The sequence below is a fragment of the Cokeromyces recurvatus genome, assembly GCF_025118155.1.
Source record: "Cokeromyces recurvatus strain NRRL 2243 chromosome Unknown BX663scaffold_18, whole genome shotgun sequence".
NCBI classification, from domain to species: domain Eukaryota; kingdom Fungi; phylum Mucoromycota; class Mucoromycetes; order Mucorales; family Mucoraceae; genus Cokeromyces; species Cokeromyces recurvatus.
The window spans coordinates 1-501418 of NW_026251404.1; the positions used below are offsets into that span (position 1 = coordinate 1).

General features: G+C 30.0%; 224 protein-coding genes across 224 annotated transcripts; 102 read left to right on the plus strand and 122 right to left on the minus strand.

Annotated features, from left to right (window-relative positions):
* Positions 1-2872: 2872 nt before the first annotated feature.
* Positions 2873-3966, minus strand: BX663DRAFT_514019 (uncharacterized protein). The gene has a single exon (XM_051528230.1). It carries the CDS (start codon positions 3808-3810, stop codon positions 3055-3057), a length of 756 nt encoding a protein of 251 aa, XP_051381273.1. The 5' UTR covers positions 3811-3966; the 3' UTR covers positions 2873-3054.
* An 845-nt stretch (positions 3967-4811) lies between these two features.
* On the minus strand, positions 4812-5548 carry BX663DRAFT_487469 (uncharacterized protein; the record flags this gene model as incomplete). The annotated part of the gene is made up of 3 exons (XM_051524748.1): positions 4812-4929; positions 5113-5323; positions 5446-5548. 3 exons carry the CDS (start codon positions 5546-5548, stop codon positions 4812-4814), a joined length of 432 nt encoding a protein of 143 aa, XP_051381274.1.
* Positions 5549-5873: 325 nt separating this feature from the next.
* On the minus strand, positions 5874-6566 carry BX663DRAFT_437261 (Gar1/Naf1 RNA binding region-domain-containing protein; the record flags this gene model as incomplete). Its single annotated transcript, XM_051523221.1, has 3 exons — positions 5874-6088; positions 6146-6424; positions 6503-6566. Coding segments are annotated over 3 exons (558 nt in total), but the record flags the coding sequence as incomplete, so codon positions are not given.
* Positions 6567-7416: 850 nt separating this feature from the next.
* Positions 7417-7927, plus strand: BX663DRAFT_553107 (60s acidic ribosomal protein-domain-containing protein; the record flags this gene model as incomplete). The annotated part of the gene is made up of 3 exons (XM_051531419.1): positions 7417-7482; positions 7597-7840; positions 7914-7927. 3 exons carry the CDS (start codon positions 7417-7419, stop codon positions 7925-7927), a joined length of 324 nt encoding a protein of 107 aa, XP_051381276.1.
* Positions 7928-10530: 2603 nt separating this feature from the next.
* BX663DRAFT_487472 (uncharacterized protein) lies at positions 10531-10942 on the plus strand (the record flags this gene model as incomplete). The annotated part of the gene is given in 2 exon segments (XM_051524749.1): positions 10531-10630; positions 10650-10942. 2 exon segments carry the CDS (start codon positions 10531-10533, stop codon positions 10940-10942), a joined length of 393 nt encoding a protein of 130 aa, XP_051381277.1.
* A 5817-nt stretch (positions 10943-16759) lies between these two features.
* Positions 16760-17251, minus strand: BX663DRAFT_571874 (uncharacterized protein). Its single transcript, XM_051532131.1, has one exon. The coding sequence runs from the start codon at positions 17045-17047 to the stop codon at positions 16838-16840; it is 210 nt and encodes a 69-aa protein (XP_051381278.1). The 5' UTR covers positions 17048-17251; the 3' UTR covers positions 16760-16837.
* A 475-nt stretch (positions 17252-17726) lies between these two features.
* On the plus strand, positions 17727-18868 carry BX663DRAFT_514034 (uncharacterized protein). The gene is made up of 3 exons (XM_051528231.1): positions 17727-17825; positions 17892-17953; positions 18028-18868. The coding sequence occupies exons 1-3, from the start codon at positions 17740-17742 to the stop codon at positions 18780-18782; spliced, it is 903 nt and encodes a 300-aa protein (XP_051381279.1). The 5' UTR covers positions 17727-17739; the 3' UTR covers positions 18783-18868.
* On the plus strand, positions 18849-20816 carry BX663DRAFT_514043 (uncharacterized protein). The gene is made up of 9 exons (XM_051528232.1): positions 18849-19278; positions 19338-19410; positions 19480-19583; positions 19671-19757; positions 19804-19938; positions 20001-20081; positions 20131-20197; positions 20256-20594; positions 20665-20816. Exons 1-9 carry the CDS (start codon positions 18919-18921, stop codon positions 20757-20759), a joined length of 1341 nt encoding a protein of 446 aa, XP_051381280.1. The 5' UTR covers positions 18849-18918; the 3' UTR covers positions 20760-20816.
* On the minus strand, positions 20813-22507 carry BX663DRAFT_514047 (pyridoxal phosphate-dependent transferase). Its single transcript, XM_051528233.1, has 3 exons — positions 22249-22507; positions 21071-22190; positions 20813-20996 (listed from the first exon to the last, which is right to left on the minus strand). The coding sequence occupies exons 1-3, from the start codon at positions 22474-22476 to the stop codon at positions 20863-20865; spliced, it is 1482 nt and encodes a 493-aa protein (XP_051381281.1). The 5' UTR covers positions 22477-22507; the 3' UTR covers positions 20813-20862.
* A 1644-nt stretch (positions 22508-24151) lies between these two features.
* Positions 24152-26073, minus strand: BX663DRAFT_544086 (uncharacterized protein; the record flags this gene model as incomplete). The annotated part of the gene is made up of 5 exons (XM_051530875.1): positions 25733-26073; positions 24761-25634; positions 24680-24714; positions 24312-24321; positions 24152-24202 (listed from the first exon to the last, which is right to left on the minus strand). Exons 1-5 carry the CDS (start codon positions 25864-25866, stop codon positions 24152-24154), a joined length of 1104 nt encoding a protein of 367 aa, XP_051381282.1. The 5' UTR covers positions 25867-26073.
* Positions 26074-27171: 1098 nt separating this feature from the next.
* BX663DRAFT_514049 (uncharacterized protein) lies at positions 27172-28132 on the minus strand. The gene has a single exon (XM_051528234.1). The coding sequence runs from the start codon at positions 27939-27941 to the stop codon at positions 27357-27359; it is 585 nt and encodes a 194-aa protein (XP_051381283.1). The 5' UTR covers positions 27942-28132; the 3' UTR covers positions 27172-27356.
* A 749-nt stretch (positions 28133-28881) lies between these two features.
* Positions 28882-32198, minus strand: BX663DRAFT_514050 (WD40-repeat-containing domain protein). Its single transcript, XM_051528235.1, has 6 exons — positions 32088-32198; positions 31903-32029; positions 31692-31843; positions 31087-31615; positions 29302-31017; positions 28882-29216 (listed from the first exon to the last, which is right to left on the minus strand). The coding sequence occupies exons 1-6, from the start codon at positions 32162-32164 to the stop codon at positions 28986-28988; spliced, it is 2832 nt and encodes a 943-aa protein (XP_051381284.1). The 5' UTR covers positions 32165-32198; the 3' UTR covers positions 28882-28985.
* Positions 32199-32368: 170 nt separating this feature from the next.
* Positions 32369-33345, minus strand: BX663DRAFT_514052 (replication fork protection component Swi3-domain-containing protein). Its single transcript, XM_051528236.1, has 4 exons — positions 33159-33345; positions 33026-33101; positions 32735-32948; positions 32369-32681 (listed from the first exon to the last, which is right to left on the minus strand). The coding sequence occupies exons 1-4, from the start codon at positions 33308-33310 to the stop codon at positions 32563-32565; spliced, it is 561 nt and encodes a 186-aa protein (XP_051381285.1). The 5' UTR covers positions 33311-33345; the 3' UTR covers positions 32369-32562.
* A 164-nt stretch (positions 33346-33509) lies between these two features.
* On the plus strand, positions 33510-34201 carry BX663DRAFT_475046 (60S ribosomal protein L37a). The gene is made up of 4 exons (XM_051524235.1): positions 33510-33522; positions 33616-33634; positions 33700-33892; positions 33968-34201. The coding sequence occupies exons 1-4, from the start codon at positions 33520-33522 to the stop codon at positions 34029-34031; spliced, it is 279 nt and encodes a 92-aa protein (XP_051381286.1). The 5' UTR covers positions 33510-33519; the 3' UTR covers positions 34032-34201.
* Positions 34202-35758: 1557 nt separating this feature from the next.
* Positions 35759-36623, plus strand: BX663DRAFT_437289 (dephospho-CoA kinase; the record flags this gene model as incomplete). Its single annotated transcript, XM_051523223.1, has 3 exons — positions 35759-35795; positions 35863-36226; positions 36305-36623. 3 exons carry the CDS (start codon positions 35759-35761, stop codon positions 36621-36623), a joined length of 720 nt encoding a protein of 239 aa, XP_051381287.1.
* A 5-nt stretch (positions 36624-36628) lies between these two features.
* On the minus strand, positions 36629-37296 carry BX663DRAFT_437509 (dihydrofolate reductase-like domain-containing protein; the record flags this gene model as incomplete). The annotated part of the gene is made up of 2 exons (XM_051523233.1): positions 36629-36977; positions 37040-37296. The coding sequence occupies 2 exons, from the start codon at positions 37294-37296 to the stop codon at positions 36629-36631; spliced, it is 606 nt and encodes a 201-aa protein (XP_051381288.1).
* A 121-nt stretch (positions 37297-37417) lies between these two features.
* BX663DRAFT_475055 (50S ribosomal protein L14) lies at positions 37418-38008 on the plus strand. Its single transcript, XM_051524236.1, has 2 exons — positions 37418-37616; positions 37679-38008. The coding sequence occupies exons 1-2, from the start codon at positions 37517-37519 to the stop codon at positions 37972-37974; spliced, it is 396 nt and encodes a 131-aa protein (XP_051381289.1). The 5' UTR covers positions 37418-37516; the 3' UTR covers positions 37975-38008.
* A 677-nt stretch (positions 38009-38685) lies between these two features.
* On the minus strand, positions 38686-44148 carry BX663DRAFT_456755 (mediator complex subunit 13 C-terminal-domain-containing protein). The gene is made up of 8 exons (XM_051523866.1): positions 43984-44148; positions 43664-43928; positions 43444-43600; positions 43155-43390; positions 40647-43091; positions 40226-40579; positions 39004-40142; positions 38686-38943 (listed from the first exon to the last, which is right to left on the minus strand). The coding sequence occupies exons 1-8, from the start codon at positions 44020-44022 to the stop codon at positions 38767-38769; spliced, it is 4812 nt and encodes a 1603-aa protein (XP_051381290.1). The 5' UTR covers positions 44023-44148; the 3' UTR covers positions 38686-38766.
* A 101-nt stretch (positions 44149-44249) lies between these two features.
* On the minus strand, positions 44250-46114 carry BX663DRAFT_537063 (uncharacterized protein; the record flags this gene model as incomplete). The annotated part of the gene is made up of 5 exons (XM_051530648.1): positions 44250-44864; positions 44934-45430; positions 45493-45572; positions 45633-45695; positions 46012-46114. The coding sequence occupies 5 exons, from the start codon at positions 46112-46114 to the stop codon at positions 44351-44353; spliced, it is 1257 nt and encodes a 418-aa protein (XP_051381291.1). The 3' UTR covers positions 44250-44350.
* Positions 46115-49457: 3343 nt separating this feature from the next.
* Positions 49458-51621, minus strand: BX663DRAFT_514064 (uncharacterized protein). Its single transcript, XM_051528237.1, has 2 exons — positions 51070-51621; positions 49458-50982 (listed from the first exon to the last, which is right to left on the minus strand). Exons 1-2 carry the CDS (start codon positions 51604-51606, stop codon positions 49516-49518), a joined length of 2004 nt encoding a protein of 667 aa, XP_051381292.1. The 5' UTR covers positions 51607-51621; the 3' UTR covers positions 49458-49515.
* Positions 51622-52008: 387 nt separating this feature from the next.
* BX663DRAFT_514068 (uncharacterized protein) lies at positions 52009-53290 on the plus strand. Its single transcript, XM_051528238.1, has 3 exons — positions 52009-52769; positions 52838-53136; positions 53190-53290. The coding sequence occupies exons 1-3, from the start codon at positions 52109-52111 to the stop codon at positions 53226-53228; spliced, it is 999 nt and encodes a 332-aa protein (XP_051381293.1). The 5' UTR covers positions 52009-52108; the 3' UTR covers positions 53229-53290.
* Positions 53291-54416: 1126 nt separating this feature from the next.
* BX663DRAFT_437326 (ubiquitin elongating factor core-domain-containing protein) lies at positions 54417-57622 on the plus strand (the record flags this gene model as incomplete). The annotated part of the gene is made up of 12 exons (XM_051523227.1): positions 54417-54445; positions 54509-54635; positions 54685-54915; positions 54979-55080; positions 55134-55473; positions 55539-55696; positions 55767-56062; positions 56134-56378; positions 56437-56563; positions 56642-56786; positions 56857-57358; positions 57429-57622. The coding sequence occupies 12 exons, from the start codon at positions 54417-54419 to the stop codon at positions 57620-57622; spliced, it is 2496 nt and encodes an 831-aa protein (XP_051381294.1).
* An 820-nt stretch (positions 57623-58442) lies between these two features.
* On the minus strand, positions 58443-59016 carry BX663DRAFT_514073 (mitochondrial ribosomal protein L27-domain-containing protein). The gene is made up of 3 exons (XM_051528239.1): positions 58876-59016; positions 58713-58816; positions 58443-58630 (listed from the first exon to the last, which is right to left on the minus strand). Exons 1-3 carry the CDS (start codon positions 58955-58957, stop codon positions 58562-58564), a joined length of 255 nt encoding a protein of 84 aa, XP_051381295.1. The 5' UTR covers positions 58958-59016; the 3' UTR covers positions 58443-58561.
* Positions 59017-60042: 1026 nt separating this feature from the next.
* Positions 60043-60815, plus strand: BX663DRAFT_514080 (copper fist DNA binding domain-containing protein). Its single transcript, XM_051528240.1, has 4 exons — positions 60043-60128; positions 60185-60348; positions 60410-60540; positions 60611-60815. Exons 1-4 carry the CDS (start codon positions 60094-60096, stop codon positions 60689-60691), a joined length of 411 nt encoding a protein of 136 aa, XP_051381296.1. The 5' UTR covers positions 60043-60093; the 3' UTR covers positions 60692-60815.
* Positions 60816-61877: 1062 nt separating this feature from the next.
* BX663DRAFT_514081 (uncharacterized protein) lies at positions 61878-62648 on the minus strand. Its single transcript, XM_051528241.1, has one exon. It carries the CDS (start codon positions 62518-62520, stop codon positions 62062-62064), a length of 459 nt encoding a protein of 152 aa, XP_051381297.1. The 5' UTR covers positions 62521-62648; the 3' UTR covers positions 61878-62061.
* Positions 62649-62711: 63 nt separating this feature from the next.
* Positions 62712-65085, minus strand: BX663DRAFT_514082 (uncharacterized protein). The gene is made up of 7 exons (XM_051528242.1): positions 64776-65085; positions 64548-64642; positions 64377-64481; positions 64171-64305; positions 63896-64044; positions 63184-63838; positions 62712-63101 (listed from the first exon to the last, which is right to left on the minus strand). The coding sequence occupies exons 1-7, from the start codon at positions 65065-65067 to the stop codon at positions 62922-62924; spliced, it is 1611 nt and encodes a 536-aa protein (XP_051381298.1). The 5' UTR covers positions 65068-65085; the 3' UTR covers positions 62712-62921.
* A 441-nt stretch (positions 65086-65526) lies between these two features.
* On the plus strand, positions 65527-66635 carry BX663DRAFT_104701 (gamma-secretase subunit Aph-1). Its single transcript, XM_051521473.1, has 4 exons — positions 65527-65680; positions 65739-65956; positions 66023-66288; positions 66363-66635. Exons 1-4 carry the CDS (start codon positions 65568-65570, stop codon positions 66513-66515), a joined length of 750 nt encoding a protein of 249 aa, XP_051381299.1. The 5' UTR covers positions 65527-65567; the 3' UTR covers positions 66516-66635.
* BX663DRAFT_104694 (uncharacterized protein) lies at positions 66564-67966 on the minus strand. The gene is made up of 4 exons (XM_051521472.1): positions 67775-67966; positions 67634-67710; positions 67439-67574; positions 66564-67350 (listed from the first exon to the last, which is right to left on the minus strand). The coding sequence occupies exons 1-4, from the start codon at positions 67882-67884 to the stop codon at positions 66756-66758; spliced, it is 918 nt and encodes a 305-aa protein (XP_051381300.1). The 5' UTR covers positions 67885-67966; the 3' UTR covers positions 66564-66755.
* BX663DRAFT_104724 (uncharacterized protein) lies at positions 67708-68865 on the minus strand. Its single transcript, XM_051521474.1, has 2 exons — positions 68646-68865; positions 67708-68553 (listed from the first exon to the last, which is right to left on the minus strand). The coding sequence occupies exons 1-2, from the start codon at positions 68766-68768 to the stop codon at positions 67972-67974; spliced, it is 705 nt and encodes a 234-aa protein (XP_051381301.1). The 5' UTR covers positions 68769-68865; the 3' UTR covers positions 67708-67971.
* A 735-nt stretch (positions 68866-69600) lies between these two features.
* BX663DRAFT_514091 (uncharacterized protein) lies at positions 69601-70237 on the minus strand. The gene has a single exon (XM_051528243.1). It carries the CDS (start codon positions 70183-70185, stop codon positions 69634-69636), a length of 552 nt encoding a protein of 183 aa, XP_051381302.1. The 5' UTR covers positions 70186-70237; the 3' UTR covers positions 69601-69633.
* A 1039-nt stretch (positions 70238-71276) lies between these two features.
* Positions 71277-71631, minus strand: BX663DRAFT_514092 (uncharacterized protein). The gene is made up of 2 exons (XM_051528244.1): positions 71602-71631; positions 71277-71550 (listed from the first exon to the last, which is right to left on the minus strand). Exons 1-2 carry the CDS (start codon positions 71605-71607, stop codon positions 71347-71349), a joined length of 210 nt encoding a protein of 69 aa, XP_051381303.1. The 5' UTR covers positions 71608-71631; the 3' UTR covers positions 71277-71346.
* Positions 71632-72868: 1237 nt separating this feature from the next.
* On the minus strand, positions 72869-73688 carry BX663DRAFT_514094 (allergen). The gene is made up of 2 exons (XM_051528245.1): positions 73613-73688; positions 72869-73523 (listed from the first exon to the last, which is right to left on the minus strand). The coding sequence occupies exons 1-2, from the start codon at positions 73613-73615 to the stop codon at positions 73020-73022; spliced, it is 507 nt and encodes a 168-aa protein (XP_051381304.1). The 5' UTR covers positions 73616-73688; the 3' UTR covers positions 72869-73019.
* A 444-nt stretch (positions 73689-74132) lies between these two features.
* Positions 74133-76835, minus strand: BX663DRAFT_487496 (transketolase; the record flags this gene model as incomplete). The annotated part of the gene is made up of 10 exons (XM_051524750.1): positions 74133-74838; positions 74931-75070; positions 75130-75447; positions 75509-75579; positions 75635-75688; positions 75737-75969; positions 76040-76196; positions 76270-76337; positions 76487-76691; positions 76748-76835. 10 exons carry the CDS (start codon positions 76833-76835, stop codon positions 74133-74135), a joined length of 2040 nt encoding a protein of 679 aa, XP_051381305.1.
* A 2314-nt stretch (positions 76836-79149) lies between these two features.
* Positions 79150-83504, plus strand: BX663DRAFT_553135 (uncharacterized protein; the record flags this gene model as incomplete). The annotated part of the gene is made up of 8 exons (XM_051531420.1): positions 79150-79207; positions 79291-79296; positions 79361-79475; positions 79531-79839; positions 79914-80308; positions 80411-82670; positions 82733-83389; positions 83486-83504. 8 exons carry the CDS (start codon positions 79150-79152, stop codon positions 83502-83504), a joined length of 3819 nt encoding a protein of 1272 aa, XP_051381306.1.
* A 261-nt stretch (positions 83505-83765) lies between these two features.
* BX663DRAFT_514103 (U2 small nuclear ribonucleoprotein B) lies at positions 83766-84473 on the plus strand. The gene is made up of 3 exons (XM_051528246.1): positions 83766-83866; positions 83926-84098; positions 84151-84473. Exons 1-3 carry the CDS (start codon positions 83800-83802, stop codon positions 84337-84339), a joined length of 429 nt encoding a protein of 142 aa, XP_051381307.1. The 5' UTR covers positions 83766-83799; the 3' UTR covers positions 84340-84473.
* A 1850-nt stretch (positions 84474-86323) lies between these two features.
* On the plus strand, positions 86324-87727 carry BX663DRAFT_456781 (3-beta hydroxysteroid dehydrogenase/isomerase family-domain-containing protein). Its single transcript, XM_051523867.1, has 2 exons — positions 86324-86799; positions 86868-87727. Exons 1-2 carry the CDS (start codon positions 86362-86364, stop codon positions 87480-87482), a joined length of 1053 nt encoding a protein of 350 aa, XP_051381308.1. The 5' UTR covers positions 86324-86361; the 3' UTR covers positions 87483-87727.
* A 217-nt stretch (positions 87728-87944) lies between these two features.
* Positions 87945-88862, minus strand: BX663DRAFT_437277 (RNA polymerase Rpb3/Rpb11 dimerization domain-containing protein; the record flags this gene model as incomplete). The annotated part of the gene is made up of 6 exons (XM_051523222.1): positions 87945-88064; positions 88120-88196; positions 88260-88398; positions 88455-88573; positions 88646-88695; positions 88762-88862. 6 exons carry the CDS (start codon positions 88860-88862, stop codon positions 87945-87947), a joined length of 606 nt encoding a protein of 201 aa, XP_051381309.1.
* A 215-nt stretch (positions 88863-89077) lies between these two features.
* On the minus strand, positions 89078-90265 carry BX663DRAFT_514110 (uncharacterized protein). Its single transcript, XM_051528247.1, has 2 exons — positions 89352-90265; positions 89078-89283 (listed from the first exon to the last, which is right to left on the minus strand). The coding sequence occupies exons 1-2, from the start codon at positions 90015-90017 to the stop codon at positions 89203-89205; spliced, it is 747 nt and encodes a 248-aa protein (XP_051381310.1). The 5' UTR covers positions 90018-90265; the 3' UTR covers positions 89078-89202.
* Positions 90198-90682, minus strand: BX663DRAFT_437536 (uncharacterized protein; the record flags this gene model as incomplete). Its single annotated transcript, XM_051523235.1, has 3 exons — positions 90198-90372; positions 90454-90494; positions 90554-90682. The coding sequence occupies 3 exons, from the start codon at positions 90680-90682 to the stop codon at positions 90198-90200; spliced, it is 345 nt and encodes a 114-aa protein (XP_051381311.1).
* Positions 90683-90958: 276 nt separating this feature from the next.
* On the minus strand, positions 90959-91863 carry BX663DRAFT_514118 (uncharacterized protein). Its single transcript, XM_051528248.1, has 4 exons — positions 91760-91863; positions 91595-91710; positions 91427-91523; positions 90959-91348 (listed from the first exon to the last, which is right to left on the minus strand). The coding sequence occupies exons 1-4, from the start codon at positions 91817-91819 to the stop codon at positions 91133-91135; spliced, it is 489 nt and encodes a 162-aa protein (XP_051381312.1). The 5' UTR covers positions 91820-91863; the 3' UTR covers positions 90959-91132.
* A 122-nt stretch (positions 91864-91985) lies between these two features.
* BX663DRAFT_514121 (uncharacterized protein) lies at positions 91986-92929 on the plus strand. The gene is made up of 4 exons (XM_051528249.1): positions 91986-92089; positions 92176-92321; positions 92431-92567; positions 92626-92929. The coding sequence occupies exons 2-4, from the start codon at positions 92294-92296 to the stop codon at positions 92803-92805; spliced, it is 345 nt and encodes a 114-aa protein (XP_051381313.1). The 5' UTR covers positions 91986-92089; positions 92176-92293; the 3' UTR covers positions 92806-92929.
* A 2233-nt stretch (positions 92930-95162) lies between these two features.
* BX663DRAFT_514126 (3-phosphoglycerate kinase) lies at positions 95163-96907 on the plus strand. Its single transcript, XM_051528250.1, has 3 exons — positions 95163-95266; positions 95356-96040; positions 96277-96907. The coding sequence occupies exons 1-3, from the start codon at positions 95202-95204 to the stop codon at positions 96775-96777; spliced, it is 1251 nt and encodes a 416-aa protein (XP_051381314.1). The 5' UTR covers positions 95163-95201; the 3' UTR covers positions 96778-96907.
* Positions 96908-97322: 415 nt separating this feature from the next.
* BX663DRAFT_514128 (developmentally-regulated GTP-binding protein 1) lies at positions 97323-99105 on the plus strand. The gene is made up of 9 exons (XM_051528251.1): positions 97323-97363; positions 97389-97391; positions 97533-97659; positions 97737-97784; positions 97844-97974; positions 98042-98111; positions 98193-98493; positions 98562-98948; positions 99022-99105. Exons 1-9 carry the CDS (start codon positions 97334-97336, stop codon positions 99026-99028), a joined length of 1104 nt encoding a protein of 367 aa, XP_051381315.1. The 5' UTR covers positions 97323-97333; the 3' UTR covers positions 99029-99105.
* BX663DRAFT_456801 (terpenoid cyclases/protein prenyltransferase alpha-alpha toroid) lies at positions 99078-101761 on the minus strand. Its single transcript, XM_051523868.1, has 5 exons — positions 101452-101761; positions 101206-101324; positions 100801-101145; positions 100110-100734; positions 99078-100028 (listed from the first exon to the last, which is right to left on the minus strand). The coding sequence occupies exons 1-5, from the start codon at positions 101641-101643 to the stop codon at positions 99117-99119; spliced, it is 2193 nt and encodes a 730-aa protein (XP_051381316.1). The 5' UTR covers positions 101644-101761; the 3' UTR covers positions 99078-99116.
* Positions 101762-101831: 70 nt separating this feature from the next.
* BX663DRAFT_514134 (small subunit of acetolactate synthase-domain-containing protein) lies at positions 101832-103079 on the minus strand. Its single transcript, XM_051528252.1, has 5 exons — positions 103020-103079; positions 102499-102951; positions 102278-102415; positions 102028-102202; positions 101832-101964 (listed from the first exon to the last, which is right to left on the minus strand). The coding sequence occupies exons 1-5, from the start codon at positions 103050-103052 to the stop codon at positions 101846-101848; spliced, it is 918 nt and encodes a 305-aa protein (XP_051381317.1). The 5' UTR covers positions 103053-103079; the 3' UTR covers positions 101832-101845.
* Positions 103080-103171: 92 nt separating this feature from the next.
* Positions 103172-104323, minus strand: BX663DRAFT_514139 (uncharacterized protein). Its single transcript, XM_051528253.1, has 9 exons — positions 104284-104323; positions 104177-104215; positions 104082-104100; positions 103955-104012; positions 103863-103881; positions 103775-103795; positions 103502-103704; positions 103360-103420; positions 103172-103276 (listed from the first exon to the last, which is right to left on the minus strand). The coding sequence occupies exons 1-9, from the start codon at positions 104300-104302 to the stop codon at positions 103224-103226; spliced, it is 492 nt and encodes a 163-aa protein (XP_051381318.1). The 5' UTR covers positions 104303-104323; the 3' UTR covers positions 103172-103223.
* A 651-nt stretch (positions 104324-104974) lies between these two features.
* Positions 104975-106280, minus strand: BX663DRAFT_514143 (uncharacterized protein). Its single transcript, XM_051528254.1, has 5 exons — positions 105978-106280; positions 105709-105865; positions 105602-105656; positions 105405-105527; positions 104975-105333 (listed from the first exon to the last, which is right to left on the minus strand). The coding sequence occupies exons 1-5, from the start codon at positions 106228-106230 to the stop codon at positions 105088-105090; spliced, it is 834 nt and encodes a 277-aa protein (XP_051381319.1). The 5' UTR covers positions 106231-106280; the 3' UTR covers positions 104975-105087.
* A 138-nt stretch (positions 106281-106418) lies between these two features.
* BX663DRAFT_553148 (WD-repeat region-domain-containing protein) lies at positions 106419-108000 on the plus strand (the record flags this gene model as incomplete). The annotated part of the gene is made up of 7 exons (XM_051531421.1): positions 106419-106496; positions 106566-106727; positions 106808-106953; positions 107037-107423; positions 107530-107743; positions 107818-107889; positions 107971-108000. The coding sequence occupies 7 exons, from the start codon at positions 106419-106421 to the stop codon at positions 107998-108000; spliced, it is 1089 nt and encodes a 362-aa protein (XP_051381320.1).
* Positions 108001-108119: 119 nt separating this feature from the next.
* On the minus strand, positions 108120-109037 carry BX663DRAFT_437563 (uncharacterized protein; the record flags this gene model as incomplete). The annotated part of the gene is made up of 1 exon (XM_051523238.1): positions 108120-109037. One exon carries the CDS (start codon positions 109035-109037, stop codon positions 108120-108122), a length of 918 nt encoding a protein of 305 aa, XP_051381321.1.
* Positions 109038-109419: 382 nt separating this feature from the next.
* Positions 109420-110422, minus strand: BX663DRAFT_514154 (thioredoxin-like protein). Its single transcript, XM_051528255.1, has 3 exons — positions 110033-110422; positions 109791-109873; positions 109420-109710 (listed from the first exon to the last, which is right to left on the minus strand). Exons 1-3 carry the CDS (start codon positions 110371-110373, stop codon positions 109529-109531), a joined length of 606 nt encoding a protein of 201 aa, XP_051381322.1. The 5' UTR covers positions 110374-110422; the 3' UTR covers positions 109420-109528.
* Positions 110423-110494: 72 nt separating this feature from the next.
* BX663DRAFT_514156 (uncharacterized protein) lies at positions 110495-111121 on the minus strand. The gene has a single exon (XM_051528256.1). The coding sequence runs from the start codon at positions 111063-111065 to the stop codon at positions 110508-110510; it is 558 nt and encodes a 185-aa protein (XP_051381323.1). The 5' UTR covers positions 111066-111121; the 3' UTR covers positions 110495-110507.
* A 30-nt stretch (positions 111122-111151) lies between these two features.
* Positions 111152-112093, minus strand: BX663DRAFT_514158 (pyridoxal kinase). The gene is made up of 6 exons (XM_051528257.1): positions 111973-112093; positions 111880-111895; positions 111742-111825; positions 111550-111657; positions 111390-111473; positions 111152-111311 (listed from the first exon to the last, which is right to left on the minus strand). The coding sequence occupies exons 1-6, from the start codon at positions 112039-112041 to the stop codon at positions 111175-111177; spliced, it is 498 nt and encodes a 165-aa protein (XP_051381324.1). The 5' UTR covers positions 112042-112093; the 3' UTR covers positions 111152-111174.
* Positions 112094-112234: 141 nt separating this feature from the next.
* On the plus strand, positions 112235-113433 carry BX663DRAFT_514161 (uncharacterized protein). The gene is made up of 4 exons (XM_051528258.1): positions 112235-112302; positions 112376-112627; positions 112706-112937; positions 113000-113433. Exons 2-4 carry the CDS (start codon positions 112473-112475, stop codon positions 113360-113362), a joined length of 750 nt encoding a protein of 249 aa, XP_051381325.1. The 5' UTR covers positions 112235-112302; positions 112376-112472; the 3' UTR covers positions 113363-113433.
* A 38-nt stretch (positions 113434-113471) lies between these two features.
* BX663DRAFT_562264 (uncharacterized protein) lies at positions 113472-114842 on the minus strand (the record flags this gene model as incomplete). The annotated part of the gene is made up of 6 exons (XM_051531964.1): positions 113472-113977; positions 114043-114196; positions 114270-114414; positions 114471-114598; positions 114657-114765; positions 114833-114842. 6 exons carry the CDS (start codon positions 114840-114842, stop codon positions 113741-113743), a joined length of 783 nt encoding a protein of 260 aa, XP_051381326.1. The 3' UTR covers positions 113472-113740.
* An 856-nt stretch (positions 114843-115698) lies between these two features.
* On the plus strand, positions 115699-116906 carry BX663DRAFT_514166 (uncharacterized protein). Its single transcript, XM_051528259.1, has one exon. The coding sequence runs from the start codon at positions 115778-115780 to the stop codon at positions 116693-116695; it is 918 nt and encodes a 305-aa protein (XP_051381327.1). The 5' UTR covers positions 115699-115777; the 3' UTR covers positions 116696-116906.
* Positions 116907-117144: 238 nt separating this feature from the next.
* On the plus strand, positions 117145-118638 carry BX663DRAFT_514168 (uncharacterized protein). Its single transcript, XM_051528260.1, has one exon. The coding sequence runs from the start codon at positions 117333-117335 to the stop codon at positions 118488-118490; it is 1158 nt and encodes a 385-aa protein (XP_051381328.1). The 5' UTR covers positions 117145-117332; the 3' UTR covers positions 118491-118638.
* A 286-nt stretch (positions 118639-118924) lies between these two features.
* On the plus strand, positions 118925-119710 carry BX663DRAFT_514169 (uncharacterized protein). Its single transcript, XM_051528261.1, has one exon. It carries the CDS (start codon positions 118983-118985, stop codon positions 119664-119666), a length of 684 nt encoding a protein of 227 aa, XP_051381329.1. The 5' UTR covers positions 118925-118982; the 3' UTR covers positions 119667-119710.
* Positions 119711-120549: 839 nt separating this feature from the next.
* Positions 120550-120935, plus strand: BX663DRAFT_514171 (uncharacterized protein). Its single transcript, XM_051528262.1, has one exon. The coding sequence runs from the start codon at positions 120733-120735 to the stop codon at positions 120928-120930; it is 198 nt and encodes a 65-aa protein (XP_051381330.1). The 5' UTR covers positions 120550-120732; the 3' UTR covers positions 120931-120935.
* On the plus strand, positions 120787-121211 carry BX663DRAFT_514173 (uncharacterized protein). The gene has a single exon (XM_051528263.1). The coding sequence runs from the start codon at positions 120937-120939 to the stop codon at positions 121150-121152; it is 216 nt and encodes a 71-aa protein (XP_051381331.1). The 5' UTR covers positions 120787-120936; the 3' UTR covers positions 121153-121211.
* Positions 121212-123052: 1841 nt separating this feature from the next.
* On the minus strand, positions 123053-123878 carry BX663DRAFT_514175 (uncharacterized protein). The gene has a single exon (XM_051528264.1). The coding sequence runs from the start codon at positions 123797-123799 to the stop codon at positions 123233-123235; it is 567 nt and encodes a 188-aa protein (XP_051381332.1). The 5' UTR covers positions 123800-123878; the 3' UTR covers positions 123053-123232.
* Positions 123879-127497: 3619 nt separating this feature from the next.
* On the plus strand, positions 127498-129178 carry BX663DRAFT_514178 (S-adenosyl-L-methionine-dependent methyltransferase). Its single transcript, XM_051528265.1, has 8 exons — positions 127498-127542; positions 127626-127867; positions 127942-127973; positions 128062-128146; positions 128264-128530; positions 128640-128682; positions 128746-128862; positions 128945-129178. Exons 2-8 carry the CDS (start codon positions 127661-127663, stop codon positions 129142-129144), a joined length of 951 nt encoding a protein of 316 aa, XP_051381333.1. The 5' UTR covers positions 127498-127542; positions 127626-127660; the 3' UTR covers positions 129145-129178.
* Positions 129179-129325: 147 nt separating this feature from the next.
* BX663DRAFT_456817 (uncharacterized protein) lies at positions 129326-130160 on the minus strand. The gene has a single exon (XM_051523870.1). It carries the CDS (start codon positions 130092-130094, stop codon positions 129801-129803), a length of 294 nt encoding a protein of 97 aa, XP_051381334.1. The 5' UTR covers positions 130095-130160; the 3' UTR covers positions 129326-129800.
* Positions 130161-133206: 3046 nt separating this feature from the next.
* On the minus strand, positions 133207-134363 carry BX663DRAFT_544122 (60S ribosomal protein L18ae; the record flags this gene model as incomplete). Its single annotated transcript, XM_051530876.1, has 5 exons — positions 133207-133497; positions 133589-133718; positions 133802-133966; positions 134070-134084; positions 134295-134363. The coding sequence occupies 5 exons, from the start codon at positions 134361-134363 to the stop codon at positions 133289-133291; spliced, it is 588 nt and encodes a 195-aa protein (XP_051381335.1). The 3' UTR covers positions 133207-133288.
* A 584-nt stretch (positions 134364-134947) lies between these two features.
* On the plus strand, positions 134948-137446 carry BX663DRAFT_544123 (uncharacterized protein). Its single transcript, XM_051530877.1, has 5 exons — positions 134948-135075; positions 135267-135672; positions 135753-136037; positions 136108-136318; positions 136373-137446. Exons 1-5 carry the CDS (start codon positions 134969-134971, stop codon positions 137332-137334), a joined length of 1971 nt encoding a protein of 656 aa, XP_051381336.1. The 5' UTR covers positions 134948-134968; the 3' UTR covers positions 137335-137446.
* A 13-nt stretch (positions 137447-137459) lies between these two features.
* BX663DRAFT_514195 (uncharacterized protein) lies at positions 137460-138477 on the minus strand. Its single transcript, XM_051528266.1, has 3 exons — positions 138324-138477; positions 137923-138257; positions 137460-137830 (listed from the first exon to the last, which is right to left on the minus strand). Exons 1-3 carry the CDS (start codon positions 138436-138438, stop codon positions 137519-137521), a joined length of 762 nt encoding a protein of 253 aa, XP_051381337.1. The 5' UTR covers positions 138439-138477; the 3' UTR covers positions 137460-137518.
* A 2350-nt stretch (positions 138478-140827) lies between these two features.
* Positions 140828-141808, plus strand: BX663DRAFT_514200 (ankyrin). Its single transcript, XM_051528267.1, has 5 exons — positions 140828-140913; positions 141001-141121; positions 141191-141373; positions 141430-141529; positions 141604-141808. The coding sequence occupies exons 1-5, from the start codon at positions 140886-140888 to the stop codon at positions 141667-141669; spliced, it is 498 nt and encodes a 165-aa protein (XP_051381338.1). The 5' UTR covers positions 140828-140885; the 3' UTR covers positions 141670-141808.
* Positions 141809-142726: 918 nt separating this feature from the next.
* On the plus strand, positions 142727-145715 carry BX663DRAFT_514203 (Cullin). The gene is made up of 8 exons (XM_051528268.1): positions 142727-142998; positions 143055-143137; positions 143220-143476; positions 143551-143692; positions 143758-144078; positions 144157-144807; positions 144873-145543; positions 145626-145715. Exons 1-8 carry the CDS (start codon positions 142868-142870, stop codon positions 145683-145685), a joined length of 2316 nt encoding a protein of 771 aa, XP_051381339.1. The 5' UTR covers positions 142727-142867; the 3' UTR covers positions 145686-145715.
* Positions 145716-145768: 53 nt separating this feature from the next.
* Positions 145769-146503, minus strand: BX663DRAFT_514207 (uncharacterized protein). Its single transcript, XM_051528269.1, has 3 exons — positions 146173-146503; positions 145986-146092; positions 145769-145938 (listed from the first exon to the last, which is right to left on the minus strand). The coding sequence occupies exons 1-3, from the start codon at positions 146429-146431 to the stop codon at positions 145888-145890; spliced, it is 417 nt and encodes a 138-aa protein (XP_051381340.1). The 5' UTR covers positions 146432-146503; the 3' UTR covers positions 145769-145887.
* A 634-nt stretch (positions 146504-147137) lies between these two features.
* Positions 147138-149633, plus strand: BX663DRAFT_537083 (rab-GTPase-TBC domain-containing protein; the record flags this gene model as incomplete). The annotated part of the gene is made up of 5 exons (XM_051530649.1): positions 147138-147318; positions 147407-148126; positions 148201-148562; positions 148632-149027; positions 149097-149633. Exons 1-5 carry the CDS (start codon positions 147171-147173, stop codon positions 149631-149633), a joined length of 2163 nt encoding a protein of 720 aa, XP_051381341.1. The 5' UTR covers positions 147138-147170.
* Positions 149634-149733: 100 nt separating this feature from the next.
* On the minus strand, positions 149734-151245 carry BX663DRAFT_553167 (glutamate 5-kinase; the record flags this gene model as incomplete). The annotated part of the gene is made up of 4 exons (XM_051531422.1): positions 149734-150317; positions 150401-150671; positions 150771-150881; positions 150988-151245. The coding sequence occupies 4 exons, from the start codon at positions 151243-151245 to the stop codon at positions 149734-149736; spliced, it is 1224 nt and encodes a 407-aa protein (XP_051381342.1).
* Positions 151246-151716: 471 nt separating this feature from the next.
* BX663DRAFT_553168 (uncharacterized protein) lies at positions 151717-152293 on the plus strand (the record flags this gene model as incomplete). Its single annotated transcript, XM_051531423.1, has 3 exons — positions 151717-151783; positions 151863-151890; positions 151951-152293. 3 exons carry the CDS (start codon positions 151717-151719, stop codon positions 152291-152293), a joined length of 438 nt encoding a protein of 145 aa, XP_051381343.1.
* Positions 152294-152726: 433 nt separating this feature from the next.
* BX663DRAFT_514213 (uncharacterized protein) lies at positions 152727-154625 on the plus strand. Its single transcript, XM_051528270.1, has 4 exons — positions 152727-153050; positions 153128-153550; positions 153617-153905; positions 154000-154625. The coding sequence occupies exons 1-4, from the start codon at positions 152874-152876 to the stop codon at positions 154212-154214; spliced, it is 1104 nt and encodes a 367-aa protein (XP_051381344.1). The 5' UTR covers positions 152727-152873; the 3' UTR covers positions 154215-154625.
* A 2061-nt stretch (positions 154626-156686) lies between these two features.
* BX663DRAFT_544132 (uncharacterized protein) lies at positions 156687-158948 on the plus strand (the record flags this gene model as incomplete). Its single annotated transcript, XM_051530878.1, has 5 exons — positions 156687-156840; positions 157104-157151; positions 158158-158181; positions 158203-158334; positions 158412-158948. The coding sequence occupies 5 exons, from the start codon at positions 156687-156689 to the stop codon at positions 158495-158497; spliced, it is 444 nt and encodes a 147-aa protein (XP_051381345.1). The 3' UTR covers positions 158498-158948.
* On the minus strand, positions 158413-158948 carry BX663DRAFT_514215 (uncharacterized protein). Its single transcript, XM_051528271.1, has 2 exons — positions 158838-158948; positions 158413-158784 (listed from the first exon to the last, which is right to left on the minus strand). The coding sequence occupies exons 1-2, from the start codon at positions 158862-158864 to the stop codon at positions 158623-158625; spliced, it is 189 nt and encodes a 62-aa protein (XP_051381346.1). The 5' UTR covers positions 158865-158948; the 3' UTR covers positions 158413-158622.
* A 169-nt stretch (positions 158949-159117) lies between these two features.
* BX663DRAFT_514217 (uncharacterized protein) lies at positions 159118-163465 on the plus strand. The gene is made up of 7 exons (XM_051528272.1): positions 159118-159484; positions 159576-160304; positions 160366-160433; positions 160517-160887; positions 160949-161059; positions 161139-161215; positions 161284-163465. Exons 1-7 carry the CDS (start codon positions 159218-159220, stop codon positions 163372-163374), a joined length of 3714 nt encoding a protein of 1237 aa, XP_051381347.1. The 5' UTR covers positions 159118-159217; the 3' UTR covers positions 163375-163465.
* A 2887-nt stretch (positions 163466-166352) lies between these two features.
* BX663DRAFT_544134 (uncharacterized protein) lies at positions 166353-167583 on the minus strand. The gene is made up of 4 exons (XM_051530879.1): positions 167256-167583; positions 166934-166939; positions 166832-166876; positions 166353-166703 (listed from the first exon to the last, which is right to left on the minus strand). Exons 1-4 carry the CDS (start codon positions 167542-167544, stop codon positions 166558-166560), a joined length of 486 nt encoding a protein of 161 aa, XP_051381348.1. The 5' UTR covers positions 167545-167583; the 3' UTR covers positions 166353-166557.
* On the minus strand, positions 167566-169191 carry BX663DRAFT_514222 (uncharacterized protein). The gene is made up of 5 exons (XM_051528273.1): positions 169008-169191; positions 168494-168903; positions 168338-168440; positions 168058-168243; positions 167566-167998 (listed from the first exon to the last, which is right to left on the minus strand). The coding sequence occupies exons 1-5, from the start codon at positions 169151-169153 to the stop codon at positions 167701-167703; spliced, it is 1143 nt and encodes a 380-aa protein (XP_051381349.1). The 5' UTR covers positions 169154-169191; the 3' UTR covers positions 167566-167700.
* Positions 169192-169441: 250 nt separating this feature from the next.
* BX663DRAFT_514224 (uncharacterized protein) lies at positions 169442-169934 on the minus strand. Its single transcript, XM_051528274.1, has 2 exons — positions 169577-169934; positions 169442-169500 (listed from the first exon to the last, which is right to left on the minus strand). Exon 1 carries the CDS (start codon positions 169802-169804, stop codon positions 169601-169603), a length of 204 nt encoding a protein of 67 aa, XP_051381350.1. The 5' UTR covers positions 169805-169934; the 3' UTR covers positions 169442-169500; positions 169577-169600.
* Positions 169935-170000: 66 nt separating this feature from the next.
* BX663DRAFT_437247 (uncharacterized protein) lies at positions 170001-171061 on the plus strand (the record flags this gene model as incomplete). Its single annotated transcript, XM_051523219.1, has 4 exons — positions 170001-170139; positions 170206-170245; positions 170441-170615; positions 170675-171061. 4 exons carry the CDS (start codon positions 170001-170003, stop codon positions 171059-171061), a joined length of 741 nt encoding a protein of 246 aa, XP_051381351.1.
* A 175-nt stretch (positions 171062-171236) lies between these two features.
* Positions 171237-172911, plus strand: BX663DRAFT_514228 (uncharacterized protein). The gene is made up of 4 exons (XM_051528275.1): positions 171237-171547; positions 171621-171682; positions 171755-172683; positions 172759-172911. The coding sequence occupies exons 1-3, from the start codon at positions 171265-171267 to the stop codon at positions 172634-172636; spliced, it is 1227 nt and encodes a 408-aa protein (XP_051381352.1). The 5' UTR covers positions 171237-171264; the 3' UTR covers positions 172637-172683; positions 172759-172911.
* BX663DRAFT_514230 (transmembrane protein 167a precursor) lies at positions 172709-173104 on the minus strand. The gene is made up of 3 exons (XM_051528276.1): positions 173061-173104; positions 172889-172998; positions 172709-172824 (listed from the first exon to the last, which is right to left on the minus strand). Exons 1-3 carry the CDS (start codon positions 173061-173063, stop codon positions 172722-172724), a joined length of 216 nt encoding a protein of 71 aa, XP_051381353.1. The 5' UTR covers positions 173064-173104; the 3' UTR covers positions 172709-172721.
* Positions 173105-174077: 973 nt separating this feature from the next.
* On the plus strand, positions 174078-177028 carry BX663DRAFT_553176 (WD40-repeat-containing domain protein; the record flags this gene model as incomplete). Its single annotated transcript, XM_051531424.1, has 14 exons — positions 174078-174200; positions 174263-174366; positions 174436-174503; positions 174631-174691; positions 174792-175137; positions 175197-175331; positions 175401-175468; positions 175582-175713; positions 175790-175959; positions 176023-176232; positions 176300-176437; positions 176502-176609; positions 176695-176781; positions 176850-177028. 14 exons carry the CDS (start codon positions 174078-174080, stop codon positions 177026-177028), a joined length of 1929 nt encoding a protein of 642 aa, XP_051381354.1.
* A 125-nt stretch (positions 177029-177153) lies between these two features.
* Positions 177154-177796, minus strand: BX663DRAFT_553177 (6-O-methylguanine DNA methyltransferase; the record flags this gene model as incomplete). The annotated part of the gene is made up of 2 exons (XM_051531425.1): positions 177154-177572; positions 177640-177796. The coding sequence occupies 2 exons, from the start codon at positions 177794-177796 to the stop codon at positions 177154-177156; spliced, it is 576 nt and encodes a 191-aa protein (XP_051381355.1).
* A 91-nt stretch (positions 177797-177887) lies between these two features.
* BX663DRAFT_514241 (oligosaccharide biosynthesis protein Alg14-like protein) lies at positions 177888-178877 on the minus strand. Its single transcript, XM_051528277.1, has 5 exons — positions 178707-178877; positions 178508-178644; positions 178331-178459; positions 178216-178275; positions 177888-178149 (listed from the first exon to the last, which is right to left on the minus strand). The coding sequence occupies exons 1-5, from the start codon at positions 178846-178848 to the stop codon at positions 177979-177981; spliced, it is 639 nt and encodes a 212-aa protein (XP_051381356.1). The 5' UTR covers positions 178849-178877; the 3' UTR covers positions 177888-177978.
* A 153-nt stretch (positions 178878-179030) lies between these two features.
* BX663DRAFT_514244 (uncharacterized protein) lies at positions 179031-179427 on the minus strand. The gene has a single exon (XM_051528278.1). It carries the CDS (start codon positions 179391-179393, stop codon positions 179238-179240), a length of 156 nt encoding a protein of 51 aa, XP_051381357.1. The 5' UTR covers positions 179394-179427; the 3' UTR covers positions 179031-179237.
* Positions 179428-180188: 761 nt separating this feature from the next.
* Positions 180189-181488, plus strand: BX663DRAFT_456854 (uncharacterized protein). Its single transcript, XM_051523871.1, has 2 exons — positions 180189-180388; positions 180472-181488. The coding sequence occupies exons 1-2, from the start codon at positions 180274-180276 to the stop codon at positions 181437-181439; spliced, it is 1083 nt and encodes a 360-aa protein (XP_051381358.1). The 5' UTR covers positions 180189-180273; the 3' UTR covers positions 181440-181488.
* Positions 181489-181543: 55 nt separating this feature from the next.
* On the plus strand, positions 181544-182734 carry BX663DRAFT_514251 (uncharacterized protein). Its single transcript, XM_051528279.1, has 3 exons — positions 181544-181767; positions 181880-182292; positions 182348-182734. Exons 1-3 carry the CDS (start codon positions 181651-181653, stop codon positions 182682-182684), a joined length of 867 nt encoding a protein of 288 aa, XP_051381359.1. The 5' UTR covers positions 181544-181650; the 3' UTR covers positions 182685-182734.
* Positions 182735-182880: 146 nt separating this feature from the next.
* Positions 182881-184546, plus strand: BX663DRAFT_514257 (uncharacterized protein). The gene is made up of 2 exons (XM_051528280.1): positions 182881-183148; positions 183242-184546. The coding sequence occupies exons 1-2, from the start codon at positions 182947-182949 to the stop codon at positions 184489-184491; spliced, it is 1452 nt and encodes a 483-aa protein (XP_051381360.1). The 5' UTR covers positions 182881-182946; the 3' UTR covers positions 184492-184546.
* A 4446-nt stretch (positions 184547-188992) lies between these two features.
* Positions 188993-191324, plus strand: BX663DRAFT_514262 (uncharacterized protein). The gene is made up of 4 exons (XM_051528281.1): positions 188993-189513; positions 189579-189655; positions 189767-190904; positions 190975-191324. The coding sequence occupies exons 1-4, from the start codon at positions 189405-189407 to the stop codon at positions 190992-190994; spliced, it is 1344 nt and encodes a 447-aa protein (XP_051381361.1). The 5' UTR covers positions 188993-189404; the 3' UTR covers positions 190995-191324.
* Positions 191325-192072: 748 nt separating this feature from the next.
* BX663DRAFT_514265 (major facilitator superfamily domain-containing protein) lies at positions 192073-193577 on the plus strand. The gene is made up of 2 exons (XM_051528282.1): positions 192073-192321; positions 192396-193577. The coding sequence occupies exons 1-2, from the start codon at positions 192085-192087 to the stop codon at positions 193533-193535; spliced, it is 1377 nt and encodes a 458-aa protein (XP_051381362.1). The 5' UTR covers positions 192073-192084; the 3' UTR covers positions 193536-193577.
* A 211-nt stretch (positions 193578-193788) lies between these two features.
* BX663DRAFT_106305 (inorganic phosphate transporter Pho88) lies at positions 193789-194847 on the minus strand. The gene is made up of 2 exons (XM_051521475.1): positions 194476-194847; positions 193789-194313 (listed from the first exon to the last, which is right to left on the minus strand). Exons 1-2 carry the CDS (start codon positions 194666-194668, stop codon positions 193898-193900), a joined length of 609 nt encoding a protein of 202 aa, XP_051381363.1. The 5' UTR covers positions 194669-194847; the 3' UTR covers positions 193789-193897.
* A 4034-nt stretch (positions 194848-198881) lies between these two features.
* BX663DRAFT_514273 (uncharacterized protein) lies at positions 198882-199264 on the minus strand (the record flags this gene model as incomplete). Its single annotated transcript, XM_051528283.1, has 2 exons — positions 199098-199264; positions 198882-198993 (listed from the first exon to the last, which is right to left on the minus strand). Coding segments are annotated over exons 1-2 (195 nt in total), but the record flags the coding sequence as incomplete, so codon positions are not given.
* Positions 199265-201368: 2104 nt separating this feature from the next.
* On the plus strand, positions 201369-202372 carry BX663DRAFT_544146 (uncharacterized protein; the record flags this gene model as incomplete). The annotated part of the gene is made up of 2 exons (XM_051530880.1): positions 201369-201571; positions 201604-202372. The coding sequence occupies exons 1-2, from the start codon at positions 201483-201485 to the stop codon at positions 202370-202372; spliced, it is 858 nt and encodes a 285-aa protein (XP_051381365.1). The 5' UTR covers positions 201369-201482.
* Positions 202373-204239: 1867 nt separating this feature from the next.
* On the minus strand, positions 204240-204828 carry BX663DRAFT_106435 (Cullin binding-domain-containing protein). Its single transcript, XM_051521476.1, has 2 exons — positions 204453-204828; positions 204240-204399 (listed from the first exon to the last, which is right to left on the minus strand). The coding sequence occupies exons 1-2, from the start codon at positions 204715-204717 to the stop codon at positions 204308-204310; spliced, it is 357 nt and encodes a 118-aa protein (XP_051381366.1). The 5' UTR covers positions 204718-204828; the 3' UTR covers positions 204240-204307.
* Positions 204829-205326: 498 nt separating this feature from the next.
* Positions 205327-206968, plus strand: BX663DRAFT_456865 (mitochondrial biogenesis AIM24-domain-containing protein). The gene is made up of 7 exons (XM_051523872.1): positions 205327-205489; positions 205544-205600; positions 205750-205893; positions 205966-206133; positions 206207-206521; positions 206592-206668; positions 206725-206968. The coding sequence occupies exons 1-7, from the start codon at positions 205454-205456 to the stop codon at positions 206945-206947; spliced, it is 1020 nt and encodes a 339-aa protein (XP_051381367.1). The 5' UTR covers positions 205327-205453; the 3' UTR covers positions 206948-206968.
* A 334-nt stretch (positions 206969-207302) lies between these two features.
* BX663DRAFT_514290 (uncharacterized protein) lies at positions 207303-210711 on the plus strand. Its single transcript, XM_051528284.1, has 2 exons — positions 207303-207948; positions 208023-210711. Exons 1-2 carry the CDS (start codon positions 207359-207361, stop codon positions 210598-210600), a joined length of 3168 nt encoding a protein of 1055 aa, XP_051381368.1. The 5' UTR covers positions 207303-207358; the 3' UTR covers positions 210601-210711.
* A 117-nt stretch (positions 210712-210828) lies between these two features.
* BX663DRAFT_514294 (RNA polymerase Rpc34) lies at positions 210829-212304 on the minus strand. Its single transcript, XM_051528285.1, has 5 exons — positions 212104-212304; positions 211955-212032; positions 211806-211876; positions 211415-211736; positions 210829-211323 (listed from the first exon to the last, which is right to left on the minus strand). The coding sequence occupies exons 1-5, from the start codon at positions 212215-212217 to the stop codon at positions 210913-210915; spliced, it is 996 nt and encodes a 331-aa protein (XP_051381369.1). The 5' UTR covers positions 212218-212304; the 3' UTR covers positions 210829-210912.
* A 17-nt stretch (positions 212305-212321) lies between these two features.
* On the minus strand, positions 212322-212807 carry BX663DRAFT_106538 (uncharacterized protein). The gene has a single exon (XM_051521479.1). The coding sequence runs from the start codon at positions 212699-212701 to the stop codon at positions 212423-212425; it is 279 nt and encodes a 92-aa protein (XP_051381370.1). The 5' UTR covers positions 212702-212807; the 3' UTR covers positions 212322-212422.
* BX663DRAFT_106537 (endoplasmic reticulum-based factor for assembly of V-ATPase-domain-containing protein) lies at positions 212808-213546 on the minus strand. The gene is made up of 3 exons (XM_051521478.1): positions 213433-213546; positions 213111-213362; positions 212808-213042 (listed from the first exon to the last, which is right to left on the minus strand). Exons 2-3 carry the CDS (start codon positions 213330-213332, stop codon positions 212914-212916), a joined length of 351 nt encoding a protein of 116 aa, XP_051381371.1. The 5' UTR covers positions 213333-213362; positions 213433-213546; the 3' UTR covers positions 212808-212913.
* A 779-nt stretch (positions 213547-214325) lies between these two features.
* BX663DRAFT_487548 (uncharacterized protein) lies at positions 214326-216073 on the plus strand (the record flags this gene model as incomplete). The annotated part of the gene is made up of 6 exons (XM_051524751.1): positions 214326-214378; positions 214444-214509; positions 214626-214675; positions 215459-215550; positions 215613-215818; positions 215881-216073. 6 exons carry the CDS (start codon positions 214326-214328, stop codon positions 216071-216073), a joined length of 660 nt encoding a protein of 219 aa, XP_051381372.1.
* Positions 216074-216128: 55 nt separating this feature from the next.
* BX663DRAFT_514298 (uncharacterized protein) lies at positions 216129-216721 on the minus strand. The gene has a single exon (XM_051528286.1). The coding sequence runs from the start codon at positions 216398-216400 to the stop codon at positions 216209-216211; it is 192 nt and encodes a 63-aa protein (XP_051381373.1). The 5' UTR covers positions 216401-216721; the 3' UTR covers positions 216129-216208.
* An 871-nt stretch (positions 216722-217592) lies between these two features.
* Positions 217593-219467, plus strand: BX663DRAFT_514301 (uncharacterized protein). Its single transcript, XM_051528287.1, has 6 exons — positions 217593-217676; positions 217759-217819; positions 217875-217932; positions 217992-218725; positions 218789-218896; positions 218974-219467. Exons 4-6 carry the CDS (start codon positions 218081-218083, stop codon positions 219085-219087), a joined length of 867 nt encoding a protein of 288 aa, XP_051381374.1. The 5' UTR covers positions 217593-217676; positions 217759-217819; positions 217875-217932; positions 217992-218080; the 3' UTR covers positions 219088-219467.
* A 125-nt stretch (positions 219468-219592) lies between these two features.
* BX663DRAFT_487551 (NOL1/NOP2/sun family-domain-containing protein) lies at positions 219593-221652 on the minus strand (the record flags this gene model as incomplete). The annotated part of the gene is made up of 3 exons (XM_051524752.1): positions 219593-219636; positions 219708-221058; positions 221134-221652. 3 exons carry the CDS (start codon positions 221650-221652, stop codon positions 219593-219595), a joined length of 1914 nt encoding a protein of 637 aa, XP_051381375.1.
* Positions 221653-222250: 598 nt separating this feature from the next.
* Positions 222251-223350, minus strand: BX663DRAFT_514303 (uncharacterized protein). The gene is made up of 2 exons (XM_051528288.1): positions 223191-223350; positions 222251-223067 (listed from the first exon to the last, which is right to left on the minus strand). Exons 1-2 carry the CDS (start codon positions 223336-223338, stop codon positions 222454-222456), a joined length of 762 nt encoding a protein of 253 aa, XP_051381376.1. The 5' UTR covers positions 223339-223350; the 3' UTR covers positions 222251-222453.
* A 2854-nt stretch (positions 223351-226204) lies between these two features.
* BX663DRAFT_106710 (HSP20-like chaperone) lies at positions 226205-227332 on the plus strand. Its single transcript, XM_051521480.1, has 3 exons — positions 226205-227066; positions 227140-227163; positions 227258-227332. The coding sequence occupies exon 1, from the start codon at positions 226257-226259 to the stop codon at positions 226881-226883; it is 627 nt and encodes a 208-aa protein (XP_051381377.1). The 5' UTR covers positions 226205-226256; the 3' UTR covers positions 226884-227066; positions 227140-227163; positions 227258-227332.
* On the plus strand, positions 227022-228296 carry BX663DRAFT_531840 (B-cell receptor-associated protein 31-like-domain-containing protein; the record flags this gene model as incomplete). The annotated part of the gene is made up of 7 exons (XM_051530409.1): positions 227022-227066; positions 227140-227163; positions 227258-227317; positions 227418-227459; positions 227669-227799; positions 227875-227950; positions 228063-228296. The coding sequence occupies 7 exons, from the start codon at positions 227022-227024 to the stop codon at positions 228294-228296; spliced, it is 612 nt and encodes a 203-aa protein (XP_051381378.1).
* A 750-nt stretch (positions 228297-229046) lies between these two features.
* Positions 229047-230445, plus strand: BX663DRAFT_437436 (Alpha/Beta hydrolase protein; the record flags this gene model as incomplete). The annotated part of the gene is made up of 3 exons (XM_051523229.1): positions 229047-229475; positions 229570-229971; positions 230059-230445. 3 exons carry the CDS (start codon positions 229047-229049, stop codon positions 230443-230445), a joined length of 1218 nt encoding a protein of 405 aa, XP_051381379.1.
* Positions 230446-232592: 2147 nt separating this feature from the next.
* Positions 232593-233004, plus strand: BX663DRAFT_487556 (uncharacterized protein; the record flags this gene model as incomplete). The annotated part of the gene is made up of 2 exons (XM_051524753.1): positions 232593-232731; positions 232784-233004. 2 exons carry the CDS (start codon positions 232593-232595, stop codon positions 233002-233004), a joined length of 360 nt encoding a protein of 119 aa, XP_051381380.1.
* A 1313-nt stretch (positions 233005-234317) lies between these two features.
* BX663DRAFT_437249 (uncharacterized protein) lies at positions 234318-234548 on the minus strand (the record flags this gene model as incomplete). The annotated part of the gene is made up of 1 exon (XM_051523220.1): positions 234318-234548. A coding segment is annotated over one exon (231 nt), but the record flags the coding sequence as incomplete, so codon positions are not given.
* Positions 234549-236162, minus strand: BX663DRAFT_562305 (uncharacterized protein; the record flags this gene model as incomplete). The annotated part of the gene is made up of 4 exons (XM_051531965.1): positions 235660-236162; positions 235243-235444; positions 234834-235091; positions 234549-234736 (listed from the first exon to the last, which is right to left on the minus strand). Exons 1-4 carry the CDS (start codon positions 235672-235674, stop codon positions 234549-234551), a joined length of 663 nt encoding a protein of 220 aa, XP_051381382.1. The 5' UTR covers positions 235675-236162.
* Positions 236163-236486: 324 nt separating this feature from the next.
* Positions 236487-237085, plus strand: BX663DRAFT_487558 (uncharacterized protein; the record flags this gene model as incomplete). Its single annotated transcript, XM_051524754.1, has 2 exons — positions 236487-236502; positions 236601-237085. The coding sequence occupies 2 exons, from the start codon at positions 236487-236489 to the stop codon at positions 237083-237085; spliced, it is 501 nt and encodes a 166-aa protein (XP_051381383.1).
* Positions 237086-237667: 582 nt separating this feature from the next.
* BX663DRAFT_106774 (UDP-glucose/GDP-mannose dehydrogenase family, NAD binding domain-containing protein) lies at positions 237668-239561 on the minus strand. Its single transcript, XM_051521481.1, has 4 exons — positions 239479-239561; positions 239119-239392; positions 238722-239064; positions 237668-238656 (listed from the first exon to the last, which is right to left on the minus strand). Exons 1-4 carry the CDS (start codon positions 239522-239524, stop codon positions 237901-237903), a joined length of 1419 nt encoding a protein of 472 aa, XP_051381384.1. The 5' UTR covers positions 239525-239561; the 3' UTR covers positions 237668-237900.
* Positions 239562-239740: 179 nt separating this feature from the next.
* Positions 239741-240519, minus strand: BX663DRAFT_514316 (uncharacterized protein). The gene is made up of 2 exons (XM_051528289.1): positions 240023-240519; positions 239741-239958 (listed from the first exon to the last, which is right to left on the minus strand). Exons 1-2 carry the CDS (start codon positions 240378-240380, stop codon positions 239900-239902), a joined length of 417 nt encoding a protein of 138 aa, XP_051381385.1. The 5' UTR covers positions 240381-240519; the 3' UTR covers positions 239741-239899.
* Positions 240520-241319: 800 nt separating this feature from the next.
* Positions 241320-242417, plus strand: BX663DRAFT_106914 (acyl-CoA-binding protein). The gene is made up of 5 exons (XM_051521482.1): positions 241320-241453; positions 241526-241747; positions 241828-241886; positions 241947-242179; positions 242240-242417. Exons 1-5 carry the CDS (start codon positions 241358-241360, stop codon positions 242377-242379), a joined length of 750 nt encoding a protein of 249 aa, XP_051381386.1. The 5' UTR covers positions 241320-241357; the 3' UTR covers positions 242380-242417.
* A 37-nt stretch (positions 242418-242454) lies between these two features.
* Positions 242455-244982, minus strand: BX663DRAFT_531844 (quinon protein alcohol dehydrogenase-like superfamily; the record flags this gene model as incomplete). Its single annotated transcript, XM_051530410.1, has 5 exons — positions 242455-242967; positions 243034-243399; positions 243464-244124; positions 244238-244560; positions 244623-244982. 5 exons carry the CDS (start codon positions 244980-244982, stop codon positions 242455-242457), a joined length of 2223 nt encoding a protein of 740 aa, XP_051381387.1.
* Positions 244983-245307: 325 nt separating this feature from the next.
* On the minus strand, positions 245308-246697 carry BX663DRAFT_553204 (uncharacterized protein; the record flags this gene model as incomplete). The annotated part of the gene is made up of 6 exons (XM_051531426.1): positions 245308-245347; positions 245603-245681; positions 245965-246133; positions 246190-246267; positions 246303-246574; positions 246628-246697. 6 exons carry the CDS (start codon positions 246695-246697, stop codon positions 245308-245310), a joined length of 708 nt encoding a protein of 235 aa, XP_051381388.1.
* Positions 246698-246821: 124 nt separating this feature from the next.
* Positions 246822-247906, minus strand: BX663DRAFT_487563 (uncharacterized protein; the record flags this gene model as incomplete). Its single annotated transcript, XM_051524755.1, has 4 exons — positions 246822-246937; positions 247005-247123; positions 247344-247413; positions 247876-247906. The coding sequence occupies 4 exons, from the start codon at positions 247904-247906 to the stop codon at positions 246822-246824; spliced, it is 336 nt and encodes a 111-aa protein (XP_051381389.1).
* BX663DRAFT_562310 (uncharacterized protein) lies at positions 247508-248342 on the plus strand. Its single transcript, XM_051531966.1, has 3 exons — positions 247508-247789; positions 247847-247965; positions 248033-248342. Exons 2-3 carry the CDS (start codon positions 247905-247907, stop codon positions 248146-248148), a joined length of 177 nt encoding a protein of 58 aa, XP_051381390.1. The 5' UTR covers positions 247508-247789; positions 247847-247904; the 3' UTR covers positions 248149-248342.
* On the plus strand, positions 248273-249662 carry BX663DRAFT_553206 (uncharacterized protein; the record flags this gene model as incomplete). Its single annotated transcript, XM_051531427.1, has 6 exons — positions 248273-248342; positions 248396-248667; positions 248703-248780; positions 248837-249005; positions 249289-249367; positions 249623-249662. The coding sequence occupies 6 exons, from the start codon at positions 248273-248275 to the stop codon at positions 249660-249662; spliced, it is 708 nt and encodes a 235-aa protein (XP_051381391.1).
* A 1829-nt stretch (positions 249663-251491) lies between these two features.
* On the minus strand, positions 251492-252363 carry BX663DRAFT_514325 (uncharacterized protein). The gene has a single exon (XM_051528290.1). It carries the CDS (start codon positions 252310-252312, stop codon positions 251605-251607), a length of 708 nt encoding a protein of 235 aa, XP_051381392.1. The 5' UTR covers positions 252313-252363; the 3' UTR covers positions 251492-251604.
* Positions 252364-252921: 558 nt separating this feature from the next.
* BX663DRAFT_571989 (uncharacterized protein) lies at positions 252922-254089 on the minus strand (the record flags this gene model as incomplete). The annotated part of the gene is made up of 3 exons (XM_051532132.1): positions 252922-253486; positions 253568-253799; positions 254041-254089. 3 exons carry the CDS (start codon positions 254087-254089, stop codon positions 253108-253110), a joined length of 660 nt encoding a protein of 219 aa, XP_051381393.1. The 3' UTR covers positions 252922-253107.
* Positions 254090-254309: 220 nt separating this feature from the next.
* Positions 254310-255779, minus strand: BX663DRAFT_537102 (uncharacterized protein). Its single transcript, XM_051530650.1, has 2 exons — positions 255339-255779; positions 254310-255258 (listed from the first exon to the last, which is right to left on the minus strand). Exons 1-2 carry the CDS (start codon positions 255565-255567, stop codon positions 254399-254401), a joined length of 1089 nt encoding a protein of 362 aa, XP_051381394.1. The 5' UTR covers positions 255568-255779; the 3' UTR covers positions 254310-254398.
* Positions 255780-257724: 1945 nt separating this feature from the next.
* Positions 257725-262333, plus strand: BX663DRAFT_514328 (RecF/RecN/SMC). The gene is made up of 10 exons (XM_051528291.1): positions 257725-257856; positions 257967-258375; positions 258447-258849; positions 258931-259579; positions 259648-260019; positions 260094-260195; positions 260280-260419; positions 260488-261605; positions 261666-262134; positions 262234-262333. The coding sequence occupies exons 1-10, from the start codon at positions 257748-257750 to the stop codon at positions 262252-262254; spliced, it is 3792 nt and encodes a 1263-aa protein (XP_051381395.1). The 5' UTR covers positions 257725-257747; the 3' UTR covers positions 262255-262333.
* Positions 262334-263205: 872 nt separating this feature from the next.
* BX663DRAFT_487569 (uncharacterized protein) lies at positions 263206-263877 on the plus strand (the record flags this gene model as incomplete). The annotated part of the gene is made up of 4 exons (XM_051524756.1): positions 263206-263223; positions 263451-263515; positions 263580-263719; positions 263771-263877. The coding sequence occupies 4 exons, from the start codon at positions 263206-263208 to the stop codon at positions 263875-263877; spliced, it is 330 nt and encodes a 109-aa protein (XP_051381396.1).
* A 524-nt stretch (positions 263878-264401) lies between these two features.
* BX663DRAFT_544169 (uncharacterized protein) lies at positions 264402-265698 on the plus strand (the record flags this gene model as incomplete). Its single annotated transcript, XM_051530881.1, has 3 exons — positions 264402-264920; positions 264955-265263; positions 265429-265698. The coding sequence occupies exons 1-3, from the start codon at positions 264732-264734 to the stop codon at positions 265696-265698; spliced, it is 768 nt and encodes a 255-aa protein (XP_051381397.1). The 5' UTR covers positions 264402-264731.
* A 1643-nt stretch (positions 265699-267341) lies between these two features.
* On the plus strand, positions 267342-268995 carry BX663DRAFT_514334 (Septin-domain-containing protein). The gene is made up of 8 exons (XM_051528292.1): positions 267342-267419; positions 267496-267595; positions 267661-267789; positions 267853-267934; positions 267997-268134; positions 268200-268317; positions 268370-268468; positions 268523-268995. The coding sequence occupies exons 1-8, from the start codon at positions 267399-267401 to the stop codon at positions 268907-268909; spliced, it is 1074 nt and encodes a 357-aa protein (XP_051381398.1). The 5' UTR covers positions 267342-267398; the 3' UTR covers positions 268910-268995.
* On the minus strand, positions 268970-270481 carry BX663DRAFT_107146 (uncharacterized protein). The gene is made up of 5 exons (XM_051521483.1): positions 270363-270481; positions 270032-270274; positions 269640-269918; positions 269268-269582; positions 268970-269209 (listed from the first exon to the last, which is right to left on the minus strand). Exons 2-5 carry the CDS (start codon positions 270243-270245, stop codon positions 269031-269033), a joined length of 987 nt encoding a protein of 328 aa, XP_051381399.1. The 5' UTR covers positions 270246-270274; positions 270363-270481; the 3' UTR covers positions 268970-269030.
* Positions 270482-273613: 3132 nt separating this feature from the next.
* BX663DRAFT_514343 (LETM1-like protein-domain-containing protein) lies at positions 273614-276144 on the minus strand. The gene is made up of 5 exons (XM_051528293.1): positions 275603-276144; positions 275329-275472; positions 275116-275250; positions 274036-275010; positions 273614-273948 (listed from the first exon to the last, which is right to left on the minus strand). The coding sequence occupies exons 1-5, from the start codon at positions 276053-276055 to the stop codon at positions 273751-273753; spliced, it is 1905 nt and encodes a 634-aa protein (XP_051381400.1). The 5' UTR covers positions 276056-276144; the 3' UTR covers positions 273614-273750.
* Positions 276145-277101: 957 nt separating this feature from the next.
* Positions 277102-279514, plus strand: BX663DRAFT_514346 (uncharacterized protein). The gene is made up of 10 exons (XM_051528294.1): positions 277102-277274; positions 277328-277411; positions 277481-277616; positions 277691-277791; positions 277870-277994; positions 278059-278120; positions 278180-278635; positions 278696-278808; positions 278865-279214; positions 279271-279514. The coding sequence occupies exons 1-10, from the start codon at positions 277122-277124 to the stop codon at positions 279452-279454; spliced, it is 1764 nt and encodes a 587-aa protein (XP_051381401.1). The 5' UTR covers positions 277102-277121; the 3' UTR covers positions 279455-279514.
* A 78-nt stretch (positions 279515-279592) lies between these two features.
* Positions 279593-280382, plus strand: BX663DRAFT_553218 (uncharacterized protein; the record flags this gene model as incomplete). Its single annotated transcript, XM_051531428.1, has 4 exons — positions 279593-279816; positions 279894-279929; positions 279990-280126; positions 280186-280382. The coding sequence occupies 4 exons, from the start codon at positions 279593-279595 to the stop codon at positions 280380-280382; spliced, it is 594 nt and encodes a 197-aa protein (XP_051381402.1).
* A 172-nt stretch (positions 280383-280554) lies between these two features.
* Positions 280555-281622, minus strand: BX663DRAFT_553219 (uncharacterized protein; the record flags this gene model as incomplete). The annotated part of the gene is made up of 1 exon (XM_051531429.1): positions 280555-281622. One exon carries the CDS (start codon positions 281620-281622, stop codon positions 280555-280557), a length of 1068 nt encoding a protein of 355 aa, XP_051381403.1.
* A 634-nt stretch (positions 281623-282256) lies between these two features.
* Positions 282257-283124, plus strand: BX663DRAFT_487576 (uncharacterized protein; the record flags this gene model as incomplete). Its single annotated transcript, XM_051524757.1, has 5 exons — positions 282257-282259; positions 282400-282518; positions 282581-282788; positions 282844-283014; positions 283116-283124. 5 exons carry the CDS (start codon positions 282257-282259, stop codon positions 283122-283124), a joined length of 510 nt encoding a protein of 169 aa, XP_051381404.1.
* Positions 283125-284054: 930 nt separating this feature from the next.
* Positions 284055-287344, plus strand: BX663DRAFT_514350 (uncharacterized protein). The gene is made up of 3 exons (XM_051528295.1): positions 284055-285143; positions 285260-285738; positions 285865-287344. Exons 1-3 carry the CDS (start codon positions 284110-284112, stop codon positions 287301-287303), a joined length of 2952 nt encoding a protein of 983 aa, XP_051381405.1. The 5' UTR covers positions 284055-284109; the 3' UTR covers positions 287304-287344.
* A 4563-nt stretch (positions 287345-291907) lies between these two features.
* On the plus strand, positions 291908-292732 carry BX663DRAFT_514355 (uncharacterized protein; the record flags this gene model as incomplete). The annotated part of the gene is made up of 1 exon (XM_051528296.1): positions 291908-292732. One exon carries the CDS (start codon positions 291908-291910, stop codon positions 292730-292732), a length of 825 nt encoding a protein of 274 aa, XP_051381406.1.
* Positions 292733-293030: 298 nt separating this feature from the next.
* Positions 293031-303002, minus strand: BX663DRAFT_514357 (uncharacterized protein). The gene is made up of 5 exons (XM_051528297.1): positions 302910-303002; positions 302239-302833; positions 293742-302179; positions 293646-293656; positions 293031-293573 (listed from the first exon to the last, which is right to left on the minus strand). Exons 2-5 carry the CDS (start codon positions 302776-302778, stop codon positions 293212-293214), a joined length of 9351 nt encoding a protein of 3116 aa, XP_051381407.1. The 5' UTR covers positions 302779-302833; positions 302910-303002; the 3' UTR covers positions 293031-293211.
* Positions 303003-303644: 642 nt separating this feature from the next.
* BX663DRAFT_514359 (ZPR1 zinc-finger domain-containing protein) lies at positions 303645-305315 on the minus strand. Its single transcript, XM_051528298.1, has 4 exons — positions 305201-305315; positions 305101-305141; positions 304900-305020; positions 303645-304834 (listed from the first exon to the last, which is right to left on the minus strand). Exons 1-4 carry the CDS (start codon positions 305279-305281, stop codon positions 303749-303751), a joined length of 1329 nt encoding a protein of 442 aa, XP_051381408.1. The 5' UTR covers positions 305282-305315; the 3' UTR covers positions 303645-303748.
* Positions 305316-305328: 13 nt separating this feature from the next.
* BX663DRAFT_514361 (40S ribosomal protein S24) lies at positions 305329-306728 on the minus strand. The gene is made up of 3 exons (XM_051528299.1): positions 306705-306728; positions 305745-306215; positions 305329-305350 (listed from the first exon to the last, which is right to left on the minus strand). Exons 1-2 carry the CDS (start codon positions 306705-306707, stop codon positions 305823-305825), a joined length of 396 nt encoding a protein of 131 aa, XP_051381409.1. The 5' UTR covers positions 306708-306728; the 3' UTR covers positions 305329-305350; positions 305745-305822.
* A 1397-nt stretch (positions 306729-308125) lies between these two features.
* Positions 308126-309378, minus strand: BX663DRAFT_514364 (Zinc/iron permease). The gene is made up of 2 exons (XM_051528300.1): positions 309196-309378; positions 308126-309134 (listed from the first exon to the last, which is right to left on the minus strand). Exons 1-2 carry the CDS (start codon positions 309347-309349, stop codon positions 308236-308238), a joined length of 1053 nt encoding a protein of 350 aa, XP_051381410.1. The 5' UTR covers positions 309350-309378; the 3' UTR covers positions 308126-308235.
* A 136-nt stretch (positions 309379-309514) lies between these two features.
* BX663DRAFT_514367 (thioredoxin-like protein) lies at positions 309515-310443 on the minus strand. The gene is made up of 2 exons (XM_051528301.1): positions 310334-310443; positions 309515-310260 (listed from the first exon to the last, which is right to left on the minus strand). Exons 1-2 carry the CDS (start codon positions 310387-310389, stop codon positions 309654-309656), a joined length of 663 nt encoding a protein of 220 aa, XP_051381411.1. The 5' UTR covers positions 310390-310443; the 3' UTR covers positions 309515-309653.
* Positions 310444-311059: 616 nt separating this feature from the next.
* BX663DRAFT_514368 (WD40-repeat-containing domain protein) lies at positions 311060-312877 on the minus strand. Its single transcript, XM_051528302.1, has 5 exons — positions 312669-312877; positions 312429-312618; positions 312267-312361; positions 311484-312170; positions 311060-311362 (listed from the first exon to the last, which is right to left on the minus strand). The coding sequence occupies exons 1-5, from the start codon at positions 312817-312819 to the stop codon at positions 311262-311264; spliced, it is 1224 nt and encodes a 407-aa protein (XP_051381412.1). The 5' UTR covers positions 312820-312877; the 3' UTR covers positions 311060-311261.
* A 57-nt stretch (positions 312878-312934) lies between these two features.
* On the minus strand, positions 312935-314783 carry BX663DRAFT_514370 (Oxoglutarate and iron-dependent oxygenase degradation C-term-domain-containing protein). Its single transcript, XM_051528303.1, has one exon. It carries the CDS (start codon positions 314755-314757, stop codon positions 313060-313062), a length of 1698 nt encoding a protein of 565 aa, XP_051381413.1. The 5' UTR covers positions 314758-314783; the 3' UTR covers positions 312935-313059.
* Positions 314784-316048: 1265 nt separating this feature from the next.
* On the plus strand, positions 316049-316896 carry BX663DRAFT_514371 (DNA repair REX1-B-domain-containing protein). Its single transcript, XM_051528304.1, has 4 exons — positions 316049-316197; positions 316261-316447; positions 316528-316610; positions 316676-316896. Exons 1-4 carry the CDS (start codon positions 316082-316084, stop codon positions 316758-316760), a joined length of 471 nt encoding a protein of 156 aa, XP_051381414.1. The 5' UTR covers positions 316049-316081; the 3' UTR covers positions 316761-316896.
* BX663DRAFT_514373 (Tim10/DDP family zinc finger-domain-containing protein) lies at positions 316752-317294 on the minus strand. The gene is made up of 3 exons (XM_051528305.1): positions 317214-317294; positions 317083-317151; positions 316752-316998 (listed from the first exon to the last, which is right to left on the minus strand). The coding sequence occupies exons 1-3, from the start codon at positions 317259-317261 to the stop codon at positions 316861-316863; spliced, it is 255 nt and encodes an 84-aa protein (XP_051381415.1). The 5' UTR covers positions 317262-317294; the 3' UTR covers positions 316752-316860.
* An 87-nt stretch (positions 317295-317381) lies between these two features.
* On the plus strand, positions 317382-318358 carry BX663DRAFT_107610 (HotDog domain-containing protein). Its single transcript, XM_051521484.1, has 3 exons — positions 317382-317504; positions 317620-317848; positions 317933-318358. The coding sequence occupies exons 2-3, from the start codon at positions 317661-317663 to the stop codon at positions 318219-318221; spliced, it is 477 nt and encodes a 158-aa protein (XP_051381416.1). The 5' UTR covers positions 317382-317504; positions 317620-317660; the 3' UTR covers positions 318222-318358.
* BX663DRAFT_514378 (uncharacterized protein) lies at positions 318314-318853 on the plus strand. The gene is made up of 3 exons (XM_051528306.1): positions 318314-318422; positions 318478-318564; positions 318631-318853. The coding sequence occupies exons 1-3, from the start codon at positions 318402-318404 to the stop codon at positions 318778-318780; spliced, it is 258 nt and encodes an 85-aa protein (XP_051381417.1). The 5' UTR covers positions 318314-318401; the 3' UTR covers positions 318781-318853.
* Positions 318854-320037, minus strand: BX663DRAFT_514382 (B-cell receptor-associated protein 31-like-domain-containing protein). The gene is made up of 7 exons (XM_051528307.1): positions 319892-320037; positions 319781-319804; positions 319638-319697; positions 319542-319579; positions 319453-319475; positions 319241-319394; positions 318854-319177 (listed from the first exon to the last, which is right to left on the minus strand). The coding sequence occupies exons 1-7, from the start codon at positions 319934-319936 to the stop codon at positions 318895-318897; spliced, it is 627 nt and encodes a 208-aa protein (XP_051381418.1). The 5' UTR covers positions 319937-320037; the 3' UTR covers positions 318854-318894.
* On the minus strand, positions 320008-321673 carry BX663DRAFT_514384 (eukaryotic translation initiation factor 2 alpha subunit-domain-containing protein). Its single transcript, XM_051528308.1, has 6 exons — positions 321486-321673; positions 321272-321404; positions 320988-321195; positions 320801-320910; positions 320459-320727; positions 320008-320389 (listed from the first exon to the last, which is right to left on the minus strand). Exons 1-6 carry the CDS (start codon positions 321597-321599, stop codon positions 320282-320284), a joined length of 942 nt encoding a protein of 313 aa, XP_051381419.1. The 5' UTR covers positions 321600-321673; the 3' UTR covers positions 320008-320281.
* A 1230-nt stretch (positions 321674-322903) lies between these two features.
* Positions 322904-324281, plus strand: BX663DRAFT_562338 (uncharacterized protein; the record flags this gene model as incomplete). The annotated part of the gene is made up of 2 exons (XM_051531967.1): positions 322904-323272; positions 323812-324281. Exons 1-2 carry the CDS (start codon positions 323248-323250, stop codon positions 324279-324281), a joined length of 495 nt encoding a protein of 164 aa, XP_051381420.1. The 5' UTR covers positions 322904-323247.
* Positions 324282-324387: 106 nt separating this feature from the next.
* Positions 324388-326005, minus strand: BX663DRAFT_553236 (uncharacterized protein; the record flags this gene model as incomplete). The annotated part of the gene is made up of 8 exons (XM_051531430.1): positions 324388-324459; positions 324526-324762; positions 324830-324934; positions 324998-325171; positions 325229-325305; positions 325388-325535; positions 325610-325824; positions 325939-326005. 8 exons carry the CDS (start codon positions 326003-326005, stop codon positions 324388-324390), a joined length of 1095 nt encoding a protein of 364 aa, XP_051381421.1.
* Positions 326006-332907: 6902 nt separating this feature from the next.
* Positions 332908-334155, plus strand: BX663DRAFT_562340 (uncharacterized protein; the record flags this gene model as incomplete). The annotated part of the gene is made up of 3 exons (XM_051531968.1): positions 332908-333255; positions 333361-333862; positions 333924-334155. The coding sequence occupies exons 1-3, from the start codon at positions 332916-332918 to the stop codon at positions 334153-334155; spliced, it is 1074 nt and encodes a 357-aa protein (XP_051381422.1). The 5' UTR covers positions 332908-332915.
* A 2737-nt stretch (positions 334156-336892) lies between these two features.
* BX663DRAFT_456949 (GTP-binding protein YchF) lies at positions 336893-338734 on the plus strand. The gene is made up of 7 exons (XM_051523873.1): positions 336893-337148; positions 337235-337394; positions 337481-338182; positions 338257-338294; positions 338346-338499; positions 338576-338582; positions 338650-338734. Exons 1-7 carry the CDS (start codon positions 336952-336954, stop codon positions 338667-338669), a joined length of 1278 nt encoding a protein of 425 aa, XP_051381423.1. The 5' UTR covers positions 336893-336951; the 3' UTR covers positions 338670-338734.
* Positions 338735-338805: 71 nt separating this feature from the next.
* On the plus strand, positions 338806-340266 carry BX663DRAFT_514409 (uncharacterized protein). The gene is made up of 6 exons (XM_051528309.1): positions 338806-339014; positions 339068-339121; positions 339234-339395; positions 339448-339623; positions 339684-339743; positions 339820-340266. The coding sequence occupies exons 1-6, from the start codon at positions 338870-338872 to the stop codon at positions 339934-339936; spliced, it is 714 nt and encodes a 237-aa protein (XP_051381424.1). The 5' UTR covers positions 338806-338869; the 3' UTR covers positions 339937-340266.
* Positions 340267-340685: 419 nt separating this feature from the next.
* Positions 340686-343071, plus strand: BX663DRAFT_514414 (kinase-like domain-containing protein). The gene is made up of 7 exons (XM_051528310.1): positions 340686-341100; positions 341184-341348; positions 341488-341669; positions 341738-342026; positions 342098-342197; positions 342283-342344; positions 342426-343071. The coding sequence occupies exons 1-7, from the start codon at positions 340864-340866 to the stop codon at positions 342729-342731; spliced, it is 1341 nt and encodes a 446-aa protein (XP_051381425.1). The 5' UTR covers positions 340686-340863; the 3' UTR covers positions 342732-343071.
* A 118-nt stretch (positions 343072-343189) lies between these two features.
* Positions 343190-344327, minus strand: BX663DRAFT_514421 (40S ribosomal protein S19-A). Its single transcript, XM_051528311.1, has 4 exons — positions 344284-344327; positions 343700-343834; positions 343432-343615; positions 343190-343350 (listed from the first exon to the last, which is right to left on the minus strand). Exons 1-4 carry the CDS (start codon positions 344318-344320, stop codon positions 343269-343271), a joined length of 438 nt encoding a protein of 145 aa, XP_051381426.1. The 5' UTR covers positions 344321-344327; the 3' UTR covers positions 343190-343268.
* A 667-nt stretch (positions 344328-344994) lies between these two features.
* Positions 344995-345676, minus strand: BX663DRAFT_487596 (uncharacterized protein; the record flags this gene model as incomplete). The annotated part of the gene is made up of 3 exons (XM_051524758.1): positions 344995-345141; positions 345217-345306; positions 345386-345676. The coding sequence occupies 3 exons, from the start codon at positions 345674-345676 to the stop codon at positions 344995-344997; spliced, it is 528 nt and encodes a 175-aa protein (XP_051381427.1).
* Positions 345677-345818: 142 nt separating this feature from the next.
* On the minus strand, positions 345819-346785 carry BX663DRAFT_514429 (glutathione S-transferase). Its single transcript, XM_051528312.1, has 3 exons — positions 346671-346785; positions 346154-346593; positions 345819-346085 (listed from the first exon to the last, which is right to left on the minus strand). The coding sequence occupies exons 1-3, from the start codon at positions 346723-346725 to the stop codon at positions 345939-345941; spliced, it is 642 nt and encodes a 213-aa protein (XP_051381428.1). The 5' UTR covers positions 346726-346785; the 3' UTR covers positions 345819-345938.
* Positions 346786-347797: 1012 nt separating this feature from the next.
* Positions 347798-348999, minus strand: BX663DRAFT_108196 (Vps23 core domain-containing protein). The gene is made up of 3 exons (XM_051521485.1): positions 348385-348999; positions 348207-348309; positions 347798-348107 (listed from the first exon to the last, which is right to left on the minus strand). The coding sequence occupies exons 1-3, from the start codon at positions 348834-348836 to the stop codon at positions 348039-348041; spliced, it is 624 nt and encodes a 207-aa protein (XP_051381429.1). The 5' UTR covers positions 348837-348999; the 3' UTR covers positions 347798-348038.
* On the minus strand, positions 348849-349747 carry BX663DRAFT_437307 (UEV domain-containing protein; the record flags this gene model as incomplete). The annotated part of the gene is made up of 4 exons (XM_051523224.1): positions 348849-349160; positions 349248-349483; positions 349560-349644; positions 349709-349747. 4 exons carry the CDS (start codon positions 349745-349747, stop codon positions 348849-348851), a joined length of 672 nt encoding a protein of 223 aa, XP_051381430.1.
* Positions 349748-350451: 704 nt separating this feature from the next.
* On the minus strand, positions 350452-350960 carry BX663DRAFT_531864 (uncharacterized protein; the record flags this gene model as incomplete). Its single annotated transcript, XM_051530411.1, has 2 exons — positions 350452-350671; positions 350737-350960. The coding sequence occupies 2 exons, from the start codon at positions 350958-350960 to the stop codon at positions 350452-350454; spliced, it is 444 nt and encodes a 147-aa protein (XP_051381431.1).
* Positions 350961-352418: 1458 nt separating this feature from the next.
* On the minus strand, positions 352419-354780 carry BX663DRAFT_514438 (mitogen-activated protein kinase HOG1). The gene is made up of 10 exons (XM_051528313.1): positions 354758-354780; positions 354374-354679; positions 354267-354314; positions 354071-354200; positions 353941-353984; positions 353744-353843; positions 353629-353676; positions 353330-353558; positions 353167-353246; positions 352419-353036 (listed from the first exon to the last, which is right to left on the minus strand). Exons 2-10 carry the CDS (start codon positions 354427-354429, stop codon positions 352650-352652), a joined length of 1122 nt encoding a protein of 373 aa, XP_051381432.1. The 5' UTR covers positions 354430-354679; positions 354758-354780; the 3' UTR covers positions 352419-352649.
* A 385-nt stretch (positions 354781-355165) lies between these two features.
* BX663DRAFT_514442 (60S ribosome subunit biogenesis protein nip7) lies at positions 355166-356320 on the minus strand. Its single transcript, XM_051528314.1, has 5 exons — positions 356216-356320; positions 356056-356142; positions 355806-355944; positions 355585-355725; positions 355166-355498 (listed from the first exon to the last, which is right to left on the minus strand). Exons 1-5 carry the CDS (start codon positions 356269-356271, stop codon positions 355379-355381), a joined length of 543 nt encoding a protein of 180 aa, XP_051381433.1. The 5' UTR covers positions 356272-356320; the 3' UTR covers positions 355166-355378.
* Positions 356321-356522: 202 nt separating this feature from the next.
* On the minus strand, positions 356523-358330 carry BX663DRAFT_514446 (nucleoporin complex subunit 54-domain-containing protein). The gene is made up of 3 exons (XM_051528315.1): positions 357167-358330; positions 356869-357114; positions 356523-356790 (listed from the first exon to the last, which is right to left on the minus strand). The coding sequence occupies exons 1-3, from the start codon at positions 358295-358297 to the stop codon at positions 356674-356676; spliced, it is 1494 nt and encodes a 497-aa protein (XP_051381434.1). The 5' UTR covers positions 358298-358330; the 3' UTR covers positions 356523-356673.
* A 182-nt stretch (positions 358331-358512) lies between these two features.
* BX663DRAFT_514452 (uncharacterized protein) lies at positions 358513-361355 on the minus strand. Its single transcript, XM_051528316.1, has 7 exons — positions 361301-361355; positions 361129-361245; positions 360566-361033; positions 360408-360453; positions 360144-360289; positions 359194-360066; positions 358513-359098 (listed from the first exon to the last, which is right to left on the minus strand). The coding sequence occupies exons 2-7, from the start codon at positions 361237-361239 to the stop codon at positions 358967-358969; spliced, it is 1776 nt and encodes a 591-aa protein (XP_051381435.1). The 5' UTR covers positions 361240-361245; positions 361301-361355; the 3' UTR covers positions 358513-358966.
* Positions 358532-358885, plus strand: BX663DRAFT_553249 (uncharacterized protein; the record flags this gene model as incomplete). The annotated part of the gene is made up of 2 exons (XM_051531431.1): positions 358532-358676; positions 358779-358885. 2 exons carry the CDS (start codon positions 358532-358534, stop codon positions 358883-358885), a joined length of 252 nt encoding a protein of 83 aa, XP_051381436.1.
* Positions 361356-361582: 227 nt separating the features above from the next.
* BX663DRAFT_437364 (DNA replication factor) lies at positions 361583-362746 on the minus strand (the record flags this gene model as incomplete). The annotated part of the gene is made up of 3 exons (XM_051523228.1): positions 361583-361806; positions 361873-362532; positions 362596-362746. The coding sequence occupies 3 exons, from the start codon at positions 362744-362746 to the stop codon at positions 361583-361585; spliced, it is 1035 nt and encodes a 344-aa protein (XP_051381437.1).
* Positions 362747-363356: 610 nt separating this feature from the next.
* BX663DRAFT_514466 (uncharacterized protein) lies at positions 363357-365240 on the plus strand. The gene is made up of 7 exons (XM_051528317.1): positions 363357-363636; positions 363743-364187; positions 364242-364334; positions 364426-364601; positions 364674-364763; positions 364831-364947; positions 365010-365240. The coding sequence occupies exons 1-7, from the start codon at positions 363406-363408 to the stop codon at positions 365133-365135; spliced, it is 1278 nt and encodes a 425-aa protein (XP_051381438.1). The 5' UTR covers positions 363357-363405; the 3' UTR covers positions 365136-365240.
* Positions 365241-365860: 620 nt separating this feature from the next.
* On the plus strand, positions 365861-369262 carry BX663DRAFT_514469 (uncharacterized protein). Its single transcript, XM_051528318.1, has 9 exons — positions 365861-366223; positions 366335-366497; positions 366604-366650; positions 366759-366825; positions 366898-366964; positions 367025-367191; positions 367308-367452; positions 367536-368141; positions 368236-369262. Exons 1-9 carry the CDS (start codon positions 365919-365921, stop codon positions 369240-369242), a joined length of 2574 nt encoding a protein of 857 aa, XP_051381439.1. The 5' UTR covers positions 365861-365918; the 3' UTR covers positions 369243-369262.
* Positions 369263-371109: 1847 nt separating this feature from the next.
* BX663DRAFT_531870 (uncharacterized protein) lies at positions 371110-373487 on the plus strand (the record flags this gene model as incomplete). The annotated part of the gene is made up of 4 exons (XM_051530412.1): positions 371110-371314; positions 371419-371966; positions 372020-373179; positions 373265-373487. 4 exons carry the CDS (start codon positions 371110-371112, stop codon positions 373485-373487), a joined length of 2136 nt encoding a protein of 711 aa, XP_051381440.1.
* Positions 373389-374999, minus strand: BX663DRAFT_562355 (uncharacterized protein). The gene is made up of 3 exons (XM_051531969.1): positions 373899-374999; positions 373766-373818; positions 373389-373697 (listed from the first exon to the last, which is right to left on the minus strand). The coding sequence occupies exons 1-3, from the start codon at positions 374798-374800 to the stop codon at positions 373591-373593; spliced, it is 1062 nt and encodes a 353-aa protein (XP_051381441.1). The 5' UTR covers positions 374801-374999; the 3' UTR covers positions 373389-373590.
* A 152-nt stretch (positions 375000-375151) lies between these two features.
* Positions 375152-376380, plus strand: BX663DRAFT_544204 (uncharacterized protein; the record flags this gene model as incomplete). The annotated part of the gene is made up of 6 exons (XM_051530882.1): positions 375152-375304; positions 375380-375441; positions 375495-375622; positions 375679-375760; positions 375835-376117; positions 376196-376380. The coding sequence occupies exons 1-6, from the start codon at positions 375178-375180 to the stop codon at positions 376378-376380; spliced, it is 867 nt and encodes a 288-aa protein (XP_051381442.1). The 5' UTR covers positions 375152-375177.
* A 330-nt stretch (positions 376381-376710) lies between these two features.
* Positions 376711-377929, minus strand: BX663DRAFT_437495 (Metallo-dependent phosphatase-like protein; the record flags this gene model as incomplete). Its single annotated transcript, XM_051523232.1, has 5 exons — positions 376711-376902; positions 376980-377332; positions 377395-377599; positions 377680-377721; positions 377792-377929. The coding sequence occupies 5 exons, from the start codon at positions 377927-377929 to the stop codon at positions 376711-376713; spliced, it is 930 nt and encodes a 309-aa protein (XP_051381443.1).
* A 264-nt stretch (positions 377930-378193) lies between these two features.
* Positions 378194-379596, minus strand: BX663DRAFT_537130 (putative methyltransferase-domain-containing protein). Its single transcript, XM_051530651.1, has 4 exons — positions 379553-379596; positions 379388-379471; positions 379236-379308; positions 378194-379180 (listed from the first exon to the last, which is right to left on the minus strand). Exons 1-4 carry the CDS (start codon positions 379586-379588, stop codon positions 378486-378488), a joined length of 888 nt encoding a protein of 295 aa, XP_051381444.1. The 5' UTR covers positions 379589-379596; the 3' UTR covers positions 378194-378485.
* A 999-nt stretch (positions 379597-380595) lies between these two features.
* On the minus strand, positions 380596-382569 carry BX663DRAFT_514493 (kinase-like domain-containing protein). The gene is made up of 7 exons (XM_051528319.1): positions 382420-382569; positions 382297-382345; positions 382002-382195; positions 381865-381951; positions 381495-381736; positions 380931-381418; positions 380596-380859 (listed from the first exon to the last, which is right to left on the minus strand). The coding sequence occupies exons 2-7, from the start codon at positions 382331-382333 to the stop codon at positions 380720-380722; spliced, it is 1188 nt and encodes a 395-aa protein (XP_051381445.1). The 5' UTR covers positions 382334-382345; positions 382420-382569; the 3' UTR covers positions 380596-380719.
* Positions 382570-383300: 731 nt separating this feature from the next.
* Positions 383301-385397, minus strand: BX663DRAFT_514500 (WD40-repeat-containing domain protein). Its single transcript, XM_051528320.1, has 8 exons — positions 385037-385397; positions 384877-384968; positions 384764-384824; positions 384409-384698; positions 384176-384352; positions 384030-384102; positions 383806-383959; positions 383301-383754 (listed from the first exon to the last, which is right to left on the minus strand). The coding sequence occupies exons 1-8, from the start codon at positions 385058-385060 to the stop codon at positions 383666-383668; spliced, it is 960 nt and encodes a 319-aa protein (XP_051381446.1). The 5' UTR covers positions 385061-385397; the 3' UTR covers positions 383301-383665.
* A 238-nt stretch (positions 385398-385635) lies between these two features.
* BX663DRAFT_514507 (uncharacterized protein) lies at positions 385636-386155 on the minus strand. Its single transcript, XM_051528321.1, has one exon. The coding sequence runs from the start codon at positions 386065-386067 to the stop codon at positions 385813-385815; it is 255 nt and encodes an 84-aa protein (XP_051381447.1). The 5' UTR covers positions 386068-386155; the 3' UTR covers positions 385636-385812.
* BX663DRAFT_514508 (uncharacterized protein) lies at positions 386096-386999 on the minus strand. Its single transcript, XM_051528322.1, has one exon. The coding sequence runs from the start codon at positions 386981-386983 to the stop codon at positions 386438-386440; it is 546 nt and encodes a 181-aa protein (XP_051381448.1). The 5' UTR covers positions 386984-386999; the 3' UTR covers positions 386096-386437.
* Positions 387000-387425: 426 nt separating this feature from the next.
* BX663DRAFT_487613 (uncharacterized protein) lies at positions 387426-387785 on the plus strand (the record flags this gene model as incomplete). The annotated part of the gene is made up of 2 exons (XM_051524759.1): positions 387426-387570; positions 387607-387785. The coding sequence occupies 2 exons, from the start codon at positions 387426-387428 to the stop codon at positions 387783-387785; spliced, it is 324 nt and encodes a 107-aa protein (XP_051381449.1).
* Positions 387786-387807: 22 nt separating this feature from the next.
* Positions 387808-388585, plus strand: BX663DRAFT_514509 (uncharacterized protein). The gene is made up of 2 exons (XM_051528323.1): positions 387808-387996; positions 388057-388585. The coding sequence occupies exons 1-2, from the start codon at positions 387938-387940 to the stop codon at positions 388301-388303; spliced, it is 306 nt and encodes a 101-aa protein (XP_051381450.1). The 5' UTR covers positions 387808-387937; the 3' UTR covers positions 388304-388585.
* On the minus strand, positions 388426-388913 carry BX663DRAFT_437538 (uncharacterized protein; the record flags this gene model as incomplete). The annotated part of the gene is made up of 3 exons (XM_051523236.1): positions 388426-388522; positions 388604-388706; positions 388766-388913. The coding sequence occupies 3 exons, from the start codon at positions 388911-388913 to the stop codon at positions 388426-388428; spliced, it is 348 nt and encodes a 115-aa protein (XP_051381451.1).
* A 455-nt stretch (positions 388914-389368) lies between these two features.
* Positions 389369-389634, minus strand: BX663DRAFT_514520 (uncharacterized protein; the record flags this gene model as incomplete). Its single annotated transcript, XM_051528324.1, has 1 exon — positions 389369-389634. A coding segment is annotated over one exon (266 nt), but the record flags the coding sequence as incomplete, so codon positions are not given.
* Positions 389635-390801: 1167 nt separating this feature from the next.
* Positions 390802-391376, plus strand: BX663DRAFT_514521 (uncharacterized protein). The gene has a single exon (XM_051528325.1). The coding sequence runs from the start codon at positions 390891-390893 to the stop codon at positions 391071-391073; it is 183 nt and encodes a 60-aa protein (XP_051381453.1). The 5' UTR covers positions 390802-390890; the 3' UTR covers positions 391074-391376.
* A 1531-nt stretch (positions 391377-392907) lies between these two features.
* BX663DRAFT_475296 (uncharacterized protein) lies at positions 392908-395018 on the minus strand (the record flags this gene model as incomplete). The annotated part of the gene is made up of 4 exons (XM_051524237.1): positions 394807-395018; positions 394438-394716; positions 393721-394357; positions 392908-393669 (listed from the first exon to the last, which is right to left on the minus strand). The coding sequence occupies exons 1-4, from the start codon at positions 394962-394964 to the stop codon at positions 392908-392910; spliced, it is 1836 nt and encodes a 611-aa protein (XP_051381454.1). The 5' UTR covers positions 394965-395018.
* Positions 395019-399522: 4504 nt separating this feature from the next.
* BX663DRAFT_562363 (uncharacterized protein) lies at positions 399523-402232 on the plus strand (the record flags this gene model as incomplete). Its single annotated transcript, XM_051531970.1, has 7 exons — positions 399523-399541; positions 399601-399926; positions 400068-400175; positions 400244-400333; positions 400528-400860; positions 400932-401070; positions 401145-402232. The coding sequence occupies 7 exons, from the start codon at positions 399523-399525 to the stop codon at positions 402098-402100; spliced, it is 1971 nt and encodes a 656-aa protein (XP_051381455.1). The 3' UTR covers positions 402101-402232.
* Positions 402202-403295, minus strand: BX663DRAFT_514525 (nucleoside phosphorylase domain-containing protein). The gene is made up of 2 exons (XM_051528326.1): positions 403162-403295; positions 402202-403090 (listed from the first exon to the last, which is right to left on the minus strand). The coding sequence occupies exons 1-2, from the start codon at positions 403261-403263 to the stop codon at positions 402293-402295; spliced, it is 900 nt and encodes a 299-aa protein (XP_051381456.1). The 5' UTR covers positions 403264-403295; the 3' UTR covers positions 402202-402292.
* Positions 403296-404820: 1525 nt separating this feature from the next.
* Positions 404821-405726, plus strand: BX663DRAFT_514530 (HSP20-like chaperone). The gene is made up of 3 exons (XM_051528327.1): positions 404821-404924; positions 405057-405167; positions 405251-405726. The coding sequence occupies exons 1-3, from the start codon at positions 404847-404849 to the stop codon at positions 405515-405517; spliced, it is 456 nt and encodes a 151-aa protein (XP_051381457.1). The 5' UTR covers positions 404821-404846; the 3' UTR covers positions 405518-405726.
* A 975-nt stretch (positions 405727-406701) lies between these two features.
* Positions 406702-408171, plus strand: BX663DRAFT_514532 (uncharacterized protein). Its single transcript, XM_051528328.1, has 6 exons — positions 406702-406816; positions 406895-406953; positions 407020-407090; positions 407171-407276; positions 407349-407603; positions 407701-408171. The coding sequence occupies exons 1-6, from the start codon at positions 406807-406809 to the stop codon at positions 408043-408045; spliced, it is 846 nt and encodes a 281-aa protein (XP_051381458.1). The 5' UTR covers positions 406702-406806; the 3' UTR covers positions 408046-408171.
* Positions 408172-408304: 133 nt separating this feature from the next.
* On the minus strand, positions 408305-409061 carry BX663DRAFT_487620 (uncharacterized protein; the record flags this gene model as incomplete). Its single annotated transcript, XM_051524760.1, has 6 exons — positions 408305-408401; positions 408445-408503; positions 408598-408663; positions 408758-408872; positions 408955-408973; positions 409040-409061. 6 exons carry the CDS (start codon positions 409059-409061, stop codon positions 408305-408307), a joined length of 378 nt encoding a protein of 125 aa, XP_051381459.1.
* Positions 409062-409227: 166 nt separating this feature from the next.
* On the minus strand, positions 409228-410745 carry BX663DRAFT_572103 (uncharacterized protein; the record flags this gene model as incomplete). The annotated part of the gene is made up of 5 exons (XM_051532133.1): positions 409228-409397; positions 409848-409866; positions 409941-410364; positions 410426-410500; positions 410642-410745. 5 exons carry the CDS (start codon positions 410743-410745, stop codon positions 409228-409230), a joined length of 792 nt encoding a protein of 263 aa, XP_051381460.1.
* A 423-nt stretch (positions 410746-411168) lies between these two features.
* Positions 411169-412926, minus strand: BX663DRAFT_437558 (uncharacterized protein; the record flags this gene model as incomplete). The annotated part of the gene is made up of 4 exons (XM_051523237.1): positions 411169-412328; positions 412408-412548; positions 412605-412779; positions 412840-412926. 4 exons carry the CDS (start codon positions 412924-412926, stop codon positions 411169-411171), a joined length of 1563 nt encoding a protein of 520 aa, XP_051381461.1.
* A 621-nt stretch (positions 412927-413547) lies between these two features.
* Positions 413548-417150, minus strand: BX663DRAFT_475305 (armadillo-type protein). Its single transcript, XM_051524238.1, has 13 exons — positions 417035-417150; positions 416917-416967; positions 416692-416837; positions 416522-416622; positions 416142-416454; positions 415894-416043; positions 415759-415812; positions 415277-415687; positions 414493-415221; positions 414320-414423; positions 414104-414243; positions 413825-414036; positions 413548-413747 (listed from the first exon to the last, which is right to left on the minus strand). Exons 1-13 carry the CDS (start codon positions 417072-417074, stop codon positions 413616-413618), a joined length of 2583 nt encoding a protein of 860 aa, XP_051381462.1. The 5' UTR covers positions 417075-417150; the 3' UTR covers positions 413548-413615.
* Positions 417151-422790: 5640 nt separating this feature from the next.
* Positions 422791-424662, plus strand: BX663DRAFT_514542 (Mu homology domain-containing protein; the record flags this gene model as incomplete). The annotated part of the gene is made up of 7 exons (XM_051528329.1): positions 422791-422867; positions 422960-423222; positions 423291-423639; positions 423718-423843; positions 423906-424142; positions 424227-424458; positions 424529-424662. 7 exons carry the CDS (start codon positions 422794-422796, stop codon positions 424532-424534), a joined length of 1287 nt encoding a protein of 428 aa, XP_051381463.1. The 3' UTR covers positions 424535-424662.
* A 3156-nt stretch (positions 424663-427818) lies between these two features.
* BX663DRAFT_487625 (RTC4-like domain-containing protein) lies at positions 427819-428793 on the plus strand (the record flags this gene model as incomplete). Its single annotated transcript, XM_051524761.1, has 3 exons — positions 427819-427918; positions 427988-428445; positions 428518-428793. 3 exons carry the CDS (start codon positions 427819-427821, stop codon positions 428791-428793), a joined length of 834 nt encoding a protein of 277 aa, XP_051381464.1.
* A 372-nt stretch (positions 428794-429165) lies between these two features.
* Positions 429166-431406, minus strand: BX663DRAFT_487626 (uncharacterized protein; the record flags this gene model as incomplete). Its single annotated transcript, XM_051524762.1, has 11 exons — positions 429166-429227; positions 429272-429378; positions 429467-429541; positions 429606-429703; positions 429774-429988; positions 430059-430167; positions 430224-430548; positions 430609-430786; positions 430863-431032; positions 431106-431250; positions 431313-431406. 11 exons carry the CDS (start codon positions 431404-431406, stop codon positions 429166-429168), a joined length of 1578 nt encoding a protein of 525 aa, XP_051381465.1.
* A 3029-nt stretch (positions 431407-434435) lies between these two features.
* On the plus strand, positions 434436-434882 carry BX663DRAFT_437658 (uncharacterized protein; the record flags this gene model as incomplete). The annotated part of the gene is made up of 2 exons (XM_051523242.1): positions 434436-434607; positions 434740-434882. The coding sequence occupies 2 exons, from the start codon at positions 434436-434438 to the stop codon at positions 434880-434882; spliced, it is 315 nt and encodes a 104-aa protein (XP_051381466.1).
* Positions 434883-435262: 380 nt separating this feature from the next.
* Positions 435263-436039, minus strand: BX663DRAFT_514555 (uncharacterized protein). Its single transcript, XM_051528330.1, has 3 exons — positions 436018-436039; positions 435677-435868; positions 435263-435577 (listed from the first exon to the last, which is right to left on the minus strand). The coding sequence occupies exons 2-3, from the start codon at positions 435679-435681 to the stop codon at positions 435310-435312; spliced, it is 273 nt and encodes a 90-aa protein (XP_051381467.1). The 5' UTR covers positions 435682-435868; positions 436018-436039; the 3' UTR covers positions 435263-435309.
* A 1427-nt stretch (positions 436040-437466) lies between these two features.
* Positions 437467-439844, minus strand: BX663DRAFT_553273 (Poly(A) polymerase central domain-containing protein; the record flags this gene model as incomplete). Its single annotated transcript, XM_051531432.1, has 7 exons — positions 437467-437601; positions 437666-437847; positions 438175-439096; positions 439161-439214; positions 439292-439353; positions 439493-439641; positions 439699-439844. 7 exons carry the CDS (start codon positions 439842-439844, stop codon positions 437467-437469), a joined length of 1650 nt encoding a protein of 549 aa, XP_051381468.1.
* Positions 439845-440909: 1065 nt separating this feature from the next.
* Positions 440910-441319, plus strand: BX663DRAFT_437646 (U1 small nuclear ribonucleoprotein of 70kDa MW N terminal-domain-containing protein; the record flags this gene model as incomplete). Its single annotated transcript, XM_051523241.1, has 2 exons — positions 440910-441110; positions 441194-441319. 2 exons carry the CDS (start codon positions 440910-440912, stop codon positions 441317-441319), a joined length of 327 nt encoding a protein of 108 aa, XP_051381469.1.
* Positions 441320-441321: 2 nt separating this feature from the next.
* BX663DRAFT_437583 (uncharacterized protein) lies at positions 441322-442009 on the plus strand (the record flags this gene model as incomplete). Its single annotated transcript, XM_051523240.1, has 3 exons — positions 441322-441447; positions 441525-441603; positions 441660-442009. Coding segments are annotated over 3 exons (555 nt in total), but the record flags the coding sequence as incomplete, so codon positions are not given.
* Positions 442010-444874: 2865 nt separating this feature from the next.
* BX663DRAFT_553275 (uncharacterized protein) lies at positions 444875-447487 on the plus strand (the record flags this gene model as incomplete). The annotated part of the gene is made up of 8 exons (XM_051531433.1): positions 444875-445103; positions 445176-445260; positions 445391-445437; positions 445504-445511; positions 445572-445893; positions 445994-446093; positions 446186-446420; positions 446510-447487. 8 exons carry the CDS (start codon positions 444875-444877, stop codon positions 447485-447487), a joined length of 2004 nt encoding a protein of 667 aa, XP_051381471.1.
* Positions 447488-447584: 97 nt separating this feature from the next.
* BX663DRAFT_544222 (mitochondrial ribosomal protein S25) lies at positions 447585-448489 on the minus strand. The gene is made up of 2 exons (XM_051530883.1): positions 447982-448489; positions 447585-447861 (listed from the first exon to the last, which is right to left on the minus strand). Exons 1-2 carry the CDS (start codon positions 448407-448409, stop codon positions 447627-447629), a joined length of 663 nt encoding a protein of 220 aa, XP_051381472.1. The 5' UTR covers positions 448410-448489; the 3' UTR covers positions 447585-447626.
* A 992-nt stretch (positions 448490-449481) lies between these two features.
* On the plus strand, positions 449482-450009 carry BX663DRAFT_553277 (uncharacterized protein; the record flags this gene model as incomplete). Its single annotated transcript, XM_051531434.1, has 1 exon — positions 449482-450009. The coding sequence occupies one exon, from the start codon at positions 449482-449484 to the stop codon at positions 450007-450009; it is 528 nt and encodes a 175-aa protein (XP_051381473.1).
* Positions 450010-450253: 244 nt separating this feature from the next.
* On the minus strand, positions 450254-451205 carry BX663DRAFT_553278 (serine-threonine protein kinase 19-domain-containing protein; the record flags this gene model as incomplete). Its single annotated transcript, XM_051531435.1, has 4 exons — positions 450254-450440; positions 450504-450592; positions 450698-450847; positions 450912-451205. The coding sequence occupies 4 exons, from the start codon at positions 451203-451205 to the stop codon at positions 450254-450256; spliced, it is 720 nt and encodes a 239-aa protein (XP_051381474.1).
* Positions 451206-452467: 1262 nt separating this feature from the next.
* On the plus strand, positions 452468-455186 carry BX663DRAFT_514596 (putative blue-light photoreceptor PCMADA1). The gene is made up of 6 exons (XM_051528331.1): positions 452468-452914; positions 453011-453311; positions 453431-453551; positions 453666-453725; positions 453787-454862; positions 454937-455186. The coding sequence occupies exons 1-6, from the start codon at positions 452670-452672 to the stop codon at positions 455129-455131; spliced, it is 1998 nt and encodes a 665-aa protein (XP_051381475.1). The 5' UTR covers positions 452468-452669; the 3' UTR covers positions 455132-455186.
* Positions 455187-455329: 143 nt separating this feature from the next.
* Positions 455330-457144, minus strand: BX663DRAFT_514603 (mitogen-activated protein kinase). Its single transcript, XM_051528332.1, has 9 exons — positions 456945-457144; positions 456741-456867; positions 456631-456686; positions 456373-456562; positions 455949-456312; positions 455789-455877; positions 455662-455682; positions 455527-455605; positions 455330-455456 (listed from the first exon to the last, which is right to left on the minus strand). The coding sequence occupies exons 1-9, from the start codon at positions 457052-457054 to the stop codon at positions 455428-455430; spliced, it is 1065 nt and encodes a 354-aa protein (XP_051381476.1). The 5' UTR covers positions 457055-457144; the 3' UTR covers positions 455330-455427.
* Positions 457145-458071: 927 nt separating this feature from the next.
* Positions 458072-459536, plus strand: BX663DRAFT_514613 (uncharacterized protein). Its single transcript, XM_051528333.1, has 6 exons — positions 458072-458253; positions 458373-458515; positions 458580-458673; positions 458763-458803; positions 458859-458942; positions 459003-459536. Exons 1-6 carry the CDS (start codon positions 458088-458090, stop codon positions 459063-459065), a joined length of 591 nt encoding a protein of 196 aa, XP_051381477.1. The 5' UTR covers positions 458072-458087; the 3' UTR covers positions 459066-459536.
* Positions 459125-459419, minus strand: BX663DRAFT_553282 (uncharacterized protein; the record flags this gene model as incomplete). Its single annotated transcript, XM_051531436.1, has 2 exons — positions 459125-459148; positions 459189-459419. 2 exons carry the CDS (start codon positions 459417-459419, stop codon positions 459125-459127), a joined length of 255 nt encoding a protein of 84 aa, XP_051381478.1.
* Positions 459537-459848: 312 nt separating the features above from the next.
* On the plus strand, positions 459849-463480 carry BX663DRAFT_514621 (P-loop containing nucleoside triphosphate hydrolase protein). The gene is made up of 10 exons (XM_051528334.1): positions 459849-460327; positions 460388-460752; positions 460817-460979; positions 461033-461195; positions 461297-461997; positions 462059-462250; positions 462315-462672; positions 462735-462917; positions 463004-463231; positions 463307-463480. The coding sequence occupies exons 1-10, from the start codon at positions 459881-459883 to the stop codon at positions 463396-463398; spliced, it is 2892 nt and encodes a 963-aa protein (XP_051381479.1). The 5' UTR covers positions 459849-459880; the 3' UTR covers positions 463399-463480.
* A 728-nt stretch (positions 463481-464208) lies between these two features.
* BX663DRAFT_514624 (uncharacterized protein) lies at positions 464209-465104 on the plus strand. The gene has a single exon (XM_051528335.1). The coding sequence runs from the start codon at positions 464362-464364 to the stop codon at positions 464938-464940; it is 579 nt and encodes a 192-aa protein (XP_051381480.1). The 5' UTR covers positions 464209-464361; the 3' UTR covers positions 464941-465104.
* A 1665-nt stretch (positions 465105-466769) lies between these two features.
* On the plus strand, positions 466770-467552 carry BX663DRAFT_437456 (uncharacterized protein; the record flags this gene model as incomplete). Its single annotated transcript, XM_051523230.1, has 4 exons — positions 466770-466859; positions 466927-466989; positions 467091-467244; positions 467347-467552. Coding segments are annotated over 4 exons (513 nt in total), but the record flags the coding sequence as incomplete, so codon positions are not given.
* Positions 467553-467604: 52 nt separating this feature from the next.
* Positions 467605-470303, minus strand: BX663DRAFT_544230 (uncharacterized protein). The gene is made up of 6 exons (XM_051530884.1): positions 470151-470303; positions 469935-470053; positions 469445-469870; positions 468248-469362; positions 467984-468172; positions 467605-467918 (listed from the first exon to the last, which is right to left on the minus strand). Exons 1-6 carry the CDS (start codon positions 470210-470212, stop codon positions 467694-467696), a joined length of 2136 nt encoding a protein of 711 aa, XP_051381482.1. The 5' UTR covers positions 470213-470303; the 3' UTR covers positions 467605-467693.
* Positions 470304-470479: 176 nt separating this feature from the next.
* Positions 470480-471500, plus strand: BX663DRAFT_514627 (N-terminal domain of NEFA-interacting nuclear protein NIP30-domain-containing protein). The gene is made up of 2 exons (XM_051528336.1): positions 470480-470603; positions 470687-471500. The coding sequence occupies exons 1-2, from the start codon at positions 470510-470512 to the stop codon at positions 471274-471276; spliced, it is 684 nt and encodes a 227-aa protein (XP_051381483.1). The 5' UTR covers positions 470480-470509; the 3' UTR covers positions 471277-471500.
* A 1786-nt stretch (positions 471501-473286) lies between these two features.
* On the plus strand, positions 473287-474473 carry BX663DRAFT_553288 (Extradiol ring-cleavage dioxygenase, class III enzyme, subunit B; the record flags this gene model as incomplete). The annotated part of the gene is made up of 6 exons (XM_051531437.1): positions 473287-473323; positions 473382-473522; positions 473622-473749; positions 473815-473984; positions 474039-474252; positions 474312-474473. The coding sequence occupies 6 exons, from the start codon at positions 473287-473289 to the stop codon at positions 474471-474473; spliced, it is 852 nt and encodes a 283-aa protein (XP_051381484.1).
* Positions 474474-476441: 1968 nt separating this feature from the next.
* BX663DRAFT_110032 (PIN domain-like protein) lies at positions 476442-477732 on the minus strand. Its single transcript, XM_051521486.1, has 3 exons — positions 476937-477732; positions 476730-476881; positions 476442-476665 (listed from the first exon to the last, which is right to left on the minus strand). Exons 1-2 carry the CDS (start codon positions 477646-477648, stop codon positions 476856-476858), a joined length of 738 nt encoding a protein of 245 aa, XP_051381485.1. The 5' UTR covers positions 477649-477732; the 3' UTR covers positions 476442-476665; positions 476730-476855.
* An 85-nt stretch (positions 477733-477817) lies between these two features.
* On the minus strand, positions 477818-478633 carry BX663DRAFT_437308 (uncharacterized protein; the record flags this gene model as incomplete). The annotated part of the gene is made up of 4 exons (XM_051523225.1): positions 477818-477963; positions 478024-478356; positions 478420-478464; positions 478552-478633. The coding sequence occupies 4 exons, from the start codon at positions 478631-478633 to the stop codon at positions 477818-477820; spliced, it is 606 nt and encodes a 201-aa protein (XP_051381486.1).
* Positions 478634-481021: 2388 nt separating this feature from the next.
* BX663DRAFT_475347 (uncharacterized protein) lies at positions 481022-481764 on the minus strand (the record flags this gene model as incomplete). The annotated part of the gene is made up of 2 exons (XM_051524239.1): positions 481022-481229; positions 481312-481764. 2 exons carry the CDS (start codon positions 481759-481761, stop codon positions 481101-481103), a joined length of 579 nt encoding a protein of 192 aa, XP_051381487.1. The 3' UTR covers positions 481022-481100.
* A 171-nt stretch (positions 481765-481935) lies between these two features.
* BX663DRAFT_110072 (uncharacterized protein) lies at positions 481936-482639 on the minus strand. The gene is made up of 2 exons (XM_051521487.1): positions 482525-482639; positions 481936-482460 (listed from the first exon to the last, which is right to left on the minus strand). The coding sequence occupies exons 1-2, from the start codon at positions 482603-482605 to the stop codon at positions 482041-482043; spliced, it is 501 nt and encodes a 166-aa protein (XP_051381531.1). The 5' UTR covers positions 482606-482639; the 3' UTR covers positions 481936-482040.
* Positions 482640-482818: 179 nt separating this feature from the next.
* Positions 482819-484444, plus strand: BX663DRAFT_514642 (uncharacterized protein). Its single transcript, XM_051528337.1, has 5 exons — positions 482819-483287; positions 483466-483506; positions 483562-483728; positions 483801-484016; positions 484096-484444. Exons 1-5 carry the CDS (start codon positions 482891-482893, stop codon positions 484373-484375), a joined length of 1101 nt encoding a protein of 366 aa, XP_051381488.1. The 5' UTR covers positions 482819-482890; the 3' UTR covers positions 484376-484444.
* Positions 484445-484544: 100 nt separating this feature from the next.
* BX663DRAFT_487647 (Up-regulated during septation-domain-containing protein) lies at positions 484545-486412 on the minus strand (the record flags this gene model as incomplete). Its single annotated transcript, XM_051524763.1, has 3 exons — positions 484545-485942; positions 486011-486285; positions 486397-486412. 3 exons carry the CDS (start codon positions 486410-486412, stop codon positions 484545-484547), a joined length of 1689 nt encoding a protein of 562 aa, XP_051381489.1.
* Positions 486413-486918: 506 nt separating this feature from the next.
* On the plus strand, positions 486919-487173 carry BX663DRAFT_437526 (ubiquitin-related domain-containing protein; the record flags this gene model as incomplete). Its single annotated transcript, XM_051523234.1, has 1 exon — positions 486919-487173. One exon carries the CDS (start codon positions 486919-486921, stop codon positions 487171-487173), a length of 255 nt encoding a protein of 84 aa, XP_051381490.1.
* A 423-nt stretch (positions 487174-487596) lies between these two features.
* BX663DRAFT_487648 (dual specificity protein phosphatase 12-like protein) lies at positions 487597-488629 on the plus strand (the record flags this gene model as incomplete). Its single annotated transcript, XM_051524764.1, has 3 exons — positions 487597-487629; positions 487690-488032; positions 488109-488629. The coding sequence occupies 3 exons, from the start codon at positions 487597-487599 to the stop codon at positions 488627-488629; spliced, it is 897 nt and encodes a 298-aa protein (XP_051381491.1).
* A 101-nt stretch (positions 488630-488730) lies between these two features.
* BX663DRAFT_514647 (acyl-CoA dehydrogenase/oxidase) lies at positions 488731-491015 on the plus strand. Its single transcript, XM_051528338.1, has 6 exons — positions 488731-489224; positions 489302-489626; positions 489712-490016; positions 490106-490304; positions 490401-490737; positions 490816-491015. Exons 1-6 carry the CDS (start codon positions 488830-488832, stop codon positions 490869-490871), a joined length of 1617 nt encoding a protein of 538 aa, XP_051381492.1. The 5' UTR covers positions 488731-488829; the 3' UTR covers positions 490872-491015.
* Positions 491016-491029: 14 nt separating this feature from the next.
* Positions 491030-492173, plus strand: BX663DRAFT_475361 (prohibitin-2). The gene is made up of 3 exons (XM_051524240.1): positions 491030-491225; positions 491291-491452; positions 491560-492173. Exons 1-3 carry the CDS (start codon positions 491084-491086, stop codon positions 492135-492137), a joined length of 882 nt encoding a protein of 293 aa, XP_051381493.1. The 5' UTR covers positions 491030-491083; the 3' UTR covers positions 492138-492173.
* Positions 492174-492668: 495 nt separating this feature from the next.
* Positions 492669-494214, plus strand: BX663DRAFT_514652 (uncharacterized protein). The gene is made up of 2 exons (XM_051528339.1): positions 492669-493084; positions 493151-494214. Exons 1-2 carry the CDS (start codon positions 492782-492784, stop codon positions 493928-493930), a joined length of 1083 nt encoding a protein of 360 aa, XP_051381494.1. The 5' UTR covers positions 492669-492781; the 3' UTR covers positions 493931-494214.
* Positions 494215-495324: 1110 nt separating this feature from the next.
* On the minus strand, positions 495325-498101 carry BX663DRAFT_537153 (Bromodomain-containing protein). The gene is made up of 9 exons (XM_051530652.1): positions 497987-498101; positions 497436-497868; positions 496773-497373; positions 496631-496711; positions 496500-496561; positions 496323-496442; positions 495917-496249; positions 495679-495834; positions 495325-495621 (listed from the first exon to the last, which is right to left on the minus strand). Exons 1-9 carry the CDS (start codon positions 498037-498039, stop codon positions 495343-495345), a joined length of 2118 nt encoding a protein of 705 aa, XP_051381495.1. The 5' UTR covers positions 498040-498101; the 3' UTR covers positions 495325-495342.
* Positions 498102-501418: the final 3317 nt, after the last annotated feature.

The following is a 501418-nucleotide window of genomic DNA, read 5'->3' on the forward strand; positions in this document are numbered from 1 at the left end:
TTTTTTTTTGCAGCATTACTCGAAAAACCTTTAGCAGAACTTTCTATTTTAAGCCTTTCGTTCTCTTCAGGTATGCTTACATAAACTTAATCTTCCACTCTGCTTTGCTCTCCACCTTTGTCAGTTTTGAGATCGTGTGTAATTTCTTCGTCAATCTCCATTCGCTGCTTCATCCAGTTTAATTGTTCCACGCAACATGGACATCAAGCTTTTGTAAATTTCAGTCATCTGTTCTTCTGAGCTGTTAAAGTCTTCTTCCATATGAACATCTGCCACCCTTATCATTTTCAATAGATTATTATAAATTCGAAATACGTTAAAAAAGACATCTTTCAATTGCTGCTCTAATTTTATCAAAATAATCATCAATTGACCAATGAAATTTCTCTCATTTATTGGGAAAACACAGTATATCATAGTATATAAATTTCATCTCATTTATAACGGTATAATTTGATTGCCACAACTTCATGTTGAAATTGCCATCTATACAAAAGTTTGTTAATTATAAAAGAAACAAGTTTTAATATAGTCTAGATATAATTTTTTTCCATAATTATAAGACATTACACGCTTATTACTTTTTGTGAAAGGTCAACTTTATGTCCCTAAAGTGATAATTATATGCCCTTAATTTGCACTTTAAGTAAAATGATCTTGGAGCGTACAAATGTTGATTTAAACTATTTTCAGTTTCACAAAGTGCCTACTGTAATTAGATTATGCCTTAGTACGATCTTCGTTAATTTTAATCTATCTATAATCTTTTATACAGTATTAATAAAGTCATGCATTTAGTATTATCAGAATATAGTTTGGAACCTATCACTTAAGGATATTGTACAAGAAACCATCATTATCATATCAGTTTTAGAAATAATAAATCTATAAAAGCGGGTTCCCACTACTACCTTCATATTGAAAAAGATGATATTGTGTTTTGTCAATATACTGATTCTTTTTCACTGAAATTCGCTGTTTAGCGTAAGATCTAGGGCGATCTATTTTAGTTTTGTCATTACTCTTATAATAGACAATGCTCTTATTCACGAACCTATTGCTATTATTAGAGAGCTTATTAACAAAAGAGGTTACAAATGTGCTTATTATGTAATATTACTTGTAAAATATCAAATAAAAATAATAAAAAGACATAAAAAAGTTAACGAGACCGAACAATGATTCTAAAGTCAATCATTTTTATTTATGAATTAAATTGATAGGGTATTTATAAGGATTGTTAAAGAGGTCTGAGATAAGATGTGAGTCGGAAAAGTGTTAGTTAACGACCGAATAAGGTATGTTATTATTATAGATAATGAAGTGTTAGAAGTTTTTAATATTATTTGATAAACTGGATCAAGAGAGATTCGGGGGAATTTAGACAGAATTCCCTGAATAAAGCTGTGATCTGCATGCTCAATCAAGAAACATGACATTATAAGTCAGCTCATAACAATGAGTATATTGATAAAGATAATTCAAGAAAAAGTCAACTTAAATAAAAAAAAAAAAAAAAACCAACAGAAACAACTGATAGCATATTATGTGCAGAAAAATTATAATTTATCAGGGCACGCCACTAATTCCAGATCAAAACTCAATTATCTGTCAAACAATAGTTTATTTCAAAATGTTAACTTTTGGCCTTAAGCAATGTATCATGAAAGTTACTAAAGATGACAATAGCTTTATATACGAACACAATTTTTAATTTATAATAATATTTTATTTGAAATATTAGTTATAGTTTATGATAGTAGCAAGTCAAACGACAAAATGGTAAAATAGTTTAGCAAGTAGCCATGTAATTACTTCTAAAGTTTACAATGAAATAGAATCAATTCTTTTAACATAACTAAATGCTTTTCATTATTGTCAACGTGTACATGCTAAGCTGGTTTTGTACAATAAAACTAAATGAATCGATTAAATATTTATTATAATGCTTCTTAATTTCAATGAATTACAATTCAAAAGATATATTCTAATTGAAGTTCTTGAGTAAACTGAAAACAAAAAATAAAATAAAATAAAACTATCTTTATCTTTGCGCAGAATTCTTTTAATAAGCATACAACGAAGAATAAGTCAATATCATTAAAACTTCTTTCCTCAATACATAATTAGGAATAAATATGTAATATTAATTAAGGTATTATTCATAGCAATAGATTAACTAGAAAAATATGAACATTATCAAAAACGTCCAAAATATTTTCTATAGGGCTCGGCTTTTGTACATTCATTGCTCTTTCTTTGCTTTAACATATTAGAAGAAGTCCGTAATTAAGTTAATCCTATCTTGTAATGATTTGACTAATCAAATATTAACTAAAATAATTTTCTAGATTGGGGTTTTAACAACTTCTTCGACGCCGTCCTGATATTAAAACCCAAATTTTTAGCTGCTTTAAAAAAATATACATCTTTCAAACACACACAAATATATATCTTTATAGAAGCAATATAAAGATTTAAACAGGGCATTTGAAGAATGGTGTCATTAAAGTTCTCTTATTTCACTATATTTGTTTCCATAATCTCTTTGAAATTATGAAAATCCGTAATTTTTATTAATGTTCATTATTATTATTACTATTATTATCATTAGCCTCGTTTATGTAAAGTTGTTTGAATTAGTGATCATGTGAGACTAATTAGCTAGCATGTCACCAGAATAACTCATTCTTGTTATGAAAAAGTAAAAGCAGCTGAGACGGAGAAAAAAGTGATGATATTAAACAAAAACAAGACGTCATGCAAAAAAAGAATTTATTCTCAGTGTATAAACTTTATTTAAATGATGTATAGTAATTATGGTTAATGTTACAAGTAACGATTACAACAATTAGCCAAAAGGGAAAAAGAAAAAAAAGATCTAATGATCCTTATTCTGTTATAAGCTATAAATATTTCTTATCTTTATTAGCTAAACACACACACACACACACAAAAGGACCACAGAAAAATGTTTATTGGCTACTTTATTTATTTATAGATATTTGCTTTAATACAACTTTATTTTATAAAGTACATTGAAAAAAAACATTATTAACGAATCGCAATAGGAGAATTTGCATCACGTACTTTCAATCTGATTTTAGCAACAAATGTAAGTTTCTCTAGTAACCGTTTGAATGAAAATCCTTCTTTTTCTTCTTCATCATCAAATTCTTCTAACCAATCTGGACCATATAATTCTTCTGCTGCTAGAATAATATCTTGACATGATTTTGGTGATGTATCTTCATCTTCGTCATAAATAGCAGCGGCCAATATTGCTAATTTAGGATTATATTCACCATTTGGATTTAAATAACGTCGAAGATACTTTTCTGAACAATGGTTATGCTGGTATGTAATAAGCGATAATAAGGCTAAGGTGGACTGCTTTCTTCTATGTACCTGTTGATCTTCTTCTTCTTCTTCACAAGTTAATATAGCTTGTAAACTTTCCAATCCTGCTTCAAGTAATTCATTCGTTTCTTCTTCTTCTTCTTCTTCTTTGTTTTCTTCTCCTTCTTCATCACTATCATCATTTATAAAGTTATACGCAAATAATGTTCTTCGTCTTCCACTTTCATCACTTCTTAATAATTCAAAATTATCTCTATTTGTATGATGAAGTATGCGATAAAGAGCATTTATTTGTCTTAGGATCCTTATAATAGCTGCCAAATCTTCTAAAATTTCATCATTTGCTCTTACTGCCAACCGATAAATATCGACTCCTCTTGTTCTTGATGATTCTTCACCTTCTTCTTGTAATAGATTTCTTGAAGAAAATCTTTCGTTGAAGCTATTCATCTACAACCAGTTTAAGAAACATCCACAAACATTATATGCAACCTTTAAACTTACTTCATTTAAATAAGAAGAAGGAGAAGTAACACCATACATCGTATTTATCAATGGCATCTTTTTTAGAAGTACAGTTAAAAAGGAGATAGGCAAAAAAAAAAAAAAAAAAAAAAAAAAAAAAAAAAAAAAATGACAAATAAAATAAATAAATCCTGCTTTTTTTTTTCACAGTGACATCTGACAAAAGTTAATACAAAAAAAAACGCATTTACGTAATTTATTGTATTTTATAACAAGAATTCTTTCTGTTACAGTGTAGCTGGTAAAATTTGTCCGTTTTGAAAAAATAATTGGCAATTTCAGAAAAATAAATGTCAGTTTTCCAAAAATAATTGGTGCTAACTAAAAAATAATTATTGTCGTTTTCGAAAAATTACTTTGTCCTTAAAGAGAATTCAATTTGTCGGGTTTTTTTATCAAATTGTCATTTAGGTATAAATGATTGTTTATTAAAATAAGTAGCTAACCAGATATACATTCGTAGTCTTTCTAAATAAACTTTTATCATGTATCCAAACACTGGAAAAATTATGTTCGTTAATGATCAAGGAGACAACATCATCGAAAATGGAAATGAGGCGATGGATTGGGGAAGAGGGCTTCAATCCCCGCAACACCGAGCAACTTCACTCAATATTCTAATAACTAACCACTAGATCGCGACATGAGTGACTTGGAACCCCCTCCAAAGAAATGAAAGAAACGAAGAGAGTATTAGCAGCGTATGATAGAAATTCAAACAAATATGCCGGTTATTTTAGTAACTAAAAAACTTTACCTATAGCTTAAGTTTTTAAGTAATGCGACTAGAAAAACCGCAGTCAGTGTACGTACTGGGCAGGATTGCCCGAAAAACTTTAGAGAAGATTGAGTCTCTTTAAACAAGTACGGACTGTACATTTTTCTCTAAATTAATTGTGGTGTCTTTTTTAAGCATTTTTTCCTGTTCAATTTGGAAAATACTGAAGATCTGAAAACAAGAAATGTTGAGGCATGCGATCAAGTTTCCAGAAAACACTTGTTAATGCTTTTGAAGATTGTCTGAATAAATGGCCACTATAAGCACTTTTTTTATAATGAAAGTACGCAAAAAATAGAACAAAGAATTGTGCAATTGATTTTGGTTTTTGTGTGAGTTGGATATTTAGACATGAAAATGTGAAATATGATTTATTATATAAGATATAGGATATAGGAATGAAAGAGGGAAGAGATATCATAAAGGGGGAGGAGGAAGAGAAACATTACATTAAAGAGAAAGAAGGGATTCTTTTCTTGCGACGTTTAAAGTTTATTGTTTCCATAGTTGAAGTTGGGTCGTCTTCTGGTGCTCTAAAGTTAATGTAACGAGACTCCAGTTGGTGATCATACAATAGGAATAGTCTTTTTAGATCGTCCACCTTCTGCAAAAGGCCACTAATTTCTTTAATATCCTTTGTTTGCGATTTGCACTTCAACTCTGTGTTTAAATTTGTCTAGTGACGTAGCTAAAGGTAGATAAATTCAGGAACAAGCTTCACCTCTTTTGTTTTTTTTTTTGGCAACTCTTCTATTTTAAACTTTTTTTAAAGTAGCACTAACCAAAATGAACACCACAGTCTACAATTTTGAGAATATTTCTTAATTCAAGTTTGACTCCATGTAACAACTTTGCGATGGTATATCTTTTTACTATGTATACCATTCTCTTTATATAAAAAAGCAGTTTGCATGAAAAGAATAAAACATTTTTTTTTTCTGGATATCTACTGTATCATTTTACTTAATATAATAATGAGGTTTATTTTCCTTTTTTTTTAAAAAAAAAAGCTGCACATTGCTAACGAAATATCTATGAATAGCTTTCTCTTTTTTTTTTTTCTTTTTTTTTTTTTCAAAGAAAAAAACAGTTTATAATTATTATCTTCTTACATTGAAGGGAAGGAAGAGGGAAAACATAATAAAAAAATACATGCATATCATTATGATGAGGTTTCTTTCTTTTTTTTTTTTTTTTTTGTTGTTGTTGATTAGAAACGTCCACGACCACCACGGTTGCCACCACGATTACCACCACGACCACCGCGATTACCACCAAATCCACCACGGCCGCCACTAAATCCGCCACGGCCTCCACCGCGAGCACCACCAAATCCACCACGGGCACCACCTCTAGCACCACCTCTAGCACCGCCTCGTCCACCACGAGAGGCGTTTTTACCTTGAAGTCCTGTAGCCTTTCCAACTAATAAAAACTATAAGTATTTATGCAAAAAAAAAAAATCTGTATTTTTGGTGCTACCTTTTCTAGCTACTTTAGGCTTGGGCAGGAAACGTTCAAGAGGTAAAAGTTTATCTGTACCAATATAAACTTTATCATCGGCTTTGAATGATTTAGCAAGCATGCCTTCTTGCATCTTGACAGTGAAATACACCTCATTTAAGGGACCCAAGATTTCATCTACTTTACCGATTTGTGATTTGTTTTCGAGAAAAATGGGTGCATTAAAATAAGGAATCTTAGGATTAATGGATTTGCAAACCATTTCTCCTTCACATTCATGAACAAAAGCACCCATAGCTAATAATTAAATAATTAAGAAACATAAATCTCAAATTATAAGATGTTTTTTTTTTTCAAATGACCAAATAAACTTACGAACTACTTCAGCAGGTGGGCCTTGATTAACTATACCACCACGATTACCACCACGACCTGTCAAAATAAGTACAATGTATAAATGTTAAAATTCACTTCAATTTCTTTTTTTTTACATTGGTCATATTACCTCCACGGAATCCACCACGACCTCCACGTTCTCCAAATCCACCTTTACCCATTTTTATTTTTTAATGAATTTATTTTAAATGTGCTATAAAACTGTTTAAGAAAAATATTTTTTAAAACTCTATAACTAGCAAGACACTGGTTGCTCCGCTCTAGTCGGCTTTACAGTTTATTGAGAATAAGTGGCAAAGCCTCATAAAAAAAAAAAATCTGGTAATTGTGACTTGAGGAATTGCAGTCACTCAAGTCAGGTACATGTATCTACTACTAGATGTTTGTAGCCTTTGTTCCCTTAATTGTTTTTTTTTTTTCAGTTCTATTCTATTTACACACAATAAAAATAATGAGTATAATTCTATGTGCATATAAATATATTAGTTAAGCTTAAGATAAGCTGTTACTTCAACTAAACTATTTTAATTGTATATGTATATCTGTATGTATAAAGTCTATTTTAATAACTTAATAAAATTTATTAAATATTATAGCTTTTATATTATTTATATTTCTTATTGTTATTGAATAAAAAGTATCCCTTTATAATACAAGATAATCTCACATTGAATGCTACCAGATACATTTGATCACTTATTGTACAATTGATTTTTTTTTTTCAATAGCAATTGTGATGTAATGTTCGGGCCGGAATGGTCGAACTTGAGGAAGAAAAAAAAAAACTCAAATTATTTAAAATAATCAACAAACAAACGTGAAGAACTTCTTTAATCGTCTTGTATCCTTCGGGTTAAATCGTTACTTGCGAACATCCATCTTCTTTCTTAATCATGTCTGCCGAACTCGCTGTTGTTTACGCCGCTCTCATCCTTGAGGATGACAACATTGAAATTACCGTAAGTTTGTTAACGATAGGATTTAGATATATATACATACATACATACATACAACGATATATGTACATTTGCATTTTATAGACATGAAGTTAATTATAATCATTTATAAAATAGGCTGACAAGCTCCAAGCTCTTGTCTCTGCTGCTGGTGTTGAAGTTGAACCCATCTGGTTCTCTCTTTACGCTAAGGCTCTCGCCGGTCAAGACCTCAAGGCCCTTCTCTTGAACGTTGGTGCTCCTGGTGCCGCTTCTGCTGGTGCTGCTGGTGCCGTTGCTGGTGCCGGTGCTGCTGCTGATGCTCCTGTTGAGGAAGAAAAGGCTGAAGAGAAGGAAGAGTCCGACGAAGATATGGGTTTCGGTAAGTTGCAAAAGAAAAAAAAAGAAAGAGAGGATAGTGAATTATGAATTGTGATTAATTATTTTTTCTTTAGGTCTTTTTGATTAAGCTTAACTAGGTCAATTACGACTTTTTACAGCATGTACATTTTATATAAATTGAAATAAATATATTTTTATTTATTTTATTTTTATATAATATTTATTTCGCAGTTTTGTCCTGGAAGTTTATTATTTTTTAAAAAAAAAGATAAAAAAAGGGAGTTGAGTAGAGAGTAAAGAATAGTAGTTGCATTAGAGAATAGACGATTTCTAGTCTGATATATTTGATAATACTGAAATTATGATTGTCAAAGCTGGAATTTCAACAATTCATTTTAGAAAGCTGTGCTTACACTCAAAGGCGTATTTGGGCATTTTACTACTCCTAATTTTTCATTTAAGAAGAAATAGTTTAGTTTAGAGGGGTAGAGGAAAATGCTTCATCTTTCATCAGCTTATATTTTTGAGTCGGTTCGATTAGTAGTAAAAAAAAAAACAATAACTTCATCTAAGCCAATCGGATAATAGCTTCTTATATAACTCAATTGTTAGCAGAAAGGCCTATATATCTATATTGTATATAATTTTCCCGTATACTTTCTGTTTTAGAGAACTGCACTTATTTATAGTTGATTTTGTGAGGGGTTTTCACTAATTTGCAATACACATAAGCAATGCGTGTTAAGTCAGCAATGAAAAGTTAGTATTAGTAATGGGAAGATAGTTAGCCAAACCAGGCAAAAACATAAAGTGTGTATACTCATGAACTTTATTCCCTTCTTCATCTGCAAGCTTTCCATTGCCCTTGTCATAAATGAATTTACTACAGTGCAGTTAAAAGAAAAAAATGGGCCTATTTTTTTTTTTTTTTTCTTAGCAGCTGGCTAATTTTTTAACGAAAATAGTGCATGATAAGTATAACCAGATGTGATAAAAATAAATATAAATTCCCACATATCCATATATCATCTTTTGATCTGTCTACAATAACGATCTATATCGATTATAACATTGAGACATCTAAGATCCTTTTTGCTCATAATTGATACTTGTCTTATTGTTTCAAACAATAAGGTATCTTGCTACAAGTTACACTTTGAGTTGATCATTTGATGTTACTCTAATTATTATCAAATGTTGGTTAGCTACCTAACATACTCCTATTCAAATAAACTAAATATTACACTTTATAGACATATACTATATTAGTGGACTAAGAGATTTTTTTTCTTGTATTCAACACGGTATGCAGTGGACTCACAAAAGTGTGGCAATGTTTCGGAATTTTAAGCAATTTATGCAAATCCGCGGTAACTGATCATCTATTTATTAAGCAAAGTGCAATATGGTATGTACTAGCGGGAAGACAGAAGTCTCCTCTTTTTGATGATACTTATAGCATATATGCACTATATGATGTTTCTACTTCAAAAATCATGTTAAAAGTTGTATGTATATAAATTTTATGCAAATATTTTTTTTTTTGAGAAATGAAATAAATAATGTACTTTTAATGTTTATTACTGTTTTTACACGTCATGGCATGCTTTCTATGTGTTTTAAGCATAGTTTTGCTGTAAATTTATTGTACCAAACATCAGTAACTCGCTCCCGTAACTCATCCATGTTTTTTGGTGTCTGATCATAGGCAGCAAGCTTGTACTTCAAATAAAACCAAAAGTTTTCAATTGGATTTAAATCAGGTGGGTATCATGGTCATTTAAGGACATTTATTTTATTTTTTTTTGAACCAATTTGTTGTGTATTTGGATGTATGCTTTGGATCATTGTCTTGTTGAAGAATTGCAACTTTCTTACATAGTCCATAGCCCTTAAAAATATCATATCAGTGACCATGTAAGTTCCGGGCAGCGTCCACTGTAGTGATAAAATGACCAGTATAAAAAGGTTGCGCAATCAATCCTCCAAGTAATGGGCTAATATTCTTTGGTCTATCTTCTTTTACATTAATCTTAACATAATTTTCTTTGGCAATTTTGCCAACTAGGATAATTGGTACTCCCGTTGCCTTAGAAACATCTTTATAAGGTTCCTTAGCATTAGGTTTCGCTAAAATATCTGTCTTTTTATGGTAAGGAATTGGACTCATTTTATTGTATGTAGTGACCTAGTGTTAATGGGAATGATGCACAAATGTTGTTCAGATTAGTAATGAATTTGAGGAAAAAACAATGTCAGATAGGAAGTAAATCTTTTTCTTTATTCAATAATAATATTAAATGATTTAAAATAAAAAAAAATTGCATCTAAAATGCTAAATCGTATAAAACGACATAATTTATTGTCGAAATGAACATTCATGCATTTAAGTGAGGGTTAAGAAGCTATAAAAATAAAGCCAAAAATTATAAAGCATTGCTACACTTTTATAAGTCACTATACATGGTATATGTAGTTCCTTCCTTAACGCTTCTAAGAGCTACTCGTCTTATTTATGGCCACTGTTATTTCCTACAAGAACAAAGGGATTTAATCAATTGACTAACAATGCATTTAAACTGTTTTTTTTCCTTACAAGACTCATTGACACCAAGTAATATCGATCAGACCAATCTGTCATTGGATACTATGTTAGACCTGGATTTAGCTTCCATTGTTACTTCAACTTCCTATACTCCATTCATTTCACAAAACGAGTAGTTGGTGTCTATGGTATTCGCTAGAAATACCACAGGTATATCCAAAGTAATAGTTAAGGATTTCTTTATTATTGACTTGGAAACTGGTTTACTTCGACAACGTACTGATCGTAAAACAAGGTATCCCAGGTTACTCCGTAAATTTCGTATCGCTTTTGGCTCGAATTACATTCGACTTTTTGCACAATTTTTTTCGTTACATGAATGTTGTACTTCCTGCCCCTAATCTTCAAGACGCTGACTTATTCCCTATTGTTGAAACTCAAATGCCCTTTTTTATTCGTTTATTCGAATCTCCTAAACATCTTGGTTTTTTAATACATGACACTCTGTTTCCTCCTCAAGCAGCTACGAAACTTAGTCCTTCTCATTGGAATAAACTTTGGCGTACATCTCTTCCTCCAGCAGCCCATACAGTGTAGTTTCGAACAGTTCACGGTAAGATCCCCACCAAAAGACTACTTAATTATCTAATTCCAGATACTTATCCATCACCTGCATTCATTCATTGTCATCATCCTGAGGACACTTTTAAGCATCTTATCTATGAATGCCCTGTCAAACGGAATATCTGGAATACAACTATTACTACTTTTTTTCCCCCCAAAGTACAAACTAATTCTCAACAGCTATTGTCTTTTTTGTTCTCTTTAGATTATAGAGGATTTAAATATTTGACCTCTCCTGTGGCTTCTTCTGTTTCCTGTTCGTCTGTTGTTGGTTGTATTTCATTCAGTCTATGAAAAAATCATTGGCGATCGATTTTCGATGATCAGCCTTTTAGTTCTAATATCCCTTCTTCCTCTTTGCTCGGCCATCATTTGGCAATTACACTTTCAAAATAACGTCGACATATAATCTCACCATTATGTTCTTTTTGAAGAGCTCAACATTATTAACGAAGTTACTTCCTTAATCTTTATTTATTTCAAAACAAAGTTTTTTATTTTATTTTCGTTAATTTATTTTTATTTTTTTTTTTTTTATTTTTTTTTTTTAGTCCCATTGGGACGTTAAATATAATTTAGAAACAGCTTTGCTGTCTTTCCCTACAAAAAAAATTAACTGAGGATACTAGAGGCTACTCCAAGATTTTATCCTCAAGAATTCATCTTCAACCTTTGTAAAATTGTTTCTTGAAAGGGCACTAGCAAAAAGACCAGTCAAGTCGTTTGAGATTCTGACTGTTTGAATATTCGATTACATCGTAGACATACTACCAAAGTATAGACCATATTCTCGCCAGCGTTCATTTCTATCAAGGACTCCAAAATAAGTATTGGGTAAATATTCTTGAAGCAGAATATCACTGGTTTAGATTTTAACTTGAGTATCCAGTTTGTCAGCTTCAATACTCTCAGCATCATCTTCATAGTTAAAGCTGTTATAGAACAAGCTCTGGATAAAAGCATAAGTATTATTATAATAGATGAATTACATAATAAAGGATAAACTATAAGCCTGAATATAAAATAAAACTCTGTATATAACATCTTGTAAATAATATAAAACTTCTTATTGACATCCAATCGTCTAGATGGATCAATTATAAGACATCGTATTATTTCTGAAATATTTATTTTTATAACCTTGACAAATGATTCAGATCGTCTTTGATCCAATAAAATAAAGCTATAAAAAATATCAGGAACATAAACTCAAATTAGACAATTTAAAACCTTAATCAGATCATTATAACACCCAATAGATAATCCATATAAATCAGATTCTTGATGCAACAAGACGTATATATCTGAATAATAACACTGTTTCATGACTTATCTTTTTTATTTCTTTGATTCAGGATTTATTAATATAAATACAAGCAATTGTGTAGACATAAAATAATCTTTAACTTTCAATTCTTATTTTTTTTATTTTACTTTTCTTTATTGAATAAAACATAGTCTCAAACTATACTTCCTTTTGTTCCCTTTCTTTCTTCTTTTTCTTTTTCTTTTTCTTTAAAGTATTACGTTCCATCGTAAAAGCCCCAAAAACTAGTGATGCTACCAATCGGAGATAAGTAACTGTCACTGTCACTGTCACTTGTTTCTTCTAATCGTTCTTGTTGTGAACACAAGTTTTCAAAGAACTCAAGTTTATTCTTAAAGTCCTCATTAGGATAGCAGGCTAATGGTACAGAAGATGAAGCAATTACAACATCAACAGCAGCAGTGACTATAGTCGTTGGTGTTGAATCAATTGCTATGCTTTCAAAAAAGTTAATACGCTGCATAAATTGACTAGCAACTGAATCATTATTCTGTTCAGCTTGGTTTACTTCATTCTTCTCTTCAGGAGGAAGAGCCACCTCAGTCTTCTCGGGATAGACAGTTTCATTCGTCTTAGTTTGAGTATCTTCATTCATAGTATTACCTTTTTCTAGATCAATGTTTGATTGCTGGTCAAAATTATCATCCTTGAGATTGGCAATATTGCAATTTTTTTCAATGTCATCATAGCTAAAGTGATCTTCGTTTTCCTTGTTAAAGTGCTTTTTATGACGAACAGTTCGTACCAAAAAGAAGAAACCAACAAAAAAATATGGAAAAATGACAAGGGCTATTTATATGTTTTTGGAAGGTAAGTGATATTAATAGAAGTATGATTTGGACAAGCGGATACTGCTACAATAAAGCATTATGTGTAAATATTGTCTCTGAGTAATTCTGCATGCAATATGCATATTTCTCCCTGAGCTGTCTCTGTTACTAACAATATACCCAATGGTTATTTCTGGGGTAAGTGCCACGTTGATATTAATTCACAGTGAATATGCTATTATTACTATTATCATCCTCTAAGATGTTATTACATAACAATATTTAATATTATAGATGTATATTGTATATATAATATGTATGATTTATGTAAGTGATTATGTAACTACATATAACAGTCATAATCCTATTGAATTCTTATTATTATATAATACAATGTATATGATTATTTTTAACAATGACCTGTTATTAAAACTGAATGTTGTAGAATGAATATTATGCTGTAAAGTACAATACACTAGTGTTATTTGAATAACTTATTTATTATGTAAATAAATGATGGTTTATTTCTATCAACTTAGTTATAAGGATGACTACAATCATAACAGTAGCTAATGATTCTTTACGTGCTCAGAAATTTTGGATAGAAACAGGTGAATTATCACCTTCTTATCTTAAACGCTACCATTCGATTGACTAAAAGTTTCGTACCAGAATTAACAAATCCAATCAGTCCGACTTCTTGTACTTCACCGGAAACCTTAACAGAGACTGCTCGTGTTTTCTATCAACAGTTATATACTCCTGACAGTATTGACCTACAAACTACTAACCACCTAGCTCAAACTATAAATTCTTCTTCCATTCTCAGTGATGATCAACGCGAAATGGGCTAAGATGATACATTACTGCCTTATCTTCCTCCTCGGTCAACTTCATTATGCTTGGGTTAGCAATTATAGAAAGATTTTCTAAAGGAAAAGAAGAAAATTTGAACTTCTTTAGCATTTGTATATGCTCAACATTAAGAGTATATACACTCTTTAAAGATTCTTCCAAAAGACACTAGTGAGAATAATAAATTGTTAGTTACTTATCTTGACATGTAAATCAAATATTCTAGAGTATTGTGTGGAAGTGTATATATTGGAACTTGGTGAATTTCTAAATATCGGTTGTACAGCTCTTCGTCAAGATTTAGTTTTGGCGACATGCCCCTGCCAACTCGAATAATGTTATGATTTTCAAGGCTATCAGTTAATTAAGCTTTGTTATCCTTCCATTAGTTGTTTTAGTTAATGCTTTTTGCTAGCCTATAGGGATGAAATTTCTCTGTTTTTTTTTTTTCGTTATGCAAAAAATCAATTCAGTCTTTTCACACGTCACAAACCTATGACATGATGTTAGTACTTTTAGTTTGAGAGTTACTATAATACTTGCTTTTTCATTTAGCTTTTCCTTTTTCTTGGAATGACTTTTACTGTCATCAGTTTTATTGTCAAGCTGGCTCTTGTTACTGTTACTACTAATACTGTTGTTGTTGTTGACGCTACTGCTACCTTTATCCATTTTTTTTTAAAAAATAACCATTAGAGTTTAGTATATTAAAAATAGCAATTGCCACTAAATTACTTCATCACTTAAATAAATGTTGTCAGTATACATAATAATGTTGTGGTTATTAACTGGGCTCTGTGGTGCTCTTTTGACTTTCTTCGCTATGATACTCGCTTTATTGGGTTAAAAAATAGTTATATTCAAACAAGTATATCAAAAATATTCTTAAATACACTCTACAATAACGTTTTATAAATGTAAAACATATTCTTTGATTTCACTAGGAACTTTTATGTAAATAATCTGATTAATATCTTCCAAATAATTTGCTCCTATTGTTTTGAACCTTTTGAATTTGTTGACATTGTTATGAGTAGATATAACATAGTTATATAATTTTCAATTCTTGGCGTTATTCATGTGAAAGAACTTTCTAGCACCATCAGCTTTGGAGATTCAAAAGGTTTTATATGCATAATTACTATTCATATTGGAAGTAAGGAACAATGGTATTGCCTTCTAGGAACGTGTTATTTTTAGGGACAATCATTATAGAATTTCATATACGTCATCAATATGATTGAGTCCAAGTTCCTGTATAAATAAATAAATAAAAAAAAATCATATTTATTACACACATACATGGTTGTGTCTTAATAACCGCTATTGCTGCATGGTATGGCATCCGTAATGCTCAGGGGTAGCTCGACTATGAACAATCTCCGTGGGCTTGATGAAATTTCGAATGCATGACGCAACTAAATGGAAACAGAGTTGACTCTTGCATTTGATAATCTAAATTATTTTATGCAAGAGGTGTTCGTCGAGATTTTTTTTGTTTTATTTTGTAACAACGCTTAAAGATACTACATGGCGTCTAAATAAAAGGATATGGTATTGCTTTTCATCTCAAATCATTATTTTGCTATTAATATTTTTCTTTTATCTATTCGAGTAATTTCAATATACACTCGTAAGTGAATAATATCTATAGTACAAATCATCCTGTATAAATCATACAGGCATTATTTAAACAAAACATTTAGCTTCCTTTATCAATCCCTTATTTCATAACTTTTCTGCTCCAACATCCTGTATATTTCAATCATACGAATTAGAATCAAAAGCCATTAATGAAGAAAACCATCGAAGCCTCTCTCTCTCTCAATTCTTATATCAAAGCGTTATTAAATCGATTATTCTCACGAAATATTTAACATACAAATGTATTGCAACATAATAAACTAATATTTTATGCTTAGTTTTAGACTATTGTTACTGTAAAATAACATATACAATGCTCAATAAAGCTTTATCTAATAAATCAATTGTATATAATACACATAATATGCCAAGATTTAAAAATAATTATTATGTTTGACAATAAATTAGTTCAGATAGTTTAATAACACAAGACTATTGTACTGTCAGACCTGATCATTCTATATAATATTGATCTGAATATAACCTGTTGTAATGCTACGTTATATTTTGATTATACTTTAAGCTTAGAGTTTTTATCGCTTTTTTTTAACTTTTCTTTATTCATTCCAAACTTGAATAACATAATGTCAAACAAATTCAAAAAAAAAAAAGTGAAGGGAGACTGGAGAGTACAATATAGACCTATTACTCTCGTACAGTTATTACGTTATTTCATGATATTCGTATTTAAGTAAGAGTATGGAATCAAGCAGGAAATCATTAACATTGAAACTAAGAGTGCTCCTGTTAGAATCAAAATATCTGATAATCATTTTAAAGATGTTGACAAAAAAAAAAAAGGTTTTTGAGTTGATTTATCTAAATGGTGTAAGTGTCCGTTCGGTTGCCTTGAAATTAAGTATTAAATTGTGTACTGCTAATGATTTCGAAAAAGAGCTAAAGAACTTCATTGAAAGAAAATCTGATAGTGGTAGACATGTAGGACGATTACTAATATTAAATGAAGAACATAAAGAGTTTTTTTTTTATTGATATGGTCGACGAAAATACCAGTTCTTTAACTCTGGATGTTATAATAGACACAGTTTGGGCAGCTCGATATTGGTAAGACAGTATTTTATAATTTTGTAACAAAAAAGTTTTCTATTTGTCTGAAAAGAGCTCACTTTCATCCAGTTAGGAGAAACCATCTTGACAAAATTGAAGAACATTACCAGTGGTTTAGTCAATAGATGAAAGCAGGATATAAATTATATTCGAAGTTTGTGTCTTTCTATTTCATAAATCACTCGAATCTTGTATTCAAGTTATTTACAAAATTCCATATTTCAGCTTTATATTAGGAGAGGGGGGGTTTATAGTGATCTTCATTTTATTCTTTAAATAGTGGTTAAGTCGCCAAAACTGCTTGGCCAATTCTTCTATAATATCTTCAGAAAGGAGCTGAGGACCTTGATTAATCAAACATTCTATATACTCTTTATATCTGGCAGTAATAGAACTGTTAGGGTCACCATTCATCTTTTGTTTTTTATATGGCACCTCTACAGTCTTTTTTTACTTTTACACCATCTTTTAGAAGTATGGGGGATCGATATCAAATTCTCTTACAAACATGGCTATATTACCTCGCTCTTCATATACTTCTATCATCCTGTCTATAAACCTTTCTCTTTCTCTGTCGCTATAATCATTATACATTTTCGGATTTGATTTTGCAGCTTTTGATTATTTAGCAACCTTCTCCTCAGCGATTTTCTATACAGGTTTGTGAAGCTAAATATATCTGCTAACTTGTTATTGTTTGAAGAACCATGTTAAAATTATAAATTTGAGATAAGATGCCCTTCACTGGATCATAAACTTTTTCTACCTGTTCATTGTAAAGATTATCTTGTCCATCCTTATAAAAAAAAAAAAAAAAAAAAAAGACTGCTCGCTATTTTGTAAAACTCGAAAGAGCGAAAGAGTAAACAACCACTTCAGGAGCTTGCGATAGCTATCATCCTTTCAACTACCGACAATTTGTGTCAACAAATTACTCTAACTCAAACTGACAAAATCGAAAGGCCTGACTGTAGATAATATTTTGGATGGTAAAGCTGGTGGTGACTGTTTCCTCCTTTAAATTCTTTAATGACCTCTTAACCTATTTTTTTTTTTTTTTTTTTTTTTTTTTTTTTTTTTTTAAAAAAAATAACTCGTATATTTAAATGACTAGTAGATATCGTGAAAGAAAATATAATACTTCTGATAATGATCGTTTATTAAGAGCATTGTCACAACCTGTTCAAGCATGGTAATTTAAAAAAAGCAAATTACAAAACATGTTCTATTTTATTAAATAAAAAAGATTATTATTTAGGGATAAAAAATGGACACAGCATTCAAATTCAAAGAATCTTCAGACATTCAAATGGATGAAGTGTAATATTTATTTAATTTTATTTTATTTCACATTATTAATATTTCAAACGTAATGCGATTTTGGTTAATTGTAGCTGACAGAGTTATAGAATTTGAAGAGGATGAAGATGAAATTGAGCGAGAATCAATGGAGGTTGAACAAACACCTGCTAAAGACATAATAATAGACACAGAAGTAAAAGACGAGCAAATAGCTACTAATAAAACTACAAGTGAAACAAGTAGTACTCCTGATAAAACTAATGAAACTAATGCTAAACACGAAAATGTTGGTGATAAACAGCCAGATTCACTTTCATCTAATCTATTAAAAGACACTATTCCTGGAGGACCAAGTAGTTTAATTTTAACAAATAAAGTTGTCTCTTCAGTACAACAGCAAGATGATGACGATGATGATGAACAGAGATCTCAAACGCCTAATTTAGATGATATTTCGGATGTTGAAGATCCTAATGCTAACAATGATGACAGTAATGATGTAGATAGTGTCAATGATCCATCAAAGCATCCGGCATTAGCTCCTCATGCACAACCTCATTTAACTGATGATGACATGACAGATTCAGCAGCTGCTACACCACAAACAACAACTGATAGTAACACACCAATGACAATATTAGGAGATGACACTATGCCCGAAACAAATAATAATAATAATCAACATATCCAGACTGGTCCTCATCCATTAAGTCAAGAAATTCTTACAGGTGCAACTGCTTTTATAAATAATGCAGATGTCAATCCTTTAAATAATACTTTAACCGATGTTCAAGCACCAGAAGATAATGTTACTACACATCAACCACTTGAGACTATGGAAGAATAATTTATAGATTATATTCTTTTTTTTTTAAAAAAAAAAATATGTTAATAAACTAATTTCAGATAAATTATGAAATACGCGACTTTAAATTTTCGTGTTTTTTTTATATATATATATATTCTTATTCTTATAAATATTAATGACTGATCCAATATATTTTTCTTACAGCAATCTTTACAAACATTCAAAGTTTCAATGCAAAATTTCACCCAATAATCATTATGTAGCTAATGCAATAGAAAATCGTCTAGTGATTCGAGCCCATGGACAAGATCTAACTGTAGTTCAAGTCAATGAAACACGCCAACCTATTGATTATCTATTATGGTCACCTACCTCTGACTATATTTTGACAACTAACTTTGAAAAGTCTCGGATCGATGTAAGATCAGTGATAGATCCAAAATGGCATGGGGTAATTACAGATGAACGATACCCCTTTATCAAAATAAAATGGAGTCCGGATTCAAAAAATATTTTGTGCATTTCAGAATTAAAGGTAAAGAAGTTAATGCAATTATTAACACAACTCTGATACTATTTTAAAACAATTTCAAGTTACGATTAGCTATATGGAATTTGTCAACGAAGGAAATGAAATTTATTAATCATATCAAGTATTCAGAAAAAGGTACTATCTATGCTATATATATATATATATATGTAGTGTAGTGCTTTTGATTTATTCTGAATCTACTAGGAATTGAATTTAGCCCAGATGGAAAATATGTAGCTATAGTAGAAAAATATAATGGAAAAGATTGTATTGGGATTTATCAAGGAAATTCATTTATATTGTTACATGTAAGAACATGTTGAAAAGTAAAGTGATTACTAGAAAGCATATTTATATATTTATATGCAATGTGTATATGTTTACGTATAAAATAGAGATTTGAAGTAGACACAGTGAATTTAGATAATATTAAATGGTCACCTGATAGCTTGTATATTGCTGTTTGGGACAATTGCTTATATGTAAGTTCGTAAAGGTGTATAATATAATATATTAATTTTATTTTAGCATAAACTATTAGTTTATAGACAAGATGGGTTTTTATGTACGATATATAAAGGCTATGAATTTGGATTAGGTATAAAATGCGTTAATTGGAGTCCTAATGGTGAATTATTAGCTTTGGGCAATTTTGATCAAACAGTGGGTTAATAATGCGAAATAGAGATACATACTTATATATTAAAAGTTAACATCTCAATTAGATTCATTTATTATCAACGTTGTCATGGAAATTAATTGGTATATTGCAACATCCAACAGTATTGACCGAAACTATGGAAACGGTAACATTATAATTTATCTTTACCTATTTAATATTTATGTATTTGTTAGATTGCATTAGAGGAAATTGAAGTACCGCAGTCTGGGATGCCCTCATTTCAAAAGTTTAATATAGATTGTAAAGAAGAATAGATACAAACATATACGTGAGTTTTAACTTTTTTAAATTCTTTTAGATCGCCATATTCTATCACGGCCATTCAATATACCCACACGAAAAACAGCATATGAGGAAATAAATCCTAGGATTGGTATTGGATTATGTCAATTTAGTCCTGATGGGCTTTATCTTTTTAGTAAAAGTGATATAATGCCTAATGTGATATGGATATGGCAGATAAAATCATTAAAATGTTTACATATTATTTTATTTCGGAAAACGATTAAGCAAGTATGCTGGAATCCTTCTAGAAAGCATCTATTAACAATTATAAGTGGTGATGAACATGTACATTTTATACAGCCACTCATAGAAAATGATGGAATAGATATTTCTCCACAAAAAATACCAATGAGTAAGATGCAATGAATTTTTTTTTTAAAAAAAGAAAATTGAATTTAAACTTTTTCTTTCTTTATTTACAGCTGATTTTTTGGTCAAAAAAATGAAATGGGATTCAAATGGTAATTCATTATTATTGATGGATCATGAATTATTTTGTTTAGCAGTTCAAAAATAAAAATGAAATATCGGACTTTTTTTTTTACCCCAGTTTTTATTTTTATTATTATTATTTTGTTTTGTAAAACAATACTAGTTGGTATATAATGAACATATTGTGTTTAATCTTTATGATCTTCGAGGAATTGATTATGGAACTTTTTAAGAGCAGAACAGAAATTGTCAAATAAATGTTCTTCAGGTAAGAAAGTAGATCTAAAATGCCATGTGCCTTCCTTCTGACCAAATCCAGATCCTATTTTAATTTCAATAATCGTGAGAAATATGTATTATTTTTTTTTTTTTTTGTGTAAATATATAAATTTTTACCTGGCACGACACAAACACCAGTAGCTTCTAACATGGCATGTGAGTAATAAGCATCAGGGGCCATGTTAAGTTTCTTTGCTGCCTCAATAGATCTTTCTGGTAGAGTAATAGATGGGAAAAGATACATTGATCCTTGTGCAGGTTGGCAACTAACACCTTCAAGACTATTAAAGCATTCTTCCAATTTTTTAGACCTTCTTTTTAAAGAAACATAAATAGCGTCTATTTCTTCAGTATATGACTCATAAGAAGCATCTCCAGATTTAGGAGGGTTACACATCAGGTCGACTAAAATTTGTCCATGCAAATTAGGACATAATGAGACAGAAGTCATTTTATACAGTTGTTCCATGACCTCCTTATCTATATTAACGCACTCAAAGTAACCACCACGACGTCCACATTCACCTACCATACCTTTGGAGATTGAATGAAAAGATACTAATTCAACCCCTTGTTTCACTTCGGGATTAGGATGATCCATTAAAGCCTTTTTAAAGCTAACAAAGGGACGTTCATGAGATTGATAAATGTTTGTTTGATAGACTTCATCTGCTAACAAGACAAGACGATGTTGATAGCAGAAGGATACGATATCACACATATTTTCACCTGTTAAACATTGACCGGTAGGATTACCAGGGTTAATGATGACAAGTGCCCTAACGTCTGTACCTTGCTTACGAGCGTCTATTACAACTTGTTCAAGTTGTTGAATATCCAAACTCCAACCTGTTGATTCGTCCAGATAATAAGGCACAGGTGTAGCACCATAAAGAGAAAGGGTAGCAGAATAAAGGGGATATTGAGGAATGGGGATCATAATACCTGTATTTTTGTTTTCTGTTAAAATGTTTAAAAGGGTTTGAACACCTGAGGATGCGCCTTGTGTTAAATAGATATGATTAGGATCTGCTTCAAATCCGTCACGTCTCTCAATGAATTGAGCCACAGTATTACGAATGAAGGGAACTCCCTGGGAATGAGAATAAGCGCCTACACTACCAATTGATTTTAATAATAATTCAGCTCGTTCAATTGCGTCCAAGGGGTATAACTGAGATATAAGAGAACGATTTTCTTTCTTTAAGAGATCTGGATTATCACAAAGAGAAGAGACCTAAATACATAAAATGTTTGTAACATTTTCAATTAAAAAATAAAATAGCGATAATTACCTGTCTAAAAAAAGTAATAGGTTTTTGGTTTAATTGCTGAGGATTACCAATATTACAATTAACTACTCTATCAAAATCATATTTGTCTCCTTTTCCTTTTTCCATATCAGTTCTAATCTCTTCTGCACGAATAGCCAAGCGACCACGAACAGCATATTCGACACTTTTGATAAGTGGATTCATATTTTTAAGTGTTAATACTTTCTCAACAGGCTCAGTGACAGTCATTTTGTTTTTCTTTTCTTTTTTTGGTTTAAAAAAGTAAAAAAAAAAAAAAAAAAAAGGACAAGAAGAAAAAATTAACGTCAAAACTTATGCTATAAATAGTCTTTTTTTTTTGTGGTTGTTCAAGTATGAAGTCATATGATAGAATTATATTTTGCCATTTTCAATAAAAAATAAGAGCTATTAAACTTAATAGAATAAGCTTCTTATTAGATTTGATTGGCTTTACAATATAATGTGGGGTAATTTGATTACAGCACCAGATCCCGAGTTTTTTTTTCCTGGTTTCATAATAATGTGCAACATAAAAAAAAAAAAAAAAAAAAAAAAAAAAAAAAAAAAAAAAACTAGGATGATGTTTTATTTATTTTTTTCATATACAGAAATGTCTGTACAAATTTGAAGTCATTCAGGGATTTATAATTTTCAAATCTTTATATCTGCTTGAACTATATTGTAATCTAATATTTTCGTTTATTTATAGGTATATTATCATGATATATAATTATTACATTAACAGTGAATAGAGTATTTTGTTGAGCAAAACTTTCTTTTGATTTTTTCAGTTTGTGTTTGAGTAAAAAAAAAAAAAAAAAAAAACTGAAGAAGATCGTTATGTTATAAACCAGACTGGGTAACGAAAATCGGAAATGGTATAGTCTCTTCATTTGTAATAACTCATGTAGATACTCGGTAATGATACTGAATAACATCAAAATGAAATAACTTTCTCAGACATTGTATCTTATATGAGTTTTCAATTAATAAATAATTATCTTACAGATATATAAATCTTATAATTTAAACTATTAGTCTCATATGAAAAAATTGATAAAGTATTTTAGAGATAAACCTTAGTATTGGAAAAGAAAAGCAAAAAAGAGTGGCTGCGATATAGTATTATTTTAGTTATTATCTATAATTGTATAAATAAAGAGAATTATAATTTCTTTAAATTACATTATTTATATGACACATTTACTACTGTTATTCATATCTACCTTTTTCTTTTAATGTAGCCAAAGACTCCATACAAGAAACTCGAGTATATTTGCAGAAACATTTTTGTTCTTTTTTTTTTTTTTTTTTTTTTTGGTCATGTTACTTTTATTTTATCAACAATTCTTCTCAATCCAAGTTTGCTTTATAAGATTGATAAGATTCTTCTTTTTTTAAAAAAAATAATAGACCTTTCAGAATGATTATAAAATTATATATCTAAAACAAAAAAGTTGGATAATCCATTGTAATTGAGAGCAACTATTTGACGATTGTTTTGTTAATATAAAATAAGCTCATTTGTATTAAAGTATTCAAGTTTCATAAATAGGTTGTGAGCTGCATAAATGCAGTTCTCTCCTTAAGTATTTGGTGCTATTATGTCTGCTGTCAGAATGTACTCAGAGCTTAATAAGATAATGCATGAGTCAGTAATAGATTTATGTATCTACAGATAATTTTAATACAGATTGTTCTATAAAAACAAATGATCAGCATGTTTCCCGAAGAATTCCATAGATCTGTAACAAAAATAGCTTCTGTAGTTAATATGATTAAATATATATGTGTATACGATAACAAATAGTTAATTTGTCAGATATAAAAGTCCAAATCAAGACAAAAAGATTTCAAGCATAGATTATTTTATTACTAATAAATCCAAATAAAGTATTATATCTTACTTGAAGCAGTAATTATGTTTTAAGTTACTTATTGTACCTATAATCAACTATAGTTTATTATATATATTCAGGGGGAATCAACTGTAATTGTAGTTAAAAGATCCGCATATTAAAGTGCGTATACTAACATTTGAGTTCGTGCTTAAAAGTACTTACTATGAGTATTCTTTATGAAATATTAATATGTAAATTAGTTGACATTTGAAATAAAATAAAAGTCTTCAGTAACTTTTTAAAGCTTGTTAATTGATTATTGAACACTATTTTTTACTTTAAACTGAAACTAGTTTGCTGCATGTATTAATAGTAGTCTGCAGCTAATAAAATAAAGTAAAATAGATATCATATTAAGAGCAAACAGTTTTTATTATTTATTATTTCCAAAATTCAAAATTAAAAAACACGCTTTTTGCATATTTATTTAATTACTATTAAAACCGGATTTACATTAGTAAATATATGCAAGTATATGCAAGAAATTATGATTTTAATATATATATTTAAACAGGTACACGACGACATACAGGGCATGAATTGTGTGCTTCACATAACCATCTATCTACACATTCACGATGAAATACATGATGACATTTCAATATTCTTACAGGCTGTTTAAGTGTAAATTCATCAAGACAAACTAAACATTGAACATGTTTTAATTCCTTTTTGGTATCATCTGACCAGTCTACGACAGGTATTATTTCATCAACAGCTGCTTGCGTAGTTGTATTCGGTCGTGCAGGTCCTAAAATATTACTTAGTCTTAAAAGATCCTCATAAGTTGGATTCTCTTCAAGTGAAACAGAAAAGGCCTGTAATGCTGTATTGTTGGCAATAGCAGCAGCAGCAGCAGCAGCAGTGTTATTATTATTGTTTAGTATATACATAATCCATTGTCCATCTTGTGATTGTTGTTGATTTAATATTGCAGTAGTTTGTCTTGTAAAGTTAGTTTGAGAAGAATTTATTGAAATAGACATGGATTGAATGGTATCTGTTGAAGAAGTAGTAGATATTTCAGATCTCGGTCTTCTTAGACCCAAGAATCTATGTAAGGGTCGTTGTGAAGTTGTTGTTGACGGTGATGAGGTCATTGTGTTATTATTATTATTATTATTAGACCGATATTCAATAACAAGAATATGCATTCTTCTTGATGTCCTTGTAGTTGTAGAAGATGTATTTGTATGAATTGAAGCACCGTCATTAACATGATTAATTTCTTGCATAAGAATAGGTATTTGTAAATATCTTAAAGATGAATTATTTGCTGAAGAAAGTAAGTCATTAAAAAAACTTGCATTTGTTGATTCTGAAGAAGATACAATACTATTTCGACTACTTTCATTTAATGACTGTTGTAAAAAATTGTGCAGGTTAGGAGGTCCAGTGGCCGCAGCTGCTGCTTGAGTAGCTTCTTGTGTTGCACGACGAACGGAAGAAGTAATAGAAGAAGCAGAAGTATGAACTCTATATTGACTATTATTATTGTTGTTGTTGTTATTATTTGAATTTATATTTGCCGTTGTATTGTTATTTGCCCTTAATCTTCCAAATCTTCGTGTGGGATGAGTTACATGAAGTCTGTTGGAGATTCTTCTAAAAAAGATAAAGGTCGATGAGAATTTATGGATGTTGAATGTAAAGTACGAGTCGAAGCATTGTCATGTCTTGTTGATGTTGCAACTGATGAAGATGGTGATTGCCCCATTTAACAGTAATTATAATTATGAAAAAGTTTTAAGAAGAGAAAAAGGTATATAAAAGTTTTAAAACTAAAAAAAAAAGGACTTTTATCGTTTATACTTGAAACCTTTATTTTGTTTGAATCTTATTTTATGTTTGCTATATTAAGTAACTATTTGAATTATAAATAAAAAATTATATATGTACTATATTTTTCTAATAAATAAGAAAAGATTTCAATAAAGCAAGGAAAGATTTTAATGAAGTAAGAAAAGGTTTCAATAAAATGATAATTTTGTACCCCCAAAATGAGAAAATGTTTATAATAAATTAAGAAAATGAGATCACTATGTTGAGAAAAGTTGAGCAGAAAATTGAAAACAAACTCTTTTTAACGTATATTATTTAGTATCAATTAACCAACAATGGTAGCAAGCACATATATAGAAGGCCGCAAAGCATATGATGAAGAGGAAAGTAGGGCTTAAAGAATGACTGTGAGTCAAGCGCTGCAAATATGTTTTCTAGTAGATATGTGGATGAATAATTGTTAGACCTCTTAGTGAAAAGATTAAAGATTCATGTTACGAGTGAATAACAGAATAAAGGATAAGTTTATTTAGATTAAAATACAAATATGATTTTAACATATTATTGACTCAATAAGACAGCTATTTATTTATATTATCATAATATATATAACAAGATCATTTATTTCTTCTGCTTCTTAGTGGTGCGAGATAGAACAAAAGGGTCGTTGGATAACCAATGTAAAAGGGTTTGTTCTCAATTTTCTGCTCAACTTTTCTCAACATAGTGATCTCGTTTTCTCAATTTATTATAAACATTTTCTCATTTATTTGAAAAATACTGTATATTACTCTCTTCATGATAAAAATACCGCAATCATTAAACAATAATTTTGGATTTTTGAATGGATACATATAAATCCCAATTCGTACGTAAATGTATAAAAGTGACACATATAAAAAAGCGGTTCCTAGTTTATAAAAAAAAGTGTAATATATCAGAACTAATATTTAACCTGAATATGTCTTTATTATTACTTTCAGCTAATATTGGATTACTTGCCTTTGCGAAGAGTTATTTGCAGACTTTAAAAGCTTGATTATAAAGCATCAAAAAAAATCTAATACTTTGATTATCTAGGATCAAAGGAAACATATGCAAAATATAAGGCCTACAAATATAACGAAAATTATTATAGGTAGGAGCTATCTAATTCAAAAACTAGTACTAATGACAAGTTACTTCCCACAAAATTAACGAATCTTTTATTCCCTGTTTACTCTCTTTTCTATTGAAACTACAAATATTCATGAAAAAAAAAACATGTATTCAACAAGAAAAGAAGTGGCAGTAATAACTCAGGCTTTATTTAACTGCTCTTGGTGCTTGCAAGTTGTGTTTATCAATATAAATATAGGCTATAAACTCTATTTTATCATCATAAACAAAGTGTCCATTATAAAAATTTAATATTTATTACATAAATTAATTCTCGTTAGAAGGAAATTCTGATAAACCTAATTCATCCTCTTTCTCCTCCTCTTTAATATTTTCTGTTAAGCAATGTTCATCCTTTCGATTCCCGTTTTGTTGAATAGTATATTTCTTTTGTTCCATATCTATAAGTCTATCTCGTAACTCCATGCAGGCATTTTCCCATCTCATTTTCTCTTCCCATAATTCTCGTAATTTTTTATAGGCCAATCCACAAATAACTTCGAAATGATCCAAGGCATCTTCTAAAGCTGCTTCCGCTCTTTTTACTCTTATTTCTGCATTTTCTTCAGTCGATGATGCATGCGATTGTTGTACGGTTATTTGTTGTTGTTGTTGGGTAACATCCGTTATTGTCTTATTATTCTTGTCTAATTCCTCCGTTTGTACTTGCATATGCCTTATCTTTGTCTTGCTGTTTCCTTGAAGATGTTGATTATCTAATCTATGTGTAATGTCCAATGCTCTTATATGCTCTGTAGCTAAACCAGCAGCTAGCTTATCACTTGGAATTTCTTCATTTAATAATCTTATCCTTTCCAATCTCTGTAATAATGCTGACTCAATATCATCCATTCCATCAGCTAACGTTAAATATTCTTCTGTAGCTTTTAAATCTAAATTTTGTGTACTGTTTATTAAAGGACGTCGATTATTTAATGTACTTAGTTGACTTTTAACAGATGCTGAGTAACGAAGTGAACCACTGTAGAGACTTGATTCTCTTTTCTTATTTGGCAAAATAGGTTCTTTATTATTATTATTATTGTTGTTGTTGTTGTTGTTCATACTTGTGTTGCTGTTACGTAGCACAAATGACTGGGTTGAGATTGTATTATCAAAAGAAGGAGATCTACTATTTCCAGCGCTTCTTGAAATAAGCTGCTGTTGTTGTTGCTGTTGTTGTTGTTGTTGAGGTACAATTTCAATATAATTCTTTCGACGAATAAAGTCTTTATGATGGAATGTGGAATTTACAGTTAAAGTAGTAGAAGAAGTAAATGTTCCTGGCAAAGAAGCAGCTGAACTTGAAGGAACAGACCGACTAGAGATAGTAGATGTAGGCATAATAGATGCTGGTGGTGGTGGTGGTGCTGTTGTTGTACTTCTTTTTGGCTTTCTTATTCTAGAAAATAATGTATTAACAGACCTTTCTTGTACGTTACTTCTTTGAAACTCTTCTGGACTAGTTGTCTTTAAAAACTCTACAAGAGCTTGTGTTCCTGTCATCATCTTTCTATTATGAGGGAGTTTCTCATTTTGCAAAAATTCACTCATATCATCATCATCGTCATCATCCGAATATGTCAATGCCACAGCTCGAGCATCTTTGGGTTGAAAATTACTTTTATTAATAGGCATTATACAACGTTAATTAATGAGATTTTTTTTTTTTTTTTTTTTTTTAAAAAAAAAAAGAGGAAAAGAAAAGGAGGTTAGATATATGTGTATACGAATACATATTTATTTATTTTATTTTTTTTTAAAAAAAAAAATAAAAAAAAAAAAAAAAACTGTTCGTGTTGTGTGTACACATATTTCAGGAGACAATTATTGTCATACTACTATATTTATATACAACTATAAACATAATACAAACATCTAATATATACATTCATTTTATTGAGAAAAATCAAACCCTTTTGATCTTTTAAATGTGTGTACGTCTGACATGATAGAATCCTCATCTGATATGCTTCGTTTACCATTATATTCTTTTCCTCTTTGCTTCTTAACAAAAGAAAGATCACTTGATAAAGTAGGTTGAGTAGATGAATGAATATTAGGTAGAGCACCAAGAGAATCTGCTAAAGTAGATGGCGTTGAATGCTCGTCATTTATAAATTTAGTCTACATATTGTTTAACTCATTAGTATGTATATAATATACATATATATATATATATATATATATTTATAATAGAAAATAATAATACCTCTTTAATACGAGCTATTTTTTCTGCTAAACTTGTATAGTGATGGAATAAGGCAATCTTAACAGCTTTATCGATTGATTCTGACGTATGAAGAGTATAGGTCAAATCTAACGCTCTTCCTACCTTTTCTGATTTACAAGCTAAATTAATGAGCTTCAGTATAGCAATATCCATCTCAATATCAGCTTCATGGAAAGTTTGTACATATTCCTCTTCTGTATTAGTTGCTTCAGCTTCATCACGTTCATGGAAATTGCATGTCTCAATACGTAAAATTTGTTCTTCCAATTGTCCTACTTCAGTTGATGATTCCAGTAAAGGTAATCGTAGCGGAATATCTTTCACTGGAGGTCGAGGGAAGAATGGATATAGATTACTACCACGAATCACAACACACATTAAACGATCACGTAAAACACCCACAGGCCAATACTTTTCAGTTTTTTGTTGTGATCCTGCATAAGCTTTACCATCAAATACGGGTATCCATCGACCTTGATAGGGTCGACGTTGATGATAAAGAACACGCAAAATACCTTGCGAATCATACGTACAAGCCTGATTGGTTTCAGAAAATCCAACCCAATTAAGAGTACTTTCAGTTGTCAATTGTATCTTATCCTTTTGTAGAATTTCATATGTATTTGTATTCATTAATATATATCTTAGGTTTTGTTGATTTTCAAAAGCTGGACCATCAGAATATACAATAAACACCAAGTCAGTCATGGCAGTCATCGTCACAACGTTTTCTAGTGAAAATAGATGTTTTTGAATGCCTGAAATTGAGAAAATACGAACGTAACCTAATGAAGTTGTTGCAATGACAGAAACCTGATTAATTGCAACAGTGATGATATCTTCTCCAGGAAGCATGTAATGTGTCCAATCTTTATTCGTTCCCATCTTATTTGGTCTAAAATACAATGTTGAATAAAGTTGTTTATTTTCATTCTCTTCTTCTTCATTGATATCTTCATTGTCCAAATCATCAATGTCTTCATCATTTTCCTTTTTAGGCTTATCTTCAGACTCTTTACCTTCAACAGCGAATACTGCACCTACAGAACTAATAGCACCGATACTGAAATTCAGAACATCAGTAAAATGAAAGTTACGATATTCAGACTGATCATGAAATTCAACATTGATAACTGAATGTCCATCTTCAAAAACGGTTGAGATAGCACCAATTAAATTATAGGCCATATATCTTCTTTCACCTTGTTGAGGATCAAATGGCTTGCCTGGTTCTGGCTTATGATAAGGAGTCTCCCCAGGCTGAAATGAGGGTGGTGGTTCAAACATTGACTCTACTTTATTCAGACGTTGAATGAGACCTTTATTATTTGGAATATTCTCCAAGTTTAATCTTGACTGAAGTTTTAGTTTATTTTTTTCTGCGTCTTCAGCTGTTTCAGCATATCCTGCTCCATCATCATCAATAACAAAATCTTCTATATCTTCGCCTTCTTCATCTACCATTGCAACATCATCACCTTCTTCTTGATCTTCTATCGCTTCTTCTTCATCATCATCATCATCATCAAATAAACTTGAATTGCTTATACGATTTTTAGTTTTTTCTTTTTGAGCTACTTGCTCTGATGTAGGTTCAAGCGTAGTCTTATTACGCAAAATAGCAGGATGAGGATAATTGCTATTGTCAGTTGGGATAACTTCTTTCCAAATTCTAATTTGCCCATGTGCATCCGTCTAGAAATAAACAAAACAAAATAGTTAATATATATATATATATATATGTATGTATGTATGTATACATACCAAAGTAATCTCATTCTCGTAAGAATGCCATGCTATACCAGTAATATAAGTGGAAGTTGTATGTTTTGCAATAGGTTTTTTTTCCTTTACATCCCAAATGACAAATGAATTATCTTCTGAAGAACTAGCTAAATAATAGCCATTAGGAGACCAAGCAAAAGTGATGACATTCCTGGTATGTTCGCCATCAAGACTATAAAAAGGTGCCCAAATATCATTTCTAAAGACTCGAATATTGTTATTGGTACCTGTAAAAGCAAAACAAGTATTGTCTGGATTCCACGCTACTTTTGCTTGTAAAACTGAATCTACATCTGATTTATAAGTATATCCAGGTAAAATTTTGATACATCTAGGGACAGGTTCATCAGCTGAAACATTCCAGATTCGAATATTTCCTTTAACATCTGAAGATAAAAGATAATTTCCTGAAGGATCATAAGAAACTGATTTCACTGAATCATTATGACCTTCCAGTTGCACAATCTTGGAATTATTAGTTGTAAGAACGATACGAATTGTAGGTTCACTGTTAATAAAATTAGAATATTTGTTATACTCTCTCCCTTTTTTTTTTTTTTTTTTTTTTTGTTATATTTACTTACTCCGTGGCAATAGCTAGTTTAGAACCATTTGGATGAAAACCAAGATCACGAATAGAAGCAACACTTCTTACAAGAATTTTATCAAATTTATCATCTTTGGTATACAATAATACCAAACCATCAACACTACCACTTGCAAAAACACCTGTTTTCTATTATTTTATTTTTTTAGACACCTTGTATAGTTATTTAGTATTACAGAAAAACTTACTGAAGTCGCAACGCAGGTAATACTTTCACTGTGTTCAGCAATATCAGTGTGTGTGTATTCTTGATCATCTGCATTAGTATCATAAACTTTAATACCTGTGCCATCAGCACCACCAATTACTGCTTCACTATAGATTATTTTAGGGATCGTGATTTTTTACGGGATTTATTTTTTTTTTCAAGTACCTCCCATTTGTTTTGTATGAGACTACTGTCTTCCCATCCGGGAATCCGTAAATGACTTGCACATCGTCAAAGATCATTGTTACGATGTTATGTTTATTTTTTTTTTTTTTTAAAAAAAGGGGGCTTTTTTTTGCTATTGGAATCACGAAAATTTGAATTGAAATTTGGCGCGATGTTTCGTGATCACAGTCACAGCTATCATATTCTTGGTCGAAAATGGTGCCTGAATGGGCACACTTTTGTTCAAAGTGGTGGTGTATAAACACCTCATAAAATTGAGCTTATGAATAAGCTATGTTTGTTTATTTAGAGAAATACATTGAAATGTAATAATTACCAATTGTTATAAGTAAAGTGAATATTGAAATTATTATAACTAGCTAGCTAGACGAAAAAATAAAATAAATATAAAGATATATTTATGTATAGAACATAAATTATAAAGTTAATTACAAAAAATAAAAAAAATAAAAAATTATGCAGTGGAATTTGAGTTAGTTGGCAATGAATAAAATAGAGGTTGATTGTCATCACCGTCATCATGTGATTCATAGTTTTCATTTGACTTATGTTCTTCATTGTCAAATTCATTAGCTAAATAGTAAAATATTAATAAATGTAAATGAAAAAAAAAATGTAGATTTTACACTTCTCTGCATTCTCATTTAATTCCCTTTCAATATCTAATCGAACTTGTCTTCTTTCCTTATATTCCTGCTGCCATTCTTTTATCATGACTTTAATACGTGGTTTCGATGCTTGCTTTGTTACTCTTCGTGTAAAATCTCGAAATCTTAATTTAGGATATAGGTTATTTGCCCATATAGTATAATAAGTCATAAGCTTTTTCAAGTCTTCACTCTTTTTGAAAAAGAAGTTAGCTATTTCCTTTCCTTTCCTTTCCTTTTCTTTTGTATTATTATTTGTAACTATAATACCTCATATCCTTTTCCTTTAAACTTTAAATGCATACTTTCATTCTTTAATAATGGTATACCTTTTGTATCTAATAATCTAACATTAAAAGTTAATTTTTTAATTCTATCAAGTCAAATTATTAGTTCAAATTACAAGCTTTCATCTAGTCTAAGTTTTTTATTTGATTTTGAAGGTAATTCATCAGGTTGATTTTCCAAAGTTTCTGATTTTTGTACTGAATTTGGCTCGTTGGAATCATCATTGATGTTGTAGTCATCAAGCAGAATGTCATCAAAGTCATCCATTTTATATATGTATATAACACAGCGTAGAGTTAGATTATAAAGATCTATTTCATGATTTTTTTTTTAAATTTCTTATTTACAGTCTGTCTCTTCTGATTTAACCTCCGCTATAAGTAAATTTTTATGTTTTGACCTCGGATTGTCAACAAATTATTAACTCAAAATTAGGAAGCAAAAATGATTTCCCCCTCTTATTATCCTTATTCATAATGGTAAGGCAGCCATCCATCTATCCATCTATCCTTATAATATGCTAACTTGTTGTTATTTTCTTTTAAACTAAATTATGTTGAATCTATTAACAGGTTAAGCGCACAAAGAAAGGTATGTTGTTAATTAACCTTTGATGAACAATTAAAACATGAATAACATTTTTTTTTTGTAATTAGTCGGAATCACCGGTAAATACGGTACCCGTTATGGTGCCTCTCTCAGAAAGACTGTAAAGAAGATGGAAATCACTCAACACTCCACTTACACCTGTACTTTCTGTGGTAAGGATGCTGTTAAGCGTTCTGCTGTTGGTATCTGGAAGTGCAAGGGTTGCAAGAAGATCATGGCTGGTGGTGCTTACACCGTCTCGTAAGTATTTCTTTTTTGTCTTTTTCAAAAGGAAAAAAAAAAAGATGGAATAATTAATCAATTTTCATAATTTAGTACTACTGCTGCTGCCACTGTTCGTTCTACCGTCCGTCGTCTTCGTGAATTAGCCGAAATCTAAACACATTTTATACATAACGACATTTACTTTTTTTTTATATCGAATAAAAAGTTATCATGGACGAACAAACATTTGGATTTTTATTTTTTATTGACCGTCATTAATTAAATTTCGATTGCCATCAAAATGAATTTATTTTAACATCATTTGAATTTATTAGAAGATTTTTTTAAGGGTTAAATGACCAAAGAAAAGAGAGGATCTATTTATGTTGGTTGTGATATGGGTGACTGAGTGTTTAAAATATGAAAGTGGGCTTAGTATTGAATTTCTTATCTATATATTTTGATGATGCTTTTTGTCATACACGGAATAAGAATTATTAAGCTTTCATTTTTATAACATAAAAAGAGGTATAAGATTGATCTACTTATTGATTTCTTGATGCAGGGCCATCACTATTATTAAGTGGCGAAAATTTTCGGAATGGCTTCATATTTTATTTTATATTTTGTTACTAAAACAACACTTGAAAAAAAAGCATCATTTATACAAGACGTGTTATCTTGATCTTTGCTAGCCTGATTTTTAATTGTTTTATATTTCATTAGTTTATGGCAATGTTTACAAGCGAAAGTCATTTATATTGAAAAAAAAAAAAAAAGTATTTTAAATAGCATACACGATTAATGTTTTTTTTTTCTCAATGTGAATTACATTCTCGATCAATAAGCTAATGAATGACGGTTATGTAATTTTCGCTATATAAACAAACTATAATGGGAGGTATTCATTGGTGGCTAAATCAATAGTCGCATAATGACTTTTCGTCAATATAAATACATCAATGAATCAGTCAAATGTAATCACATTAGCTGTGATAAAGAAAGATTGACATTGAAAATGGTTGAAGGCAAATTGTGGCAAATATTATCTGGCTAATTTGTGAAACCAGTATAAAGTCCATTATTCATTTATTTTGTAATTAAATGTATTATTGATTAAGACTAGTCAAGTAAACTAACTACTCTAAAATTAAATGAAACAAGCTGCCATCCTTCTAACTTGGCTAAAAAGAATAAACCATCATTAATTACATAATGGAGAGGTCATTCAAACATATAGTACTCATTATAGATTGTATTATGTAAAAATATTAGACATAAAAATCAATAATAATGAATCTTGATATAGTGTATAAATAGCTGATACTGTTATTAGAGCTGAAATAGATTCAGTATCATTTGATATTGACACAAATGCTTACCCCGTTAGAAATAATAATATATTATATTCTTAGCTCAAGGAAGAATACTATAGCTCTTTATTATATCAGTTTTTATTATCAAGACCCTATTCCCTATTATTAATACTACTTACCTTGTAAGAAAGAAAAAAAAAAGTTTTATACATACGTGATATATGTACGTTAATAACAGTTTCGTCTTGTCCTTGGTTAACTTTTATCAATTGAACATTTTTCTTTTCTGGAGAAGAACGAGTTAATATAAGGATCTTTTACTTATCTAAAAATCTTAGTATAACGATCTCTCTTTTTAATATTTCATTAAGAAAAGAAAAAGGTACTTTCGTATAATACATATTTCACATCATTTACTAAACCAGCATAGGCTTAATATCATTAAATTTAATTCCTATTGGTTTTAGAATTAGAATTAAACCAACAAATTCATTATATGTTAAAAAAAATAAAATAAAATAAAAATAAAAATAAAAATAAAAATAAATAAAATAAAAGTTTCTTTGTTTTTATTCATTCGAATAAAATGAAATTAATAGGCTTAACAGGTGGAATTGCAACAGGTAATGTCTACTCCGTATGCATTTGAATAACATTAATTTTACTTATCCTATTTTTATACGTATAAAGGCAAATCTACCGTATCTCGACTTTTAGTAGAACAAAATATACCCATTATTGATGCTGACAAGATTGCAAGAGATATAGTAGAACCTGGAAGAAAAGCAAACCAGCTCATTCGTCAACATTTTGGTGACGATGTATTCTTACCTGATGGTCACATTGATAGACCCAAACTGGGACAAATTATTTTTCAAGATCCAGAAAAAAGGAAAATCTTGAATCATTGTACACATCCATATGTACGATTAGAAATGTTAAAAGAAGCATTTTTTTATTGGTTAAAAGGCGCTGATATGGTTGTATTCGATGTACCTCTATTAATTGAAAGTAAACTTGATCGCTTCATGAACACAAATGTAGTTGTATTTTGGTATATTTAATTCATTATTTTATTTTATTTTATTTTTTTTTCCTGCATATATTTATTTCTATTACTTTTGTAAACTAGTTCTGATATACTTCAGTTACAAAGATTAAGAAAAAGAGATAATTTATCTGAAGAACAAGCATTACAACGTATTAAAGCACAAATGCCTATATCAGAAAAAGTAGCCAAGGCAGACATAGTCCTTGATAACTCTAGTAATATTCAACAACTAGAAATACAAGTGAAAAATATGATTGAAAAGCTAAGGCCTTCAAGATTAACTTGGTTATTTGAATGGGCTGGACCTCCTACTGCTCTAATTTTATTATCAGTTTTAATTAAGCAATATACTCCTTCTTTGTTCAGTGTCATAAATGACTGCATTGCCAGTTTAAAATAAAGCGATTATTTTTTTTCTTTTTTAATGTATAATGTGAATTCGTATTCTAGTTCCTTGTATTTTTGAACTCCTTCAGGCACCTGTTGCTCCACATAGTCCTCAAACTCTTGATGACTGGCTAAACGAAAGTCAGTATCTTGAATTGTAGGAAAAAATGTATCACAATCAACTTTTGATTTAACTCTTGTCAACACAATGTGTGAACAGTTTGCATGCTGAATAGCTAATTTATAAATTTGTGCTCCACCAATTACAAAAACACGCGCATGCTTAGAAGGATCAACTGCTTCAAAAGCTTTCTCCAGTGAATTCACAAGTAGAGTATTAGCTTTTGCTGTTGAATCTGTTAATTGTCTATTTGTCTATGATTAATGTATGTATATTCGTTACTAAAAGAAAAAAAAATAACCCCTTACAAATCATAATTTAAGTTTCTAGATACAATAATATTGAATCGATTATCTAAAGGTCGAAACTTGGCTGGGATAGATTCCCAAGTAACACGACCCATAATAACTACATTTTGAACATTGGAGTTTTGTAATGTCCTTGGCACATGCGAGGTAACAGACTTGAAAAATGCCATATCCTTTGGAATTCTCCAAGGCAAGTTACTGCGTAAACCAATACCTAACTCTTCTGTAGCTGCTACAACTAAGGCAAATTGTGTCATGAATATAATAGATTCGTTTTTTTTTTTTTTTTTTTTTTTTTTTTTTTTTTTTTTTTTTTTTTTTTTCAATTAAGCATTTAAAAAAAGATAAATTGTGACTTAAATAGATGTGACTCTATATCTTTATTCGACCCTAGAGTTTTATTTCCAAAAAAGAAACAGGAACTTCTGTAATACCCCCGCATACATACATATAAACATATATATTTTCAAACTTCTAATGATTGGATTAAAGGGTACATTAAATGTTATTGACAACTCAGGAGCCATCATTGCAGAATGCGTGCGAGTGATGAGTGGTGCACGTTTTGCTAGAACAGGTATATATATATATATATATATACATGTATATATTAAAATAAATCGCTAAATCTTCCGTTAGGTGATGAGATTGTTTGTGTAGTTAAGAAGGCTAGACCTATTAATCCAAATATTGCTGGTACCCAAGCAGCAGCACAAAAAGTGAAAAAAGGTGATGTTCGTCATGCACTCGTTGTTCGTACAAAGAAAGAAATGACACGCCCTGATGGCCGAACAATTCGCTTTGATGATAATGCATGTGTCTTGTTAAATCAAAAGAAAGAACCTTTAGGTACACGTATATTGGGTGTTGTTGCTGCTGAATTGAGAACAAAGAATTGGATGAAAGTTGTTTCACTAGCTCCTAGAATTATATAATAAACAAAATTGTGTAGATATAGCATAAAAGAGAATATTAGAATTATTCATGTAAAGTCATAATGTGAATTATTTACTACTACTACATGAGAGAAAGAGGAGGAGGAGGAAGAGACATTTACTGCAACTAACTTTATGAAAAAGAGGGTTTTTTTTTTTCTTTCTACAAAACCGTGTTAATGTGAATAGTATTCACTTTTCCAAATGAAAAGCTTTCATCTAGACTTATTCTTAATATGCAATATTTTTTTTTTCAAAGTACAACTATTCAATCTCGGTTTATTAAACATAGAAATTTGAGTAATAAGAAATAATGTATTGGAAATGATTCGTAAAATGGTTTATTTTTAACAATTTGAAGTTTAGAGAATCATACTTTTATGGTAAAAAAAAAAAGGTCCTATGAACAATCCCTTTTGTTGCTTCAGATTTCCTCATTGTTGTTATTCTTTATTTTAGAGACTGTATTAAAGATATTCATTTAATAGCGGATAATTGTTCCCTGAGAACTAAAAAAGTCAATGCTACTTATGATAAAATATCAAGCTAATGATTCTATTTTTTTTTTCTTTTTTTTTTTTTACAAAGACTGCATAGATTGAACACAGAATAGAGCATACTTTAATAAAACTTTATGTCTAAATAGATAAATAAAATAAAATAGCTTACTTAAAATTTAGCAGTACATAATTCAAAGTTTATATATATTCAAGCACATATATATCTTTTCGTATTTATTTTAAACAACTACCTCTTGTATATATACATGTTTAAGTATTAATGAAATTTTAATTAATTATTAATAACAAGGAGTAGACGAGAAAGTCTTTCAACTAGTGCAAGATGATTAGGGAAACAATTACTACTAGAAGGCATTACATTTACAAAGGACAATGAATGATACTTTTTGATAATATCTCTTAAGGCACTATATGCAGAATGGCTTGTTTGATTATAAACCAAGTGTATCTAAATAAAATGATAGGTTAAAAATTATTTGTAATCATATTCTCTCTCTCCCTCTCTTACCTCTAGAATAAGTGGGTTACAATTAAATAATTCATGATTAGGATTTTCGCTTGTGGACGATGAATGTATCATGTAACCACTTGCCAGGGGTATCATCCAATCTTCTTCTTTTACGCTGTCAAGAATACCAAAGAACATGCTCTCTCTTTTGTTTGAATAGGCTGCTCGATGATTCAATAATAACGCTTTTGTATGTTCATCATCTATAACTTGCGTCATTATCTTTTTATGATTGGCAGTATTCATCAAATTTCCTGATGAAGGATCAAGTGTAGTATTTAATGAATCACTAGTAGTGCTTGAAGTACGACTCATTAGCACATCCCCATTTGGAATATCAGTATCATTATTTGGACCCACATAAAAAGTGGATTCAATATCTAACCCTACAATTGCAATCTTTTTTTCTGTCGGTAAACAATCAATCCAGGCTCGAAGTTCCTTTTGAAATATGAGCCCAAGTTTAGCTATTACAAAAGTCCATTCAAATCCAGTCCGTTTTGATATCTTTAAAGTACGATGCCATGCTTCTTTAAACACCACTAGACGTGGACGTCGATTATCTAAAAGAGTAAATTCAATCATTTCACCGTGATTATCTGTCCAGACGATAATCATCCAGTGTTTATCAAAACTAAACGTATAGCCCATGTGCAAGACACTATTTTGTTCCAAAACTGTAGGAAATGCACTAATTGAGTTCTTCAACTTGAATTGAATTTGTGATGGTATTGGTTTGGATAAGATAAAAGCTGGTGCATAAATGTCTTGTGTAGCTTGATTGCGATGAGTAACTGTATGGCATTTGTTGTAGACTGCAAAGGCAATTTCTTTAAGACCAAATTTTAGACAGCCACCAAAAGATGTTGACCGTAATACGTGTTCGATTGGCATCAACTGTAATACAATCCTTGCTTTGGTTTTATCATTAACTGCTTTTTGATAATTTCTTACTAATTTACTAAAACAACGACTTAAATCAAAATTGGATGATAAATATGAAGCTGGATTAATCATATAAATAACGATATGAACACTATGATCAGTCATTGCACTGCCTAAAGCAGATCCTAAATTTTGGCATTCTTCGAAATAACTTCGCATTTGTCTTTCCTCAAAAGATTCATTTGCCAGTTGAGCTAAATATAAAATAAAAATATAAGATAATTGTAAAATAAAACGTGTTTTCCTTTCTTTTTTTTCTTTTTTTTAGTAAGCTTACGTAAAAGTGGTACTGGTACAAGCCCCTTACGATAAGGACCTACATTTCCTGGGTGATGTGCACCTAATTGACAAGTTTCATATAATGTACTTAAGCCTTTAAAAAAATTAGACACATCATGTTCGATGGAATCATTTTTTGGGTAAACAACAAAATAGCTGATGTGCTTTTTAGAAGAATAGGGCTCTAATCTTAGCTTCTCCCAAAACATAATCAAATTTGTTGTACCTTCTAGTAAATCATCCTGACGACAGACAGTAATGGTAGGTGGTTGTAAGATATCAAAATTAGGTTCTGCAGGACGTCGCTTCTTAACTTGATATTTACCATATTTAGAATGGGCTTGTGTCGTTTCTATCCATGTATTAGGTTAATATTTTAAGGAGATAAATTATATAAATATATATATATATATATATACCTGAAAGATCATAGTATTGTTGTACATTTAGAGGGCCTTTGACGGTAACTGAAGTAGGTAAAGGCAATTGATCTAAACACATGTCACCTATACCTTCAGTTATTGACTCTGTCTTTTGATGAAATATTTCAGCAAGTACTGTCTTAAAATCTTGTATCATAAAGTCAACATCATGTGGTGTAGAAGGAATATGAATCGCATCTCCATAAAATTTCTGCAATAAGTTCCTTCTTCTAGCAGCTACCATCTTTGCAGATTCACCATTTGCTACAAACCCACTGGATGACATGGTTTCGATTCCTCCTGAAAATGGATATCCACCAATAACAGCCTGCTGGCATAAATAATCCAAAGCACTAATATCATCCAAACCTCTGACATTCGATATACGAATAATATTGCTACTAACTGTGCCAGCAAATGGACTATCATAATCCATGACAAGTTGATCTAGTTTAACTAGTTTCTTCTTTTTTACTGTACAACTTAGTAGCTTTTCAATAAGCCTAGTTTGCACAGATATTAAAGAGTCCATGAGTTTATCGTCTGAATCATAAGAATTGTCATCAGAATAATCCATTTCATTATTATCACTATTACTGCTGTTGCTACTGCTGCTGCTATTACTACTACTACTACTACTACTACTACTACTACTACTACTACTATCACTATCACTATCACTAGCACTATCACTATCACTATCACACATTTCATTCATAGGTTCATCAATCAATTTTGTTGATTTATTAGGCGCAACTATTTTATCTGCTCCATTGTTGCTAAGTGATTTATTAGTTTCATTGATCGTATCTTGCAATAGTTTACTCGATTTCCTTCTTCTTCGTCGATTACTAGGAACATAGTCAGGTCGGTACTCCTCACTTTTCTTTTTGGACTTTATCATATCGCCATCGGCTGGTGCATATGTAAATTTACCTCCATTTATATATTTAGCATCGTTCACAATGAAATTCATCTTGACAGGCGCAAAATCAGGTGGTACAAACGTTTGTTGTTGTGGTGACCTCATTGTTATCTGTGGATCTTCCGTCTTATATTGCTGTGGATCAAATACATCAACATTGTTAACAGAGTCATGATTTGATATAGCCACTTGCAAAGGTGCTATTGGTATATCTTGTGTATGATTGGCATTTATTGGGCAGTGCTTTTGATCTAAATCCATTGCTTTTTGATCATCAAATGTATCTATAAAAGGGATACTTTCTTGCTTTATAACATCATCTGAAAGAATAGGATCAGTCAAAGCCTGTTTTAGAATAGTATCGTTATCTACCATCATTGTTTCATCTGATTGATGAGGTAGCATCGTTGGTGCAGTTGCTGGCACAGTAGTGGGCTCTGAAGACTCGAAGAAGTCAAAATCTTCTTCGGTTACACCAAAGTCAAAATTATCCAAATCATCTATACCATCGTTATTCCATCTATCAGATATATCAAGTACCATATTATCAACATCCATATTAATACCAAAACTACTTAATTCAAGGTTAGTCATTTGAGGTGATTGATAAGCTGATGTATTGGTTGTATTTATTGCTGTTACATCATGAGAAGTAATTATATTATGAGTTAAATTCAGTTGATCAGGTTCAGGCTCTTGTTGCGGTAGTTGCTGCTGTTGTTGTTGTTGTTGTTGTTGTTGCTGATGCGGCTGATGCTGATGCTGATGCTGATGCTGATACTGTTGCTGTAGATCGTTATTCATGATAGGATACTCTATTAAATCATCTTTACTATTTGGAATTACAAAATTAGCCATAGCAAATTCAGCTAGAGATAATCTAGGTTGACTTTTTATCTTGTTGCGGTCCTGTAATTGATAATGTAATGATGATTGCTCATCGAAAGAAAGAGTAGAGGTTGGTGTTGATGTGGTTGTCTCGTTTTTTTGAATGTTAGCAACAGATTTGGTTGCCATTAGTGGACTAGCAGTCACAGGTTCATTAATTGCCTTTTGCAAGAGACCTATGTTGCCAGGGCTCTGATCTTGCTGAGACGCCAGAGCATCTAAAACAGTTGTAATTGTTGTGTTTATTGGACAGGTAAATTCCCAATAATTTGTGATACCCTCATTCCATGCCCACCTATGCCATTTATCTCCCAAATCTTCAGAAAACCCCTGATTGAAACCAAAAAGCCCATTAAAGCCTGCCATGGCGGTTGGTGAAACTGCTGAGGATGAAGAGACAAAAACTAAGCATGTTGGATAATAAAACGTATCTTCATTAGTTAAACTTTTAATAGCTACTAAATTTGGTAAATTTTCTTTTCGTGGTCCATGCGATTGAATTAAATGATGGAAGGGTATCTCTAATAGTGTTGACCATGTTTTGAGAATAAGTTGCTCAGTTTGTTGTGCAATTGAGTGATGATTGTTAGAAGCTATAAGAGCTGTTTCTCCAGAAGGACTCAAAATAACTATAACCACAATAAATAAATACTTCTTTATAAGTATAATATAAAAATATATATATTTATTACCTTTCTTTCCTCGTGTGCAAATTGTTTGTAAAGTAACAGGCTTTAGTCTTATTCGCCGGGCATTTGGCTGAAATATCAAGTTTGTACTTGCAATATATATATTATAGGAATAACAAAGCATAGAGTTTGGTAATTTTAGTAAGTTTGATCTAGAATCTTCAATAACGTCGTTTTGATCAATATTTGGAAAAACATAAAATTCTCCCAGAGGTATAGCTCCTTTGAGTTTCATTTGTCTATAAAGAATGTTGGTTTAATAAAATTATTAAACATATTGTATGTATCTTACGCATGAACTAAGTTTCTAACGGATTTAATAAACCATTTGTATTCCTCAGAGACTGTAACAGGTATATTTGATTGCGTTGAAGTTGTAGTAGGCGATGCAGTAGGTGATTGAATTTTTGAATAAGCATTCTCCCATGTAAACGATCCTACCTTAGTTTCTATATACATTGTTAGACAAAATTTGACGAAAAAAAAAAGATATACATATACATCAAAACTACCTTCAAGCGCGTATAGATCATTGTTCGCGTCTATTTTTCCAGTATGTCTTTCATCGAACCAAAATACCCAAAGTTCTAATACAAGATCACTTTCCGAATTTTCTTTTACATACCATACTGTAGGTATATGCAAAGATATTAAATCATGATGAGCTTTTAATAAAGTAATACAGTCATTTTCGGATGAATTTCTCAAGTAATTGACAAGATTTGATCTACTACATTGTTGATTGTATACTCTATATCTTATTTGTGAAACACCACTCTAATAAATATACAACATTAGTCCTGCTATGGCGATGTAATTGTGTGCATGTTACCACAACTAATATATTTGTTAAACTTGAATCTGTAAGCATCAGTTTAAAATCAAAGATCCATTTACAATCTTTTTCGAAATTCTGTCAAAAAAATTATAGAAAATAATAATGATAAAAAAAAAAAGAATATATTATTTGATCGATTTTTGTTCCTTAAGGTGATATTAGGCAGAAAAAAAAAAATAATAGGTTTGCGTCACTGTGTTTTTTTTTTTGTTTTGTTTTTATAATAAGCAGAAATTATTACTTTCCTTTTTAAGTATAATATATTTAAGCATTATTCTAATTCTTTTCATTCATTTTTTTTTTAATGATAAAAGAAGCAAATGGTATAATTTGTATATTAAGTATTAACATGTAAATAAATCTAACTTTTTGTCATGTATTCTACCAAATTCATTTGAGAGTGTTCACCGTCGTCTAAAATATTTTCCTCTTCAAGGTGAGCAAAAAGTTGTGGAGAATGACTAGGAAATGTAATTTTTTCGTTGTTGTTGAATTTCTTGAGACCAGGATGATACTCATCAACTTGTAAAGGGGCACTATCAGCAGAGACTTTCATTTGCCTCGCATCAGAATGAGCTAGACTGATTGAATTATTAACATAATTAGGCTTTAATTCATTATGGCATGTTTGGAGTTGACTATACTTTTGAAATACTCCCTGATATTGAAGTTGTTGTAGTTTTAATTCATCAAAAGTGCTATTATTTGATATATCTTGATGTTTATTATTACTTGGTGAATATTCTTGACTTGTGGTGATGTTTGAGTAAGTGACATATTGGCCGACTATTTCGTTATCAGAAATTTTTTCTGACGTACTGGGATTATTATTGTTGGCTTTCAATCCAAACGATGTATTGTCATCAATTTTAGGACTATTATTATTATGGATATGAATATGAATATGAATATGAATATGTATAGAAAAAGAAGCTTATAATTACTTGAAAATAATGGCAAGCTCTACACCCAAGGTAGTAACGACACCTAAAAAGTTCCAAAAGGCACCCAAAATAATTGATCCTAATAGATTAACAATAATTTTTTCTCTTAAAATACCAAACATTAGCAAGAAGACAGCAAACATGATCAAACAAACACCAATAATACTCATGACAGCTCTGATCTTAAAAATACCCGTTTTCACGGAAACATAGCGAGGACCTGTTGTGTTGAATTTGTTCAAATGATTTTTCAAAATGCGAGTCAGTCGAAAACCAGAAAAGACAACAGAGACGGCAAGACAAAAACAATGAATAAACCAAAAGATATATAAAAGACGTGTAAATACTTTAGCTAATTTTAAATCTTTTTGAGCCAAGATGCCTGCTGCTAAAGACATAACATTATTAATAATAAAGGGTGCTAAAAAGATTGTACAGCCGATAATGTCGACAAGTCTTGGTGAAGGCAACCAATTATTAGCAATCACTTTATGACTCTATATAAAAGTAATTAGTATTTATTTATTTTATTATGTGATATAGACAGATAGATTATTACATCAGCTAATGTTTGTGCAATTCCAATCAGATAAAGAGCAAAGGCGCCATATCCAAATTGCCAGGGGAATTCAAACATAACTATGTACTATAAATGTCAGTATATAAAATATTTATATTAATTTGTATGTAATACAATACAAGCTCTAGAGATAAAATCAGGACATATATCAGCAATAAGTATTGTACTTGATAATAATCTCACTATATATCATAATTAGTTTTTTTTTTTAAAAAATTTATAATAGAAGTTTGATATACATACAAAAATTAAAAATAATAAGAAATAATAACATGCAATCAATAGGCTTTGGTCGAAAGCATCCTCTGGAGATATTTAAATCAAATAATTTATGACCTTTTATGAATATTCTATGAAATAATAATATGCTTCCTAATAATAATAAACTTTAACATGTTAAATAATAATTGATATGTATTCTTATTTTGTATATACCAATTATAACCGCCATTCCACATAATCCAATATTTATACCATGAATTATCGTCATTGCTTTACTTTCGATACAATCTTGTAATGTCAGTCGCCAATCACAATGACATATGCCATTGTCGCATACTCTTGATAAAGTCTCTGTTCTATTAATTGTTGGAAAATCCATAATAGAATAAAAAAGGAACAATAAAAAAAAATTTTATGACATTTAACAAATAATACCTTATTTTGTATACTTTAAAAAGAATAAGCTTGTGTAGCGTGTAGCTTAGCAGCTAATTGGGTTCTGGATAAACTCTAAAATTCATTGATCCTGTAAAATTAAGTTAAGTTAGATCTGTGTAACTTTTGGGCAAGAGCATGCAATATAATTGATTCAAATCTCAGCTCGGCGTAAAAAGTAAAAAGAAATAATTGTCAATAGTAGAGTATATTTATAGAATTTCATTTATAAAGTATTTTACACAATTTAATATAGACTTTACTATAAAGAAAAAATTTTATTTCGCGTGTTCGAAGCTACAATACTATCCTCGTTCTTAGTTTATTAGTTTGCAACAATTCAATTAAGGCTTGTAACAGAATATTAATATTTTTCTTTTTTATTAGACTGCATCTGAGTTAATATACAACAATATGAAAAAAAAAGTCCTATCAAGGAACGAAAGAGGGGGAAAAAATTGAATTTGGAGATTAAAATAATAAAAAGAAATGATATTTACCCTTAAATAATGTGCATAAAAGTATACTCTTTATTTAATTGTTATTATTATTATAGCTTTTTTTTTTCTACTAAGGCGCTTTCTTTTTTTTTTTACAAAAAAAAAAAAAAAAAAAAAAAAAAAAACGGCGCACTTCAAAAATAAAATGTGTCACACATAACCAAAGAATCAGTGACTAACCTTTTAACAAAGTATTCATCAAACTGTTATTGTTATTGCTGTTCAGAAGACCTATCTTTTCTTCTAAACATGACGCTAGTAAATAAAAGTAAATAATGAATGGTATTATAGATTATAATATGAAGCTACTTCAGAGGGAAAGAGATAATAAAACTAAAAAAAAAAAAAAAAAAAAATGAAAACTAATAATATTAAACAAAAAGACTCAAAGGGAAGTGAGTAGTTAAAATGTTTTTATAACACGTATAAAAAAGCATTAATAGAATATTACAATCAGTTTTTTTTTCTTCGTTACAGTTCTAATGATTATATAAATAAAGCCTTTAGCTTGTTTTCATAATTATTTCGAATATCCTAATTTGTACTTTAGTAACTAATCATTAAATTTATTTTAGAGGTTCTTTTTATCTTCTAGTGACTTGATCAAAGTCGTTGCAATTATGTATTTTATGCAATGTAAATGTATTTACGTCATTTTGAGTAATCAAATTTTTTTCATGTGTTTTAGTGTAAAGCTTTAATGATATACTTATTACGCGAAAAAAAAAAGGTTCATAATAAATCAAGGAAACTACCAAGAAACTTTACAAGAGATGAAAACTGGGGAAAATCACTAAAGTTGAGTAAACTTTTGTGGATTCTTCAAAGTTTGATCTTGTTTGATAGATCTGAGTAATACCTCCAAAACCTATTGCAAGTCTTAAAAAAAAAAAAAAAAAAAAAAAAAAAAAAAAAAAAAACTTTTAATTCCTTCTATAAGTGTACAATGACTCACCTTGAAGTCTAATATTCCATTAATGGTTATCTTTACTTCCGGGCTTATATCCAAAAACAGCTTAGCTATCATTAAAAAAAAAATATATACAAAAGTTCAGTTTTAATGTAACACATGTTATATGAAAACTGATCTACCCCTTTACACTGGTTATCATACATCTATTTGTACAAAAAAAATTCTAACTAAACTTCGCTAGCTAGCATGTACAAATTCTTATGAACTAAATAATGCAATTTTTTGTTTTTGAATTTGCCCTTCATTCAATGGTTATAAACACATTAGAGACAATGATATATACTTCTCTTTATTTTCTCTTGTGTCAAAAGGGGAGGAAGATAGCTTCATACTTTATACATGTTGAAATAGTCAGAACGGATTTGATGATTAAAATACACACTTTCAATTTAGATGTATATTTAATAAATAAAGTACACAAATAGTCATTTCGCTTTAACTTTGTTCATGTATTATGATTATTTATTATTTTTATTACATATCTTCCAAAAAAAACTGGAAACTGATAGATGCAATTTGTTATTATGACTCTCGTTTTAGCTTTCAGTTCTTCCTTTATTATTTTGCTGTTATTGAACAAATATAACCATTTTTAAAGAGATAGATGACTACATATGTTAACAACTTGAACAAAATTTTATTTATCTGAAAGGAAATGATTACTATCGCCATTCCTTATTTTTCGTTTATAAACGCTTTATTGAATGGTAATTTGTACGTGATATTAGAAAAAAAAATTATGAAAACCATAATAATAACCATGAGAAATAAGATAGTACCCAAAAGATATATTTATTACTTCTATTCCTGGTTCCAAAGAAGAAGCTAGTTTCATTAAACTTTCTGATATTATAATTTTACTAACAATGGGTGAATAAATATTTCGCCTTCAAGCACCTCTTTTATAGACATTAATATAGTAATTTGTAATAGAGAAAGTATAGACAGTTTTCTTTTAACCAAATAGTATTCTTTATATAGTTGAAGCGTCAGTTATGTTTCATATTTAAATCATACTTGGATAGACTAAAATGCACTTCTTGATCTTAATTTATTATTTAGATGAAATCATTTAAGTATTTAATAAGACACAAAAGTATTTTGGCCTATGTATATAAGGGGCCTCAGCTTGCAGGAAATAGGGATAACCGTTTGCCTACAATCTATCTACTCTGACCATTTAAATTATCTTGTTTACTTTATGTGGATAGCATAGTCTTGATCTTTAAAGTTTCCGCCTTACTAAACCTTTGTAAGGACCATAGCTGCAAACTAGGACACAGACGGGATCCATAAACGTATATTTTACTAGCCACTATTCTATTTTAATACAACTATACCCTATACTGTTTATCCTTATCAATTATTCGATATTTCTCACTATATTCACTGTCTATATACGCACCGACGATTTTAAATATCTTGAACAATTGACAATCCTCCTTTCTTTTTACTTAATACCCTTCCCCCACAAAAAAAAAGAAAAAAAAGAAAAAAAAGAAAAAAAAAAGACGTTAAAAATTTCAAATAACTTGAATACACTCTCTGTTGTTACAATTAATTTTATGTTCAATTTACTTTATAATAATTAGAGCAGCCACATAATTAAAATACTGTAATGCTTAATAGTTTGGAAAGCAATTTTTATATTCTAAATTTATATGATATTTTATTTAATATTATGATATACTATTATAAATGAACGTGTGCTTTTATTCATTCAATAGTGGATATACGTATTGGTAAAAGTATAATGTATATAAATATATTCTACGAACGAACGAAAAAAAAAAAAAAAAAAAAAAAAAAGGCATATTACTAAAGCTTTTACTGAAATTTAATAAAAGGTTTGTTTATTATTAAATCTCCACATTATATACTTTTATTCTTCTTTGCCATTGTCTGAATTTTAGTAATACAGTTATGACATTTGAATATAAGCGTATTCTCTAAACTGTATTTATTCTTTGAATGTGATCCAACACCAATGCTGTATTGCCCCTTTTCACTTATTTTGATAATCGATTGTATTATCTCCTTAGCTTCATCGTATTTTTTATCCATAATCATCATAAGCCCTTCTTCATATCTTGTAAAGTAATAAATATAATGATCAAGTTGTAATTTATCAGCATTTTTTTTCACATTTGTAACAGATTCTTCAAATAATTGTTTCCATTCACTCATTTCTTTTTGTTCCAACAAAAGCCGAAGTGTGATAGCACGTAAATAATGAGCAAGACATAGATCATCATAATAATTAAGCGCTTCCTTATGTCTCTCTTCATGTGTTAAGCGATTGATTTCATCATTTGTACGTTTTAAATTTTTGTACAGCTCATCAAAAGACATAAAATCAAAGGCACTAAATGCAACTAATATCTCCAAGTCAGGGAACAACAATCGATTGCCTTGTGAAATAAATTTCCTTGCCTTTCGTGCAACAAATTTTTCAAGAGGGATAGATTTACCTACAAACTTTTGCTTTGCCCCAGATACCTTATGCATCATCTCACTCGCTTCTTCTAATTGACTAAAATTGTATAAGGATATAGCCTGCATATAATAGTAAACTGCCTTTGACCAATTGCTTTCCTTTTGAAGTATTGAATAACACTTGACGGCTTCTTGCCAATCTTGCTGTGTTAGGTGAATTAACCCTAATTCCCAATAACATATGTGATGAAGCTGTTTCCAGTCCTTTTGAATTTGAATAGCTCTTTGATACTGAGCTTTTGCTTCTTTTAATTGTCTTTGAGAACTCAATTGTCGACCTGAAAAATACAGGAAAAAGACACCATCAGGATACACCTTTAGATTATAAGCCAAAATACGATTTGATAACTCTTCATTCACATCAGAGAGTGGAATAAGTTTGGATAATATGATGTTATAGAGTAATAAAACCATATCACAAAATTGTCTACGTAAACCTTCATTAGGATCTTGAGGTGGTGGTAATTCATCAGGTGGTAAACCTGCGTATTGTTCCCAACCTCCTGTCATTTCTAACTGTTCCATACCATAAACTCGATCACTTGAAAATCCAACAAATTCCACAAATTTCAAAATAGTGTTGGGAAATAATGAGATAATTACATTGAATAAACCAATCCCAAGAGACACTCCCGAAGTAAAATGATCATCTAATGCATATGATTCAATGTCTTTCCCCTGAATTATCTCTTGTTTTATGTGATTTAAATATTTTTGAAGCGCCTTGTATACATTATAGCTTGATTTTACATTAAGTGCCTCTCTTAAAAAGGCAACAAAGCTTTCTTCATGAACGATACAAAGCAATGCCTTTAACATGAAGCACTCAGCATGTACTAATTCCTATGTAACAGTATTAGCATGTATATATCTATATGCATATATATATATATATATATACTGCGTAATTTATAATTATTATCTGCTTACAGCGTGACGTTGTAAGCGAGACATATTACAAATATCTTGAACATGAAGACCGCCTTTTATCCAAACGGTCATGTTACTGAACCAACCAGTTTCCTTTTTACGCATAGAATCTGCCATCTGGATTGTATTTTTAAGTGCTGTGATAGCATCTTGAATATCACTTTGCTGAAATGTCATTATGCTTCTTAAAAATAAGATAAAAGAATATCCAAGAGAATGATATAAGGTCGAATTACGTTTTGGCTCCAAAATTTTTTCTGCTTCAGGGATACGAGAGTTCAAGAATAAGTCCATTACATAACGAACTTCTGTAATATCACTCAATAGATTCTCTTCAGCTGTTTTTAGTTGCTCACTCGTCATAACTATGCTGCTAGATGGTGAAGTAGAATTGTCGTCATCCTTACTTTTTGCTTTGCTTATCATTGTAGATGACATGGATTTTCCTATTTGACCTATTGTTCGAAAAGTTAAATTATTATTCGAGCCTGCTTTTGAAGCTTTGTTTAGAGAAATAGATTTTTTAAAATTTGACATGACAGAAAAAAAAAAAAGAAAGAAAGAGAAAAGTTAAAATCTCTCTCTCTTTTTTTTTTATTTTTTTTCCCTCAATATTATATACACATTCTATTAATAAAGTTGTGTGCAACAGGTTTCTTCTTTAAAGACTTTTGTTTAAGGGAAAAAAGTGCAAAATTTCCCACTTTTTTTTTATTTGTTCAAGGCTAAACATTATAACTTTCTACCTGAACAAATAAAAATGCGGTTAAATTACCAAATTTATTATCGTTTGCTTTTTAGGTAGATTGTTATTTATACTATTTCAAGTAAGAAAAAAAAATAATCCATATTTTTTTTTTTTAAATCTTCAAATGAATTATAACAACGTAGATCAACAAAATGAATCTCCCTTTTACCAGGTACATAAATACAGCAAAAATTTTATTATTATTATTTTTTTTTTCTTTTCTTCTTTTCTTCAGTAAAGACTAAAATCAACAAGTTTTATTATTATTATTATTTTTTCTTATAGTCTAACATGCTTTATGATCAACCAACAATGATGTCTTCAAAAATTAATGTTCCAAAATATACTTCACGTACTAAAGAGCATTGGAAAACAACTTCTAATTCATCGACATCAAGTAATGAGAATTGGAAAACATGTAAGAGTAAAAAAGAAGGATGGAAAATGTCTACCAAGCCTCATCATGCTCAACCTCATCAAAACGATGATCTACCCTCAACCTCTACAACAATGTTAAATCCATCTTGGCAAATGAAGCCTTTACCCCAGGAACCATTAAGGCCTTATGAACATTATTCTATTGCCCCAAATATTTCTGTAGGTGAAGAATATTATATGGCCCCAGGGCCTTTTCATCTTAATACAACACCTCTGCAACAACCACACACAATCTCGCAAACGAATAACTATTCATCATATAATATGGATTCACCATATACTCAAGCAATGCCTTTCGAAGGTAATAATGGATACCAACCATCTATAGATTACAATTATAACCAGTACCCTGTATATAACGAACAGCCTACATATAGCTCTGCTCCTCCTCTTCCTCCCCCTTTATTACCATCACATGCTACTAGTCAACAAAAGTATCCTTCACAGCAGTCAAACACTATTTCTGGAAGCCCATCAAAACCAGTTACAAAAAAAGAAAAAAAAAAGATAGAGAGTAAGTTAGTGAAAAATAAAATAAAATAAAAATTATTCTCTCATGTTTTATGCTTTATTTTGCTCTAGAAAAAGTCCGTCAGATCACAGTACAATCAATTAACGCAGAACACCGTGCCTGGATAGATATTTTACCTTCTGAAACAGGTTTATCATTGGCTGAAAAAATTCATGTAATAGCAACCTTCAGAACTCGAAAGATCGTTTCAATCACGACGGCTTCCGGAAGAAAGATTCCTTTAGATAATCGACCTGTCTTTGGGAGTTGGATGGAAATGGATAATTTTGTAGATGGAGAGCAATGGAGCGTTGAATGGTGTGAAAATGACCGAGGTGCAATTGATAAATTTATATCTAAAATAGTTCAGGTAAATGATATACACATGATATAATTCATATTAAAAACTCTGTATATGAATAGGTTAGTGGCGGTAAACGAAGTAAAGACCATGTTGCTTAAAAATAAATAAATAAAATAATGACAATATATAATAAAATAGCTTTTTTCTGTATATATCTTTATCCGCTCATTGTATCATTTAAATAAAATAAAATAAATCACATTGGCTGTTATACGATAAATGCGAACCCCGCATGTAACGCGCGGCATAGTTTCGCGTAATAAATGTGTCTATTTTTTTTTTCGCTTTTTCGCTTTTTCGCTTTTTCACTTTTTCACTTTTTTTTTCTTTTCTTTTTTTTTTTTTAAGACAAGTATATTAAGCTCAATTTATGTCAGAAGCTGATCAAGTATTGTTTGCAGTATTCTTAAAAACTGATGTGTTCTTTTAACTTTCAATTATCATATATAGATTCGTCTTAAGCGTTTAGCAAAGTTGCAACAACAGCAACAACAGCAGCAACAGCAGCAACAGCAATTAAATTCAAATGAAGAGAAACCAAACATTTCTAATAAATCGGCACTTCCTACATTGGATGAAACAATACCTTTAAAAAAACCTACTCCTAAAAAAGCACTTACAACACCTATCGAGGTAAAAAAAAAAAAATCAAATTTTATCTTAAAGTCAAAGTTTCCTAATTCTAACCTTATTATATGAAGAAGCAAAACTCGATTCAAACCACAAAGACTTCATCTCAACCACAGACTATTATAAAACCAGCAAAAAGTTTTGAAGAATGGCAAGATGATGTAATTTCTCGCATCTTACAAGTTACTTTGAATGTATAGTGATCTAATAAACAAATAAACTAAAAAGTAAAGAATTATATTAATCTATTTGCTTAATGTATAGCCCGAAAAACAAAGTAATTACATTTATCTAGAAGAACTGGTTAAAGAACTTGTAGACGAAAATGGTAAAATTCAAAAACAAAATATACATGCATAATGTTTCTTTTTTTTCTTTATTTTACTTAATCTTTCGAAAACACTATAGAACTTAACCCGAATAGACTTTCTCAGCAATATTTGGATCGTGCCATTGTTGCCCGACTCTCTCTGGAACCACCTCTTAACATACTTCATTTCGACTATCTTTTAGCTTGTTGGAAAAGGTCTCATGAAATTCATAAGAATATGTTACAAAAAGGCAGAAATTTAGAAAAGTCTGTTTTGCAGCAAAGATTAGATATATTGGATAATATTGAAAAATTAGTTATTTCTTATTCAGGTCTTGTACTTCAAATGCCTGATATGTTTCCCCAATTTCAAAGGTAGTACATTTATGAAGGTATATTATTTATTTCAAGTTAATTAATTTCTCTATTTATCTTTAGTGAGCATTTGGGTCCAGAACAGCAGCTTGTTCCTCGATTGAAATCATTACCTGATACACCACAAGGATTACCAACTGAATTTTTAACCCAGTTAATTCAACGTTTTGATGAAGACGGACTTGATATGGTAAATTGTTTATTCAATTTATCAAAAAATACGACTAATGAATTTATAGATTTTAGGTCCTGTATTTGTCGAAATTTCTAATGAAATTCGTATGGGGAACATACTAAGTGATAATAAGAGTAGTATGCAAGCTATATCCTTTTTATGTGAAAATAAATCTGTTGCAGCTATGGTATCGAGCCTTTCTGAATTTAATCCATCTAATGCTTTAGCAAATAACATAGAAGATATATCACTGTTAGGTCCATTTTTCAAATTAAGTGCATATCCAGATGCAGCAGTAAGTTTTTATTTTTATATTTTATTTTATTTTATTTTATTTTATTGACACATGTATTTATAGCCAAAAGTAGCTGAATCTTATTTCCAAAATACTGAAACAAGAAATGCTGCAGATCTTCTTTCATGTAAAAATGGTCTTCGTGGTAGTGTTCAAAATATCCAAGTAAGTTTTACAAGTTATAACTAATAAATTCATACTAATAGTATTTACGTTAGAAATTCATGTTTTCTATTTGTAATTCTATAGTCAGAGCCAACGCAGAATCAAGAAATCAGCTATTAGAATATTTTGGACATATAGTTCGCTTAAATGAAAAAAGAGCACAAATTCAGGTTGATCCTCAAACTATTTCTTCAGATGGATTTATGCATAATATTGCTGCTGTTCTATTAGCCTTTTGTGATCCATTTTTAGACATTCGTGCGTCTAAAATTGACAAGATTGATTCTTCATATTTCAGGACTAGTAAGAGATTAGATGTAGCAGAGGAAACAAAAATTAATGCTACGAAAGAACAATCAGACGCTTATTATAGACAAGTACAAGAGTTAAAAAGTAATTAACTCACTATATATATGTGTATATTATATTATAGTTTATATATAACATATTATTCATAGATCACAATTTTATTACGGAAATTTTCTTTTTAACACTTTCGTTCATGCATTATGGTCCCATTCGAGCTTTTGTCAATTTCAATGAATTTATTCGAGAATATAATGAAGTTAAAAAGCAAGCAGACAAAGCACAGCAAGACGCACTTCGTACTGCTAATGTATATATTCATCTATCATCCATAGTAACTATGCTAATTTTCATTTTTTTATTTTTTTTTTTAAATATAGACACCTCAAGGCATGATGAGTGATTTTGTTGCAAAGAGATTGAAAGCAAAATACGATCAAATGACTATGTTTCGTTTAGCCTATGAAACAATGGTTTTAGATCCAATCTTTTTGGCCGAAGCTTTACGATTTTATGATTTAGTAATGGCTTGGATCATACGTATTGCTGATCCTCAACATAAGCATCCTTGGGAAAAGATTAAATTACCACTTCCAGATGCTGTACCCGAGACTTTTGCTATGCTTCCTGAGTGGATTATTGAAGATATTGTTGAATTATATATATTTATTGGAAAGTAAGTTATTTTTATTTATTTAAGCAAAATGATAATAATTTTTTTTTTTTTTTTTTTTTTTTTTTTTTTAGATATGGATATGAGACCCGTGTGATGATGCAATGCCCTCATGATGAACTAGTTACTTTTATTATAACTTTCTTGAGAAACTCAAAGTATGTAAAGAATCCTTATTTAAAAGCCAAATTAGTAGAAGTCTTGTTCTTCTTTACATACCCTATTGCTAGAGGGGTTCCTGGAGAATTAGAAGCTATCCTTAACTCACATCCATTGGCTTTAGATCATTTGGTACCTTCATTAATGAACTTTTATGTGGGTAAGTGTCTAAAATCATTTTTTTTTATACTTTATCTTTTTGCTAATTCTCATTATAGAGGTTGAGCAAACTGGAGCTAGTTCACAGTTTTATGATAAATTCAATATTCGTTATAATATTAGTCATATCATGAAGACTATTTGGAACCATCCAGCACATCGTGCCAAATTAAGAGAAGAAAGCCAGTGAGTTTATCAATAATAATTAAATATCTATATATGTATATGTGTATATATATAAAATGACCTAATAACTTTTTATAGGAATTCTGAAACTTTCACTCGCTTTGTTAATATGTTAATGAGTGACGTTACTTACCTTATGGATGAGAGTTTGAGTAAACTATCTGAAATTCATCAAATTCAATTAGAAATGAGTGATAAAGCTTCTTGGGAAGCAAAAACACCTGTATGTATAATTGATTCAGTTCTTTGTATTATTATCTCTTTGTAACTCATTCTCGATTGATTTTTTTTAGCAATACCGTCAAGAACGCGAAGGCAATCTCTACTCTTTAGAAAGACAAGCTCAATCCTACGTTGCTCTCGGTAACGAAACCGTTCATATGCTCAAGTATATGACAGCAGAAGTTACCAAACCTTTCTTAGTGAATGAAATTGTAGATCGTTTAGCAGCCATGTTAGATTATAATCTAGTACAGTTAGTGGGCCCTAAATGCACTGACCTTAAAGTAGCTAATCCTGAAAAATATTACTTTCAACCTCGTAAACTTTTGTCTGAAATTATTGATATTTATCTTAATTTGAATTCTCAAACATTTGTAGAGGCAGTCGCTCGAGATGGTCGATCCTATCGTAAAGAGTATTTCTCAAAGGCTGCCTCTATTTTACAAAAGCATGCCTTGAAATCTATGGATGATATTTCTGCACTTGAATCATTTGTAAATCGTGTTGAAATAGCTGTACAAAGTGGAGTAGAGGAAGAAGAAGAATTAGGCGAAGTCCCTGACGAATTCTTAGGTATGCAATAGTTTTTTACCATGTTATGTAAATTTAATTTTTTTTTTTTTTTTTTTTTTTTTTTTTGTAGATCCTATTTTTTTCACATTGATGGAAGATCCTGTTTTACTACCTACATCCAATGTTATTGTCGATCGCAGCACTATTCGTGCTCATTTACTTGGTGATACGCGCGATCCTTTCAATCGTATGCCATTAACAATGGATATGGTTCAACCAGGTAAATTACTCTTCTTTTTTTTTTTCTTTAATTCAAAGATATAATTAATATTATTATAATAGCAACTGAATTGAAAGAAAAGATTATGAGATGGAAAGCTGAGCAAAAGAATAAAAACGTATCTACCGCTATGGATACCACACTCTAGTTTATACTCAATAAAACTTCTTTTTTTCTTCTTCCTTTAATGATTTACATAACTCTATTGATATCTTAATTTTTAACAATTCATTGAAAAAGAAGAAGACATAATTGAAGTCAAAAAAAAAATAAAATAAAATAAAAGACTTGTTCCTTAATATTAATTTTGTATTTTATTTGAATACAGAAAAGAAGATATGTCAATGTTTGCGTGTACACATGTCCTTACACTCAAATTCATATTGTATTTAAATAAACTAATTATGATAGTGTCTGCTTCTTTAAAAACTTAGTGCCTTTCCATTGACTCATTTTCACTAACAATACGCACACACATACACTAATTCATATATACATCACTCTGCTAATGTTTTTTTTTAAAAAAAAAAAAAAAACCTACATTTTCCGAATTACTATTGCAAAACATATGCTTTTAACTTATTCAGAACTTAGTAGAATACTAGTAACTACTTGAAGAAGTTTTGCGTCTTTTTTTTTTCGAATCGACTCTTCCTGTTAGTTTATTTGATAATTTTCTCCATAAATATTGTATTTATAACTTGAAATTGACAGCTTCTTTATCGATAATAATAAAAAAGGCCCTTTAATTTACTATTTATTTCCTCTCTCTCTCTCTCTAGCTCCATTCATACTTTCTCCTCTATTGCCCCTCAAAAAAAATATTTCTTTAGCTTCTATTCATTTGCTATTGATCTGTTCTACTAAGTAATACAAGGACGTTAAGCGTCCGAACTAATCTTTTCATGTTTATATAAATAAAATAAAATTTCAAGTATAATATAAATATATTTTGTACAGTTTTTTTTTCTTTTCTTTTTTTTCTAATCGGTATTCACATTAGTTGGCTTTTTTGCTAAATAAGGTGTTTTACGAGAAACATAAGGACCAAGCTATGTAGAAAAGAAAGAGAGGTCAGAAGAAAGCACGTTAAGTTGAAAAAAAAAATGTCAAATTTTATATTAATATTGTTACATTGAAATTCTCAAGATCTGGCACAACAAATGTTCGAACTTTATTCCAATCAATCATATATCCTCCATGTTTTGTGTGTCGACCCATGGCACCCGAACCAGTACCTAATAAGAAAGAAAATAATAATTAATGAATTGCTTCCCAAAATTTTATTATGAAATACCTTTATAAAAGTTATGCCCTTTCTTTGCTGTTAACGGTAAACGACTAGCTCCTCTTGGAATTGATCTAATGACACCAAACATTTTAATTTAGTTATGAAATTAGAAAAAAAAAAAAAAAAAAAAAAAAAAAAAAAAAAAAAGGTGGAAGGGAAGCCAGGGTGGTAGAGGAGACGTTTGCGGTGAATTCAACATTCATTTTCCGCTGCGGGATTGAATAAGACACCTTTTTTTTTTCTCTGTTGATCTTATTGCTCTATGCAGATAAACAAGATAGATTACAAGAACTGTATAAAAAGAAAGTATATATGTATATGATGTACACAATAGATAGTTTCAACTAGCTGAATATATACATAGTCTTCCAGTTCAAAAGGCCAATTTCTTTTTTTTTCTTATTTTGTGATACCATTCAGTCCAAGTGATTCTATAGATAACATAAAGTCTCTTTCCTATAATACCACTGAATCCCTACCAACAATGAATCAAACTTTCTACTATTGATGATGATGGTAGTAGTAGCAGTAATAGTAGTAAAGGATTCGAATAAGCTCCTGTAGCCTTGATTCTACTCATTCAAATGGTTGGAATATAACTAAATTCTTTTTCTGAAGCGCAGGAATTATTGATAGAATGCTTGACTGACTATATGAGTAGGTCTCATTCTTTGGCTATCCCCATGAATATAATCGATGTATTTGTTAGCATCTTGGATGGACTAGCTGGGATTTATTCAACTTTGGTGTCCTAAGCATCCTACTGTACCACTGTTCACGAAGCAGTATATTATCTACTGTCTTCAAAATACAACATTATTATTATTTCTAATAAGCTTCCTGATGTACAGTTCAATATCCCTTTTTTTTTTTTTTTTTTTTTGTTAGTTCGTTCGTTAGCTAGTAAGTTGTAAATTTCTTTAAATTGTATCGCTTATATTGTTTTGCCAATGTTAAAGAATAAGATTTTTGTTACTACGGACTTTGTATTTCCTTACTTGTCATGAAGATGACCTCTCTTGCTAGCTTGTTTCAAATTGTACACCTATTTATTAGAAAGAAAGAAAGAAAACAACATGTTATCAAATAAGAAATTTGACTTGTATGGACAATGATATATTTTTTTTTTTAAAAAAAAAAAAGAGTGAAACACACTTTATTTTTTTTATTTTTTTTTTTTTTTCATTTATCAACAAATAAAAACAAAATAAAGCTTTTCATAAAATGGCTATAATAATTAATAATGTAAAATATGCTTGGTAACTACATTACACCAAATAACACATTATAAATCATCTAATTCTTAACATTTTAGTGGTTCATGTATAAGGGGTCATCGTGTAAAGAAATGTAATCATAATGATCGAAAATTAATACAGATAGTAAAGAGAGGTAGACAAGTAAGCCAATGTAATCATTGTCGAGACTTGAGGAAAACAAATCGCACTCATGTTAAATGCACATGTGCTATTGCAAGGAGTAAGTTGTATATAGATGTATACATTTATCTATGGTTTATATTTATATATATTTTTTTTAGCACCCAATCCCATTAATGGCTGTCTTTGTGAAGTTATTAAAAGTTGTTCATGTGTTGCAAGTCATTTACAAGAGGTTTATGAAGACGATACTAGATCACCATCAGAAAGCCCAGCTTTATCAACACTACAACTTGAAAATAGTTTAGCAGAAAATTCACCAACAGAAATAAAACCGTCGTTTGTTTTAGAGAACAATTTACCTGTCGTTAATCAAAGTCAGTCATGCAATCATTGTGTACTGGATTCGAAAGAAGATTCTGAGCTTATTAGTTTTTTGGTGAATGACTTGGATAAATATTTAACGCCCTTACAAAATTAATCCTTCTATTAAATCATATTAGTATATGTGGTGTTTTCATATTTAGACTTATTTTCATTTGATTGTGCAGGCATTTTTTTTTTTTTGAGTTCAACAGTATTTAGGTATTGTGTAGTGTTTGTAAGTCAACATGATTGTTCATGTTTAAAGAAGCAAGTAAAGGGTAAAAAGTTTACGTGCCGATTTTTATTTTTTTTTGGTACTTGGAACACATAAATAAGTATGCAGAGATATTGATAGTGTTCACATCGTCATCATTAAAAAAAAAAAAAAAATCTTTATTGTTTCAAAGATATTCTTAGTAACAAAATTTAAGAATCCACTAAATCAAATCAAATGATAACAGTAGGGAAGGGAAAAAGTTATTATAGACTTCAAAAAGTATTCTGGAATTAAGAAATAGTTAAAGGATATATTAATAGTTGTGTTGCTATAATTGATTGCATATTCTTGTCTAACATTTCATTAACAATTTACGTTTATCCTCCACTTCCCCCCCCTTAAAGACTCATTTATTTGTAGTAGCTGATGATGTATAGCTAAGCCTAAAGATAGTGTATCTAATTTCTACTTGGATAATATGGCTTATAAGTTTAGGAGAGTTTACAGCTGAAAAGCAAGCTTAAAGTTGATTATCTTGTTGTTTTCTATCTAAAATATATCATTTTATCTAATACTTTTATTTTTATTTTTTTCATTTTTTTTTAAGCTTAAAATAAAACAAAACATACACGTGAAAAGCAAAATAACTTTATTATAGTCTTTTATCTGTTTAAAAAAAAAAGAAGAAGAAGAGGAGGGATATGGATACATTTTGTTTAAGCTAGTCATGATTTTATTTATACAAGAAGAAAAAAAAAAAGAAATAGTGCATCATTCATGCAGCTATTTGAATCTAGAGTAGAAAGTAAAGAATGATGGGCAAAAAAAAAAAAAAAAAAAAAAAAAAAAAAAAAAAAAAAAAAAAAAACATACATGCACACTTATATACACACCATTAAAATACGTCCTTTGTCGATTTATATCATCTCTGCCGTAAAATTGACAACGTGAACACGGTCTGTAATGCGGTAGATCAAATGTTAAAACAACGACCCGCCCCCTTTTTTTTTTTTTTTTTGTCTCTATGACAAGAAAGGATAGAATAGGGTTATTATATTGAGTCAGGTACGTAATAATAAAGAAAGGTTACTAGTAGCTTATTTAGGATTTCAATATTATAATAATAATAATGACTTACTCCTGGATTTTAATATAGTAAAAAATTTATTTAGGCAATATTAATGGTTACACTTAATAGTTTAAATACATATTATTATGGTACATTTACAATCAATTGTTCAAGACACTACTTAATTTAGTTCTACTTTTATTCCATTCTGCTTCAATTTCTGAATCAGTTTCATCAAAAGTAGTTCCCAAGATCTGCTTGACTTGCACAGCTAAGGTAGGTTGCTTCTTCTTCATAGGAAAAGATGACCTATGATAGCTATTAGATGATACCATAGGCGGTGCAATGATAGTCATACTGGAATGTGCTTGCCAGAATTTATGCTCAGTACTGACATGATAACAATCGACATGGTTCGTTGTTGGAGGTTCGTCTATAATAGATTCATCACTACTAGAACTAGCTAAAGAATCATCATCATCTAATAATTGATCTTTGATAGAAGGACGTTTATGTTTCATATAGGATGTTTGCTGTTGTGAATAAGAAGACGATGTTTTATTCAAAGCAGGATTCTTATCTGTGTTATAAAGTTGTTGTTGGGAATAAATAGTGTTCATTATTTAAAAGAAATGAAAATAAAAAGAGAGAGAGAGAGAAAGAAAGAAAAGGGAAAGAATACTTATAGAAGACTAGATGTCATAAAAGAGGATTTACACGCTTAATCTATTTTTGGAGGGTTTCTTTTTTTTTTTTTTTTTTTTTTTTTTTTTTTTTTTTTTTTTTTTTTTTTTTTTTTTTTTTTTTAAGCCCAAACTACTACTAAAAAAAAACGTCAAAAATATTTTGTAACTATTTTTATCACACAAGTATCCATTCATCTAGATTGCGGGTTGCGCTGAAAAAAAAAATACATAGTTTGCTTATATAATACATTTTTTTTATATAGGCTTAAAACTATAACTAATGTTAACTTGTAACTAAAAGCTATAGAATAAATACACACACAGATATATATATCTTATTGGTTTTGGTGTTGTTGTTGCTGTTGAATCAATGCAGCTAATTGAGACAAAGCAGTTGCAGGATCCATACCAGGGATAGGAGCTACGTTAGATGGCATAACAGCTTGTGGCTGTACTGGTGGTGGCTGTTGTTGTTGCTGCTGCTGTTGCTGTTGCTGTTGCTGAGCAGCTTGATTCTATAATTTTTTTTAAAAAAAAAATGAGTATAAAATAGAATTGCTTATATACATACATCATGCTTTTTTTTTTTCTTCTTACCAATAAACCTAGCAACTGTTGAACTTGAGAAGCTTGGTCCTCTGTAGGAGGAACGGGTTGAACAAATGAAGCTATTGAAGGCGCTTGTTGTTGAACAGGAGGTGATTGAATATTTGTGGGTTGGAAAGGAGATGTGAGTGAAGTAGCTACTGGCTGCTGTAGAGCATGTTGTGGTTGTTGTTGTTGCTGTGTTTGAGCTAACATTGATAATATTTGTTGCGCTTTCTGCGCTTGTTCAAGTCTCTGTCCATCAGGCATAATAGTTGACGGTCCAGCAAAATTAGATGGTTGTTGTTGCGAAAGTGATGGATTATATTGTAATCTAGGATCTAGGTTACTATAATGCGAGGAAATGGGAGGAAGAGGAGGAGGAGGAGGATAACGACTATTATCTTCATTACGATACATGTTATAATTGTCACGACTACTATGTCTCATTGGAGGCTCATTATTATTACGCTTTCTACCTCTACCATCATCTCCTCTATCTTGATTTTTTTCCCTTCTCATATGGGCATTAGCACGTTCCTTATATGGATGATCCCAAAAGAATGCAACATCCCATTTACCGCCCTTATATTCTTTATCATAAGTTGCATCATATGCATCAACACAAGCTCTTGAATCATAAAACTCAACTAATCGTTGCTGATTTCTAAAAGACTACACTTAAAATACATTTTTTCAATAAATAACATTTTCCTTCATATACCTTTCACTTGGGTTATAATGATGAGCTGTACTTTTTTTGAAATGGGGTACACGAATAGCCTTAACTTCACCAAATTGAGAGAAAAATGTATGTAACTCATTATCATCTAACTCAGTACTTGAATTCTTAAGAGTATAAAGTAAAGTACCCTAATATATGTATTTTTTTTTTTTTTTTTTTTTTTTTTGCACATACAAACAAAAAAAAAAATGTTCACACTTATGATCTCTCAAATAAACATTAAAAATTATATGTGCGTATATCGATATATATACCTGATTCTTAGTTCTATCACATCTTGCTTTTTCCTCCTCTTCTTTTGGTAAAGAATAATGTACATCAATTTTTCTATCACTTAAATATACTCCCTGCATTGCTTTCTTAGCATCCTCAGCAGCACGAACATCATACTAAGAAAGAAGGGAAATAAATCAATAAAGACTAGGGATTAAAGTATAAAAATGAATTGAATAAAACTTACATAGGTAATAAAAATCATGCCTCTATTTTCAATTAAATTAAATACATCTTTCACTTCACCATATTTTTCAAACAAAGCTCTAATCTCATTCTCAGGAGTATTATACTAAGTTTGACATGAATTATTTTCATCTTCTTAAAAAAATAAAGGGAGCTGTGATAAATTATTTACCTGAACATTTCTTACGAATAATGTTCTACAAGGCTTTTCTCGGGCTACTCTTGATTCAATATGAGGAGGTAAACGTGAATTATCATCATCATATCCTGAAAATAGTTGTAAGATGTTTTATAATAAAATAAAAAAAGGGATAGGAAAAGACTTGAAACTTTTTCTCTCATCATCAAGAAAAGTTCTCAACATGAATGTGAACTCATTAAGAATAAAAAAAGGGCTTACCATATTGATCAGCTTCATCTTGATACTCATTTTTTCCTTTAAAGTTACCAGAACGGTGTCCTCTTTTATTGTATGGCTTATTGTCATTATTACCTCGCCTTCCTCTATGATCTCTCATAGCACCCCCTCCTCCTCTATTACGACTCATGTTTCCACTTTGATTACCACCATCATATTCATCACGACGAAAGTTTTGTGGCTGTTGTTGTGGAATTCCTCCATAAAGTGGCTGTTGTTGTTGTTGTCTTGGAGGTGTTCTATCATAGGGTGGAAAACGATTATTACGATCCATGTTTATTTTATTTTCAACTTTAAATAAAAAGGAAAAAAAATAAAAAAATATTTTCTTTTTCTTTTTCTTTTTTTTTTTTTTTTTTTTTTTTTTTGCTCGCGTAACCGCTTAAAAGATAGTCAATTATGAGTTTTATTTCTGATTGGATAATAAAAAAAAAATTAGTTAAATAAAAGAAAAGACATACATAGTTAGTGTTACTACTTTTATTGATAGAAGATGTAGACTGTTTCTGTTATTGGCTTATTTAGTTTCTATAGAGTAAATAGAAAGACGTGTTTTACCACTACTATCTATTTTCATTATACGTTTCTTATACTATTATTCTAAATGTAGTATGTGGGAATTATCCAAACAAATAAGCTATTGCTTATGTAATGCGTTTTATTTTTATTTTGTTTTATATTACTTTATTTTATTTTTTATTTTATTTTTTTTTTTTTTTACCTAAAAAAAAAAATGAATAAAAATAGTTACCATTTTACTTTTTATATTATTCAATGTCACTCTACACATTTTTTGGATGTCTGTTTTTAGCTTATGGTCCTCTTCTATCCATCTTTTTCTTGTATATTGCTCCTAATGCGCAATATGTATTATTAACAGTAGCCAGGTTCATGTAGATTAAACTTACATGATAACAAGTAGACTAATCAATTAATCAACTTTAGTGCTTTCTTTTGCTTAATAGCATTACTCTTATCAAGCATTATCTGGTATCTTGCAAAAGGAGCACAAACTATTCATTTTGTGAGCATTACATATAGTATAGCTATTCAAGAACTTTGTAGATGGGGTTTTTATTTATTGTTACGTCGTGCAGAATCTGGATTAAATACAATATCATCTAATCCGAAATCACCTTTTAATCGAACCACTTTTGCCTTTGGTAATGACCCATTAGGTTATACTCTAGAATTGTAAATACTGATCTTTTTTTTTTTTTTTTTTTTAGTTTCTGGATTTGGATATGCTTTGATGACTTCCTTGATTAGTTATATATCTTTACTTGTGGAATCAATAGGACCTGGCGTCATCATGTGTCCTTCTTGTCCTGAAATAACCATCTATTTTATGTCTGCTATAACAACTACTTTTTTCTCTTTAATGCACATTTGCTGGATGATAATCTCTTTTGAAGGTTTCAGTGAGCTACCTCAAATAAAAGGCTGGCTAAAGATAATTTGGGTCATTTCATCTCATTATGGTGCCTCTTTTACAGTAAGTCGAGTTAAATTGAATAAAAATAAAAAACCCAGGTCTTGTGTATTTATTTATATTCATATTTTTATTAGACAGTTTTAAATGCTTCAAGAAATATTAAATATGGTTGTATATACTCAATTATGACAAGTCTTTTCATTCTTCTTACATCTACCTATCTTGTCATTTCATCCCTTAAATCAAAATTCAAAACATTGTCTAATACTCGTCGTAGTCAACATTAAGCATAGATATATTATGTACAAATACATATACATACCCTTTTTTTTCCCCTTCCCCCTACCCCACTTTTTTATATACACATATACATATACAGATATAAAAAGTGGAATATATGTCTTTTATTTTATTCTTTTTTATATGTATATAGAATATATCTGCTGTCACAAGTTCAAAACAGAGGAGCTAAATACTGCTACATATATAAGTGTATAATACATATATATAACTACTACTACTACTATTTAATCAAGATCAAGATCATCGTCTAAATGAAAGGATTCAGTATTATTAGAGTTGGTATTGATGTTATTATGACTAGTGGAAGATTCAGTTGCATTGTTGTCTTTGTTAACTGTAGTCGTTTGATTATTATCATTACAAGAAGATCCTTCTGCTGTTGTTGTTGTTGATGATGATGATGATTCTGTATTATGTCCAGCCCTTTCTTCAGTTGATGTTGACTCTATATTCGTGTTATGTTCATCCTCTGCAGTGGTAGTAGTAGTAGTAGTAGTGTTAGATCCTTGTTGTCTTGTTAAATTATTAATCCAAGGAAATGCAGCAGATAAATTTAAAGGCCATGAGCTAGTAGGATTGGTTTGTTGTTGCTGTGAATCAGATGGTGAATGTTGATATGATCCAATAACAACGCCTGAAACATTATTACCGTTTCCACTATTAAAGGAAAACGTTCTAACATTTGGATTATTATCAGCAGTTTGTTCTTGTGAAGTATTTTGTGGATTAGGATTAGTAGTGGATTCATTGCTATTTTGCTGTCTATTAGTCTCATTACTTGATTCTTGTTGCTGTTGATCAGATAACACAGAATGTCGACTAACAGCAAAAAAAAAAAGAAACATAAACATTAAAAATATATATATATATAAATGTGTATACATATCAATTCATTCACACACTTTACCATACAGGACAGGTACTATTCAATTTTAACCATGGTTTAATACATTCATCGTGAAATATATGATCACAAGGAAGTTCAATCACTTCTTCTTCTACTCCAAATTGGTCTTTACATACAGCGCAGTCAGTTTCTTGGCCTATCCATAAAATATAAATAAGAAAATTACGATTCAGTTTTTTTTTTCTTTTAAATTACTCTTTTCTTTTTCATTTAAATGTCTCTTTGTAAGTGATTCAATAACATGGTCAGGTGCAGGCGGAGGTGCTGATGCTCTAATAATAATACATTACATTATTACAACATGTATTTATAGATTAGAAATACCAATTTTATTACCCTCCAGTTTGTTCCATTAATTGGGTAATAATATTGTCCAAGGCAGTCTGTGAAAATACATAATCATTTGGATTACCCACTAATCCACCATCAATAGCTCCACCCGTCATAGCTGATAACAATTGCAATATACTATGGATATATGTATATGTGTATGTAAATGTATATGTATATGTATACTCATGCTATATATTCATTTACCTTGCAATGTTATTTCCTCTATTTTCTTCATTTCTTTCATTATTATTATTATTATTATTATTATTTCCTCCTTCTTCATTCGTGTTGGTGTTATTATTGGTAGTAGTAGGCATACCACCTGGCATAGGTTGGAAACGCATATTTCCATCTACCATATTGCCAAAGAAAATGATAGGTCGATTTGGATCTTCATTTTGATTTTGTTCTGGTGTAATATCGATATTTGCTGAACCCAACATACTATTTAATACATTTTGAACCAAATTTCCTAGTGGATTATTGGTATTTCTATTCGTGTTATTGTCTTCATCAGTAGAAGATGAACGAGGCCTTGGTGGTGTAAAGAACTGAAATATATCATCTCCAACTTCACCTCCATTCGTAGTATTATTATTATTATTATTATTATTATTATTATTATTTAGATTATTAAGTCTACCCGTAGAAGGTGAGTAAGTAAAAAAATGTGCTGAGCCAATACCATCTCCAAAGTGAATAGTTTGTCCACCTCTATTTTCTTCATTTGTTGTATTATCAGCCCCTACAAGAAATTCTCGAGGATCATCTTCATTGTTGAGCTATTCTCCCCCAAAATATTAATATATATATAAATACATACACTCATATATATATACATGTGTACATGACATATTTTTTAATTGTTACTTACTTCTTCAATAAACTGTTCATTACATCGTTGACAAGTTGGGTCTGGTGCCATATAAATGGGCACTTCTTCATTACATACATGGCACCAATATCTTGATTGATTTTGACGTGTTCCTGCACTCATTTTTCTTTATTCTCTAAATAAATAAATATATATATGTATATGTATATATAATATAAAGAAAGAAATAAAGAATAAATGACTAATAAGATAAAAGAAGGTTTAAGAAAAAAAAAACATGATTCTCCTCTGTATCTATGAATTTTTTTTTTTTTTACTCGTGACTGACTTTAAAATATTAGATGCAAAAAAAATAAAGCTTTTTATTTGCTTTGAAACTAGTAAAAATATAAGCTTTGTAAAAAGTAAAGCAATTGTATTATAATCAAAAAAAAAAAAAAAAAAAAAAAAAAAAAAAAAAGAAAAAAAAATAGAGTATGCATAAAATAGTGTCTAAAAAATAAAATTATTTAACTTTTTATTATTATTGTTTATTGATTTTTTTTTTTTTTTTTTTTTTTTTTTTTTTTTTTTTTTTTTTTTTTTTTTTTTTTTTTTACTTTTTATATACAAAATAGATTTTTGACAGACGACTACTGTTGCGTTTATTACATAAAATTTATGTAAATAAACAAATAAAAAAAAAAAAAAATAAACACACAAAGTAACCATATCCATGGTAATTGGGGGAAAAAAAAGGTGACTATTAAAAAGAAAAAGTTAACTGTTTAATTGGAGAAGAGTAAGAATCTCAAAAAAGAAAAGAAAAGACAAAAGGCTGCTCTATTCAAGTAACGTATATACATGCGCAAGGATAAAGATATAGGATCAGTTAATATATACACTTGCTGTTTTATACATGCATTCAGTAAAAAAGAATAAGAGAGAGAAGAAGAAGAAGTATTAGTAGTAGTAGTAAAGACAAATGATAAATTAAATGTGTAGAATTCTTACAGATAAATTTCTTTTTTTTATTATAATTATTATGCTATTTTTCATTATTATCACTATCTAACGGTAATTGAATCCTACTGTTATCAGTTGTCATTGTTAACAGTAACTGAGCCAGAACTAAACTTGTTTCGATGATCAATAGTCCTACAATCACAAACTTAAGCCCATAGACAAAGATGAATAATTCACAATTTGCTTGTGATAAACATAGGTTATCCAAGACTAAATCAGTTGATTTTAAATCAAATAAGATTGAAAATAACCAACTAAAGCTCAAACCACAGGACATTAAAAGCTGGCAAACTAATTCAATGAAAGATATCTTTTGAATAGGATTGAATAAAATAAAGAATGGATAAAATATAGACGCCTGTGAAGCGACAAGGGTTGAGATAAGTCGACGATCTGATATTGTCTGAATCATCCATGTATGAACGTCCTCCATCTTATTCTCTATGGCTGCCATAGGTAGAGAAATAGAATTCGAACTATAAAAGCTAAGTGAACCAAAGACAATCATGACTGCTGTTACCAATATCAATAAGCGAATACATTGCAAACTTGATATAATTCGGTTTAAATACATTATATAGACGTTTTATATATTTAAAGAAAAAAAAAATAAGAAGGAAAAAAAATAAAAGAAAAAGTGAAAAAGAAGTTTTTTTTTTTTATGTATAATTAGAGATCTTTTTTTATTTTTTATTTTTTTCTAACTACAGTCCTAATGAAAATTAGATGCTGCATACTTGTATGTGCATTTACATTTTGCTTTGTATGTGCTTAAAAATAGCGAACAAAATAAATAAATAAATGAATACGGCAAAATAAATAAATAATATACATATTTATATAAAAAAAGGGGGGAAGTTCAAGATGATAGCCTACGTTCTCTCTCTCTCTCTCTCTCTTTCTCTTCTGTTATAATAAATACACTAAAATATGCTATTACAAACAAACAACCAGAGAAACATAAGTAGTAGAAAATCACGTTCTCAATCAAAAAAAATATCTCCATGGTGCTCTGCTTTACAACTTGCGATTGTACCTATCAAAAATAATAAAATGACTTCACTTTTAAGACAAGAACAAAAAGAGGATATGATTAAAACTGAAGTCTCTTGTCGTTTATGTCCAGAAGATGACTTATTAACGAAATGTAATGGAATACAAAGAGATATCATATCCAGTCTATACAACATAAATAAACACACAGCATGGACATTATCAAAGAAACAAGTTTATATTCACTTGAATTCTCCATATATTTTAGCAAATAGTGAACTTGCAGGTACAGTAGAGGTTCGATTAAATGATGATTGTTCAGCAGTACCCAATAATTATTCTGTGGAATTTAGGCTTTATTTTATTGGTCAAGAAGGTACTGTTTATTCAATATATATATATATATATATATATACATAATCTTGTTTAATGATATTCTACGATGATAGTAATTACATGTAGTTCTCATGATAGAAAGACCTTTCAATTCATAAAAATTGAAATTGTTAGTCTAGCTAAAATGATCATGTCACAATCATTTACTACTACTATCAATGTACCTTTTTCAATAGTATTGCCATCGAAATTAAATGGAACTTTGAATGATAAAAAAGGATCTATTCAATACTTTTTGAAAAGCGAGCTTTATAATCAAGGATCGAAAGAAGAGCCATTCATCACAAAACAACCTGTCATTGTTTATCCTAATATGTTAATAGCAACGTATTTAAGAGAACTATCATCACCTTTTATATGCTACAAACAAATACAGGATAAAAAGGGAGGTCAAGTAAAGATTCATATATCTATGCATCGTACTATTTGGATCTCGGGTAGCCCTATATATCTTATGATTCAAGTAGAGAATCATACCCATAAAACTACAGTCAGTAAAAAGTGAATAAGACTCGAGAGTGTGAGGAGGAGGAAGGGAAGGTTTTATAGAGTGTGTATAGACACCACACTCATTATTTCATTTTATTAAATACTTGTGTAGATTCATGATATAAAATTGGAACTAGTACGCAAGCAAGACATATTTTGTTTAACCTCTCCTTATTTGATGGATTCATCATTTTCTGAAGTTATTTCATCTGTTTCATTGGTTAAAATGAATCAGTGGAAGCCATTGAAGGCAAATAAGAGAGATAATAGGACGACAGTCATTGAGGCACCCGTATGTTTTATTTTTATTTTTCTATAATTATATATACATATATATATAAGTGTGTGTGTGTGTGTGTGTGTGTGCGTATGTCTATGTATTTAATGGCATATTTCTATTATAGCCTAATCAAGCCACTATCCATAGTCAACAAAATCTAATTCATGTTTCATTCTTAATACGAGTTATGATCTATTTTTCAAAGAGGTCATCTAATATGCATGATCAGAAGATAATAAACTATTCTAATATATATTTATATATTTTGGTATATTTATAGACTAAAAGAGGTTGTGGCGGAAATACCTATAGACTTGGTTCATCCATTATCGATGAATTATACACAACAAGATGATTTGAAATTGGATAATAGAAGAAGAGTAGTACGAGATTACAATGTAAATCGATGTTATTCTCCTTCGCTATGCTTGCAACAGCAAAGATTTATGAATAATAACAACAACAACAACGTAGTGGCTGCAACTCATATGGATCAATCCAGTATTAGCTACAAGAAACAGAGTGTATACAATATCGTTAAAAAGAGTCTAACAGACTGGAGACAAAGGATCTTTACGAAGCAACAGAAACTTGAAATCTCTTCTCAGTCTACTACTTTTATGAATGAAGACTCACTCTATATTCCATTCACTAATAACGCTAGTAGTAGTCATAGATTAGAAATAAGAAATAATGTTAAAAATGATTGTAATCAAAGTGTATGGGATTTTAAGAAAAGATTTGAACAATGCTCGTTCACTCATATTGATAATGACCATCTAAGAATCGATACAACAAAAGAGCAAGACTATTCTACTGAAAAAGTTGAAATATCAAATTAAACACACACACACACACACACACACACACACACACAGATACATACAGTTCCCTCTTTACTGCAAAATGACCAAGGTAGTAAATCATATTTTAGATGTATTAATAATCACTCTTTTTTCTTTTTTTTAATGCGAAATTAATATACCGACATTATGCCCGTAACAGGTATTACTACTTTTTTTAAAAAAATAAAATAAAAATAAAAATAAATATTTTTTTTAAAGACATTTTAGCAATATACAAACAAAGTGCGCCAAAATATCTAATAAAAATAGGATAATGTTTATTGACTTTAGAAAAGAATTTTACTTTATTAATATATAAAAAAAGAACTATAATGCTACTTTATTATTAGCTAATTTAGAATATTTTTTCTCTCTTTTTTATTTTTTTATTTTTCTTTTTTTTTTTTACAAATTCTCAAGAACAGCATCAGGTCCAGATTTTTCAAGACCAGAGGGATCAACACCAAGATAAGTAACTTTAAGATCATCCACAATCATTGCAAATCGTTGAGAACGAATACCTAATCCCATAGCTGTCAAATCCAATGTCAAACCCATCTTTTCAAAAAATCCAGAACCACCTTCAGAGGTCATGATGATCTTATCTTGAGTTCCCATATGTTGTCCAAAGGCATACATGACGAAACCATCATTGGCTGCTGTGCAAATAACAACATCAACAGACTTCTTCTTCAATTCATCATACTTTTGTAAAAAGGCAGGGACATGTTGTTCAGAACAAAGAGGTGTGAAAGCACCAGGGATGGCAAAGATAACAGCTTTCTTACCCTTAAGCTCTTTATGAAGGTTGTACTTGATAGGAATAGGACAAGCCATAGGGTCACGGTTAGGTTCATAAGGAACATAGGTAAGATTAACATCAGGAAGAGAGTCACCAACAGAGATAGTCTATAATCACATTTCTAGGTGAACAAAAGATATTCTCACTCCTCGCCCTCCATTTTTTTTTCTCTCTCTCAAGTTATATATTCACTTACCATGATTATAATTATTATTCGAAATTTATTATAAAAAAAATAAAAATAAAATAAAATAAAATAAAGATAGTAAAAAAAAACGAGTTGGAACACGAATAACGAATTTATATGTTTTTTTTTTTTTTTTTTTTTTTCTTATCGACTGCGGAGAATTATACGAAAAATAGAAAATTATATAAATAATAAATCCAAGATAAACAGCAAAACGATAATATAAATTATTTAACAAACAAGTATATACTTATATAAACTCATTATAATATTTTTTTTATTTTCAATATTTATTCAAGTAAAAAAAACAACAACAACAACAACAACAAAAAAATTAAGTTGATATAAGCATGTAAATACTATTATAAACAAAGTAGCATTCGCGTCTTACTAATCAATCTGATAATATTTTGGCAAATTTTATAAATATTTTATTCTCAGTAACAATGTACTGAGTTTTATCTTAGAAACAATAAGTTGGAAGAAAAAGGAAAGAAAAGGAAAGAAAAGGAAAAAAAAAATTATTTATTTAAAAATCAAGTCCAACTTCAGGAACATAACCCATCTTTTGATAATATTTAATAACCTTCTTTGCTTTAGCTACAGTTGCATCTACAGTGATACCAAATGTTTCATATAAGGCGTTAATAGGAGCAGAGGCTCCGAATGATTTCATACCAATATGTGCATGAGCATATTTCTCCCATCCAGTCACACTAAGGGCTTCAATAGAAATAATGGGAACACCATTCAAGAGAACACTCTTCTTGTATTCATCGGACTGTTCATCAAAGAGTTCAGTACAAGGCATGGAGACAACGCGGGTCTGAATTCCTTCATTATTAAGTTCCTTGGCAGCATCTACAGCTAAGGAGACTTCAGAACCTGTAGCAATTAAGATTAATTGAGGAAGGTCTTGAGTATCCTGAAGGACGTATCCTCCACGTTGTATAGCTTCAACAGAGGTTCCTTCTAATTGAGGTAGGTTTTGACGACTAAGTGCAATCACAGAGGGTCGATGTTGATTTTTAAGAGCAACTAAATAGGTACCAGAAACTTCATTACCATCAGCAGGACGGAAGGTAAGCATGTTGGGTGTAGCACGAGTCAAGACCAAAGTCTCAATAGGCTGATGAGTAGAGCCATCTTCACCAAGACCAATTGAATCATGTGTCATAACATAGAGAACTCGGAAATGCGATAAAGCTGAAAGACGAGCAGCTCCCCATCCATATCTATTTGTGTATAAATATTACAAAAATATATACTGCATTAGTAAAAAAAAAAAAAAAAAAAAAATGTATATTCATGTTTTATTTATACATACGTAAGGAAATTTAAAAATGTGCCACCGTAAGGAATATTACCTCCAAAAGCAGTTAAACCATTCATAATGGCAAACATACCATGTTCACGAACACCATAGCGGAAGTAGCGGCCCGAATAATCACCAAGTTGAGTGGATGGCTAATTTAAAATTCAATTAGATCAATTTCTTTTATCATACTCCTCTCTCTCTCTCTTACATGTTGGAAATCAATTGCGTTCTTCCAACGCGTCAAGTTCGAGCTTGTTAGATCAGCAGAACCACCCAATAATTCAGGAATAACAGTTGAAAGCGCAGTTAAGACACCTTCAGATAACTTTCGAGTGGCGATAGCAGGATCTGAGGGAGTAAAACGAGGAAGAGCAGCTTCCCAGCCTACAGGTAATTGACCAGAAAAGCGACGTTCAAGCTCAGTTCCTTCTTTTGGGAATCGAATCTTGTACTCTGCAAACAAGGCGTTCCATTTTGCTTCAACCTGAGCTCCATATTCCGCACGAGCTTTATATAAATTATAGACCTATAAACATAATATTAAGTATAAATGAATTCTGTAATAATAATAATCATGCTTTTTCAACCTCTTGAGGAACAATGTATTTTTTTTCTTCACTGAAGCCAAATTTTTTTTTCAACTGCTTGATATCATTATCTATAAATTATATTACTCAATATTAAATGCTTTTTTTTTCTGAAAAAAAAAATACCTGAAAGAGGAGCACCGTGAACATTTTCTTTACCTTGATTTAAAGATCCAAAACCTAAACAACAATATTAGCTATGGATTATATTTTTTTTTTTTTTTTTACCAATTGTCGTATTGACTTTAATAAGTGTAGGCTTATCAGTAACAGCCTTAGCCTCTTCAATAGCCCTTTCAATGGCAGCAAGGTCTTCATCTCCATTTTCAACAACAAGTACATGCCAACCATAAGATTGGAAACGTTGGATAACATCCTCTGAGGAGGAAATATCGGTAGGACCATCAATAGTGATTTTATTGTAATCATAAATTGCGATCAATTGACCAAGTTTCCAGTGACTAGTTAAAAGAAAAAAAATAATAATAATGAGAAATAAAAAATTATAAATATGATCGTTATCTACTTTACCCTGCAAGAGAAAATGCTTCATGTGAGATACCTTCTTGATAACAGCCATCACCAAAAATAGCATAAACATGACGGTTAAAGAGTTTAAATCCTGGACGATTATACGTAGCTGCTAAATGGGCTTCGGCTGCAGCTAAACCAACAGCATTAGCAATACCTATGAATAATAAGAAAAAAAAAGATTAAAGTTGTCATGTTTCTATCTATTTGATATAAAATTTTATTATTACCTTGACCTAAGGGACCAGTTGTTACTTCAATACCAGGAGTATCACTTACTTCAGGATGACCGGGTGTTCTTTATAATAATAGAAGAAAAAAAAAAGAGAAAGCGATTAGTATATCTGTCTTTATTAGAGTCTTATCAGATCTATATTCTTTTAAACCAATAATATTGCGCCCTAATTTTTTTTTTTTTTTTTTTGTCTACATTTATAACTAACTTACTTGGAACCAAGTTGACGAAACTGCTTTAAATCATCCATTGAAAGATCATAACCAGATAAATGAAGCATGATATAATGAAGAGCACATGCATGACCATTAGAAAGCACAAAGCGATCTCGATTAATGAACTTTGGATTTTTAGGATTAAAATTTAAAAACTTGGTGAATAAGACGTGTGCTATTGGAGCACAACCCATTGGAGCGCCTTTAAAAAAAAATTAGCAGAGAGAAAACATAGCAATAAATTTTTAATGCGTTTACCAGGATGACCTGAGTTAGCTCCCTTAACTACATCAGCAGCAAGGCAACGAATAGTGTTAATAGCTAAATGATCAATATGGCAATCCATTTCTAATAAAAAAAAAAAGGAAAAGGAAAAGGAAAAGGAAAAAATAAATAGCGTGTACAGGGGTAGGTGAATGGACTTTTTTATATAAACATTGTCATTACAGTCACAAATGTAAAAGAGGAGTATCAGAAATAATATAATTCTAGTTTATGTCATGTAATCTACCTCGGAATTAATTCCTTTATAGAATACTACTACCAATACATGATTTGGTCATTGCATAAATTAGCTCTTCTTACATTTAAATAATGCATAGAACAATAGTAATCATTATCATGACTTCAAGGATCGATTTAAATATAATTATGTACGATATAGTTTTTTTTTTTTTTTTTTGTTTCTTACTTAAATTACAACTAGATCTTCGATTGATTTTTTTGTTCAGTAATAAACAGCACGTAACATTAGAATTCTCCGTTATCATAAATAAAATAAGGGGACGAGGGTAGGAGGGGGAGGCTGTAAGTTAAACCTTTGCATCAATTGTCTTTACTATTATTTACTATGTGTTCAAATAAAGTTAAAGTAATTTATTCACCAAATTCATCCAAACCAGCTCAATATGTATACAATATAAATAAAACTCTTCTGGACACAAGAGAAAACGTGGATGAAAAAAAAAAGGAGGGGAGTATATATTTATATTTTGTATATGTATATATTTATCAGATTTAATGCGTTTACGTTATCCATTGTTTGAAAGTCAAATTCACAAATAATGTTGATAGTAATGATGATGGCTCAATAATCATTTTATGTTATGTATCAAGTCAATGAGTTCTAATTTGCTATAAAGTATCCAATGTTAAAACTTTATTGGACACATAAATGTGGAAGCTTTCTTCGCCTTTATTTACCGTTTGGATGAAATTAGATGCCATTTTAGCCTTTTGTTCCTTTTATCTATATTATCTCAACATGAAATAAATTTTTAAATTCTTCTCGAATATCTTCATAACTTTAATATGTTCGATGATTCTCAACCAAGTAGAGATTATAGATATAATTAATAAACTGGAATTGGGTCTCTGCAACACCGTAGAGATATAATAGAAACGCCACTCGTACCCTGATACTAAATAATGAAAAAATCAAATAAGGAGAAAGATAACTAACATTTAAAACAAACAATGACTTTTAGCTATTTTTTTTTCTTAAAAAAAATTACAGCCGGGAGTCTTTTACAAGCAATCTAATAAATTTAATTGATGGATAGATTCATCTTCAAAGGAGAAGCATAAGCCAAAAAATAAAGATAAAAATGAAACAAATAATTCATCTATATAAAACTCTTAATCTTTTTTTTTCTCATTTAAGCAACTCTGACGTCTATGTTGACAACTTCTACTGATGAAATTGCGCCTAGAACAGTCAGTATGAGACTCGGCTCTGGTAGACGGAGTCTTTGCTATAGTGGGTGTATTACGAATCAATCTACCATAAGAGGACCTCATGTTGATATCAAATGCGGATTCATCAATGAAAATGCAGTTTCGCACAAAGTCCATATCTGTGACTGTCCACTTCAAGACTCAATCATATCTCATGTTGATGCGATCAATATCATTACGAGCTAAGGATTAGCAGAATAGCTTCTTCACTGAAGAGACAACACTCATGCAAGATAAAGCTGCTGACTCTGCTTCTCTCCAAACTAAAGCCATCAAACTCTCCGGTTAGGCATTCGACATCTTTGTCCGTTGTTACAAAAGGCTTTTCTTCATACAGTTTGAATATGTGGCATTTCTGTTCCTCTTGAAGTTGGCTTCAAGGACAACTAGCAGTGTTGGTCTTCCTCTCATAAATGTTCCATTCAGGTTCAGTCTCCATTCTTTTGGCCCAGGTCTGAGCAGTTCGTTCAAAAACACCAGCCAACTTTCCAGACTTTGCAGCTGAGAAAAACTTTATCTTCAAAAATTGTACAAAAACTGCTAATTGAAAATCTCTAGCAAGTTGATTGGCATTTTTTTTTTTTAATCCGTCACTTGAGACCGTAGGCTGGTTTACACGAATATGGTGATTAAGTCACCGGAATTTAATTTAAGTATTTTAATAAAAAGAAAAAAAAAAAGAAAAAGAAATCTGACTGCAAAATTCAATATGTTTTCTATTCCAAATTAATCAAATTGTATACAAAAACAGTAAAATTACTTATTTGCACAAAAACAATCCAAAATTGGCATATTTTTAATACTGTTGTTATCATTTATAAAAAAAAATACATGTTGTTCTGTTTACCCTTCTTTTTTCTCTCATTTCTTATCCTTTTCTTTATTTATTTTTTCTTTTTCTTTCTTCATTCATATAAAATAATATGCAACGTACAGCAGTATTACCTAATATTACATTATCTGAAGACGATGCAGTTGCAGGTTAGATAGAATAATTCTTCAAATAATATATATAAATTTACATTTTTTTATATACATTTTTAACACTTTATTCTTTTAAATAGGAACAAGTAAAATAAAAACTAAAAACTCGCATTTTTCTCTTTGAACAAGTTAACTGATTTAAATATATAGATCGTATACGTCTTCTTAAAGCCGAAGAAACAAAAAACGACTGGAAATGGGCAGATAAAATGAGAAATCTAGTTCAAATTCATGAATACCTTTGTCATATTGGTGAAGCTATCGAGTGAGTGCAAACAATAACAATCTACTAAATTTAGTAACTAATTGTGTAACTACAGATGGATGGAAAGCTTTTTAGGCGAAAGAATTGATGATCATGATAATAAAGAAGCATCGATTGTGCAGTTAGAAAAGACATTGCATGATGGTGTAGTCTTGGCCAAGTTAGCCAGACGAATTCATCCTGGTGTCATTCAAAGTATCATCTCTAGTGATACTAAATTTAAATTTTTAAGATCTAATAATATCAATGCATTCTTTACCGTCCTGAAGGAAGTTGGATTACCTTCTATTTTTTGGTTTGAATTTGTTGATTTATATGATGGAAAAAACATGCCTAAAGTGATTTACTGTATTCATGCTCTCAGGTACTAATGTATACTATATATATATGTATATATTTGTTTAGAAATGCCATATACTAAATAAAGAATTATAATAGTCACTTACTACATTCAAATGATTCTGCACCCAAAATGAAAAATTTAAATGGTGAATTTAATTTTTCTGAAGATGTTTTAGTAGCAACTCAACGTAACTTGGAGAAATCAGGTGCAATTATACCAAACTTTAGTAATCTCGGCTCTTCATTACAAAAGGAATTAAATGGAAGTGCACGTAAACAACAGCAACCTATCTACACATTCAAGCCTATTGAAGAACCTTTATTAAACGACGATCATCAGTATATTTTACCAAAAATTCATCATTTTAACGATAAAGCACCAGATTTATTAATTACTGATTTATATGATTCTGATACAGAATCAAGGGCTTCATCTAGTGATGAGCAAGAAAGCCCTCCTTTACCTACTATGCAGCGCTTGCAGTTTATGGGTATATACTTTGTAAAAATGTTAATTCCTCTTTTAAAACAAGTATTAAACTCCGTTCCTTTTTTTTTTTTTTTTTTTTTTTTTTTTTTTTTTTTTTTTGTAGATGTTGCTCAGGATTTGTATTCTAGTAGTTCAGAATCTGAAGTAGAAGACAATGTGTCTGAATTCGAACTGGAAAAGATCGAAGAAAGGCTGGATTCTTTGGACGGTCATTTTTCAGCACCTGAAAATAAACAAGCCCTCATAACCATACAGGGAAATATTCGTGCACATATAGCACGCAATCAATTCCAAAAGATTAAAGACCAACATCGTCATCAATCTGTTCATGGCACAATCCGAAGCAAACAATCTCGAGTTTATTCGCAATCTATTCATCGTCAATTTGGTGAAAAACGACTCGAGTATTTTTCAGGTCCCGAAGAATGGGTTACTGCCTTACAGTCTATGATTCGACGATTCTTGGCTATGAAACAGCTTGGAGAACAACAACATCGAATCCTTGAATACCAATTACAGTCTGGAAGATTACGAACAGAAGGCAAATTTACAGCGCAATATCACGAAAAGGCCTATCAAAAACTAAAGACAGAAAAGAATCCCTCCATTGGTGTTGTCAAGAGTGTATTACATATGCTTAGTAACAGCGATATTGACTTTAGAGAGGATTTAATTATTGAAGAACTTCGTCAAAAGGTCATTGAGTCTATTCGTGAAAATAATCAATTAGATACTCAAGCCAGTATGATTGATATCCAAATTGCACTTTTACTCAAAAATGCTGTCACATTGGATGAGGTCGTTAAGCTTAGTAATGCATTTTTTAATCCAAATCGTAAAAAGATTCAACAACAACGATTTTCTGAACTGGTTTCATCTACCTCGATGAATAGCCCCTACGATTTACGTGGTGTTGACAAAAGCCATCGCGATAGACTCGAATTGTATCAACAATTGGTCTATCTCTTACAAACTGAACCAAACTATCTTGCACGTCTTATGTCCATCACTGGAGGTCAAGTACATGGCGAGAGAAAGGGCCAACATAAAATTGAGGCTACTGTATTAGGTCTATTTGGTTATGGTACAAACGCACGTGAAGAATATCTCTTGATCAATTTATGTAAAGCCTGTATTGTCCAAGAAATGAAACAGGTCAAGAGCCCTCAAGAGTTCATGAGAGGGAACTATACATTCATGAAGCTGGTTGTTCAAGTTAACCGTGGTGCTAAAGAAAAGGAATTCTTTTCAACTTTATTTGAACCATTGATCAATAAAGTCTTGGACGATAATAACTTGGATCTCGAAACAAACCCAATGGTAATCTACAAAAAATGTATTAGTCAAGAAGAATCTGCTACAGGACAACCTTCCAAACGTCCATACGATATCACTCAAGCCCAGGCACTTCAGTTGCCTGATGTTCAGCATCTTTTCTTTGAACATTTACAAATGCTACAAAAAATAACTCAAGAATTCTTAGATTCTATCATTAGTACAGTGAACACGATGCCTTATGGTATGCGAGTCATTGCAAGAGAATTACGTTTGGTGATGGAAGAAAACTTCCCAGAGGAGGCACCTGAAGAAATTGTCAAGATTTTAAGTAATTTTATTTATTACCGCTATTTAAGTCCTGTCATTACAGCACCTGAACAATACATTACCATTCGTCAGGAAATCTCTTCACTGCAAAGAAGGAATCTGGCTGAAATTTCAAAAATGCTGCAACAAATATCCAACGGGAAAACAATGGATAGCCATCATATTCAAGTCAATATCTTGAATGATTTTATTACTCAATCAGCACAAAAATTTACAAACTGGTTTTTGGATTTGACGGACGTCAATGAACCTGAACAACATTTCGGTATGGACCATTTGACTGACTACACCAATACTAAAAAGCCAACAGTTTATGTGCATCCTTCTGAACTCTATCATATTCATCAGCTTTTAGAAGAAAACGTAGATTTTATTGAACGTCAAAATAATGGTATCCTTCATTCAATTTTGTCCGATTTAGGTTCTGCTCCCACGAATATTGCTGGATCTGGTCCATTACATGTAATTCGTCTTGAACTGAGTGATCGAAGAGATGGTATTCCTACTGAAACTGGAGGAAATATTCAAAAACTATTACTGGATACAAAGCGGTTAGTTATCTTAGTTATTCAAGTACAGTCAGGTCCTGATTTAGAGACTATCTTTAAGGAACCTGTAACAGAGGAGCATGAAGCCATTTGGGAGGTTGTACAAGAGCAGGCTTTCCCATCTGAAGGAACTGAACAAGAGATTGAAATGGCTAATCGTGAAAGATATTTTAAATTTGGTTATGAGAATGCTGCTATGGATGTAAAGAGGTAAAGTTGTAATATACATTGCATAGGATATATGAAATTAATCGGTTTAATTTTTTTTTTAGCTTGAGTTTCGCCAAATTAAAATCATTTGCTTATAGTCTGCATAACCATCTGATGAAACATGGTATTATTCCTGAGAGTCAAGGCTATCAAAGTATTATTAATATGATTGCCTTGGATATTACCAAGAAAGGCGAGCGTCGAAAATTACGTAATACTGAAATCAAAAAGCTTCAAACTATCTTGGCTCATTTGGAAGAAAAACGTCAATATTTAATTAGCCAAGGTACCAGTTATAAAGAATATCTGGATGGTTGTATGAAAAACATGGCAGAAAGAAGAGGCAAAAAACAAAAGTTTGTATTTCCTTTTACAAGACAGTATTTCCATATGAAAAGTTTGCAAAAAAAGGGATTAGTGCCTAAGTTTGGATCTTTCAAATATTCTGCAAAAACGCTATATGATCGAGGCATTATTATTGATATTTCAGGCGTGTCTAAGAAACTTTATTCTCGAATCACAATTATTTTATCTATGGATCGTGCAGGTATCATTACCTTTGAAGGCTATTTCCCATTAGCCAATACACAGGATTTGCATGTAGACGTTCAATATGAGGACTTATTACATACACAATACGAAGGTGTACAGACAATGAAAGTATTAGATGGAATGGCTACTGTCAATGTTAACCTTTTGATCTACTTGATTAACAAAAAGTAAGTTTTTTTTTTTTTTTTTTTTTTTTTTTTTTTTTTTTTTGCTAAATTAACTGAAATCAAAACTAATTCTTTTCTTTTTTTTTTTTTTGATAGATTCTATCATACTGCTTAGTATCATTTTATCATGTCTTTGTATATATAATTAATAACATTACAAACTATGTATATACCATCCCTATCATAATTACAATATAAGAATATCAATGTATCTTTATAAATATTTATTATTTATTTATTTTTATAATGAACTATTGTGGCTTTTAACTCGAGAAATAAAACTGAGATTTAACTGTTAGTTACAATTACTACCACGTAGATATTTAATCACAAAAATTTGCCCAAAAGTTGCCTAAACGTATTCACACACATCTTCTTTTTTTTTTTTTCTTTTTTCAAGTTACATCGCAATGACTTCAATTGATCCTAGTCAAACTTTATACGTTACTAATATTAACGGACGTATTAACATTGAAGGTATTCTTTGATGCATTTATACTTTACGCGTTTAAATTTTTAACATGGAACTTCTTTAGAGCTTAAACATTCTCTGTATGATTTATTTTCTACTTATGGACCTATTCTAGATATTACAGCTAAAAAAACAGAAAAGATGCGTGAACAAGCCTTTGTTGTATACAGTAACGTTGCTTCTGCAACTACAGCCAAAAGAAGTTTAAATGGATTCACCTTTTTCAACAAACCACTTGTAAGATTATATAGCTATAATGTGAATGCTGAATACTTACTTGTATAATTAGAAAATCGAATATGCAAAGACAAAATCAGATGCAGTTGCTAAATTAGATGGCACATATAGATTAAGGACATATAAGGATAAAAATGAGACTACATTAGGAAAGAGAACTGCAGCAGAAAATGAAAATGAAAACCCTTCAAAAATGTCACGAACCGAGGAAAGTGATGAAAGTGATGAGGATCATGCATAAATTAACTGAATGAATGATTATATGAAAAATGTGAATATAATATACATATAAATATACATAATATTCGAAATAAATAAAGAATAAGAAGCTTAATTTAAGAAGGAAAAAAAGAAAAAGAAAAATTACATTCTATGTAGGATACTGATATACCTTTCGAATATCTACTACAAATTTTCGTCAATTAATATTACAAGTGATAAAGAAGACAATATTGTACTGTCCACAAAGCTAAAATATGTATTTAGATGTTCGTTATACAGTCTTTTAATGAAATAATTCTATTTTTAAAGGCATAATTAATATACGTTGTCTATTCATAGCGATTGCTTTTAGACTTATAAAATGAAAGCGTCCTTTTCCTTTTTCTCTCTAAATTAAACTATTTATTCAGATACACTTAGTACTACATGTAATATCAAAGCAATAGCTATAAAACTCATAATAAAGTTCCGTCCATCACTCTAAAATACTAGGGGCATATCTCACTATCAAAATTTGTTATATCATGTCTTTATGCAATTATGCGTATACTTTATTCAAATCAATATATGAGTTTTGATACAGAAATGTAGTGTAAATGAAATTTAATACAACATTATCCCAGTCAGTGGGTATTGAATACAGAGCCCCATATCCTGCTGCTATAGTCAAGCGACTGTTTAGCATTAAGCAGCTTTTTTTTTTCTTTCGATCAGTCAGTTATCGATAGATAATATTAATACTACTTCCAAAGATACTCTATTTTCTTCTTCTTTTTTCATTAATTTTTTTTCTTTCAAATAATAATTCAATGATTATTAAAACAAGTTACTTCGAGTTAATAGCCCTTTATTTAACGGCAGGTTAATAACAACATTTGAACAAACACTATCAAAGTAGATATTTTTTCTTTAAGCTTTTTGTGAATACTTCTTTATGAGTTATGGATGTTGTATAGTTTATATCTATCATTTAAAATCATAAATAGAATAAGGTCACAATAAGTCAACGAGACCGAACAATAGTTCTAGAAGTTGATTACTTTAAATAGTGGACTATTTATAACATAAGAATATGTGAGATCAAAGAATAATATTTAACGTCCTTAAGTTTATAACTCACGAATAAGTATACATGAATAAGTTGAAATCCCTTCTTTTATATTTTGTTTATCCAAGTACTTTAAATCTAGAGTAATTAACACTGTTTACCTTACTAAAACATAGAGTTTCCTTACCTTGGGGCATCCTCATATATATCATGGATAATCATTGTTTATTTCTTAATACTCGCTTCCAGATGATTTTAATGCTTATATCAATTTTTTTTTGACAAAGATTTTTGCTATCACTGTCAAGTAAATAACAAAGTATTCTATACTATATATAAAAAAAAGCATGAAAAAGTATTATAAGTCTTTGACGAATAATTATATTTATGGAGAATAGAATCAATTTATTGGTATCAGTAGGAAAAAGCTTGCTTATAAAGAAAGGCGTTTGCAATAGAGAATAATGGCTACAGAATATATATATATATATAATGGCTGATACATTTATGAAAGAATGCTTTTATGCTTTACGAAACGTACTCGTGAGAGCCCTTTTGCTTCTTCCAGCTAAATAAGGATTAAACTCATACGAGTGACTATTTAGAGGTAAATAAAGGCATCCAGTGTACCTGATAAATGACTGACTTTTTAAGTTGTTGCAGGTTATTTTTAACGTATATTATATAACAGTTCTACCTACAAACTCGACTTTATTCATCCAACGTCTAAAACTAAATAAAATCTAATTGAATATAATATCAATCTCAAGTTGCAATTGTAGCTTAATGTTGTTGTTTAGTGTCGAAGAGAGGTTGCTGAGCTTTAATCTTTTAAACAATTCTTGTAAGATTAAATTCCGAAAAAAAAAAGAGTCGTAAAGTATCGCCGTAAAGTGTAGTAGAACAATAGATGGACAATAATTGTAACAATAAGTGCGCGCCTTTTTTTTTTTTTATTATTATTATTATTTATTTTTTCCTTAAATAATAAAAATGCATAGCTATCTTGTTATTGGTGGTCATGGTTTCTTAGGCCAACACGTTCAGGAACAGATTCGACTTCGTAATGATGGTTCCACTATTGCTGTCTTTGATATATCTGAACCTAAGGAGCCTAAACCAGATGTGAAGTATTTTACAGGTGATTTACGTAAATTCGACGATGTTTATAATGCACTTGAAGGCATTACAGCTGTCATCCATACTGCATCTCCACCTCATGTAAATACAAGTAATCCACCTCGAGATCTTTATTTTGGTATTAATGTCGATGGTACTTTGAACATCATCAAAGCTTGTCAAGAGAGAAAGATTAAGGTTTTGGTAGTTACCAGTTCTGGTAGTGTTATTTCTACAGGTGAGCCTATGGTGAATATTGATGAATCGACACCTTATCCTCCCAAAGCCATTGATGTATACACAGAATCTAAGGTAGAAAAAAAAATGAAATAATAATAAATAGAACTTTGCTTACTTACTCATATTAAACCTATTATCAGATGGAATGTGAAAAGGTGGTCCTAAAGGCAAATGGACAAGGTGGATTATTAACTTGTACTATTCGTCCTTCGGCTATTTTTGGTCCAGGAGATAGACAACTTATTCCTGGTATGATTGAAGTGTGTGAACGAGGTCAACATCGCTTCCAGATTGGTAATAATCAATCCTTGATGGATTTCACTTATGTTGGTAACGTTGCTTATGCACATGTACTTGCTGCTGAAAAATTGTCTATCCCTGACTCTGGTGCAGCAGGTCAAGCTTTCAATTTGACCAATGGTACACCTGTCCCCTTTTGGGATTTTGCATCTCGTGTCTGGGCAGAACATGGATATTACATGCCTAATAACAAAAAGATCATTTTATCTTATAACGCCAGTATGTTCATTGCTCTCATTAGCGAAACAATCTTTAGTTTTAAGGAATTATTTTGGGATAGAAGTCAACTTAAAGAAGGCATGTCCCGTGCTCGAATTAAGCAGGCCATGTCCTCTCGTTACTTTAATATTAATAAGGCGAAAACTATCTTGGGTTATGAGCCTAAAATAGGTCTTGATGAAGGTATCAAAATCAGTGTAGCTGATTATGAAGCTCATCATTCAAATAAAAAATAAATTTATTATACTTTTAATAATTACTCCAAGCGTTAGCATTGCCCTGTTCTTTAGTATCAACTTCTTCTTGAATTTGCATTTGAACATATGCAAGTTTATCAACTAAAGTTTTCATTGCCATTGTAACTATTTCCTCTGGTGGTAAAGATCCAACGGACTAATCATTTTATGCAAAAAGTTATATAAAGACCTGCTATTTAAATTCATTTTTTTTTTTTTTACCTCTGCTTCAAAATAAAACTTATCTGGCTTAGCATTATAATCAAAGGCTAAATAAATAAAAGGGTTAATAAAGTTTTTTTTTTCTTTTATCCATATTTAAAATCTTATATCAACATACGGGCATTTTTATCTGGGGGCGTCTCGAATTGTGCATTTTTGCCCAAAGGCCTATACAAGTTATTTTATCACGTTAACTTTACAAATTAAAAAAAAAAAAAAATTGTATCAACTATCAAAACTTTACCATTCATCTTCACTCTCTTCAAACCAATATGTAGTATGTCTTAATTTATTATAAGGGTCGTATTCAAAGGCAACACCACTTACAGGACTCCATTTAGCATGTTCTTTTGCCACACCCTACATAGGACACGTTATTATTTACACTCTATTTGTGAGGGGCTATTTATTTTACCTTTTTAGCGATACATTTTAACTTTAACTCATGACCTTTACGTAACTTTACTAAAAGGATACCAGAATCTTCCTTATCTAATTAACACGTATTTTTAGTATTTTCATCTTTCTTTCTTTCTAATATGTATATATATATACCTTGAAATACAGGCATAAATGAAGGATTTGATGAAATTAGTTCTCTTGTTGTAACATCTTTAGTTCTATCCTCTGTACATTTTACATGAAGTGTTAATTCTACTGAACATTCTGGACAATATTGAGAACATGTACAATCCTAAGACCCAAATCAATTAGTCAAGATAGTCTTAAACATGTATTTCTAATCCTTACTCTTGTATAACGTAATTTATCAACATATTTACTATCAATAGGAACCATACCAAGACGATGAGCTATAAATTCGTCTGCTAAAACAGTTGTATTTGTCTCGATTTCGACCATGTCAATAGCTTTATAAAATTATTAATAAATTACATCTTTACTGATTATATATATATATGTATATATTTATTTATAACTACCAACTGTAGGAACTTCAGCAATCATAACTCGACGTAGGGCATTGGCAACACTATTTAAAAGTTAATTGTTTATATAAATTTATACATATTTCTATATTGTATACAATTGATTATACCTCAAGTCGGTATCACTTAGAACAAAATTAATACGGTCTTTCGTAAGCTCTCGAATGGTGATGTTAGGGCCACTAAGTCCATATGAGCCTGAGATGTCCATAATAATATATTAATAATAACTCTAATAAAATAAAAATATATGTGTATTTGTATATATAAAATAAAATAAAAAAGGCTTTGTGATATAGTACAAGAAATAGGTGTTTCTTTCTTTCACAGTTAAAAAAAAAAAAAGGAATTTTGACATTTATAAGAAACAGTCACACAACTACAATAGAAAGATACAAAAAAAAAAGCAATATCATATCCATAGTATGATAATGCTTTTTATTTATTTATTTATTTATATATTGTTTCCACAAATGATAATACAATCATTTCACTTTCATTGTTAATAAAAACAAACAAACACACACACACACACACACAAAACGAATCGCTTAAAGAGTTGGATGATTAGTAGAAGAACCCATTTGACTTTCATAATTTTTATAAAGTACGTCAAAAAAAGTTGGATCACACTAGAGTAGAGTACACACACAAAGTTAAATATACAAATAAAGTTAAATAAAAAATTGTATACCATTACCTGAATCATATTTAATAATTGCTGAATAAATTCCGGCTTTGATAATAAAGGTCTATTAGCAAATCGTCTGCTTATTTCAGGGCCCATTAAACCAATAGCTTGCTGAGGTAATAAGGGCATGCCTACAAGAGGTTGAGGTAAAGGAGGTAGAGGTGGAGGAAGACCTCCGTGAAGTGCTTGTAATAATGTATTAGGGTTTCGCTGATTATTAGGTGAAGCTACAGGTGATGACATAAAAGGAGGATAAAAAGGTTTTGTTAATTCACCATTGGCGATAATTCGTCGTGTGTTAGGAGGTATGTGATTGTTATTTTCAGTATTTGATCCAGTCATATCATCAATGAAAAGGTTTTTTAGTTTATTACTAAGCATATTTTCGGGCTGCTGCTGTTGCTGCATTAAATGCATATTATTACTATTATTACTATTATTGTTATAGGGTGTCATCATTATTGGCTGACTGGTACTGCCATTATGATTAGTTGGTGATGATTGTGGTTGATTATTTCCTGTCAATACACGTAATAAATCATTTCCAGCGTTTTGTAAAGTTGGATGATTTGGTGATGGTGCTACCTTTGGAGCTGTTGTAGCATTTTTTAGCATTTGTAAAATATCCACTTTTGATTCAACAGGTTTTGGTTGAGCAGAAGGTAAAGTCTTCATGCCTTCATGTAGCCTGTATAAATTATAGTTTAATATATCTAATTTCTCTTATACATTTCCCTTCTTCTTCTTCAAAAAAAAAAATAATAATAATAATAATAAAAGTTTACTTCATTATCTTTGCTAGTATACGTTCACGATCTTTTTTTTCATATAACCATAATGCGCATGCTTCACCTATTATATTGCATAAGTCTTTGTTAAATACCTCCCCAGGTCTGCAATACCTTCACTTGTTTTATAAATAATAAACTCATCTGTTAGATTAATTTCTTCAAAATCTGTTAATTGTAGAGAAAAGTTTTCTATAGATAATCTGTTAAGAAGGTATAAACTAAAGTAAGGAGCGCTTTTTCTGTCAAGTTATTCGTAAGTAATGTATAATTAGTGAAATTGAATATAAATAATTTTATATACTCTTTATTTTTTTTTTTACCCTTGTGTCAAAAATATGACACCTTCATAACCAAGTTTTTCCTATAATATGCTTTCATTTAATCATTGCTATACTAGCTTTAAACATTAAAGCATTTTACCCAACTTGTTTTTTCGGTGTCAAATTTATAAACTACAGCATGCGCAGATTGGTCTAGAATGTCGCATATATTAGGATCGTGTTTTTTTAAAACGTCTAGGTTTAACTTTTTTCGTGCAATTAAATCCATTAGTTTTTTTTTTTTTTAAAAAAAATGTTTTTGAGATGACTATTTAAAAAAAAAAAAAAAGAAAAGAAAAAAAAGAGAGAGATTTATTCAAAGGTTTTACAATAATGGAAAAATGCACGTGACTCTTTTTAAAGGCACAAAATGCTTGAAAAAAAAAATCGACATAACTCTTCAGCTTCTTAAAAATTTATGCAAGTAGGCAAAAAAGACAGTTTATTTTCTCTATTTGCAACATTTGGTTTTGTATCTAGACTTTCTAATGTCTTTTTTTTTATGCTTATAAATAGTATAGCTTCTTCTTCTTTCCAATACTTACAGAAGATTCTTTAAATAAACAAATAAAAAAAAATGACTTTTTCCTTTATTGATTATTACATGACTTGGAGACTATATACATATAAACCATTAAAGAAGATCTATATCCATATAGATTTTACTCTATTAATTGTATTATTCTGGCTTGATAAATGTCGCCGCCGCTGCAGTTTTAGCCTTTTTGGTTACATTCAATTCATTTTCCCCTTTTCTCTTTTTTGACTTTTTCTTTGACACTTCTCTAATCGTAAGCATTTGCTGACTGAATTCCTTATCCGTTGTTTGATTTTGTTTTTCTACTGTTTCTTCACGTTCCAAACGTTGCTTCTTTTCTTCTTCTGCTGTAATAGCCTATTAAAATACATTGAATGTATTATTTTCATACTAAAGGAGAAATAGAAATAGAAGAAAAAAAAATTTTTTTTTTACCTCTATTTGCTTATTAAAACTCTTAAATGATTGTCTACCTGATATTGTATCCATTGTAAAAGGTAAATAGCTTGGTTGATATTGGATTTGTATTTTACTATACATACATAGACAGAGAATATTATTTTAATAAAAACCTTATAATGATTACTTTATACAAGACTTTACGGTTTTTGTGCTTCTGTTTGCTTTGTATCCAGAACCCATTCTGCTTCTGATACAACACGTTTACGCTCTTTTTCTAATTGCTCTTGAGCTTCTTTCTCCATAGATCGTTGCATGAACTACGTAATTATTAATACTTGTTTTTTATTTGTGAATGTTGTAATTCACCTTCATTCCTAGAAGCCTGCTTGAAGGCTTTCTACCTTCGGTCTTTACATTGGTTGCCATTATTGATTTAATTTTATTTGTCAAATGTCAATAAAAGAAAAAAAAAAGCTTGTGTGTAGGTGTATCAATCTTTTTTTTTTTTTTTGTAGAAAAAAAAATAATGATAATTAGACCATTTGTGACTGGCAGACTGTTTTTTATTTATTTATTCTTTTTTTTTTATTATTTTTTTTATTTTTTTAATTCATCTTGACAGCATATAACATCTTTAATAATAATAATAAATAGTAAACATGTCTAGATCACCTGAACGAATGAATATTGACGAAGGTTTTTAATTTACTCAAAAAAAAAAAATAAATAAGTAAATAAATAAATAAATATAATGAGTAACTAAACGTAAATTTATTTAATAGAATTCAGAATTAGAGGTCGAGGAATTTCAAATAATGATAGTACGTAGTATATAAACCATTATTTATCATGTATGGATATTAACGTGTTTAAACAGCACGACGTTCTGGTAGAGATACTATGGATGAAGATTCAGAGCCTGTTCGTTGTAAGTATTTAATGAGTTATACATGAGCATTAAGAGAATTTAATTTTTTTTTATTTTACTTTATATATATATATATATATATATATATACATATATTCATATATAAAAGCCATAGAAGGATGGATTATTATTGTACGTGGACTTCATGAAGAAACTGACGAGGAAACATTGGCAGAGAAATTTATGGAATATGGATCAATTAAAAATATTCACTTAAACTTAGATAGACGTACAGGTTATGTTAAGGTAATATATATAGATGTAATGAAAAACACTTGTGCAGATTGTCTAATGTATATAATAGGGTTATGCATTTATTGAATATGAGGCTCGTAAAGAAGCAGAAGAAGCTATTATGGATGCTAATGGTACAAAATTCATTGGAGAAACTATTAAAGTTGATTACGCCTTTATTAAAGGCCCATCAGTGGTTAATGATAGACGTGGTAGACGTGATAGAAGTCTGAGCCCCAATAGAAACTAATAAAGGACTATTTGATTCATAACAATATTTATATAACTGTACTCATTATACACGTTTTTATACGATAAAAGTGCTAAATATTATTTTTTATATAAACCCAAATGCGCGTAAAAATTAAATAAACGTATGTGTTTCATTATTAAAAAAAAAAAAGGGGAAGGAAAGAATGAAAGAAAAGTTTCCTTCCCAATAAACCAAGTAAGAAGTTCTATTTTGCGTCTAAATAATTATATAGAGTTTTAAAAACCATTCATATAATGTGATTTCTAGCTGTATAATTCTGTCGAAAATCTTTTGAATCAAGCAAATATCCACCAGTATAAGTTGTATCTAATTTGCAAAAAAAAAAAAAAAAAAAAAAAAAAAAAAAAAAAAAAGGTATTCGGTAAAATTGAAGTTTGAATAATAAAGTGGAGGTCTATATGTATCAAGTGACGAGAGTAATAGCAAGTGCTTATACTTTAGCTAAAAAGAAAGAAGGAGAGGAAAAGATTGAAATTTATTTACAAAAGATACCAAACAAACTGTGGGCAACATACAAATAACTTGGTCTGATATCATCAACTCAAATATGCATATTTCTTGTACTTGGTCCTATTATTAAAAAAGTTAAAATGTATGAGCATTTATCGTGCCTTCAACACATAACATATTTTTATTAATTTACGACATCATTGTTAGAAAAGAAATATTCTCCAGCTTAAATATAATATGCAGATACATCTTTGATTTATTTAATTAATTTGTTTGTCTTTGGATAATTGACAGGTTATTGTGGTGAGTTTAGTGATATATTCTTCGTCAGTATTAAATTCAAATATTTAGCATAGTCGAGTAAATTATAAGTAAAGCACAAATAGTGTAATTAGCAATAATGGGCTATGGATTACCTAAAATAGTATTGAACTAACTTATGACTGTTAAACCTAGGTAGATATTTAGCAGTATTCACAGAATAAATCAACGCTTTTTTTAATTTTGGAGTAAAGACATTATATATTGTTATGGAGAACTACTAGTATGCTGTTCCTTAAGCTGAATATCCTAAACCAATTTGCGGAGTTAGCCTTTTCTTTTCTTTTTTTTTTTAAAATAAAAGGGCTACGATGAACAAAAGAATGTATTCTACTAATTCATGTATTCAGAAGAGAAGCTAGGGAATACTATCTAAACTATAAAGTATTGATCGAAAAATCATTTTAAATTTAGCTTAAAACTCGCGACTTTATCATCAGCAAGCAAGTCCTCGAGTGATAGTAAAATAGGATCCTTTCTTTTTTTTTTTTTTTTAAAAAAAAAGTAATATATTTATCTTTTCATGTTGAATAATCTACAGCTTTAATTGATTGTAGTACACAGACTAAAAATTGCAGATATTATATTTGTTCATACTTGAAATTGTTTGCACTCTTTGATTGACAGGTGTTGTGGCTTTTGATAGTTTAGAGCATACAAATTTTAACGGTAGTAGCAGAGTGAGAAATTTAGTGTTAAGTGGTTCAAAGTACCTGAACAAGTTATCTTAAATACACAACTTCTATTCTAATGCTCATTATAATAATAAAAAGTTCCCTTTTAAATCTTTAAACTCAATCAGTTATTATAGTCTCCTGACTGACTTTTTTCTTTCTTTTTATATGCAGAATTTAATTCCACTTATCTTTGAACTGAATCAATTTTCTATTGTAAATAGATATAAATATTTATATATTTTTTATGAGAATGTCACGAAAAAAAAGGCCTTGGAAAAAAAAAGAAAAGCATCATCATGATTCTCTTCTAATAATCATTCTCAGTATGCTTACACTCTGTTCTTTTACTTTTCTTTAATAAATAAATAAAAGTAGAGTATTTAATTGAACCTAATTATAATCTAATCTATGATATCATCATGCTAATCAAAGCATTTATCATTTATGAATAATTTGTATACTCATATGACACTTTCGAGTCCAGTACTTTTCTTCTTTTTTTCGGGTTCGAATATGTGTAACTATTTTTTAAAATGCAAATAATAGTACTGGCTTATGAAAACATTTATGTTAGCATTGCTTATGTTCATTCCATTTTTTTTATTTTTTTTATTTATTTATTTCTTGTTTGTTTTATAAAGATGCTTATTAACGCGTCTTGAAATAAAAAAAAAATGTTTAGGAATAAACGTGTGAATCCGAAATTTATCAAGATAATCGTCCAATGGATAATTCCAGATTATTAAGAGGAGATCGGATTTCGCTTCTGGAAAGCTAAAAAATTTTTGGAAGTCAGGCCTATTACGAAAAAAAAAAAAAAAAAAGATATATAAGTTATCAGCATTACGTATCTCTTTTATACTTCTTTTTTTTTCTTTTCTTCTTTTTTTCTTTTTTTTTTTCTTTAATATAAATTAATTCATCATGTCTTTGTCTAACAAGCTTTCCATTCGTGACGTCGACCTCAAGGATAAGCGTGTCCTCATTCGGTAAATAACACGTTAAAAGAAATACACAATAGTGATGATTGGATTTTTTTTTATGCTAATGTTATAAATATGTTTATATAAATTAATAGTGTTGACTTCAACGTTCCCTTGAAGGATGGTGAAATCACCAACAACAACCGTATTGTTCAAGCTCTCCCCACTGTCAAGTATGCTCTTGAACAAGGTGCTGCTGCTGTCATCTTGATGTCTCACCTTGGTCGTCCTAATGGTGAAGCTGTTCCCAAGTACTCCTTGAAGCCTGTTGCTGCTGAAGTTGAAAAGCTCTTGGGTAAGCCTGTTGAATTCCTTAACGACTGTGTTGGTCCCGAAGTTGAAAAGGTCTGCCAAGCTGCCACTGGTGGTAAGGTCATCCTCTTGGAAAACCTCCGTTATCACATTGAAGAAGAAGGTTCTGCCAAGGTTGATGGTAAGAAGATCAAGGCTGATGCTGAAAAGGTCAAGGCCTTCCGTGCTTCTTTGACCTCTCTTGCCGATGTTTACATTAACGATGCCTTCGGTACCGCTCACCGTGCTCACTCCTCCATGGTTGGTGTTGAACTCCCTCAACGTGCTGCTGGTTTCCTTATGCAAAAGGAACTCGAATACTTTGCTAAGGCTCTTGAAAACCCTGCTCGTCCTTTCCTTGCCATCCTCGGTGGTGCTAAGGTCTCTGATAAGATCCAATTGATTGAAAACATGCTTGACAAGGTTAACGCTTTGATCGTCTGTGGTGGTATGGCTTTCACCTTCAAGAAGATCCTTAACAATGTCAACGTAAGTATTCTTTTCGTTTTTTTTAAAATTTTAATTATTATTTTTTTTGGGGGGTGGGCGAGAGGGAATAGTGTTGAAAAAAGAATTATATACAAATATATTCTTTCATGGGTTTCAATTCTTCAAAAAAAAAAGAAACGCGTGTTTAAAAGGAAACACTTTCCCGAAACGAGTTAGTTTAATTTCAACCTCCGCTAATCTTCTTTTTTTCTTTTTTTTTTAATAATACTATATAGATTGGTACTTCCCTTTTCGATGAAGATGGTTCCAAGTTGGTTGAAAACCTCGTTAAGAAGGCTCAAGAAAAGAATGTCAAGATGCTCTTCCCCATCGATTTCGTCACTGCTGACAAGTTCGCCCCCGATGCCAAGACTGGTTATGCTACTGATGCCACTGGTATCCCTGATGACTGGATGGGTCTTGACTGTGGTGCTGAATCCAGCAAGCTCTTCCGTGAAGAAATCTTGAAGGCCAAGACCATCGTCTGGAACGGTCCTTCTGGTGTCTTTGAATTCGATGCCTTCGCTAACGGTACCAAGAACGTCCTTAGCGCTGTCATTGATGCCACCAAGGAAGGTGCTACCACTATCATTGGTGGTGGTGATACCGCTACTGCTGCTCTCAAGTGGGGTGCTGGTGATAAGGTCTCTCACATCTCCACTGGTGGTGGTGCCTCTCTCGAACTCCTCGAGGGTAAGGAACTCCCTGGTGTCACTGCTCTTTCTAGCAAGAACTAAATTGTTTTAATTTAAAAATTTGCATGTATCATCCTATTCTTTTTTTTTCCCCCTTTTATTTCATCTATTTTTCATTTGTTAAATAAATTGTTATATTAGTATATAAGAGCATATATAATAATTTCACTTCTTTAAAGTTCCATATTACTACTGCTTTATATGTATGTATTGCATGTATTTTTCTTTTAATATTATTAGCCCAAATACAACAAACTGAAGATAATAATTTATGTCATTTTTTAGATATCTTTTTTCAACACTGTGCGGTCTAATAATTCTATTTTAAAAGCAAGGTCCTTGTACTTTTTTTTTTTTTTTTTTTTTTTTTTTTTTTTTTTTTTTCTACATACGGCAACTTTATTTAAAAGCATTAGAAGTGCTCATTCTTACTTTATAAAAAAAACGAAAATTATAAAGATGCTATGCATTACACTCCTGCCCAATTAAATCAGCGTAATTTACCTTGTGGCTTTTAATTTTTTTTTTTCTGACTTGACTATAAGCGGATACACCAAAAAAAAAATTGTTCTTTAGTTTTCCCTTTAACTTATTAAAAATGTCTTTGGTGGAAAAAATTAAGGTAATTTAAACAATGTGTTTGTCATTAGGCCGAAAATGAAAAAAAAAAATAAACAAAAAACAAAACAAAACAAAAACTAACTTTCATTTTATATTATAATTAGGAAATTGAAGTATGTTCTCAATTAATCTAACACAGCCACAACAATCAACTAATTTCTTTTATTTTATGATAGAATGAAATGGCCAAGACCCAAAAGAATAAGGCCACTTCTTTTCATTTGGGTCAATTGAAAGCCAAACTTGCAAAACTTAGACGTGAATTAGTTACACCATCTGGTGGTGGAGGTGGTGGACCTGGTAGTAAGTCATTTAAAATGGGCTACTTTATTATTATTTTATATGTTTGTGAGTTTTATAATTAACTTTATTTTCAATAGTTGGTTTTGATGTTGCTAAAACGGGTGTTGCTCGTATTGGTTTTGTTGGTATGTTCAGTCAGTCAATATAAAAGATGTCATACTGATCTATTTTTTTTTTTCATTAGGTTTTCCTTCTGTGGGTAAATCAACTTTAATGTCTAAACTTACTGGAACAACCTCTGAAATTGGTGCATATGAATTCACAACACTTACAACTGTTCCAGGTGTTATTCAATATAAAGGCGCTAAACTTCAAGTAAGTACAAGAAATAGGCATGCGTATATATATATGTGTGTGTGGTTTATAATTAATTTTGTAATAGATTCTTGATCTTCCTGGTATTATTGAAGGTGCAAAGGATGGTAAAGGTCGTGGTCGACAAGTCATTGCTGGTAAGTAAATGTAAAAAAAAATTCTCCTTTTCCCTTTTTATATTTATCTCTTGGTTCTTGAACTTATAACCAAATTTATAGTTGCACGTACTTGTTCACTTATTTTTATTGTTCTTGATGTGTTAAAGCCTATGACTCACAAACGAATTATTGAAAAGGAATTAGAAGGCTTCGGTATCCGATTAAATAAGAAGCCACCTGCTATTATATTCAAAAAGAAAGAAAAGGGTGGTATCAACATGTCGAATACAGTCCCTTTGACCAAAATCACATTTGATGAAGTTAAGGCTGTTTTGAGTGAATATCGTATACATAATGCAGATGTTTCATTCAAAGAAGATTGTACAATTGATGATCTTATTGATGTTGTTGAAGGCAATCGGTAAATCGAAGTTATAATTTTGTTGCTGGTCAAATGATGTTAACCTTTTTTTTTATATATGTAAACAGTATTTATATCCCAGCAGTTTATGTATTAAACAAGATTGATCAAATTTCAATTGAAGAGTTAGATTTAATTTACAAGATTCCTAATGCAGTTCCTATTTCTTCTAATCATGAATGGAATTTTGATGAATTATTAGAATTCATGTGGGAAAAATTAAATCTTGTTAGAATCTATACTAAACCTAAAGGACAATTACCTGATTATGAACAACCTGTTGTTTTGACAAGCGATAAATGTACTATTGAAGACTTTTGTAATAATATTCACAAGTCCATTATAGAACAATTTAAATGTGCCTATGTTTGGGGCGCTTCAGTTAAACATAATCCTCAAAAGGTCGGCAAGGAACATGTTCTTATGGACGAAGATGTAGTTCAAATTGTTAAAAAGTGAGTAGTAGTATTAAAAAAAAAAAAAAAAGCAAAGAACAAGACTAACTTTTTAAATATTTTATATGTATAGAATTTAAAAATGATGTAGATTTTATAAATAAAAGCAGGCCCTTTTTTTTTAAAAAAAAAAAAAAAAAAAAAAAATAGAAAAAAACGTGATCTATTTTATTTATCAATAGTATCGCCATACACGTTGGCATATTTACCAAGAGCCCAAATAGTAAAGGCGAATTTATAATTTGGATAGGATATCATACAATTCTTATTAAAGACGCCTTCAATACTTTCTTGTAACCATTCACCATTGGGTTGTTGTCGTTTCATGATAAATTCAATACCACGACGAATAGGTTCTTTATGAGGATATTTGGCTTCTAATAAAGCCATGACAGCAAAGGCTGTATTCACTACCTGTGATTTTTCATTATGAGAATACACATGTAGTTCACATGATTTATAAGTCTCCCCCCAACCTCCATCTTCCTCTTGATGTTGGATTAAAAAGTCACAGCCACGTCTTGCATATTCAGATGTCTCATAGTATTCATCTACACTAGCTAAACTTTGTAATGCGAACATGGCAGCATATGTGTAGCAGATAGCCCAAGCACCGTACCATGAACCATCTTCATTTTGAACATCCTTAATGTAAAGCAAGGAACGACGACAGGTTTCATCAATTTCAGCACGACGATAATCAGGATCTATCTTGATAAAACTACGAAGACCCATCAAGACAGCTGTTGTACATTCAGGATAACTGTATTCTGTCATGATATTTCCAAATACCTCTGCAGGATTTAAAAGTTCTAAAAGATGTGTAGCACGAATTGTTTCATATGAAGCAAATCCATTATTTGCATTTTGCATAGTGAGTAAGACATCTACTGCTTGACGAAGACGCGTGATATTAATCAAGGAAGGTATACCAGGTGTCTTTTGTAGTGCAATAGTTGCTTTCATACCTTCCGCTGTACAATCGGATACAGTATAACCTTGATCTCTTGTGCTGAATGGCCAAGCACCTTTTGATGCTTGACGATAACTTTCTTTCATATTAGGTGGATTACGACGAATCTAAAAAGAAAGAAGAAGAAGAAAATAGCCTATTTAAATGACGCCTATATTTATCTATTTTATATAATTCTTTTTTATTACCTGAGTTATATCAAGAAATTCAAGTGTTTTAATCATATTTTCACGATACTTCATATTATCAGCTAATCGAGCTTCAACACAAGCTTGAGCAATAAAGGCAGCATCCCAAAGTTGACTACCATTTGTACCATTCATCATCATACCTTCTGGTCCCATCCACATAAAATCTGCATTTCTCTTGACGTGTTCTTTAAATTCATATGAATCTTTACCATAATGATAATAGACTACAAGCCAATTCATGGCTTTGTTAACTGGACCAATATCTAAATAAAACGAATTTTCATCTTCCATTTTAATTTGATTCACTGTTAATTTAAGAGCATAATCTCGAAGCCAAGGCAGCTTTGAAGCAAATGATTCATAGTACGTCAAACCATAATTGAGAACATCCATAATTTTTGAATGAGGGGTATATAAATCAACGGGATTTACGTTGTTTCTTTGCTTATCCCAATTAATGCTTTCGTAAGGTTCAACATAAAGCTCTTCACGAAGGGATTGTGTAAAGGTAGTCAGGGGTGCACTTAACCGACGAGCATAAATATAGCCCATTGGTAAATAAACTAAACGTGTATGGACCCACCAGTTACCTGGACAAACCGGAACCCAATCTGGTAACATCCTATATTCCAATTCCATAAATAAATAAATATGGATTACTCATAACATATATATATATATATATTACCATAACTCGGGAGGTATAGGGTTAACACCTTTCCAATCATAGACACCCAAAGCAGCTAACCAAAACTTGCCCCAAGCAGGAATACCTGTAACACCACCTAGACTATGAAGATGATTACGTGCTTTTACCATCGCAGGATGATCTGGACCTAAACCCAAAATACGCAAGGCTACATAATTTAAACCAGTACCAAAGATGGTCGAAACACCTTCAATATGAATACCCCAGCCACCATTCTCTGGATGAGCTCTGTTTAATAAATATCGAATCAATTCTAAACGCATAGGCTCTGGTACAGGTGTTCTTGTAATATAATAAGTAATAATCAAACCAGGAATCAAAAACCTAATAAATACTAGTTAGTTATCAAAACAATCATGCCGCTTATATACACTTTTTGCTTACATGGGCCCTCCATATTCTCCTCCCCAATGACCATCTTCTGTTTGAAGTCGACGATAGAATTCAAACCCATTTCGAGCTGCCTCAAGTGGAGTCTTTGGTTTTTCAAGTTCTGGCACATCCTACATGAAAATAACATGGACATATGGTTAGAATGTGAGAAAGCAAAAAAAAAAAAAAAAAAAAAAAAAAAAAAAAAAAAAAAAAAGAGTGTGTAAATGGCTAATGCTTGTGTTTGAATATATTTACAAGAGGAAGACCCAAGTGATATCTATCCCAAAGGGTTTGTGGCCAAGCTTTACGTTCTTCATCTGTTGTCAAATAGTGCCATGTCTGAGCACCTTGATCAACTTTCAGACGCCAATTATTTAAATCAGTAAATTCAGGAGTAGAATTTAAGTTTAAATTTGCTGATGTGTATTCGTCTAATGCTATAGTCATTTAACAGAAAAAAAATTAACAATTGTTATTAAAAAAAAAAGAAGAAAAAAAAGTAACTTTTTTTTTTTGAGTGTGCGGCATAGATAACAGAATAAATGATGTGCGGTGAGCTTATTTTATATTAGCCAATAAGAATTAAGCGCACGTGAATATTTATTTAAGATTAAAAAAAAAAAAAAAAAAAAAAAGGGCGCATTTATTATTATCCAGGAGGGAGAGTAGTAGGATCGACGGCATTATTGGTATTATCCTCAATTTGAGGGTCATTATCATCATCATCATTATGATTATATACTGGCGAACGAGGCATAGCCATAGTGCCTATATAACATTGAAATTATATACACATATATTTATATACATATTATGTTATATATATGTTACCTGTTCTGGATGCTTCAATGATACCAAAAGGTGCACAAAGTTTCATAAAGGAGGTAATACGATTAGGCTTTGCACATACTTCAACTACAACAGAATTAGTTGAAACATCAACGATTTTACCATTAAATAAACGTGTTAATTCAGTTATATTTTGTAAATGATTTGTTGTATTATTCTGTAAAGCAATAGAAGGTGACTTTATATAAATATATACAAATATATGAATATATACTCCATATATAATAATTACCTCGTTCACTGACTTGGAGGCAGTCATATGTAACTGTCTATGTACATTTTCTGGCCCCAAAGTAGAAAGTTTGATTAGCAATAATTCACGTTCAATTATGTTCATATTTGTATAATCTAATGCAGCCCAAACAGGTACCTAATCATATTGTAAATATAAAATATATAAATATACATATTTGGAACACACGTCTTCTTTATATATATTAATATGATAATTACCAAATCTTCAAATTGCTTTCTTGCTTGCTCTATTTGATTACTCTTTCCTTTAAAAACAATTGACATTCGACTTAAATCAGGTACCTCAGTACTAGCCACAACTAAAGATTCAATATTGAAATTTCTACCCGCCAAGATACCTGATAGTTTACTCAACACACCAGGTTCATTTTGAACTAAAAGATTTAATACATGTCTTTTTTGTTGTTGTTGTTGTTGTTGTTGATCTTTTGTTGATTTAGGTGTATTCTGTAAAATAATACGGACAGCATCTTCTGCTGTTCGTTTCTGAGTTACTAAAGAAATAGGCACATGATCATCGTCATTCATTTCTTTGCTATCTTTAAAGGCCAGGGCAGAGGTGCTTAGTGGTGTATAGAAACGACATTGTTGCGGTTGTATAGCAACTCGTTGTTGATGTTGCACAAAATACACCTTATTTCTTGTCTGTTGCTACCCATTACTCAAAAAAGGTTAACAATGTATACATGGTCATACATTTAATTTATTTACACACTTACCACTAATGATTTACACAATGATCTAATTGACATCTATATTAAGGATCAAAGAGAAAAGAGAGAGATATTGAAAAGAATTGAATATTTATATTTTCAATATGATGGATTGCTTATATTTCTTTATTAATTGTGAATCATTATTATCTCTAATATTTGATTGGCTAAAAAATATTTCATCTTTTATTATTATTATCATTATAATTTTTAAAATGTTTGAAATTCAACAGAGGCATCTGGAAAATACTTGGGGACTAAATCTAAAAAAAAAAAACAAAAAAAAAGGGGGGGGAGAGGGGAAGACTATTAAATACAGCAGCAACATTTCATCATGTATTATTACCTTTATAAATCTTTCTATCTTTTTCATTAAACAAGACAAAAATGACTTCATCAATTTGTTGCTATAGAAAATAAAAAATCAAATAAATAAAAAAATAAAAAAAAAATAAATAAATAAATAAATATGAGTTGGTGACATTTACCTCTTCCTTTGATAAATAGGAAAGAACAGTTTTTAAAGCTACATTAGCAGCTCTTTCATTATCATAACCATAAACACCAGTTGCAATACAAGGAAAGGCAATTGAACGCAAGTTATTTTCAGACAAGATTCGAAGAGAATTTTTATAACAATTCGAAAGTATATCAGGTTTTTCAGTTTGAGGTCCTACAGTATGAATGACATCTATGCAGATAGATTATATGATTCGTTTTTTTTTTTCCTTGTTCAACTCTATGATCCTTATTACACTTACATTTTGAAGGCAAACGATAACCTACAAGTTTTAAACAAGTTAAAAGAAAATTGAAAGCAACATAATATGTCGACGTCAAGTAACTTACCTTTTGTTATTTTGGCTTCCTATGTATACATTTATATTGAATAAATTAAACAACTGTCATATTATGTAATTTTATCTAATAATGATACTTGCTCCATCTGGACAACCACCCAATGTACGACATTCTTTTAACAGTTCTGGTCCTGCAGCACTGTCATTATTTTATAGTCAAAAAAAAAAAGATAATAATATGATGTATATTCTTTATCTCTCTTTTTACCTATGAATAGCTCCATCCACTGTTTTTTTTATGAATATATAAAATAAAAACTTTTAGTTTATACTCCATTCATTCATTAAATATACTTTTGTTACCTCCACCACCACCAAGTAAAGAATTATTAGCAGCATTCACTAAAAGAAGAATATGTCATTTTTTCTTTTAAATAAAGTCTATTCAATGCATTTTTTTTTTTTTTTACCAATAGCATCAACCCTCATTTTGGTAATGTCTTGACAGCTAGGATAGCATAAATGATATTTCCAAAAAAAAAGAAGCTTTATTTGTTTGTTTACCTTAATTTGATTTTACTAGCAAGTTTATTCATTCTTCTTATAGGGACTTTTGAAAAGGAAAAAAAAAAAAAAAAGTAGATATATCAAAGTTTTCATTTTCTTCAGAAAAAAAAACATGAAAAAAACGGTCACACTTCAATAAATTTATGCAGCAACGAAGTCTATTTTTACAAGCAACAGTGTACTAATACAATTTTGAAGAAGGATAAATATAAAATGACTAATAAGAATAAAATTTATGTCAAATTTAGATATTAATAAATATACGAATAAAAGTTAATAGTGATGATATTTTTCCTGCTTTTTTACTATTACCTTTGGTGTCATTAACTGTGACTTATTTATTGATATGTTTAAGCTGCTTTTGTACCTCAAGAATATAAAACTATCTTTCATTCATTCTTTATACATATATGCAAATATAAATATATATATGTATGTGTGTGTGTGTGTGTGTGTGTGTATTTCAGCTTTACAGATAGACTTATCATATCCAATAGCAGAGAGGATATACAATAATGAAAGATTACAGTTTTTCTGTTACTCTTATTACAAAAAAAAATAAATAAATAAATAAATAAATAAATAAGATTTATCCTATGTTGTAGTTTTGCTAAAATATTCAAACTATTTTATCTTGGAGGAAATATGAATGATATGCAGCTTATTTACTTTTTATTTTCGTAATTGTTATCTATTTTTTTTCCCTTCTAAATACGTGTAACTTTTCTTTTCTTTGAAAATGAAAAATCTTCATCATCATCGTCATCTTCACTCATCGCATTTCCATATAATTCATCTTCTTCAGCTTGTAAAGCTCTTGCCATGGCTAAATCATTATCAGTATTAGGTGTATCTACTGTATCACTCTCCTTTTTCTCTTCCTCTTCTTCTCTTGTGCCTATCGTACTTGGTGTAGATGGTGTAGATGGTGTTGGGGATCTGATAGCTTCTGCCTACAAGATATGATATTTTTTTTTACAAGGTAAATTTAGTTTTCCAATTATAGAATTCATTTTACAATTACCTTTAATTTTTCCATTCGATCAGGATGAGATGCTTTCATCTTTAATATACTTTGCTGTACTTTTTCAAGTTCAAGTTTTAATTGCTCTAATTCTTGTTTCTTTTGTCCAAGGATCAACAGAGGCTATTACATGAAATTCGATAAATATCCTCCATTTGTATATATATACGCATATAACTATATCTATAAAAACTTACATCCTCAATCTTTGGTAGTTCAATATTTTTCCATTCTGATTCCGGTAACTCATAACTATTATTTCACATGTCAATCAAAAATAAATAAGGTGGATATGCTAACTTACGCTGCCTTATTTGCAATCACTTTCTTTTTTAACTCTTCTCGAGAAAGTTTACCACCGGTATTAACAATACAGTTATTTTTACGCTTAATATGGCTTCCTTGAACCAAGGAGTTCTTAGCACCAATGACTTTAGGATCAATATGTAAGCCGGCAAATTCTAAAGAAATGTGGCTTAATATAGAGTCAACATTATATATACATACATATACATATATATATACATATATACATATAAAGAAATAGAGTTTAACTCACAATGATTCAATTACCTGCTGTACTTTGTTGTCCAAGTAATCGTTGTAATTGAAGATTCATTTGTGCATTTGTTTTACCAGGCAAACAACCGCTTTCAATGATCTTTGCCCAGTTACCAATACCAAACTTCATTAAAGCCTTTCGTAAAATTTCTGATTCTTCGTCCGTCCAGCCGGGTGATAAGGTACAATTCCAAAGACTAGCTGAATCATTCGAACGAAGCACATTACGTGCACCTGCTGTCATACTACGTGGTTTGGCTGACATGTTATTAATCTATAATTTGTCTATATGTGTATATAATGAAGAAAGGAAAGAGGGAAGAAAAAGAAAAAGAAAAGAGAGAAAAAAAAAAAAAAAAAAAAAAAGGGCAGAAAGTCACGTATTAAAACGCGATCATAATTTTACGTGTTTTTAGTAAAAAGTTTAGACCCCTTTTATTTTCTTATGTAGACATGGATATAGTACCGTTTCCTTTGATTATTCCAGTTGACGATGAAAATAAAATATATCAAGGATATTTACCTATTCATGTAAATAGAGGACGAAAATGTTTATTTTTTTTTCTCTCTGTTCATTGCATCTTATAATTCTTAATTTAGAACATTGAATATTACTTGGAACTTAAACTTGGGCCAAATGGATATATAAATGGTGAACAAAAATTACTTTATTTGATTAATGAGCAAAAAGATAGAATATATACCAAATTAAAAAGAGCAGATGAAATCATGTCCTACTTGACTGAATTAAAAGAATTACTTGTAAGATGAGCCTATTCCCTATTTCACCTCTCTCTCTTTTTCCTTTTTTTTTTTTCTTATTTAATTCCTTTTGATATCAGGAAGAAAGAAATCCAGAATTAACAAAAAAGCCCTTTCGTTATGATCATGATCGATATACGTATATCTATAAGGAGCTTCGAGGGATTGGATTTGATAAAGTTTACCAAGTAGGCGATGCCATGAATCATATTATATTTCAAACAATGTAATTCTATATATATTCTTTATACATGTAACATATATTTACATTCTATCTTTTTCTTTTTTTTTTTTGTTTATTTGTTTTAGAGATCAAGCCAATAGACAGCATTTATTAAAAGTAATATTGCCTATTCATTATCCATTTGCATTACCTCAAGTTATATCCGAATTACCTAGTCCTATAGAAGCCACTTCTTCAGAGTTATCCATTTTAATCAAACAACATCAAATCCTTATTGAAAAATACCAGACTTTATTCAACTGTCTCGATGAACTCGATACACACATGCGTATACTAGAACCAGAACAACCTAAACGAAATGATATTTGGAGAAGGATTGCCTTGGGACATCATTGTTCTTTGGAGATTGAATTAAATCCAGAATCACCCATGGATTCAAAACCCAAAGTACGTTTCTTTGGTAGTTTAAATAGAGTCAATGATTTAAAGAATAAATGGAATGAATTCAAATGGTATCTATCCATTATATAAATGTAAAAAAGAAAAAGGAGCGAGAAGAGACATACTAAATATATTTATACATGTATATATCTATTTATACATATCTATCTTACATAGGGATAAAAATAGACCCATTTATCAAAATTTATTGAATAGTTTTCAACTTGTATCGAATAGTGAAAATAAGGATTTACAAGAAGATTATACAATGACAGGAGATATTGAATGTGGTATTTGTTATTCTTATAAATTGAATGATAAGGATACACCTGATATTATTTGTGACAATTTATTATGTAATCGTGGTTTTCATTATCCATGTTTATATGAGGTAAAATCATGTATTTTACCATCTTTTCCCGATTTAACCTAATTTTTTTTTTTTTGTTTATTATTATTCTACAGTGGCTACGTGGTAACCCAGCAACTGTACAAAGCTTTAACATTTTATTTGGAAAGTGTCCTTATTGTAATGAGGTAGTAAAGAAGTGCATGCTATATAAATAAACATGACTAACTAGCTAACTAACTAAAAAATGATTGTATTTATTTATATAGAAAATAACAATCAAGGCAAAGTTAGGATGACACACATACATGTATATATTTATATAAATAGTAGTAGTAGTAGTAATAGTAGTAGTATACGGGAATAAAATTATATACAAAAATAAATAAATAAATAAATAAATATACATGATTTCTATTTATAGTACAGTCAGGGATTCTTCATAAGATGGAGGGTTCTTCATACAAAGTCCATGTTGATAAAGAGTTTCAATTTCTTTTGTTGAAATAGGCGAATTATAAGAGGGTAATTTACTATATTCACGTTCATTCAATAAATGACTATCTAACAGATCAAAATTTGTTTGAAATGATATCGTTCTAGTGACATATCTACTGTTACTGCTACTACTATTTACTTCTGCTGCTGGAATAGAGACTAAGAGTGAAACAAGTAAGATATGTTGAACATGAAATTGAGAATAAGATTGAGTAGAATGGGACAAGAGACGTTCATCAGGAATTTGATATAAATAATTTCCTTCCCAATTCCTATTTAATGGACCCAAAGGTAAATGGACAGCCGTATTTTTAACAGGGTATAAATAATGAACGGATTGAGACATCCTTTCTTCTTCTCCAACAAAGACAATACGTCTTTCAACAAGTTGTAAGAAGAGATGTTTAATCCTTAGATCTTTGATAGTCGGAGCTATTTCTATCTTGATAGGTAATTTAGAGCCTAAAGGAGCTGACTTTTTATCGATTGTAATTCGATATTGGCAATAATTTGAAAAATGCTTATGAGAATCAATCGTTGCTGGATAATAATTCTCTCCGCCCAACATGCTCTCATTGTCTGGTAAACGGGCTAAGATAACTTGTCTTTCAGCCCTTTCTTCCTCGCTTATCTTTGATGATATCATTTTATATTTTAAAGAGACAATTAGATGATAATCGACTTCAATTTGTGGACAATGAATTGTTTCTGGTATTCCAGAAGGTAAAGGTAATTCAAAAGAAAATCGAGTAGAAGAACTAGGATTGATCAAAAGAGGTGGTAATGATGATGAAGGATAGAGTTGAAGATGATTGGAGGAAATAAGTTCCCTGTTCATTTTAGTTTTATTATCTAATTAAAAATAGTTATTTGTTAGTTAGTTAGTTAGGGGGAAATAACTGAGTAATAAAAGAAGAAGGACTTACTTGTTTCATTCCATTTAATCTTCATAGTCCCTTCAAAGGTAAGATCTAATTTCTGTATCATGCATGTCTTTTCAAACTTGACATCCACTGCACCTCGTAAAACAGGTGATGTCTCAAGATTAGATCCAATAAATATAATTGGTTCTAATAATTGAATAGAAATCATCTGTGATATTGAAGATCTACGTGGCCACATTATTATTTTAACAAGTAAAAAAAAATAACTGTATTTAAAAAGTATGGAAAAACAAAAGTAGCAAACAAAACAAAACAAAAAAAAAAAAAAGAGGGAGAGTTCGTATTTATAAATGATGGAATAATAGACCTACTATTTAGCATAAATCTTATTTTATTATTATTATTCTGAGTTTAAATAATTAAAAAAAAGGGGTTCACAAGACTATTAATAATCATTCAAGTTTGATAGTAATTGGTTCTTATCTAACAATTCTTTAAGTTGCCCACTTTCATGCAATATTTCAAGGTCGTCAGAGCCACCTAAACTATCTCCATTCAAGAAGATATTAGGAAATGTATCTATACCCGATATCTCTTTTAATACCATTTTTACTTGGAAATCATCATCTATTAAAATGATGACGTTAATACATAGTGCAAAACTCTAAAGGGAAAAAATATTCCTTTTATTTTAATTGGTATTTTACCTCTTAAATTAACTTCAACTATATCTAAAGCTTGTTTTTTTAAGTTATATTCATTTAAAATTCTCTTGGCTTTTTTAGAGTATCTAAATGAAGTCATAAAGCACAAATCAAATGTAAGTATTTAAGTCATAAAACTTTTTATTTTGCACCCTTTTGAACCCTACCCACTTTATATATTTATACACACCCACACACCCACACACACGTATACATATTTGGTAATTTTTTTTATAATACTTTACGGGCAATAAGTTTTAGAAAACATAACTATAGGATTAGTATGAATTCGCTTTAATATTTCTTCCTTTAAAGTTAATTCTTTATTCTTCTCCTCTGGCATAATCATGTTTTCTTCTATTATTAAATCATTTTCATCAAAAAAACGATAATAAAGAGTATCACCGTATTTGTTGACTATGAATAATGTTATAAGAAAAGCAGTAATCATCAATGTCCAGATGCGAACACGTCGTGAATTGCATTGTCTACATTTTTTATTTCTTTTTTGTTGTTGTATCGCATCTTTTTTTTCTTTTGCTTCAAGATCATCTTGAACTGTGAAAGGTAAAGTTAAATGACTCATAGAATTCGATAGTTTAAAATAATAATAATAATAAAATGAAAAAAAAAAATAACTCTTTTAACAATAAAATTATTAATTTATGGGTAAATAGTTTTATTGCCATTTTTAGTAATGGATAGAATTTTTTTTTTTATTTAAATTTGAATAAACTTAATTGTATCTTTTGTAATATAGTCTTCTGGACTTTCAATTTCTTTTTTACCTTGAATTAAACGTAATTCACAACTATGAACTAGTTTAGAAGCATTTGGCTTTGTCTCAATTAAATCTGCTTCACCTCGACTTTCAATTTGAATCGTCTTTCGTTGATATAACCACGTCTTTTTCGCAATAGCATTGACACTACATACAACTCGATAAATTGCATCAATAAGTGGCTTATTTTGATTCATAGACTCCTGTAAGCGAGCTACGACCAATGCAGAGAATAGATCTCCAGTACCTGTGAAATAACCTGGATAAGTAGGGAAAGCAATTAAATGTTGATCTATCTGTCCATCTTCTTCTTCTGCTGAATACAGTTGTTGACTTGTGAAGCAATAAAGTGAATCATCAGAGCTTGTCTCAAGATGTACCTCTGAAGGCACTTCGTGTAATGGTAAGGATAAAGTTGTAATAACTACGTTACGTGCTCCCATTTGATGAAGTTTTTTAGCTACTTGACGTGCATCCTCTAATGTTTTAATTTTCATTTCTGATAAAATCCTGTTTTATATGTATATATATGATATATGTGTATAAAAAAAAAAAAAAAAAAAAAAAAAAAAAAAAAAAGGGGGTTAATTTGAGTATTATGTAATGCTATCCCTTATTTAACTCTGCTTCAAATTGATTGGGTGTAATCACGTCTACTACAGATTTCATAATATTTCTATATAACGGAACTATTTCTGGCGCAACATACAATGATCCACCATCTCCCATAACTGTGTCGCAAACTAGAATACAATATTGATCTTTCTTTAGAATAAAACTACTTTTATATATGTATATGTATATCTTTTTATATTTATTACCGTAAATTAGATTTGGATTCTGTTCTTTTAACTTTTTCACCATTTTCTCTATCTTTTCCAAAATGGCATAATTCCCAATATATCCTTAAAATAAAAAAAAAGAAAAGAAAACAATTTAAAAAAAAAGCCGACAATAGAATTCATTAAATAAAGACCTTACCAGTTAAAACATGTGTATATTCATTTGTCAATTTATTTTTTTCTAATCCATCGAATAATTCTTGGACATCATCTGCTGTCAAACGACCTCCAGTCCAAGAAGGATACCCTATATACATATATGATGGGTAATACAGAAATTATTTATTTATTTCTCTAGATAAAATGGAATACATATGACCCAACTTATTACCTGTATGGTTCGAGAATTGAACGGTATTTAATATATCAACATCAAACCCTAATGTTTGAAGTGGGAATACGGCTGCCTTATTGCCTTTATTAAATAAAGTTTAGAAACCCCTATTTTTGGAAATAATAATAAACATACCACAGTAGCCGGAAACCTAAAGGCAAAAGTATTCAATCAATATATTTTTTGACATTTTGAATCAATTCTGTATAGTTAATTCTGTAAATGTACCATGTGTGACTGAATACTTAAAACTCTATAGTTAACATCTTCTTGTGTACTATCCATATCGGATGTCATGGAAACAATCTACTTTGGATGAATTGAAAGCAATTTAATAAATGAAAAAAAAAAAAAAAAAAAAAAAAAAAAAAAAAAAAAAAAAAAAAAAAAAAAAAACTTTTTTGTTTCTTTTGAATATATTGATTTTTTTTTTATTTTTTTATTTATTTATTTTTTTTTTTTTTTTATATAGCTGAAGCTTAAAATTATTGTTATTTTAAATAAACATAGCATAATAAAGAAAGAAAATCACGATGAGTTTCCATTTATTATTAAAATGTAGATCTTTTTGATAAGCTTTGTTTATTAAATGAATGTATTCAAATGATTATTTTTTTTTTTTAAACAATAGAAAAAATGATTTTGAGAAACCGCATATGCTAGATAAAATTGTTGGTTTTTTGTTTTTTCTATTTATTTTTACTTCTTAAATACATACATATAACACGATGAGCATACAATTTAAAAGCAATAAAAAGAATAGATTAGGGTCAAATGGTATAAGACAAGCTGATGATCGTCGACCATCGTCATTATTAGATTCAATGGACCAAAAAGAACTTGAAGCTCAATATGAAAAAATAAAAAACATGTTGAATAACAAGTAATTAAAAATTCATTTTCTCATTACTTTTCTTTTTTTTTTGGCTTAATAAAATACCCCTTCCTTCATTTATAATAGCTCTCTTAAATTACCAGATGGAGGTGCTAAATTAAAAGCAAAACTTGAACAGATTAAATGTCTATTGGATGACCAAAACGCTATTGCCAATAAAGTGTCAGAATTATCACTTGATGATAAAATTAACGTGCGCCAAGAGACAATTGACCGTTCCAATAACATTTCACCTCAAGTACATTCTACTAAACTTTTAAAAGCCCATTCATTGGATTCAAAAACGGAGCAAAATACAGTAAGTTTTTATTTGTGTTTGAAAAAATAATAATAATACATGTTGTATTAATAAACAAATAGTCAAGATCTGCCCGCATGATGAGTTTAGATGAATCTATGCATCTACAAGAAGCACAACAAAAGGATATTAAATTGGCTAATATGAAAAAGAGAATGGAATCAGTAAGAAATGCTACAGTAGATAACTTGGCAGATGATTTAGCAATGACGATGAATAGTTTACAATTAGATCCTGAGACACGTCAACCACGTCCAGATGATGATGGACTTAGTGATGAAGAAGGAGAGGATGCTGATTCTGATGACCTTTCAGATTCAGAAAATGAAGAACTCTATGAAAGATATGACGATGAAGGTTTCGAAGAGGATGAACAACACATATTTGATGATGGACGACAACAAGACGATAATACAAGGATTTGAAGACATTGTTTAATAATAATAATAAAGCACAAGCATGGTCATTTATCACTTCTAGTTCTTATAAATGCAGGCATGGTCATTTATTCCTTCTAGTTCTTATAAATGCAGGCATGGTCATATTATCCCTTCTAGTTCTTATAAATACAGAGTAGCTATATATGAACTCTATTTTGTATAAGACTAATAATAGTCGTCCTATGACTACTAATTATAATACAATAGTCTAATTTCATTCTACATGTGTACTAGCCATGCTACATCTTTAAATTTAACTCAACATAAACTCGTTGACAAAATGCATTTAAGGAGTCATTTTTAACACTTGTTATTATTAATTGCTTTAATATATATAGAGAATGTATATGTATATACAATGAGCTATTCAGTAACTTGTTCATTTACAGTTGTAGGCATTTCAACTACAATTCCTTCTTCCTCATCATCATCATCGTCCTCATCATCATCACCGCGTTCTTGGAATCTATTGTATGTAGAATGAGTAGGTTGGTTCTCACTTTCATTTTCTGATTCATTATCTGATAATCCAATATCATCGTCGTTATCTGAGGAAACATATCCTCTTTCCATATCCACAAATCTTTGCTGATCTTCTGTCTATATATGGATATATATTAGTTACTAAAAAAAAAAAGCCAGGAGAAAAAAAAGGCTCTATTTACTATTATACTACGCTCATCATCCACTGATTTTTGTAATTCCTTAAGATTAGTAACAAGTGTGGTTAAATTCCTTTTACGGCGTTCAAAAGCTTCCAATTTTCGTTTTTTTTCTCTCTCTAATAAATCAATATCTCTTTGAAGCTTATCAATAGATCTGAATTTATAAAAAATGTAAGATACGGTTTTGTTTTTCTTCAAAATAGTTTATAAAGCTTTGCTTTACTTACGCTATATATGCATCTCTTGTGTCATATTTGAGAATCTCTCTTGCAACACGATCATATTCTAATTTCTGATTTCGCTTTTTCTGTTCTTTAATTAATTGTTCTCTTAAAGATTCTATATCGCCTCCTGCTTGTTCTTTAATCACGTCTAATGTCGAATATATAGTGAGTATATACATATATGTTCATATATAAATGCATTACCTGTTTGTTCGCCTAGGCTTTTATATTGTTCAATTTCTTTATTATTTGCATTGATTGTAAGAGGATGACGTTCAAGACTTGTTTGGTAATTTAATAATAGAATCAACAGATTTTCTAATTGAAGTTGTCTATAATTGATAGTTAAAATACATGAGTTTTGTATGATTCAAGATGGAATATACTAACGCTGATTCTACTGGTTCATTATACAGATTTTGTAAAAATATTATAAACTTTTTTTCTAGTAATTTAACGTGTCTTTCATCCAAAGATAAACGTTGTTTTAAAGAAGCCTCTATTTTTTTTTAAAAAAAAAATATGGTTATTTTATTCAAGTTAGTAACTTCAACAATAGTTTTTACCTTCGTCCATTTTTGTTTACAAGAAAATAAAAAAAAAAAAAAAAAAAAAAAAAAAAAAAAAAGATTATATTATGATTTGCACTAAAAAGTAGAAAAAAAACATATACACACACACCACCAGTATTTTAGAAGAAAAAAAAAACGCAACCGACAACCTATTTCAATTTCCGACTTTGACCGTTATTAGTGTACAACAATGAATAGGTAGCAACCCCACAACAACAAACTGACATCTCTTCTATTGTCATTCATTTATTTTAATTTTTTTAATGAAACAGATTTTTTCCTTTTTTCGATACAGAATTAATTAAACATGGATATGTCATCTTTAAATTATTTAAAAAACAGTTATTTTATAGCTATTTGAAAAAAAAAAAAAAAATATTAATTTTATCCTTTTATGGCTATTAAATCATTAAGAGTCTTCGGAAAACAACAACAACCTTGAATGTGGGTTAAAAGAAAGGAGACAAATTCACATTCTCTTTTCTTTTTTTCATTGACTTGTTTTCCACAAAGTGTTCAAAATCTAGCAAAAACTGTTTTTTTTTCAGGGGGATATTTTTTTTTCTTTTTTTTTTTATAAAAAAAATACACGAAATTCTTTAATTTATTTTTTTACAAATATAACAAGAACCCGCTCATTTATGCTGAAAACAAAACAAATTAAAGTAACTATAGCAACTAATTAGTTAAGATTGTGCAACTATTTTTGTCACGCGATCATCTCTGTGTTTAGAATACACAACATTTAATTGATTCAAAAAAAAAAAAAAAAAAAAAAAAAAAAAAAAAAAAAAAGAAGGGGTGAGGGAAAGAAAGGAATTTTATATAAAAAGGAATCTAATTTTCTTTTTTTTCTTTTATTTTTTTATTTTTTTTTTTTTCCTTTGTATTATTTATTTACACAATTGCTGGTCAATTGATTTTTTTTCTCCTTTTAAAATGATGATAACTACTTGTATTTATTTTATTATCTATTTTGTCTGTTCTTTTGCAGTACAAGGATTACCAATTCATTTTAGACCTATTTTATCAAGTTCAAAAGTCGTGATTACTAGAGACACTGCACAAGCACACTATGAATCTATTATTGATAACGTCCTTAGTCAACACAATGAAGGCCTACTTACCGAATTATCAATTGTGATTAAAGATCCTTTTGATACTATTCATGCTCTAAGACCTCAAGCCGAGCACCTAATTAGATCACCAATTGAAGGTAAATTACAATGTTGTATTTTTTTGTGTATGTGTAACCACTCATTCTTTTTTTTTTTCTTTTTCTTTGTGTGTGCGTACGTGACTCTATTAGATACTTGTGTTGCACAAATGCCAGGCATGATTGCTAATCAAATTCATGAACTAAATAATGTATTATATTCAAGTATTGATCAAATTACTAATAAGTTCTGGACAAAGACTGATTTGGAATATCGACAATTTATTATTAATTCAATCCACAAGAGTAATGGAGAAGAAACTCAAGTCATTGATGAACTTATTGATTCTTTAGAAATGGCCAATACGGATATTGCTGATGGTTTAATAGCCATTGTAGATAGGTTTGATCTACTCTCTAGAATCAAGAAGTCACTTCAACAATGTCAATCTGTATTCAATTTAGAACAAGATGGTCAACAAATCAAGTCTTCTTTCACAGATAAAGTCTTATTGGTTCTTCTTGAAGCTTATAAACAAACCCTGACTGATGATATGAATTCAAATAGTGAAGAGGTTCAAGAAGAAGGATTTTTAAACATATACCTCGATGAATTAATCTCAAGTCTTCAATCAGAATTATACAATCGTGTATATGAATTGGCAAGAGGAATTTATGAAGATCTTGCTTTTAATAATTGAGCCCATATACATACGTACATACATACATACATACACACCACCTCTATCTTAAACATGATCTCTGTACATAGTATTTATATTCATTCCTTTTTTTTGTAAATTATATCTCTCCATTCCTTTTATACATAATTCGTATCTCTTAAAAAATAAATCATTTGTTACTTTTCTACTATATTTAAAATTAAATAGAGTTATTTAAAGTACATTGCCGTATATTAATTTATGTATTAAAATAGAATATGTATCTTTATCGTTAAAAAAAAAAAATGCAGAGATTTATACATAATACTTATCAGTAGAAGTGGTATAAACTTCTGCATATTATTGTTATTATTATTATTATTATCATTGTTGTCTTATTATATGTAATAAATATTTACTATTGCTGCATGCTTATAATAATAATAATAATATTTAAATTTATATCGTACTCTTTTTTTTTTTCTTTTTTTTTTTTTAGTTCAAGTCGTAATAATCTCTATCTCTCACTATATATATTTCTATTTCTACTTTTCTTTCTTGTTTTTATTTCATTTCTTTTCTATATACATATAATTTTTAGTTTTATTTTTTTTTCTATTCTATTCTATTCTCTTCCATTCCATTCCATTCCTTTCCTTTCCTTTAAGTTACGTCTATGCTATCAAATACCCATTCTTTTCGAAAATTAAATCTTTCAAGTAAAAAGAAACGATCAAGATTTGATCTTTCAAATAGAAATATGTCCCTTGAAGATTTAGCTTTATTAGTTAAAAGATTATCTGTTCAAATTGATGACCTTGAAAATAATCGGAAAGATGATTCAAATCGTACAAAAACGGATAGTAATACAACATTAAATCAACAGGAGATTCCTTTACCTCAACCTAATCTAGAATCTCGTCATCCAATGGAAAAAAAGTCACCGTCACCCTCTGTTCAGATCATCATTGACCCTTGGGCTTCTTATGTACCTCAATCTTATGGTGCTCTCTTACAAAAGATAGAAGAGATTGAATGTCTTCAAAAATGTCCTAATCAATGTTGCTCCTCTACTATTCGAGTTTCTTCTGCTGATGGTGTGCCTTGGCCACGTCCTATTGAACCATTTCAGTCCACTCACTCAAGGGTCTGTCAAGCCAATAAGTTGGATATTTTAGACACACAATATACGCATTGGTGTACCTTGATGCGTTCTATACCACTCATGGATCCTGTGGCTTCGACTTGTGTTAAAACAATTGGTTTATTTGCCATGAGGGAATTGTTAAAGCAAAAGGCAATGCATAAACGAGAATATAACGATCATGATTGCTATCATCATACACTCTCTAAACAAACCACCACCATTTCCCCTTCCTCTTCCTCCTCCTTCTTCTGCTCATCATCACCATCTCGCCTTCCTACCGTGATCGATCCTGGTAAGACGATTCCAACTGTGAAGCCAAAGACAATAAAGGATTCTTTAAACTCTTTATCTTCTCCAGAGAGACCATCAGGAAGACAAACATCTACACCTCTTCATATGGTTGCAAATGAAGATATGCCATCTTGGATGTGCACATCAGAAACAAAGACAGCTATCCATGAATTAAGTCTGGATGATACACAACCACCACCACCACCTGTACCTCCAAAGGAAGTCATCGTCACTCCAACTCCCTCAGGACGTTCATCCCCTTTATTTTCTCATACAAGACTTCAAAAATGGATCAAGTATAAAAAGGCTCAAAGGAAAGCAAATACCGATACTGCTTCTACTCCTATAACTCATTCTCAATCCTTTATCAAAAAGAACAAATCTTGGTTTTTTTAGTTGTTATTTATCATTTTTAATTCGTAACCTTCTTTCCTCCTCCTACTATGAATGGCCTTTTCTTTTCCTGTTTCTTTCTTTCTCTTTCTCTTTCTCTCTCTGTGTGTGTGTGTGCGTATGTTTTCTTTCTTCCTTCCCTGTTATTATTATTACTACTTTTTATAATGAAATTAAAGATAATATACACGTAAAAATCATCATCATCATTTTTTTTAACTATATAATTGCATTTATATAAGAATTTAACAAACCAAGAAAAAAAATAACATATATAAATATGTATCTTTCATACCTATTGCAGACATAATTAGCTGATTTATTATTTGTAAAATTTAGCATTTTCACGTAGTTGATTTCAAGGAGATTTAGTGACACACAAAATTTAAAAAAAAAAAAAAAAAAAAAAAAAAAAACTTTAATATTTAGATTTCTCTCTCTCTCTCTCTTCTTTTTATTAAACTTTTTTTTTTTCATGCTCGTAACTTTATAAACATGGAAGGATCACAACAAAATAATATTCTCGATTCCTATGAATCAACAGAAAATGCTTTAATGGATTCATTCAAAGCAGCAGCATTAAAAGTTACAACACTTTATAAAGATTCACTTGTTCAGAATCGAAAAGCATTTGCCTCTGGATATCAACAAGCACTTCAAGATCTTTATGAATTCATAAGTACACAACCAGAGAATGGCTTTATTCCTGTCCAAGATGTTTTAGCGTTTGCTCGTCAGAAGAATAACCAGTTAACAGCTGAAATGGGTATTCCATCACATACAACAACGTCAAATGCAACTTCTTTAAATAATAATATGATGAATCCTCCCTCTCGTCCAAATAATCAAGAACAATTACAAAAATTAAATACAGCGAATCCCTTTCAAATTGATCCTCATTCTCAATTCACTTTTACTCATGACATTCCTCGAACCATGGACGGCTTATGGGATCAAGCAGCTACAACAGCAGTGAATGACGGCTTTAAGAGAAGAATGATACCCAATGAATTGTCATTTATGGGAAGATCTGTGAATATGGAATCATGGCATGAGCCTCCCTTTAAGAGAGGAAGATTAAGACGAGACGAACAACAATTAACGCAACAACAACAACAACAACAACAACAACAACAATCACAGCAACAATTTCTACAACAAGGACAACCACCCATTTAATCATAGTTTATTATTATTATTATTATTATTATTGTTATTATTCCCTTAAATATAATTCTTGCAATCATCTCTATCATCTTTCATTATGAAAAATTTGCCTTTTTTTTTTTTTTTTTTTGGTACTGACTGAGTTTGTATTTATCCCCTATTGAATTCATTTATTATTAGTAGAGATCCAATATGTTATTACGTAAAAAAAAAAAAAAAAAAAAAAGTGATGAAACAGCACAAAAAAAATGAACAATAAAAGAGAACAAGTTCATGTAAATAAATTAGTAGTAACTCTTGAAAAATAAAATAAAAGCAATATATTTAATTGATTACTATAGAATCAAGAGGAAGAGTATTATAAAGAATATATAGCATGAATGCTACTACTGCCTTTTTCTTTATGTTTCTCTATGATTACATCTAAAAAGTCTTCTTCCCTTATTGTTTAATATTATTTATCTTTATAAGGCATTCACCTCAAAAAAAAAAAAAAAGAGTGAAAGAGAGAAAGAAGGAAGGAAATAGTCTATGCACTATCTTTGATAAATTTGGATATACAAGTATTGCATCTAATTTGTCATTACTGGAAATAATAATTTATCAGGAACAACAACAATTTATCAAAAAAAAAAAAAAAAAAAAGGTTACGCAAAAAAAGCCTTTTTTATTTTCTTCCAATCAAATTAAATCTAGGGACTATTTTTCATTGTATTGCTATTTTTTTTTTTTAATTCGTTTGTTTATTACTACTACTACTTGAGATTAAGACTATTGTCAAAAAAAATCAGACGTTTAAGATTTTTATTTTTAGATGTCATGGAAAGAAATCTAGACACTCTGGAATTGCTTTTTCTTTTCTTTTTTTTTTTAGACAAATATATTAGTAGTGTCCAAATTGTCTTGATTTTACACACGAGCCAAATCTTTTGCCTGTAAATAATACCTAAGACAATATACAAAAAAAAATGGCGTACTATCTTGATTTTCATGCTGATATGACAATGCCTATATATCACTTTTTTTTTTCAGTAATGTTAATATCTTGCTGTAAGAGTGTGGAGCTTCCTTTGCAAACATGTACAATCTTACAAAAACCATGTTCTGCGGCTTTAAAGCTCCTCCCCCCTTTTTTTTCATGATTGCTGAAATAGAAAAACTGAGTGAAAATGGTAATGACCCAAAAAAAAATCAATATGAACACCTCTGTCAGGGTTTAAATTCCAAGCTTCTTCGTGCATGTCGTCCTAATATGATCATCGATCCAATTCTTTGACTGCCCATGACGAATACGGAAAGAAGTCAAGCCCTCCGCTGGCGCCTCGGTTGGCTACCTGGTTGGTATACCTCGTCCATGTCCCCTACCATTACCCTTCTCAAAACGTTTAGTCGTACTCATTCCATTGAGTGTCTATCTACATATGCACCATCGACTCCAAATGCCAAGAACGGTCACAGAGACCCACTCTCCTTCCTGCTGAACCAACCAACCAACTAAAAAGCTAAAACGCTCACAGGATGTGACTCCCTAGACAATCCGTTGGTCATCTATTTGTATCACCCTACATAAAATGGATTACCTCTTTCATGAAAAAAAAAGCTACATCCAGATCCCGGTGCACTACTGGTGAAATGGTTACTCAATTAAAAGTGTTCATACCCTAAATTTTTATCTTACTGGTCTTTTTCTCAACTACTTTGTTCCCCCCCTTCAACTCATTATATTTATTTTATATTTTTTTTAACAAATGTATTTTTATCCTTTTTCCCTTTTGTCTCTTAAGATAGCTTTTCTTACTTGTATACTATTAGAGCTGACTACGGGCAATACAGCAGATGAAAATTGCTATGTGCTCATTTGGTCAAAATAAATAAATAAATGAATAAAAATACATAAGCAAAATAATTTCTTTTTTTTTTTAAAGAAAAAAAAATCAATATAGGACATCATTATATGACATAATAATAGTACTATACGTATGTGTGTGTGTGTGTGTTTTTTGAGAAAGAATCATTTCTGAGCATCAATGAAAGAGGACAGTTGTTGTCGCTATAATTCACCTGATAAGTGAGTGAGAGAGTAGCAAATAATATTAAAACTTATCAAGTAAATTCTTACTGCTAAAAAAGGAATTAGTATTAATTTACTGCCAAATAATGTAATTGTCGGTGTTATTATTTGATAAGCTTTTTTTTTTTTTTTTAATACATCAATAAAAAAAAATCTGTTCAATACTTCAACAAAGTATGTACAATAACAGGTGTGTTTAATGTAATTGTGCGTATAAAAGTAAAAAAAAAAAAAAAAAGGAATTGAAATTACAATAAACACTCTTTGTGTGCTGCTACAAGCTTACAGAAAAGAAAGAAACAAGATATTAGCATTTATGAATCTTAAAGTTGTACATTTCAGGGCTTGTTTCAGATAAAACCCAGGAATACAGAAGAAATGATTATAAACCTATACATATATAGAGTGTGTTTCACCTATTATTTACAATGTATAATTATTGACATTTAGACATATTTTATAATAGTGTTGCTTTTTTTTTTTTTTTCGACTGTAATAGTGTTACTTTAGAAAAGAGCCAAGTTATGAACTATATATATTTATATATAATTATATATTTCTATTCTATCACTTCTTGTTCATTTACTAATATACATTGAAATTCTAATTTTAATCAAGATAAATAAACATAGCAATGTTATTCTCCAAATAATTGATAATATATTGCTTTATAGAAAAAATAAGAAGATTCACCGTTTAGTTTAAAGACAAATATATACATATATGTATGTATCTAATGCTCTTTGATATTGCGCACAATTTAACATTAATATTTCATTGATTATCAACAATAAAGGTCATCAGAGTCAGTTTCCATTTTTTTTTTTTTCAAAATTATGTTTGGATTATCTGTCTCCAAGTATAACACCTCTACATAGAAACCGAAATATACTTTCTCCTTTTTTTTTATTATTATCATAAATAATAATCTTATTTTTTTATTTTTATAATATTCATCATTCTAAAATCAACTGTAGACAAAGAATACCAATAACTCAATATCAAAAGAAGGAAAACAATTAAAAGTAATGTATAAAATTAGCTTTGATTTTGGTATGAATGGATAGGATAGGATAGATTAGTAGTAGATTAGGAAGAAAAAAAAAGAAGGAAATAGAAAACATATAAGCAGGGGAAATCAATCTTATTTTAAATTCTCTATTAATTCAGTATATCAGTCCTGCTACTAGACTAAAAGTTATTTACTTCGTTAGACATGAACCGAGCATGAAACCTGTAAATTGAAGAGATCTGGCAAGAGTTATGTTTTTTTTTATAAAAAAAAATAAATAACTTGGCTATAAAGTAAGTCTAATTACATTTTTAATTTTATATATACATGTTATATTTATTTTATAATAATATATAGGTATTCATTGTACAATTTGTAAAAGGAAAAAAAAAGAAGAGGGGATAGTTATATGTATAATTGGAATCTTGATATATAAACAAAAAAATAAAAATAAGAGAGAGAGAGAGATGATGATGATAATTAGCAATTGTTATATTACAAAATAGAGACTGCAAGCTGTTTATGACGTTGCTTTTCAAGTAGTTTAGTTAGTAGAATTGCCTTTTCATTTTTACATACATTCTCTAATCTAGCTTCAATAGAGGGTACATTTTTATAATGTCTACTTTCATATCTTGTTGGTATTTCAGTTTTCTCTATTAATGATGATGATGATCTTATGGGTGGTGGTATCATTGGTAAATGGTTAGATCTATGACTAATGACGACAGGCGGTATTGTGCTATTATCATTGTTGAATGAGACATTATCAAAGTCAGTTATTTCGGTAAATAACGTCTTTTCACTTATTGAAAAATCGAATTGAGGACAATCATTCGGTAATGGTTTTCTCCATAACTTTTTAATAGGTTCTGTTGATTGTTGAATAGAATGCTTTAATGGCTGTCGCTCATCATCATCATCATCTGTTTCTTGACTATCAACTGTCAGAGATGATATACAAGTATTTAACAAATGGAGTCCACCCAATTGTTGACTTATTCTCTTTCTCCATAACCGTTTTAATTTTGATGATTCTGACATTTGAATATTATCGTGCATATATTAAAATAAGTAAAATGAGAAAGAGAGAAAATAATAATAATAAAGGGGGAGGAAGAAGGAAGAAAATGAATCTAGTATTGCTACAATCAATAAAATTATTTATTTATTTATTTATATATTCATATATGTATTTTTTTTTTTTTTTTTTTTATACATATATGAATATATAATTCCGGTTTATGCTACTAATTATAAACTTTTTTTTTCTATAAATAATTAATACAATTAATGATTCGTCTCTCATTAAAATATATTAGACAGCAGCATGATATCATTTTATTATATAACCTTTTTTTTTTTTTTATTATCAACAACAATATGATACAACAGTTTCCTCTTTTATCGTTATGGTTACTGTTTATAGGCATTCTTTTTTTTTTTTTTTTTTTTGTTATTAGTATTGCCTTGGTTACACGAAAAAAGGGTATTATCATATATCAAAACTTCCGACAGATTGTGTATGGCTACCATAGGATTTTAACCTAAAATGAGACATTTGCAGGCTAATGACGGAAAAAACTGTTGGTTGTAAACGAAAGAAATTATTTTTCAGACCATAGTAAAATAAAGTTATAAAAAAAAAAAAAAAAAAAAACGGAATAAGTTAGCACTGGTAATAAGATTTTCTTAAAACGAATAATAAAGGAACAACTGTTTTTCCTGTGGCAATGAAATTCTGCTGTGTCTAGCAAAAAAAAAAAAAAAAAAAAAAAAAAAATTTTTATTTATTTATTTTATTTTATTTTATTTTATTTTATTTTATTTTATTTTATTTTTTTTTTGATCGAGCATGATGTCTATTGAATTAATCACCATAAATATCTTTATTCTAAAAAGCTCCTACCACAATGAGTGGAGACGATGATGAGTACGTATTTAATTAAAGATTAGAAAGGTTTAGTTATCTTTGACTCTACTGCAACAATTCATACTTAATGATAAACGTATTCATGGTCATTATTTATCGTTAGTATTATAATAAGCTACTATTCACATTCCAATTTCTTGATATAAACACAACCAGAAATGATGCTTTGAAGCGAGACTCGTGGCTCATTGTTAGCTGCTATAGGTAACAGTGTCTTGGCATATTTTTTTTTTCTAAAAAGACTAGATTATAATATCTTAAATCAATATATTTTTGTAACAAATCTATGCTATCCTGGTATTATCCAGGTTCAATAGTCATTATAGAAAAAATGTAATCCCGAAATATGTGTATGTATTTTGCGATAAGATATATATATATCTAATCCACCTAGAAGTTTCTACCAAAAAAAAAAAAAAAAAAAAAAAAAAAAAAAAAAAAAAAAGAAAGAAAGCAATACATGTAACTAACCTTCCTTTTTATTGTTGTTATTATTACTTCAATAAATTCATTGTTGATTCTTCAGGACTTCTGTACTAAATACAATGAAGTATTATACACTGACAAAAAAAGAAAAAAAAAATCATAATCAAATTATACATAAAATAATAAAAGAAAACAATAATTATTTCATTTTAAATTTAAAAATGTAAACATTAATAAAATTTTAATAAAAGTGCAACAATAATGAATTGTTACTGATAATGCTTACTTTTGATAACATAATCGAGTTAAGGCCAAAGGCGTTGTAATCAGCAAGCATTATAGGATTTAAAAGCTTAAGATGAAATTGCCTTTTTTTTTTCTTAATAAATTTTCGTGTTATGCACATCAATAGAAGCATTATTAATGTAGGTAATGAATACTAAAATTGAGCAAGCTGTACAAAAAAAAAAGAAAATAAAATAAAATACACATAGTATCATCATTAAGAAGTATATACATGTATTATGATTATGATTAGAACTGAAAGATATAGAATAAATAGGGATAATAAAAATCATATGAGCTTGCTAGCTCTCCTTTCCCTCCAAACTCTGGGAAATGAATCACAAAGAGAGCCTTATTTCTTTCCTTTATATATATATAACAAATCAAGAAACTATCTATTCTATGTCATAGTTTCGCTCGTAGGATATCCCCTCCTCTCCATTTATCAAAATTCAAAAGTAAAAAGTAATCCATTTTTTTTATGTATGAGCAATAGTAGTAAATAGGATCAGGATATGCCAACTTTTATCCAATGTCTTAAATAACACTACACCATTCCTATTAGATTTAAGAAAAAAAAAAGGAAGGAGAGAAGAGAAGAAACCAAGAACTTCTCTTTCCCTCCCTCCCTCCTCTTTGAAATAAATAAAATAAAAGGAGTACCTCAATGATAATAAGAAATTTTATTGAAATAAACAGATGATAATCTCCAAGATTGGGTCTCATCATTTATAAACTAAATAGTTTAGATGGAAAAGATAGTAGTTTATTGAGCAGAGAAAAAAAAAGACATTAAATCATTCAATATATTAAAAATGTATCATGCTAATGTATACAGTGAATAGAAAAATAAAAACCAGGATGATTGTATAACACTTCCAGTAATCTCTGATAATAAAATTCAAAAGTAAATGCAAGATTTATTAATCCTCCTCCACCACCCCCTTACCAAAATATATACATATATAAATATATGTATATATAGACAAGGATAACAATGTACATATGAATAACGCGCGATATCCTAAATTACTAGGTAGACAAATATAATAAAGACATTTTATATACTTTTGCTCCTTTTTTTTTCTCTTTTTCTTCTTCTATTCCTTAACTTTGATCGCCCTTAAAAAAAAATCGATTTTACTTACTACAAATGCAAGAGTGTATGCCAAACACATTAAATAAATGAAACATAAAAATCATTTTATAAAACATGTGCAAAATATAAAAAAGGGTTATAGTGTATAAAAATCATAAAGATTAATTATTTAGTATACATGAAGCTAGAGAAAAAAAGATTACTATGAATTGCTTGATATATAATTTCTAATGCATCTTTTGTTAAATTTAAAAAAAAAAAAAAAAAAAAAAAAAAAAAAAAAAAAAAAAGCAAAATTTTATTCTAGGGAATAAAAGATATAAAGTGTACAAAATCCCCTATTTTTTTTTTTCATTCAGTGTAAATTCCACAATTACATTGAATTCATTCTAGTCTATACTATCATTTTTACTACAATTTTCCTTAAAGAGACTTAAAAATTGTACCTGAGAAAAACCGAGATTTGTTATCAGCATTGTTCTCAAACCAAGAAAGCTATTACTTTATTGGATATAAAAAAAGCCGCAATTTTAATTTTTGGATGATAAGGAGGGAATACAAAAATAAATCTGCTGATTGTAATATGATTATTTTTATAGCCAACAACAAGACTTATTATCGCGTAGTGTATGTAATAGTTTTTTTTTTCTTTTTCTCCACCATTATTTTTATTTTTAGTATATTCAACAACAATAAAGAAGATTTTCAACTGAGTTTTTGATGACTATTTAGTTTGAGTAATTAACCCAGAAATTAATTCTCTTTCTCCTCCCCCCCCTCCACACACACACACACACACACACACATACACCTTATTCATATTTCCAATCGCTGTATTTAAAAATGTTTTACAACGAACACACAGATGATATGGAAAAAATTTAATTTTTTTTATACTGTCAAACAATGCACTTTTGCACAACGTATCACTAAAATTCAATATCGAGAATCATTAAGCACAAATTATTAACTTGATTTCTTTTTTATTCTTTCTTTCTTTCTTTCTCTTATTTCTGTTTTCTTTTTTTTTTCTTTTTCTTGTTATTGCTTTTCTTTACTAAAGTAAATGCTTATCTAATTAGCCTATTTATATTATTAACACACACACTCACACATATATATATATACATATATATATATAAAAGGAACATAACGATATTCAGAATATATATAAAATAATATGGGTATAAAACAATCTCGACAAAATTTAGTATCCAATGAAACTTATAGAAGAGAAAGTACAGCTACACAGCAAACATTAACTATGAATTCAATTCGTTCTCGATCAGTCAATTCAATCATTATCGATGGTCGACATTATTATTATGATGAAAATAATACTTCCATTTTACCAAGAGATGAACTAGAACAAGACAGACTTAATTCTGTATGTAAATGAAATAGAGAAAGAGAGAGAGAAAGATAAATGACTAATCCGAATTACATATATTTATATAAAAGCAACATTTTTCGTTAAAAGCATTATATGAAGGGTAACCTATTTTATTTATACAGAATATATATATATATATATATATATATATAAATCTCTCCAGTTATTTACCATATTTTTTTTTATAGTAATATCCTACCATCAGTGAAAAAATTATTACCAGCAAATGCAAAAGTATTAGATTTAGGCTGTGGTTCGGGATGTTGGGTGATGGTAAAATAATGATAATAATAATATAAAAAAATATAAAATATATATATAAAAAATAAATAAATAAAGTGAATACATATTATTAAGATGAATTATGATAACACAAACTGGTTTACATAGGAAATGGCAGTAGAACACTCAGATTATCAAATTATTGGTATTGATGTAGCAGATATGTTTCCAACTACGATTCGACCTGAAAATGTGAAATTTGAATTATACAATATTCTAAATGGATTACCTTATCCTGATAATTCCTTTGATTATATTCATATGCGTTTATTGATCACTGGTCTTCGATCAGAGGATTGGCCAAAGACGATTGCCGAAATATATCGGGTATTAAAACCAGGTGGAGTTGTACAACTAGTGGAATCAGATTTCACTGTAAGTTACATGCTATCATACTACTACTACTACTACTACTACTACTACTACTACTACTGTTATTTATCTTTATATATATATAAATATATCTTAAAAAAAAACTATATAGGAAAAAGCAGATATTCAAACAGTTGAAATATTTAACACTGAATGTATGTAAATTATATATATCTTGAAGAGAAAAAAAAAAAAAAAGAAATGTTGATATTTGTTAGTTAGGAAAGCTTTAGTAGAATTAGGATTAGATCCCTGGATAGGCTCAAAATTAGAAAACCTTTTGACTGAAACTAATTTTGATGTGATAGAGATTAATCAAAAATATTTAGATTATAGTACAGTAGTATTCATATGACACAGTCAATAATAATAATACCACACATACTCACTCACTTACTTACTTACACATCTTTATAGGTTTACCGTTGGATCCAGTTGCAAAGGAAATGTTAATTAATTGGAAAGGTGCCATGTTATCAATAAAACCAATACTCGCTCAACGATTGAATGCAGATAATGAAAAGTATAAAACAATTGTTGATAATTATATAGAAGGAATAACACAAGCTGGTTGGAAAGTGAAAATGTGGGCTCTTTGTGGACAAAAGCCTGTTTAAATAAAATAAATGAAATTAAATTTTTGTAACCATGTAAATGTCATTTTTTTTACACACACACACGGTGTGTTAAAAAAAGAGAGAGTGGGGGCTGGGGCTGGGGGGAGTGGAGGATTGAATAAATAAAGGGTCCACATAATAGAGATACACATGGTATCAATTGATTCATGTTGTACTATGTTAATGATAATACAATTTAGGTTAATATGAATGTGATGGTGTTATTTGTTTCAAATTTTTCTATATACACAATAATAGCTCTATATTATTAGGTAATAATGTTTATTTTAATATTAATTACTGGTATAAGTTTAAATGCAGAGGAATTACATGATAATAATTTATGTAAGTAATATGACTAAATAAATAAAGAACAAAAAAGAAAAAAAGATGCTTGCTGAAGGAAAGGAGAAAAAGAGGGGGATGAATAGTACATGTTGTATCAAAAAGAAGGAGTGGAGTAGAATAGAAATAATAAGAAAGATAGGGGCTTCCTTTCTTCTTCTTTTTTACACAAAAAGGGGAGGGGAGGGGGAAAGGGAACATACTCTCTCTCTCTCTCTTTCAATCCTTTGTATTGTGGTTATTTCCTCCTCCTCCTCCTCTCTTTCTCTCTCTCCTCCCCAGAAAAAAAGGAGAAAATCTATTATGTGTCGCTATATCATATATCCTTCAAATTCATCAGTTCCAAGGATATCTCGATTCCCAGATCTATAACGTACCATCCATTTCCCATTGGGTAGTTTAACATAAAAATTTGAATATGGAAATTCGTTTGGTCTACAATAGGTTGGACTAAAAGGTGGAATAATGAGTTGTTGTGGATGATTATCTGTTACTAATAACTTTTTTTTATAATTTCTCTTTTTGTGACAATTAGAATCAGAGGATGATCTGAAAAATAAGCGCTCTTTATGCATCGATGATGATATATTATTTTCAGCTGACATAGATGAATAACGTCGATTATCATTACTACTTCTACTGCTTCTACTACTGCTACTGCTACTGCTACTTCTACTACTACTTCTACTACTATAGCCATCTTCTGAACTAGTACGACTATGTAATAAATGTGATAGTTTATGCCATAAAGATTTCAATGAAGATGAATCGTTGGATAGTACTGAATAATCGTCATTCTTTGTTTGAGTGTGATTGGAATGAAACATGCCTTATCGAAATAAAAGGAAGGAAGGAAAGAAAGAATTAAATAAAATAAAATAAATAGGAATGATGAAGAAAGAAAGAAAAAAAAAAAAGAAAAAGAAAAGAAATAAGAATGCTTTTTATATATAAAAAAGAAAACTATCCAATCAGAAGGATATAAAAATAAACACTTGACACCATGCGGGTACAATTTAAAAAGGAAAGTTTAATGTTACGCTACAAGAAGAAAGGAGAAAGATGGCAATAACGATTATGGCATGTTTATTATAAAATCATCACACAAAAGAAACGAACATGTGGGATACGACTATATCATAAAAATGTAATACAAAAGTTTATAAATAGTAAACAGCTCAGCAACAACAAAAGAGTAAGGGGCATTTTTTTTTTACAATGCTAGAAATAGAGTGGCTTAAATGATATGCAAACCTTAATTTAATAAAGCCACTCTTTGCATTTAGAATTTCTGGAATTTTAACTTGCTGCATAAAGAAACAAACAAGAAGGATCCCTTTAAAATGAATGTTCTAGTTTCAAACTAGTCTTTTTAGCATAGTAAAATTAATTAAAAGAGGAGGAATGTAATGGGAGCAGGTTAACTTTACATATTTTAATTAAATAATATAAGCCTTTCATGATGCATATTTTAATTCTAAAATTAGCTTTTCATGATTATCAAAACTATCTGTAATTAATCATTACAATTATATTTTTTTCTTTAAAAAAAAAAAAAAAAAAAAAAGAACAAAAAGCATATAGATAATGTTTATTTAATTTACCTCGCTTAAACAAAAATTCTCTATGCATGATTATTTATACCTAAAGAAAGACTGTCGAATCTTTTACATAACCAGTATAAATCAAGACAATTGATAAAAAGACATGTGAAATTTATTTACCACTACTTTGAGTATTCACTAGAAATAAATACTAACCTGCCTAAATTACTCTTCTTGCATACATCCGGATATTAAACATTGCATCTTACACGTTATTTATACTATCCTCAGTTATTAAACAAAAGTAATCAAAAAAAAAAAAAAATAAAGACTACAAAATGCGTTTCATCACTATTATTATTTATCAAGGTTAAGGTTTATTGCAATAGATATGTAGAATATCTGCCAAAAAAAAAATGATTGATTTGGTTTCTGTAACAATCTCCAAAAAAATCAAAAAGGAGCATGAAGAGAGTCCACTACCATGTGATGGAATCAAATTAGAAATAGATATGAAGCAGCTTATTAAAATTGATGTCTACTTCTAACACTTTTCTATGATTCATAAAGAACATTTTAATTATAAAACTATCATTCGTATGATCGTCACACACATACAAAAAAAATTCTTGGTTTGAATTTACAAGATTTTACTTATAAAAGGGTTTAAACTTGGTTTAGCCATCATTTTTTTTTAAAAAAAAAAATGGTATTTTTATAATGCATAATTTTACTAGAAGGATGTTTATTTTTTCTCCTTTATATAAAAGAAAAAAAAAAAATCATATCACTGACAGAAATAAAATGAGGTCTTTTAAATCATGATTTTTTTTTTCTTTTCTAAACACATTAAATATGATATGTCTTACAGATAAATAAAGTTTGAAGGACTTTTGGGGCCGTTATTTTTTTTTTAATAATAGCCACTTTTAATAAACAAATTGCATATTTTGTCCTACTACTACTACAAGCTCAAATATCTGCTTAATATCTATGTTAAACCTGTTTTTGTTTTTTTCTTTTCTTTGAATCTTTTAGTCCTTATCCAAAAAAAAAAAGAGTCGAATTATTGAAGCAAATAATGTCAATAAATTGAATTGAAAGGAGTGCTTAATGAATAGCATTCATATTATGAGTATTAAAACATGACAGCAATTTTAATGAAAATAGAGGAAATGACCAACTCTATTTTCTTAATAAACAAACAGGGGAAAAGAGATGACCATTCTCTTCATAATAATCTACAGGGAGTTAGTAGAGATGAACAATCTACACAGCCAAAATGACTAAAAACTATTTATAGACAATAAAGAATACAATTAGGGTATTTCAATGAGGATGATAGTGCGAGTAAATATGAGTCAAAATCACGCAGCAGTGTCAATAAAATTATTTTTATGATTCACAAGAAAAGTTTATTTCTCTGGTACTATTATAAAGTATATACATGCCCCCTGAAAACATGACTATTTATAATGCTAATAATTGCCCTATAATTACTTTTATAACATAACACCAGTAATAAATATCTAAATACATAAACGTGGGCTGCAAAGCATAATAAATGATGTACATTACTCTTTTGATTGAAGAAATAAATATATATCTATGTGTGTTAAGAAGAAGAAAAAAAGAAGGGAGGGAGGGGAGGGGTAATGTTACATGCTTAGCAATTCTTGAAATAGGGTAACAATGTCTATCATTGAATAAAAAGGTTTAATTGTGTAATGTAATTTACAACAAGTGCTTTACTATTTTTATCTTTAAAGTAATTCTTCTCATACTATTTATTTTTTTTAATATGTAAACACATGCATTCTATCCTTAAAATAAGTCCAAAGAACTATAATAGCTTGCATACAATTAAACATTTTTTTTTTGACTAAATACTCCGAACTATTAATTTCTTGATCTGAGCGATCCAGTTAAACAATGCTCTAGTAAAACTATTTGATTTACAAACCAAACCCCTTTAAAAGCCTTACTAACTACACAAAAATCCCTCCCCAAAAAAAAAAAATCGCATAAACAACTTTAGAAAACACACGCGTATACTATGTATAGTAGAATGGATTCTTTTTTATAGTCATAATAAAAAGCCATTTCATATAATATTCTCCCTCCTCAGTTTTTTTTAATAATGTAACCCCATAATTAAAACCTAAAACATACAATATTTGCTCTTTGTTTTTTTTTCAAAAGAAACTAGTGTTTTTCTTTATATTAAGAAAATAAAGAGAGAATATGCACTATTTTTAATAGAAGGTAGTGGGTCTCTTGGCAATGAAGAGAGCACGATGCTTCTTGTCGACGTTGGCAAGACGGTGAGGCAAGGGGAAAGAAAGCTTAGGAGTCAAGAGTTGCTTAATGTATTGACGACGAACATCAGCATCCTTAATTTCAGCAACACGAATGATTTGAACAGATCTGAAACGAGCGCGGTGACGAGCAGCCATATCTTGATCTATAAAAATAAGGGGGAGACGGGGAAGGGGGGAAAGGAATAATACTTAGTTTCTCTTCTGAAGTTGTTAGTATCTCATCTTAATACTTACAGCATTGTTCAACAGCATCAACACGACGCAAGGCACGGTATTCCTTGTACATGTTGTGAGTACCGGAGCGAGAATCATAACGGATCCAGATACCAAAGTTCTTGATTTGTTCAGGACGCTTCTCGGAGATCTATTTATTTATACACATTAATTTAATAAAAAATAAACAAAAAAAAAAGACAGCAGCATAAATTCAACTTTTTTTCTTTTTACCTTGTTCAAAGAAACAATTTCACCAGCAGCCTTCTTAACCTTACGGAGCTTCTTCAAGAAGTACCAGAAACGAGACTTGGCAACAACGTCATTAGGGGCAAAGATTCTCATACGGAAAAGCTTGGGAGTAGGCTCCTGAGCTGAAGGGAGCTTACGGCCAATCACCTAATATCATTGAATATACTGTCAGCATATGACTCTTCTCTTTCATATTCTCGATATTATTTCTACTGTTGTATTTTCATGTTATTGGGGATTTTTTTTTTACCTGATATTCGTTTAACTGTAAGTTTTTTTTTTAAAAAAAGAAATAAGAAAAATGAATTATTAGTTATTGAAAAATGAATTATTTGATTCCAGCATAAAACATTAAAATTAAAGGAGTGAGGAATGAAAAGTGGAACATGCACATTAAAAACTATGTTGAATGTCTTCATTTATGACTGTTTTCAAATCGTTGTACAATTTAAAAATTCAAATGTTCCATTTTAACATGAATGTTGAAATTGTGAACAAATGCTAAATTATAATCAAGAAATGTAGTAACTATAAATCCATCCATATCTAGCTACTTAATCATCCATCCATCGCAATATATATATATATGTATATGTATAGATAAACCATAAATATTGCATATTATTAATTTGTCTTTTGTTAAGTCTATTCAAGCTGTATAATATGATTTCCAACATGTTGTGCATCCATCTTTATTATTTTCATCCTATTCCCTCCTTTCTTTTTTTGTTTTGTTTTATGCTGTTATTAAATGATGTAGGATATCTTACTCTGCTAACCATATTGTCCTTCCGTTCAAACGATAAAGAGAAAGATTCAGCCTTTATTTACTTATTCAACTTGAATACACTAACAAACACTCCGGATTCATCAATTGGAGGGCATAGATGGGGTGTGCCATTTGGAGGGAATAGTATTCACTTTGTCCGACCCGCAAATAATAATGATATAATAGACTAATCCCCCCCTTTTTTTTTTAACTGGTGGACTAGACAAAGTCACATCCTTTGTCATTGAATTCATAATGCCTACTACAAACATTGTCCATTCATCGCTTATAAATTTATACAAATAAACATTTTTTTTTTTTTTTTTTTTTTTTTTTTTTTTTTTTTTTTTTTGCAATAACAGTAGTAGTTCTATTATATAATGTCAACATCAGGACTGATTGCTGCTAAAAAAAGAATCGAAAATGCAGCTCGAAAATACGAAATACCAATTGAATCTACCCCAACAGATGTTGATTCTTATCAAAAGTAAAATACCAGCTTTTTTCCTTATTTTATTTTATTTTTTTTTTCATAAAAAAAAAGGCAAAACTGACAAATCCCTTTTTTTATATATATATATGTATATACATTTATACAAATGGGAATAATCTCTCTTCTTCTTCCCTTCTCCCTTTTTTCTTTTCTTTTTTTTTTTTCCAATAAAATAAAATAAAAAGTGGTATACTCTTTCTTTCATTATTTCAGTCTCGACTTAACTGGACAAGCTCTGTATTCTCAAAATATAAACTTGATCCAGTTCAACAACCAAAAAGAACGACTCATTCACGTAAAAAATGGCCCAACATGAAATATATAAGCACTTGTAATTTGGAACTCGGTGCTCATGTATTTATGAATACACCATTTTATAAAGCAATACGATGTGAAAGTTGGGGATCCATTGCTAAAAGTCAAGGCTTAAATGTTCCTGAAGAAGAGACGGCACAATTAGAACAAAAGGAGGAAACATTGACATTTGTAGATATTGTATTTGAATTAAAGGATGTTCCAAATGAACGTTTTATTTTCCCTAAAGATACCATATTAGAGATTATACCCATAAGTGGAGAAGCCTATAAAACAGTAATGAACCGAAATTGGATATATACATAGATAAACAAAAGTTGTATTGATATGTATTTATTTATTTATTATTATCATAGATCCATGCATCATTCATATTACCTCTTGATGAAAACGTAGCAGACGAATTTTTCATGTCACCAAAGGATAAAATACTAAAATATGGGGAATCAAGTCAATTGTCTTGTATTCAGGAATTTATCAAACTAAATAAGGATGATAAGAAAAAAAGTAAAGAGATAGAAAAGGAAAGAAATTATCAGCCTGTAAATATTCGAATGACCAAAGCGGATCTATCGCTTGTAGAAGCTCTTGAAAATTATGTATACAAAATGCAAGATGTTAGAAGAAGCATGAAAGATAAAGTAAGTCGATATAATAAATATACATGTTAGATTGGCTAACGAAAAGGAAAATCAAAAAAAAAAAAAATAGTTAAAGCATGCACAAGGAAAAAAGAGTTATATAAAATTTGATTTATCTGATGACCTTAGTCATAGTAATAAAATTCAAGAATTAGTTAAAAAGGCAACCACAGTACCGGATCTAACGACTGGACCCATTCAAGCAGAAAAGAAACGTAACGAGATTCTGAATGCAATTAAGCTAGGCAAACGAGAAAGAGATGAGAAATTTGAGTCGGAATGTAAGTTTATTCATATTCTTGTTTGGCCCTCTATGTAATGACATTTGTTATTAGTACCCAAGAATAAATATATAAATGTGAAAGAGGATACTCTATTCAAATGTGCATATTGCAGTACAAAATACACGACTATGTGGAGATCAGGACCTGCAGGTCATGGTACTCTTTGTAATAGTTGCGGTATTCAATGGAAACAAGGAGAGATTTTGATAGATGCACCTGTAATCAGTATGAAAGAGGAAAGGCGTATAATAAAGGAGAAAAAGGAACGTGAAAGAGCAGCAGAATTAGCAGAGCTAGAAAAAACGGAGCATGAAACAAAGCGACACCAAAAGAAAAATGCACGTCAAGAGACTAGCTATCAAGTACAAGATTTGGGTCGTTTCGCTGTTCAATTACTACAACAAAAGTATCGACACCAAGGTAAAAAGGGCACTATAATACCTGAAGTGGAGTCCTCAACACATTCTTCAGAGGGTAAAAAAAAGAGTAATAAGGAGACAATACCAAAATCCAAAGAACAGTTAAATATAATAGATAATACATCATCAAATCAAACATCACCCTCATTACAGCCACAGGTACAACCACCGCAAGATCCACCAAAGCCCTTATCCCTTTATAGTCCTGCTGGTATACCTTTACCTACTTTATCTATCGAATTTGCGAACCAAATAGAATTTATTCATCCAAATTGTGGTATTACTATGCTTGATCGTTATTTATCTGTTCGTTTATGTAAAAATGAGTGTGAACAAACTACAATTGAGCTTCATAAAAAGGATTTAATAAATGCAACATTTGAAGTTGTAAACGAATGGTATACTGCTGATCAACAAAGGGAGGTTTTGAAGATGAAAGTGTCCCCTCCTGACTCAAAAACATGTCTTGTCTTTGGTCAATCAATTCATTCACATCCTATTGTCATCAGGTACCTAGAAAAATTAGATCCAAATGGAGGGGCTGTAGTACAACGAATTATACAAAGGTGGCTTATTACTGCTCCTCAAGAATGAATCATATAATAAATGAAGATATATGAAGGAGATATAATGGTGTGTGCAACATTATTTATTGCCTATAAAATAATATGGGAGGCGGGGAAGTTTTTTTTTTCTTTTCTCTCTTAAAAAAAAAAAAAAGTAAAAATAAAAAAATAAAATAAAATAAAAATAAAAAGATGCTATTTTGTTGTAGTTTTTAAGAAGATTCTTCTTTTTCCTTCACTTCTTCATTCTTTGTCTTTTGTTTCTTATCATTACCGTTTTTGGCGAAACCATTATCAGCCTTTCTCTTATTATTTACATTATTACTGTTGTTATTAACATAAAAAGCATTGAAAGTACGGAATCTCTTTTTTGGAGGAGGGGCATTCTTGAATTGCTCGGACTTCATTTCAATATACTTTGGTCTATACATTAATTCAAGTTTATGACCATCCATCTCAACTTCCTTCAAATCAGCAATCTTTTGTGCGTCTTCAGGAGTCTCAAATTCAACATAAGCACTACCCTATTATTCAATTAAAGTATGTAAGAAAAAAAAAGAGAACATGTATCTATGGAGGGAAAAAAAGTGATATTGCATGTATATATATATATTACCTTAAGTTGATAAGGACGTTCATGAGTTTTCTTTAAACGAACACAAAGGACTTTAGCCTTTTCACTAAAGAATTCATCAACTTGATCTTGTAATTTGAAGGTCTCAGCAATAGGATCTTCGGTATCAACATCCACTAAAGGTAATCCCTTGATATAAATAGAACGTGAAATATGATCTTGTTGAACAACTTCGGTCTTTCTTCTAATATTCTTTCCTTCTTCGTCAACTTCATAAATATCGCTTTCATTTTCTTTAAGAGCCTTCACAACGGTATCCAAATCTTCAGTAATCATCTTCATTTTCTTGAAATTAGCAATAGTTTCAATGGGGATCCCTACATTATGTTAAATTATTATTATTATTTTTTCAATGGAAAGTCCAAAAGAAAAAAAAAACTTACAGCCATTAGGAGAATTGGAACGAAGAGTCCATAAGAACTTGTCATAGGGCAAATTAGAATCAGAGAAATAAAAATTAACTTGTTTACAAATCTTTTGAGCTTCAGTAAGTGCCATCTTTTATAGGTGTTCTTTTTTTTTTGGGTGTTAAAGGAGGACATTAGGAAAATAATTTTTTTAACTGAAAGAAGACAAGTTAAAACAGTCACAATTGACTGCTATTTTTCATTTATTCATTTAATACTGGGTGGGATGAATAAAAAATAGGCTGGGACAATTTAAAAAAGTCTTTGGAATGTTTTAGGACAGATTAGTAAAATATCAAGACTACACTTTAAAAACATTTGAATCACTTGGCTAATCTTTCATCGAACAGCCAATAGAGATCATTAAACAGCAAATAGAAATCACTAGATTAGACCTGTCATGTTTTCCCTTTTTTTTTTTTTGAAAAAAAAAGGGGGTGATGATGCGTAATTTAAAATGGTCTAACGATATTACAAACTCAATGTATAATAATGCCATCCAGTGAAACCCTAAAACCTGATTTACTTGTTTACAAACATTTTAAAAAAGTCAAACTACTGGACAGTCAAGTTCCTTTCAACACGATTTTTTTTTCCTGCGAAAAAGGGTACTACACCCTCTACAAAAATCAAAAAATGAAATAAATTAATATACCAAAGCAACGAAAGGGGATTATGACTTTCCACGATAACAAATATTGCTTATATATAATGTAACAATAGAATGAATCATCAATTATTTTATTTTGTTGAGCATATGTTCAGTTAAGTACGAATAACAGAATTCTAAAAAACGCATCATAAATCGCTTGTTTTTAGATAATATACTCCATAACTTATACCATTCGACGAAGAATCACAAAATACATATGTTTTGATAAAAGTCAATTTCATAAAAATGCAATACTCATTGAAGTAAATAGAAAAAAAAAACTAAAAGTTTTTTCCAAGTCATTTGCCAAGCGTGTACTAGTTACTTACTATATCTGTTTTCGTAAACTATCAAGTGATTTCTATTGGCTGTTTAATGATCACTATTGGCTGTTTGATGAAAGATTAGCCAAGTGATTCAAATGTCTTTAAAATGTAGTCTTGATATTTTACTAATCTGTCTTGTGCCTGTTCTAACCAATTTTTTATTCGTCTCAAATTAATTCAAAATCGTCTCACTGAAAAATTTACCCCTCACGTCTAAATATTTATTTAAAACCCAGTAATTATAAACAACAACCAATGCACATGCAAGAAAAAAAATGTATGTATTTGTCTCCATCACCATTATACTCCTTCTCTCTTTTTTTTTTGATAAAGATTTATGTCGATTTTTTTTTATTTGTTTGTTTGAAGAAAGTATAAACACAAATGCTTATGCTGTTACGACGATACACTACCTTTTTCTAACAGAGGATAGAAGCCCTCAATGAACAATAGCAAGAAGATTTGATATAATATCTGTTAAGAGTGCAATATACTATGTTTACAACTGACCATTATGTATTCTTATATGCTCTAGATGTTAATAACACATGACCGAAGCTATAGGATAAACAGTATAAAATACATGAATACATAAACAGCGCCTACTCCTTATAGCTTATACGACTATGATCTATTAAGCATCATATAAATTTTCTAATAGTTGAAGACAAATAATAGAAATGAAACAATGTACTGTCTTATGTTTAGATAAATCTGAATAAAAAAAAAGAAAAGGAGAAAAGATAAAAATAAGGCATATTAATATATGAGATTAAGAAGTATAGAGGGGAAAAGTAGTTAAGAAGGGACTTGAGAATATAGGTAATAAGCTTGATAGCAGTAAAGAAAAAAAAAACTACTAATTAGATAGCACAATGTAATATTACTCAAGATGTCAAACTTCAAGACACATGCATATGAAGAGAGCAATTACAAAAAATATGTAAAGATATATCATAAAATACTTATCGTTATTACTTTAACTACTACACGCCACCCATTCTATTTATTTATATATAAAGCAGAAAACTGCTATATCTCGATGGTGTATATTATATTGCTTCTGTTTATAGAGAACATCATAATCATAAAACGTATACACTCTACTTATATTATCTATCATAAATTATCAGGTATATAAGATAAGGAAGAAGGACAAATTAGAAATTAACAATAATTAAATGTAACTAAAAGTACTTTTAGTCCTATTTTATGTCAAAGCGCGTCTTGTCTTTATTTTCTTATTTAATTCAATATTTATGCTTTATAATCTGTTGCGGTAGCGTGATTTCTTTTTACTTTTGTTATAAAATTATCACGTTGTATTCAATATACTTATTACATGCAAGTCAAAAAAAAAAAGCATAAAATTCTGTCATGTTCATTTTTGGCTTTGAATGTTGTTGTGCAGACTACTTGATTCCAGTAAGTATGACTGAAAATTAAATAAATGTGTCATTAAAAATAATATAAAGCCCAGAATTTTATTAAAATCAAGCCCATTTTCTTTTTCTTTTTTTTTTTTCTTCTTCTTTACTTTTCATTTTTGTCTGTTTAATAATGACTGAGGACCAAGGTGCTTCTTCCAGTAAGTTCTTGATTTTTTTTTATTAAAAAAATATATATATTTTTATCGAAAGAAAAACTAGATAGTAACGAAAAAATATTAACCAAGATGAACTCATGTTGGCTTTATGTCGAAATGACCAAGAAGAAGATTTAGAAAAATTATTAGATGAAGGTCAATGCGATATCTCTTTTAGAGATGGAGCAGGAAATACAGCAGCTCATTATGCGTAAGTTTCTGGATAATGAAGTGTGTGTGTGTTATTTAGAATGTATATAAATAAAGTAAATGTATGTAGTGCCAAGTCTGGCTCAATTGGCTGTCTTGAAGTTCTTGTTAATTACGATGATATTGACCTGGATATGAAAAACTTACTAGAAGGAGAAACACCTTTACACATTGCAGTTCAATATGCTAATGAAGACCATGAAATGGCGGCTGCCATGGTTGAATTATTGTTAGCAGCTGGTGCTAATCCACAGTAAGTTTGTGCGAGTTAAATAAATATAAAAATTGTATTGACAGATATAAAAATAGAATTGAAAATCGTAACAAGTTAACCCCTATTATGTTGGTTAACCCTAAATATCAAGATATCAAAGCAAAATTAGAGGAAGCAAGTGTTTCATATAATATGGTAAGTTCGGGAAGGGAGCTTCTTTTTATTATTATTTTAACATTTGACATGGTTTTTATTTATTTATTCATTAGGATGATTCTGACATTGCAAATGACGATGAATTTGATGATGCTGGTTCTGCTTCAGAAGAAGAATGATATGCATAAAGTATATTTTGTACATTGACAGACAACTGAATAAACAAACGTTCATTTAAATATAAAAATATATCACTGAAACATGATTAAAATAAATGTATACATCTACATAAACATATACTTTTAAATATAACAGAAATTATAGATTATAGTAAACTATTCTCTTTCACAAGACATGTATTATTATAAAGAACTTTAAAGGCTCTACTTTAAACTAAGAGAACGCTACCCTAAGATCTTTGAATTAATCATCAGACTCTGACTCTGTGAACTTACTACCTTCATGTTCGTTCTGTTTACTATTAATTTCTAGCAGTAATTGTCAGCCAATATATATATAAATATGAGAGTTACTTTAGATTTGCTTATCATTCATTAAGCAAAAAAAGACATTTATGTAGTGTGTAAATATTAATTTGATGTATAGGTAGTACATTATTCTTTTGAGCTTTCAAAGCGTATGACGATATCAGTTACACATACAATAATACAATTAAATTTGAAATCAATCAAAGCAGAGACCAAAAGGATGTGAGTGCAGGTATTTATTGACCTCTCACTATTGCTGTTATATAAATACTTTGCAGGTGAAATGTTTAGACTATCTTCTAATAACATACTATCAATCATTACCTGGTGTTTTTTTTTTTTATTTTATTTTTTAGCAGAAGATAGTAGTCTTTAGACTTTAACATTCTCATTTAGTTAAAAAAAACCTCCTTTATAACCAGGTATTTATTTACAAATATGCACAATAGAAGAATATTAGCTTCCCCCTTTCTTTTTGTATAGGCTTCAGTATATGGTATAAATAGTTGGTTACTCCTCATTATTAATATAAATTTATTCTTCTGTACTTGTATACTTCTTTATAGTAATAGTAGGGAGAAATTATCATTTTCAAAATTTTTATAGCAGTTTTCTATTTAGCCAATAAAATATTTTTTTCTTTTTTTTCATTTAAAAGTTTCAAATTTCTATTTAGTGAAGAAGAAAATATATTGTCACTGTATTTGCTTAAAGATACGTAATACACACAATTTTTTATTTTTTTTTATTTTTTTTTTTATTTTTTTATTCCCTTCTTTTGATATTATCCTTCTCCTCCTTTTCTCTCTCTCTCTCTCTCTCTTCTTTTTCTTTTTTTAATATTTATACAGTATAAAAAATAAATATAAATTATTAAATTAACAACAACATGTCATCAATGCAGTTACCTCCTGGTAATGATTTTAAAGCTACTTGGGCTTTTTTAGAAGAAGGCCTTGATCAAATCATGTGTCGTTTTGAGGAAGGTTTAGATCGAACACGTTATTCTATTCTTTATAGGTATTTTTAATGTTTAATGCATATACATACACGACTAACTTTATTATTACATCTAGTGCTGTGCATAATTATTGTGCTCGAAGTGATTCTAACATGCAAACCTCTACTTCAATTGCTAGTGGACCTAATACTCGAAGACGTAATATATATAAATATATATATATGTGTGTTTTTTTTTATAAATGTGCATATATATATTAACTAATGTGTTTACATTATAGCTGCACCTGCACCTCCTTTAATTGGTGGAGAAGTTTATCTTAATCTTTGTCATTATCTTGAAGCTCATCTTGGAAAGATTAGAAAGGAATCTGAACAGTACATGGACGAATCACTATTACAATATTATACTAAACAATGGACAAGATATACTGCTGCTGCACGCGTTGTCAATAATATTTTTATGTATTTAAATCGTTATTGGGTTAAGCGTGAGATTGATGAAGACAGGAAAAGTGATGTATATGATGTATTCACTGTAAGCTTTATTCTTATTTTTAGAGTCTTTTTTTTTTATGTAGTAATCCTTTTTTTTTCTTTTTTGTTTATTAGCTAACACTCGTTAGTTGGAAGAAATATATGTTTGAATATACGCATCATAATATCATTGCTGCTGTATTAAAGTTAATTACTAAACAACGAAATGGGGAAGTAATCGAAACAGGTCTTATTAAAAATGTTGTAGATTCATTAGGTAAACTATAAGGTCGTTTTATAAACTCGTAAAGGTACAGCTTTATATTTACCTTATTTGCTTAGTTTCTCTTGGACTTGATCATAACGATTCATCAAAATCAAATTTGGATGTTTATAAAGATTATTTCGAAAAGGCTTTCCTTGAAGCAACTGAAGTGTATTACAAGACAGAATCTGAAAAATTCATTAGCGAAAATAGTATTCCTGAATACATGAAGAAGGCAGAGGGCCGATTGAATGAGGAAGAGAGTCGTGTTCAAATGTATCTTCATCCTACGACCCATAAAACTCTAATTCCTATTTGTGAAACTGTTCTTGTCAAAAATCAAGAAGAAAGCCTTTGGGATGGTTTCCAAAGTTTGCTTAATGCAGATAAACAAGATGGTATATAAAGTTTTCAACTGATTAGTGTGTAATTCTCCTCCCCTTTTTTTTTATTTATTAATCTATTGTTTGAATTAGACCTTCATCGTATGTATATGCTTTTAGCTCGTATTCCGGATGGTTTAAATCCATTAAGAGTTAACTTTGAAGCACATGTGAAGAAAGCAGGTCTTAGTGCGATTGAACGTATTTCACAAAATGAATCCGAGGCTATCGATCCTAAGAGTTATGTGGATACACTTTTAGAAGTACATAAGAAATACAATGATCTTGTTCAAACTGCATTTAATGGGGAAGCTGGATTTGTCGCTGCTCTTGATAAAGCATGTGGCGAATTCGTAAACCGTAATAAGGTATGTAAATCTTCTTCTAGTAAATCACCCGAATTACTGGCTCGTTTCTGTGATCAACTTCTCAAGAAGAGTGCTAAAAATCCTGAAGAAGATGAATTGGAGGATGTTTTAAATGATGTTATGACTGTATTCAAATATGTAGAGGATAAGGATGTATTCCAGAAATTCTATAGTAAGATGTTAGCTAAACGTTTAGTGAATGGTACTTCTGCTTCTGATGATGCTGAAGGTTCCATGATCTCTAAATTGAAAGAAGCTTGTGGTTTCGAATATACCTCTAAACTTCAACGTATGTTAACTGATATGTCACTTAGTAAAGAGTTAAATGATCAATTTAAGGATTTAATTCAACAAAACCCTGAAGGTTCCTCAGGAGGTATATAATATGGAGATGATTATATATGTATATTCATATTGACTTTTTATTATTATTATAATTAGTTGATTTCAATATTCTTGTACTTGGTACTGGTTCCTGGCCACTTTCAACTCCTTCTACATCATTTAATCTTCCTGATGATGTTGTAAAGATCTATGACCGCTTTCAAAAATTCTATCAGAATAAGCATTCAGGCCGTAAACTGAATTGGTTATTCCAGCTTTCAAAGGCTGAACTTAAAACACATTATCTTAAGGGAAGTAAAGTCGGCTATACATTCATGGTGTCTGCTTACCAAATGGGTATTTTACTTCAATTCAATACAACTGATAGTTGTACATATAAAGAGTTACAAAAGAGCACTGCTTTATCTCCTGAAGCCTTAAATCCAGCACTTGGTATTCTCGTAAAGGCTAAAGTTCTTTTATTACGTGATGCAGACAATGTGGGTGATGCAGATTCACGTTATGTGTTGAATCATGAATTTAAGAGTAAAAAAATTCGTATCAACCTGAATATGCAAATGAAGACAGAACAAAAGGCAGAAGCAGATGAAACACATAAAACAATTGAAGAAGATAGAATGTTTGTTATGCAAGCAGCTATTGTAAGAATCATGAAGACACGTAAAGTGATGAAACACGTAGCTCTTATAGAAGAAGTGATTACTCAATTACAATCAAGATTTAAACCTCGTGTGCCTGCTATCAAGAAGTGTATTGATGTTTTATTGGTAAGTTAAAAAGACTCTAAAAATGAAAAAAAAGTGTGTGTATGTGTATGTGTGTGTGTATTTAACTGGACTTACACTATAGGAGAAAGAATATATTGAACGTGTTGAAAATCAAAAAGACATGTACAGCTATGTAGCATAATTAAAATTATCCCCCCAAACTACCCTACCCTCTTATTCCTTTTTTTTTTTTTTTAAGAAATAAAATAAAGATTCAAAAGAGAATTAAGCGTGAATATGTGTTTATTACTATGCAAATGTATCTTCTTTTAAATAAATAATTTGTTTATATTTGTAAATGCAAGAAGTTGTATATACAGAGTTTATTCATACATAATAATAATCTATTGCTCATCGTTTGGTACAGTTTGATATTGCACTCTTATTGCTCGTTTCTATTGATATTATTATTATATGGGATAGAGTTACACGTTAAAGTTACCTTTTGCCATTTGACAATGTAGGGTCTAACTAAGGAGAATAATATTAAACAAATAGTAATGATCAAAAATGAACGAACAATAACTTCATCTTTATATGAATCGCGGGCTATTTCGTTTTAATAGATGGTTAGTTAATTGCCCTCCTCACATCAATAACCAAAACCTGTTGTATCATTAATAAATTACCAAAACAAGCCGTTTTAAAGTCATTACTAGGGCATGTTTCATCAGCAATACCATCACACATGCCATCTTTCACATTATCTAAACAGAATTGCTTTGTACAATTACCACAGGGCTTTAAATCGGTCGTTGGGAGTTCGAATATAGTTGAGTTGGAACCACAAAAGCATTTACAAAACATTTTTATCTCTGCTGCTTCAATGGGTATTACTTTAATCAAGTAAACAAAGAGTGTACTGATCACAATGTTATAATTAATCATTGTTACTAAAAAAAAAAAGGGAAATGAAAAAGAAAAAAAAAAAAGATTATTCAAAAAAAAAAAAAAGGTAAATAGTGTATTCAATGCATGTTTACATAAAATAAAATAAAAATAATGGCGAGTAGACTGGTCATTTATTCTATAATAGGACTTGCTACCCTTTGCCTTTTTTTTTTAAATATAACTCTCTTCCAAATATGAGTCAAGTTATCAGATATCATTTATATATTATGTAATATAATCAAAGCTATCATAAATGGATTTTTTTTTTGATCACTTGGAAAATGATAAAAATCAAATTATGTTTATAATGAATTCACTTTATAAAACTAAACGTCTTTAAATAGTAAATACATACAAAAAGAATGTCATTATTAACGATGAATAACCGAGTAGAGTTTAAGATATTGCTCAGATTGTTACTTGAAAAGATTTCATAATTAACATCCTCAAGCTCAACAGATGAATACATATAGTATATATACGTGTCTATCAACTTATATATTGATATATCCAATAACAGGAGGCTATATGTAGATGGAAAAAAAATTAATATAGACAATTTCTGAGTGAAAGCAGCAATGTACATGTATACATGTAAATGCTAAAAAAAGAAAAACTGTTCGATAATATTGTTTTTTAATGCGGAACATAAAATACAAAATCATAATTAAACTACACGTACAACCTTCTTTGTAAATATCTTCTTTTATTACCTTTATTTATAATCTAATTTATAATGCCAAGCATTGAATCAGATGCTATTATACCACCACTTGGAGAAGACCATTCTCAAAATACAGTGCTAGATTTAGATAATGACTCATTAACATCTAGATCAACTGATTGTAAAGACATGTCAAACAACGAATCAAATCACAATAGAAGTAACTTGATAGAATAATGTCCTTTCTTTCTTTCTTTCTTTTTTTAAAATAATAATAATAATAATAATAATTAATGCCCATTATATAGAATCAAGTGATGATAACGAACATATTGAGTATGTAGATTTATCATCATCTTTATCTTCATTCAATGAATCAGCATCTTATTTTGAAAAGCCTTTGCGTACACTTTCACAAGATACAATTTCGACAACACCTTCAATATCGGAAGAACAAGAAGTAAAAAACAAAGATAATGAAAGTCATAATCCTTTAAAGATCATTACATCTGCTCTTGTATCAGGTAAAAAACCTGAAGTCAATCCGGTACCTATACCAACAAGAATAAACAATACAAGAGATGCTATCTACGAAACTACAGTGTCTCCTGGTACAACTACAACACATCATGTTCGTGAGAGTGTAGATAATGAATCGATTTCAAGTATATCTACAGCTAAATCTGTTTTTGCACTTTGGTCACCCTTTCGTTCTTCTTTTACAACAAATAGCACATCATTGATTTCATCAAGGCGACCTTCCACAAAACAAAATTCGACTTCTTCAAGTATTAAAAGTATATCTTCTAGACCTTCTGCTTCATTTGCTGCTCGACAGAAACGATTGTCTAGACCAACAAGCATTATATCTCCTTTACCAGGATTTCAGGAGGCTTTATTAGCACAAATGGAGCAATTAAATACAGAAAATACCAACGATCCTAAATCGAAAGCGATGAAGAATCTAAAGCGACAATCTATAAAACAAAGCCTTGTATCACAAAATAAAGGTGATGAGTATGATTGGGGTAAATGTTTATTCTATTTCTATTCTATCCTATAATACAATATGCGCATTTATTTATTTATTTTCTCTTTAAAGATTTTTGGGCAGGCATAATGTGCGATTATCAAAATTTGAATAAAGTGAATAAGGACTTGATTAAACAGATTCGATTTGGCATACCTCCTTCTATTCGTGGTATGGTTTGGCAGCTATTAACTAAATCAAAGAATGAAGACCTAGTTTTAAAATACATGGAATTGTTAAAACTTCAAAGTCCATATGATAAAATGATTCAGCGAGATTTAGCACGCACTTTTCCTGGTCATACTTATTTTAAGGAGACAGATGGACAAGGGCAAGGAGGCCTTTATAACGTAGTTCGTGCTTACAGTTTATATGATAATGAAGTAGGATATTGTCAAGGATTAGCATTTATTGTTGGACCTATGTTGCTAAATGTAAGTTTGCATTAAGAAATTTTAATCTTTTCGTTACACATATAATAATAATTTTTTTATATATAAAAGATGCCTGATGAAGATGCTTTTTGTTTACTTGTACAGTTAATGAATAACAAATACGGTATTCGAGGTCATTTTACACCAGAGATGGATGGATTACAGCTACGACTTTATCAATTTGACAATCTATTACAAGAATACCTTCCACATATCTCACGACATTTAAAAGAACAGGGCATCAATTCAACAATGTATGCTTCACAATGGTTTATGACTTTATTTGCCTACAAATTTCCCTTGGATCTAGTTTTCCGTATTTATGATGTTATCTTTACTGAAGGTATTAGCTCCATATTTAAATTCGCTTTGGCTTTATTGAAACGAAATCAGACTGCGATCCTTGGGTTTGATTTTGAACATTTATTGGATTTCTTGAAAAATGGACTTTTTAAAGAATACAAGGTAGTCAATACACACACACACACACATGCAAAGTAGTATAAAGTACTAACAACAGATCTATTACTATAGGATGATGATCGACGGTTCGTCCATGATGCCTGTGAGTTAGAAATTCCCCTTAAAAGATTAACTCAATTAGAAAAGGAACACAAATTACAATTACAAAAGGAATTAGTAGATGCTCAGTTAATAGATGAACTACAAAAATCAAATATCAAACTTGAAAAACAACTCAAATCACTCGAGACGAATGTAAGCACATTGAAACAAGAACACCAAGATATAAATGGACAACTTAGTGAGACATTAAATCAATTAAATCTTATGAAAGAAGAAGGTAATTCACTTCGTACATTAGTATTAACATTACAAAATGCAGTAAATACGTTACCAGAAAAGATTGAATCAAAAACAAAGGATGACTTTGAAAATCTTTGCGAGGAAAATGCTAGTTTAATAGGAAAGAACTCAGCTCTAGAAGACCAATTACAGAAGATGGAGACTAGTTTAATTGATTTTAAGATTCGATATGCACAGAGCGAAAATGAAAAAGAAGAGCTGCATAGAAAATTATATGAGTTGAAAAAGAAATTGATGAGTTTTTAACATAATAAACATAATGCATGAAATAATAGGAAAATTTATGAGCATATCTTTTCCCTTTTTTTTTTTTTTTTTTTTCGCTTGTGTATGTGTATATGTGTTTCTAAATTTCGTCCTGCAATCGAACAAGATTATCACGATGAATGACACATTCAGAATCAACATAACCCAAGATAGAAGCAATCTCCGTACTGCGACAATGCTTAATACGATTAATTTCGATACTTGGATAATTAACAAGGCCTTTACCGATAATAATATCTTTTGTTTCACCTTCTTTGGTCTTTTCACGAAGCACAATATTAACTGCTTGTTGAGCAACAAAATTACCTTCAACATCTACAATACCAGCGGCAAACAAACTACTTTTTAAACGAGGCTTTAATATAGCAGTAGCCGCACCTTCATCCACATAAATAACTCCTGCTGTATGCAATCCATATTGAATCCACCATTTACGATCTAACATTGGATTATTTTTAGCAATAAATCGAGTGTGAAGTGGATGTTCCTCTGTAAATTCGTCCGATGTTTTTCTATCGGCTTTAATGATGTTGATAATATTGTTAGGTTTTGAACCATTTGTTATAATTGTTGTTACACCAGCAGCAGTAGCAAGTTCTGCAGCAACTAATTTTGTTGCCATACCACCTGTACCAAGGGCCGAACCCATAGAAGCAACTGAAACTATAACAACCATTTTTTTTTTTTAGTTAATTAATGATGCATGCATGCAGGATATTTCATTCTCTCTTTTTTTTTTTTATTACCTTGTTCTTTTAATTTGAGCATATCTTCACACACTGTTACAGGCTTTGCATTAGGATTTGTGCGAGGATTATCGGTATAAAGGCAGTCCACGTCTGTTAACAAAAATAAATAATCGGCTTTGACCATACCTGCTATAATAGCCGATAAAGTATCATTGTCACCAAAACGAATACCTTGGGTTGAAATAGTATCATTTTCATTTACAATTGGTACAACACCCATATCTAACAACTCTTCTACACAATTAACCGCATTAAGATATTGAGAACGCTTAATGATAATATATATATTAGTAAATAAAATCAAATAAAAAATATATATATATATATATATACATGTATATGTGTATACAGTTAAGAAAGGACTTACATCAGCAAGGTCATTTTTTGTTAGAAGAATTTGTGCAACAGGTTGATGAAATTGACCAAATAAATCATCATATAAAGCCATTAAACGGCCTTGACCAACAGCAGCAACAGCCTACGCATATATAAATAAATGATTAAATACTTTAAATACATCAAAATAGTAATACATATACATACATTCATATATATATATATATAATTGGTTTGTTTTTTTTTACCTGTCGAGCAGCTAGCTTAGAAGGCTTTTCGGCCATATTTAATCTACGTAAACCGGTACCAACTGCAGCACTTGTAACAAGAATTACTCGATGACCATAACTTCTTAAATTCAGAACGCTTTCTACTAAAGCTGAAAGGTTTGATAATAAAGGAAAATGTGTAACTTCATTACAGATGGAAGAGGTACCAATCTTGAGGACAATGGTAAGAGACGATTTTGTAGGACGATGATTATTTTGATGATTCTTGTGAAGCATCTTGATTAATTTTAGATGAAATAATTATATTTTTTTTAAAAAAAAAGGCCCAAGTAACAGCTATTCATTTCTTTTTTTTTTTCTTCAGCTTCATTATTTCCTACTCCGCCATCACATTGTCATAGATTTTATAGATTCTAAGCTTTTTTTCTATTTAGTCCTTATTTACTAAGCCACGCATTTTTATTGGATTACTTTTTTGTGTTTCTAAGAAAAAAAAATAAAATAAAAAACTGCTGCCATCACGTTTTGTTTGTCTCAAATCAAAAGAACAACATGAAAAAAACATGGGTGTGGTAAATGTATGATGAGAAGAAAAAAGCCTCCAAGAAAAAATATATGAAATTGTTCGAATCCTTAGTGAAAGGTATCAGATTAGAAAAAAAAAAAAAAGGATTTGATGTAGTATATAAAGATACAAGAAAATAATAATGCATATTCATATCTTTTTTCTATTGTTTAATCATTATAATGAATTTTAAATTTGCCGCTATCTTTGCTGTCATTCTTTCTATTCTTGGCAGTGTTGTTACACAAGGTATACCATCTATCATTTTTACTTTGCTTTCTCCAATGAAAGAACCTTATTCTTTTTTTTTTTTTTTTTTTTTTTGCAGCTCCTGCACTTTCCTCTCTTAGTAGCAAGTAAGATTATATATGTATACATATAAATCAACGCATAATTAAACAATTTACTTTTTTTAGGCTTGCATCCATTTCAGCTTCCATGTCTGATGGTCCCGCCAAGTCTACTCTGATGAACTCTGCTAGTTCTGCTTATAGTCGTATTTCTGCTGAACTTGCTGCCACTTCTACTGGTCAAATCAGTAGCATTACCAGTGCTCAAAGCTCTGCCAGCAGTGCCATGCAGTCTAATTCTAATGTTTTGAGCTCCTTGAGATCAGCTTCCTCTATTGCTCAAACAAGTACCGCAGCTGCTAATCATAATGCTGCAAACACATTGATGCCAATTGATAAATCTATGATCTATTTATTTTCTGCCTTGGTTATTATTTGTGCTACTAGTTTTGTTACAATGCTTGTTTAAAGTATATAATTGTGTCTTGTATTTCTTTTTTTCTCAAAAGAAAAAAAAAAGATTCAATTACTAATAAAATCCAATATATTGAGGTATGCCATAAGAAGTTTTGTGTGTATGTGTGTGTGTGTTTAATATACTGTTTAGTACAATATGATAAGAGAATTTTCTACTTTTAGAAGAATGTTTGTTATTGTATTGACAGATATTTTTTTTACTTGATTTAATTTCATTTTTTTTACGCACAAATACATCATAATTTACAACTGCTTTATAGGTCCGCCAGCAAATATTAAAATAATAGAAAAGCATGCATTGGGCAGATATTGTTTAGTAATTAGCTTCCGCAAATCCCCTTATAATACGCCCCCCGGTGTTTCATTTCCTTCACTTGAAACAAATAGATAGTTTTACTTTTTATAGACATTTTATTGTTTTTTTTAAAAAAAAAAAAAAAAAAGAAAGAAATATTCTCCTTTTTTTTTTTCTAATATCTATATATCTACATATCTATATATTTATATATCTATATATCTATATACCTATATATATAAAACATATATATTTATATATCTACTCCTATACTATCATGGACACTAATCAACAGCATGAAGAGGATTTGGAAAGACCATCTTTAAAGAGAAGGCTTTCAACTTCCACTTTAGCAAACAGTATAAAATCACCACCTGCTCATTTTTATGCGCTTCGAATCCCAGATGAACAAATTAATCAAATTAAGAATAAAGCTATTCGCGAGTTTTATAAGGTAACACACCTTTTTTTTTGAGGTGTAACCTGCCCTGTCTAATAATAATAATAATTGATTACAAATATACATATTAGAATCAAAATGAAATTATTGATCGATTCGAAGCTGTTGATAGAGTGATTGAAGAAATCCAGAAACCTAGTTGTTATGGATCGATGTCTACTGATAGTAGTTTGACAGAGACTAATTTAGAACAGAACAAAAATATGATAGATGAGGAAATGAATGTGGGTGTCCCATTATTGACAAAACTATCAACAACGAATTCAAAAGTAACTACCTCTCCTACTTGGATCATTCATTTAGCTATCAATCTCTCCTTGGTTGCTAATATTGCATTATTTTTAACAAAAGTATTACTGGCTATTGTTTCAGGATCAATGGCCATTTTGGCTTCTGCATTTGAAAGTTTCCTGGATATCTTAAGTAACGCAATTATCTTTATTACAATGCGTTTAATTAGACAAAAAAATATATATGCTTATCCTGTAGGAAAGGTATGACCGCCCTATACGTAATAATGATGTATTTACACTAATATATATATATATATATATATATAGTCAAGAATGGAACCACTAGGAATCATTGTATTTGCAGTGGTTATTACAACTTCCTTCTCACAAGTATTGGTTTCATCCCTTGAACGTTTAACAGAAGAAAGTACAAATATACCTCCTATTGATTTAAGCCCTGTAGCGCTGGCGTTATTAGGTGCTAATATTCTTATTAAAGGTCTTTTATGGATTTGGTGTTTAACAATTAAAGGAAGCTCTAGTGTTCAAGCCTTAGCTCAAGATCATGAAAATGATGTTGTATTTAATATTGCAAGCACCATATTTCCTGTTCTTGGTAAAAAAAAAAAAAAAGCTTTATTCTTTATTATATCATACTATTTCTAATACTTTTCTTTATATATATTTTTATATATATTTATACATATTAGCTGTTTGGATTAAATTGCCTTGGCTAGATGCAGTCGGGGCTATTTTACTATCAGTTTATATCATCTATGAATGGATGATTGTATTATTTGAAAATATTCGTAGATTGACAGGTCAAGCTGCATGTGCTGATGATATCAAACAATTAACATATATGGCATATAGATTTTCTAGTAAAATTATTTCTATAGAAACTGTAAGTAATTATTCTACATAAGAATAATAAAAATAATGTACTTACGTTATAATTTTAGGTAAGAGCCTATTATGTCGGTGATCGCTTATTAGTAGAAGTCGATATCATATTACCACCAGAATGTAAATTACAAGATGCCCATGACGTAGGAGAAGCTTTACAAAATGCATTTGAAATGTTAGATAACGTTGAAAGAGCCTTTGTTCATTTAGATTATACTCCAGAGCATCAAATCGAACATAGACGTGCTGTTGACACTAATGGTTTTGGTCAATAGTATTCTCCTATGTGCGCACGTATATATATATATATATAACATACTACTGCCACTATCACCTCTAGTTCTATTTTTATATATATTTATTTATAAATTTTTTCTTTTAAATCATTAATATCATCATTCATTGAAAGATACATGCATATTACCAAATAGCCTTTTCTTTTTTCTTTTTATTTAATTATAACCAATCTTAGTATAAATTTGAATTCAAAACAATATGCTATGAACAGGCAAATTTCAACGGGAGATACGGTAGAAACCACCTTTTACAAACAGAATAGGATTAGAGTTTATCAAGTTTAAAGGAATAAGTCTTGATATATAATTTTGTGGTTGGTCTACTAGTTTACTTATTTATTGCAGGCAATTAAAACTTGAGTTGATATCTTTTTTTTTTTTTTATCAAAAATAAATTCCATTATCCAAGTTAAAGTATTATATATTTTTATTAAACTATATCTTCTATGAGTTACATTCTCTATTCCATGATCATGTTAGGTAAATTTTACCCCATATTTTTTAAATGGCTCCTAAAAGAAAAAAATAAAATAAAATAAGGAACATTATAACTTCAATAAATCAACCCCCAAGAGTTTTACCAATATGATACTTACCCTGAAGATAAAAAAAAAAAAAAAAAAACTTTCAGTTTGCTCATATTCATAGTGATCATAACAAGAGACACAATTAACACTGTAAATGGACACTTTTTTTTATAGAAACAAAATTCTTAATTCAAACATAAATACATAACATTTTTATATACGTGTTTTATAGCCTGATTATGTGTTTATTAAATTCAGTAATCAGCAACCACATCTATTAGCAATTATTTTTTAAATATGAGTGTCTTCTTTGCAACAATTTTGTGAGGTACTAATAGAATCAAAGCCTTTTTTTTTTCATAAAACTAATTTGAGTAGCCTCTTGTAAGTTCTAATGCTCTCAGATTTTTTTGTAATAAACCATTCATTTACGCCAGGTATATCTGATCAGTTATGCTTTCTTTCTTTCTTTTTTTTTATGATTAAAATTCGTTTATCGTATTCATATAGATCACTATATTATTTATAATAGTTGATAGTTCATAAACTTGGCGTTGTTGAATATGCTTATCTCAAGAGAGTAAGGACGAATTAAAAAAAAAGCCAAGCTTATTACAGAAGAAATAAAAATAGAACAAGATGCGTACATTGAACTTGTATAGGCATTTATTAATATTTGTTTATTTTGTATAGGAATATAATAACGAAAACTACAGTTGGATTTAGCAAATAATAGGGAGGGAAAAAAACATGTTACTATATTTCTATCAGTAGAAAGATTATCTGTAGTACTATTTAGCATATAGGCGTTTGTTTTAAATGCAAAAGATAGGAAAAGAGGAAACAGAAAAGACAAGTCTGTGAAAACTCTGTATATTAAAAGAAAAATAATACAAAAATTGTACCAAGAAAAAAATATTATGGAAAAATGACAAGGGCTATTTATATATATATTTATAAAAATATATATATATATATTCTTTGTAAGGTAAGTGATATTAATAGAAGTGTGATTTGGATAAGTGAATACTGATATAATAAAGCATTATGTGTCAATATTGTATTCGAATAATTCTGCTTGAAATAAGATATATTTTTATTCTCTATTCTCCCTGAGCCGCCACAGTTACAAATTATGATTTCCGGGGTAAGCAACGCGTTAATATTAATTCACAGTGAATACTCCAGCTATAACAATAATACCGGTTATTTATATGCCACTATTATTATTATCATCCCCTAAGATGTTATTACATAATATTATAAATGTAATTAGATATAACAGTCATAATCCTGTTTGAATTCTGTATTGAATTATTACTAGTGCTTGAACATTCTAACAATGATTGTTGTTAAAACTGAATGTTATAGAATGAATATTACGCTGTAAAGTACAATACACTAGTTTTATTTGAATAACCTCTTTATTATGTAATAAATAATCGTTTATTTCTATTAACTTAGTTGTAAAGATGGCTACAATCATAGCACACTGCTTAGAAAAAAAGAAAAAATTTCAACTGGTCCATTTCACTGCTTTTATTCACAGTCTAAAATGGATACTATCTCTCGTGAAGAAGCAAGCTGCATTTTTTATTGTAAAAAAAAAAAAAAAAAAAAAAAAATAATGAAGAGAATGTTAAAATCTGTTCTGAAAGAATAGCAAAGATGAAGGAAGCTGAAATTTGTTACAGAAGTAATCCAAATGAACCAGAGATTGTTTGTGAAGCACGAATATTTGGTGCCCCAAGTTTATTCAGCTTGTATAAATCAAAAGAAGAAATTGGAAATATCAAAAATGCAAAGAGAGATGTCTTGTTCTGTAAGTAAAAATAAATTCGATAAACTAAATCATTGCTAACAATATTATAATATAGGCAATGACGCACAAATTGTAAATTTCATAAAACTATGTATATCGACCGGAAATAGAATTTTCGTCTGACTCCCCGTACGAATTAGACTATGTGCATGATTCTAGGAGGCTGTTTGGACTTTTACGGAAAAATTTGACAAAAGTACACCTTTGGCATTTAGCCAATAGTTGAACAAAGCAAAACGTCAATTTTTTTTTTTTTTTATCAGACGAATCAGAACGTAAAGTTGTAAAAAGAAACACAGAAAACCGAAAAGGTCAGAAGACGTTACTTAGATGTTTTGAGTAGCGGATATTATGGTAAAGCTTGTAAATGGTAATGCAAGATAATCGAAATAAATTAACTCTAATTCTGTAGTTGATCTTGTAAAAAAAAAAAAAAAAAAAAAAAAAAAAAAAAAAAAAAAAAAAAAAAAAAAAAAAAAAACATTGTAAATATAATACCAAGACATCATGACTTCATAAACCAATTGAAGAATGATGGATATCAAATTGTTGGTTATTGCAGAAAGTCAAAAACACCAAGTAGCAATAGAGCAACTCTATTACAAAGAATGGTGAATATATTATGTTAAAAGTCACTTGTTGAAAAAGTTTTCATATCACCTTACAGCAACGTAAAGAAAGGCTTTTTATGATCAAAATGTTATAGAACAAGCTCTGGATATAAGCATAAGTAATATTATAAAAGATAAATTACATAATTCAAGATAAACTATAAGCCTGAGTATAGAATAAAAGATATCATATCTTACTGTATGTAACACCTTATAAATAATATAATATAAACGCTATTGACATCTAATCAACTAAACGCGTCAACTAAATAAGATATCGCGTCAGTTTTGAATATTTATTTTTATAAGCTTAATAAAGGATTCAGGTCGTCTTCGATCCAATATAATAAAAATATAAAAGACATCAGGAACCTATGCATGCTCAGATCAAACAATTTAAATCTTAAATCAGATTATTATAACGCGCAATAGATAATCCATAGAAATCAGTAGCTTGAATCAACACAATGTATATCTAAATACTAACACTGTTTCATGACTTATCCTTTTTTTTTCTTGTTATTTCTATCTCTTTGATTCACGATTCATTAGCATAAATACAAGTAGTTGTTTAGACACGAAATAGTCTTTATATCATTCTTTTTACATTGAGTAAACAGTTTCAAACTATACTTCCTTTTGTTCTCTTTCCTTTCTTCTTCTTTAAATCATATCATCACACAAAATACTTAATTATCGGAATTAGGCCAAGTTGTTGGAAACACTCAGGGTAAAAAACTAAATAATATAGGATCAATCAAATTTTGGAAAAGCAATTATTCTGTAGACTTTTTAACTTTTATTCAAGAAAATGATAAAGCTTGTGTGGTGATGGTATTAGATTATGCAGGATTTACGACCAATATGAGTGATTTGAAGACGAGTAAACAAATAATATGAAGTCTACAAAAAAAAAAAAAAAAAAAAAAAAAAAAAAAAACTGAACAAACAATCTTGTAGAAACAATCCCAAATTACAAAAAATTATCATTGACTTGTATTTCTACGGAAATCATTTCAAAGTTTTTGACAGGGAGTAATTGTTGAATAATGCGAAAGACTTGCAATTATTCAACTGTCGTCTTAATTACAAACAATGAAGCAAATAGGCGACTTTACTGATTTTAAAGTCATGATGACGACTCTCCGTGTCAATAAATCCATACTTTTATTTATTGAATTAAAGAGTTTTCTATCAAAACTGGGCTAATACTATATCTCTTGTATTTTAAAGGCTCAGAATCAATCCTTTCGTTACAAAGTAACATAGGCTGCATGGGATTATTGTCGTAGCAAACGTCGACATCTTCAAAACTTTCCATTCTTTTCAAAAACTTTTTCACGTTAGATTCGGTGTATTTATGGCAAAAAAATAAATAAATATTGCCTGTTCTCTGGTTATATTCTTGGTCATTAGTTAGCAACCTACGTTGATTAGGGTTGATATTATTAGAGAAAAATGGACAGGTTGAAAAAAAAAAAATTGGGAACTCATAAGAAATCGTCTGATATTAAAAATAATTTTTGCCCAATAAAAAAAGCAAATCGTCTGAAATCAAAATTGAGAAACTACCACTACTGCAAGCACATTTTAATCCCCGAAAATTGGCTGCTTTTCAACGTGAATACTACTTTATTTTTTTTTTTTTTTTTTTTTGTAAAAAAAAGGAGAATTTAAAATATTCTTTTTCTTTTCTTTTTTAATACAATTTATATAATCTTTCTATTGCTTCTTCCTACCCAGTATCTTTTTTAATAATATTTATTATGGTTCAATTTAGACAAAATACGCGTAATATGGATTTAAGATCTACTGAACTTTTAAATTTATACATTTATGATTATTGTAAAAAAAAGAAGTTTCATCAAACTGCACAAGCATTTTCAACTGAAGCTAATGTTCCCATTGATGAACCCATTCCTAATGATACTGAAACTCCTTTCTTACAAGACTGGTGGTGTATATTAAACGACCTTTATATGGCTAAGAAAAAGGATGCTGAAGCAAGTAAGGAAGCTGTTGCTTATGATGAGGTAATAAAAATTTAAAAAACATTCCACATATTTGTTTATTTATAACATATTTTAAAACTTTCCCTTTATATAAACATATAAAATTTTCTAGCGTCATACCCAAATAAGAATTAAACGGGAAGAAGCATTAGAAAAACAAAGAGCTTATAATATTCATCAAGCCCAACAGTTGGCCGAACAGCAAGCCCAACAATTAGCTGAACAGCAAGCTCAGCAACAAGCTCAGCAACAAGCCCAACAACAAGCTCAAGCTCAAGCCCAAGCACAGGCACAGGCACAGGCACAAGCTCAAGCTCAAGCTCAAGCACAAGCACAGGCGCAAGCACAGGCGCAAGCACAAGCTCAAGCTCAGCAGCGTAGAGCTTCATTACAAAGAGTAAATCAATCTCCACAAATACCTTTCCATCAACAACAACAACAGCAAATATATTATGAACAACAGGGCAGTCGCCCATCTCCCGCTAATAGTGCTGCATCATTACCTAATAATAGTGGGATGCCACCACCTCCACATAATAATACAATCGTAAATACACCTCAAAGCATGCCTGCTAACTTAAATCAACAGCATAGGATGGCTGCTGGGACTTCACCTTCTTTTTCACCTCGTCAACAAATACAACAACAAGCTGGCCCTCATCCTGAAGGTATGATGTCATCTCCTATGGCTGGCCATCAATTATCTATTCAACAACAAAATATGTTAAATGCTCAAAGAGCTCAACAACAACAACAACAACAGAATGCTCTCGTAATAGCCGCTATGAATGCAGTAGGTCTTGGAGGTCGTGATCAACAAACTTTAACTCCAGAAGAAAAGGTATTCCCTTATAAAGTAATATTTCTTTTTTTTTGTTCCTATGAACTAATTCGTTTAATAGGCTATTGTTCAAATGCAAATAAGAAGATATCAAATGGCTCAACAAGCTAATATCATGAGAAATAATCCGTAAAAATTATATTTTTTTTTTACAATAATAAAAAAAAAGAAACCTGATCTATAATTAATTCAAAAATATATTTTCTTTTTAGTAATATGTTAGCAAATAATCCACAAGCGCAAGCTCGTCTTCAAATGCATCAACAAGCAATGTTTCAACAGCAACAGCATCAACAAGCAATGATTCAACAGCAACAATTAGCCCAGCAACAGCAGTTGGCTCAACAACAGCAACAGCAACAACAACAGCAACAACAGCAACAACAACAAATAGCTCAACAGCAACATGCTCAAGCTGCTACTCCTCAGCAGCAAAGACAGCAGTTACCTCAAACTACTCCTCAACAACAGCAAGCACATTTAAATCAACAATCTCTTAATTTGCAACAACATCCAATGAATCAAAGCCCACAGGTAGATTTATCTCAACGTGGAATTGGTCCAACAGCTGGACCTGGTAATCGTAGGTATCTTTTGTATATATTTTTTTTTCTTTTTTACAATATATTCATCATTTTTTTTAGTTACTGGACAAGCCCGGCCTCATATGATTGGCCCAGGCGGTCAAATAGCTATGAATCCAAATATGCAAAGCCCTAATATGATGAGTGGTGGTATGCCTTTTAACGGTGATGGTAAAAAAAAAAAAAATAAAAAAAAAATAATTTGATTTTATATGCGTTCAAAATTTCTTTATCTAAATTTATTTTATAGTAAATCTTATGCTTGCTCAACATATGATGAATAAAGGGCAAATACCACCTGGATTATCTCCTCAACAGCAACAACAAGTAAAATATCAGCTTGATTAAATTATATTGAACACATATATATTAACGCTATATTTTTTTTTAACAAGTTTTTAGCTACTCAACAACAAAGAATGATGAATCAACGTCGTTTGATGCAGCAGCAAGCACAACAAGCACAAGCACAAGCACAAGCACAAGCACAAGCACATGCAGCTAAGGCTCAGGCTCAAGCTCAAGCTCAAGCACAGGCTCAGGCTCAAGTTCAAGCCCAAGCTCAAGCTCAAGCACAAAATCAACCTCAACATCCTCAGGCAACACCTCAACAAAAATCTCAGCAATTGCCGTCACAAAACATGAATAATCAGGGCAGTAACACATCACCTAATATAAATCCTACGACAGTGAGTCCAAATAATGCTAGTATATCTACTGGTAATGAATCTCCTGAAGGAACAGATAAAAAGAAAAATATTGCAGTTGCTCTTTACCAACGTCGACAAGCACATCATGTTATGCAGCAAGCTCAGCAGCAAGTTCAGCAACAACAAACTCAAACAACAACATCAACACCAACACAAGCTCAAACAACACAAGCTCAAAAGAGACAGAGGACAAATAATGGTGGTAATAACCCAGTCACACCTCAACAAGCACCTCCTTCTCCACAATTAAAGCATAAAGCTAGTCCTCATGCTCAACAACAAAATCTTAATGATGAATCATCCATGATGACTATGCCTCAAAGATTAGCAGCTCAACAACAACAACAACAAATGAATTCGCCTCAGATAAATCGTAATAATAATGTAAGTAGTAATACCCCTCAGCAACAACAACCTAATATGACATGGACTACCACTACTAATGATATGGGTTCACCTATGAATAATGATTCTCAACAGCCAACATCAGTGAACAATCCAAGCAGTATGGCAGCAGCAGCAGCAGCAGCAGCAGCCAATAACGTGCTTTCTTTTGATCTTGAACGCTTTATGATGGGTGATAGTGGAGATTTTGGTGAGATGTTTGCTTCTGGTGACGATGGAGCAGAACAAAACTTATTGATGGGAGGAGATAATGGTGACCTTGATTCATTTGGAGGTAGTTTCCTTGCAAGTATGGGTGGCGGTCTTGATCTTGAAAATGCAATGATTGGTAGCGGACAACAAGGGTTAATGAATATGAATAATCAGCAACCCTCTTTATTACATCTTTACTCTGAACTTACTGGGCATACGAATAAGGTATCTACAGTCTCATTTTCTATGGATGGTAAATGGTTAGCTAGTGCTGGACATGATCGTAAAGTGATGATTTGGAACGTTCAAGAGAAAAAAGTGATTTATTCTTTAGATGGTCATACTTCTAATATTACTTGTGCCAGATGGAGTAATGATGGCCGTCATCTTTTAGCAACATCATCCTATGATAAAACATTACGTATTTGGGATATAGGGTCAGCTATTGCTGCAAGTGCAGATAAAGAAAGTAAAGAAGAGGAAGCAGAAAATGAAAGTGCTATTCCTATTCCTAAGCAAATCTTGAAATTTGATTGTCGTGCTCAAGTCACTGCTGTTGATTTTGCACCAGGAAGACCTGGTATTATTTGTTCTCTTGATGCAGAAGGAGAATTGAACGTGTGGGACTTGAATAATGGTGCCTGTGAAAAATCGATCAAGTTAACACAATCCAAGTCCGGTTTTTCACCCAACCCTATGCGGTTCCATCCTAAGAATGCGTCCATCCTTGCTTGTGCAGTTGGGAATCAAATTTTCATTGTTGATCTTACCTCTGCTCAAACTGGATCTTCAAGTGGTATTCGTACGATCACGACTGATCATAGTAAGAATGTATGTTGCTTTGATTGGTCAGTAGATGGTAACTTTCTTGTTGCTTCCTCAGAGGATAAGATTTGTGTATATGAAAGTGCACATTGGAAATGTGTAGCCAGTCAAATACCACAATCTAAGGTATCTGGTTGTGCATTTGTTAAAAATGGTCGTGAGAAGCCATCCTTATTATTTGGTGGATATCAAGAGGTGTTTTTATGGGAGTTTGGTGTGCCTGGTGCTCAGCCACAACAAGCAGGATTCCAGCCAGGCATGGTAGTCAACATTGCCTGTAGTTCAGTAGGGGGTTTAATTGCCACTGCAAGCCATCACCAGAAAGAAAAGAATTTAATATTATGGACTATTTAAAAAGAAAGAAAGAAAGAAAAAAATTTTTTTATATATATCCAAGTAGTAGATTCTTTTTAATTATTTAAGTATATCTATTTTATTTAATACATATATTTGTTATTATTGTTTTTATTGTTATTGTATGCCCTTTTTATTAGAATAAAGAAATAATGTAATTTATAAGTTTTTTTTTTTTTTTTTTTTTTTTTTTTTTTTTTTTTTTTTTCTAGACGTTGTTAAGAAATATGTTATAATAATACTTTAAAATATGTATATAGGAAATCTGTACATTATTTTTTTTTATTATAAGAGTAAATAAAATAAAATAAAATAAATAAAATAAAAGGAAGGGAAAGGAAAGGAAAGGATAAGAAAATCAATGGTAAATAAAACCATCATATAAACAGTTTGAGTAGGAGTCTTTGACAATATATACATTTATGTATATATTTCGTGCTTCTCTTCCTTTTCAAAAAAAAATAAAATAGAATAATAATACATAAGCAGAGTTAATAGTAACTACCATTTTGCTGTTGAAGGAAGATGAAGTAAAGATAAAGTTGTTGATGGCGACTATTCGTATAGAGTTGCTGCTGTTGCTTTCGAATTAAACAATGCTTTTCATTATCCAAATACCAACAACGAGTACAATAGTCGTCTGAATCAGTAAGAAATCGATTACAGAAATCACATTTAGAATGACAATCTGAACAAAACCAATCAGAGGATAATACTTTATCACAGGAGCCACACATCGCTTTTTCAATTGTACTCGTCAATACTGGAGATTGAGGAGGAGAAGGAAGGTAATAGTTCATCATACGCTACACACACACACACACACACGAAAAATAAAAAATAAGAGGAAAAAGACAAAAAGAAAAGGAAAGTAATGAGTAATAATAGTAAAAGAAAGATATATGTAATAAAAAAAAGAAAAGAAAGAAAGAGAGAGAGAGAGAGAGGAAGAAAGAAAGATGTAATAATTCTCTCTTTTTTTTTTTTTTTTTTTTTTTTTTTTTTTTTTTTTATAAGCATCAACATACATAAATTTATATAATATATGTACGTCTTGTATACATAATAAATTAATACTTGATTTTATTTATGCACAGACACCTTTCTTATACAAAAAGAAAAAAAAGAGAGAGACAGAGAGAGATGGCTTTTGTTCCATTTAAGGAGTAAGAAAAAAAAAAGAAAAGAAAAACAGATCAAAAGGGTATATTATAGATTGTTCCCTTTCAAATAGATATATAAAGCTTGGATATCATAAGGTAATATTTAGATAACATTACAGAACTTGTTCTCATATAAAGTTACAATCTAGCGTAATACAAGTATTTATAAAAAAAGAAAAAAAAATTAATAAAACTATAAAAAGTACCTACAAAAGGAGAATATATTTATACATGCAAAAAAAAAAATCTATTGTTTTATATGCTCTCCTCCTTTCTGTCTCCTTATACAATCCTCAGTTGATGTATATAGCTATAATCATTATGTATAAAATATAAAGATGCATTAGTTTTCCCTTTTAAATGAATATAGACAATACAATTAAAACAAGAATATAAATGTATATATTATCAAATGAAAATCATGTGTATGGATTTCAATATATTATTGTATAATACAGTCCGGCTGGTGGATATTGTCGGTTACAAGAAATATAACTGGATTTAATTAATATAAAAAACAAGTGTCGGTCAAAGACGAACAAAATATAATAAGAGGAAAAGATGCTGCTAGGCTTAACTCATAGTGCTTAGCCATGATTTAACTAATAGAATCATACAGTCTTTCGGTTTTCGCTAAAATTAATAGATATTTATTCAATTACAAGCTTAAGTCTGTAATTTCTGTCAAGACACACACCTCTTCAACTGAATTCAGAAAAATAAATAAAAAATTTAAGCCATAACTTATGATTATCATTGCAAAAAGTTATATAATAAACCCAAGTACAAACTGTTTGGGCGTAAAATGTAAAAAATGGATCTAAAGAAATAATTAAAAGACTAGCCTAAGGATTATAAAATAAATTTTACTATTCATTTCTCTGCACTCATTCTTGACCCCTGAAATAATTTAGCAATGAGATGTTGTGCCTAATATATTAAGTATGGACACTACTGTAAAAAAGAAATTCTGGACTTTTGAAACTTCCCATTTTATGTATGGTAAAACATTAAAGCATTGGAAAGACACGCTATGAATTTTCTCCATGGCCACAGTTGTATAGCATCTATAAAAATAGCATATAAAATTATCAAAAACGTTCATTTGTAAGCGACCATAGATCTTTGTGACATTTCACGCCCAAACAGTTTGTACTTGGGTTTATTATATAACTTTTTGCAATGATAATCATAAGTTATGGCTTAAATTTTTTATTTATTTTTCTGAATTCAGTTGAAGAGGTGTGTGTCTTGACAGAAATTACAGACTTAAGCTTGTAATTGAATAAATATCTATTAATTTTAGCGAAAACCGAAAGACTGTATGATTCTATTAGTTAAATCATGGCTAAGCACTATGAGTTAAGCCTAGCAGCATCTTTTCCTCTTATTATATTTTGTTCGTCTTTGACCGACACTTGTTTTTTATATTAATTAAATCCAGTTATATTTCTTGTAACCGACAATATCCACCAGCCGGACTGTATTTTAGTAAAAAAGCTTATTTCTGCATTTGATTGGATTTAACTTCGTCACATGTATAAAAATCTTCAGTTAGTTCGCAAAGTGAAAATGGTAACTTATTTGTCACTTTTCTTTTCTTGATGAAATAGAATATACAGTGAATCCAAAAAGATGTACTAATTATGTATAATATCTGGGCTAATTTTGATTGGTAAATTGTGATAAAAATAATCTAAGCTTGTGACATTTATTTTTCTAAAGCGGAAATTTATTTCTGGCTTTAGGCCAATTATTTTTGAGAAAATGCCAATTTCAATAAGCCTGACTGTATGAACTTTTAATGCTGTTACAATTTTACATGCATATCACTCTCACTCTCACTTTCACTCTCTCTTTCCCCTCCCCTCCCCTCCCCTCAACTTCCCCTTTCTCTCACTTTTATTATTATAAGCATATCTATAGTCATTTATTTATTTAATTTTTACCAAAAAAAAAAAAACTTTTATATAAATTATATACGTATAAAGTATCATAAGGACAGATATAGTCAATTCAATTAAATAAACATTGTACATCCTTTTACACTAATAATACTTCTTGGTAACAAAGAACTCTTATCATTATTTATATTTTTATATGAGGAAAGTGACATCAGCTTATTACTATTATGAGGTAGAACTAATTCTATTGACAGATAAGCATCTAATATATTTTAACCAAACAAACAAAAAAAAAATCTTTGCAACGAGATCTATTCCAACTTTTTTTTTTTTTATCATTATTATCATGTACAGTATTTTATTTTGGCCCATTTTTTTTTCTAGATATACTTCGAATAGTGCGAATGTTCAACTTAGTCTGTACCTCATATAATACTAGTTTATTATGATTCATGTATTATATAAAATATAATATTTACAGAATATACATACCAGCATCTATAATAGATATAACAGATATTAACAAGTTGATTAATTATATATTGAATCCATCTTCAAATCATATATGAATATATAAATATGAAAGAGTTTTTAAATAAAAAAATAAATAAATAATAATAACAGGGAAAGGGAAAAAAGAGAGGAGGGAATGATATATGTTATGTTTTATCGTGAAAAAAAAAAGCAAAGATATACAAGAACAGTATAAATATATAGTAGTAAAATATAATATGTATAGATAGGGTCATTTTTATGTACAAAGATTAATAAACAGGCTTGCAAGAATAAAGTTGAGCAATATTATTATTATTACGAGAATCATCAACACTATAAGATCTAATACGCTTCATTACATTTGGCTGCGAAAAAGTTTGGATTGAAGGAATAAAGCTTGAATCTTGAATGAGAGGATTCTCTGTACGTGTGATGATGAAATTATCATAGTTGTTAGCCTTTGTTTGCTGATATTCCAAAATTTGTTGTAATTCTTGATAAGCTTCATTTATGTCTTCAAAATCGATATTTTCTTTCAATAATGTTTCATAATCTTTTCTTTTTGTAGAAGACGGCTTTTTTGGGCAAGGTGCAATAATTACATTCATTATTTACAGAGAAAGAAAATGTAATGTAATGAAATGAATAAAAAGAAAAAGAAAAGAAAAAGAAAAAAAACTTTATCTTTTTATTTTATCTCTTTATTTTATCTATTTATTTATTTATTTATTTCTTACAATTTGGATGGTGGCACAGATAGAGTATTAAAATAAAACCACCTGTTTACCAGCAGCAAATCCAGAAATTCCTTGTTCAACAGACTGCTTCATGCTTTCTTCGTCCCATTTTACTTGGGTCCATTTAGGCTCACGTAGTTTACCTTCATTCATTAACTTTAAAAGATCTTCAAACATTGCATATCGTTCTTCTTGTGTATGAATATCACACCATTTAGATACCCAAAATCCATGGAAAGATATATTCTTGAAAATTAATAAAGAGGCAGCTAATGAAAGTGGCTTTTTAGACATAGCTCCATAAGTAACATAATGACCATTCATTCTGTTATATAAGGTTAATATACATGAATGTCGTCTTTTTAATATTTATTGTAATATTACCCGAGATATTTTGCCATTTCAGTTGCATTTTTTCCTCCAACACAATTTAAGCCTAAAAGTGGAGGATGTTGACCAAACCAACTCTTGATTTCTTTTTTAGTTTCAAAGTTGCCAAGAGTCTCATCTACTACAACATGTGTAGCTCCAAGCTCAATAAGTTCTTGACGAAGTGTATCAATATCAGGTCTTAAAATATGCATACAAGTCATTTAATGTGTGGGTATATAGATGTATATTCATATATATATATGTTTATATTTATATAATGTATTATACTAACCTATTTCGCACAACGTTAATAGTTTTCAAACCCCATGCTTTTGCAATCTGAATGACAGCTTGACCAACAGCACTATTTCCACCATTTTGAATAACATAGTCACCTAATTTACATATAAGTAACTATAATATACGTATATACAATACATATAAATACCTTGTTTTAAATTAACAAAATCTTTTAGCATCCGATAAGCAGTACAGGGATTAACAGTCATAGTTGCTTTTTGAATGATAGATACATTATCACCTACATTAGGTAATAATTGAAAATCGGAAGCAGTACCTGCAGCATGCGTACGCCATGTACCATATCCTGATTTGGCCATCACAACCTGATCTCCTACCTTAAGTGAACTGACATTTTCACCTACTGAAATGACTTCAGCCAAGCCTTCATTACCACCTACAGCCAATAGCTCGTCTTTTTCTCCGAGTGTTTGGAATTTTGGTTTAATAGGATAAGCTCCCTGAATCATATTGACGTCCGCGGGGTTAATAGGTGAAGCAAGAAATTTAACGTGAACACTATCTGGAGTCAAGGCAGGAAGCCGATAAGAATGTAATCTATATATATATATATACATATAACGAATTATTTTATGTATCCTCTGCATGTATCTCTCTCTCTCTCTTTATGTATAAATATGTATATATGTATAAATATTAACCTTAATACTTGAGAAGGTTGCCCATAGTCAGAATATACCATGGCGCTTGCGATAATATCAGATGTATTCGAATAGGATCGACGTATTATATATTGTGCAGATCTATAATTATTTGCCCTGAAGATAGCATGTATCAAAAACCCCATTTTTTTTTATAAACGAAAATAAAATAAATAAATACAATTCAATTAAAAAAAAAAATGCATTTGTATAAATGCCACAAAAAAATAGACTTGTTATGATTTTTCGTCATCATCCATCTGCACAGTCACAACAGAATATGTGTGTGTCTGTGGGGGGGGAGGGAGGGATAAAGTTGTCTAGTGTCGGGTAATAATTGTAGCTTCAGCAATCATGAATGCTTAAATTTGTATATCTTGATGAATGCAGACTTTTTTTTTGCATGAATTTTACAGTATTTGCTTTCTCTCTCTCCCTCTCTCTCTTTTGCTATTTCACATAAAATGCTCATCCTTTAGCCCTCTGGTTTGCTGTCATTAATAAATAATTTGTAGCGAGCTTTTATTTATTTATTTATTTATTTATTTATTTATTTATTATTACTACAGTATAAAAAGATATAAAAAAGTAGCTCACAGTTCTATGATAAATAAAGTATAAGATAATAACTGAACGTAGAAGAAAGAATAGTAAGTAGAAAGGAAAATTAACGCCTCAATATATACCATTATATATGCCGTTTTTTTTTTATATAGAAAAATACAGTAGGTATTAAGAGAAAGAGAGAGAGAAGATAAACTCTCTATATTTAAACACAACTTATTAAATGAAATCATTGTGCCTTCATATGATTCGTCTAGGTTAGCTTAAAATAAGCAACATGAATATTATGATTTATGCGGGATATACCATTATTTTACTTGGACAGCGGTTATTTAAAAATTATGAAATTTACAGAGTTTTTTTTTTTTTTTTTTTTTTTTTTCTTAATTTTCTTTTCTTTTGTTTATGTATATACTTTTTCTTTTATAAATGCAAAGCAAACGAACTCTTGGAGATGCCTATGTCTTGGAAACAATTGAAAAGGTTATTTCCATTATAGCAAAAGAAACTGGATTTGATGGAATTCAATTACAAGCTCTTGATTATTTTTCAAATCTAATAAACGCATGTAATTAAATTACTCAATTGGTTTTGTCATTTTGTGCTTACTTTATTATTATTATTATTATTATAGATCTCGATAATATGTTTACCTCTGCTCATCGACTTGCTGAGTTAGGCAATAGAGCAAAACCTAATATATACGACATTACCCGATCATTAGAAATTGCAGGCGTCGAAGCATCAACGTTTAAACATTATTTAACTACTACTGTGAATGATACTCAAGCAGGTTTTATTTTACTTTATTTTTTTTTAAAATATAGATACCTTATCTAACATATATATATATATATAATAGCTAAAAGTTTAAATACATATTTCAAGACTCAGTCAAAAGATACAACAGTAGAAAAACTACCAGCATTCTTACCTTCAGATGACGAAGAATCGGATGAAGAGGTAACAGAAGGAGGCTTGCCTTCTTATGTTCCTCGTCATTTACCTACTTTTCCAAGCAAACATTCATTTAGAAAAACACCTGTAAGTTGGAAATAATTACGTAATGTTGCTAGTTTATTTATTTGCTTATTTTAATCTAGGTTTACATTTCTAGACCTGATGATCCACAAAAGGTACGAGAATTGAATTCAGAACAATCACGTACAGTTGAGGAGAATCTTAAAAAACTCATGTCAGCTGAAAATGATATTTCGAGACAAAAAAATGAAGATTCAACAAGTACAAAAATAGATTCAATTATGAATGATATTACAATACCCATTGTTAATTATGAAATCTTTATTCAAAGAAGAAAACGACAGAAGCAATCAGGAACAACTCTAAATGTGGAAGGAGCCAATGAACCAAAATTAAACAATAATGACTCTAATGAAAGCAATAATGAGATGACTGCGAACACAAATGAGTTTGATCAAGATTCTAATAAAGATACAACACAAAATACATCTTCTCAAACTTTAACATAGATAGTAATAAAATAACATGTCATTTATTCCATTTCAACTTTCGTTTGATTGCATAATAACGCTTTATTTTTTTGTTGGAAAGAAAATCATAAAGTGTGACTACTTCTAGTTGTCAGTTTATCCATTTATTTAGTAATCATCCAATTAGATTTTATCACTCTTTATCTCTCTTATTCTTTTTGAAAAAAAAAAAAAAAACCAATATGAATATTACATTAGCAGAAATTGTATCAAAAATTAAAGCTCAAGGAAATAAACCTGATATTTCATTTTTAAAAGATAATCCAGAAGCGCAATTAATGCTTCTTTTAGCTCTTTTATCTAATAATAATAATAATAATCAATCTACAAATGACAATTCCCAAAACAATGATCAAACTCCAACTTCTTCTTCTTCAGCTTCAAGTCTTCCCTCAGATTTTAGTTCAAATATGGATCCGGCAAATGCTTCTACAATGAAACATGACGATTTAGGACTTAAAAGAAGTAACAAAAACAAATAGGATTATTTATATATTTAGTTTTATTAATACGACTTTTTTTTTTTCATTTTGGATAGAAATGAATAATAGTTCATCAAAAAAAGTAGGCAGGAAACCAGTAACAAGTGAAGATGAAGATGTAAGTCCAAGGGAAAAAATAAATAAATAAATAAATATAGACGGTGAATTTTAATCTTTCTCGTTATGTTAGTCAGATGATCCAAAATCAAAAAGAAAAGCACAAAATCGAGCTGCACAAAGAGCATTCAGAGAAAGAAAAGAGAATCACATTCGACTCTTGGAAGAAAGAGTAAAGGAATTAGAAAAACAAAATTTGAATAAAAATGTTGATCTATTGTTAGAAAATAAACAATTAAAGGAAATGATTGCACGTTTACAGAATGAAAATGCTGCTTTGCTTAACTCAGCGATCGTTTCTTCATTTGATTTCCCGTTATCGTCTGTATCCATAGATTCAGAAGAAAGACCACAAAAGATTATTCGTTCCGCTAATGATGCGAATACTTTACCTGTTAATCATTTAGAATCTCCAGTTAGTAGTGAGCAATCAATATCATCCAAGAGTCAATTAAACACACCAGAGACACAATATCAGTTATCGATTGATGATATCTTGGGTATCAATAACACTAGTCTACCTTCTCATACTTTGTTAGATCATTATGACCTGTTGGGCTTAAATGTTAATAAATTGAACGACTATCAGATACAATTAGAAAATCTGCTGAATCAGTCCCAATCTTCTTTTGCATCTGATCCAGCTCAATTTGATCTCTTTTATCCCACTAATAATAATAATGATGATGATGCAAATGCGGCTAATTCAGTCATTACAACAACAAATACTACAACTACAGATAGTTCATCACCTGAAGCGGAAACTAAACAAGAAGAACATGAAGTGAAAGGCATTACAAATGTGTGGGATAAATTATCAGAACACTCAAGATTTAATGAGATTGATATGGATGCTCTTTGTGAAGAAATGTGCTCGAAGGCTATTTTCAAAGACTCAGCTGAACATGATGAAGAATTTGTAAAATTAGTGCATAAATACTACCCTACTGAATAATTATAATATATGCATATACATTTCATTTACCTATCATACATAGTTAGGTAATAAAACAAACAAACAAAAAATACACACATTTTATTTAAGAGCTCATTAAAGTAATGCCCATTATAATGCAGGCAAGTGATACATATGGGCTTAATCTTTCACCAATTCGTGCTGCTTTCCAAAATAATCCAAGTACACTAACAAAAGGAAACAATAAATATGAATATGAATATATATAAAAGAGGGGAAATAATAACTTACCCAGTTTTGTTTCTGTCTAATAAAGATGGTGCTTGAGCTTTAATATATGTACATGTACAAATCATAAGTAAAATGACTAAAAGCAAAGATTGAAAATTGAAAATGGCAGACTATAATTACAATTTACATGTTATGCTTCTTTTTTCATAAATAATAATTAACAATAGATTACCATCGTATAAGGTACTTTTGACTCGTGTTTAAAAAAAAAAAAAAATAAATAAATAAATAAAGGGAAAGCAAATTTTAAAAGAAAAAAAAAAAAAAAAAAAAGCAGCATATAATATCATTATCGGAGTTAATCGTTTAACAGCTTCCCTTTTTTTTTGGAAAGTTACAATCCTTCCTTTCCATTTGTCAATACTATTTCTTCTTCTTATTACTACTATTACTATTACTACTTTACTGACATACAACTGTTATTTTCCCTTTTATAAAAATGATATACTTCTTTTTTGAATTTTGCAAAATAAAATGAAATTACATTGACATACATCTTTATTAAACAGCATTGTATCTTTATAATTTTTCACGATAACAGTCATATTGCCAATACTAGCTTTTGAATTCATGTTTCTTATATTGAAGAAAAAGAAAAACTAGATACATATTTAATTTACTGTAACAAATAAAGGGCTCATTGTACACATGTCATTATTTCTCAAGCAATCAAATAAACAAACAATAATTAATATCTATTATAGTCTGTATTATCAGTAGTAATAAGTTGAAAAAAAAATTCCTTTATCCCTCTCTATATTATGAGTTATATTGTATACAAAAGAGATGTTCTGTCATTTGCAAGCAGAGAGAATGGCAGCTTTTTTTTTATAATAATAGTTATTTTTTATTCAGATACAAATCATTATTCGTATGAATAATAGATAACTATTGTTAATAAAAGAAGAAGAAGAAGAAGAAAAAAAAAAAGAGATCTATTTTCCTTCTTCGTTTCCAAACATTACATAAGCAACATAGGACTTGCATAACAAAATAGATTTATTTATATTACGTCACAAGGTTACTTTTCTCCCCCTTTTTTTTTTAATATTACAATTTAAAGGCAATTTATAAGATATATTTCCTTTTTATCTCTTTGTTGTTATTAAAATATAAAAGGATTGAATTAACTGGAAATCAAGCTTTCTTTTTTTTTATGCCAATATAATTCATTTTGCTAAATTAATACATGTCAGAACTATCATCTACCATGGAATATACTTTACCTGGCGTATTACACTTTTTACAAGTCGAGTGGAGAAAGTTTGAACGTGAAAAAAATGAATGGGCTATTGAAAGAGCAGAATTAAAAGTAAATTATATATACGCCATTTTTACTTGCTTTAAAATGTTTATTTACTAATTATTTAATAGGCTCGTATTGCTTTATTAGAAGGTGAAAGAAGAGGAATGGAAAATGTAAGATTGGTATTAATGAAACGAGTTAAAATGCTTGAATATGCTTTAAGACAAGAAAGGTATTTTGTATTTTAACGTGAATACATAATATATACTTATTATTTTTTTAATAAAAAAAAAATAAAAAGAAAAAGACATGATGGCATAACTATGACAACAACAACAACATTAGAAGACCAGCCTAATGTCAAAGCTAGTATAAGAAATACGATTCGCAAGTACAAAAAAAAAAAAAAAAAAAAAAAAAAAATACATAATATACATATATGCTTTTAATTAAACAATGTCGAGTAACTGGTTTATTCTTTTTATTTATCTATTAGCTTCATCATCATCGACTGTGGATAATAAACTAAAAGAAAAAAGTCGACAAGTATTAAAATCGTAAGTCGATTATTATTAATTATTTCATCTTAAATTGTCTAATTTTCTTCTTCCTCCTTTTCTCCTTTTTTCTTTTCTTTTCTTTTCTCGGCTCCTTAAGATGTCTTCAAGAAATTAATTATTTAACTTCAATTCCAAGTCGACTTCCACTAACGAATGCATTAGCAACAAGAACAACAGCTGTAGGGAAAACTTCAACTATGGATAATAGTCATGATACAGATCCACCAGCTACAGGAACACGTTCTCAACGCAATAACAAGCAACTCACTGTCAAAAAGCAAAATAGTTATTTTTCAAACCCAGTTCAAAAGAAACCAATCATAGATCCATTAAAAGACGATTTAGATATGGAGGTGCCTGCAAATGTGGATGAGGTAGCCATGATTAATAATATTAAGGAGGAAAAGGAACAATATTCTGCATCACAGGATAATGAGTCTTTGGTAAGGAGGGTTTCATTTTATATATTTTTTACATTTATTAATTTTTTTATATACAAAAGTCAATGCAAATTCAAGAAAAATTTCATTTATCAGAGGAGAAAGTAATGAAATTAATGAAACACGCTAATAAAAACGATCGAAATAAGTTACAGCATAATGAGCATTTATTAGCGGGAGATTTTGACCCTAACCAAGTAAGTTTGTTTGTTTGTTTTAAATTTTAAGGGGAATCTTTTCTTCATATTAAATTACAATTGTGTTAGATTGGGGACATAAATGAGCAACAACAAAATCAACCAAAGATTTGGAAACCTAGAATAACGATAAAAGGGTAAAAAAAAAAGAAAAAAAAAAAAGAGAGAGTGAGTGAGTGAGGAGAGGATGCGTAAAGACGGCTTCTTATAGAAAAAAATATATGTATTCAATTTTAAAAATGATTATTAGACATTTAGATTCAGTAAGAGCGGTATGTTTTCACCCAAAGGAAATGATTGCTGCATCTGGATCAGACGATGGTACTGTTAAAATATGGAACTTGCAAAGAGCTACTGGAAAGGATGGAATTGCGCCTAAAAAGTATATAATTAAATTTGGAACAATTAAAGAAATTTTTTTTTAATCTTTGTGTTTGTTTGTTTGATTTATTTCATAGAGGAGCACTAGAAGAAGCGGATCCATGTATTACATTTAGAGGTCATACGAATGCGGTTACAGGAGTTTTGATTTCAGAATTACAGAATAAAGTATATTCTGCATCATTAGATTCTACAATTCGTGTTTGGAAGTTACCAGCTGAGGATCATGGTTTATTTTCACCTGTTGGTAAGAGAGATCAATCCATATATAAAAAAAAAGATAAATAAAATATACTCATACCTATATTAGATCCTTCATTAAATATGGCGACCTATATCGGACATACAGATGCTATTTGGGACTTTAAATTTTCATCAACAAAGTATCAGAAAACTTTATTAGCTTCTGCTTCAGCAGATGGCACTATTAAAATTTGGGATACAGAATCAACTGGAAGTTTATTAAAGAGTTCTTTGACATTTGATGGTATATTAACAGAGGATACTGAACTAAATAAAGGTATATGTATACACACATATAAAAGGTAGATTTTGATATGCTGATATATTTTAATATTTTTCGTTAGTTGCACCTACATCGCTTGACTATTGTCATACAGATATAAATAAATTGGTTGTATCTTTTGTTAATGCCAAGATTAGATTATATGATATTGAGACTGGACAAGTGATTATGACATTTAAAGGAAGCGATGACACATATGGTAAGAGTTTTTTTTTTTTTTTTTACATAACAAGATAGATGGTATATCTAATTTATTATAATAGATAATACAGTGAATACACAAATCAATAAAATTATCGCTTACCCAACTATGCCAATGATTGTAACTGGACATGAAGATAGATATATAAAATTTTTTGACATAAGATCAGGTAAAGAGAGTGAAAGAGAAAGAGAATTTTTTTTTTGTGGCTTAATAAGATTGTGATTGTAACAGATTAAATGAATATATGATAGGAGAGTGTACAGAGACTGTATCAGGTCATTTAGATGCAGTTACAAGTTTAGATATTGATTCAACAAGCACACACATGGTATCAGGTGGTAAGTGCAAAAAGAAAAAAAAAATGATCATAATGACGGAGTTTAGAATTATAAGTATATGACTATAGGTCATGATTCATCTATACGTTTATGGGATTTATCAAAGAAAACATGTGTACAAGAATTTTCAGCACATCGTAGAAAAGGTGATGAAGGTGTATTAAATGTTAAATTTCATCCAACCTATCCTTGGTTGATTAGTGGAGGTGCTGATGGGATCGTGAAAATATATCATCACGGATATTAAATTTACCACTATAAAACATGCATATATACTATCTATTTGTGTATATCATTACTATTATTATTACATCTATATATAAAAGGCTTCTTCTTTCTTTGTTAATAACTAATATATACACATGTAACTATTCATTTGATTTTATTTGTTACAAAATCACTAAAAAAGGTTCTTAATCCATTAGCGTCATTTTTATAAAGATAATGATCGCCAAAAACACATCCTTCTGCCTCTAATTTAGCCTTTTTATTTGCAGTTAATTGATGGTCACCAAAGCCACCCCCAAAGCCGCCTAGAGTATAATCAGAGGCAATGACTCGATGACAAGGTATAGGTAATGGACAAAAGGGATTGAGACGTAAAGCTTGACCAACAGCACGAGGGGAAGATTTTAAGGCATCACTCAAGATTTTATAAGAAGTAACTTGACCTTTTGGTATCTGTTCAATAAGATCATATACCTGGAATTGAAAGGCAGTCACTTTTCTACCCGTTTTAGAATTGATGAATCCATTTCTTTCTTTTTGAGTCCTTGGATATGGATGAACAGCTATAAAGAAAGTTTTTTTTTATTAATGTTCCTTTTCTCTCCTATACTTTATTATATTTTTATATACTTTTAATATCTTCATCATTTGCTTCAAACGTTTGTATAATTGCTTTTTGAGTACTATTCTTTGTCACTCTTTTCTTTATAGAATGTTTTTCAATTTTTGTAGCTTCTTTCGCTTTGGATGTTGCTATTCGAGAACGTAACTTTGCCATATTTTTCATTTTTTTTTTTTTTAATAATAAGGAAAAAAAAAAAAAAAGCTGCGCAAAAGAATTTTAAATGTAGTAAATCAAACAAAAAAAAAAAAAAAAAAAAAAAAAATGCAAATATTTATAAATTCAGATATTTATACAGTAGTGTTACATAATAAAAAGTTCGATAAATCTATATACGATGCAATTTATCAAACAAGGATACCTTTATATTCAGCTTTATTAAAACGATGACTCAGTTCTGGCCATTGAACTAAAAACCGATCTACAAAAAGATATAATAATTTACCAGTTAAAGAAAGAGTATGTACTCGAGCAAATGATTCCACATAGATAATTTCAATTTTTTTAATGCCTAACATCTATCAAGCCTCAGAAATAAATATTTATTCTTTTTTTTTTTTTATTCTTTTTGATTTCATACTTACTCTTGGTAGATAGGCCAACATACAAATAGGTATACAACTACCAGGTCCATTACAAATAATCTAATCGATAGCATGAGTAATTACTATTATTTTACAATGCCAATAATATAATTACCAGGTCTGGCCATGATAAAAGCATCACTCTTATGGAAGCTAACAATGCAACTATCACTGTCTTGGGCACAGTTAACCATGATTGTCCAACTTCTCTAGCTCTGGGTATCGTATATATGTCAAATTTCCCCTATTTTTTTTTTTTAAATAAATAGGAAAAAAAAAAATAGAAATTTACCTTTTTTAGACTATTTTCATGTTCAATTGCTTTCTCTTTACTCAAGATATCCGTGTTGGTTATAATATAAGATCTTGGTGAATATGTTATTGGATGAAGGGATTTGACAAGCTGTAACATTTCTGCTGTATGTCCACCTAATATAAAATTAGTTTATTTTAGTTTGCATATATCATCTATACATCACTCTCGTTTATACCTGAACCTAGAAAAATACACGTCTTACATGCTTTTGTGCGTCTTTTTTGAATATTATATTTACTTTGTTTTGGAAGAATGAGCCAGAGTCTTAATAGAAATAGAATTATAAATGTTAGACTAAAGATGATTACATTGAGCATGATTGAATGATCAAAGGAAAAAAAAAAACGAATAGAAATAAAATTCAATAAATTAATATTCCGCAATTGTTCTTGATTTTAAAGATCATGCTTCTATTACAATTAAACATTTTTTATTATTTTTATTACTATTATTATAAAACGAACCTATGGGCGCATCAATATCTTTATTATATTGGATTGCTCAGGTCAGTTCAAATTATGTGGAAAAAAAAAGTATCTAAAAACCCTCTTATGGGAAAAGAGGTTAAAAAGGTAAAGGAAAGGAAAAAGAGAAGGTGAGAAAAAAAAGGAGGAATATTGCTAACAAGTTTAAAGGGACAATCAGTTGAGAAATTTCCTGCCTGGGTCAAGAAGTGGAGGGGGGGGTGTAGTTTGTCGTGTAGTAATTAATCCATTTCCTGTAGAATGGTACACATAACTGACCAACGATAGAGCCAGTCAGAAACATTCTGAGAATTTTGGTACTTATGCTGAGGGAGATGATTTAAAAGAAAGGAAAGGGGATCTGCAATTGATCGTGGCAAGAATAAACGGGTGTGCATGTGCAAGCATTCAGTGGCGTGTGACCGACTAAAAGTGTACATGAGGATGATATGGGCAGGCTTTAGGTATTCCTCCGAGTAACCAACTAAGACGCCATCGAATAGTTCGACTACGCTCACTGTGTGTCATGGGTAACCAGAGTATCGGATCAATGTTTAGATGCTTTATAGGTAAGTGTCTGAAAATTATGTTTACTTTGTTTAAAAACTAATCTCACTTCTTCGGTTGTCTAAAAAAGGTAAGCTAAATATTTGAAAGTTAATTTTGATTCGTCCAGAAAAAAAACTAACATCGTCTGAATTTAAAGTAGAAATACTATATAAGAAACAACGCCTTCTAAATGTACAATTCTGCTTGGAGATGGGCTATCTAGCATCACTCCCAAATCCCTGAACCTTCTGACCATCATCTTCTTCCAATACAACAATGATTTTCTCATAGTTAATCATCATCATTTATACATATACTTTAATATTTTCCCTTTTATATCCCAAAAGGGGTTTTCTTTTCCTTTTTTTTTCCATAGCGATCTGACCAGGGCAAAACAGCATATATAAATGCTATGTGCTCATTGGTCATTTTTTAATTTTTCTTTTAAAATAAAATTCTTCTTTAATCGTAAAAGAAACAACGAGATAAAAGATAAATATCAAACTTCATATGAACCTGTTCTATAATCAATGTTGACATGTATGGTTACACTAGCCAATCATGATTTATTTTTGTTTTAAATTTTTATTCCATATAAGGAGATGTACATTTTTTTTTTTACAGAATTTTTCTAACGTAAAAAGAAAAAGAAAAGAAAAGAAACCCCTCTTTATTTTCTGTCTTTTTTTATTTTTTTTATACCTGTTATTCTTTTTTTTTTTTTTGTACATGAGTCAGTCTCCACCAACACAGCCTGAAAATTATCATATTCGACAGTCTTCTTTACAAACTGTTTATGAAGATAATGACCCTTATAGAATAGCTAAAAAAAATCAACATTTAGGTAATTGTAATAGTAATGCTCAATATGTACCTTTTTATATAGTAAATATTAAAACTATTTTCTTTTCTTTTCTTTTCTTTTAGATTCTTTCTCTGATGGTACAGTTTCTGATGTCATACATTCTAGAACAGCATCAGATAGTAGTACAAGTAGATTATATGCAAATGCGATCCCTTTTTCAACATCTAATAAATATGAAGACCCTTATGCAAAAACTCAACACAAGAAATGGAGAACGGTAAATAATGATAGAGCTAATTCATATTTACCTTATTCACATCATGCAAGAGATCCTAATCAAAAAAGTGAGCCAATTTATATTGAAGAATATGCAGCACCAGCGTCTACTACACTAGGTATAGGATCCATGTTACATGATGGTATGCCACCAGACTCACTCAATAACCAGGCCTCTCAACAAGGAAATGATCTAGAATTTACAGATAAAATGATGAATTTACCTGATATTGATAAAAGAAGAAGGAAAAGGAAGCGAATTTGTGGATTGCGTTATCGTACAGCAGCTTCTATTTTATTTTTATTATTTGTAGTCGTTATTATCGTATGGTATTTTGTATGGCCACGTATTCCCGTTTTGTCTTTAAATGACGTTGACAACATTGGTTCCATTCAAGTAATTACGAATAGCACAAAGAAGAGTTTATCAGCAAATTGGCTAATGAATATGACAGCGGATAATACAAACAATTGGGTCCCTACACGTATTCAATATATTGACATGACCATTTCAGATGATAATACAGATGCAAGTTTTGGTACTGGCACCTCTGGTTTTCTCGTTTTACCAGCAAAAAAGAAATCATTTATTACAATTCCCATGTCAATTTATTATGCTTCAGATATAGCTAATGATACAACGTTTCAAGATTTATATAATGCTTGTGGTGTACAAGTGACGTCCAATATGCCCTTTGACAATAAACAAGATGTATTAAATATTACAATTCATATTGCAATTCAAATTTCTGGATTTGCTTGGACAACTAGAAGGCATATACCCTATTATGATTTATCTTGTCCAACAAGCTAATATATACCACCACCACCACCACCCGCACACACACACACACACACAAAAGAAAAAAAAAAAGAAAAAAAAAAGAAAAAAAAAAGAAAAAAAAAAAAAGAAAAGAAGACATATAGTTTGTAAATATAATATCCCTTGTTCATAATAATAATAATAATAAATATATGTCTTTTTTTTTCCTTTACTTTTCTATTTTTTTTTTCTTAAAAAAAAAATGTCAAATAAAATTGCAGTTAATGTCATCAAGAATAGAAAGAAATATTTTACAGAATTACCTTCATTAAAAGTATTATCACGACCTAGTCATGAACGATCTGAAGTAACCGTTTATGTAAAAGGCTTTTTAGCTGAAGGTGATTCACCAGATAATTTTGAAGATTGGATGCATTCACATCGTTTACTTGTTTTAAGTCCAACTCATCAATGGTCTTCAAAAGCATTAGGGTAATTTTTTTGAATACGTATATATATTTGTTTACTTGTGTATTAACATTGACGGGGGGGAGGAAAGTTACTCTTGGCCATCAGGAAATTCTAATTCTAATATTCCTATACCCATTGCTTCAGTTGGATCATCAGCTTATTTACTTTTAAAGAACTTTAAACAACTTAAAAATTTCAAGTTGCCAACGCCAACATCCATTGCAGGTGCTATTGCACTCGATATAGGGCTTCATGCAACACGTTTAGCCTATCAATTTAATATAGCAACCAAAGAAAGTCATGAAAGAGCAGAAATGTTGGCTTGGCGATTATTAGATTTACGTAGAAAACATGATTATTTAAGAGTAGTAGGTCATTCCTTGGGCTGTAGACATATTGTAGAAGCATGTTCATTAATGAATTTTGAAGAAAGGTAATTATGGTGTCTAACTAAAATAAAAAAAATAGCTAAAAGTAGAAATAATCAGGCCAGATTCAATTCATTTGTGTGCGCCAGCTTTGGTAGCACGAGATATTGTAGATCATATTAAAAAGGGGACAACACATGGATTATTATTAGGACAAAAAAAGACACTGATTTACTATTCAAAAAAGGATATCACTTTAGGTATTTTATTGCGAACACTTTTAATGGGCGAACAGGCTATCGGTGAAATCGGATTACCGGAGCAAATAGGATTTGTTCAAGATTGGCTTGATCCCAGTGTTCGATCCATGGACGTTAGTAAATCATTAGGTGGTTTTTATATTGGTGCTCATACAGACTATGCAAATAAATTTCATTATTTTGCGCAGCCGTTTTAATTCGTCCAGTCAGTAGTAATTATAATAATAGTTAGTTAGTTAATAGAAACAGAAATAGGTTTAAGTTTTTTTTTTTTTTTGTTACTACGTTACTGGTTTCAGTTGTAATGAAAAAGAAATTTTTTTTTTTTTTTTTTAAATTCAACCATATTTTTTTTTTTTTTTTTTTGTTCTCTTTTTTTATTATTATTATTATTATTATTATTATTTTTTCAAAAGGGCTTTGAAATCAAGAATTTATATATGGACTAGTTACTATATAATGTATTTAGATACAATGAGAAATAAAACAAGTGAATTAAAAATAGACTTGGAAGATAATGAAATAATATTGCTGGGGAACGCTTCTGAATCAGCAGGAAAATTATTAAAAGGAACCATCACTTTGTTCTTGTCAGAGCCTACCAAAGTACGTTCAGTTACGTTAGTATTTACGGGTAAAATGAAAGTATCTTGGTCTGAAGGTAAAAATAAAATTTTACTTGGAAACAAATGAATAATGTCAGTATTTCTATTTACCCTAATACATATATATGTGTGTGTGTCTGTCTGTTTAGGAATTGGACATCATCAACACTATCATAAACAAGAAAAAGAAATTATTGAACACAAGTGGCAATTTATACCTATTGTCACAGATCATCAACTTACTACTAGCAAAAAGACAGTATTTACTTTAGCAGCTGGTGAACACAAATGGAATTTTGAACATTTTTTACCTGGAAATTTACCACAATCCTTAGAAGCAGAAGGTGGACAGGTAGTATATCGTTTAAAGGCCGTCGTTGAACGTACAGCATTTGTACAAAATATAGTGAAAAAGCAAACAGTCAAGATCATACGTTGTATGTTACCCTCTGAATTTGAATTAATGCAAAGTATGGAGATCCATAATACTTGGGCAGAGAAGATCGCTTATAATATTTTGTTACCTTCTAAAGTATATGCACGAGGACAACGTTTACCTGTCAACTTCAACATCACCCCACTCGCTACTCAATTACGAGTTCGTTCACTGACTTGTACCTTAAAAGAATATTGTACTTATTCAACAAGTGAAAGTTCAAAGACAGACAATCGAATTGTAAGACAAGTACGTGTAGAGGATCCCTTTGTCAATTGTCCTGTCTTGACAGAGCATAATCCGATATCGATCATTTGGACAAAAGAATTGGTCTTGGAGATTCCACCTTTATCATCTCATCTTGCCTTTTGTGATGCTGATAATGAAATGATTCGTATTCGACATAAACTCAAGTTTTTCATCTGTCTTATCAATGCAGATGGCCATCTCTCTGAATTACGTTGCTCAGTACCCATCATCATTATTTCCTCCTTTTCAGAACAAACTGAAATCAATACCCTACCAGCATATGAACAAGCATGGCAAACTACACTTTGTGTCGAAGGTTTAACAACGACTCCAGCGATCGATATACCACAACCCTCATCATCAGAACACTTTAATAATAATAATACTACTACTAATAATAATAATCATCATAATCATAATAATCATAATAGGTCCACTATGGAGCTTCCATCTAATAATAGACCTTCCTTTACATCATCTGATAGAGGAGACCCCCTATGGTGGAATGGTCAAGATCTATCTCGTGTTCCATCTTATCGTACTGCAGCATTACAAGAAGCTGTACCTTTATCAAATTCACTTCCCTCTTATGATCAATTATCATTATCACCTAGGCATCATACAATGTTTGAACAATTATCTATTACTCCCTCTACTAATAGTCATCAACATCCTACACCTCCCCACTCATCTTCATCTTCTTTTTCTTCTTAATATACTAATGACTGGAAAATAAACCTTCTTTTATTATTATTATTATTATTATTCATTAGAATATTCGTTTAATTAGAGTGTACATGCAATAAGTATCGTAATAAAGTTATTTTTATCATTGAGGTTAAAATATCAAAAAAAAAATACTCAATAATACTAATAAACTATCAAAGGTATAAGGATGAAACAACGACATAACATAATAATACTAAAGTTACTTTGATTATAAGGCTATAAAAGTTGATTTGATCTATAATTAACTAATTTAACCGGTTACAGAAATCAACCTGATTCATTTAATATTCATAAAGCTGTCAATCATAATTAGTTGAGCTATTCATTAAAAAAAAAATACGATTGTTTAACCAAAAAAAAAAAAATTTTTTTTATTAAAAATATAAACAAAAAGAAAAAGGGAAAAAAAAGGGAAAACACATATAAAGGATACAAAAATACATATATAGCACATACGATATATTTCATAACCTAAATAATATAATAAATTAGCATTCATGTAAAACTTATTTTAATAATAGTAATAATAATAAAAAAAAAAGTATAATTCAGACGTAGGCAAGTTGACTTCATCCACGAGGACGTCGGTGGGTCCTCCACGAGTGACAAGCACCGTGGTACCGACGTTGAGCCCTCATGAGTTATCAGACGCAAATTACATTCATCAGTATAAACACTTTTTTTTTATTTTATTTCCCTAATTGGAATTATATTTACCTTTTTTACATGTTTAAATATGTATAAAAGAGTAAAGAAAAAAAAACAAAGAGAGAAAAAGAAGAGGAAGGAAATGAAAATAAACTCGTTATTTATCTCGAGATTGAAAATCACAACAATAGCAGTAAAGAAGGAAAAAAAAAATTTTTTTCCAAAAAGACTAGTCACGAAAGTAGTCATAGCACACTCTATTACTGAATTTTTTTGCCAAATTATTTGGCGGAGTCACTTTTTTTTTTTTAATTTTGACAGAAGGTTCTGCTGCAGAAAAAAAATTGAACAATAATAATCTTAGTAGTAGTTAGTAGTGATGCTGTGCTACTTTAAGTAAGATGATATTTGTATCAAATTTTCTTTTGTTACTTAAGGATCAATAAATGAAGAGAGTCGATGTTTTATCACTGTATTACCATGCATTAAAAAAAAATAATAATCAAGCTTTGCATCCTTCCTCCGGTAATAAAGTTGATGTTAGTCTTGGAAGTCAATAGATTCTCTGTAGTAAGAAAAACCTCCATACGTAATGTGATTCATTCTCCTTTGGTTTTTTTTTTTTTTTTTAAGTCGAAGTTGGAGGGGAGGGGAGAGAAAAGAGCCCTAGGTATTCAAGTGAATTTGGTCGTTTTATATCTGAAAATTTATTATTTTTTCGTATGTTGGTGGCAATGATTTGTTATTACTTTCTGAAAATGATCGTCCACAAATTCTATGCGGTTGTAGGTTCTCACTGTATTGTTTATCAGACTCTCATCAATAAGGTCAATTATACATTGATGCAAAAAGCTGATTTGGGAGGGTGAGAAGGCTTTTTTATTTAATATCGGAAGCTTGTCTTGTACATCTCCACTATCCTCCTTTGTTGAAAAGTAAACTCGTTGATCATTCATCTTGTGGTTATTTCTGTAAGTAAAAGCTTTTCGTATTAAAACAAAGAGAGTCTTTTCTTTTTCTTTGTCTTTTTTTTAGTTTTGTATATGATTATTTTGTATCATTTATTCTATGTAAAATAATAATAAAAATAAACAATATTGTACTTTAATTCTGAATAACTATTAACTCTATTATTATAAGATATTAATTATCGCGAAAGATTATATGCATATAATAATAAGGAATAAAATGATCAAATCGAATAGATTGATACTATTAATTGCGTACAAATGAACAAGGTAATGAAGTGTTTTCAACGAGTTGAACAGCGTTTCGCTTTTGATTATTTAGAGCTTCGACTGTTTGTTTTATAAACTCTCTTCCTTTCCAAGTAGCTTTCAGAAATAGAATAAAATCCACAGCGATGTTAGTCAATGAGCAAGGGAATTTTAGCTTGTTTGTCCTGGTGATTCTAGTGATGGAAGACCCCACAGGTTCAACGAAAGGTAGCTTAAGATTTAGCAATGGAATAAAAAGAAAAGAAAAGAAAATAAGATACCGATAACAATAAGTTTGATCGTTGACCTTAAATACAGAAGATAGAAAGAAGCTAGTAATAAGCATTCATACTTTGATTATATCAGTACAGCTGGATGAATCAACCTCAGTAATAATCATTTGTCAGAAGTTTGTCCCTCTACTCACAGCTTCACCTTCAACATTTATTATTATTATTATTTTCCATCAATAGAAAAAAAAAAATACTTGAATGGTAACAGGAAATTTTGAATGCACTAAAAAAATACTTGATTGGCTGGCTAAAAATTTGAATTTTATTATCCAGAATCTTAAATTTCAAACGCAAATCACTATACAGCATCATTTCAATTCTAATTAAAATTGTGTAAACTAGTTCTAGCGTGCAATAAAGGTGTACTAAAATGGTGGTAACAGTCAAGAGATTTTCTTGGGTTGTTATTAGCTTCTTACGCTTTCGAGACTTCCTTCTAGATGGAACCTCTTACTAAATTGATACAACAACATTAACAAATGAAAAATAAAGGACTACACCTATGCTAAATATTTCGAGGCTAATGCAAACAAGCAATATATTGTTTCTACATAATATATTATATATGTACACATATATGCGCATATGTCGTTGTATTATTTAGTTAAAATATTGGAATTTTATTACTTTAATGACTTTTATCAATCTTTGATGCATGATAGCAATGTCAATTATATTGACCTGTTAAGACTTTATTTGTTAAAAAGTGCCTTAGGTTATTGTCACATTTATTTTGCTGATGGAATATACTCAGTAGAAATGAGCCTATATATTTATGGTAGTTTTATCTTTAGTATGTGTATGTGTACCTCGAAAACCCTATAACAGAAAAATTCATGGTGGGGAGTTTTTTTTTTTTTTTTTTTCTTGACCGTAACATCTTTACCATTTTGCTGACGTTTATTGTTGTTGATCGCACTTGCAAACTGTTTGTAATAATCATACCACCCAAATTAATTTTCAAGTAATATGAGTTATATAGTACTATTATGACGCGCTTCGTAGAAGGCATTCATACAATAGTGGCAGTATCCCTCCTCCACCCTCTCCCCTCTTCAGGACACAAGCAAGTAACACAGAGAATGATAAATTTTGTGCAAATATCAATAGCTCTGCTTACCTCAATAGGTTTGTTTAATGCTTTGTTGGAAAGCCTTCTAGTCCGCATTTCCTCCGTGTCCAGTAACGCAATTGATATCCATCTTGTTCTCTTTCTCTTTACTTTTTTTTAGGACGTTTTATCTTAGAAGCTAAGTCGAGAAGACCCCCTTTAGGTTTTGTTCAAAAATCTTGAATGTCCACTAAAAACTTGTAAAGCTCTTTAAAAAATAATAAAACAATAATAATAATAATAATAATAATAATAATAATAATAAAAGAAGAAGAAGACAAGTCATTTAAAACGGTTTAATCTGAAATAAGTAAACTGGCCCTGATTTAAAACTTTTTTTTTATAAACTAACCAAATTGAATCAGTCACAATATGATCTATGTTTCCAACAACATGTATCAAAAGAATCACTTTTTTTTTCTTTTCCTTAGGCCAAATTAATTTTGCGTGCCCTATCATGATAAGCCAAGATGACTACCAAGTTTTATAAAACTTTAACTGTTAAACTAAAGAAAAGAAAATCCCTACCGAAAATAAAGAATAGCTCTGTTAAATTTCGGTAAGGAAGTATGACTACAACATTATAGAATTGTAGAACTCCTAAATACATACATGTAGATACATATATAAAAGGGCACATGATATTATTTTTCCTTTCCATATACAAATATATTTATACAGGAGTATTAACATATTGCATCTTGTGTATACTCACATCTATATAATATGATGTAGCTCATCATATGTAGTACATTCATATCCTAATTGTTAAAATAATAATTCCTCCCCCTTTTTTTTCCCTTTCCAATAATTTCTGTCAGTTTATACACAGTTCCTAAATTTGGAATGGTTAAAAGTACAAATTTTAGTTGTTTATAAAAGAGATGTTACAGTAAATAATAAGTGTCGAAAATAATCTACTTTAAAGAACGGTAGAATGAATACTTTAACAGCAATTAACCAAATGTTATTCATATAAATAAATCTATATACATATATTCTTTTTTCTTTATTTATAAAACAAAGTCTATATAGACTTTTATTAAAAAAAAAAAAAAAGAGATGTGATATAAACTTTAACTTTTGAATATCAAACGTATTACACATGACGGTCTTTTTTTGTATGATATGCTTTTTTTTCTTCTTTTAATCTAATAAAACTTAACCAACTTTATTTCTTTTTTTTCTTTCTCTCTCTTTTGTGTATGTATGTACGTGTTTATCCTATGTAAACATTATGAAGGAAGTATTAAATAATACAATAAGCCAAGCTTATGAGATAGATAATGTATCAACTACAGTAGAAAGGGCCTTATTAGGTTCAACTATTACTGTTGCTGCTGCTGCTGCTACTACTACTAAACTCAGCTCGTTAAATAGCATTGAGAATACAATGTTAGATTTGAACCCATTTTTTCATGATAAAAGGAAATGGGATGATTCGTTTACAGTTGCAGAGAAAAAGCAATTAACAGGAAATATTGTTAAAGCAGCAAGTAACTATTTATTTGTATTTAGAATAGACTCTATTTGGGAGAGAAGCTTATTTTATTTTATTTTATTTTATTTTATTTTATTTTATTTTATTTATTTATTTATTTATTTATTTATTTTTTTTACTCACGCTTTATGTACATTGTAGAAGATAATGATGGTGAAACAAATGTTACTTTACAGAAAGAAGAATTTACTTTACCAAAGTTATCACATGAAGAAGAAGAAGACAGCAGTCAGCAAGGTATTATAGAAATTTGATACTTTTTATAAAGAAAAAAAATTATTAATTTTTATAATAATTATTAGACAGTGACGATTTTATTAGTATTTATACTAAAAAGCCAGGTAGGAAGCCAATGTCTAATGAAGAAAGTCTTTCAGACGTAAGTGTACAGATCTTTTTTTCTTGGATAATAAAAGTTGAAACATACATATATAAATATGTATACAGATATATGTATAAATAAACATTTTGTTTTGCACCTTATGTATAGTTAGATCAAGATCCAAAAATTAAAAGAAAGGCTCAAAATAGAGCAGCACAGAGAGCATTTAGGGAAAGAAAGGAGCGTTATGTTAAAGAGCTTGAAGCAAGATTAAAACAAGTTCAAGATACCTATTTAATTGTTACAACTGAACTTGTACAGGAAAATCAACAACTCCGGGATGTTATACAAAGATTGGATGCAGAAAACTGTGTATTAAAAGGAAGTATTCCAGTCTCTTCTTCTTATCCGTTCAATGAGAATATCTCGAGTCAATTTCCAAATATGAACCCTCTTTTATCTATTACAAATCATCCATCATCCATTGCTTCTTTACCTTTTTGTCTTTTATCAACAACAGCTTCTTCTACTCTATCAAGTAATTCTATAAAAACATTAGCTAGTAATGATCCTTTACAGCCCTATTCTTCTATTTCATCATCTATTCATATGCAGAATAAAGACCATGACCTATCTTCCTCTATAACTAAATCATTACCAACTAGTCTACCAGTAAAAAAGATACTATCAAAACCATCTTCTTCTTCTTCTACCGCTACTACTACTACTACAAATCAACCATTAGAGTATACATTTTCAATTTCTACTCCTGCCTCTTTGAGGCCTACTGAAAGATCAAAAGCAACAAAACAACCATCAGAGCCTATAAAACTTGTTCAATTATATCCTCCAAATGAATCTCTACAGAGTATCAAGTCTAGAAGAAAAGGAAATAATAATGATAATGCAACAGTCATGAAAAAGTCATTACCAAACAAAACAGTTTCAATAACTAATGGTACAAAAAAGGAAGTTATGAATCATAATAAAGAAGCAGATAAAATTCATAATATGAATGATAATCAAATGTTTACCACCAACATAGCATCCTCTTCTAATAATATAATTCTGCAGGATAATACAAGTAGTATCAATCATGATAACTTCACAACGCATTCACAATATAAAGGAATGCAACAACTTGAATCAAGCATGTTAGATTGTCATATTGATATAGAACGGCATTTGTTTTGTGAAAAATTACGATATGAAGTCTGTGGGGGTCAATTGGATCCATTATCAGATCAAAAGGGAAAGTTAAATAAATCAATTCCAACACAACATGACCCCCTTCAGCCATTCTTGAGTAAAGAAGAAAACAAAGATAGTCTTAATGATGACAATCATACTCTAATCGATCGTTTATTGTTTAATAGTAATGATAATGAAGGCTTAATGATAAATATCGAAAAGAAGAATAAAAGCCAACGATTATTAACATCAACTGAAATTTGGTATGCTTTAAATCAACATGGCCAGTTTCATAAATTTACTAGAGATGAGCTTTGTCAAGCTATAAAGAAATTAGCAAGATGTACTTACAACGGTCCTGTGATTAAAGAAGTTGATTTTTATCAAATCATATCTAAAATGGATGAAGGTCATCTTTAACATTCCATATCAATATTGACAGGAAAAAAAAAGCCTCTCTCTCTCTCTCTCTCTTCTATTATATATTAAATTTTGCAACAAGTTACTTTCTTAAATAAAATTAAATATTTACTATTTTAAGCATAATGTAGAATTCGCTGTTGTTATGGAAATCATTAAACTCATTTTTTATTCCGCGGAATCAATCAACAATACTAGTTTGATCGCTCGGATAAGAGGTTACTAAATTTAGAAACAAAAAACGTCCCTAATAATTATCAAATTTTGTATTGACCCTTATTTTGATTTAAGAAAGTTTATATTTATAAAAAAAAAAAAAAAAACTCAGTTCCTTTTTTTTTTTGTCTTATATATTCTCAAACTAAAATTAATATACAATGAATATTTATTAATTATAAGCGAGAAAATTACGAAAAAAAACACAGTAGGCTTTCATTAATATGAATTGCAAAAAAAAAAAAAAAAATTCGAAACAGTGCTATAGAAATTTATATGTTTGATTACCAAAATCGGAAGAATTAATCAATAATAGCCAGCAGTAAGAGATTAACTACTGCTCTTCTTCATTGTAGCTTTATTATGACAATTGTTCCACAAATGCAGTCATTTCTTCCTCTTCCATTATTATGCGTTAATCATTAATCGTATAATAGTTTGTTTCTTTTACATATAAAGTGATTTATTAGCTTTTACAAATAATCTTCCGCGGTTATCGAAGAGGTTAAAAAAAAATACATCCCTAGAAAAGTACAAAACGTTAGTTTCATATCGTTTTTTGAAAATAATATAAAAATAAATCAATACATTTTTTTTTTTTTTTTTTTTTTTTTTACTATTATTACTTTTTTTTTATTTCTCTTTGTAAAAAAAAAAAAATGCTTATACATGATCATTTTAATACACCTGTTGTGCAAGTCATATTATTGGGCTTTGTTTGTCTATGTTGTCCTGGTATGTTTAATGCCTTATCAGGTCTGGGTGCAGGTGGATCTATGAGTTCGGATGTGGGTCTAACAGATGCTGCTAATGGTGCGCTTTATGGTTGTTTTGCAATTGTAGGGTTCTTTGCTGGTTCAATTACAAATACGCTTGGTGTCAAATATACATTGACAGTAAGTATTCCCTATTGTATATACTTGTTTATTGTTTATTTCTTTTTTTTTCTGTTATTCATTATCTTATATAGATCGGATCAATTGGCTATGCCATTTATTCAGCTGCATTCTGGGTTTATGATCGTAAACATGTTTCTGGATTTGTCGTAGCAGCTGGTGCTATCCTTGGATGTTTAGCAGCCATCTTCTGGTCTGCTCAAGGCGCGATCATGATGTCCTATCCTGAAGAAAAGAATAAAGGTAAATCTGTAGCTATATTTTGGGCTCTCTTTAATTGTGGTGGTATCATTGGATCCTTGATTACACTTGGAATGAATCTAAAGAATACAAATAAAGGAGGTGTCTCTACTGGCACCTATACGGCATTTGTCATTATTATGTTGGCAGGTGTCTTATTTTCATTCACATTAGCAAATCCCTCTAAAGTGATTCGATCTGATGGTACACGTGTTGTTGTTTCGAAATCTGCTGATTGGAGAACTGAAGTTAAAGGTGTTGTGAAGGTATGGAAGGAATGGCGTATGCTTGCTTTAGTCCCTGCTTTCTTGGCTTCCAATTGGTTTTATGCTTATCAATTCAAAATCAATTCAATTTATTTTGATCCTTCAACAAGAGCCCTGAACGATCTTCTCTACTGGGCTATGCAAGTGACTGGATCTGGCTTGCTTGGTTATTTACTAGATCTTCAATCACTTAAACGTCGTACACGTGGCTTAATAGCTCTCTGTATTTTATTTTTAGTCTTAAATATAGTATGGGCAGGTGGTTTCGCTTTCCAATTAACGTTTGATGCTTCGACTTATTCTGACCCTATTCACTGGACGAGTCATCGTTTTGGAGGACCCTTTGTGTTATTCATCTTTTACGGGTTCTCGGATTCCATCTATCAAACTTATTTATATTGGTTAATGGGGGCCATGTCCAATGACCCTGCTCTCTTGGCTCGTTATGCTGGATTTTATAAGGCTGTACAGTCAGCGGGTGCAGCGATAGCCTTTGGCATTGATGCATCCTCTGTTCGTCTTCGTTGGGAGTGTCTGATTTGTTGGATCCTTGTCTTTATCTCGTTTCCATTTATTTTCCTAGTAGCAAATAAGATTAAAGATACCAACATCTCTCTGATAGTAGAAGAGAATGATTTGAAGGAAGAAATATCAACTCCTTATCAAAATGATACAAAAATCACAGATCCATTAGAAAAAGCTTGCTAAAAAAAAAAACTCCCCTCCTACTTTTTTGTTCTAATATCTTTCATTGTAAATAATTCATATTCTATTCTATTCTATTTGATTATGTAATAATAAATTAAACTGTAAATATTTATTCTTTCATATTATAATCTTTAAGTCTCCTTAATTTTTATATCGCTTGATTACAGCTCGAGCAAAACTGATGCATTTAAACATGTCTTGTACTCTATTGGGAGACATTATGTAAAAAAAAAAAAAAAAAAAAAAAAAAGTAGGCTGATAAAAATGCAATAACTATTTTTTTAATAAAACATCTAAATTAATATATTTATTTTTTCTTTTTTCTTTTTCTTTTTTTTTATAAAAACACTTTGGAGTATTATTTATTCTTGATGAGAGTGTTCATTATTGGTAGAAGCAGTGGTAGTGTTAGCAGCAGGAGCAGCAGCGTTATTATTTCCGCCACCAAACATATTAGTAAGAGCACCAAGAGGATTCTCGGCAACAAAAGGTCTAGCAAGATTACCTTCAGGAGCATCACCCCAAAGATGGATCAAAGATTCCTTATGAGTCAACAAGTTTTTAATAGGCATAATAGATTGCATTAAAAGAGGTTGAGTAAACTTGAATTGGAAATGCATCACAGAGATGATGACAATAGAAGTTAAGGTAGATTGAATGAATTGTTTAACTTGTTCAACATCATAATCTCTAACGGTTGTAGTAATGGTTTGAGGAGCAGATGAATCACCAGACATACTGGGCCTTTGAGGAGCATTATATGTCAAGACAGTAGTGTCTATTATATAATTCATCATCAATTTACATGTACTCAATCATTTCATGCACTATTCTATATTCCCAATCCCCCCGCTCTCTCTTCCTACCTCTCTCTCTCTCTCTCTCTCTTTTTTTTTTTTTTTACGTGTTTTTTTTCAAAAAAATAAATAATATCACTTACCATTCTTTTTCTTAATAAGGGTAATCAAACCGTATGCCATTATAACAACAAGCACTTGGGCACCATAATAACCCATTCTGGCATAAGTTACAACATTGGGGTCGTTCCAATCAACCTTTTTAGCTAATTGCATAGAAACCAAAAGGAAGCCCATGTTGAACATGGGATTGGTAAGAATACTAGGAGAGCCCATTTTAATTGACAAAGATGATGGAAAAGAAAGATTGAGAAAGAAAGAAAAAAAAAAAATAGCCCTTTGTTAATGTTGTACAGGATTTTAACTTACGAAGAGCTGGTTGCAAAAATTTTCAAAGATAATTGGAAAATTTTATTGGACGAATTAGAGGTCATTGCGGAAAAAAAGAGAAAATGTTGGAGGATATTTTAAAAACCATTGTTAGACACTTTTCAAGAGATTATTACGAGACTTCAGTATATATGTATATGTGTATATATTTCAAGCCATAAATGGACTGCACTAAATATGGACTATTATTATCCTGAAAGTCAAACAAAAGTCATGGGATTAGCTTACGAACATAGCAAAATCACTACATTGACTGATTTCGACTTTCCCTCTTCTGGTTCATGACATTCATATGAAAGAGAACTTGAAGGAAAACTTGGAAAAAAGTTAGGAGGTGCTTACTAATGTTTTGAGCGTGATTTCTGTTCTCTGATAACAAGAGAAAAGAAGAATAAACACGACCCTGAGCAAATCCACCGCTATATTGAAATTTTTGCAGGAAAAAAGGAGTAACAGTTCCTGTAGCTGCATGATTCTGCATAGTGTAGCATACAAAGTGTTTACTAAATTCAAAGCTAGCAATGGTTTTATTTAAAGTAGAACGTAAATTGAGAAACAGCAAAAAAAAAGATCATCATAGTTCAAACCTACCAGACAAAACAATTGTTCTGTTTCCTTAAATCATACAGAAGTATTAGCTTTATTAAGAAAGATAATTACTAAAGTGTTTGAGACTAATCGATCAGTAAATCGTGCTTCTATATGTAACAAACTAGTCACAAAAGATAATAGCAAGAATATACTAGTTTATGGTTTTGAACTTCACGTTCATTATATTGCTGCAAATGTTGGAAGTATTGGTGTTTACATGACTGTGACAAGGGATACAAACAACAGCAACAAAATAATATTTATTATGCGAACTTGAAACGAAGCAGAATAAAATATCTAAATGTATTTAATAGCAAAGGTTAACAAAGATCCATCTCGTAAAATCTAACTGTATTATGTAAAGCTTTATCATTCATATCTTTTATATATATATGTATATACATATACATACATCCGCCTCTTTATTATGCTCCTAATAACCATGCTCATTTTATATTTTGAGGCAAACACAGAATACACTACTGCTTGTTGTCTAAATGACCATACAATGATACAAAATGAAAGGAGATATACAGTTGATGTTTAACAGACAATGACTTGTAAATAAACAAACATATAAACGATTAGCCGAACAAAATTAGAATGATACCTAGTATATCATAGTTTTTTTTTAAATTACTTAAAAACTAATACTTTATCAGGAAACAATCATTAAGGCAATATAATACTAGCAAAGAATGTGTTACCATCTTCCTCCTTCTGTTCTAAATAATTTTATTTCATCCTAAAGTTTGTGAGCAATGATATGATGATAAGTCGACTTTCTGATTTCAACGCCTTGAAGCTGATTGTCATCAAAGCATGTGCAATATTTCTATTAATATTATAGTAGTCATCAACAAGTTAAAAGTCATACAGAAATAGGAAGAAGAATATACATAATCAATGAATGAACAAACAAACAAGATTCTCTCTTTCCTCATTTTCTTCAAATAACTTTATAGCTTCACTTTTAGTGAACGCAGCCACACTACAGATAAGTTACATTATAGCAACTATATACCATAATTTATTTTATTTGTATATTGCTTATTTCATTCTTCCTAGTATAGTATATTTTATATAACCGCAACTTTTTCATTTCATATGATATATGACTTTACATTATCACTCTATATATCGCAACATAATCATATGATGCTTAGCTTACATAAAGTACATTGCTCATTTCAACATGCCCATTATAATCTTCACAGAAAAGCATAACTCCCACCTGGAAAGGGGGCAATGTCACCATGTAAAATGAAGTAAAATTTTATAATAATTCGACGATATTCAAAATAAGGTAAACAGGGTTAATTACTCTAAATTTAAAGTACCTGGACAAAATATAAAAAAAGGGATTTCAGCTTATTTATGTTCAGTCTCATTGAATTTACTAGTCTTTTTATTATTATATTGTATTTTTCAGCAAATAAGAGAAAATTTCAGAAAAAATAAGAGAAAATTATTGGACAAATAAGAGAAAATTATTGGATAAAATAAGAGAAAATTATTGAACAAATAAGAGAAAATTTTAGGTCAATTAAGAGAAAAAAAAATGGCAATTAGCAAAAAATTTACTTATACTTAAATCTCATAAGTTTTTCTCCAGGGCTAAACACTTTTCAAAGAATCTGAGAGAATGGCGAATCCAGCCCTGGCAGTCTTTCTTAGTTACTTTGGAGCAGGCATCCATTATTCTGGGTGTGAGTGTCTCACCAGTTTCGAAAGGGCTTCTTTTGACGCCATACTTCACCTTCGACCAGAATAGCTCAATTGGGTTTAGGAATGGTGAGTACGGCGGAAGATATGCACACTTATAGCCTCTGCTTTCTATTAAGTTTCTTACTGTAGCTGGCTTATGTATGGGAGCATTATCCATTACCAAGTAAAAGCCCTTCATATTATTTCGGTCAAGAACATCCATCACATTACTCAAGTAATTTAAATAGTGCTCAGTCCTAGTTCCAACCTTAGCTGTCGTTGTAACAATCTTCCCATCTATTCTTCTCTTCTTAGCTCCCGAAACTAATATTGGCTTTCTCAAAGAGATGTCAATAATGCCGGCGCTAGAGATGGCACCAAGAATGGTTATTGTGGTGCCTTTTGAAGCAGGGACAGTTGTTTTAGCAGGTTCTCCTATCTTGGACCAGCCACGAGTGCGTGTCATGTGTAAATTGAACCCTACTTCATCCAAAAAAACGCAATTATTCTCAAAGTCCATATTTTTATCAGCTAGCCATTGAAGGATGGTCTCCTTTCTCTTCTTAAGAGTTTCTTCCGAGTTTCTAGCAGATGAAATTTTCTCCAACTTCTTCATAGATAGTGCACAGCTGGTTCTAAGATGTCTGTATACTGCGGATGGGCTCACGGAGAGACTTGGAAATTCTTTGAGCAACAACTCGTGTATTCCAGCTACAGTTGCAGTTGAACACTCATCAACAATGTCGGTAATAAACTTTGTGTGTTTTTCAGTAAGCTCAGAGACAGTTCCCATTTTGCGCCCTCTTTTTTTCTGTTGAGGTATTTCCCCTGTTTTCTGCCATTGCGATTTGAAACGGTAAGCTGATTTCTCATTTATTCCTGTTTTTAAAGCTGCATCTTTTACAGGAACCTGTTCAATTAACAGGGAAATAAGCTTGTTGATATCTTGCTGAGTGTACACACGTCTAGCATTGCTAGCGGCGTCTTTTTTTTCGGCCAGATCTCTGAGAGGCTTCTCTTCTTTCAAATCGCTCTCACTACCCTGTACATCAGCTTCATTTTCCTCCTTATCCGAGCTATTGCTGGCCTCATCACCCTCGTACCCTTCCTTCAGCTCCATCGTCGCATCTTCATCTAACTCCATGGCTGATGCAGTGATGTTGTACTCCCACTTCTTTCTCATCATTGACATTACGCTGACAATGATTTCAGGTACAGCTTCAATGTCATCGTCGCGTAGAGAAATTTCGTTCATATCAAAGTCAATATCCATTTTTTGTTAATAATAGTGAGAAAAGTGCTTTCTACTAATTGCCATTTTTTTTCTCTTAATTTTTCTTGGACTTTCTCTTAATTGACCTAAAATTTTCTCTTATTTGTTCAATAATTTTCTCTTATTTTATCCAATAATTTTCTCTTATTTGTCCAATAATTTTCTCTTATTTTTTCTGAAATTTTCTCTTATTTGCTGAAAAATACAATAATTATTATAATATTAAAGATGCCAATAGTAGTCACTCGTGTAACATTTCATTATAAAACAATATAAAAGGCACGAATGTTTAATTGCCCTCTTTTTTTTCTTTTTTTTCCTTTTTTTTTTCAGAAATGTGGGGAGCCTGTTTTAGGCCGGGCTATGAATAGCACTGAAAATCGCCCCGTCTGTATAGTGCCTCCCATGGCTGATGGAAGGTAACACAGGCTCATAGAATGTTTATTGATAATAAGAACGTGACTGCGCTCACTAAAAAATGAAGTTATCAAGTTATTTGGGAAAATTGAGGAAAGATATTCATTTATATTTTTTTTAATATGCATAAAATTGTTTATTTGCATATTTTCATAATAAATGCTCTTGTCTAGTTTCTGAATAACATTTAACTTGTTGATGGCTACAATAATATTATACTTGGGTAGGATAGAGTAGTATATACATATATACTTTATTTGATTCTTTTAGATTTGTAACTAGCATTGTTACAACGACACTTTTGTTTATTGTTATCATTATTATTAGGTCTGTCATTAGTAGATACAAGGCTAGCTTCATTTGAAGGCGTTTGTTCATTACGACGTGCCCAATATTTTCTAATAGGAGAGAGAGAGTAGTCATGGAAATTACTAGCAGACTCCCAAGTAATCATCGCTTTCACCATAACCTTTTCCATCTGACTTGGTATAAGTAATTACCAGGAGTATCCTTATGGTTGATTACTACCTCAACTTCATAAGTATCAGTTTCAGTATTGGCCAATTTAACTTTACGCGATATCACTTTAATATGGGAAGGAGGTACGTCTCTTGGTAAGAGTGGACCTGTACCATCAACCAATACATTGCTTCCACCTTGAGTTTTTCTTTTGACAGTATAAACGTTTATAGATGATGGACTTTGTTTTTTAGACACCCAGTGTTCGACTATACTATTTGCACGAGGATGATAGCTTGTTACAAGCCGATAGTTGATACCAGAGTGTTCAATATAAAGTCGTACTATTTTATTTACGTATTCTGTACCATTATTGCTTTGGATGATTTTAGGTCTTCCCATTAGAGATAGATAGTGTATTTCTTTTCGTAAGTGCTATTGTTAAGGATAATTTATCAGGGATTGCCCCAAGTACACAAAATCTAGTAAATACACCAACAACTAGAAGGATGTAGTTATTTCCTTGTAAAGATATTGTTATAGGGTCCAGCGGTGTCAATATAAATGTGATCCTATGGAGCATTAGCATAAATTGATTTTAATGGATGATATCCATGTTTTGACAATCGGGACAGTTTTTTACTGTGTCAAGAGTATCTTCTTTAAGCTTTGTTCAATGAATTCATTCACTATGTAAAGCTGTTACCATAGCTTGAGCATCACGATGTCCTTCTAAATGAGTTTTTATCAGTAGATTTAATCCTTCTTCCAGTGCTGGTGTTATTAAATCAGCAGGGCATCATCACACGAGATGTAAGAATAGATCCATCGTCGTTGACAATTTGTAAAGTAATAATGGTTTTAGGAGTTTTATCCTCCACTAGCATTTTTTTTCAGGTTCGAAAAGACGCGATAAAAGAATCTGGAAGTATATTGTAAATACCAGGTCTGTGAATAATTTTAAAGTCATAATCCAAGATGGTATCAAGCCAATTGATCATCATAGAATTGGCAGTGGGTTGAGTATGGAGGAAAGTAAGAGCTTTATGATCTGTATATAAGGCAGAAGGATTTCCCCCATAAGAATGGATGAAACTTCTTTAAAGCGAATATGATACCAAGTAATTCTCTTTTTGGTAGTTGAATAATTTCTTTCAGAAGCAGAAAGTGAACGAGCCATGAAACCAATATATCTTGTTTGGTAGTCAATGACCTGATATAGAACAGCGTTAGTAGCAATGTAAAATGGCTGTTGAAGATTGGGATAATGAAGGACTGGAGCCGTGTGATATTACTAGTAAAATTTCCAAAAAAAAATATATGTATATTATAATAAAAAGACAAAAAAACGTCAACGAGACCGAACAATAGTTCTAAAGTCAATCACTTTATTTATGAATTTAAATTGATGGGGGTATTTATAAGAATTGTTAAAGAAGTTTGAGATAAGATGTGAGTCAGAAAAGTGCTAGTTACGACCTAATAAGATATATTATAGATAATGAAATGTTAGAAATTTCAATAATATTTGATAAAGTGGATCAAGAGAGTTTCAGGAGAATTTAGATAGAATTCCTTCATTTGCATGTTTAATCAAGAAACATGACATTATAAGTCAGCTGATGACAATTACATTGAAAAACATATAATATGAACCCGATAACAGTGAAAACTACACACAAAAAGGACCTGATGTCATGGTTGTAAGATTTGTAACTTAATACAACAAGATAAATAGTCATAATAGAACATATAGTGCACTTCTGTCTCTACACATATTAGGTATATTTACTCTTGTATAGAAAAATAATTAATAAAAGTCTTACATCTAACTTTACAAGTCAAGCTGTGGATAAACTAAGAACAACACAAATACGCGTAATAATTGATTTCACTCAAAGTACACATATTAGCTATAAAAATAAATGTATACTAAAGACATGAATATACATCTATAACAATTAAATAATCATTCTCTTCCATGATTACGTCATCAAATAGAATTTATCATATTATTATTCCACAAAATATATAAATACTCTTACATTATTAACCCTTATTTTGTATAATTTGAACATAATTGAAACATGGAACATACTTGAATTAATTCATTTTTATCTTAATAAAACTTATTGACAAGTCTCAACGTACTTCTTCTGTCTATTTTCTTTTATTTCCCTTTTTATTCTTTTATTTTATTATATTCTTACCTGTAAATCACAACACCACATCATCAAGACATCACCATTTCACATGCATTTATCAGATGCAAAACATGTTGAACTGTCTAAACCCATTACCAATGTGATAGGTAAAGACTGGATCCAATTTCCACAACTCAGGTATGCCATTCCACAACTTTTTTCTAAAACAGTGATTATGGATGGATCTGCAGCGCTGTTGTTAAATGGCTTAGAGCCCTATGGCAGGTTACGAACTGTTCTGCTCATTTTGAAAGAAGAACCAAATCAACATTACATCAGTCGTCATTCCCTAGAAAAGAAAACAAATATGGGTGGATTACAACCGTTGCTGTTGAAAATGATAATACAACTAAAGTGAAAATAGGTCTTTTGATATGTAATTTGTTAGTTACTTCCAGTTTACGAATTGATAGTCATGCGGTAACAACAAACGGAGTGGTGGAATTAGGCCCGAATACCAATAATTTCTTTCCTAAGGATATCGTTTCGATTTATTTGAATGAAGAATCTATAAAGCTTGCCAAGATTATGATCAAAAACAAGGCAACAACGTTGATCAATTCGTGGAACTACCTGGTGCAGTTACGTCAGATACGCAGTAAGTTCCACTGTTTGTCAACGTACACCCTTTGTAGGTCTTTTAATTCAATTTCTACTGATATCACTTTCCAGCCATATACCATATGGTTTCTGTATTATTATGACTCAAACCAGAGTTTGGAATCACAATCACAAAAGTTATCACTGATGTTCCAACGTATCGCTCTTTCTGTGATGGTAGATGGTGCTGCTGTTCGTCTAGAAATGAATACTTTCAAAAATCTATACAGCCAATTGAATGAGAATTACATAAAAAATACAATCAAACCGATTTTAGATCTGGAACAAGGTGAATCAATATTCATAATCAACAATACCAAGCTTAGCCAAAGATTATAAAAATTAGCTGATACCATGACAGCCTGCATCTCCAACGCAAACAAAACGACAAAAGAGTTATTTACTAAACATTTATCAAAATAAATGTTCACCATTGAATAGCTATTAACTTGCCGATTTATGATCACTTTTCTCATTTACATTCTTCATGATGCCTATTCTTAGTTTCTTAAATCATAAAGTTTCTGTTTATTTTTACATTGATTTATAAAACCAAATTTGAAGCAAATAAAAATTAATAAAATGCATTAGGCAGTCTTATTTTCACAATATGCCTGACATAGAAAAACTTGACTCAAATAGAAATTTTGATAACACATATAGACAGCAGTTAAACTAGACCTTTGATTCATAAAAAAAAAAAATAAAGATTAATAGCAACTGCTTGAATACATAGTGCTAGAATATGCTGTATTGTCCTAGTCGGTCAATAAGTAAAAAGTATCATTAACCTATCTCAAAGCAAAGTCGAAAATCTATCTAATAAAACATATAAAATAAAATATTAGCAAATGTTTAGGTGTAATATTCATTTATAATATTAAAGATGCAAGTAGTAGCCACTCGTGTAACATTTCATTATGAAAAGATATAAAAAGGCATGCATGTTTAATTTCCTTCTTTTTTTCTTTTTTTTCCTTTTTTTTTTTTTTTTTTTTTTTTTTAGAAATGTGGGGAGCCTGTTTTAGGCCGGGCTATGAATAGCACTGAAAATCGCCCCGTCTGTATAGTGCCTCCCATGGCTGATGGAAGGTAACACAGGCTCATAGAATATTTATTGATAATAAGAGTAGTCATTAATTACGAACAATATTTAGTTCATTATATACAAACAAATAATCATATTTGGCTGTAAATGACACTTTTTTGCGACTTATACTTAATCACAGATACCTTTTAATTTAAAATAAAATGCTTGACTATTGTTCGATCTTATTTTAGTGAGATAAATTGCTTCAAACCTTCTTCTTTGGCACAGTACTAATAATGCGGAAGTTGGTTACAATTTAGTTAATTTCATCTTTAATGAATAGGCATAAGTATTTGAATCCCTAGGCGTATCTGACTGGATACCTTCCATATCGTGTCATCTAAATAACGTATTAGAAGTTCCTTATCGTATTTTTTTTTTCGCAATGACCTCTAATAAAATATTGTATCTTTTTACAAGAATACTTGATTAGCATAGTTAATATAAATAAACTTACAGTTTCATAAATGCATATAACTTTAAGTTGGGTATTTCTATTAAGTTGTGATTACTAAGAATAGAAAAAAAAAACATAAAATTTGACCGAATTCTGTCGACGAAAAAAAGGTGAATGACAGCCAGACTAGGATACAACTATAATAAGGTATTTTATAATAACTATGTTTCTTCTTTAACATCACAGCTTATGTTATAAATTACATTTTTTATTATGTCTATCATATTTGTAGATAGCGATATAAAGTTAATTTAGATAATACATTATTTTTTTTCTTTTATAACCACTCTATATGACATGCCTCTTTTATCTAGAAATACGTATATTTATATCTGATAATTTTGATATACTGTTTATATCTAATTCATCAATTTCAAATGTAACAGAAGTATGTCTAACATGTTTGCTGCTGTTGCTGCATATATTCTACAAACTAATGTATATAAAGGTAAATAATAATAATTCTATTGTCTCTCTCTCTCTATTTTTTTTCCTTATATTACCTCATCAATCAAAATTGGCCAAGCTCCTTCAGAATCATAGTTCTGAATATCCAAATCTTCTTGGCTTGCAAAATCAAGAAACTATGTAATGTGAATAATACTTGTATATAAATGGACCAATTCTACTTACCAAATACCATGTATCGCGAGAAATTGCTTTGCCATGTTTTTCCTAGAAAAAAAAAGGTGTCAATAAGCTAGCTTGTATTTTTGTTTACAAAATTCTATACTTCTAAAAATTTTATCCATTCTTCTAATAAACTAAATCTATGACTACTTAATAACAATCTCCATAATTCAATCGCTGCTTCTAAAGCTAATAAAAAATAAATAAATAAATAGATTATTATGCTTTAGTTTTATACTTACATAAATTTTTTTGTCCTGTTTGTCTACCAAATAAGAAGGCATAATTATAAACCTTTCTAAAACCTTGTTCTGTTTGAAATTGTTCTTTCAAAGTTGTGTTCAAGGCTCTTTTTAATTTTTCGATAGAATCCACTTTTAATTGAAAGAATCCTTTGATGAATCCTTCACGCGTAAATTCACCCATTCTTTCAGATCCTAATTGATGTGACAGTAATAAAAATTCAAGTTGTGTTGGCTCAATACCGAGATCTTGACATAATTCCATAGTACCATCCACGTTGATCGAGTCTTTTTTTTGGTCATCTATATATTGAAAGTTAATAACGTGATTACAATTTTTTGTTTTTTTTCTTTTCTTTTTTTTTTTTTTTTTTTTACCTTCATATTTATCAAATAATCTATTCAAAATTTGAGTGTAAGCTTTGGTTGGTTTATTGTTTTTTGTTTGCTGTTGTTCATAGATATTATTTAGAGCCAGATTGACATCCCAGTTAGATGATTTTAGTATCTTTATGCATTCTCTTTCACTAAAATAGACTGAGTTACTTGATGGAGACGTTTGTATATTTTATTTTACCTTAATTGAGAGAAATCCATTAATTGTTTGATTTTATCCATAGATTGTTGATGCTATTTTGTATTATTTTATTTAATTTAATGTAAACGAGAAAGTAAGTACATTTGAAAACTTTACATTAGCCATTTTATTTTATTTTATAGATTTGTGTAATTAAAGAATAGAAAAAATAAAAATAAAAATAAAATTGAAATTGCGCTATAAAAAAAAAAAAATAATGCACCGGGGTTAAAAAGGCATCACTATATGGCTATGTTTTTTTTTTCTTTTTTTTTTTTTGTTTAAATTTATAAAATGTATAGACGTGTTTTATTCAATAATTTAAAACCAACTTATCGTCGTAACTATGTTGGATTGGCATTTAATGAACAAAAACAGCAACAAGCGATTGATCGTTCTTTGAAACCATTTCAACATGTCGTGAATGGACCCACAGAAACTATTTCAGAAATTGGCAAAGGTAATACTATCTATTCTATAACTGATAACATAAACTGAAAAAAAAAAGTAACAGATGTTCATACGGAAAATGAAAAGGAGCCTATTTTTGAAATTATATCTTCTGGCGTTGGTAAGTTGTAATGATGTAGTTTTTAAATTGTGAACTAACTATAATAATAAAATATAGGATCAGCACTTTTGATTAAGGTAGGAATGATCACCAATATTGTTAAAGTAATTCAGATTATATATATATGTATATGTGTTTTTCCTTTATAGTTACCTGCAGATACAGAAATTATTACAACTACTGGATCAGCTATTGGATCTTCGAACCGAGTCAATTCTAAATTGACACTTGATAAAAACATTACTAAATCTATTGGCAAAAAGCTGGTTGGCGATGCTATGTTTTATCAAAAAGTATGTCAAAATGTTATATAGTATGTTTATATGACCAAAAAAAATTTTTTTTTCTTATTGATTTTTTGTTAGCATTATACCAAAAATGCTCCAGGAGATCTATTATTGACACCTCAGCGTTTAGGAGAGATTGCTATAATTGAATTAAAAAACAGTTCAAAATATATCTTAAGACGTGATGCATTTTTGGCAAAAACAAACAAAGTTACTATGGATTTAGGCATAAATTCTAGTGAAAATGTAAATATATTTGTACTATCAAGTAACACTTCAAAAAAAATAGTAACTGATAAAAGATATATTTTATGGTTAGGGTTTAATAAATAAACTAGTTCATACTGTGAGTGGACCAGGTACATTAGCTATTAGTCATTATGGCGGCATTTATCGTATTTCACTTGCAGCAGGGGAAGAGTATAAGGCTAATCCTCGTAATTTAATTATGTGGGATAAACGTACAAATCCAACTCAATTACATTCAAAGCAATCTATTGTACCTTCACCTCGATCTCATTTGAGAAAATATGAAGTATTTAGAAACATTGTTGATAGCCCTTCACTTCAACCAAAATTACAATATGTACAACGACTTTCCAGATATATTTTTAATCTTATTTTGGGAACACCTGTAAGTTGTGTGAAGGATATTTAGAAAATAGAAGAAAAATAAGCTTAAATTTTATGTATATATCTACTAGGATTTTGTTAAATTAAAAGGTCCTGGTGACTTTTATTTAGCTTCTCGGGTTGAGCCTCGATTTGAAACATCTAGATTGTAAATTATGTAATTATTACTGTGTATATAAATCACTCACCTTATTATTATTATAGAATGAATGCTTTGACTTCTATAAATGATTCTGCTCGTCAAATATTTGATCAACAAACTATTGATATGTTCCCTGCTCCTCCTTCAGACACAATTAGTCAGATTACTACCAAGAAAAAGCAACATCCAGGATATGCTCAAAAATCTTCTGTAGATGGATATCCATCTTATTATGCTGAAGTGCATAAAGGTGATGTAAGCTTTGTTCCAGCTAAACAAGAATAAATTATTTATTTATTTATTTATTTATTTATACGCGTATACATCATAAATAACACTTAATACATGTATGCATAATATATTTAATTTTAATTTCTAAAAACTGAGCTCTTCTATTTATAAATGCACAACTTAATATTAAAAGACAAAAGAAAAAAAAATTATATATCTTGCAGTAATTATTATGTTATATAGATCAGAATAGAATATATAATGTATGTTTTAGTATTAAATAGCAAATTCTTCGGCGCGAGCCGTGATTGGTGGAGAAACTATTTTTCCGCTAAGAGTATAGACAGTATGTCAATTATTTTTCTTTTGTCTCTTTCTTTCCCTTTCCCTTCCTTTCCTCTTTTTTTTTTTTTTTTTTAATTACTATTCCTATTATTCATTTATTCTTTTTTTTTTAAAAAAAAAATGAAATCAATTTTAAACTTTTTTAAAAATAAAAAAGAATTATGGAAAACAATCATTAAATGTACAGTAGCTTATGAAATAGGCACCATTCTTGTTCTAATTCCTGCAGTCTATAAACATGCTGGAAAACCGCCATATCTTGTACCACTTGGTACCTTATTTTTTAATGCAAGCGGGACAGCCGGAAGTCAAATAGCTGGTATGCTTTTGAATATTCTGACAATGATCCCTTGTGCTATCTGGAGTGGATTTGTAGCTTATCTATGTTCACTTTATAACAATCAAGTTTATTATGTAGAACAGCAACAATCAATAGGATTGTATAAATATGGTGCGGGCGCAATTGGTGCAATTGGTTTTGGTATCTGTGTCTTTATGATGGCTTATTTTCGACTTCGATACCCTCGACTTTATATACCAGCTTTACAAGGTTTTACAATGCCCTTCTTTATTATCACAGGTGGGATCTTTGATAGACATTATCAAGCTGCTTTTGCCATACAAACATTATATCCTGTTTTAATTGGTGGAGCCGTTGCATTGATAGTGAACTTGGTGCTTTGGCCAGAGACAGCTGCGAAAAAAGCAGAGTAAAGTGTAGGGAGAACCGAAAAAATATAATTGTATTACTAATTTTATATACTTGTATATTTTTTTTTTTTAGAAAATCAATTGGACAGACAATTAATTCAATCAAAGATGTTTTATCATTTGTACAAGAGGATTTATTAAAAAATGATGATTCGGGTGTTATGGCAGGCGATATTGCATCAAGTACAAAATTACAAAATTTAAATAATAAACTTCAAAAAGATATTGCTCAAATGATCTCTGCTCGACAGGATGCGAAATATGAAATCATTGTCTCTTATTATCCACCAGAGAGTTATCGACCTTTAGTCAACTCATTAAATCATCTCTCTGAAAACTTGCAAGGGTTTTCATTGGCTATCAAACGAGAAGTGAGGATCATGTTGGAAAAGAAGGTGAACGCTCATTTAAATCATTTAAGGAAACGATCCGTCATCATGAATGATGATGAGTATGAGAAACAAACGATTTCGACAGCCAACCATTATTATTATCATCAACTATCTAAACCCATCTTACCAACAACAACAACGTCATCATCATCAACAACTTTACCTGCAAGTCAGGATTTATTTCAAGCCAGTATCTTATCAGGGGATACTCTTGTCTTACAAGGTCGTGAATACAAAATCATTGATCGTTTACAATCCACCATTCAACCCGCTCTAAAGCGATTCCTGGATGCCTGTACCATTACACTAGAACAAATTGAAAACCAACTTGTCGAACATAAGGCTATCTCCATGAACACATCTACAAAGAATCATCTTATTCATAGCAGTAAAACAAGAATTGATTTGAGGGCTGCTTTAAATGATTTTAAGGAAACTGAGCTTTTACTTCAACAAGAGTATGATCAATCCGATAGCGTCCCTAGTGAAGACCATTTTTTGGTCTTTACAGTTATCTTTACGTTGATTGAATTTGGTAAAGAATTAATTCAACTTCAGACATATGCAGATGAATTAGTACTACAGACTAATTCCAAGAGATGGTGGATAAATCGAATTTATTTCCCAAGAGTCCCCTTACGAAGATGGCTCAGTAAAGGCTCCTCTGAAAATAAAGCTGCACAATCACTTTCAGAAAAAGTCGTTTTAGATAATCAAGAAAGGCTTCAACTGCAAGACATGCAACAACATGGGAATGGTCGTCAAAGATCCACACCCTGTCGCTCTACTGATATAATAAATAAGAATAAGTGTTCAGATGCTGATGATGATGATAATGATGATAATGGAGGTATTCCAATATCTCGCCATATAAGTCGTATTGTATCCAGAATCGAAGTAAATCCTTATCAGTTTGAACAAAATGAACACCAAGAAAACAATCATGAAGAGCAATTTGAAATGGAAAACAACGAATTAGAGCCTTTACAACATGCGCAGGGGAAACATATTTGGAACCGATGGCTCTATCATCTTTCTAAATGGTTTCAATATCCACCTACACGGTATGCGCTTAAATTTACGATTACAACTGAACTTTTAGCTTTAATGGCCTTTTTACCGATAGAGGGTCTGAACGATTTTTATAATAACAATCATGGTCAATGGGCTCTTTTGTCAGCCATGGTTGTCTTTAACTACACGGTAGGCTCTACTGCGATCCAGTGCTTTTATCGAGTGGTGGCCACAATAATTGGTGCCGTCTGTGGTTATCTTGCTCTCCTGGCCGGTCATCGAAATGAAAATCCTTACGTCGTTGCCGTCCTTGTTCTCGTCTTTCAAATCCCAATGTGGTATTTCCTGTTTAATACACCTTACCCGCGTATTGGCTTCATCTCTATCTTGACCTTGGCCGTGATCACGAACACAGGCTACACTGATTTTTACAAGGAATCCATCTTTAGTCCTGTCTGGAAAAGAACCGTTACCGCCCTTTTCGCTATTATTGTCGTCATGTTGGTGGATCAACTGGTATGGCCGGTATGGGCAAGAAAGCGGTTAAGGAAAAGTCTTGCTGATCTCTTGATTGCAACAGGTATTCAATACTCGCGTGTTGTGTCACTGGTATGCCAAGAGAACACAAACTCCTACCGTTATCGATCTACATTTGAAGAATGCCAAAGAGATCAGGGGTTACTCATGAATCAACTACACGTGATCCAGGAAATGTTGGTCCTCGCTAGTACAGAGCCACGCTTAACAAAGGGACCCTTCCCTATCAAGGAATACAGGGAGATCTTGGACCACGAGCGAATTATTCTCTATTGGATTCAACATATTCAAAAGGCACAATCGTTTATCACCGAGAGTGTACGACGGACGATCATGACGCCTATCAACTCGTATCGTAAGGAGATGGCAGCTGCTGTTCACCTTTATTTGTTTACCTTGGCATGTTCGTTACGTACGAAATCTTCTTTACCTGCTTCTCTACCATCAGCTGAAATGGCAAGACGTATGCTTCAAACAAAACAGACAGCAGGATGGAAGAGGAACTATGAGGAGCTTTGTAAGTTGAGTGCCAAATCGGTAGCTAATCGACAAAGTGCAGAACATCAAGTATTTTGGCATACGTATGCAGCTGGGTCTGTTGAAGTTGTGGTTGAACAAGAGGCCATGGGTGATATAGTTGCGAGGTTAATGGGGCAACATGTTTTTAAAGCAGCAACAAAGGATTGGAATCGATATGAATCATCTTGATCTCCTTTCTTGCTACAAACACTCTTTGTTAATTCCTAAACGTACAATACGCAACATACACATATAAATAATCATCTATCCTCCTTAATAGAATAAAATAATAGATATACATGAAAAAAAAAGAAAGAGAGAGATAAAAAGAGAGAGAGAAAGAGGGGTCACCTTCTATTAGTTGCAACTTTTTATTTTATTTTATTTTATTTTGTTATCGTGTTATACTGATTCTAAATAATAATAAAAAAATTGTATATACTATTTACAAATATTTATATATAAAGCTTTTGAAGAAAGAAAGAAAGAAAAAAAAAAGCACTACCAGTCTAGCCAAGTATTAAAATATTCACAAGTAATTGGACTGATTGGACCATCTTCAACACAAAAGCTAAATACAGGGCATTTACCACAGGGAGTTTCTGTTAATGCTTCAATGGGCAAACGAGTAGCTGCTTTTCTAACTGCTTTATATGACCATTGAATAGAAGCATCATCACCCTCATCTTCATCATCACTGAAATCATCCATGCCTACCATAAAAGGCAGCTTTTTTTCAACTACGCCATCATAAACCAAAACATCCAAGAGACTCGTGATATCTTTAACAGATAAATCAATGGATGAAATACGAGATTCTGTAATAAACCGTCTAACTTCTGCAGCTGTAGGATAATGTTCGTGATCAGCACCAAACACAGCGTCAGGTACACCTTCAATACGAGGAAAGCTCTTTTTTTTAAGAAATAAAATAAAATAAAAATGTTATAATTTTTTTTTTTTTTTTTTTTTTTTAGGTTCGCTATTTACAACAACAACTTACTCTTGACATGATATATTTTAAACAAGCAGTTTTCAAACTTTCAATAAAATCAACATCTAATTCTTGATCTGTGTACCAAGCACCACCTGTAACTTCGCTTGATGGAGTCACGTTAAATAACATGTAAATCTTACGAGTAGGATATTTGACATGTTTAACAGCTTTAATTTCATGCTTTTGTTCCAGAGACTTGAGTGTACGGTTCAAGACGATAGTATGAAGATTTGTTTTCTTTTTCAAATCTTTTGTCCAAATACCAGTATTTCCAGCAGCTCGAATGGCATTATAAACTAAACGTGCATCGTCATTTAATTTACTCGCTCTATATATAAATATATATAACGTCAGTAATTGTATACATCCCCTTTCTCCTTTAAAAGCTTATGCTTACTTTTCTGCATCTCTTAGATCGATGGCCTTTAACATATTTTCCCCATTAAGGACAATAACTTCCAAAGTATTCTTTTTTTTTTTTTCAATATAAAACACATATAACTTGGTATATATTAATTTTTTTTTAATAAAAATTATACAACTTACTTTTTTTAATAAAGCATTCATTGCTAAGTAAGCTTCTTGAACATCCATGCCATCAGGACGATCTGTAAATTTAACGCCCTTACATAATTATAAATTTAATAAAATATCCTTAACTTAGAAAACACTTTTTTTTTTTTTTTTTTTTTTACCTTTGGAGAGTTACGAACATACTGATAGAATTTCCATTCATTTGAAGATAAACCAAAAGGTGCCTCTTCTCCATTAGGAACATCAGACATTGTTACATCGCGTGCTTCATCCATTTTATTCTTTAATGACCCCCCAACTTGTTTCTAACACAAGTAGTAATAATAAAAAAAGTTTTTGCTTATAATGAAGGATAAAAAAAAAAAAAAAGGTAAAATTACGAGTCACTTTTTTTTTGTTTTTTTTTAAAAAAAAAGAGTTCCTGATATGAATATTATTTATTTTAATTTTATAAGAAAATATACAATTTAAACTAATAATCTATTCCATTGGATTCGTCATTCCATCTTGTGGCTTCTTTTTATATTCTTGACCACGAGGATGATCTCGTTGAAGAGTTTCCTTGACATTCTCTTTTATATCATGTAAACTATCTTTAATGCTTTGAAGAGTAGACGTGTCAGCTGCATTATCAGAACCCATGGCAGCGTTTATTTCTTCCTCTTGTTTAGGATGGGATTGAAATGGTTTGCCTGGATCAGTTACTGTAGATCCACTTGTTGGGTTTTCCATAGGTAAGAAAGAACTTGAGGCTTGCATGTTGTTTTGTTTATAAATGATTAAAAGAGGGAAAAGGATAGCATAGTTTTATTGTATCTTGGTTTATATAATAATTACACTAATTTTTTTTTTCATTTGGTGGATGAAATATTTAATCTTATAAAAATGATATCATTGTGATAAAATAGATAAGGATGTTCAGTCGTATTACATAAGCATATCTCTATCTCTTCTTCTAGTAGCAACCCATTTTAGATACTCGTCATTTTTTCCTTTTTTGTCTTTTTCTTTTTAAAAGTAGCAGTAGATACATATTTAACATACAGAATGACCTCAACTATTCCTATTATAAAAGCACCACCTAAACCAAACAATACTTGCTAAAAAGAAAAAAGGGGAATCAAATTTCAATCAATCCAGCACTTCACTTTTGTTTGTTTGTTATTACCAAACCAAAATCATTTACGATTGATTTTGATACTTTATATACGGCTGCATAAACAGCAATCATTGAAAATAAAATATTAAAGATCGTTGCAATATGACTGTTGATTTCTTTCAATTCATTAGGCTTGATTCCTAAATTAAATCTTTGATCGTCTGAAGAGACAACGTTTGCTACCATTTCTTTATATTCTCGTTCCTGTTGTTCAGCACGCAGTTTTTCCATATATGCCAGGAATTTAGGGTCCTGTTTTTTTTAAAAAAAAAAAATTAACGAGACATTCATTTCAAGTCAACTTGCAAATGTTACTTTCCTGTTTTTTAACTTGTTTTGGTGGAAAATAAAGACCACTACCAATAATTAATTCATGAAAATAAATATCTATATCATGTATTCAATAATAGATTAGTTATAAAATGTTTGTATAGAAGTTTCAGTTTATATATGTATATAACCTAGTGATTTTGATACATGTTCAACTAAATCTATAGAAACAGGATACTTTTCTTGTGCATCAAGTTTCAAGTCCTTTAATCGCTCGGCTTCCTCTTTATATTTGATAGGAAAATCAGGTTTCTTTAAGGCTAATCTGATTGAGTCTTGGATAGATTGAGTAAGTTGGAAATCCATTTAAAATAAAAAAAAAAGAGAAGCATATTATTATTGGCCACATTATGAAAAAAATATGTAATATAAAATATTATGTAATAATTTAAACGTCCGTTTTCAATTTTTTTTTTCTCCAAATATAAAACTTGAAACGGTTGACAACAATTACCAGTATCATGAAATGTTTGTTGCAATGTTCTCCTTGGAATGGATGAGCAGTAAATACAAATTCAATTAATTGAAATTCAGTCAATCTTCTGAGGTTAAATAAAAGAGGAGGCCCTGATTATTCTAATGACGATGGTCGACAACTGTATTATGAGGTTAAACTAAACACAGTTTTGTGAGATGGACATTAGATAATTCTTTATGAAATAATACAATTATTCATGAACTAAGACTATCAAATCATCTAATAAAACGACTTACTTAAAAATAAAATAAAACCTGTTAGTCATTTCCTTTCAATAATTCAAGACTATATCTTGGTTATTTTCATCGGACTATTCTATAATTAAACATTTTGATTTTTATTATTATTATTATAAAACGAACCTATGGGCGCATCAATATCTTTGTTATATTGTATTGCCCAGGTCAGCTCAGATTATGTGGAAAAAAAAAGTATCTAAAAACCCTCTTATGCGACAAGAGGTAAATAGGTAAAGGAAAGGAAGAAGAAGAAAAGATGAGAAAGAAAGGGGAAATATTGCTAACAAGTTTAAAGGGACAACCTGGTTGAGTCATTTCCTGCCTGGGTCAAGAAGTGGAGAGGGGAATTGTTTGTCGTGTAGTAAGTAATCCATTTCCTGTAGGAAAGCAAAAGTAGTTTATTATTGGCATATGCAAAACTCAAGCGCAAACATTTTTTTTTTTAAGTTTGTAATTAGTATTGTCTTTTTTGAGTAGCCTTTTTGCTTCTGTTTCGTTGCTTTTGGCCTCTTCTTCATTTGAAGCTCGTAAGATGCTTTTGATATATCCATAAATTATATTTGGGCCTCTGTCGGAATAGATTTCTCTTCCAAACAATTCTGCTTGTAATAAGATTTATTTTTATCTTTATTCTCTCTGAGCTGTCGCTGTTACTAAAAAATAGACCCAATTATTATTTCTGGGGTAAGCAACGCGTTAATATTAATTCACAGTGAATATGCCACTATTATTATCATCATCCTCTAAGATGTTATTACATAACGATATTTAATATTATAGATGCATATATAAATAATTATGTAATCGAATATAGCAATCATAATCATATTGAATTCTCATTATCACATAATACAACGAACATAATTATTATTTTAATACTCGAATACTCTAATAATGACCGCTATTAAAACTGAATGTTATATAATGAATATTATGCTGTGGCGTGTAATGCACTCTTTACTATTTAATAAATGATTTTCTATTTCTATTAACTTAGTTTTTAATACAACTTCAATCATAACACACTTAATCGTTCTTCACATGTTTTACTGTAACATCTGTAGCATATCTTTTACAAATCAAAACACTCTTAATACTCATAATAGAGATCATCATTCTTCATCATTGAGGATTGTTCTTCCTAGTGGTATATTAATCTATAGACTTTATTGAAAATGAATCTAGCATTATTACAGGTGAAACGAGAATCATTTATAGACAGAGTAATTCAAAATGTTTATGTTTTTGTAATAAACAATTTGAAACAACCAACGGTTTTCGTCGTCACTATTGAAGAAATAATTGCAAAGACACAAGCAATGTACAAGCGAGCATTCATGAAAATCCAGAAGATACGGAAAATCTAACTAGCATAAGTGAGCCATCATCAAGCCAAGTAAAGGTATAGACCTGATGATCGATATGTTGATCTTCAATTTAGTAATTTTTTTTTTCTATTTTCAGGACATGGAAACTTCTGATAACTCCTCGGATGCAGTTAATGTTTCTTCTGGATCTTCAGAGAGGATTAAGCTATTAACGAATAGCTCCTTTGATATCTTCGATAACTGTTTTAAAAAAATGAAAGAAGATAAGAAATGGAAATTACGCTCTGAAAAAGTAGTTGAAGATATCCTTTATTCCTATGGATCTGATTTAGAACGAGAAAAGTAAAGTAATTCATTCAATTTAGCACAAGGTTTTTACTCATTAAAATCTTTTACTTGAGTAGTGCTATACATTCGTTCATTTTTGATATATCTGACTCAAAAGTAAAAAGCCTTTTTACTGATGACGAATGGGCAGAAATTACAAGTGAAGGCAACAAAAAAGATGTTGCTTTATTAGAAGAAATACGTTCATTGTTGGAAGGCATGAACAAGGTAGTAGAGCATCAACATTTTTGTCTTTATAAATCAGGGTAACCTTTTTTTTTTAGACAAATGAGCAATTTATTGAAACAAAATAAACTATTTTAAGCCAACCTCTCTTTCCAAACGTCTGTCCCAATAAATCATCTCAGCATGCCGTATCCAATCTTGACAAGTAGGGACAGTACTCTACTTGAAAGCTTCAGCATAGCTACAAGGTATACCACATTGCTCTGCTTCTTTCGGTATTAATAAGCTAAACTCTTGAACTAAATTAATGAAATGGTCAACCTGGCCCTCTCCATATTTTTTGTATCTCTGAGATATTATGATGGCAACCTCTTTGAAAACCTCAACAAGACTGTCTACTACTTCTTCCATCGTCACTGATTGTGTCTCATCCTCGACAATAATGTTGAACTCGCCGATCAATTCAATATTGCCATACTAAATCTAGTCTAAGAAAGACTCCTCAGTAGGGTTGTAGTGAATAAAGTTCATTTGATTTTAGAATTTAGACAAAAGAGATCTCAATAAATTGCTCACTTGTCTAAATAAATAATGATACATCTAAAGAAAATACATTTGTCTAAATTGAAAAGATCATTTAATCTAAAAAATAACACAAAATCGTTCTCAATTTCAAGTTAAAATACTGTAGATCAACTAGGTTGTCCCTTTAAACTTGTTAGCAATATTTCCCCTTTCTTTCTCATCTTCTCTTCTTCTTCCTTTCCTTTACCTTTTTTTTACCTCTTGTCCCGTAAGAGGGTTTTTAGATAACTTTTTTTTTTCGCATAATCTGAACTGACCTGGGCAATCCAATATAACAAAGATATTGATGTGCTCATAGGTTCGCTTTATAAAAAATAAATAATAAAAAATAGAAATGTTTAATCGTAGTTAACTTTATGAGTTGTCTTTATTTGGCAAGAAGCGATGCATTCGAATTACTTTTCTTTACACAAAAGAAAAAAAAAAAACTGCCCTATACAACATTATTATTACTTTCAAAATAATGAATATTGAACTCATAATGATTCTATCTTTATAAAATAACTATTTCCTGATATTTCTTATATGTAAGGAAAGCAAATCAATGTTTACTGTTATCTTCTTTCTTATATGGAAGCTGTAGTTTATATGAAATGTCATGAATTAAGTTATTTACAAAAGTGACTGTTGTAACAACATTTTTTTCATGTGATTTATTACAAAAAGTATTAAAGAATGAAAAGAAAAAAAAAAAAAAAAAAAAAAAAACCAACTTATACACTTTATCTATTTATTAAATTTATTAACTAAATAACAAAAATGCTTCAAGACTGTAACTTCTTTGGTCCACTTATTTTACAAGAAAGTAAGAGATGTTAATTTCATAATTAAACATTGTTTTCCCCTTTTTTTTTTCTTTTTTTTTAATTCATCAATTGCATTATAGAATGTAAAATGTATGAAGAAAAATTATTTAAAGGTATAATTTTAATGCTTTAATAATATATGTGTTATTAACTATTTTTTTTAATCAAGATATTTGCATAAGCCCTGCTTGTCCTGATATTTCTGAGGAAGTGTATGAAGTTAAATTTAAATATGAGTCACTCATAAATATTGAGTCAACTAGACTTTTTAATGTTGATCATAACCGTTGGAAAGTGTATGTTGTCCTTCTTTTTTGCTTTTAATTCTTTTCTTTTCTTTTCTTCTCTTCTTTTCTTTTTTAATGCTTTTATAAATAGTACTCAGCTTGATGAGGATATTGATACGTTGAACTTTTTTTCAACTTTATTTAATGAAGGGGTAAAAAAAAAATTAAATTATAAATGCATATCATAATTGCTTATTTTTACTTTAGTTTAATCCTAGCGGTCAAACAAAAAAGGCTTTGTTTTTTGAAGTTTGCCCTGTAAATCGTAAGTATCCCCTAATGGGAAACTCCTATTTTTTATTTAATTAATACTTAAATTATTAGGTACAGAAGATCATCCTATAAAAAAACCTCTTCCTTTAATCGTTTATGGTGATAATAAGGAAAGCGAAATCCAAATATATGCTCATTTTATGCTTCATGATTTTGATCATTTCACTGCTTATGAAATGGCTAGGTTTGATGACTATCCTAATAGAGACAAAGAAGAAGACGCTCTATTTGATATCTTGGGTCCTGATAATTGCATTCGAATTCCAAAATACATGGCTTCTTCTGCTGAAATCTTGCCTCCTTATAATAAAATTAAAGATATTGATCTTTTTGAAAGTATTGGTGAAGGAAGTGTAGGTCAAAAACGTGATTTGATATCAGAAGCTAAAAACGCATCAAAAAGACGTAAAACGATGTCTAGACAAAATAGTACGCGTCTTCAGTTTCCCTCCCTCTTTCCAACTGAACCGTCACAAATGACTACAACTGATAGCAAAATAAATCCAAGCCAGGTGACTGATGAAAGTCATAGATCCATAAAGTCACTACCATCAAAACAAAGATCCTCTTCAAAAGTGCACCCTTCTTCATCCCAAGATTCATGTCCTACTTCTTTACTATCATCAAAATATATACCCCCACATGAAGCAAAACATCCATCTCCTTCTTCAGCGACAGTAGCAGAAGTATCTTCCATAGAACCACTATTGTCCTCTGTAAATGAACCAGAAGAAAAAAATAATTGTTTGCCAATTACTCGAGAAATTTATAATGAAAGAAAGAATGTAAGTAATTCATAATATTATTTATTTGTAGTTCTAATCTATTTTTTTTTTTTGCTATAAAAGCTTATCATTAAAATGATCAAGGAAGAGATGATTAAGCAGGGCAAAGTAATAATAAAAGAAAATGAACCATTTTTTCAACAAGTATATGTCAGCATGCGCTATAATTATGTAAGTTTTCATTATTAAATAAAGTAAATCGAATACTAATATTCTTTTTTTTTTTTTTTTTTTTTTTTTTTTTTTAGATGAAAGTAATGAATGCTGACAAAGACATGGACCTGAAATGGCTACAGATCGTTATAAAAATGCATATCGATTTTTTCCTACAAATGGAAAAAATCGTAGATGCCCTTCTTTAAATAAAAGTAGAAGGGCAGTATTATGAATTGAGACATAATGTAGGAACAGTCAATAGTTGAGAAAAGGTTAGTTGGGAGCTATAGCAAATATCTCATGTTGTTCCTTGTTATTTAGAAAGCTGCAACTGCAATAATTAAAGTAGAATTGAATTAATAAATACCAGTACTTCAATATCCTTGATCTCTATGTTGTTGAGAGAAAAGGGTAGAATTCCCCAGTTACTCTGTTCAAGGATCCTTTTGTCTTTGTAAAAATTTGAAGGTAGGGCTGGTTTTTTTTTTGTACTGTTATTTTTATTTAAAATGCCCAAGTTAATAACAATTTACATGTCAAGACATCATTCCCTTTTATATTCACTTTTTTTTTTTTTTTTTTGTTTTAATAGCAATAATAATAAAATCTAAATATGAAACTAAGTTTACTTATATAAAAAAAAAGAAAGCAAATAAAATGCATTAAAATATATATATATATAATATTGGTGTTTATAATCGCTGTGTATATTTATTTCTTGAAGCCCTTCTTCTTCTTTTGCTTCAATTTGGTTTCTAATAAATAAATAAATGTGAATAACACAATTGTAGATTATGATTATTATTATTATTATTTTTTTTTTTACCTTCAATATATTTAGCATCTTCTTCTTCGTTGAATGCTAAAGATGCTTCTTCTTCTTTATCTTCCTTATTATCATTCTTCTTGTTTGTGGAATCATCGTCCTTCACATTATCGTATTTATTATCTAATTTTTTGAACTTGGCAACATAGAAACCATCCATGTTATGTACATGAGGATAGAAACGACGTGTTAATTTAAGACTAGGATGGAAATTCTTTCCGCGGTATGAAACGAATCCTTCTCGACCGAAATCAAGTGTAGTTGAAACCAATTTAACATTAGGTCGCTTTGATAATGCATAATTAACGACAGCTTCATTCTCTTCTACCGTTACTGAACATGTAGAATAAACAATATAACCACCTGTCTTTGATTTGGCATCAACAGAATCGATAGCAGATAAAATAAGTTGCTTTTGAAGGAATGGGATATCAATGAAATCTTTTTCAGTCTTATTCAACTTAACACCTGGATCTTTAGAGATAACACCTGTACCAGAACAGGGTGCATCAAGTAAGACACGATCAAAACCACCAATGACTTTAGGGAATTCTCGACCATCATAATTACACACAACAGCGTTCTTGACACCCAAACGATGAATATTAGCAATTAAACTCTTTAAACGATCTTTAGTGGCATCATTGGCAAACACCATACCTGTATTCTTTTGTAAGGCTGCAATGTACGTCGTCTTACCACCAGGTGCAGAGGCCATATCGAGTACACGTTCATTAGGTTGTGGTGCTAATGCCATGACAGGTAAGAAAGAAGAAGCAGCTTGAAGCATATAATGTCCTGCAAGGTATTCAGGGGTAGCACCAATGGGTACTTGTGAATCAAACACCTGAAGTCCCACTTTACTCCATTTACCAATAGGTTCTAAATTGACACCACGATTAATTAATGCTTGTGCAAGATCACGACGACGTGTCTTTAAAGTATTTGTACGAATCGTCACAGGACGAGGTACTTCATTTGCCTCAAAGAATTCAATTGCCTCAGAGACGGGGAAAAGATGAAAGAGTTTCTCAGCCAAGAATTCTGAATAACCATAATAACTTGCAATATCTTTAATTAAACGATCTACGTAATCTTGACGACTGCTCTTGGGATCACGAAGTCGCTTAAAGTCGTTAAGTACATGAACAATATCCTTCATACGTTGACTAACCACTGTAACATCAGCTATCAATTCATTTTCATCCCCTTCAGGCAAGGCATAACGTTCATCTTCTTCAAGTTCACTTTCTTGATTAGCTTGTTCTTTTAATTCTGCTTCAGCCTCTGCGGCAATACGAGCAGCACGAGCTTCAATCATACGAGATTTGCGTTCGTCAAGGCCCTCACCCTTAAATAAATAGATAATAGAGTTTAATATTTTTGATTACAAAAATACATGTCTATGTATATAATAGATACATACTTCAACTAAATCATCACTATCAAATTCATCTTGGTCGAATTCATCATTTTCTTCTTCTTCTTCTTCTTCTTCTTCTTCCTCCTCTTCCTCTTCTCCTTCTTCAGAATCAGAACCAAGGAAATTACCTTCAGCCTTGGGGAAAAGGTTTTGTTCCTCTTCTTCCTCTTCACTCTCCTCTTCAAGTTCTTCCTCTGAATTCTCTACTTGTTCATTCATTTCCTCATCATTAGAGTTTTCGAACTCGTCCATGTCAAATTCATCATCAATTACATCGTCATCATCATCAGAAGCAATTTCAAGATTATCCCAAAGATCTTCTTCAGGTTCTTTAACGGCTTTTGTTGTCTTTACTTTTTTATTTTTCTGTGGTGGTTCATCGACATGTTGACGTTTATTTGTCTTTTTCTCTACAGCAGCTTTCTTATTAAGTTTGGCCTTTGCTCGTCTTGAAAGGCCATTCTTTTGCTTTTTTTCTAATGGTTCAGGATCAGGTTGCTTGTGCTTTGCTTTATATCCCATCTTTTTTTTTTTCGAGTAATTAAAACGAAATGGTTAATTCAAAAAAAAAATAAAATAAAATAAAAATAAAAATTAAAAGATGTATGAGGACTTTTAAGGTTCAATGAAAATTACTTGCAAGATAAATCTAGTCACAAGCTAGTCACATATATCCACCTTTCGTGGCTTATTTCAAATTCATTGTTTCTGTAATGAACAGGAATAAGTCCATCAGTTTACTACTGCAAAAGCTAAAGTTTCATAATAATCATAATTCAATTTTTTTTTTTTTAATAGTAGTATCCTTTACTTCACTAATGAAATAAAAAGAAAATGAACCTTTGTAAATTCTATTGTATAATAATAATAAACATGTGTAATGAATATAACCCTTTTTTTTTTTATTCGAGATAAATGGCAACAAATAATAACCACGAATAGATATAGATCGTATCTTTCCCTATTTTATAAGGGAATATAGTACACCATTTTATAGTTTTGTTTATTAAATAAATGACAAGAAGAATGTAATAATACTAAATATGACGGATACCATTTTAATTTAAACGTTTATCTTTTTATTTTATTTTATTTTTTGTCTCTTTATTATATACATATTTGTATATAATATCATATATTTTTATACATGTACAAGATAAAATCTGATGATGATGGTAATAACTTTTTTTTTTAATTTCTTTTTTTTCTTGGGGGGAAGGGAGGGAGGAAAGATAGAGAAAAGAATGAGTGAGGGGAAGTTACGTAGGAGTGATATTAGATAGATAAATGTGTATTAGTGGTTTATAGAACTGCTCTTATTTTTTATGCAGCAGCGATATAATTGAACCGTGATAGCAACCTGTCCTTGACTTCATTAGCTAAAAGAGTTAAGCTAACATTCCTTTCGTCATCATGATCTTCTTCTTCTTTCTTTCCTTTTTTACCCTTTTTTGTGGCTGCGTCACCTTCTACTTTATTATTTTCATCTTTGTTGATAGGAGGAAGATAATAGTCAATCAAGGTTTGAAGACAATGGGTTGTACGAGTAACAGGAATAGAGGCCGCATGACTGATACCATCCTTAATTTCAGTATAGACCTTGTGTGGAGATTCCTTCACGGTCGTCAAGATTTCAGTTGAAGTTTGTGTGACAATGGGAAGTTTGTTCTGGACTAAATCAAGAGATTGACAACCTAGATGGTCTACTTTTAAAAGTTGAGTTTTATACTTTTCAGTATAAGGAGAAACCATAGTAACAGCATAAGTAAAGGAGGACTCCAATCTATCTAAAGCATAGCGACTCAGTGTATTCTTGTTAGCATAGTATTGAACCATAGAAGAACCATCGCGAATCAAGGGAAGAGACATAAGACGTTTAAAGAAAGAAAATTCATCAGGTTTCTTATTTGCTTCAGAAGGCTGAACAACAGAATGATCTAATAAAAATAAATACGTTAGATTATATACTTGGTCCTTTCCTCCTCTTGTCACTCACTCACTCACTCACTCACTCTCACACACACACACACTCTTTCTATCTGTCTTTTCTCTTTTTTTACCTGGTACTTCTACATCATTTTCAAGTACATCATTTGGATTACTTGTAGGAATTGGAGCGGCCTTTTCAAGAACAGGCAAGGTATGATTTGTTTCATCCTTGTTAAGTTCGTTTACATTATTATTACGGCTATTCGTTTTTTTGGTCATTGTTTTTTTTTTCTTATTAAATGATAATGATGAAGAAGAAGAAGAAAGGGAAAAAAAAAGTTGATTTCGCATGTATTTTTATAATAACAACTTTTTTTTTCTTTTTTTTTTTTGGTCTCAGTTAGTTAGCATGAAGTCATTAACATGTGAAAATTTATTTATTCAATTTTCTCTTATTTACGTTTATTTTGACGTTATCCCTTTCTTTAATCAAAATAAGTAAACACTTGAATCTAAAGAGTAATGATAAAGATATATCAACTAGAATACATTCATGTTATAAACTACAACATTTTATTGTTTACTTTTTTCAAATAAAAGACAAAAAAAAGCAAACAAGCAAAACGAAAAAAATGGATAAACAAATATGAAGTAAATATTTTTAGAATTGAATTCTACTTTATTATTATGACAAACTTCAAACATACATTCGGAGATTCTCTTTTATTTTGACATATGATAAAAGTAGTGGCACTCATCTAATTTTTTCTTTTTTTTTTTTTTAAAAAAAAAAAAAAAAAAAAAAAAAAAAAAAAAAAAAAAGAAAAAAAAAAGAAAAAAATTATATATACACATTATTTAAAAAGATAACATGTTATCAGAATTGCTGTTACACTATTTTCAAACTTCTTGTTTGTATACATGCATCGCCTTATCATTATCATATGAATAGATGCATCCTATTTATTACACTGCTTATCTTCTCCACAAATAAAATTGCTTACTTTGGTTTTAGTATGAGTTTATTTTTTTATTTTATTTTCTTTTTTGACAAAAGATCTTTTCGGAGACGAATCAAAATTCTAACAATAGCATTTTTGAAAAGAAATCAAAGAAAAAAACTTTACCGTGTTCATAAATGATGAAATTAAAAAAAAAAGAAAAAAAAGGAGGGAATTGATAATTTGCCCTTTCTTTTGCAACCTGAGATAAAAAATATCTTTACTAAGTTGAATGGTGTACAACAGTGTCTGAGACCAATTTGTTCATTGTCCATAAAGATGTACGCTATATGAGTTAATTATGTCAGTTTTGGAACCTTCATAATTACAATTAAGGAAATATCTCTTTTTCTTTCTTTTTTTTTAATTTCTTCAAGACAATTGTTTCTTTTTACTAAATGAGCCTCTATCAAGGGAGCCGTATCTTTCCATTTAAACAGAGTAGAGAGGTAATAAAATAAGTCTTGCAATAGTGATCTATAGATACAATGATTATGTATTCAGCAATAATTGAAGATATGAAGAAGGATCGGCAAACATGATAAATGTCCTTGCATGTAAAGGATCCTATTTCTGTATAAATATATTTTGCATTTATGTAAGAGGACATCTTCCTTTGATGAATCATTAGAGATACAAAAAGGAGAGCAATGAATATTTTGAAAAAGTGCAATAAGAGCAAATTAGATACAAGTATGTATACCGTTGGCTCTTTTCTTTTAAAATCATCTTGACAGTCCGCGTTATATACATGTTTCATATACCCCATACTCTTTCCCTCTTCTCTTCTTTTCAAACCCAGTAACAGACAAACAATAGTCAATCTCCACTACTGTTCGATGCCTCTGATAGAGTGATCAAAGGTGTATATTATTTACCCCTTGAATATATGACATTTTTACTATAAATTCAAGCTAAAAAAAAAATCATACATATTTGAAAATTAGGTATGTCTAGTGTTATTATGTAATATTTAATGCCAATGTAATTTCATAGCTTGACTGTGTATTTAATCGAGTTCTCTTTGTCAAGTCAGTTGTTCTCATAAGGAAAAGTAATCTAAAATCAAAATGTATTATTAATGTATGTTTATCATGAATAACTTTCCTTTCACATTCTTCCACACACATTATTGCAAGCAGTATACACTTTTTATGCACATTTCTATGATTTGTGTCAAGCATCCCTTCATGAGTAAATAATAGTGACAGTGCAACTCTGTGTCCTTTTTATTATATGCATTCTACTAAAATATTGAATTTTAGAATACAGTCTTTTGATTGAATGTTTCTTTTTTTCTTCTTCTTCTTTGCAAATAATTGTCTATATTAGATCAAGTTATTCTCTAGTTTATTACCGTCTATTGGCCAAGAGCCCTTATGATTATATTTATTATTGTTTGAATGAAAGCGAGTTAATGTTGTATATGATTAGAGCATATGCATATACATTCTGTTCAAATAGTTATCCGCCTTCAACATTAATCTTAACAAGAAACTTTCTTCAGTCACTCCTCCTCTTTACCCATTTATTTATTTTATTTTTTTTTGTTTCACCTCTAACTCTTTATGATACTTATTTTTGGTTTGTATTTTATTTCTCTATATTAATCTCTTTCGCAGCAGCAGCAGCAGCAGTAATGATGTCCATTCTATTATACTGCTACGAAATTGCTTTAATTTTGAAAGTAAGCTAAGGACGAGAAAATAAATTTGTTCTCAACTACGGAAATAAGAAAAAACTTTCAATATCCTTGTTGGCTACGCAAATAAAAACCACAAGAATATAATTTCGTCAACACTTAAGTAAGGTAAATCACTTTTCATATACCAACCGACTGTGTAGATTGTCTATGATATTTACAATGAATAGTAAAATTCAACCTACTACTCGTTCGCAGCAGCAGTTGGTGTTGTTATGGATTTATTTTTATTTTTATTTTTTTATTTTTTTATTTTTTTTTTTTTTTTGTTTCGGAAAAATTATGCGTCAAAATGTGGAGGAACAAGATTCATAATATCCAATCAATCATTCTAGTATTAGTAACAAAAAAAAAAATTCGAGCAAATTCTACATTAAAGTAGAAGTTGGTAGAATAAGCGAGCAAGTAAAGATATAAAAAGCTCAAGTATCAAGTCGATTCCAAAAAAAAATAGAATTCATCTTTGTTATTCTTTTATTTTCTTTAAAAAAAAAATGTCGTTTATTAGTCAACGCTTGTTCTCAGATGCCTTCCGTGATATGCAACGTGCTATGGCTGTATTTGACCATCCCTTTTTTAATACGACTCGTCGCTCATTATTAGGTAGCCCTTCTATCTTGATAAGTAGCAGTCCATCAAGAAGCGCTGGTTATTCTCATTTCTTTGGTAGCCACTATTATCCACCCACTGATATGGTCGAGACAGCTGATTCTTATGAATTAAGTGCTGAATTACCTGGTTTTGATAAAAAGAATATTAAAATTGAATTAGCAGACGATCAGACTCTTGTCTTGAGTGGTTCTGTTAACAACGAACAACATCAAGAATCAAAGTCAACTGTTACTACTATAGAAGAAGAAGTAAAAGAAAATAATGAGAAAGTAGACAACAAGAAGGAAACTGAACAGACTGCTGCAGCAACAACAACTGATCGTGCTTCTTCTCCTCAATGGTGGGTTAAAGAGCGTGTTGTTACTGGTTCATTTTCTAGATCATTTGATTTCCCTACACCTATTCAAGCAGATACAATCAAGGCTTCATTTGAAAATGGTATTCTTAAGGTGACCATTCCAAAGCCCACACAACAAGATCAAGCCAAACAAGAAATTCATATTGAATAAATAATAATAATAAAATGACTGTGGAGTTTGAATATAATAATAAAAATCATACTACTTATTCATGACTATGCCAAGATACTTTTAACTTTTTTTTTCTTTTTCTTTTTATTTTATTTATTATTATTACCTTTATAAAAGATGACCATTTATTATACACTTACCTTTGGCATATTAGTTACTGAGGTATATACATCACATTCTTTTTTAAAGATTGAAAATAATAAAAACTTTCCATTTATTTATAAATGTAATCTAGATGATTCTTTTTGGTCTTCTCGTTGTAAGTTATAATATACAAATGAAGAGAAGAAATCTCGGTCATCAATCTCGAGAAAATTAATTAATTTTTTTTTCATTTTAATTATGTAAAATAGCTTCCTTTACCTTCTCGTTGGCGTCGTGCCATGCTTAAGTTTGCTTCGACATCTCCAGTTGTAAATTACATATTTATATATATTTTATTCTATTATAATGACAATATACATATTTATATATAATGGAATAATTAACGTTAAATTTAATTTGTATGTATAGATGGTAAAGGGATTACATCTCCTCAAGATTATCTTTGGGCAAGTATAAACAAATGTTCATATAAATATATATATATATATATATATGTGTGTGTGTGTGTGTGTGTGTGTGTGTATGTATTTGCTAATATCATATTTATCAATAGATTTATCTTTGTACTTTTTATTGGTAATTAAATTTATGAAACACATAACCAATACATATATACATGTATATTAAGATGAATATTAGATACTGTGAACCGTCTTCAGCGTATTGATACTGAAGCAGAAGAGGATAAACAACATCATCATGATTATGGCTATGAAACTAGTGTTAAGGCTAAAAAGTTTTATACACAAAGAAATCTTTATTTGACTGGATTTACTCTCTTCTTGTCCTTGTAAGGAAGTTTACGATATTAATTTTTTTTTTTTTAATATTAATAATTCACATGTTATTTGCTATAATTGTGTAGAATTTTGGAAAGAACGAGTACATTAGTTTTAAACTTATTACAAAGAGAAGAAGAATTAAAGAAGGCTAAGAATGAGGTAAATTATTATTAATTTAAATCAACACGTAGTTATAAGCTTTAACTTTCTCTTTCTCTCTCTCTCTTTTTTTTTTTTTTTTTTTTTTTTTTTTTTTTTTTTTTTCATTTAGAACCTTGAATCAACTAAAGACCAACAAAAATTAATCGAAATGGAAGAAGAATATAAAAATAAGGTTGCTAATTTGACTGAACAAATCAAAGAATTAAAAAGACAAAAGCTTGACTATGAAACATTAAAGAAACAAGCTGATCAACAAGCTAAAGAATATAATCGTTTGGCTGATGAATTCAATCAATTAGAAAAGGAATTGTCTTCTTCCAACGAAGCAAAAAAGGATATTTAAAATATACCACATTTGAATAGTAGGATATGTTTAAATAAAGATATTACGTAAAATAGTATATCTAATTAAAAATGAACATGTTTAAATATCATCCTATGCTTCAGTAATGAAACATAGATATGCTTTGAAAGAAATAAAGTAGTAGTAGTAGTAGACAATTATTTAAATTACAGAATAGAATTATACGTGCCCACTTTTGAGCTTATTTCATATAAGATCTGACACAAACTTTGGCTAGTAGAAAGAAGAGAAAGCTAGATAACACGGTTGTTGTTATTGTAAAGCTGTCAATTCTACCGAAGAATCATGAATTCTAATTGGATACACGCTTTTTTTGTAGGTGTGCTAACTATCATTTATGAAACATTTTTTTTATATTAAATATGAACAATAAGAATTGGTTTCAATACCAATAAATGGATATAACACAAATCCTTTTTTTTTTTTTTTTAAATTATGTTTGTTCGGCCATTCACATCTATACCTAGCTTGATTATAACTTTTATTATATTTTGGGCTGAATTCTTTATTCGTCTTATTGTAACATTCACCCCAAAATTTATTATTCTTTTCGCAGATTCCATAGTGAAAAGGTAATAGAGTAAAGTTAAAAAAAAAAAAGAGAGCGAGAATAATAGCCCAGTGTTTTGTTAACATGAATTCGCTGGCTATAGTATATTTCCACAGTTTTCTGAATCAGTCAAAGAACCTCATGTGAGTCCATTAGAACATGCAAACACATTTGAAGAAATGATTCAATTTTGGAATTATAACTATGAGGAACATTATGTTCGAACCCAAGATCAATATCTTTTATGTCTTCACCGTATTAAAGAGCCTAAACATGCACACCATTTTGATACAACCATCTTGGAAAAGGGGGCAACCATTATTGATCGCTTGAACAAGTTTAACAAGACGAAAAGATATCGAAAAGGGAAACCTGTTGTTTTGCTGTATCATGGATTAACATTAACTTCAGAGGTTTGGATTTCAAATATTAAAGAACAACGTAATTTAGCTTTATATCTTGTTGAGCATGGTTATGATGTATGGATGGGGAACGCTCGTGGAAATAAGTATAGTCAATCTCATTTAACAAGAAATCCAAAAAATGATGATTTCTGGGAATTTTCTATAAATGAATTTGCTATGTTTGATATGCCGGATACAATCAATGTAAGTAAATACATATATATAAAAAAAAATCTTTTCCTGTAATTTGTTGCTGCTAAACAGAAAGAAAGAAAAAAAAACTAACATTTTCCTATAGTATATTTTAAAACAAACAGGTGCACCTAGTTTAACTTATATTGGATTCTCTCAAGGAACAGCTCAAGCATTTGCAGCTCTTTCTATTGATCCAGATTTAAATGAGAAAGTAAACTTATTTATTGCACTTGCACCAGCTGCTTCACCTAAAGGATTTTCTCATCCTCTTATAGATGGTTTTGTAAAAGCAGCTCCTTCTATTATTTATAGTTTATTAGGTCGTAAGATATTTTTAAAATCTGTCGTGTTTTGGCAACGCGTCATTAGCCCTCCTCTCTTTGTAAAATTAATTGATGGAGCTGTCTGTTTCTTATTTGGCTGGCATTGTAAAAATATGACAGAGGATCAAAAATTAGTGAGTTATCAGCATTTATTCAGTATGACGAGTGTAAAGTCGATTGTGGTAAGTAAGTTAGTTATTAAATAAATAAATAAATAGAATAGAATAGAATAGAATAATGAATAATATTGTTATATATAATATGAAAAGCATTGGTTTCAAATTATTAGTTCTGGTAGATTTCAAATGTATGATGAAACACCTAGTATTTTACCTTATAGTACAATCAATTCTGTTATTGATCATTTACCTGCAAAGTTTCCTACAAAACAAATCAAGACACCTATCGCTATCTTTTATGGATCGGGTGATACTCTAGTTGATATCGATATACTTCAAACTGATTTACCTCCATTAGCTTATGTTAAAAATATTCATGGATGGGAGCATATGGATTTCTTGTGGGCTACTCATCTTGAAAAACAAGTATTCCCGGATATCATTAAACTACTTGATTATTTTAATAGTGGTAGTAAACATGAAGAAGTCACGGCTACTATTCAAGGAGAGAAAGGAAGGAAAAAAGCTGGAAAATAACCTTACTGTGTAAATTATGATATCAGTCAATAACAACTTTTTTTTTTTTAAGGTAAGAAAGCAAAATATGCTTCATAATCATACCTTTCTGTAAACTCATTAACCAAATAAAAAGGACAATAAATAAAGAACATAAACAGCTACAGAGCTCATTTTGACTCTATTCTAAACATCATTAGACGACTCTTCTTCTACAAGTCATCAATAATTAGATTCATTATTATACAAAAATTTTAAAAATAGATATTTATTTATTGATAATATGTGTGTTTTTTCATTTTTAATTAATAATAATAAAAAAGGGGTAATGATCCAATTAGCCAGTAGCTTCATTATATAATAAAAAAAGGCTACTGTTTCCAGAAGCAACCAATCGTGGAGGTTGATCATTATGTGCTTCCTTTCACAGTCTTATTTAACGAGAGACGCGAAAACTACAAATGAAACATACTCTCGATATTGGACAATAGAAATGACTATTATCCTCACAACGATATTAATGAATGTTTATTTAAAGTGACCATCATCATTAGAACTTCACTAAAGATTGTTTTTATTTAAAGTGACCTATGTCTTTAAACTTCACTAAAGATTGTTGATTTAACGTGACCAATATCTTCAAAACTTCACTTTAACAAAAAAGAAGAAGAAGAAAAAAAAAAAGAAAAAACAAAAACGAGAGTGTGAAATAAAAATAGGAGAAGGAAAAAAAAATTTTTTTTTTTCACATAAACAAACGGTCTAATAGGTGCAATGCTTTCCATGGAAGAGCATAATTGAACCTATTTGTCTTTGTTACACTTCGGATAGATCTTTCCTCTCTCACTCTCCTTTTTTCTTTATTATTATTAGTTGCCTCTTATAGAATTATAAATAATTTGTATACCGCTTTAACGGCTAAATCTAGTTGCAAGATATTCAAATATCAGACTATCCTTTATCAGTGAAGTAGTTTATTCAATGTATGAATGAATAAAGGAAAAGAGAAAAACAGGATAAATATCAGGAACTGACTTATAATATCATGTTTCTTGATTAAACATGCGGATCAAGGAATTCTATCTAAATTCCCCCCTGAATCTCTCTTGATCCACTTTATCAAATAATATTAAAAACTTCTAGCACTTCATTGTCTATAACATAACTTATTCAATCGTTAACTAACAATTTTCCGATTCGCATCTTATCTCAGACTTCTTTAACGAGTCTTATAAATACCCTATCAATTTAAATTAATAAATAAAATCATTGACTTTTGAATGATTCTTTGGTCTCGTTAACTTTTTTTGTCTTTTTATTATGATGTTTTTTTATCAAGAAATATCACAGACTGACCAAACTGGATTAACCGTAATGACCAAACTAGATTGATTGGACTGACCGGATTGACTAGATTGGATTGACTATGTTACGATTGTAGTCGTCCTTACAACTAAGTTAATAGAAATAAACCATCATTTGTTTACACAATAAAGAGGTTATTCAAATAAAACTAGTGTATTTGTACTTTACAGCATAATATTCATTCTATAACATTCAGTTTTAATAACAGGTCATTGTTAAAAATAATCATATACATTGTATTATATAATAATAAGAATTCAATAGGATTATGACTGTTATATGTAGTTACATAATCACTTACATAAATCATACATATTATATATACAATATACATCTATAATATTAAATATTGTTATGTAATAACATCTTAGAGGATGATAATAGTAATAATGGCATATTCACTGTGAATTAATATCAACGTGGCACTTACCCCAGAAATAACCATTGGGTATATTGTTAGTAACAGCGACAGCTCAGGGAGAAATATGCATATTGCATGCAGAATTACTCAGAGACAATATTTACACATAATGCTTTATTGTAGCAATATCCGCTTGTCCAAATCATACTTCTATTAATATCACTTACCTTCCAAAAACATATAAATAGCCCTTGTCATTTTTCCATATTTTTTTGTTGGTCTCTTCTTTTTGGTACGAACTGTTCGTCATAAAAAGCACTTTAACAAGGAAAACGAAGATCACTTTAGCTATGATGATATTGAAAAAAATTGCAATATTGCCAATCTCAAGGATGATAATTTTGACCAGCAATCAAACATTGATCTAGAAAAAGGTAATACTATGAATGAAGATACTCAAACTAAGACGAATGAAACTGTCTATCCCGAGAAGACTGAGGTGGCTCCTCCTCCTGAAGAGAAGAATGAAGTAAACCAAGCTGAACAGAATAATGATTCAGTTGCTAGTCAATTTATGCAGCGTATTAACTTTTTTTGAAAGCATAGCAATTGATTCAACACCAACGACTATAGTCACTGCTGCTGTTGATGTTGTAATTGCTTCATCTTCTGTACCATTAGCCTGCTATCCTAATGAGGACTTTAAGAATAAACTTGAGTTCTTTGAAAACTTGTGTTCACAACAAGAACGATTAGAAGAAACAAGTGACAGTGACAGTGACAGTGACAGTGACAGTTACTTATCTCCAATTAGTAGCATCACTAGTTTTTGGGGCTTTTACGATGGAATGTAATATTTTAAAGTAAAAGAAAATAAAAAGAAAAAGAAGAAAGAAAGGGAACAAAAGGAAGTATAGTTTGAGACTATGTTTTATTCAATAAAGAAAAGTAAAATAAAAAAATAAGAATTGAAAGTTAAAGATTATTTTATGTCTACACAACTGTTTGTATTTATATTAATAAATCCTGAATCAAAGAAATAAAAAAGATAAGTCATGAAACAGTGTTATTATTCAGATATATACGTCTTGTTGCTTCAAGAATCTGATTTATATGGATTATCTATTGGGTGTTATAATGATCTGATTACGTTTTAAATAAAAAATTTATTGTTTGATCTGAGCTTAGGTTCCTGGTGTCTATTTAAGTGGATCAAAGACGACTTGAATCCTTTGTCAAGGTTATAAAAATAAATATTTCAGAAATAATACGATGTCTTATAATTGATCCATCTAGACGATTGGATGTCAATAAGAAGTTTTATATTATTTACAAGATGTTATCTACAGAGTTTTATTTTATATTCAGGCTTATAGTTTATCCTTTATTATGTAATTCATCTATTATAATAATACTTATGCTTATATCCAGAGCTTGTTCTATAACAGCTTTAACTATGAAGATGATGCTGAGAGTATTAAAGCTGACAAACTGGATACTCAAGTTAAAATCCAAACCAGTGATATTCTACCTCAAGAATATTTACCCAATACTTATTTTGGAGTCCTTGATAGAAATGAACGCTGGCAAGAACATGGTCTATACTTTGGTAGTATGTCTACGATGTAATCGAATATTCAAACAGTCAGAATCTCAAATGGCTCGACTGGTCTTTTTGCTAGTGCCCTTTCAAGAAACAATTTTATAAAGAATGAAGATGAGTTCTTGAGGATAAAATCTTGGAGTAGCCTATAGTATCCCCAGTTAATTTGATTTTTGTAGGGGAAGACAGCAAAGCTGTTTCAAAATTATATTTAACGTCCCAATGGGACTAAAAAAATATATGAATGAAAATAAAATAAAAAATTTTGTTGAGAATTCGTTTTAAAAAGGAGAGAAAAAAAAATAAGAAAGTAACTTCGTTAGTAATGTTGAGCTCTTCAAAAAGAATGTAGTGGTGAGATTATATGTCGACATTATTTTGAAAGTGTAATTGCCAAATGATGGCCGAGCAAAGAGGAAGAAGGGATATTAGAACTAAAAGGTTGATCATCGAAAATCGATCGCCAATGATTTTTTCATAGACTGAATAAAATACAACCAACAACAGACAAACAGGAAACAGAAGAAGCCACAGGAGAGGTCAAATATTTGAATCCCCTATAATCTAAAGAGAACAAAAAAGACAATAGCTGTTGAGAATTAGTTTGTACTTTGGGGGTAAAAAAGTAGTAATAGTTGTATTCCAGATATTCCGTTTGACAGGGCATTCATAGATAAGATGCTTGAAAGTGTCCCCAGAATGATGACAATGAATGAATGCAGGTGATGGATAAGTATCTGGAATTAGATAATTAAGTAGTCTTTTGGTGGGGATCTTACCGTGAACTGTTCGAAACTACACTGTATGGGCTGCTGGAGGAAGAGATGTACGCCAAAGTTTATTCCAATGAGAAGGATTAAGTTTCGTAGTTGCTTGAGGAGGAAACAGAGTGTCATGTATTAAAAAACCAAGATGTTTAGGAGATTCGAATAAATGAATAAAAAAGGGCATTTGAGTTTCAACAATAGGGAATAAGTCAGCGTCTTGAAGATTAGGGGCAGGAAGTACAACATTCATGTAACAAAAAAAATTGTGCAAAAAGTCGAATGTAATTTGAGCCAAAAGCGATACGAAATTTACGGAGTAATCTGGGATACCTTGTTTCACAATCAGTATGTTGTCGAAGCAAACCAGTTCCCAAGTCAATAATAAAGAAATCCTTAGCTATTACTTTGGACATACCCGTGATATTTCTAGCGAATATCGTAGACATCAGCAACTCATTTTGTAAAATGAATGGAGTCTGGGAAGTTGAAGTAATAATGGAAGCTAAATCCAGATCTAACATAGTATCTAATGACAGATTGGTCTGATCGATATTACTTGGTGGCGATGAGTCTTGTAAGGAAAAAAAAACAGTTTAAATGATTAAATCCCTTTCTTCTTGTAGGAAATAATAGAGGCCATAAATAAGACGAGTAGCCCTTAGTAGCGATAAGAGATAAACCGTATTTGATATACGGAACACTGGTGCGTAAAAATATTTTACTTATATATTGTGGTTGTTGTAGGATGGTTGGTGAAACAATGAGAACTGCCAACCAACGCCACCGCAGTTTTATTTGTTGGACCATTGGATCCAGAACTCCTATTCCATCATGATGTTTGTGTGGAACTAAATTACGATAAGCGATTCGAGGGAAGCGAGAAGCGTTAAGGAAGGAAGCACATATATCACGTATACGATCGGTCTATGTTAATAAGGTAGATATAAAAAGACAGAATAAGTCTGTATAAAACTTTTATTAAAATGAAAAAGAGTAAATAATTTGCTTTCGAATGACATGTAATTCTTAAATAATCATTTGATAATCTTAGTGTAAGGAATGTTTTAAAAGGAGAAGGAGGAAATAAAGATCGGCAATTAATTTTGGAACAATCTAGTAGATCCTGTCTAATAAAGTACCTTCTGTTCTGCCATGATCTGAGTCCATACATACTGTCGAATCAGCTTTAATCACGACATAGCCTTTAGAAGTAAGTCATACAACACTGGAAGATATAAACTACTCCAAAAGGGGACTTCTTGAATACACTATTTGAGTTGTATCCTTAAGGTTCATAGGATACAGCAACTGCACGCAACACACACACACACACAGAAAGAGAGAGAGAGAGAGAGATTTCAGGTAAAGAGTTAAACATCGCCGTATAGTTGGGAATGAGATAAAATAGAGTGTGTATTTGTACAAAGCGCGTGGTATGATTTGAGGCTAACTTCCCATTGCTATAGAGATTCATTCAGTGCTATAGAGATTCATTATAGACTTTTGTACATACATGAGATACATGTATTATCCATGACCTCAAATAGAGGATGAGTATCAATGAATATGCTATGTTTCATTGTAAATTAAACATCTCTTAGCCAAAGCTTTCAAGCATATAAAGAAGAAAAAACGAGAAACGAAAGACTGGTACACGATTTGTAAACTTAAAAAAGACTAATTGACTTTATAGTAAAAACACATAGAAAGAGAGAAAAAAAAAGAAACTAAAAGTATATACAGTTTTTATCCCTTAGATAGCTTTAAAGGGAACGCACATGATATAAAGGGTATTTTATTCATATTGGTGTTTTTAATTTAAAAGGTTGGTTGTCTCAAGTTATTGTGCAGCGTTTAAAAGATCTAAGTTTGGCTGCTTTTTGAGCTTGTTAAAACCGTTTAAGATTGATTTCAAAACAAATAATACAGTTTATTGAACCAAGGCGGTCTGTATCTGAACTTTAGTATGTTATATCAAATAGGTACTCAGATAATCTCATATACAAGGCCATGTTGAAGTTTAGTTTAATGTAATTATTGGTCTTTCTTCTGAGTCTTGAATCAATTTAGAACTTTAAAGTATATAAGCTTAAAGATGATGAAGCAAAAACAATTCCATTCGCAGCAATCCAGAGGCAGCACCGTAGTAATACGGCACCAACACAATTGACCGCATGGGGGGGTCGATGCAAGGGCAGCACCCTAGCTCCTAGAATTGTTACGGACTACCGGTTTCATAACCTTTCTTTGCCCTTCAACTATGCTCGCGGTAGGTGTCACGTTGCAGCTAACAAAATAGCCACGCCGTCAAGTCCGTTCTTCATCTGGCATCTCACAATCCCATTCGCAGCAATCCAGAGGCAGCACCGTAATAATATGGCACCAACACAATTGACTGCATGGGGGGGTCGATGCAAGGGCAGCACTCTAGCTCCTGGGATTGTTACGGACTACCGGTTTCATAACCTTTCTTTGCCCTTCAACTATGCTCGCGGTAGGTGTCACGTTGCAGCTAATAAAATAGCCACGCCGTCAAGTCCGATTTTGGCGATGCCAATAGCTTAGATAGTTTCAGTTCAATCTGTTTGCTACAAAATTTGAGTACATTTGCTCGTCATAATATAGATTATGCTATTAGTTGATGGCCTTTATTTTTTTTTCTTATAAGGAATAACTTACATAAAACTTGCTTGATTCTACTACTGTATAGATGTTGTCAGAGAGATGAGACAACAAAAAAAAATGTATGGAAGTAGAAAAAAAAAAGAGAAAAGGAATGCAAAAACAAGAGAAGTGCGTAATCTATGCAAAAAAAAAAAAAAAAAAGTGACGTCAGCATTTAGTTATTATAGTAACCCAATGAACAAGTAATACTTGATTCCGTGGCCATCATAAAATGATTGATCATAAGCTCTAAAGATAATGGAATTAATATCATAGTGGATAGTATATACAACCCTAAGTTTTATTAACACATTAGTGTGTGTTTTATTGAATTGGATATGATGCATTAATTTGACTCTTCCCCCATCTGATTTTTCTCTAAATAACTGATGTAGATACAGTGGCTTCATCTCCAAAGCTCACTTTCCAATGAACTAAATTCGCTTTCTTTCTTTCTTTTTTTTTTTTTTTTTTTTTTCGAAAATGACAATCATTTCATAATAAATGGCTAAAAAAAAAAATGCGTGAGCCAAGCTACAGTAGTTTACATGAATGATAAAGTTTATTCTTTTGTAAGGAAAAAAAAATATAGATATACATATACACATACACACACATACATGCATACAATATGTATATACATATACCTCCTTTTCTTTTCTTTTTGGAAATGTTATGCACAAGAGAAATAGAAAATTAAAGATAAAAATAAAGACTTAAGCAGTTCCAGCAAGCTCAGTTTTACCAATAATATGAACCTTGAAACCAATTTTACGAAGTTCAGCAGCATTTAACATTAAACGACCATCAAATAAGAAAGCAGGCTTATTCATATTGTCATAAATTTTTTGATAATCAAGCACATCAGATTTAAATTCATCCCATTCAGTAACAATAACAACAGCATCTGCACCTTTTGTAGCTTCATAAGCACTTGAACAAATAGTAATACTCTTTTCTAATTGTTTACGAGTATCAACAATACCAGGTTCAGTTAAATCCATATAGATTTGTTCGTGTTCAACCTTAGGATCATAAATAGCAACATGAGCATTCTCTTGAATGAAGTCCTTGATTAGTGTAATCGCAGCTGATTCACGGGTATCTCCAGTATCTTTTTTAAAAGCAAAACCAAGGACAGCAATACGCTTATTAGTAATAGTATTAAAAAGGGTTGAAATAATCTTTTTAACAAAACGTTTCTTTTGGTATTCATTCAAGGTATAAACTTGCTTCCAGTATTCAGCTACCTCAGGCAAGTTAAGTTGTGTAGAAAGATAAACCAAGTTAAGGATATCCTTTTGAAAGCATGAGCCACCAAAGCCAACAGAGGCCTTTAAGAATTTGGAACCTAAACGACTATCACGACCACATGCATAAGCGACTTCATCCACATCAGCCCCTGTAGCTTCACAGATAGCAGAAAGAGCGTTAATAGACGAAATACGTTGAGCAAGCATAGCATTAGCAGCCTATGAAAAACAAGATACATCAATGATAAGGCTATTATTTAAATTCTCCAAGTCAAACAACTTACCAACTTTGAAAGTTCAGAAGACCAAAGATTAGTAGTAATAACACGATCCTTAGGAACCCAATTGGTATAAACTTCAGCTAAGGCTTGTTGAGCAGCAATACCTTCAGGGGTTTGAAGAGCACCAATTAAGACACGATCAGGATGAAGAAGATCCTTAATAGCAGTACCTTCAGCCAAGAATTCAGGATTAGATAAGATATCAAAGCGAAGATCATGAGTAGAATTTGCTTCGAGAATTGTACGCATACTTTCTGCAGTACGACATGGGACAGTTGATTTCTCTACTACAATTTTTGAGCTCTTTGCTACTTCAGCAATACGACGAGTTGCACCTTCAATATAACTATAAAGTATATCAATATATATATATATACGTTATAAATGAAATCAAACTTACGCAAGGTCAGCAGCCATACCAGCGCCTAAACCCGTTTTCTTTGTAGGAGTATTTACAGAGACAAAGATCAAATCAGCTTCTTGAATAGCAGCATCAATATTTGTACTAAAAAACAAGTTTTTACCGCGACGTTCGAATACGATTTCTTCTAAACCAGGTTCATAAATAGGAAGTTTATCCGAATTCCAAGCGTCTATACGAGCTTGATTTAAATCGACAATGGTTACCTTAATGTGATGACATTTATAAGCAATGACAGCACAAGTGGGACCACCTATTTTATTTTTAATTTTTTTTTTTTTATATGTATATGTATTGTTACTATCCAAAATAAAAAATACTTTAAAATTATAAACTTACCAACATAACCAGCACCAACACAACAAATGTTCTTGACAGTAACCATAATATTTTAAGAAATAGACTAAAGAAAGGAGAAAAAGAAAAGAAAAGGAAAAGAAAAGAAAGAAATAGACATATTTATATTATAGCAATATTATATGTGTACACAGATAATAATAAAATTATGCTTTCAACTCCGAATAAAAATAATACTAATTATTATAGCTTAAGCTATGTTCTTCTCCCTTCCCCCTTCCTCCAAAAAAAAAAAACGACGATCTTTTTTTTTTTTAACACGTGTAAAATGAGAAATAAATTTTATATATAAATTATGACGTCCTATATATAAAATGAAAGTGGCACAAATAATGATAGTTCTATGTCATTGGCCTTTACAAACGAAAGGAATTATTATTATTATTATATTTACAAGTAATTATTATATTCTATAAAATACACCAAGTCTTTTACCACACCCAGGGCAATAATGGGCCACATCTAATATATTTTTATAGGTTAACTTTTCTTTCTTTCTTTAAAAAAAAAATGATTGTGAATGTACCTTTAAAATATTTAACATAAAAAGGCACCCAAAATAATATGATTGTACATAGTAATCTATAAAAATTACGTAATATTACATAAATAGTATACTTTCTATTATTACATGTCATTACATACAATATGAATGATGTTAACCAAACCATACTCCCATTTCGATATCTAATTCTGGTTTCAATATATTTTTCACAGTACTCACAAAATACTTTTGTTTCGAAATCAGGTAAATTATGTTGCTTCATCATTAAACGAATTCTCTTTTGTCTTGCCATACTAAAAGCAGCAGTACTCTTAATACTTGCTGCGCTTGTTGTTTTCTTTTTATTAATATTAAAAAAGGACTGAGAAGAATTAAACATGAAATACGAATAAATATATAAATATATTGATTAATAAGTTCGTATTATAATATTAGGAGAGAGAGAAAAGAAAGAAAGAAAGAGAGAGAGAAGGAGGTAAGGGAGTTAACAAGTTATTTATATGTACTACACTGTAATGTGATTTATATATGTCTTTACTTGCTTGTTTTAATATCAGATGATAGATGCAGCAATAATCCAAGATTATTTATATATCATATGAAAAATGTTCTTTTTTTTTTAAAAATAGCAATACGCTTCATCTTTTATCATTACTCTTATTCGAACATATGGAATTGGACTATGAATCGAATGTACTTTGCTAATTTTTGACTTCTTACCTGTTATTACACTCTGTTCTTATAGCTGCATTGTCTTTAATAAAAATAATTTCACAAAAAAAAGGACATCTTCTTATCAATGACACATGTGAACAAATTGATGCACTATTGTTATCGTCTCCTTTAGTAGCACTTTCGGATCTTATTTCCATAACAACCGAACCAGTGGAACGTCTATATTGTTGCTGCTTGTTCACATCACGAGATTAAAAAAATTATCATCTTCATTTCTCTGCTCGTTTCTTTTTTAAACAAGTAATAAAAAGTAAGCGAGTAGTATATCAAGTTACTTTTACATATTAGGTAATCTTTAAAATAAATTCTTATCCTTTTTTTTTTTTATTTTTTTTTTGCTGTTAGATGACAATACATGACAAAGAACAAAACTATAGTTTGATTATTTCGTTGTTGAATACAACATAAAGCTAGAGTGTATTCTTTTTTTTCTTTTACATATAAAAATGACAATAACTACTTTGAATTGGCTTGCAAAATAAGAAAAAAACTAGATATATGATGTGTAAAAGAAACTTTCTGACACTCAATAATTAAATAAATAAATTATTATACCTGTCCTTTTATTTTTATTTTATTTTATTTTTATTTTAAAATAAAAATCTTTATAAATATATCAAGATGGACGAGATTTGTCAAGATGATCAATGGTTTGAACAAGCTTTCACTTACATGAATGAACATGATATTCCTTTATCTAATGATAAAAAATTATATGTATGATCTGTAATCACAAATAAATTCATAATGATTCTTTCTCTCATTCCCCCTCCCCCCCTTAAAAAAAAGTTTTATGGACTTTTTAAACAAGCTACTATAGGTGATTGTAATATTGAAAAACCAAGTTTATTCGATTTTGTTGCACGTGCAAAATATGATGCTTGGAACGGTTTTAAAGGTCTTGGATTTCGAGAAGCAAGAAATTTGTACATTGAAGCTGTTGAGAATCTAAATGTGGGGTGGTCACGTCAAGGAGAATATGAATACATTCCTTCAGAAGAAGAAATCAAGGTAAACTATCACTGACACAGGACAATCCCGAGAGGATTTCTATTTTTTTTTTTTCGTTTTATTTATTATATATATAACAGAATGCAGAAGGTATGGCAGGTGGTAACTCTGTGAGCTCAATGGCGTTTGAAGAAGAACAGTAATGCTTTTAAAAAAAATGAGTCTTGTTATATATAATTTAAATTCTTAATTTTTATATATATGATATTAGGGAATCAGAGGATCTATTTGGCTTTACACGACTCAATAATGTAGATAAATTAATCAAATTGTTAGAAAGTAACCCTCAAGTGATTAATACAAAAGAAGAAGGTTTGACTGCTCTTCATATCGCTGCTGATAGGGGCTATACAGAGGTTGCTAAAGCTCTAATTGATTTTGGAGCAGATGTTAATTTACAAACAGATGATCAAGATAGTGCACTTCATTTAGGTAAGATTGAATAAACTTGTGAATAAAATGAGGTATAGATAACTGATCAATAAATGATAGCTTGTATATCAGAGCATTTAGATATTGCTAAACTATTAATTCAACATCATTGTGATAAATCATTAATTGATTCTGAAGGTAAGACTGCCTTTGAGCAGGCTGATCCATCCTTTAGAGAACAACTTTTATCTATAATATAATTTTTATTATTAAAAAAAAAAAAGTATGAAAGAAAAGAGAAAGAACAAAAAAAAAAGAAGTCCCCTCTTCTATTATTATGCTGCACCAAAATGAGCTTTGTAGAAAGAAGGAGGTAAATTTTCAAGAACACTGAACTTGGGTCTTTCAATCATCACCATTTGATTTTCACCAATGAATCCAGCATAAAGGATTTGTTGATATTGATACGAAATTGAAATAACTGGTAAATCTTGATTATTGGGTTGAGATTTTATTTCATTACTTGTACTATTCTTTCGCTTTCCCAATTGTTTTTCAACAGGTTTATCTTCAATATCTACAAGACACATATATCCACTTCCATATAAGATCATTTTATTTTTATCTGCTGGATTATACATGACATTACGAATACGATCTCTTTGTTCTAAAAGTCGTGATTTAGACATATCCTGATGTAAATTGGACCAGTTTGTTAATCGTTTATGTTCAACGTCATAAATATAAAATGCGTTTGTAGCTAAAGCAACAAGAAGTTCATTAGGTCTGAAATCATTAAAAGATAAAGTTGTATGAGGAATAGATCCTCGAGGCAGTTGAAGATGATGCTAATAATAATAATACTGTGAGCAAATAAAGGTCAAATAGGTTTCTTTTTCTTTTTTTTTTTTTACCTTTAAATTATCCAAATTAAACACATGAATACGATTTTCATCATCACCTGTTGCTAACCATTGTCCGTCAGAACTCACACATAATGATGTAACAGTAGCAATTGCTTGATCGTCTGAACTATTTCCTTCGCTATCTAAACCACGATGATGACCAAATTCTCGTAAAACTTCAAATGCACCTTCTTCCCATTTTGTAAGGTCTACAATAAGAATACGTGATTCAGGGGTAATAATAATTAATTTATCAGACCCAGGTGTAAATAAGACATGATGTCCTCCAGGTGCAGCATTCTGTGTTGCTAAATAATTATTTAATTCTCTATCAAATGATCTTTGTTTCTTTACTTCTAATTGTCCAGGTTCAGACTATATACATGTGTATGAGTAATTTTTGTATATACATAAATATTTAATGAAAGAAAACACTTACACCTTGACTCACTCTAAAGAGTCTAACATTTTCAATATCAGCAACAGCAATCCAATTTGCATCCTCAGATAAAGCACTTGAAGTAATATTACAATCAGGTTTTAATTTAAGTTCCAAAGCTAATTGATGAGGTTCAACCATCTCGGGTAAAGCAGGTTGTTTAGCTGAAAGGTCTACATTAGTAGCTTTACCTAATCTCCAAAGTGAAATAGAATTAAAGAAAGTGGCCATAATTAATTTATGAGATTTGGACATGGATACAATATATTTATGAGGGAAAGGAGGTAATCTGTTTTGAATAAGTTTAGGGAACTCCACTGCAGGACAAGCAATTAGTTCAACATCAACACCACCAGATACAATCGAGTTAATCTTGGGCCTTTCATCTAATGCAAGTGCTCTAATATCATGCCAATGGTATCGACGGCTACCCACATTAATCCAGTCATTAACTATATCACCCGTTTTCTTTTTTGTTATACGTCGGAAGCATGTTATTTTACGATCTACACCTGCAGAAAATACTTGATTGCCATCTTTGGAGGCAGCAAGACAAAGAACATCAGCACCATGAGCACGAAACGTTTGTTTTGCTGTACCCATAGTAACATCCCAGAATGTAATGGTACCAAGTGAATCTCCAGAAACAATTGTATTATTTCTATGAAGAAAGAGAGAGGCAAAGAAAGAAAGAAAAAAAAAGGAGAGGAAGAGGTATTATGATCTGAATTATAAATTTGTATATTTATAAATAGATAGGTTGTGATTACTTACTGAAGTGCTGCAACTGCCCATACTAATGTTTGTTCTTTACGTTTTTTAGTTACTGTCATTCGTTGAATTGTACGTCCAGTATGAGGATTCCAAGTACGTATAGCTGAATCTGATCCACCAGAAACAATAAATTCATCATTAGGAGCCCAAGCAACTGATAATACACGACCTTTTTGAGGTTCAAAGGTACGAATATATTCAAGGTTCCCATCTGCAATATCGAATAATCGAACACAACCATCTTCACAACCTGCGGCTAGTCGAGTGCCTTTACTATTAACAGCCAAGCACCAAACAGCACCACCATTTGTATCACAAGATTTCTATCAAAAAAAAAATCAAAAACTAAATAAATAAATAAATAAATAAAGATAATTGTACTTACTTTAACAGTCATTGTTGTTGTATCCCATTCCATGATATAAGGGTTTAATCCAGAAGAAAAGAGACGAGGAGGTTGTGCCAATAAGATTTCCAACTCCTTAGCAAGATCTTCAGGATCGTCTTCGGGATCAGGATTGGCAATGACATTTTGATGAGCCCAAACAACACTTTCAACTGAAAGATCTTCACCACCTGGTAGGGTTTTAACAAGTCGATAATTATGAGTTGGATCCCAAATCTCAATGTTACCGTTGGCACGACCCACTGCTAATCGAGTCTCCTTGACTGTTGCTGGAGTAAAATCAAGTGTGTTAATAGCTGCTGGCTGGTATTCTACAAATCGACAACGATGAACTTCCATGGTGTTAAAGGAGATGATCGATGAATTATATATTTTTTTAAAAAAAAAAATAAAAAAAAAAATAATAATAATAATAATAATGAAAGGTATACTATGCGGTAAGTTAATATGATGATACAAAAAAATAAAAATCTTGTTAAAAATTTGTGCAGAAAAAAAAACGTGACGATTAAAGTGACAGTTGATTAACAGAAAGTAGTACTGGGTTTTGAATAAATATTTGGACACAAATTTATTTTTTTCTGAGACGATTTTTGATAAAGACAGAGACAAAATGAAAAAGTACGCTGATAACAAAAATCAGCCAACGAGACACTAATTCTTTTTACTGAGATAATTTCCACAAGGGATGAGACAAATCAGGACTAAAATGAAATACAGTTAATTGAGAACGTTGTTTGAGACGAATTTTTGAATAAAAAGATGATATGCTATATCTTATTTATGAAAGTTTTTTTTTTCCTTCTTTCAGGCACCATTCCCGAAAAGTGTCTGCGTACTTAATCCAGCCAATACAGTCTTTTATTGTAAAGTATCAGACTTATTGAGTTCGCATGCTTGGCTGGAGGATGACAGTGTTAGGTCAGATAAAACATGGTTGACATGGGAATTATATGTACAATAGGATACTATGAATACCAAACACTGTAGATCTTAATTTAGTAGCTAGTGATACTTGCTTAGTGGATGCTAACACAGCTAAAGGCACCAAAAATCAACAGAGGAAACTACACACAGCAGAGGATATACGTACCCTGCAAGAGAATACATACCCTGCAGAGATACATGCGTTCACTATTTCACACACACACACACACACACACACAAACCTCATATACAACGATAGCATCACTTAATATTAACGATAGTCAAATGTGTAATAAAAATTTTATTGAAGAAAAAAAGAAAAAAAAAATAAAAAAAAAGGCAGAGGGCAGAACCAAAAAGTTAGTTCTTGTTATTAGACTTTACACATACTTACACTTGATATGATAGGTGACCTTTAAAGTATTTGCGTCTTTGTATTTTTTAAAATAGCCATTGGCTCGTCCTTCATCATAGCACTCTCGCCAGTTCATACGCTTGTGGGTTTTCATGTATTTAGTGACGAATTCAGTTACCACATCTAAGTCATGCTCCCGCTTCTCTGGCTCAATTATAGAAAAAACTTCGACTTCTTGTCTTCCAACTAAAGTGTTGGGCTAACGTCTTCTGGTAGATCTAAAGGCTGCTTCATGAGTGATTCAGAAGAAGAACATTGTCGTTTATATTTGTGAAGGCAGGTCTCTGTATACATGATGCCCACACTTACATACTCACGTGCCCGCGCAGAGGATGGCCCATCTTCGTCGATTGCTTCCAGAATTCTTTTGAACTGCTTTTGCATTTTTGTGCGCAGACATCAGTTAGCACATCAATAATTGCTTCATGGGGACGGACTTCTCGGTCAAGTACTTCTTTAGCTACCAAATATAGCAGCTTGACTGTCGTATCGTCATTTCTTAATTCCAGGCCAAGAAGAGAGCATTTTTGCTTCATAAAAACATATTCTAACGCAACTAGAGGATCAAGAGGTTCGTTTAAATGACCATCTACAGTGGAAGGTGTCATAATCAAATGTTGACTTGTCCAGTAGTCACTTCACTTGGTAACTTCTTCATAAATGGGCCCTTGTCAGTGTTTTGAAAATCCTTAGCCATCTCTGTCCTTGCCATTTTTATGCAGAAAGTCAATACAATTGGTTCAATGTTGTTGTGTTGTAGTTTTCATAAATGTGGTTACAATACTTTTGTAAGCGATGGATGAAAGGCTTGTCAACAACATTTTGAATCTCCACGATTATGGGTGGAAGATAATTTGGACAGCGGTCATGATTGGTACATAGAGAACATCTAAGCGACAACCGTCTACCCACTCACCGCTATGCGATGCATATTGGTCTTTAGCGTGGTCACCTAGATACTTTTATTATTAATGACACAAACTTTGGCTTTTTCAGTTTAAGCAACATCTACAACTTACCAATAACTCTTGAAACAATGAGGTTTATTACACGCTTGTCTTGAAGTATTGCTTTTGACATGAGATCTGTTCCCGGCTTATGTTCTGATGGTATTGTAACACTTAAAAGATCATAGTCTCTAAAAAAAATATAAGAGTTAATTTATCTTAAAAAAGATTAAAATTTGTTTTATTACCAGCAGCAATATAAGATATAACAAGTAAGATTTGAGATTGATGTTTAAAAAACGGGAGGGTTGAAAAGAAAAATCGTTAAGGTTGAAAAGAAAAAAGGTAAGATTATCTTAAAAATTGTTAAGGAGACATTAAAAATTGTTAAGATTGAATCGTTAAGGTTACCTTAAAGATCGGTAAGATTGAATCGTTAAGGTTACCTTAAAGATCGGTAAGATTGAATCGTTAAGATTACCTTAAAAATCGTTAAGATTGAATCGTTAAGGAGACATTAAAGATCGTTGAGATTGAATCGTTAAGGAGACATTAAAAATCGGTAAGATTAAAGAGAAAAATCGTTAAAATTACCTTAACGATTCAATCTCAACGATCTTTAATGTCTCCTTAACGATTCAATCTTAACGATTTTTAAGGTAATCTTAACGATTCAATCTTACCGATCTTTAAGGTAACCTTAACGATTCAATCTTAACAATTTTTAATGTCTCCTTAACAATTTTTAAGATAATCTTACCTTTTTTCTTTTCAACCTTAACGATTTTTCTTTTCAACCCTCCCGTTTTTTAAACATCAATCTCAAATCTTACTTGTTATATCTTATATTGCTGCTGGTAATAAAACAAATTTTAATCTTTTTTAAGATAAATTAACTCTTATATTTTTTTTAGAGACTATGATCTTTTAAGTGTTACAATACCATCAGAACATAAGCCGGGAACAGATCTCATGTCAAAAGCAATACTTCAAGACAAGCGTGTAATAAACCTCATTGTTTCAAGAGTTATTGGTAAGTTGTAGATGTTGCTTAAACTGAAAAAGCCAAAGTTTGTGTCATTAATAATAAAAGTATCTAGGTGACCACGCTAAAGACCAATATGCATCGCATAGCGGTGAGTGGGTAGACGGTTGTCGCTTAGATGTTCTCTATGTACCAATCATGACCGCTGTCCAAATTATCTTCCACCCATAATCGTGGAGATTCAAAATGTTGTTGACAAGCCTTTCATCCATCGCTTACAAAAGTATTGTAACCACATTTATGAAAACTACAACACAACAACATTGAACCAATTGTATTGACTTTCTGCATAAAAATGGCAAGGACAGAGATGGCTAAGGATTTTCAAAACACTGACAAGGGCCCATTTATGAAGAAGTTACCAAGTGAAGTGACTACTGGACAAGTCAACATTTGATTATGACACCTTCCACTGTAGATGGTCATTTAAACGAACCTCTTGATCCTCTAGTTGCGTTAGAATATGTTTTTATGAAGCAAAAATGCTCTCTTCTTGGCCTGGAATTAAGAAATGACGATACGACAGTCAAGCTGCTATATTTGGTAGCTAAAGAAGTACTTGACCGAGAAGTCCGTCCCCATGAAGCAATTATTGATGTGCTAACTGATGTCTGCGCACAAAAATGCAAAAGCAGTTCAAAAGAATTCTGGAAGCAATCGACGAAGATGGGCCATCCTCTGCGCGGGCACGTGAGTATGTAAGTGTGGGCATCATGTATACAGAGACCTGCCTTCACAAATATAAACGACAATGTTCTTCTTCTGAATCACTCATGAAGCAGCCTTTAGATCTACCAGAAGACGTTAGCCCAACACTTTAGTTGGAAGACAAGAAGTCGAAGTTTTTTCTATAATTGAGCCAGAGAAGCGGGAGCATGACTTAGATGTGGTAACTGAATTCGTCACTAAATACATGAAAACCCACAAGCGTATGAACTGGCGAGAGTGCTATGATGAAGGACGAGCCAATGGCTATTTTAAAAAATACAAAGACGCAAATACTTTAAAGGTCACCTATCATATCAAGTGTAAGTATGTGTAAAGTCTAATAACAAGAACTAACTTTTTGGTTCTGCCCTCTGCCTTTTTTTTTATTTTTTTTTTCTTTTTTTCTTCAATAAAATTTTTATTACACATTTGACTATCGTTAATATTAAGTGATGCTATCGTTGTATATGAGGTTTGTGTGTGTGTGTGTGTGTGTGTGTGAAATAGTGAACGCATGTATCTCTGCAGGGTATGTATTCTCTTGCAGGGTACGTATATCCTCTGCTGTGTGTAGTTTCCTCTGTTGATTTTTGGTGCCTTTAGCTGTGTTAGCATCCACTAAGCAAGTATCACTAGCTACTAAATTAAGATCTACAGTGTTTGGTATTCATAGTATCCTATTGTACATATAATTCCCATGTCAACCATGTTTTATCTGACCTAACACTGTCATCCTCCAGCCAAGCATGCGAACTCAATAAGTCTGATACTTTACAATAAAAGACTGTATTGGCTGGATTAAGTACGCAGACACTTTTCGGGAATGGTGCCTGAAAGAAGGAAAAAAAAAACTTTCATAAATAAGATATAGCATATCATCTTTTTATTCAAAAATTCGTCTCAAACAACGTTCTCAATTAACTGTATTTCATTTTAGTCCTGATTTGTCTCATCCCTTGTGGAAATTATCTCAGTAAAAAGAATTAGTGTCTCGTTGGCTGATTTTTGTTATCAGCGTACTTTTTCATTTTGTCTCTGTCTTTATCAAAAATCGTCTCAGAAAAAAATAAATTTGTGTCCAAATATTTATTCAAAACCCAGTAGTAAGCAAAGGTCCCTTAAAGACTAAAATGATTAATAGATTAGAGCTGAATTGAGAAAGACAGGATCAATTTTTCCCTTCTTTTTTTTTACATGACTACTGGTTTTAGAATGAGAGGGGTTTTTGTATAAATTTAAAAAGTAGATAACTGAGGTTTATGTTGACATAATGTTTATGATGAGAACAAATTGAAAAAAAAAGAAAGATTATATCATTTATATCAATACCTAAAAAGAAATGTATAGAATTGTAATTAAAGCTAGTGAAATAGCTGGAGCATAACAAAGATGACAAACTTATAAAAAAAAGCTTCTCTTAATGTGCAACAGACTGTAGTAATGGAAGCATTTCTCCTAGTAAAGCTATATTGCAAATACCTCCACCCCTACTAGAAGGAATCCACTTTTTCGATAATAATTCTACAATTATCTTTAATAATACAACGACATCTTTTTTTTTGTGGTTATTTTATAAACATATGTCCCAATATTAAGATAAGAGTTCAGTTTTATATGGAGATTTTAGGCCTGGACTTATAAAGAAGTCGTTTTTTTTTTTTTTTGCCAAGTATCAATTCTCAAAGTGAATAATACTTACTTGGTATTCATCCCAGTATATTTGAATACTCTAGTTTATCAATGACCGTATTATTTTCTAATAAACATGCCTGGTTATGTAATTAATCATTCAAACCTTGCCACTAACTGTGAGTAATAGTAGATCCAATAAAAATTTGTTGACTACTTTACAAACATAAAAATCAATAGTAGTATAACCTTCATAAGTAACTAGTATCTTTGTTGAGTGAAAATTTCAAAAGGATACATCCAAATCATCATTTTCTATTTTCCTTTATATATTTATATATAACCGAATGTAATCATACTCTTTGACTGCAGCCAAATTAGAAGAAATTCATTACAAATAGTATTATTGTTTAAACGTGCATATATACATCAACTAATTTCAAACCATGTTTTTTTATAACTGTTTTCATTCTTTTTTAACTTGTATCATTGGGTTATAGAGAATGGTAGAAATTATTTTATGTACAACACTAGAATACTATCTTTGAGTGGCTCAATCTTGATTGTTTTACAGCACTTTCAAGGCTTTGATAAATACTATTTCAAGTGTGTTTACACATGCTCCGGTTTTATTACATACAATTTGCGAATTCACTAAAGAGAGTACTTGGTCATATTAAAGAACAATATACTATTTGCAATATTCGTTTATTATTTTTTAAAGTAATTGGCTGACAGAGTAACTACAATTTCTATATTAAGAAAAATTAAAAGGGGGAGAGAGGGGGGGAAAGAATAAATACAATTTCGGCAAGAAATAGAATTAATATTATGCTATTATATTCTGCTTCTTAAAGCACTACAAAAAAAAGGATGGATAATATAAACTTATATGTAAATTTTTATTTTTATTTGAAAGAAAGCAAAGCAAAGCAAAGAAAATAATAATAATAAAAGATCAGCATTCAAGGTCAAATGGTGTATCAAGTGTGAATTTCATATACAGCATAACTCATGGCCTTTCATATCTTCAAAGCCTTTTTATTATTATTATTATGTGTTGATCAGCTAGTTGTAATATTATATGGATAGTCTGTCATATGCTAACCAATATGTATAACTTTGAAGTGTGGAAGATAGAGAGAAAGTGAGAGAGAAAAAAGAGAGCATGAAGAAGTTAGGATAAATAGATATTTACATATACATATACAATTCTTTTTCTTTAAAATGAGATGTATAAAAGCTAGTAAATGATTATGTGTTTATTAATAATAATTAGTAAGTTGAAATCTATACAAAAAGGATTTGTCCCTCTATATCTTGTTCATTTTCATATCCTGTAAAGTCATTGTCTTTAATAACCTCCTCCTTTTCATGATTGTAGGTTAAATGAATAGTAGATTGCTGCTTTGCCATGAATAAGAATGAAGTATGTTTAATAAAAGAGCATGAAACGGCCACAACCTCAATTAATAAAACCAAAATAATAATATATTTTAATGCAAATGTCATTAAAGTAACATAAGTATTATAGTAATTGTGCTCGTCAAGGGTAGAGGAGATCAGGTCTTGGTCTATCATAGTCAATAAAGCAGACTTTGTTCTTTTATCAAAGGTAATACAAAAGAGCCAGCTCATAGATAAACCAAATGGCATCAAAAACTGACAGAGATGTTCTATCATGATACGACAGATATCAGCTGTAGAGAACGATATTCGTGTTGAATATTCATAATAGGTGGATACAGGTGAACTCATAAGTAAAAATAAAGGACAAAAGATGGACGCCTGTGCTGCTATCAAGGTTGCAATCAAATTTCTATCTTCAATCATATCGTAAATGAACTGATGACTTTTCACATTATCAAATAAGGACAAAATAGGACAAGTACTGAAGTTATATTTTACAAGTGATATCACTACAATGCATACAGATAATGTCAGTACGGCTACTCTTGTGTAAATAATCGTTGAATTAAAGAATTGAATATCTTCCATTATGTGTAGTATGAGAAAAGAAAAAAGAAAAATTCAAGAAAACAAAAAAAAAAAAAGAAAAAAAAACTTCAATTTATAACGTGCTGCTGCTGTTGCTGCTTTCTGTTGTGCCTTATTTTGCATATTTGTTTATATGCAGTGTAAATGTGTCCCTTATTTAATGTTATTATGATCCAATAGACGGAGTTCAAAGAATGATGAAAATCAAAAAAGGAGATATTAGAATATGTATGTATAAAAATGATAATCCCTATAAAAGATATAAAGAGTATATGTATAATACTCTATGGGACATGTTTATTACGAAAGAAGAAGAAAAAGAGCTGGAATAAAACAAAGTGTGTGTGTGTGTGTGTGTGTGTGTGTGCGTATAGTAGTTTTATTTCTCTTTAGCTCTATTTCCTTTTTTTAAAATACTATTATGTCAAGTTTACCTAAAATGAGCTATTGTACTTGTTTAATTCTTGAATGCATTATGCATATAATAACAATAATAAATTAAATTTACCGTTTTATTTATCTTTAAATACCTTGATTGAATTCAGTATGAAGAAAGGAAAAAAAAAAGAAAAGAAATATGTATTTATAACAGGTATGAGTGATATATTTGTTTAATAGAGTAGGTTTTATTTGAACAGTAAAACGAACTTGTAAAATATTATCTTTAGGGTCTATTTTCTCTGGATAAAGTAGTCCATTGTGTTGAAGCATTTCGCATAACTTGAGATAGTTATCCTTGTTTAGAGAGAAAATCCATTCTAGTGTTAAATCGATTAAATGTGGTAAGCTTATTATTCATGTCTTTATTGTATCCAGACAAACAACTGAATCTAAATAAGATAGTTCTAACCGTCTAAGATGTGTAAGTCCTAATGACGCTAAATATTTGATATCATCATTGGCTAAAATTGATTCATCAATGTCATCACAAAGAGAATAAACAGGTAGCGCTTGTATCTTTAAATGATCTGTCTTTCTAAAGGGCGCTAGCAAATAATGCATAAACTGTGAATGATCTGTTTTATAATTTACAAGAGAAATAGAGCCAGAAAATGGAAGTGTTCTATTATTGTCTTCATTTTTATTATTAGAATTCGAAACAAAATAAAAGTTTTTGATAGCCTGCATAAAATCAAAGACAGGATTTGAAAGATGTGGAAATATCTGAAACAGCCTATTTGTTCATAAGGTGTTATTATACTATATTGGCTTTCAAGCTCTTCTTTTTCTTGATCCATTGGAGTACTGACTATACCAAATTAGAGAGGCAGCTAAAGAAGTAGAAGAAAATTGGGGTTTGCCATCATCAGATATTAACGATACATCACGTAAAAATTGAATTGTTCTTTGAGTCCATATAGTATTAGCATTTAAATGTTTCACAATTAAATCAAGTTCTTTTGTGTTATTGAGTGAGGGATAAGGCCAAATATGAGGTAAAACTGCAAAATAACACTTGTGGCAAGTACTTGCAAATTCACTTTTATCTTTTTAATGAAACAAAGCTTGCAATATAGGTTACTATTTCAAGTGGAAGCTGTTGAAGCATTCCTATAAATGCAAGGCAAAAAAAAAAAAAGAGAGAGAGAGAGAAAGAGAGAGAAAATAAAGAACATGAATATATTATTTATTAAAATATAACTGGAGTGGAATAAACGATGCATTTGTTCAATAAATAAGCCTTCTATAAGCTGATGATGTAACTCTCATCATAGTAGTTTCATATACATAAATAAAAGTAGTTTTGATTGCCATAATAACTAGTTATTCTAAACATAGCAAATAATATTTAACAAGTTTATTAAGAAATCTAGAAAAAAAAGGCTTTACAATTAAAAAAGCTCTAATAATAATAATGACACGTCTATAGTACAAGACAAATTTTACAACACCAAAAATCTTTGATTTATATGTGAAATAAGAAAACCAAACACAAGTTAACCATTTATATGTACATATAGAAAAGAAGAAAAGTAAAAAAAAAGTAAAGAAAGTAAAAAAAAAAAAAAGAAAAAGAAAAAGAAAAGGAAATTATAATTACAATGAAATTATACAAAATATGCAAAACAGACGATGAAAGAAGGAATTATTTGCCCAAGTTGCTATTATTATGGCGTTCTTTTGCTCTAAGTGCTTTTCTTTCGGATGAAGGTACGAGTCTTCCATTTTCTGTAAACCAAAAATGAGAAGCAAATTTGAGTCTTAACTCATTCACCAATATTGAGCCATTGCCAGCTGCTTGCTTTCGAGCCTCTTCGTTTAGATCATCTTCATCATGACTCCAGTCGATAGTATCATCCCACAAGCCTTGATCAAGTCCTTGAATAAACTCATCCCACTCATTATTCGTAAATGTTAAATGTAACTTGGAACCACTCAATTCTTTTGTCATCAATAATATTCCTTCTCCAACAACTTGCGTAAGCTGCATGATACGTTCGCCAACCATGATATTTCTTCGGAATGCAGCCCAATTCGTTTCTGTTAAATAAGGCTCAATCCAACTACGATATGCTTTCATTTTTGCATTACGCTCTCTATCTCTGTCTCTTTCTACTGTCGAACTTGGTGAAGGTATATTGTTTATATCATCCACAGAGGTAGATGACGCATTTGTCTTTACAACTTCGTTAGGAAACAACTCAGCAAATATATTTTGAAATTGTACAAAGGCCAAATAAAGTCGAAAATAATCATCATTATAATAAATGCCATTCTGATTCATACCATTATCCAAATGAGGTTTCATATTTGAATGTTCTGTCAGGATACGTAATGCGGGCATTAATAGTTTACCAGCTTCTTCTATGCTTAGATTATTTGCATGAACATTAGATGCTAATGTGGCTTTTTCGATTCTCAATGTAAAATTACTCGGTAATCGTTGTGCTTTTTGTTCGAGATCTGCCATCATAATTGTTCTCATTCTACTAATGATATCATCACCTTTATTAATTGTAATACAAGTTAGCAAAAAACAATGATAATATAGATATATATTCAAGACAAAAAAAAAAAAAACTTACGCCTTTGATTAAATTCACCATGTCGATGAGGAATTTTTGGTTTTTTAATTGGAGCAGGTATTGTTGAAAGATCATAAGAGAAATCAGGATCGTTACTAAAAGTCTTTTTTCTCTTACGCATTAAAGAAGTTTGAATTAGTACGTCTTGCTTAGCGTAGCGTTGTAATAAAGCTGGCTCTCTTGTAGTTTTATTGTCTTGATAATAAAAACCTCGTTGTTTTGGTTCCATTAATACTTCCGTTCCAGCGCCATTGATGAGGGTATTTAGATGTGGATATCGATTTAAAACCTGATTTCCTGTATAACGATGATGATAATGAGATAATTGTTCATTAATAGGAGAAGGCCATGAAGATGGTAAAGGATAATCAGATGAGGGATAAGTAGGTCTAATATTTGTATAAGGTCCTAAGGAATAGTCATCCGTAGTTACTTCATCGGATGATTGCTGTTGTTGCTGCTGCTGCTGTAACGTCTGAGGTAATTGAGGACTTTGTTTGTTGGAGGGTAAAGGGTTTGTTATATAAGAAACAGAAAGTGTTCGTTGAGGTACGGCAGGTGTTACGGTAGGCGTTGTTGAAGTTGAAGAAGTTGTTAAAGTAGAAGAAGTTGTTATTGGAGTTGTTTCTTTCCAATTAGATTGATCTGTATGACAACAAGAAGTAAAAATAGGCAGTTGAACATTAGCCACCACAGGAGTCATATTTGAATCATCACGAAATGTTAAATAATCACTATGAATAGGTTTATAGAAAGGATATAAATTGCCCATGGCGTAGACAACACAAAAGTAGAGTTTAGCAATTCTTTCTGTATCAGGCTTCTTTCGAATAATTTGTTTCACTATTCTAAATAATTCGAGTAAATCTTCATCTGTCAAAATGTCTTCTGCTTGAGGTTGAAAGTGACTCGTGTCTGGTGATGTTTGTAGCAAACATGATGCTGAATAAGAATGATTCATTGTATTTTAGTACACAATTAACAAAAGGCTATTTTCCTCTCTATTTTTTATTTTTTTTTCACTGTAAGTTCCTGTTGTACTCTGTTTTAGATATGTAATAACTTGAAATCACATACACATTTATAAATGTGATACAAGAAAAAAAAACTTTTTTTTTTTTTTTTTTTTTTTTTTTTTATATCTTAATTATCTCGCGCTGCTTTAAAAATCACATGTATTTCATTTCTTGGTAGAAAAAAAATATAGGTTTTAAAAAGAAATGCAGATCATTTAATTGGTAAAAAAAAAAATACCCAGTATTTATTTGCTTAGCATTTTTATATATATAACAAAATCAACCATTTTAACTTTTTTAATAATCAATTTTTCATTAGCTGGAAAAAAATAGCATTCCAGGGCCCTCTTTTTTTTTTTTTCCTCAAAAAAATAAATAAATCAAATAAAACAAAGTAAAATAAAATAAAGTAAAATAAAATAAAATGAATTGAATTGAATTGAAATAATATAAATCAAATACATATGAAGACAACGTTTTTTTTTTTTTTTATTAATTGGTAACGTTTCTTGTTTTAAAAAAAAAAAAATTAAAAAAAAGGGCTATATTCATCATTTATTGATTTCCAAAAGGAGCCAGTTTCATGGATAAAAAAAACCCATTCGTGGCGTAGAATCAAAAATTACACACATATTAGTCGCGTAATTAGAATAAAATATTACTTATTACATAATACGTATTTGTTAACTGTATTATGCATGTATTCCCGACAAACGGTTATAGTAAGTCTTGGTTGACGGAAAATAAAATAATAAAAAAAGAAAAAAAAAGAAACGGTTATCTCATAAACTCAATCAAAATAAACTTTCTCCCTCCTTTCATTAAATATAATAATGTTATCAATAAAAATCCCGAAAGCAGTTTTATTATTAAATATTTGGATTCAGATCTCTCAAATTAAAAAGACTTTTATGGACTTCAATTCCTCTGTATTTTCAGTATTATTATTAATAAAATGAATTGTTGTATATTTGTAATGACAACAGCTGAACATGTATTTGAAGAAATTAAAATAAATAAACACGTATATAGAAGACATTTTAGTTTGTAGTTTATCCTCTATCTTTTTTATATTCTAAATTTAGTACACAATAGTTTAATAGTTGACAACATAAAATACATGCTATTATAAAAACACATTGAAAAATAGCAAATAAAATAAAATAAAAGCTATTATGGAGCACATTGAAAAGTAATAAATAAAATAATAATGGTAGTATTCTTGAATAATAAATTAACTCAGCCAATCATTTTATCTTATGTTTGTCCTCCCCCCTTTTTTTTTCTTCTCTACATACGCGACGCGTTTATTGAAAGTACAGAAAAATAATATACGTGGATTTTGTTTTTTATTTTTTATTTTATATATTTTTTTTTGTTTTCTTTACTAGATATGGGTAGACTTGTTCGTATCGAAGTTGAAAACTTCAAATCATACAAGGGTCATCAAACCATTGGTCCTTTTCATCAATTTACAAGTGTCATTGGTCCTAATGGTTCTGGTAAAATATTTAAAAAATAGATAAACATGTATAATTCCATTCGTATGCCTTACAATTATTTACATTTTTTTTATTTTTCTTTTCTCCTTACACTCATATAAACGAATAAGGTAAATCAAATCTTATGGATGCCATTTCATTTGTACTTGGTGTTCATTCAAGCCATCTACGTTCTCAAAACTTAAAGGATATGATTTATCGTTCTGAAGCATTACGCCAAGACGATGATGTACATTCAACAACTCACACAACTCGTTCCCCTCGAAAGGCTTCAGTAACAGCTGTTTATGAAAATAATCAAGGTCGTGAGGTTCGATTCATTCGTACAATTAATCATAATGGACTTTCTGAGTATCGTATTAATGATAAAGTGGTTCAATACAGTCAATATAATGCAGAACTTGAAAAGGAGAATATTCTTGTAAAAGCAAAGAATTTTTTGGTCTTTCAAGGTGATGTTGAATCTGTAGCTAGTCAAAATCCTAAAGATTTGACTCGACTGATTGAACAAATTAGTGGGTAACGTGCCATGTTCCAAATGATTTTATTATTATTATTATATTCATCTACTAATCTTGTACATGAATTAGTTCATGGGAATATAGAGATGAATACGATGAGTTGAAGCAGAAAATGGAAGAAGCTATAGAGAATAGTGCTCATACATTTAATAGAAAGCGTAGTGTAGCCTCTGAGATTAAACAATATGAAGAACAAAAGGCAGAAGCTGAAAAATTTGAAGAACTTGTGGCTAATAAACGCAACTTGCTGATTCAGTATTTGCTTTGGAAACTTTATCATATTGAACAGAAATCAAAGACATTAGAAGAAGAAGGCACGACAAAGAACATGAATAAAGATAATCTTCAATACGAAGTAGCTGAATTGGAAAATAGTTTCAAGAAGGCTAGAGAGGATAAAGCACTTATTCACAGAGAAAAGATTAAATGTGAATTACATATTCGTAAAATTAATCGTGAAATAGATGAACAGGTACATTTTTTTTTGGATATAAAGTGGCGGAGGGGAGGGGAGAGAGGAAGTGACTTATTTCTTATATTATTTTATCTTTAGCTTCCTACCTCTATTAGTTACAAGGAAAAGATAAGTCATTTGGAAAAGAAAATAAAACATACTGAACAAAGTATTGAACGAGTTAAACGTGATGGCCAGCAACAAGAACAAGTTGTTAGTTCACTTGAAAAGGATTTACAATTATTGGATTATGCTGAGCAACAATTTAATAACTCTATTCCTACTTCAGGTTTAACAAATGGACCTACTTTAACCGGTGCACAACTGATGGATTATGAGAGAAGAAAGCAAGAAGTAAGCATAAAGGCAGTTGAGGAACAGCATCAATTGCAACAACTTCAACGTCAACATCGTACTGAAAAACAACGTATGGACGACAAGAAGTCTAAAATGGATCAACTTCGAGAAGCTGAATCAAAGGCACTTGATGACTTGCGTCAAGCCAATGAGGAAAAGTCAGCGTTAACATTAGATGCTGAAAGCCTTAGTGAGCAATTAAATGTACGTCAAGCAGAGTTGAAAAAACTTGAACTTGAACGTATTGCTATTCATCAACGTGAGGTTGAATTAAACGAAAAGCTTCAAGTAGTTTTAAATAAATTGATGGAAGCTAGTGTTACTCAACAAGAATCAGAAAAAGATATCAAATTCAATGAAAGTGTTACTGTATTAAAGCAAATTTATCCAAGTAAAAAATCCGAGATTATAAATGCATTTCCAACCTTATACTCATTCTTTTCTTTTTTCGCTAACTAGATGTTCATGGCAAATTATCTGATTTATGTAGACCTAATCAACGTAAGTATGACACAGCTGTTGCGACTGTATTGGGTAGAAATATGGATGCGATTGTTGTTGAAGATGAGCAAACTGCTACTGAATGTATTCAATACATGAGAGAGCAACATATTGGTACAGCTACCTTTTTACCTATGCATTCTTTATCATTACCTCCTATCAATGATCGTTATCGTAATTTGGTTAAAGGTTCTCGTTTAGCATTTGATGTAATGAAGTTTGATAAACAATATGAGAATGTGGTTCAATATGCATGTGGTAGTACCCTGATCTGTGATAATCTTAACATTGCAAAGCATATTTGTTATGAAATGAATGAAAATGTTAGAGGTACAACTAATAACATCTTATTAAGGAACAAAAAAACAACAACAAAAAATGACTTATTTTTTTCTGAAATATAGCTGTTACTTTGGATGGCGCAGTTATTCATCAAAATGGTTTAATGACAGGTGGTCAGAGTAGTGTGCAATCAACAAAGAAATGGCAACAAAGTGAAATTGATGGTAAAAATAATAATAATAAATATGTATACAAATATATAAAGCCGAGTAAGCAAAAATATATAATCATCTTTTTTTTTCTTGTAGAATTAATGCGTGAAAGAAACAAGTATTTGACAGAGTTAAATAATATCAGTAAAAATAAACGTATGGGTAGTGCTGAGGATTCTGCTAGAAATGACTGCTCTAGCTTTGCCAGTCAATTGAATACATTAAATGAAGAACTTGTAAGAAAACTTATTTACTTTTATCTTTAATAATATAGCAATACAAATTTTAATATCTTTATTTATAGACTACCCTCACAAGAAGAATTGAAGGTCTTCAGGGCACCATTGAAGATACTCGTAGAAAGCTAACTGAAGCTATCCAACCCTATGAGCAATCAAAAGCAACATTAGATCAATTAGAAGCTAACATAAAGACGATTGAAGCACAAATTCATCAAGTAGAAGATCATATCTTTGAAGATTTTTGTGCACAAATTAACGTTATTAACATTCGTGAATATGAAGCTTCACAATTCGGTGTTTCTGATGAAGTCACAGAACGTCGTGCACAATTTACAACACAACGATCCCGTCTTGATACACAACTTACATTTGAAAAGGAGCAACTAGGTGAATTAGTGGAACGTTTAAGAAAATTAGAAGCTAGTTTGGAAGCTGACAAGAATGCCAAGTCTAAACTTGAAGCCGACTTGGCTGGAATGGCTGGAAAGACAGAGAATTTAAAAACTAAATTGCAATCCTATCAAGTTGATTTAGAGAAACAAACTAAATTGGAAGAAAAGAAGCAGGTTGATATTAATGACATAAGTCGTGCTTTAGAAGCTAAGGGTAGAAATGTAGATGAAATTTTGAGAGAGTATCGAGCGATTGAAAGTGAGATTAACAAGGTACAAGCTGAGCGTATTGCAATTTTTAGAAAATGCAAGTTAGAAGGTATCCATTTACCTTTGAGTCGTGGTTCTATGGATGATATTATTATTGAAGATACAAGAGGAGATGCTATAGCAAATGCAAATATGGATACAGATGCATCATCTGTCTCAGAGACTTCGTCTGTGACAGATGATCATAATTCAATGGAATATACAAGTAGTTCTGATATGGATCTTGATGCACCTACATCCCAACTTTCTATTCAATCCACTGATTGGGAAGTTGAAGTTGATTTCTCACAAGTAGGAGACAATCAACGTGAAGATGATAGTCCAGCCATGGATCGTCAATTCCAAGATAAGATTAAGCAATATACAGATGAAATTGAGCAGATGGCACCTAATATGAAAGCTATTGATCGATTAGAGGGAGTTACAGAAAGGCTGAAAGTTGCAGAGCAAGAGTTTAATAGTGCTAGAGCCATTGCTAAAACAGCTAAAGAACAATTCAATGCAATTAAGCAAAAGAGGTAAAAAGCGATGACCGAAATAGAAAGTAAAGTAACAGTTTGACTAACACATGACAATAGATACTCTTTATTCTATGATGCATTTAGTCATATCTCTGAAAAGATTGATACTGTTTATAAAGATTTAACAAAGAATCCCACATTCCCCTTAGGCGGTACAGCTTATTTAAGTATGGAAGATTCTGATGAGCCTTATCTTGAAGGTATAAAATATCATGCTATGCCACCTATGAAACGATTTAGAGATATGGAGCAATTATCAGGGGGAGAAAAGAGTGTGGCGGCCTTAGCATTATTGTTTGCTATTCATAGTTATAAGCCTTCACCCTTCTTTGTATTGGATGAAGTTGATGCAGCACTTGATAATACAAACGTAACCACTGTAGCTACCTATATTCGCGAGCATGCTACACCCAACTTTCAATTTATTGTTATTTCGCTTAAGCATCGATTATATGAAAAGGCGCAGAGTTTAGTTGGTATTTATCGTGATCAAGAAATTAATTCCAGTAAAACAATGACTTTAATGGTAAACAAAAAAAAAAAAGAATATGTATAACCTTAAAGAAGCTTCCTTCTAACTTTTTTTTTTTTTTTTTTTTTTTTTTTTTTTTTTTTTGTAATTTAGTTGGACCAATACCAAAATTAATATCAAATACATTCAAACATAAATAAATTTAAGCCGGAAAAATAGTTATAATTATTGAAAGAAAAGCAAACTCCTTGAGCCCAATTTGCATTCTTTTTTTTTTTTTTTTAATGATGAATGCTGTTTTTTTATTCTTTTTATTTTATTTTTGAGAATGGTAATAACCCTATAGTTTGGATAGATAAAGGTGATATTTGTCATCCTTGATATCCTAACGAATCCGAATACGCAGAAGCCTAATCCTAATGTCAGAAATTAATAAATATACACATGTATATGAATGTATTTACATTGATTATTCGAGCAATTATAAATGGCTAAGTTTTCCCCCTTTAAAAAAGTTACTGATTCGGTAGGAAGAAAGGTTTGCCAGCAGATACGTTATTAGTTGACGGAAAATGCCATTGATATTGTTTGTTTATTCAAAAAAAAAAGTATTTACCTTCTTTAGGTAAATCCTCTGTATTGCAAAATGTATAATATACAAATATGTAAATACACAAATATATATCTTTTTTTGTTGTTGGTGGTGGCTTGCTTGAAAGATTTCCTTTACATATGTAAAGAGGATACAAAAATGGAAAAATTTAAATTAAATTGAATGACCGAATTCAGCGCATAAGTGTCTTGCCACATTTGCAGTATTATTTGCCCTGGTTAGATCATAAAGTATAAAAAGAAGCTAAAAAAGAAAATTAATGTCATGTTTTTAAATTGTTTTTTTGTCACTCTGTTTAAAAACAATTGTCAGAACTAACTAACTGAAATTGGAAGGAAGATTGCACCTGTGTTTATTCTGAATTATATTATTGAATTAAAAAATGTTGTAGGTTCTTTGAAAGTCTTAACAAGAATAGGAAGGCTTATTAAGGATTTGTAAGTGGTGAACATTTATATTAGCAGTAGTTATAATGATGAACAAGGAAATGACTAAATTGAGAGAGTGTAATTATGAGTGTTCGTGAAAAAGTAAATAGATGGCAGTGTGAGAACACTGACAGTCAATAGGAGATAGATTGTGATATAGCACAACAAAACCTGATGAAATGGAGATGCTGGTAAAATAAATGTACCATGTGAAAGGATTAACAGCATATTCCACATAAAAAGAATAAGAAATATAGTTTTCAAATGTCATCTCTGCATCTCTTCCTGATTTAAACATAACATAATGATAAATACATGTTTTCATGAAGATAGACATGAAAATGTTTTCAATGAAAACTCCACTCTGTGATTCCACTTGGAATCGCTGCCACGAGTGGAACTCTGTAATCATTGATTTCAATCTGTGCTTTTTTTTTATTATTATTATTTCATTAAAGCTTGGAGAAACGAATCTTCAACAAAATGTCTTTCTCTTGTAAGAAAGTCAATTGCACACAAACTTTCGACACAAAAATGCGACTTAATAAACATAATCACGATGATCATACTTCACAAGTAACAGTTTACATTCAAAATTGTAAGTCTCTAAAATATATTTCATTCTTTTAAAAATTAAGACAATTTCTAGCCTCATACGCTATCAATAAAACTGCGAATGGTTTTATTTGTCCAAGATGCAATAGTAATTCAAAGTCAACTTCAATCTTTAAGGCACATAATACAATGGCACAATAGATCACCAAAGACTGGGAAAGGAAAAAAAAAAAGGAATGAGAACCATGAGATTTCGCCACGCAAAACCAAACTACCCAGAACTTACAGTAAAAGCGATATCAAAACTGCTCAAAGCACATCAAATGATATGAATACACTGACCAAACCTATCGCGACACTTGCTGCTGTTGGTGGATTGGAATATAATATAGAAGACCTGTTTTGATTAGCAAAAGCTAAAGAAAGAAAAATGAACAGAAGACAAGTCTGTAAAAACTTTATATAATTTATTGAGGATAATACAAAAATTGCACAGCTGCAACAATACCAATTATTTATGGGTTATCATTGTATAAGATCTTATTACATAACAATATTCGACATTATCAATGTATAATATGATATGTATGGCCCATAGATAATTATGTAATTGAATATACTAGTCATAATCCTGTCTGAATTATGTATATAATTATTATTAGTGCTCGGACATTCTAACAATGACCCGTTATTAAAACTGAATGTTGTAGAATGAATATTATGCTGTGAAGTTTAATATACTAGTTTTGTGTGAATAACCTTTTTATCATGTAATAAATGATGGTTTATTTCTCTTAACTTAGTTATATAGATAACTACAATCATAACAAAGCCAACAAAAAACCCTGACTCTTACTGATATAACAAACTTGACCCCGATTGCATTGTTATCAGAACCACGATCATATTATTTACTTGATAACGCGCCTGATGCCCAAGAATTACATGAACAACAGCCAGAGGTTATTTTCTCTATTCCACCTGATCCCAGTAGCCTACCAAAAAATCACAAGGCTGACTACACTTTGCTTACGTTCTTAATAAATAACAGTTCCATGGCGTCCTTGTTAAAGAATGGAAACTATACTGAATTGAACACTAATCATCTGAAGAAGGCAAACTATGATTGGCTAACAAATCCACAAGCAAGATATGCAGTATCTCAAATGTTTGCTGGATGTATACTCTTGGATGGAACAAAAGCTATCATAATCAACTGTGTCGAGTCTTACGGAAGAAAAAAAGTCAATTGATCCCCATTACGAACGATATTCAAAGGAAGATCTCAATTCATCAATCCCAGATTTGAGCTACCATTACAAGCAAGCCTGTGTCAAACTTTTTGAATCGGACAACTCAAGTAAGCTCGTAATTAGACTCTTTAGCTGTAACCTACTTATTACATCTAGTTGTACGCTCTCAAAATATCCTGTGATTTACGTCGGTCCATCTACCAATAGCTTCACTCCTTCAAAGAATACAAAAATATTCCTTCATGAAAAATATGTAGAAATGGCAGACAAACTATTCAATGATAACGGTTGCTCTCAACTTTACTCTCATAATATACTGAATCAATGCAAACAAGTGAGATCAAAGTTCTACAGATTAGAGACGTATTCCAGTTGTTGATGTAGCTCAACATATACGCTAAGCCATATATATCAACCATATACCATTTGGACACTATACGACTATGATTCTGCGCAAACAATTGATTCACAAGCTAAACTTTGTTCTTTGTTATTCCAGGAAATTACATTGAATATACTTGAATCATCTAAAAATCTTGTTAATCCTTTTATCGAAAAGAAAACATTGGATAATTTTCAAGATAAAGGAGGACAACTTGCAGCTACAGTTAAAGAAATGTTAAAACTCCTTGGCAAAAATGAATGTATCGCCATAATTGATAACAAGGATCTGGACAAACATCTCCGATCAATTACTCAATCAATGAGCTCCTCCTTATGTACTGCGAATGAAACGGTAAAAGAGAGATTGACTAAGAAGTTTTTCTAAATTATTCATAATATGATACACATCTTTTTCATAAAAGCTTTTCACTATGTGCGTATCCATCCCTTTCTTTACACTATGCCTTATATAAAAAAAAATTCCCATTTCTATCAATAAAAACTATTGTGATAAAAACTGACAATGTGATTTTACGAAAATGTCAATCATTCAGGCACTAATAATAACCGACAGTTGTTCAATAGGGCTCGATTCAGGTGCATAAGAAGGTAGATAAATGAGTTTATAGCCTTTACTTTCAATTTTTCGTAACATCGATTTCAATTTACGAATAGAAGCATTATCTATAACGATGTAACTTCCCTTAAAAGTTTCATCAATATCCATTACACTAAGAAGCTCATTCATAAACTTGACAAAATAAACAGTAGTCGTACCTTTTAGCGCTGGCTTGTTATCGGCAGGATCGTCGTCAACCTCTGGATCCTATGTATTAATCTCGACTGTGGTTCTCTTCTTTTTTTTTAGCAGCCTGTGTTTCTTTTCCTGTTGAAGATTTTCTTATGACAACAAGAACAATGCTATACAAGTGAATAGCACCAATAACGGTATAGAATTGCGCTCTAGTTTTTTGGCTGTTTACCTATAGAAGTGCTGCCACTTTTTGATCTAGTCTAATTATTTTCTCATATTAACATGAAACCTGACCTCATCAACGCAAATACAACTCTTTGTGAAATCCAAATCAGAATCTTTCCATTCCATAAACCACTCAATTCTCGTCTGTAGGTTTCTCACTGAGTTTCTGATTTCAGGTTCAAACATTGATTTTTTTTTTTCATAATGATGAGCATTGTGTTTTGTGAATGGTTATTAAGATGCGACCTTGATATAGTAAAGTCTTCAAATCCCTCAGCCAAACTATTTATTATGTCGTCTGAATATAACTGGGGGAGGGGGGTCATTATCAAGTAGCTCTTTTATATACTCGTTATGCTAGGTTGTAAATGAGTTTTTTTTTTTGAACCGCTGTTCTGTTTAGTCTTTCTAGACGCAACCTCTTCTGTCGCTTTGTAACCATTCCATCATCTTAGCGCAGTGTGGTAATTAATATTCAAATCTCTTGCAACCTTGGCCACTAGTCCACGCTCTTAAGGATTTTCGAGCACACGGTCTATAAACGTTTCTCTGGTGAAGTCGCTGTAACTGTTGTATAAATTCGCTAGTGGCTTCAAATTACTAGGTCTCAACTATTTTCTAACTGAGGATTCTTCAAATAATTATTTCGGGGGCGTTTAACGCTCAAGTAAGTTTGTTGACTAGTTATTGTTTCAAGAACTATAGACATGTGTTAACACATACTCCATCTGATCGTAAACTTTTTCTTCTTCTTCTTCTTCATAAAAAAAACTATTCATCATTATGTTGTATTTTTTATTAAAATACGCGACAATTAGGCACAATCTTCCTGCCAATTTTAGTTAGCTAGTTCTGACGATTGTTTTAAACAGAGTGACAAAAAAACAATTTAAAAGCATAATATTCATTTTCTTAAGTCCGACATTTATTTTTGTCTTTTAATATTTATTTGGAGAAAACGCCAAATTCCATAGGTTTGGCTGTAATTAAGAAATTTAATTGGGAGAGCGCAAATTGAAAGTAAAAAGCACACGGAAAAAAAAGGTGTATTACCCTTTTTTTTTTCCCTACTTCTTCTTTTACTATTTCTCTTTTTACTTGATTCAATGTCTACATTAACACAAAAGGTACATCTCCGTTTTTTTTTTTTGTTTATCATATATTTATCGAAGTATTGATTTATTTTTTTTATATATTTGTTAGAAAACACCTTTAAATGCTTATGTGGGTTTTGATACCATCACTCAACAAATTGAAAGGAAATCACTTAAAAGAGGATTTCAATTTAATGTTATGGTAGTTGGTAAAGTTTTAAATTTTATGCAGAATATGTCTAGTTTAAACCCTATTTTTTTTCTTTTAAATTAGGTCAAACTGGCTTAGGAAAATCGACACTTATTAATACTTTATTTGCTTCTCATCTAATTGATTCTAAAGGACGTAAAAATGCAGAAGATTTGAAGAAACAGACAACCAAAATAGAATCTATGTCTCATGGTAGATAAAAGAAAAAGAAGATTATGTGTGTGTTCTTCTTTCTTTCTAACTTTTTCATAATAGTTATTGAGGAAAATGGTGTTGTTCTGAGATTAAATATTGTTGACACTCCAGGTTATGGCGATCAAGTTAATAATGAAGATTGGTAAATTCAGTCATTGAAAAAAAAAAAAGATCAAGAAATTAACTGGTTAATGTTTTTATTAGTTGGGAACCCATCATTAAATATATTAAAGATCAGCATTCTACTTATCTTCGTAAAGAATTAACAGCTCAACGTGAAAAGTTTATTCAAGACAATAGAGTTCATTGTTGTCTTTATTTTATTGCTCCTTCTGGTCATTCGTAAGATTATTATTTTTTTGAATGAAATCAGTTTTTTTTTTCTTTTACTCAAATAATTTATGTAGTTTAAAGCCTATAGATGTTATTGTTTTAAAGAAACTGGTTGAAGTCGTTAATGTAGTACCTGTTATCGCAAAAGCTGATTCACTTACAATGGAAGAACGTATTTTATTTAAACAAAAAGTAAGTTAAATAAGAACAAAAATAAGAGTTTAATTACTAAATATAAAAGCAGATTAATGCAGAATTAGCTTTTCATAATATTCAATTATATCCTTATGATAACATGGAAGATTATGATGAAGAAGAACGTATGTTGAATACAAGTATTAGAGTAAGTTTTTTATTATATATAAAAAGAGTTCACTTCTAACCCTTTCTTGATTAGGAACTTCTTCCTTTTGCTATTGTTGGATCAGAAAAACAAGTGATTGTAGATGGAAAATCAGTCATTGGACGTAAAACAAAGTGGGGAACTATTATAGTTGAAGATGAAAATCACTGTGAATTTATTCATTTACGTAACTTTTTAACACGTACTCATTTACAAGATTTAATTGAAACAACTGCAATGGTTCATTATGAAACCTTTCGTTCAAATCAACTTTTAGCCTTAAAAGGTGCTGTTAGTCCAAATGTGAATCATTCCCCTACTTCTTCTCCTAATGGTGTTAATGAAAATAATTCTACTACTACATCCACTTCTATGAATAACACGACAACAAGTAGTAATGGTGGCCCCATTCCTGCAAAAGTATTTCCACCTTTTGCATAAAAATTATTTATAAATATTCTATTTTTTGTTTACTTTGCACATTAAGAAAGAGAATAATTTTTTTTTAAAAAAAAAAAAAAAAAAAATGGTAATAAATGTGTAAATAATATAAATAAATCTTTCAGCTATCATCAATTTGCCATGTAGAGTTTGTATGTGTCTTGCTTAATTCCAGTTCATTTATTTTCCCCTTAGCTTTTGCACCTCTTTGAACAAAAGGTTTTAATCCTTTACCAAAATTCTTCATAGTAAGTATACTTAATACAATTGTAGCTAAATCAATAGCGACCCCTATCCAAACTTGAATATGATATAAATATCCTTTTTTCTTTTTTATAAGCAATAATTAACACAATACCAAATGTTATCCAAGTATACCAGTTATTATGAGGTTGAAATGTTTGATTTAATATCAATGCAAAATGAATGATGACAATAGCCTGAAAGGTAATAAAGGTAATCATTCTACCTTGACTCTCTGTACTGCCTGCTGTTCTTGCAAAGTATAACATGGGGAGTATTAAGATAGTAACAACTAATTGAATCCATGTATCCCATTGTGATGCGTTCTGTTTGACTGCAAATTGAATTAAATAAAACAAAGAGATTAAAAACTCTGTGAATATGTTGATCTTTAAGCATAAAACAAAGAATTGAAATATTCGATACATTTCTAGAAAGAGAAGGTGAATAGAAGTTTTTATATACGTATGTAAATACATTAGTGTACTTTGAATTTGAACATCTGCACCAATCTTTTTATATATATTCCATCCAAATTGTTTTGACATTTCATAACTAAAATAAGACATAATAATAGCAAAGGCAAGAATGATGATTGAAAGGGCAATTTCCATCTTTTCTGCTCTAGCTAAAGGCTGTATAGAATAGCTGGTTTGACTTAATAACTTTAACCATTTAATTCCATCTACAACCTCTAAAGCACCTAATATAGCGCATAAACAATTGAGTACAGCTAATACTAAAATCTCTGCTGTATTTTGATAAACTGTCTAATTTCAAAGTATATATATATATATAAATGAATTAAAAGATGATAATCGAATTGTCAATACAACACAACACAATACAATACAATCCTTACAGCATCTACAGTCATACCAAAAAACCATGCTTGAAATCCTATAAAAGCAATATTTTCCCATTTAATTCTATCGAGTCTATCTTTAGCTCTTATTGGAATTGTATCTGACTTCGTTGTGGTTGAGGATAGAATATGTGAATCAGACTCTGGTAATAGATTTGCTTGAAAAGTATTTTGTGAACATATGATAGCTTGCAGTGTGACGATAAAGATGCATTGAATTAAAGCCATGAGAATATACAGTTTCGACCAGCGAGTCTCTGTAATTCGGTGAATCTATTTATAAAGAATTATTATCCTTTGTATATTTTTATATATATATATTCATAATCAATCCATGGATTTTACAATTTTATTAAAAGTAACCATAAAATAATAGCAAATCCAGTTGCTAATAAATGAAATAAATATTTATATAAAAAGGGAAAAGAAAAGAGAAGAAAAAGAGATAAAAAAAAATAAACAAGTTCATATTATAGCAGTTGTAGTACGAAACAATATATGCTTGATACAAGGGTAAAAAATATTATATTGTGCAACAAAGCAATTGATTTTTTTTTGGGACACTTGTAAAGTCTTCAAAAGACGATATTTTATTGTCATCCTCGGTGTGAATTAGTCTATAAAACTATATAGATGAGACTTGTTAGATGTGCTTGGGATATTTTTAATTAGGGTTAGTCTCTTTTCAAGTAGATTATCCCTCCTCCCCCCTCCGTCCTTGGTGAAATTGTCTTTTGAACTGTTACTGTTAAAGAGTCTAGAAAAAAAAAAAAAAAAAAAAAAAAAAAAAAAAAAAAAGACTGCTCCAATAATAAGATATATGTAAGTTGTGTACTACACCTTTTTGCAAAAATAAATGGCACGCTTAAAAATTACGTATGGTACACTAATCCAAATTGAGTTGGCACAAAAAGAAAGAATTTAATATGGCACACTTCTCTTTTATTCATAAAAAAATAACTAATTCTATACGTAATATTGAATATGTCTTTTTGAAGTTTATTTCAAAGACGGCAAAGAAAACGCCGTAGATGAAGATGACTTAGAGCCTGTACAAATGAAAGTAGACAAAGAAGCATATCTTCTAGACGACATTACTAATTATGATTCACATATGAACCTGATGCCAGTTAAAAGAAAAAAAAACGAAAAAAAGAGTCAAAAGTGATGTTCTTTATATATATATATATGTATATATTTATGAGAAAGGCTTGACTGCAGGTGAAGCAGCAAGTTTGATGAATATCCCTCGCAAAAACTGGCTACAATTGGCTTCAGAATGACCAAAATAAGCTCGTTGATAGACTAGAGGGAAAGGCCGATGACGATATATGATAATTTGACAGAAAAGTGAGGTCGAAAATCACTACTAAACACGAATCATAAAGAATATCTCGAGGAAACATATGGCGAAAATGCTTCAGCAATGATAGATCAAACTATAGATAGCCTGACTGATCAATTTGAGAGTCAAAAAGTCAGTAAAAAAAAAAAAAAAAAAACTGTCCGTAACTTCATGGTAAATGAATGCGCATTATCTTTCAAAAAAACTTATTTCTACCCTCCCCCTCACGGAGAGAAGTTCTCCTGAAAAGATTCAGCAAAGATATGAGCGGGTTATTAATTGGTCAAAAACAGATCTAGGTTACCAGAGTAATTGTGTTTTTAATGATGAAGCAGCATTCCATGTCAACCTTAAAAGGACAATGGGTTGATCAAAAAAAAAAAAAAAAAAAAGGAGAAAGAGCCATCGTAGAGACGCTTACAACGAGGGCACAGACGACAACCATTCTAGGTGCTATATTGCCCGATGGAATTATAAATGTGAAAGTAAGAAGACCTTAATAATCTGTCTCAAAGAAACGAAAATTACATAGCACGCCATCCTAAAACCGCTGGATCTGCTGCAATCAAAACAACGTGCACCGTTACTGACCCTTATTTCAATTTCATTGCTAGTAACTCTTGATATTTTGGACAAGCACGAGCCGTTCACGGGCTTTTACCTTATCATGCATCATGTTCCAATCTATAAAAACCTTGATATCGAAAGTTATAGAATCAACCGCGGATACGGCTGTGTTTATCTTTCACTTCCTTATTCACCTGAACTGAACCCGATCAAACAATTTTAGTCGGTTGTCAAAAGTATACTGAAAAGAGAAAAAAAAAACTTTTAGAAAAGGAAACGCTAACTTCAAGAATAACCGATGCTTGCAACAGTGTTCTTTTGAGTGATTTACAAGGCTTTTGTCGGTATTCTGATTCAAACATTCACTTTGATTTTGGCACTCTTTATGCTTAAAAATTTTGTGTTATCAATAAAATAAAGTGTGTGTGCCAAGAAAAACAAAAAAAAAAATATGTGCAAAAGGTGCAGACTATTTTTTTTCAGGAGTTTGAATATATAATTGCGAATTCTTCAATTCTTCTCTAATATACTGAATAATAACCCTGGTATCTTATTGGTATCTTATGGGGTTACCTTGTTTCTCCTATAAACAAAAGGATCATAAATAATTTCAGTCTATATTGTTCAACCATCCTCTAAAGATGTATGTTGTTTATTTTGATAATAGATAGATATTCAATTACTTTTACGATGTTAGCAGTAGTGCTACACCCTTTCATATGGTAATCCTGTACATAGTATTGAGCATCTAATCTATTTACTCTCTATCATATTGGTTGTATGTTATATTAAAAAAAAAAAATTCGTTGACAGCTTTCCCGTCCCTTTTAGAGTTTTACTCGGAGTTGCGGATAAGAAAACGAGATTCATTTCATATAGCCAAAGACATTAAAAGAAAGGATTCTCCAAGTGTAATTTTATTGCTTCTTTGATGGTTTATATAGCATGAACCGCGGTTCAAAGATTAATTATGGTTTCATATTCATTTAAAAAAAAAAAAAAAAAAAAAAAAAGTTCAGGAACAGCAAATGGTTATCTTTAACAAATACAACAAGCAAGCAAAAGATATATTTTGTTTTCCACGTGATGGAGAACATACAATGGTAGAATAAAGATAGTGCTTCAAAAAAATAAAATAAAATAAAATAATAATAATGCTCATCTTCCATCTTGTGAAAGCAGGAACTCCATATCATTGAGCAGATCATTATTACTGCTTTTTTTTTTTTTTTTTTTTTTTTTTTTTTTTTTTTTTTTTGCCTAAAATAAAATGATATAGAGGAGTGAATATATATATGTATATATAAACATATTGTTTATTAGTTAGCTTATAACACTCAGATCTTTCAGAGTTGTAAGCGTCTTTCAGCCTTGACGAATAAGGCTCCTTTATTCAAATGCTTCATCTAGACCTATATAAGCTGCTGGTGAGTTACTTTCTCTTTCTCCATTGAGAAAACAGTGGCTTGTCAAACACGATACGTTATTTATCAATGACTGTAAATCCAGAAAAAAAAAAGACAAGAGGTATATTTCAAAGGCTACAAATTAAGATAGCAAAGACTGTAAAAAAGTTGATAGGGAGCACGTAATAAGATAAAAAAAAAAAAAAAAAAAAAAAAACTTTGCGTTTAACTCTGTTACTTTTTTTTTTTATCTCACATACAAAAAACAAATGACATTATTTTTTATGATAAATAAATAAAAATACATGTAACAACGTTTATTTTAAAAGGATGCACACACATATATTCAATAGTTCTAAATACTCGACTACTACTTCTTTTCTTTTTTTTTTTCTTAATATAATATAATATTATCTTATTTCTTCTTTTCTTCTTCAATTTTAACGTCTGTGGATTCTTCTATTTTTGTTTCTTCTTTCTTTGTTGATAAATCTTTTTCCATGGCATCCAATTCCTTATCAATAGCAGCCAACATCTTTTCTAATCGTTTACCCATACGTAAGATAGCTTTATCTGCGTCACGTTTTGTAGCATCCTTGAGCTCTTCAATCAGCTAAATAAATAAATAAATAAATATATAGTTGAAAAATAATAATAAAAATAGACAGTATATATATATATATATATATATATATTTTACCTCTTTATAATCTTCATGTTGAATCTTGATATCATTCAATTGTGCACGTTCTTCTAAGAGATCCACCTTTGTACGTAATTTTGTTAATGCTTCTTCAAGTTGAGATTTCTGTTCATCAGACAAAGGTGTTTCTTCAGGAGGAGCGACGGTATCGGCTTTATGAGTTTCTGTATCTGTCGTAGTACTAGCAGTAGTAGTACTAGCAGTAGTAGTAGTAGTAGTATCAGCGGCAGGTGGAGTAGTAGTCTCCTTTCTTTCAACCACATGTACGTCTGAAACAACAGGTGTCTCGGGAATAAATTCATCTCTCTTTTCTGCTGCAGCTTCACGCTCCTTCTTTTCAGCTTCTAAACGAGCTTCTTCCGCCTTAGCCGCCTCCAGTCTTGCCTTTTCTTCCTTTTCTTCTTGTTCTGACTCATCCTCAATCAACTCCTGTTGTTGTTCTAGGACATCCAATTTTTGTTTATAGGTACTTGCACCCACTTGTTCCAAGACTTGAAGTTCAGCTTCATTTACAAGATTATCGGGTAAACTATTAAAGGTAGCCTTCAAGGCTTCCTCTGTAGTCATACCACGATCCGTATAACTAAAGGCTCTTGAAAGAATTAAAAGAGTACCAGGTACATGATGATTCAAGTGAAGATCGAGCCATTGAGCCAATTCATCACGAAGACGTCCTGGTGAGGTTCCGATAGCACGGATACCACGAGAGGCACATGCATTTTGAAGCTCTTGAATCGTTAAACTTTCAATTCCTTCTGCTTGAATGACTCGATCATCTGCCTTAATTTGACGCATACGATTTCGGATCTGGAAACGTAAGAAATTGTCAGTACCAAAGGCATTGATATTCATATAACGACACATTGACACGAGTTGAGGTCGCGATAAATTATCTAACGTAAGTTCGTCTTCGAAACGCTTTGCAACATTAAGTAAATCTTCTGTTGATGCTTGTTCGCCTGTCATACGAATCTACATATTTATACATTTTTTTTAAATAAATAAATAAAATAAAAAAAATAAAAAATAAAAACTAAATTATATAGTAAAAAAGGGGGATAATGATTGCTGCTATACCTTTCTAAAAAAGTCTGCAAATTCTAATGCGGCTTTTTCATGGTCAGATCCGGGGAAGCCCGATTCGGATATAGTTTCTTGTAAGAATTTAGCCATTTCTAAACGAACTTTTAATAATTGCATCTTTTTCTTTTCCTGTTCATTATAAATGAATGAAGTTTAGTATATCCAATGTATATATAGATAGATAGACAGACAGTCATAAATACTTACCTCTTGAGATTTACTTTCATAAGTACTTGGTAACATATTAGGGAATAATTTAAGAGCAACGGGCAACAAAAATTCCATAAAAGGGACAATAATAAAGAAAGCAAAAGGAATTAATCGCATAAGGTCAGAGGTAGTTCGACGTAACTACAAGAAAATAAGAATATTTGTGTGTGAGATAATAAAAGGTAGGTTGAGGGGGGGAGAGGAAAGAGAGGAAGAGTTAGAATATTTTTATATGTTTAATATATCAAGAAACAAAACCGAGATACTTTACTTGACGATGTTCTCTTCTAGTTAATTTGCCACCATTTAATAACTTCCAAGTGAGTGCTGAAGAAATACGTACTTCAAGTCCTAGCAATTTAGTTCCGTGCCAATAATGAATAGCTTCTTCTTTTACTTTTTCCCAAATGGTTTTTTTAGGTTTTACAGTTGTAGTTGCTGTATTTAAAGTTGCTTTAGCTTGTTGTTCTTTAGCAAGAGCAGCTGCACGTGAAGTCATTGTCTCCTTTTCTTCGGACATTATTTTTTGTTGCTCTGAACGTAAGAGGCCTCTTTGAATATGAACCATTCTTTTTGTTGAAACATTAGGGTTCAATAGGACAAGGCGAATGGAAGCTGCAGGACGACGTTGTTGCTGTTGTCTAACATGTCGAAATGCAATGGCTGAACCATTTGTTTTTAAACCTAGTTGACGTACAGTTGTAGAATTAAACGCTCTATACATACTTTTTTTCTTATTATCAAAATATGAACAATAAAAATAGAAGGTATATTGTAATGACGTTACTTATATATATATATTTTTATATACTTAATAAAAAAGAAAGAAAGAAAAAAAAAAAAGAAAAAACAGGCAAGGGAAATGACATTTTTTTTTTTCTTAAAAAAAAATACGAATTTTAATTACTTTTGTGACTTGTATGCACCCCCACACTTGACTTAATCCAGAAAAATACACTACTGCTGCTCTCTGCTCGATGAGCGGGTGTATTTATGAAAAAAAAAAATAAGGGGCGGGAAGTAAAATCCCAAAAGAAAAGATATTCAACTCAACAATAAAACATGAATGCTTATTGATGATTTCTTCAAAGGAAAAATAAAAAAAAAAGAATATGACACTATTGTTGGAAAGAAGCTTTGAACCTGATTTAATTCAGAAATAGTAATTGCTCGCGTATAATGTTTCTATTGTAATTCTAAGGTACTAAAATAAAAAATGAATCATTATGAAAGACTTTATAAGTATAAAAATGTTAAAAATTGCTGATCTTACGCAAAAGGAAGACTATTGTTATCATAGACAATTAGTAAGCAAAAAAAAAAAAAAAACCCAAATTTACACTTAATACAAAAAATAGAGTAACAAAACCTCCTTTTTTTTTTTTAAGTATTGCGAAGTCTAGTAGTAGAGTAGCTAACTATACAGCACAAAACTGCAAGAATGGGTATTACCAAGCAATAAGTAAAAATAATAAAAAATTAGGACAAAAATGATAGTCCATACTTGATTATTAGATGAAGCAACATTAGTTTTTAATAGAAAGATTTTTAAACGACTCCATATATTTTAAATAAATTTATTTCTTACAATAAAAGACTTAGTTGAAGACTTGAGTTTATGCTTGTCTTAACAAAAAAAAAAAAAAAGGTGGTATTGATACGTTGTTACTGTGACTGTAGTAGACAGGCAATTCAATCTCCACCTTTTTTTTTTTTTTTGACTACAGGTTTGTCCGTCGCCTTTATACATGTATATTTTTTTTTTTTTTAAAAAAAAAAAAATAGGCATAATGAGTAAAAGAGAGGCATATAATGTGCAAATTCTTGGACAGGAACTTTATGATAAAGTTGCTTCCAGTAAAATTCTTTTAGTTGGTGCAGGTGGTATTGGCTGTGAATTATTAAAAAATCTTGTAATGTCAGGTTTTAAAGATATTGTTGTGGTAAGATCACGCAAATCTATACATCAATCAAGTGAGATTAACTAGATTCATAGATCGATTTGGATACTATTGATATTTCAAACTTGAATCGACAATTTCTATTTCAAAGACATCATGTAAAGAAGGCAAAAGCTCACGTATGTTTTTGTTTTTCCTTGTAATATGAGTATACGTTAGCATAAACAAAATTAATAATCTTGTTTTAGGTTGCCAGAGAATCAGCACTCAAATTTAATCCTGCAGCGAATATTGTTTCTCTTCAGGCTAATATTAAAGAACCTCAATTTAATGTTCAATGGTTTAAACAATTTACAATGGTTTTAAATGCTTTAGATAATTTGGGTAAGTCTTTAAATAGTATTAACTGTCAAAAATAAAAGGAAATATAATTTTAATATTTTTTTTTTTCTGAATAGATGCCCGTAGACATGTTAATACTATGTGTTTAGCAGCAGATGTTCCACTTGTTGAATCTGGAACTCAAGGTTATCTTGGACAAGCCTATGTGATTAAGAAAGTAAGGTATATAAAAGTGTAACAAATATTAAAATATTAACCTCTTTCACTCTCCCCCTCTTTTTGTGTGTGTGTGTAGTACGAGACCGAATGCTTTGAATGTCAACCTAAACCTACACCTACAACCTATCCTGTATGTACCATTAGAAGCACACCAAGTGCTCCTATTCACTGTATTGTATGGGCCAAAAGCTTTTTATTTAGGCAAGTCTATATAAATAATTTGATAGATATTATAATCCTTATGTTGCTTATATTGTTTGTATAGTCAATTATTTGGTAATTCAGAAGATGAAGAAGTATTTGACAATGATAAGTCTGAAGACAATGGTAAAAGAATATACATACATATTTATTTTATTCTATTTTATTGAAATAATATGTTATAGCACAAGAATTAGAGGCATTAGCTAGAGAGACAGCAGAATTAAAAACAATAAAAGAAGCAGCAGGGTCTTCTGACTATGCACGAAAAGTATTTGAAAAAGTCTTTAATATCGATATTCAACGACTCTTATCAATGGATTCTATGTGGAAGAATCGAACAAGGCCTACACCACTTGATTATGATACATTAGAGAAAAACACAAAGCTTATGGCAGAGGATGAAGCATCAACAGGACTTGCTGATCAAAAAGTATGGAGTCTAAATGAAAACTTTAAAGTATTTAATGATAGTGTAGTTCGATTATCGAAGCGTTACTTGAAGGAAAGAGAGGTTCAACCTGATGCTATTTTGTCATTCGATAAAGATGATGACGATGCAATGGATTTTGTAACAGCTGCCTCAAATTTAAGAGCCTATATCTTTCATATACCAACAAAGAGTTTATTTGATGTTAAATGTAAGTAACTAAAGTGATATAGTTAATATGATAGTTTTTTTTTAATCCTTTGTATAATAGCTATGGCAGGAAATATTATCCCAGCTATTGCTACTACAAATGCGGTTATTGCTGGCTTTGTTATTATGAAAGCATATGGTATATTACGAGGAAATATCAAAGATATTCCTAGAGTAAGATAAATAGTTTATCAAATGTATTATCATTTAAACTTCTCTTCTATCTATAGACATATCTTACAACTGGTTCACGTCTTGTTCAAGAAGCAAATGTTCAACCTAATCCAAACTGTGGTGTATGTAAATCTAGAGGTTCAACAGCATTAGTTAACTTTGAGAAAACAACCTTAAACGATTTAATTAATCAAGTTATTCTATTAAAACAAGAAAAGGGGGGCGCAGAGATGAATAAGGATGAATTAAGTGTTTTACAAGGAAGTAAACTCATTTACGACGCATTTGAAGAAGAAGTACAGTTAGCAGATAAGCCATTACATGAAATTGGATTATATCCTGGTAGTATTTTACGTTTTCAAGACGATGAAACTGATGTTGATCTTATTTTAGAAACTATTTTAAGGTAAGAAGAGAAAGAGAATAGATGTAATAGATAATAAATCATATAAAAAATTATAGTGAAAAACGAGTAGAACTATTAAACCCTATCCCCAAGACTAATATATTAAATAATACAAGAAAGCGTAAATTAGAAGAAGAAGCTTTACCAAAAGAAATGAATAAGAAAGTAAAGATAGTTTCTGAAGTAGTTGATAATATAATTATACTTGATGAAGAAGAGGACATTGTTTTATTAGACTAACTTATACATACACGTGATACATTATTAAATCATATTTGTCTTTTATGCGAAAAAATAAAAAAAATGATTAATATATAATAAAATCTATAGAAAATAGACTATTTCTTCTTCTTTTCTTCTTCTTCTTTTAAACAAAACATGCTACAAACTAATAATTTAAAAAGAATTCGAGATGAAAAGGAGTTAAACCAAGACACAACAAAGATGAAAATAGCAAATAAGCAAAAATCAAATATTTTTGATTTTCAATGTTCTGCCTTTTTAACTGGGAAAATTTTTGATTTTCAATTATCTCAAGTATTTAATAAGAATAGCAATAGTTCGTTTAACTATGTTGCCTTATTCTTTTGCAGTTATAATTTGTAAATAGGCGAAATCTCTTTTCAATGTTAACTCGCTCTACTTACCCTCTTTCTTTTTCTTCTTCCTCTTCTTATAGCTCACCACAATCTAAAAAGGATTTGTATCATATAGAGTAAGCAACTTTCATGTCACTCTTATTTATCGTTTGTAACTCTCTTTTTTTCATCTATAGAGATAATTCTGCTCATTTAATTCAATATGGTGCTTTACCGATTGTAATAACACAGGATGGAATTCAACTACATTCGGTTTATGCGACTCCTGGGAAGTCAGCTGGAAGTCTAACATTTCAACCCTCTTTTATTTTAGGTAAGTAGAGAAAGTAGGTAGCGAGGGAAGGAGTGGATGTATTGACATGGTTAAAATAGCTTCAGATAGTACTGATAGACTTATTGCTCGAGCTTATAAATCAATTGACTCCAAGACACATGATATTCAAAGGACTATCATTATTTTAGACCATAACTTGCATGTTTTATTCTATCATAAAGTCCCTCATCAAAAGTTTTTTCCTATGAAAATGATTTTAAATTGTTTTGAACAATCATGTAAAAGGAATTATTAAAGAAGATAAATAAAGGGTGTTTTTTTTAACTATATACAAACGTTATATAAAACGTTCCTCTTCCCTTCTTGTCATATTATATATTATTATGCTTTATTAAATAATAGTATACTTAAAAGAGAGAGAGTGAGAAAAGAAGAAAAAGGCTTAATGATGATTCCTATATCTTTATTTATTTTTTATCCCAATTATAGCCCTTAAACATTTCTTCAGCATGTATATCAGGGATCCAAAAGCCATCCTTATCTATAAATACTTGAGGCTTTTCTTTAACCTGCTTTCTATTTTGAAAGAGTTCTTCATTACCATTTGAGCCATCTGCAATAGAGCTTCTGCTGTCATCATCGTCTTCATCGTCGTCATCATCATCGTCGTCATCATCATCATCGTCATCATTTAATATAGATACATCATAAAGAAGGACACTACTTTCATCTAAAGAAATACTACTACTACTACTACTACTACTATCTAAATAAGTGATGTCATCAAGCAAATTTGTGCTGTAAAGAGACATATCGCTTTCATCTGAAAGGTCGCTACTTTCAAAAGCAGCACTGCTGTCTAGGTCATTAAACGGACTTGTAATGAAATTATCATTATTATTAATACTATCACTTGATTCCTCTTCTACCATAGGGACGAACACAAGTCTACTAGAAGAGCCATCCTCAGAAGCAATAGTGGATTCTTCATTTTCTCTATCATTATCAGAATTATGGGTACGATGCTCCTTTTTTTCTTTAATAACAAGATCCTCTTCGTCATGAACACGCTTGTTAAGAGTAGGATGGTCATCATGTGCTTTTTTTTCAGAAATGAATAGATGACGGTGATATCTGCGAAGAGCATGTTTAAATTTAAGTTTAGAAGCAGCACGTTCTCTAGATCTAGATCTAGATCTCATAATAGGATGAGATGTAGCTACAGAGTAAGAGTCCTCATTGGATAATGAAGAAGCAACAACTTTGGGTGATATGGATGAAGCTTCCTCCTCCTTTGATGAGAAAGAGTTGGATACATGATCATCAGCGAATATAAGTTTTTTAAGGAAATCATTTAGATTATGTCTTTCAAAAGATGGATTATCATTCACACTAGAAACTGCACTAGAAGAGGCTTCTTCAATCCAGTAAGCAGATTCATAAGATATTGCCGAAGAATAGGATTCACTATCAGAGGCAGCATAAACGGCTTGAGATAAGAGAGTAGAAGTAATTAAGGCGAGAGTAAATCGCATGATAGTAATAAATTATAAGGGAAAGAAGAGAAAGAAAATAACAAGGATTAGTTTCGTGTATTTAATTTTTTTTTTTTCATGTTTATTATTATTTGAAGGAATTTGACAAGCATTTCTCTAAATGTAATAAACGGTTTAAATTATAATATACGACAGTAAGTTTAAATCGTTTTTAGTCTATTACTTTTCTCTATTCATTTTTCTCTATGTTTTTTTTAATTCTTCCTTAAAAGTAAGCTATGATCTTTATATAAATGATGAAGGTAGAATACAATAACTATGTGTTTTATTTGAAGTACTGAAAATAATATATGCTCCACTACGTTGTTTATAAAAATCTTATTTATTACTGACTAATATATATACATGCATTTGTATATAAATAGTACAGCGTTATCAAACATGATGTATTTGCTTTATATATATCATATATTATTATTTTTCATTAATATAAACAACTTGCCAAGGAAAGAATCAGTGAGTGAATGAGAGAAGCAAATTAAATTATTTAAAGTCCGTTTTTTTTTCCTATTTTAAATAAAACACAAATACATAATACATACAGCAAAATTCCCTTTTTTTTTTTATTATTATTATTATTTTGTTAAACACTTACATATAATATTTTAACAGTATGGTAAATATTGAAATTAGAGCTGAGAACGAGAAAACAAATACAACAAAATGAAAAGCAATAATTAAATAATATATACGCGTTTTTTTTTTCTTTTTTTTTCTTTTTCTTTTTTATTAATTCATTTATTTTATTTTCATTAGTCCAACACACTCCGTCCCTATCTTACAGCTGTTCGTTCAACTTTGACCGCTGCATTATGTTTAGAAAACTTTTCTTCTCAAATTGCTGAAAGACACAATGCACCTGAAATTGAATCAGGGTACGCTTTCTTTTTCTTATTTTATATATGTATATAAAAGGAAACTAATGTCTTGTTGTTAGAAAATCAAAAGAATTATTAATGAACCCTTTAGTTATCAGTCGTAATGAAAATGAGAAAGTGTTGATTGAACCTTCTGTTAATTCAGTTCGTGTTAGTATCAAGATTAAGCAAGCAGATGATCTTGAACGTATATTATGCCACAAGTTCTCTCGTTTCTTAATGATGAGAGCTGAAAATTTCGTTATTTTACGTAGAAAACCTATTGATGTAAGATTGACTTGTTAGACATTATATATATAACAACTAATAATTGTATGTAAAGGGCTATGACATTTCTTTCTTGATTACGAATAATCATACGGAACAAATGTATAAGCATAAATTGGTTGATTTCATTGTTCATTTCATGGAAGAAGTGGATAAGGAAATTTCAGAAATGAAGTTAAGTGTAAATACTCGTGCAAGAATTGTTGCAGAAAGCTACTTGGTCCAGGTAAGATTATGGTTTATATTCACAAAAAAAAATAAGATAAAAGAAAGAGTTATTCATTTCGTTTTTTTTTTTTTTTTTTTTTTTTTTTTTTTTGTTCCTAGTTTGCTTAAATTGAATCATCATTTCAATAAAAAAAAAAGAAAGAAAGCGAATGTTAAGATACAATCCATGACAATGTAAGCCTATAATAGCATATTAACAATCTAAATTTGAGTCAACATGAAACAATATATAAACCAATGTTAGTTTAAATTGAAATATTTTGGAAATTACTGAATGTCTTTAAAACTGAATCCAAGAAAAAAGAGAATGATATAAATCGATTATTATTATTGTGTGTGTGTGTGTGTGTGTTTTTAAAAAAAAAAAAAAAAAAAAAAAAGCTAGAGACAGGAAAGAGGGGGGCGTGAAAGGGTTGGATGTAGTAAATTGATATATTACTTGAAAATATCATGTTTTAAAGAATATAAATAAATTGATAAATCATAACACAACTACTACTACTATTAATAATAACTCCACTGTACTATTAATACAACTATTGCCAGTAAAGAGTAAATGTATTTTTATGCATAATTCAAACTTTGTTTAAAATTAAGAATTATAGTATTTCCGGATGATGTCGTCTTACTATATACACTACTATTACAGTCAACATGTCTTATATATAAAGCGCCTATTACATGTGTTGTAGTTACTAACATGACTTGACAATAAGGAATAATGTTATTATTTATCTTTTTTTTTGGATAATAATGTTATTTAGTCTAATTTGTGAGATTATGTACATCATGGTGTTACCCTGTTTATGATGGTATTTGAGAAGGGCGGGAAAACCAAAGATCATGTGGGTAATTAGGAATAAAACGGAGATTTAATTCAATAATATTCTTTAATTAATGATTGGTTTTACACGAAAAATGTGGGGTTAAATTATATTCTTAATTAGGACTTTTGTACTGAACTTTGTATCACCACCACATTTATTTATTTTAGCCCTCTTTTTTTTATTTTATTTTATTTCATTCTATTTTATTTTATTTTTTTTTACTTTTCTTTTTTTTTCTTTTATTTTTTTTTTCGCTGGTACGAATCATGTTTACTACTACGACAGACAATAGAAAAAGAAAACAAGATCATCATCTTAGTTCTTCTATGCCAACTAGTTCTTGGTCAGATTTTATTTACTCTTCTCCTTCATCTCCTTCTATTGAAAATAATCTTCATTTTAATTTTGATACATTATTTGATCAACAACAACTTGACCAATCAGGATCCAATTCTCGTCGTCATTCGGTAGCTGTAGGTGAAATGGATTATCATTCTTTTGACTTTATTAAACAAGATATAAATATAATACCAGCAACAAATAATAATTCAGTTTGGGATGATATTCAAGTTTTATTGAATTCTACTAATACTTCTGGCTTTACTGATCTTCTATCAAACACTACAATTGATAGACCTATTCATAAACGTACTTTATCTCTTAGAGAAGATAATCCTCATTATGCAACTCTTTTATCACCTGCTTTGTCAACTATCACCACTACTTCTTCTTCTTCTTCTAATTTCTTTAATTCAAGTTTTCTTGATGCTCTTGTAGCTAATGAAAATAATGATACAGCTACTATTATGTCAGATGTTACTTTTAATGATGATTTATTAAAATTTACTAATTCATCATCTACGTCAACAATCACTCCGTCTGCTATTACAAATGAAATTAACACAATGGCAGATTGGTTATTAGAACAACAAGAAGTAAAAGAGAAAGAGAAAGAAAAAGAAAAACAACAACAAAAAAGACAAAGACGTAATAGTAGTACAAATTCTCCTATTTCTCCTACTATGGCTTCATCTTTATCTTCCATGTCACCTTCTCCTCCAATCACTCCCATGCAGCCGGTCTCTTTGGGATTTGAACTCATTTGTCAACAAGAATGGGGAGAACAACAGCCTTCTTTTAATAAAAATAGTCTTATTTCTGCTCGTATCGTTCAAGGAGAAACAATAGCTTTCTCTTTGAAGCCTTTAATTCAAGAATATCTTGTACAAAATAATGGTGAAAGAACTGTTATAGTCTTAACTAGTAGAGTAGCACAGAAAAGTTATGGAACTGAAAAGAGGTAAAAAAAAAAAAAAAAAAAAAAAAAAAAAAAAGCCGTCATTGTATTTAAACAACAATTTATCTTATATGTATATAAATATACACACATATATTTTTGGAATTAAAATAATATAGATTTTTATGTCCACCGCCAACAACTATTTTAAAAGGTGCAAACTGGTGGACAAGTCATAATCATGGAAATTTAACAGATAAATCTAATCTATTAATGACTGATCCAAAAAAATCTAATTTCTTTACTACTTCTACTACTGCTGCTTCTGCTACAACTATTTCTTCTTCTTCAAGTCCTCCTAAATTAACTATTCATATCTCGGGTGAAGCAATTACTCAAACAGGTGTTATTGAATGGCAAACATCAGATGGTACTATTATCGATCCTTCTTCTTCTAATGCTTCTACTGTAGTTAGCTCTGGACGTTGTGTATCAAAACAATTGTATATAAATGATGCTGATGAAAAGAGAAAACGTGTTGAGGTTTTAGCTAAAATTCAATTAGGAAATGGTGTACAATTAGGTACCTTTCCTAGTAAAGGTATTAAGGTCATCAGTAAACCAAGTAAGAAGAGGCAAAGCATCAAGAATATGGAATGTAAGTTGTGTGTGTGTGTGTGTGTGTGTGTGTGTGTGTTTTCTTACATACATACATACAAATAGTATTCAATATTAATAATGTATATGTATATGCTTATGTATCTATTTATATTTTTTTATATAGTATGTATTCATCATGGTACAACTATCTCTTTATTCAATCGTATTCGTTCACAAACAGTTTCAACAAAATATTTGGGCGTATCTAATGGTCTTAGTAACGATAACAACGGTACTTGCTTTGTAGCTAGAACAGGTTCTTGGGATCCTTTTGTTATTTGGATTGTTGATACAGGTCGTTCATCTGAAACAACAACAATGCCTCATCATCAACATCATCCTAATAATATTCATTTTCCACCACCCCCAGCTATTGCATTACAAACTCCTTCTACTGCTCAGCAACCAATCGCTGTTCATTATAATCAACCTGTTGTACTTCAGTGTGTAACAACAGGTCTCGTAAGCCCTGTCATGATCATTCGAAAGGTCGATAAAGGGTCTATGGCTTTAGGAGGCAATGGTATGATCAATGAAGATTTCTTCTCCAAGACAGTTCTCGGTGGTGAATGTGGGGATGAAAGTCTGGGTGATCCAGTATCTCAACTTCATAAAATTGCTTTCCAAATAGTCCAAGATCCTAGTTTAGCTATGAATCATCCATCTAAATCAAGTCAACAACAAGATAGAAGATTATCGACATCGAATCATTATAGAATACCTCAGTCAAACCATTCTGTCACTTATTTAGCTTGTCTAAATGATGTGGTAGGAATGCATAAGGTAGCTTATAATCGTCATCTTGTACCCGCTTGTCAACCTAGACCAGACATGAATTCAACTTCATTGTCAGATCTTCTTTTGAAAGGGAATCTGTCAAAAGATGAAAACCTATATGATCGTCACTCCTCTACCCCTCTCTCTCAGCAGCAGCAGCAGCAACAACAACAATCATCATCAACAACGATAGATGCTAAAATGACACCTACAACAAAAGCGCGTCGTCGTATGAGTAGTAGTACTGGTGCTACAGAAACAACTAAAGGACGTCGTAGCAGCTTATTATCAGAACGCCGAAGTAGCTCTCTATCGGATACATCTGGATTAGAAGGTGCATGTTGGACAGAAGATGTTTCAGATGCAGCAGTATGGACAATTGTAGGTACAGATTGTGCAACCTATACCTTTTGGACACCTTCAAATGAGAGTCATCATGGTTTCAATATGCCATTTCATCATACCCGTAGTACCCCTATTACACCTTTCCCACTTTTACATGAAATCTCAATGACAGAGGATGATAATAAGGATCGTTCTTCTTTGACACTCATAGGAGAAAACATAACACGTGACTTGAATATTTGGTTTGGAGATATTAAATCACCACAAACTGAATATAAATCAAGAGATTCCATTACATGTAAAATACCTGATATAAATGAATTGATGAATAGTCCTACCATTATTGCAGATGATGAAGATGTATTAAAAAAGAAGATACCCTTATTATTAGTTCGTGGTGATGGTATTGTTTATAGAACTGATCAATTTTATGTCTTTTAATGTCATTTATGTATATGTATTTTTTTTTTTTTTGTATTTTTATGTTTGTTTCTTTTTTTTCTTTTCCTTTTTTTTTCCATGTTAAAATAATAATAATAAAAAAATAATAATCTAGTAGTCATTAAACAAAAAAAAAAATGTGGGGTAAAATTATGATTTATGCTGCTGCCACGTTGTCAAACAGAAATAGATTGTGAACCTTTTTTTTTTTGTATAATCATAAAATACCAGTTAGTGGTATTACCATGATTGGTTCCTTTTTATTATTTCTATTTACTATTTGTATGACGTACTATACAAATGAGTGTCCAGCAACTTATGATGACAAACAACAAGGAAAAAAAAACAAATAGATAAAGGTAAAGTGTATATCATCAACTATAAAGTCACTTTAAAGAGAGACAAGACGATGGAAATAAGATACATGTATGAGAATACATAAAATAGAGAGGCGGAATCAATTCAGTTTATTTAATGAATGATTATATAAATTAGAGGCTTGTATAGATTCATTTATTCTAGCATGTCGCATTATTATCTTTCAGAGAACATTTGTTATAATGACATGCTTCGGTATCATCATGTCTGAAAATAAAAATAGATGAATATATAATCTTTTTTATGCATTTTAGTATAATACATTTTATTATGCAAAATGAACAATGAAATTTACAAGATAGTAAAAGCAAAAAAAATAAAATAAAATAAAAAACTCTCTTAGATCTATAATGGTTGAACTCAAGTAACATTAATCACAAGTTGCTAAAGAACTTTAAGATTTTATAGATGTACAATGACTCACTATGAACTTTAATATCTCATTTTAAGATTTCACTATGCATTTTATAGAAAATTAAATACAAATACTCGGACGATATTGGTAATAATAGAAAAAAAAAGATGGGTCTTTTATCCCTTACATTTATCATTATCATGAACCTTTTTTTTTTTTTTTGGGAAAAGAATATAATTTACTGAGTAGTTATATCAAGATCACAGTTCTGCTGTATAATAGATGAATAACATACTTCGTTTACCCGTCAAGGGATATCTTGATAGACTTTATCTTTATAAATATTTTCTACATGATACACCGAATCTTTTAGTGATAGTTTAATGTTATTTATTTATATATATGCTAAATTTTATTTTTATATAAAGTGTAGCATTGCACAAAATAGTATTCATATAATTCATCTAGTTGCTCATCTGCGGAGTAGTAAAATACTATTCCGTAACTATGGAGATAGACAACAAGTCGCTTAAACTAATAAAACATGGGGCATACATAGTGTTAAAATCAACAAAGTTTTCGAAGGTTAGTAATAGTAGTTTCAATCATAGATTTTTATTTTATTTTATTTTAGTGAATGTAGCTTTAAAATATATTTATATGCAGTTTTAAACTTTAAAGTATTATCATCTAAAATGTGGGGGGGGGAAGGAGGAACAGTACTTTTAGTTCCCTTTTTTTTTTCTTTTCTTTTGCTAAACCAGTCATAATTAAGCTTTAGTAGACAGTGATGCTATAGACAACGTCTTTCTAAAAAAGGAAAAACAAAGGCTAAATGTGCAACAGTAATAATTGAAATGATCTTATTCTTTACATTGTATAAATATTATATCACGACATGTATTTGCACAAAATGATACGAAATAGTTGATAATAAATGGGTTTACACCTATAATATTATATATACAGTTATTTTTCTAGGCTTGGCAAAATAAAAGATCTGCCAAATATAATCACTGAAAAAAAAAAAAAAAAAAAGATAAGAAACTTGCTGTTATCCTCTCCCTCTTTTTTTTTTTTTTATAGATGCAATTTACTACCACTTTTATTTTGTAAATGATGTATTTCTTTTTGACTTTCTTAATTATTTAAATCTTTTAGATACTAATTTATCGTTGTATTTGTTTTGACATTGATTCTTTTTCGGTGATGTTTCCATAGTGAATATCATATCTTTTTTTTTTTTTTTTTTTTTTTCCAAGTTGGATCCGAAATTCTCAAGTTGTTCCATTTTTGATATAAAACCGAAAACTTATTTTCTTATCTCAAAGCTGACTTTTTTTTTTTTTTTTTTTTTTTTTTTTTTTTTTTTTTTTACTTTTTTTACTTTGCATATTAATAATTAGTTGCAAGACGACAAGGTACAAATATTGTGTATAGGCTCAAGATGAACAAAAACATGATTAAAGAGCTTGTTGATATGATTTGAGAAGAAATAATTGTTTTTTACAAAGTTCAAGTGAATAATTATGTCAATTAAACAAAGGATTGCTCCTATAGTACAATCAATCGTCTATCAAAATTAGTATCCTTTACTAAATGGTGTTTTTTTTTAGCGAATTTCGTCAATTTAATAAAGCTCTTTGATTTAGTTTTATGCGTACTTTAACTCTATTTATAAAACTAACTAACTTTATTCACTTTTCGTATTTTAGAAATATAACCTTAAAAAAAAATACTCCTGAATTTCTTTCAAGGAAATGTTAGAGCTTTCTCTAATTTATAAAGGTAGCTTACACCCTTCTATAATGTCATTGTTAAGTGCTTGATGAAAAAAAAAAACATGTCCAAATGATTCTTACATGTCATTAAGTATTTCATTTTTTTTTTAATCGACCAATAAAAAAAAACCTATTTTGCTTGTTTTTATTTATTTTTTGTTCATGTAACTATACACAGTTTTAATTTTATTTCTTATTTTTTTAAGGGATTTATATTTATCATATATTTTCAGTTTATGAAGAATAGCATGACACATGTAGAGAATATCAATACTGACGCGTTTAACGATGAAAAACGTTTAACGAGTGCTTTAAATCATATATTTATGAATTCTCCAGTTGCAGCAAAATTTTATGGGGGGCATTTTGATACGTTTATTCGTAACGAACTACAATCCTTCCCTGAAATTGCTTCTGTTTTCGATTCCATTGAAATCATCCATCCCACCAATCTCATCAAACTTTTGAAAGTAACCAAAAACTCTTCAAAAAATGGTAAAGATTGGGGAGATAAAATTGCAATGATCCTGAATACTCTCCAACAATTACCTCAATTAACAACAGAGCAAGTACTTATCATACGCGATCTTTGTCAACAAAGGATCTCACCCCTTTTTTCAAATCCATGTTTACAAAATATGATACTGATCACTTCCTCACCAAGGTCGATTCACAAAAGATGTTTAGTCTTTATTGCTTGTAAAGAAAAGATGAAGCATCAAACAATCTTGCTTGAAAACTTGGAGCTATATCACACTGTTCTTCCTAATCTAGTCTCCATTAAACTTGATCAATTTTATATTAATACAAACAATCCACGCAAAAATTATACCCCAAATCAAGTCAGTCACATAGACATCAAAGTGCCATCCATGTTAGAAAGCGAAGTTAATTTTTTTATTCACATTTTTAAATGTTATGGCAAAACACTACAATCTTTCAGATTTGAAAGAGAAACTCAACTGATTAAAAATATCCCTAAAGATGCTAAAGATGGAAAAGATTTGAGAAAGTGTCAAGCAGATCTTTCTCAACTAAAGAAACTAGAAATTAATTATCATAGCTCATACACGACCATCATATTGAATCTGCTTGCCAAATCAAATTGTGAACTTGAACATTTATCTTTAATTGGCATTCCAGATCCTCAAGTTGTGTTACCCAGTTTGTTAAAGATAGGTAGCAATTCACTAAAGCATTTAACCATGATTTCCAGGAAGAATATCGACTATGGAGAATTAGCCCAATTTAAATCACTTAAATCCCTTTGCTGCCATCATTCTACCTCAAGAGAATTGATTGATGTCATTCGTATTTTAAAGCTTCTCCCTAATTTGGAAGCGCTTGATGTAGGTTTTAATCATAACCTAGGTCTTTTGGCTAGACATAAAGGCATCAAGTTTGAGGCTTGCAAGTTAAAAAAACTGACCCTACATTCTATCTGCTTAAAGGGAAGCGAAATTTCATATCTTCATTCATGTATATCTCATATCGTTCATCTTACACTTTCCAATTGCAGAATTGGCAGAACAGAAAACGGAACAGAAGAAAGATTGTCGTTGAAGGACTATAGTTTAGAAACATTGACTATTGAAAATTGTAAATTATATAGTGATAGTAAAGATCCTAAGAAGCTCATTAACAAGTTCAAGATTTTGTTGCAAACAAATGTTGAATACAAAGCATCCATTATTAGCAAAAGAAAAGCGCGCACATCATATGAAGAAAGCGTATCAGGACTACATAATACGTTCGATTACATTTCTTTGGTAAATAGAGCACTTGAGCCTTCTCAAGCATCAGAGCTTAAAATTTATATTCATGCACTTGAAAATTTTAAATGCGATGAAAGTGGTTTGAAAGCTATTTCTTTCAGCCCAGTGGAAAAGGATATCAACGTTGTATTTGATCCTAAAGTGAAAAATGAGGTTGTGATGGATTTAGAATCAGAAGGTACACATCCTACAGTTGCAATGGGTTTAGAACCAGAAGATACACAACCTACAGTTGCAATGGATTTAGAACCAGAAGATACACAACCTACAGTTGCAATGGATTTAGAACCAGAAGGTACACATCCTACAGTTGCAATGGGTTTAGAACCAGAAGATACACAACCTACAGTTGCAATGGATTTAGAACCAGAAGGTACACATCCTACAGTTGCAATGGGTTTAGAACCAGAAGATACACATCCTACAGTTGCAATGGATATTGATCAACACTTGGAGAATATACATAACAAAGACAATGTAGAGGAATCAGAAAAGAGAAATACCCCAGAAAGCACGGTTCAAGAACAAAATACAGTGCATAGAGATTCAGATATTAACAAAGATCCAGAAAGTTCCTCAGGCCAAGGCGTCAAACATCGTATGTCAGCAGCAGAGTTTATGATAAGTGATGATGAAGATGATCTTATTGTAGAAAAGTCACTATATAACCATTTAGCCTCTCTGTCTAAAGAAGCTAATAAAGAAAAGTCTTGTATACAAAATAAGTCTGAAGAACAAGTTGAAGAGCAAACTACATATGAGCATCAAAATCAAAGCGATAAAGAAGAAAAAAGGATAGGCAAAAGGAAAAGATCATTCAGGGATGATGATGATGATGATGACTATCGCTCAGTCAAGGAGAGAAGAGATAGTTGCATTTCAGAGGATAATGTTTCAACCTCAGAAAAGGAAGAAGGCCTTTTTGAACGCACCCTCAGACTTAGAGATATTTCTCCATCGACAGATTCATCTCATAAAAAGCAGAAGACTCATTATGCTGATCTAGATAATAGTCGTTCTAAAGAGGATGATAGCGAGCAAAGTCGAAATAACAAACTGTTTATAAAGAGTATCAGAGAGCTCAAGCCTATTGTGTATATTCCCATTTATGGAAAAAAAAAGAAAACTAGCATTACATGAATGAATTCTACATTGTATTTAAATATGTATAAATGCATATTTGTATAAATATACATATCTATATGTATTGATAAATAAAATAGTATTATCTATTTGTATATAATATCGATAATTATTATAAATAATTTGACACTACTACTTAACAAGTATATTAAAAAATAAAATAAATAAATAAATAAAAAATCAGGGAAAGGTGTTCTCAAGTAACATCACTAGAAATTCATTTTTTTTTTCATCATCATGTAAAAAAGCTGTATATGTTGGCTAAACATTGTGATAAAATAATTATATTGATGTACTCTACATGTAAATATAATAAGGGAATATAAATATAACGTATATTTTTTAATTGTTATAAAATATTAAACAAAGGGAATATAAATGATATAACAATATACTGTAAAAAAAACAGTAAATTTTTGATGATATTATTAACATTGAAATTAGCAAAATACAAGTATAATTTACTAAAGTCCTTATTATTGGTACTTTTTCTTATTAATAATAGGCGTTTTTGCATCATCATCAGCTCTTTTCATTTTCAAGACAATTTGATTGCCTTCTTCGTCTATACTAATGTACTTATCTCCATTGATATATCCAGGTAAAGGTGATCTTGATCTACTACCAGATGATTTGCTAGATGATCGTGTTGATGCTAGACTACTATTATGTTTATCGACACCGCCTCCGCCACGAATAGTAATACGTCCAGATGGGGATGAGGGTCTTACGTATTGTAAATAGGCTTCTTGGAAGGGTCCATTTTCTAGTTGATAACTTGTGCTATTATCATTGGCAGATTCTGGTCTTGAATAAACTCCTTCTGTAAGCTTATGATCTATATTTGTATATATTTATAATAATTAATACAGACATACACGATTATTAAATGCTAAAAAAAAAGGTATACCTCTTAAGAACCTATAATAAATAAAATAAAATAATTATTAGTTTACATTTGTTAAATATTTATATATATATATTTTTTTTCTTTTTGACAAGTTACTTTGAAAGTTCAACCCAACCACCACCAACACGAACCATGACCATTCGACTAGGTAAAATACGACAATAAACCAATCGTGGATTAAAATCTCCAAACCAATATTTTCCAACTTGGCCAGGCACAACCTTGACTGTAACTCGATAAGGAGAGCTATTTACAATATAACCAAGCTGCATATCAAGTTCATTATTAGGATCAGGCACATAGTTGTTACTAGGTTTATTTCCTGAAGAATGTGTTGAAACTGGTATATTATTTATTACTTTTTTCCCGTTTGTAGCATCTTCACGTCTATTATTTACAGGGAAAGGAGATACTCTACCAAAGCTTTTATCATTTAGCATAGCATAACGCTTAGCATTTATCAAAGGTAAAGCCTTGTGAGGAGTTGGGGATAAGGACTTGGCCATAGCAAGCTTGGTAAAGAATTCATGATCTAACTGATGAATACAAGCTTGAAGTTCTCTTTCTCGAGCAGCCGCAGCTGATTGTGCTTGGGCCCAACGTTTTGTTGCTTTTTGCAAACTGTCTAGAACGCGCTCATGATTGTCCAAGAGTCTTTTCTTGGACTCACCACGAGCTCTTTCTAAAATATCGTTAACAGCTTGTTGATGTTGCTTAAAAGACGTAACTAATGTCTTGAGTAAGGCTTGTAATTCAGATTTAACAAATTTATTGTTGATAATGGTCGAGTGATGAGGAGATGCTTGCTCAGTAGCTGCCATAAGTGAAGCAATTTGTTTATCAATTTCCTCCATAATTCGCAGGAATCCTGAGAGGTCTCCTTCAGCTAACACTTCCTTCTTTCTGGTATTAACAAGGGTATCAAATTGATTTAAAGCAGTTGATATTTGTTGTCGAAGTTTACTAATATCATTGTTATTTTCATCACCCTTTGCATAATCAGCAATTAATGAATCAACAGCCTTTGTCTTCTTATCTAAAGCCGAATAAAAATCGCTACAAAAGTCTTCTAATTCTCGTTCTGCCGACTCAATACCTGTTCCACTTGACTGGAATGTTTTAACACTCTCTGTCATGTTAAAAATAAATTGAAGATTATCATTAAGTTTAATCATGATTTGTTGATATTTGTTATTATTGCCGACGGCTTCTTGTGCTTGAAGCAATTGCTGTTTAAAGTCCGAATATTTTTTGTTTAGATGAGCATCTCTATTATTTACTATGTCTGTAATAGTTTCCACGCATGAATCAGTTTGACACAGAGTTTTACAAGTGAAGCTTTTAATAGATTGACTAAGTTTGGAATTCTCTAATATGGATTCATCTAGCGTTTCAAGTTGTCGTTCAAGTTCTACTATCACTTTATTCAAGTTTTCATGATTTCCAAGCTTATTAATACCTTCATCTATAGTAGCGAGCATCACCATCTGGTTGTCTATAAATTGGGACAATAATGTTGCAATAGATGAATAGTTTTTCTCAGATTGTATAACATCATTTAACTTTTCTAATGATGATACAATCGGTATCAGTATTTGATTGGATTGATCGTCTGAACTATCAAGCATAGAAACTAATTTTGCATATTGATTAACCTGAAGCGTTTCCAATTCATTTTGGCATGCTGAATAAACTGTTTCACTAGATTTAATGATACTTTCGCACTTATCAATAGTACTATGTAGAGTATCTTTTATATCATCAAATACAATTGCGCTGTTGTGTTTGGAAATCTTAGTCAACTGTTCATTACATTCTTTGCATAGGCGATCTACAGTTTCATTTATTATTTGAATTAATGAAACCCTTTCTGCTTCTACTATTTGACCCTTTAACTTTAATCTCAAACTGTTTAAAAGGTTATTTAAAGTTGCCTTTTGAGAATTGAAAATGTTTGAGTTCATTGTATCTTCAGATAAATCATCAGATAAATCAGACAATTCATTGATAAGCAAAGATTCAATTGTATCAAAAGTTTCGTTCATCTTATTATAGTCTACAACATAACTAGTATTCATCATGCTATTTTGTGCATTTTCCAAATCTTTCTGAACACTTTGTAATGTATCGAAATACTTGTTCCATTTGAAAGAACGAGCTATCAAAGTGGATACATCATTTCCTAGTTTTTCGAGTTTCTTCAATGCCTCTGTCACTTCTGTATATTTTGTGTTATCATAATTTGGATTTATAGCTTCAATTGCAGAATATTGACTAGATATATCACTAAACGAGTCCTTCAAACTGATAATACAATCCATAACGCCCTTATATTTTGATACAAGACTATGGTATCTATCTCGACGATATTCTGATGTATGCTCGTAAGCTATAACTTGATACTCTTCTTTAATATTATTCATTTCATTGGTCTGAATAGAGATTAGCTCTTGCAGTTTAAATGTATCTTCCACATATTTCTTAATCAGTTGATCAAGATACACGGTACTTTGAAGTTCTACAAGTTTAGCTCGAATCGCTTTTGCTGTTTCCATCCCATTAAGTAAAGATTCTTTTAAAGATGCTATTTCATGTTTATCCATTATTTTCTCATTAGCTTCCAAGTCTGTTTTTAAACTTTCATAACTTGTTGTTTCCAATTGTTGAATTTCATTTGTCCATAAGGTTAACTGTTCAACTGTTGGTAATAACTTGGCTTCAACTTGAGCTGAGAGATGATCCAAAGATTTTAACCATGATTGTATTTTGGTCTCTATCAATAGAGCTGTTCTTGCCTTTTTATTAAATGTTGCCTTTGATAATAAATCCGTCCAGGCTTGTGTAATTCTTGCTTGTGTTGGCTTCACGATATCATTTATATCTTGTCCCAAAAGCTCATCATCTTCCTTGTCATATATAGAATGGTCTTCAAATGCAGCAAGAGATTTTTCATATGCAATATTTAACAATGCCAAAACATTTTCAGAGGCATTCATAGCCTGCTCCACACTATCAGCCAGACCCACAGCCTCCTTTAATCTTTCAATATCAACTGTTTTCCCAAGAGATGATTCAGTATAAAAGTTGGTTTGATCAAGAAGTTCAAGACGTGAATTGATCCATGTCTCAGCTAGTTTAGCTTGCTTCTTGAAGGAATGTAAAGAAAATCTTCGACGAGAGACACGTTCTTTAGATTCAAGCAATAATTGTAAATCGGACCACAAGTCTTCTAAACGTGAATTACGAATGTCAATTACTTCTTGAATGACTGAATTAGTAGTTTCATCCTTCATCTTAGTTTGGGTGGAGATATTGTCTAAATTACGAACTGGAAAAGGAATGGTAGTCGCTAGATGTTTGCGTACATCATCAATACCAGCTTTAAACTTTTCAAGTCTTTCGTTATGTTTATCAAGAAGATCTTCAAGAGGAATATTATTATTTGTATTTGCCATAAACTCTTCACGAATTAATTCTGCTGACTGTTCTAATTGTGCTGTCCTAAGTATAAAAGCTGATATCAAGCAACGTTGACTTATTACTTGGTTGGAAAAATCCAAAGAATAGTTGACATAATCTTGAGCCTTTTGCAATTCTTCCATTTTCTTCATGAATGTATTTGTCAAAAGAGTCATGCTGTTATTATCATGATGATTTACCTCCTGAACAAGTGTATTAAAACGCTCTTGAAGAGGCATAATTACATCTTGTTCATAATCTTTAAACTTTACGTACAAGTTGGACAGTTCTGTACGAAGAATAAACTCCTCTTCATTATCATTATTATCATTATTATCATGAGCCCCTAAAGAGTTATCATTATTCCATCTAGCTTTTTCTTCAATAAAGGTCTCAATCAGCATTTCATGCTTGGAGAGATATAGGATTGCTTGTCTTATAACGTCTTCACATTGAACACGTTGTTTAATTAATTCTAATTCCCTGGTACGATTTTCAACATGTTCCTGTAAACGAGCCGAAGTTCTGTTTAGTGATTCCATACGAGCTTCGAAAAAATCGGGAACAGCAATTGGCTTAGGAAGCTTTGGAAAGTATTCCGTGAAGGAATCATAACTCATTTGAATACCTGGTAAAACAAATTCTTGAAATTTATTTTTCTGATCCATAAGTTCTGTTAGATCTTGTTCTAACATCTTTACTTGTAGTTCAGAGAGATGCTCTTCTTGAGAAATCCATTGATTCTTTTTGATATTAAATTGACGCAACTGTTCATTCATTTCCTCCAATTTTGTTAAGCCTGTTTGATAATGATTTTCCCATTCATCACGCATAGTAGCCGCATCAAGTATCATGGCTTGATATGATAATCCATGTTTGAGATCTGATAAACGCTCCATTATGTCCCCTAAATAATGAGCTACAGAGGATATATCGACAGTTTGACTCCTTTTTTGCCTTTCTACAGAATCCTCCATAAATTGAGCAATATGATCGTGTAGCACTTTCACTTTATTACTTTCAAATGAATCTACTTCCATAGACATCTCAAGACGTGCCTTTTTCAGATCAGATATAGTCAATCCAGGGCCTAAAAAGGTTTCATCGGATACATCAATATACTGGTGCTTTAAGGATTCGATTTGCTTATCAATCCATTGTTTTAACTCATATGCATCCTGTTCATATTGTTTGATAAGTGCCTTTGAATTTTCGGCTTCATGATAAGATTGCATACATTGATCAATGGAGGTCGAAAGACTTGAAAGTTCCTCCATTTTCTGATCTAATAGTGTTTTAATTTGCGCTCTGACTTGAGACCGATATACAGATGAGTTTGCACCATCTTCTGATTCGGAGGAGATTGTTGTCTGTTGTTGATTTTTTACTGACTGTGGTAAGGTTTTCAACCAATTACCATTGTAAACTGGGTATGGCATCTTTTCTCCACAATCTTTCCATATACTCTTCATTTCTTCTTTCAATTTTTTTATACGAGCTTCAAGAGGATCAAAGCTATCCATTTCATCACTGGTCAAAATGCGACGTATTCGCTTAAAGATAGCCTCCTTGATTTTTTCACCCTCTTGATGAGCATCTTGAGCACGTAAAAGAAATTCAGTAATAACTGCACGTTGAGTTACAAGCTCTGAAGTGTATGCTGTCAAGAGTTTCAAATCCTCATATTTAAATTTGAGATCAGTTTGTTTGTTTAAAATAAAATCAGGGAGAACTGTTAGCAAAGAAGGCACGCTATTTACATCTTGCTTATCATTGGTTAGCTTTGTAAAGCTATTAACAAGTTCAGAATAAGATTCAGCAAGGGGCATTAAATACCGTTCTCCTAACTCTGTTACTTTATCTTTAAGGAAATTTAATGCCTGCACAGTTTCATGATCGCCCTGATATGACGGTTTGTCAATATTTTCCTTGGAGGGATCATATCGTGTCTTTTTTATATTAAAGTCACACATCTTACGAGCAATTGTGTGAAGATAACTGTTGGACTTTGACCATTGATTTTCCCATTGAAGTCGATGTTTTAGGGCATCTAATTGGCTTCCTCTTAAGGCAAGCAACTCCTTCAGCTCTTTATGGCGTTCCTCTAACTTTTCAATATGATTAATTAGAGCACTTCTATCGATCGACACAGCATTTGATGCATCAACATCATATTCTAATTCACGAACACGTTCAAGAAGTTTAACCAATTCATCATTTTCTATCTGATCTAACTTGGAAGCAATCATATCTCGCTCTTTTTCGAAATACAACAACTTTTCATCGTCCAATACTGCCATTGGCATCGTTTGATTGCTACTATTATTAGAGAAACCGTTATTCATTCTCTGCGTTAGATGCTTTGTGGTCGCTTCCACAGGTAAAGATGGGGCAAAGGATATAGACATGGACGGATCATATAGTATGATATCTAAACGAGATTTATTCAAGATCCTGATTCTTTCGTCCATCCAGTTTCTAACACGAGTCATCGCTTCATATGCTTCTTCAGCTCGTTGTTGTAATGATAATACCTGATAGCGAGACATCAAAAGTTGATCTAATCCATCAGCTATTAAAGCTAATGACATACTATAGGTACTGATTACGCTCTTAATACTCTCATTTGTAATTTCACTATCTCGAGCATCATTAGCCCCCATAGCGGTTGACATTTCAGGTGGAGTCGGATAAGAAATATAAGTATTGGCGTTTGTAATTAAACGAGCTGACTCCTCCTTGAACGCTTGAATTTTTTCAGCATATCCAATATCATCATCATCATTATTATTATTATCATTATCATCAGATGAGACATCTTGCAAAAGGCTTTGTCGTAACTGCTCTCCCCGATCCCGTAATTCTTTAAACCTCTCTACCGTACTTATCATTGATAATAATTGTTCAACCACTTTTCGACTAAACGCTACACGCTTCATCAAATCCTCGAATGCGCTTTCAAACCCAAGTTGACGAGTCTCTAAATAGTCAGGCATACTCTCGTTTCTTAATGTTTCCATTCCCTGATAAGCATCCAACACGTCCGAGTAGGGACCCTGGTCAAAGTCAACAATCTTTCGTTCTAAGCTAACAAGCGTTTTGATTACACCTTCAATACCTCTGTCATTAATTTGATCTGTATTTTCTTCATCACTCAAATAATCAACAGTTGCATTTGAAGTATAGTTTAATTCTTCTTTTTCAGACCATCTCGCCTTCCCTCTTAAAAATGCATCTAACGTCTTGTCTGTACTTGCAATCCATTGAACAGCATCACTAAACAGATTTTCCCATTTGATTCGTAACAATAATAGCTCTATTCGATGTGAACGCTCATCTATCAACTTTGTCAAATGACCCAGCTTATTTAACGTTGTAAGTGTGATTTCAATAGTGGATGTATCAGCTGGTGTTAATTCTTTATCTGAATCAGAGCTATGAGTTAGTATCTTTACATGAGCGCGTAATCGATCCATATCATCTGAATCAAAGCGTTCAATCTCTTGCTTAAGATGTTCATGCTCTTCATGGAGTCGAATAGCTCCATCATCTGATATTGTAATTTCCCGAGATACAGGATCAATATTGTCGTCTGTCTCATTCCGTTGCTCGACTATTTGTATATGTTGATCAATCCATGTACGAATCCTTTCTGCCTCTAAAAACCACACGCGTACTTGATCTACCCAATCGCGAATAGTTTCATAACGTTCTTGTAGATTATCGATGCAATCAATAAAGCGACTATAGTACACATCTGATGATGAATCATAACATAAGAGATCATGCTCATATTCGTCACGTACGCCTTGAATTGTGGTACACACAACATGTATACGGTTTTCTAAATTTTGAATTAGCTCATCCGTTACCGTGTTATTGCTAATTCCAGTTGTTGTCATCATTTGTTGAATGAAATTGAGTTCATCATTAATAGCTGTTGTAATTTGCGAAAAAGTGACGCCTCGCCGAAATAATTGACACGATAATTGAATAGTTTCCAGTTCAGTCTTCAATCCCTCTTTTTCATCACTCATTTCAACTAATTGTGTTATTCGTGACAAAGACGCCTCGAATTCTTCTGCAATTTCAATAGTTCCGTCCAGCGGATGTAAAGGTTTCTTATTATTATTTATAGGTATTATCTCTTTTATTTGAGATTTCAAAGAAGAGCATTCGCTCATAGAATGATGTTCTGCCATGTTCAGACAACGCTTAGTAAGTTGTTCCCATTTTTCTCTTAACTGATTATAGCGATTAGAGAGGATTTCTTTTTCTTCAGAAGATGAATCAAGTTGATTAATGTTATGATATGTACGCTCTAATAAAGTCTGTAGCATGACCACATCCAACGTCTCATCATCATCATCATCCTGATGTGCATTATCCAATGAAGATGATAGAATATCTAACTGTTGATAGACATCATCCGATAATGTTTCAGGTTGTGGTACTTTTGATAATTGATTACTCTGATCATCAAGAGAAAGAGATTCAACAGTAGTATTAGGATTATCGAATTGATCTGTTAGAGGGGATTTGTCATTCTCCTCGGTTTCTACTACATTGTTTAGAATGATTGGATTGCGATTAGAAACTACTAATGCAATATCATGAAGCCTCTTTTCTTTTTTCTCATTTGTCTCTTGTTGCTGGAGTGTATTAGACATTACTTTATACATTTCACTAACGTACATCATAACAGAAGGTTCATGAGGATACTCTACGAGTAGATCTGCAGGCTCTAAATATTTTGGAACATCTAACTCTTCTTCTGCTATATCAAAGGCTAATGTTAAAAGTCGATGCCACGTCTCCTTATGAGATGCATAATGTAGATATTCTGTAAACAGAGCTGGAATGAGATCCGGATCATGTTTATGAACAAGTAAGCAGAAAGCTAAACCAGAACGCCAAGATCTTGAAAAGTCCTGCACAGCTGTTAAAACATGATTTGCGACATAATCCTCTAATTGAGAGCGAGCCCAGTATAATAATACCAATTTAGCCTCTTGTAACGGTTTTGTGCTACCTGTGCTAATACTAGGTAGAGGGGCGGGAATCATCATTGATAACTATAAAACACAAAAATAAATAAATAAGAGAAGCTTTGGGATAGACTACTAAAATTTACTTTATGTGATAAAATTGGATAGATCTGATATTTCAGCATAATGAAAAATGTGATAGCCAAAGTACTTTTCACATCACCATTCACAATTGCTTCACTAGCAACAGCAGGTAGATTATCAGCGCCCCATTTATCTTGTAAGAATTTCAATGCCTGTGCCACATTTGATAATTCATGAATTCGCATACTTCCTTTCTCTGGTTTCAAGTTAGGATTATTGGCTACTACAGACAAGAGTTTCAAAAGCTTTTTGCCATCTTTAAGATCTTTATCAATAAAAGTAATATGTTCACCGACTCGACTTAGCTGAACATTTATCCACTTTGTTAAGGTACGTATTTGTATATCTTGATATTCTGAACTAATATTTTTATTTAATTCGTCATCATCTATTAGAATAGGTTGTTTTCTATTTGTTTTTACAGGTGAGATGAGATGAGATGAAACAGGTCGAGGTTTTGACATGGATCTATTTGGGAACTGTTCAATTGGTTGTTGTTGTTGTTGTTCATTAAGATCTTTTGACATTGATTTCGATTCCATTATTTAATTGAATTTCTTTCTTCTTTACAAAATAAAAGGGAGAAGGGGGAGAGCCCTATTTCATTTTCATGATGTTAACAATAAGGAAAAATAAACTAAATTATATGTTATGTATATATTTGTATATGTGCCTGTTTCTGATTGCTATAGTATATACGTAATCGTGTATATGTATTTATATGAATTAAATAAATAAACAAATAATAAAAGATTGAAAAAAAAAATAAATAATATTTGTGTCTATTTGTAAAAAGAAAACAAGGACTATTTTAAATAGGCTATTTAAAATTAATGAAAAAGATACACATGTTCAACAAAAAATTGACTACAAAGAATAGCAGCCTCCCTTTCAAAATTTTAAGGAGCTTATTATTATATATTTTATGCAAATTATAGATGGACCCTTATTCTTTTATTTTATTTTATTTTTTTTTGTGCAAATAATGATGTTGAGTATACTTTTTTCTAGAGTGCATTTTTAATATAATAAAATAAACACGATGTGGCAATAGCAAACTATTTCTCGTGTCTTGTTATTTATTTTTATTTTTATTTTTATTTTTTTTTTTAATTTCATTTTATTTTTTCTTTTTTTTTTATTTTATTTTATTTTCTTTTTTACTTGTTAACATCTTTAACCTTGCTTCTACTTCTTCTTCTTTTTTTTTTTTAAAAAAAACATTATTAATATCTTGTGTGCTATCTTTTCTTTAAAAATCGTCCAGGGTCTCATTAATACATGTCAATTATCATTTACCTGTTTATATTCAACGTGATTTTAACTTTAACACGATGCATTAGAATTTAATATAAAATTCTATCACGTGATGAGCATAAATTAGTAAAATCCCTTCTTTTTTTTTTTTTTTTTTTTGTAGTGTACACACACACACATACATACATATTAACAATTATTTTTATTTCGTTATCTAGGGATACAATTATATATAAACAAATTACTTTCTAAACTTTACGCATTATTATAGTTTTCCAATTTCATATCATTTAAACCTAAATCTTCATTGACTTCCCAGCTACGTTCATATTCTTCAATTGTCATTTCTGGGTCTGGGTCAGGAGCATAAAGGTTTTGAAGATATGAATTGGACAAAGGATCATCAATAATAAGGGTAACAGGCATCATCTTCCCTTCTGCAACAGCCATCAAATTATTCAAAAACTTGGTCCATTTCTCTTTGCTTTCTTCAGTACCAGAATCACCTTGAATGAAAGGAGCACGTTCAAGCAATTCATCATGTACTTGTCTAAGCAAACCTTCAACAGTCGTGAAACGACCACCCAATGTACCGGGCGTTAATTCGAGATTAATTTCCGGAATACTCAAACCACAAGTCTCTGACTTGAGAATATCTCTGGACAAATCTTCAGGATCAGTTACATTGAGAGTAATACGTTTACCCTTTTCAGAGATTGCACCACCTGCCTTGACTTCATTACTCTTATATCCACAATGTTCACAATTAGTAGCCATAATGACAACTTCCTTGAAGTGAGGGATCTCCATAACATGCATATTAGTAGAACAAGGTGCATTGCAGCTTGGACAGTTGGCAGGAAAAGACATGATTTCAGGAACGCCTTCTTCATTCACCATTTCTGAAACTGTAGGAGCACGATGTTGAAGTGCGTCTGCAGCTTGTTCAGCAGGTGTTTGCTCTTGGTTAGGTTGAAGGCCAAGGAATTCTTGTTGTTCAGGAGTTCGAATATACCATCTAACCTTGATCTGAGGATCTTGAGCTGGTAAGCATTTATTTTCAGCATAAGAATTACCAGAAGGATCATCGAGAACAAGTGTGAAAGGAGCACCTTCTTTATAACTGTTCATTTTAGCAAGAATTTCCTCAATTTTATTGTAAACTGCTTCATCCGTGGCTTTACGAATAGGTTGTGCAGCAGATAAATCATCGATAGCATTGCTTACCAAACCTTCAACTGTTGTTAAAAGACCGCGTCTATTGTTAGCGGGAATTTCAATATCGAGCTCAACAAATTTGACAGAACAATAATCAGACTTCACTAATTGACGATTTAAATCCTATATATTTAAACGGTCATCATTCAAACATCCTTAATGTATTCACTTTTCCTTTCAAAATTCACCTCTTTATTCAAGATTGACAATGTGATGGTATGACCTCTTTCATTAAAACTACCTGCACTTTGAAGTTCATTATTACGGAAACCACAATGAGGGCATTCAAAAGCCATAATAATAACTTCTCTTTTTGTTTTTATAAAAGAAAAAATTAAAAATTAACTAATAAACTTTCACAGCTTTCCTTGTTTTTTTTTTTCACTTACTTGAAATGAGGGATCTTGGAAAGAAGAATTCGGGTAACGCCCTATACAAGAATAAATCAGACAGGAAAAAAAAAACACATACAAAGTATAATTGTCTTACCATTTGTTCACATTTCATACATAAACTTTCAATTTCAGCAGGCTTACTTTCACTAAGATCGACAAAGATGGGTTCAGACATTTTACTTGATTCTTATAACGATCAAAAAAAAAAAGGAAAAAGTTTTTTTATTTTTTTTTTTTTTATTATAAATATTGCAGAAACACATAGAAACCAAAAGCAGTCACTTGATGGTTGTTAAAACACGAGCATAAATTAAGTGATCCAGTTGCTGTTGGCAGGAAATAATAATGTATAGTATAGTTTGTAAATGATCAAGATTTGTTAACATTGTAAATAAAATTCTAATATATAAAAAGAGAGGACAATGATATCTAAAAGCTAATAACAGAATAATTTTCAAGCAAAAGTTTATTTGAACAATGTATGACATTTACATAAAGTGATCGATTGCAATTTTTTTTTTTTTTTTTTTTTGAACAAAGTAGATATTTGTCTTACAAGTATTCATAATATAGTTTATTCTCTCCCAACCACACACACACACATACATACATATATATACACAATTAAAGGTTATTATTACTATTATTATTTTTTTATTACATAAAGGAAGCAAATAATAATGAATTTATTGTTTTGCTTATACAAAGCCAGTAACTTATTCCTTTCTGGGCTTCTTGGACTTTCTGACACCACGGAACTTCTTCTCACGGTTCTTCTTTTCCTTGCGTTGCTTACGACCACCCTTAGGAGCTTCAGCAAGACCAATACGAACAAGACGGTGCTTGGGTTCGAACTTCTTAAGAGCTTCAACAGAGTCGTAGATCAAAGCGAAACCAGTGGTCTTTCCACCACCAAAGTGAGTCTTGAAACCAAAGACAGAGACAACTTCCTTGTCAGCCTTGTACATCTTGCTCAACTTTTCACGGAGTTCATCCTTGGAGACGTTAGGAAGACCGGGATGGATGACATCGACGACCATTTGCTTACGTTGGAGCAAGCGGTTGGTAAGGAACTTACGAGTGCGAATGGTGACAGTAGAAGCGTCGGCCTAAGAAAACAAAAAAAGAAATTTAGTTTTGTGTCCTTTTTTTTTTGTTCATTTGCATAAATATTCTAGAAAAGAAAAAAGAAAGTATGAAAGGATTGAAATGGACATCAGTTGACAAAAATGAGACATTCTGTAATGGAATTAGAAATGTACAATTCTTAAAATGACACTGAATTTTTCCCCCCTTTTTTTTGCAGCAAGTCGAAAGAAAAATAAACTAATCTCTATAATCCATCTGTTTATATAATTTATCCATCCATCCATCCATCCATTTATTTCTGTGATATTTACAATATTAAAACTATTCTATTTCGTACATCTATTCATTCATCCATCCATCTCATATCTATCCATCTTTCGTTAAAGAGAAAACAAGGACTTTTATTGTATCCTTTTTTTTTCTTCTTCTTCTTCCATTCGTCAACATTCATGAATATCCTTTCTTATTCTTTCTTTTTCCTTTCCTTCTTTTGTCCTCATAGTACGCACCATTGTGTTGAATAACTAAAAGAAGGATCTATACTTGGCCCCTCCTTCCGATAACCATATACCACTTACCTGAACGACTGTCTCTCTCACCCGGATTATATTAAATTACCGACAACTATGATCGGAGTATAAAAATGACCCATAAGATTAAGGAACATCAAACGGATACATGTAAAAATGCATTATTGTACTGCTTGGACTATGGACAAATTCTGTTTGTTGGATGGTATAAAAGAGAGAGAAAGGAAGAAGATAAAAGAAACGCTTTCTATATATTTATGAATAGAAGTAGTCAATAAACAACGGATTCGAAGAGTCTATAATTGAATTTGTTAAATAAGTAGCTAGTTAGATAGGTTTATTGAAGAAAGTGAAATTAAAGGTCTTACTAACAAAAAAAAAAAAAAAAAAGAAAAACAGCTAAGAATCCTCAATGAAGAATGACATTGATAAATACATATGTATACACTGTCAATGAATTAGCATAATGTAAATAGGAAGGAGAAGAGCTATGCGGGAGGTTTTTATTTATTTATTCTTATTAAAGAACTACACTAGATATGAATAAATATGCTTCTTGCTATCTAATCTTGACACGCTGATAGCAAATAATATAGGCCGTTGATGTGATTTTAAACTAAATAGGTTTTATGGCTTTTATGTTTAGATAATTTTAGAACAGATGGATGCTATAGACTAATATCTAATCGAAGCGCTTTACTTGACTGAGCAGTATATATTCGAGCTTTTAATTGTCCTTTTTCATATTCTTAGTTTGAACGATGCAACAGACAGGCTTTCTTCTTTATAGAATTGGTATTACTTGCTTTATTTTGACACTAGCCAGACGAAATAATATGCATATATTTGTATATATATATATATATGCATATACATATATATTTTTAAACTACAATATTATAATTGAAACATCGAAGATTAAAGAGGTATTCGAAAATTACTTGTTACTATAATAATCTTGTTATTAATTCTTCTTATTATAAATATATCATAAAGAAGTATACAAATAAAGTGCACGTATTATTAGTCCAAATGCGTTCAATAATTAACTCTGATCAAAAATAGACTAGTTTGTATATTGTATATCATTGTCTTCTACAACAAATAGTTAAAGTCTTTCTTTCTTTCTTACTTTTGAAATCAGCTTCCACTCCACAAGAAGACTACTACTACTACTACTAAAAATAATCTATTGTTCTATTATTATCTCTACTACTATTGTTATTCACGTAATGGAATATTTATTTTATGGATAACTTGTACACCAGTATTTCTTTGACATTGTCTATAACTATTTTATCCTTCTTTTCTTTTCTATCTTAAAAGCCCTTTTTCTTGGGTCTTTTTTTTATTTATTTATTTATTTTAGAATTGTCAAGAAGAACAATATAACATATTACTTAAAATACCATGTGTTCATCAACTAAATTTATTTCAGTCAATAATAAATAATTTATTATATGGAAGGGAGGGGTATTTTTAGATACATTGATAATTTTAATCATGTAATTTAATGATGATGATGATGTCCTTTGGTCTCATTTAAGGCTAAAATGCCCATTAATAGTAAACCAAATATCATAAATAGTAATTCCTTGATAGTCTGATGTAGTTTACTCTTCACTTTATTCTGTTCAAGTAACTCGGGGATAACACCTACAGTAGCAATATAAAGAAATCCACCTGCTGTCATTGCAATAATAAAATCACCCCAAGCAATAGGTGTTCCAAAAAAATGGCCACGTTCATGATGATGTTTGGTGTTGATGGAAGATAAACGAATGGCCATTTCCTCAATGCATATACCAATGAATGTACCTATGTATGCACCTATGGCAGTCATAAATTGAACCATCATAGCCTTCTTCTTACTAAATCCTGATTTTAAAAGAATAGCATAATCACTAATTTCATGAGGGATTTCGTGGAAAAAGACAGCAATAGCTGTTGTAGCTCCTATCGTAGGTGATACATAAAAGGAAGCAGCCATTGCAATACCGTCTGTAAGATTATGTGTAAAGTCAGCTATAAGATTCAAATAAGTACTTGCACGTATCATTTTGTCATGTTGAATCGTAGTGTCTTTTGAATTTTTTATGCTTGATGTGTTGCTATTTATATTTCTTTGACGTAATTCTGACTTTTGATGACTTGTGGACTCACTAATAGTAACCTGATTTACCAAATGTTCAGTATGATCTTTTTCAGAATGTGTATGTTCCTTTATTTCAAAGAATGCTCTTGAAATCTTATCCGCAGCATAGAAAAAGAATAAACCAGTAAATACACCAACACCGATCCATACATTTTTAAGCTCGTTATTATGCGTAGATGCATGATGATCATGATCATGTTGGTTACTAAAAGCATGGGGTAATAAATGTAAAAACACGTCACCTAATAAACTGCCTATAAAAAGTGAATACTTGATAATAATCATAATAAAAAGAGATAACAAACAAATAGTTACCAACAGCAAAATTGACAAGTGTATTCAAAGTACAAGGTTTAATATCGGGAGGAATAAAATAAAGAAATAAATTAGGTATAATAGAGATATATGAAGTAGCCAAAATAGAGTTAATTAACGCATTTCCTGGAAATAAGAATGTCAATGCAGACATTTTTCTTTTTACAAAAAAAAAAAAAAAAAGAACAAACAAAAGACTTGTTATTATTTTATTGTTTTTATATACAAATTTGACCTCCTGGCTTATGATTTATGATTGAAATTGATTGGACAAGTAGTGGAAAACTAAAAAAAAAAAAAAAAAAAAAAAAAGGAGGGGTAAGGAAGATATAAATAAAGATGTTATTGTTAACAAAGTATTATGATTTGTGATATCACTCATTATTATTAGTTGCTGCTATATTATTTCTAAATTTAAGTATTATGTATCTTTGCTATGATCTTTGTCTTTTTTTTTTTTATAACCCAGCAGATTCAAGCTTGATAATTCTTTCAAAAACGTGAATAAGAGTTGCAGGTTCTTGAGCGCCTGAAACACCATATTTATCATTGATTATGTAATGTGGTACGCCATTCACTTGATTAAACGCATTAAGTTGAAGTAATTCTTTCACTTCTTTAGTACCTTCATCACTTTGGAGAAATTCGAATGCCTTTTCTTTAACTAATCCAGCCTTTTCAGCAGCAGCAGCTAATAACTCATGATTTGAAAGATCTAAATTTTGTTCAAAATATAACTCAAATATTCTTTCAACCATGTCGTTTTGTTTATCAAACTGTTTAGACCACCAAATAAGACGATGTGAATCAAAGGTGTTAGAAATCACACCACCAAATGCGAGCTTAATATCTACTGATTCAGCAGCTGAAATAACTTTGGGGGCAATTTGTTGATCAAATTCGTCCTTTCCAAACTTTCTACGATATGTTTCGAGCTTGATTGTTGACTGAGTACGATTAGGGTCAAGTTGATAAGGTAACCAATGTAGATAAAAGGTCACATTTGGATTTTTTAATTGAAATTCATGTATAGCTTTTTCCATTCTACGTTTGCCAATAAAACACCTTTATAAAATTAACAGTTACTATCCAAGTTTATTTTTTATTTTTCTTCTTAAAAGAAAGTAGTTTTATTTACCATGGACAAACTGTATCTATAATAGCTTTAATATGAATTACTTGTGCTGCCTCCATGATTATTAGTGTTATTATAAACAATACAAAAAGAAGGAAAAGATAGAAAATAAAACATCATTTATATTTTTATTAATAATAAGAATAAAGAAAAAAAAATTGCTTACAAATTCAAAATAATTTTTTTTTTTTTTTATTGTGAACAATGTTTAATTTCTCAATGCAGCAGTATGATAAAAGGAAATTGGTTCTTTTTTTTTTATTAGTGAATGACAAATATGTATTCATATATAATCATCTTTATTTGTAATAGTGAATGACTCTTACAGATATCAGTATGTAAGATTCAGTATTATAGGATTCGATTTTTTCTTTTCTTTTGTTTTAATATTGAAAGTCATCATATCATTTATGTTTTAGATGAAATAGTAAAGTGATACATTCAAGTCTTCTGAAAGAAATCGATGAACAACAACAGGGCTCAAATTTAATTAGTCAGCAACATAATTATCTTCTTTTTGTGATAAGGTCTATCAAACTCATTTGTTTGATTATGTAATAATTTACATTTGTCAATAGTGTCATAGTACGTGTTATAAATATCTTTGTATATCCTTACAAATCAGAATCTCCCAAGTGAATGAATCTAGCAGTATAATAATCTATTGATGAATAAGCAACTCAATGTTAAACTGTATTTAACAAAAATATTAAATCAAATCAATATCCTCTTTATTATGCCTTGAGTCAACTAATATCAAAGAAAAGACAGTTTATTGTTGAATTTTTTTTTCATTATTCATAAAGACACACACTAAAAAAAAGGGGGGGAGGGACTTCTAATATATACTGTTTAAAACTCCAGTATTATATAAGAGTCTGGACGAGTAAATACTTGTAAAATTGGTAGTCATTTTGTTGAATTTTATTATCTATTCTCTTTTTAAAAAGCGTACAAATGACTCTTTTGTACATTCACCACCTTTCCTCGGGTCAAAATAAAATTTATAACAGCCACCATCAGCACATATAACTTGAATATTATACATTAGTTTCATTTATATATAAATATAAATATAAAGGTATTATTTTCCTATTTATCTTCTTTTCTTTCTTTTTTTTTTTTTTTTTTTTTTTTTTTTTTTTTTTTTTACCTGTAATTGAATTCTTTTGATTTCCAAAGGCAATAAGACACCTACTTTCAGTAGCTATCTTTGCATGAGCAAAACTCCATTCTGAACTAAAATATTTTGGTAAAATATCCTTCATGAAACTTAATGCACTTCCACGATTCCCTGAAGTGGTTAAACCAAAATTTGAAGGAGATTGTGTAGGATAGACAACGACTTCGCCATAGGTCGGTCCTCGAGGCTTGTGATCTAGATGAGTAACCACAGATGGATCCAAGTTAAAGATATGTATTGTACCTTTATCAGATGAAACACAAAGTCGAGTCGACTCTTGATTAAATGCAATCGAATATATTTCTGCTCTATCCATACCACGTCGTAGCTCATTTAATAGTGTTCCGGTAGATGTATTAAATACTCGAATTAAAGTCCCTTTATCACTTGTGGTTGCACATCGTGATCCATCTTGATTTAATGCTATGCAACTTAGTTTGCTAGAATGAGCTGCTATAATACTTACATTCATCGATCTACGTGTGTTACTATTAGAATGATAATTATTGGGTAAAGTAAATAAAGGTGAAGTTGTCTCTTCACCAACGGATATATAATAGCCAAGTGAATTTAAATCAATAATCTGTAGATGGCCTTTCTGTTTCCCGGGAATAATTAATATTGCATGCTCTAAAGAAGTTGAAACAGCAGCAAGTCCTAAGTAGAATTTTATTTTATTTCAGACAAGTATTAATACGATGACATCAATTTTTTTTTTTTTTTTTTTTTTTTTTTTTTTTTTTTTTTTTTTACCTTTATCATTGTCACATGTTTCAAACGTATGTAATAATTGTGGAGGTAAACTGAATTGATATACAAATACTTTATTTTGTAAAACTACAGTTAATCTGATAACTAATACTATTAGCCCATAAATTACGTATATATATATATATATATATATACAGGTATTACCTATCTCTTCGTAACTTGACATTCTTTACTTCACTTTTATATTCTAATTCCAAAACTGGCTTCCCTTTCATACTGTCATATATGATTACTTTATTAGGTGGATATCTTGGATTTCTACCTCCTCCAACAAGTGCAAGATAATTTGTACGATATAACATTTCAACATGGCCAATTCCTCCCTCATTAGATTCTATTGATAAAATATGAGTTCAGTTGTAAACTATGCTTGTTATAATATACCGTCTCTTGCTTGTTCAATTAAAGGATCACAATTATAGATTCGGAATCCATTATCAAGTCCTACTGCAAAACAGCCATAATCTTGATTAAATCCAGCATATAATAAACCTGATGCATCTGTTATACTCGATGTTGTCCTTGACAAATTCATATTAATGTTTAAAAAAAAAAAGTAAATGAATAAATGAATAAACAAAGAAAAAAAAAAAGATATCATTTGTCTAAAATTGGGAATTTTTTTATTTTACTTCTTTTTTTTTGTTATTATTATTCTTTGTATTTATGCATTAAGAAAACAAAAATATATTTATAAGCCTGTCTAAATATTTTTTATATACATACAACAAATATTATTAAATTATATATTTTTTTTTAAAAAAAAAAATATCTTTTAAGCACTTTCTTCTTCCTTTTCTTCAGGTAAATCATATTCAAAGGAAATATCCCAACGAGCACCAGGAGCTCTAGCACTAATATATTTAATGAATCTCATAACACCTTCATCCTTCAAGACAAGTGATAATTCATTAGAGCCAGCACCAATTGTCAATAAAGCACCATCGTCATCAAAGGTACGATAAGTAGCTGGATCATCATCACCTTCATGAGGGGCCATATAGCATTCATATCCACCATACTCACATGATTCCCATTGTTCAGCAGCCTTTTCAGTGGGTGCAGTAGCTAAACAAAGAGTGGCATCCAACACAGCTTGTCCACGCATGTTGGTAGTAGCTAAGGTATAGTCATGACCAGGACGGAAACGACGTGCAAGACCTCGATAACCACAAGGGAGTAATTGAGAGACAACGGCCAACCAATGACGGAAGGCTTCAGATTGGAAGCGAGAACGAAGGTCAGCAAATAAGACAGAGGTTTCTTCATCATCTTTAAGATCATCATCACTCAATTTAAGGAAACGTTGAGATACGGGGGAACCTTGAACGAACCAAGAACCTCTGATGCCAGTACCATGAGGTGGCATGATAGGTTCAGTAAACTTATCCATCTGATCTGCCTTTAAGGTAGCAGCCTTGATTTTATCATAGAGTTCATCATTTAAGAAGCCCTTTAATTGAATAGCAGATTCTTCAACAAATTTTTCTGTTACTTGTGTAAGGAATTCCATATTAAGATACACAGGGTTGATCCATGTCACAAGTTCCTTCAAGTCCTCTTCCGTCAAACCTAATGTAGCAGATTCATCTAATGCACCAGACTTGTATTCTTCAAAACTTTCCTTAGCTTCAACTGCGGCTTCAATCTGTTGAAGAGAAGAAAGGGTATCACTCTTTTCGGCATCTGGCTTATAACCTACTTCACCTTCTTGAGGGAAATGGAACCAACCTTGAATACTAAGACGAGGCTTATCTTCAACCACAACTTCCTCTACTGAATGGAAGGAATAACCAGGCAAGACAGTAAACATGGCAAATTGGTTCCACTTGGGAGGAACAGAGACAGAGGGTTCGTTTGCAGGCTTATCACGTTCAACAACTGGATAGAGTTCGAGAGCACCACCAAAGGCAGGATCCCAATCTTCATCAGGTTCACCAGGCATATACAAAATGAAGGAGACACGACGAGTACCGATCACATCATCATGGTTCAATAAATGACAGCCAGCTGTATATGTATTCACACTCATGTCCATCTTGGAAGGTGATAAGGGACCACAACCAGTGACCTCAGAGACGAAATCTCGGAACTCTTGAGAATAGATAGCATTACGAAGTTCAAAGAGAGCAGAGAGCTTGCTACGTTCTTCTTCACTAAGACCATCCATGTTGGCCAAGTCACCGGTTTGATTCACTTTGTAAATATCAGTTTCCTTTGTTGTAAAGTTCAATTGACTAAAGATTTCTTTGTGGACACGACGCAATAAATCTTCATTTACTAACTTGGAGATCTTACAATGAGGATAAGGCTTAGAGGCTTCAACAGATTTACGAATTTCATCACGAGAAGATTGATCAAAGAGACCAGAATAGAATTTATCCTTAACAGATTGTTGTTCCTTTTTAATACGCTTTACATCGATACGATCAGTATTAGTAGATTCTCTAGTCTCTGCTGTTGAAGGTGCCATTTTTCTTTCTTTTTATTTATTTATTTAAAATAAGAAAAAAAGAATAAGTATTAATAATACACTGGTTTCAAAATTTTATGAATAGTTCAAATCGTATGACTGTATGTATTTATATATAAAAATTTTTTTTTTTTTTTTTAATTGTATAGTTACTGTCTAGGTCCCTTTTTTGGAATTGGTTTTTCGGTTAAACAAATAAAAAATTTTTATTGTCTTCGTTTCACTTCTATAAAAAAAAATAGAAAGGATAGAATAATACACACAATGTCATTGTTGTTAAAACAGCTTACATAAAAAAAAATGGATGTATATGCATATGCATGTAAACAAGTTACACAAATGTTCGATCTGACATTTATCAAATGTGACATGAAATTATTTATCAACAGCCTAATTACTACTAGCGCTTTTTCGTCCTTTCTGTTTTATCTTTTAATTTTCTGCCTCTATGCCCTTAATGGTAAATAAAGTAAAAAAAAAAAAAGTGCTGACAAGAATAAGTAAACGATAACTAAAGACCAAGTTGATCATACATTGATAATTTTTTTTTCTTCCTCCTAAACAAATTCAAAAGGGAAAGAAAGCGTTTATTTCACAAATATCAAGTAGTAGCAATAATCAATAATTAAAACAACATAACTTGTTTAATCTTCTTCTTCTTTTATCTTTATCACATATCAACTGAATTTATGAATGCTATTATATGTCCTATGAAATAATAACTACAATTCTTTCTCTTCAAAACTATAGTGTAATTACTTTTTTCTTTCTTTGCTCAGATGACAAATATCCTTGATTATTACTATCTGTTTCGGGGAATTCAAGGCTGTATCTATAATAATAAAAAGATAAAATTACCTTAACTTGTAGCAATCAAAGATTACATTGATAAAACTAAAAATCTGCTACAATTTAAGTGATAGTAGTGTTGTGAAAGCTAACTGCTAATGAAGCATAAAATTAGAGTTATTTTAGTGATATGTATTTACTATACTCTATTCATTGAAAGTCAATGATGTTTTATAGCATTTTGTTAAAGAAAAAAAAAAGTAGTATAAGCTGACAATAAAGGTATCTCCTTATTAACGCCATTTTAAAAACTTGTAGTCTCACATAGTCTTTTTCATCTTTATTTTCTATTGCTATCACTGGTAGACTTTCTTTTCTACATGTCTTGTAATATCTCATTTTATTATTTATATCCATCATGATTTAATACACTGCTAATGTCTTATTTAACTCCGCGTTTAAATCGTACGTAATAAACTTATTTCTTTTCTTTTTCTTTCATCTTACCCTTTTTATTATTATTATCATTGACATTATGGCACAACAACCAAAGAATGAAATCTTGGAAAAGAATGAAATTTTATCCAATGAATTACAAAAATTATTAAAATCTCAAAACACTCGTCTAGAATTATACAAAGAATTTGATCTGTAATTATTATTATGCCTAAGAATATATAAATCTAAAAGGTTAATGAGCCTTTCTTCTGTTAGCGCATTTAAAGATTATATGAACGGCAAATGTCCTGCTGATCAATATCATTCTATTTGTAAAATTGTGACTGAAGGATTTCAAGATGTATCTTTAGAGATCCAACATGTCGAAAAGAATGTCTCTGACAAAGTTATTGCCGGTATGATTCGAAGTTTACAAGAAGCTGAAAAAGAGAAATTAGAAAAGGTAAGGTTAATGATAATGAGCTTTAGATTCATAAAGAATCATGCCTAACTTTTTTTTTTTCCTCTCTCTCTTTTTGAAAGACAGTAAAACTTCAAATGTTAATGATTCAAGCAAAGGAATCAGATAAAGATTATGATGAAACGATCAAAGAATACAAGGAAAGGTAACGATGTCTATACCATAGTATGCTGTAAATCATATAATTCATTATTTTATGAAATTTAATAGTGTTAAAGAAGCTACTGATAAAGCATATGAAGTTTGGGATGAACTTCGAGAAGAAATGCATGGTGTTGCTTCACTTATTTGTTAATTATACATCCTGTTTTATTATAACAAAACACCAATAAACGATATATTTATATATATAAAAAAAAAGTACAGTATTTTATGTATATTATCCTTGCTATTATTTACATGCCAGTTGATCGTAATTCTTCTAAACGTTTAACAATAAATAAACTGGTATCTAAGAATCTATCGACACAGTTGGCAAGACATGATTCCTCAGAACGATCTAATTTATTATTAACCTTGGAGATACATTTATCCTAATAAAAAACATGCAAGTAAGAAAACAAAATAACAGCTTCTTCTTTTTTTTTCGTATAAATAGGATTTTTTTTTTTTTTTACCCAACAATTATCTGTCAAACTATGAACTGTTTCTTGTACACGAGCCTTTGCTTGTTCTGCTTGAAGGAACTATATACAATTATAAATATACCATATATATTTATATCTTCTTTTTTTTTTATTCTTATTACCTGAGCAAGTTCACGTTGATCGTTTTCACTGAATTGAGGTTGAGACATGGTTAATTCTTAAGAAAAAATAATAAATAAATAAAAATAATAAAAGAAGGAAATAATGGGATTCCATGTTGATGGACCCCGAAGCTTTAAAATCCTTTGAACACAGATCCATTAGCTTAATTGTGACTGTTAATTCATTTTGATATTATTATATGGATGTGTGTTGTAGTAGTATCCATTATCCCCTTTATTGTGATATATAAAGCAAAGTAAATTATACAAGCTGGTAATTCATCTTCTTTGGTAAATTCAATAGCTGAATAACAGTAGACTTTATAATAACAGATTTATAAACATCAAAGTGCTACATAATATTAAACAATAAATAAATAAACTGCTTTTGTCATACATTTATTAGCTTTTTTTTTTCTATTTTTCTTTTACTTTATTATTATTTTAATGAAACTTGACGAAAAAATAGCTAAAAGATATCCCAAGCTTGAGGAAGCAGTAAATTATTATGGTGGAAAGCATGATAAACAGCATCTATTTTGGGAAGATAATGTTGGCAATGAACTAAGCATTGTAGCTGCTGAACCTAACAAGTTAACGTGGGAATTCGCAGTTAAAGAAAACCATTGTAATCAGTAAATAACCATTGTATATAATATATATGTATAAAGTAGTAGTCGTAGTAGTAGTTGTTGTTGTTAATATATTTATTCGTATAGATTAGGTAATCTTCATGGAGGGTGTGTAGCTACTTTGATTGATATTTGCAGTAGTTATGCCATCTTGGTTGCTACCAGCCATAAACCATGGAATTTGATAGGCATTTCTACTGATCTCTCTGTCGCCTATTTGAGAGGTATCTCTGAAGGTGAAATTATTCGTATTGTATGTGAAGTGCAGAGAGTTGGTTCAACATTATCCAATATTTTTACAAGAATTTATGACCAAGAAAACCGTTTATGTTATTCTGGATCACATACTAAATTTAACATTGATTCAAGATTATGATTGGATAAGAAAAGTTTTTTTTTTTCCTCTAATAATGTTGCTGATGCTGAATTTAAAATTTTAACACAATAACAAAGAATAGAATTGAGGGGGGGAAGAGTAAGACAATTAAAATCTTTTTTTTTTTTTTCTGTTTTTTGCAATTCATTAAATAAAGTTAATTTCGAGTAGAAAAAAAAAATGACTTCGTTTTATGATGAGGTAAAGCTTGATTTGATGGATTAAAGAATTATGAATGTTGATTATTTTAATGTAGATTGAAATTGAAGACATGGAATTTAACGAAGAAGAGCAACTTTATACATATCCTTGTCCTTGTGGTGATAAATTCGAGATCTATTTAGTAAATTATACGCAACATGTATTTAATCTCTCCCAAAGATCTTATTTGCTAACATACATTGAATAGGATGATCTTAAAGCAGGTGATGATGTGGCTCGATGTCCTTCTTGCTCGTTAATTATTCGAGTTATTTATGATCCTGATGATTTTATTGACGAAGAGGAAGAAGAGGAAGAAACAACGTTTGAAGTAGATTCAAGTATTCTTGTGTCTTAATAATTTACATACATATCACATATTTTATACACAAAATTCATCCAGTCATTTGCATTATTATTATTATTTTACCCTTTGTATATTTTATTTATTAAATTGAAAGAAAAGGTTAGATTATTCTTTGATAGAAGATAATTTGATACGTTCATCCGAGAGCCTATTATATTCAGCTGTTTGCTGCTCAATTTGTTTTTTAAGGTTTTCAAAGTCTCTTTCATCTTTTTGTAATTCCATTAATTCCTCTGTAAGCTCTTTAATTTTAATTTCATATGATTTTTCCATGTCCAATAAACGTCGTTCATCTTCTTTAGATAAAAGCTGTTCCTTTTTTGTATTTTCCAATTCTTCTTCATGTCTTAACATTTGAAAAATTAAAGCACTTGTACGTTCAAGAATCCTATAAAAGAAAAAAAAAGTTTAATTTTTATAGTCACATTCATAAATAAATCATGATTATTACAATGATAAAAAGAGGGTAAAGCCTGTTAAATAAAGATTTCTTTGAGCATAAAATTTACGAGCCTTTTGACTTGCTTCATAACCATAATCATGATATTGACGAGAGGTATCTTCAGGTTCATGTTGATCAATACGTTGTAAACGATTGACAGCATCTAATAAAGATCATATTTAACATCAAAAATCCCTAGCACTTTTATAAATACTACTAACCGATAAATAAAACAAAGATGAAGCTAAAAAATAAAATAAAAAAAAAAATCAGTAAATAAATAAAATAAAAACAAGATATATTAACTTACCCGAAAATAATCTTTAAACCATTCATAGCCCTTTGAGCCTACGCATAATATTGAAACTTTAATCTTTCAACTATAATAATAGTAATCAAGACTTACAATAGGTGAAGTAGAAGCAAATTTAAACATGACTCGACGCCAACGAGAAGGAAGTGGAATCTATATACATATATGAATACATGTATAAAAAAAAAATAGAGTTACATTTGAAATTTTTTAGTTAACACTTTATTTGAATTTACAACAAGAATACAGAATAATAACATCTACAAAAAAAAAAAAAAAAAAAAAAAAAAAAAAGAATCATAAGAATGCATGTTTAAAAAAGTTATAACACGTCTATTTTTATTTACCTCAATAATGAGAATAAAGAAGGTCGTTGTATAATAAATCGTCATTTTTATTTTCGAGATTTACTAATAAAAGAATAAAAAATAAAAGAAAAAAATAAAAATAAAAATAAATTATCGCGAGATATTAGCAGTAACTTTTATTTAAAATAAGCAAAGAGAAGGGAGATAATTTAAACATGCGTGAAAATTTTCTAATAAATTATAAAAGCAGACGACGACGACGACTATTAAAATGATTTGGCTCGATTTAATAATACACGGTCGCTTATATAAAATGCTGCTCTACAATTAGGCTAAAATAGGACACAGTTTATATACTACATGCATATAGACATTAAAACAAAATATGTATCATCTTCTTTATTATTATTATTATTAGTGTAATTACTTTTACATATCATCATCACTAGCAGCAACAGCATCACCTTCATCTTCATCACCACTAACAAGCTCATTTTCCTTTTCTGCTTGAGCCAACAAAGCAGCAAAATCTTTATCCTATATTACAATTATTAGATAAATAAATAAATAGACGCATAGTTTCTCTTATTTTCATAATAGACTTACATCAGAATCAGAAACCAATTTAGCTTCCTTTTCTACCTTGAATTTAGTCCAAGCATGCTTTTCTAATTCTGTCTTTATCGCTTCAATACTCTTTTCAATTACTTCAAAACCAAGTTTCTTATCTAAAGAATCAACAGTAACAACGTAGAAAGGTGCAGCTAAATATGTAATCTTAATAGGCACTTCTTCTGAACCAACTGATTCACCTGCCTTCAAGGCTGCCTTAATAGCATTAACACCATCAATACCAGTACATCTAATATCAAGTTCTACAATAAAATATGAATAAATTAAACGTTTATACTCTCTCTCTCTCCCTCTCCCTCTCTCTCTTTAACTTACGGGCACGAATCTTGACAGGATGAGGAGTCATTCTACGCTTAATAATAGCCAATAATTCCTTGAGAACTTCTTCAGAAATATTCATGCCTTGGAAAACAGCATCAGCATCTCTATAAAGTTCAACATTAATCATCATGCATACACACTTAATTTTTAAATAAATTCTATATCTATATCTATATATTACACAATAGCCATCTTGAAAGCATCATAAGCATGGCCATATTTTCTATACAAAGGCCAACCAATAGTTTCATATAATTCTTTAAGAGGTAAGTCATTCTTTTCAGCAACATGACGCAAAATAGAATGAACAGCTTTGGACTTGTTGTATTTTTCTTCACACTTGATAATATCTTCAGGAGTAACACGACGTTTAGACAAATCAATATAACCTAAAGGTATATAAAACAATTTATATATATGAGTTCTAAATGAAAAAAAAAACATGTCGGTGTATTTGCTCTTTACCCTTTTCTTCATCAACTCTCAAAACAACGACGACTTCGTCTCTACCAACACGAATCAACTTTTGAACTGAACGAATACGTCTTCTAGATAATTCAGAAAGCAAGATCATGCCTTCTCTATCACCATATTCAAGCTATAATAAAATAAATGTTAAACTATTTAATCACGCATTTAAGATCTTTTTTTTTTTTTTAAAAAAAAAAAAGTAATTTACAAGTTTAACGTAAGCACCCATGTCGGCAATTTGACGAACATTGACCATAACAACATCGTCAACCTTAGGGAATTCATTTTCATACATGCGACAGAAAAACTTATTGTCAGCCATCTTTGTATATTATATTCTATAAAAGATATATTATGTATACAAAAAAAAAAATATATGTGTATATAAAAAAGGAGCAAGAGGTAATGTAAGAAAAAAAAAAAATAACCTACGAAAATTTTTTGAGGCTTTGAGCGGAGTTTTAATAGGTTACTAAGTAATAAACTGTTACCATACTAGAGAAGTCGACTTTCAGAAGAATTCAAAACCATGAGTGTCTAAACCAATTAAGTTAAATGATATTGCCTATATATATATATCAAAACTGTTCATTCAAAGAAAGTAAAACTCTACTGGTTAAACTGGTCTACTCGAAATATTTAATATTAAACAGTTTTTTAAGTCATAATTTTTAATCAAAGATACAAAAAAAAAATCCAAGACATCAGTAAGAAACTTTTGTAGAAGAGGTACTGAAGGTTCTCTAGAGTAAGATAAAATTATTTACTTTGATGCCTAATACGACATATCTGAATGTCATAAGAATTGATGTTAAAAGAAGAAAAAAAGAGTATCAAAAGAAATAATTAGGTATAGCTGACTCATTATACAGCATTAAAATAGGCCCTATTTTTGTAAGGGAATAAATCTATAATTATTCAATAATAATAAAAAGATTAGAGTATATCAAATAGTTCTATTCTGTTTTATCATTCTGGACAAAATATAGAACATAAAATAAATATGTCTCATAACACATAACTATAAAAGAATTTAAACTGCTCATATCCAAGATTCTGGATACAATACTAATTCTTCTAACAAGCCTTTTTTTTTCTTTTCTTACATTGATGTTGAATGGTTTATAGCACGGAATATAGGGATTGAACCCGTATTATGTGTATTATTCTGTAAATTATGTAATAGTAACAAGCCACTCTTCTAATAGAACTAGATTTTATTCATGAATAACATAGCCCCCCTCCTACGAAAGTTGATCCTTTTTCTCCTCTTTCTTTCTTTTTTTTCTTTATTCCTCTTTAAGCAATAGCTATTATGATTATCAAGTTAACAACACTTGTACCATTTTTCGTACTTCTAGTACATATAAGCGTGTTAATTGAATTATACATATATGTTGAGTAAAAGCCGATTTCTTCTTTACAGACAGCAAACACTTAAACTCCGATTAAAGAAATGTCCTTGATGTGTACCGTTATTGAGACCATCAATTATAAATTCATTTTTTTTTCCAAGAAAGAAAGAACTCTTCTTTTGAAACAATTTTTATTGTTCTATTATATAGTATCAAATAGAACGGTATGTATCATTTTATTCGATTTTTTTTTATCTTTTCTCTTGGGCTGATGCTATCTATTCTAAAGTGTAACTCTTGTGTGATCTATTCTGAGCGCTCTTTTCATATTTTTATTTATTTATCCGTGTCTATTTTAATGCTGTCATTTTATACTTTAAAGCATATGATTAGGGAAATATCCTTTTATTCTAGTTGTAGGAGAGAAATATAGTTGTAGCAGATAATAATAATAAATGACTTGTATATAAAAGAAGAACTCAAAGTTAAATAGTATAGTAGCATAATATAACTCAATCATTCTTTCAGCCACAGTCTTCAAACTTGGTGGTGAGTTATTCGTCAATCGTAATTATTCTTTCATTATTGATTCTTTATTACTTATTTTATTTTAAAATGAGTTTCCAAATTTGTCTTGTTGGTAGCACTAAATCTCATCCAAACATAATTAGTAGCAGCAACCCTTCAACAACAACAAAATTCTATTTCCGGTTGATATGCATAAGTAGTAGTAATAATAGTAATAATAATAATAATAATAGCAGTAGTAGTAGTAGTAGTAGTAGTAGTAGTAGGGTGACATAGAAATAGATATCATCATGTCATTGGTTATTTATTTACATTCCAAATATGTCATATGATTTGGTTTGTGAAGAGGGATCTTGTTCCGAGCAAACAACAGCAGCCAGCAGCTAACAGCAGCAGCAGCAGCAAAGACTACTTATTAAGATAGGAAAGCAGTACTAGCTTGTATTCTCAATACATATTTTTTTATTTTATTTTATTTTTTATTTTTTTTTTTTACTTTCTTCTTTTTCTTTTTTTTTTTTTTTTTTTTCTTTGTTTTTTTTTTCTTGTTTTATACTTGAATCAAAATAGATATAAATACATATAAAAAGTAAATCAAATAAATAAACAAGTCCGTGTATTTACTTTATATTTACTTTAATTTGATTATAGTGGCATATAATCCATATCAACAATATCCTTCTTATATAAATTATGGAGGATATGGATATCCGCATACAGCAGCGTTATATGGACAACATCAATTACTTACAAACACACCTACTTATTATCCTCCTACAGCAATGACTAATTATTATTCAAATATGAATCCATATAGCTATGGCAATTATTATTATCCCACCACTGCTAACACTGCTACTACAGGAGGATATCTAGGTGCTAATTCAAGTTATTATAATGGCACATATGGGAATGGATATGGGAATGGATATGGGAATGGATATGGAACTGGATATGGAACTGGATATGGGAATGGATATGGTTATTTACCTTATAAACAAAATAGTACTCTTCGAAATATATTTAATCGAATTCGTCATGGTTCAGCTTATCCATATGGTTATCCAAATACGTTGGGAGGATATGATTATGGAAGATATAGAGGAAATTGGATTGATTGATAATATAATTCATTATATAATTAAATAGCATTTTTTTTTATACACTTGGGGAAAGAAAGAAAAAGAAAAAAAAAAAAGGACAGAGAAAGGATTTCTTCTAGTTTATCTACAGACTAAAATATATTAAAATGGATATAACTGCTATCAAAAGAGCAATTACTAATTGAGTATTTCTAGACTATTTATAACGTAAATAAAATACTTCTTTCAATTTTTTTTTTTTTTTTTTGTTTTTCGATTTTACCTTATTTGTGTTATTGCTTTGTTTTAATAATTGAACTTCAAGATCTTTTACTTTTTCTCTTTCTATTATTATCTGTCGTTTTAAATTCTCTTTTTCTAATCTCCAAGTCGATAATTCCTTTTCTAATCTATGTAATTCGTTTTTAGCTGTTTGAATAGCTTGATTTTGTTGTCTCCATTTTTCATCAAATGCTTTGATTTGTGTTTCAGCTTGATTTAATTTTATTTCAAGTTCATCCTAATGACGATGATGATGATGAATAAGTTTTGGAAAGAAACTTTTATTATTATGAATAATACTATACACTTTGTTTTATTTTGTCTTGACTGAATACTTTATTCAAATAACCAACTGCATCCTTTATCGTCTTTAATTCTTTTTCGACCTTTTTTGATTTCTCTAATTCAGACTTGATAAAAGCTTATCTATTTTAGTTTCAAAATCATGTGCATGTATATATGTGTTTCTTTACTTGTAATTTGTTTAAAACTGTCTCCATTTTTTTCAATCTTTTTCCTCTATCACCGCTGTCTGTTACTGCTTCTCCTGTTACTACTGTCATCATAGATGATGCACTATTTGCTATATCAGAATTTATAGAAGATGATGTACTAATAGTGGATGCTGAAGATTTTCGAACGAGTAACTATTTAGATAATAATGGGATCAATTATATTATATAACATGTATTTATATAACTTACACGAGAATTTTCTGTATTGGATAACTCTTTAATTATTGTATTATCCACCTGGGATAATGGTATAGGGAATAGATAGGCTATACAAGATACCTTATGATACATAACTAAACTCATACTCGGTTAATATTTACATAATTTTTACTTTGTTACATATCTTACTTGATCCATTCTCATTAATGATATCAATTCCAAACTCAATTTCGTCTCCATTATTTAGTTCTCTTGGTTCACTTTCTTCACATTCATTTGATAATCTTTCTCCATTAACAAATGTACCGTTACTTGATTTAACATCTTTAATGTAAACCTTTTTTTTTTAAAAATATATATATATATATATATATTTTAAAGGAAGAAGATACTCTTTTCTATTTTTCTTACTTTAGACTTATCACACCATATTTCTGCATGTTGCCTCGATAGAACCTTTGAATCAAAAAAACCATTAAAGGGTGAAGGTAAAGTCTTTGACGATGTTTGTCGACCAATGCGAATCTTGACCTTTTCTTTTAATTCCAAAGTTCGAATTTGAAACTGACTGTCATTATATGGCTTTAGAATGAGAGTTGTGTTCCATTCTTTTGTTGACAAGGAATCTTCCCCCAAAAAAAAAAAAAAAAAAAAAAAAAAAAAAAAAAAAAAAAAAAAAAAAAAAAAAAAAAACGAAGAGATTAATGTAAGCTTTTTGTTTTTATTTCTTTTATATCTACCTTTTGATTTCAATAAATTATCTGCTTCATCATGATTCGACATAACTGCTAATGATTCAGATAACATGATATATTTGTCCTTTTTTTTTTTTCTTAAAAAAAAAAAAAAAGAGAGAGAGAAAGAGAAATCAACGAATTTATTAGTTTTTAATATGCAGAAAATTTATTAAAACAACTAAAAAAATCCCAGGCATATTTGAGATATTTTTATTTTCACCCGAAAAATAAAAAATCTGGAATGTAAAATAAAGGCTTTCTTTAAAATAAAATACCTGATCGTAAAGAAGAGTGTTTATTTAATTAATTCCTTTTAGTTTCCTGAAGAAGGACCTTATAGACTGTTGTTGTTAGCAGAGAGGCAGTCACTCTTGTCTATTATAACATGTGCAATTTCTTTTTTTTTTTTTTAAGAAAAAGCTAGCGGTACATTGTGTATTAAATCAAAGTATACCATCTTGTTGTTGTCTATCCAATATTAAGCATAACCATATCAATGCGAATGTATTTTAACACTAATTCGCTAGTCGGCTTTTTTTCTTTCAGGAACATAATTTTCTGCTACAAAATGAAACAACAGCATATTGAATATATTGGGATTACATAATATGGTTTCTTTTTTTTTGTAGGTGTCTTATAGAAGAATAAAGATCTATTACTGGATAGACAAGGACAATGATGTTTACTAATACACAGAGGTAAGAGTTAACAGATTATACGAGATAACAAATGATAATGTAAACAGCTCTGTAATATCAAGCTCATCAGGTTCCTTTTCTTTCAAAGACAGCAAGCTCTTTTTTATATTTGGACAGCAAAGGAATTGAAGGGGTGAAATAGTTAAACCAAATTCGTCTAATCGGCAGATCATGCAGCTTTTAAAAGTTGAGACTGTCCCAATTATAATTTCATTATGGATTATATCGTATCTTCTTCAGTTTTTAGCCTTTAAGATATAAAACAATGTCTTTACCTTTCTTTGCCTTTTCTTTGAAAACGGATTATTGAAAAAAAAAGGCCCTCATCATTTCTACGTCATGTTATCTCTAATGCTCAGCTGTAAATAAATCACTCTATCCTACCTAACTTTAACACTATTACAACAAACAATATATTATTATTTGCTACTACTACTGCTATTGCCTATATAGACTTATTTATGGTAAAATTCATGATAAAAGATATGCAGATAAAGTATTCAGTTCTTAATAAGCCTAATAAATGAAGTTTATAATCATTTCTTTTTGTAAAAAAATAAACTTAATATCTGATTATGCACAAATGATGGTATCAGCTGTTTGTGAAACAATTAGTAATACCCTTTTTTTTTTGCCACATATTGTATATATCTCCTCATATGACATCGAAGTGTCAATTATATCATGTAACTCTATTATTCATTATGCATAATTATAAAATACTAAGAACTTGGATATAAGCACTATCAAAAAATAAAAAAAGATGACTTTATCATTTTTATTATTAGATCCTATTATGTAACACACTTATTAGCAAAATTGTTACAATTTTTTTTTAAAAAAAGGCTATGAATAAGAGTATTCATGTTCTTCTTATATGAAAGATGAAATGCAACATATACTAAGAATTTTATGCCAAATAAAATTAATGGGTGAGCAGTAAATTTTTCAGCTGTTTAATAAAATGATTTAGTCACCAATACAAATATTGTAATAAAACCCCCAATGAAAAATATGTATTCTTTCCATGTTCAAACACTTGGAGGAAAAAACTTTTGTGAATAACGTAACTAATCTTGGCAGTCTTTTGCTGTAACTTTATTTTTATTTTTATTTTTTTTATTTTTTTTTTTTTTGAATGCTTCTTCAATCCTATCAGCAGGAATTCTGTTTTCCCTAAAAAATACTTTATGTACTTCATCCTTAATTTTTGACCAACACTCTTCAATTGGGTTCAAAAAAAGGTGAATAAGGAGGTAAAAAAAAAAAGAAAAAAAAATGGTATAAGATGCCTCGCAGTATTGTTTATAACTTTATGACAACTCATCGATATCTGTTGATTAAGCAGGCGCAATTCCATCCTATAGAAAGGAACAATGGGGGAAAGATTCAGTAGGAGTACGATTAGGTCCAAAAGTGACAGTAAACTGATTTGAACTTTACAACAAATTATGTTTTTCTTGATGAATTAGCCTTTCATGTTAATTGAAATGAAGTATGGCTTGGCCAAGGAGGGGGCGGGGGACTCCCGCAATAGTTACGGTGCTTACAACAAGAGCAAATGCAATATCGATTTTATGTGCAATCTCTACCACTGACTTAATTGATATTAGTTAGAGAGTTCCAAAGGGTATCAAAAAGAGAAAAACGTGGATATAAAACTAACAATTATAACAAGGGAACAGTAACAGGATATTATATAAGCCTTTTTAAAGATTACTCTTGATGAAATGGACAAGTATCCATAAATATATAAATATTATCTTGTCATGGAAAATGCTCTTATCCATAGCTCTACTGATATAGAAAAATATATTCACTCTCGAGGATATCGGTATGCATATCTGCCATGTGCTGTCTTATAATGTCATGTTTCTTGATTAAACATTAAAATCACTAACACTTCATTATCAATAACATACCTTGCTCAGTCGTAACTAACACTTTTCTGATTCACATCTTATCTCAGACTTCTTTAACAATTCTTATAAATACTCCCATTAATTAAATTTATAAATAAAATAATTTACTTTAGAACTATTGTTCGGTCTCATTGACTCTTTTTGTCTTAATATTATTTTTTATTTTCTAATATTTTTTATTTGATATTTTAAAAGAAATATCACAAGGTCACACATATTATCATATTATATATACAGCTATAATGTTGAATATTATTATGTAATAACTGCGATGGTTGTTGTGATGGAACGTAAATAAAAAATAAAAGGGAAAATAGAAGAGAGAGAAAAGGAACAAAAGGAAGTATAGTTTGAGACTGTTTTTTATTCAATTAAAAATAAAGAAGGTTAAAAGAAAGTTAAAGAAAGAAGTTAAAGATTATTTTGTGTCTAAACAACTGCTTGTATTTATATTAATGAATCCTGAATCAAAGAAATAAAAATAGCTGTCAAAGAACATGAGTCATGAAACAGTGTTAGTATTCGGATATACATCTTGTTGATTCAAGAGACTGATCTATGGATTATCTATTGGGTGTTATAATGATCTGATCAAGTTTTAAATAAAAAATTTATTGTTTAATCTGAGTATATGTTCCTGATATTTTTTATATCTTTATTTTATTGGATCAAAGACGACCTGAATCCTTTGTCAAGGTTATAAAAGTAGGTATTTCAGAAATGATATGATGTCTTATAATTGATACATCTAGACGATTGGATGTCAAGAAGAAGTTTTATATTATTTACAGGATGTTATATACAGAGTTTTATTATATATCCAGGCTTATAGTTTATCCTTTATTATGTAATTCGTCTATTATAATACTACTGATGCTTATATACAGAGCTTGTTCTATAACACCAGGAACGGAATTCATCACCTTCCAAATTTGAAAAAATGGCAGAGATTTTAGTACTTAATGTTGAGAATTGCGGAGGAACGATGAGCTTTTTTGCCTGTTGCATCATTTCTGTAAGATCTTTACTGCTTAAAAAGATTTCTGTGAAATTTAAATTTTTTTTGGTGGATTTCCAGTAATTGATCATTTTCTTTGCTATCCCAAGATAAAGGTTATGTAATCCATCAATAGTAGTGCAGTGAACAAGATCCAAATAACGTAATCTATGGAGTTCACTCTGTTATGATTGTAGTCGTTCTTATAACTAAGTTAATAGAAATAAACCATCATTTATTACATAATAAAGAGGTTATTCATATAAAACTAGTATATTGAACTTCACAGCATAATATTCATTCTACACTCAGTTTTAATAATAGTCATTGTTAGAATGTTCGAGCAATAATAATGATTATATACATAATTCAAACAGGATTATGACTGGTGTATTCAATTACATAATTGTTCTTGAGTGATACATATCAGATATACATTGATAATATTGAATATTGTTAAGTAATGAAATCTCATACAATGATAATGATAGTAGCTCATAAATAATTGGTATTGTTGCAGCTAGACATATTCATTGAGAATTAATATTGATGTGTCGCAGTCCAATAATAATGATTCGTTAGGTTTCTAGGAACAGCGACAACTCAGGGAGAAAAAAGGAATAAAGATATATCTTATTGATCGCAGAATTATTCGGAGACAATGTTTTATGTAAAACACTTTATTATAGTAAAACTTGCTTATCTGAATCATATTTCCATTGATAACACTTACCTTGTAAAAACATATAAATAACCCTCAATCTTTCCATGTAATTTTCGTTGTACAATTTTTGTATTATCTTTAATAAACTATACGAAGTTTTCACAGACTTGTCTTCTGTCTATTCTTCTTCCATTATCTTTTGCTAATCAAAACACACTCCATCTTACTCCATAGTTGTTTTCAATTGCTTTACGTTCTGCAGCCGTTTTAGCGTCCCTCCATTTCAATGCTTGTTCATAATTTGATTGTTTATTTCTAGGTGTCCATGATTCACAATCAACATTATCGAAACGACGTAGATTTGGTTATCCTTCTTGTCCAGGAAACTTATTGACACGTTTGTGACATGGAGCATAGGAATTAATTGCAGTAAATCCACAAGTCTTCTTCAAAGCAGATATGTCACAATTAATAGTACTCAAGGCACAACGAATAGTTCTTCCTCCAGGAGCATTAAAAGTGGGTATAACGATACCATCATAAAGTTCCGACAATTCATCTACCATTGGTCGTAGGAAATGATTTATATTTGATAAAACAAGTTCAGAGGGTTCAGGAATTAATCCAACGCATTAATCCAACAAGGATCATATTATATTTTTTGAACCGCTCATTTCTAGGAAGATTGTTGATCACCAAATATATAGCTCCAACATGATAATTCATGGTCTTTGTCGGTGTGAACCAGTCAATATTCAAGCTTAACATGAGGGAACCATCTTTTTGAATGAATAGCGTATCTTCTCCATCTTTTTTAAACTGACGAAAGTATTCACCATCAAAAATATCAAACATCATCCCTTGAACAGTACTCCTTTTTCGCCATTCTTCGATTTTTTCTTCAAACTTTGAGTGCAAAAAGAATTTTTCTAGAGTTGCCTTAACTGAACTATAAGCATAGCTGTTGTTTATATAATGATGTATTACATAATATCTTATAATATACAAATCAGAGTCATGAAGAACCGAATGATATTATAGTTATTAGTTATACACTTTATGCATACAATATTATTTGATTTCAGTTTATAAGACATTCTTGTGATGAGAAAAAATAATGTTATAATAAATACTAACTCTACAAAATAATGATAAGAAAAACATAGTGTAAGGAGTTATTAATGATAAAGATATATGAATTATAGATTATACCTATTAGTTATATATATATGCATTATTATTTAATATTGTCTAAAATACTAATTTATAAATATAATCGTATACTATCTATGAGAACTCTATTCTAATTGAATACACCATATAATATAATGAAATTTATTTAAGTAGTACATTGAGGAATGAATATAATATAAAGAAGCTGATTAGAATATAAATCTATATATCAAAAGTGTCTTTCCTATATCATTCACAAGTATGAACAAACGATATTTTATTATTTTGTTTCAAGAAAAATAACCGGCTAGATCAAGCACCAATAATTTAATATTTATTAGAGTTAACTGAGATTAATTCTCAGTCAGGGCAAAGACTAGAGCTCAAACACAATAATTTTAATTATTCTATGGGAAAATATTCTTCTTTCAAGATATCTGCACTCTGTTCCTGTCGCGAAGTAACCCGTTCTCCACAAGATATAAATAAGGATCTATTTTGTACTTATCTTTGAGAAATTCAGTTTTTTAAGTTTTAAGTTTTTTTTTATTTTTTTTTTTGATAATAAAAGTTTTATACAAAGTTTTCATAGATTTATTCTGTCTTCTCTTTTATTTTTACCTTACCAACAATGTGCATATGAGGTGCATGTGAGCATGTGGCATGTGAGCATGTAAAAGTTCATTTTGATTGATTTTTCGATATTTTTCATTTCATTTAGGGTTTGGGTTTAGGGTTTACCGAGATGTAACCAAACAAGAGACCATCATACGCAACGAGATCATTCACTTTTTGTAATTAGTGTGGTGAGAATAGGTAGAATCATTATGCACTGTTTCCCCCTCGTTTCGGTGTTTAAAATTTAAAACGCCGACAAAATTTGTATTTTTTGAATTTGCGAAAAAAATTGTGCTTTTGTCACTCTCATAAGATGTCATCCTATCACAGATAGTGTTTGTTTGTGTAACTAAAATAAAAGATGATTTTCTGTGGGGAAATGGAGTTAGGTAGGTAGTAGTTGAGGATAATGTAAGCATTTAAACTTTACCAATACCAGTTGGGTAGTAAAAAGTAGAGCAGACTTCTATTTTTCTATTTTTTAAATGAACCAATATTTTTGTACATGACTACTCTGCAAAATACTCCCCCATCCACTATCTAACTCTAGTTACGCAAACACACATTATGTATGATAGGATGACTTTAATAAGTAATAAAGTTAATCCTATGTTTGTTTTTAACTTACTTAATGGAAAGAGGTTAATTTAAAGCAAGTCAGTATCCAGAACGTTCAATCTGTTTTTCGTTTTAAAAGCTACAAGCATCTTTTATGTCGCTTTAAACCAAAGATTAGTAGAGAAGAAAAGTTAAAAAAAAATATTGGATACGTAATCGTTGCTAGCATTTGAGTTTCAAATGAGTCTTAAAAAATGATGATGTCGTTTAAAATAATCGTTTGTCAACCAAAATTGGTTAAAAAATGTATTTTTTTTTCTTTTTTGTTAGTATTAACCATTAATTACATTATGGAGAATATTGATATAGAGAAAAAAGAAAGTCAATTGAGTTCTCAAGCTCAGTGGTGCCTTGATAACAAAAAAGATCTATCCCTGAAAAAATTTGTTGAGCATTATAAGCTAACGAGTCGGCACTATGCCTCTTCAAAATACATAAATATTATTAACAGGTATCTTATTGATGACCAGAAACGGCTCTTATCAGAATATAATATTTGGAAACATTCAGAAAATAGTGCAAGATTTTGGACAGGCGTAAAAAGAAGGAAAGCACAGGCAAAAGCTCACGCAGGCGCAGTAGAATACGTTGATAACATTATAAATAAAAAAATCAATCAACTATGCAAAGGTATACATAAAACACACGCTGTTGCAGATATTGTTGTCAACGAAAATGAAAATGTACTAAAATTAAATACTAAAACTTCTCAAGCAAGCGAAAAATAAGTATTAGATTCTTCTTCTTACAATAAAAATCAATATTATACTGAATTACAAGCTAATAAAATTTTTAATTACCACGAATACTTATCACGTTTTGAAACTGAACAAGATAGAAACATGTATGAATTATTTGATATTTATGAAGCCGAAGCAACCGAAGTATCATCAAATGTTGGACTTATGAAAATAGAGACTCATCTTCATGAAATCCTTTCTCTCACAAATATAATGTTGTTAGCACCTAATCAGCATAGCGAACTACTTATAGAGGTTTTTTCTGTAGATACTCTTAATCTATTACATCAAAGCCTTTTAAACCATATAAAGGATAACAAAAGAGAGACAAGTACTACTAATGACAAATTTGATGAAATAATAATAAAAATGTCAAGAGTTATTCAAGCCGTAGATGATAATGAAATGACAAGAAGTGATGCGGAATTGGATTTGTTGAATTTCGCCAGAAGCCAAAACTATTACTTATCAAGAATGATTAAAGGTGTTAACAATGCGTAAGTGTATCTAAAAAAAAACAATACTTACATGCCACTAACTTACTTTACAAATAAATAGATTAGAAAAGTTACCTTCAAATGTTATTAAAAACGCAGCTTCTATCTCGGAAAATGAGCTCTTTAACACATACTTTGATCCCATTCTCTCCTCAATAATATCTGATCCTGGAAAAAACACTATTTTAAATGCAAAAGATAAGGAAAGAGAAAATAGAAAAGACAAGTCTATGAAAACTCTGTATAGTTTATTAGAAGAAAAAATAATACAAAAATTGTTCCCAGAAAAATAATATGGAAAAATGACAAGAGCTATTTATATGGTTTTTACAACGTAAGTAATATTAATAGAAGTATGGTTTTAATAAGTGAATACTGCTATAATAAAGACTTTATACACAAATATTGTCTCCAAATAATTCTGCATGGACTATGCACATTTTTGCCGGAGCTGTCGCAATTACTAAAAATATTCCTAATTATTGTTTCTGGGTTAATATTAATTTACAGCGAGTACTCCACCTCTAACAATGCTAATTATGTATGCGCTACAGTTATTATTATCCTCTGAGATATTATTACATAACAGTATTCAACATTATAGCTGTATATATAATATGATAATATGTATGACTTATATAAATAACTATGTAATTGAATATAACACTCATAATTCTATTTAAATCTTATTATTACATAATTTAATAATAGTATTCTGTGAAGTACAATACACTAGTCTTATTTGAATACCCTGTTTACTATTTAAATAAATAATGATTTATTTCTATTGACTCAGTTGTAAAGACAAGTACAATCATAACAAACAATAATAGAAAAAGATATATTTTTAGATGTACAACTTCTATTAATTATTTCTCTATACAAAGGTAAATATACTTAATATGTTTATAGATAGGATTACTATAGAAATGTATCATATGTTCTATTATAACTATTTATCTCATTAAATTAAGCTACAAATCTTACAACTACGAAATTTTATCACAAATTTAAAAAGCAACTTCTGTTGATATGAAAATTAAAAAATTGTCTGAGTTTAAAAATTAAATCTCCGATGGATCAAGAAGTCTGGAAGGAGAGAAAAATATCGCATCAATTTTTTGTATTTTCAAACTTGTCTTTCTAATTTAAACTCAGACAATGTTAGTGTTATAGTTGTTATAAAACAAGCTCTGTATATAAGCATAAGTAGTATTATAAAAGATAGATTACATAACACAGAATAAACTATAAACCTGACTGTATGATAAAACATAACATATGTGATATTTCTTTTTAAAATATCAAATAAAAAATATTAGAAAATAAAAAATAATATTAAGACAAAAAGAGTCAATGAGACCGAACAATAGTTCTAAAGTCAATTATTTTATTTATGAATTTAAATTGATGGGGGTATTTATAAGAATTGTTAAAGAAGTTTGAGGATGAAATGTGAATCAGAAAAGTGTTAGTTACGACTGAGCAAGGTAAATTGTTGACAATGAAGTGTTAGTGATTTTAATATTATTAAATGGGGCGGATCAAGAGAGAATTCGGATAGAATTTTTTAGATAAATTTATGATCCGCATGTTTGATCATAAAACATGCCATTATAAGTCAGCTCATAACAGGATCATTGTCTTGTTGAAGAATTACATCTTTCTTACAAAGGCCATAATCCTTGAGCGTCTCCATAAAGTCACCTTTTAATATTTCACAATATAATTGTGAGTCCATCCCACCCTCAATTTTTGCAATAAAACCAGGACCATGTTGCGTGAAACAACTCCATAACATTGAGCTTCCACCCCTCCCACCTTTGTACTTAAAGTTGACATTATGGTCTTTTAGAGGTTTACCCTTTTTAGCCCATGTCCAATGCTTTCCATCTGAACCCAAACGATTGATTTTTGTTTCGTCACTAAAGACGACCTTTTTCCAATCCTCACCCGTCCAGTTTCTATGAGTTTTGGCCCATTTTAGACGGTTTCGTCCACGCTCATTCGTCAATGGTAATGCAGATTTCTTAATCTTCGAATCAAAGTCGGACGATTTTAGGAATCTGCGAATGGTTTGCGCGGAAATATCATACCCTTGACCATGTAAGTTCCGGGCAGCGTCCACTGCAGTGATAAAATGACCAGTATAAAAAGATCGCGCAATCCATCTTCCAAGTAATGGGCTAATCTTCTTTGGTCTACCTTCTTTTACGTTAATCTCAATTTGATTCTCTTTGGCAATTCTACCAATTGTCCTAGTTGACACGCCCATTGTCTTAAAAATATCTCTATAAGACTCCTTAGCATTAAGTTTTTGCTAAAATATCCATCTTTTTATCGTAAGAGATTGGTCTCCTTCTATTGTATGTGATTGATCCATGTGCTAATGGGAATAATGCAGAGATGTTGTTCAAATTAGTAAAGAATTTGAGGAAATAACAATATTAAATAGGAAGTAAGCCTTTTTGTTAATTCAATAATGATCTTCAATGATTCAAAATAAAAAAATAAAAAATAAAAATCTGCATAGCTTGACATTGCTTAACAAAAAAAAAAAAAAAAAAAAAAAAAAAAAAAAATAGAAAAGCGAGCTACTAACATTTACAATTCATTGTACCATGAATGACAAGAAGCAGATATGATATTTATCGAGTTAATAAACGCCGTAGCTTGTCAAGGGCTGCAGGAATAATATGAAACCAATATGTAAATGCTGCTACCAAAAACATCAATGATATTTCTGCAAATATGCTTAATGGACACACTAGACCTCCCCATCCTTTCTGTCGCCTTTCTTGCCGAATTTAACCTTTTCAGTTTCAATAACTCTGTTTTATACACAGTTTTCTTTGGCTTCCGTTAAAGGATATAGATTTTTTTTTCAGGTGAATGCCTGGATTATACTTTTACTTTGTCCAAAAGATAACATTGTTTCGTCTCAATTTTTTTTTTCCTTTGTCTGAATTTAAATTTTACTTGGTTCAACTTAATTCAAAGTATAGAATCTGTTGGTAATCACCTCCTTCCCCTCACTTTTTTTTTTCTTTTTTACAGGGTCATTTTTTTTATTAAAAAAAAAAAGAAAAATGTTGAATATCACAAAATGGAGATTATCAAGTTGTAGGAACTTTTCAACAAGTTGTAGTATACACTATGCGAAAAAGAAAGCAGTAAATAATAAAAAATCATCATCATCAACAATAGAGAAAGCAGCCAATAAAGTTATTTTAGGCAGACCTTCAAATAATCTTCGAGTTGGTATTGTTGGTTTACCAAATATCGGGTATAAAAGAATTTTATTTTTTTTATGAATGATGTGTGTTTTGAGACATGGGGTTTTATTTGTTTATTTATTCTTATTAAAAATAGGAAATCGACCTTATTTAATACACTTACAAATAGTAGTGTACCTGCAGAAAATTATCCATTTTGTACGATTGATCCATCAGAAGCCAGAGTACAAGTGCCAGATGACAGATTTGATTGGTTAGTGAAAACATATCAACCAAAGAAAATCACACCTGCCCATGTAAATAAATAAATAAATGCAAATGAAAGAAAAGAGATAGTAGGAAAAAAAAACAAAAAAAGAAAAAAAAAACTAATATTATATAGTTGACAGTAGTGGATATTGCAGGACTTGTACGTGGTGCATCACAAGGAGCTGGACTTGGTAATGCTTTTCTTTCTAATGTGTCCTCTGTAGACGCTATTTACCATTTAGTTCGAGTCTTTGAAAACGATGACATTACTCATGTAGAAGAGAATAAAGTGGATCCTATTCGAGACTTGAATATTATTCAAAACGAACTAAGAATTAAGGATGAAGAAATGCTGGAACGTAATTTAAATGAATTAACTAAACTTAGCAAGCATTCCGATTTAAAGAGGAATCAACCGTTGAGCATTAAAGAAGAGCTAGAGATTGTTGAAAAAGTAGCAGAATTTATGTCAAAGGGAAATAAAGATGTTCGAAAAGGAGAATGGACAGCAACCGAAGTTAATGTCATTAATGGACTTCATTTATTAACAGCCAAGCCGATGATTTATCTTTGTAATATGAGTGAAGAAGAATATTTAAGTGGAGAAGAAAATAAATGGATGGCGAAAGTTAAAGAATGGATAGAAGAGAACAATAAAGGAGATTTAATTATTCCAGTTTCAGTCTCTTTAGAATCCAAATTAGTAATGTCAACACATACTGAAGAAAAGAGAAAATCACAGTTATCCAACATTATTTTAGCAGGTTATAAAGCATTGGATTTAATTCACTATTTTACTTGCGGGGAACAAGAAGTGAGGGCATGGACGATTAGAGTAAGAAATAGACGTACATAAATCATCTGAGATAGCTAACTAACGTGTTCATTCTCCTTTTTGCTTTATAAAAGAATAATACAAAGGCGCCTCAAGCAGCAGGAATCATTCAGTAAGAGAAGAAGCATCTTAATAAGGTTTATTACTCACTTTATATAAATAGTTCTGATTTTGAAAGAGGTTTCATTTCTGCAGATATCATGAAATTTAATGATCTAAAACAACTAGGATCAGAGAATGCAGTAAAAGCGGCTGGTAAACATTATCAAAAGGGAAAAGAATATACAATGGAAGATGGAGACATTGCTCATTTTAAGGTAATAAATATGATTTTATTACGTAATATCCCTATTAATTTTCATATAATTATGTATCTATCCATATCTACTCTAGTTTAATGGTAAGTTGTTAAATAATAATAATAAACCAAGAAGAGTCAATATTAATCTATTCATCATGATTTATAGTAACTAATAAGAAAAAATAATATTAAAATGACGTTATAAAAATACATTCTAGAGTTACACATCACATAAATGTGTATTTTTTTTTATAATAAAATTATGAAAGCCTATTTTTTTTTTTTTTTTTTTTTTTTTTAGTTTTATTTTTCCGTTTTTATTTATTTATTTATTTATTTTTTTTTCCTCAGTATTTGTCATTTTATTAATATTATTATTATTATTCATGTTACAAGAATATCCAACACAAATACAACCCAAGTCATCTTCAACAAGAGGAACTCAAGATTCATTACAACAAGAATCAGACACATCTACCAATAAAGTAGATGCAGAGGCTAGTCGCATTCTTATTGACTTGGCTAACCAAGGTATATAATTATTATTTATTCTATTTTACATATCATATTTATATAATTATTAGGTACAAATGATAACACTCATAATGTGATAATGTCAAATAAAATACACAATAAAGGTAGTAAATAGTTTATTTTTTATTGTTTTTATTATTATTTTATTTTATTCTATTTTATTTTTATTTTATTTTATTTTATTTTATTTTTCAGTCTAAATATAACTTTATTTAGCTAAAGTGAAGAAGCATAGTTATCAACTACAATCAGATCCTATCATGTTATTAGCTGCTGCTGCTGCAGTTATTGACAAGGAAAGTAATAATAAAGATGATTATAAAGGCGGTAGTCGAGTTTATGAACGAAGAGAAATTCAATTAAATAGTAGACAACAAGGTATTCTATGAGATGGACCTATATGCAGTTTTATTGAACTTTAAAATTATAGGCAGTTTAAAGAGGAAATCATATACATATGGTGTCAATAGTAATTCAAAATCATCTCTTTTTCAACATCGTCGACATAGTGAGAAACGTCATTATTATCAGAGAGGTTCGATATCAACACAAGATAACACGTGGTCACCTTTAAGAAAAGATGAAGAAGTAGTAGTAGTAGAAGGGGTACATATTAGATATACATTGCATTTATATAACCCTAATCCATATACATATATATAAAAGGCTAAAGGGAGTTCACATAACAAGACAACTACAACATTTTCATGGCAATTTTTATCCATGGTAATGATATATTAAGCCTCATCCTACTATTAAATATTGATAGTCTATCCATGTATATATATATCTATTTATACAGAAACAAAATCCACGTATAAAACGAAATGCAATGCATGCATATATTACATATATGATATATACTGACATGGCTCAAGAGCAACAAAGACGTTCTATGGTATATATGATTAAATATTGACACAGATAGTATTCTATATTTACATAATATACCAAATTAGAAAGTAGAAGAGAATACAATCTATAATACTCCATCTTCCGATTGGCTTAATAATAATTCATCTATTACTATGCAGTCCTATAGATTACCTCCTTCTCCTCGACAAAAACGACATGATTCGCCTCCGACAGAGTCTATTATGGGTCGACCCTTAACTGATTTCTTATTTGAAAGGAATAACACTAGATCAAAAACCATTCTACCTCTTCCACAACAACAGCAGCAACAACAACAACAACAGACGACAACTGCTAGTTTCTTTTAAAACTTTCCAATTATGTATAAAAGAAGGTGATACCGAAAGAATAAAATATTCGTGTTACCAATCAAAAAAGGGTACATATCCTCTTTATGAAAAAAAAAAAGTAAAATAAAATAAAAGAAAAATCATGAAAAGAAAAAGAAAAAGAAGGAAAGAAAGAAAGAAAGAAAAAAAAGAGAAAAAGTAAATAATTCGACAATGTAAGTAAACAGTTTCATGCTTGCCATGTTTCAACATGAAACCTTAATGTGTATTTATTCTTTTTTTTTTTTTTTTTTTTTTTTTTTTTTTTTTTTTTTTTTTTTTTAAGCCCATTTTTTTTGTAACCTTTCATCGGCCCCTTTAGTGATTCCTTTCACACACAACACAACACAATACAATACAACGCCCCCACCTCTCTCTCTTTCTCTCTCTTTTTGCAAGTATTTATATACACACACACCTTTTTTTTTTTTGTTCTTTTTTCTTTTTTCCTTTACACATACTTTTCTTTTTTTTTTCCCTTTACACACATTTATATAAATAAATAAATAAATAAAAATTAGTATATATAAAAAGGGACTAAGAAATTTGTATAAACTTTTCGTCATCACACTCAAGACAAAAAAGAAGTGAATGAGTTCATAATGAGTACATCACCTACTTTATTCAATACTTCAAGTTCTTCAGCTTCAACTAGACTAGCTACACCACCTCAAAAAATCATGGATACCCAACCACATATTATTATAAAATCATCTGCAAATACTACCAACTATCATTCTTCATCAGCTACTATCATCACAACACCCACAAGGAAAAACATTATTCATAAACAATCTGAGCAACAGAAACAACTTTCTAATAAAAATACACTTAAAAAGGTATTTTTATTTTATTTTTTTTGTACCTTAAAAAAAAATAACTCACCCATTTTTTATTTTTTATTTTTTTTTATCTTTTTCAGGCACCATGGCGTGTACCTGGTAATAAATTTGAAATACCAGATATTATTAAAGAAGAATGGGAAAAGAGACAAAATAAAATCAAACAAAATGATAAACAACAACAACAACAACAAAAAAAGAAAACGATTGATGTAATAGATAATAAAAATCAATTTCAAATTAAAGTAAAATATAACATGTAAAAAAAAAAAAAAAAAAAAAAAAAAAAAAAAAAAAAAAAAAAAAAAAAAAAAAAAGCAAGAAAAAAAAAGGATTTCATACAATTTTATTAAGATTTAATTCTTTCTTTCAAATCATGATTAGAAACGATGGATTCCAGTAGGTAAATCGCCAGATATCTTACCAATGCCTCCTCCTATCTTAAAAGCGAAACGTAAATTACATGCTGAGTTTGATGCTAAACTTCGGAAGGTACTTCCCGGATCAAAAATTATGGAAACAGACCCAAATGAAGAATTTGATAATATTCGTCAAGTTGGCAGTGGGTAAAAAAATAAGCAATTGATTTTTTATATGTTGTGTTACCTATTTATTTTATTTTATTTTATTATAGAGCAAATGGTGCTGTCATACGTGCAACCAAAATATCGAATAAAACACATGTAGCGATTAAACGTTGTTATATTGAAGATCATGATATTCCTCATCATGCTTATATTCTTAGAGAATTACGTATCATGGGTCGTTTAGAACATCCAAATCTAGTTAAATTAACAGAAGCTTGTCTTTGGAGTGATCATCTTTGGATGTGTATGGAACTCATGTCTTGTTCTGTCTTTAATTTATTATTCCATACTTCGGTTGGTCTTAATGAAGGAAATACAATTCGTATTGCTAAAGAGGTATTTCTATTCTTATCAATTTTCTTTTTTGTAACAAAGAAGATGTCATTAACGAAATTATGTACATCTAGTGCTTAAAAGGTTTAATTTATTTACATTCAAATAATTATATGCATCGTGATATTAAATGTGAAAATATCCTTTTAAATCGAAATGGTCAAGTTAAATTAGGTAAAACAGTGAAACAATAAGTAAAAAAAAAAGAAAGAAAGAAAAAGGGTAGCTTATTGATATTCAAAAAAAAAAATGTATATAGCTGATTTCGGTTTAGCTACTCCATCAAAAAGAGAAAATACAGCACGTTTAGGAACTGCCAAGGTTTGTAAAAAAAACAAAAAAAAAATGGATATATATAATTTAAATAGATTTATTCAAACACATCTATATTTATATTATTAGTGGATGGCGCCTGAAGTTGTGTTAGAAGAACCTTATAAAGCAAATGTCGATACCTGGTCTCTTGGAGTTACAATGATTGAAATGATGGACCGTGTACCGCCACTTTATTATCTTGAAGATACGGGTGATATTTATGCTGAAATTATTTATGGTGGTTCACCTAATTTTCATTTTACAAAGCCTTCTAAAAGTATGACTCAACTAGTTCAATGGATGTTGACTCATAACAGTATTATTCGTCCATACCCTCAAGCTGTATTAAAAGTAAGTCTTTTTCTTCTTTTAAGGATTTCACTTTATCTTTAATATGTACATATCTTTTTTTTTTAAAAAATAGAAAATAAATTCAGAAATCAAACACGGTAATCTTAGATGCACAAGGCAAAAAGATTTAGCACGTTTAGTATGTCAAGTATTCCCTGATTCCCTCGATTAACTTTATTGTATAATTGACAGTTTTTTATTTCTCCACAACATATCTCCTTATTATTGATTATTATTTATTGTTTAAACCATTTGCTTTTTCTTTATTCCCCCCACCCACCCTCTGCCTCTTCTCCTTTTCTCTCTCTCTCTCTCTCTTTACATATATCATTTCTTGTGTTATTAATTAAAAAGAATAAAACGAAAGTTACCATGCATAAAACAAGCAGCTTCTTATGAGTGCTGTACAACCGTATCTTCTTCTTCTTCTTCTCTTTACAATTACTATTTTGTGTATCCAAAATGTATCCTAACACATACATAAACGATGTAACATGAAATTATTGATTATTATTATTCTTTTATTCAATTAAAGTGAAAGAGAGAGTGAGTGAAAAAAAAACATAAACAAAAAGAAATTTATTCTTCATCAGATTCTTCAGCGAGGGTCATAGCAATACGATCCAAGTCACGTTGACCATCTTGAGTAATCTTACGGCCACTATTTTTGTTTTAAAGAAAGAAAATAAAAAGTGTAAGAATAGATAGGACTGACTGAAGGAATGGAATGGATTGAACTTACCCCTTCTTATCCTTTTCAAGGACACCAATCTTTTCCAAAGATTGAAGAACCTTACGGTTAACGGAACCAGAGGCGTTAACGTGGTGAGAAGGACGAGAACCACGGTTAACAGTACCACCGTGAACCTTGTTCAAAGCACCAACACCAACAGACTTACGAATGTAGATGTGACGAGCAACGGAAGCTATAAATATATTATTTCAACAAAACAAAAACTTGCTTAATATAATGTGCTTCTAATTCCCCCATAACTCTTTAAATACTTTACCAGCACGGATGTAATACCAATCAGGGTCATAAGGAGCCAATTCCTTGAAAGTACCGGTCTTGACAAGATCAACCCACTTGGGAACTTCGAGCTTACCAGTACGCTTAAGATAGGCAGCGTAAGCCTTGATAAAAGCTATATATATTGTTTTTAAATGAGTTGTTTGTCATATTTAAAATTTTGTACGAGCAAAAAAAAAAAAAAAAAAAAAGTTGAAATGAGATGAGCTAAGCCACCCAAAATACTCTTCCTTTTTTTTTATAGATGAGTTTAACCATGTATAAATGGACAGTAAGTAGCTCATATCAAAGTAAATAACCAAAAAAACACACAAAAAGAAAAGAGTAAAAGAATAGTTCATAAGTTTCAATTACTTTCTCTTCAAATTAGAATTTATAATGTCTAATTCCAATAATTGTCTTAAAACTGATCTAATGATTTTCTCTTTTCTTGCTGTAACAAAAATAATGAACTTATATATCTTTTACTCTTTTTCCTTTTTGTATGAAAAAAAATAGTGAAGAAAAAAAAAAGGAAGAGGAAGGAGGGATAATTGAAAAATTATTAGTTTAATGTTTGCTTACCATGAGGATTGACGTCCTTAACAGTGATACCAGCCATAATGATAGTGAAAGAGAAGGATTAATTCAATTCCGCCTTTTTTTCTTGGACATATAATTAAAAAAATTTTTTTTTTTTTTGTAACCCTGAGCCTTTCTAAGCCAATAAAAATAGTGCGGACCTTTAAAAGTTGATGATATTTTACTAAAGTTGGGGTGTATAAAGGATTTTTTCTTTTTATAGCATAATTTATTGAGTATATGCATGTTACAGGTGAAAGAATTGAGCATATTCACTTTTGATTTGATTTGGTTTGATTTGTATTTTTGTATCTATTGTTAAAGAAGACAGCCTCACCTTTATAAAAGATATATGTCTATATAAAGAATGAGCTTTCTAACTTGTAGCTAACTATAGTGTAAAAGGAATTTACTGGTAACTTGAAAAAAGGATAATTTATAAAAAAAAACTTTTATAGATATGTAGTAGCCATTATCTGTGTGCTTCTTTAGGAAATAGAGATTATCTTTACTAATAATCAGATATCAACATTCAAAAGAATAGGATGTTTATTTAAACACAGAAGGACCAAATAGCTTGATCAAAAGATGATTTGATTTCTTTTTTTTTTTTAGAAATTCATAATCAATATTACCAAGAGTAATCTTCTTATTCATATATCTACTGCAACAATAAAAAAAAACCTTTTTTTAATCAAGGATTGAGAGTTTTAATCAGTTATTAAACAAGTCATTGATCTTAATAGCATTCAGAGAAGAATCATATTCATGTTGTAATTTTTTTAAAATGTCAATCATTTTTAAATCATTAGAGAGCTTAAGCTTGATAACCCTTTTCTTTTGGTCTCTTGTTTCTTGATCCTTATTAGAAAACAGAAAAATAAAAAAAGAGGAAAATGAATAATTTTTCATCTAACTTTACTCTTTTTTATTTACCCTTTTTCGATTCTTCGTTTCTAAAGTGCAGTAGAGTCCTTTAAACTGCTGTTCAATTTTATCTAATAATCTTGCATCTTCTTTCAAATACTACTTTTTTTTTTCCAAGTTAATGTCAATATATGCCCTCCTCCTTTTTTTTTTCTTTTATTTTCAACGTGATTCTAACCTCTAGTAGTTCTTCTGCTGTACATCCCATTACTGACTCAACTATTTCGTCATAAACATCAAATACGTCCATAGTGTTTTCAAGAACATTTATACAAATCAAATTTAATTTATAGTTAACTTTAAATTCATCAACATCTTTTTTACAATGTCCACAATAATAGACATCCAGACTATCAACATTTTTATCATTTGTCTTTTTTCGAACGATTGATTTTGAGCAACTTTTACATTTTCTAAATATAATGTTTTTATCCAGTATTTTAACAATTTTACATTCATGAACTGTCATTATCTGAAAGGAAAAAAAAAGGGGGGGGGAGAATATAATGAATTTATCAAAAATGTTACTTCATGGAAAAGAACTTGGATCGTCCCAAAAAAAAAAAAAAAAAAAAAAAAAAAAAAAAAAAAGAGCGAGTAAAGAGAATAGATGTATTGTTTCTACTAATGAGGACTAAGCCACCTTTTATTATTATTATTATTATTATGGAATAAGTTATATTAAAATTAAAGCGTCTTTTTTCTTTTCTGATAAGAATTATGAGTCATGTTTAAGCAGCAAGGTATTTCTTAAGATTAGGTCTATTCTTGAAAGTTTCTATAAAAGTAACAAGATGAGGATACTTTTCAGCATCCAAGTTGTCAACAAATCCTTCATTTTCTAACATGTTATAGAGGAAAAAGTCACTGTATGAAATCTAAACAACATAAATAAATAAATAACGTTTTTTTTTTCTATCTATCTTTTCATTTATGAAATACATACTTCGTCACCCAAGAGATAAGGACCGTTTTTATCATTAAGGATATTATTCCAGTTAGCAAGTTGTTTAGGAGCATATTGATCCATATAGTCCTTCTTTGCAGCTTCGTCTTGTCCGAAAAGCTTAACGGATAAAAGTTTATTCATCCAATCCAAACTAAGATCACAGTAGACATCAGCCAAGTATTGGTCTTCAGCATCCTCGGGATAATATTTCTTTTCACTACCGAGGGTTTTGGCAATAGCTCTCATAGAGGCAACCATGGTATTATAAAGCTTCCCGTTCTTTGTAGTTATATAAGGTAAGGTAGGGGCACGAGAACCATTATCAATCAAGTTTTCTTTAGTCTTGGGCCAGTCTTTAAAGGCGATTCTAATGTATTCATATTTGAGACCAGCATCTTCTAATAAAAGTCGAATAGGTTCAGCACGTCCATAGGTAGCTATTATAAAAGATGAAGGAATAAGATTTTAAGTCTTCATAATAGATAAAGAACTATGTACTATGAATTATACTTACGATGACCGAGGAGGGGTTCAAAGTAGTAGAGCTTGCAACCTTCAAATTCAGACATGATATTAAGAGAGCCTTTTTTTAATTTATTTATTATCAATATAAAGTAAAGATGAACAAACGAGCTTTCATGCATCCTATATTTATATAAATGTGTGTGTATATGCAAAAATGGATCGCTTTAACCGATTAAATCTCCGCTTGTTTTTTTTTTGTTTTGTTAATCAATACTACTACGCAGATTACAAATGCTTTCTTCTTTTCCATTTCTTTCTATTTAAATAATAGCACACGTATTTCTTCTTCTTCTTTTTTATTGTATTTATACATGGATTTAATTCGTTAAAATAATGTAGAGAATTGCTTTCTTCTTGGGAAGAATATATGTAAATTAATTATTAATAAGCTGAATAACTATAGGAAAAAAAGAAAGTAATTCAATATCTTATTCTATTCATAATATTTCAATAAAGTGAAACATGCCTTCTCCTCTTTATGAAAAAAAAATAAGCCTGTATTGCAATTATAAAATTCATCCTTATTTACTTTTTTTCATTTTTGTACTATAAATAGGTTTGATAGATAAGTATAGATAAACTCTATACATATTGATTATCTTTTTTTTATATATGTATCTAAATAAGATATGATTTTTTGTCGCTATTAAAATCAAACAAAAAAGAGCATAGTTAACTTTATCAGATTTTTTTTCCTCAATAGGAGAGATTCGTGTTTCAGAAGATGAATAAAGGGGTTTTATGATGCATAACACGGATTTTAAAAATCTGACCAAACAGATTTAACGGAACATATAAACCCGGTTTCGACATCATATTCCTTTTTGTTTCGTGATGATTAATAAAAGAAGATGATGAATAATTACTATTATCTCCTAATAAATTATCGCCGATAATGGAGGGTAATTATTATCGTAGAAAAAGAATTAGATAAGTGCTAAAGCTTAAAAACATACACACAAGAAATATAGAATTTCTATCTCTTATTTACAAAGTGTGAAAAAAGACATTCATATCTATATAAATCAATTCTAAACGCGTCTATTTTCATGTACTTAATAATAGAAGTGTCCTTTTTCTTTCTTTCTTTCTTTATTATTAATAATACTTGCACATGATTTATTAGGGATTTGTAATTAGTATTGAAACATTTAGATGCTAAAGAGGAATAAATAGTAGTTATGAAACCTTATCAATAAAACTACTATCATTGAGTGAAGTATATGTATATATTTTTTTTTTGGAAAGTGTGTGTATATAGTAAAAAAAAGGAAAGGAAGTTTTCTATTCATATTAAATGACATGAATAGATACTTTAAACAATTCAAATGAAGAATGGTTTATTTTAGTATTATATTCATGTTTGAGTAATCTTCTTTATCAATGCTCTCTTCATAAACTGTTCCCTTGATAACATTCGAGTATACTATTTTATATTTAAACATAAATTGTTATATTAACAAGTAAGTAAGTAAGTAAGTAAGTAAGCAAGCAAGCAAGCAAGCAAGCATACAAACAAAATTACCTTCATAAATGTTGCTAAATCAATTCTTTCTGAATTAAGCGCTTTAGCTAAGAAATACACTGTGTCTGAAATTGCATTATCATCAGCTACTAATTCAAATAACCTATATACATATATGTAAAGAAGTTTTAATAGACTCGTAGTATTCCATTTCATTTCATTTTAATGTTCTATTTACTGATTAGCAACTACAGTCGTTCCACATATAGTTTCATCTACTTGTACATCAGGCATAGAATTGACTCTTTCAATAATTGGATCAATTTCCTTTAATCCCTTTTCCAATATTGAGTTATTATACTTTAATCGATCCTTAATGTCATTTAATGCTCTAAACTCTTGCTCAATACACAGTTCCCCTTCATTTAACTGTCGATTCTGAATTAATAGTTTATCCATATCGCCTGAAATAGATACATTATAGTGTTGTAATCTTTCTGTTACTTTTCTATAAAGTGCTTTTTGAATATCATCCTCTTTTGTCATTAAAACAGGTGAATTCATGGATAAGCGTGGTTGAGGATATGTTATATTGCTTGTAGTTGCTATTATTGGAAGCGAAGTTGATTTTGATAGATTTACGTTTGAATTTGAATTTAAATTCAAGGCCTTTTTTTTTTTTCTAATCATTAGTATATTCGTTTATGTATACATATACATATATAATCCACTTACTGCTAAACCTTGATTCATATTATATAAAGCAGTACTTTCTCCCATCCAATTTGATACCTCTGGACTATTGTTACCCATAACGGGTAGAGACGAGATGGATTGTCTTTGAATTGAAACTCTATCTAAAAGTGATTCTTTTGGTTGTTGTTGTTGTTGTGGCGGTGGTGGTGGTGGTGGTGGTGGTGATCCTAAATTGCTTGTAGTTGGTTTGGTATAAACAGGAGGTTCTTGAGCAAAGACTTGTTGTAAAATAGCAACAAGTTCTAATAATGTATGTTTCTATTATATATGTATATATTCGATTCGTATAAGCAAAATTCGAATCTTTTTCTTCTTTTTTTTCACCCCCTTTTTCTCATCTCTTACCTGATCATTGGACCATGATGATCGATAATGATGATAACATAAACCACTTTTGTCGACATGTCTACCTTCTCTAATAAACATATTGGCTGTTGGTTTTACATACGGAATAGGGGGTACCTTTGGATATTCTTTAGGAATCCAAAAGGCAACAGGTATATTGTATGGAACTGAACGATATGTAATAGGAACTGTACCATGTAAGCATAATAGTAATTGTGTATTTCCATCATTGGATGCTAAACATGAAATAAAGCAATGGGCAAGTCATTAAGCTGTATACATGTATATATAATATTAAATTGATAGACATACTATACGTATCCATCTTGGGTTTTAATGATAAATATGTTTGAAGTACAGAATCCACATCTCGAAAAGTTCGATCAGGGTCTTGATACTGAGAAAAAAAAAATAAGAATAATTAATGAAATGATCATTTAATCAACTAATCTTCAATTTACATGTTGTAATACTGTTCTTAACCAACTTTTAATGTCCATAAAGTATTATGTAATAAATGTATAAAGTTTATATTTTTTTTCTATATAAATGTATATAAAAAGATTATATTTACTTGAAGTGTACAGTAAATCCTCACTATATCAGCTTCTATTTTAATCTTTTTTTTTTTTTTTTTTTTTTCTTTTTTTTCATTTTTTTTTTGTAAACGGCAAACATTTTAATTTCAGACGGTAATTGGCATAAACCTGGGTGATTTTTTTTTTTTTTTTTTTTGTAAGAATAATTAAGAGGGTGATTGTAGTGAAATAAGCCTTTTATACACTCTTCCTCATTTTAATATACCAAAGCTTCTTTGCTTGTAATGAATGAGTGACTGTATAAATAAATAAATATAAATTAAAAGGGTTACTTTATTACTGGTAAAGTTACTCTATTCTCAACTTCAAAAACTTGTTTACAGTAATCCTATAAAAGACTCTCTTTGACCTTCGAGTTAAAGTATCCTAAAATATAAAAATTATTGTAAAAGTCAAAAAAAAGTCTATTCTGTTTTATACACCAAAATAAATCATATGCATATAGAAGAAAATAAAATAAAAAAAAAAGACATAATCTAGAATCATACCAAGTATTCATTTAGCTTAATCATTCTGATGTATATATATATACTTGATGTTAGTCAATGGCTGGAATCATAATATTAACAATTGCAGAAGGAAAAAAAAAATGACAATAACTCTCTTTATTTTTTATTAAAAAAATTTAAAGACCATCGACTTGATCTCTTTTCTTGAGGTTGTTCTTGCTGCTTTTGCTTTTGCTGTAATGTAATCATATTATTTTCTAGTAATTCAATTTGTTGAAGTTTCATTTGTGAAGGCTCATAACCTTGTGTTGAAGCAATTTGAAACCATTCTTTAGCTACGGCTAAATCGTTTGGTACACCTTCACCATGCAGAAACCTTTAATAGTAATAATAATAATGTAAATTTTTATAATAATGAGGAGGAAGATTATGAAAGCTTACATTTCACCAAGCATATGTTGAGCATAAGGATAAGGCGAGTTGGATTGACTGGCTGCATTTTGATAATATTCAAATGCCTTTTGAAAATCGCGTGCCACACCCCATCCATTTCGATACATGTCCCCTAAGCGCGCTTGGCAGAAAGGGATATGAAGAGCAGAGGGGCTTATACAGCACTGATATGCCTTTTCATAGTCTTGTTTTACATTACCATGGCCATACATATAAACAGATGCTTCCTCTTCAATAGCCACAGCAAAGCCCTGTTGAGCAGAGGCATGAAGCCATCGAACCGCTTCTTGAGCATCACCACTACCCCCTTTCCCTTTCAAATAAAGATGACCCACGATGTATTGACAATACTTGTCATTTAATAATAATGTACCTTCCTTTGCATACCTTAAAGCGCGTGCATCGTCCTTTTGTATCTCCTTTCTTCCTTCAAAGAAGCCATAGGCGAGATCAACGACTGCCTGTGTTGATCCACACTCAAATGCTCGATGAAACCAATGCATCGATTCTATAGGCTGATTCAACGAATATTTGTATCGATCCCCATATATCCTTCCTAATTCACATCCAGCCTCTGCCACCTTCCCCTTTGTGGCGGCAATTTTCAAAAGATGAATGCCTGTCTCCATCGATTGTTCAAGGCCAATATCTTGTGTATATAATAATCCAGTTAAATAATAACATGCCATCAAATCATCAGTCGGTTCTGTCTTTGTAATCGATTGAAGGAAATGCAACGTACTGAGAGTGTCAATTTCGGACAAGATGGAGGCAGATGCTTCTAATGCCTGTGAAAGTTGTTTATCAAAAATGCTGCGAGACCACAGATTAGCTTCAGCGGCATCTCGAACAAGATGAGGAAGATGATCTTCATTATACACTATACTCAGCTTAGCCTTTGCTTCTATATCGTGTTGACTGGTTGCTCTTTTGCGTAAATATTTTAGGGCTTCTTTATTTTTGTGGAGATCAGAGGATGTCTGTAAGATGGTAACACACTGAATTAGTTTTAATTGTTCGGGTATAGATTCTAATTCATCTTGGAAGTTTGAAACTGTAGTTGGCATCAATAATATAAAAGTAAACAGAATAAGATAAAGGCGAAAAAAATAAAATAAAATAAAATAAAATAAATAAAAAAAACGGTTCAAGTATTATTATAACGCTATAAATCAGAAGCACATACTTTTAATTGAAATTATGTCGTACTTTAATTTTTTACGTCTTGGAAAAAAAAAAAGGTGTCTAATATAATAACTCTTAACTGTGGTCTATCATTTAGGAATAGTAACGATTTTCTTCTGTTTCTAAACTGACATGTGAATAATAAGAATAGTAGCGTTGGCCTGTGTTGTTTTTATATAAATAAAGATAACTTGTACTCTTTATTTTTTTTTTAAAAAAAATAAAATTATCTTCCATGTCTTAAATTAACAAACTGACTCATACGGTACTGAATGTCCCTTTTTTTTTATCGAATCAATAACCCTATTCTAAATATATACTGTCATTTTTAAACTTAATAAGAAGAGATATTAATTACAATTGAGTCGTTGAGAAACTATATTATTCACCGCTTACTTGTTTCTCTTTCCTAATATATCTTTTCAATGTTTTCTCGAATAACATGGCTGTATGTTCTCAATTAATCCAATGGTATCTGGAATAAATAAATGAAAAAAAAAAGAGTAATAGTGCTTTATATATTATATTGTTAAGTTTTTTTTTAAAAAAAAAGAGGGATAAAGGACAAAAAATTGAAGAATATTATAATATAAAAAGATTATAAATATATATATTTATATAGTTTTGTGAATAGTATGCTGTTGTTCTTCTTCTTCTTCTCCTCTCTTTTCAATTGATAGGATAGAGTAAGTAAGAGTGAGTAGTTGGAATACTGTTTACTGTGGTTGGGATTGAATATAGCCCTGATTATTTTCAAACATGCCTCCTGTAATAGGTGTTCCAAGATAATTAGCTGTATCTGCATTATCGACATTATGGAAATCCAAAATTTCAGAATACATCATTACTTTCCATGTGTCTACAGGTAAATCAGCTTCATTAAAGGACCAATCAAACTTCTCTGGTGCCACTGGTTCATCTGTAGGATCATGATAAGGGGCTAAATAAGGATGAGACAATGCTTCTTCGGCCGTGATACGCTTACGAGGATCAAAGGTTAACATCTTTTCTAGTAAATCAATTGCTTGAGGATCTTGACCAGCAAAGCGTTGACTGAATGGGATAGGCTGACGTTTAGGAAGATTTTTAACAAAACGAAGTGTCTATACATTGATTTGATTAATATATGTGTATATATATGTGTGTATATATATGTGTGTATGTATGTATGTATGTATGTATGTATGTTCACTCACACTCACACTCACACACATGTATTTATTTTTAACTTACATTTTCACTGCAAATAGTAGCAATTACATCATCAGGTGGGGTTCCAAGAAGTTCAGTAATAATTGAAAATTGATGAACGTCTATTATTATTATAAAGTGAGGACTCATTTAAATCTGAAACGACACTATATTTTTTTTTTTTTTTTTTTTTTGGATGACTTACGATCTTTGCCAGGGAAAAGAGGCTTTCCTTCAAGCATTTCTGCAAATATACAACCTGCACTCCAGATATCCACAGCGACGTCATATTTCTGCCATGTTAACATAATTTCAGGAGCACGATAATATCGAGTCGATACATAACCTGTCATCTGGGGATCTTGAATACGAGCAAGACCGAAATCACAAATCTTTAGGTCACAGTTTTCATTGATAAGAATATTACTAGGTTTCTATATATATATATAATATGTCAGTCTATATGATATAGATAGATAGATAGATAGATAGATTTTATAATACCAAATCTCTATGAATAACACCGGCTGAATGAACATACTTTAAGCCTCTCTATATAATGAAAAAAAAAAGTATATAAATATACATATATCCAACATTACTCTTTGTACACACATACCAAAATTTGATACAGGAAATATTGAATAAATTGTTTTTCTAAAGGGCGAGATTGAAGCAATCTATGTAAATCCGTACCAAGTAATTCTGTAACAAAATAACTAGTATAATATGATCAATATGTTTAATGCTTATTGTACATAATAATAATAATAATAATAATAAAAAAGAAGAAGAAAAAAGGGATAGGTGACTTACATGTCTTCTAAAGGAGAAATAAAGATATCACTTAAACTAATGATCTAGCACATATATATACATATATAAATACACATAATTATTAATACATTATACATACATATTAGTCATCTTGTAGATAACTACTTACATTTTCATGCATTAATGCTTTTAGTAATTTCAATTCACGATATGTTCTCTTTGCCAATACTGGGGCCGAAAAGGGTTTCATAATCTTTTTAATAGCAACATTCATACCGGTTAATTGATCTTTAGCCGAACTGTAGTATTCAAACTTAAATAAGTAAATATGATTATTGAATATGATCATTCCAAGTCTTATTTACCAAACCAGACCAAATGCACCCATGCCCACAGGTTGTAAATCAACATATCTAATCCAGCACATTTAATAAACTATCACTCGTTTTTGTTTAAATTAAAAAAAAATTACCTGGTAGTTACTTCAAATATAGTACCAAAGATCGAAAGTTTAACAAATTCAGCCATTGTTGTATAAATATATAAATAATAGACTCTCTATTGAATACAAATAAAATATAAAATGAAATAAAATGAAATAATAATAATTAAAAAAAAAGTATAAGTAAATGATATATATAAATAATTAAATAATATTTTTTTTTTCTGTTTTTCTATAGCAATAACATAATTCTATTCTTCAATAAAAACCTGCCCTTTTCTACTTTATACTCAGCCATGCTATACTTACTTGTATTTAATCAAAAAAGAAATTTTCCTTTTTTTTTTTTAAGAAAAGAATATAAAATGTTAATAGCTTCTATTTATTTCATTATGTTTTTATAATAATACTTACTAAAAGAAAAAAAAATGATAAATAGAAAAGAAAGGTACAAAAAATAAAATAAAATAAAATAAAATAAAAATACAAAAAAAATGTATTACCATATAATGATGATGATTGATCTTGTACAGTGCCCAAAAAAAAAAGGAAACTGATGTCATTGTAGCATTATGACGTTATGCGTACCGGGCTATTTTTTTTTTAACCAATAACAAAATTAAATTCACTTGTGGGGGGAGGGAGGGAAAAGAGAATATGATACGTTTGTATTTTTTTTTTAAAGATCACCACAACAAGTTCTTTCAGGAATTGTGTTAATAAGTCAAAACTTAAATTAGACTTTTTTTTTTTTTTTTTTTTTTCCATTTTACTGAAATTTATTAAATTAATATTTATTTCAACTAGTTTATGTGTAGGATGATTATTAATAACTGTTTGTTTATTAAAAGGCCTTTATTTTTATAGAATGAAAAAAAAAATATAAATATATATATTATAATAATATCATTATTCCTGGTTCGAATTAAGTTGATTCCAAACTAAATTTAATAATAAACTTTTTAATTTAAACTTTGTACACCTTTGAGTGGACGGCAAACAAATGTTCTATACACAATACTATTTTATTCTCTATTAAAATAAAGTATCTTCCTCACGAAGATATTCACCAACATCCGCTTGGTGGAACACAATAATGTCTGTTGGTTGAAGCTTTTTCATATCCATAGTTGATCGTGCAGTGACACCAAAGCCCTAATGATACATAAATCAATATAATACATCCTCCTCCCTCTCTCTCTCCCCCCCTTTTTTTTTCTTCTTTACTAATATAATTTTACCAATGGTGTATCAGTCATGGAAAAGATAACAACACCAGTATGTTCTGGGGTATCGTCTGTAATTCGACCTAAATGTGCTTTCACAATATGATTTCCATATAAGAAGGGCATTTCACCATTTGGCTTGATCCAAATTTTATGCTAGATAAGAAAAAAAAAAAAAACTCCATAAATAACTCTATTTCTTTCTTTTTTTGGCTTCCTCTCCTCTTTCAACTTACTTTGGCATATTGTGCTAAATAATCAAGAGCAGTAATATGAAGTTTGAATTTTCCAGTCTTTGTGAATTTACCAAAACAAACTCCAACTGATCCAAGTTGATCACGTCCAACACTAACTGCCATACGCATCATCGATTCACTAATAATGGAAAGGTTGTAAAATTAGTATTTTTTTTTAATTCTTCATTTATTAATCTATCCATTCTGTGAGCTTTTGTGTATATGTATATATATATCTACTCATCGGTACCTAAGATAATAGACTTTGTTTTTCTGAAGTCGAAAACAATATGTTTCATCAGGTCTGTCAATCAAATGTTTAATGTTTGCTCCAATGCTAATCACATGAAATAAAGATTAATACTTCGAAAAAAAATAAATAAATATGTGTTTATAGTGTCCACTTTTACTATTTAGCAAGTTTTTCGAAAAGTGTCGTAGTTTCTTCAGCTGTCAATGGACGCATTTTATTATAGTATAATATATGACAATAAAAAACAAAAACAAAAAAAAAATAAATAAAATAAAATAAAAAAGTCCAGTTTGTGAAAAAATTAGGAACAGCAACACCTAAGCCACGTTTGACTGTTTAACCTCAAGTCAATAGGAGTAGTAAGAAGTGATGATGATTGAAGGCATAAATTAATTTAAATGTCCGCTTAGTTTTCTTTTTTTTTTTATTTATTTATTTATTTATAGTAGTAGTAGAAGATCAAATAACAATGTTTATGTATTCACAAAAAACCTCTAAATATTTCAGGTATTGATTTTTAAGAAAAGAAGGATTTCACGTTTATTACATAAAAATGCTTCTTTTAAATGGATATTTTTTTTTCCTTTTTATTATTATTATTGCAAGAATTTTTATTTAGTAATTAATATGCTGTTGATGCTTCCAAGCTTTATTCAGATTATCAATTTCTTTTGCATCTGTTTCAAGTACTTCAATAATATGCTCTACGCCATTATTTTGCTCTTGTAAAATCTAATAAAAAAAAGATAAATTGTCTAGAGTTAGTTACCCTATTCGACAAGATGGAGGGAGTTGCTCTTCTTTATTTACCTTTGTAATACCATTCATATTTTCTTCACTCACAGCATCCCATTCATCAACTCCATCAATCTTACCATACTTTCTCCCTGATTCTTTAATAAGCTGTAACTGAGCCCATAATTGACTTAATTTACTACGGAATTGGTCGGATCGCTGTAATTGTTCTTGAATATTCTCAAGCCTTGCTCGCATCATTTCTTCATCAGGTGTTATACTTAGACCCTTATTACGTAAAACTTGTGCATATTTTAAAAACTATATAATTGTAAGCAATATGTATATGTATATAAATTTGTGTGTATTTTACCTTGATTACTCTTTGTGTCGTTTGCATGTGTCTACGTTTATATTCTTCTAATTTAACTGGTGTTTCCAATTGACTCATCTTTTGAATTTTATTCAAGATTGTTTTGATTTCTTCTAATTTAGCATTATGCGCTTCATTTAATTTATGTTGCTCTTCCATACGTTTACGCACATCATCAAAACCAATAGCCAATGCTGGAACTCTCGTTTTTGGATCTGGATTCGCAGCTTGTGCAGCATTCCATGCAGCTTCATCATGGTCAGCGGGCCTCTGATAAAGTTGTACTTCTTGTGGAGAAACAACATTATAAAAATAATATTTAAAACGACAATGAGGCGATTTAGGATCCCACCAACTCTTGAGTAATGCTAAAGCATGCCAGACATGTTCAGGCTTATAATCTTCACTTGTAATAGTCGTCTTGGACTTGGCTCGTTCTTCTTGGTCTATTTGTGATAAAATTTGGTAAAGTTGTTGTGCTCGTTGTTGATTTACAACATTGCTATTTTGTTGTTGTTGCTGTTGTTGAAATCCAAATCCTGTATTGCCAAAAAGTGATGTGGTAGGTTTATTGGCTCCAAAAAGACTATTATTACCTCCTGTATTTGTTGTTAAATTAAAACCTGTCTTATTAGCTCCAAATCCTCCGAATCCAGTATTAGTTGTAGCAGTTGATCCAAATAAACCCGTAGAAGGTGCTGAAGTTGTTGTTGTTGTACCAAAGCCTCCAAAAGCAGGTTTAGAGGTATTAAGAGCTGTTGAACTATTTCCAAATGAGAATCCAGTGGATGGTGTAGTAGTAGTAGTAGTTGAGTTATTTCCAATGGTGAACCCAGTACCCGACGTAGCAGGGGCAGATGGGGTTGTATTTCCAAAAGAAAATCCTGTACTTGGCGCAGTTGATGTTGCATTACCAAACCCAGTGGAAGCACCAAAAGGTGTAGAAGTAGCAGTATTAGTTCCAAATGCAGGTGTTGATGTTGATGTTGTGCCAAATCCACCAAATCCAGTAGTTGATGGGGCCGTTGAAGCTTGAGTACCGAATCCAGTATTTGCTGTAGATGTTTGAGTGGTACCGAATCCTCCAAACGTATTAGTTGAAGGATTGGTTGTTCCCAATGAAAAGGCCATGTTTATTTAATTGTCTATTTTTTTTTTTTTTTTCTTGAAAAAAAAAAGGAAATACGCGTTTTAATTCCGTTCATATTGATACCAACAAAAAAATTGTTAATAACAAGAAAATTAAGTCACTATAATTTATTTGTATTTCATTGGCTCGTAATCATACTGCATTATTGCTTTCAAACAAGGGCAGGTTCTTTTGTTTTGTTTTGTTTTGTTTTTCTTTAAATAAACTACATTATAATGGAGCATCAGCCCAGTCGAGAAAAACTTTATTCAACAACAAAAGGATATGGTTTTACACCTGCTTTGCAGAGAACACGTAAGCCATTTGCCGTTCGTAACATGCTTACTTTAGCCGGTCTCTTAACATTTACTGGAGGTGTTTGTAAGTCTTATTTAGCCATTTTTTATTTCTTCTTCTTCTCCCTCTACTCCTCACCTTTATTTAAGTATGATAGCAATAATAATTCCTTTTATTTTTATGTAGATGCATATTCTCTTTTAGCAGTTAAACAAGATGATTTCAGTGATGTTCCTATGCCCCCTAAGACAACAGAGAGTGATGCTACAAATGAGGCAACTAACAGAGATTAAAAAAAGGACTGAAAAAAACTAAATGAATTTGTATATAATAAAATAATTTTGATGCAGTTTTATTATTAATTTGCAAGAAAATTAGGATTGTACTGTTCGAACAAATTCGTACTTTTTGTTAGTAGCTTTTATTCTCCAATTAGGTTGAGCTGTTGCTGCTGGATAAGTGGGTTTTCTTAAACTTGGAGGCTTTCTTGGTCTAGTTTTTGTAAGCTAAATAATGATAATAATAAAAATAAAAGGCAAGAGGAAGAAGAGAAGGATAAATGAGTGATGTATGAGAGATATATTTTATATAATTCAATTACATGTATTAATTCCTGTGCTGGTGGTGCTTGTTGATAACACTCGTGCAATTTTGTAGACTGCTTATTACTTGCTACATATGAAGTATGAGTTACAGCATTATTTGAGGCTTTTGACTGAAAGATATTTAATAATCTGTTTGATAACCGCTGAGGAGTTGTATTTACAATTGAATTCTGTTTAGTATTCCCGTCAGTTTTTGATAATAGCTTGTTACTAGCGCTTCTAATGGCGACAGGGACAAATTTATTTCGAGAAGATGTTACATTTACTTTCCCTTCTGCAATAAGTGCTTCTTTGGTATTCGATAACTCATTGCGAATAGTATGAGAAAAATTTAAAAGACGATTTGAGCTTACTTCTGTATCATGCATGATTGGAACAGGAAGAATAGTAGATTCACTTGTAGACGCCGCTGGAGTATCGACAGAAGAAGCAGATGAGGAAGAACTGCTACAGGAGGACAGAGAATGATTATCATATTGTTGTTCTGGAATATATGTTAGCATTTGATCTGAAAAGGAGACCTGTTTCTTGAGATGGGATCGTTTTTTGTTGTTCTCCCTGAAAGAAGATGTTACCTGCTTTTGTTGGATTGTATCATGATCTTCTGATTCAGATAGATCTGACATAATAGTATCATCATTACAAAAAGAGATTTCAGGTGATAACTGTGGAAGATACATGTTAATAGAGGCATCATTTTTAGCAGTATCCTGGTCTTTATCAACTGTATTAATGATGATAGACTGGTTTACTTCTTGCTGAAAGACTTTATCATTGAAATCAGATTGATATTTTTCATGATGAGAAGGTAGCGAAAAATAAGAGACATTATTTTTTGTTGTGGGAGTATATGGAGTTACTAATGCAGTCTACATCAAAGTAACAAAATATATATAAGTACATGTAAATATGTGTATTTTTATATATGTATATAATTTTCACTCACAGAACTTGCAGTAGAAGCAGGCGATCGTACATCAATATACTCTGTTTGTTTTAAAGAACAATTTGAGTCTATTGATTTTGAAGATATTAAGCTAGCAGATTTGCTCACAATGGGTGATTTAATTTCATTTACTAATAGTTTTTTATCTTACTAATGTTAGTAAAAAGATGTATAAACAGTATGCATTATATATTTATACATGTATGTATGTTTGTATGTATAAATACATATAATATTTATTTATTTATTTTTTATAGTGGTTACCTTTATTATTTGTTGAGGGGACTTCGAAAACGGATACAACTGAAGACTATAGTATAAAATTCTATATGTTAAATTCATCCTTTTTTTTTTTTTTTTTTTTTTTTTTTTTTTTTTTGCTTCTTCTGCTGCTTCTTCTTCTTATCTATACTGATAATTACACTTACAACAAGACCTTTCTTCTTTACTGGCAACTCCATACTCGCCTTCTTTACGCTACTCGTTGTATCTATTCTCTTTTGTGCTGATAATAGCTTTTGTTTTGCTTCAATTAAAAAATTATGTTCAACAGTAGTAGAGCTTTTATCGTATGCTTGCTTAGATGATGACAGGTCTGCAGATTTGTCTTGCTTTGAATTATCTAAAGCTCGCAATTGTTGCTTCTCTTTATAACTTTTAGTTTCGATTTTTTCATCATTGCTAAATTCTTTTTTTCGGTCATTCTTTACGACGGGAATATTTAAACTCTTTGGCTCCAGTATATGATGTAATTTGGGTCTATTTTTTGAATTCATCTCTTCTTTGACTATTGATTTCTCGAGATGATCTATCGTTTTGGATGTAGACTTTGATAATACAAGACAAGCTCTGTGTCTAGCAAACCTTTGCTTTTTCTTTTCATTTAATTCCTACATGACAATTTTTTTTTTTTTTTTTTTTTTTTTTTTTTTTTTTTTTTTTTAGTTTGAGGAAATCAAATAACGTTTATTTATTCAACTTGTACATTTTCTAGTAACAATAAACCTTTTGGATTTTTATATATCCACATTTTATCTTTTCTTCGGATAGAATTTATCTTTCTTTGATCTTCTTGACTTAATGTTATTGTGCTCATCCTGTACTAGAATACATAGTGTTATTTATAAATACTAAAATAGGATTCTATATTCACTTACTCACTTGTGTATGTTATATCTATTTATTTATTATGTGTATATAAAAAGACCAAAAAGACAAAAAAGACAAAAAAAAAAAAAAAAAAAAACAATATTTGTATACCAAGTACTTGATATAGGGACTACTACTCATTATCTACACTGATCCCTTTTTTGATCGTATCAAAGAAAAACAATCGTCCATATTAAGAAATTTGCATAACATAACAAAAATTAATATTGTGTCGTACGCATATTTATTATAGCATATGAAATAATAATAAAAAATAAAATAAAATAAAATTATGCTACAATATTCTCTTGAGCTAATTTAAATGTTCCTACAAGCGCACTCAATTGAATCTGTTCATTCGCACCTTCGCCTAATCTATATTCTATATCTGCTAAATTTTGTAATAAAAGTATCCGTGATTTTGCTGGGAACTCAACCAGACGAGCATAATTATAAACTTCACTAACAATATCCTGTAATGCCAATCCTGCTTCTTTCTTTAACTTTTCAATATCTATACATCATATCATTTATAAATATATAAACGTATATAGATATATCTTATGTAAGCATGACTTACTTGAATAAGCAGTTGTAAAATCTTCAGTCATCATCCATTTTGCAATACGTTCTATGTCTCGAGGTTGAGGATGTCCAGTACAATTATAAATAGCAGCTTCATCAATTCGATCATAAGCAGCATGACAAGCTTGTAAGATATTTAAAGCACGACGCATATCACCTTTAGAAAGACGAAGTAGAGCCTTTTTACCATCCTCTGTCAAATTAACATGTTCGTTATGAATGATGGTTTGAAGTCTAGACTCCACTTGCTCAATAGTCAGTGGTGCAAAACGAAAACGAGTACAACGCGATTGAATAGCTGGAATTATCTTACTCACATAATTACAAATGATACAAAAGCGAACATTCTTTGTATACTTTTCAATCACACGACGTAGTGCTGATTGTGCTTGATTGGTCATGGCATCTGCTTCATCTAAAATGATCAACTTGAATCCAGAACTATAAATATTTCGTGTGCTTGCAAAGTTTTTAATCTGTTCTCTAACAACATCAATACCACGATCATCTGATGCATTCAATTCCAAAATCATAGCTTTAAACTTTTCTCCATAAAGTTTTCGAGCACAAGCAAGAATAGTAGTTGTCTTGCCTGTGCCTGGAGGGCCATAGAATAGTAAATGAGGAAGTCGCTTAGCGTCAATAAATGTTTCAACTATTTTTTATTCAGATTAGTTTAATACATGTATATATATATATATATATCTTTAGTTATTACTTGTAGATGTAATATCTTCATGAGAAACAAGATCATCAAGTGTTTGTGGTCTATATTTTTCTACCCAAGGTAAATTGTCTAATTCATCTGTTATATTTAAAACTTTTTCTTTTCCTTTATTTTTTGGAGTTACAGGTACATCAATATCCATTTGACTCATTTTTTATTATTATTAGTATTATTTGAGATAAAACAATAAAATTAAAATTATTAACGCGTTCTTGCTTTTTTTTTTCGTGTTTCCAAAAAAGGGCAGTAACTCTCTCTTTCTCCCCCCCAAAAAAAAAAGTGACTTCTTCACCATTGTCGCTATACATCTTTACTATAAGATTTTATGCTAAATGAAAACTTTATAGTCAATTCTCTTTTTTATACCTCAATGAATTCACAAATAATATATGCTTCCTCTGGTTCAAAATAAAGAATAGTCAATCTATTTATTGATAAATTCATGTTTTTTCTTGTTAACTTGCCCGTCTATTTGAAGTTACCTTTATAAGGCTGATGAATATCGAAATATATAAAGGAGATTTAGTAGTTAATAATTCCATACATATTCGTAATAAAACACGGAAGGCTTTTCTTTTTTTTTTTTTTTGTTTTAGTAGAATATGAATAAAGTGATAGATCTTTTAAGCGGACTGTTAATATTGGCCAAGGGTGTCCCTCCCCTTTCCTTTTGAATTTACAAGCCACCCCCACCCGACTTTCACGAAGCTAATTCCGGAAACTCTTTCCTTTTCTTTTCTTTTCTATTCCTTTTTTTCTACCTTTTACCCCCCCTTTTTTTTTATTTATATTTTCTGCAATATGTATTCCTATAGAACCTTATTAGTTTCAAATACAAAAGCTCGTTTGTTTGTCAATACGATACGTTATCAAAAGACAAATGTTCGTCATTACAGCTCACCATTTAAAGTATTTATGGATACTTTTAAGGAACAAATGTCAAAAAACAAAAATGATATAAAAAAACTTCAAGACGAGTCTGGTAGATTAAGTGATAGTGAAGCACTTAAGAAAGCAAAAGAATTATTCAAGGTAATAGAAAAAGGGAGAGACAAATATAAAAAAAAAAGAATTCATCCAATGTTTATAATTGACAGAATATTGTATTTTTTTTTTTGTGTGTGTGTGGTGTATTTAGGCTCAACAAACAGTTCACTCAGAACGTTTAAAACAAGCTACGGAAAAATTATCAAAGGCTGCGGAAAAAGTGGGTTCGACTGTGAATGATTCCTTGAAGAAAGCTGCTGAAACAGAATTTGCTAAGGATACCTCAGAGAAAATTAAGAAAGCTGCGGAGACGATTAATAAGAAAGCAGAACCTATAAAAAATAGTGAAGCAGTGGGTAAGCTCACAGACTCGTTTAAGACGGTATTAAAAGATGAAAGTGGTCGATATGGTGGGTTTGTTGATAAGGAGACAAGACGTAAATTACGTGAAGAAGCAGCAAAGAATTCAGCAAATAATGGGGCTTCAAAGGTAGTAAATGAAAATCCAGAGGCTGGAGCACATATGGTGCTTCATAAGGATTCTAAATGGAAAGAGAGTTGGAATAAATTTAAGGAAGATAGTCCTATTATGCAAGGTAAGAAGATATATGAATGAAGACAGAACATGAATATAACTTTCAATAATTTAGGTATTTTCCGTGCGAGAAAGTCTTATGAAGAATCTGACAATATCTTTATTTCATATTCTCGTGCTTTCACTGATCGTATTACGGATGCATTTAGTAAGTATTGCTTTGAAAAGAAAAAAAAAGAAGACAAGTGAAAAATGCATACTTAGCTTTTTTTTTTCTTTTTTTCTCTCTTTTTTTTTAGGCTCTTTATTTGAAGAATCAGATCAAGCACAAGCAATTCGTGCCTTCCAATCAATTGACCCTAGATTTAATATGGATAAGTTTATGACAGATGCTCGCAAATTTATTATCCCTGAATTGATGGAAGCCTATTTAAAGGGTGATGTTGAAACATTGAAATTATGGTGTTCTGAAGCAGTAAGTAATTAAAGTATTAAAGCATATCAAGAAAGGGGTTTTTTTTAAGAAAAAAAAATGATCTATTATTAGACATATAATGTTTTAACTGCTGTTATTCAAGCACAAATGCAACAAGGATTAATCAGTGATTGTAAGATTCAGGACTTGCGTGATATTGAGGTAAGATATTAGAAAATAATATTGTTTTGCAAAATGTGACTTATCTCTATTGCTTGCTTAAAATTAGTTAGTTGCTGCAAAGATCTTAGAAAATGATGTGCCTGTTTTAGTATTGTCTTTCCGTACTCAGGAGATTATTGTTTTCCGTAATGCAAAGAGTGGGGAAATTGTCTACGGGAAAGAGGTATATTTATATAATTAATTAATTTAAAACATAAACTTTTATTAAATTTATTTTTTATACAGGATCTTATTGAGCAAGTAACTTATGCATGTGTACTAACTAAAGAGCCTGAAGATCTTCAAAATCCTATTACTAATGGCTGGAGAATTATTGACATGGCTAAACATGACTCTAGACCTGTTTGGTAACCAATCATTATAATATAAAATAATACACTATTATACATCACTTTATAGATTAAACAGTAATATCCACCCTTCTCTTCCTCCATCTTCTTTCAATTCCTTTCCCCTCTCTCTCTTTTTTTTTTTTTTTTTTTTTTTAATACACACACACACACGCCCAGCATATAAATATATATGTTTGTATCCACACTCTTTATATAATTATTTTACTGTATAGAAGATTAAATATTTATCTTTTTTTTTTTTTCCTACTACATTAATATATACTATAGATAGTTTAGTATTAAAATATTCCGCTTTTTTTTCTGTATATTAAGTTAAGGATGAATGTACACGGACATCATGTTAAAAATGACATATGTAAATTTATTTATTTATTTATGTAATGACAAGTGGGTATTGTCGGTACATCCTTGTACATTGTACAAGTTGCACAAATAAAAAATAAAAGCTCTCATTATATACTCCCTTTATATCCGATTGGAGGAAATAATCATGCCATTAAACCACACAAATCTTTTCATATAAAAAAAAAAGGAGATAGGAGACTATATTTTATAATTTGTCTTCATAAGCAGCATTAAACTCCCTAGCCCACACATGTTAGGAAAATGTGGAGTTATTATACGGAAGATAAATATTAAATGGAGGCGGGGTAGGAGAAAAAAAATAGTAGTAATAAACATAAATTTGACATTTTATCTTTTTAATTATTATTTTTCTTTTACTTTTTTTTTCTTTTTCTTTATTTGTTTTTTTCTTTTACTTTATTTTATATTATTAATTATGGTACATTATATACATGACGATTTAATATCACAAGGTTCTCTATCATCTTCATCTTCGACATATTCATCAGCAAGTTCATTAGACGATCATTTATCAACAACAACTACAAATACAACTACTAATACAATAGCTAATGCATCAGGCTTTACATTAAGCCAAGTACTTTCAAATCCAAAATTGCTATGCGCCTTTGAATGTTTTCTTCGACAAACATGGTCTCATGAAAATTTATTATTTATTGAAGCTATTACACAATTAAAACATGAATCAGATCCAAAATCAGTTGAACCAACACTCCATAGGTATAAATAAAAGGTTTCTTTTTTTTTCTTTCTTTTTTTCTTTTTTTTTTTTTTTTTTTTCTTGTTCCTGGATTTTTGATATTCAACCTTTTCTTTTGTTTTTCTTTTTAGAATTTATAAAACATTTTTAGCTCATGGATCACCTTTAGAACTCCATGTAACTACACAAGATCAAGTAAGAGATGATATACGGTCATTAGAATGGGCAATTGTTGATCGAGTAGATGCTGTCACCATCCTAGAAGAGACCGAGGCACAAGTACTTGACATACTGGTATTACATTAATAGAAAAAAAAAATTTTTTTTTTCACTTTTATCCCGTTTATTTATTTATTTCTCCGTCCCCCTTTTTTTTTTTTCTATTATATTATTTTTATAGAAAGTGAAGCTGGCGGAATTTGCACGAACTATGGAACTTCATTCTGGGTAATTGTTACATCCTATTTTTCCCCTAAAAAAAAAAAAAAAAAAAAAAAAAAAAAAAAAAAAAAAAAAAAAAAAAAAAAAAAAAATTATTTAACTTTTATTATATAGAAATGTAAGTCCTAGTAAAATTCAAAATCAGCAAATTAGTGTTGTTATTGTTGGCGGTGGTTTTACTGTAAGTTTAAACATACTATATAATTACATAAATGTTTTTTAACAAATCATTTAACTTTTTTTTTTTAAATAGGGCTTTACCGTTGCCTCAATACTCGACCAAATGCCACGTTTTTATGTTACATTAATTGACACAAAAGGTTGTTCATATATGACATACTATTTATAAATACAGTGTACTAATATATATATATATATAGATTCTTTTGAATACACTCCAGGTATCGTTAAGAAAATTATTAATCCTGAGCAAACGAGTTCTCTTCGAGTCCGTCATGATGCATATGTAAAAAATGGAAGGGTCATCATTGGGTTTGCAGAAGATCTTTCCAACGAAGGAAAAACTGTAACTGTAAATCAAGAAGTGGTACGTTTTTATTTTTAATATCAAGTACATTTATAATATACATGTGTTACCATGCCCCCCCTTCCCCCCTTTCTATAGTTCTATTCTAATATACACATGTGTATATACATTTATAGATTACTTTCGATTATCTTGTTGTAGCTACTGGTAGCGCATACTCTTCGCAATTGAAATCAACTGATACATCATCCTTATATCGTATGTCTGGTTTAGAAGAATCTTACTTGGAACTCTTAAAAGCACGTTCTGTCTTAATTATTGGTAACGAAAAAAAAAAAAAAAAGAATTTCTATCATTTTTTTTTTGTAAACTAAAAAAAAAAAAATCATATGTCAATTATATAGGTGGTGGTTTAGTCGGTTGTGAACTAGCCTCCGAGATCTCTCAGCATCGATTTCCTGGTGCACATCCTAAAAAGGAGGTTACTCTTGTTGATTCTCATTCTAATGTAGTAAATAGAAGTGATGTCCGTCAACAAAGTGTGGCACGTAAATATTTAGAAGACCTTGGGGTTAAAGTGATCTGTAATGAAAAAATCTTGGACTTTGATTCTACAAATGCAAACAGTTATCTTGGGTCTAGTGGACGTGTTTATTATGGCTTTGATAAGGTCTTTATTGCCACTGGTACACGTCCTAACAATAATTTATTCACAAGTTCAACAGATAGTTCCTTGGATAATTGTATTGATGCCTGGGGTCGAATTAAGGTGAAACCCACGCTTCAACTCGATCATTACAAGTATAACCATATCTTTGCTGGTGGTGATGTAACAAATGTCGTTGAAGAAAAAACAGGTTATGCCGCCACGATTTCTGGTGTTTGTATTGCTCGTAATATTTGCCGATTAGTCAAGGGTAAATTACCTCTTAAGCAAGGTACAAAGGGAACATTACCCGCACCACATAAACCACTTCATGGTATGCTTGAACATGGTGGTATAGGCAAACGTAAGTAGTTATCCAGATGTATACATGCATATACATATCATATATATGTATTTATATTGATATTTATAAAACTAATAATATAACAATGCTATAGAAAATTTAAATAATATCAAGAAAAAATTCTCCTTTTTAAATCCTTCATGGGCAGCACTCAAATATTTTGATGAACAACAGTTTTTACGTATTGTACAAGGCCAGGGTTCTATTAATTCATCGCAAGTTTTAGGTAGACTTCCAAGAAAGCTTAATTTGCCTTCTGATTATAATTCTCGTTCGTCATCATTATTACAGCACTCTCGTACAAAGACTTCTTTTTCTTCTAGTGTCTTGTCCTCCCATAATATCATGACAAATTCACATGTCAGTGTCAACAATCGTCGTCACCTTTCCTCGGTTAATACTAACACGAGTCATACACCATCACTAAGACGACGAAGCTCAAGCCAGTCTCAGCCTCATACTCCACAACACTATGAAAGATCAGGTTCTCGTTTAGAGGCATTAAGAAAAAGTGCAACGACAAGTAGTAATAGTAGTAGTAGTAACGTTACTTTAACATCTATAAAATCAAATAGCAGTGTTGTGAGTAGCAATAGCAGTCATAGTATAAGCAGTAAAAGAAATCGTCCTGAAAAAAAAATCATACCAGTTCATTTAAATCGTAGCCAAAGTAAGAATATACCTGCATCCATAAACAACGCTCATGAGGAGCAACCACCACAAGAAGAAAAACTAAAATCCCTTGAGGGTCTCTTATTTGAACATTTCACTTATGGTGGAGAAGACATTAAATTATTTTCGACAAATCCTCAACATCCAGTTGCTACATGCAGTAGCCCAGTAAGTCCAATTGCCCCTTCCCCTCATCCGCAAGAAAGGATAGCAACAGAGCAAAAAATAAGTTATCCCGAAAAACCATCCTATCATCGTCATGAGCCTGAAATTATGGCCTATGATACAAACTTTCAATTATCACCTCCTCCGCCTAAAAGAAGAGCCAGCTTAACTACACATTTTAAAGACTTAAGTTGTTATGACACAAAACAAGGGGTTAAACTCACAAGGTCGCCTTCATTTTCTTCTATTATTCATCAAGTTTAGATTTTCCTTTTTTTTTTTTTTTTTAGATGTATGTAGATTTTTTAAGTTTTATAGATTTTATTTATACACACTAAATATATGTATTATATACTTGCCATATACGTAAACAATTTAATAAACAGTATTTTTAATAACTATTCTATTCTATCCTTTTTTTTTTTATTATTATATTCAAAAGTCGTTGTTACATAAGAACAGGGATTTTGTGTAAATCTGGTAGAGACTGTGTTACTATCATATTTAATACAAGCAAATAGGAAGCAACAGTTCGATCATTTTAACTTTTTATTTCAAATGTGTCACTGTAACATTGACAAAAGAAAAAAAGAAAAGAAGAAAAAAAAAAAGTGGACCGATTAAAATCCTATTTTTTTTTTCGTTTATTACTGTCGTTATTTTAGAGCATATACAATTTTTTTTTTCATTTTTGAATACGAATAAAATAATCTATATTAACATTCATTAGTTTATTTGACTGGGCACAAGTAATCTTCTGCTGCATTTCGTACTACTGCTGTTGATGAAAGTTGATCAATTACGTATGGTCTTTCCATGCTGAACCTTATTACTAGATAAGTTTTTAGTTTTACTTGAAAGAAAGTAGCAAAAGTATAGCTTATTTAATCTTACAAGTATAAATACTTTAAAGTTAAATTATGTTTGTTATCATGACATACTGGTAAAGTAATATTTATATAATTATATATTCTCCAACTTTTGCTTATCAAATATCAACTATACTACTTTCTAGTGCAATACTGAATATTATATGATTTAATATTGACTATTCATTTAACTTGGCAGTAAATTCTACCTATGTGGACAATATATACTTGGCTATTATTAACTGTCCAACTTACACTTGATCTTTATTATTATTATTATTATTAAAATAGTAGTATTCTTAAAATCTGAATTTTCTTGAACTTTACGTAATATTAAACAAGACTGCTTCTTCCATCACTTTTTATTCTATACTTGTCTGATTTTATAATGCATCTATGTACGTGGTTTATAGGAGTCAATATCCATCAAGAAAGATATCTCTACTAGTTAAGCAGCAGATGAGAAACATGTGCTTAAGAAAATAAATAAAGACTCTTTTTAGTTATGTAAACAGGAGAGATATAAGGGTAAATACAGTATCGAAGATAAAGTTATTATTACATAATATAAAGGAAGATATCTTTTCTTGACATAAAAAATATGTTAGCTTGTATATCATAGTTATATAATCCCCCCTTTTATAGCTTAGAAGAATCAACTTCTTTCATCTGACTGAGTTCCTGTAAAAGAATATAACGATTGTTTTACTATCTACTATGAATTTAGAAAGTATTTTATAGCATATATGTTACTCTATATGAATTTAAACATGTATATAATAAGATTAGTTTTCTCTTCTAGTGTCGAAATAATTTATTTATTTATTTTTTCTCCTCTCACGTTACTTTTCTTTACTTGTTTAATTCATCGAATTTTAGGCAATTGTCTGCTGGTGGCAAATTGTTGAATTTCAATATAATATGTGTTTGTATCTATTTTTTTTTTTTTTTTTTTTTTTTTTACCCCGGGCGTTAATTTTTTTTAATTTTTAATTTTTAATTTTTAATTTTTTTTTTTTTTTTTTTTTTTTAATTTTAATTTGTCAAATATGCATAGACTTTTAAGAACAACAACAACAACAAGAGTAAAGCAAGTTCGAAATTATGAAGGATTAGTTCGTCGTTCTATAGCGACTACTTTAAAAAGAGAAACACCGAGTATAACAAGACGACCGTTATTATTATTTTATCAAGCACCTTCAACATTGCAACAGCAAGGAAGGCTATTTGTGAATTCTAACACTAAACTCATTCAACGTAGTATGGCCACTACTACTGTTGATAACTCTTATAAACAAACTCCTTTCTTAAAATGGAAACTATTTCCCGACTTTGAATATTTAATTACCCAAACATCACCTGCCATTGCCGTTCCTGCATTTGAAAAGTTGATTGCAGCTGCAAGAGAGCAATTCCTAGAGATTGAAAAAGGGTTTGAACCTACCTGGGAAGGCACGATTGGACGTTGTAAGTACTCTAATGTTGATGAATACACTTGAATTAAACAATATATATATATATATATATATATATTTTTGTTTTATACATCATACATGGATTATATATAATAGTGACCGAGCTTGAAGATGAGATTTCGAGAGCATATGGTATTTTGTCTCACCTCAATGGTGTTAAAAATTCACCAGAGGTTCGCTCAACACTTGAGAAAATTCAACCAGAGTTTATTAAACTTTCTTTAATGATGAATCAATCGATACCCAAGTACAAAGCACTTGAAGCACTTCGTCATACATCAGGGGAATGGCAAAAGTTAGATAAGGTGCAACAACGCATTGTGGATCATGCTCTTCGAGATATGAAACATGCTGGTGTTGGATTTGCGGAGGGATCAGTAGAGAAGAAGCGTTTTAATGAAATCTCAGAACGATTGTCACAATTATCATTAGCCTTTGGTAATAATGTATTAGATGCAACCAAAGAGTTTAAACACGTTGTGATGGAGGCTGAGCAACTGAATGGGTGCTCACCCATGTTTTTGGAGATCTTGAAACGAAATGCAGAGCGTCATGGTGTAAAAGATGGATACTGCATTACACTTGATTTTCCTATTTATGGTCCTTTCATGATGAACTGTAATAATAGAGAATTACGTGAAAAGGTAATGATAAACGATTATTATTAGTATCATTCCATATTTATATGATATGATAGATTTATAAAGCGAATATCACTAAAGCATCAAAGGGAACTCTTAATAACGAACCCATCATCAATGAAATTTTGACATTGAAAAGAGAAAAAGCCAGATTGCTTGGTTATGAGACACCTGCTGACTTATCTCTTTCAGTCAAGATGGCACAAACACTTTCTGCTGCAGAATCATTATTAGACAGTCTGTTTGAGGCATCTGTGAATCATGCTAAAACTGAGTTTGATGAGTTGACGCAATTTGCCAAAGATAAACTTCATCATCCTATACCTTTGCAGCCCTGGGATGTAAGCTATGTAACAGAGCAATATCGAAAGAACTTATTCAAGTACGATGAAGAAACCATATCGGAATATTTTGCTTTCCCAAAGGTTCTTGATGGATTATTCGCTGTTGCTAATGAAGTACTTGGTATTCAGGTACGTGAATTAGATGACTCCGACATGAAACAAAAGGGAATCACACGTTGGCATGAGGATGTGAAGGTGTTTGAAGTAATAGAGCAAGGAGAAGTGAAGGCCTACTTTTATGGTGACTTTTATTCAAGACCCTCTGAAAAGCGTAGTGGAGCTTGGATGGATGTCGTGACTACTCGATTTAAGCATGCAGTAGATGGTCAAGTTACTTTACCTGTCGCTTACCTTATCTGTAATCAACCACCACCTCAGTCAGCAGATCAACCTTCTCTTATGAAGTTTCGAGATGTGGAAACTCTTTTCCATGAGTTTGGCCATTGCCTTCAACATATGCTGACACGTGTTGATTATGCACCCGCATCAGGTATCAATGGTATTGAATGGGATTTTGTTGAAGTTGCGTCTCAATTTATGGAAAACTTTTGTAATGAACCTGACTGGATTCATCGTCTTTCAGGGCATTACAAGACAGGAGCATCCATGCCTAAGGATATGATTAATGCTCTAGTAAAAAATCGTAAATTCATGAGCGGATTAGCCACCTTGAGACAATTACATTTTGCTAAAATAGATTTAGCATTACATTCTCGCTTTAAGCCACCTACATCACCCAATGATCCAACAGTATTTGATCAAGATGCTGAAATCGCTAAACAGACTGTCCTTACACCACGTTTGCCTGAAGATAAATTTCTTTGTAGTTTTAGTCATATCTTTGGAGGTGGATATAGCGCAGGCTATTATAGGTAAAGAGAAAATAAATGGAAATATATCAAAAAAAAAAACTCCCTCCCCTTCCATAATTTATGAATAACGGCCAAAAAATTTTAGTTATAAATGGTCAGAGACATATTCTGCAGATGCTTATGCAGCATTTGAAGAAGCAAAAATGAAGGATGGACAAGAAGGTATTAAATCCATAGGTAAACATTACCGAGATACCATTTTGGCTTTAGGAGGTGGTACTGCACCTAATGAAGTATGGGAGAAGTTCAGAGGTCGACCTAATGTAGATATAACCCCTTTACTTCGTCATTCAGGCTTAACAAATTAGAAGCAATAAATAAATAAAAAAAAAAAAAGAGAATATTTATTTATATGGCAGTATGAAATTCTATTCTATAATAATAATACAATTATATGAAATTTAAGTTCGTCTAGTTCAATTGAATTAGCTGATAACTGGGAAAAACAAGTTCATCATCCAAGATTTTCCGTAATTGATCCACAACAAATTTCTCAATTTTCCCCACATTTTTTAGCACTAAAAGCAAATACTTTAATGTCATTGTCTTTTTTTTTTTTTTTCGTTCCTTTATAAGTTATTATTACCTTGTTTCTGTTCATCTCCTACTATAGTCTCAATTTGTACATTTCGTAATAAACTTTTTTTTTTTGAAAGTTGGCTTAGCTTTGTATACATGTATAATAATTTAATAAAATCTGTTTATATATATATATATACCTGTCCATGCCAACGTCTTTTCCTCGACTATTTATGGGTAATGTATTTTCTTCAGGTTCCAACATAGAAACACAAACTCTACTCATACTTTGTATGTAAGCAACCACAGCTGTTGCCTCAAATTCAATTGAACAAACACGCAAGTTTATGGGTAAACTCATAAACATCATACTAGGATAATTCATTCTTAATTCTGTCATCACAGTCAAGCTCATATCTCCCTTATAAGAAATCAACATGTGAACTTGAAAGTCCATTTCTGTTTTGCTAGGACTCGGGATATGTTGACTTACTGAAGTGGATGAATTAGAGACATGATTAATATCTTCATCATCAATCCAGTCCTCTTCATTCACTGAATCCCAAATGGGCGAACTTGTAGGCATCACAAGGGAGGAAGAAAAGTAAAAGCTTGGGGATTGAGTGTTGAATGGATGTTGAGGGGCAACAAAGGGTGAACGATGAAAAGAATGCATAAAGTTGAAACGTTGTTGTTGAGATAATTGTGGACTGAATCGATTTATATTACTATAGCTATCCTCAGAAAAGTATTCAGTGGGTGCCATGGTTGGTGATTGAAGAGACATGTTTGATGTCGATGTCTGACTTGACATTACCAAGTTATTATTATTATTATTATTAGTATTATCATTAGGTTCCTTATCTACAACATGGGATACATTTGTATCATCAGTCTCAACTTGTTCATAAAATTCGGGGAAAGGATCAGTAATGTTTATAATTTCTAATTGAGGCGCTTCTGACCCCCACTGAAAATCAGTGACTTCAACATCACCGATAAAAGAAGGTTTTGTTATAGCTTGGAAATGCTTGTTTAAAAATTGTTTTACGTGATTAGCCAATTCAGCATCCAGTTTACTCCAGTCAATGTCTACTGACATTATATAAACAAATGGATTAAGAGAGAGAGAGCGTGTGTGGTTGGGTGTACAACAGATAGGGAGGGTATCAAGATAAGGTAAGGAGGAAGGGAAAATTTAGATAAGCAATGAAAAAAGAAAGGATAAATTTTTATGGAATGGATTTTCGTAAATATAAGACTTTTTTCTGTTCTTCTAAAAAAAAAATTTTTTTTTATATATATTTCGATGTAATTCTTTTCTTTTGAATGGTTATAAGCTCTTATAGAAGATTTGACAATGACTAGTGTTAATTAGTCTCGTTTTATAATTATGCATTAAAATAAGTCGTTTTGAGAAAAAAAAAAAGGAATTAACTCAGTTTCGCAATATAAAATCTAGTTGCTTTTTTTTTATAAATGTTTTTTTCTTCTTATTTATTTAAAATGACAAAATTAAAAGTATTTTATAATAACTGGAATGAACGTCAACAAGCTTATTACAAAGTGACATTAGAAGATCTGTTGAGTAATAAAATAACCTCAGGTAAATTAAAATATCTTACTTTTTATCATGAACAAAAAAATTGATTTGTCTGAAAAAAAAAAAAAAAAAAAAAAGATAGCGAATTATTACAAATGGATTTTAATGCGTTATGCAAAATAGTCAAAGTACCTAGACAGGTAAAGAAAAAAGTACTTGAAAACCAAAATTAAGTTTAGCTAATAAGGAATAGGTTATACGTGCTTTTATGAAACAAGTTGCAGTTGATGTAGTAAAGCAAGAGCAACTTGATGATATTGATACAACATCTGTTACTGAAGAAAAATCAACTCCAGCCTATTTACCTACAGGGCTTGAAAGGTAAAGAAGTACTGCAGTATGATTGTATTAGATAATTTAACCTGATATGTCTATAGTTTGGATAAAATGCTTTTGCATGGATTTCAATTTGGACAGATTATCGAACTATGTGGAGAATCTATTAAAGGGAAAATAAAGGTATTCACTTTTTTTTTTTATTTTAGTTATAAGTCTTTTTTTTTATTTTATTTATTTACACTTATTTAATAAAGCTTTTATCGAGTCTACTTGTTTCTTATGTAACAACTTATCAAATTGAAGGTGTTTATGTATTTAATAGTACAGGCATATTAGAGCCTAAACCAATGAGTGAACACTATGATCTATCAAGTATATGGATTCAAATTGAAATTACACAGACTTTTAGCTTACAAAGTCTAGTACAATCATTAGAAAATTTGGCAGCACTTTTATCAAGTTATCAAGAATATCCCTGTTTAATTATCATTGATGATCCTTCAAAATTAATAGAGCAAGATTGGTCATCTTCTTTAGGTAAGTGTATATATATAGTTTGCTATCTTATCTAGTCTAATACTAATAATATCCCCTATGCAAAAGTGATTCATTTAGTTAGAATTCTTCGTGTTTTATCAAGAAAGTTAGATTGTTGTATTGTATTACTACATCATACCTCTTCAGATGCATTAGTTACGTCTAATTCTACAACAGAAATATGGAAAACGGCAATTGATTTAAGACTTGATTTTATTAGTGAAGAAACGATTCAACTGACAGAAACGCAAAATGAAGTATGAAATTTGAAAAAAAAAGGATTTTTCTGTAATGAATAACTAAAATGCTATCCCTTTCTTTTTATACATATATGTATTTATAGGATATCCAAAATATATGTCATATATAAGAAATGCTGTTATGTAATGAAAAATACATCAAACTACTTTATGTTTAAAAGAATAATACAGATGTTCTATAAATTAAGAATAGAGGTTATAAGTAAGTAGTTGTGTTGTGAAAGGAAAGCCAATTAGACAACGTTATGATATGGGTGGTAATTGTAATGATATCCTATACATAAAGACAATTAAGAACTATGCACATATTTTAGGTTAGATTAGCTTTTATTTTTACCTTTCTTTTTCCTTCTTTTCTTGCTTTTCAATCTTATCTTCAGGTGGTATAAGTTGAAAGCTACATAATAATGTATTTGATATTGTCAATACAGCACCATAATTGTCAAATTCACCACAATAATTGGGTGCACTAAATACTGTAACTAGTTTCCTTTGATTAAAGAATTCATAACCATCTTCAACAACCTATATAAATAGCTATGCTTATGAATAACGGGTCTGCCTGCCTGTCTATCTATTTATTTATATTATGTAAGTTATACCATATGAGCTCGACATATTAGGTCTAAATCAAATCGATGTAAAAAATCATCTATATTCTTTCTGCCAAAACAAACAGATACGCCTCTATCATTCTCGCTCCAATCAGGTGAAGCATCACTTGGATCTGACCAAAGCAAATCATTTAATAATCCATATTCTGGTATCTCTACAGGTCGTTGGATTGACTTGATTTGTTCCATTGATCTTAATGAAGGTGATAATCCACCATGTACGCAAAATATCCTTTGTCCTATAGTAGCTGCTATTGGCATCGTATTAAAGACATCAATAAAATGTCTCCAAATCTTGATATTATTCATTCTTCTTTTACATTCATCATAGAATCCGTATACTTTTGTAATCATCATTATTAGCAGGTGGTCATTGTCTATCATTCATTAAATCATTATTTACCTCGTGTAACATCAGCACTTTCATGGTTTCCTCGAAGAAGGAAAAAGTTGATAGGATATTTGATCTTGAAACAAAGTAATAACAAGATAGTTTCTAGACTATACATACCACGATCCACATAGTCGCCTAAAAATAAATAATTTGAGCTAGGCGGAAATCCGCTTTGATAAAATAAACGTATTAAATCATGATATTGCCCATGAATCTAATAAATCGTTTTATTAAGTTTTTTTTTTTTTTTTTTTTTTTTTTTTTTTTTTGAGCTTTAAATAATATGATGGTTACATCTCCTACGACTTTTAAATCAGGATCTAATTCTAATAAAACCTTTATAAATAAGCAAGTAAATAAGTAAATAAATAAATATAAATAGAGTATTTATAAAAATAGTCATTACAGGCTGATTTAAAAATAGTTGACAAGAATATCGACAAATAGCAATGACTTCTTCTTGACTTAAACATAAGGATTTTCCAATATGTTTAGTCTGACCCACTTTAATTAATCTTTGAATACAAGAGTCGATTGTATTCATATCAATTTCATTATTATTATATGTTTCATAATAATCATCAATTTCTTCTTCTTCTTCATAATAGCCTTCTTCATCTTCTAGAACAGGTTTTCTATAGTCTGGAACACTAGCTGTAGCATTTTTATTATTTTCGCTTATATTGGATATATTTCTTGTTGCTTGTTGCTTTTTTAATTTTCTACTATGTTTTGAAGAATGATTTCCCATAATAGTTATTTATAATAATAAAAGGAAAAGGGAAAAGAAATAAGAATTACGTTTATTATATATTTGTATATAAAAAAAAAAAGCATGATTTTTTCCAAATAGAGTTAAGCATAAGGGCGTCACACAGGTAACTAATTTTGGAAATTAGTTTAAAGGGAAAAGAAAAATACAACGAGAAGATTGATAATGCTTAAAAATCCAGGAACTGTTACTATATAAGGGATATCATTGTAAACATATAAAACATAAAAAAATAAAAAAAAAGCGGGGAGGGGGAGTAGGGAAAAGGAAAAGAGAGAGAGAGAGGGAGGGAGAGGAAATGATTATTCTATCTATTTATTATATAACATTATTCTTCTAACCATAATTGCCAACCATGTACAGTCGCCCGTACTTCCTCGTCTCCTGGATCTTCTTTAAACATAACTCCCATTCTTTGTGTCATAAAATGATCTACTTTAAAACCATAACCTAATAATTCTCTATCTTCTGGATCTACATCATCACGTACAGGTCTTTTTGCAATTTCAAAGAACTCTAAATCTCGATGAGCTAAATGAGGGCGATGGTGTGTATAAAATACATAGACACGACCTGTATTTGGTGTTAATAATTCTCGACATGTCTTGAGCATAGCGTGATGTTGTGAATGATTAAACACTAAATCGCTCAAGATCAAGACATCAAATGTCTTTTGTGATGTAGGTAAATGACTTTTTAATTTATCAGTTGCTGTACCCCAAACATAACCTTCTACCACTACTGAGTGAAGTTGAGGAATGTTATGATCTACATTATATTGGATATTATCAATGAGTTCTTTATCAGGATAGTCTGTCACAACGACTTTAGAGGCTCCATTAAGAGCTGCTACTAAGCTAGGTAAAGCCCCTCCAGCACCCAACTCCAACACATATTTTCCTTTTACAAGTTGTGGATTAGTATCAAATAAGGAAGCAAATACTTTAGAAGCATTCCATAAATGATGTGCCCAAAGTGGATGAGATCCAACAAGCTTGATGGTCAATTCTTTAGGTGTACTATCTACCGTTAAAATTAAAATAAAAATAAAATGAAACCGGGTATAACTATATCATACCTTGTGATGTAGTTTCTCTTTTGTATACTTCAAATGTAGGCTCAATTTGAGGTACATCTTGTTCATCTTCTACCTAAATTGAGAAAAAAAGGGATCATCATGTTACAATCAAATGCCTAATTTTTCTTTTCTTTTTGTCTTTATGCACTTACACCAAACAAATCACCAGCAAAACCATCTTCTTCATCAGAGGAATGTGACATATTTATATCTGTATAAAGTAATAAATGAATGCACTATTATTTTATTTATTTTTTTAATAAAAAAATATTATATAATAAGCCACAACAATAATTTTGTTACTTATTACTATTTACAGTCAACAGTTGATGGTAACCGACTTTACCGAACATGATACTACTTTGGTTATAAGGTATATTCTCTACTATTAAATAATGAAAACTAGATAGATGGTTTATACCAAAGAGAAATTTGGTAGTAATATCATTTTTCTGTTCCTATTAGTCCCTGCTATAATTTTAAGGGAATACGTACAATCTTGTTTGATTCCCATAATTAACTTCAAGATTTCCTCTTCAGCCTTTTCTTTTTCCCATTTCTTCTTCTTTTTTTGTTCTTGACATATAAATTGATTCAAATCATAAGCTGTTAAATCTTTTGATAATTGCAACACAATATCCGGCTTGAGTTCAAGTGCGCTATTAGCGGATAAAAATGGCTCGACTACCCCCTCATGTTTGTTGAACAACCCCGCCCTTAAATATTTTATAAATCGCATAGTATTAGTTTTTCCAAGTTTTAAAACAGCCTTATTATGTGTAGAGATTATATTTTCTATCATCTTGTATTCAGAATTATATTTTTGGTCCAAGAGGTCTTGTACATATTTATTCTTCCTTTTCGAGATCCTATTTGCTAGTATTCATTAATGATTTTCTTTTTTTTTGTTCAAATTCTCCTTTAAACTTGACAGCATCGTTATTAAGCATTCTATTTCCAAAGGCTATAATTGGAACTTGCGTTATATCTTGATAAATAAGTTATATGATATCTTTTAATAATGTACTGTAACTGATCTAAAAAAGACTAAGCCAAACCCATCACCAGTTTACATGAATTTGTTTATACTCAATTTTTACACTCAGATAATCTAGAGTGGCATAAATTTTATTAGGACACAGCCGCTGAAGATCAGAAGTACGACTACCTCCAAAATAACGCTTATTATAGTAACAAGAATAAATTCTTGGCCCTCTCCTTCTATCTATGGCTGATGATAAAACTCTTGACTAGCTAATGCTGACAAAGTTATATAATTCACACTCTTCTTTATTAACATACGTATTAACTCTATTTCCTTTATCTGATAAAAGAAAAAAAAAACTAAACTTCATATAAATTCATCTGAATGTAATAAACAATATGTTATCATATTGAAAAATTACTTCTATTTATCTTTTATATATATATATATGTATATAAATATATATGTGTATATATTTCTTTTTTTTTGGGGGGTTCGATTAATGAGGCATAGTGTCGTTTCTCATTTCCTCTTTTGTCATGGGAACAAATGCATGAACATCAATTCCATCAGCTAATAATGAAGCTTCAGCATGTGCAGGGACAATCTTTGAAATAAGTTCAGGTTGTATGGATAGTTCTAAATTATGAAAAAAAAAGAAGAAAAGAGTTAGTTTATCCATATACTCTTATAATAGACTACTGTTTTACCATGTCGACTAAAGTTAAATAGTTTTGGCATATCTTTTCCATCAAGCATTTTTACATTAGGGTCACGAAGCTCATCAAAAAATGGATCTGCTAATGATTCAAAGGCTGTTAATCGTTTCAGTGGTTCATATTGTAATGTCTTTGTAATAAATAAAATAGCATCTTCAGGTGTACGAGAACGGAAAACCTTAGAAAAAGGATGAGGTTTAATTTGAGGGAAACGATGTTCAGTGTATGATGGATTCATGGCCAATAATTGTTCCTTTGTAGGAGTACCTAACACTTTAATGATTTCAACTAATTGGTCAATAGCACTTTCGCCAGGGAATAAAGGTTGACAAAGCATTAGTTCTGCCATGACACAACCTGCAGACCAGACATCAATACTACAGCTATAATCCGTTGCGCCGAATATAAGTTCAGGCGCTCTATAATAGCGTGAACAAATATATGACACATTCGGTTCTCCTGCATGAAGTGCCTTTGCACTAAAATAAATATAAATTACATAAATGTGTATATATACATATATATACTGCACAAACACATGTTATATATCATTACCTTCCAAAGTCGCATAATTTAAGTACACCTGTATTCGGATCAATTAACAAGTTTTGAGGTTTAATATCACGATGGCAGATACCAAGTGAATGAATATAAGCGAGAGCACGCATTAATTGATAGGTGTAGAGTTTGACATAGAGCATAGGTACTGATTGTCTCATTTTTGCATAATTACGCGAAGTACGATATAATGTTTCTGGAATATATTCTAAAACTAAATTAAGATAAATATTATCCTTCTACTATAAAAATTAGCTATCTTGTTTATGGCTAGTTTTTTTTTTTTTTTTTTTTTTTTTTTTTTTTTTTTTTATATTATTATCATTATTATCATTATTTTATTGCATTTTTTTTTCCATTACATTACCTTAACTTCATCATGACTATAAAAGAAAGCTTTCAATGCGACCACATTTGGATGCCATACACACCGCATAATTTGCAATTCTCGATTCTAACATGTTATATAAGTGATTGCATACAAATAATTCCCTTTGAAATTACCTTAAATCGTCTGTCTTGAAAAACCTTTTTAATAGCAACATTTTCACCTGTTCCAACTACTTTTGCTTGATAAACAACTCCAAAGGAACCATTGCCAGCAACTTTATGTGTTGTGTATCGAAATACAATGTCTTCTCCTGTTTTACCATCTTTTGCTTTCTCTTCATGTATTCTTGTTGGGTCGCTATTACCATCTATTGTAAATATTAAATAATGGTCTTCATCTACCAATGTCTTTTTTTTTTTTATTGTATTTATTTATTTATTTGGGGAGGAGGGGGGGAGGGGAGGTTACCAATGATTTTTTTGCCACTCATTGGTCCGTGTGCCATTTTCTCGAATAGCTATGAATATATGAAATGAGTAAGTCTTTATTACTATTCTAGTATTCTATTCTTTTTTTTTTTTTTTTTTTTACTTTAGGTATAGATATACTATTTTTGTGTGTAGTCTTAGAAAAAAGGAGAATGTTTAATTTTTTTTTTTTGTTTAAAAAGGAGGATACAGAAAAAAAAAAGAAAGGAAAAAGAAAAAGAAAAATAGAAAAATTGGTGTAAGGAGAGCAACTAGCAGCAGCTCAAAAAAAAAAAAAAAAAAAAATATGGGATGATATACATAAATTATTGGCCAGCTTTTTTGGCATACTTAAATGTGTTCCCATATACTAAAAAATGATTGGATAACTTTTTGTCTAAAAATGTTGCTGCTTATTTAACTTTCCTTTTCCTCTAACAATGATGATGACAAACAACAAGAAAAAAAAACAAATAGATAAAGGTGAAGTGTATATCATCAACTATAAAGTCACTTTAAAGAGAGACAAGACGATGGAAATAAGATACATGTATGAGAATACATAAAATAGAGAGGCAGAATCAATTCAGTTTATTTAATGAATGATTATATAAATTAAAGGCTTGTATAGATTCATTTATTCTAGCATGTCGCATTATTATCTTTCAGAGAACATTTGTTATAATGACATGCTTCGGTATCATCATGTCTGAAAATAAAAATAGATGAATATATAATCTTTTTTATGCATTTTAGTATAATACATTTTATTATGCAAAATGAACAATGAAATTTACAAGATAGTAAAAGCAAAAAAAATAAAATAAAATAAAAAACTCTCTTAGATCTATAATGGTTGAACTCAAGTAACATTAATCACAAGTTGCTAAAGAACTTTAAGATTTTATAGATGTACAATGACTCACTATGAACTTCAATATCTCATTTTAAGATTTCACTATGCATTTTATAGAAAATTAAATACAAATACTCGGACAATATTGGTAATAATAGAAAAAAAAAATACCATTCAGTCATATTATATGGTAAAGGTCTTGTTATTTATATTATATTACTGAATGATTTGTTCTGTTAAAAATCCCCTTTCCATAAACATCCAAAGAAAAGTGACTCAGCAGGTATCCAAACAAACAAACAAATCTCAAGCAGTTTACTTAAAACACAGACACAGACACACATACGCATACACATACACATACACTCTTACCCTTTAAAAGGAGAAAGAGAGAGAGAGAAAGAGGAGAGAAAGAGAGTTACCTCCTTCTCCGTTATACTTGAATTGACTAGAGTAATTAAATAATATGGATATAACACACTCAATTATTTAACTATTTTGTACATAAATAAGATTATAAAGTCCATTGCACAATGATATGCACTAAAAGAGCAAATAATAACATATCCAATATCATAAATATGGATTCAATAATAAAATAGGCTAATATAAATAAGTGAGTACTTTTTTCTATTTTGATAATATGCTTTCTACCTTGATATTTCTTATGAGTTAAGTTTATACTTTCTGGTAAAATCATGACACGACAATTATTATCTGCACCAGCACTCGCCAAGTATCTACCTGATGGATTGAAACATAAGTTTGTAATTGCAAATCCATGGGCTTTAGGTATTCTCAAAATAGGCTTTTTTTTTTTTGAATCATATGAATATAAGTCTTACACATATATATGATATTTATTATTGTTTACTTACTTTTAACGTTTGAGCATCAACTAAACCAATACTTAAATCAGTAGATGCATAAGCTAAAATATCACCTGTAGGACTTGATAAAAAAAAAATATATTTATTAACATATAAAAAAAAAATCTTTTTTATCTATGAGTAGATTTCCTTACTTGACAGTGAAAGTTGTTATACTCTTTCTACTAATGCCTGCAGTTTTTGCTTTATTGACTGGATATGATCTACTCTCTCTTAACTTCCATGCACAAATAAATCCTTTTCCTCTTGTTGATATCGGGTTAATGACAGCATATAATGTCTCTTGTTGATTTTTACTAGAATAACCATATCTAATAATATAATGCATATGAATTCTATTTTTCCTATTCTTCTTCTAATCACTTACCGACAAGCATGAATTTCACAAGTAGTATGCTTATTTAATTTAGGGCTATCAATGACTTGAACAATTGTACCATCATGTATAGATAAGATAATTAAAGCGGATGAAACTGCTATAGCTACATGCTCTTCATGATGATCAATAGCAATATCTTGTACATTCATAAAACGTAATGATGGAAAGCATAATTCCCATTGTGTTGTAGAAGTGGTTGTTTTCTTTAATACAGAAATCCTACCATCACTAATCCCTGTTACTAAATAATTTCCTGAACGACTAAAACGAGTTATTTTCTAAATAATTCATAGTAAATCAATCCCTATTGTGTGTGTGTTTTGGTGCAAAATTAATTATTTACCTGATACTCTTCAGGGTTCCTACATGTACTTGTAGAGAACTTGGATTTAAATTGAATTTGACTATTTGAACAAGTTATTATATGTATGCATATATATATATACTGTCTTTTACCCATTTTCAATATCAAAAATTTGACAATTTAGATTAATACCCTGTTTGATATTTTCCTCAGAACTATTAATACCTGAAATTAATACGGGTAGCTTTATATAACTCGTAAGTGATAAATTTTCAAGCATTTTCTAATAAATAAATATATATATATATATACATTAGGATGACAAGCAATTGACATTGGACAATCTTCTTTATCTGATAAGAGTAAAGAACTAATTTGTTCAAGTTGTTTATTCTTTTCATTAATTTGTAGTGAAATCTATGTGCCCAAAATAATAAGTCCATAACTACAAAGTTGAGAAAATAAAAAAACGTTTACCAAATTATTCTTTACACCCGAACGATTAGCTCCACCTCCACCTCCAGCAATTAAAACATCATTAGCTGTAAAATCAAGTCCATAAACTGGAAAGCCAACTTTTTTTTTATGGTAAATAAGTGATGTAATGTACTCATCGTTAATGTAATTTAAAAAAAAGAAAAAAATAAAATAAAATAAAATAAAATAAAATAAATTATACAACACAACAATACAGAAGAAAAGCTTTTATCGCTGTATAAATTTTTATTGTTCAAACATATGACGGTAATCCTGGGAGATCTTTTTTTTTTTTTTTTTTTTTTTTTTTTCAGTTATCATGTAAAGAAGGTCGGACTTGAAATAAATAGAATGCATATAGTTCAAATCTTTTTTCTTTTTTTTTTTTTGTTTTCTTTACTATGACTAATATATAGGATAGAAATAATAATAATAATGATAATGATAAAGTCATTTATTATTATCATAAAGCATTTTTTTTTATAGATGCTTACTGACGATGAATATAATGTGCCAAGAAGTTGCGAAAATAAAATAATGCATTTCAACTGCATAAAAAAGATAAATTAACTATTTAAGGAAATAAAATTATGTACAACCAATGATTAGAGTTATAAAGTACTCGAAGGTGAACGATCATATTCTGCAGATGAATGTGTATAATAAATAGTATCAATGGTATAGAAACGAACTGATTTTGTAGTCTTGCTTATTTTCTTTTTATCATTATTTGTCTCTATCACTGTGGTCGTTGAACTTGTTGTACTAGAAGAAGAAGAAGAAGAAAATGACTTTCTTTTCATATTTAAATTTGATTTAAATTGAATTGAAATTCTACGCCAAGTACGGGAGATATTAGTAATCATTCGTTTATATAATTAAAAGTAAGTAGTAATAAGAGTAAGAGTAAGAGTAAGAGTAAGAGAAAGAGAAAGAGAAAGAGAAAGAGAAAGAAAGAAAGAAAGAAAAAAGGGGAAGATTATATATATATAGAATTACATATTTATATTATGTACTGTATATGCTATACTGCCAATTCATATAATACTTCTGTACATATGTAAGGTCACTATAATTACATATAAAGCTATATCATTTCGTATTTTCAATCTATGCAACTCTACAAACTGTTTATTATTACTATGATTTAAGAGATTCACATTATAGATAGAATAGAGTAGTCTATGGCTGCTATTACACAGAAGGAAGGGAATATTAAACTAATGTATAGAATCGTTAATAGAATGATGATGGTATCACTGTTCGCTTTCTATTATGAGCAACGACGGGGAAATGAAGTCTTTTCCTAATTATAAATTTTCTTGTATATTCAAATAAAAAATGAGCCCGTTTAATAGCACATGTAAGCTTGTGAACGACATAATTTTGAGAATAAGGTTGCTTATTTATGGTAAGGGTCAATAATGGATTAAGAGAGGGTAGATTTTGATTTGCTTTACTATAGTCAAGTGCTGGAGTAGTAATGATAGGTGCTGCTGTAATAGTAATCAACTGTTCTTCTTTAATACATAATTTCTTATCTTCTTTCTGCTTTAATGATCCATTAGGAACTCCACAAAATAAGCATGCATTAGGATAATAAAGTACTGCATTATCCTTCACTAAATCTGGTGAGGAATATCTCTCTTCATCCTCTTTCTTAATGTAATTATCGTTGTAATTCATTGTTATATAGTTTCCTGCTCCAATTAAAAAGTATGGAGAAATCTCTGTATTCGAATAGACGTTGTTACACTTGAAATTGGCAGTAATAGAATCCATTTAATGAAAAAAAAAAAAAAGGGTAATTAGATGAAAAGAAGAAGATAATAATAATAAATGATAGCAATATTTAAATAAATATTTGAAAAAAAAAAAGACTTAAAATATATAGTAAAATTTGCAATAGTTGGGTATTACATAATGATGCTTGAATATTGTATTTTTCAGTAAAATTGGGAAAGGCTCTGGAATAAAATGATAAATTTAAAGCCAGATTTGATTATAATGTTTTCACTAAAATTGAGAAAAGATGAGAGCTAAATTGATAACAACCAAGAAAAAAAATTGGTAAAAGCTTAGAAAAAAATTGAGAAAGCCTTCCTTTTAAAATACTAAAAAAAAAAAAATATGTATTATATCAATGAACATTGATTTTGAAATGAATAAATTGAGCCTCCAACAAGAGGAAGAGGCATAAACTATTGAGGTTTATGTTAGCATGATGTCTATGATGAGATCTATATGGGTAACCGCTATGCCTTCCTCAGACACTATGGATCTTGATGAAGAAGTTAATGAAGAATTGGGAGCTCTTGACTCAGAAGAGAATAACTATAACGAAGATAATAGTGAAAATGAGAATGAAAGTAACGATAAACTAGCAAAGCCCACTGTCGAATAAGTTGCTAAGAAACTTGCCAGCAACGATAAAGAAAATGAGAAAACTTTGAAATACAGAAAGTACAACCAGGAACAAATCAAAGAGTTTATCTGCTTGATAACAGAAATGGTTCCTGTAAAAGACGCAGCTTTACGAACTGGTATCGTTTTAAGTTCAGCTTACCGTTTCCGAAAACAATAGACGGAAGAGGGGAAGATACGTGAAACAAAAAAAAAAAAAAAAAAAGAGGTAAACTAAGCCTACGCTTGAAAAAAAACGAGGTAAACTAAGCCTCAATAAAAGGCCGGTTTGAACTTAGCCCAATCAAGTTTAAAAGTAGAATTGGATTTTAGATGGTGGCCGTTTTTAGTTTTTTTCTTGTTTCAAAAGCAAACAGTGGTTTGCTTCTAAGGTAAAGTGCTTGACTAGTACAAGGTCTAACCAGGAATTAAACTGAATGCATTAGAATTAGTTTTAGTTACATTTTAATGATTAATGATGACATGGAAATACCACGAGAGAAAGCAATTTGCATGCTTTATTGCAAAGAATATAGTGAAGAAAATGCCGATAGACTCCTAAAGATAATTGATAAAAATGAATTAGATATTTGTTATCAAAGTAGTCCATTAAAGCCGGCGCTTGTTCCAATTTTTAAAATTTTTGCTGAACCTCATACGTACAAGCGATATAAATCAAATAAATATTTTTTAAAATAAAAAAAAAATATCAATAATACAATGTGTATCAATGAATGGGAGGGAATAACAAGTGTGTTTTTTTTTAATCTTCTTTAGATATTTGGCATGGAGACCCTCGACAATTAAATGGAAGTAGTACGTTAATTGTCATCGAGAATTTGTCTACGGCTATATACAACAACGTCACAAACAAAAGGGAAGCAATCCACTATTATTTTTTCAATTGATTTGTTATCCCTACAAAAGTAATCAGTACTCATCAAAAGCCACACTTACTAAAAAAAAAAAAAAAAAAAAAAAAAAAAAAAAAATACTCACCTGACAAATTGGAAGATATTGGTATGATTTGTGCATAAACCGCTATAATCGATAATAACTAAACGTATCCTTTGACTAGTGGAGGATACAACATTGATCAAATCTACAAAAATAACATACTTGATACTTTTAGGTTCGCACGGAAATATATACATATAATACCCTGGGTATTGCCATGAACATTTTTTAATTTAGCTAATGTTTTAACGCCGTCTTTAACATCCCTTGATTCGATACTGCTACTTGCTTCAGATGAATATGATACATAGCATTTATCCACTTTACATCTATTGTACAGATTATTCACCATCATTTGAATATTCTTATCTCTATAATTAGCATGTCCAACAGACTTGCGAGCATATCCAATCAAAAGAAAATCTTTTTTTCAAATTTTGTAAATACTGTTGGTAGTTTGCTAATCTTGATACAATATTACTTGCAATTGTTTCTACAATAGAGAATATAAAATTCGGGCTTTAAAACGTATATTTCTCTTTTACGAGCAGAGGCTCTAGATTGTTGTCTTTTTCTGGAAAAAGGTACTTGAGTGTAATATACTTTGGATTTGGTCCATTGAGTGAACTGAGCTTCAGTTTCAAATCTGTTGGTATATAGCTTTACAGTATTAAAGATATCTTCGACACAGATAGCTTTTAGTCCACAATTTTCATTGCGAGCCATTTTGAGGTGGGAAAAAATTGCATTCACAAATTGTGAAATTTGTGAATCACTCCCTAAATTATAGATATTAGAAATGCTTTTAACATGTTTTTAATGTACTTACTTAACAGTATATTGCTCTCAGCTTCATTGGTTTTTGGTCGAGCTGGTGAAAGATACTTTTTGTAGGTGAAGGGATTATAGTTAATTCTTTCCTTTGGAACCAGTATGGGATTTCTTTCTGATAAATCATAACAGACTTCCAGGTCACCATAGTTTTCTAATTTACTTCTTGCTGTTATGACATTATTATCTGTAAATTCCAGACCAAATAAAACGCATAATGCGTAATCATGAGAAACATTCATTTTTAATTGAAAAAAAAAAATGGATCCTGCAAGTTTACCTCGTTTTTTTTTTCAGGCACACACTTCGTTTACTTCGTTTTTTTTTTCAAGCTCAGATTTAGTTTATCTTTGTTATAGAACAAGCTCTGGATATAAGCATAGGTAATATTATAGTAAATGAATTACATAATAAAGGATAAACTATAAGCCTGAATACAAAATAAAACACTGTATATAACATCTTGTAAATAATATAAAACATTGGTATCCAATCGTCTAGATGTATCAACTATAAGACATCATATCATTTCTAAATATTTATTTTTATAACCTTGGCAAAGGATTCAGGTCATCATTGATCCGATAAAATAAAAATGTAAAAGACATCAAGAACATACAATCAGATCAAATAATTTAAAACTTAAATCAGACTATTATAACACCCAATAGATAATCCATAGATATCAGATTCTTGAAGTAACAAGACGTACATATCTGAATACTAACACTGTTTCATGACTCATGTTCTTTGACAGCTATTTTTATTTCTTTGATTCAGGATTCATTAGTATAAATACAAGTAGTTGTGTAAACACAAAATAATCTTCAACCTTTAATTTTTTTTATTTTCATTTTTATTTTATTTTTTCTTTATTATATCACGTACCATCACATCCCGAACGTCTGAACATTACATTTTTCTCAAACGACTTTTAATTATTTTCTTAACAATGGCAAAGAAGTAATCCCCCTTGTATTCTCAAGTTCTACATTCTGAGGATCCCCTCCCCTCATTTTTTTTTTTCGGGATACAAATGCTTCATTTACAATTCACATATTCATAAGAATTCAATTAGTTAGTGGAATTGATATTCGATTTTTTTTTCCCAGATTGCTTTTGTATAATTATTCATTAAAACATAATTACAGTTAACTGCCACGATACAACACATCAATTCTCTTAAAATTATACTAACATATCATAATTAGAGTCACTACTGTCTTATAATATTGATTATAATATCATTTAAATTACAGAATAGGAAAAAAAAATTATAACAATTTGTATTATAAAAGTAAACAAGCAATTTATATATAACAGTAATAAATTAAATTTGATTAAAGACTATTATTATAAGAAAGATGATAAAAATTCAGCTTTTATATATGTATATAAATATATATAGACGAGGTATCCAAATAAATATCATCTTTGGCTTTCTAAAGCTAATATTTACTTTATCTATAATTACTTGGATCAACACATTAAAAACCTGATGAACATAATATTGTCTATAATACTACAACTTTTCATAAGCTTGCCTTTTTTTTTCCCCCTCTCTATCATAAAAATCTACCTTCACAACCAGGAAAAAGATTTCCCTCACACACCTGTGCATTCAATTATTGTGTCATGGCAACACCTTTTTTTTTTTTTCAGTAACATTTTCTTTTTATAGATAATCCGACCCGAGCAATTATCTGATGTGTATCCATCTATTCGGAGTTTAACTGTCAAATAAAACTTAATGAAGAAAAAAAAAATTTTTAATTTTTATTTTTTATTATATGTGTATTTGATGTTGGAATCACCAGCCCTCTACTATCCTAGTGGGGAAAAGGACGAGATAATAAAATAGGCATTAAGACATTCTCATGAAATTCTTTCTTAACTTGATTTGACACTCAAAACCAATTCAAATAAGATAATTAGCGAGTAACACTGACAAGTTGTAAGGGGGTGCTCGCCGCACAGAGAGCACCCCCGGTCCAAAGATTCTTCCATCATTTGCTAACTTTGAATTTAGTAATGATTCAAGATCATATTTATCACCGACTTGTGGTAAATAATAATAATAATAAACTAACTTGATAATTTCATAAATAAGGATTGAATTGTAATCATGATATTGAAAAGAACTTTTCTCATTTATTATAAAACAAGAAGAAAAAAATTTTTTTTTATATGTGTATATAAATTATTATAAGCACCAGTAAAAAAAAAAATATACATATTACTGCTATCATAGAGATAATAGTTAACACGATGTGGCTTATAACAAAAGTTTTTTTTTTTTTTTCTAATAATACTTTCATGATATGTATTTATATATATATATATCTAAAAAGGATAAAGAATAGAAGAGAACTGAGAATTTTACCTATCATTTTTAACTAAATGATTTGATAGAAAATGACAATTTATTAAAAAAGTAAATTCAGTCACATAATAATGTATATTATTTTACACTGCAAAATACGTTGGCTAATAAATAACACGTACAATAGTATACATATTCAACGAAATAAAAAAAAAATATACATGTATACATATTTTGAATTATTTATAATAGAAGATTGACAATCATATATCTAAAATACTCTATTTTGTATTCACCTTTTTTTTTTTTATCATAAAAAGTTTAACCGTTCATAATGTCTTACAAAAACCTGGAATGTAACCTTCCTTAATGATCTGTTTTTACCAATTTTATAATCCTACTACCCACTTTCTTTTTTTTTCATGTAAAGAATTGAGGGAAAAAAAAAGAAAAAAAAGGGAAAAAGACTCAATTGCAGTATAAATGTCATTAGATGTTATTGATCTAACTTGATTTCTTTCAAATAACACTATTACTATATGACAAGTTATATTCACTGTATAATAATAATAATAGAACTTGCTATCTCTCTCTTTCTCTCTCTTTTTTTTTTTTTATTGCAAACAATGCATAAATGTGTGTGACAGTAACAATTTAGAACTAGAGTACAAATTGGGCCAGAGCGAGAAGATTGGTGCTTTTGTAGAACGTTATAAGCGAGGCAAAAGAACTAAATAGGTAATATACGTTATTATGTGGAAACAAACAAAAAAACAAAAAAAAGAAATGTGTGTTATTTCCTAAACTGCAAAAAAATAAAAATAAAAAAATAAAAAGGATATTATCGTAGTTGCATATATTTATAAAGTAAAAAAGAAAAAAAAATATGTATTAGACAAATTAAATAAACTTTTTTTTTTTTTTTTTTTTTTTTTTTTTTTTTTTTTACATGTGATATTAGAGAAAATGGTTGTAATATATAATATAATAAGGGATAATAATAACAGTAGTAGAAGGTGGTAATAATATAATATATAGTTAAAGGAACGCAAGAAAAATAAATAAATAAATAAATAATAATCAATATAATAAAATAAGTTATTATCTCAAAAAAAAAGAAGGTCTTGTTATGTATATATGTATAGATATATATATATTTCTGTATCATATTTGTTGTGGGATTAAAAGCATATTAGTGTGGAGTATGTGTTGATGAGGAATGTTGCAAGTAATGCCTATTATCAGATGTCAATGAAGAACGTCCAGCATCAAGTGAATTTGATTCCATAGAAGAAGAGGAAGACATTGCTGTATTATTAGTATCATTCTGTTGAGAAGATCGAATACCACCATTACTGTATCCTGCAGTAAATTCAGAATTGATATATCCTGACTCATGTCCTCCTCCATGACCATTATATCTACTATGATGTGAAACAATATCTGAAGGACTATCCGCTTCTCTATTGTTAACTGCTGCCCAGTAAGACTTACTATTATCTGATGTAAGATGATTATTGCTATAAACAGTGTTGTTATTGCTATTTCCTTCTATAGTTTGCGATGGTTGTCCATTATTATTGCTATTGTTATTGTTATTGTTATTGCTATTATTATTATTATTATTATATGGATTGTTGTTGTTAGTACTGGCAGGAGAAGAGAGTGGATGTGCAGTATAAGGATGCATCAAATAACTATGTTCACGAGGATGACTATCTTCGACATTTCTTCCAGAATTAAGAGAAGATGTGTTAAGCATGGATCCATAACTTCCTATTGGATAAGGATGATAACTTGCAGATGGTTGTTGATATGTATAAAAATCAGAATTGCTTCCTGTAGGATTATTTAACGGACCATCACCGCCACCAAAACGAGGAAGAGGTGGCGATTGCATATAATGAAAATCTTCAGGACCATTTCCAGTGTTTGCTATAACACCAGGTAAAGTCTGCGATGGATGATTATTATTACCAGTGGAAGGAATATTCTGACCACCAACACCACCATTACCATTACCACTTACTGCCCCAAAGGAAGTGGGTAGAGTAGAAGGTGCACCAGCATCCATACTTCTATAACGTGTATGAGAGTCAGCATAGTGGCCAGGGCTTCTGCCACGAACCACAAGAGGAGCTGAAGTACAAGTAGCAGCCTGGAATCGTTTACCAATAGAGGTATTTGCATAAAGATCAACTACAATTTCATAATATTGTTGTGCTGCTCTTCGTTTACCATTATTCGCAGTTGCTGTTTTAAATTGCATTCGCTCAAATGTGACAATATTATGATTTGATCCAACTGAAGCCAAATGTAAATTTCCACCTGGATTTACAATTCGTGGCTCAGGTACCATTTGCGGACCCTTATCACGTTTTGGTGTATGTTGAACTAACTCAATCTTCTTGTCGCTCCCAGAAACGCGAGCTGTAATACCAATAGAAAAGAAATCCACTTGATATATCTCTCCATTTTCAAGTCTAGCAAGACATGGTACCTCTGGTGTTTGCAGAATATAACTTGAACCTCGAATATCAAATGTAGCACTGACTTGAAAATAATTACGACGATAGCAAGTCCAGTCTTGATCTGCTCTAAAAAAGCCTCTATCCATCTTTGCATTTATTTGAATCTGATAACTAGTAAAAAAAAAAAAATACATTATTATTATTGAATGAAACACAAAATATTACACAAATATACATATATGGATATATACCCATTTGATTGATCAATATTCCATAAATCTAATACTTGTTTTGTTGGGCTGAAAGAAGGTCCAGTTTCAAAAGAAAACATCGAAGATTCAGTTCTACGACGTCTTAATGACATACTACTGGGGTAAGGATTTGAATGGAAAGTTGTAGTTGTAAAACTTGCAGGTCGAGAAGGTATGGGCGGTCTTTTTCGAATAAGGTCGGGCATAGCAGCAAGCTTATCAGGAGGCGGGCTAATCATATCAGGTCTAGGTGTACTGGGCTGGGAACCTGCTAACAAACTTTAAATATATATTTATATATGTATATATATTTGTTTGATGAAGATGAGTACTTGATGATAAAACCTGAATAAAAAAAAAATAACTTACCTTGGCATAGCAGGTTGTGTAGACGTTCCTGGAAGAACAGTAGAATTTGAATTTGTATGATGTATATATTCATTATTATTGCTATAAGGATAGCCAGGTTGAAGTGACATATAATTACGTGGAGTATCTGGGGGTGAAGTCCATTTATTGTCTTGCATGTTTTTTTTTCAGGCACAATAAGATAAAATAAAGTGGGAAAAAAAATGCAAAAGAACAAAAAAAAAAAAAAAAGGAAAAGAAAGACAATTATATTAGTACTTCCTTCTTTCTTTCTCTCTCTTTTTTTTTCCAGAACTTAAAAAAAATATTTTATGTACAACATAAAGTAATTACCATATCATCCAATACACGTGAGTACAAAGAGTATATAAACTATTATGTTTAAGAAAGCGTCAATTGGTGAAATCAAAATTGGCTATAAATTAAAGTTTATACAGCATTTTCACTTAGATTGAATCTCAGTTTTTTTTTTTTTTGGGACGAAAAGAAAGAATACGCCAATTGACGAATTTTTTTGTTAGATTAATAAGGCAAATAATAACAATTTTTATTTATCAAAGGATAGCTTCTTTTAATAGCCACGCTTTAATGATTATCACTTTATAAGGTTCTATAAAGAAAAAATCATCAAACAAATTTACTATATTAGCTCATTGTTTAAATAGTTGTAGGAAATATATGTACAGATGTATACGATGAGTATCCAGGTGATATTCAAAAACATTATTCTGTATAAAAAAAAAACTTCAGATATTATTCTTGCAAAATAGATCGATGAATGTTTTCCACAGAACTAAGCTTCATTCTATTCTTAGCCATCATAAGTTAGTACTGACCAAAATGATTTAGTTTAAGAAGACACGATAGGCAAGCCTGTATCCTCTGTTATTTCTCATCAAACTGAAAGGGTTTCCTTTTATATATGCATGTCTAATTTAAGCATTTGAAGCTCTATAAATACTTATTCACTTTAAGGTACGACTAATAATGTAAAATAATCTATATGTGTACACTGTTAAAAATGTTATTTCCTATACACTAACAGTCAATGATAAATACTACTCGAAAATTTTTAGATTATTAAAACAAATTTACTATTAATTCGTTTTATAGACAAAGGCTGTATCTCCAGGGGAGGGAGAAAAAAAGCAATATGATAGAATTGGTTAAGTCATGGGACAACTACCAAGTTAACCAAAGCTGATCTGAGTGTGATTGGATAATCTTTCAAGTCTCCTTAAGCCCCTTTATTAACAATGATAAGATGAATGTTCATTATGTCAAGATAATTTGATTATTTGTGTATACTATCTATGAGCTTACTAATAATAGTAGTAGTATTAAAACAGAGTATTATATAGCAATTCAGAGGAATATACAAGCTATAATCAAATTATTCTTATAACAAAATAGGAAATTTTATTATATTTGGAATATGTAGGACTTTTTTTTTTTTTTTTTTTTTTTTTTTTTTTTGCTTTAATTAATACACTAGATATAAATATATTTCATACCAATAAACAAATAAACTAAGACGAATTAGCTTAAGATGGTTTTTATATTTTTATTTCTTATTTTTAAAAATTCCCTAATTGGGCACAAATGAAATTAAGACTAAAGGTAAAAAAAAAGGGAGAAAAGTAAAAAAGAGAATATTAGTAAAAGGAAAAAAAAACAATAATTATAGAGAAAGAGAATAAATCAACAATACTATCATTGGTCGTTAACGCAAAGGAAAAAAACAACAAAGAATCAAGCTACAACTCACTAGCAAATAGGGTAACAGCATTCGTTTTTAAACTTTGAGACCTGGAAATAGTGCTGAAGACACACACACACAAACTTGAAGGCTCTCTTTAACATACTAAAAAGCCTCTTCCTCCACAAAGTCAATACTAACTTTATACAAATTCAGAAAGGTATAAGCTAGGCTTATTCTAAGAAGAGGAGTCAGCTGCAACAAAACTGCCAATATTCTGAAAGCAAAAGTAAACAGAAATTTAAGCGTCGTCAAAAAGCTTTATCCTTTCCTATATTATTGGTTAACTACTAAGGTCTTTAAATATAAGAAAAATGTGTATAAAGATACTTTATTTATAATGTTAATTACTGAATACAACATAAATTAAACAAATTTTTAAACTTTGTTTTTGTTTGCTGGGTAGCTTCTACCCAATGTAATACAAAGATTATTTTTTTTTAAAAAAAAAAGAAAAAAAAAGGTGGGGAATATAGTAACATTATTCTTTGATGTACTATTGACTGTTTATAACGAATGAGAATGCTAAAATGGTCTAGAGAAAACTGAAGGTTTAAATTACAAACTATGACAAAGAGCTTAATGGATGCGTTATCACCTTAAATTAATATACCAATAATTTGTATATAATTGGATTAGATAGCCCGCACGTATCTTTGTCTCTATTCTTTTATTTTTTTTTATTTTATTTATTTTTTTTACCTTTCGCGTTTTCTATGTGTAATTGTTGTTGTATTTAGCCTTATTTTTACGTTACATCAAATTAAATTATATTTACTTTAATATACATTATCAAGACATTTGTAGGCTACTATTGAAGCGTCTAGTTACAATTTAGAGACTTCGAAGCACTTTGAACTGAAAAGTGTGGAGAATACAAAAAAAAAAAAAAAAAAAAAAAAAGCTTTGACGTAGCCTTCAACAATTGTAGAAAACACAAGGCGTTTAATTCAGACCTAAAGCTAAAGATTGATGCATATGAAACTTTGGTTAAACAAGTATGTACGTATAGACTGTAAAATCTTGACTATATGCTGATATGTGAGATTACAATAATTTCTAAAGTCAGAAATAGTAACAGAACATTTTGTTAAAAATTAACTAGAAACTGTAATTGTTCAACTAGTCATACAACACGATATTTGCCATACCTTTTAGTTACAACCAACTTTCATTAAGAGAGGATAACTGAAAAAAAAAACAAAAATGATTTTTTTATAATACTTTGAAATTTTTTGACATAATGTTTGTTGCTAACAGAACTTAAGCATAAAAAAAAAGAAAGATCGTGCAAGTAAATGTAAATATTATGTAACGTACATTTCTTAACTAATAGAATAAAGTTATTATAAAAAATAAAAAAATAAACAAAGATTATATAGATAAAAATGTTGCAAATATTAATATAACTTAAAGAAAGTTCTCACTTCTAGGTACACAATCTAGCATTTAAAAGTAGTCTATTTTACAAGATTATGAAGTAGTTGAAAGTGAAGATGTTTTCGTAAGCGTGAGTCTCCTTCTACAATATATAAAAGTCTGAAACGTGTTTTATACTTTGAAGACTGAGCTTTCAAATGTGAATTCAGATAAATCATTCAATAGTAATGATGTGCCCTCTCTCTACCTCTCTCCTTATGGTAATATAGACTCTCCTATTTAGAAGAAAATGAAAAAAAAAGAGGAACGAGGAAGGTCTGACAAATCCATCCCATTATTATATGAAATATCTCAAATAACAGTCCAACTTCAAAAGTAGAGCAAGAAACTGTGGATAGAAGCTAAATATAACAAGTATTTGATTAGCTCAAAAATAGTATGAATAAATCTTATACCTAACAAAACTAAAATACTGGTTGAATATATCATTATCCTTTATTTATTTTATTTTATTTTTTGCTTTCAGTTATCAGCCAACAGAGATTCTATGTTGATGGTATTAACTGCATAAAAGACTGATTCAGCCTAACTGTTCCTAAATCAAATCGTGCTTATAAAGTGTTTGGTGCTCTATATACAACTTATAAGGAGGCAACAACGTAGATGGTATGTTTTTTTTTCTCTTTAAGTTTTAGTATTCTAACAATAAAATATCTGCTACACATTAATTGAAAAAAAAATGTTCCAAGTAATTTTATTTTATTTTATTTTTTGAGGAGTATTTGATGTATGCATAAAATTACATTGAGATATGTACCTATATGATGGTTATCAAAAACAACGCTGATGTTGAATTAGAAGCATTTTTTATAAAACAATTATTGGAGTTAGTATAGCCGAACATTATTGGCGCCAAGCCATTTGAAGTCGATAGTTTGATTCCTTCCTTACTCTGGAAAAAAAAAAAGTAAACATAACATCTGCATTTCATTTTTGATTCACCCAAAAAAGAATTGATAGGGTCTAAATTCAAAGTGTAAAGACTGTATGGCTTTTAATTAATGCTTTAGTAGTGCACTGTATTACTTATTAAACAGACATTTGTAATCTTGGATTCTAAATAAGAAGTATCCTAAATCGTGTAATAAAATTTCTATTGATCTAAATTAGGAACTTTAGTTTGTCGAAAAAAAAATGTATATAAACATGTATATACATATGTGTGTGTGTGTAAGTGGTCTGAGAGAAATACATGATCATCTTAATTTTAAGGTAAATTCTGTAAATACTAAAATTGGGCATTTGACAGAAAAATTAAATAAAATGAAGGGGGTAAAAAAGAGGAGGGGCTAAGATATGCAGCGAAAAAAAAAAAGAGAGAGAGGAAAACATAAAAGCTAAAAGAAAAAAAAAATCAAATGTAAATATACTAAATTATATTAAATATAGTTATGTATGAATGCGTATCGATTATATTTAACCATGAAAAAACTTATTGACTATAAATACCCCTATTTACTTTATTCCTTCTTTTTTTGTCCTTTTTATTTTTATTTTTATTTTTTATCCTTACAAAGATGATAGAAGAAGTGTTTGGTAAATTATATCATAAATGTGTAGATTGCATAGTATTAATTTTTGTACGTTACATGTAGCTCAAAAATTATCACCAATCAATCCTTCAAAAAATATTAAATCAACTACTAATTATTCACTTTTTAATAATAATAAATCAACCTTTGACTTTTCATTATGGGATTGGAAAACTCCATCTCATAAGAATTCAATCCAAGTAGAGAGTGATCATAATGTTTCTTTAGATAACTGGAGACGCGCCTCAGCACCTAATATTAGATATTCTGCATGTACTTTTTGTCATGATAAATATTCACGATTGTATACTTCATCCTGTGGTCAGCATTATTTTTGTCATTTTTGCTCAGCCATGCTAACGCAAGGTCAATGCCCCTTTTGTACACAGGTAAAATAAAGGGGTCTTTTTTTTTTTTTTTTTTTTTTTTATATATATATATACATATATATAATAAATCTAATCCATGCATATAAGGCGAGTGCCACAAATAGCTCATTGTTCATAACATATTCTTCATTATTTTCTAAGCAAAATACTCCAACTTATTTACCTTCAACACCCATTACTACTTCAAATACTGTACGCAATTTTATACCTATTTTACCTTCTAGTTATCCTTGTATCAAGTTATCAAATGTAATTATATATATTATACTATTCTATATAGTGTTTATTAATTTCATAATTATTACCATTTTTAATAGATCCCTTGGGATGTATCTCAAAATGACGTTCGATACTTTTTTGGAAATTGTCGTAGCCCCTCGCCTTCTATTTGTATTCAATCTATTCATGTAAATGCAAAACTACGCTTTATATATATATATATAAATATATATAAATATATACACATATTCTTTTTTATTGCTCTTTTTTATTATCTTGTTTTGTATGAAACCTCTTTTATTATTGTAGCCCCTGTGTTTAATAATAATGTTTAACCCTTCTTTCTTTTTTTTCCCCTTTCCTTTCAACCCCTTCATTATAGATTATGATGAATCGTACAACTGGAAAAACATTATCAGATGCTTACGTTGAATTTGCAAGTGTCCTTGATATGCAACGTGCAATTGAAACTAGGAATCAGAAGCCCCTAAAGGGACGCATTGTATCTGTTACCGAATGTAGTCAAGAAGAATTGCTAATGACTATATTCCCCAAATGGAGAGGACAATTTCAAGGTATCTATGCTATTCCTCCTACAATAAAAGTAGTAAGAACAATGTCAACTGCTGCTGGTGGCGGAAATTCAGGATGTTCTCCTCCTTTTGTTACTCGAGAAGAAATTAACTCTTTATTAGTCGTTTGTAAAAACTATAAGGTAATTTTTTATTTATTTATTTATTTTTCTTCATTGTTCGATTCTGTTATTCATATCTATAAAATTGTTAGTTACATTTTTCTAGAAAATGTGCAGAAAGACCATTTGAAAATATTATTAGTATTATAGCCAAGTATCCATGGCATCAATTATATCTCATTTCCGTGATGCATAGAGATCATATTTATGAAATGTTAAAATTGTCTATAGGTATACTTATACATACAGGAAAAAAAAACTATATACTTGTAATGTATTTATACTATTTTTTTTTTCTTCTTTAGAGGCTTTGAAATTACATTTAGCAAAGGATTATGTTCAAATTGATCCCACTTTATTAGAACGCCTTACAAGAGCAGGTATTATGTGCCCAGCTTTTACAGAACGTCAAAAGAAGACATTACTACAAACAGCCTCTATTGAATGTCCAAAAGATATTGTACATTTATTAACATCTCAAAACACAACCACCACCACTACTACTACTACTACTGCTGCTGCTGCTACTGCTTCAGCAGCTATTCCATCTATATTTAATCCTACTGTCCTATCTACTTGTTCAACTCACCAGGTTGGATATAATTCAGATACCTTCTCATCTACTATTTCAAGCACATCTTCTACTCCTCTTAGGAATTGCTCAGAACTTTTTTCTTCTCAAATCTCAACTACGGCCTCAATGAATACATGCTCACCTGATAAATATGATACAGATAGTTCATCTTCTCAAATTTCATCTATTATTTCAACCACTTTATCTCCACCTTTACAGAGGTCATCATTAGACTTGGATCAATATTTGAACAACACCTCTTTTATGTCTTCATTTTTTAAGGGGAGAAGAACGACGAGTAGAATGAAGTTTGTTGAAGAAGACGACGACCCTGAGGATGTCTTGTCATTTACCCCATCTGAAAGCTCACCTCTTATTTCATCTTTAATTCGTGATATACAGAGTCAATGCTCCATTATAGATGATGCTGCTGCTGCTGCTACTACTTTTTTACAAAAGTCACCTTCTTCAACTAAATTACGTTGGAATAATACGTTCCCATTATTGTTACAACCCCTACCCTATTCTCTTGATGAATCATCAACAACAAATAATAGTAGTAGCAATAATAATAAGGCAACTAATCAGGAACATTCACTTCCCTGGGCATCTTCATATAATAACATCTGGAGAATGCCCGTAGAACCTAACACACGTACTTCCTCAAAAAGATTATTAGCTGCTTAACTTTATTCTCTCTCTCTCTTTATCTATCTATCTAGTGATGATAAATAATTCTTTTGTTTTGTTTAAATTATATTCAACAAAAAAAAATAAAATAAAATGAATATATTATAATTTACATGAGTGGGTGCGTGCGTGTTTATTTAGGATAATAATTTAAAATAAAATAAAATAGAAAAAAAATCAGCAACAAGCTTAGAAATATCCTGGTAAAATATAATCTAATTTACGAACAGTCTCAGGGTTTCTCTTTTCCTTGGCGGTCATACCAGAGAACTTCATAGAGCCCTTCAATTTAGGTTCAAGTGTATCATTTTGAACGGCTTCTTCGAGATCAGGTAAAATGGCATGTAACAAATTCTTTGCATTCTTACCATTGTTACCCATATTTTGCATGACTGTCTCAACTGTAACAACTTCCTCATTCACTCTCCAACAGTCATAATCAGTAGACATACAAATCATTTGATAGGCAATTTCAGCTTCACGAGCCAATTTGGCCTCTGGTAAAGCACTCATGTTGATCACATCACCACCCCAAGAGCGATACATGTGTGATTCAGCACGAGTAGAGAAAGCAGGGCCCTCCATACAAACAGCCGTCTTGTTGCGGTGTAATTTAGCACCAAATTCAAGGACCTTTTCATGTTTAGCAATAATGTCAGCAAGTCCAGCATGGAAAGGATCAGCAAAGACAGCATGAGCTACAACACCTTCACCAAAGAAGGTAGAGGGACGAAGACCACGAGTACGATCAATCAATTGGTCAGGTAAGACAAAATCACAAGGTGGAATTTCTTCACGAAGAGAACCAACAGCAGAGAAGGCAATGATCACTTCAACACCCAGTGATTTAAGTGCAGCAATGTTAGCACGGACAGGTACTTCAGTAGGTGTCAAGTAATGTCCTCGGCCATGACGAGCCAAAAAGGCGATTTTATTACCACTGGGAAGCTTGGAGATTACAATTTTGTCACTAGGATAACCCCAAGGCTACATAAAGTAAGAGAGTTAGCTTGTAAGAGAAACGAGCATCATATATATATATAATTAAATGATCTTACAGTTTCAGGGTTGACTTCCTCGATAACTTCAAGGCCTTCGAGGTTATAAAGGCCTGAACCACCGATAACGGCAATCTTAACATCACTGATTGAGTTGACCATGTTCGTTAATTAGAGTAATGAAAAAAAAAAAAGGAGTTGAAAAAAATAAAATAAAATAAAATAAAAAGCTTAAATGGTGAATATACCAGTCACATGTGTTACTGAAATAAAAAAATCTTAACAAATAAATAAATTTCAAAGAAGCTTGAAATTTAGACTGATTTTTTTTTTTAAACCAATAAAAAATCTTTGAGACTCATCATGGAATTAAATGATATTTAAAAGAAGATTGTTAATATTAATCAAAATATGTATATGTATATTCATTTATATGATAAGCATTGTGTGATATAACATTTAGATAAAAATATTGATCTACTGTGACACGTTCTTTGATTGGACATGATTAACCTTTTTTCTTTTGTTACTTAATTACCTTCTTTGTGTGTACATACTATTTAGAATTCGAAGGAAAAGAGGACTAAAATCTCTTCAAGTTAAACATACACACACACATACATACTAAAAAACATTATCTCTTTACGCGTATATCCTTCTTTGTATATAGTGTATACATTATGGTTGCGATGAGAAGAGTGTTTATGTAACTTTAAAACATTAGAGTCTTATGAATTATTATCGATTTCAAATTGAATGGTATCCAAGTATAACTGATATACATCTTTTCAAGGCTTAGTTAGTGTATAGGATATTTATCCTTGAGCTTAGCTAAAGTTCAATGCTCTTTAAAGTTATTGAAGCTTTTGATGAGAAATGGATCAAGTCGGATGCTTTTACTGCAAGTAGGCTTCCTAAGTTTCGACAATAAAATAATGCGATATAACGTGATAGTATTCAGCTATCATGATCTAACTTGTTTATTATCTCCTTATTGATTAAAGATTATAACGTTATATCAAACCTATACAATGCCGAACATCTTGTATTCAGTATTATTATAAATGAATGGATACAGTAAATGCTCATAAAGTTTCTATTATAGTTATCTATAGAATATCTTGTATCCATGAAAGCAGTCGACGATACTGAGCCCTCCTCCCCTCCCTCAAAGAAGCATAATTGCTATTCATACAATAACCAGAGAATGATTGACTAACAATGTTTGTTTCAACTATTACCCTGAGGTAGTGATAGTTACATGTTTTATACTTTCCATCAAACTTGGAAGTATTGCTGATTCTAAACTTAATGTATATAACACTGTTATTTTAAGAATGATTCATGCTTCTTAAAAACTCTTTCTATTTTTATTATTATTATTATTTAGCTTAATACACTTTTGATATCTCTTAAAAGACGATTGCTAATATGAGAAAAGCAAATCTACAAGCAAAAATTATATTTATAGACTACGTTCTAGTTCTACATATAGCTTCATAGTGCAGGCATTTTACATGATCATAATAAAAGATAAATATGTGTGTATATGTAAAAAATCCCTTTCCCCATTCAAATCGAAACTTTAAGAAAATTTATTTATTTTTTTTTTCTCCATTTAAAAGCTGATGACGCATAAAAAAAAAAAAAAATTAAATGGCCGGATATAATATAAATTTTGTATAACGCGTCGAAAGAAAACATCTCTTTTTTCCTTTATTACACTATTAAAAATATAATTCATAATGCCACTTCATCCTTCTGTACTTTGGGCTCAAAGAGCTGATTTAATTTATTTGACTGTTGAAATTTCTGACATTAAGGTAAGATTTATTTATAATACATTTGTATAAAAAAAAAGAAAGAAAAAAAAAAACTAGAAAGGCTACTAGCTTATGGATTTTTCTGGAAAAAAAAAAAAAAAAAACTAAATGTAAATACTGTTATTTTATTAGGATCATAAAATTGATTTAACTGAAAATAAACTCAAGTTTACTGGTATTGGTGAAAAGGAACAAAATGAATATGAAGCCGAGATTGAGTTTTATGCTGCAGTTGATGTTGAAGTAAGGAGAAACATATACATATATATACATGTACATTTACATGCGTAGAGGTCATTAACTAATACACTTTTATGTATCAATAGAAATCAAAGCAACATTTAACAGCCCGTAATTTAACCATGGCTATTTATAAGAAAGAGCAAGCTTGGTGGCCTAAGCTTCAAAAAGGTAATAAGCTTAATTTTGTTAAGGTTGATTTCCAAAAGTGGAAAGATGAGGATGAAGATGAGGATGAAGGTCAATTAGGTGATCCCATGGGTGGTTTAGACTTCCAAAGCTTGATGGCTCAAGCTGGTGCTAATGGCGGCTTACCTAATTTAGATGATATGGTAAGTTTTAAACTAAACTAATTCATATAGCTTTATTAATGTATGTATTATAATTTTATTTAGCCTGAGGGAGATGAAAGTAGTGATGAAGAACAAGAGCAGGAAAAGGAGGCTAAATAAGCAGTTTTATTCTACATTTTATAATTTCATACAGATGCACTTGTTTCTTTACAAGAAAAATAAAATAAAATAAAATAAAATAAACGATTCAATAAAGAAAGAAAAGAAGCATAGACTAAAGTTAATTAATATACTTCTATATGTATTGATATTATTACGTAAGGCTTAAGCTTTACAGATAGATTTGCATGCATGTATGTATGTATGCATGCATGCATAAATCAATCTCATTTTATACGATATTTGCCCTATTATGCATGTTGCACCTACACATCTTTGATTTTAGATAAAGTTCATTTCAATTTAATTATTATGCATATAAATGGATATGAATGCCTCATTGATTAATATTATAAAGCCTTCATTTTTTTAAAATTAAACATGAGCAGTTAAGAATCCAAAGTGTTTCCAAATGTTCAATAATAATAAAACAAATTAAAAGAGAAAGAGAGAGAGACAGAGAAAAAAAAAAAAGAGAGCACACATCTATACAATTGACAATTTGTATAATTTATTAACCTACTATTTATCAGATGTATAATCATTGGCTCGGTGAAAAATGACTAAAGTTGAATATATAAAAATAGTCAAGTATGTCTTTTGAATATGAATCTTTTATGAATGTGTACTATGAATAAGGGGGTGTATAATGATCACTGCTATTTTGTCCATGATAGTTATGAACAGTAAATCAAAAGATGAATATATGAAATACATGTTCAAATGATCAGTTAATTATGAAGAGAAGCCATTTATAACATTGTTCAGTTGAATGATGTGATGAACATGTCTTTAAGGAAAAAAAAAAAAAAAAAAAAAAAAAAAAAAAAAAAAAAAAAAAAAAAAAAAGTCTGAATTTAAAAACAATAATAAATTTTCCAACTGTTACAATAATGTGATAAAGTTTTTTTTTTTTTTTCGGATGAATAATAAAAAGGCTTTCTCTTTTGATGACTGCTTCTAATATTATTATTATACCACCACATATAATTATCTTTTTGGAAGGGGAACGAATGAAACAAAAATAAAAATAAAAAATCAACTGGTTTCTTTTTTTTTTTTCCTATTTCCCTTTCTTTTTGTTCAAAAAAAAAAATTTTTTTCCCTTTTCCCTCTTGTTATTTCTATCGTTCTTTCCTTCTTTTTTTTTTGTATTTTTTTGTATTGTATTTTTTTGATATAAAGATATTATGGCAGAAGGTAAAAGTAATGACATGAATATGTATATGTATAATATGTCTATATAATATTCATTCTTTATGTCATTGTCTACTATAGATATTAAGCGAAAAATCAAATTTGATGAGTTGAAAAAGAGATACAGAGAAGTGGAAGAGGTTAAAATTTATAGAGTCAATTTACATAATAGAAACAGTAAAATATTAAAAAGTGTCTGTATTTAGGAAAATGAACTTCTTCAGGCAAAACTGCGTCAGGCAAGAAAGAATATTAAACGACTTAGACTGGAAAAAACGTAAGGATAGAATTTATTTTACTTTATTTTATTGACCCCCATAATATTAACTATCACTTGTCAAATACCATATATGTTAGTATTTTATTAGAAAGGATAGATAAAGGTTATAATCATGCTGATAATCACAGTGATTCTGATACAAGCTTAGATATATTAACAAATAATGATTTCATGGACATGAAGGTAATAATATTAATCATGAAATAACTAAGAGCACACGTGTATTAGAAATTTATAAATATTCTACTTTTTTAGCATAATTTCACTTTATCAAACAAACATAAACATAATAATCATTTTGGCAAGAATAATAATACAGCGACTACTATCATTAAGCCTCCTAAAAAGAAGAAAGATCCAAATGCACCTAAAGGCCCTGGTAACGTCTTTTTTCTTTTCTGTAGAATGGAAAGAGAGAAAATCAAGGATGAAAATCCTGAAGAGAATCTTGGTGATGTTACTAAACTTTTAAGTCTCAAATGGAAAAGTTTATCTAAAGAAGATAAACAGGTTAGTGCTTACTTCTAGTAGTAAAAAAGAAAAAAAAAACTTTATCTAACAGATATTTATACTTTTTTTTTTTTTGCTTGCTTGGAAAAACAAAAAGATTTATTATGATACTTTTAAAAAAGAAATGGAGGAATATGAAGAAGCTATGAAGACTTATAAAAGTAATATTAATAATGATAATAATAATTTAAATGCATCGGATGAAAATAGTCAAAGAAGAAGTCAGTCAGTTGACCCTATTGCAACAGAGGATTCAATCAAAGCAGAAGAATCTCTCGCTTCTTCATCTGTTATTACATCCCCAGAAGATTCTTCCACTTTAAATTTACCTCAAGAAAATGAATTATTGTATCAAAATAATCCTTCTACTATCCAGTCTGAATATCCTATCATTATTGAAAACTCGTTTGAAAAATCAGCAACACCACAACAATCTTTATAAACGTATTCACAAAATTGTTGCTATCTATCTGTACTGATTATCTATTTTACATACTTTACTTCTATATATTGTCTCTAATAAAATGGCTATAGCTTTAGAATTCCATAAGGAAATATTTTTAATTTATATTATCGTCACTATTTATTATCGTAAAGGAATCTTAAGTCAAATATTAGCATAGAATGAATAAAAGATTATATTTCCCGTTATTTATATAAATAATTATACAATATAAATGATGCAGTAGTCATTTTATTAATTAAACAAGTAATAAATTATAGTATATTATATGTATATTATTGTATTCAGGGTTACACTCAACAGTAACTGACTTGACAATGGTAGAAATTATTCTACTATAAATACATTATATTTACCTTAATATCAATATGAACTTACATCAACAGGGCCGCCAGCCCATTCAGTAGTACTAGAAGGGCTACTAGTATCTCAAAGTCCTACTTGAATAGTACTAATAAAAGAATTTTAAAAAGTAAATGTGCCTTTTTTTTTCTCGAACTTATGCAGGATAAGTAGGGTATGCACTTTCACCATTATCATTACAGTCATATTCATTTTCAACATATCATCAACTAAAAACATAATCTGTTCAGGTGTCTCAAAAAAAAAAAAAAAAAAAAAAAAAAAAAAAGTAAGCGCAAATGTGAGCAGATAAAAAACATAGTGAAAGGGAAAGTGGGGATTGAGTTACGTGGCAAAGAGGTGCGGGATATTCGAAAAGGTTCCAGTCCTTACGACTGCGTATTGGTAGCAGGCTCTGAGTTGGTAAATCCTGCTCAATGTGGAGGGCTACAATGTCTTTATTACTTTTTGAATTACAAATTTATAAACGAACAACGCTATTACATTCTGTATTGGATTATCTTTTATTTATTTATTTATTTTTACCGATCCAGTGTTATCTTGTCTATTTAATACATTGATGATATGGTATTAAGTAAGCTTGAATAAATTACAACTTATAATAAGATACGTTGAACTTTTTGTTCAGTCATATCTTTTTTTTTTTTTTTTTTTTTTTGTTAAGGGTCTAATCCGATTTTTTGTATTGTCTTCAAATGATCCCATATAATTTGTTTATTTTGAATAATCAATAAGATACTGTAAAATTGTTTTTATGTTTTGTACTAATATTTTATTAATTAATTAATTAAAAAAAAATCATTTCTTATGCAGCAAGATGGGGAGAGGAGAAAGGGAAATATTGCGGCAAATTGCCAGCAAAAGGAACATCTTTACATGAGCTTGGTGGAAACCAAGATCCTCTTGTCCAACTTGAATACGAGTACTCCTCAACTTTTCTCTCTCTTTACTCTTTACTGTCATCGTTTCTGTTGAGAGAAACGTCACAAATGCGCTTTATGTTCATACTATTCTTGTAAAATACCATGTTGTGATATTTCTTATATAATATCAAATAAAAAATATTATAAAATAAAAAGAACATAAAGACAAAAGAGTTAACGAGACCGAACAGTGGTTCTAAAGTTAATCATTCTATTGATGAATTAAATCGATAGAGTATCTATAAGAATTGTTAAAGAGGTCTGTGATAAGATACGAATCAGAAAAGCGTTAATTACGACTTAATAAGATATGTTGTAGATAATGAAGTGTTAAAAGTTTTAATATTATTTGATGAAATGGATTAAGAGAGTTTTTCAGGAGAATTTAGATAGAACTCCTTGAATAAATTTATGATCTGCATGTTTAATCAAGAAACATGACATTATAAGTCAGCTCATGACACATGTCTTTAGTGATCATTGCATGAATGTTACTAATATGTACAGCATTTCTCTAAAAAAAAAAAAAAAAAAAAAAAAAAAAAAAAAAAAAAACGATTAATATCAATTGCAATAACCTACTTTTACTTTGTCTAATCGTTCAAATAAAACACAAAGCACTTTCAAATCTGCTGTACAAGATGGGAGCCTTAATGAGCCCATTTTTCTGCTTGTATACAGGCCATCATCTTGTAAGTATGTCTCCGTAATTTCTCCTTCAGTTGCTGCTACCTGTATGCCTAAATTCTTCAATCCTTTCTTCATCTTATTCTTGATACAGGTAGCTCTGTAGACATAATCACCATTATTTTTAGATTCACGTAGAATCTTTCTTCTGTCTTCAGAATACCTAGCAAATTCAAAATTTAAAACATCATGACCTGCTGTACTAATAATTCTGAGATCAACTTTGTCTCCGATAGAGGTCATCCTATCACAGATAGTGTGTGCTTGCTTAGCTAAAGTAGAAGCTGTGTAGAGAAGTGGGGTCTTCTCCAACACTGTCTCTCCCCTATAAAGTTCAATAAAGAAGACAACATTTTTTTAAAAAAAAATTACAACACTATTCTTACCACTTCAATATGACATTTGGTGCATCACAAAAATATAATTCAAATATTGGGGTCCAAAGTTTATTCACAAAGTCACTTTCAGTATATTTTTTTATATTATTATCGTTAAGTAAAAAGGAGGGTAAATACTGTATGGTTTTTAATCTATTGAAGTATTCATAATATGAAATTAGTAAAAAAGTACACAACACTGATTATTTTTGCATAATAACTAACATATGCGCATAGCACTCAAAGTATCTCTCCTTGTTTGTAAAAGCATGCTCTGCTTGTTTTTGCAAACACATCACATATGCTTGCTTTAAATCTTCAGCAGCCATCTAAGTTCAGTAGTTAAGTAGTTTTTTTTTTTTTTTTTTTTTTTTTTTTTTTTTTTTTTGACAATACTTGAACCAAGGAATCAGTATACATTAACAAAATAAGGTCATACAAAGGAAACTAACCTTTTATATATGTGTATATATTAATATATAAAGTTATCATATTGCCTATTTTATATCACTATATCCCTTTTTATAAGGGGACGAAATGTACATTAAAAATAATATACTTAATATATAAAATATAGTGATTTTTATACACCTTCTTGATTAACTTATAATTCCCCCTGCCCCACCCCAGCCCTCTCTCTCTCTCTCTCTCTCTTCACTTTATCTAAATGTTCTACCCTCCGGAACTATATAAGATTACTTTGATATTTAATAAACTGCATTTAATATATATATAAAAAAAAAGATGATTAACTAAAGCTTTTTAAGCTTTTGAGTTGAAGGAGATTGATTAAGAAAGCTGATCAAAACCAATAGTTTCTTAGAAATGAAATAAATAACCGATAAACCAAATGCTATCAATAAGACCAAAGCACCATAAAGATCTAAATTATGAGCTTTTATATAGGACATACGCTTATCAGCACTTTGACGATAAAGAAGTTTACCATCCTTATGAGTATATGCAACCTCTTCTACAATATCAGCACCACGAAGTACACTATGTTTAGAACGAATCTGCACAAGAGCCTGCATACGATTTACATTACTCATAATTTCTCCGTCTTTATCCGCCATGACCCTCTCAATTAATTCAACAGCTTGTTCAGTGGTAGAATCAGCTTTCAAAATCGCGCCCAATCCATGACGCTCAATCATCAAAGAGTTAGCAGGCTGATCACCAAAGAAGGGGAACATGATCATACGAGTGCCAGCATACATGGATTCATACCAAGAGCCTAAACCGCCGTGAGATATAAAGAGATTTGTAGAGGGATGCAAAAGAATAGCAGCCTGTGGAGCCCATTTAGGGAATTGAATATCTGAATTCTTGCCATCAAATAGATCTTGAATGTTATAAGTAGTATTAGAGGAAGTTGTGATTGAATCAGGGAAGAGCCCCGCAGCATGAACAGTAGACCAAATAAAACCATCTAAAGTATTATGTTCAATACTTTCTAATAAACTACTCAAGATGAGTTGAATATGTTCTTCGGTAGGAGCAGCATGCTGACCAAATGCAATATAAGCAATATTTTTATGACCATCAAGGTATCTTTCAAGTTCCTCACTTAAAGGTGTATAATGCTGAGATAAAATAGGACCTACAAATTCAACAAGGGGACCTAAAGGTCTTGGTGCCGAAAACCCAAATAAACTATTTATTAACTTCAAACTGTCCTTCCATCGTTCTGAGGGATCTTGAATTTTGGCAGGAATGCCGACAGCCTTCTTTCGATCATTTATATCCTTTAAAGTTGGCCATAGTTGGTAAAGGTTGACATAAGGTCGAACCATTCTGTCCATGAAGCGTTCATAAAATGTTTGATGCTCGGTAGTAAAATCACTGATTAAGACCATATCATTATTGATGTAAGGGGCTCTAGAATCTTTTTTTTTTTTTTTTGTGTTAGCTAAATATTTATATGTATGTATGTATGTATGTATGTAGGTATGCATGCAAAGCAATGCCTATTAATAACCATGAATTACCTTTCGTCATTTCGAAAGTAGAAGTAACAATGTAAGGAATATTCAAAGAAGTAGCTGCTTCTAAACAACTTTCAGCAAAATGATCGCACAAGACTAGATCTACATTATTATCTCTAAAGTATTTATTTAAAAATTCGTAATCTAGAAATAATATTTAGAATTATATGATAACTTTTTTGCTTTGTTTAAGTAAATACCTTTCTCAAAATTCTGAAATACAGTATTTAGAAGAAAGGTCATAAGCTTTGCAGTGCCTTCCTCTGTCAACTGCTTTAAGAGTGTTGCAATATTCTTATAATCAATAAAGACAGAAGGACCAGTAGAAACAGTCTTGACATTTAAATAAGGCTTACCAAAACGTGTATCTGTATCCTATTTATATACAGAGTTAGAAGAAAATAAAGTGAAATTAAATGAGTTTATATAACTTACAGAAGCTAAAAAACTAACATTATGACCTCTGCGACCAAGTTCATCGCTAATATCAAGTACCCAGTTGTAATGGGATGAGCCACCCATTATGCCAACGAATGCAATATTTTTGTATCCGTTTTTAGTATAAGTTTGTTCTAAGGAAAGTTTGTTACTTTGAGCTGCTATTAGTGAGGTAAACAAACAGCCAATTATTAATAAATTCAAGCTTATTTTATGTTTCATATATGATATAAAAAGTGGTAAAAAAAAAATTGTATGAATATATTAAAGTTAATAAAATAAAGTGTAATGGGCTTGTTTATATACAAGAAGATCTGTCATTTAATTTGACTTGTTTCTCTGTAGATTTGATCGGATAAAATCAAAAACATCATTCCAAGTCAAAAAATAACAAAGAATAAAATAGTTGTACTACCCTCAATATATTAAATATGTATATAAAATAACATTTAGGATACGAGTCAAAACTACAAAGTATATTCATATATAATTATCATTAAATAAAAAGTACTGAATAGCCATAAAGAAGTTCTATGTGTATATAATACTATAGAGAAGGAGAAAGGATCGGAAAATTTTTTACCGAGATCCGTACTAAAGCGGTCATTTTTTTTGACAGCATAGTACAGACATGACGAATTAATTTTTTTTTTTTCATGTAACATGATGTTCATCCGAACTGGCTGAAAAAAAAATAAACAATATCAAAAAAAAAGAAATAATATTTATTTATTTAAGGCACTAATTTATAATATATAGAAATTATATCTTCTTTACACTAAAGCATCATATTCTTGTTTAAGAACCTTAACTTGATTAAATACATCATTAATACGTTTATCCAGATCGGGAGTAAACACCAATGCTTCAAGTGTTGCCATAAAGTTACCGCACTCTTTAAAGTTCTACATAAAAAAAAAATCAAGTTATTGTTCAAATTATTCAATCCACTTTTTTTAAAAAAAGAAAAAAAAAAACTTACCATACGAAGGATTTCTTTAAACCAACCTATTATCCATTTATAAGTCCAGTTTGATTCGGGATCAATTGTTGTATTTATAAGATGTTCAAGAGTTTGAGAAAACTTTTGACAGACAGTCATAAAGACTTCCTTCTGTTCTCTCATAACAGTTGAAAGAGAATTCTCAACGATACGTAGTGAATCAAGCTCCTGTTGTTCTTCTGCTTCTGCCACTACAAATATTTCAAAAGATTAAATTAACTCTATTTATTTATCTATTATTTATCAGATTTATCTTACATTCATTATTCTCTGATTCAGCACGTTTAAGCTTATTTGCATTATGAAGTTCTTGGAAGTTCTCTAATTTGGCTCGAACTTGTACAACACGAGAATTAACTTTACTTAATGTGTTCTTTAAAATCTCCCAAATAAAAGCTCTATATATATGTATATTGTATTAGTGAATTAGTATTGAATTTATACTTCTATCTTTCCTCATATGCATATATATACCTTCCAGAGAATTGTAACTGATCTTCTTCAAATATCCAAGTAATGACTGATGTAGGATCAATAACACGATAGTTTAATAATTTATCTAGAAGAATACCTAAAAACTATAAACAACAATAAAATTAAATACGCGTTGACATGGTTAGTTTTATTTATCTTTCTCTCTCTTTTACCTGTGTGTTATTTTTCCAAAATGATGCCACAATTTGGATTGTATGAAGACGACTTTCAGGTGTAGAGTTCAGTAATCTTAAAATATCCAAGTATCTTTCAACCACATTCAAGATATGAGAGAAACTCTTGGAACCTACTAATAATAAACACTGAACAAATATGTGTCGAACTGATTGATTCTGTTGTTGTTCATCAAGACCATCTGATTTCATTACATTCTTATATTTTTCAAGCATAGTTTGAATTTCTTCTACTGTTTTTTTAGATCGAAGTGCATCAATAATAGCTTTAGCTTGAGCATATAAAGGATCCTTTTCATCGCTATATGCAAAGTTAGGTGCAGGTGCTACGGAAGGAACTAAACTATGAAATTCTTCAGGGATAACAGATTTGATACGGTCATAATAACTGAGACGAATTTCCTTTTCTAAAGTTTCACGAATAAAGCATACTTGAGGATGATTAGGATCTAATGATAATACATCCATCCAGGCTTTCCAATCCCATTGGAACCCAAAATTACTTAAATGATGAGAGAACCAATTCCAGAGACGAGAAACGCATTCTGTATCCATATCTGCTAAGCGATTAAAAAGTGTTTTAACACTGCTACCCAAAGCTTTAGGGAATGTGGAAGTCTCAGCTCGACAGAGTTCAATGAAAACACATGAATAGAATACTTGACGAACAGGTGATTTAGGAAGAGCTAACAAATGAGAAAATATAGCCTAATACAGATGTAAGCTCACTTTTGTTTATGTTTATCTTAAAAGGAGTACTTACCTCGACTAAAATATTTGATAAATTCCATTTTCCAGGCTCATCGTCTTCATCCATAAATTCTGCTTTACTATCATTAGAAGGTGGAGATGGGAGTGGCAACTTGAAAAAGTTAGAATCAAAGCTTGTAGAAATAGCTAAAAGATAACGAGCACAGTCTTTACGATTGACTTCATAAAGATGCAGAATATCAAAGATAATATCTTGTAAAATAAAATATTCAATACTGTTATGATCTGGAATATTAGGTAATGAATTCCCCTCTTCATCTACTAAAAGTTTCATGGGTGAGATAGGGGCAATATAAACAACATTATCAGTATGAGCTGGTACAATAAATCGAGGCAAATCATGTTGAAGAGCTGAAGTAAATTCTTTATCAAACCAACGATGAGGTTTAGGAAGAAGTGGAAGCTTATGTATGATAAATTTGTAATTAATTTTTTTTTTGAATAATCAAATAAAACCGATAGATAAATACTTACGTCCCAAGACTTTTCCTTTAATTCTTGAATAAGTGCCCAAATGTGAGATAATCGCTAACATAAACAAAGGTAAAAGTTATAAGCTTATAACAAACATATACATATACATATATATATATATATATATATATTTACATCGTCTTGCTTAGGATCAAGCTTAGTTCCATTGTATTGTTTCAAAATGTTCAAAGTAGGGATGTTTCCTCTACGCTGCATATAAATTTCAATTTTTTTCAAGATTTGATCCAATTCAGAAAAATTACGTTCACTAATTTCGCCTGCACACTAATAATACAGCAGATAATGTTAACCACATTTGTAAAAAAAAAAAAAAAAAAAAAAAAAAAAAAAAAAAAAAAAAAAAAAAAAACTTTCTTGTTTACCCAAGGAAGAGTTGTCAAGATAATATAAACGATACAATCTAAACGTCGACGAGGTTGATTAGGCTGATCCAAGACAGTTAATAAATCATTAAGAAGACCACAATACATAGTAGGTAAAATGACATTTGAATTGACAAGTTCTCCATAAAATCTCAAAAACTGCTTGACCTTAAACCAGTTTGATCCCGAGATGGCTTCTTCTAAAGTTTTGTTGAATTCTGCCATCAATTTGGCGACAATATCATGACTTGAAATATTCAACAAGCCTAATAAAGTACCATAAACTGGAGCTTTTGAAGGAAGTTCTGTGATGCTATTTATAATAAAATAAGTGTACTGATGCTTTCTGCATACTTTTTATAATATATATATGTATATACCATGCTGTTAAAGTATCTTGAACAGTTGTTGGATATTTCGAATAGTCATTGTCCAGAATATTTTTCATTTTTGTCAAATTGATTTGTAAATCAGGTGTAATCTATTAATGCATGAAGAAAATTGATTACTATTATTCTTTTAAAAGAAAAACATGTGTTAAATTATTTACCTTATCACCGATCTTAATAATCAAACCTTTTAAACGAATCTCTATATCTTCGAGTTCATCTTCTCTATTTTCTTGAGGAGGAGGAGGAGGAGGACGATCGTAAGGACGACGCTGGTAATTGCCACCGTAATTACTTCTTCTATTATCTGTATTTTTGAAATAATAATAATAATAATAAAACAGTTAAATAACTGCATGTTCATTTACTATGCAATTCTTCTTTACCTCTGTAACGGGAAGGGCCACCTCCACTACCTTTATAACGATTACCCCCACCTATTATTATTATTTTTTTAGAAAAAATATGAGTAACGCAGCTATATAAAAGCAAAAGATAAAGTACCTTCGTGATGGGATCTGTATCCTCTATTTTCGTAGCTCATTATCGAATTTAGCTGATTGCTTTCAGAGTCAAAATTAAATATGACAACGCGCTTATTTCTATTGAAAAAAAAAAAAACTAAAGGAGAAAAGAATATCACGTCACAAGTCTAGCGGGGTTATTATTTAATACGACTAAAGAATCAGACAAAAGCATTTATATAAAAAAAAACAGTACATAAGGCTATTTGTAACCAAAAGTACGAGATATCAAGAAATTGTATATACCCATTTTTCCTAGTATTAAAATTTGAAAAGGATAAAGTATTAAGATACTCTGTTGAGAGTTACTAGTAGATGGATTATTCTTTGAAGAGGTTTATTGATTCAATGTACCACTATTAATGAGTTAAAAAAAATTGCCCTGATATTTATAAAATAATGATTTTACAATATCTAGCAGTACAAAATATCGACTAAAAAGTCTTCTTATTAATAAATAGTTTGATATGTTTACTTTAGTAAAGCCGTATATGATACACTATATTACATAAACAAGCAATGGTGGGATTGGTGGTGCCTGGATACATCAATAATATTGATCAGCCTGTTCAATAGTAAAATATAAGAGTGAACCCATAAAATGGATTCCTATCAATTCAGAATACTTGATTTAATAAGGTTTATCAACTGTATTTAGAATATTCAACACATTTATTTTCTTTCAAGTAAGATGGGTCAATGAAGTTCATTTTAATTTGTAGCTTACTCATTTCACACCTTTGCACATCATACCTCAAATTACTAATCTGAAGAGATAATAAAGTTCTTAAGAACTGTTAGATTACGTGTATATATTAGCTTGTTAAATTTAGTTATAAATTCCTTTGCTAATATCCATTATTTAATTTACATATAGCATATAGAGTCTGTATACATTTTCTAAAGCTTCCTTCTAGATACATAAATAAATATACGAATATACATTCCATGTATTATTTTAGAAGAATGTATACATAGATAATATAGTAGATGTTTGCACATATAAAGCCAAATGTTTATTTCTACTTTGGAATCTTTTGTCAATAATCGTAATAATGATGTTTAATAGAAATGCTCAAATTTTGAAAACTTGAAAATTATTTTAGTATAATTAATTCTATGCTATAAAGCGTATTATAAACGCGTTTTTTTTTATTAAGCTTAATTATATTGATATTTATATTATTATCATTCTCAATAGCTTGCTTTCTTTTACATTCTTATACTTTAATATAATATAGGCTTATGCTGAGATTGTATTATTATTATTATTTATAAGAAATTAAAGGCTTATGATTTATTGCTCATGATATTCAACATAATAATAAAAAAAAAGACGATATTATATGTGACAATTAAATAATTTATTATTTATTAAAAATTACAGAAGAGTAACCTTCCTCCTGTTGAGGCTAGTAGATTTACTTACCTATATTTTATTCTTTAGTATAAAATTAGTATTAGTTAATTTTAATGTTAGATATAATTTATATTATGTTTATTTACCTATTGCTGGTTTGTTTATTCACCACCACCATAACCAAGTAATATCAGAGAAAAATGAGTCCTATATGTATCTATATAAAAAAAATAACCTCATGAGCTTGCTGAATATTTAAACTCTGCTGCTGAAGTATGGCCTAGGGGGCTGTGTCATGGTCTTCCAAACGCAAGGGAGTCTTGACATCTTTCTTCTTTTCTTCTGCCATTGGACGAGTCCTCACCCCAGATCTTTAATACAACTTGCATACTTCAGCAGCACAAATCTCTTAAGGGTTCCTTAACTTTTAAATATTTTTCACCAAAGATCACCAGAAATTTTGATAATAAAAAAGTAGAGTAGAGTAGATTATAAGAAGAGAGAAGGGTTTGTGTGTGAATAATGAAAGAGAAAAAGAAAATTTGATTGTAGAAAAAGGCCCCTATTTATATTAATTTGAATTTGCTTGGATATACTAATTAAAAGGAGATAGTGTAAATTTAGGCAAGTTATTCATATTGCATTGAATCACATGCATAATTTATTTATTTTTGTACAATGTACTGTACTACTTTCGGAGGAAGGAAGTCCGATTGTTTTTAAGGAGAAAATAACAATAATAATAATACAATTTTATTTACTTATTCCACACTTTGATAAGAATTATTATATTAAAAAATTGTATATTTTTATAATGGATTCTTTTTTTTTTCTTTTTATTTTTTACAAAGGGGAATCTAGAATAAAAGGAGGCGAAATGAATGAGAAGAATGAGAAGAAAAAGAAGAAAAGCCTCATGCAGATATAAACAAAGGAGAAGCATACATACTTGAAACTTGTACATGTTTATTTAAGCATGTAAATAACGTTTTATCAAATGAGGGAATATGACTATTAGAGAATGTATAACATGCTATAATATTATTTTTAACTATGAAAAAGAGCACGACACTTTTTATATAATAAAGTAACTTCAAATATACTTTACAAAAGGGAGAAATAAAATAAACTTTCATTTATTTATTTAATTACAAGTTATAATTTTTACCATTTTCAGAATAGCTTTTGAACTGATCATCCACTTTTTTTTTTTTTTTTTTTTTTTTGTTGATCATTTTTGTGTTTCCCCAAAAAAAATAAACCTTTGTCCAGAACAATGTAATTTAACACATATTATTTCTCAAAAAAAAAAAAAAAAAAAAAAAAAAAAAAAAAAAAAACATATATAAAAAGCATGCTATAATGCGAACTACAATATTTTTATCTGGAAGAAGAGTATGTGTATATATTTATTCCACACTATGAGTTGAAAGAAAAAAAAAAAGGGAGGAGGAATAAAAAGGAGAAAACGTTGAAATTAATTATCCAAACTCTAACAGAAAAAAGGGGGACACCAAAGATTAGCATACAAGAAAATTATATCATAATATGGTGTCTCACTATTTCTACTATAAGCTGTACTTGATACCGCTGTAACTTCTATAAATATAATAAAAAGGAGGAAAAAAATAACATATAAATGTAAAAGATAGCATATAAAAAGAACAAATTCACGACTAAGAAATGCAAAATAATATATTTTCTTCTGCGTATACAAAGCGATCCATGAGTAACTATTAAGAGAGCAAAAGTTATCAAACCTATACTCTGGAAGATATTGTGTTTTTACAAGATGATCCAGTATAAATGTTTCTCTCTCTCTCTTTTTTTTTTAATATTTAAACTGCGAAATCAATAGGGAAAAAAGTACCCCTAAAAGTAGATTCTCTACTAAAATTTGTGAAATATTGAAAGCTTCGCAAAAGAATTAATATAAATATTTATATAAGAACAGCTTTCAGCTACAGATACAGATCCAATTAATATGAAGCAGTGTTCTAAAATTCTTAGGCTACAACTTATGCTCAATACTATTAATGTAATGTATTATTAATTAGAAAATAAATGGTCGTCTAGATATTGAATATTTTTCTTTTATATGATTTCTATTCATTTAGTAAACATAAATACAATATGTTTAAAAGCCTAACAAGATTATCACTACTTATGATCTACGTTCTACATTCATATTATTATAATTAAATTTTTTCTGCATTAAATAAATATAAATCTCCGTTAATAGAATTTCATACAGTGCCCATTATATTTTATATGAGTTATTCTTTCTTGTACCAAAAAGTTTGTTTTCTATATGCTGTCTCCTACTGAAGCAACTTCATCTTCTTGGCCTAAGAAGATGTAAAATAATTTTTAAAGCATGCAAATAAATAAATAAATAAAATAAAAATACATAAATCGATAAAAATACTAATGCTAATACGAAGACTGTCATTTCACCGGTCGAGTATTAAGATCAATGGGTGAGGGTAAGAGCGTATCATGAAATAGGTTATCTATTCTGTAAAGGATTATACAGATACAGCTGAATAATATTAGACTTCCTAGGGGGAAGAGTTATTCAAGATAAACAACAATAGTGGATTTTCAACAACGAACATTACCTAAAGACAACGCTATATATGTAAAGACATTTAAATAATTGCTATTGAGTGCAATACATGATTAGATGGTAAGAGCAGAATTTAAACTTCTTTAACTAACTAGCAATTCATTGAAACATTAGTTTAGAGTGCAGCTATATTCACTGATGGGGCGTATGGGCAGCTAGAAAATGATGGTGTCGACATACGAGCTCGGCCTATAATCAGAAAGAAGTTTAGGGTTAGAACCTGAATAATAGTCCCTCAAGATTATCAATGAGGAGCCTAAAAAATAAAACTTATTGGATTAAATGCCTATCTAGTTAGGTTAAAGGTAGTATAAAAGTAAAACTATTTTTTTAGGGTTAGTTAGTTTAGGATTTAAGGTATTTCAAACATTTAAACTTTTAGATTATTAACAACAGTAAAATTAAGATATTTATATATTCATATACATAAATCAAATATATCTTGAACTAAATCAGATAATTAGCAGCCTTTTAGGACAGTATATTCAAGTATTTACTTGTATAATAATAAGAAACAGTCTAATTATAAAGTATTTAATTAAAGTTTTATTTTTCCTTTTTATAAATGTGACTACAGTATTTAAATAGTGTAGGGCTTTTAGCACAAGACTACTCTATTTATACAGTAAGCTATGTAATATACGTTATCATCACTACTTGAAATAATAAAAATAAACTAGAGGTAAAATACGTGAGATTTGTTAATACTTTTTATTTTTTATTACATTAGTCAAAAACTAACTGAGGAAAAAGGAAATTATTCTGTTATTTATACATTTTGTATGGTTGCCTTATTAATGCTTTATTTGTCCAATTTGTAAACAACTGTGCTGTGTATGAACATTTAGTTTAATTTTTAACTTTGTTTTTGTATATGTTTATTTTATTATTATTTGTAAATACGACAACTCATAATAAACATCATTTTTAAATCATGAGCTATCCACTATTGCTAATTTTTTTTCCGATAAAATAAATTAAACGGAACAAAGCTCATCTGAAAAGCTATTTTGTAGTATCTTTTTATAACATATTACAAATCTGGCAATCTATAGCTTTTAATGCTGTATGATAAGGTACAATAGAAGATAATGTTAGATCATTTTTTTCAAGGGATAGCTTGAAGAGGAAGCAGTGAATATTATCAAAACTGCCCACTAGATCTGGAAGAGGCAACTCTTATATTATTACATTTGTATAAATGTTGACTCGGGAGATTTGATTGTTTTTTTAGTAGATGACAAATACTTTATTGTGGGTAACAATGACAATATCATTTTTGATTGAGGCATAGATGAGCTAAAGGACAAGAATATCATCAGTAGCAGCTTACACAGTTAGAATAATGGATAGAGAACTAGAAGATGTACTCAAAGGCATATACCTCTGTAGATGAATTTATGTTTATATTCTGCATTTAAAATTATTTCAAAAAAAAAAAAAATCGTTTTGACGCGTGCTCTGTGCACTTTCATCTTTTGTTGCTTCACAACGAATATAAATAGTATATAAATAATAAACACCTAAACAGACTTCTTTTGCAACAACCAGGAGCAGATATCTTAATGATATATGCCGTTTTAATGGACACCATTATAATACCAAAACTGCAATTTTATTTAGAAGTTTTTGAGAATTGCATATCCATCAAAAGAACGATGCTAATCTAACTTCAAAGACCGCCCAAGAAAGGAGAAAAAAAAACAATATTTATTTTATTTAATTTTTATTTTTAACTGTAACTTTAAACATGATTAGTGCATTTTTCATCTATAATCAAAAGGGAGAGGTTCTTATCTCTCGACTCTACCGACATGACTTGAGGTAAATCACTTTGGACTATTTCATCCTTATTTATTCAACTATAATTAACAAATATATAAATATATATATATATATATTTATATACATACTAGACGTTCAGTTGCAGACATGTTTCGAATTCAAGTCATTTCAAATACAGATGTTCGTTCTCCCATCGTTACTTTGGGCTCAACCTCATTCTTTCATGTACGCCATGAAAACCTCTATATTGTTGCAGTTACTAAATGGAACGCTAATGCAGCTTTAATTTTCGAGTTTTGCTATCGTGTTGTTAATATTGGTCGAAGCTATTTCGGAAAGTTTGATGAAGAGGCTGTTAAAAACAATTTTGTATTAATTTATGAATTGTTAGATGGTAATTATTTTCTTCACTTCCTTCACCTGCCAATATCAGCATGATATTTACTTGATTGTAATATTTAGAAATTCTTGATTTTGGTTATCCTCAAAATAGTGAGACAGATACACTCAAGATGTATATAACAACAGAGGAAGTCAAGTCTGAAAGAGCAGTAGAAGACTCGAGTCGAATTACTATTCAAGCTACAGGGGCTATTTCTTGGAGAAGAAATGACATAAAATACAGAAAGAATGAAGCATTTATTGATGTTATTGAAAGTGTCAATTTGTTAATGAGCAATACAGGGACTATTTTAAGAGCAGATGTAGCAGGTCAGATTTTAATGAGGGCTTATTTATCTGGTACACCTGAATGTAAATTTGGTTTAAATGATAAATTATTACTTGATAAAGATGCAGTTAATCGTACAGCGTAAGTTTTTTTTCTTTATTTTCGTAACCCCAAACTGAAAAAAAAAGGATAAAATAAACTAATTGACGATATTCATAGATCACGTCGCGCAAATGCAGTTGAAATTGATGATTGTCAATTTCATCAATGTGTAAAACTTGGTAAATTTGATACAGATAGAACCATTAGTTTTGTACCTCCAGATGGTGAATTTGAATTGATGAAGTACTATATTCATATATTATTATTATTATTATCATTTGCCTACTCACTTCTATTTTGTATAGATATCGTACAACTGAAAATGTAAATTTGCCTTTTAGAGTTCACCCTGTTGTTACTGAAATTGGAAATACACGTGTAGAGTATAATATTAGTATCAAAGCGAATTTTTCACCAAAGCTTTATGCAAACAATGTCATTATAAAAATTCCTACTCCTTTGAATTCAGCTAAAGTAGAAGTCAAAGTAGGCTCTGGCGGCAAAGCAAAGTATGCGCCTTCAGAAAATTGTATAATCTGGAAGTATGTTTTATGTCCAATAACAAAAGAAGGAGAGAGAGAAAGAGAGATAAATTATTTACTGATTATTTAATATTATTTAAAAAGGATTTCTCGATTCCAAGGCCAAGCTGAATTTAATTTAAGTGGTGAAGCTATATTGACTTCAATGACCCATAAGCGTGCTTGGTCAAGACCACCAATTTCAATGGATTTCCAAGTTTTAATGTTCACTTCTTCTGGTTTACTTGTAAGATTCTTAAAAGTATTTGAAAAGAGCGGATATCAGTCTGTTAAATGGGTGAGATATATGACGAAGGCAGGATCTTATCAAATTAGAGTAAAGTATAATATATTATAATTGAATGTAGAGTTATATGTTAATAGCTTCTTCTTTTTTTTTCTTTTAGTTTTAAAAAGTATATTCAGTGAATATAGTGATTATTATATAATACCCCACCCTTTCTTTCCCAATTTAAAGCTAAAGCTATACTATATACATACTTTATATATCATATCATAGATATTGTTAAGTATATATATATATATATATATATATATATTCATACCGTTTACAGTCTCTAAATTTTATTCGTTTCATTCAGAGAAAAGTAAGCCTTTTTTGTTATGTTTACATAACTCTTAAAAGCAAAGGGTATATGAAGTATCAAGGCTTTTTTCGAAAACATAGATGTTACCTTCAGATAACGAATAAGGAAGAATCTATGTTGTTATTTTAGTCTATAGAGTTAATATAATAAGTGTAAAGTTTATATGACCAGCCATATTATACAGTTTAATCCTTAATTTAATTTATTAAAATAAGTTGGGTTCTAAGATGGAATTGAGTTGATGTGTTTCATATACTTTCCTTACTCTATTTATCACATGGACAAAATTCCTGTTTATTAGTCATGAATTGAAAAATGATATTTTGCTGACAAATGAACTCATACTGTTATTAAAGAACCTATTTGTAGAGAATAATTATGCTGCTAATATATTAAAGAGAATAGGTCTATTCCGTATACATGTAAAATTATACCTCTTTAATAAGATTGTTTTTTTATGCATGCAATATATTAAAGTAGCTTATTTCAAATAAAGCATAAATATTGAATTTTTTTATTTATTTGTTTATTTATTATCACTTCACATAAGTATCGAAAATAAATTGGATTTGGACAGGTGAATACTGCTATAATAAAGCATTGTGTAAATATTGTCTCTGAATAATCCTGCTTGTAATAACGTATACTTTTATCTTTATTCTCCCTAAGCTGTCGCTGTTACCAAAAGTATACCCAATTAGTATTTCTGGGCTAAGTAACGCGTTAATATTAATTCACAGTGAATCCTCCCACTATAACAATAATACCAATTATTTATATGCCATTATTATTATTATTATCATCCTCTAAGATGCTATTACATAATATTATAAATATATATATAATATGTATGATGTGTAAATAATTATGAAATCGAATATAACAGCAATAACCCTATTGAATTCTTACTATTACATACATAATACAATGTATATAATGCTCGAATGCCCACACAATGACTGTTATTAAAACTGAGTGTAGAATGAGTATTATGCTGTGAAGTTCAAAATACTAGTTTTATGTGAATAACCTCTTTATCATGTAATGAATGACGGTTTATTTTTCTTAATTTAATTATAAAGACAACTACAATCATAACATACTTTTATCCTTTTCCCTTTTGTCTCATAAGAGCGTTTTCCTTACTTATATACTATTAGAACTGACTTGGGCAATACAGCATATGAAAAATTGTTGTATAATTTAAGAATATTAAGAAGATAAAACAAATCGTGAGAAACAAGCACAAGTAAGAATAAATTTTATTAGAAAAAAAAATATATTAACTAACTATTCTTCTTGTACAAACTATCTGGCGATTTATGCTTTTCTTGGTAGTTCTAGATGATATTTGTAGATGCTATTTCATTGGTGTTGTGCTGTGTTAAATATTGACCTCTTTATGATATTAGCAACAGTCATGATCTGGTATTATATTTGACATATCGTTAATTCAATAAGGGCTTCATTTGCAGGTTTTACGTTTAATAGTTACCTAATTTATGTTTGACATGATAAAACATTATTATGTAATGAATATTCAACATTTATGTTTTATTATCTTGTGTATAAATACAACACTGTGTACGAATATGTGTATGAAATTCTATATCAATAAATTGTTTCGAACTTTTTTTTCTCATGTGAACAAATTTTTTCATTTCTAGTGCGCAAATTTTCCGAAAAAGGTGTATTTGAGATTTTTGAAAAAATTGATTTTTATTTAAAAAATAAGAGTGATAATTTGTAGACATTTTACACATAAAAAGGACAAGGCATTAGTTATTTTAATCCCTTTTCTTTCTGAATGCATCTCTCCCAATAAGATTCAGCGTGTATTGCACCACTGCAAACAGTCTTTTGCAATCACCGTGTTGCATGCTTCAGCGATACGAGGTGTCATTTCATCACCTTTCTTCAAGGGGTCTCTTCTAATCCCACTTTTTAATCTTCGACCAGCACTCTTCGATGGGATTTAAAAACGGAGAGTAAGATGGCATGAATAATGGTTTTGTATCCCCATTGTTTTTTTTTTCAATGGTATCAAGAACAAATTTAGAGTGGTGTACTCTACAATTATCCATGATAATAAAAAACCCTTTCATCTCATTTCTGTCAAGTACATCCATAACAGATTCTATATATTTGACTCTATGATAAGCCGTAGTGCCTTTCTTTAAAGGCTTTTGTTTTTTTAGGCTCTTCAATATTGCGCTTTCTTTTTCTTTTCTTTTCTTTTTTTTTAGCTGATAACTCGGAATGAAACTTGTTCTCTATCAACTCAGCATCCCCTATTTTCAAAGGTATAACTTTGGTAAAGCTTATAATTCCTCTAGTACATATACACCCAATCATGCTCAAATTAACGTCTTTTTGTGTGTATGCACTTTTACATTTGTTGGAGTACCAACTTTCGACCATGCACGCCCTCTCATCAGTTGGGAGTGAAAGCCAGCTTCATCAATAAACACACAGTTTTTCTAGAACTCAATACTGGCCTCTATCCACTTGTTGATGATTTCGTAGCGGAAATTGAGCGTCCTAGGTTTATCTCTTTCAATTGTAAAAAAAAAAAAAAAAAAAAAAAAAAAAATAGGAGTCTTACAGTATAGCTTTTGTCACTTACAGCAATAAACCAAATGTATGAGAATGAAACTTATAAATAACTTGAAGTATCATTAATGAACTTATAAGAAATAGTCGCGTTTAATTTGAGTTATTATATCCTAATTTATTTTATTTTATTTTTTTTTGGGAAAATAGTCAAGAAATGTATTTTCGTTATATATTGATTTAATCTATATTCTGCTTCATTTTGGGGAATCATAATAACTACACCTAATAAACAGTATTTGCAATTATTTGTAATAGCTGCACCGCCCTTTAATAGTTAAGCTATCTACTGGCGGGAAATTCAGATAATAACAGTCAGCTCAGCTGTTATTTTATATACACATTATTATTTATTTATTTTATTTTATTTTTTTTTTTTTTTTTTTTTTTTGACAACTATAATGAATAATAAACGATCGTCGACAAATGATAATGAAGTTTCAAATAATAAAAGAATAAAACAGACTGGATTTACAATGGGAAGAAGAAAATTTTTCTTACCAACACAGAATAAAAGGCAAACTGTTGTTCCTGATGATGTCAAGATGAATAACTTTGATGAAATCAAAAAAGAATGTATGTTTCATCAATGTATAAGCATTTAATCAAGTTCTCACCCTCCCCCCTTTTTTTTTTTCTTTAAAGCTTTTGAATGTCCAAATTGCGCCAAAATCATTTATCCTCCATATCCACCCAATCTTGGTCAATTGATTAAAAGTTTAAAAGATCAAGAGACTCAACATGATAAAGAAAAGCAAGAAGAATACAAATCTTATGTTGCTCAATGTAAAGAAAAAGGAGAAACACCTCTTCCCTTTTTAACAGAGCCTTTAGAAATAGACATAAATCAAAAAAAGAATATTTGTAGAGTTCATAAGATTGAGTTAAAATATAAACCGATGGCTAAAGAAAAGGGATATCCAGAGCATATCGATTTTAATTTAATTGATAAAAGAATCATGTCTTTTCAAGGAGAATTAAAATCGATTATTGATAAAAGTCTTCCAAGCTCATTTTTGGATAATGCATTAAAACGATTTGAGAAGCTGGGCACTAAGGCAAGGAATACAGATGAAGTATTAAAAACGTTTGAAGCGTATTTGGTAAGACACTATGATATGTATATATAGAAACAAGTGGATTAGAATCGTTTGACGTTGATAATAATGATATAGCCAGGTTACTATGGTAATAAGGGATCTGATAAAATGATGGACACATTAAACCGTTTATTCTTACAGACGGATTATATGAATAACGAAAAGGCAGCACCATTGACAGTTGTCGAATTTCTTCAACAGGTGCTTGTGCCTGAATGTGGTATAAGATTGATCCGAGAAGATAAACAAAACAAAATTACTCTAGAAGAAGCAAAATCAATTATGTCTGAAAGTCAAGAATACGGAAGTACTGTTTATTTTAGCGTTGATGTAGATAATAAAAAAGAATGATATAGCGTATATGTATATAAAAAAAAAGGGAAAGAAACAACAATACATTATATAATATATTACATAATATGACATTTTTTATCATTAGTTGGTTTTTCAGCTTTCTTCAACCGAATTTGAGCTTGTTTAGGCGGTGATCCAGATTTTTGTTGTTGTTGCTGTTGCTGTTGTGATGGTGGTGATAGCTGCTGCTGCTGCTGCTGCTGCTGTTGTTGTTGTTGCTGCTGTTGTTGTAGTAGTTGATGATGATGATGTGTTTGTTGTGAGCATATTAGATTATTTAATACTTCATCTTTCAAAGCTTTTGCATTGTCTTTCAATGAACGATTTAAATGCTTTGGTATCTCTTCATTTGGAATAGGTGCTAATATTTCATCTATCTTTGATTCTTGAAAGTATACAAGCATATAAGCATTTGTAAATCGCTTCAAGGCCTTTAAACTTGTACATCGAATTTGATCATCAGTTATATATTTACGATCATCATCATTTTCGTTTGCTGGCCGTAAAGGATCATCTCCATAGTTATCTTCAAATACCTCTCTTAGTGTGACTGGAGTAACACGATCGTCATCAAATCGAAACCTTTTAAATAGATATATTCATTAGAGACATCTATATCGAGTATATCTATTTATATACATATATGCCTGGTTTTTTTTTTCTTTCTTACCATTTCCCATTCTTTTCAGGTTTTAATAAAGCAAAATAATGACCACCATCTATATCACCGCTATGAACTAGTACACTAACCAAAAAAAAAAAAATAAGTATAATTAATAAAATACGATGGAAAATAAGAATAGATTTACCCATGAAGAATATAATTACGTTCTTCTTTTTTCAAACATGGTGTAGAACAAAATTCATCAAGATTTATTTGATCTGGGAATACATGATGGTCGTTAATCTATATATGAAAAGAAAAGAAGAGTTAAAATATGTTTTTTTTTGACAAGTAAAATACTTGTAACATTTACCTTAACCATTGTATCTCTTTGCATGTCATATTCAAATCGTTTTAATTGAAGATGAAGTACTGGAGGAAAGCTTTCAAATAAAACCCCTTTATGCGCATCTTGAAGGCCATAACCTTCTGCCATATATTTATTCTCTCCATTCATGACTTCGACGTCTACATATTTCTCAAAAGATTCTTTTAAATTTTTGCAACCCTTTACATTTAACTGAATATCTGATATACATAAATATATAAATAAAATAAAATAAAAAAATAAGAGAACAATGATTGTTATTAGTATTACCGTAAAAATCTTCCACACGAGAGGATTCATAATTAACATCTATGCATTTTATATAACTTTTCATTTTCCCCATAAATATATTAGTCACTGCACCGTCTACTGGTGTACCCTAGAATTAACATATAAGAACCTATTTTCATGTACGTCTATTACTCAAAAAATAACCTTCATTTTTAATTCTAAATTATCTTGTAAAACTCTACTAAACTCTTGTACGTCATGTTGCATAAAAGAATCTAGTGAATCCCAACCAAATGATTTTGTTAATTCAGTTGTGCTAACGGCATCATCTGAAAATTGTAAATTATAAAAACAGCGTTGTAAAGCTAAGGCGACGCTATTTGTTGGATCTTCTTTCTCAGTTGGGATTTTATAAACTGCTTTTCGAAATATATTGGTAAAATACAATGATTGAATTAATGAATTCATGTAACAAGTTGCTCCCTGATTTCGAATACCCACATAACCTGTTTCTTTACGAGAATCATAACTATAAAAACAGAGAATTTAATGTTTCTTTTTCTTTTTCTTTTTTTTTCTTTTCAGTTACTTTATCAAATTATGCCACAAGACACCTGTTTCATCTTTAACAACCCTTAAAAAGATAGAAATAGTTGTTTGATGTTGACTGTTAATAAAAGGTTCTTTTCCATTCGTTAATGACTTGATATCATGAAAACGAGTAAAGCCCCAGTCAATTTCTTCGTCACAAAAACGATGATGAGCATCTATAAAATAAAAAAGTGAGTACAAACCAATTTTCTTTTTTTTTTATATAAAGATAAACCCTGTAATGGTTATTACGATTAGCAAAGAAATGTTTTGGATTGTCAGGATTTGAAATGACAATGGCAAATTGGCCACACACGGACCAATTTTTATTATATTCTTTTGATTTAGTATCCATAACAACTTCAAGATAAATGGAAGTCATTTCATGTTGACTATTTCCTTTTGGAAATAACAAGATACGCCTATTTAATAGAATGTATATAGAGTATTATTGATACACGTATATACATGAATAAAATAGATATCTTTTTATACCATTGAAATCCTGCTGCTTCAAAAATTGGGCCATGACTACGATTGTCTAATGCAGTCCAGTCATCAATTTTCCAATGATGAATTTGCAAGTCAACTTGGTTTAGTTCTTTATAAATAGGTAATACTGAAGGCAATACGTTTTCATCTAAGTGAAAAAAACAATAACATGAGAAAGGAATTATTTTGGATAAATGATAGGATAATTACGATCGAATACACTATATAGATTTGCCTTTTCAAGTGAAGTAATGCTATTGTTATGCTTTTCACTGTTGTTACTTTTAACTTTTGTTTCAATCATTATCTACATGTATATGCATAAATGTATGCATAAATAAAAAAACAAAACAAAAAAAAAGGGAAATAGAAGTATTTACAGGAAAAAAAAAAAAAAAAAAAAAAAAAAACGGAGAAGGAATGGCTTGTATTTCACAATTAATGGTAAAAATAAACCCCCCCCTCCACACACACACACACACACACACACACATTAAGATAATAATTGTACATATGATTAATGCAGTAGAGTTGAATTTAGAACTAATGGATATTGTCTAGTTTTTCTCGAATCTGCACATTTCTATGTATGACATATATTTATAGATATTATATATTCATTGTATTTGACTGGATCATATTATATAAATATAAATAAATAAAATTTTGAAAATAGCTTTACGCGAAATTCTCATTGGTTAATCAATGCATATTTATTACAAGAAATAACAGTCAGAGTATAAACAGAGTTAGGTTATATAAAAGCCATGAATATGAAAAGATATATAAATAAATACATGTATACATATATTTTTGTATATGCATATTATGTATCATATGCATGTATATTGTCTTCTTTTCTTTATGTAATTTATTATCACTTTTTTTAAAAGAAACAAAAATAAAATAAAATAAAAAATTCAACAGAGAAGATGATATCTTGATCGTGACAGCAGGATATAAGTTATAATAAAAGTCAGAACAAACTCAAGAAGTTATCAAAAGTGAAAAAGTCAGGAATACAAAAATACTTGCCGCCCTATAATTGCTAAAAATATGTAAACATTTGACAGCTATTATTGTATGATAATATCAACGACTTGCATAAATTTATTTATCTAAATATTTTTTTTTCTTGGCTCTCTCTCTCTCTCTCTCTCTCTCTCGCTCTCCCTCTCTCTTCTTTCATTAAAGATTCCCATAGATGGTACAAATAGGACCGGGTCGTCATTTGGTTATTTAAGAAGAAGAAATACCTTGGAAAAAAAAAAAAAAGCTTTAAATTCCCGAAATTTACATTGCTTGTAAAGTACGGAAAGTTTTTTTTTTTTTTTTTTTTTTTTTTTTTCTAGGATCAAGTGGATTCGAAAAAAAAAACATTGGTCAGATTCAGTTAAAGGAATACGTCTTTTCTAAAGAGGAGAATTGTTGACCAAAGAGTACTAGTGTGAGTAATTGGCAAAGAGTTGAAGGTATTGAGACAACCGTCTAATGAGTAAGATATTCATTACATACGACTCTTCTAAATGGAGAATTTCAAAATGACATATCATAAGAGGAAAATAAAAAACCATCATGGGCATATAGTCGTTTAATGCGCCCGTTATCTCATCTATAAGAGAAGAGGATACTGCGATAATAAGTCAAAATATCACTTGAGCACAACTTTCTCGATAAATCTCGACATACTCATTTAGATAAACAGTCAGTTGAAAAAAAAAGAATACTGATATTAAACAATCATACAAACCGTATTTAGAGTTTTTAACCAATTCTCAGTACTCAGCTATAATAACCAATCCTATACTATTAGATTACGACACATCAAATGAATATATAGGATCAATATGATTTAAAACTCTAGCATTGAAAGTGTTAGGAAAAAGGTGATAGCACAGTCAAAAGAAAAAAAAAAGAAAAAGAAAATAAGCATGACATTCACAATTTATTCATGGCAAATAATGTATAATATGTTTATATTCTAGGCAATAAAAAAATCAGTCTACATTTATAGCTTATTCTAGATAGTTTATTATCTTTTATTATTACAACAAAATGAAAAGGGTGAAGTAATCTATACTACATATAATGTCATCATGTTGACTATCTGTGTGTGTGTGTGTGTGTGTGTGTGTGTGTGTGTGTGTGTGTGTGTATGCGTGTTTTTAATTCTTTTTATCATTATAAATAGATAAATAAAAACTATTCATTGTATATTTTTTAAGGCTTGTGCTTTTTAAGATGACTGACCTACACTAATTTGAATAGTTCCCACCAAATAAACGAAATGTGACAGACAGCACCCGTTCTTTTCCCAGAAAGAAAACTCATAATCATAGGCTTATTTGTTAACTTCAAGCAGTAAAAAAAAGGGCTTCATTTGATCACCTGAATTGAATTCTTTTGGAAAATTCGGTCTAGTGAGTCAAAAAAAATCAAATAAAGAGTAAACCCCTCCCCCCTGAGTTGTTGAATATTGCAATAATAATAAATCTGGTGGTAAAGAAGAAGATTTTTGTACAAGAAATTTTTGAGGTAACATGCAATAATGTACTGTATATTTTCTAGATGTATTTAGAAACTTAATTCAACATTCTTGTTGATATTTTAAAGTATTTAAAATAAAGAATTTTGGTTTTTTTTTTATCAAGATAAAAAAAAGAAACAACAGTTACTTCTTAAGGCATTCATAGATCATAAAAATCTGCTGTTTGGATTTTTAGATAGGAAATTTTAAAGTGGCTGATAAGTACGCTATTTAAAAAAATAAAATAAAATAAAATAAAATAAAATAAAATAAAATAAATAAATCATTAGGCTTTAAAAATCCGCAGATTAAATTTTGAAATTCGCTATTTCGGACGGCAGACTACAACTGTAATTTATAAACAAATATATAAAAAAAGAAGAAAAATCCACTTTCTCCCTTTTTTTTTTTTTTTTTTTTTCTCTCTCTTTAATTTATGAATAACAATTATTATTACAATCCTTTTTTTAATGACATTGGTTGCCCTCTATTACAACCCACCTCAACAACAAACAACTACTACTACTACTGCAAAATGGAAAAGGGGATTAGCACTGCTATCATCCAAATATTATAATAAAAAAAGAAATCAAGAAAAATTTTCACCCATGACAGTTGCTGCTGCTACTGAAAAAGTTTTATGTCATGATAATAAACAGCAACGACCACAATATATAAAATGTGAGGACTTGACTGCTAAGGAATTTGCTCAGATAACTGGAATTAAAATTAAATCTTCTTCAAGTAACAACGATGATATGAACGAAATATTAATTGAAGATATAAATAATAATAATAATGAACATATGATTACTACGACTGCGACTATTACATCTTCTACTACTCAAATGACATCCATTTCTAATTTTACTGAATTTTCGTCGTCAAAAACAAGCCATATCTGGGATTCCGATTTTTGGAAATGTAACACGACTCATACGCCAGTTATGGCTAAAAGTAGTAGTAGTAGTAGTAGTAGTAGTAGTAATAGTAATAATAGTTGTTGCTGTAGTAATAGCAGACTAGTCTTATCACGTACTCACTCTACTCCTTCTTACGATGAGACTACAAATACCATTTTAAAGAATAATCATAATTTGACTGTACCAGGTGTTATTCAAAAGGGTCGATTTAAAATAATAATAGGTCAAGATGATTATAGTTGCGAACCTGTACGTCAGCATGTTGTATTTGAATGGAAACGTAAAAGATCTAATTCGTCAGCTATTTCTTTATCAACAAAGAAAAAATAAGAGAAACCATGTAAACTAAAACTAAAACTAAAACTGGAAAAAAAAAAAGACGCTCTATTATTCAACACTATATATTTAAACATATATAACATATGTACATGTACACATAATTCTAATAATACCACTATCCTTATTATCATTAATACCAACAATTTAACTTGTATGTTCTTAATGTAACCCTCTAATTTTTTTTTTAAATTCTTCGTTGTACATAATATTCCATCCAATGTAATAAAAATAAATAATACATATTAGTAGTAGTAGTAGTAGTAGTAGTTAGTAGTTAGTAGTAGTAGTAGTAATAGTAGTAGTCGCAGTTGTAGTCGTAGTAGTTGCAATGTCAATGTGCGGCTTTTTTTTTTTTTTCTTTTCTTTCTTTCTTTCTTTCTTATTAACAGGCGGTTTCTCAATTTGTTACGGGTGTGATTTATTGCCAACTGAAAAAAATGTTTAAAACTAATTTGTTTAAAGTTATTAGTATTAAATAGTAATAATAATAATAATAATAGTAGACAAAGTATCTTAAGCCATAGTTAGTTAAAATACAAATGATATTAAACATAAACATCGTTTTTTTTTGAGGTAGAGGGGGAGGAGGTATTACTACAACTTTAGTAAAATAGTACTTGAATAGTAATAAGTTGAAGTGTCTTTTTTCTTTTCCCTCCTCGCTATCAACTAAAACAAAGTAGTATCTAGCAGTGTTAAAAAAAAGGGCTTCATTTATTAGATGCAGTTTATTTCTTCTTAACTTGTAGTAATCGTACTATTGTATCAACTTGTACTCTACTTACCTCATCCGATTGTTTTCTTATCAGAGGGCTTTATACTTGCTCTATTTTACCATAGTCATTATAAATACACATTTGTTTTAACCATTCTATTCTTACAAGATACTCTTTTTTTTTTCCCTCTCTCCCCTCCCAGTCTAAGGTGAGGTTAAAAAGACAAAATTTAAAATTCAACAACAAAAGACTTTCTTATCTCTTTTAGGTACTCGAAAAAAAAAGCAATATTAGAAATGACGTTAGAAGTAAAAAAAAAAGATGTTTAGAATCCAATACAAAGTTGGAGGGAGAGTGATGAGAAATAATATCATCTCCAATATTCATTCATAACTAAAACTTGACTTTACCGAGAATCCTGTATTCTTAAAGAAGAAGAAGAAAAAAAAAAAAAAGAAACTGCATACACCACTCTATTGATCATAAATGACCTTATTACTAAAAATAAAAAAAAAATCAAATGAACTTGTCAAATGATTCGACTCGAGATGAAAAGTAAAAGGAAATTCATTCAAAGGTGGCTAATATATTATTAATTGTAACAAAAAATTATTTAATTAATTGTATTATAAATGATCATAAGCCTTAATACTTTGTTGCATAAATTAAAGATATTATTTATTTTTTTTTTCGTAGCATACACACACATGTATTTATTTCTGCCTTTTCCCCTCCAGAAATAGAAGTGTAGATTAAAGACAACCTATTTTCATTTCTGCATGATTTGATATAGACTGAAACATGTCAAAGTCTTTAACTTAAAAAGGATTTAAATCTCCTGTCTAATTCTTTTCGTAATAGTAGTGATATCATTTTTTTTTTTTTTTTTAATTAATGATTATTATCAAGGGAAAAAAAAGTTTTTTTTTTTTTTTTTTTTTTTTCCTCTTCTCATTTGATATAAATCAACTTCTTGCTATTATTCATTACTACTGATCAAAATAAACCTGTTAAAGAAAAAAGGAACGTCATCTGACGTTTATTGTATAATAGGTTTGCATGTGTTGTTGTTGTTGTTGTTATTGTTTGCATACAAACATGTTTAAAAAATTTGCTTGTCAGTCATATCTTTTTTTAAAAAACAGCTGCTGTTTTCTCAATGTGGATACAAAAATAGATTATTATTTTTTCTTATTGGTAGCACAAGGCAAAGTAAAATTAGTATCAAAAAAAGTGCTACAACAGCTTGTTTAGAGTTAATCGTGTCAAATAAATAATAACTTTAGTTGGTAGTGTTCTTCACTTTATTGTAGAATCCTTTCTATTTATAGGACAATGATGATGTAGTAGTAGTATTCTATTTCATACACAAAGATAGTTTGCTTTTGAATATAAAGAAGTAGACATCATTTTCTTAATCTTTGCAATAAACGAATCCCCCCCTTTTTTTTTCAAATGTTAAATATATTTATATGTACAAAATACTTTCTATATACAAAAATCAAAAACAATTAACTAAGAATCTTTTAATTGTTGTATACATAAGAGCGTTGAGAAAAGAGATAAGTAAATAGTATGAAGAAAGTAAAGAGGATTTGTATTTTAGAAAGAAAAAAAGAAAAAGAAAAAGAAAATAGAGAAAATAAAAAACGACTTCACACTCTTCTTCTCTCTTTTTTTTTTCTTCTTCTTTTTTAATGAGCCTCTTTAACTTTCTTACCTTTTTTTTTTCCCTCTTATTGTCATATGGGGCTATACATTCATAGAATTTAAATAGCTTCATTTTTTTTTTTTTTTTTTTTTTGGTTGTATTTATATGATACCTATCCTTTCCCTTTTTTTTTCTATACAATCATAGGCTACACAGCTACAGATGCTGTTTTTACATCAGTGTCTGTTGGAGGGGGTATCGTATTATCAGTATTTGTTTTCACTTTCTTATTGACAATTACACTGGAATTAACCATCGTAGGTTGTAGAGTAGGTGACGGTGACTAGATAAGGAAACAAGAGTACATAAGCAAATGTTACATACGTATATATACATATATTACTTACCTTTGATAACGCCCTTTTTGACATCTTTATCTCTCTCTTTGGAAGAACTTCTTCGGGCAAATTGGTGTGCCTTACATTTTCTACAGCTATTCCCATATGTTTAGAGTTAAACTCAGACCAGCTTTTTACCATATTCATGAATTCATAGATTGGGGCTGTTAAATCTAATGTCCTTGATTCACCTTCATAATATACATATATGAAGATATGAAGATATATATGCATATATATATATATATATGTATATGGTAAAATGAATACATAAATGTATGAGTTACGTACGACTGGAATATATAATAAATAACTATATATACACATACACATACACATACGCACACACGTGCACATACATACATACATACATGTGTGTGTGTATGCGTATACGTATATACATGTATACATATATATATACATATCTGTATTTATTTATTTATCTATCTTTATAGATATAGATATAGATATATATATATATATATTTATATATACATATATGAATATATATACATTACCTGATTTTATCCTAATATAGAGCCCTAAATAAAATACTTTAGTATAAATTTTCATCGTCTTTCTTGAACTGTTTCTTCTTGATGGTATAATTTGTCCATGTGTAGCTGCATACACGTCTTCAGAATTCTCACATGTAAATTCATATTTGAATCCTTCTACATAGGGATGTACAAGGGCAAGGGCAGGAACAAGCTCAAGTTTAGTCACTAGATGTCTCAACTTGGCTTCAACAAGTCCTGACCATTTCAATTGTCTCTCTGGATGATCGCTGCTTACGATCACTTGAAGATAGTACTTGTAGTTACGAAAGAAATCATGAGATTGAAACAAGGAAGCCCAAGGTAAAGTGCCTTGCATGATTTTTTCAGTGATCTGTGATGCTATATTGAATTCACCCAAGATGATACGTTGTGTAGAGGCTGTCACGTTATGAGTTGTACACATACTCGGATAGCAAGGTGTAATGATAGGCATACGATGCGTACGATTTATATTTAATGAGGGACTCCAAGGCCTCAAGGAAGGGTTAAGGGGTGGTCCATCTTCAATAGGTTTAAGTGTGACAGGTAACGGCCATTTCCAACTCTTCCAAAGACTAAAGAATTTACTGACAATCACACTAGCACACGCATTTGGATATAATTGACAGACACGAGCTACCAAGATAGCCCAAGCGACACCACCAAAGAAACCTAAAACATTCGAATAAACTGCTTTCCTCATGGCCCATAATTTTATACACCGTAAAGCGATACGGAATGTTTCAATATCGGGTACAAGACGAATTATTTCATCAGCTACTCGTGTGCCGTTAATACTACGAATACATCGATCATCTAAGCCGCGTAAAATAGATGCGTCTTTTAAATTGGTTGATTCTGTCACTTGAGGAAGACTGACTCTTGCACAAACAAAATCAATCTAAAATAAAAAAAATAAGAGTAAATAATAGAGAATCATCTAAATAATAATAATAATGACTTACAGGAATATCATTATATTTAAACTTGATAACAGGTACAAAAGAATCTGGTACAGACTAGATGTATAGATTAGATTAGATAATAAATAAAGTAAAATAGTATTAAAAAAAAAAAAAAAAAAAAAAAAACTTACTGTAATTTCAGAAATACATGGAACTTTTTTAGTATTTGAACCATATTTCGAAAAAATCTGTTCTAAATACAATATTTGGTAAAACACATAAAGTGTCAATATCGGCATCTATAAAAGGGATAATTAGTATATAAGGGAGTTACAAAAAAGAAAGAAAAAAAATTTTTTTTTATATGTATTATGTTATTATTATTTTTATACCTGCTGAATTTACACCCAATCTGTAACTACCAAAAGTAAAGATAGCTCCACCTGCAGCATCAGCAATCTCTTTTGGTATATTTCTTTTTTTACAGATGGACTGCACAAGTTCTCGTGTTAATTCGCCTAAATGTTTTAAAGCAGCTTCTCTATATATTTGATGAATAAACACAACATTGTGGTTATCAAAAAATAAAATAAAATACCTTTGAGCAGTTTTTTCTTTACTATCATACATTCCAAATTTTTCAAGAGTTTTTTGAAGATCTTTTGTCAATTCAAGTTCTTGTATTGTTGGTACTGATAAAGATAGTGGTTTAGTTATACCTAAATAAGGTTGCTGCTGTGACATGATTATAAATGTGTATATAAATGAAAGATGAAATAAATAAAATAAAATAAAATAAATAAAATAAAATAAAATAAAATAAAATAAAATAAAATAAAATAAATAGAAAGAACGACACTATGTAAAAGGTTCATGACAAATGTTTTTTTTAAAAAAAAAAAAAAAAAAAAAATTAATCAAAAATTTGAAATTCAGGTAATGAACGAGAATGAAGCTTATTTGGTTTGATCTTTCTTTAGGACATGTACCCTAAACTTCTTTAGTAAAATTAAAATCGAAAAATCATACTATATCAACTTTAAACTTAAAATGGGCTTATTATTATTATGTTTTGCCTTCGTTTACCACTTGAAAATAAACATTGAAAAATAGATTTATTATCACCTATAAAACGCTTGTTTTAATAGACTGTAATTTCATAATAAAAAAGGAATAAGAAAGGCAGTAAGATATTTAAAATAAAGGGTCAAATATGAATACTTTTCCCCTTCATTTGCAATATGCGTAGTTAATATGTAATTTAATATTTTCTATTTTATAATTACCTTTTTTTTATGCAAGGTTAGATTTGTTCTAAAATTTATTCTACTAGTTGCAACAATATAAAGTAGCGATTATCTAATAAGAAGGTAGTGGAAATAGCTCATAAATTATCTTGGTATGTTTAAAGTAAATACTATCTTCTAACCTTTTTTAATATCTACTAGATCTATACACATACACATACACACACATATATATACATGTATATATTTATACATTCAACTTTTAGAACGATATAGACTAGTATAACATAAAGTCAATAAAACTTTTCATCTGAAAGCTGCTATAAGAAGACTGTTGTTCAATCCTTCATTATTATAAAAAAGAGTCAATACACAACAATAAGTCGCCATTTTTTATTTTTGAAATTAAAGGCAGTCACAAACAAAACTACTAAACACACCTCAAAAATATCAAATTCATATATTCTTTTTTTTTTATTTATTTATTTATTTCCTTTCAAATAATAATTAAGGAAAACTTACAACCAAAAAGACAAAAAAAAAAAAAGAAAAAACCCCCAGAATGACTGATAAACTTCCTCCTAATTTGTTAAAATTATTTGCTCCACGTCCACCTTTACCTTATGTGCCTCCATTGGACAAAGATCCAGAGAAACGTGTTGGTTGTATTGTTACTGGTGTTGCATCTTTAGTTGATGAACTGAAAAATTATGATCCCGATTATGTACCTTGGAAATCACTATCTGAAAAACGAAAAGAAAAGGTATACAAACAAACAAAAAAAAAACTTTGCTGATATCAAGTTATTACAAGTTTATTTATAAATTAAATTAAATATACATGTAGGCTGAAGCAAAACAAAAGAAAGCTGATGAAGAATTACAAGCTGCTTTGAAAGAATGTAACTTGTACACGTATTTATTAAAATTATTTCTAATCTTTTTATATATATATATACATACATATATATAGATGATCCTGAAAAGGATTCAAATATTGATGGTGATCCTTTCAATACTCTTTTTGTTACTCATTTAAGTCCTGAATTAATGGAAAGTGATTTAGTCAGAGAATTCGAAATCTATGGACAAATTAAAAAGGTACTATTATAACTTGTTTTTTTTTTTAAAAAAAAAAGACAACTTTAATCCATATTTTTCTTTTCTCTCTTTGGTAGATTCGTCTTGTACGTGATAAACAAGGAAAGTCTCGCTGTTATGCTTTTATAGAATTTGAAAGAGAAAAAGATATGCGTGGTAAGTGACGATGTAAAGATTAAATAAAAATAACCATAGGCTCATTTATATATTAGCGGCATATAAGGATGCAGATGGTTTAAAGATATTGGGTCGTCGTATTTTAGTTGATGTTGAACGTGCTCGTACTGTTAAAGGGTGGAGACCTCGTAGATTAGGTGGTGGCCTTGGTGGTAGAGAACAGCAAAAGTCTTCCTCTGAACGTCACACGAGTCGTGATAGATATCATGAACGTGATCGAGGACATAGAAGTTATGGAGGCTATAGTCGAAGAGATGATGATCGAAGAAGATCTCGTATGCGCTCACGAAGCAGAAGTCCAAGAGGATATAGAGAACGTGGTGATAGATACGGTAGTCGTAGAGATAGATCTAGAGATCGTATGAGTAGAAGAGATAGATATTAATCCACTTCCTCCCTTACAATCGTATATGCTGTACATATATGCTACTGGTGTGTATATTCTTTCTTTTATTTTCTTTTATTTTTTTTATTATTTTTTTTAAGAAAAGAAAAGAAAAAAAAAACAAAAATGGTTCATTTGTTTTCAGCTTTTATATATACATACATACATACATACATACATACACGCACACACACACACATATATACATATATATATTTATATATATATGTATATAATACTATTTAAAGCAAGGGAAAGTAATGCGTTTGTATATAACTTTCTTTTTTTTTTTTATTTTTAAGAAAAAGAAAAAAAATATTTATAATAACGTCTATTTTATTTTATTTTATTTTATTTTTTATTCAAGAAGATTGGGTAAATAAGGGTAAGACATTTTGGTCGTAAGTTGTACTGTGATTTCATTCTATACATACATTTATAAAATAATACAAAAAATAAGAAAAGGTGAGTAATAATCATTCTAGTGCCAATGGGTGAGTTTTTGTAAAGAAAGAAACGTATAAATTCTTTTTATAAAGGTGAAGGGTTCCCTTAATTATAGTGTTTTTTATTCAATGATTATCTATTAAAAAAAAAACGACCCAACAAATAATATATTAACCTTTGTATTGTAGAATTTATAATAATGTATTTGGTAGGATGGTGTAATAAATGAATAGTTGTATATGTATATGCTTAAAGCAGAATGTACTGACTATAATAATATTTTGCAATATGCAGTATGCTTACTGATAGCGTCATATTCTTATATCTGCAATTATACTCTATTTGGAACAATAACCTTTTTATACGCGTACATCATTCGTTCTATATTCATCATAACCCGTCGTCATCATGAAAGGTTTAATGACCTTTAATATGATTACTTTTGTAGGTATCAAAAATAAACAGCGGGAGAAAGAGGAGAGTCTGCTTACAATATATTGAACAATAAAAAATAGTGTAATGCAATAGACTTCTTTATTATGGATATATTAGACCAAAGACACTATAAATGTGTACATAAATAGAATCATTAGATAAACTCGATAAGAGAACATAATGTAGTTATCACTTACACATATAAGCCCTTGTAAGAATAAGATGTTAATAGTTTGTTATTTGGCTTGTAAAATAGTATATCTTATTTAAGAAAATATGCTGTACTTATGTTCAGGCTTTCAAGCGTTTCTCTTTATTATATAAATATATCTATTTTTTTTTCTCAATGTTGATAATAATAATATGTGGGCGATAGACTTTTACAGAGTGAATACAACAAGATTCTTTAAAAGGACAAGGTCATTACGATAGAAAGGTTTTTCTTACTTTTATACTTACTTATTAAAGTGAGTTAAAGAACAAATATGATAAAAAAAGACTACTAGTCTAGTATAGATGTCTTTTCTATATTTTCCTCATTTAACATAGAATCACTTTATTCTAACATCTTCTCCTCCTCCCCTATTACTTTATATAGAATCCATAAATATTAAAGAAGATAATGTAGTAAAGGATAAACACACACACACAAAGGTTGACTTTTTTTCTACATACATTCTATCTTTGATTCATTCAACAAAATAAGAGTAAAAGAGTGATTTTAAGTACGACATAAGGGAGACTAGACTTACTAAATACCCCTTGTTAGAAAATAGTAATATTTTGTACAAATGAGATGCATATTAATTGCCTAAATAGGAAAAAGAAAGTTAATGAGAATATAAACAAAAAAGTGAAAACAAAAAGACATTTATTTTACTTACTTTTCTTTTCTTTAACATAAATACATTTCATATAGTCATAAAGAAGATATAAAATTGACAACATTTTACTATTTTACACATTGTTACTTTTTATAAGAAAGGGAGAAAATTAAATAATGTAACTGTGTGTATGTGTGTATTAAATGTGGGGTAACACATATTCTTATCGATTTCATATGATTGTGACTGTAATTTACAACAACGACCTCCTTATTCTTATAAAAAAGTAGATATTCAAAGTTATTTTTTCTTCTTTATCTTCTTTATTATTACTATTTCTTCTATAGGTAAATCATTAAATAATACTATTTTATTCTTCTTCTTCTTCCCTGCCCTAGGAGGAAATTCTTTTTCTCATGGTTACCACTTATGTACCGGGCTCTTGATGAGGAAGACACCCTATCTTGCCCTCCTTGAATTAGGAGGACATTGTAGGGTATCTTGTTGATTCAGAGGGCGTTACATATTGTGATCGCTATGGTTTTTCTAACCTCCTAGTAAAAATAAAAAATACAAGAACAAAGAAGGTGCAACGAATCCTAGCCTCCACGCGGCCACCTTTGGACTGCAGTAAATATTATTTTTACTGTTGACGAATTGGGGATTCACTTTTTTATATATGAAATAAAAATGAAAAATAAAATAAAATAAATATATCTTTTCTTACGCGTCTTTTAATAATATTTTATGTATTTCTAATTTGTCCTTAAGGATGTTGCAAACATACGTCTTTCATCTATACTAGAATTAAAATATGAATATTTAAAGCTTTTCTAAGTTTATATAGCACACCTCATCTTTAACAGGTTAATTTTCAAGTAGCAGAAAAAGAAGAAAAAAAAAAAAAGGCGACACATGAGGAGAAGGTTAAAAGATGTATTATAAGGTGATCCATCCTAAGCACTGTAGGTGAATGAATAGTACAACTCTTTATTTTAAAGACAAGTCTATTATTCTCAGCACATTTTATAGAATAAGATGGTGGGACCTTTGTATCACATGTAATAATAGATTATTTAAATAATAGCTTATTGCCTCTTCTTTTGTATTCCATATACAATATATTCGTCTTTTTTGTTTTTATTTTTTTTTGTTAGTCATGACTGAACAACGAATAGAAGAAATCACAAATGTTTTGAAACATGTTAATTTACCATCTATTAATCGTGAATCATTTGAAAGAAAATTTATTCCGAAAATACCTACTGATGAAGATTTAAAAAGGAAAAGAACAACAGATCTAGAAAGAGCAAGTGAAAACCTTATACAAATTAAAAAGGAAATTACAGCCTTAAATACGTTGAGTCCTAGAGAACAAGAAAGAGAAGGTTAGTTCATAGAAAAAAAAAAATAATAATAAATTTATAGCAATCATAATAATAATAATCACTTCAACTCAGATAAATCAATCATTGAAGGCCTAAATCATTTATTTAATAATCAATTTATGGCAGCAAAAATGATGTTTGAAGAAAAGGCAAATTGGTAATGAAAGAAAGGGAAGAGGAGGGAAGGGAAGAGGAGGGAAGGGAAGAGGAGGGAAGGGAAGGGAAGGGAAGGGAGTGAAATACGACATGTATTCAAGTAAGTCTGATTGATATTATCTTATCTGTAGTGATCCATTGCACGCTTTAGCTTTAAGTTTTATGGCTTTTTTAAAAGGTTAGTTCCTTATATGCTATTTAACATATTAAACAAAAAATTTAATTTTTGTATTTCTTATAATAGCTATTATGGTAAAAAAAAAAAAAAAGTTGCATTTCTCATGTATACTCTTATTAATAATGATTCAGTAGACTTCTGCAGATCAAGATCAACGAATGGCATTGGATGCGTTGAATACAACGTATGATATAGCTAATTCACAACTAGAAATGGCCAAGCAATCGAGAAATAAGGTCTATAATTATCTTTCTAGTTATCTTCATTATTTGAAGACTAAAGAGAATACAAGTTCAATACCAACAACACCTATACAGCCTTCAACAGAATATCCTCCTAATAGTGTATTACGAGCTTATGTCTTGAAAGCAGAATGTTGTCTTCAAATCGCTATCTTACAATTATTACAAGAATCTATCATAGGATATACTAAATGTGGTTTCAACTTAAGAAGAGGTATACCATAGACTTGGAGAATAGTTTACTATATATATATATATATATATTTTTAAAAAGAAGAAAAAGGATGAGCATTCTTATATTATTAAATTTATAGCTTTCAACTCTTATAATTATGTTTGGCAAGAATATCAAAAGATGGGAGCCGATCATTTAGCTTTTATGGATGCTAATACCATTTCTGCAGTGCAATTTGGGTATGAATAAGAAATTATATATGTATATACAATACACACACACATATATATATACATCTATTTTTGTTTATAAATATTCTATTATTTTATAGTATTGGATCTGTTCATTTAGTCCTATCAGCTCTACCAGCAAAGATATTAAAAGCAATAGCAGCCTTTGGTTGGAAACCAGATAAACAATTTGGATTTTTATTACTAGATCAATGTCAACAAAGCAAACATGTTAGGTCACCTATGGTAACTATTATGTTACTTGCTTATTATATAACTACCATGTCTTTTGCTCCTCAAATAATGATAGATGCCTACAAGGCGACTGCTTTCGATGTATGTATATATATATAAATATATAAATACATATAAACATGCTTGTATGTCTCTTATTTTAATATATATACATACATATGTACGTATAGATCTTACTCGAAGCTCAGAAACAATATCCTAATTCGGCTATTTATCTTTTCTTTGCTGGACGTCTTGCTCGTTATAGCTTTGATTTCCCTTTATCTACACAATCATTTCTTTGTGCAGCAGACATGAGTCATAGTGAATGGGCTGAAATAGCAATGACAAACTCGTGTCGATTTGAAATTGCTTTAAATCATATAATGACAGGTAACTGGCATCATGCAGCAGACACATTTGATTATTTGTGTCAACAGCACTATTGGTCAGCAGCATTTTGTCGATACGCACAAGCTGCATGCTATGAAATGATCGGAGATCGTACAGAGGCGATTCTAGCATTTGCAGAAGTAAACGAACTTATCACGGGCAATAAAAGCTTTCTATCAGGAGGAGGAGGAAAAAATCGTTTATCAGAAATCGATAGCTATGTACTTTCTAAAGTAACCGTCTTTCAAAAGAGTGGTTATCAAAATCTAAATTTTTTCACACCTTTACTCGAATTTATGTGTATTTGGAACTTATTTCCTTGTATGAATTCTGATTTATTATGGACGTTATTAAGTCATGTTCAATTAGCACTTGCTACTATTCAAAGATGCGAAAGACAAGAACAGACAGAGAGAATGAGGGAGTTGGCACCTGAGATACCGTTACCCGATTATTTCAATGAGCGTGCGTGTCTATTGGTTATCAAGTCATCTATTTTAAATGCATTAGGACATATAGAAGATGCAACATTAGATATTAACTGGATTTTAGATCATAAAGACTGTATTTCACAAGATACATGGACAGTCCCTTATGCATTATGGGAAGCAGGAGTCTCTTATTGGAAATTAAATCTTAAAAACAAAAGTCGACACACATGGGAGATGGCGCTTGATTATGGCAAACATGATTTTGAGCATAGATTAGCTATGCGTTTAAATTTTGCTTTAACTTATGCAGAAGAATTAGGATATACAGAAACCAACAAGAACTGAAATCATCCCACAAATTGATAAAACGGGGATTTTCTATCCTCACTCCATATTATCAAATAGTAGTATAATAATAAACCAAACAAAGTATTTTATAATAATAATAATAATAATAATAATAATAGCAATAGCAATAGCATATCTAAAACTGATCTTCAAAACCCTTCCTTAAAGCTACTCCCTCCAAATAAATACCCTTCTTTGTCCATTTCTTACTTTGAATTACTTGTAAAATGTCACTCATCTTTGCTCTTGCTTCTCTTTCTTCTTCTTCTTGTTTTGCTCTAATTTCATAAAATTCTGATGTTGCCTTTGCATATGCTTTTCTTTCAGGCATCTTTTCATGGACCATTAAATAAAGTTGATATTTGATGACACTGAATCCAGCCCCCCAAAAAAAAAGCAAAAGCAAAAGCAAAAGCAATACATGTATATATATATATATATTAGTATAGGTTTTATCAGATCCTATTCATATATACATATCTACAACTTACGCTTCACCATCAATCTGAGAAGGATGCATGCCGTCTAACATGAGTTTACTAAAGTCAGTACGATTGATACCTAATTCTGGCTCCACTAAAACTTTGGGTCGAGCCAATTCAAATGGATGATCTTTATAAAATTGTTTTCTTAATTTATCTTCAGGATAAACAATAGCACGAGGTCGAGGAGGTCGAGTACGTAAATGCTTTTGAGAATGACGAAGACTTTGAGTAGGTTGAGGTTTAGCAAACATAGTTTGCTCCATTTCTGTTTGACCTGATACATTAACTTCTGAGTTTTGTGAACGCACAATGCTTGGTCCAGGAGGGAAGGCCTGAACGACAGGAAGCCATACAGGTGTTTTGGTTATTAACTTTCCCTTCATCAAATTGGACACATGTTTTGCAAGTTGAATGGGTGGTGCTCGAAATGCCATTATTTTAATCTATTTTTCTTTTTCCTTAAAAAAATAAAATAAAATAAAATAAAGATTTCCTACCCCTAGTCAAGTGAAAGGGCAATCATCGGGAATTTAAATAGATTGCGCTTTCTTTTTTTTTTTATGTGTTTATAATTATTATGATTGTTATTTGACAACCACTTGCATAAAGTGACAAAACAAACCAATTCACAAGTATAACGGTTTTAGTCATGATTTGAATTAAAAGAAGAGAGAATAATCGATCTATAAGATTACGTAATTCTAGTTTATTAATAGTCTTCTTCAATGACTATTATTATACCATGACCATTTTATGAAGCATACGTTGTTATATGCTTTTTTTTTTCTGTGATGAATCCATTATCTGAAATAGATATACAAATAATTATCCTTATTGTTTTATTTACATATAAAAAGAAGAAGTCAAAATGTCAAACTTTAATAGATACACTGTTTGGGATAGTGTCTTTTATTTACTTGATAGCCATAATAAGGGAGAATATATCTTGAATGAATAAAAAATGGATGTGATTAATGATAGGACATCACCTTTTTTTGGGGGGCTGACTGACATATCAGACGTTATCAATCAAGTACTTTATTAGTCCGATTGTGAAGTTACCTTCCTCTATGATTTATGGTTAATAATAATAAAGAAAAAAAAAAAGGGGAAAGGAGGAAAGGACCCAAGATGAGTGTTAGTGAGAGATGACTAGAAGTCTGATTCTCATCAAATGACTTTCATTTTAATTTAGCTGCTGACAGTATCTATGAAATAGATTTGATGATATAAACTATCATGTCTTGTATGGAAAGAAGTTATGATAGAAAAAAGAAAAAAAAAAGGCAAGATTAGTCGAGAAAATAGTCTGTCATAAAGACGACGTGGAAATTTAGAAAGAAAAATAGAAGTACAAGAAAAGGAAAGAAAAGAAAAAAGAAAAGGATGTGATTATCAAGAAAGGATTTAATTATTTGTGTATAAGAAAGAAAGAATTTATTAATAAAAAAAAAACTGCATTCCCTCTCTTTCTTTTCATTTCACTTTAATCTTCTTCTTTGAAATATGCGCTTTTCTACAACAAATAATCCAATTTCTCTAATTCATTCACCTAATAATATTAACAATAATCTTTCAAATTCAATTCATATTAAAAAGATACTTTCATTAATACCAAAAACAACCTCTTCTACTACTGCCACTGCCACTAAGAGTACTACTACGACTACTACTAATATAAAGAATCGAAATGTATCTTCTCAAGACCCATCTTCTTTCACTACACCATTTCGTAAAGAAGATGATATTTATCGAGATTTACGAAATTATTATACTACAAAACAAAAGATGATGAAGAAGAAAGAAGAAAGATGCCATCATATGACTGTCAACAAACAACAACAATACAATAATAACGTTATTATAAAAACAGTGCCATCTGATCATGTCAGAGAAATAAGACTTGATTCGAATCATTTACGTATACAAGCTATTTTAAATAATACAAACATAAGAACAACTACTAAACAAAGACTTTATAAACGAAATGATCCATTTGTCTCTGGGAAACAATCTAAACTAAGCCTCTCTTAAATGCTCTTTTCTCCTTTACTTGTAAGACGTAATAAATGCCCCATAGCAGTTGAATACCTATCATATTTAAATTTATTATTCCCCCTCGCCCCATTTTCTCTATTCTATTCTAATTCTATTTTATCCTTACTTTTCTATTCTTCCACTACCTATTAAATCATGTAGTAAGAAATCAAAATTAAATACTGACTTGTGAAGCTTCTTTTGCTTTAATAACTAATAAAAATAAAAATAAATATGTATTTCAATCATTATGAAACAAAGCATTTGCCTTTTCCATTATATCTTTTGTATGTCTTCTCTTTAGTATACGTAATATCTCTATTCTTCCATTCTTTAAATTACTCATAAAACTTCCTTGTTTACGAACTGAAAACCAATAGAAATCCATTTGGATATGCGGTAATAATAATCCATAAGTGACAAGCTGACTTTATTACTGGTTTAGAATAAATTTCTTTCTTTTTCTTTTAATATAATCAATTTCTACTTACGACATGTTCTTTTCTGTTAGACCGAATTCTTTCATTAAAACTCCTTTAAATATAGAAACTTCATTATATCTAACATCTTTTATAATTTCCTGAAATATATCTGTTTATTCATATTAGAACATGATAATTCCAAAATAGACTCTCTCTCTCTCTTTCTCTTTTTCTTTTTTTCTTTTTTTTCATTTGCCGAATACTTTTGGATCTCCATCTTGATCTCTAATACATTCCTCTTTTGCTTGATTAGTCATTTGACAATAATCTTCTGTCTTCAACAAAACAAACTCATCTTCAAGTGCACCAATAACATGAAACTTTCTCCAAGTACCTTTCTTAAAGGCCTGTTGCTATACAAGACTTTAATTAATACCTTGAATGACCAAAAATAAAATACACACACACACACATTACCAATTCTCGATCTACCATTGTATTATTCGGTAAAATACTATATATCTGATGTATAAAGCAAATAGGAATAGTCGACTTTGGATTACTTTTAATTAAAAATTCTGCTGTAGTAATAGCATCGGATTCTAAGTCTTTGAAAACATCTTCATTTTGTTCAAATTCGTCTTGTTGATCCTTAGTGTCTCTAATCATCTTTTTACGTTTCGTACCAAAGACATCCGGCTCATATGTTTGTCCTTGTTGCAAATTGTACAACATTTGTTCTGCAGCCATTCTTCTTTTACGAGTGTTCATGACTATAATAATAATAATAATAATAAAATGAAAATAACCGTTATATCATTCTGCGTAGCTTTCAATTAAAAAAAAAAAAAAAAAAAAAAAAAAAAAAAAAAAAAAAACGGGAGCTGCATAAAAATGATTAATAAGAATAGACATATTTGTTTATTCATATATTTATCATTTATAGAGTCTAATATAAAGAAACATTAAATATACATAGAACAAGTATAGTTATAAAAGTGTAATTCAAGCAGTTGGATATTTATATACAAAGTACATACTTTGATACTAGTTCAAATCTACGTATACATACATACATACATACATATATATATATATATATATATAACTTACAAGTGGACTGATCAGTCAATAAGATAGAGACAACTATTCGTTTACTTGAGTATTAAAGTACGAATTCTTTATTATGCCTCGCTAAATCACTATTAGAAAAATGACATGATTTTTATACATAATTCACCAAGTCGTTCTTATTAAATAAATAATAATTAAACATGGCCTGATTCAATAATAGAAGAAAATATCAGTTAGTATTTCTTGATTAAAGATGACTTGTGGGCACACATGAATGATGTATCCGGATAGATACAAAAGTCGGTGGGAGTCATTCAGCTTTTCAGATAATATCCTTCAAACTTAATATAAATGAAGCTAATCAAGCATATCTCATTGTAGCTTTTATTTTATTTTATTCTACTATTCAATATGTTACTGATAAAATTAACCTGTCAGCTGCTACATAATGCATGTAGGCCTGCTTTAAAGAATGACCATCAATAGTAACAATACTGATGAAATATTCAATGATTTATCATCTGTTAATTAATCATATTTTTATGATAAAGTTAAGCTTAATTTTACTGAAAGAATAGATAAAATAAACTGTACTGTAGTATACGGTATGCATTTTATATTTGCATGTCTCACTTAGATAACGGTTTGTTTTCATTTTATTTATACATCGTCTTTTATTATGACCAACAAACAATAGTATAACGTTCATTACCATCTAACTTTTTATCTTTCACCTTTTCAGAAGAATCTATAGCTATAACAATGAAACATAAGCTAATGAAGCACTTTAAAGGAAAGGCTTTATCTGTATTTATTCTAGAAAATAATTGAAATTTATAAAATAAAACACTTAATTTAACATAGCTTGATTTATAAAGACTCTTTTTAAAAAATTAAAAAATTAAAAATAAAAAATAATAACAAAAGAGTGCGTCATTTAAATTATTCAATTTCCGACCTTTTTTTTTTTTTTTTTTCAGGACAAATTGTATCAAATTAGTCCAGCATGATTTTTCTTCATCCAATAAACTTTGAATAACCTTTCAAAATTGATTGTGTCCTCAAGTTTTTTTTTCCTTCTATTCTATTCTATTTCTTTTATATATTTATATTTATATAAATATACACATATAAGAATTTTTTTTTTGGTAGCTTCAGTCAATGTCGCATTTTCAAGAAAAAGAAAATGAACAGTGGAATCAACCACAAATAGCGACAGGCACAAGTCAATTTAACTTTTCCAACTTGGATCCTTCGGCTAATGTCAATGATCAACAAATGACAGAGAACCCTACTATTGATCTTCAACCTATTGAAATAGAGCAAACTTCAAGTGCCCCTTTAACAGGTGTATACTCTAGTTCCGGTTTTGATATGATTGGTGTGTTATCGAGACTTGTCAATAGGTATGTGTTACCATATATATAACTTATTTGCTTGCTTGTCTATTTATGTATGCATGCGCTTTTTTTTTTTTTTTTTTTTTTTTTTTTTGGGAATAGACCCAATCCACAAATTAATTTAGGACCAATTGATATGTCTTGTTCATTCTTAGTAACAGATGCTCGACAATATGATTGTCCTATTGTATATTGTTCTCCTACCTTTGAACATTTGACAGGTTATGTGGCTACTGAAATTATGGGTCGTAACTGTCGTTTCTTACAAGCCCCTGATGGTCAAGTGACTTGTGGTTCTCGTCGTACTTACACAGATAATCAAGCTGTTTATCATTTAAAAGCACAAATGTTACAAAATAAAGAACATCAAGCAAGTATTATCAACTATAGAAAAGGAGGACAAGTAAGTGAAAAGGAAAAGAAAAAAAAACACATGCATGCATGTATACATACATACATAAAAATATAGACAGATATATATTCATTCTCTTTCTCTCTCTTTTTTTTTTTCTGTAATAATAGCCTTTTGTTAACTTAGTTACTGTTATTCCTATAAGTTGTGATGATAATAAGGGTTCATTTTTTGTTGGTTTGCAAGTTGATTTAGTAGAACAGCCTAATGCTATTCTCGAAAAGATGAAAAGTAAGTCTTTTTTTTTTTCTTAACAAAAAAAAAAAAAAAAAACTCCCATAATAATTCATGTATTAATGATCATTTTCTTGTTCTTATATATAAATATATACATTTTTATAAAAGACGGCACATACATGGTCAATTATCAACAAATGAATGTTCCACCTTATATTCCTGGTGGTCGTAAGTTTTATACATTGCGTCTAATTGTGTAACAAATACTAATGAAAAAAAAAAAAAAAAGATTTCAGTTCGGAACCTGTAGATGATTATTTTCGGGAATTGCCTTCTACGGCACCTTCATCTACCACTTTAGCTTCACCCGATATCTTGGAACTTGTCAATTGCTCAGGTGAAAATGAACAACAGTTACAGCAAGAATGGAATAAACTTCTTTTGGATCAAACTGAAGATTTTATTCATGTTCTTTCATTAAAGGGATTCTTTTTGTATTGTTCTCGATCTTCATCTCATATCTTGGAGCATGATCCTGAAGAGTTAGTAGGACATCCTTTATCTTCTATCTGTCACCCCTCTGATATTGTACCCGTGATGCGAGAAATCAAGGAGTCTGCAGGAAACCCTGATAGAGTGGTCAGTTTTATCTATCGTGTTCGTCGTAAATATTCTGGTTACATGTGGATGGAATGTCAGGGCAAGATTCATATCGACCTGAGTAAAGGTCGAAAGTGTCTTATCTTGGCGGGTAGAGAGAGACCGATGTATGAGTTAATTCGTAAGGAAATCGTTCATTCTTCAATCAACAACAACAACAATGATATAGCCAACATAGGTTCTGAATTTTGGGCAAAGTCAACCTTGACTGGACTTTTGTTACATGTGACTCCTACAAGTGAGGAAGTCATTGGATTTGATTCAGATACTCTTCAAGGTGCTACACTCTATCAATATGTAGGTGATGATCATGTAAGAGATATCACTCGAGCTTTAGAGCTTGTAAAAGAAGGTCGAATTGTCAATTTACACCACACAATGCAGAATCATAAGGGTGATTATGTTTCTATCTTTTCTACTTTTTATCCTGGTGATATCTCATTTGGTGTCGGTCGTCCTTCCTTTGTCCTTATTCAAATGAGAGCTAAAGAAAGTAACACAAACAATACACCTGCTTTAGAATCAATCATGAAAGAAGTGCCTACGATTGATATAAACAACAACAACAATAATAATGAAAATATATTTGCTGAATTGGAGACTGTCAGAGGTACTTCATGGCAATATGAACTTCACCAACTTCAATTAACAAATCGTAAATTAAAAGAGCAACTTGAAAGTTATACAAATCCTAAACGTAAAAAGGTAACAAAAAAAAAATCGAATCGAATAGAATAGAATGATATACACGCATAGAGATCCTTATCCTATATTCATAGCAAAAGAAAAAGAAGGCCTCCTCTGAAAGTCCTGATATTCCTAAAATGTGTGCTCAATGTCAAAGTACGGATTCTCCTGAATGGCGAAAGGGTCCTAATGGCCCTAAGGAATTATGTAATGCTTGTGGTCTTCGTTATGCAAAATCATTAGCTGCAAAGAAAAATAATCATGGTAAAAACAACAACAAATCTTGAATTGCTTATATAATTTAGAGAAAAAAAAAAAAGTAAAAAAAAAAAAAAAAAAAAAAAAGAAAAAAGACTCCCAAACTTTTATATCTAAAATAATATACAAATATAATATTAATTGCTTAGAATATTGTATGAATTTAGTAAATAAATAAATAAAAGAAGCTTAATATTTATTTTATCATTCAAACATAAAAGGTATCTGTCGAGTTGTATATATTTGTGTCATGAATACATTGTACATGAATTATGCATGTATAATGTAGACATCAAGTCTTTTTCTTTTCTTTTCTTTTAAAACTCTAATGAACAATTTCATCATATAACATTTCTATGAGAAAAATTGTCAGTTAAAAGAAAAGCTTCTTCTTCTTTCCTAATTTTTAAATTATTTAACTTACGCTTAAGTTGTTCTTTTGTAAGTTGATCTTTGTATCTATCAAAATCAAAAAAGCTTTCAGGAATTGGTGGAGCATCAGGCTATATAATTATTTTCAGTTATCATTTATTTATGTATCAAAACTGTTGAAACTTACCTCATCATCAGGATCATGATACTAAACATAAGCATGATAAAAAAGAAAAGAAAAAGAGTTAGTATAAGGTATATAAATATATAAATATATGTGTATGTGTGTGTATGCTTATTTTCTATATTTTTACAGGTTCAAGATAAGGATGTTTCAATGCTTCTTCAACTGTAATACGTTTTACTGGATTAAATGTTAATAATTTCTCAAGTAAATCCACGGCTAAAAAATTTAAAAAATTAAAAAAAAAAAAGGTTAAAATTAGAATTTTATAGTTTCCGACTGAATTTTACCAAGTGGATTTGCATTTGGAAATAGCTTTGCAAACGGAATCCTCTTTTTAAAAGGTAGACTACGAATATAATCACGAGCTCTACGGCTTTTAATTCCATAAAAATCATCCATTGTAGGTGTGCCAAGAACATCAAGGATCAAGGTTAATTGATGATGGTAGTCTCGACCCGGAAATAATGGTTTCCCACTCAACATTTCAGCCAAAATACATCCCACTGACCAAACATCAATTGCCTTGGTATATTCCTTAAACGTCAACATAATTTCCGGTGCTCGATACCAACGTGTTGCTACATATTCTGTCATAAATCCACTGTTCTCATCGGCTGAATTAGACGATCTTGCTAAACCTAAATCACAAATCTATTATAACACTTATCAGTACTTTGTGTTATCGTTTGGAATTCACTATCTTTCATTGACCTTTAAATCACAGTTAGCATTGAGCAATAAATTGGAGGGCTTTAAATCACGATGAAGAACATTAGCAGAATGCATAGCCTTTAGAGCACGCAGCGTTTGATAAGTAAAATATTGACAATGATCATCTGAGAGCTCTTGAGTACGAATAACACGATGCATATCTGTCTCCATTAATTCTTGGATAAGATACCTAAAAAAAAAATAGATATAAAAGTGAATACTAATGCTTTTCTCCCTGTCTTCTTAGTCTGTCTTTACACTTCAGTAAAATCTTCAATTGACTTTGGCTTCATGATATCAAGAATTGAGATTATCTATAAAGAAATACATGAGTATTTTTTATACAAGTGTATTCAATAATAATTTACGTTTTCATGATTAAAATACTTTAACAGTTTAATTTCACGAAGAGTTCGAAGACAAAACATGGCATGATCAAAAGGTAAAATACGCTTTATAGCAACCATTTGACCTGTTGGTTTATGAACAGCAGAGCTAAAAAAAAAAAATAACCCCAAGAATGTGAATAAATAGTACAAAAATAAGTTGTTTATTAAGAAAAAAAAATTTACCAAACAACACCATAAGCACCTTCACCTACAATGTCAATGACATCATACTGTTCACCACCATTAAAATGTTTTAAACGAGCTACTATCTCATCTCGACGTGACATGGTCATTTTATCCGATAAGCGAGAAAGAAAAAAAGGGAAAAAAAAAGAAAAAAAAGCAATGTCAATTAGTTGTTTAATAAGAAAAACAACAACAACGAAAACTAAAGCCTGCTTCAGGAGACGGGAATTATATTCATTTAATTATAACTTTTTTTTTTTTTTTTAAACCCAAATTGAGCATTGGATATAATTTTCCGGACTAGAAATAAATTCAGACACTTTCGAGACTTTTATTTAGAAAGATAAAAAATGGCCAATGAGCACATGGCAATTTTATTATATTATATTGCCCTAGTCAGTTAAAAAAAAACAAGAGAGAGAAAGAGAAAGCTATGAGTCAAATTCACTAAAAATGACTACAGTTGTGTTCTACATCTTTGAATTTAGGTGATTCACTATGGATGTAGTTGATGAGAATGTTAAGTAAAAGGCTGTTTCATAATGATAGATAAATTATAAAATTCATTACAATTATTTTGCTGTAGATATAATTAAGACTTGTAGGGGCGGGGCGGGGCATAAGACATCGTTTCTGTCTCTACATTTACTTTTCCTAAACCTCTTTGAAAAAGTATTAGCTTATTAAAAAAAAAAGGAGGGTATAGGAAATCCACTCAAAGAACCTAAATTATCTCTATCTCGTCTAGAAATACTTCCACCAAAACACGCTATCTATTATTTGCACTCTCCTTCAAAAAGATGGATTGTTTAATGCATAATACTCCCCCTACTTCTTCATGAATTAAGATGGTAGTTATTTGATTGGTTATTAGCTTAACACTCTATTAATGTAATATCTACCTCTTTCCCTTTTGTCCTTTAAAAAGAATTTTCGAATAGAGTTCTCACTTTTATGAGCTAACCAGAGCAGCTCAATGTGGTGAAGATTCTACTGAATTTGAAAAAGTGGACTTTATTCTTTTCTCAGACTGGCATGTTCCTATTCGCACTCTTTTAAATTCGCCCCAATTGTATTATATGAAATAAAAACAAAAATAAAAATAAATCGTTCGTCTTTTTTTTTTTTTTTTTAACAAAAATGTCAACATCAACAAAAAAGCGACCTTATTTAACAGGAAGCCAAGATTTATTAAAATATTTTAATCTTATACCCATATATAATAAAGTTGTTAAACCATATCCACCACCAAATAGAGCTTCAGAATTAGATCCTACGTTGTATTCATACATTTCGGATTTACCTGGTAAAATTTATTTTCTAAAAATCAATTTGAACAAATTTAAATAAGCTCAAATCAAAAAAAATAAAATAAAATAAAATAATAAAAAAAAAAATACAAAAAAAAAATAAAATAAAATAAAGGCAAAATGGACATGGAACCTGATGGTTATCTATTAAACCTATTGCGAGATCCACAGGCAGTTGAGACAGGATCAGATATTCGACCATTAGACGCTGATACACTTAAGGACGCGTTCACTTTAAGAGAGGGACCAATACCTGGTGTAAATGCGATTTCTATATAATTTATATGCTTTTTTTTTTTCTCATTTTTTTTTTGCCATCTAGTTTGATGCATCTATATTAGGAAATGAAGATGGAGATTATAACACTCCTAATTCAGGCCAATATTTGGGTGGAGACTATCATAGTGCAACAGCTGGTAAGAGAAAAAAAAATGGGCATATACATACATGTATATAAAATGATCATCTTATTTTATCTTGTAAAAACACACACACATTTCAAAAGGTGAATTAGATTATAATGGTGAAAGAAAACATAAGAAAAAGGTTTTTATTGATTTATGGATAAAGTAATTTTAGTGACTAAAAAAGAAATTTATAGAAGAAAAAGAGACGACACGGACATGAACATGATGAAGATGGACATAGCCATGGAGATCATAAAAAGAAAAAGAAGAAGAAGAAGGTGATAATGAAGAAATATTATTCTATTCTCTATGATGTTAACATGTCTATAAATGCATAGGATAAAGAGCGTAGAGATGAATATAATGAATTTGGAGGAAACGAGTCACTTATTATTGATTAAGTAAATTGATATGAATGTCTATATTTGTGGGGAGGAGGGGGGGCTCATTTTTTTTATTTCTATATATCTATAATAAAAGTAATCTATGATAATAATAAAAAGTTATACAGTAATTTTTTGTACAGAAGGAGCATCAGGTAATTGAGCTACCACAGCATTTCGACGTCTGAGAGCATAAACAGGTAAGTTAACAGTATCACCATTATCCAAGGTCATAGTTGCCTTTGCATTTGGTTTTTGTTGTACCCACTGAGCAATACAAGCAGCAGATAAATGTTGTAATACTGTCTTGTCATTATTTTCTTGATCGACTATTTGAATAGAAAAACGATGATTATACAAGTAAGATGGCATAGTATTAAATAAAAGAAGAAGAAAAAGAAAAAGGAAAAGAAAAAAAAAAAGGAAGCGACTTTTATTTTTATTTTATATGTGGGTGGTGTGTGCGCATAGATGATGCATATACGTAGTAGAATTTATTTTTGTGTTTTGTAGTACATGAAGTCTATTTTATACCACGTTTTTTTTTTTTCTTTTTACTAAAAAAAAAACCTGTTATCTATTTTAATGTCCTTGTCTAATATTTTGTTTATTACTTGTAGTCATTAGTAAATCATAAGAAGAATAAACATATAAACTATATCGTTAGACATAACATATTAGTTAATACAGTGAACATGTATACTACATTTCCTTTTTTAGATTTATTCACCAATCAAAAGCTATCTTTCGTTTATTTCTGCTTTTTTTTTTTTTTTTTTTTTTTTTTTCTCTGTCTCATAACACTCTACTTGCTGCCTTCTGTTTTATTTATCATGCTAGAAAGGAATAATACAGAAAGTGCTGTTTCAACTAAAAAAAGAAGAATAAATAATGATATATTAAAAGATCTCGAAAAAAAGTTCGAAGCTATAAATATATTTTGTGCTTTTTGTGATGCTCGTCTCACAACGGCCGTTACTTTTCAAAGTTTACAAAAGGCCGTAGCTAATTTAACAATTGAAGATTTGGCTGCTATTAATGTCATCATTCCTGATTTTGTTAAATTCAATCCTATTTCTAAAGAAACTTTGGAAATTGAATTTGGTAGTTCTATTAGCCATAATAAGAATAATGTGTCAAATAAATTCGACAATGATGAATTCAATTTTAATAAATCAGTACCCGTTATTAAACCTAAAGCTGTTAAGAAGCATATTCAACAGCAAAATACTTTATTTAAAAAATCATTAAACCAGTTTATAAAAGAATGCAAAGAAAAGGTATTCAAAATAAATAAATATGCATAGCAGGACCTTAGACTGAAGTCATTCATCTATTAGAACATTGTAAACACAAAAGATCATTTACTATATGAGCTTGAGAAATATATACCAATGCCGTACATTGAAGAGGATGACTTATTTAACTCAAAAGAGGAAAACAAGGATAATATGTCTATATCTCAACTTATTGAAGGTTTCAAGTCTTTATCCTTTTATCATGATCAGCTTGATAATGTGGCAGTAGTAAAAAGTTTTCCTTCTAAAATGCCAATATTGGGTGACATTCATAATTTAGTGTCTGATCAACTAAAGACAGCATTAAAAGAAAAAGGCATTAATAACCTATATATACATCAAACAGAAGCTTTAAAGAGTCTATTACTCGAAAAGCAACACGTTATTGTCTCTACTTCCACTGCAAGGTATTTCAATTGAAGAAAAAATAAAATAAAATAAAATAAAATAGACTAACCTACAATGTTTCAGTGGCAAGTCATTAATCTATCAAATACCAGTTCTAGAAAGTTTAATAAAAGACAAGTCAAGTACAGCCATGTATATATTTCCTACTAAAGCATTAGCACAAGATCAAATGAGATCTTTAAAAGATATTTTATGTTGTGTAGCTTTAAAATTAGACGATATACAGGTATACAAGTATGCATGGTCATGTATGTATAGTAAATAACAAGAAAATAATAGATTTGTTCATTTGATGGTGACACGCCTGTAGAACAACGTTCATCTATAAGGAATCATGCCAATGTTATATTTACAAACCCAGACATGCTCCATCATGCTATCCTTCCTAATTCAAAGCTATGGAATCACTTTTTATTAAAATTGAGATATGTAGTTGTAGATGGTATGCATACATACATATATACTATATTATATTATATATAGATTTTTTTTCTATACTTATTTAAAGGATATGTATGTATGTATGTATTTATGTATTATTAGAACTTCATGTTTATAATGGCTTATTTGGAACACATGTTGCTTTCATTATGCGTAGACTAAGAAGATTATGCCATTTAGCTGGTAATACAAAAGTACAGTTTATTTCATGCAGTGCAACTATTTCAAATCCTGTTGAACATATGAAGAACATGTTTGGTATCAATGATAATATCAACTTGGTCGATATAGACGGTGCTCCTCATGGTAAAAAAGAGTTTATTATTTGGAATCCACCTATAATAAACCCAGCAGTATTGGATACTAAATCAGAAGAACGTAGAGGTGCCATCGCAGAGGGAGCAGATATTCTTGAGTATTTACTGTTGAATAATATTAGAACAATTGCATTCTGTAAAATGCGGAAATCTTGTGAATTATTGATGAAACAAGTAAGAGAAAACTTGCAAAAGAAAGATCGTAAAGAGATGATGAATAAAGTGATGAGTTATCGTGGTGGTTATACAGTTGAAACAAGAAGAAAAATTGAAGGTCAAATGTTCAATGGTGAATTGTTAGGTATTATTGCTACTAATGCATTAGAACTGGGTATAGACATTGGGTCATTAGATGCTGTTCTTATGGTTGGAGTCCCATGGTCAATATCTGCTTTATGGCAACAGTCTGGTAGATCTGGTAGAAGAAATGCTGATTCTTTATCGCTTGTTATCTGTGACAATAATCCCTTGGACCAACATTACGCTGTAAGTATTATATAATAATAAAAAGATCAACTAATTAACTTATTTATATATATATACATAGCGTCATCCTGAGGAACTATTTCTTAAGAAAGCTGATACTCTTTCCATTAACCTTGAAAATATGTCAGCAATTGAAGGCCATCTTCAATGTGCTGCAGAAGAAGCACCTATTGATCCTATAAATGATCAAGTTTATTTTGGTTGCAATTTACCAACTTTGTGTCAGGAACTTCTTACAGAAATTGATAATGGTGTAACTATAGTCTAAATGAATTGAATCATGAGATTATGCATTTACAAATTACTTTATATAATAGCTCTATCGTCCCGACCCGCGTTTACGGCCTTATCCTTCCCAATATGTTAGGATTCGTAACATAAATGATGACCTATTTGCAGTTGTAGATGTTACGGATAATAGGAATGTCGTTTTAGAGGAAGTTGAACTACATAGAGTTGGCTTTGAATTATACGAAGGAGCTGTATTTATTCATCAAGGTCGAACTTATGTTGTAGAGGAATGTAATATTGATAAAAGATATTCTAAAATTCACCTTGCTAGAGTTAACTGGACTACATCGCAAAGAGATTATACAGATGTAGATGCTACAAGTACCAAAGAAATGAAATATATTCTGAATACAAATTATGCTGTATCCTTAGGAAGTGTAAATGGTAAATAGTTTTTATTTATTTATCTTTTGCTTTAAAACCTATTGTGCTAATATGTAATATAGTTTCAACTGTTGTATTTGGCTATTATAGAATAGATAAAAGTAAACGAATTATAGATTCTCATGATGTTTATATGGACCCTATTATAACTGAATCAAATGGTATATGGGTTGATGTACCGGGTCCTGCTTTAACTCAACTAAAAATTTCAGATATTAATCCAATGGCTGCTATTCATGCTGCATGTAAAGTATATGTAAAAAAAAAGAGAGATAATAATCGGATTTGGTAAAACTTACCTATTTGTTTGTTTTTTTTAATCCTTTTTAAGCGCATTGCTTAATTTCGCTATTGCCTCGTTTTACGCATTCTTCAGTTACTGATGTTCGTACAGAGTGTAAGAATCCTCATGCTACACGTCCACGACCTGCACGAATTACATTATATGAGACACAACCTATGGGCATCATTAGACAAGCATATCGACTTTTTGATGATTTGCTGAAGCTAAGTATTAAACAGATTGAAAATTGTCCTTGCGAATTTGGTTGTCCATCATGTAAGTGAATTAAAATATATAACATGCAAATATATGAATTAATTGAAAAAATAAAATAAAATAAAATAAAAATAGGCATACATTTGACATTCTGTTCTGAATATAATGAAGTTTGTTCTAAACAAGGAGCACTTATCCTTTTGAAATCTTTATATAATGAGCCTTAGAATCTGTATTATATCAATGTAAATATTATCTAATTTTAGTGCACATGCATAATAAATGTAATATAAAAGAGGACGACTGGACACACACAAAAAAAAAAAAAAAAAAAAAAAAAAAAAAAAAAAAAACTTGTAGATCAAATAACTCATTATTGCATCAACAATATTTTGATCCTGTAGAGTTTGTATGTGTCTTTTTTTATAAATGTATACATAAATATGTTTCACACATAATAGGCTAATGAAGCTGATTTGTACGTACAATTTTGACTTATAGACTAACATGGGTTTATGCTATAGTTATAAAAAATCTATATTACATTAGCTATAGGCATGTTATTTAATGAATTATGTTTATAGAGTATAAAATTGAAATATTTAAAGATGTTACTGAGAAGAATAGAGTCAATATTTTATATCGTTTTTTTTTTTTTTTTTTTTTTTTGTAAAGATATAATAATGATGTATATTCTATGAATATGATCCTTACTAAACACTATTTATTTTCCTTTTATTTTTATACTGTAAATATATAACAGGTTTAGGTAAAAGATAATATAGGCAAATAATCCAAAATATAACCAATAACTAGATATTTAACCCACGTCAGTATTAAGAAAAAAAAAAAGGCCTATGTCACATTATTTACACGCAATATATGCATTTAAGATGCCTTATGTTCCAGAATGATGTCTCCATTTTTCATCAAAATCCAATGATAATGTGTTTATATGTATTGTATTGTAAGGGTATGAAAACCATATAAAAGGATAAACAAAAAGAACTTGACAAAAAAAAAACTTTCTTTTTTCCCAACTATTATCTTTTTTTTTGTAAGTTTATAAAAATCATTATCCTTTCATAAGTATTAGACAAAAAAAAAAAAACTTATTCTGTATTTTTCTGTCCAGAGAATTTTGCTATACATATAAACATAAAATATACATATACAAATAGATATAAAAAATGCTTCCTATTCAAGACTATTTGGTTGACTGGCATGTTCGTGTCACTTGGATTGCCTTCATGACACTTTGGGTTCTTTGGGGTCTTGCCTGGTTTAGTCGCCATGCCTTTGGTGGTGATGCATCTACTCATTATCAGAATGCCAATTACTCCACACAGGTTGGTCATGATCCAAATGTGACCACGACAACTGACCCAGAATTAGGTGGTGTTGGTGTTGGTGCAAACACGACTACTGCTCAAGGTACTACTGCAGGATATAATAATACAGCTCATAAGCAACCTCTTTCTGCTCCTGCCTGGTCTGTCAATATCTTTAACCGTTTAAATAGAGCTCATGATATGCTTCGCGATCTCGTTCTTATGTTGCTTTCTGTTTTAACTTTAAATACATTTGCTCGTGCTTCAACTCGTGCTGTTATGATTATTGCTTGGATCTTCTTAGCCTTTGCCGTGATTTACTTTGTAGTTGAAGCCTCTTATGAACATCGTTATCTTCGTCTCTTGTACGCCTTAACATTCTACGGCCTTGGTTTAGCTGTCGTTGGTCTTGCTTATGCTCAAGGCTTCTATTATTAATTTACTTTTATAAATACATATAAATATATAATTAATTTTTTTTTTCTAATATTATATTAATTTTTTTTACCATTATTATAATCAATATACATATATGTATATAAATCCGTTCGTAATAACAATAATAATAGTTATAAAATAAAGTGTCATATCTTTTAATCAAATTTTATTTACTATCTACATATAAGGATTCAATGTAAGAAGATTACAATTACAAAATATCTTTTGTGTTATTGTTACAAGACTTCATGATGCGTTCATATATGTATATATTTAAGCCACTAATTGTTTCAATACAATTGTTTTATATAATGTGTTTTAATTTACTTCTTAAGCACTTGCTTTACATATTTTATATTTATGTAATATTTTAATAGATGACTATAATCTAAAGTATTCTATATAATTAATAACCAAACTGTAGAAAATGGATCGTCTGTATATATGACGGGGGGGAACAAAAAAAGACTCTATTTGGACTAGTTTTGAATATGTTTGACATGTACAATTAAACAATAATTTTATTTACAAAAATATGTCCAATAAGTATGTAGCTATAAAAGAAATCAAAACCCTTTTTAAGACAAAAGGTAAAGGGGATATATATACATAATATAGACGTATATCGAAAAAAAAAAGTATCGGGATATAAAGGCAAAACCGGTCTAACTTCTTACAAGTGACATACATATCATCCTATCTTGGAGAAAGAAGTAGAATGTGTAAGAAAAATGAAAAAAAAAGAAGTGGATAATTATGAATAACACGGCAACTTGATGCAAATGAATAAGTTCCCCATATATTTACCATAGAATGCTATGGTACTTACCTATCTCTAATTCTATTACTACTAACAGAGAAACTGGATTTAAAGACAGATTCAATTAAAAAAGTGGTTCATATGCTCTACCACCATCAGCCATACAGCAAGCAAAAAGCTAAATAATTACTAAAAGCGATCAAGGGCATAAATACTGAAATCTGCTACAAAGACGAATCCTACGAAATCATTTTTGCTATATAAAAATAGCGTATTCATGGACCCCGTAAACAGCCACACATACAAAAATTGAAATTGAGACAACTCATTTCGTCCAAAATAACAAAATAAATAAATAGATAGATAGATACATACATTTTTATATGTTCAGTAATATCACTTTTCTTTAGTTTCCCCTACACAGCTGATTAGCTTCTTGTATATTATAATGTTACCATCAGATCCAAGCAATGAAGAAGTCTATGTTTGCCAAAAGCTCAAAATATAAATGATATTCTAAGCATAATGTGGAAGTGTACAAATATTTTTAGACGACATGAACGCACAAGGCTTCAATAAATTTGTATGAAGCCAGGAAGTTGGAGCTAATGAAAACTAAAATCAAAAGAAAGCAAGATGAGTTCAATCGCAAAATCTCAACTTGTATTCTGTATGTAATAAAGGATAAAATACATCATCAGTAAGATATAACATGTGCAAGTTGCTTATCATGTCCGTACTTGATCTGTTATTTAGACTCTATTATTAAAAAGGTTGTTGAAACATGATCTGGACACCAAAAAAAAAAAAAAAAAAAAAAAAAAAAATACAACTCGTCCAAAATAAATTTAATTGGTCTAAAAAAAAATAATCCAAAATCGTCTCAATCTTAGATAACTTCACCGCTTGAACTTTGAGGTGATATAAATCCCTCTTCACATAAAACAATTATACACTGTATATAATATAGGAAATAACATGTCAAATTGGTCTGTTGATTACGCGTCTCTTAATACATCAAATAGGTTAGACATATTTGAAATGAGTTATAAATTATAAAGATAAATTAAACATCAATAATAATTTTATCATTAGTTTAAAAGCTTCTAATCCTATCGGATTTGAACCATCATCCCTACAAAAATATACAAAAAACGAGGTTAGAAACGTGAAAAGAAACACTCAAAAAAAATGTGCGCATTAAACATTGATAGTGTTTTTTTTAGAAATCACATCGTCAAACAAATCAAGATAATCGAGATGAACAACAAGTTGCGCTCAAAATTAAAGTAAATTTCTCCTTTTTTTTTTTTTTTTTTTTTTTTTTTTTTTTTTTTTTTTTTTTTTTTTTTTTTTTTCTTTTTTACATTTTAAATGATGTCTTAAATAGAGAGCATGGGATGTTGCGATGGGACCAGCTAAAAGTATACCAATGAATGCTATTATGATTTACATGTCAGGAACTAGTCTTCAGATTTTTACAGTTATGGTTACCGCTATGCTTTTTATTCAACCTATTAAGGCTATAATGTCTGTTCAGCAAAGTAAGTAAATAGCATTACATGTATGCATTTTTTATTAAAACCTTTTCTGTCTCCTTTTTTATTTATTTATTTAATTGGGGGGTTTTTTTTTAAAAAAAAAAGCATTTAGTCGTTTTGAAACAACAGGAAAAGCTAGATCACAGCCTGGTGCTAATTTAATGATGCCAAAGTTAACATTTATTGGTCTTCATATTATAACAATTCTTTTAGGTGTGTATAAAGTCAATACAATGGGTTTATTACCTAATACAGCCTCAGACTGGTTAGCATTTATGAAGCCAAAAGAGATACTAGAATTTTCAGCTTAAATAAATGAACAGGACAATTTATTTATATTAAAAAAAAAAAAAAAAAAAAAAAGAGTATTTCATAAAATGTATAAAAATAATAATAGTATTAAAAAAAAAGGTTATGTACAAGAAGGTTGTTATTCTATACGAAGCCATTTTTTATGCACCTTCTGTTAAATTACTATTTGTATCTGCATTAGAAGCAACTGTTGTAGTGAGATTGGCAGAGGTAGCACTTGTATTATTAGGAACCCAATCTAATTGAAGTTTGCCTTTTGTGAAATTAGGCCCTAAAGTCATTGCTTTCTCTGCTTCATATCTTTGACTATATTGAACATATAACTCTGTTTCAGTCTTTTCAAAAGTAGTTATGTTACCAAATTGCTATTATTAAAAAAAAAAAAAAGGATTAGAAATATATCCATGTTTTACTTATATTTATTTTTTACCTCAAAATGTTGGTGCAAATCAGCTTCAGTAAACTCCTGAGGGATATTTCTAGCAACAAGCTTTGTCGGTCTATTATCTAAAGTCATTCTAGTCATTCCGCCTCTCATACGAGGCCATCCACGACCTCTACCATAATATCCACCACGACCTCCACGAAAACCGGAACCTGAAACGCCTAAAGCTGCAGCCTAATAAAATAAAAAAAAAATTAATGATAATTATGTTACTTGTTTCTAGTCTTCTAAATATTTATTTATATTTACCTCAGCTTCTAAGCGAGCAAGTTTCTTTTTTAATTCTTCAGTTGTCTCTGCTGAGCTATTTTTTTCTTCAGAACTTTCAGTTATATTTGCCTCAGATCCCTCATTTCCATCAACATTTGCATTCTTTGCATGTTCAGAAGCAGCTGTAGCAGATGCAGCAGCTGATTTAGAAACATTGATATCATTTTGAATATTTTTAAGTGCCTTCAATAATTCAGCCTTTTCTGCTTGTGTCATATCTGTACTGTTTTCAAGTTTAGACAATAATCTCTTTTGTTCGTCAATTTGTTGCTTCAATTGAGCCTCTCTTCTCTTTTGAATTTCGAGTAATTGCTTCATACGCTCTTGATGTCTTTTTTGTTTTTCCTCTCTTACTTGAGCTAATTCAGCAGCACGAGCGGCAACCAATTCTGGATCAGGCTCGTTCACTTTAGGTGGAGCAGGTGGTTGAGGTGCTTCAACAACAGGTGGTTTTTCTTCAGAAGCTTGTGTGGGGTTTTCTTCTTTAGCCCAATAAACCTTCACAAAACGATTATCAAAGATAGCATCGGGTGAACTATAAGCACGTTCAGCTTCGGCGCGCGTACTATATTGAATAACAGCTTTATGAGCATGTGGTTGAACACTAATGTTAGTAATTGTACCAAATTTAGAGAAAAACTCATTAACAGTAGCAATCTGGCAAAATTCAGAGGGAATCTTCTCAACATTTAATGTTGTGTTAAGTGGGTTTTGACTTTGTTGATTACGTTGATAGCCGCCACGTCCTCCTCTTCCTCCTCGTCCTGTGCCACGTCCTCCACGTCCTTTATATAAATTATTGTTACGCATCATATTATTCATCGCCATTATGTCGTTGTTGGGGGGTAACATGCCTGTAACAGGAAGGAATTGACCCATCTCATTAGTAGGAATTAGGCCAGATCTTTCAGGATCATATGCATCTGCAATACCAGGCATAGCAAAGAAAGGTTGGCCACCAGGACCCATAGGTGGTATATTGCCATTATTAGGGAAAGGATTAGCAGAAAAAGGTGTAGATGATTCGTCAACAATGATTCTATCAATACCATGATCATATGGGCATAAATCTCCTCTCATACAGAATCCCTTTTCTATACATACATACATTCATACATATATATAAAGCATCAATAACTAAACTTATTGTATGTATTTTTTTTTCTCAATTCTTACCATTATAATCTCTGCATTGAGGTCTATTGCCTTGATTACGGGCTATTCCTCCTGAGCCTCCACGTCCACCTCTTACACTTCTGGATGCACCTCTACCATTTCTATTATTATCATAAGCTGGTGCACCATAGCCAGTGACAGGAATACTATTAGGATTCATGTTACTTCTTCTTTCATCAGCACGCTGATATTTGTTAGTATTAGTATTATTAACTGAACATTCATCATCTAAGCGACGTTTACTTGAACCACCACGACTACATTCTTCTCTTGATTCAGCTCGTTGTCGTCTATGCTTAAAATTACGATCACCGTCATCTTCATCATCAGATAAATCAGCGAAATGTTCATCTTTGTTAGAAGACTGTTTACTTGAATCATCTCCTTTTATTTTTGCAAACAATCGATCGATGAAAGGGAGTGTCTCTATTTAATCAATTTATGTTATGATCTGTTGCTTTATTCTAAACTGTTCTCTTTTATTACTTACGATCGTCAAAAAACTCATTAAGTTTACTTTCAAGGCTAGATTTTAAGGAATCGTCCAATGGTTCATTTCCAATAAGTGCAACAATGTATTGTGCTAGAACTGCAGGATCAGCATCACAACTGTATATTGGATAAAGAAAAAAAAGGAGAGAAACACGTTAATATTTTTTTTTAAAGAAAAAAAAAAACATAGAAGGGATAACATGATAAAACTTACAGTGAAGCTACCTCCTTGCTAACGAATTCCTCAAGATCTTCTGGTAATCTCGTGTTTGACATGTTTTACTTTCTTTTATTTGTTTTAAAGAGTATGAATATATTTATATTTATATAAATGTATATATTACTCGAATCTTTTTTTTTTTTTAAGAAGAAAGGAAAATTTATCTATATTCTATAATGAAAATTTTGAATTCATTTATAATGTTGCTTCGGAAAGAACAACAAGTCTACGTCACTGTGACTACTTTAATTAATGTAACCTTTTTTTTTTTTTGAGTTGTATAGGGAAAAAAAATCTAAACTTCTCAAGCTACTTTTTTTTTATGCATCCTTAGTTAACATCTATATAATACCATGTCATTTGATATTAAAAAGTCATTTGTATCGCGTTCTATTGTTGAAGCAAATGAAGAAAAACAAATAAACGAAAACAGTAGTGAGAAGCCAGGTAGCAATTCTATATATAAAAAAAAAGGACCACATGTTGGTTTAAATCATTTCTTATAATTCCTTCATGACCACATCTGATAGCTGTTGTTCAGGAGGAGTATGATCCACGTACACTATATGAGCGCCTTCAAGAACAAAGAGCTATAAAGGAAGAGAAATTTTTGGAAGAATCGCGTTTCGCTAATCAGATTAAACGCATTGATGAAGAGGAAGCAGAATATTTTAAAATATTAGCTGACGAAAAAGAGAAATTAGAACGTCAAAGAAAAATTAATGAGCAGCAAGAATTAGAAGAGTATCGTAAAGCCGTTGAAAGTTCTAGAACGGCTTCTACAACTAGTCAATTGCCTATTTTAGAAACAACATCAAAAACAACATTCACAACGACTAATGCTACAACTAAACATCCTATTATAAAATCAAATAAAAATTCAAAAACAGGCCTAAAGGGTGTACTATTTGTTAAAAAGAGGGCGCGTGACGAGGAAGAAGATAAGACTAAGAATAAGGATAAAGATCAAAAGGAAAAAAGTCCGTTAGATAAGAAAGTAAAAACATCAAATAAATCAAATCCATCAAATAAAAAGAAGAATAATGCCTCAACAAGCTCCCTTTCACTATTATCAGCATATGAGAATATAAATAGCAGTGAAAGTGAAGACGATGATTAATTTTATTTGAAAGAAGAAGCTGTCGTTGTATAATAAAATAAATACTATTGGATAAGAACAATTCCCCTAAAACGTGCTAGGGAAGTTTTTAGACTATTGTTTTCAAATTATCTAGAATAAAAGGCTTTGAAAGATAGATACCCAAGAAGCCTATAAATGGTTATTGAACTCAATAATAAAGTCATTTATTTATAAAATTCTCTTAGCATAGAGTAAAGGATAACACGCTATTTCTAATTATTTTCAATCTCTACCTGTACGTTTAAGTTTTTATAGATAAATAGAACCTGACTTCTGGCTAATAAACAGTATGAAATAATTCATATTAGAAGATACAGACAATGCCTTTTGTAAGGAAATATTTCTATAGACAATATAATAAAATGCTATCTCCTAGTTGGTCAGTTATATAAAAATATATTACATTAAGAATTGAATTACTATTGCAAAACTTTATAATAGATCCTTTCACAAACATGAAGTTAATGATGACAGCACTATATTGCTTATCATCTTCTATTTCTTAAGTTATATCTTCTTTAGCCCAAATGTTTATAAATTTGATTTTCTTTTTATTGAAAAATAAAAATAAAAAAAAAGAGTTTCAAAGAACTTTAAATTAAACTAGGAATACTCTCCTTAGTATTTAATGATTATGAAAAGAAAATACAACATAAAACAAGCAACCTATTTTAAGGAAGAGAGGTAGTTACGAAAGAAATCTTAGTATAATAATAATAATAAAAAAAAGGCTTCAACTTTATATACGCTATCACAATTACAAACAAGAAAAAAAAAAGACAAAACAAATAAACAGCTACAATGTTAAGAGTAGTATTATAAGGAACAAAGATGCTAATGTATGAAATATATAAAAAACCTACTACTATCATAATGTTAGTGTTTATCATATAGATAGAGTATTTCAATTCCTAATACACAACACAAAATTGTAGTTCAACATAAGTCTTTTAAATACCCACTTGTATTTGTATTTGAGTACAATTATTTTTAATATTATGTATAATTATTTGAAGTTGATTTAATTGCATTATAAATGTAAACAATACCAAACATAGCAACTATACATTTGTATCTGTATAGGCATAAAATAAGGCTTTTTAGACACTCTATTCTTCTTTCTATGGCTTGAGGGCCATATTGGTACCAAGGTACATAATATACATTCATATAATATACATATATATATAAGGGAGGGGAACGTTTAAAGATTGTTGGTTCTGATATATGATCTGACTATAATAGTATCAGGTAATAATAATAACACTGTTCTTCCTGTATCTACTACCGTTGCTTGGTAGAATATAGTCATAATACATCATTATTCATGCTACTGCTGCTGTAAAAAGAAAAAAAAAGGAGTCGCTGGCGTAGTACAAAAAACAAGAATAAATAAAAAAATTAAGGGTTCATTTGATTTGGTGGGGAACCCTTGAAGTGATTCGATTCCACAGCCTAGGCTTGGGCTAAATATGCTGCGAATTCTAGTCACTCTCCAAACACCCGTGTTACTTTCATCAGAAATAGAGGATACACATAGGGCTATATTTACTATAGGCACCCCACTTATACCACCACCACCACTATTTATATTTACAACTACAATCCTACTACCAACACATCCTTACTAATATTAATAATCACTACACAATACCAGTATTATCTACTGCCACTACCACTATCACTACTACTACTACTAACTACTTTGACTTGTTTTCTTTTTATTTTATTTTATTTTTTTTTGTTATCCTTGTGAACAAAAAAAAAGTTTGAAATCATACTCAAAAGTAAATTGAAATTATGTGACTGTTTATATACATTATTATAAAGCGATTATTAATCATTAAAGGCTAATATTTGTAAGCAACAATGTTTATAATGAGCTGACTTCATATTCTACTGTTGACTTATTGTGTATTATTATTATTATTATTATTATTATTATTATTATTATTATTATTATTATTATTATTATTATTATTATTAGTTATGCCCAAATTTCCTGTTTTTTTCATCTCTCATGGAGGTACTGCAATTTTATTGGTTTTAAATAATGTTCAGTAAAAAATTAATATCTATTATAGGACCTAATCTTTTAGAAGATCAAGCTAGGCCCGGGCATTTTTATAGCTGGCTTGGTAATTATTTAAAGAACGAGCTAAAACCAAAGGCAATTGTTATTATTAGTGCACACTGGCAAGGTGAAGGCAGAGAGGGCGTATTTGGTAAAATATATTCACATTATATATAATTAGATAAATATACACATCTATACAAATATACATATATAGTATAAATATTTAACTTTATATATACACATATAGTTGATACTTCTGAAAAGCCAAAGTTGATTTATGACTTTTATAATTTCCCTAGACGTTATTATGAGGAGAAATGGGATCATAAAGGTTCACCTTCTATGGCTAATCGTGTTATAGATTTATTAAACAAGGTAATATTAATAAATACTTATATATTATCATGAGATTTAAAATAATTGTATATATTCTATTACAGTCTGGATTCAATGCAATAGGACAAAAATATGGTAACGACCATGGTGTCTGGGTGCCTTTAAAACGTGCAATGGAATCAAATCCTGATATTCCAATTGTGGAAGTGTCTACATTAGCTCATGAAAACATGCAAATGCATATAAAGATGGGTGAAGCACTAGCACCTTTAAGGTAAGTATATATATATAATTATCAAGACATTTGTATTCATCTTCTTTATAATAGAGATGAAGGTGTAGTTATTATTGGTAGTGGAAGTGCTGTGCATAATTTAAATCAGCTTTGGACCTTTGGTAATGGCCCTTCACCTAGATTTGTAGTAGACTTTGATCATGAATTAGAAAAAATAGCTTGTGATTATGTAGACCAAGAACGTAAAGAAAAGAGTAGTGAATTAAATAAGCATCCTAACTTTAGAAAATGTCATCCTACAGCTGAGGTATATTATAGTAGAAAAAGACTGAAAAAAAAAAACTAACTAAAAGTGTATATTTGTAGCATCTTGTACCATTTCATGTTGCTTTAGGTGCTGCTGGTAATGATAAAGGAAAAAAATTACTAGAAGATTACTTCTCTACACTTAGTTGGAGCTCATTTGGATTTGGTTTACCAACTGATATTAAATTACCCAAGTATGATTCAAGCAAGACTGCATTTTAATTGTCTTACTAGTTAATATTTTCACAAGAGTAAACAAAAAAAATTATTATGTATAAAGTTTTTCTATTATGCTTTAAAGTTGATTCTACATAAATATCAAATTTCTTTATATAATGAAAGACTATATACTTTTAAACTAACAGTATAATTGTAACTGTAATGTTAGCTTTTAATTGTTTTATTAATCCATCTGACTAAGTGTTATTTTATCTTTATTCATTCTAATAAATTAATTTACACGTATTTATTTGACTATTTTTCTATATTATTCCTGATAAATATTCAAACTTGATACTAACTATTTATTTTAACATATTTGAAAGACTTTACGATAGATGATGTTTTTTTATAAGTGTAGAAAGTTAACTAAAAAAAAAATACAATTATAGCCTTGACTAAAGCAATGCATCATTAAAATAATTCGAAAAGAAGATGGTTTATTATTAAATGCTTAATTATATTGTATAAACTTGTATTTATAGTACAATAAAAAAAAAAGGCACTGGTGTTATCATATCTCGGTTCATACATAAGCAGCTTAGATATAAAATTGGATTGGTAGTATTATGTGAGGTCTTTTAGCAATTATGTATAGGAGGACGCACATACCTATGTTGCTTAGCTGCATTGCGTTCATTGGAATGATATAGATCTATTTTAATTTTCCAATGGGGTAACTATCTAGCCGATAGTGTATACAACAGCTGCACTCAGAGGTTTTCATAAGAAACCACATTATTGAGATCTGCTGAATGTTTTGGTTAATACTATGAAGGAAATTTGTTCTTTTTATATTTCTTCTTTAGTTTAGTTTATTCTAATATATTGACAATATTTTCAATCAATGAAATTAGACTATTTTGAATTAAATAGATCAAGGAATAACTATAATTTTCCTGGCAATCGTTATGCTTACTAAATAATATACAGACGTTAATTTTGTTGAAATATAAAAATGAAGCCTAAACTAGACAAGGGAAGTTAGGCTGTCTTTAATAAGAATTGAGCTTAAAGTGTGGCAAGTTACTTATTAATAGAGGATAGCTTATAACAACGATATACAATTTTCGTTGAAGCATGTTTAGATCCATCAGATATTTTATGTCAGACAAATACTTTGTTTATTATCTATTATTTTAACAAGTCTAATATTAATTTGAGTAATACTGTATCATATTTCAACTGTATTTAAGTTATATGAACATAAAGAAGAGTAAATAGACCTTTTCACATAATATTGTTTTGTAAAAACTTATATATTTACTAATTCGCACTATTAATCTTTTCTGCAATATATGCAGGAATTAAAGCCTTTGCTTATTGTGTAACTGGTTTAATAATAATAACTCATTTCAACTTTATAACATAAGAACTACTCTTCTTTATTAGAAAGTTGAGTTTAGAGCTTAACGACCTGAAAAAAAAGGAAATGAAAGTTTGATTATAAAGTCTTCATTTTAATACTTATTTAAAGAGGATATATTATTATAAAATATGGCAATATATGCACATATTTCGTTCAAGGATATTCTTGTGAAAAAAAAAAATAATGGATATGAGCCTTCAGGTTTTGGTATTATATTTTAACACAAAATTTTATATGGAAATGGAAGGGGATGAAGCACTAAATGGATTAGTTCCCCAAGTACAAGGATCAATGATGTTTTGTTGAATCATAGTTGTTCTAACTTTTGTTTCAGCTTCAATTGGATCAATATCATAGTGTCTTAGTATCTCATTGATTTGTGTTTCACTTGGAATTGATGGCTCATAAACATGATCATCTAAAGGTATAGGAGGCAAATTACGAAATGCCTATAAAATTATTATTTTAGTAAAATTGCTATTATAATGTATATACATATGTATGTATGTATTTATATAGAGTAGACTTACTTGTCTTGCAAGTTCATAATCAAAATTCTCCTGAGGCTTGTATCTAGGATTTAAATTTTTTAATATATTTTCGATTGATCCATACTTTTTGATAGCATCAAGTGCTCGACGAGGTCCAATTCCTTGTATTGTTCCTGAAAAGTCGGTACCACATAAAATACAAAAATCAATAAAGGATTCACGAGATATTCCTAAATCATTCCTAGCGATAACAGGATCAATTGAAAGTATTGGACGGTTTCGTGTGTAAAAATATCGTAGTAGAGGTGCATCTCCAAAGGCAAGTGTATCCAAATCTATAAGAAGGAAAAAGAACGAATTAAAAAGTAAATCGTATGGTATATTTATATTTAGATTTACCTTCTGAGATAATTGCTGTTGCCCTACCTACTTTAGTTAAATGCGCACACATAGCTTCAGCTTCATGGTTGTTACAAATAATAGCTACATAACCTAAAGCTTTTAAAAATTCTTGACACTCCTCCCTCATCCCCTGTGTAACACAATAGGATCTTTTCTCTTTAAAAAGTGTGTTAGAAAAAAAAAAAGAAATATCAGGAATGTTACCTAAAGAAGCAAGCATTGCTTGATTATCTCTTTTTAACATGTCTAACGAAAACTGTGTGCTGCTAGAACTATTAAGAAGCATTTCTAATATTAAAGATTTCTCACGTTTAGCTAAATCTCGTACAGTTTTAGTATAATGATTGGTATCTTTAACTGCTTCCAATGCAGATCGGAGTTTTTGTGCTGTTGAAGTTAACTTATTTTCAATTATTTGCTGTTTATCTATTGAGTCAATCTTTTCATTGTCTACAGATGGTAATCGAGATTCTATCTGGTCCACTTTTTCACCTAATTCAGTCAAGATTGTTATTATACTTTCCTTTGTTGGTGAATAATTAGCTTGGTGACATTGATTAGATACTTCCATCCAATTCTCCATTCGAAGTAATTGTTCCTTTTGAAATAAAAGTGAATATCTAGTTTTCTCTCTTGTTTGTTCACGTTTTTCATGTTCTGACTGTTTTGCTTTTAATCGACTTGGTCCATCAAAGACAAATATAGGTTTTATGTTATTCATGTCAAAAAAACGTGCTAATTGATAAAAACCATGGATATGGCGTTGATAGTGAGGATCATCACCATAAATGAATTTATTTAAATGACAACTGGCATCGACAGCAATGGTTTGTCTAGTAAGTGAACTTGAACTTATAATGCGAATTGAATTAGGTGCATAACGAGAAAGAATACCAGTTAATCCACTTACACCCATTAAATATACAAATGAATAAGAACAGAAAAAAAAATTTTTTTTGCCCCCTTGTTATTTTTATTCTTATTCTTATTCTTATTCTTATTCTGATTTATTTATTTTATTTTATTTTATTTTATTTTATTTTATTTTATTTTATTTTATTTTTTTTTTTTTTTTTTTTTTTTTTTTAAACTAAGGCTTTCTTATCGTTGCTTGACCAATCAATGCCGTAACGAGAATCAGGCGCTTTATATTCTTCAAGCTTGGTTATAATGTCCTTTGTTGAATCACATAATACAAAAATATTTCTATTTTCTGGATGGATAAAGTTTTCTACATGTAGAAAATAAAAAAAGTGAACATTAATTCAATAAAAATTTGTATGAAGAATACCTTGGACAGAGAGTTGAATCCAATCAACAAATAACTTGAAATAATTTTTAGTATTTAATAAAATGATAGGTTTTGAATGAATATTTAATTGTGACCAAGTAATCATTTCTAACATTTCTTCCATCGTGCCATAACCACCAGGCAAAACAATGAACGCATCACATTCTTCTTCCATACGCTTTTTGCGAGCATGCATATCGGGTACAATGATAGTTTCACAAATCTGTTTACTGCTATATTTATAAAGTGGTTCAGGGACAATGGCAATTCCTTTTCCTCCATTATTTAGTACCTCTTTAGCAATTGCGCCCATTAGACCAATAGAACCTCCACCTAATATATGCATACATAAAAAAATAAATACATATTTAGCTGGGAATATCTAACTAAAATTACCATAAACTAGTGTAATATTATTCTCAGCCAACACTTTTCCTAGTTCTGCATAGCAACAAGATATTAGTATTATGTAATATATAAAAAATAAAAAATAAAAATAAAAATACAACATGTGTTTCCTTTTATTACCTCTAGCTTCTTGCTCAAAAATTGGATCTGCTCCACTAGAAGAACCACAAAATACACAAATACTTTTAATCTTTGAAGCCATTTTTTTTCAACAAGAAAAAACGAAAGAAATATATTATTTTTCTTTTTTAAATTTATTCATTTTTTACATCATTGCGGTGTAAATTCTTGTCCGCCATAACTTAATTAAAAATATAAAAGGAAATAAAAATGAGAGAAAAAAGTACATTAAAAGAAAAAAAAATAGTATACTCGAAAAGATAGAAAAAACCCAAAAAGTAATCCTTTTAAAGTGTAGAATTGGGGAGGAGGAAAGAAAGGATATGGATAAAGCATGATATTACAAATAGTAAAGTGTGTAAAGAACTTTGTAGTATTATAGACTATATAATTAATCGTGATTCCAGTATGTTTAAATAATGTATAAGTGAGATAGCATACACATAATTGATGAATTTAATAGTTTATTATTATAGTTTGGAATAATCTAAATCACGGATAAAAACAAACATATTATTGGTTTAGTACAAACACTGACAAAAGTCGTAATACAAATAATATCATTTAAACACGCATCTTAATTTAAGTTAATACTTAATCTATACGAATCTAGACTTTATTATGTAATGCATTTCTTCTATTAGTACGTAACATCTGCTTCTTTTGTCTCTCTATCTCTCTTTTTTTTTCATGTTCACATACATATATATATTATAGACTGTTCCATAATCCAACGATAAGTATTACAGAAAAAAAAAAAAACAAAAGTAAGTCAAAGTAATAGTAGTAGTAGTAGTGGTGGTGGTGGTATAAGTGGTGTGTTTATAGTAAACATAGCCCTATATGTATCCTCTATTTCTGATGAAAGTAACACGGGTGTTTGGAGAGTGACTAGAATTCGCAGCATATTTAGCCCAAGCCTAGGCTGTGGAATCGAATCACTTCAAGGGTTCCCCACCAAATCAAATGAACCCTTAATTTTTTTATTTATTCTTGTTTTTTGTACTACGCCAGCGACTCCTTTTTTTTTCTTTTTACAGCAGCAGTAGCATGAATAATGATGTATTATGACTATATTCTACCAAGCAACGGTAGTAGATACAGGAAGAACAGTGTTATTATTATTACCTGATACTATTATAGTCAGATCATATATCAGAACCAACAATCTTTAAACGTTCCCCTCCCTTATATATATATGTATATTATATGAATGTATATTATGTACCTTGGTACCAATATGGCCCTCAAGCCATAGAAAGAAGAATAGAGTGTCTAAAAAGCCTTATTTTATACCTATACAGATACAAATGTATAGTTGCTATGTTTGATCATAATCACAAGTAAACGTAATATACAGGCTCCTTTAATTGATTAACATCAAGCTTCTCTAGCTAATACTATACATTATGTTATGGCTTATTTAAGAATAAAAACTAAAAAAAAAACTCTACCAAGTATATCGTAATAACAACCAATATCTTTCTATAAGCTAGAGCTAGTGTAAAGAAGAATGTTATCGATTACTTCAAAAAAAGAAGATATTGATAAATAGAACAATTCTGTCACTGTAACAGTAATAAATGCAAAGTATTTCTTTTCTGAGAATATATAACTTTTTTTTTTCCTTTATTTTACTAAACCGTTATCTAGATATTGTATAAACAAGATGAATAATCTCAGCTCTTTGTTTAAAGTTCATATTTTGCCTCATCAAAAAAAAAAAGAACAGATTTAAAAGGGGAAATACTGAAAACGGGATAGTGGTGAGATAAAGAAAAAGAATTGCTAAGCATCAACTAGAGTATAGATGTAGTAATACCTCTCTATCATCATTTATCTTTAACAAAGCAGTAATAGGGCTTGAGTTATAACAATTACCTTTGATATTTTTTTTTTTTTTTTTTTTTTTTTTTTTTTTTTTGGTAATGGCTTCTCCAAATTATCCATTTTGTTAAGCAGCCTATACATACAAAAACAAGAGAGTCTATCCTTTATATGCAGATCATCTTCTACTCTAGCAATACGTTAGAGTATATATTACTTTTCAAACACACTCTCTCATTATATGCATAGGTTCTCCAGTAAACAATCCTCAGTAGTATAAGTTTACTAAGAAATCACTATAGAAACTGCACATTCCTATAACCAGTAGCTTATACGAATGAATATTCCATAGCTTACATCAAAATTCTAGTAAATCAACTCAAAGCCGTATCGCTAAGGTCTTTATCCTTTTTTTTTTTAACTTTATGTGGAATCCATTCTAACCATCGACCCTCTGCTTATGGCCTCTTATAACCCTAAATTGTATAAATTTCTACTCTTCATTGAAGAATATGCTGGTTGCATGCAAGGAAACTCAAGTCTCATATTCACAATTCATACAAATGACTGACATATCCCAATTCTCTATGTTGCCTTCCTAGCAAGTAAATATGTTTTAGATGTTATATACTTGATTGGTTGTAAAAAGATTTTTTTTTCTCTCTTTTTTTTTTTAAAAAAAAAAAATGAATGGAGTATTTATTAAAATTCCGCCCTTTTTTTTATTTTTGTTGTGCTGTTTGCTGTTGTTGATCAATTTTATCACGAAGTTGATAAGCTTTTGATAGAATATGTTGATTTTCATCATCTGTTATTCCAGGACCTTTATAATTCACTTCTCTCAAAAATTGCTATGATATACAAAAATAAAATAAAATATATTCATGTATAAATATATGATTTATTTTATTTTATTTTTTTTTTTCATTTTACCTTTTGAGCATTATAACAATTCCAAAATTTTTGTTTTTGTTCTTCACACATCTTGGCTTTATCCCACCAGCTTCCATGCTTAAAACAAGTGAAAAGATCTTCATGTAGATCAGCACAGAGGATTAAAGATGCTTCGTGAATTTCGTTTCTTTGTTCTTTAATATCATGAGAAGTCCACACAACTTGAGGTTGCGATTCCTTTTCTTGATGATCATGTTCATTAGAGGGTATCGGGTTTTGTGTTGGTGAGTGTAGACTGTAATGATTAGGTGCTGGAACGGGATTTGTGGATGCTTTATCTTGTTCAATTATGGGTGTTGGTGGGGATTGAAGAAGTTGTGTAGGAACATAGTGTGGTTGCTCCTGTTTTAAGAATTCCTCTGTATTTGTATCTTTTACAAATGATTTAATATAATCACGAGCAGTTGTTTGTTCTTTATTATTTGCCATAATTGTCCAAAAGAAGAAAAAGAAACTGCATTCCCCTTGACAAAATGTCAGATAAGGTGGTCATACGGAGCTTAAATTTATTAATGCTCTTACTGACAAAAAAAAAAAAACTTACTCCCCCCCCTCCCTGTAAATACAGACGTCTTTCAAGAAATGTATATTTATACATACGTATTTATATATAACAGATGTATACAGAGTATGCTTCCCCTCTTTTTATTATTATTATCATTTTCTTTTTGTAGTTAAATATAAAAATTTAGTTCCTCTATACATTATTTACTGTTTTGATCCCTTAACAAAACGATTATTCCTTAATTCTAACTGACCATGCTCTAAAAATGAAGGCCATTCTTTATCACCTTTTAATTCCATAAAGTAAGGTTGTTCCCAAAGCGCCAATAAACGTGTTTCATTTCTAGATGCTGCTACTGATTCCAGCGCCTTACGTAACGCTACAATTGATTTTTCAACCATATTCTTCTCTTCAACTACTCTTAAACGTTTTGGTTGTAATATATGATCTTTATCCATTTTTTGTTTCAGTTGGAGATCTTTCGAGTGATGAAGGAGAGCATCTGTAACAGCTTGTGCTGCTTGAGTTGTTTGAAAGCCTGTCAAAGCTACTAAAGGACGCCACAAGTCTTTTCGTAAATTAGTAGGTCGAACAGTTGTACCAAGTTGATTTAATACTCTTGACTGTTATATAAAAGGGCACATATTATTTATACTTTGACACTGGATGATAGTTTATTCTAATTACCTTCATACTTTGTCTTAGACTAATCAACACCTGTTGTGTTTGAATATGTCGAAAAATATAGATACTATTTGTAGATGGCATAATGATCTCTGTTTCCGGGGTAAAAAAAAAAAAAAAAAAAAAAAAAAAGAGAGAAACTTTTGTTTCTAATTTTTTTAAGCAAACAAGAGGAAGTAATAATAATAATAATAATAAAATATATAATAAAATTAAACGCCGAAGCTCACGTCATTTTTTTTTCTACACAAAAAAAAAAAAGTTTGAACTTTCAATTAAAAACTTTTTTTTTTATTAAATAAATACATATTTAATATATAAAACAAAGAAGAAAAAAAAAAAAAAGAGAGTGCATTAAAAAAAAAACCAATGTTCCGTCCAAATACAACAGCAGATTTGAATGAATTTCCCGCATTAGGGACACCGCCAACCTTAAGCCGAACTTCAATTGTACCTAATTCAACAGCAGCCATGGCCACTCGACTTGGTGGTGCTAGTTATGCTTCTACAACAGGCAGCAATGGATTTCCACATCAGCAGCAGCAGCAACAACAACAACAACATGCACAAGACTTGGAAAGCAACATGGATTTTATTGGACATAAGAATGTTTTAGGGTTCAATAGAAATAACAATTTTAATGGTGATTTACCACTTTCATCAAACAATGCTAATCGAAATCTTGCACTGAGATCGTTTTCTATGGATGAATTTCCAGCACTACGCAGTAGTAGTACTTTTGATAACGGAGCAAATAGAGAGTCAGGTAATAAACTAGAACAATGTATTTATATATATATAAATAAATATATATATATATATATATTACTTTCCGACAACATGGAGTCGAAATGATGTGTATATGTATATATGTTTATCAGTTTATTTGTTTATTTATTTTTACCTTATTTATTTTTATATATTACTATTTTTTGATGGAATAGGAAAAGGATTTTCGCAAAAAAATGAATCTTCAAATTCTTGGGTAAATTATTTACAATTCATAAATAATACACGTGTTAATTTTTTTTCTTCATTAGTCACAATCCAGAAAACAAGAGGAAACAACATCAACAGATGGAAAAACAACGGATCCATATGGATTATTAGGGCTTTTAGGAGTGATTAGAATGACGGATCCTGATCGTAGTATGTTGGCATTAGGTAGTGATTTAACTACACTCGGTTTAGATTTGAATACATCAGAGTAAGTTTTAAATGAACGCGTTTAAAATTGATAGACAATTCATTCATTTTTGTGCATGTGTGTGTGTGATAGTTCTATATATTCAACATTTATATCACCATGGTCAGATACACAAAACTTACCCGGATTAAATGTTGAACCAGGCTATTATTTGCCTTCTTGTTATCGTAATGTTCAAGCAACACCACCTGCTCATCAACGTATGCGAACATTTTCAGATGAAATTTTATTTTATGTGTTTTATTGTATGCCAAAGGATATTGCCCAGGAGGCAGCAGCACAAGAATTGTATGTAACAAAATAATTAGCTTTTTTTTTAGGAGAAGCGAGAAAAAAAAAAGACTTATTTTATTATTATTATTATTAGATATAATCGCAATTGGCGATATCATAAGGAATTAGGATTGTGGTTAACAAAAGAAACAGATGAAAATGGTCGACCTGTTCAAGCATTTCGAAGGACATCACCTAATAATTTAGATCGTGGTGTGTATGTCTTTTTTGACCCTACAACATGGCAAAAGGTGAAAAGAGAATGGACATTATCTTGGGATGCTATTGAGGAACGATCAACACAGAATCCTATTAGCTTACCTACTACAACAAGTTCTTCAACTAATAATAGTTCAAATAGAATATTAATGTAAAATTCGAATAAAAACAAAAGAGAGAGAAAGAGAAAAAAAAAAAAAGATGAATTATTATATATATACAAATATTCACATAAATACATACATACACACATATACACACACACACTCACACTCACGCTCACACACACTCACTCACACACATACATAAATAATTATTATTTATTTATATGGATAGAGTTTGAATGCCTTTATTAATACGTTCATATCTTGACATCTCTCTTTCATGTTTAAGATTTTTTAATTGTCTTTCTAAATGTCTTTTTTCTTCCATCTCCTTTTCTAACGCTCTTTGATGATCTGCTTTCATCACATGTATCATCTTTTTAAATTCTTTTCTTAAGGAAGCTGTCGTTAATGTATCCGTCTTACTCCATTGTCTTCCCTTTCCTTCCTCTATTAATTGAGCTTCGATTTCTTTTACTTGCTGTGTGAGTTGGTCAAGACGTCGTTCATAATTCACTTTCTCCCTTTCAAATTCCATTGCAGTCCCCGTAAGTCGATCAAATTCCTTCAAGATACCCTCATAGTTTGCCTCCATGACTGCACTCTTTTCAATCCAAGCTGCCTCCTTGACCAAGAACGCAGCTCGTAATGAATCGACTTCAGGAGTAGCGTTGTTGACTAACTCTAATTCATGAATTTGAACATCACGCATATCCAGTATCCTTTCCTTGTCCTTTACCAACGTATGTAAATCATGACAGATAGTGAATAATCTATCATGTTCCCTTTGCCAATTTTCACAATCTCGTGAAAGTTTATCTAAAAGGGCAGCCTGTTCCTTTAATTGGGCTTGATACTCTTCTTGTTCTTCTTGTAATTTTTGCTCATCATCATCATCATCATCCTTCCTGTGATCGGGGATAGGATCTTGCTCTCTTTCAATACGTAATTTCAGTACTTGATCACGATAATACTCTATCTCTGTCTTTAATTCATTCTCTCGTGCTTGATAGAGAGCGACTAGAGATTGGATCCTTGCCATCTCAGACTCCATGATAGGTACCGTCCTTTTTAATTCAATCAGTTGATTCACATCCTCTTGAACTTGACTATCAAAGTTGAATTCAAGATAATCAAGCCATTCAATGGGTGAATTTGAATGTTGGACTATAGAAGACATATCAAATGCTTTTAAAATTCTTTTCAAGATAGGCTTGATGGTGGTATCTAATTCAGATTGTAAATCGATTAATTTCGCTTTCATATCGTGTATAGCTGTATGATGAGGAGAGTGAAGATAGATCGCCCCACTTGTTGTTGTTGTTGTCGACGACTCTAATTGTTCTAACTTTTGTAATCCAAGACAGAGTACACCCGCTGTATGTTGTAATACTTGATAGTCTGTTTCAATCTCTTCTGATTCAAGTTCTTCAAGTCGTTGAGTCAAAATCTTGACCTTTCGATCTGTCTCTTGGCTTTCATCTAATAATAACGTGACCGATTCTCGATTCTTATCATTTGAAAGAGTTAAAAGAGATTGTAAAGTTTCTTGAATCATTTTATCAATTTGAAGTCTTTGTGTTGTCGCTTTCAGTTTTGTTTTAAGTCGTACTTGATGCTAAGAAAAATAAAATAAAATTAAATATCCAATCATTTACATCATCTTTTTCCTTTTTTTTTTTTTACTTGTCTTAATGTTTCAAACTCTTCAAAAGATAAAGTTTTATAGTCACGAGCTTCAATTAAAGCTTGAGAAACAAGTAACTGAAAAAGTAAATCTTCAGAATCAATATCAAATGATGAGGATAGAGTTGAAGAGGGTGCTGTCTGAGTAAATTTAAATTTCCACATATTTTCAAGTTCATGAGTTAAATCATCTTCTATCGTTGTTATTGAAGAAGAAGAAGAAGAAGATATTGAAGAATATTTAGTTATGGGTGATTGTTCATCCATACTTGAATCTATATAAATATGTATATACATATAAAGTTTTGAGAAACCTATATGGATATGAAAAAGGAAGAAGAAAGAAAGAAAAAAAAAATAGAGTTCCATATAGTGTACATGTATACCATGTGATATAATCATTTTATTAGTCTGCTGGGAGTCTCTTATTCGTAAAGGAGATCTTGGTAATAAAGTAGGTGATAATGAAGTTGTTTTCCTTTTTAAAAATTCTGGCTGCTTTAAAGGACTTGATTTTTGAAAATTAAAAAAATTATTTCGAGTCAATTTCAAACCAATAGGTCTGTCATCCTCCATTGAATCTCTTGGAATCTATTGAAACAATGAAGCATGTTTAATTATAACATTGATTCTATTTACTCTGTTTTATATACCATTTCTTTAAATAAGAAAACTAAAGAAAAAAAAAAGGGAAGAAAAGAAGAAAAAATTAATATCCCAACAATTTTAATTAAAAAAGCTACACAAGACAATATCTTGTTTATGTAAGCGAATCTATCTTATTGTGTACTTAATTTATCAAAAGATTGTATTAGAAAAAAAGAAAAAGGCTTTTTCCTTCTAGTACAACTTCTTTTATTTTTTCTTTTAACATTACATTATACATTACATTTATTATGGTAAAAATGATGACTGTTTTTGTAAAAACAATGTCAGGCAAAATTAGACCTCTTCAAGTTGATTCCCATTCTACTACAGTCTTTGATTTGAAAAAAACAATAGAAGAGGAAGAAGGTATTCAAGCTGAACATCAACGCATGATTTATTCGGGACATGAATTAAATCAAGAAAACATGACACTTGGTGAATACAATATTAAGCCTGATAGTGCTATTTATCTCATTCTTCGTTTATATGGTGGAAAATACAACAATACAACATAGCTCCCTATTTTGTAGTTGTATTTTCTTTTTTCTTTAAAAAAAAAAAGAAAAAATATGTGTATATTTATATGCATATACACTGTATTACTGAGTAAAATAAATTTGTATATGATTTATTCAAATGCATTTATCAGATAAAGTGCGTTTTTTTTTATTATTATTTTTTCAAAAATATTAAGTTTGGATATTATCCAATCATATTGCTTTTCAAAAAAAATATTTATTTGTTAATTTACATTTTTTTTTTTATTGTTAGCATCATTACTTTTGTCAAAATGTCAGTAACATCAATTAAAGATATTAATGAGCCTAGTTTCCAAGAAATTATACCTCGCATCTTTCTTGGCGATTGTGAATCATATAAAAAAGAAATTATCACCAAAAATAAAATGACACACATTTTGTCACTAGGTGATTTTAGTAATGATCTCGATCTTGATGTTGAATACAAGGCAAGTATTTTTTTTTGAGGTGGGGGAGAAAGAAAGACAGAGAGACTAATTTATGTATTTGTAGAATATTCCTATTTTTGATGTGGAGGGACAAAATATAATTCAATATTTTGACGATGCTATTGATTTTATTCAGATCGCTTATAAAGCAGGAGGAAAAATTTTAATTCACTGTCAAGCAGGTGTATCCCGAAGTCCTACCATTTTAGCTGCCTGTTTAATGAAATCAAAAAAGATAAAACGTGATGAAGCATTAGAATTGATTAAACAGAAACGTCCCTGTATTGCACCTAATCAAGGATTTATGGAGCAACTTGATCTTTATTATGATTTAGAATTTGAAGTCGATTTAAATAAAGTAGAATATAGACGTTTTCTAGTAGCCAGTATGGCTGAAGAACAAAAAAGTAAAAATAAAGAGAGAGGGAGAGAAAAAAAAATACAATTATCTGATGGATACTAATAGATAGAAAATTATGATAGATTATGGTCATGTAGAACATAATGCTTTGGCTGCTGATCCAGAATATACACCATTAACAGAAGCAAGTAACAAAAAAAAATTCAAGGCTTTACGATGCAGAAAATGTAGACGAATTTTGGTTGGCTCTGAGCACGTTATTGATCATGAACCAGGGAAAGGACAAGTGGCATTTTCTTATCATAAACGTAATGCAGATATTAACATTACTACAACAGCTACAACTTCAACAGAGTCAGAAGTGAATACATCACTCAATAAAGTAAATGCATCCCTAAACCCGTTATTAGCATCATTAGCTATTCATAATAATGCATGTTCATCTTATTTTATTGAGCCCATGCAATGGTTAGAAGGTTTGATTGATGATGTACAGGGACGTATTGATTGTCCTAAATGTTCCTGTAAATTGGGTTCCTATAATTGGGCAGGTGATCAATGTTCCTGTGGTCGTTGGATTACACCTACTTTTATGTTGCATCGTAATAAAGTAGATGAAGTTAAAAACGTTTTACAAAAATAAAATAAACTTCTGTCAATTTTTGTATTTCAGGAAAAAAAAAAAAAAAAATAAGGTTATTATGATTCCTTATTACTCAGCATATTTACCCCACAGGATAAAACTTTTTTTTTTATTATTATTATTCTTTTACTCTCTCTCTCTCTTTCTCTCTTTTTTCTTTTTCCCTTTAATTCTTTTTATTAAATCGTATTATATTATCCATGAAAACATTTACTGTTGAAGAAGTTAAGTTACATAATAACGCAAAAGATTGTTGGATTATTATAGAAGGTAACGTCTTTGATGTAACCCATTTTTTAAATGAACACCCTGGAGGAAAGAAGGTGATACTGAAGATGGCAGGAAAGGACGCATCCAAACAATTCAAGACGTTCCATAATGCATCTATCATGCAACGTATAGGGCTTCCTATGCAAATTGGTGTCATTGAGTCTACTGAGCAACCTGTCATTAAAAAAGAGACTCCATCATTACCTGTCAAAAATCATGAACAGAAAAGGGCTATAGTTACAGACGTTGTACAGAACAAGCATCTATCTAAATTTGGTGAAGGTTATCCATACGGTGATCCTTCTTGGTATCAAAACTGGAACAGGTAAAAGGAAAGAATAAATAAATAAATAAATAAAAAAAGATCTATATATTTAACATTCTTAAAAAAAAAAAAAAAAGTCCTTATTATAATGAGTCTCATATCAAAGTTCGTAATGCAGTTCGTGAATGGGTAGATAAAGAAGTGATTCCCTTTTGTCATGAATGGAGTGAAAATAAAGAAATTCCTAAATCAGTTTTGAAGAGTGCTGCTAAAGTAGGTCTTCTTGCAGCTGTCTCTGGTGCTGCTACAGACCCTAAAATGGCTCATTTATTACCCTATGGCTTACCAAGTGGTATCACTCTTTCAGAATTTGATATCTTTCATGAATTTATTTGTGTTGATGAAGTAGCTCGATGTGGATCTGGTGGTCTTGTTTGGGCATTACAGGGTGGATTAGCCATTGTAAAGTATATATGTATATCTCTTTTTTTTTTCTAGTTGAATGAAAGCGGGCGAGTCATTTATATATATATATCTTTTTATATAGGGACTTCCTCCTGTCATCCATTTTGCTAACGACGAATTAAAAAATCGAATTGTTCCTGAATGTCTTGCAGGAGATAAAGTAATTGCTTTGTGTATTACTGAACCTTCTGCAGGTTCAGATGTTGCTAATTTAACTACTACCGCAAAAGATATGGGCGACTATTTTTTGCTAAATGGTGAAAAGAAATGGATAACTCAAGGTGCCTTTGCTGATTATTATACAGTTGCCTGCCGTACAGGTAATGAAGGTATGAGTGGTGTATCTCTTTTGTTAGTTGAGCGTACTTTCCCTGGTGTATCAGCAAGGTATAAATAAATATAGATTTGAAAAAAAAAAAAAATAGATCAAATACTGATTTTAATATATATATATATATGTGTGTGTGTGTATATAGAAAAATGGACTGTCAAGGCATGTGGGGATCTGGTACTTCTTATATTACGTTTGAGGACGTAAAAGTACCCAAGTCTCACTTGATTGGCGAATTGAATCAAGGCTTTAAATACATTATGCATAATTTCAATCATGAACGTTTAGGTATTATCATGCAAGCCAATCGATTTTCTCGTGTTTGTATTGAGGAATCATTAAAGGTAAAAAAAAAAAAAAAAAAAAAAAAAAAAAAAAAAAAAAAAAAAAAAAAGAGAGAGAGAGAGAAGAGTTAAAAAAAACGTATCTATCTTTTATAGTATGCTTTAAAAAGAAAGACATTTGGTCAACGTTTAATTGATCATGCAGTCATTCGAAACAAGTTTGGACATATGATTCGTCAATGTGAAGCTTCACATGCTTGGTTAGAATCTATCTTGTATCAAATCAAGACCTTACCTGAAGAAGAACAACCTTCTTTGTTAGCAGGCCCAATTGCACTTCTTAAAGCCCAAAGTACACAAACATTTGAATATTGTGCTCGTGAAGCAGCACAGATCTTTGGTGGTTTAGCCTATACTCGTGGTGGTCAAGGTGAAAAAGTGGAGCGATTATATCGTGAAGTTCGTGCATATGCTATTCCTGGAGGATCTGAAGGTAAAGAAGACAAAAGGGAAAAAGTAATATGATTCACACTCTAAATTTTTCATTTCATTTCATTTTATTTTATTTTAGAAATCATGTTAGATCTTGGTGTTCGTCAAATAATGAAGAAATGTTCAAAATTATAAAATAAATTAACTTTCATAAAAACTTATTTAGAAGAAAATAAAAATAAAATAAAATAAATCTTGTTTCTTTTCGTTCATTGACAGATTTTTTTCACTCAGCCATTTATTGACAGTCCCCCATGCTTGATGATCAATCATCTTTTTTTTTTGTTGTTGTCTTTTTTTTTTTTTTTTTTTTTTTTTTTTGTCTTTTCTTTATTAGTTAAAATAAAATGGCTCAACAAGCAAAGCAAGCAGCCCAAAGATTAGGAGGCATGTTCCCTCAAGGCTCTAGTAAGGGTATTGGAGGTGCAATTGCAGCCCTTGCTACCCTCGGTGCTGTAGGTTATGGTGTCAATGCTTCTCTCTTTAATGGTAAGTTTTGTCCAGGGGGTTAGTATACCATTATGATGTATTTATTCACAATTTTGATATTATAGTTGATGGTGGTCATAGAGCTATTAAATATACTCGTCTTTTTGGTGTTCAAGATAAAGTGTATAGTGAAGGAACTCATATTGTGATTCCTTGGTTTGAAACACCCGTTATTTATGATGTTCGTGCAAAGCCTCGTAATGTTGCTTCATTAACTGGCACTAAAGGTAAAAACACACTCACAAACACACACACATATATATATATACATATAACGTTAAACACTAAAATAGATATCATGTAACTTTTTTTTTTCTTTTCTTTTCAATAATAGATTTACAAATGGTCAATATTACATGTCGTGTACTTTCAAAACCTCGTACTGACCAACTTGCTACAGTCTATCGTACATTGGGACAAGACTATGATGAACGTATCTTACCTTCTATTGTCAATGAAGTACTTAAATCAGTTGTTGCTCAATTTACAGCTTCTCAACTTATTACACAACGTGAAAGAGTCTCACGTCTTGTTAGAGAAAACCTTGTACGTCGTGCATTAAGATTCAACATTATTTTGGATGATGTTTCCATTACTCATGTTGGCTTTTCACCTGTCTTTGAAAGTGCAGTTGAAGCTAAACAAATTGCTCAACAAGAAGCACAAAGAGCAGCATTTATAGTTGATAAAGCAAGACAAGAAAAGCAATCTATTATTGTTCGTGCACAAGGTGAGGCTAAATCAGCCGAATTGATTGGTGAAGCCATTAAAGATAAGCCTGGTTTCTTGGAATTAAAGAGAATTGAAGCAGCTAGAGAAATCTCTCATATTTTATCACGTAGTGATAATAGAGTGATGTTGGATACAGATACCTTGTTACTTAATGTTAATACAGCAAGCAAATCAAACTAAATCATATTTTGTAGTAATAATAATAATAATAATAATAAAAAATAAAAAAAATAAAAAAAAGGGATGTTAGAATAAGTTATCTTTTTGACAACATTGTTGTAACAAATAAGGTAAATGTTTGAGAATGGATTATGTGGTATGTGCGTGTATAAAATAACAGTGTGTATGTATGTGTGTGTGTGTGTGTGTGAACATACGCTAAACATCATAAGTATGTAACCTCTCACAAAAAAAAACAACCCAAGCCATTCACACGTAGTACCACCTTTTAGAAAAAAAAGACTTCGGAACAATCATTCCTTCCCTTAAAGATAGAAGAAGTTCAAGACTATTTGTCATATAGAAATCGATAAAAGGACTTGATAAAAGAAAAGGACGATCAAGTTAAGATAGTTACAAAATGTATAATAGACAAAGACTAAACCTGACCTTTATTTTATTGTTTTATTTTATTTTATTTTATTTTATTTGTCTTGTCTTGTCTTGAAATATGATTTCCGGAGGAACCGTTTTTTCTTTTCTTTACTTTTTTTTTTTTTTCATATATAATAAAAACTTGATTTGTATTGCCCTTATTTCCCTTTCTTTTTCTCTCCTCCCCCCCTTTTTTTTTCTTTTTCTTTTGTTAACTTTACCTTGTAAATATGTCAATGGATAAATCCGTTTCAAGTAATAAAATAATTGGGCGTAAACGTAATGATTGTAATAATAATAATTGGAAAAGATTAAAGAATGAGAGTGAAATAATGGAATATCCAGCTGGTCCAATTGAAATATATCCTTCATGGAATCCACTTAATAGAACAGAGAAACCACCTTATTCTTATGCAACAATTATAGGACACGCTATATTGACTAGTAAAGACAGAAAATTAACTTTACATGACATTTATATTTGGATAACCAAACATTATCCTTTTTATTCAAATGAAAGTCAAGGATGGCAGGTAAAAAAAAGAGAAGAAGGATAAAGAGAGATATAAAAATACTAACTACCTATTCATACATGTTAGAACTCTATAAGACATAATCTATCTTTACATAAAGCATTTGTCAAAATTGAACGTGATACTAGTATTCAAAATCCTCCTAGAAAAGGTTGTTTCTGGACAATTAGAAAAGGCAAAGAACAGTTCTTTATCGATAATTTACAAAGACCTTTAAATAACATGAAAAGGCAATCTACTACTACTACATTAACAAAAAGACAAAGACGTTATTCTCCTATGATTTCTTCTCGTACTACTACAACTAAAAGTAATTGTATTCCGGAATCCGAACTTACTACAGTATTATCATCATCATCAGATCATCTTTCATCATCCTCTTCTTCTGGATCTCCTACTACTTATCGACAACTATTACTTTATAATATACCTGAAACTTCAATCTCTTATAACGTTTATCCTGAACAAACTACACAACAACAAGAATTATATGGCGAAGATATCAAAAGTATCGATGACAGTAATCAAAGCTATTTAACTGAAAGTAGTAGTAGCACAATAACTCCTTCTTCTTCTTATCGATCACAAGATTTACTATCTCCTTCTTCTTCTTATCACAATATCATCTATCCTAGCCCTACTTTATACTATAACAACAAATCATCATCAAGATATCCAAATTTCATGAATCATAATGTCATAGATTGGAATTATGATATTTTACAACAGCAACAACAATTATCTAATATGAACTATGATAACACTGTCAATTTTATATCTAAACCAAATTCTTATTTATTGCAATTATCATCTCGTAATCATCATTCTAATTCATTTCATCGATAGTAGATAAATATATATTAAAAAAAAAAGTTATAGTTATAGTTTTTTTTTTCTTCACAGCTTTTTATATTATACAACAACAATACTAAAATATATACATGTATTTATACATGCATATATATATATGTATATTTATATATTTATATATTTATATACATATATATATATTATATACAAACACCCATACGCACACACCCATACAGACATACATACATGTATCTTTGCATTTTATATAATTATATGTATACATATATTTGTATAAAAATAAAATAAAATAAAATAAAAATAACCATTTTTCCAATATTTAAATGTGTATAATGTGAAATCAAATAAATTAGATGCAAATAAGGGGTAGTAGTAGTATTTTACATATATGAAATGATTTAAACATGTAACAACAAATGCCAATCTTGTGGGGGATACAAAACTATAAAAATCTTTATTTAGTTATATAAATGTACTACTTTACAAGCTATTCTTAAATACAAAAGAGAAAAAAAAAGAAATAGCTATTATTTTATTAAAAGAACAATTATTAATAAAAAGTAGTGTGTTATGCATTGTTGGTTATGAATGAAGAAGGCTCTACTATTAGTAGATCATTATTATACTAGTAGTAGTCATCTTCTTCTTTTATATGCAGCTTAAAATAGTTTCTTCCTTTTTTACTTGCTATCAAGTACACAAGTAGTTAGTAAATTAGAATATGTGTATATAATATATAAGGTGTGATACTATTATATATATATATATATATATATGTTAAACCTCCCCCCCCTCCTTCCCTCCCTCCAGTTGGAGGATCTGTCAAGAAGTTTATGCTATTAGTCACATGAGATGACTAGTAAAGAACACATCTGAAAGAAGATGTAGCACAATAACAAGATCTCAAATGCTTATCACACAAGAGAGCTTTTTTTTTTGTTTACTATTTACTACCAGTTAAATTGTCAGTTTGTGTTGCTACTACATTATACATTGTAGTGTAGCAGTAAGGTCCCTTCTTCTAGCTTTTTTTATTATTATTATTATTTAAACCACAGCCATATAATAGAATGTAATTTAACTCTAATATACTTTGAAGGAAGGAATAGATTTGATGATAGACATGTCCCTCCCCCCCTTTTATTATTTATAAATAAATGCTTTGAAATGGCGGGAAATGATGGATAGTTGTACTACTTGGATAATAGAACCCACATAATAAAAATAAGATTGTATGATAAAAAGTGAACAAGGAAGAAGAGATATGATAAAAAGATAGTAATAATCCTATTCTTCTTCTTTTATATATATGTGTGTGTGTTTATATACATCATCTTCATTCATTATCCTTTCTTTTCTTTTCTTTTCTTTTTTCTTTTTTTTTTTTTTTTTTTTTTTTTTTTTTTTTGTTTCTTTATTATAATATGTTTCTATTCTACATCCATGTCGGATCCACCATCATCCTGAAGAATGGCATTTTGGTTCTTTGAGTTCTCTAACCGTACACATTTACTTAATAATCGTTTACGTAGTTCAGGTAATTTAATAGGAGCTCTCTTTACAAAGCCAGGGACTGGTATATGTCGATAATCAATTGTCTCTCGTTGCCAAGTATAAATTTCACGCCAATCTTGATCTCGGACCATAAAATTGGATTCAAATTTAGTAAATTTCAACTTTTGTTTGCTGATATCAATTGTATGCGAGTTCTAAAACATATCAAAATAAATAAAGAAGACATGAAATAGAAGCACATGATTGTTTACCAATTCATTTATTCTATCTTCTTTATCACGTTTACGCTTAGCTTGCAAATGTTGATTGAATTCTCTTAACTGTCTTAATCTTTCTTCACTTGCTATTCTTTCTTTCTCTAATCGAATTCTTTCATTTCTTTCCCATTTTTCTTGTTCTTCACGTCTCTGTTTATATAAGTTTTAACTATAGATCTATTTCCTCTACTTTTTTTTTTTTTTTTTTTTTTTTTTTTTTTTTTTTTTTTACCTGTTGCTCTTTTAATTTCTTTTCATTATGAATTTTATTATATAATTCGTTAATATCAAATGATAATGCAGAAGGTGCTGTTGGTGTTGAGGATTCTTTAGGTTTAGAAGGAACATTTGTATTTGTGGTAGAGGAAGCTGATGAAGTTGCTGTGGCGGTGGCGGTGTTGGTAGTAGTGGAAGTAGTAGTGGTAGTAGAGGTAGTAGCAATCGGCCTTTTAAGTGTATGTGTGGTATTATGTTGTTGTAATTGATGTTTGGATTGTAATGTTGTTGTATCAGATTTTTTGGCAAGTGCAAGCCATTTATCATGATTTTGTAATACAAGTGGTGTCTAATATAGATTAAGAATGACTCTTCTATTTAATTACATATACACACACACGCATATATATCATAACACTTACAGTTCGTTCTGCTTTTTTATCTTGAATTGGTTTGTCTCCAATCGCTAATTTAGGCCCAGTGGATGATGGAGGAGGTTCTTTGGATAAAGCTAAACCAGGAATCTTTACAGTAGATTTTGGCTAATACGAAATAAATTGAATATAATCTAATCTAATATTAAACAGTAAATACTTTACCTTTGATTCTTCTTCTTTTTTGGGCTTAACAGATAATTTTAGTCGTAAAATGGTAGAACGACCTTTAGAAAGCACATGTAAACATAAATATTATACATATAATACATATATAACTATTTTTCTTAATATACCATTGTTACTACTATCCGCATTGGATGATGTTTCATCATTGAATGGTTGAGATGGTAAAGTAGTAGTTGTCATAGTATCTACTAAACAAACTATCATTTTAATGATAAAATACTACTAGTGAAAAAAAAAAAAAAAGACTACCTTCAGTATTTGAAGATGTATGGCGTTGTCTTTTTGAATGACTGGTACTAGTAGAAGAAGACCTTTTGTTACTTTTACCATGTATTTTTGCCCATTGTTTTTCAAAGACTTGCTCAAATTCTTTTCCTAAATTATGAACAAGATGATCTGGAGGATTGTAGGTATAACAGTTACGAAACATTAAGCGGATATCATCTGCCAGTTCATCTTCATGAGAGTATTGAAATTCATATAATTTTCTTTCATAAGTTGTCATATCCATAGGTTCTTTAATAATGTCATAATAATCTGTAGCTCCCCATGCATCGGCATCTACAGGTTGTGCAAACGGCCAACTTAAACCTTGATATTTAGGCTTCTTTAATTCTTTTACAAGTGTTTCACAACGTTTGAATTGTTCTTCTGGCATAAGCTGAACTTTTTCTTTTGATGAGTTTGATGCTGGGTCGTTATTCATATTATTGTCATTATTATCATTATTATTATTATTATTATTATTAGTAGTAGTAGTAGTCGATAGAGTTAATTTGACTTGAGGTTTAGGTTGGGTAGGAATAGTAATGGTTGTTGCTGTCTTTTTCTCTGTTCTTTGCTGTAAGGACTTTATAAAAAAAAAAATACGTCAAGTTCATCTTACAAATGCATAAAAATGATTATAATTACATTATTAGTAGTAACATCTATTTGAGGATTTGAATTAAGGACTTGATTTACATTTGTATTTACATTATTTTCTGCGAGGGGTTCTTTTTTACATATTTTAGTGTAATGTTCTTGTAGCTTTTTTGCATCTTGGCAAACAGGATCACCAGGATTATTATATAGATAACAATTATCAAATATAAGTTGAACATCAGCTTTAAAATCTTCTATGGTAAGGTATTGATCTTTTTGCAACTTTTTTTCTACAGTGCCCAAATCCATGGGTGACTTGATGATATCAAAATAATCAGGAATGTTAAACTTGACTGGATCAACAGGATCAAGAAAAGCGATGGCTCTTTTATGTTTTTTAAGTGATTTAATGGTTTGAGTGCACCATTTCTTTTCTGCTGGTGTCATTACTGATGGTGATTTATGTTCATTAGTTTCATTTCTATATAACATTTAATGAGTGATTAAAGGATAAGTTTTCACTATATCTATATCCATATCTATATCTATATCTATATATACAAATATGGATATAGATATTAAAAAAGAGACAGACTTACGTGTCCTCTTCTATAAGGCTTGCAAATGGTCGTTTTTGGGCAACATTAGACATGTTTATTTATTCTCTTTGTTTAATAAGAGTTTAAATATTGTTCAGAAAAAAAGAAAAATTTTGTTTATTGAACCAAAGAGTGAAAAATTTGGCACGTATTTACTGCCTTCAAAATAAAATTTTTCTTTTCTTTTTTTTTTTTTTTTTTTTTTTTTGGTTTGGTTTGGTTTGGTTTGGTTTGCTGCACAAAGAGTAGCTAAACTATATACATATATATATAAATAGAGACAAGAAAGCTATGCTATGTTATCACTAGGATTGAAGACTAATATTAAAGAACTATTAAATGCTTAAAGTGATAAAAGACAAGTGCATCCTGCTTTTAAACTCGAGTTTATCAATGAATATAGTTTATTCATACATCTTTTTTTTTTATGAAAATAAAAGAAATAGGGAGGGAGGAGAAGGGGCATTTATGAGTTTTTTACACAATATTACAAGTAAAGTTTATATTAGTTTTACTTACCTTCTTTACCTCAAACTCCAGTAGTTATTTTTCCCTGACTTAGTCTTCTGCTATCATGTATTCTTTACCTAAACTATGAGCAAAGAAAAAAAAATGTTGAATATTCTCAGAAAAGAAATACTTTGCATTTATTACTGTTACAGTGACAGAATTGTTCTATTTATCAATATCTTCTTTTTTTGAAGTAATCGAGAACATTCTTCTCTACACTAGCTCTAGCTTATAGAGAGATATTGGTGGTTATTACGATATACTTGGTAGAGTTTTTTTTTTTTTTAAGTCTTTGTTCTTAAATAAGCCATAACATAATGTATAGTATTAGCTAGAGAAGCTTGATGTTAATCAATTAAAGGAGTCTGTATATTATGTTTACTTGTGATTATGATCAAACATAGCAACTATACATTTGTATCTGTATATACATAAAATAAGGCTTTTTAGACACTCTATTTTTCTTTCTATGGCTTGAGGGCCATAATGATACCAAGGTACATAATATACATTCATATAATATATATATATATATATATAAGGGAGGGGAACGTTTAAAGATTGTTGGTTCTGATATATGATCTGACTATAATAGTATCAGATAATAATAATAACACTGTTCTTCCTGTATCTACTACCGTTGCTTGGTAGAATGTAGTCATAAAACATCATTATTCATGCTACTGCTGCTACTGCTACTACTGTTGCTGTAAAAAGAAAAAAAAAAAGGAGTCGCTGGCGTAGTACAAAAAACAAGAATAAATAAAAAAATTAAGGGTTCATTTGATTTGGTGGGGAACCCTTGAAGTGATTCGATTCCACAGCCTAGGCTTGGGCTAAATATGCTGCGAATTCTAGTCACTCTCCAAACACCCGTGTTACTTTCATCAGAAATAGAGGATACACATAGGGCTATATTTACTATAGGCACCCCACTTATACCACCACCACCACTATTTATATTTACAACTACAATCCTACTACCAACACATCCTTACTAATATTAATAATCACTACACAATACCAGTATTATCTACTGCCACTACCACTATCACTACTACTACTACTACTAACTACTTTGACTTGCTTTCGTTTTTTTTTGTAATACTTATCGTTGGATTATGGAACAGTCTATAATATATAAATGTATGTGAACAGGAAAAAAAAAATATCACTAATTTGTTTCTTTTATTCATGTAATGCATACTAACGTGTGAGATCACACATTTTACTCTTATTATCTTCTTCTCCTAGCTTTTGAATTATTATGAATTATAATTTTACGTTATTGATAAATGCTTATCACCAACTTGAAGTTATTTGTCACGATCTAACACCAAATAAATTTTTATAATAATTCAACGATCATCAAAATAAGGTAATCAGGGTTAATTACACTTTATTTAATTCTAGTTTTAAAATACCTAGACAAATAATAGTATATATAAAAAAAGGGGGGATTTTAGGTTATTTATATTATACTTCTTCATGATCTATAAATCTAAAGATATTGTACCTTTTATTAATAAAACGAATACTTTTCTGTTTCCTTTCTCTATAAAAGATATCCGTGTATTCTTATATAAATCCTCATTATTTAACACCATAAATAAAGTAATCGACTTTCATACCTAGTGTTCGATCTCGCTTACTTATTGTAGCCTTTTAATATAATATCTGTAATTTTATTTTTATTGTGTATTCTGACATCTTAATCAAAATATCATATAATTGCTTGTAATGATAATGTGATGTGCTTGAAAATATTCCCTTTTTTTTTTATGATTGAATACTATTCAATGTATTATGTACATTTAGTTAATTTTATTTATCAATATGTCATATATAAACACATATATGAATTTATTAAAAGTAAGGTTCTATAATCTTATGTTTAGATAGACATTAATTATGATAAATGTATTGGTGTTAATGATATATAAGACGTAAAAGGGCAATATATTTGTAATAAAATTAAGTATTGAATATCTCTAAATACATGTTTTTATTTTTCATTTTTTACGCTTGATGTACAACAGCAATATTATTTATAGTAAACTTAGATCTGTCACTTTTAATATCTGCTATCCCTTATGTTGTATAATAAAAATAATAAAAAAAACACGCGCACAGTTAAAATTAAATCTTTTTGTCCTTAATGTGCTACCCTATTCATTAATTAAAAAGACTTGTACAACATACCACTTTACCATTGTTTATTAAATTATCCCTTTAAACACCAATTATAAATGTGTTAATAAAGGTATGTTTAAAAGAATTTGCTTTTTGCAAGTTAAAAGCATATTTTTATGTGTATGTATAGCTAGTCATCTTTATAAGCATACAAGTGTATACATATGTATCCTATAATAAAATGAAATTGATACAGTCCTTTTTTTTTAAAAAAAAAGACTTACTAAAATTAATAAAGACTCTAGTTTATTGTCCTACGAAATTCAATTAAGTTACCAAGTATAGAAAGAGAATGGCTGTATAATTTTTTACTTACTATAGCATATACATTGCGTATTTTTTTTCCATTATATATATTCATGTTTGTAAAGTATTAAAGGATGTTACAATAGATTATGTTCAAGTGTATGTGCTTATATCTAAGGATAACTTTTTTTTTCATTAATAATTTTATTCCATAGGATATAAACTAAATAGTTAACAACAACAACAACAACAAAAAAAGAGTTTATACTACTGTGTTATTAAAAGTCGATCTAAAATTAAACTAAAAATAATTTTTATTTGCTCCAATTCAAATGGAGGATATTATTTAGTGTAACAGCCATAGTATAGATCTACTTACCCTATAGCACTTTCGTCATAGACTAATATAACTACTAATTGTATAGTAGCATAGATATAGTAGCTACTCTAGTAAACAATAATAATTTGTATGGAATATAACAT

What these genes read in the sequence shown, in the direction of transcription:
- BX663DRAFT_514052 (XM_051528236.1), bottom strand. Translation starts at nt 33,310, where the DNA reads ATGGATGACTTTGATGACATTCTGCTTGATGACTACAACATCAATGAT. An exon ending in CTTAGACTAGATGAAAGCTT is followed by an intron (nt 33,102 to 33,158) that starts GTAATTTGAACT and finishes TTTTAATGTTAG; the next exon opens with ATTATTAGATACAAAAGGTA. An exon ending in TTAAAGGAAAAGGATATGAG is followed by an intron (nt 32,949 to 33,025) that starts GTATTATAGTTA and finishes TTTTTCAAAAAG; the next exon opens with AGTGAAGACTTGAAAAAGCT.
- BX663DRAFT_514500 (XM_051528320.1), bottom strand. Translation starts at nt 385,060, where the DNA reads ATGTCAATTGCTTGTCATCCTAAT. An exon ending in ATAACAACTTTCACTGTCAA is followed by an intron (nt 384,103 to 384,175) that starts GTAAGGAAATCT and finishes TTTTTTATCAAG; the next exon opens with TCCTACAGGTGATATTTTAG. An exon ending in AACTCATAAGAAATATCAAG is followed by an intron (nt 383,755 to 383,805) that starts GTAGAAAGCATA and finishes TATTTATATTAG; the next exon opens with CCTATTTTATTATTGAATCC.
- BX663DRAFT_514647 (XM_051528338.1), top strand. Translation starts at nt 488,830, where the DNA reads ATGAAAACATTTACTGTTGAAGAAGTTAAGTTACATAATAACGCAAAA. An exon ending in TGGTATCAAAACTGGAACAG is followed by an intron (nt 489,225 to 489,301) that starts GTAAAAGGAAAG and finishes AAAAAAAAAAAG; the next exon opens with TCCTTATTATAATGAGTCTC. An exon ending in TACAGGGTGGATTAGCCATT is followed by an intron (nt 489,627 to 489,711) that starts GTAAAGTATATA and finishes CTTTTTATATAG; the next exon opens with GGACTTCCTCCTGTCATCCA.
- BX663DRAFT_571874 (XM_051532131.1), bottom strand. Translation starts at nt 17,047, where the DNA reads ATGAATGGTGACCCTAACAGTTCTATTACTGCCAGATATAAAGAGTAT.
- BX663DRAFT_514521 (XM_051528325.1), top strand. Translation starts at nt 390,891, where the DNA reads ATGAACATAATATTGTCTATAATACTACAACTTTTCATAAGCTTGCCT.
- BX663DRAFT_514175 (XM_051528264.1), bottom strand. Translation starts at nt 123,799, where the DNA reads ATGCACGATAATATTCAAATGTCAGAATCATCAAAATTAAAACGGTTA.
- BX663DRAFT_514603 (XM_051528332.1), bottom strand. Translation starts at nt 457,054, where the DNA reads ATGACCATGTCACGTCGAGATGAGATAGTAGCTCGTTTAAAACATTTT. An exon ending in AGTATTTTAATCATGAAAAC is followed by an intron (nt 456,687 to 456,740) that starts GTAAATTATTAT and finishes ATTTCTTTATAG; the next exon opens with ATAATCTCAATTCTTGATAT. An exon ending in ATCATGATCCTGATGATGAG is followed by an intron (nt 455,606 to 455,661) that starts GTAAGTTTCAAC and finishes ATAATTATATAG; the next exon opens with CCTGATGCTCCACCAATTCC.
- BX663DRAFT_514143 (XM_051528254.1), bottom strand. Translation starts at nt 106,230, where the DNA reads ATGTCAGCCAAACCACGTAGTATGACAGCAGGTGCACGTAATGTGCTT. An exon ending in AACTACCAAAGATTGAGGAT is followed by an intron (nt 105,528 to 105,601) that starts GTAAGTTTTTAT and finishes TTCATGTAATAG; the next exon opens with CCTCTGTTGATCCTTGGACA. An exon ending in ATCGAATGGAAAAATTAAAG is followed by an intron (nt 105,334 to 105,404) that starts GTAATTGTAAAA and finishes CATATCTTGTAG; the next exon opens with GCAGAAGCTATCAGATCCCC.
- BX663DRAFT_456817 (XM_051523870.1), bottom strand. Translation starts at nt 130,094, where the DNA reads ATGTCAGCTGAAAATAATATATCATCATCGATGCATAAAGAGCGCTTA.
- BX663DRAFT_514134 (XM_051528252.1), bottom strand. Translation starts at nt 103,052, where the DNA reads ATGTCAATTAGATCATTGTGTAAATCATTAGTG. An exon ending in GAAAGCAATTTGAAGATTTG is followed by an intron (nt 102,416 to 102,498) that starts GTAATTATCATA and finishes CAATATGATTAG; the next exon opens with GTACCTGTTTGGGCTGCATT. An exon ending in CATTGAAGCATCCAGAACAG is followed by an intron (nt 101,965 to 102,027) that starts GTAACATATATA and finishes AATGTTATATAG; the next exon opens with GCACTATGGCTATGCCTCGT.
- BX663DRAFT_514213 (XM_051528270.1), top strand. Translation starts at nt 152,874, where the DNA reads ATGGACACTAATCAACAGCATGAAGAGGATTTGGAAAGACCATCTTTA. An exon ending in CTATTCGCGAGTTTTATAAG is followed by an intron (nt 153,051 to 153,127) that starts GTAACACACCTT and finishes TATACATATTAG; the next exon opens with AATCAAAATGAAATTATTGA. An exon ending in ATGCTTATCCTGTAGGAAAG is followed by an intron (nt 153,551 to 153,616) that starts GTATGACCGCCC and finishes ATATATATATAG; the next exon opens with TCAAGAATGGAACCACTAGG.
- BX663DRAFT_514429 (XM_051528312.1), bottom strand. Translation starts at nt 346,725, where the DNA reads ATGTCTGAATTTGAAGGTTGCAAGCTCTACTACTTTGAACCCCTCCTC. An exon ending in TGAACCCCTCCTCGGTCATC is followed by an intron (nt 346,594 to 346,670) that starts GTAAGTATAATT and finishes CTTTTATAATAG; the next exon opens with CTACCTATGGACGTGCTGAA. An exon ending in CTTATCTCTTGGGTGACGAA is followed by an intron (nt 346,086 to 346,153) that starts GTATGTATTTCA and finishes TATGTTGTTTAG; the next exon opens with ATTTCATACAGTGACTTTTT.
- BX663DRAFT_514034 (XM_051528231.1), top strand. Translation starts at nt 17,740, where the DNA reads ATGACTAGTAGATATCGTGAAAGAAAATATAATACTTCTGATAATGAT. An exon ending in TCACAACCTGTTCAAGCATG is followed by an intron (nt 17,826 to 17,891) that starts GTAATTTAAAAA and finishes ATTATTATTTAG; the next exon opens with GGATAAAAAATGGACACAGC. An exon ending in GACATTCAAATGGATGAAGT is followed by an intron (nt 17,954 to 18,027) that starts GTAATATTTATT and finishes GGTTAATTGTAG; the next exon opens with CTGACAGAGTTATAGAATTT.
- BX663DRAFT_514265 (XM_051528282.1), top strand. Translation starts at nt 192,085, where the DNA reads ATGCTTATACATGATCATTTTAATACACCTGTTGTGCAAGTCATATTA. An exon ending in GTGTCAAATATACATTGACA is followed by an intron (nt 192,322 to 192,395) that starts GTAAGTATTCCC and finishes TATCTTATATAG; the next exon opens with ATCGGATCAATTGGCTATGC.
- BX663DRAFT_514103 (XM_051528246.1), top strand. Translation starts at nt 83,800, where the DNA reads ATGACTTCAATTGATCCTAGTCAAACTTTATACGTTACTAATATTAAC. An exon ending in CGGACGTATTAACATTGAAG is followed by an intron (nt 83,867 to 83,925) that starts GTATTCTTTGAT and finishes GAACTTCTTTAG; the next exon opens with AGCTTAAACATTCTCTGTAT. An exon ending in CCTTTTTCAACAAACCACTT is followed by an intron (nt 84,099 to 84,150) that starts GTAAGATTATAT and finishes TTGTATAATTAG; the next exon opens with AAAATCGAATATGCAAAGAC.
- BX663DRAFT_514438 (XM_051528313.1), bottom strand. Translation starts at nt 354,429, where the DNA reads ATGGCTGAATTTGTTAAACTTTCGATCTTTGGTACTATATTTGAAGTA. An exon ending in GGTGCATTTGGTCTGGTTTG is followed by an intron (nt 354,201 to 354,266) that starts GTAAATAAGACT and finishes TGAATACTACAG; the next exon opens with TTCGGCTAAAGATCAATTAA. An exon ending in TCTTTTCCCTGGCAAAGATC is followed by an intron (nt 353,247 to 353,329) that starts GTAAGTCATCCA and finishes TAATAATAATAG; the next exon opens with ACGTTCATCAATTTTCAATT.
- BX663DRAFT_514154 (XM_051528255.1), bottom strand. Translation starts at nt 110,373, where the DNA reads ATGAGTCATTTAACTTTACCTTTCACAGTTCAAGATGATCTTGAAGCA. An exon ending in TTTTCTAAAACTTATTGCCC is followed by an intron (nt 109,874 to 110,032) that starts GTAAAGTATTAT and finishes GACTTCATTTAG; the next exon opens with ATACTCTAAAAAAGCCAAGA. An exon ending in AGTTGAAGTTAATTTAAGAG is followed by an intron (nt 109,711 to 109,790) that starts GTAAAATACCAA and finishes TCATTTTAATAG; the next exon opens with ATGATGATTTCCAAGTAAAA.
- BX663DRAFT_514200 (XM_051528267.1), top strand. Translation starts at nt 140,886, where the DNA reads ATGACTGAGGACCAAGGTGCTTCTTCCA. An exon ending in GGACCAAGGTGCTTCTTCCA is followed by an intron (nt 140,914 to 141,000) that starts GTAAGTTCTTGA and finishes ATATTAACCAAG; the next exon opens with ATGAACTCATGTTGGCTTTA. An exon ending in GCAGCTGGTGCTAATCCACA is followed by an intron (nt 141,374 to 141,429) that starts GTAAGTTTGTGC and finishes ATATAAAAATAG; the next exon opens with AATTGAAAATCGTAACAAGT.
- BX663DRAFT_514532 (XM_051528328.1), top strand. An exon ending in GATACAGAGAAGTGGAAGAG is followed by an intron (nt 406,954 to 407,019) that starts GTTAAAATTTAT and finishes GTCTGTATTTAG; the next exon opens with GAAAATGAACTTCTTCAGGC. An exon ending in TATCTAAAGAAGATAAACAG is followed by an intron (nt 407,604 to 407,700) that starts GTTAGTGCTTAC and finishes AAAAACAAAAAG; the next exon opens with ATTTATTATGATACTTTTAA.
- BX663DRAFT_514328 (XM_051528291.1), top strand. Translation starts at nt 257,748, where the DNA reads ATGGGTAGACTTGTTCGTATCGAAGTTGAAAACTTCAAATCATACAAG. An exon ending in ATTAAAGCAAATTTATCCAA is followed by an intron (nt 259,580 to 259,647) that starts GTAAAAAATCCG and finishes TTCGCTAACTAG; the next exon opens with ATGTTCATGGCAAATTATCT. An exon ending in AATGCAATTAAGCAAAAGAG is followed by an intron (nt 261,606 to 261,665) that starts GTAAAAAGCGAT and finishes ACATGACAATAG; the next exon opens with ATACTCTTTATTCTATGATG.
- BX663DRAFT_514262 (XM_051528281.1), top strand. Translation starts at nt 189,405, where the DNA reads ATGTACATTGTAGAAGATAATGATGGTGAAACAAATGTTACTTTACAG. An exon ending in AGAAGACAGCAGTCAGCAAG is followed by an intron (nt 189,514 to 189,578) that starts GTATTATAGAAA and finishes AATAATTATTAG; the next exon opens with ACAGTGACGATTTTATTAGT. An exon ending in CCCCCTTCAGCCATTCTTGA is followed by an intron (nt 190,905 to 190,974) that starts GTAAAGAAGAAA and finishes ATTGTTTAATAG; the next exon opens with TAATGATAATGAAGGCTTAA.
- BX663DRAFT_537102 (XM_051530650.1), bottom strand. Translation starts at nt 255,567, where the DNA reads ATGGAACCAAAACAACGAGGTTTTTATTATCAAGACAATAAAACTACA. An exon ending in TGGTGAATTTAATCAAAGGC is followed by an intron (nt 255,259 to 255,338) that starts GTAAGTTTTTTT and finishes CAATTAATAAAG; the next exon opens with GTGATGATATCATTAGTAGA.
- BX663DRAFT_106537 (XM_051521478.1), bottom strand. Translation starts at nt 213,332, where the DNA reads ATGGAAAAACTGCGTGCTGAACAACAGGAACGAGAATATAAAGAAATG. An exon ending in TCGTAAATGATTTTGGTTTG is followed by an intron (nt 213,043 to 213,110) that starts GTAATAACAAAC and finishes TTTTCTTTTTAG; the next exon opens with CAAGTATTGTTTGGTTTAGG.
- BX663DRAFT_514370 (XM_051528303.1), bottom strand. Translation starts at nt 314,757, where the DNA reads ATGGCACCTTCAACAGCAGAGACTAGAGAATCTACTAATACTGATCGT.
- BX663DRAFT_514215 (XM_051528271.1), bottom strand. Translation starts at nt 158,864, where the DNA reads ATGACCAAGAATATAACCAGAGAACAG. An exon ending in AGAATATAACCAGAGAACAG is followed by an intron (nt 158,785 to 158,837) that starts GCAATATTTATT and finishes AACGTGAAAAAG; the next exon opens with TTTTTGAAAAGAATGGAAAG.
- BX663DRAFT_514064 (XM_051528237.1), bottom strand. Translation starts at nt 51,606, where the DNA reads ATGTCAAATTTTAAAAAATCTATTTCTCTAAACAAAGCTTCAAAAGCA. An exon ending in CTCGCTTACAACGTCACGCT is followed by an intron (nt 50,983 to 51,069) that starts GTAAGCAGATAA and finishes ACTGTTACATAG; the next exon opens with GAATTAGTACATGCTGAGTG.
- BX663DRAFT_107146 (XM_051521483.1), bottom strand. Translation starts at nt 270,245, where the DNA reads ATGGCTTTAATTCAATGCATCTTTATCGTCACACTGCAAGCTATCATA. An exon ending in ATTTCAAGCATGGTTTTTTG is followed by an intron (nt 269,919 to 270,031) that starts GTATGACTGTAG and finishes GAAATTAGACAG; the next exon opens with TTTATCAAAATACAGCAGAG. An exon ending in TGCAGATGTTCAAATTCAAA is followed by an intron (nt 269,583 to 269,639) that starts GTACACTAATGT and finishes TTCTCTTTCTAG; the next exon opens with AAATGTATCGAATATTTCAA.
- BX663DRAFT_514118 (XM_051528248.1), bottom strand. Translation starts at nt 91,819, where the DNA reads ATGGCAACCAATGTAAAGACCGAAGGTAGAAAGCCTTCAAGCAGGCTT. An exon ending in CAAACAGAAGCACAAAAACC is followed by an intron (nt 91,524 to 91,594) that starts GTAAAGTCTTGT and finishes ATGTATGTATAG; the next exon opens with TAAAATACAAATCCAATATC. An exon ending in GTTTTAATAAGCAAATAGAG is followed by an intron (nt 91,349 to 91,426) that starts GTAAAAAAAAAA and finishes GTATTTTAATAG; the next exon opens with GCTATTACAGCAGAAGAAGA.
- BX663DRAFT_514446 (XM_051528315.1), bottom strand. Translation starts at nt 358,297, where the DNA reads ATGGCCTTTTCATTGGGAACAACCAATCCTTCAACTAATACGTTTGGA. An exon ending in CGACACAAAGAGTAATCAAG is followed by an intron (nt 357,115 to 357,166) that starts GTAAAATACACA and finishes ACAATTATATAG; the next exon opens with TTTTTAAAATATGCACAAGT. An exon ending in ATATGAATGGTATTACAAAG is followed by an intron (nt 356,791 to 356,868) that starts GTAAATAAAGAA and finishes TTTTTTTATTAG; the next exon opens with ATTTTACAAGAGCAAAATAA.
- BX663DRAFT_514244 (XM_051528278.1), bottom strand. Translation starts at nt 179,393, where the DNA reads ATGCACACCCGTTTATTCTTGCCACGATCAATTGCAGATCCCCTTTCC.
- BX663DRAFT_514421 (XM_051528311.1), bottom strand. Translation starts at nt 344,320, where the DNA reads ATGGCTGGTATCACTGTTAAGGACGTCAATCCTCATG. An exon ending in TTGGTATTACATCCGTGCTG is followed by an intron (nt 343,616 to 343,699) that starts GTAAAGTATTTA and finishes ATATATTTATAG; the next exon opens with CTTCCGTTGCTCGTCACATC. An exon ending in CTTGAAAAGGATAAGAAGGG is followed by an intron (nt 343,351 to 343,431) that starts GTAAGTTCAATC and finishes AAACAAAAATAG; the next exon opens with TGGCCGTAAGATTACTCAAG.
- BX663DRAFT_110032 (XM_051521486.1), bottom strand. Translation starts at nt 477,648, where the DNA reads ATGGGTGTAAGTGGATTAACTGGTATTCTTTCTCGTTATGCACCTAAT. An exon ending in AGCAATGCTTGCTTCTTTAG is followed by an intron (nt 476,882 to 476,936) that starts GTAACATTCCTG and finishes TAAAGAGAAAAG; the next exon opens with ATCCTATTGTGTTACACAGG.
- BX663DRAFT_514121 (XM_051528249.1), top strand. Translation starts at nt 92,294, where the DNA reads ATGGATGAAGATTCAGAGCCTGTTCGTT. An exon ending in AGATTCAGAGCCTGTTCGTT is followed by an intron (nt 92,322 to 92,430) that starts GTAAGTATTTAA and finishes CATATATAAAAG; the next exon opens with CCATAGAAGGATGGATTATT. An exon ending in GACGTACAGGTTATGTTAAG is followed by an intron (nt 92,568 to 92,625) that starts GTAATATATATA and finishes TGTATATAATAG; the next exon opens with GGTTATGCATTTATTGAATA.
- BX663DRAFT_106710 (XM_051521480.1), top strand. Translation starts at nt 226,257, where the DNA reads ATGTCGTTTATTAGTCAACGCTTGTTCTCAGATGCCTTCCGTGATATG.
- BX663DRAFT_514166 (XM_051528259.1), top strand. Translation starts at nt 115,778, where the DNA reads ATGATGATAACTACTTGTATTTATTTTATTATCTATTTTGTCTGTTCT.
- BX663DRAFT_456755 (XM_051523866.1), bottom strand. Translation starts at nt 44,022, where the DNA reads ATGCTTACAGATTCAAGTTTAACAAATATATTAGTTGTG. An exon ending in TAACAAATATATTAGTTGTG is followed by an intron (nt 43,929 to 43,983) that starts GTAACATGCACA and finishes TATATTTATTAG; the next exon opens with AGTGGTGTTTCACAAATAAG. An exon ending in TTGCACACGAGGAAAGAAAG is followed by an intron (nt 43,092 to 43,154) that starts GTAATAAATATA and finishes TTGTGGTTATAG; the next exon opens with TTATTTTGAGTCCTTCTGGA.
- BX663DRAFT_514359 (XM_051528298.1), bottom strand. Translation starts at nt 305,281, where the DNA reads ATGTCTGAACCCATCTTTGTCGATCTTAGTGAAAGTAAGCCTGCTGAA. An exon ending in GTATGAAATGTGAACAAATG is followed by an intron (nt 305,142 to 305,200) that starts GTAAGACAATTA and finishes ATTCTTGTATAG; the next exon opens with GGCGTTACCCGAATTCTTCT. An exon ending in TCCAAGATCCCTCATTTCAA is followed by an intron (nt 305,021 to 305,100) that starts GTAAGTGAAAAA and finishes AAAAACAAAAAG; the next exon opens with AGAAGTTATTATTATGGCTT.
- BX663DRAFT_106914 (XM_051521482.1), top strand. Translation starts at nt 241,358, where the DNA reads ATGGACGAGATTTGTCAAGATGATCAATGGTTTGAACAAGCTTTCACT. An exon ending in CTAATGATAAAAAATTATAT is followed by an intron (nt 241,454 to 241,525) that starts GTATGATCTGTA and finishes CTTAAAAAAAAG; the next exon opens with TTTTATGGACTTTTTAAACA. An exon ending in ATGGCGTTTGAAGAAGAACA is followed by an intron (nt 241,887 to 241,946) that starts GTAATGCTTTTA and finishes TAATTTTTATAT; the next exon opens with ATATGATATTAGGGAATCAG.
- BX663DRAFT_514139 (XM_051528253.1), bottom strand. An exon ending in CCTATTTATCAAAGGAAGAG is followed by an intron (nt 103,421 to 103,501) that starts GTAAATGTCACC and finishes TATTTTCTATAG; the next exon opens with CAACAAATTGATGAAGTCAT. An exon ending in AGATAGAAAGATTTATAAAG is followed by an intron (nt 103,277 to 103,359) that starts GTAATAATACAT and finishes TTTTTTTTTTAG; the next exon opens with ATTTAGTCCCCAAGTATTTT.
- BX663DRAFT_562310 (XM_051531966.1), top strand. Translation starts at nt 247,905, where the DNA reads ATGTCAAAAGCAATACTTCAAGACAAGCGTGTAATAAACCTCATTGTT. An exon ending in CATTGTTTCAAGAGTTATTG is followed by an intron (nt 247,966 to 248,032) that starts GTAAGTTGTAGA and finishes AAAAGTATCTAG; the next exon opens with GTGACCACGCTAAAGACCAA.
- BX663DRAFT_106774 (XM_051521481.1), bottom strand. Translation starts at nt 239,524, where the DNA reads ATGGTTACTGTCAAGAACATTTGTTGTGTTGGTGCTGGTTATGTTG. An exon ending in TGTTGGTGCTGGTTATGTTG is followed by an intron (nt 239,393 to 239,478) that starts GTAAGTTTATAA and finishes AAAATAAAATAG; the next exon opens with GTGGTCCCACTTGTGCTGTC. An exon ending in GGTATGGCTGCTGACCTTGC is followed by an intron (nt 239,065 to 239,118) that starts GTAAGTTTGATT and finishes TATACTTTATAG; the next exon opens with TTATATTGAAGGTGCAACTC.
- BX663DRAFT_514442 (XM_051528314.1), bottom strand. Translation starts at nt 356,271, where the DNA reads ATGCGTCCATTGACAGCTGAAGAAACTACGACACTTTTCGAAAAACTT. An exon ending in AACAAAGTCTATTATCTTAG is followed by an intron (nt 355,945 to 356,055) that starts GTACCGATGAGT and finishes TTCCATTATTAG; the next exon opens with TGAATCGATGATGCGTATGG. An exon ending in ATTTAGCACAATATGCCAAA is followed by an intron (nt 355,726 to 355,805) that starts GTAAGTTGAAAG and finishes TTTCTTATCTAG; the next exon opens with CATAAAATTTGGATCAAGCC.
- BX663DRAFT_514325 (XM_051528290.1), bottom strand. Translation starts at nt 252,312, where the DNA reads ATGGAAGATATTCAATTCTTTAATTCAACGATTATTTACACAAGAGTA.
- BX663DRAFT_514371 (XM_051528304.1), top strand. Translation starts at nt 316,082, where the DNA reads ATGGCACAACAACCAAAGAATGAAATCTTGGAAAAGAATGAAATTTTA. An exon ending in TTATACAAAGAATTTGATCT is followed by an intron (nt 316,198 to 316,260) that starts GTAATTATTATT and finishes TTCTTCTGTTAG; the next exon opens with CGCATTTAAAGATTATATGA. An exon ending in ATCAAAGAATACAAGGAAAG is followed by an intron (nt 316,611 to 316,675) that starts GTAACGATGTCT and finishes GAAATTTAATAG; the next exon opens with TGTTAAAGAAGCTACTGATA.
- BX663DRAFT_514642 (XM_051528337.1), top strand. Translation starts at nt 482,891, where the DNA reads ATGTTCCGTCCAAATACAACAGCAGATTTGAATGAATTTCCCGCATTA. An exon ending in CGGAGCAAATAGAGAGTCAG is followed by an intron (nt 483,288 to 483,465) that starts GTAATAAACTAG and finishes TTGATGGAATAG; the next exon opens with GAAAAGGATTTTCGCAAAAA. An exon ending in GAGGCAGCAGCACAAGAATT is followed by an intron (nt 484,017 to 484,095) that starts GTATGTAACAAA and finishes TATTATTATTAG; the next exon opens with ATATAATCGCAATTGGCGAT.
- BX663DRAFT_475055 (XM_051524236.1), top strand. Translation starts at nt 37,517, where the DNA reads ATGATTGGATTAAAGGGTACATTAAATGTTATTGACAACTCAGGAGCC. An exon ending in TGCACGTTTTGCTAGAACAG is followed by an intron (nt 37,617 to 37,678) that starts GTATATATATAT and finishes ATCTTCCGTTAG; the next exon opens with GTGATGAGATTGTTTGTGTA.
- BX663DRAFT_104701 (XM_051521473.1), top strand. Translation starts at nt 65,568, where the DNA reads ATGTCACTCTACACATTTTTTGGATGTCTGTTTTTAGCTTATGGTCCT. An exon ending in GTATTATTAACAGTAGCCAG is followed by an intron (nt 65,681 to 65,738) that starts GTTCATGTAGAT and finishes AATCAACTTTAG; the next exon opens with TGCTTTCTTTTGCTTAATAG. An exon ending in TCGAACCACTTTTGCCTTTG is followed by an intron (nt 65,957 to 66,022) that starts GTAATGACCCAT and finishes TTTTTTTTTTAG; the next exon opens with TTTCTGGATTTGGATATGCT.
- BX663DRAFT_514290 (XM_051528284.1), top strand. Translation starts at nt 207,359, where the DNA reads ATGAAATCAATTTTAAACTTTTTTAAAAATAAAAAAGAATTATGGAAA. An exon ending in ACAGCTGCGAAAAAAGCAGA is followed by an intron (nt 207,949 to 208,022) that starts GTAAAGTGTAGG and finishes TTTTTTTTTTAG; the next exon opens with AAAATCAATTGGACAGACAA.
- BX663DRAFT_514091 (XM_051528243.1), bottom strand. Translation starts at nt 70,185, where the DNA reads ATGTATTTAAACCGAATTATATCAAGTTTGCAATGTATTCGCTTATTG.
- BX663DRAFT_514414 (XM_051528310.1), top strand. Translation starts at nt 340,864, where the DNA reads ATGAGTACATCACCTACTTTATTCAATACTTCAAGTTCTTCAGCTTCA. An exon ending in CAATTCGTATTGCTAAAGAG is followed by an intron (nt 342,027 to 342,097) that starts GTATTTCTATTC and finishes ATGTACATCTAG; the next exon opens with TGCTTAAAAGGTTTAATTTA. An exon ending in AAATGGTCAAGTTAAATTAG is followed by an intron (nt 342,198 to 342,282) that starts GTAAAACAGTGA and finishes AAATGTATATAG; the next exon opens with CTGATTTCGGTTTAGCTACT.
- BX663DRAFT_514168 (XM_051528260.1), top strand. Translation starts at nt 117,333, where the DNA reads ATGCTATCAAATACCCATTCTTTTCGAAAATTAAATCTTTCAAGTAAA.
- BX663DRAFT_514251 (XM_051528279.1), top strand. Translation starts at nt 181,651, where the DNA reads ATGTCAAATAAAATTGCAGTTAATGTCATCAAGAATAGAAAGAAATAT. An exon ending in GATCTGAAGTAACCGTTTAT is followed by an intron (nt 181,768 to 181,879) that starts GTAAAAGGCTTT and finishes CAAAAGCATTAG; the next exon opens with GGTAATTTTTTTGAATACGT. An exon ending in TTAATGAATTTTGAAGAAAG is followed by an intron (nt 182,293 to 182,347) that starts GTAATTATGGTG and finishes AGAAATAATCAG; the next exon opens with GCCAGATTCAATTCATTTGT.
- BX663DRAFT_514334 (XM_051528292.1), top strand. Translation starts at nt 267,399, where the DNA reads ATGTCTACATTAACACAAAAG. An exon ending in ATTTAATGTTATGGTAGTTG is followed by an intron (nt 267,596 to 267,660) that starts GTAAAGTTTTAA and finishes CTTTTAAATTAG; the next exon opens with GTCAAACTGGCTTAGGAAAA. An exon ending in AATAGAATCTATGTCTCATG is followed by an intron (nt 267,790 to 267,852) that starts GTAGATAAAAGA and finishes TTTTCATAATAG; the next exon opens with TTATTGAGGAAAATGGTGTT.
- BX663DRAFT_107610 (XM_051521484.1), top strand. Translation starts at nt 317,661, where the DNA reads ATGAAACTTGACGAAAAAATAGCTAAAAGATATCCCAAGCTTGAGGAA. An exon ending in AAAGAAAACCATTGTAATCA is followed by an intron (nt 317,849 to 317,932) that starts GTAAATAACCAT and finishes TTATTCGTATAG; the next exon opens with ATTAGGTAATCTTCATGGAG.
- BX663DRAFT_514378 (XM_051528306.1), top strand. Translation starts at nt 318,402, where the DNA reads ATGACTTCGTTTTATGATGAG. An exon ending in TGACTTCGTTTTATGATGAG is followed by an intron (nt 318,423 to 318,477) that starts GTAAAGCTTGAT and finishes ATTTTAATGTAG; the next exon opens with ATTGAAATTGAAGACATGGA. An exon ending in ATAAATTCGAGATCTATTTA is followed by an intron (nt 318,565 to 318,630) that starts GTAAATTATACG and finishes TACATTGAATAG; the next exon opens with GATGATCTTAAAGCAGGTGA.
- BX663DRAFT_456781 (XM_051523867.1), top strand. Translation starts at nt 86,362, where the DNA reads ATGCATAGCTATCTTGTTATTGGTGGTCATGGTTTCTTAGGCCAACAC. An exon ending in ATGTATACACAGAATCTAAG is followed by an intron (nt 86,800 to 86,867) that starts GTAGAAAAAAAA and finishes ACCTATTATCAG; the next exon opens with ATGGAATGTGAAAAGGTGGT.
- BX663DRAFT_106538 (XM_051521479.1), bottom strand. Translation starts at nt 212,701, where the DNA reads ATGCAAGCCTCAAGTTCTTTCTTACCTATGGAAAACCCAACAAGTGGA.
- BX663DRAFT_514217 (XM_051528272.1), top strand. Translation starts at nt 159,218, where the DNA reads ATGGTTCAATTTAGACAAAATACGCGTAATATGGATTTAAGATCTACT. An exon ending in AAGCTGTTGCTTATGATGAG is followed by an intron (nt 159,485 to 159,575) that starts GTAATAAAAATT and finishes AAAATTTTCTAG; the next exon opens with CGTCATACCCAAATAAGAAT. An exon ending in AACAGCTGGACCTGGTAATC is followed by an intron (nt 160,888 to 160,948) that starts GTAGGTATCTTT and finishes CATTTTTTTTAG; the next exon opens with TTACTGGACAAGCCCGGCCT.
- BX663DRAFT_514350 (XM_051528295.1), top strand. Translation starts at nt 284,110, where the DNA reads ATGTTTACTACTACGACAGACAATAGAAAAAGAAAACAAGATCATCAT. An exon ending in AGTTATGGAACTGAAAAGAG is followed by an intron (nt 285,144 to 285,259) that starts GTAAAAAAAAAA and finishes AAAATAATATAG; the next exon opens with ATTTTTATGTCCACCGCCAA. An exon ending in AAGCATCAAGAATATGGAAT is followed by an intron (nt 285,739 to 285,864) that starts GTAAGTTGTGTG and finishes TTTTTTATATAG; the next exon opens with TATGTATTCATCATGGTACA.
- BX663DRAFT_514228 (XM_051528275.1), top strand. Translation starts at nt 171,265, where the DNA reads ATGAATATTACATTAGCAGAAATTGTATCAAAAATTAAAGCTCAAGGA. An exon ending in CGATTTAGGACTTAAAAGAA is followed by an intron (nt 171,548 to 171,620) that starts GTAACAAAAACA and finishes CATTTTGGATAG; the next exon opens with AAATGAATAATAGTTCATCA. An exon ending in TAACAAGTGAAGATGAAGAT is followed by an intron (nt 171,683 to 171,754) that starts GTAAGTCCAAGG and finishes TCGTTATGTTAG; the next exon opens with TCAGATGATCCAAAATCAAA.
- BX663DRAFT_456949 (XM_051523873.1), top strand. Translation starts at nt 336,952, where the DNA reads ATGTTGAATATCACAAAATGGAGATTATCAAGTTGTAGGAACTTTTCA. An exon ending in TGAGGGCATGGACGATTAGA is followed by an intron (nt 338,183 to 338,256) that starts GTAAGAAATAGA and finishes GCTTTATAAAAG; the next exon opens with AATAATACAAAGGCGCCTCA. An exon ending in CAAGCAGCAGGAATCATTCA is followed by an intron (nt 338,295 to 338,345) that starts GTAAGAGAAGAA and finishes TTATATAAATAG; the next exon opens with TTCTGATTTTGAAAGAGGTT.
- BX663DRAFT_514203 (XM_051528268.1), top strand. Translation starts at nt 142,868, where the DNA reads ATGTCATCAATGCAGTTACCTCCTGGTAATGATTTTAAAGCTACTTGG. An exon ending in ATGTATATGATGTATTCACT is followed by an intron (nt 143,477 to 143,550) that starts GTAAGCTTTATT and finishes TTTGTTTATTAG; the next exon opens with CTAACACTCGTTAGTTGGAA. An exon ending in AAATGTTGTAGATTCATTAG is followed by an intron (nt 143,693 to 143,757) that starts GTAAACTATAAG and finishes TTATTTGCTTAG; the next exon opens with TTTCTCTTGGACTTGATCAT.
- BX663DRAFT_514110 (XM_051528247.1), bottom strand. Translation starts at nt 90,017, where the DNA reads ATGAAGACTTTACCTTCTGCTCAACCAAAACCTGTTGAATCAAAAGTG. An exon ending in AATTATTAAATATGATTCAG is followed by an intron (nt 89,284 to 89,351) that starts GTAATGGTATAC and finishes ACTCTACTCTAG; the next exon opens with TGTGATCCAACTTTTTTTGA.
- BX663DRAFT_514207 (XM_051528269.1), bottom strand. Translation starts at nt 146,431, where the DNA reads ATGATTAATTATAACATTGTGATCAGTACACTCTTTGTTTACTTGATT. An exon ending in CTTTAAAACGGCTTGTTTTG is followed by an intron (nt 146,093 to 146,172) that starts GTAATTTATTAA and finishes AAAACGAAATAG; the next exon opens with CCCGCGATTCATATAAAGAT. An exon ending in ACATTGTCAAATGGCAAAAG is followed by an intron (nt 145,939 to 145,985) that starts GTAACTTTAACG and finishes TAATATCAATAG; the next exon opens with AAACGAGCAATAAGAGTGCA.
- BX663DRAFT_544230 (XM_051530884.1), bottom strand. Translation starts at nt 470,212, where the DNA reads ATGTCAAACACGAGATTACCAGAAGATCTTGAGGAATTCGTTAGCAAG. An exon ending in TAATGAGTTTTTTGACGATC is followed by an intron (nt 469,871 to 469,934) that starts GTAAGTAATAAA and finishes TTGATTAAATAG; the next exon opens with AGACACTCCCTTTCATCGAT. An exon ending in TCAATGCAGAGATTATAATG is followed by an intron (nt 469,363 to 469,444) that starts GTAAGAATTGAG and finishes ATGTATGTATAG; the next exon opens with AAAAGGGATTCTGTATGAGA.
- BX663DRAFT_514049 (XM_051528234.1), bottom strand. Translation starts at nt 27,941, where the DNA reads ATGGATGATATTGAGTCAGCATTATTACAGAGATTGGAAAGGATAAGA.
- BX663DRAFT_514373 (XM_051528305.1), bottom strand. Translation starts at nt 317,261, where the DNA reads ATGTCTCAACCTCAATTCAGTGAAAACGATCAACGTGAACTTGCTCAG. An exon ending in ATCAACGTGAACTTGCTCAG is followed by an intron (nt 317,152 to 317,213) that starts GTAATAAGAATA and finishes AATTGTATATAG; the next exon opens with TTCCTTCAAGCAGAACAAGC. An exon ending in GTTTGACAGATAATTGTTGG is followed by an intron (nt 316,999 to 317,082) that starts GTAAAAAAAAAA and finishes GTTTTTTATTAG; the next exon opens with GATAAATGTATCTCCAAGGT.
- BX663DRAFT_562355 (XM_051531969.1), bottom strand. Translation starts at nt 374,800, where the DNA reads ATGTCAGTAGACATTGACTGGAGTAAACTGGATGCTGAATTGGCTAAT. An exon ending in AAAGACGTTGGCATGGACAG is followed by an intron (nt 373,819 to 373,898) that starts GTATATATATAT and finishes AAAAAAAAAAAG; the next exon opens with TTTATTACGAAATGTACAAA. An exon ending in AGGAGATGAACAGAAACAAG is followed by an intron (nt 373,698 to 373,765) that starts GTAATAATAACT and finishes ATTTGCTTTTAG; the next exon opens with TGCTAAAAAATGTGGGGAAA.
- BX663DRAFT_514081 (XM_051528241.1), bottom strand. Translation starts at nt 62,520, where the DNA reads ATGAACACTATTTATTCCCAACAACAACTTTATAACACAGATAAGAAT.
- BX663DRAFT_514082 (XM_051528242.1), bottom strand. Translation starts at nt 65,067, where the DNA reads ATGGATCGTAATAATCGTTTTCCACCCTATGATAGAACACCTCCAAGA. An exon ending in AGATGAAGCTGATCAATATG is followed by an intron (nt 64,643 to 64,775) that starts GTAAGCCCTTTT and finishes AACTATTTTCAG; the next exon opens with GATATGATGATGATAATTCA. An exon ending in GCATGATTTTTATTACCTAT is followed by an intron (nt 64,306 to 64,376) that starts GTAAGTTTTATT and finishes CTTCTTTCTTAG; the next exon opens with TATGATGTTCGTGCTGCTGA.
- BX663DRAFT_537153 (XM_051530652.1), bottom strand. Translation starts at nt 498,039, where the DNA reads ATGTCTAATGTTGCCCAAAAACGACCATTTGCAAGCCTTATAGAAGAG. An exon ending in AGCCTTATAGAAGAGGACAC is followed by an intron (nt 497,869 to 497,986) that starts GTAAGTCTGTCT and finishes AATGTTATATAG; the next exon opens with AAATGAAACTAATGAACATA. An exon ending in AAAAAGAAGAAGAATCAAAG is followed by an intron (nt 496,443 to 496,499) that starts GTAAAGTATTTA and finishes ATTTCGTATTAG; the next exon opens with CCAAAATCTACTGTAAAGAT.
- BX663DRAFT_106305 (XM_051521475.1), bottom strand. Translation starts at nt 194,668, where the DNA reads ATGGGCTCTCCTAGTATTCTTACCAATCCCATGTTCAACATGGGCTTC. An exon ending in CCTTATTAAGAAAAAGAATG is followed by an intron (nt 194,314 to 194,475) that starts GTAAGTGATATT and finishes ATTATATAATAG; the next exon opens with ACACTACTGTCTTGACATAT.
- BX663DRAFT_475305 (XM_051524238.1), bottom strand. Translation starts at nt 417,074, where the DNA reads ATGAGCTACGAAAATAGAGGATACAGATCCCATCACGAAG. An exon ending in CAAGATACTTTAACAGCATG is followed by an intron (nt 416,455 to 416,521) that starts GTATATACATAT and finishes TATTATAAATAG; the next exon opens with CATCACAGAACTTCCTTCAA. An exon ending in TCTTGACAACTCTTCCTTGG is followed by an intron (nt 416,044 to 416,141) that starts GTAAACAAGAAA and finishes CTGTATTATTAG; the next exon opens with TGTGCAGGCGAAATTAGTGA.
- BX663DRAFT_514230 (XM_051528276.1), bottom strand. An exon ending in TTAGACAGAAACAAAACTGG is followed by an intron (nt 172,825 to 172,888) that starts GTAAGTTATTAT and finishes TCCTTTTGTTAG; the next exon opens with TGTACTTGGATTATTTTGGA.
- BX663DRAFT_456801 (XM_051523868.1), bottom strand. Translation starts at nt 101,643, where the DNA reads ATGACTATAGCATTAGACGAATACACATCAGCAAATTTAAACTTAAAT. An exon ending in ATCACTTGGGTCTTCCTCTT is followed by an intron (nt 101,325 to 101,451) that starts GTAAATATATTC and finishes ATTTTCATGTAG; the next exon opens with GATGTGCCAGAACTTGAAAA. An exon ending in AATTTCTTGATATAACTCAG is followed by an intron (nt 100,029 to 100,109) that starts GTAATAAAAAAG and finishes CTTTCTTTTTAG; the next exon opens with ATTCGTCGTAATCCACCTAA.
- BX663DRAFT_514613 (XM_051528333.1), top strand. Translation starts at nt 458,088, where the DNA reads ATGTCAACATCAACAAAAAAGCGACCTTATTTAACAGGAAGCCAAGAT. An exon ending in CTATCATAGTGCAACAGCTG is followed by an intron (nt 458,674 to 458,762) that starts GTAAGAGAAAAA and finishes ACATTTCAAAAG; the next exon opens with GTGAATTAGATTATAATGGT. An exon ending in AGAAAAAGAAGAAGAAGAAG is followed by an intron (nt 458,943 to 459,002) that starts GTGATAATGAAG and finishes ATAAATGCATAG; the next exon opens with GATAAAGAGCGTAGAGATGA.
- BX663DRAFT_514316 (XM_051528289.1), bottom strand. Translation starts at nt 240,380, where the DNA reads ATGTTTAATTCTTCTCAGTCCTTTTTTAATATTAATAAAAAGAAAACA. An exon ending in TTATGTTAAATATTTTAAAG is followed by an intron (nt 239,959 to 240,022) that starts GTACATTCACAA and finishes AAAATATATTAG; the next exon opens with ATGTGGCCCATTATTGCCCT.
- BX663DRAFT_514466 (XM_051528317.1), top strand. Translation starts at nt 363,406, where the DNA reads ATGTATTCCTATAGAACCTTATTAGTTTCAAATACAAAAGCTCGTTTG. An exon ending in TCGTATTACGGATGCATTTA is followed by an intron (nt 364,335 to 364,425) that starts GTAAGTATTGCT and finishes CTTTTTTTTTAG; the next exon opens with GCTCTTTATTTGAAGAATCA. An exon ending in AAATTGTCTACGGGAAAGAG is followed by an intron (nt 364,948 to 365,009) that starts GTATATTTATAT and finishes TTTTTTATACAG; the next exon opens with GATCTTATTGAGCAAGTAAC.
- BX663DRAFT_514525 (XM_051528326.1), bottom strand. Translation starts at nt 403,263, where the DNA reads ATGGTCAACTCAATCAGTGATGTTAAGATTGCCGTTATCGGTGGTTCA. An exon ending in AGGAAGTCAACCCTGAAACT is followed by an intron (nt 403,091 to 403,161) that starts GTAAGATCATTT and finishes TACTTTATGTAG; the next exon opens with CCTTGGGGTTATCCTAGTGA.
- BX663DRAFT_514043 (XM_051528232.1), top strand. Translation starts at nt 18,919, where the DNA reads ATGACTGATCCAATATATTTTTCTTACAGCAATCTTTACAAACATTCA. An exon ending in TATCAAGTATTCAGAAAAAG is followed by an intron (nt 19,411 to 19,479) that starts GTACTATCTATG and finishes TGAATCTACTAG; the next exon opens with GAATTGAATTTAGCCCAGAT. An exon ending in TCCACAAAAAATACCAATGA is followed by an intron (nt 20,595 to 20,664) that starts GTAAGATGCAAT and finishes CTTTATTTACAG; the next exon opens with CTGATTTTTTGGTCAAAAAA.
- BX663DRAFT_514303 (XM_051528288.1), bottom strand. Translation starts at nt 223,338, where the DNA reads ATGACCAAAAAAACGAATAGCCGTAATAATAATGTAAACGAACTTAAC. An exon ending in AAATGATGTAGAAGTACCAG is followed by an intron (nt 223,068 to 223,190) that starts GTAAAAAAAGAG and finishes TATTTTTATTAG; the next exon opens with ATCATTCTGTTGTTCAGCCT.
- BX663DRAFT_514452 (XM_051528316.1), bottom strand. Translation starts at nt 361,239, where the DNA reads ATGAGCACAATAACATTAAGTCAAGAAGATCAAAGAAAGATAAATTCT. An exon ending in GTTTATTGTTACTAGAAAAT is followed by an intron (nt 361,034 to 361,128) that starts GTACAAGTTGAA and finishes ATTGTCATGTAG; the next exon opens with GAATTAAATGAAAAGAAAAA. An exon ending in CTGCTTCTACTGCAAGTTCT is followed by an intron (nt 360,067 to 360,143) that starts GTGAGTGAAAAT and finishes ACTTTGATGTAG; the next exon opens with ACTGCATTAGTAACTCCATA.
- BX663DRAFT_514073 (XM_051528239.1), bottom strand. Translation starts at nt 58,957, where the DNA reads ATGTTTGGTGTCATTAGATCAATTCCAAGAGGAGCTAGTCGTTTACCG. An exon ending in AGGGCATAACTTTTATAAAG is followed by an intron (nt 58,817 to 58,875) that starts GTATTTCATAAT and finishes CTTTCTTATTAG; the next exon opens with GTACTGGTTCGGGTGCCATG. An exon ending in CAGATCTTGAGAATTTCAAT is followed by an intron (nt 58,631 to 58,712) that starts GTAACAATATTA and finishes TTTTCTACATAG; the next exon opens with CTTGGTCCTTATGTTTCTCG.
- BX663DRAFT_514178 (XM_051528265.1), top strand. Translation starts at nt 127,661, where the DNA reads ATGGGTATAAAACAATCTCGACAAAATTTAGTATCCAATGAAACTTAT. An exon ending in GTTCGGGATGTTGGGTGATG is followed by an intron (nt 128,147 to 128,263) that starts GTAAAATAATGA and finishes TGGTTTACATAG; the next exon opens with GAAATGGCAGTAGAACACTC. An exon ending in TGAAATATTTAACACTGAAT is followed by an intron (nt 128,683 to 128,745) that starts GTATGTAAATTA and finishes GATATTTGTTAG; the next exon opens with TTAGGAAAGCTTTAGTAGAA.
- BX663DRAFT_514493 (XM_051528319.1), bottom strand. Translation starts at nt 382,333, where the DNA reads ATGGCACACGGACCAATGAGTGGCAAAAAAATCATTG. An exon ending in TTCAAGACAGACGATTTAAG is followed by an intron (nt 381,952 to 382,001) that starts GTAATTTCAAAG and finishes ATAACATGTTAG; the next exon opens with AATCGAGAATTGCAAATTAT. An exon ending in AAATTATGCGACTTTGGAAG is followed by an intron (nt 381,419 to 381,494) that starts GTAATGATATAT and finishes TATTTATTTTAG; the next exon opens with TGCAAAGGCACTTCATGCAG.
- BX663DRAFT_110072 (XM_051521487.1), bottom strand. Translation starts at nt 482,605, where the DNA reads ATGCCATCTACAAATAGTATCTATATTTTTCGACATATTCAAACACAA. An exon ending in GTCTAAGACAAAGTATGAAG is followed by an intron (nt 482,461 to 482,524) that starts GTAATTAGAATA and finishes TTTATATAACAG; the next exon opens with TCAAGAGTATTAAATCAACT.
- BX663DRAFT_514173 (XM_051528263.1), top strand. Translation starts at nt 120,937, where the DNA reads ATGACGAATACGGAAAGAAGTCAAGCCCTCCGCTGGCGCCTCGGTTGG.
- BX663DRAFT_514257 (XM_051528280.1), top strand. Translation starts at nt 182,947, where the DNA reads ATGTATTTAGATACAATGAGAAATAAAACAAGTGAATTAAAAATAGAC. An exon ending in GAAAGTATCTTGGTCTGAAG is followed by an intron (nt 183,149 to 183,241) that starts GTAAAAATAAAA and finishes CTGTCTGTTTAG; the next exon opens with GAATTGGACATCATCAACAC.
- BX663DRAFT_514368 (XM_051528302.1), bottom strand. Translation starts at nt 312,819, where the DNA reads ATGAATTTGTCAAGGACAACATCGAGTATAACAGATGCATCAGGTTTA. An exon ending in AATTGAACAAGCAAGAGACG is followed by an intron (nt 312,619 to 312,668) that starts GTATATTATAAC and finishes TTTTATCAATAG; the next exon opens with AATCTAATGAGGGAGGAATT. An exon ending in AACATGTGACAATGATAAAG is followed by an intron (nt 312,171 to 312,266) that starts GTAAAAAAAAAA and finishes AATTCTACTTAG; the next exon opens with GACTTGCTGCTGTTTCAACT.
- BX663DRAFT_514158 (XM_051528257.1), bottom strand. Translation starts at nt 112,041, where the DNA reads ATGACATCCGATATGGATAGTACACAAGAAGATGTTAACTATAGAGTT. An exon ending in TCAATTCTCGAACCATACAG is followed by an intron (nt 111,658 to 111,741) that starts GTAATAAGTTGG and finishes ATATGTATATAG; the next exon opens with GGTATCCTTCTTGGACTGGA. An exon ending in GAATCCAAATCTAATTTACG is followed by an intron (nt 111,312 to 111,389) that starts GTAATAAATATA and finishes ATTGTATTCTAG; the next exon opens with TTTGCGACACAGTTATGGGA.
- BX663DRAFT_514241 (XM_051528277.1), bottom strand. Translation starts at nt 178,848, where the DNA reads ATGCTCAATGTAATCATCTTTAGTCTAACATTTATAATTCTATTTCTA. An exon ending in ATGAAAATAGTCTAAAAAAG is followed by an intron (nt 178,460 to 178,507) that starts GTAAATTTCTAT and finishes AAAAAAAAATAG; the next exon opens with GGGAAATTTGACATATATAC. An exon ending in TGTTGGCCTATCTACCAAGA is followed by an intron (nt 178,150 to 178,215) that starts GTAAGTATGAAA and finishes GAGGCTTGATAG; the next exon opens with ATGTTAGGCATTAAAAAAAT.
- BX663DRAFT_514050 (XM_051528235.1), bottom strand. Translation starts at nt 32,164, where the DNA reads ATGATCTTTGACGATGTGCAAGTCATTTACGGATTCCCGGATGGGAAG. An exon ending in TTACCTGCGTTGCGACTTCA is followed by an intron (nt 31,844 to 31,902) that starts GTAAGTTTTTCT and finishes ATAAAATAATAG; the next exon opens with AAAACAGGTGTTTTTGCAAG. An exon ending in ACGAGAATGAGATTACTTTG is followed by an intron (nt 31,018 to 31,086) that starts GTATGTATACAT and finishes GTTTATTTCTAG; the next exon opens with ACGGATGCACATGGGCAAAT.
- BX663DRAFT_514343 (XM_051528293.1), bottom strand. Translation starts at nt 276,055, where the DNA reads ATGTATAGAGCGTTTAATTCTACAACTGTACGTCAACTAGGTTTAAAA. An exon ending in TTGCAGACTTTTTTAGAAAG is followed by an intron (nt 275,011 to 275,115) that starts GTATAGCAGCAA and finishes ATAAATATGTAG; the next exon opens with ATTCGTATGACAGGCGAACA. An exon ending in AACATGAAGATTATAAAGAG is followed by an intron (nt 273,949 to 274,035) that starts GTAAAATATATA and finishes TTATTTATTTAG; the next exon opens with CTGATTGAAGAGCTCAAGGA.
- BX663DRAFT_514507 (XM_051528321.1), bottom strand. Translation starts at nt 386,067, where the DNA reads ATGATTACTAATATCTCCCGTACTTGGCGTAGAATTTCAATTCAATTT.
- BX663DRAFT_514298 (XM_051528286.1), bottom strand. Translation starts at nt 216,400, where the DNA reads ATGGAAGAAGTAGTAGACAGTCTTGTTGAGGTTTTCAAAGAGGTTGCC.
- BX663DRAFT_456865 (XM_051523872.1), top strand. Translation starts at nt 205,454, where the DNA reads ATGGACCCACAGAAACTATTTCAGAAATTGGCAAAG. An exon ending in AATTATATCTTCTGGCGTTG is followed by an intron (nt 205,601 to 205,749) that starts GTAAGTTGTAAT and finishes TTTCCTTTATAG; the next exon opens with TTACCTGCAGATACAGAAAT. An exon ending in CGATTTGAAACATCTAGATT is followed by an intron (nt 206,669 to 206,724) that starts GTAAATTATGTA and finishes TTATTATTATAG; the next exon opens with AATGAATGCTTTGACTTCTA.
- BX663DRAFT_544222 (XM_051530883.1), bottom strand. Translation starts at nt 448,409, where the DNA reads ATGGCATTTCGAGCACCACCCATTCAACTTGCAAAACATGTGTCCAAT. An exon ending in TCTCAGATTGATGGTGAAGC is followed by an intron (nt 447,862 to 447,981) that starts GTAAGTTGTAGA and finishes GGCTGGATTCAG; the next exon opens with TGTCATCAAATATCAACTTT.
- BX663DRAFT_514346 (XM_051528294.1), top strand. Translation starts at nt 277,122, where the DNA reads ATGAGTAAAAGAGAGGCATATAATGTGCAAATTCTTGGACAGGAACTT. An exon ending in GTTTTAAAGATATTGTTGTG is followed by an intron (nt 277,275 to 277,327) that starts GTAAGATCACGC and finishes CTAGATTCATAG; the next exon opens with ATCGATTTGGATACTATTGA. An exon ending in AAGCCTATGTGATTAAGAAA is followed by an intron (nt 277,792 to 277,869) that starts GTAAGGTATATA and finishes GTGTGTGTGTAG; the next exon opens with TACGAGACCGAATGCTTTGA.
- BX663DRAFT_514364 (XM_051528300.1), bottom strand. Translation starts at nt 309,349, where the DNA reads ATGTCTGCATTGACATTCTTATTTCCAGGAAATGCGTTAATTAACTCT. An exon ending in ACTTGTCAATTTTGCTGTTG is followed by an intron (nt 309,135 to 309,195) that starts GTAACTATTTGT and finishes CACTTTTTATAG; the next exon opens with GCAGTTTATTAGGTGACGTG.
- BX663DRAFT_514621 (XM_051528334.1), top strand. Translation starts at nt 459,881, where the DNA reads ATGCTAGAAAGGAATAATACAGAAAGTGCTGTTTCAACTAAAAAAAGA. An exon ending in CCTTGGACCAACATTACGCT is followed by an intron (nt 461,998 to 462,058) that starts GTAAGTATTATA and finishes ATATATACATAG; the next exon opens with CGTCATCCTGAGGAACTATT. An exon ending in GGCTGCTATTCATGCTGCAT is followed by an intron (nt 462,918 to 463,003) that starts GTAAAGTATATG and finishes ATCCTTTTTAAG; the next exon opens with CGCATTGCTTAATTTCGCTA.
- BX663DRAFT_514627 (XM_051528336.1), top strand. Translation starts at nt 470,510, where the DNA reads ATGTCATTTGATATTAAAAAGTCATTTGTATCGCGTTCTATTGTTGAA. An exon ending in AAACAGTAGTGAGAAGCCAG is followed by an intron (nt 470,604 to 470,686) that starts GTAGCAATTCTA and finishes CACATCTGATAG; the next exon opens with CTGTTGTTCAGGAGGAGTAT.
- BX663DRAFT_544123 (XM_051530877.1), top strand. Translation starts at nt 134,969, where the DNA reads ATGTCAACATCAGGACTGATTGCTGCTAAAAAAAGAATCGAAAATGCA. An exon ending in GATGTTGATTCTTATCAAAA is followed by an intron (nt 135,076 to 135,266) that starts GTAAAATACCAG and finishes TAAAATAAAAAG; the next exon opens with TGGTATACTCTTTCTTTCAT. An exon ending in TGAGAAATTTGAGTCGGAAT is followed by an intron (nt 136,319 to 136,372) that starts GTAAGTTTATTC and finishes ATTTGTTATTAG; the next exon opens with TACCCAAGAATAAATATATA.
- BX663DRAFT_514195 (XM_051528266.1), bottom strand. Translation starts at nt 138,438, where the DNA reads ATGGCACTTACTGAAGCTCAAAAGATTTGTAAACAAGTTAATTTTTAT. An exon ending in TTCCAATTCTCCTAATGGCT is followed by an intron (nt 138,258 to 138,323) that starts GTAAGTTTTTTT and finishes AACATAATGTAG; the next exon opens with GGATCCCCATTGAAACTATT. An exon ending in AACGTCCTTATCAACTTAAG is followed by an intron (nt 137,831 to 137,922) that starts GTAATATATATA and finishes ATTGAATAATAG; the next exon opens with GGTAGTGCTTATGTTGAATT.
- BX663DRAFT_514128 (XM_051528251.1), top strand. Translation starts at nt 97,334, where the DNA reads ATGTCTTTGGTGGAAAAAATTAAGGTAATT. An exon ending in TGCTCGTATTGGTTTTGTTG is followed by an intron (nt 97,785 to 97,843) that starts GTATGTTCAGTC and finishes TTTTTTCATTAG; the next exon opens with GTTTTCCTTCTGTGGGTAAA. An exon ending in TGGTCGACAAGTCATTGCTG is followed by an intron (nt 98,112 to 98,192) that starts GTAAGTAAATGT and finishes CCAAATTTATAG; the next exon opens with TTGCACGTACTTGTTCACTT.
- BX663DRAFT_514294 (XM_051528285.1), bottom strand. Translation starts at nt 212,217, where the DNA reads ATGGATGAAGCACGCGATGTAACAATGTCTGATGTTCCTAATGGAGAA. An exon ending in GATCTAAGAGATGCAGAAAA is followed by an intron (nt 211,737 to 211,805) that starts GTAAGCATAAGC and finishes ATTTATATATAG; the next exon opens with AGCGAGTAAATTAAATGACG. An exon ending in TAAAATATATCATGTCAAGA is followed by an intron (nt 211,324 to 211,414) that starts GTAAGTTGTTGT and finishes CTTAAAAAAAAG; the next exon opens with AGCTTTCCTCGTATTGAAGG.
- BX663DRAFT_104724 (XM_051521474.1), bottom strand. Translation starts at nt 68,768, where the DNA reads ATGAGTGCAGGAACACGTCAAAATCAATCAAGATATTGGTGCCATGTA. An exon ending in ATGAACAGTTTATTGAAGAA is followed by an intron (nt 68,554 to 68,645) that starts GTAAGTAACAAT and finishes GGGGGAGAATAG; the next exon opens with CTCAACAATGAAGATGATCC.
- BX663DRAFT_514224 (XM_051528274.1), bottom strand. Translation starts at nt 169,804, where the DNA reads ATGATTTCATTTAATAAGTTGTGTTTAAATATAGAGAGTTTATCTTCT.
- BX663DRAFT_514171 (XM_051528262.1), top strand. Translation starts at nt 120,733, where the DNA reads ATGTACAATCTTACAAAAACCATGTTCTGCGGCTTTAAAGCTCCTCCC.
- BX663DRAFT_514652 (XM_051528339.1), top strand. Translation starts at nt 492,782, where the DNA reads ATGTCAATGGATAAATCCGTTTCAAGTAATAAAATAATTGGGCGTAAA. An exon ending in ATGAAAGTCAAGGATGGCAG is followed by an intron (nt 493,085 to 493,150) that starts GTAAAAAAAAGA and finishes CATACATGTTAG; the next exon opens with AACTCTATAAGACATAATCT.
- BX663DRAFT_514624 (XM_051528335.1), top strand. Translation starts at nt 464,362, where the DNA reads ATGCTTCCTATTCAAGACTATTTGGTTGACTGGCATGTTCGTGTCACT.
- BX663DRAFT_514596 (XM_051528331.1), top strand. Translation starts at nt 452,670, where the DNA reads ATGTCGCATTTTCAAGAAAAAGAAAATGAACAGTGGAATCAACCACAA. An exon ending in TTATCGAGACTTGTCAATAG is followed by an intron (nt 452,915 to 453,010) that starts GTATGTGTTACC and finishes TTTTGGGAATAG; the next exon opens with ACCCAATCCACAAATTAATT. An exon ending in CAAATCCTAAACGTAAAAAG is followed by an intron (nt 454,863 to 454,936) that starts GTAACAAAAAAA and finishes CTATATTCATAG; the next exon opens with CAAAAGAAAAAGAAGGCCTC.
- BX663DRAFT_456854 (XM_051523871.1), top strand. Translation starts at nt 180,274, where the DNA reads ATGAGTCAGTCTCCACCAACACAGCCTGAAAATTATCATATTCGACAG. An exon ending in TAAAAAAAATCAACATTTAG is followed by an intron (nt 180,389 to 180,471) that starts GTAATTGTAATA and finishes CTTTTCTTTTAG; the next exon opens with ATTCTTTCTCTGATGGTACA.
- BX663DRAFT_514382 (XM_051528307.1), bottom strand. Translation starts at nt 319,936, where the DNA reads ATGACGATTTATTATACAACGACCTTCTTTATTCTCATTATTGAG. An exon ending in TCTTTATTCTCATTATTGAG is followed by an intron (nt 319,805 to 319,891) that starts GTAAATAAAAAT and finishes TTTTTTTTGTAG; the next exon opens with ATGTTATTATTCTGTATTCT. An exon ending in CATCTTTGTTTTATTTATCG is followed by an intron (nt 319,395 to 319,452) that starts GTTAGTAGTATT and finishes GATCTTTATTAG; the next exon opens with ATGCTGTCAATCGTTTACAA.
- BX663DRAFT_514409 (XM_051528309.1), top strand. Translation starts at nt 338,870, where the DNA reads ATGTTACAAGAATATCCAACACAAATACAACCCAAGTCATCTTCAACA. An exon ending in AAGTAGTAGTAGTAGAAGGG is followed by an intron (nt 339,624 to 339,683) that starts GTACATATTAGA and finishes TATATATAAAAG; the next exon opens with GCTAAAGGGAGTTCACATAA. An exon ending in CATGGCAATTTTTATCCATG is followed by an intron (nt 339,744 to 339,819) that starts GTAATGATATAT and finishes CTATTTATACAG; the next exon opens with AAACAAAATCCACGTATAAA.
- BX663DRAFT_475361 (XM_051524240.1), top strand. Translation starts at nt 491,084, where the DNA reads ATGGCTCAACAAGCAAAGCAAGCAGCCCAAAGATTAGGAGGCATGTTC. An exon ending in CAATGCTTCTCTCTTTAATG is followed by an intron (nt 491,226 to 491,290) that starts GTAAGTTTTGTC and finishes TTGATATTATAG; the next exon opens with TTGATGGTGGTCATAGAGCT. An exon ending in TTCATTAACTGGCACTAAAG is followed by an intron (nt 491,453 to 491,559) that starts GTAAAAACACAC and finishes TTTCAATAATAG; the next exon opens with ATTTACAAATGGTCAATATT.
- BX663DRAFT_514161 (XM_051528258.1), top strand. Translation starts at nt 112,473, where the DNA reads ATGAGCATACAATTTAAAAGCAATAAAAAGAATAGATTAGGGTCAAAT. An exon ending in AAAAACATGTTGAATAACAA is followed by an intron (nt 112,628 to 112,705) that starts GTAATTAAAAAT and finishes CATTTATAATAG; the next exon opens with CTCTCTTAAATTACCAGATG. An exon ending in CAAAAACGGAGCAAAATACA is followed by an intron (nt 112,938 to 112,999) that starts GTAAGTTTTTAT and finishes ATAAACAAATAG; the next exon opens with TCAAGATCTGCCCGCATGAT.
- BX663DRAFT_514019 (XM_051528230.1), bottom strand. Translation starts at nt 3,810, where the DNA reads ATGAATAGCTTCAACGAAAGATTTTCTTCAAGAAATCTATTACAAGAA.
- BX663DRAFT_514156 (XM_051528256.1), bottom strand. Translation starts at nt 111,065, where the DNA reads ATGAAAATTAAAACATTAGAGGATGCACGTCAAGTAGCTAAAAAACTT.
- BX663DRAFT_514126 (XM_051528250.1), top strand. Translation starts at nt 95,202, where the DNA reads ATGTCTTTGTCTAACAAGCTTTCCATTCGTGACGTCGACCTCAAGGAT. An exon ending in GATAAGCGTGTCCTCATTCG is followed by an intron (nt 95,267 to 95,355) that starts GTAAATAACACG and finishes ATAAATTAATAG; the next exon opens with TGTTGACTTCAACGTTCCCT. An exon ending in AGATCCTTAACAATGTCAAC is followed by an intron (nt 96,041 to 96,276) that starts GTAAGTATTCTT and finishes AATACTATATAG; the next exon opens with ATTGGTACTTCCCTTTTCGA.
- BX663DRAFT_514469 (XM_051528318.1), top strand. Translation starts at nt 365,919, where the DNA reads ATGGTACATTATATACATGACGATTTAATATCACAAGGTTCTCTATCA. An exon ending in GTTGAACCAACACTCCATAG is followed by an intron (nt 366,224 to 366,334) that starts GTATAAATAAAA and finishes TTTTCTTTTTAG; the next exon opens with AATTTATAAAACATTTTTAG. An exon ending in TACATTAATTGACACAAAAG is followed by an intron (nt 366,965 to 367,024) that starts GTTGTTCATATA and finishes ATATATATATAG; the next exon opens with ATTCTTTTGAATACACTCCA.
- BX663DRAFT_544134 (XM_051530879.1), bottom strand. Translation starts at nt 167,544, where the DNA reads ATGAATGTAATTATTGCACCTTGCCCAAAAAAGCCGTCTTCTACAAAA. An exon ending in GAACATTCGCACTATTCGAA is followed by an intron (nt 166,704 to 166,831) that starts GTATATCTAGAA and finishes AAAATATATTAG; the next exon opens with ATGCTTATCTGTCAATAGAA.
- BX663DRAFT_514509 (XM_051528323.1), top strand. Translation starts at nt 387,938, where the DNA reads ATGGTGGCCGTTTTTAGTTTTTTTCTTGTTTCAAAAGCAAACAGTGGT. An exon ending in AACAGTGGTTTGCTTCTAAG is followed by an intron (nt 387,997 to 388,056) that starts GTAAAGTGCTTG and finishes CATTAGAATTAG; the next exon opens with TTTTAGTTACATTTTAATGA.
- BX663DRAFT_514530 (XM_051528327.1), top strand. Translation starts at nt 404,847, where the DNA reads ATGCCACTTCATCCTTCTGTACTTTGGGCTCAAAGAGCTGATTTAATT. An exon ending in TTGAAATTTCTGACATTAAG is followed by an intron (nt 404,925 to 405,056) that starts GTAAGATTTATT and finishes TTATTTTATTAG; the next exon opens with GATCATAAAATTGATTTAAC. An exon ending in ATGCTGCAGTTGATGTTGAA is followed by an intron (nt 405,168 to 405,250) that starts GTAAGGAGAAAC and finishes ATGTATCAATAG; the next exon opens with AAATCAAAGCAACATTTAAC.
- BX663DRAFT_514301 (XM_051528287.1), top strand. Translation starts at nt 218,081, where the DNA reads ATGCTTCATGATTTTGATCATTTCACTGCTTATGAAATGGCTAGGTTT. An exon ending in TTTATAATGAAAGAAAGAAT is followed by an intron (nt 218,726 to 218,788) that starts GTAAGTAATTCA and finishes TTGCTATAAAAG; the next exon opens with CTTATCATTAAAATGATCAA. An exon ending in TCAGCATGCGCTATAATTAT is followed by an intron (nt 218,897 to 218,973) that starts GTAAGTTTTCAT and finishes TTTTTTTTTTAG; the next exon opens with ATGAAAGTAATGAATGCTGA.
- BX663DRAFT_514367 (XM_051528301.1), bottom strand. Translation starts at nt 310,389, where the DNA reads ATGGAGGCAGCACAAGTAATTCATATTAAAGCTATTATAGATACAGTT. An exon ending in ATAGATACAGTTTGTCCATG is followed by an intron (nt 310,261 to 310,333) that starts GTAAATAAAACT and finishes AATTTTATAAAG; the next exon opens with GTGTTTTATTGGCAAACGTA.
- BX663DRAFT_537130 (XM_051530651.1), bottom strand. Translation starts at nt 379,588, where the DNA reads ATGTTCGGTAAAGTCGGTTACCATCAACTGTTGACT. An exon ending in TTGCTGGTGATTTGTTTGGT is followed by an intron (nt 379,309 to 379,387) that starts GTAAGTGCATAA and finishes TTCTCAATTTAG; the next exon opens with GTAGAAGATGAACAAGATGT. An exon ending in AAGAGAAACTACATCACAAG is followed by an intron (nt 379,181 to 379,235) that starts GTATGATATAGT and finishes TTTTAACGGTAG; the next exon opens with ATAGTACACCTAAAGAATTG.
- BX663DRAFT_108196 (XM_051521485.1), bottom strand. Translation starts at nt 348,836, where the DNA reads ATGATTAGAAAAAAAAAAAAGGCCTTGAATTTAAATTCAAATTCAAAC. An exon ending in ACGACTGTAGTTGCTAATCA is followed by an intron (nt 348,310 to 348,384) that starts GTAAATAGAACA and finishes ATATGTATATAG; the next exon opens with GTTATTTGAATTAGTAGCTG. An exon ending in ATTTAGCAACATTTATGAAG is followed by an intron (nt 348,108 to 348,206) that starts GTAATTTTGTTT and finishes AATATAAAATAG; the next exon opens with TATACTCGAATGTTATCAAG.
- BX663DRAFT_514357 (XM_051528297.1), bottom strand. Translation starts at nt 302,778, where the DNA reads ATGGAATCGAAATCAATGTCAAAAGATCTTAATGAACAACAACAACAA. An exon ending in ATCCAATTTTATCACATAAA is followed by an intron (nt 302,180 to 302,238) that starts GTAAATTTTAGT and finishes TGTGTTTTATAG; the next exon opens with TTATCAATGATGATTCCCGC.
- BX663DRAFT_514169 (XM_051528261.1), top strand. Translation starts at nt 118,983, where the DNA reads ATGGAAGGATCACAACAAAATAATATTCTCGATTCCTATGAATCAACA.
- BX663DRAFT_514222 (XM_051528273.1), bottom strand. Translation starts at nt 169,153, where the DNA reads ATGGGGTTTTTGATACATGCTATCTTCAGGGCAAATAATTATAGATCT. An exon ending in TTTTGTTAATTTAAAACAAG is followed by an intron (nt 168,441 to 168,493) that starts GTATTTATATGT and finishes TATGTAAATTAG; the next exon opens with GTGACTATGTTATTCAAAAT. An exon ending in GAAATGGCAAAATATCTCGG is followed by an intron (nt 167,999 to 168,057) that starts GTAATATTACAA and finishes CTTATATAACAG; the next exon opens with AATGAATGGTCATTATGTTA.
- BX663DRAFT_104694 (XM_051521472.1), bottom strand. Translation starts at nt 67,884, where the DNA reads ATGACGGGTGGAGCTATTGATGGTGGATTAGTGGGTAATCCAAATGAT. An exon ending in TTAATGGAACAAACTGGAGG is followed by an intron (nt 67,711 to 67,774) that starts GTAATAAAATTG and finishes TATTATTATTAG; the next exon opens with AGCATCAGCACCTCCGCCTG. An exon ending in TTTAAATGAAAAAGAAAAGA is followed by an intron (nt 67,575 to 67,633) that starts GTAATTTAAAAG and finishes TTTTATGGATAG; the next exon opens with GCCAAGAAACTGACTGCGCT.
- BX663DRAFT_514384 (XM_051528308.1), bottom strand. Translation starts at nt 321,599, where the DNA reads ATGGCTGACAATAAGTTTTTCTGTCGCATGTATGAAAATGAATTCCCT. An exon ending in GCTTTCAAGATGGCTATTGT is followed by an intron (nt 320,911 to 320,987) that starts GTAATATATAGA and finishes TGAACTTTATAG; the next exon opens with AGATGCTGATGCTGTTTTCC. An exon ending in TCCTGTCAAGATTCGTGCCC is followed by an intron (nt 320,728 to 320,800) that starts GTAAGTTAAAGA and finishes ATTTTATTGTAG; the next exon opens with AACTTGATATTAGATGTACT.
- BX663DRAFT_514068 (XM_051528238.1), top strand. Translation starts at nt 52,109, where the DNA reads ATGCTTTATGATCAACCAACAATGATGTCTTCAAAAATTAATGTTCCA. An exon ending in AGAAAAAAAAAAGATAGAGA is followed by an intron (nt 52,770 to 52,837) that starts GTAAGTTAGTGA and finishes ATTTTGCTCTAG; the next exon opens with AAAAAGTCCGTCAGATCACA. An exon ending in TTATATCTAAAATAGTTCAG is followed by an intron (nt 53,137 to 53,189) that starts GTAAATGATATA and finishes GTATATGAATAG; the next exon opens with GTTAGTGGCGGTAAACGAAG.
- BX663DRAFT_106435 (XM_051521476.1), bottom strand. Translation starts at nt 204,717, where the DNA reads ATGGAATTATGTCAAGATCTCGGTATTGAGCCAACACAACTTGAATTT. An exon ending in AACAGGACAAAAAAATTTAT is followed by an intron (nt 204,400 to 204,452) that starts GTAAGTATAAAA and finishes ATTTTTTATTAG; the next exon opens with CTTTAGAAGCAGCGATTGAA.
- BX663DRAFT_514508 (XM_051528322.1), bottom strand. Translation starts at nt 386,983, where the DNA reads ATGGATTCTATTACTGCCAATTTCAAGTGTAACAACGTCTATTCGAAT.
- BX663DRAFT_514080 (XM_051528240.1), top strand. Translation starts at nt 60,094, where the DNA reads ATGGCTATAATAATTAATAATGTAAAATATGCTTG. An exon ending in AATAATGTAAAATATGCTTG is followed by an intron (nt 60,129 to 60,184) that starts GTAACTACATTA and finishes TTAACATTTTAG; the next exon opens with TGGTTCATGTATAAGGGGTC. An exon ending in CAGCTTTATCAACACTACAA is followed by an intron (nt 60,541 to 60,610) that starts CTTGAAAATAGT and finishes AGAACAATTTAC; the next exon opens with CTGTCGTTAATCAAAGTCAG.
- BX663DRAFT_514047 (XM_051528233.1), bottom strand. Translation starts at nt 22,476, where the DNA reads ATGACTGTCACTGAGCCTGTTGAGAAAGTATTAACACTTAAAAATATG. An exon ending in CTATTACTTTTTTTAGACAG is followed by an intron (nt 22,191 to 22,248) that starts GTAATTATCGCT and finishes TTATGTATTTAG; the next exon opens with GTCTCTTCTCTTTGTGATAA. An exon ending in TGGTGTTTGTGTCGTGCCAG is followed by an intron (nt 20,997 to 21,070) that starts GTAAAAATTTAT and finishes AAATTAAAATAG; the next exon opens with GATCTGGATTTGGTCAGAAG.
- BX663DRAFT_475046 (XM_051524235.1), top strand. An exon ending in GGTGGTGCTTACACCGTCTC is followed by an intron (nt 33,893 to 33,967) that starts GTAAGTATTTCT and finishes TTCATAATTTAG; the next exon opens with TACTACTGCTGCTGCCACTG.